Source organism: Lycorma delicatula, chromosome 1, assembly GCF_047948215.1.
Source record: "Lycorma delicatula isolate Av1 chromosome 1, ASM4794821v1, whole genome shotgun sequence".
In the NCBI taxonomy this organism is placed as follows: domain Eukaryota; kingdom Metazoa; phylum Arthropoda; class Insecta; order Hemiptera; family Fulgoridae; genus Lycorma; species Lycorma delicatula.
This window is the reverse complement of record NC_134455.1, coordinates 118615962-119192677: the sequence shown is the minus strand read 5'-3', so window position 1 is coordinate 119192677 and position 576716 is coordinate 118615962. Positions and strand designations below refer to the sequence as shown.

Below are 576716 nucleotides of genomic sequence, written 5' to 3'. Positions count from 1 at the left end.
CTCAAATTTTGACTCAGTATATTTTTCAGTGTGTGGAAAAATACAAACTTGAAGGAAAGTTGATTTGTTATACTGCTTATAACACTAACAGTAATTTTGGTGGTGTAAAGAGAAAGAGGAATGAAAATGTGTTCAGAAAGTTCGAAGTGATTTAGATAGACCTAATTTAGGAATTGGTTGTTCAGCCCACTTTGTACACAATTCAGTACAAACAGCATGTGATTCTCTACCCCTGGAAATAGAAATATCGTTATAAAAATTAATAAATATTTTCACATATATTCAGTAAGAGTAACGATCTTAATGAGTTCCGTGAATTTGTGGAAACAGATTACAAAATTGAATTATCTCATAACAGCACAAGGTTCCTTAGTTTGTTACCTGCAATAGAAAGAATTCTCCCCTTTTTTGATGGCCTAAAATCATACTTCTTATCTTGTGACAAATGCACAAACTGTGTATTTGATTTTTTTTTAAATTAGAAAGTGAACTGTTTTTAAAATCTTTGTATGGGACTCTACAGTTATTTAATAATGTAGTTCTGAAATTGGAAGCTAATCTATCACAGCAACAAAATCATTTCAGACATATTCTGAATTAATTTGTCAACTTCAGGAAAGAAAAACCCACAAATTTGTACCATCTTCTGCCAAAGAATTGCTATGCACTCTAAAAGAAAATAATGATGTTCAGGAACAAAAATTCTTCTCAAGCGAAGACAATTTTTATATTCTAGTATCCAATACTTAGAGTTGTGGAGAACCATTTTTGATAAACTTAGTAAGTTTCAATGGATAAATTTACGAACTGAAATTGCCTGGTCTGATTTAGAAGAGAGTGCACAAGTTGATAATGAAGTTATAAAAGATTCCATAAATACTAATGACCTATTTGATGAACATACATTGTTGAACCAGGTAATTTAAAACCAAAGTGTAGATTGTGGTTCAAGTTCTGAAAAAGTACCAGATACCATTGAAGAGAAGTGTAAAGCAATTTTTAAGACTGATACTTCATGTTACAATATTTCTAAAATTGTTGAGTTGCAATGTCTTTGCCTGGGACATCTTTCCAGTTGAGAGAGTATTTTTCAATTACGGGGAACATTTGGTCTGCAGAAAGGGGTAGACTTTCATTATCTACTGTTAAAAAACATCTGCTACATGTTAAAATTAATCCAGAACTTTCTTGTTGTGAATTTTATGATGTAATTATGGTAAAAATTACCATATTTTTATAAAATATGGTAAGCCTACATATTTTATATTACCCATAATTAATATTTAACAATATTTTCCTTCTGATTTTGCTAAATCATGCCTGCAATACGTGTATATTACTTAATTGAATTCAATACTACCGCCTGCCTCCGAGGCGCGAGTGGTAGCGTCTCGGCCTTTCATCCGGAGGTCCCGGGTTCGAATCTTGAATGGCATTTTCACACGCTACTTGTCATTCATATCATCCTTTGAAGCTGATCCCAGAGGTTAAAAAAAATTCAATACTACCGATTTACATCAGAGAGAATAGTTTATTTAAAAACTGTTTTAGCTTGTAAAAGTATTACATACTTTTCTTTTAGTTTAATTAATTTCTCACATCAACTTGATCTGAATAAAACGGAACATTAGATTATTAAAGCTACAAATGTCTTTTAATTGAAAAGGTGAGAGAAAATCGTTTCGAGTAAGTTTTTTTTTGTAGCACTTATATCAAAACTTTTAATAAGTGTCCCTCTTTCGTATATTATACCGTTTATAACGTATTTTATACGGTATATTAAAGTGATTATTATACCTTATTATACCTGTTTATAGGCGCAGTGACATCATAATATAATTTAGCGACAGGTAGATAACTGTATTGCTTGGGCGTTACGAATTAAAAGTCGGGGAATCTGTGGAAAAGAGAAGTTACTTCATCAGGGAAATCTGGATGAAATGAGTAAAAAATACAAAATTTGTAATATAAGCCCAAATAATACATTAACGTCTGAGGATGAAATTTTCAGTATAGAACAAAAACAATCTATGGAGACTAGCGCAAATGCAATCAATATAAGGAGTATAGCGAATGTTTTTTAATCCGAGAATAATTTAAATAAAATGAGTTAAGGAATACAATACTTTTTAAATTAATAAAATAATAAATTATTAATAACAAACATGATTTACTGCTCACGAATTTCTTTTTAGGATATGATGTATGTAAGGTATAAATGTGGGTAGTCGTAATCAGAGGTGACTAGGTGAGGTTATTAAATAACGAGATCAATGCTACAAAATATTCTATTTTAAATTTATACATATTTAGTAATTATCCCCTTCAACATACCCGTGCTCTATCCCTACACCGCTCCACGCGAATTTTCCATTGTTTGAAACAATACTGGAAGTCTTCTTCTGTGAACTCTTTCATGACGCGTACCTCTTTTTCTTTCAAAGCTTCAACGGTCTGAAATCTTGTTCCTTTTAATGCAGATTTGACCTTGGGAAATAGATAAAAGTCACAAGGTGCCGGGACAGGCGAATAAGGCGGATAGTCTAACACTGGGATGTTATATTTGGCTAGAAACGTCTTGACAGACAATGTAGTGTGAACCGGTGCGTTGTCCTGATGAAGAACCCATGACTTGTTCTTCCACAATTCGGGTCGTTTTTCTCTTAATTTTTTCACGGAATTGAGCAAGCACCTTGAATAAATATAAAAATAGTTAACCGACAGTCAGATCGGATTAGATTACCAATTTTATCCGTTTTTGACGTGGAAGGACGAGCCGGGCGAACATCATCTTCAACGTCTTCTCGGCCACCTTGGAAACACTTAAACCACTCAAAAAACCCGCGCATGTGATAAAACGTCATTGCCATATACTTTCTTTTAATAAAATATAAGTTTTAGTTGCGGGTTTTCTAACTTTCATATGAAATTTCACAACAATTCTTTGCTCTAATAAAACACTTATCATTTTTTTCGGCAAACAAAAAAACAGATGTTATCCAAACAGGGGCCACGGCCAGACAAATATGTCTGCAGAAACTGGAGTGGCAACAATCGACAGAGAAAGCTTTACGCTACACAGCTGTCGGTCGTACGAATTTGGCGCATGCTCAGTTCTTCTGTAGCAGCATTAGTCTCGTTATTTAATAGCCACACCACGTAAGTAATCAAATGATTTAAAAATGTTTACAAAATATATCTGCTTAACTATAACCAAAAATTATTTTAACAATTCCAGGATTAAAATCTGATTTTATCAACAAAAAAAAAGATTTGTGGGTGAAGAGATCAAACGAAGGAAAAAGAAAAGGCTTTGAAAATAAAAATGTATCTGTATTTTTATGACTAATTTGTGATAAGTTTGAGAGCAAGAGTTTCCAATACAACATAAAGGATCTCTCTATCCCTCTAAGGATAATACAATAGCAAATATAAGTAAGAAGCTACCTGACGATAACCGCAAGTCAGTTTTCCTACCGGCGAATAAGTAGATAATTATTACCTGAACTAAGATAAAGGATGAATCATGAGAGTTTAATAAAAAAAAGAAAGAATTATTTGATTTTGTGAAATTTCTGATATAATGAAGAAACATAAATACATAAAAAGTATTTTTTTATAAACAACACTTTACTGCATAAGAAATAAGCAACGCCAAAGGACTAAAAACAATATACGGATTTCAAACGATGTAAAAAAAAATCATTGCACACAAAAAAAGAGCAAGTCGCAAAACAAGTATAAAAAGAATAAAAAACTAGGAAAAGGAAATTTCCCAAAGAGAAAAATGAAAATTTTAAGATGGTAAACTGCGACACTAGTACTCCTTGTGGTGACAAGGGGTACTATTGACGGAGTATGCTCACTTAGCCACTAGTTTATAAAATCTTTTGGGGTGCGGTTAAGATTTTGCAAAAATCTTTTTTTCCAAATATTGTTACTTATTAATTGTTAAGAAATGTACCTAAGAAAAATATGACCTTAATTAGGCGAAATTTCAAATCCAGCCTCACCCTCTTGACCTTTTAAGCTGAAAATTTAATGGCATCAATGTCCCATATATAGAAGTAATCTGACCAAGTTTGGTCAAATCGATCCAGTAGTTCTTTGTTCCTAAGGTGTCAAATTACACCTTAGTTATTTAAGAGGACTTTAGATTACTTCTGAAACTAGAAGGGAAAAACATTAAATAGCCACCATATTGTTGTCTCTCGAAGTTTTTGAAATTATAAGTTTTGCTTTTCAGTTCCCATTAAATGTACGACAATCCTACAATTTCCATTTAACATTTTTGAGTTTAGTTAGTTTCATGGTTGGAGCATTTCCTAAATTTCATTTTCCTATGGTAAAAGGTTGAAAAGTTGCTTAAGATTCTCATAATTTATTATCAAAACTTACCATACAGGTATTCTCCATACCTTTTTAAAAATTCCCTCCCCAAGAAAAAAAAAACACTTAATCTTTTCAGCAGTGGGCCAAAAATCGATGTATTTTTAATATCCAATAAGAATTAGGTGGGAATATGCATACTTCAAAATAGCAGAAAATAACTCAAAGTAGCAGGAAATATTGATATTAGCAATAACCAGGTTGGAGAAATAACTCAATAACCCATATCACACTAACATGGTCTTTTATACCGGTCATTTTAAACATTCTCCATATTAACATATTTTACATATTAAAAATATAAGCATAAAAAATATACTGCTTATAATTATAGATATAGATTATAAATATAATCAACCTAACTTTACCTAGCTTTAGCTTCGATCGCTAACCTCGACTTATTACCAGTAATGTTTTGATTATTTAAATAATAAATAATTGCAATAATTACTGAATGTATTATTTAAATATCCAAAACATTACTGTCAATAGTAAGGTTAGCGAGCAAAGTGAGTGTACGTTAAGTTACGTTACATTATACGAGGTGTGTGAGAAAAGTAATCAGGCTGACTTTTTACTTACCAAAGTTTTTATTTTTTTTAAACAACAATATTATCCTCTTCAAAGCAGTTCCCTTGGGCAGCTACACACACCGGCGGAGTCGTTGTTCCCACTCCTGGTAGCAGCGCTGGAAGGCTTCAACTGGTAGGGCTTTTAACTGGTCGGTCACAGTCTTTTGAATGTTCTCCAGAGTTCCAAAATGACGGCATTTTAAGACATGTTTCAATTTCGAAAAAAGGAAAAAGTCACAAGGACTCAAATCAGGTGAATAGGGGGGTTGAGGAACCGTTGAAATGCTTTTTGAGGGCAAAAGTTCCCTGATGGAAATTGCCGTGTGACACGGGGCATTGTCATGAAGAAGCATCCACTTGTCTGCAATGTCTGGTCTCACGCGAATCACTCTTTTCCTGAGCCTTTCAAGGATACCTTTGTAAAACACTTGTCCTGGAGAAACAAATTCTTTATGCACGATACCCCTACTGTCAAAAAAGCAAATCAGCATGATTTTGATCTTTGATTTGCTCATTCGATATTTTTTCGGTCGAGGAGTTGACGAGTAGGCCACTCTTCACTTTGCCGCATTGTTTCAGAATTATACTCAAATACCCAGTATTCATCACCTGTGATCACACGATTGAAGAATTTTTGGTCATTGCCAATCCTCTGAAGAAGATCAACGCACACGTTTCTTCGATTGTCCTTCTGTTCTGTTGTGAGGTTTTTCGGCACCAACTTCGCACAAACCTTTCGCATGTCCAAATCGTCTGTCAAAATTTGATGTACGGTGAAAGCGTTTAAATTTAACTGTTCTTTCATCATCCTTATTGTTAAACGACGGTCTGATCTCACAAGAACCCCCACACGCTCAACGTTTTGTCAGATTTTGAAGTTGAAGGTCTCCCTGAGCGAGGTTAATCTTCAACGTGTTCTCGGCCTTCCAAAAATTTTTCCCAAGTTTAACACAAAACTTGATTGCACAACGTTGCTCTAAATTCCGATGTTCCATTTTCGTAACACACAGCAAAAACACAATTTCACTGATGGCGCTGACAAAAATAATGTGTTGGCTGAATGGAGTTGAAACTCGTACTGAGCATGTGGAAGGGATGAACATACCGGTCTAGCACAGACCGGTAGACACAGCGTAGCCAGATCGCTCGCAATGTTACCAATCTCATTACTTTTCTCACACACCTCGTATTATAAACTAAATAAGTATAAATGGATATAAGAATGGTAATATAAATGATTATATCTGGTTATTGGATAATTTTTCTCCAACCTGGTTATTGTTAATATCAATTTTCTTGTTACTTTCTGTTATCTCTTGGTGAAAAAGTTGCAAACTTAAGGTTGGGGGGAGAGCCGAAAAAGAAGCAATTTTTTTTTTTGAAACATGCATATTCTCACCTAATTCTTATTGAATATTAAAAATACATCAATTTTTGGCCAATTGGTTAAAAAATGAAGTGCTTTTTTTGGGGGGGGGGGGAATTCCGAAAAAGATCCAGGTTATAAGTTTACCTTAGGGGTTTCTGTACAAGCACACTGATTGATTAAAATGTTTATTTTTTGATACATGGAATATTGACAACCCATGTTGACTGTTGCTACTCGAAAACAGTTTAGCTATATTTAGTTAATTCAAACTCAAAAACAGATCGTTCAATTTAAAGATTTTTTTTTCAAAAAATAATATTTATATTTTCTCCATAATCCATTCGCAACATAAGTAGTTTAACTTGAAAACTAGAAAATTATACTCATACAGACATTTTCGTGTCACATTCAGCAAATTTACACATTTAATTCTAAAAGTGTCCTTGTTAAAAAAAAAAAAAAAACTATCACAAGTTTTAAAACATAGTTTTTTACTAGCTGCAGGGCATGCCTCCGGGCGGGTTGCCCTGGCGGATGGCGTCTTGGAATGCTATTAGTAGGTGTTCAAAATTGATTACCTCTTGTGTAAAAATGTTTTTGTTTTTTTAAATGATGAAAATTGATCAAGGAAAAGCTAAAAAAGGGTTTGTCATCGTTCAGTTAAGCACCCTTCCTCATTAGGAAATGAGGGTGGGTTACCATCATTTCGCTTTCTAAAACCAAAATAACTTCCAACACATCTCTAATAATATCTTTTAAAAACTCCACAATCTCAACATTTTCATCAAGATTCATATACAAAGTAACTCACTTAGACAGGTGGAAGCTTGAATATAAGTTAAATTAATTTATTTATTATTTATGTATTATATTCAATTTACGAAACAAATTATCGTAATACGAACTAACCTTCCGACAAAATATCAATAGATTCTAAACAGATAATCGATAGTATTTTCAGTATCGATTTATTTTATCGAAAATAGTTGTGTTTTAAAAGAAGAGAATACGTTTCCATTTGCAGGAAAAGTCATGGCTATGTTTTTTCTGAACCGATTGAAGGGTTCATGCCCAACTTCCACGTCTACCTAAAAAGAAAGTTCTTTCACATGACATTGCGCCTGCACACACTTCTCGAGTTGCTGCAAAACTCCATGTCCTACGCTTCGAAGTGCTTCCACATGTGCCAGATTTGGCTCACAGAGATTACTGTCTCTTCCCAAACCTGAAGGAATGGCTTGCTGGACGAATATTCACTTCAAATGAGACAACTCTTTGTTTGTCTCGGCGTAGTTGCAGAGTTGGATAAATTGCATTATACTGATGTTATTGAAAATTATGAAAGTCATTAGTCTAAGACATATCAAATTGCAAAATTACTGCATTGAAAATTATAAATAAAAATTCCTAAAAAACATAGTTTTCTGTGTCAGACTGAGAAATTTCCGAAATGCCTATGTAATGTTAATCCATTCCTACTTGCATACTCATGGATAGTGTAAATCCATATAGTAATTTAAAGCAAGTGAATAAAAAATTTTATCTGAACAAATGAATATCACCTGCATACATGATACCATTATCCTACATTAAACTTCCCAAGTAAATCAAAAATAAAATGGTGGTCAAGCTTTACCTCTAACTCCAACTCATTGTTTTCTTTGTTACTTAGGTGAGCCTAAAACCAATTAAGTGTAATAATTGTGACTTACACAGTTCTCTCTCATAAATCTAAATATAGTCAGTTGATTTTGTAAAATTTAAAAATACCAGAACTATTCTTTAAAAAACTTTTTAACAATATTTTCTACAAAAGAGACCAATTTTCCTTTTTTTAAAACCATGTAGCTCATTTTCTATAAAAGATATTGATACCTTCTTTGTCAATTTTCTTTACCTAAAACTCTGGTATTCATTAATTATAATATTATGATTATTTAAATGACTGTTAAGAATAATTTTCTAAAGTGTTAAAAAATTATGACAGAACATAGATTGAAATTTTTACTCTACTTATGAAATGGTTTAATTTTTTATAAATTTTGATTAATTAAGAAATTTATCCTTCCTAGAATTAAACCATGAGTAAAAGCCTCCACTAAGGATCTTTTACAACTTGAATTATTGACATATTAGTATCATGTAAACATACATATTTTTCATATTTTAGTGATTGTACTACTAATTCTAATTATTCTAATGATGAGTAAAGCAGTCCTAGGCAGTTTTTGCATAGGCTAGCTTAAAAAGTGGCAATAACATACGTATTAATAGTACTTTTAACTACACCCAGTCCTGTTCCTTTAAACAGATAGTAAATCAAAAATTGATAGTCTCCTTTAAAACATTCTTTATGTTCTAAAAACATTAATGTGTGGGATAAAAATTAATTAAAATTGTGGGAAGAGTGTGAATTACCCAATAAAAATGTAAAAAATTTAATCTTCCATTTCTGACGGGTTGAAAATTTAAAAAAGTGACGTCAAAAAACACCTAAAAAATCTTTTTATGTAAAGAATAATCATAAATTAATAAAAAACTTTGCATTACTGCTAAGTTATGGATTAATTATGAGTAATAATAATTAACTAAGAATGATAAAACTGCAAATAATCTGTTTTAGGGAGAAATAATAGCAAGTTCTAATGATCTTTTCTTTCATTTTTAATTATGTTAATTTTTTAAGATACAATAGTTCAAACACAATTTATTTTCAGTAGCACTCTCTACATCATTTACTCTATAGTTATCTTACTTTGTACTGTATAAGGGCTGACATATCAATGTTATATGACAAAAATACATTCACATACATATACTGTATTTCTAGTTTGAATGTGACTCTTCCAATATGGACGCTTTATACCCATTCTTGACCAGTTTCATATTTTGCTTTGATCACCAGTGATCCCTGTTTATCAGTTCTTTTACAACAAAGGATTCCAAATACATATATATATATATATATATATATATATATAAATAAATTGAGTGAACTTCAGTTTATTATATAAATATTTTTAATATGATTTCGTACTAAACCAATGATCATAGCCGACCAAACAATTTTTTTTTTAGTACCAGCAGCAGTGAATAATTTCATTAGTACAGCTAGTAGTGCTACATGGTTTCTATTTTTTCTTATATTTCTGTAAGGATGTAATAATTCTCTGTATAACACTACAAACTAGATGACCTGAACAGTATTAGTATATTTTTTGTTTTAAACTTGTGTATTTTTGTCCATGCTTGTGTCTGCTTAACTGTTATTTAATTTTTGCTTTCATATTTAAATTAATCTTATTTACTTTACTTCCAAGTTAGTTCCTTGTTGTAGTCTCTTTATATTTTTTTTTAAAGTCTATTAGTTTTCATACAGCTGTTAATGATTTTAATAATAGACTACACATTTAAATCAAATATTTTTAGCTAAAATTCCATTAAGACAAAACAAGAAGTTACCTGAATATCCCTTGACCTGAAGTGTTCTTTTTCCTCTTCTTTCTGACTAACCAAAGCAAGTTCTGGGATGTGTTGGGTGGCTATTGCAATTCTACATACTATGGGAATAATGATCCTTTAACAATTTTTTTTTTTATTATAAATAAATGTATTACTGATATGTATATTGATGCATAATTACAATTACATAGATCATAGTTGGAATAAATAAGTGTATTTCTGAGAAAATGTACCATTGACAAGAGAAAATCCTATATCATTTACCTAAAATAACTGAGGAAAAACATAGAAAAAACTTGATTAGGGCAGTGGCACAAAATATAATGCTGATGAATAGAGAAGAAAATTCTGTATCAATAATACATAAAAATAATAATAATTTGAAATAGTAACATTAACATAATAAGTCAATACTCTTTAAAGCTAAATGAATTTCATTATAATATGTCTTGCTCGTGTCAAACCCTTGGTTTTCATTCATACTTTTTTAAGGAATGTTTTTTTGCTCAGTATAGTCTGATTTGACATTAGTTAGTCCATGGTTAGATATATCTTCAATAACAGATATTAACAGAATAAAGTTGTAGTTACAGAATAACAGTATACTTAACTATAGTTGCAGAATAAAGTTATCAGTTGGATGTTAGAATAATTAACTTTTGAAACTTTGGTCCTTTTGAAATTTTGATACTTAATGATTATTTTATCCTGTTGAATGGATATAGCAGACATATATTTCATTGTTTTCTACAGAAAAGATTATGTAAAGTTTGTTGTTTTATTACGAATAGCCCAATCTTTCTTATTTCTGTGATGTGGGTAGAACAATTGGCATTGGTGATGGGTACAATTGGCACTAGTCACTGTTGAATTCTCTAAGAGTAATGATATTTACTATAGCCAGTCCTTTGTGGTGAACAAAATAAATGTGTTGCTCTTAGAGCAAAGTATTGGCTACATTTCAGTAGGCTTGGCATACTGATGATGTTAATAATATTTAACTCAGTGAAGAAGGCAATGTACAACCACAGGATTCATGATTATTCTTGAGAATGGCTATGCCATTTTCAAGAATGACTGTTATTTACTGCACGATCACCTTTAACCATTATAGTTATGGGACAGACCTTACAAAAATGTATTCTATTATATAAATGTAAATATATATACCTTCATAATAGTTTTTTTTTTTTTTTAACTCAGAATGTAATTTACAATTTACATATTAATTATTTAAGTTTAAATACTTCAGTAAACAGAATAAGACAAACTGTAACAACAAATTCTTAGCAACTGCTTACAGTAACTGCCAGAGTGGAAATGTTGGTTTAAATTCAAAAACACAAGCTTCATCAGTTACAGAAATAACAATAAAGCAAACTACACATCATCAGACAAAAATTTATAAGATTATTCACACAAATCTGGATGGGATCTACAAACTGCATGACTCTGACAGTAATAAGTTCTATACACTATATGCTATATATATAATACTATACCGTACACTATATATATATATATATATTATATATATATTATAAAGACCAGTTATATATATATTATAGATATTATCATTGGCATTAGTGTGTGTGTGTATATATACATTATACTGTAGTATGTTCTATGATGACTAATGTTAACCTTTTCATTACAAATATAAGATATAAGAACATTTCATATGACCATTGAATCTGTAGTTACAAACCACTTCATCTTAATAAATCATATACATGTATAAACATAAACAATTTGGAAATCCTACTGAAAAAAAAATTTAAGGATAAAGACAAAACACAGTGTGCAAATCAAAATTTATACATAAATAATAAAAGATTCTCAATTAAGATATGCTATTCAAACTCATTCATTAAAAACAATAAAGATCCTGCAATCACCAGGATCATATCCAACAGCATAGTAACGTGCAGCACTCCCATTGAATTTCTGAAGGAGCTCAATTTAGACTGAAATCAGAGTCAGGATAAAGTTTTTACACAACTTTCATCTCAAAATAAAGTGTATTGCAACCAATTTAAAAAATGTTCCATAGTTTTTTAAAGAAATTTAGATGTTTATAATTATGAAATAAAAAAAGTTTTGAAAAGTCTACAAAAGTAAATTAATTAAATATAAACCATTATTTTGGTCTTTAAAACTATCAACTTTTTAAAATATAAACTGAAAAAATTTATGAAAATTACTAAATATTAAAAAACTTACTTTCCCATTACTGGAGATTTTTTACAAAAGACCTTTCTGAGAGCTAAATAATAGCACCTTCCTCAATGGGTTACCATTATTTTTAATGGCATATATCTAAAAAGTTATAAAAACCCTTTAGTACATAATCAATATGTTTGCATTATAAACAGTTTTTATAAAATTTTGTGGGTTTGTAGATTTCATACTCTTCAGATTACTTACAACACATAATAAGTGAACAAACACAATATAAAGTGAACATAATATTTGACTGCATATTTAATGGTTTTCACAGGTTTGTTAAGACAGATATTAATAACACAATTGATAACTTTACTCAAAGGGTCCCGTTAATTAGCTCTAAAAAATCCTTTGAAAGAGAAAATTCCTCCTGTTTGCAAGTAATTACTTTAAACAATTATTAATTTTAAGGATTTATCATGTTTTTATCATGCTATTTAACAATTTTATTAAATATAGAGTATTTAAAAGTAAGATCATAACACTTTTAGTTGATAATATGGGTGACTATCTTCATTGACTGGTGCTGCTGTAGTCTGCTTCATGTGAGAGTCTTTACTGCTGGCACTATCTTCCAAGTTTGATAGGTAGACACATATTTAGAATGTCAATGAAAAAATTATATTTTTAATTTATTAGTGTTTTTATTTGACACATCATTCTTGTTTGTTTTTACATGTTTGTATGTTTCATAAAATATTCCATGTGATTTAAGATATAGTCCTCTTTGTGTATGAGTAGAAGGTCACTATTGTTGTCAAAATTGGTAAATCTGTGATTAGTATTTATGCGATGAGATTTTCTGTAAAGTTGTGCTCTATTTTAGCAATATAAAACACTTCACAGTCATATCATTTCATTTTACATATTCTTAGATTGGTTTGTTTAATAACTGTATTCTGTATTAATAGTTTTGTTTGTTCTAAAGACCACATTGTGTCTGGATTTTTTAAATGCAAATTATTATCTTAGAGTTTTTGTTTACATTTGTTAAAATGATTAATATTTATCTTTAATTTTATTTGTGTTTATTAAGATGGTTTTGCCTTGGTTTATGCCAGTAGTAATTCAGATAATAATAGAAATATGCTTACGGAAAATTTGATTCCAATTAGGTTTTGTTTTAGTAAGAATGCAATGGATATAAATTATAACAAAAGAAATATAATGAACTTTTCTATAAATAATTTTTAAAATGTTGGACAGTTAAATAATGCCATTTCTAAATGTTACAATTGTTTTATAGGAGGAACATCATGCTTAATTAATTGTCCCAAAATTGATGCTGTTGATGTTTATAGTTATCTAGATTTAGTGGGGTAGAAATTTGAAATGGTCTTAGCACATTTCATAGGTAAATAAAAAATTATTACAATTTTCTACAATTTTACATTTTATTTGGCAAATGTGTACAAAATATTTATGTAAAATAATATATTTTTCCCGTCAGTCTAGAGTATACCCTTTACTGTTGGGGGTAGTGCTTATAAAACTATTTTAAAACCAGTTAGCAATACTCAGAAGTTAGTTTGAACAATATTAAAAAAAAGATGAGCATAATTTTCCATTATTTTGTGTTTTACAGATTCTTCTCTTGAGGCACTTATCTGTTTTTAAAGTATTGAAGTTTTTTTTCAAAAAAGTGGCAATTTTAATATACTTCGTAATAAAACAAGTAATTTGAAGAATAAAGAGGATACATTTTTTCCCAAAAACTAAGTGTAAAATATTTTAAAGTAGTACTGAATATTTATTTTCAACAATTTATAACTGTGTGTCATTGCCAACTAAAAGTATTGAAAAAACGAGTATGAAATTAAGTACTTTAAGGAATATTCTAAATATAAAAAATGATTTTTTTCCGAGTTAATCAGTTACTATCAGCTGCTGACGTATAATGTTGAAAATTTTTATTTTTAATTTTTGAATAAATACTGATTGTAAGCAGACCTGCATTTATTCCATTCTCTAAAGGTTTTTCCTTTAAGAATGATTTTTTGTTAATTTATTAATTTAAAATACCAATTCAATGTAATTTTTTTTTACATATAATAATAATAATAATTAGTTCCTCCTCTATGAATCATGAGACCTTGCCATTGGTGCGGGGGCTTGAGTGCTCAGTGATACAAAGTAGCTGGACCGAAGGTGCAACCATATCAGAGAGGTATCTGTTGAGAGCCAGACTAAGGCATGATTCCTGAAAGAGTGCAGCAGCTCTTTCAGTAGTTGTTAGGGGCGTGAGTCAGGACGACTTAAACGGCCATATCAACATCACTCAGTCCTCTGAGTACTGCGCAGCAGAAAGCAATGGAAAACTACAGCTGCTTTTTTTCCAAGAAAATGTGGCTCTGCATTTTCATATAGCAATGATGGAGGCCCCTTCCTTGGTAAAATATTCCGGAGGTAAACTAGCCCTCGTTTGGATCTCCAGGTGGGGACTACTAAGGAAGGAGTCACCAGAAAATTAAAAAATAACATTCTACGAGTCGGAGAGTGGAATGTTAGAAGTTTAAAAAAGGTTGGTAGGCTAGAAAATTTAAAAAGGGAAATGGATATGATAAATTTGGATGTAGTAGGAATTAGTGAGGTTCTCTGGATTTTAGTAGGAATTAGTGAGGTAGTCTGAATTAGTGAGGCGAAGAGAGTAGAGTATTTCAAACCGTATAGCGATAGAATCATTGTAATAAGGATAAAATCAAAACCTAAATCAACAACGATTGTTAACATCTATATGCCTACAATCGCCCATGATGATGATGATGAGGTAGAGTGTGTATACGAAGAGATTGATGAAGCAATTAAAGGAGATGAAAATTTAATAATAGTTGGAGATTGGAATACATGCATTGGAAAAGGCAAGGAAGGAAATATAGTGGGTGAATACGGGCTGGGCAAAAGGAATGAAAGAAGGGACAGACTTATAGAGTTTTGCACGAAGTATAATTTAGTAATTGCCAACACCCCATTTAAAAATCATAACAGAAGAATATACACTTGGAAAAAGCCAGGCGATACTGCAAGGTATCAGATAGATTATATCATTGTTAAGCAAAGATTTAGAAATCAACTCGTTGACTGCAAAACTTACCCCGGAGCAGACATTGATAGTGACCATAATTTGGTGATAATGAAATGTAGATTGGGGTTTAAAAACCTGAAGAAAAGGTGTCAGATTAATCAGTGGAATTTCGAAAAAAGCTTGAGGAAGAGGAGGTAAAGAAGATTTTTGAGGAGGACGTCGCAAGAGGCCTGAGTAAAAAAGATAAGGTAGAAAATGTAGAAGAAGAATGGGAGAATGTTAAAAAGGAAATTCTTAAATCAGCAGAAGCGAACGTAAGCGGAACAAAGAGAACTGGTAGAAAACTTTGGGTTTCAGACAATATATTACAGCTGATGGATGAACGTAGAAAATATAAGAATGCTAGTGATGAAGAAAGTAAAAGGAACTATCGACAATTAAGAAATACTATAAACAGGAAGTGCAAACTAGCGAAAGAAGAGTGGATTAAAGAAAAGTGTTCAGAAGTGGAAAGAGAAATGAACATTAGTAAAATAGACGGAGCATACAGGAAAGTTAAGGAAAGTTTTGGGGTACACAAATTAAAATCTAATAATGTGTTAAACAAAGATGGTACACCAATATATAAAACGAAAGGTAAAGTCGAAAGATGGGGGGAATATATTGAAGAGTTATACGGAGGAAATGAATTAGAAAATGGTGTTATAGAGGGAGAAGAGGAAGTTGAGGAGGATGAAATGGGAGAAACAATACTGAGATCTGAATTTAAGAAAGCATTAAAAGATTTAAATGGCAAAAAGGCTCCTGGAATAGACGGAATTACTGTGCAGTGCAGATGAGGAAGCGATTGCTAGATACATAAACTGGTGTGTAATATTTATGAAAAAGGGGAAGTTCCGTCAGACTTCAAAAAAAGTGTTATAGTCATGATACCAAAGAAAGCAGGAGCAGATAAATGTGAAGAATACAGAACAATTAGTTTAACTAGTCATGCATCAATCATCTTAACTAGAGATATATACAGAAGAATTGAGAGGAGAGTGGAAGAAGTGTTAGGAGAAGACCATATTGGTTTCAGGAAAAGTATAGGGACAAGGGAAGCAATTTTAAGCCTCAGATTAATAGTAGGAGCAAGATTAAAGAAAAACAAACCAACATACTTGGCATTTATAAACCTAGAAAAGGCATTCGATAACGTAGACTGGAATAAAATGTTCAGCATTTTAAAAAAATTAGGGTTCAAATACAGAGATAGAAGAACAATTGCTAACATGTACAGGAACCTAACAGTAACAGTAATAATTGAAGAACATAAGAATGAAGCCGTAATAAGAAAGGTATTCCGACAAGGATGTTCCCTATCCCCGTTACTTTTTAATCTTTACATGGAACTAGCAGTTAATGATGTTAAAAAACAATTTAGATTCGGAGTAACAGTAAAAGGTGAAAAGATAAAGATGCTACAATTTGCAGTTGATATAGTAATTCTAGCCGAGAGTAAAAAGGATTTAGAAGAAACAATGAATGGCATAGATGAAGTCCTACACAAGAAGTATTGCATGAAAATAAATAAGAACAAAACAAAAGTAATGAAATGTATTAGAAATAACAAAGATGGACCACTGAATGTGAAAATAGGAGGAGAAAAGATTATGGAGGTAGAAGAATTTTGTTATTTGGGAAGTAGAATTACTAAAGATGGACGAAGCAGGAGCGATATAAAATGCTGAATAGCACAAGCGAAACGAGCCTTCAGTCAGAAATATAATACGTTTACATCAAAAATTAATTTAAATGTCAGGAAAAATTTTTGAAAGTATATGTTTGGAGTGTCGCTTTATATGGAAGTGAAACTTGGACAATCGGAGTATCTGAGAAGAAAAGATTAGAAGCTTTTGAAATGTGGTGCTATAGAAGAATGTTAAAAATCAGATGGGTGGATAAAGTGACAAATGAAGAGGTATTGCGGCAAATAGATGAAGAAAGAAGCATTTGGAAAAATATAGTTAAAAGAAGAGACAGACTTATAGGCCACATACTAAGGCATCCTGGAATAGTCGCTTTAATATTGGAAGGACAGGTAGAAGGAAAAAATTGTGTAGGCAGGCCACGTTTGCAATATGTAAAACAAATTGTTAGGGATGTAGGATGTATACTGAAATGAAACGACTAGCACTAGATAGGGAATCTTGGAGAGCTGCATCAAACCAGTCAAATGACTGAAGACAAAAAATAAATAATTAGTTATTGTAATTATTGTTTTGATGCATGTGTATAAATTGGTTGTTAAATAAAAATATAAGTTTAAAATAGTGTTATATTATCTGTAAAATAATAATGTGAATTTAATAAAAAAGACAAAAAAAAACAATGTTAATGTTTAAGATGTTTTCTTTTTACAAAGATGTTAGTTATATTTTAATAAATACATGTCTATATTTCTTTCTTTATTCTGTATGGACTTGTCAATGTGTTTACTGTTATATCCCTTAATGTGAGCTAAGTATTTAATAAAATTCTACGAACTTCCCCATTTACCATACATAAAATGTGCATAAGAGTCTACTTAGAGGCTCATATACTTGTCAACTCATTCCTTCTCACTCACAAGTATTATGAACTTATGTCTGTTACTTAAGTTAAAAGTTGCCAAATTTTTAACTTTGTTATTGAGAAAAGAATTTTCTAGTATACTTAATTGCAGCTCTAACATACTATGTAGTATGTTACTGAGCAACATACTATGTATGTTGCTCAGATAAACTGAAAAAATCTGTGTCACTATTAGCTTGTTGATATTTTATTCTCTTTCAGTATGGTTATAAGACTACATCGTCTTTAGATTACTGTTTAGAGTGGTATTTGTTAAAAATTAATTATTTTTAAGTAGACAGCTTATTTTTTTTTTAATTTTTAATTAGGTAAATTTTTATTGTACTACAGCCTTAAGAGCCCTCTCATTGTGCATACATGTATGACTGACTTGTAAGTGCATACAGAAAATATCTTACTTCTAAACGCATCATCAAGTCCTAAAGATAATTTGGGACTACATCATTAATTTGTATGACATGCTTCTATGTCATACAATGTGGACAACTTTAAATTGTAGGTACATACCTACTTCTTGCATTATGAATGCTTATGCATGTAATGGACACTACACAACAGGTATTTGTTGACTTAAGAGATGTGTGGACATATAAGTTTATATGTTTAGAGACTACAATTTTTACAGCAAACATATCAGAGTGAATTAGGTGAGTTTGAATTTTGTTTGACTAGTCATAAGTTTAATGCTGCTTACACATTCATGTAGATATTATCCTGTTCTCTGTTAATTCTTTAAAATAGCAAATTAATTAATCAAAAATTATAATTTTATTAAATATTTCTTTATATATCTCAGTGATCTCTTCACCATGTCTGATATGAAGTTTTATTCTAAATTATTTGTTCAGAAATTTATTGAATATATAAATTATCAATGTTTACGGTAGATTAAATCGAAAGAGTACATGAGAACTATTGAAACTTAAGAAATCAGACTTATGCAATAGAAAAACTTTAGGAAGTGGAACTTGAGGCAAATATAGCTTTATTAGGAAAATTGATAGGTTTAATAATTATAATAATTAATTAATAATAATTTATAGCTTTATTAGGAAAATTAACTTGCTGAGATCAGCTTTTAGAAGGGATCCAAAAACAATAGATTCAAAGCAAGCCGGGAGTATCCACTGATGAAATATATGAGCTGCTTCTCTGACATTATTACCAGTTACTATTGATGGCAGACACCAAAATTCATTTGGAAAGTAAGTCTTCGATGAACATCAATGACAGCTTTGGAAGAAAGAAGAGGAAAAAGGAATGAATGAATTAGAAATTACAGTTCAAGTAAACAATACTTATTAAATTTTAATTTACTACATAAACTGAAAACAAACTTAATAAATAATTTGAAAACATTACATGCCACATAATTTAAAAAACATGATAAAAAAATGTTCTACTTTTATTTTTTAAGTAGTTTTTATTCTTTCATTGTTCAAAATGTTTTATTATTATCATTTACTATAATTTAAAATTTATAGTAATATTGATTTCTGTACAATAATTAAATGAAAAATTATTTATTTTAAATCAAATTATTGTACAGTAAATTACCCATGCTATTTAACACGTAGACCATTGCTTCAAAATCTAACATACAATCCTGCCATAAAACTTTTCCTTCATTATTGGAACAATTTTTTAAATATTGGCTTCTTCTTTTGCCTTATCTGTAAAATACCAATTACAGTTAAGTTGAAGACATGTCAAATCATTAAGATATATCACATCAGATGACACCAAAGAAGTATTTAGCCGAAATGTAGTCAATAAATTATGTAACATGGACAAAATAAAGCAATTAGCTGCAAGAAAGTATTAAATATTAAATAATATACTGCTTTACGAAGAACTGGAAAGATTGACCCTTCCATTAGCTACACAAATCAGCCTAACATTTGAGAGTTTACTTCAATCACTAGCCAGTACCTTTTATCTTTTTTTTCTGTTCAGGCTCTGAAACCATCATAAGGTATTACTTCAGAGGATGAATGATTTTGATATGAATGAATGTAAATGAAGTGTAGTCTTGTACAGTTTCAGGTTGACCATTCCTGAGATGTGAGGGTAATTGAAACCCAACCACCAAAGAACACTGGTATCCACAATCAAGTATTCAAATCCAACTAGCCAGTACCTACTCCAGTGAAACTGCTAGTACGTGATTTCAAGATGAAGTCAATGCCTATTAAATCTACATAAATTAAAATAGTTTCATTGCTGAACAGAGAGAAAATTTTGATTTATTGTATTTCCTGTGGTTTTTTAATCCAGTTTTTCCATTAAATATTTTATATTATTTTACAATTTTATATTTTTTAGAGTAACTTATAAGCATTATTGATATTTTGGTTTGTGATCACTAATAAATTTTCATTAATTATTAAATTATTACTGTAATTTTTTGGTAGAAGTGATCTGTACTAGACTCATATTTTAAATTAAAACATAACATTTGGACCCCTTTGATAGGATTTTATGTAATAATACAGATAATGGTTTTGCACTTTTATTTATAATTATAAAAATAAGAATTTTAAGGTTATGTTTGACTCAAAATAACGATGTTAAATTTTGTGGCATATTTAATTTACTGTATATAGAAAGATTCATAGTAATATCTAGTGAGGCCAGTACAACTCACATCAACAATTTCTTGTAAATTTAATTCATATATTCATTTCATAAAACTTTGTAAATAACTTCACCAAGTTTCCAGACTAATAATCCTTAGCGATTGTGAAGAAAATGCACTTGTGAATTTCAGATCTGCATATGATCTACTCGACCATGTAAGTATAAATGTCATTGAGAGAGTCTTTCTTCTGCAGTGACTGCTTCTCTCATTATCATATCGAGGTTTAAGAAATGATACCACACGTCTGCATTTTTACTTGTTTTTCCGTTTTGTGTTGTAAAATGTAAAAAAATATTTCCCTTCTTTATTTTTAAACTCATATAGTTCCTTCCAATAGAAATGTTTTTTTAAGCACATTATTGTTGATATCTGGTATCTGACAGTGCTGTTGACAACTGATAACTGAATAAGTAAGCATTGTTTTGATTGTGTGAGGTTGTGCGGCTCATTTTAGCTGGTGAGTATTATTTAATATTTTAAGATGTGTAATCTTACACCTCAACATTAATTTATAAGTATCTTCAAATATTTATTGCTGTATAGACATCATCTTTTGAAATTTTGAGTAAAAATTGAAAATTTTTTAAGTAAAGGATAATTAGAATCTTTTGTTCACAACCTATTCAATTAGTTACATGGTAATGAATAACAAAGTTAACTTCACTTAGTAACTGGAAATGCGCTCATTTGTCTGGTGAGAGAAGAACAGATTAGTGGGAGTATACTGGTAGTGGGGAGACAATCACATTGTAGGTAAGCTGACTGCAGTTAGTGTTTAACACAGTTAGGTTGAGGAAGCAACTCTTCATATAAATTAAGAGTATCTTATTTCTTACATTAAACTGTATTTTCAATACTATATTTTTAACAGTATTTTTTAGTGTTGCATTTTAACAGTATTTTTCAAAATTATTTGAAATATTTTTCAGTACTTTAGTTATGTCTCAACAAAGATCTGTTCACCGACTAGGGCCAGGTATAGCTTTAAGAAGTCAGAGTAAGTGCTTAATAATGAACAAATTCAAAATTATTACATCAGAAAATCCAAATGTGTCATGTTCAGAAGTTCAGATTCATGTCGCCAATCTGAGCAGAATTACTTGTTAAAAAAGGTTTTGACAGATCAAGTAAATTAACAGAAAATGAAACTTCAGTACACACTACTGTAAAAAAACTGAACATAGACAATTTTCAAAAAAGCACATTACAGAACATAATTTATAATTTTCATAAAAATTACAAGACTTTGCCAATTAGAAAAATGTTGAATATTTTGATAAAGAATACCCAGAATTATGCTTCGATTTTGGTCATGAGACATTGAAAAAGATTTTACTGAATATAGGTTTCATGTGGAAAAAGAGATGACAAACACAACTTTGAACAGAAAGTCATTATATACGCTTTAAACATACCATCTGTTTAAAAAAAATACATGAGTACATAAAGGTAGGAAGACCGATCGTTTTTTCTGATGAATCATATATCCAAATGTAAAGTAAAGCCTGAACTGACAACTCCTGCAATGGTTATAAAAAAAAATATTAATATACGAAAGAGACTAATAATTGTTCATGCAGGAAATGAAACTGGTGGTATTCCTAATGAGCTTTTAATTTTTAAATCAAGTGCCAAGGGGAATTATAAAGATGAAATGAACACCAAAAATTATGAAAAATGGGTGGAAAATCAATTGATACCAAATCTTCCAGTACATCCAGTTTTAGTAATTGATAATACATCTTATCATAATAAAAACCTGTTCCCCAACTCCAAATTCTAATAGTAGAAAGGCAGTTTTGTTGGACTGGTTACAAAAATGAAACATTCCTTGTAATGTGACAATGTTCAATTCTGAATTACATCATCTCAAAAAAATGAACACGCCACAATATGAAGTTTACTCTGAATAATATACTTAATTTTTTCATAAAATACAGTTACAGTGGGTTGAGATTGCCACCCTATCATCCAGAGTTACATCCAATCAAATTAATTTGGGCAGAAGTAAAGAATGATATAGATTCTGTTAATATCTGTAATAAAATCAATGTTGTCAACAAAATGTTTCAACAGAAATTTAATGAACTGTCAACAGTATATTGGGAGAAATGCTGTGATCACTCACTGCAATTCGAAAACAATTACTTCGAGGCTGACAAAGTAGTGGACATGCAGACAAGAAAAATAATAATAACAATGGGAGATGACAGTGAGTCATCAGTGACTACTTGCAGAAGAATATAAGTTTTTAAATTTTATTTTTGAATATCTGAACTTATTTTGAAAAACCTACAGCAGGATTCAGTTACCTTCACAAACAACTTTTCGACATATTTTCTACCATTAGCTTTAACATTTTGACCAGATTTTGTCACTTAGCTGTCTGATTTTGTATTTCACTAAGCTTTCAACAAAAATATTCATTCTAAAGTAAAAGTAAACTAACCAAATTCCACATACACAAACCAGATAAACATAATCTCTATATAATTCAATACAAAGACATAGCATCTATTTGATTAAATGCTTGCACTATCTTCCTAAAGTTGAGATATCAAATAAAATTTAGTAATTTACTATCCATTTCTGACACTTTAATTTATATGAGTCATTGGTATTTCCTTGATCCAAAGAAAAAAATCACAATTCTATTTATGCTACTTAATGGAATTTTTTGCATTTATGTCTGAAAGTAACAGATAGACTGTTATGAGGGAGTAATTATATACAATTAACCCCTTATATATATAATTAGCATGAGGCGTTTTTTGTGTACCTTACATAGCTTGTTTCTTTGTGTATTGAAGGACTATTGTACCCCTTAGGTCCATTCTGCATTTCACGCTGTGAGGGATAGTTAAACCCTGCATTTACCAAAGGTTTATATTGGTGGGCGTATATATCGGACACTGGAAAACAAAACTGCACCTTTGAGATTTAGTTGTAGGTAATGTGATAAATTAAACTAATTTAACTTCTAATGATAATTCTGTAAATACAAATACCAATGTAAACCCAAATCAACTGATTGATACATAGGTGTCCTGTATCTGGAGATGTAAATATTACTTTTAATCCAAATAATAAATGTTTTGGCATTAATCCAGATTTCTTGGCTTTTCTTCTTATGATTTTTATTCTTTGTTTTTATGTAATGATGTTTTAGGTAGTTAGTAAATTTTTTTTTTTTTTTAGTAACCAATGCAATAGATCTGCATAAAAAAAATAAATGCTAATATTTCAAGATTTTCTCATCTGAACAAAAGGCTACCAATTGGTAAGAATGAGATGAAATGCTTTTCAGGCATTATGTGGATGGATCTTGTTCAGATGCCTACTCTAATACATTACAGGAAGCATGTTTGAAAATAATATATATGATAAAAGATTCCCAAATAGCTTTGAATCAATAGATAGCCTTTTTTATTGGAAATAATAAAAACACCTATCAAAATAATATTTATAATATTCAAAGTTTGGTTGATAAATGAGTTGCATTATTTCAGAATTGTTACATCCCAGACAGGACTGTAAGCATTGATGCAACACTTATCTCTTTTCTTGGGATACGAGTTTTTAAATAGCACATAAAAAATAAGAGACACTGTTAAGGTATACATTTTTTAAGTGGTGTGCAAGTGATTGCTTCACAGTAAAATTTATGCTGGTAAGTATCTGAACCAGCTGAAAAAAATTCTTTAGAAAAAAGTATATTCAAATAATGGAACCTCACTTAAATTTTGGCTGTTGTTTAATAATTGATAACTGAAAAGTAGTGTACCTGTATCTGAAGAGTTGATCGGGAATGGAACTTATGTTTTAGTTACAGTTAGATCTAATAGGGAATCACAAAGAAATAGTTTTAAAAAAATGAAAAAAAAGAGAAATAATCTCTTAACAGAATAATAAAAATATTGGCAGTATAATAGAGATTCAACAAAGAAGAGGCGTGGTGCTAAAACCTTAGGTAGTAGCATTCTATAAATAAAAATCATTCATTCATCAGAATAATCAGATGGTTTCCAACTCATCACCTCTACAGTGATCACTTAAGTGGTACCAGAAATATCTTGTGAGATTATCAATTTCAATAGTTGATGCCCTTGCTCTGTTTAGCAAAATCAGCGGCAATGAAGTTTTATAAAGTACATATCTCAAAGAAGAAATCATGAGACAGCTCATTTCAGCCACAACAAACTGTCAATGTGTAGAGTTGTTACAAATATAAATGAAAGTCTATACAAACTTGTGAAGAGAGAAACAAGAAGGAAATGTAAATTATATGATACAAATTGTTACAAAGAAGCACAAAACAAATGGCCTAAATTGAATACTATGTACAGTACTTGTAATCTTCCCACCTACCATAAATATTTCTTCAAACATCACACTTTTTCTTCATTCAAAAAAAAAATTTTTCAGTCAAAAAATAACATTTTCTTATGTTATGAATGTTTATTTTGTTTGTTATGATTTCTGATATATATCATGGTTTATTATTTTAATAATATTTCATCAATGAATTCTAATTTGTTACTAAGACAGTTTAGAATTTTTTTTTAATTCTCTGACTTATCTATACAATAATATAATTTTTATTCAGTAAGAATTCATAAACAAGGGTTATTTTAAAATAATATTTACAATTTGGTCCAGATTTTATAAGTAAATCTACCTCAATTTATGTGACGTCCATATCTATTCTTCGTACTATGATGATTTTAATTGCAGGGCTATGAGGGTCAAAATTGTCCTTCACTTAAAGTAAAAAATTACAAATTCTTTTTTACAGTGTATCTCCAAATAGTTCAAAATTGTGTTCAATTTTTAAACAAAAATAATTTTTAAAAATTAAAAAACATCTGCATTTCAGGTCAACTGCCAACAGCCAATGTTAGTATCAAATGCTGTTTCCTTGGTCCTTATAAAACTTGAAACAATTCTAAAATTGTGTATTCCATTTTAATTTCCATTGTTATACAGTTCACTTAATAAACTTGAAAAACCACACACTGTTATAAAAACACATCAACTAAGCAACTCAAAATTTTGCATTTCTCCGAAGCTCCCATAAACTAAGATTATAGATTAAAATGTGGCTGTTATTTTAACGTTAATTAGAAAAAGAAATCAAATAGAACAGATATTGTAATAAATGTGCATTCCAGAAATAACAGTAAGTGTGATTATACGATGAGTATAAATAGCAATTGTGTAGATACAGAAAACCTATTTACCAATTCTGCTAATCATATTTACATAAAGCAAAAATTACTAGTCAAAAAACTTAAAATAAGTAAATTCAGGTGTCCAGTAAAATTGCAACTATAATTTGACATTTTAAACGATTAGTTATTAACAATTTAATTATAATATGATGTTTATGTACTTTGTAGTGGGTAAAAATTGGTAGTAAAATAATTATTTTAAAAAATGGAACTGACTTCAAGACCATGTAATGCGATGAATTTTATGTCCCTACCTATACATTACGTATAAAGCATATTGGGTCTGAAAGACTTACGACGAGGTATGCCAGCTTTTTATGACTTTATTAACAATGTTTCATGTATTGTGCAGAAGCTCACATTATCTGCCCGATATAAGACCATATAACACATTCTAACATGACACATACATATAGAATATAAGATTCCCACTGTTCCTACCTACCCACCAGACGACATAAAACTTTTTTCAATTTTCAGACTGACTTTTTGTTGGACTTTTTTCAACACTGTGGTACCAACGTGAAATCAGATGCATCGACTGCAACAAGGGTAATTACAATCGCATTAATAGGTTAAGGTTATGTCCGAATAAACACATACACCGGTCGAATACATAACCTCATTTTTTAAGTCTGATAAAAAACAATTTCTGTAATTTTACAGGCATGGAATTAACGAACTAAATAGAAATAATTTTTTTTTATGAATCATTGTAACTACTAGTTAATATTCAAAGATAAAGCAAAAAAAAAAAATCAAATTTATATAACTCCAGTCGGCAAAATAACCACCAAATTTCACACGCACAAAATACCATCAACAGTAATAAAAGTAACTAAAATTTTTTTTCTGCAGCGCACAGTCTTCCCAAACGGTATAGTGACCAATATTACCTAATTAAATTTACAAATGAATTAATTAAATGTTGTAGCTAACACGGTCAACTGGCAGTGATTATTTTGATAGTTGTGGTTTGGTTATAATTTGAACTTTATGTTAACATTGAGGCAAGATATGGAAAATAAAACTGTGATATAAAGGGACGAGTAAATAATATTGAAGTAGTGATTAAAATTATTTGCTGATCAAGTTTATGAACAGTGATACTACTATTGCATTTACGTACTATTTGCTAAATGAACGTTTCAGTGAGATTCTGATGCGATGAACTACACTAGCAGTAAATGCAGTAGAACGCGCTTCCTATTTGTTTACGTAGTGCGAGTCTAGTAACTGTTGTTAACAGTCATGTCGTCAGTTATATAGACTAAATATTTTAAAGGATCGTTCATTGTTATCAATCTGTGTAATTGAAGTTGCTAATTTAAAGAAAAGAATACGTCTTAAGTTTTCTTGCTCAAATACAGAGTGGTTTGTATAAATATAAGTTTTTATTTGTCAATTAAATTGTGTAAATAACTTTTATGTAGTAAAATTGGCAGTATAGGAACAGTTTATTTTTAAATACACGGATTATGTGCTTGTATGTAGTTATCTGGAATCCCTTATATACACCTTATCTCTTACCATATACGTTATTTCCAAATACCGAACTTTTTAATATTGCAATTTATCCAATGCCCGGTTTCGTAGTATTGCGTAATTTTTAGTGATGCATTAAAGTTGTTATTAAAATCGTAACTAATTTTTCAGCTTGTAATATTTATTCTGTTTTTCGAAGTGTTTGGCAATCGGCTTGATTTAATTATATCATTAAAAGTAATAAAAATTATAAGATCTTACAGTAAAACTCACTAAGTTATCCTAGTTTTTCTTCCCCTAACACCCCTTCAACCTATTCTTTTCCCTTCTAGCTTCACTACAATTGATAATTTAACTGCAGATGTCACCATGTTGACAGAAAATGTGGTGGTCGACCAACTCGCTTGACAGATGATGTGTTAGAGAATGTGAAAACAAGATTGCTCAATTCTCCATGGAAAATTTTATGAAAACTTTTCACGCAAGTTGGCTTATCATATTGTGTGTTCAGAAAGCTGCTAAAAAATTGGAATTCTATCCGTACGATTAGTCCAAGAGCTTCAGCCTCTAGATTTAAACAAGCTATTGCAATATTGCCGTTGGTTTAGGTGTCTCGTAAATGATAACGGAATTGAATTTTTAAACACACTGTTCTTTAGTGATGAAACTTGAATCCATCTCGATGGTTATTTGAACAGTCAAAACTGTCGAATTTGGGCGGTTGAAAATCCTAACATTTTATAAGACAAATCTTTGCATCCTGAAAAAATTGGTGTGTGGTGTACGATATCTCATCATCATATAGTCAAACCCATATTCTTCAAACAGACAGAAAATGGTGAAGTATACAGGAATATTGTGCACCAACTTGTGTCCCTCCTGAAACCTCAAGGTTGCTGGTTTCAGCAAGACGGCGCTACATGCCACACGTCTCGAGAAATCATTGATTTTCTGCAAGAGTTCTTTGATGATCAAATAATAGCTATAGCCTCCAAGGTCCCCAGACCTCTCATCTCCTGACTACTTTTTGTGGGGCTATATTAAGTCCGAGGCCTTCAAAAACAATCCTCACACTATTGATGAACTTAAAGTCAATATTACAGTCTTAATCACAAATATTTCCAATGCAACTCTTAAAAAGGTTTTTACTAATATGCTGAAAAGAGTCCGTGCGGGTATAACCGCAATGGGTGGGCATTTTGAGCATATTCTTTAACAATTATGTAAGTAATAACTTTTTATTAAGTCTCTTTTGTAAGTAACAAATACATTTTTTTATTCCACCTAAATTTCCCTTTCTTAAATTACATTTAAAATTGGGTAACAGGACTTTTTAATCACTCTGTAGAAAACCAAAATGCTAATTCATTATCTTATCACCTACAATAAATAACTTCTTGCTTGAAATTATCTAAAACCACTGAATCCACAGAGTTACAGCCTTTCATGTATTAAACTAATCTACTAAATATAAAACATTATATTGGATTTTGAATTTGTTAATTATACTTAATTTGGTAACATATGAGATATTGTGGTTGGTCAAAACTTACAATTCGCAGAGTAGTTTCATGTATAATTCCTTATGGCTGATAAAAGAAGAAGAGTACACTATTAGTTGGGATATGGTGTTAACAATGTTCATATTTGTGATTTCTTGTGATTTGTGTATTCTGATTGATCAGTTCCTTTTCATGCTGTAATCTGTTAAGAGAATGGTAAATTGTGATAGGTTAATTTACTATATTCCAATTGGTCAGTTCCTTTGTTCTTAATGGCATAAATGTATTGTTTTCCAATTGATCAAAAGTTTTCTTACTTGTCATTGATTAAGTACATATAGTATTGTGATACAACTTCTGAGAATTAGATATCTAGGAACATAGTAATTTCTCCTCACACTCAGCATAAGAAAAAATGTGATGTCATTTCAACATGACACCACAAAAGAGCCCAATATAGAAGAGGAGCCATGTTCAGAGATTACATCGATTTGTTAGAGATAAATACAGCCCTCACAGAAAGATGCATGGTTAGAATTTTTCCTTCAATAAACTACAGTGATGAAAAAGCAACTAAATACCGACACTGTGATTAGGATGACATCCCAGATTTAAAAGATGTACTCCAAGATTTTGAAGCTAAAAGAAATCATAGAAGAGGATGGGCAGTTTTCTTTTGCAAGTTGGAAAAGGAAATAAATCTTGTATAAAGTTAATTATTGATCTTTTAATTTTCAATTGTTAATTGTGTATTCATTTTGAAAAATTTTGAATTATTGTAAAGTCAATTTTAATTTATGTATTAATTAACATCTTTTCCATCTTATTCATGCACTCTTGGTTGGCTTCCTGAATGTGATTGCATGAAACAATTGTTTAGTCAATTTCAATAATAGCTTTCTGCCATTCTTTTATAGTGCAGTCATACTGTTTAATAAGATAAGACCCTGTGTTGTTCTATTAATTTTTTTTTTTTAATCATAATAAAATATTCATTTATCTTTTATAGTTTAAATAGACTGGTAAAACGTGGCCCTTGCCTCTCTACCTATCTGAAAGGCTGTTATGTTAAGTATGTCAATAAATTTGTTGCATATCATGGTCCATAAATTTGTTAAAAATCAGGAGGGTTCTCTATCACACAATAAATTTTCTGTTGAGATTTTTAATCTCCTTTCCTTACCAAAATTCATTGAAAATATAAGAAATTCCCCTTTATTTACTGTTTTTAGCTTTGTTTAAAAATGCTCAAAAAAGTTCAAAAAGCTATTTTGTAACTATTCTTATAATTCTAGCTGAACTTGAATGTTTGCAAATTATGAGCACGTTTTCCAATTAACTTTCAGGCATAGATGTTAATTGCTTTCCCAACAACTCTCCTGGAAGGATACATACTACGCTTCTCTTTTCTTTGTTCCTTGTAATTTTTAACAGATAAATCATTTTAAATATGATTTTTGTACAAAATAATTTTTGCCTTCTTGGAGAAGCTCTATGAATATCAATGTTCTCTTTCAATTTAATTAATTTTATTGCTTGGGCTTTTTATTGAAAGGACAGTGCACTCCACTTTTATTGTGCTTTTATTATCAAATGTATGATAATAAAAAGTATGTTACAAAAGTATAAAAGTATGTTACTCTGTATAAATCATTCCTTCCATTTGTGTTTACTTACATGTATTAAATTTCTTCCTTTTTTTGTTACTGTGAATGCTGGCGATTCCTTGAATTGTAAATAAACATTTATTATTAAAGAGATTTTTTAAATCTGTATTATAGATTTAAAAGAAAAAACAAAGAATATACATTTGCAATTAATATTAAAAAAAAATCTGTATAATAATTATTTATTCAGAAAATAATGGTACTTGAAAATTAAAAATATTTTACACAATTACATTTTTTTTTTTTTTTAGATTTCAGTACATTTGCATACTATTTTATATATTAACATGCTCATCATTGTTTTCTAAACATTGTCCATATTCAGGAATAATCTTTTATATACTTATTTCTCAAAATTTGTTGTCTGGATGTTAAGCACTGATATTTTCACTTAATTTTCCTTAAATATTTTTATTATGACAACATTTAAATTTTTCATTACCAGTCCTAACATGGAAAAATCTATCTTGCCTTATTTTTAATAGCAGCCTAAAAATGTTGATACAAATGATCTCTTTCACTTTTGTGCAAATCCATTAAAATTTTCAGTAACAATTCTGTACATTTTACTCTGTGAAAATCATAAAATTTTATGGCATAAATATTTTGGTAAGTATTGGTTTCTTAAACTTGTGATAAAACATTTAGTTTTATCACAATGTCAGCCAACTTAATAGATCTCTTATTCATCTCTTCATGACAAACATTTGTACAGCCTTCATTAAATTCACAAAACATGGTAAATTTTGGCAGCATTACAATATTTTTTAAACTGAAAAAGCCTGGATTAACCGGTAACATTATTTATTGTCAGAAGCAGATATTATCCGATTGTTTACTGTGGTTAATGCAATTTGGGGTGCTTTTCAGAATATTAGAGTGTTTTATATATCTTAAGTTATTGGCTACATATCACAAATTTCCCTAAAATAGATATTACGTCTGAATTGATAGTATCTAATAATATATGAATTGCAAGATGCTGGTATAAAATTATTTGTTTGTTTTATTCATTTTTAATCATTCATGTAAGATGTACTGACAGTTAACGTTTAATTTAAATACATTGCATAATCATGTTGAAAAGTTATGAGGTTATCAGAAAAGTCTCAAATTATCTTAAAAAAGCTGCTCTCACATTACTCTTTTGTGTTATTGATTTAATAGCATGCTAACACTAGATATTAGTGTGTTATTTAATGTGTGAAATTGTACAAACCAGAATGATATTCATGTAAGAGATTTTCATCTTAAATGTGCTATAATCAAGCTTGCACCTTCTTTTTTTTAATAGGTGGTCAAGGTAAAGATGGATGAAAATTCTAATGAATTAGGTGCTGAAATCAGTCAGGTAAAAGAAGTTCATGGAAAAGAAAAAATTAAGGAAAAATTAAGGTATCTAGAAATTCCATTTAATTGGAATCTAAATCAAGTTGGACCTCATCAATTTAATGTAATTCCGAGGCTTGAAGAAAAAGATGAAGAGATTGTTGATAACCAGGAATTCAAGTTCAGAAAGTAAGATTTTGTTTTTAAGTAACTATATTATTTTTTTGTAATAAGAATTAAAATGTTTAGTTCGAAGCTTTACCACTACATTATCTTTGCCTTATACATTATCAGATTTTTCTTTAACCCTCTACTTACTAAACTATAAAAATCATCAGAAAAAACTAGTGCATTTAAAGAAGAATATCTATTTTAATTATTTAATTATCTCCTACAGTATCAAAATTATTCCTTCACAATTATATTGTAAATGAAAAATATTTTCTTATTTTCCTGTTGACAAAAAAATAGGCAGTAATGGTAAATAACACCAGTAATAATTTTTAATACATCATACATTTACAAAAACAATAATATAAATAATAAAATATTTATATAATTTTAGATGATCTATTGTATAAGTACAAAATTCAAAATGAAAGTGATTAGAAGAATCCATTTTCAAAAACTACAGAAAAAAGATATGTAAATCGAAAATGAAAAAATACATTTTTTAATAAATCTAAGTGTCTTAATAAATGAATAAATAAATATATCTTATAACTAAATCTTACCGTATAATAAACTTGGTTCAATAATTGAATGAAACATTGAGGTAAAGGAACACTGAAAACACTTTTTTAGTAAGTTACTTAAAAATAACTCACACACCCCAAAACATCCTATCCTAATTTCAGTATAAAAATGGATGTCTTAACAAGTTTTTACACTACATTGCTAGTTTTTAAATGTATTTAAAAAATACTATAGACTGTAATACATTATCACACATTTCTGCAATTACGCTAACCTAACTTATTCTAATTAATGTACAAGTTAAATATGGAGGTCTTTCAATGCCAAGAACATCTACATTGATATAAATTTACTGAAACAAACCCATTACCTTTATTATAGTATTTTCATATTAATTAAACTAAAATAATTAAATAAAGACTTGTTCCACCTTCATGTTTATTTTAATACCTAACAAACAACCACAGCAAATCAGTGGTATAGGTATTGGCGCTATTAACACAGTCAAAAAATGAGCTGTGAATATAGGGTCCAAAGTTCATTTCTAGCAAATTTGAAAAATCATTGTACACCCTCAATGTACAGAAAATAATTTTTATCCATATAAAATGTAACCCTAAATTATGCAGTAGTTTTAGAAACCAAACACCTGATTTTTTTTTCTTAAAATAGGTTATTGTATTTTTATTTTAAAAATGGATGTTATGTCACTTTTTTTAATTTAATTTCAAATTTATTTTTATGTTTCTTAGAAGTAATAGTTTTCTCTCAACTTTTTAGAAAGTAGAATACTAATTAAATTAAAGGTATGGTACAATTACCTCTGAAATTCAAGAAAAATCAAAATAAAAATTATCAACAAAGTTCAAATTTCCTGTATTTCACAAATCATTCCGTTGATAGCTTCCCCCTAGAACCTTTATGTATTTCAGAACACGTCTATATATGTATCCCCATTGTTGAAATCATATTTTCTAATTTTGAGTTTAGTAATTTCTGTAAAACCTATATAAATTCATTTTTGTGAAAAAATTATTTTGGCAGATTTTCTGGCATATTCATGTGCATATGTGATAAAAGATTCAGTACCTAAAATTAAATGATCAAAGTTCATGACCATGAGTTTAAATTATATGATTTTATGATCATACTAGCTGCAATCTGTTCTCTAGCCAGAGATTACATTTTCTCTGTAAATAAATACAATAATAAAGATAATATATATGTTACATGTAAATATGTACAAATTTTTGTCTTCTGTCATTTGACTGGTTTGATGCAGCACTTCAAGATTCCGTGTTTAGTGCCAGTCGTTTCATTTTGGTATACCTCCTACATCTGTAACAATTTGTTTTACATATTCCAAACATTGCCTGCCTGCACACGTTTTCCTTCTATCTGTCCCTCCAATAAAGCGACTATTTTATGCCTTAATATGTGGCCTATAAATCTGTCTCATCTTTTGACTATATTTTTCCCAATGCTTCTTTCTTTATCAATTTGTCGCAACACCTCTTCATTTGTCACTTTATCCACTATCTGATTTTTAACATTCTCCTTCAGCACCATATTTCAAAAGCTTTTAATCTTTTCTTCTCAGGTACTCCGATCATCCAAGTTTCACTTCCAATATAAAGCTATGCTCTAAACATATACTTTCAAAAATGTTTTACTAATGTTTAAATTCATTTTTGATCTAAACAAATTATACTTTTTTTTTTTACCTCATTTACAACATTTTTTTTACCTCTGTAATCTTTTCTCTCCCTATTTTTATATTCAGTGGTTCATCTACATTATTTCTACTACATTTCATTACTTTCATTTTGTTCTTGTTTATTTTCATATGGTAGTCTTGCGTAGGACTTCATCCATGCCATTCATTGTTTCTTCTAAATGTTTTTTTACTTTCAGCTAGAATTACTATATCATCAGCAAATCATAGCATCTTTATACCTTGTACTGTTACTCCAGATCTAAATTTTTCTTTAACATCATTAACTGCTAGTTCTATGTAAAGATTAAAAAGTAATGGAGATAGTAAACATCCTTGTCAGACTCCCTTTTTTTTATTACGGCTTCTTTCTTATGTTCTTCAATTATTACTGTTACTGTTTGGTTCCTTTAAATGTTAGCAATTGTTCTTCTATCTCTACGTGAACCCTAATTTTCGAAAATGCTGAACATATTATTCCAGTATACGTTATCAAATGACTTTTCTAAGTCAATAAATGCCAAGTATGTTGGTTTATTTTTCTTTAATCTTCCTTCTACTATTAATCTGAGTGCTAAAATTGCTTCCTTTGTCCCTATACTTTTCCTGAAACCAAATTGGTCTTCTCCTAACACTTCTTCCTATTCTGTACTGAATTCTAGTTAAGATTTTTGATGCATGACTAGTTAAGCTAATTTTTCTGTTTTCTTCACATTTATCTGCTCCTGCTTTCTTTGGTATCATGACTATAATACTCTTTTTGAAGTCTGATGGAACGTCACCTTTTTCATAAATGTTACATACCGGTTTGTATAATCTATCTATCACTTTTTTACCTTCACTGCACAGTAATTCTCCAGGTATTCTGTCTATTCCAGCAAACTTTCTGCCATTCAAATCTTTTAATGCTCTCTTAAATTCAGATCTCAGTATTGTTTATCCTCTTTCTTCTTCCTCTATAACACCATTTTCTTATTTATTTCCTCTGTATAACTTCAATGCATTCCATCCAAGTATCCACCTTTCCTTTTGTATAATAAAATGGTGTACCATCTTTGTTTAACACATTATTAGATTTTAATTTATGTACCACAAAGTTTTTCTTAACTTTCCTGTATGCTCTATCTATTTTACCAATGATCATTTCTCTTTCCACTTCAAACACTTTTCTTTAATTCACTCTTCTTTTGCTAGTTTGTACTTCCTATTTACAATATTTCTTAATTGTCAATAGTTCCTTTTACTTTCTTCATCTCTAGCACTCACATTTTCTGCATTCATCCATCAGCTGCAATATATCCTCTGATATCCAAGGTTTTCTATCAGTTCTCTTTGTTCCACCTAAGTTAACTTCTACTGATTTAAGAGTTTCCTTTTTAACATTTTCCCATTCTTCTTCTTCATTTCTACCTAATCTTTTTAAAAATCTTCTTTACCTCCTCTTCCTCAAGCTTTTTTTCTAAATTCCACCGATTCATCTAATACCTTTTCTTCAGGTTTTTAAACCCCATTCTACATTTCATTATCACTAAATTATGGTCGCTATCAATGTCCGTGATATAATCTATCTGATATCTTGCAGTATCACCTGTCTTTTTCCATGTGTATATTCTTTTGTGATTTGTAAACTGTGTATTGGCAATTACTAAATTATACTTCGTGCAAAACTCTGTAAGTCAGTCCCCTCTTTCATTCCTTGCCCATATTCTCCCACAGTATTTTCTTCCTTGCCTTTTCCTATGCTTGCATTCCAATCTGCAAATATTATTAAATTTTCATCCCCTTTTATGTATTTTATTGCTTCGTCAATTTTTTCATGTACACACTTTAACTATCATCATCATCATCATGGGCACTTGTAGGCATGTAGATGTTAACAATCATTGTCGGCTTAGGTTTTGATTTTATTCTTATTACAATAATTCTGTTGCTATGCATTTTGAAATACTCTACTCTCTTTCCTATCTTCTTGTTCATTACGAAACCTGCTCCTGCCTGTGTGTATATGTTATTAGTAACTATTCAATATAGTGCACAAAGGCAAACTTGAATTGTTCAGCCGTTAAATTAATTTTATTTATAATTTGCCAAAATTGAATTGTTGATGTAGTTATTTTTGAAAAAGTATTTAAAAATTGTAATGTCATATTTTAATAAAATGACTGAATTGTGTAATTATGTAAGAAGTTTCCCTACTGATTCTTTGAGTGTTTTTACTTCATAAAATATTTCACTAATTTTTATTTTACTAACAATATAATGTTATTGATAGTAAATTTTACTTTCATTAGCAAATATAGTATAACATGGCTGTATTGACTGTACAATATGTTATCACATTTATTCTATAGTATTTAGTCATATGGTAGCCAATGTGTTTGATAAATGTTATCAAAAAATACTTTTATTTGATTATGTTTCACATTAGAAGGAAATTCTTTAAAATTTACTTAATAATGCTTCATTTTTAGTTTATTTTTAAAATAATGCTTTTTAGTATGCCATTTTGGTTTGTTACAGAATATTACTGAGTAAATTTTAGTTTTAGATTTGCTGATTTAGTTGTTGACAAATTTGTCAACAAATTTTGCCTTATGCTTACTGAAAATGATAAACTGTAACAGAATCAGTTTAGCATAGTTATTTTATAGGTAAATTATACTATGTGTATGCTGATCACTTTCCCATAAAAAATATATGTACCAATCTAGGCCCAAGAAAACAACCAAAAAAAACTGCATGTACGAGTATAAGAAAATCATTCTCTATAAATTTTAATTGCTTAACTACATTTACATGACTATATTCAGTATCTTAAAAAAACAAGAAATAAATCTATTGATATTCAGAGAGAAGTTGTAGGAATATTAATTTTAATTCTTCAGTATTTGTTTCAGTTTTATTTTACAACTTCTTCTTGCATATGAATACAATAGAAAAGAGAATGCAGATTTTTCTAGAAACAGTAAAACTCAATTGTTTGCGCTACAAATGTTAAATGATTGTGAAAGATTACTACAAACACTCAAACAAAAAGGCTGTAAAGAATGCTTGTTTTTAGCAACCTATGATGTATTGTTAAACATTGTTTTAGGATCTGAAACCTATATAATGGTTGAATTGGATATGATTTCTGATGCAAAAAAGGTAACATTGTTGTTAATTTTTAAGTTTAATATTAAATTTCAACTTAAATTTCAATGTTTTACGTGGTTATTTAATATTGTCAGTTCAGAAAATCAGGAGTGAGTATGTTTTGTACTTTTTGAAGTCAACATCTGTTCCATAATTTAATTTGTTTTTGGAAAATTACATTTCATCAAATCTGTTAAAATATCACCTATTATAACATTCTTGATTTTAATCTTAACTGCTTTCTTATCCATTTTTTTAATCTCAAAAATATATTGGCATTTAAGATAAGAAGGTATTCTGTATTATCCTATTAATAAAACTTTCTGACCTTATGTTTATTAGTTTCAAAAAGTCAATTTAGTTGCTGAATATTAGAAACATTTATTTCATTAAATTTTAAAAAGTTTGCTGTTAATTAAGATTATTTTTCCACCTCCTTGAAAATTATTTCTCAGGTAAGAGAATGATTTGTCAGAGGTAAGCTATATTATTAATACTCAATATTAATGTACGCTTATTTGTGATAAAAATATATCTCATTTCATTTCATGAAATTAAATGTTAAAGAACCAGTTAGAAAATTTTACGTATTTTGATAAAAAAATTTGATCAGTTTATTTCCGATTTTTTTCTTTTTGTATTTTAACTTGACTTCAGCCTATTAATTTGAAAATCTAGGATAAGTATTTATGGTTTTTTATTGTGATAGTGGATTTTTAAGAGGTAAACAGTATTGAGGATTACATCAATTATTTTGAAAAGAGGATTCTAAGATGTTTAATCAAACAGTTGTCGTAACTTACATATTTATAATATTGATAGAAGAGTAATGAGTGTCAGTTCATTCATTTTTTTAGTGTTTTTGCTAATGGTTGAAAGTTGTATTCCAATGGATACTTTCAGCTAAGTACTCCCCATGACTCATTTTGAAGGAAAATATTTTCCACTCTTAACAACCCAAACATGGAAGCTTCTTTCTTTTTGTATCTCCGGAACCACCATTAGGTACTGCTTCAGAGGATGAGATGAAATGTATGATTTCCTGTATCGCTTGACTTTTTTGTCAAACTTGCTATAGGCAGTATTTTCTTATAATGTATTCACTTACATAAAATACTTTTACCAAATAAATTTAGATAAATTCCTGATCTACTTAAGCTCCTTCCACAATTGCTGTCTAATGTAGGAACATAGGATTCTTCATCTTTGCTTTTATGCAATATATAGATCAACATAAAAATATGTAGATTAACATTCATTATGTATATTAATATCTTTCTTATTTGTTTTGTGGTACACATACTTAAACGTGATTTATAAGGTTTGTTTAGAAAGCAAGTTCTTAAATTAGGCTTTTTGAAACAATGCACTCTACATGTTAATTTTATATTTTAATTTGTATTTTTATAAAATTATACTAATTGAATATTTTTCAGCATTTTACTTTACACCACTACTGAAGTACTAATCAAAGTTTAGAACAAATGTTTTATAATACTGTCATAGAAATGAACTGTTCCATAACAGTTTTGCAACTTCATTTTTATTCTAAGAAGAGGTGAAAGCAGTGGTGGATTTCTAAATAGGCTAGCTAGGCATAGCCTTCAGCAGAAAATTTTTGAAGTCTGTAATGGGCTGCTCGGCAGCAGCTACAGGTGGCACATTCGTAAATCTGCCCCTGGATGAAAGTTAATTTTAATTAACGGTTGAACAATGCAAAAGCACATTATTACAGGACATGTTTTTCACCAGTAGAATAAGTTCTAAATTCAAATTTGGTGCACATAATCTTTCTTATTTAAATTACCTACTCCTTTTTTTTTGTTGTTGATATTTTGGTAGCTTCCATTGTAAGATTGTAAGAAATGCTGCTGTCATTCACTTAATGTGCAGTAAGCAAGAGTGGTATCATCCAGTCCTAACATTTCACCTCAAGTCAAAGCATTTAAAAGTATTTGTCCTTGTCCTCTATGCATATCCTAGACATCAAATGTGCTCTCAGGTTTTCGTAATTCTAATGATATATGACAATTTCATGGAGCACAGAACCCAAAATTTCAGGAAATTCAAGGGATTGCAGAAATTGGGAAACCAGTCATTAGAAACAGCATTCCAAATCAAGTTGTCTAGATATAGAACTAATGTTTCTGTGCAAATTTAAAACCTAAATTCCAGTGATGTTTTTGTTTTTTTATAGCGGTTAAATTCAACTACTGAATGAATATGGAATAAGATAAAAAAGTTGAGACAAAAGTAAAAAATTAATTGTGATAAGAATAATTGTTAAGTATTATATTACATCTAATTTAAAGAAATTTATTTTATTGTTTATTCATTTAATAGCAGTTGCTGGATAAATATTGTATAGATGTAAATGTATTATTAATAAACACTTCAAAAACTAATATTTTTTAAAATGAATTTAAACTTGACAATACGAAGACCAATGTCATTAACTGTAACTATGTCTTGTGTTTGATTGTGTCTTTTAATGTCACAGTCATGCTAAATAATCCCTTCCAGAAACACCCATTTCTCATATTGAATTATAATTGCAGCAATAAAAGTAACAAACTAATTCTATTGATACAGCAAGTCACAAACTTTGTTTTTAAAATCAGTTGTCCTATTAAAAAAAGATTTTGGAGTAAATGATCTTGCAACACCCGACGAAACAGGACCGTGTGATGTGTTATTCATGATAGCATTAAAATACTTGTGATCAGCGCTAGCTTGCAGTTATATGATAAGGTACTGCATTTATAAAATGTTTTCATTTAAAAAATATATTAATACTGATATTACTGTTGTCTCTGAAGAAATGAAGTTAAATGAATTGGTACTAGATTTTGGATTTCACATAAAAAAACCTTAGTGAATAATTATATGTAGAATACATGTTTCATTTTGTTGTCTAAGACACAAGTGTAAATATAGATTCATTAGAAATTGAATGGTATTCTAATAAAAATCTTGGATGACTAGGAACGTAATGATGGGCTGGTTGTTAAGTTTTGATCGTGGAATGGGAATGCAAAATAGGAGTCATAGCTTAGTAATGTAAAATTGATATTTCTTCTTCCAAATTCTACCGCAGTATGCCATCCGCTTGATCATTGGATAATTCAGTACAGAAAAAAGGTGTCGTAGTACTTATTAATGCATACTTATTAATGATTACTCAACAGTGAATAAAGTTATGGATGATGGTGATCTTTCTAAAAGCATTGGCGTGGATGCAGTTTTATGGATTCATATGACAATAATGAAGGTTACTACTACAACAGTGATAAATTTTTTTTCGTAAAAACCAGTATTAAACCTCTTACTGAAAATCTTACTGAACCTAATAAAAATTCTCTGGAACAGTGTGAGTTATAAAAACTTACTGAATCGCTTAGAAACTACAAGGAGTACCTGAATATTGACGATGCACTCAACATAGACAATGTATTGACTGATTATATGATTATTTCATGATCTATTTTTTTTCATGATCTTGTTACTGCCTCAGACTTGACTATTTCCAAAACAAATGACGACATGAACCCAAATTTACCATCACAACTAAGGAAGGGACAGAATAGTTTAGAATATTAAAACAGTGTTTCTTACAAAAAGGATTACCAGAAGGTGTTATTCGATATCAAAAGTGCAATCGCTTATTGAAAAAAATATGTATCAGGACTTAATTCAAACTAAAATAGACAACTATTTTAAATCGTCTACATATAAATAAATTGTACATATCCATATCTGATTTTTTTATTTTGATTTTTACATTAATTTTTGTACATGTGTTTTTATTAATATTCTTGTATACTGTAACTTCTTTGATTAAGATTTTTGTAGCCTACATTGTTTTCTTATTGCATTTTAGTGTAGTAGAGTATTTTTTTTCTTTTATTTTGTTGGTTGATTACAGTAGTACAGTACTATTTTTTTAATTCAAGTATGAACTTAGAAGACAGTGTTTTATTTTCAGAAAAACAATAAAAAAGACTTGTTTTTTACACAGCCATTTTAATTAATAGCTGAATTTTTTCAAATTATAATTTACATAAAATAAATATGCATACTGAAGTTCTACTCAAGTGTTTTTTCCTGTACAATAACCGAACCGAATACTATTGTATTTGCATTTTTCTGAAAAGCAAACAACTCTAAATAATAGACAGATTGTTGTTCCTGAGCGTGTCCGGAATTGGAAAGTTTTACTGTAATTGGTTGTGTAGCATTGTGTCTATGAAGGAAGTTAGGACTTTAAGCACGTAAAGAGAACAAACTATTCCCTGTATTTAATTATATGAATCTATTTGGTTTAAATTTACGCAGAATTTACGTAGTTTTTTGTTTGAAGTAAATTGAAGCACTATACTGTCACCTGAGAGGAGAGAGGAAACTCCTCTCATTAAAATTTAGGAGTCTTGTAGATTTTGGTATGTTATAACATGAGATAATTCTTAAAGCCAGAAATTTTTCTGCTTGTTTTACTGTTGGTCATTAGACGTACTAAGATTTCAAATTTTTCAAAGTTGCCCTGGTGTTATATGGGCTTTTAAAAAAAAACAATTTTCAGTTTTTATGACTTTTCCTGGATTTTACGATAACATAAAAATTTAATCCATTACACCAATTGGGAAATACTTTCACATCCGACTTGCCCACCAGACTTGGCTCTGTCCAACTACTATTTATTTATATCGATGGGACACACACTTGCTGAGCAGCACTTCACTTCTTATGAAAATGTACGAAAATGGCTCGATGACTGTACCTCTTAAAAGAGCAACAGTTTTTTTTTGCATGGCATTCATAAATTGTCAGAGAGAAGGGGAAAATGTATAGCTAGCGATGAATAATATTTCGAATAAAATATTCTCTTATCATTTTCATACAACATGTATTTTGTTAGAAAAATTCCGGTTTCATATTTACACACCTGATATAATATATATATATATAATAACATACAATAATAATAATATATAATATATACAATAATAATGTGTGTATATATATATATATATATTGTATTGAATTGTTGCCACATATACATAGTAATTATGAAAGAAAAACAATAATTTGTTGATCACAGCAAAATACATATAATATTTATTAAATTTTTCTTCTGCTAAAATTCAGCACGTAGATTATTTTTAATTATGAGTTTTTTCTGATCTATAAAATATATAATGTCAAACAACACCAACAATATTTATCATCTCATATGAACAAAAAAATTAATCAGTAAAGTAGAATGAATGCCTTGTCAGTTAACAATTTTTTTTTAATGTTTTTAATTTTGTTGCCAAATGTCTTTGACAGCATGTGGCACTTAATAACCTTATGATAGCCCTGAAAAGGGCCGTTTTTGTCATTGATTGGCTTCGATGGCTTATAATTCATAACCTTGTGGTGGACCTGAAAAGGGCCATCATCTGAGAAGAACTATTGGATCTAGAAGCTGATCTCCGTCAGCTTTCTAGTTTTAAGTTAGGGGGAGTTGCGGCTCGTCCATTGAAGTCAGACCGGGCTTCTCCTCAGCAGCAGTTAGTGACCATTACAGCGTGGCAGTGGTGGCCCCAGAGCCCTACAGTGTCGGGTCGGCATCAGTCGTCCTTTGCCGGTGCAGCTAAAGTGGTTCTCCCTGAAAAATCCCATGCTGGGGCATCTCCTGCTGCCAAGCTGGTTCAGGAAAGCAGCATCCGCTTCCAGCAGCTCCCTTGGCAGGTCGGCCAGGCCTGCTGCTCTGATGAGGATGTTGGTATCCGCCAGGAGGTCTCATGTTGAGGCAGCCAGGGAACTTCTTCTTCTTCTCCTCCTCCTCCTCGTCCACTAGGTGGTGGTCAATGATGAATTGTAAACTCACTGTCATGCACACTCATATTGGAGCTGTGAGTGAGGGGCTGAAGTGCCTCTATGGTGGGATAACTGAACGGTGGTAGTGATGCTTGTATCAGCACATAAATATACTGTGCGCCAGCTCACATCTGAGTTGCTACCATGTTCATCCGCCGTTATTAAATTAGGCATATATGTGGTAGCAAGTTCTACAAGTTTTACATCATTTGAAAGTTTTAATTTAATCTCTAAATATGATGAGTTGTCTTGAAATAAATTAATCTATATTAATATTGGCTTTATTTCTGAAATAAATATTGTAATAAGACATCTTTATTTTTAATATTGCAGAATTATGACAAAATAGTTACATTAAGTGATCAGACTGCACAACAAAAGGCAGCATTGCTCGCCATCAAAGCTGTTTCGTTAATGGAATATGGCAGTGATAAACTAGTGCTTGCTTCAGAGTACATAAGTCATGCACAACAATTAGATCCATCAGTTGCTGAATGGCATTTCATTTTTGGTCAAGTTCTAGGTAAATCTAATTTTATTATTTTTTTTAAATTATTTTTCACAGATAACAAACTAGTTTTCGAAATTTATCCTTTTTTGAATATGTGCTTCATTGAAATCATTTGGTTAGAAGTTGAAGAGTAATTCCATATGGATACCCCCTTAGTTCTTGAAGGCTGATTGTTTATGTAATTATTATGACTATGTGGATATCCCAAAAACATAGTGTTTGGCCAAAAAAAAAGTTTATTGAATTTTGTTGAAGTTTTCATAACAAATAATAAATAGGTTTTATTGGAAATAGTAATTGGTAAATTTTATGCAATAGTTGTTTGCCATAAGGTAACTTGCAAGTTGACTTCTTTCTGCCCCATCTATACTGATAACATCTGAATGTTGGCTGTCCATATGCGTTTAAACTTCATTTTGACTACTTTCAGAATCACTGAGTAGTCGTAATAAACCTAGCTTATACAAGTCCTAAAACCATGAAATTTTTTGAGGATGTCATTTTCTATCTTCCTTCTTCTCTTGAATTATATCAGCTACAGCATACGTTATGTTTCATCAGATGATCAAAATATTCCAGCTTTCTTCTCTTTACCATTCCAACATTCTTGGAATTATTGCTCATTCTTCTTAAAACTTCACTTGTGTAGTATGGACTGCTTAGGAATATTTTTAGAATGAATAAATTTATATTTCAGAAGACTCCAGTTTTTTAATTGTAATGTCTGATACTGTCCAATACAAACACCACATCAAATCTTAAAAAACTAATACATTAATAAAAAAACGAAAAAACAAAAGAAGCAAATAAAATAAAGTAAACCAATAATAAAAAGATCTCTTACACAAGTGAAATAATTGTTCAATGAATTTGGGATGGATTTGCAGGAGATAACCCAGCATTAAATCTATTCTTTGCATTCCATTTTATCCTACCATTCATTTTAACAGTAATCATAATACACTTAATACTTTTACATGAAACAGGATCATCAAAACCATTTGGAACAAAAAACGGTATTGATAAAATTCCTTTTCATTATTACTTAACTGTTAAAGACATTTTAGAGATAATATTCACATGAATATTATCTAGTGGACCTAGGGATTGAGTGAAGAATTGCATATGCAAATAAAAAAATATCATTCTGGCTGAATATGTGTGATTACTGTTGTAATAATGTAGGTTTGATCTGTTGATGCCTGACGGCTGTGGCATCGTGGCTTATGCTGACAATGGGTTGCTGCTGGTTGAGGGCAACTCGTGTGCTGAGATAAAGCTCAGGGCAACACAGGCATGTAAGGTGCTAAGGTTGTGGAGTCTTCAGCATAAGATGGTTTTCAGTGTGGAGAAAACCACTATGATGTTTCTCAAAGGCTGTCTAGTTGCAACACGCCATCCGCGTGTTGTGATGGATGGCCATCCGATTAGGTATGTTACCATTCAGAAATATCTGGGTGTTAACCTTGATGAGAGGCTTCAATTCATGAAGCACCTCCAGTTTGTTGCGAGGAAGGCGATTGATGCCTTCTTTGGTGTTCATAGAGTCATACATCCCGATTGCGGGTTGAATTACCTTACCATGCGTATTCTTTACAAAGGTGTCTATGAGGCCATAATGTTGTACGCTGCACCCGTCTGGGCTCATTGTTTGCAATTTCAATGTAATAAGGACATATTATTGCGAGCCCAGCGTTTTCTGCTGTTAGCTGTTGTCGGTGGTTACAGGAACATCTTGAGAGAGGCGATCTCTATGATTGCTGGCACGAAACCAGTTGACATTCTAGCTACTGAATGTAGCTAGCAGTATATTTCTAAGAAGGCAGGCCTTCTTACTTCTGGACATTTGCGGAAAATTGAAGACGAAGGTTTTGACTCTTGGCAGGTTAGGTGGAACGATTTTTCTACTGGTCGGTACACGCATGGTATCTTTCCCAATGTTAGGGAGTTGCAATCAATTGGATTTCTCCCAATCGGTACTCAACCCAATTCCTCTCAGGGCGTTTAGGGATAAATTGGTTAGGTTTGGTTTGGTAGAGTCGGGCTTGTGCCTCAACTGTAGAGTCGATAACACTGTGGACCATGTCCTTTATGTCTGACCCGAGTACAAAGCTGAACGTACCAGAGTTGTCAGGGAACTAGAGAGAGTAAATTCCTTCTTGATCTGCGAGTCGACTAGAAGGCTCGCAGAGAATGGACTATTGTGGCTGGCATCGTTTCCTTGCGTTCAGCAGGACTACTGAGAGGTATAGATAGAATAGGACCCTGGGCAGCTAGGGACCGCTTGGATAGTTGATTGGCATCGAGCCACGGTTAGGTAGAATGTGGTGATTATTTTGACTGTAAAAGCTGTTGGTGGTGGAACAGGGACTGCACTGCCGATTGGCATGGGATACCATGCAGCCATGAGGTGTAGCGGCATCTCGATGATGGTTAAGAAGTGAATGTCATACGGACCTCTGTTATGGAGCTGAGTGGGAGTAGGAGGTCTGTCTGCCTCTCCCTAGTGGACCAGACCGGAGTCCTTAATAAATAGCCTAAGTCTGGGGTTTGAACTGAAATTCAGTTTGTTAAGGGAACTAGGACCAAATTTTGTTGTTGCGAACAACATTTTGTTGATATGTTATATTTCATTTTGCCTCGAATCTCGAGACATTTACAGAATTTGGCCCAATAAATGTATAACTAGATGCAGGGTTCGTGCTTCCGCCAACTTGGTTAACTAGTTCAGAGGGCAACGATGTCAGGCATGCAAGATGTCCGGACGAGGCCTGCAGCGAAGACAAAAGCTGAGTTTAAAATCACCGATGTAAATATCTACCGAGGCATTACATCGGTGGTATCCCAACAGAGGCCTGGCTTATTACTGTGAAGTGTAATCAGTTGATGGTCTAAAAGACAACTGTTAAAGCCCATCAGGGCAAGGAACAGGGAGAGGGTGTGTGGCGACCAGAATCTTCACAAGGTGGGTGTCTTCCCCTATGGGGGTTGGAATGAAACTAATCATTCTCCTTTTGATTTTTCTGAAGGAGAATCTGGATTGGTTTCTGTTTTAACATTGAGTATAGATTTCAGATTTTCATTATTTTTTTTATGAGTATAGAAATATATTTATCAAATTTTTGGCTTGTCTTTTATTTTTTTGTGGAGATTATATAAGTTCTTTTTTTTAGGATTATTTTTATCATTTATTTTTTTGTTTGAATTCGTGTTTATTTAATTTCTATGAATTTTCATTTGTTCGTAAGCATTTTTTGCTACGTGTTGGTTTTGGAGTGTTCATTTTTTTCTATTATTGTTTTTATGGGATTTTTTTATGATTATTACTTTTTGGTTCAATTTTTAGTATTTCATGTTCCTTTTATTTTAATGTTGAAAAACTGGTACAATTGTTACAAAGCCTGCTATGTTTTGAATTTGTAATTTATTTTCAAAAAATGCTTAGCGGGTACTCATCTTCATAAACTTATTTTGTTTCAAAATCATTCACAGGAAGTCTTTCCAGATCAACTTAGATCAGATATTTATTAATTACCATGTATGTGGTATTTTAATCTCAGGTCATATATTTGGTTTGCACTGCTACTACACAATGAGCAACATAAAACTAAACTCATAATGAAACCACTACCCAACACCATATGAAAGACTCGCACAACTAGCACGACTAGTGGATGTATTAGTTACTATTGATTGTTGCTGCCATTTGTCAGGTGGTTATGTGTGTATCACTGCAGTATAGATTTTGTTGCAATGCAGTATTATGAATGTAGTTGTGTTTGTGTAAAATTCAATCCAGGAGAGGAAAACTATAGTTGAGGCACATATTCGTTCTAGATCGTTTGAAGAATCACGTCAATTATTCATAGAAAGATTTTTGAATGTCTGTATCCCAGCTAAGAGTAGCATACATGATTTAGTTAAAAAAATGGTGTACAACAGATTCGGTTTCAAATGCAAAACGAAATAGGCAGCCTTCCGTTAAGACTCTACAGGCCATTGCCGATATTGAAAGGAGAATTATATCCAATCCAAAAACATCACGATGCAAGTTATCCCAACAATCTGGTGTTAAATACACATCTTGTCATAAAATTCTTCATGAATTAAAATTGAAACCATACCATGTTAAAACTGCAACAACTGAAGGAGACAGACTGAGCTGTCAGCAGAGGACAGTGGCCTCCACATTCCCCAGAGTTGTCCACTTGCAAATTTTTCTTTTGGGGCTACTTAAAGGTGAGCAATTGACTACAACATTTTGTGTCAAATGACATTCAATATGATCAATCGAGCACAAAACTGCATCGATGCCCAAGGTGGTCATTTTTAACATCTTTTGTAACAAGGTAAATGCAACATATAAACTATGTTTTATGTTTTTCTTATTTAAGTTATCCATATCATTCATAAAATTTCATTCTAACATAACCTATCGATTCTGTAGTGGTTACGTTATGGGTTCGGTTTTATGTTGCTCGCTCTGTATATTTGCAAATATTTAATACTTGCAGAGTCTTTCTGGATATAACAGTATTATAAGCATATCTTATGTTGACCAGGCGCTCATGATTCACCGGTTTCTGGCTTCAACCCATATAACTTTGAAGATCATCTCAGAATACTAGATTAAAAGCACAGTGGACAGCATGCACCCCAGACAGACTATGGTGAATAATGATCAGCTTTTGAGTTCATTTCATTTACTTTTTGTAGAAATTGTTCCAATAGAAACTTTTTAATGATACAAATCTCTTTCTTATTCAAGTTTGTCTTGTAGGAGCTTAATCAATTTAAAGTGCCTGATAGAATGTAATGTAAACTCAAGAAATTTTATTATAATATCTTTCAAAAAGAATCGGATTATTCAATATTACTCTCAGGATCATATTCAATATTTGATCCTCAAATTAACTGTAAGTACAGTTGTTGGTAAAATTGAGAAAAGCTTTAAGAGGTAACTTTTAAGGCTAATCCTGTACTCTTCAGATCTTGGCAGATTATTTTTTAAGAATCTGTATGATTTCTAATATAACACTGTTGTATATCTGTTCAATATCATAAATTACATTTAAATTACAAAGATTATCTTCCAGTAGCTTTAAAGAATCTGTACAAACTCTCATCAGGCCCACAACCCTATGCATCTTTCATCTTTCAAGATGCTTGGATTTGAGGTATATATTTCATATATTTTTCCCTATAAATAATTTTTCAACAAACTTTTACTGGAATTTCATTTTTCATCTTAGTAGCATTAATTTTCTTTAACTAACATTTCTTATAAAAATTTGGCCTCAATAAATGACCTCGCTCATAAATGACTTTACCATTGTTATGGGGTTTTCATAAAAAGTAAATCAAATTTGTGCTCTTTCAACATGGTTGTTTTCAGTTACATAAGGTCTGTATTTTGTACTCTATTTATTTCTTATAATTTCTTTTGTGTGCATTAATCATTGTAATTTTTTTTTAATTTCCGATAATGTATAATAAATCCCCAGTGAGTGAATAGAATTAGTAAAAAGATAAAATGGGTTAAAAACAGTAACATGCTCTGTTTTTTTAATATGATTCCTACTTGAGCTTTCACCTGCATGTAAATCAAACAGAGCTGATCTAGGCTGGGAAAGACTTCTTTTTTTTTTATGCTTTTTTATTTTATTGGTTTAAGCTTCAAACCAAAAACACTTGCTCTTAAGTTAAGTTGCTCAAACTCTTAAGTTAAAAGTTTTCTAACAGTATTGCAGTACTGTTAGTACTGAAATATTTTGTTATATAAAAGCCATTATTCCTTTATTTAAACATTCTTCATCTCTTGCCATAGCACTACTTTTGCTATTGTATAATATTTTCTGGAGGTTGGTATATTGCTGTGACTACACGCATGGTGTATGGACATCTGTACACAACCGATGTTCATATTTTATGGTTTCTCCGTAAAATACTGTTCACAACATATTCATTGTAATGTTTGGGATTTTCAGGGTTAAAACTGTGCATATGAGGATTTTATTATCAAAATCAAGAGTGTGGTATATGAAAATTTGTTGATATCTGAAAATGGCTCATTTTACAAGTCTTGTGCTTGTAAAAAGATAAATTAGTTTTTCCACAACAAAAATTTTAATTTAAAAAATTTTTTTTTGTCTTCAGTCATTTGACTGGTTTGATGCAGCTCTCCAAGATTCCCTATCTAGTGCTAGTCGTTTCATTTCAGTATACCCTCTACATCCTACATCCCCAACAATTTGTTTTACATACTCCAAACGTGGCCTGCCTACACAATTTTTCCCTTCTACCTGTCCTTCCAATATTAAAGCGACTATTCCAGGATGCCTTAGTATGTGGCCTATAAGTCTGTCTCTTCTTTTAACTATATTTTTCCAAATGCTTCTTTCTTCATCTATTTGCCGCAATACCTCTTCATTTGTCACTTTATCCACCCATCTGATTTTTAACATTCTTCTATAGCACCACATTTCAAAAGCTTCTAATCTTTTCTTCTCAGATACTCCGATTGTCCAAGTTTCACTTCCATATAAAGCGACACTCCAAACATACACTTTCAAAAATCTTTTCCTGACATTTAAATTAATTTTTGATGTAAACAAATTATATTTCTTACTGAAGGCTCGTTTAGCTTGTGCTATTCGGCATTTTATATCGCTCCTGCTTCGTCCATCTTTAGTAATTTTACTTCCCAAATAACAAAATTCTTCTACCTCCATAATCTTTTCTCCTCCTATTTTCACATTCAGCGGTCCATCTTTGTTATTTCTACTACATTTCATTACTTTTGTTTTGTTCTTGTTTATTTTCATGCGATAGTTCTTGCGTAGGACTTCATCTATGCCGTTCATTGTTTCTTCTAAATCCTTTTTACTCTCGGCTAGAATTACTATATCATCAGCAAATCGTAGCATCTTTATCTTTTCACCTTGTACTGTTACTCCGAATCGAAATTGTTCTTTAACATCATTAACTGCTAGTTCCATGTAAAGATTAAAAAGTAACGGAGATAGGGAACATCCTTGTCGGACTCCCTTTCTTATTAGGGCTTCTTTCTTATGTTCTTCAATTGTTATTGTTGCTGTTTGGTTCCTGTACATGTTAGCAATTGTTCTTCTATCTCTGTATTTGAACCCTAATTTTTTTAAAATGCTGAATATTTTATTCCAGTCTACGTTATCGAAAGCCTTTTCTAGGTCTATAAACGCCAAGTATGTTGGTTTGTTTTTCTTTAATCTTCCTTCTACTATTAATCTGAGGCCTAAAATTGCTTCCCTTGTCCCTATACTTTTCCTGAAACCAAATTGGTCTTCTCCTAACACTTCTTCCACTCTCCTCTCAATTCTTCTGTATATATCTCTAGTTAAGATGATTGATGCATGACTAGTTAAACTAATTGTTCTGTATTCTTCACATTTATCTGCTCCTGCTTTCTTTGGTATCATGACTATAACACTTTTTTTGAAGTCTGACGGAAATTCCCCATTTTCATAAATATTACACACCAGTTTGTATAATCTATCAATCGCTTCCTCACCTGCACTGCGCAGTAATTCTACAGGTATTCCGTCTATTCCAGGAGCCTTTCTGCAATTTAAATCTTTTAATGCTCTCTTAAATTCAGATCTTAGTATTGTTTCTCCCATTTCATCCTCCTCAACTTCCTCTTCTTCCTCTATAACACCATTTTCTAATTCATTTCCTCCGTATAACTCTTCAATATATTCCACCCATCTATCGACTTTACCTTTCGTATTATATATTGGTGTACCATCTTTCTTTAACACATTATTAGATTTTAATTTATGTACCCCAAAATTTTCCTTAACTTTCCTGTATGCTCCGTCTATTTTACCAATGTTCATTTCTCTTTCCACTTCTGAACACTTTTCTTTAATCCACTCTTCTTTCACCAGTTTGCACTTCCTGTTTATAGCATTTCTTAATTTCCGATAGTTCCTTTTACTTTCTTCATCACTAGCATTCTTATATTTTCTACGTTCATCCATCAGCTGCAATATATTGTCTGAAACCCAAGGTTTTCTACCGGTTCTCTTTATTCCGCCTAAGTTTGTTTCTGCTGATTTAAGAATTTCCTTTTTAACATTCTCCCATTCTTCTTCTACAATTTCTACCTTATCTTTTTTACTCAGACCTCTTGCGATGTCCTCCTCAAAAATCTTCTTTACCTCCTCTTCCTCAAGCTTCTCTAAATTCCACTGATTCATCTGACACCTTTTCTTCAGGTTTTTAAACCCCAATCTACATTTCATTATCACCAAATTATGGTCGCTATCAATGTCTGCTCCAGGGTAAGTTTTGCAGTCAACGAGTTGATTTCTAAATCTTTGCTTAACCATGATATAATCTATCTGATACCTTCCAGTATCGCCTGGCTTTTTCCAAGTGTATATTCTTCTATTATGATTTTTAAATTGGGTGTTGGCAATTACTAAATTATACTTCGTGCAAAATTCTATAAGTCGGTCCCCTCTTTCATTCCTTTTGCCCAGCCCGTATTCACCCACTACACTTCCTTCCCTGCCTTTTCCAATGCTTGCATTCCAATCTCCAACTATTATTAAATTTTCATCTCCTTTTACGTGTTTAATTGCTTCATCAATCTCTTCGTATACACACTCTACCTCATCATCATCATGGGCGCTTGTAGGCATATAGACGTTAACAATCGTTGTCGGTTTAGGTTTTGATTTTATCCTTATTACAATGATTCTATCGCTATGCATTTTGAAATACTCCACTCTCCTCCCTATCTTCTTGTTCATCACGAAACCTACTCCTGCCTGCCCATTATTTGACGCTGAGTTAATTACTCTAAAATCACCTGACCAAAAGTCGCCTTCCTCTTCCCACCGAACCTCACTAATTCCTACTATATCCACATTTGTCCTACCCATTTCCTTTTTTAAATTTTCTAGCCTACCAACCTTTTTCAAGCTTCTAACATTCCACGCTCCGACTCGTAGAATGTTATTTTTTAATTTTCTGGTGACCCCTTCCTTAGTAGTCCCCACCCGGAGATCCGAACGGGGGACTATTTTACCTCCGGAATATTTTACCAAGGAAGGCGCCTCCATTATTTCTATGTGAAAATGCAGAGAGCCACATTTTCTTGGAAAAAAAGCAGCTGTAGTTTTCCATTGCTTTCAGCTGCGCAGTACTCAGAGGACTGAGTGATGTTGATACGGCCGTTTAAGTCATCCTGACTCACGCCCCTAACAACTACTGAAAGAGCTGCTGCCCTCTTTCAGGAATCATTCCTTAGTCTGGCTCTCAACAGATACCTCTCCGATATGGTTGCACCTTCGGTCCAGCTACTCTGTATCCCTGAGCACTCAAGCCCCCTCACCAACGGCAAGGTCTCATGATTCATAGAGGAGGAATTTTAAAAATAGCCCTCTATATTAAAAAATGATATTATGGTTAGAACTATGTTGGTTCATGGACTAAAACTCTTACCCTTCATTTTTCTGCAATTTATGATCATAATAAAATTATAATCTCCTTCTCTTAATTTTACAAAAGATGTGCAAAACTGTGTTATATGCAGTTACTCAGTATTTATATCTTCTAAAGTTTTAAATCAAAATCTCTTTGTAAGGAATTTGTAGTCTGATAAAATTGTGCTCTGCAAGAGAACTTTTATACTGAAGTTAATCATTTTGATATTTGATACTTCCAAAAGAAAAAAATATAAAAGTTTTTCTTGATATATCAAATTGTTTCTCATCCAGGCAGCTCTCTGCTAGCTGGACATGTGTGTGTTATTCAAAAAATATTTATTTTCATTTAATGAGCATGTGATGAAGCAAACAACAGGTGATTATTGACAGTGTGAAAAAAGTTACCTCACAAATTATCTTCTATAGTTTGTTAAAACTATAGATGTGAGTGTTCTCACTTACTACTGCTAAACTATCTTTAAATTATAATTTAAAATTAAGTAGTAGTAATAATGAAATAGAATTTGATTGCTTGTGTCATGATTTTAATTCTGTTTTCAGTAAAAGAAATGTTACAATTTTAAAGAAATAATATAATCTAAATAAATGTTAATGTTGTAAGAATACAGGATTTATCTGTTGATTAGTTTCCATTTGAAATATTAGTCATTTTTCAGCACGTATTCGCCGTGTGAAGCTTCAACAAGAATTACCTTTGGAGGAAGAAATTACTGCAATGGAAAAAGCTGTAGAAATGTCTGATAATGAAAGATATAAATTACATCTTGCTCAGTCCTACAGAGAAAAAGCTTTTAGAATGTTTTGTACCATTCGACATGCTGTTAAAAATAATAAAGAAACATACAATAAAATAAATGAGATTAATACCGCATCATGTAATATTTACAGGTAATTAATGTGCAGTTCTTCTTTATATATGATATAAATATATACTAATTGAAAGCAGTTAAACAGTTAATATTAATGTATGTACACTTATGATCGATATTACGATATTATTGGTATTGTTAAGTAAAAAGTCAATGTAGAATCCCAACTTTCTCCATCTTTCCACTGCTTTCAGATGCAAATTACAAATGTTTAACACATTTAGCTTGGTGCTTTAGTCACATAGGTGCCACCATGGCAGAGGTGTAATTTCATAAGTAAACTGTTTAACCAAAAATCATCACAGCCCTGGTTTCTTGTTTTAGGCCAAAATAAAATACATTATGAATATATGTTTCATTTATATTTTAAATAAACAACTATTTTTTTAAAAATAGTAATTAGATTTAATTTATAATAAATTGTTTATTTTGTTCCTTATCAATCTGAATATAAACACATTAACAGTAAAAATATATCAAAATTCTAAACAAAATAAAAACAAATTTAATTCTTTCTATTTTTAATATCCATACAATTACAATCCATTCATGACACTTGTTTGTAATTGGACATTAAGGCAACAATCAAACAACAGAATATAATTAAGTATTTAATTCATTCAAATTTTCCACCACCAGTCACTTTCCTTATTTAAAATTATGTTTTTCATTTGTATCAAGTAATCACCATTTACTTCTAAATGCAAAGTTTGTTTTTTTTCTTTTTACAGAGTCATTGCATAGTCTCTAGCATACTAATTAAGCCTCTACATCTTTTTTTCAAGTAATTATGGAACCGCATACGGAAAATCTACCCAACAATAAATACTGCATGTACTTCAGTACTTTAACTGACATTTGGATACTATTCATCCTTTTCTCTGATGATACATTATGTACTACTGCAACATAAATTGAATTGTCTACATATCACAAGGTTATTGATAAAGGAACAATGTCCTGTCTCATTCTTCTTATGTTGCTCTCTCTTTGTTCACTGAATAATCAGCTGTAATTTTGGCTTTCTGTTCTTGTTTAGCTATTTGTCTCTCTTCTTCCACTCTGTTTCTCATTCATTTACCAAAATAAGAAAAATATCCAAAATTATAAGACAAGTTATTATTTTTACAAACACCCAAAAGAGATAAGCACTTTTTAGATACTTTTTTTACATTGACTTTAAATAAAATTGCTACTTTTTGGAAAATCTTTTTTTATTTAACCCATATTGTGTTTCATATATGAACACTGAATTTTGATTTTTGGTTAATAAAATCAAATTTGAGTAAAATTAATACTTTATACTGAAAATATAATGTAACTATTTTTATTCTTACCTTCAGATGTCTAAAATGAAGACAAGAAGATTATTATTTTGAAAATGGACTTTATATATACTGTAAAATTTATAAATATAGATAACAAAAATAGTAGTGTAAAACCACATATTTTAAAATAAAAATTCCCAGCTCCAGTTAGCTGAGAATCATTTTTGCAACACTTTGTACACATTGCATAATCTAGCATTCCAAAGGTACTGGCTACTTAAATAAAAATAAATAGGGGATTTGAGGCAAATTGCATCATACTTTCATGTGAGGAGCTCAAAAAATAGCGTGATTTGTAATAGTTGTCGTGAAAATATTGATAACATCATTTCTTTATATGTAGGTCACCACCATTTTTAATTTAAAGATTTTTGTGTAGTCAGTCCCAAGATATTAAACCAAATAAAGCCGGATACATGACCATTCAGTTATATGAGAATCTCCTCCCTTTTTCAGATTTCTAGCATTTCATGAGTTTCTGAACCTAAAAAGGCAAAAATAAGGGAGTAGTGATTGGTATAATTACCATACCTCCATGATTAATATATATTATTACAGTATACGTAAAGTATTTTGTAGTTTATACTGTACACTATATCTGTGAATATAGGTTATATACTGTATTGTAAGGGATTTAACATGAATGTTTTTGATGTTTGCTGTGAAGCTGTATAGGTTACCTATGACAAGTTTCTCAAATGTAATTTTGGCTATTATTTTATCATTGGTTCATATAGCTAAATTTTTCTGGAGTTACAGAGTACCTTATAATTACAGTTAAATAAACATAACTTGTGCAGGATTAATATATTAGCAGATAATAAGCAGAATTGTTATACATCAAGTATTCTTTTACCATGTGTATGAGTTGAGGCTGTTCCCTTTTTATCAGTGAAGTTTTATACGTACCCATTCCTTAAATGATGTATATAATTTATTATTACTTACCAGGATAAAATATTTATAAATAATATGTGATTATTGAAGTGCATGTAATTCTTTTTTTGTAACAATTTTTACTATTTTAAAATGTTAACCTATATAATTTTTTTTTTTTTTAGCATTGAGCAACTAAACATAATAAGAAAGTTGCAGCAGTATTAAAATAAATTAAATTATAGGAGAAAATATTCCTTTGTTGGAGAAAATATTTCTTTGTATTTTAATAAAACGGTAAATAATGTTCTCATATCCTTGTTATTGTAGAACATCTGTGATTTCTGGAAAAAACTGTGATGTTTGCAGGCCTCTTTTGAAGCTAACTTTATTCCATTAAGAGAGTTGTATATTGACTGAAGCAAATGGTATTCGGACAGAACAATATGCAATGGATGTATCAAAACTTCATGGCTAACCTCTCTCAATTTTCAACAGAACACCAAAGTTGGTTGGAATCTGGCATTGTTGTTATGGCAAACGACATCTTTCCTTTAGATCAGTTCTGTACCCTTTATTTTGATCGGTTTATGTCATTTTTCCAGTTGTTAACTGTAGAGGTTATAAATCAATCGTTTGTTTCGGTATCAGCAGCAGTTCATAGTGAACAATTCCTTTTCAATCCCACCACAGATACAGTATCATTTTTTGTTTACATCAATCCCCACTTTTCCACAATTTGCTGAGCTTCACCTTGCTTCTACCACATACATTATCATCCATGATTTATATTTCATCACCTGTAATGAGCTGTAGAGCCACATTTTCCTGTTGATGACTATGTTATTGAGTTATAAGCATTCAAAGTTCCAATGTCAGAAAAATTGTGTTAACAATAAAATGAGATAAAATGCCCTGCATGAAAAATTTTATTACATTTTACATTCATAATGCATATAATAACAAACTTTAAATAGTGCTATAATATTGATAATAGTAACTGATATTATTTTCTAAATAAAAATTATTAACTTCCACTGTTAATATCAGCTGATATTTGTTACACTAATCAGCTGGAAATACTTACTTAAAAAATGTATTACTAATTTAGTTGAGCAAATCAGCTGTTAATTTACAACAATGCTGTTTTTGTTATGTTGCAATAATGGAACTTATTAACTCCTCATTTCACTTTTTTACTTCAACATACTTGAAATTGTAAAATTATTAGTAAAAATTAAGTTGTTGGTGTAGCGGCTCAAAAATATTTTTTTTATGAAAGTTTTATTAATAGTTTCCTTATTCATTTATTTAGTTTTATTAAATATTAAATCTTCAAGTAACAATGCCTTCTTTAAGTGAAACTGAAAGAATAATTCTGTTATTTTTATGATGATACACTTGTGTGGTGACTAGAGTTCGGACTGTACAAGACAATTGTGATTAATTTAATAATAGATTTCCAAACGGAGAATCAACAAGTAAATAGACTGTGGTCTAGACAGTACAGTAATTTGAAGAAACCGATATTGCAAAGAATCGTCCTCACATCAGTAGACCTAGAACTGTCACAACTGATGCAAAGTCATTAGTTGTATTGCAGAATTTTGTTGAAAGACCCTATTCATCAATTCGGAAAGCTGTTGTCCAACACGTCAGTTATTTTTCACTTCAAAAAGTTCTTAAAACAAATAAATTTCACGCTTATAAGCTACACCTGGTACAAGAACTTTCAGAAGATGATTTTGACTGCCAAGTTGAGTATTGTGATAATTTAATGCAAAAATTAGACATGATGCAAATTATTCTAATTCAGTAATATTTACTGATGAAACGACTTTTAAATTAAATGGCCAAGCAAAACTCGATATTGGAGTGATAGTGTAATCCCAGATGAATGTAGGAATCTCATACACAGAACCATCAGAAAGTGAACATTTGGGTGGGAATCATTGATCATTTTATATTGTAAGGCCTTTTATTTTAGATGACAATCTTACCAGGAAATGCTTACTGCAACTTGTTTGCCGAGAGAATTTTACCAAATATCCAGGAAAATGTTGGACAAGGATTAAATAATAATGTATGGTTTCATCACTTCATTATTATCTAAGGGCATGGCAAATTTTAAATGAACAATTTCCAAATCACATAATAGGTCATAGAGGGGAGCCGTGGAATGGCCTGTCAGGTCACCAGACCTGTCACCTCTGGATTACTTTTTTTGGGGTACCTGAAACATAATATTTACAAAACAAAACCTGCAGACATTGACAAATTGAAAAGAAGAATAATTGACGAATCTGCTCGTTTACCACCAGACATGATACAACAAATTATAAATGGATATTACTTGAACTTAGCGCACTGCCAAGCTGTAGATGGAAAACATTTTGAACATTTATTAGAGAATGGTATGCTTTCAAAATTTATTTCATTAGTAATATATGTTGAAAACATTTATTTAAAATGTTAAAATAAATGTATTATTTAAAGTAAATAATATCAGTTGATATTGCTGTTTACTTTTTTGTTGTGTTGTTAATTATTAGTTATTGTTTATTGTGATTAATATTATAGCACTGTTTAAAGTTCATTATTGTATGCATTATGAATCTAAAATGCAATAAAATTGTTCATGCAGCATGTTTTACCTCATTTTATTAACAGAAAAATGGGTTTCAGCATTGTTTTTCTTGTAAAATTTTTAATAATAATTTTGTCATGTCCGTCCAACTTCCTATTTAAAAAAATTAAGTTTGATTGAAGATGCAGGATAAAAATTAAAAACCCACCATAATGCTGATTTTTTTTCCCTTGTATGAAGGAAGTATTGTGATCACAAAAAATTTCGATTTTCAGATTTTGACAGAAATATCCATTTTGACTAGTTTTGGCATAATTAGTTTTGCATAATTCAAAAATGATTAGCCATAGGATGTTGAAATTTTGATTTTAGGACAGTTGTGCATCTCTCCTTGTGATTGCAATTGACTGGACCAAATGTGTCCAAAAAAGCCCAAAATCCAAAACATTTGGATTTTGAACTTTTTCTTAACTGCAATAATAAGCCCTCATAGAGAGCTTTTCAACGATATAACGTGATACTTATTTTCATTGGTTTCAGAGTTACAGCCAAATAAAATTTTAATTAATGAAATATTTGGATCTTACAAGGATAAGGCTGTCAGTTCAAATCAAACTTCATCTCCTTTTTTTTTAATTTTTTTTTTTAAATATATTGCTTTATTAATAATTTATTAACCTCTGGTTGTAAAAAAATTTACGATGAATAATAACAATAAAAAAAAGAAGAAATTATGAAAAAATATCAGAAGTAATTTAATAAGCATTGGCACCATTGGTTTAATACAACTGTATAAATTAAAGTTTCACTTACCAACAATTTTCAAATATATTGCCAAGTACTTTTGGAATTGCCACTCCATCATCAGGGTTTTTTTTTATAAGATGTTAATTCAAAATTCATATGCCATATGTATAATTATTTTTAAAATTGTTACGTTCATAATAGTCAGTCGTCAAGAAATAAAAAATAATTTATACATCAATAAAACTGTAATGTCATGTCCATAAGATGTTTACAACTACTATCTTTAACTATAAGAATAATAGTAAACATCTTACAGACATGATGTTAGTCTTATTGACATATAAATTATTTTTTATTTCTTGACAATTGATAATTATGAACATGAATAATAAGCGATAATTATTTTTAATTTAAATATAATTATACATTTGAATTTTGAATTAACATCTTATAAGAAATCCCTGACCATGGAGTAACGGCTCCGAAAGTACTAGGATATATATTTTGAAAATTGTTGGTAAGTGGAACTTTATTCAGTATCAGAAGTTATTAATGAAATAAAATTTATGTATTTTTCATTAAAAAAAAAAAACAGTGTATATGTAATTTAATAGGCGAACAAGGAAATCATGTGGTGTCCACATCTGATTTCTATGGACGTAGAACCCCACTTCTTTCTGTCCCCAAATACCTCTCGGATATACAGTATAAAACTCTTTCCGTACTTAAATATCACCTGGTTTATTAGTATTGCATCATGTCCATAAACATAAATTTTTTTTAACAGCCTGAATCTTAACTCTTCTTGTAAAATATCATAATGTATAAAATGTCTTCTTTACTTTCAGTGATATTCTAGATGCAGTAGCTTTTAAATAAATAAATTAATATAACTAACTTTTCTAAAAATACTTGCCTTTGAAAAGCATTCAAGTGTTGATAGATCTGATTAACATTACCAGATTTATGTGATCCTAAAGCCATCCACCAGGAGTATATGAAGAAACTTTTCCTCAACCCTTAATTTTTTTATTTATTTTGACCTCTGAAAGACCATATATACATATATATATATATATATCCTATTTCACCTTCTTTGTAGTCATCTCTTTGCCCAATCATTTAGATTGATTTTAATCCCTTTCATTCAATTAATTTCAGTATTCCTTTCATAAAAATAATTATATATTTGTTTTGTAAGATTATTGGCCATTCTAAACTGGTGTCCAAAAAAAAAATAATTGTTATTAAATTCTTATTCAATTAATTTCAATTTGGCCTATTTCTGTTTGAATGGATTTTGTTAAGGTTTTTAATATTTGTCATAATTTTAGTTTTTTCTGTAGAAATCTGTAATCCTGTTTTCACAGCTACTTTGTTTAAAATTTCAATTTGAGATTTTGCTGATTCTAGGTCTTCAGAAAGGATTGATAAATCCTCTGTGAAAGTTAGACAGTTAATTTTGATTCCTGATTTAGATCCAAATTTTATTGATTTTATTTTATGGTTCAGTAATTCTAGGTTCCATATTCTAATGTAATAAGGATAGGTGAACTGTCTCATTGTCTTAGATCAGAAAAGCTCAAAAAATTCCCTCCTCTAAATTTTACTTTTGTAAATGTTCCAGTTAGAGTTTAATTACATTTTTTATTGTTCAGAAATTCAAAATTCTTGAATTATATTTATTAAGGTTCTCAGTATGCAGTCATAAGCTTTCTTAAAATCTATGAATGAAATCATTACATTTTTGTTTGATGAATTTATCTTTCAAATTACTGATTTTAAATTGAAGATCTGCTCTGAACATGCGTCTTTTCTAAAACCTCCTTGATACTTTCCTAAGATTTTATATGCAACCAGTAACAGAAATCCCTCTATAATTATTCACATTTTGCTTGTTGTCCTTTTTGTGAAGGTTAATGTGATTCATTATGGAATATATGCAGTTTCCCAAATTTGGTTAAAAAAATTATGGAGGTTCTCAAATTATTTTTGGTCTTGAAAATTTTAAAATCTCTGCGCTTGCTTTATGAATTTTTCAGACTTTTAATAGTTTATTTAATTTCTTCTTTGGATTATATTTATTCTTTTCAGTGGATTATATTTTCCAAAGTTAAAAATTAATTTTTTCTTTGATTGTGGACAACTTAAAAATTGATTGAAATTTTTGCTAAATTTGCAGTTTTTGTTATTTAGACCCAATTTTCCAGACTTTTTTTTAAAAGTAGATACTTGGTACTTTATAGCTCCTAAGGTTGCTTTAAAATATTAAGTAAAAATCTCAGATTTTTACTGATCAAATTATTAATGATCATAGTCAAAATTTGATCCTTTTCTAATTTTAACATACATGATTTCTGTGTAAATTTGCCTAGAAATTGTCTAGCTGGGATTTTTCCTAATTAGAATATGGGCTTATCCAGATTTTTTTGTTTCCTTGGGAGTCGTTTAAAATAAATGAACATTATTTTCAAATTGAAACTAATCTTTCCCTATTCACATTAGTTCTTTTATGTGCTGAAAAATTTACATTTTTGTTTTTAAATCTCTTTTTTTTCAGTTTAATGTTAAAATCTTGAAATAAATTTTTGATTTTTTTTCAAGAATTTTAAAAGTTCTTCCAATAGATCTCAGAATGAAGAATCCACTTTTTCTGGAATCATTTATTCTGGTTTATTGGGGCGTAACAGTTAATTAGATGTAGTTTTTATTTTTACATTTCAAGGTTATAAGAGATAATCTTTTAGATTTTGAGGAGAAATCGATTGTTATTTACATAATTTTTATGAATATAAAAAGGCGTTCCGAACATTTTAAAGTTTTTGTTAATCTTAATAGGATGTTTGCCTTTATAGATTCTAAAATTTCCAGAATCTGACACATTTTCATCCAAAAATCTAGTTTCTTGAATGGCTAAAATTGGAATTTTAAACTTTTCTAAAGGTTTTTTTATTTCTCTTGGTTCTCCAATTTTTAAAAAAGTTCATACTTATAGTTTCAAAAAAAATATTTTTATTCAAATTTTAAAGGGTTTCCAAGATGCTGCGATTCATCACTAACACTTTGGTCCATGCTCCCCAGAATTCTTGATTCAGCTGCATTGCTATTTGCAATGCTGGATTTGCATGTCTGCTTACCACATGGAATAAATTTTCCTTTTTTTTCAAACTTTTCATTGTGTTAGAAGATTGTAAGAACAAAGTGTGTGTTGGAATTTAGGATTCCCAAATGAAAACAGGATAGTTTGTCTAAGTTCTCCAATTTAGTTCAGTTAGAGAACTTTATAACCTATCCAGTAGCACTACGTGGAGGCTATTCCGTCATCTTTTTCCTCCAAAGACTTTCAGATCGATGATTCACTGCCCCCCCCCACAATATTTAACAATAAGCATATTGTTAAATTTTTGTGTAAGAACATAAAAGTTTAGGTTTCTGATTATTAAACCTATTTAATATTTATTACTGAATACCTGCTAAGACAAGAAAGTGGATGTTATGAAAAAAGTAATTTTTGTAGATCAGTTATACATTTATTATTTTACTCAATCTGTGCTTACAATTCTTGTATAATGTGCCAGTAACTAGTAAGTTTATTGGTCAGATTTTGACTTAATAAAGTTGCGGATTATTTTTTCTTACATTAGAAAATGGTGTAGATTTTAACTTTACAGTTTTTAAATTAAAGCATTTTGCAGGGAATTGTTATCAAAGAACAGTGATAATGTTAGAATTTTAGCACGTTGTGCTTTTGGAATCACAAAACTACCAGTTCCATTTAGAGATGTGCCACTTGCTGTAACATCAATTGAAAAAGCTCATGAATTATCACCTAATAATCCTATGGTTAACCACTTTCTTGGTATTATATATGAAAGATTTGCTAATGTAAGTATGAACAGTATTTTAATATAATTTAAATTTAATATAAAAGTTTTTTTTTAAGTAAATTTGTTTCAGATTCATTTGGAAATTGCCTGTAACCATTTGCAATTTTATCTGTGATTTATTTTATTGATTTATAAAAAAAAAATGTTTTAAACAGTTTTTAAACTTTTAGCAGATTTGATTCTTGCAGCAAAATACAGAATATAATTATCTTAAAATCAATTAGTTAACCCTGTATCAATTTCCATTAATGCTTTTCCAGAGATATTTGTTTCTCCAGAATACATGTAAATTTGTCATGATTAAAGAAGATACTTGAAAAAATTGCAGTGTGGGGCAGTTGAATTACTAGTAATAAGGTTTCCTAGTTTATTCTGCACATTTACTTAATATTTCATTTTTTATCAGGCAAACTCCATGCTTGAAGTACACAAGTCATCATAAATTTAATGTAGTCATGTTTTGTAACGCGGACAAGAATTTTGTAATTATTATAACATAAAGAAATACAAGCACTTGTATACACGTGAATATGAAATATGAAGCAAATATTTTCCCCTAAGAATCCGTGGTATTCTGCTATTAAAAGCTTGCCAACAGAAGATTTTTTTTCACCACTCATTCTTTAATTTTTTTTTGTTGAGCATAAATTTACTCATTTTCAGCTTAGCACAAAGCTTAAAATGTAGTTTCAGCCATATGTTTAATGGGTTAATTGTTCTTGTATTGTGACTAATGGCAAAGTTATTTTTATGTTTTGCAGTTTTTGATGATTTTTAAGAGTATTTTTAAAAATTAATAAGAAACATAAAAGATGGTTTTGAGTATAAAGTGTTAATGGAACAGTAAAATTATTATTATTATTTATAATAACCTGGAACATTTTTACAAGATGTCCCAGTTATTAGTTTTCAATAAATTTTTGTACTTGATTCTGAACTTTAAAATTCTGCTTCCATTTAATTTTGAACAATTTTCATATTATCAAATTGACCACACTGTTCAAGTCTGCTGTACATATGACAGTTCAGTTTTTCTACTGGTTTGGACTTATTTTTTTATCAAGTCAGCTGTTAATCCATCCACTTGGACTCTCAAGCTTGTATTCATGTTCACAATCGATAATTCCTAGAAATTTAGTATTGCCAGCACTTTATTAATACTGAACATTTTCCAGAAATAAGTCAATTGTATATTGTCAATTTATCTGATTGATTACATCATTAACATAAATAAGGAAAGAAGTAGATGATGATGTATTATTCTGGAATACCATAATTGTTAGATCTAAAAATCTTCCTTTCATTCTTTAAAACTTTTCCAATTTCAGTAAACCATTTGTAGTGTGTCATTTGAGTTTAAATCCACTGATACCCTATTTTGGTAAACTGATAGAGTTTGCGACCTGATAGATGATATAAATATCTTTATTCACCAAATCAAGTATTTTACAAACAAAAAGATTATTAATGTTTTTAAAAGAAATGAGATTATTTTATAACTGTTAATCCATTTAATACCTTTTCACAACTCTGGCTGTTGCAAGCTAAGTTAATATTATAAACTGTTATTAAGTAGGCCTTTTCAGGTATTTTTGAAAATTAAGAAGCATTATTGGCCTATAATTATGGATTCTTAATTAATTACATATTTTTTTAACCATTTTTTTAATGTTTTTTTGTATGTTTATGTTTTTTTTATCTTCAGTCATTTGACTGGTTTGATGCAGCTCTCCAAGATTCACTTTCTAGTGCTAGTTGTTTCACTTCGTTATACCCTCTACATCCTACATCCCTAACAATTTGTTTTACATATTCCAAACATGGCCTGCCTACACAATTTATTCCTTCTACCTGTCCTTCCAATATTAAAGCGACTATTCCAGGTTGCCTTAATATGTGGCCTATAAGTCTGTCTCTTGGTTTAGCTATATTTTTCCAAATGCTTCTTTCTTCATCTATTTGCGCAACACCTCTTCATTTGTCACTTTATCCACCCATCTGATTTTTAACATTCTCCTATAGTACCACATTTCAAAAGCTTCTAATCTTTTCTTCTCAGATACTCCGATTGTCCAAGTTTCACTTCCATATAAAGCGACACTCCAAACATATACTTTCAAAAATCTTTTCCTGACATTTAAATTAATTTTTGATGTAAGCAAATTATACTTCTGACTGAAGACTCGTTTCGCCTGTACTATTCAGCATTTTATATCGCTCCTGCTTCGTCCATCTTTAGTAATTCTACTTCCCAAATAACAAAATTCTTCTATCTCTGTAATCTTTTCTCCTCCTATTTTCACATTCAGTGGTCCAACTTTGTTATTTCTACGACATTTCATTACTTTTGTTTTGTTCTTGTTTATTTACATGCGATAGTTCTTGCATAGGACTTCATCTATGCCATTCATTGTTACTTCTAAATCCTTTTTACTCTCAGCTAGAATTACTATATTATCAACAAATCGTAGCATCTTTATCTTTTCACCTTGTAAATGTTACTCCGAATCTAAATTGTTCTTTAACATCATTAACTGCTAGTTCCATGTAAAGATTAAAAAGTAACGGGGATAGGGAACATCCTTGTCGGACTCCCTTTCTTATTAAGGCTTCTTTCTTATGTTCTTCAATTATTACTGTTGCTGTTTGATTCCTGTAAATGTTAGCAATTGTTTCTATCTCTGTATTTGAACCCTAATTTTTTTTTAAAATACTGAACATTTTATTCCAGTCTATGTTATCAAATGCCTTTTCTAGGTCTATAAATGCCAAGTATGTTGGTTTGTTTTTCTTTAATCTTCCTTCTACTATTAATCTGGCCTAAAATTGCTTCCCTTGTCCCTATACTTTTCCTGAAACGAAATTGGTCTTCTAACACTTCTTCCACTCTCCTCTCAATTCTTCTGTATAGAATTCTAGTTAAGATTTTTGATGCATGACTACTTAAACTAATTGTTCTGTATTCTTCACAATTATCTGCCCCTGCTTTCTTTGGTATCATGACCATAACACTTTTTTTAAAGTCTGACGGAACTTCCCCATTTTCATAAATATTACACACCAGAGTGTATAATCTATCAATCGCTCCCTCACCTGCACTGCGCAGTAATTCTACAGGTCTATTCCAGGAGCCTTTCTGCCATTCAAATCTTTTAATGCTCTCTTAAATTCAGATCTTAGTATTGTTTCTCCCATTTCATCCTCTTCTTCCTCTATAACACCATTTTCTAATTCATTTCCTCCGTATAACTCTTCAATATATTCCACCCACCTATTTCGTATTATAAATCGGTGTACCATCTTTGTTTAACACATTATTAGATTTTAATTTATGTACTCCAAAAGTTTCCTTAACTTTCCTGTATGCTCAGCCTATTTTACCAATGTTCATTTCTCTTTCCACTTCTGAACACTTTTCTTTAATCCACTCTTCTTTCGCCAGTTTGCACTTTCTGTTTATAGCATTTCTTAATTGCCGATAGTTCCTTTTACTTTCTTCATCACTAGCATTCTTATATTTTCTACGTTCATCCATCAGCTGCAATATATCGTCTAAAACCCAAGGTTTTCTACCAGTTCTCTTTGTTCCGCCTAAGTTCGCTTCTGCTGATTTAAGAATTTCCTTTTTAACATTCTCCCATTCTTCTTCTACATTTTCTACCTTATCTTTTTTACTCAGACCTCTTGCGATGTCCTCCTCAAAAATCTTCTTTACCTCCTCTTCCTCAAGCTTCTCTAAATTCCACCGATTCATCTGACACCTTTTCTTCAGGTTTTTAAACCCCAATCTACATTTCATTATCACCAAATTATGTTCGCTATCAATGTCTGCTCCAGGATAAGTTTTGCAGTCAACGAGTTGATTTCTAAATCTTTGCTTTACCATGATATAATCTATCTGATACCTTGCAGTATCGCCTTTCTTTTTCCAAGTGTATATTCTTCTATTATGATTTTTAAATGGGGTGTTGGCAACTACTAAATTATACTTTGTGCAAAACTCTATAAGTCATTCCCCTCTTGCATTCCTTTTGTCCAGCCCGTACTCACCCACTATATTTCCTTCCTTGCCTTTTCCAATGCTTGCATTCCAATCCAACTATTATTAAATTTTCATCTCTTTTTACGTGTTTAATTGCTTCATCAATTTCTTCGTATACACACTGTACCTCATCATCATCATGGGTGCTTGTAGGCATATAGACGTTAACAATCATTGTCGGTTTAGGTTTTGATTTTATACTTATTATAATAATTCTATCGCTGTGCATTTTGAAATACTCTACTCTCTTCCCTATCTTCTTGTTCATTACGAAACCTACTCCTGCCTGCCCATTATTTGAAGCTGAGTTAATTATTCTAAAATCACTGACCAAAACTTGCCTTCCTCTTCCCATCGAACCTCACTAATTCCTACTACATCTACATTTATCCTATCCATTTCCCTTTTTTAAATTTTCTAACCTACCAACCTTTTTTAAACTTCTAACATTCCACGACCTGACTCGTAGAATGTTATTTTTTAATTTTCTGGTGACCTCTTCCTTAGAAGTCCCCACCAGGAGATCCGAACGGGGGACTAGTTTACCTGCTATATGAAAATGCAGAGAGCCACATTTTCTTGGAAAAAAACAGTGGATGAGGCAGTTCGAGAAAATCGTCGGTTCACAATTTCTGTATTGGGCGATTCGTTTCCTGAAATTTCAAGGGCAGCTCTCTATACCATTGTGAGTGAGAGACTTCAGTATCGCAAACTGTGCGAGATGGGTTCCCAAGATGCTGTCCGACCATTACAAAACGATGAGAATGGACGCCTTCCTAATGTTTCTCCAGTGCTACCACAATTAAGGAGAAGATTTTTTTGAACAAAATTTTCACAGAGGACGAGACATGGGTCTATTTTGAAACTGACAAAATAAAAGAACAATCCAAACAGTGGATGCATTCTCATTCTCCCAGTAAACAAAGAAGTTCAAGTGAACCTTCTCCAACAGAAAGTGTATGACTATTGTGTTGTGGGACCGGAATGGAGTTCTCTTGGTGGAATTCATGTAACGTGGCACGACCATCACTGCAGCCTCATACTGCGTGACTCTTCAACATCTACGAAAGGCAATTCAGAATAAGCGGAGAGGAATGTTGTCATCAGGTATGACAATGCTCGGCCGCACACTGCAGCTGTAACAAAGAAGCTCCTGCAGCGTTTTCGTTGGGAAGTGTTTGATCACCCACCTTACAGCCCGGACTAAGCTCCATCCGATTTTCACCTCTTTGCTCACATGAAATGCTGGCAAGGAGGACAACATTTTGGCACAGACATCGAGCTGCAAACCAGCATAGAAACATGGCTGAAAACACAGGCGGCTCCGTTTTATGACAAGGGTATTGGAAAGTTGGTACCACGCTACAACAGATGTCTAAATCGGAGTGACGACTACGTAGAGAAATAGTGCAAGTATGTAAGTACGTGTTACAAATAAACAATTTTTTATTTTCACTGTAGTTTTAATTTCGTGACGAATCAGACCTTGAAAAAAAAATAACCCTTGTACTAGCATCTTTAACTATATTGATTATTCTTTCAATAATCATAATTTTTTTCATAACACATCCAAGTTTCATATTACTATGTTATTTTGATAGCAAAAAATGTAAAGGAAGATTTAAACCAATTCAGGTATACAGACCTTTACCAATGTCTGCATGTAAAGAAATAGAAGAATTTTATCAAACGTAAAATTCCTATCAAAACTTGCATGCAGTTTTGATGGGACACATATACTGTGTCATAGATGGCACAGTATATGTGAAGGATGTAAATGCAGTAAGTGGGGGAAAATGTACAATAAAAATGTAAAGGAAATAGTGATTCTTGAGTAGATTATCAGTTGAATACCCAAAATGACTGCAGATCAAAAAGTATTGTTATGTTGAATGAGAACAAGAAAGAGAAAACATAAAAGAAATATGGCAAAAAGTGGCCTTAAGAAAGTAAATCTTAAAATATTTTAAGAACAGGAATTAGAAAAAAGTATTTTGGCAAAGAATCTGGAAAACAAAAATATAAATGAAAGTGATGTCTAGCAGTAATGAATAAGAAAATTATTGAAAATGTTAATGATTTGAGGGGAGGATTGAATAGAGGTGATGAGAAAGAAGAAGAAGCATCCCAGCAACAATAGAAAGACTAATGGAAAAGAGAAAGCTAATGAAAAGGAAGAAGAAAGATTGATTTTATAGAAACATCCAAAATGATAAAAAGTTGTAAAATGAGTGTTCGAGTAAAAAGAAAATTGATCTGGTGGAAAAAACCTTGATGGATGGCACAGAGTATTAAAGATAATTACAAACAAGATTTCTTCTGAATTAGAACTAGATATTTTAGTTAAATAAATTGGATTCAGAAGAAGCTTCTGGACCTTAGGTAACATTTTGATAATATAGCAATTAAAAAGTAAAGAAACGCATAAATTCCCATTGTTTTATTGAAATTAATCTTTTTAACATTCATATTACTTCTCTGTACTGTTAAATTATACTGTCACGAGAGCCAGACTCTATCTCCTTCTTGAAACCTCAACAAATTTGCCTGATAGTCATATCTTGCTTTCATGCAGTCGCTGGCCACTTTATATGTTATCAAGCATAATGATGTACTTTGTGAGATGACTTACCATTTCTACTGTGTACTGTATTGAAGGTTGCTGTTTCCCAGTTGGTGGACTGAAAAGGAAGTCACATAGTAACTTCAACTCTCTTCCGAAGGTTATTTTGGCACGTGTAATGCCGGTGGCTTCATGTTGTGTAAGCCTTTATAAAAAGAGATAGTCTCTTGTCCTAATCACGCCGATTAACTGAAATGACCTTTCTTAGGTTTAGTTTTGATGTAGTGTCTACTGTGCCATCTAACTGCAGCTGAAGCAATATAGTTATCATTTTTCATATACCAAAATGCTCAAAAACCTCTTACAAAAGACGAGATTCAAAGTTCTACTCTTGGTCACTGTATTCTTCTCAGTACCCCAAAATGACAGAAGAATTCATTCACCAGAGCATCTGCTGTTCATGGTGGTTTGATAAACCAAGCTTTCTGGCCATTTAGTGAAGTAATCCATGGTCACTAGCAAATACTCATTTCCTCCAGCCTGACCAGGGAAGATTCAGAAATATCAATAGCAATGTATCTGAATGATGCTGCTACACTGTACTATTGCATGTGGACTCAACTCCGCAGTCTAGGTCTTCGACTAGCTGCACTTTTGTCACAAAGCTTACACCAATTCTCAGTGCCTTCTCGCAAATGAAGCCAGCAATAGTGTTTTCACACCTTGTCCAACATTTATTGATGCCTAAGTGTACTGTTTGGGAGTACAAGTTTTAGAATGAACTGTTTTCCATCTACGAACTCCCATTCCTTGTAGAAAACGCCATCCTTTACTTACCAGAGAATTCCATTGTGCTCAATGACTTTTGTATTCCAGGCTTCAGTCACTGATCTCTGAAAATATGAAATCAGTGATCATCATCTAAGTGCACAGCAACTTGCCAGTATCCACTCTTCAAATCTAGCATAGAGTACCACCTTGCACCTTGATGCATATCTAGATTATCATCAATTCATGATAGAGGAAGCAGTCCTTCTTCGTAACATCATTCAGTCTTCCATAATCCACGCAGAATTGCAGTTCACCATACTTCTTGACTTGAACAACAGGAGAACTGTTACAAATTTTGATTCCTCTATCTGTCATATCCTTCACCATCTTGTTGACTTCATTTTGTTTTGCTAAGAAGTTGTCTCCATGGTGGTTGAGATTGGTTGGGCGTCTCCCATACGATTGCATTCATATACCTTATTTGTATTGCCGTAGTCATCTCTGGTCTTCAACCTCTAATGCAGCACTAGTGTCTGAATTAATGTTTGTAGGTGCTCATTCATTCATCCCACTTCTTACACCAGTGTCATGTGTTTGCAATCAACAATGATATTGAGAGATTACGTACATAAAAGATTCCCTATAAATACAATTTATTACTCTCAAATACGTAAAAATAATAGATAATAGTAATTCAAATTAAAAATAAATCGATTTAATAACAGATTATAAATACTAAAATACACTAAGATTTACTAAAAACTTTTTAATGACTAATAAAACTAATATTGAATTCACAATAAGTTAACAGTAGAAAAATTTTTAATTTATACAATTAGCTTCTTGCAAGCATTATTTAATTTTACTGTTTACAAAAGAATTACCCTACACACTTTATGAATAAATGGAACCCTGTTAACAAATAACTCACCAAACAGCTTCTTGTTTTCAACCACTGTCCAAAATGGAATACTCATGACACATTCTTCACTCATTGTTATGAAACATTTAGTTATCACACTCTGGACTGAACTCAAACTTGAAAAACTACTAACTGTCTCTCTGCTGGTCTCTGGCTGTATGTATACTCTTGGCCTGCAAAACTAGTACCTGACCCATGCGTTTGATTGTTCAAGCGTAATAATTTTTATTGTCTGCACCTTCTACACTTTTCTGTCCTTTTTTAGAAAGAATCCCTATCGATTACTTCTTTATTTTCTCTCTCTTTCTGGAAGAAACATATACTGGCTCCATTACAATATTTTCACTTCTATTGGTATAAACCACCCAGTATGGAATATTGAGATAAGACACCTTAATTTTATCATGAAACTACTTATTTTAGCATTTTTAATAAGCAGTTTAATGTAAATATTCCAATCATAATTGAGAATACAGGTCCAAAGAAAGTACTTTCATGATAAAATTATATGTCTTATCTCAATATTCTGTACTAGGTGCTTTATATTAATAGAATTTCAAATATAATTTCCCCTTAGTATTGTTTACCTAGACTATGATTAAACTTTAGACAGCATACATGATTAAAACATTGAATAGCAAAAAAATAAGAAACATATGTAAGGATATTACATAATTTTACTCTAAATTGATTACTGAATTTGTGGTAAGAAGAGAGCTAAAACAGGGTGACTATGGAAATTACTTCATTTTAAAAAAGGGCTTGGTTATCGATTGTTCAAAAACACTGTCAATTTGAAAACAGCAATATTAACCCTTCCTATCAAATGACATGCAGTGCACGTTGCAGTCAAATACTAGACTGATATCAGATGACGCATGTTGCCTGATTTAATTGTTTTTCAATTTTACCAACAGATTTCATTAGTCGTATCTTTCTATGATGTTTTATATTCTATGCTCTGTGTAATTCATGTGTTCTCCACGTTCATAAAATTACAGTAGCTGTGCATTTCTTATTCTACATGTGAGTTTCTTACTGGTGCAGCTTGTAGGTTATGTATGTTTGTTTACAATGGCGTCGTGTTCACATTCAGTTGCTGGTAGTGGAAACAGTGATAATTCAGAGGAATTTATTCATAATACAAGGCAAGTTTTTTTTTTAAAGTAAGTACCGTTCTGAAATTCCGCCGCTGCTATGCTGCAGTCGGCATTCCACACATGCGCACTGTGTACTGACATCTGTTGGCAAGCCACAAATGCCATTACAAAAATATTCGACTGTTTACATTTGTTTCTGAGTATTTAAAATGCCTCCATTGATCAAGAATCCTGTCGACTGTGAAATACGTGGTGAAATTCATTTTCTTAGTGTTAAAAGCGTGAAAGCAGCTGAAATTCATCGTCAGATCAATGAAGTGTATCGAGAAAACATTATGAGTGATGGAATGTTACAAAAATGAGTTAGAGCTTTTAAAGATGGCTTCCAGAATGTTCATGTTGAGAAACAGAATGGATGACCTGTCATTACTGAAGATTTGGTGGAGAAAGTTGACAAAAAAGTGAGAGAGAACAGACACTTTAAGATTTCTTTGCTATCTGAAGAGTTTCCTGAAGTTTCAAGAAGTGTTGTCTATGAAATTGTGACTGAACGCTTAAATTATCAACGATGATGGTGTCAAAGCGATCATGTTGCATTGGGTAAAGTCAGGCAGCAGACTTCTATGACGACGATGTTCAAAAGTTGTGTGCACAATATCACAAGTGCCTTAATATAGGTGGTAATTATGTATAAAGGTAGATTAAATTACAGGCTTTCACGTAAAAATAAAATGTAAAGAATAGTGTACTTGTTTTTTTTTTAATTTCAAAACGGTACTTTAAAAACTTGCCTTGTATTGTGTATAATAGCGAATCTGATAAAGAAATAAATGAAAGTGCTGAATTATTAGATGAATCAGAAAAATCTGTAACTATTGAAAGTAAATCTTCAGATGACAAACCTGTTCAACATGGTGATCGTAAAATTACTTACTGGTAATGGATCGTACAAATTTGCCATTTACTGAAGATGTACCATTTCCTGGTAATTAAAGTTTGAATAATATAATTAGTAGAATAGTTTTACAGAATTAGATGTTTTTTTTTTTACTTTTTTGTCTGATGATTTTTGGGAGATGGTAGCACATGAAACCAATGTTTATGCTGCTAGTAAACTGAATGATGGTGCTTGGAAAAATGTCAGTGTGGATGAGCTATTTCTTTGTGCATTCTAATGTCACAGCACAATAGATTTAATTTGAACAACTACTGGACAAAAACAATAGTAATTTGTTCCCCTATTTTTAGTGAAACTATGCCAAATGATAGGTTTAAACTTATTTCAAGGTATTTTTAATTTCTCATCAATAAATACTGAAGATAATTGAATGCGAAAAATTCAGACAGTAATTGATTATTTATTCCACAAACTTCAATTTATATTGATGAAAGCTGTATGACATTTTGTGGTCAGCTTCCCTTTGTCCAGTTCAATCCCAGTAAACCAGCACATTTTGGCATAAAAATTTATAAACTTTGTGATTCTTTAGTTATTGTTACAATTTCAAAGTATATGTAGGAAAGAAGAACAGAAATGCAGGAGGGAATGTAAATTTAGTAGACAGTGAACAGGTCATCTTAGTTCAAGTTTGTTGGGTGAGGGAAGAGTGATATTCATGGACAATTGATACAGCTCTCCTTTGTTGTACAGAACCTTGTTAGATCATAACCTATGCTGTAGGGACAGTCAGAAAAAACAGAAAATTTGTTTCAAGAGAATTATATTTTACGAGATTAGGTAATGGGGAATTTACGTTTAGATCTTGTAACAATATACTAAGTTTGAAGTTGCAAAATCGGAAGTCAGTATTTATGATTTCAACTCTGCACTCTTCTCCCGATTATGTTGAAATAACCGCTCAAAGAGGGTTGAAATTTTTAAGCTAAATGTGATTAATGATTATAATCAATTTACGTGTGGGTTTGCTGAAGAGGATGAAAATTCGAATAGCTTTCCAGTAATGAGACGATATAGTAAGGGATATAAAAAAATTTTTTTTTTTTTCTCTTAGTTGTAATTATATAATTCCAGTGTTATTCACAAACTGAAAACTGGAAAAACAAAAACTATTTCTGAATTAATAGAATGTTAAAAAATAAAATTAATAATAAATAATATAAAATGTGATGATTCCTGATAACTATAATGTAATAGGTAGGCCTCTGCTTTTGGAAACACACCAACACACCCTCAAGCAAAACGTTTGGGTCATTTTATTGAAAAAATTCTTACAACTTCTAAAGCAAGAAATGCTAGAAGCTGTAAAGTCTGTACAGCAAACAAAAAAAGATCACATTATGGTGTTAATTATTTTGAGCTGTACCATACTACATCAAAGTACTAATTATTTTTTTTAGCAGTCTGTAAATACTGAATGTATATAGTGTAAATAACAAAATTCAGTATATAGTGCATGTGAACAATGAATAATGATTGGTGATATATGGATTTAATAGTTCTGGTAAGTAAACAACGTCTTATGCTTTCTTTGCATGTCAAACGTAGAAATTAATTCAGTCAGGTGGGTTATGTTTTGTTGTTGTAAAATTCAGACAGGAATGGATTAAACTGGTTAAAACCGCAGTTGATATATAATATGAAAGTATGTTCAAAAGCTTCTTTTTAAATCTTAGAAAAATACTGAGGTTGATGTAGAAAAATAAAGTAAACAGATTAAAAATATAAATAGACAAATAAATAATACATAATTAAATTTTTATTCTTTTTCTTTTTTTCAACCTACCATCTTATTTTTGAGATACGTCTTTCATTTTTTTTAAAGCAATTGTAGAGATGGAACTTAAAAAAAAATTGAATATTATGATACATCTAGAATGGTATACAGGATTAAAACATAGATTATAAATAGTGATTTGGTTAATAAAATGCAAGTAACCATTAGGAATATAATAAGAATGATATCATGTATCAGAAGGAAAGATAGAAATGCTAAAGAATGGATTCAAAAATAAAGAAATAAACAGGAAATAATGTAGGAAATGAATGTAGAGTAAAAACTAAGAATAAATTAGAAAATGTAAATTGTATAAATGTTATGTAATGTTGATGTTAATGTTAAAAATAAATATAGATTATTAATACATTTGCAATATATATAGATAAATTTGCAAAAATTAATAGTCCTTACTAAACAACAAATGTAAAACATCTGAAGTGAAAAAGTTAGTAGCAAAAACAAACAAATCTATAGTAAAAATGTGCATTCAGTTATAGTAAGATATATAACTTTCAGCATCTTATCAATATTAAACCTCAGTAATAAAATAATTAATCATATTTATCAATAATAAATTTAAAGATAGATTACATGGAAATTATCAGCTACATGAATTTATAACATTTAGAAAATAAATCGTCAATCATTGTAAAGATTTTTAGAATTTTGTTTAGAAAGATTATCTTTTTTATAATTAAAGGGGGTAAATAAAACTAATAGTAAATATAGATGTACTTAAAATGGAATAAATATTTATAAATCTTAATCTTGAATCAGAATTCTGAATTAAATTAATTAATCTGTAAATTCCTACTTCACTCACAATTGCACCCAAGCTCATACAAAAACTTCTACGAAAACCTAAATTTTAATCATTAAAAATTCAAATGCAGTTCCTAGCACAGCTAATTCAACAGCTTCCTTTATATTTTTACCATGATTAATATTAGTTACTCTTCCTGATTAGCACATTGAAAGTCTTACTTTTGTTAAGTTAAATAAGATTTGTTCAATGAATGAATTTTTTGAACTATTGATTTATAAATATTCCTTTATGACAAAATCATCATTCTTCAGAAGAGCTTTATTTATAATTTGTGTTTTTTAGAAACCAGATGATGCATCAAAATACTACTCTATTGCTACTGATCTGGGAGTGTTTGGAGCTGCAATGGATTTAATTAGGCTCAATTTTAGTAAAAATCCAAAAGAATATAATCCAGTTCCGGATCTTGAAAAGGCTGCTAAGACATTTTTAGAGAAAGATAGATACTATCAGGCACTATCTCAAATTGCATCTTATTATTTGTTTCACAGAAATAATATACCAGAAGCTTGGAAAAATGTTAAAAAAATCTCTGCTTCTGATCCAAATCATTCATCTTTAAGGGTAATTATTTTTTAATATCATTACTACGGTGGATATTAACATGTATATTTATTTATTAACCGTGATAATTGCATTATTTACCATTTTCTTCTCTAGAGAAATGTGATGCCTTTTATCTGTTACAAGCCTACAAAGTCTGTTCAAAAGTTAGCAAAACTTTTTTCTAAAAAAAATTTACTGATTATTTATGGTATTGTACAATTAATGTTTTTCAACCAACTACACATTCCAACTATCTCTATAAGAACCAGTGAAAAAAGATTGGTTATTTTTTGAATAGATCTGTTATATTTGTTACTTGTTTGTTACTCTTTGTTTCACAAGATATACGAGGTCTGTTCCATAAATAACTGAATAGTTTTTATTACCTCCCAATGGAGATATATATTTAGTGATGTGTGGTTGGCAGCATTGTGTTTCACATAGCCTCCTCTGTAACCACTTTTTCTTAGATCCTTGATATCTCGTTCTGTTTTCATGTTATTGCTGTTTGAGTGTAACATGATTAAGTGATTTTTGTAATGTGCGATTTTCAGGAGCAACAATACAATGTAAAATTTTATTGGAATAACTATAGAATTCAATGTAGAATTTTGCTGGAATTTTTAACTGTGATAAACTTTCACAAAAACATTACAACTTTTGAAACAAGCTTACGGAGATGTTGCTCTGAGTTGTAGGTAATGTTACAAATGTTTTTACAATTTAAAAGTGGTTGTCAGTCAATTGAAGATGATCGTCAGCCAGGAAAGCCTTCGACTTCAACTGATGATGATACCCACATTCAGATAATCATTGGTCTAGTGCATGCAAATCACCAATTGATTGTCAGAGAACTTGCAGAGATTAGCATCTCAGTTGTATCATGTTATGATTTTGATTGAAAAATTAAACATGCATCGAGTTGCAGCAAAATTTGTTCCTCATTTGATGACCAAACAACTGAAAGAACATTGAGTGGACGGTTGTCAGCAACTTCTTTAACAAACCAATGACAATGAAACATTCATGCAAAGGATCATAATGGGAGACGTAAGTTGGGTTTACGACTACAACATACGAGACAAAAGTTCAGTCATCACAACGGATTGGCAAAGTATCTCCACACCCCAAGAAAGCACATCAGTCTCAATCCAGTGTCAAAGTGATGCTCTCTGTTTTTTTTATTTTTAATTCTTGCCTCAAGGTAAAACAGTAAACCGTTTCACTATCAAGGCTTTTTATAACAGTTAGATGAAAAGGTAGTAGTAATACAGATGCCAAAATGGAAGATGACTGATAGTCATCTTGCATTGTGTTATCAACAGAATTGAGCTCACGGAGCTCAAAAATGATAACAAATCGGTGTCATTCTATCCCCTAAGATAGTAACACAATAGTTTTACCCCTCCCAAAGGTTCCTCTATTTCTAGCATTTTTTTAATTCCAGTAACCTTATTTTTACACACACAAGAAAGGTCCACATCTTAATAACTTCAACATCATGAAATATATAAACATTCAGTAATAATATACACATTAAGAGATGTTTTAAATATAAGACAATTTTTGACCAGATTTTAAATGTAGGGTTAGAAACTTATAGCCAAATTTACTCAACTCAAACTACAGTTTTAAGCATCATTTTTAACATTGCTGCTTCTGCTACTGGTCCTGTATGTTACTACTCTCATCTGTTGTTGTCAGTTAACAAATTGTTTATGCTTCAATACAGTATACTTTTTTGTTGTTGGCAGTTGTATTTTTTAAATTCCTTATTTGATTGAAGAAAAGGTTGAAACTTATTAGAAACTAGAAAGTAGAAACTTATGTGCATTTTGGATCCTTTCAAGAAACACATAAAGATATTCCCAGAAAAAATTTCCGAATGCCATATCCCCCAGCAAAGAGTAGCATACACAATTTGGTTAAAACATGGTTGTTTCAAATTCAAAACAAAATAGGCAACCTTCCATTAGGATTACAGGGGCCAAAGTTGATATTCCAGGAATTTCTGTCTATCTGAAAAAGTCTATATGTAAGTTATCGCCACAAAACTGCGTAAACTGCCAATCTTGCTGATAGATTGTTTTCATGATTTAAATTTAAAACTTGATATCATGACATAACTGTACAACATGTTACGTATGCGTCTAAAAACATTGCAGATAGACACATAAATGCTGAATTTCATGTCAGACAAGGCATGGTTTCATTTATTCCAGCATGTTAATTTCTAAACATCGTGTTCTGGATATCTAAAAATCCTCACCAGATGTGTTTGAATGTTCTCTTCACAATGAGAAATCTATGAATGGTGTGGTTTTGGTAGTAGTTTAGCGGAGCCAATATTTTTGACTAAACTTTCAATACAGAAGTGTACCGTACAATTTTCAAAGAATTCTATGCTAATTGACTGCAGTATGGCTTCTTCCAACAAGAATGAGAAATGTGTTGCACATCAAATGCATTATTCTTTAGCATGCATTAAGCAGGTTTTGCAGAACATATTATATATCTAATATATTTTAAGGATAGAGTTTGTGAATCAAACCCCCACACTATTGATGAACTGAAGGTGAATATTCAAGAAGAAATTGACAACAAGAGATTGACAATGTTTTGCATCTGATGCACTCAATACAATCGTGAAGCACAAATGTACATTGATACAGGGCTGACTTTGAGCATCTTTTATAAAAGTATGGTAAATATGTAAACTTTGCTAATATAAATACAGAATATAAGTTAATTTACATTTTCATTCATAAAATGTTACCTGTCACAAGTTTGTTTAGTTTGTAGCAGTTCGGTTTTAAGTTCCTCTCGGTATATACATACCTGCCTCATTAAACTAACCATTATCAATAACATAACATCAACTAACACCAGAGTGGAAGCAGCACTGATCACTGAAGATAGTCACAGAAAAGATTGAAAACATTTTGAAGTTATTAAAAGTATTTTCTTATAAAATTGGTTCAGTTTTTTGTTTCAAAAATTGTAAGCTTTAAATAACCTTCATTGTCAAACCATCATGAATAAAGAAAGTAGAAATAATTGATTACTACTTCTAGTAAATACATAAAAGACCTATTTAACTATCTGGCAAAAAGATTTTCTGAAAATTTAATACAGCCATGAAACCAATCCTTATAAATTTATATAAAGTTCAAAATATAGTGAAAATGAACTATAACCCTAAGCGTACTAAAATTTTCCTAAAAGGAAAACAAAACTGATCTCCCAGCTTAAAATAAAATTGCACACAGTTGTACAAAGGAATTTTTATTTTACTACTCTTATCCTCTCGCATGTATGCAACAAATTCTTGAAAGGATACATTGTTCATCAAATTGTTATAGTAAATAAGTGTAGAAAATACAAATGTATAAAACCTTAAATCAGGTTTAAAATTTTAAATTGTCAGCAGAGAAAACAGTGCCTTTCACATTCCCTGTTTTAGAAGGGATTCTAAAACCTTAGGTATTATATAAATTAAATATAAAACCTTTTATGAATGTCTGTAACATAATAGATTAGTGTTACCTATCCATGTGCAAACTATTCAACATGTGCTTGATAGAATGTGTTCTTCTTTAACAGGTAGTAAATGAGATGTCAAAAATAGGAAGGAAAGTTTATCATTCATAGCAAGTAGACAATAGTAGAAGTTATGAAATTTGTATTATTTATTTAAACAGCTGTTCTTTGAGGCTCTGAGGTTATTACTACGCATATACCATAAATTCATTATTGTATAAAACAAAAATTTTTTTTCATATAAAATACTCTGTTGTATGAATTTTTAGATTACTATCACACTAAGTTTTATAAAAATTATGTGGATGAATAATGGGGGTTTACGTATCTCACTTTAGTAAATTTAAAAAAACTGATTCCTTATATTTTGTAAAAAAAAAATTTAATTATAATCCTGTAATGTTTGGGATATTTAATGAAGTTTTTTTTTTAAAGAAGGACATATGTGTAGATGTTTATTAGTTTATGAAGTGATAGTCTGCATGTATCTAATGTTACATCTTACAATATAGAAGTGAATTTTTTGATTTCAAGGATGGCCCGTAGACAACCATATAAGCATATTTAAATGTTACTAATAGATTTTGATCTGTTAACTACAGACAGGAAATTGTTTAATTTTTGTACCATTCTATCATCCTTCTAGAATAAATCATTTTTAAAAAATGTTGTTATTTTATCATCAAAACCAGTAAAGTTTTTTTTTTGTATAAAACTTTTATTTGTTTATGTTTAAAAAATAGTTTTCATGCATAGTATTGTTTTGTTAATGATTTAAACATAACATCAAGTATATTTTATCGGTTAATTTTAATAAATGAATCATCAAAGACTATTATTTGAACAGAAGTTTCCAATTGAGAGACAGTTTTTTATTCTTAGATCATCTTCAGTCTTATTTTATTAAAATAAGGTTATATTATGTGTTTTCTGTGTTTAGGTTGTCTAAAACATATTGAGAGTTTGGAGGTCAAAATTGAAAACACATATATACATGGTTATTGGAAAATAACATTATGAGACCACATGTGCACCATTTTTTTCAATTGCTGCCATTTTTTTTTCTAGCACACCATAAACTCGTCGCTGTAGAGAACTACTGCAGTTTCCGTTCAAAAGATGTTGGCACATGGTTTTCACAGGCCTCTTTTGAAACTAACTTAACACCATTCTAGGAGTTCTACAAAGACCGAAACAAATGATGGTCTGACGATGCCAGGTTTGGGCTATTTGGTGGATGGATTAAAACCTCCCAGTCATATTCTCTCAATCTAACTGGTCATTAAAGATGTATGCAATCTGGCATTATCAGCGCAACACACAACACCCTTTCTGTTGACCAGTTCAGGCTGTTTATTTTAAATTGCTAGGTGCAGTCACTAATCATCAACATCGTAGGTCTGAGTTTATCATTCTGCCTAGCAACAGCAGCTTGTGATGCACAATGTCTTTCCAATCCCACCAAACACATAGCGTAACCTTCCTGGGCATTAGTATGGGTTTTGCCACAGATCCTAGAGCTTTTAATCGCCTTAACCACAACCTTTTTCACAGATTGTTGATCATAGGTTATCTACTTTTCATCACTCTCAATCAATCGCTTCAGAAATGGCTTGATTTCATTACATTTCAGTTAGAGATTTCCAGAAAGAAATTCGATCAATAAATTTTTCTGATTTAGATCATGTGGCACCCAAATGTTGAACTTCTTTTTGTATTCAGCTTTCCCAAAATGGTTAAATGCTGTTTGCTAATAGATGTTTAGGTCATTGGCAATGTCATGACTACTTACATGCCAGCCTTCCTTGATTTTTGCCATAATATGCTAACGCTATATTGTGCGCAAAAGGCTCAATACTTTTTAGACTACCTATAATTATTTTTGTGTGTATTATTATTAATAATTGAAAAAAGACAAATTTTATTGTTTTGAAAATTGTTCTAGGAATTTTGAGTTAATAAAATAGTAACAGCCTACCTCTGTTCCTTTCCAACAAAGGCAGAACAGAATTGTGCATTTTATTTTTATTTGTTTTTTTGTTTACAGACTCATAAGTCAATTACTCTCAGAATGAATTTTCCTTGTGACATGTGTGAAGTTATGTTAGATGACATAAAACTAAAAATTGCCCAAAAAAAGTATGAAACAGAACTTGAGAAAGAGAGTTTAATTAACATTGGTATTCAGTTACGAAAATTGTGCCCAGATTCTCATAAAACATATTACTCCTTTTTGAGATATAAAATATTAGATGAGTCAAGGGCATTAACTGAAGGATTGAAAAAAAACAAAAATAAATCAAGAAGGAAGAAAACTGTGAACAAAGGATGGAAAAACAAAAATAAAATTTCTGAAGCTAATAAGTCAGCACGAAATCCAAATTTGCAGTTTTGTAATAGGAATAGGAGTAAAAGTAACAAAGTTGAAGGCAAAACACAAAACACTAGCAAAGAAAGAAGATTCTGGAGAGCTAGTAGCAATAATGATTTAAACAGAGATGAAGAAAGAACCCAAAACACTAGCCAAGAAAGAAGATCCTGGAGAGGTAGTACCAATTATAATTTAAACAGAGATGGAAAAAAAAGAACCCAAAGCAATAATGCCAAGAAATCCCAAAGTACTAGCTGTAGTCACACAGTTGCAGATTTTTCATTAACACTGTCAGAAAATGCTGCTTCTAAATGGCAACGAGGTTGCAAAGGATCACCTTATAGTTCTTTAGAATCGCTGTGGTATGGACCTAATTATAAACCAAGATCAAAAAGCTTAAGTGATGTAATCAAAAATCCTAATAAAAGTCAATTATCAAGATATTCAGAAAAAGTGGTAGTAGCTCACACAATAAAAAAATTAAACATTCTCAAAGATTTCATGACAGAAATTTCAGAAGCCAGAGTTTAGATCATCAGTCTAACAGACCTGGTAGTAAAAGTTCAACAATGGACTCATTTAATCCTCTAAGTTTTAGTGCAGTACAAAACAAAAAATCATCAAACAGTCTACCAACATCTTGCAGTTCAAGTGTTGAAAGTCTCTGTGCCATCTTCTATCCAAAATTTGGAAAGCAGAACTCAGTTAAACAGTCAATAGATGAAGAATTTGAGTTGAGAAATCCTCATAAATAATCTTCTGTATATATAGTGAAAATCAAAAGAATGTCTGTTTTTTTAATCCTAATAGATTTAAGAATTTTTTTTCTTACCAAAATGAGAAAAAATTTATAAAGATAATCAGAAGAATTTACTAAAAAAATGTGTAATCAGAAAGTTAACAGAATATAAATTAAATCTGGTTTAACTTAATGAACAAATATTACTTAAAATTTGTTTGCTTATCAATTGGTGACATGTTTAACTTTTATTTGTGACATTTTAATGTAGTGAAATAACAATGTTCAATTTTATTTAGTGCAGTTACTGTTATCATTAATAAACAGATTTCATTAGACTTTATCATAATTATTAATATTTTCCCCGAAAAAATTGTGCTTGTTTGGTAGTCTATTATGTATTAGTGTTATATTATTTTGATGTTAAAAAGTTAATGAAAATGATTATATTTTACAAAGATATCACAAACTTTTTGAAGCAAGTTAATAATTTAAAGAAGTAAAAGGAGCCCAAAAAAACTTTGTTATAATATTTTAGACAATAATTCTCTAACTAGTAAGACATACTGAAAAAGTTTTGCTAACAAACCTTTTTACGTGATACGAAAACTGGGTAACAAACTTTATTTTTTGTTATAGACTAAATGAAATAAGTTAAATAAAATACTTTAAAAAATAAAAATTCTACCAAAATTAATAAGTAATTCTATGACTTAACAAAAATTCCTTCTACGGCTATGAAACTGGAAGGAAATTAAAGCTAAACAATTTCAAAAAGTACTACCTATTTTCATTTCCCACCATGACAATATCTTAAAAAATTAGTAAAAATAAAAGTTTAATATCACCTTATAAGAAGAGTAAAATAATTGTAAAGGTAAATGCAATTTGTTTTCAAATCAACTTATATTATGTTTTAATAAGTTTTTTCTTAAAATCTCAACTCAAGTGAGTGATTTCACCTCTCCTGTTTGAATGTTTTGCAATACAACTACACTTGTGTATGCATGCAATTTGCACAGATGAAGTAAGAATACCAAGTATTATTTCTATATGTAATTAAAAAGTAAGACAAAATAGAATTTCTTTATTGTATTTTATAATGAAGGAAATTAGTGATATTGCTGCTGATAAAAAACCTGTAGTGGCAATGTAATTTGGTTAGCTCTTACTATTGCATTGTTGTGGCCTAGTGTGATACATCTTGTTGAAATACTAACAGCATTTTTGTGTTAACAGTACATCCTCAATAGAAAATATATCTTCTAAAAATTGAGTAGACCATGCCCCCATTAGTTTTCATTTTTCTTTGTTTTTTAAAAAAACATAATTTTACAATTATTGGCAAAATAGAAGTATATTCTCTCAGTAACAAAATGACGTACTTTGACTACCTCTATGCATGAACAAAGATAGCCATGCAGAACATTGTTTTTTTTTAAAAAAAGTTATTTTGATGTTACAAAATTGTTTTTTTTTAAATAATTGTTATTTTTAATTCGGAAGTATGTATTATTTGTTGAAGAAAACTTTACATGTAAGTGTAGCAATGCAGTGGTGATGGACTGCTTCAGTGCAGAAACAGTTTTGATATTTCAGAAAGCTTTAAAAATTTACGATTGATTTCCCAGTTCTGAAGTGGCTCATTGTCACTTGAGGAAGAACCCGTTTGGGTTGCAATGTCCAGAACAGACTAAAATGTTCAGAAACTGCATTATGCCATCATATTTGAACATTGCAGAACAATTGACAAATTTGAGGAAATAATTGGAATTTTTTGGAGTTCATGCCAAAGAATCCTAAAATTTGAACAAGAGATGTGGTGTAGCAAAGTTTGTTCCACAACTGCTTTCTGATGTCCTGAGAGTGTGCCAGGAATTGAAAGAACAGGCACAAACTGACCTGGACTTTTTATGGTTGTGACTCTGAAACAAAATAACAGTCCAGCCAGTGGAAGAGAACTTCATCAGCCAGACCAAAACAGGTATTGCAAGTGAAATCAATTATGAAATCCATGACTTCACGTTGAATTTGTACCTCAGGGTACTACAGTGAACCAACACTATTATCTGCAATTCTGTAAGGTAGTGAGAAAAAACAACCTGAATTGTGGCGATCAGGGGACTAGCTGCTTCATCATGACAACTAGCCTGCCTCCACACAGCATTGAAGATCAACCAGTTTTTGATAAAAAAACTGCATGACATCATCTTATTTCCAAGAGTGAAGGAAATCAGGACATAGAAGATGCTTCATAAAATGAATGTAGTCACCAATGTATGAATTTTACACCTGCTTCCCTTGCATTCCCAAACAACGGAAGTCTTAGCTGTGGGCAACCAACCAAACAACTTCACAACAGGGAAGTTTATTTTTAATTTTGTCGGCACGCCCCCATCGCATAAGAATGTATCGGTTAGCAAGAAGATTCATGCCTTCTTAAAAACTTTACATGTAACGCTATACTGTACGACATAATATTCAAATACAACGAAGACTATCTTATGAAACTTTTTCCAAATTCGTGGGCGTAGCTCGGTTTCGTGGAAGACACAGGGACGAAAAAAAACGCAATATTTAGCCTAGTTATCTGCTTTGCTTTACCAGATAACCTTGTACTTTTTCGCTGATTTCAACCCTTCCCCTCGGCCATTTGATCGTGTTGCAAGCGTCGTCTAGGTCTTCAAGATGATGATTTGGAAAGTCGAGAGTTACAGCGTTCAAGTCCTAGTAAAGCCAGTTATTTTTACACGGATTTGAATACTAAATCGTGGATACCGGTGTTCTTTGGTGGTTGGGTTTCAATTAACCACACATCTCAGGAATGGTCGAACTGAGAATGTACACTTCATTTACACTCATACATATCATCCTCAGAAAAATTATCTAAACGGTAGTTACCGGAGGCTAAACAGGAAAAAAGAGATCTTCAAGATGAAAAAACTTTCATCCACCAAAATGCCGTTCTCTAATTGCATATCCGACATTCAGTAAATGAGATCTTTCGTTTAGCTTGAGTTCCTTATCACAGTCGGCCGCGATAAAAATTTTTAGTCCCCTATTTTACAAAAGCGTAATTTATTAGGTTAGACACGTGACACAACTGGACGTTTTCCATAGAATTTAGCGCCTACTCTTAATTAATTTCCACTTCCGTTAATTCCATACCCATGGCCTTATTACATAAATCCAGCGCGGTATCTTAATATTACGGTATTCTCGTCTTTTCCTCAGCGATCCATTAAAAATTAAATTATTTTCTTTAATGATATTCTTAATATTTTTATTCTGTTCATCTACAAAAGGCATATATTTCCTGACGACTTGCTCCGTAAAGCTAAAAAGTGAAATTCTCTAGTTTTTTAGGTGTTAAAATAATTGTTTTAAATCAACTGCCATATTAATGACAAAAATAAAACAGCGCCTTGAAACGCAAGGCTATCCGGATAGCCCTACACATCGCAGAGCGTGGACATCAGACCCTTACTGCTGGGCGTTTCCAAATAACTGGCTGGTATATGTTTATTTAATGGCGGTAATATATTTGTTTTGTTTGTGGATTGTGTCCTGACCTTTATAGATCAATCTTGGGTTATCCTTGGAAAACTAGCTAGAAATTTGCGTCTTTCTTACGGCACGATTCCCCTTCAGTCAGTCCACTGAAGGCCTTTTAATCTTGGCAGAAATGAACCTGATGGAAGTTTTTAGAGGAGGATGCAATGCGACTGCTAACAATAAGCCAGAATTGTAACTTGAAGGAAAGAAGGATGGTTGGTGAATTTAGGTTTTGTAGACTCTTCGTCTTGTATCTGCCGAGTTCGTTGGCGTGGAATGTGGATCCTGCTTCTTTCTTATTTAGCCTGACTTTACGTATTACAAATAATTATAACCGTGACCTTAGAAAGATCTGCAAGCCCTGAAAAGGGGAACACAGGGTAAAGTACAGGTCTCTTCTTCTTCCATTGGGCGACTGCTAGGTCTCTTCTTCTGGCGGCCTTCATTATTTTCTCTGAATAGGATAAAAGATTTTTTGGGATGACTTACGATTAATAAAACGTCGTACAACGCGTACCGGAGAGCCTTATAACCATTGCCTTATGTGTGCTTTATGCAAAAACAATGAAATAAATTTTTGTTCTAGACACACGTGTATCTAAGGAGTGTTCAGTGGAATCGCGAGGCTAAAAACGGTGTCCTTGTTGGTGTGGTCGTTGTAATCAGTCTCTAGCACTTATAACAAAAAAACCAAAGGCAGAGGTACCCTATCTGTCTGTGTCTTTTATAATCATACCCTATTCCACAGCATTATCTGTACTGTGGCCCAAACTCTGGAAGGGGATTACAGAAAAAAAGTGTAAATTTCATTTTGTTACCCACCGGGTTGGTCTAGTGGTGAACGCATCTTCGCAAATCAGCTGATTTCGAAATCGAGAGTTCCAGCGTTCATGTCCTAGTAAAGGCAGTTATTTATACGGATTTGAATACTAGATCGTGGATACCGTTGTTCTTTGGTGGTTGGGTTTCAATTAAAAACACATTTCAGAAATAGTCGACCTGAGACTGTACAACATTACCCTTACACTCATACATATCACCCTCTGAAGGTGATTCCCGGAAGCTAAACAGGAAAAAAGGAAGGTTTCATTTTGTTAGTGCCGATTAAACAAACTTTACTTACATCTTACCGTTTGATTAACCTTACCTTCTGCAGTCTCCGGTGATTTCATTCGGTGGTATTCATGTACAACATCTAACAACTGACTAGGAATCTAATCTTCCAATGGTTTCAGTCGGTGTTATTGCCATGCATCACCGAAGAAAATAGGGACAGATCACTCGATAGCGAGGCTCCCGTTCTTGTCTGAGTTATCCGATTTCTCGTAACCCTGCCAATCGTGGTGGTTCATCAAGGACAGCATTAGGCCTTTTCCTTACACCCTGTGGCGTTGCATCCTCTCAGCAGGTCTCTGAGATGCTGGTGCTCGAACACGGCAACCCTCCCAAAAAGTCTCCGCGCTTGTGCCACACCCACTTCCGATGCGGTCTTTATACCAGCATCGTAGCGTAATGTGGCATTTCTGACAAACCATAGCGTTCCAAACATCATCCACAACGCGACCTTTTGGACTACTTCAATTTTTTCTGTAGCGTGGAACACAACTTCGCTCCCCATGCCGGGTAGGCGTAAGTCAAAATTGTCTTACGTAATCGGGTAGATTAGTATTTTCGTCGGAAATGGGATGAGATTTGTGCGGTTAAGCACTGGGTACAGAGAGATCCTGGCCGTCTTTGTCTTTTGGGTCATATAATTTATATGCTAGACAGTGTCCTGTTTAATATATCCTGTATAATACTTATTATTGCCAATTCACCGGTATAATACTAATAGCAGTACTATATCGTAAGAATTATTGAACTTATTTGATAATTAAATACAGATTTATAAATAAGTACAAATTTAAAACAATAAATAATTTTACCAGAACGTTTACTCAGCCATTAGTATAGATATTAAATTTATTGTATAGTTCATGAAATGGGATTTATTGAATGTTACAAATAAATTAAATAAAATGTAGTTATCTCTTGCAAATATTCAACTAATTTTATATGTCAGTAGCAAACAACTTGATATTCGTAAATGAAATTCTAAACCTCTTTAAACAATTTTCAGTTTTTTACCGACTTTAAGAATACAATTGTAGTACCTTACCTTTGCTCCCGCAGCTGTACAGTATCCCATATATTCTATACACAAATCGATCGATTACTGTATTAATCGACTATTGCCTTGTTGGTAATGTTTACATTTGTACCTTGCACAAGCATTTTGAGATTTTAGTTAAGTTCACACAAGTACGCGAGCATAATACTTCCCACTGTGTAAAACAAAGAAAATTGAAAAGCAACACAAAAACACCCGGCCTCAATCACATCACTAACTCAATCCCTTTAATGTGATGTACTACTTATTGTATTATGTAACAGTTACTATCAGTGTCTTGCCGGAGGCCAGAAGTCGACAATAGCCTTCAGGATGTGAATGAATTTATCTTTTTCGGGTAGTTGTAGTCGCTACATGAATGTATGTATGTAATTAGTGTGATTGTAGGTGACGAATGGCATGCTGTTCCCCGATGTTTTTTATTTCTCCATTTTGCACTACCCCACAAACATTTTACTGTTTGGGTGTGTGCTTCGGATTCGAAGCCCATGAAATAGTATTTCTGGATTACCTAAGATGAACCTAGTCCGCTTTCTCTAACACTTTTGTACAGTAAACCTTCTTGGGATTGGAATAATTAACTGTTTCTTCAGTAGTGTTAGCGTCAATGGCTTCGAATTTGTCTCCTGATCTCTGTTGAGTACGAGAACAAGAAAAAATTGCTTTCCTTGTCGAGAAGTACTCCCGAAAACCTATTGTAGAGAATCTTTCAATGCTGATGTTACAAACACTTTTGTTATCGTAATGTTCTTTTAATTTGCAACAGGGTGAGATTAAGAATCGGATAAACATTGGTGCATTGTAACATAATGGAGGTAACGAATCGGATGTCGCTGTAAGTATAATGCGTAAAAAATGTGAGTTAAGAACAATTAGCCCCCTTTAGTAAATAAGTACCTGTTACTTTTTTTCATACAATGTAGAATAAACATATATATTTTGTCTTGCCTTCAAATTTGGTACAGAATGTTCCATTTCTGCCGTCTATGTAATCGTTTGAATGAACTTGTGACTGGTTGATAGTTTTAGTGATCGATTACTGTATTAATCGACTATTGCCTTTGTTGATAGTTTACATTATCTCAGGCATTTTGAGAATTTAGGTAAGTAGGTTGCGTTGATTCAAATTTTACTGTATCTGTTTAATTAAACGTATTATCTAAATGGTACGTATAGTTTGTTGTGATAGATATACTGTTAGACTTTCTCGGTTAAGTCAAAGTAAATTATCGTTAATTGCCACTTAAATTTGGTTATTGTTTTCAATTTGTTTGTTAAATAACACCCGACAGAATTGTTGTAGATGGTAAAAAACTACTCAACTCCAACTCCACAATGCTAATTGTACTACTGATTTCTTTTAAAGTTTTTGTGTCGTACTTTATTTACCCTCCAAAATAATGACTTTGTTTTCCTTAAATGCGTACTGAATATGTAATACTTAATGTGTACAATTCACGCCAAAGTTGAATGTGGAATGAGTATTTTAGTTTAGTCTAGTATATAAACAATTTTTTCCCTAAGTAATCACCATGAAGAATCTTGTTTAATTTTTATACTGTTTTTCAGAAATTCTTTAATAGTAGAAAATAATTTAATCAAAATGGTAGTATAACTAATTCAACATATAATTATAATAAAAAAGTAAAGTCATGTGGAATATTATAGAAAATTAGGGTGGAATTCCCAGTAAAATAGAAAAACAGGGAAATTATAAAGAATTCTTTTAAATATGTCAAATCATGTTTCATTAAATGTATTGATGTATCGTAGTATATCAGTTGTCATCTGGCTAATTTTTGAGGCTTTGTGGAAATTTTAATAGTTAATTTTTTATAGCTATCATGTTCAACTATAAAACACAATTATCATATCATTTGCATAAAACATACACTTTTTTGTCCAGTGCATTTTAGGTTATATTAAAGGAGGTAGTTCAAAAAATTAATTTTAAAGCCAGTTATAAAAACTCAAATTTCAACTTTGGAACCAAATATTTTCGGGAAAAAATAGACACCTTAAAGTTTTTTTTGTGTTGAGGCTTTGAATGAAACTAATTTCTGAATAAATCTGAGATCTGGAGATCTGGAAGTCTTGTTAAAATTCATGTTTCCTTTCCTCCTTATTTATAAAAATGAGTAAGATTTTATCTGTCTAGTTCTTCTTACTCATTGTAAATTAAATAAAGTTGTCCATATTCAGCTGGCCTTGTTAACAGCTGATATTTTATGTTACTAATGTAACAATGTGTCTAGTTCTGTGTGGTTGTGCAGTCTAATTCCACTCTTCAGAGACTTAATATGTTCATATCATTAATGTATAACTAATTAATTTACAACAGTGTCACATATATGAAGTATAAGTTCAATAGTAAAAATAATTTGGAATATAAACTAAATAAGGACTTTTATTTATTTAAATGAACCAGCGAATAACTAAATATGTAGAATAATTCAAACCAAGGCAGATGTTATTCGAACAGTCATATACTTATTTTTTTTTTAGAAACTTGTAATTATTATAATTTTCATAAAATCAGCTTTATTCAAATTGAAATAACTAAAAGGAACATATCACAAAAATCTAAAAATTTTACAAATTAAACATTATGTATATAGTGGTAGTAGTTCACTTGCTAATATAAAACCAGGATAAGTTTGAAATATGATGAAATCATTTACACATTGTACTTCTAAAATTTTATTAAAGTTGATTATCACCCATTTATCATGTTGTTTTTGACAGTTATAATGTTATTTCCAATATACACTGAAATTATACTCCAAATTACCATTAACTTTTTTTTTTTGGTTGTTTAAAATGTAACAAGTGAGCTATTTCTGTACAAATTTTGTTGCTCATGTTTAACTTGTGATCAGTAGTGGTAATGAATCCAACGGACATTAATTTTCTTAATACCATATTTATTTCTATATTTTCCATTATGAAATTATCTTTTTCTCATTCTATAGATCATGAATTTATTATATTGTATTTTATTTGATTTCAGTGTGAATTTAAATAATTTTACATTCTGTTCTATGTATTTTTTCTTTTAATCTATTTTATTTAACTCAATTTTTATTTTTATGTATCATGTTACAAAAATCATGTATTTTCTCTTGGTTAAATATTATATTTTTAATTAGTTCTTTTAATAATTGTACTGCCATTATGATACGAATTTGCTAGCTAAATATGTTGGATAAAATTATATTTGTAATTTTCAATTGTCAGTAAAAATATCAAAATATCAAGTTGGTACCCACACACTCTTCTTTGAAGATCAAGAATGAAGTTCTTGGATTATGTGGATGAAAGAAGGATATCAACAAGTCATTGTATTGTAGGCTATGATTTCATTGTTTTGAAATGAAAATGTATCATACTTTGTAATAAATGAAGTACTGTAATGTATAAATGTTTTGAAATGCTGTAATTTCTGAATACTGTAGATGTTGAATACATAATTTGCATATAGGTACATATTAGGTAGAGGTCTTTCTACATCTAGACATTAAAGTGCTAGCAAACATTGCCAACATTTCTTTTTATTCTTATACTGGTGCATAACAATCACTGAAATAAATTATCTTTTAACATCAAGGGCAATATTTTTCACAGCTTTGACTGGATGTTTTTGAAAAATGTGTAGAATACTGTCACAGACCTATTGTGGTTGTCTTTTCTGTAGTATTACATGTAAAGTTGTAAAGCGGCCTATTGGTTTGCCCACTACAAATTTTAACTTGAACCACAACTGAGAAATTTTCATAAAAGTCATCCAAGGCAATTTAGTTGTTTTTTATTATTATTTTTTTTAAAGTTTTTAAGTTGTTTTTATTGATCCTTTGATGGGAAAGTCTGTTTTTTTAACATTAAAAGTTTTTTTTCAATCAAAGCCTGAAAAAAATTATCTCTTACCCTGAACACATGCAATTTTTATGACGATACAAAAATGTTGTTATTTCTTCAGCCATTTCATCAATTTCAAACAGCAAATCTTTTCCTTGACAGGACTGATATTCTTCAATTGACGAATGTCTTATCACTTTTTTCTCATACATTTACTGTTTTCAGAGCCATAACAAGTCAATCTAATAAATTCTTATCAGCATTAAGTTTTGTTCCCTTGATATTAGTTTCATACTTTGATGGTATTTACACGTAACATATATACTGAGTTACAAGAGCATCAAGAATTACAAACCAACTAAATTGCGAAAGCAACCAGCTTTGCAGTTAGGATGTTTCTATTTAAAGTTAAATAAATTGTCAATTTAAAGTGTACATGATCAGTTGTATTTGCATGTATACTTTTCCATCTAATGATACAATCTTTCTTACTGGGCCATAATTTACTATTTTTTGTCAAATTTAAAAAATTCATTTATATTATTTATAACTGATTCACTTAGTTTATTACCTCCCCTTTTTATCTTGTACTATACCTTCCCAGGTTAATCTTACTAAGTTAAAGTTAAAGTTAAATTCGATGAATTTATACTTTCCTTCACTTTCGTTAATTAAGCTTCTATTAATTATATACACTGAAATCCTCAAAAAACTCTGTAATTGTCTCACCATCTTGGGAACCCATCTGTGTGTACAGTAAAGTAACTAAAAAATCTCGGGACGGTCCTCAAAATCTTAACTGATTTGAGAGTTTTGATCCCCTTCACATAAATCTCCAATTCCTGGATATAAGGTCATTAAATTTGAAAAAAAATTATCTTGACAGTTCCAGCACATCTGATATCATCACTAGATTTAAATAGACACTTTTGAACATAAATCTTCCCAATACATAATAAACAACCAAAATGATGACTTGTATAATGTTTTATACCTTTATTTTTAATTAATTAGCCCAATTGTACAGTGCTAGGTTAGCCTGCAGAAGGACCCTTTGTAGCTCTTTGACTAAAGAAAGAGAATTTATTTAAAAATAAGGAACTAAATTATATATTCAGAATATAAACTGATTCCACAGAAAAAGACCTGAATTGAAAATGACTAAATACTGTTTTATAAAAAAATTAGGCAGTACATCTATGTTAAAATAAAAACGACCCCAGTTGAGTTATGTTTAGGACCAAAGATTTTCCTTATAAGATGTCCTTAATGAGCCACTGTATCTTCTTCCTCTTTTTTTGTTTTACCCAAGCACTGAAATGCATCTATACCCTTATCTTCAGAGTCTAAATCTTGATCTTCCCTGTAAAAAACACCATCTTCACCTCTCTGACTAAAACAAGTTTTTTTTACTTATCTAAATGCTAGTTAATTACTACTATTGAAGGCTTAGAATCACTTCATATAAGTACTTTGTTCATAGTACTAAATTTTTAATTTTTATCTTCCTGAGAAAGTTCTGCTATTGCTAGTGACAAATATTAAAAAAATTAATATAGGTTTTTCTCTTCTGAAATGCTTGCTTTGGGTTGAATCAATGTTTTTTCAACCTTTTAAACATTTTTCTTATTTTCATATTATTAATAAATCTCATAATTATAGATGAAGACTTTTTCTAACTCAAGTTTACAAGCAAACTAAATATATTTAAGCATATTTTATTTATTATTATCTTTTATGATCACATAGGGTTACTGTAGTCAGTCCATTATACAAGCCTCTTCGATGGGACTGTTTGTGCCTTGCTGTCCTCCCAGTACCTTTTCATATTTCCAATCTTTGTACCATTTTTACTGTTGAAAATATTTGTGTTGTGAGCTTTTTCTTATGAATGTGAAGCAAGTGTTTTTGTTTCTGATTTTCTTGTTTAATTTTATCTTGCTGTGGTGTCTTCTGCTGCAAGGCCAATTTCCTTCAGATCCTCTCTTATTTCTCTGATCTATCTGCATCCTGTCTTGGTGTTTTTCGAGTCAAGATTGTACTGTACTAGCTGTTTCAAAAGTCTTGAATCTTGCATCCTCATGATATGTCCAAAGAATCCCGGTCTGCTCTTATGCATGGTATCGGTGATTGGTTCTAACTCTTTGTACAGAACTTTGTTGGGCACAATCCACCACTGCCTGTCTTTCTGGTAGTTTTTATTGATGCAGGTTCTTCCAGATCTTTCAATTTTCTGGAGTCTGTCTGTCTTAGATTTTTAGGTCAGGTGAAAGAATTTTCCTGCTGCATAAGTGGCTTCTGGTTTTATAACTGTGTTGTAGTGACCTATTTTTGCATTTATTAATAGGAATTTTTTATTGTAAGTGTACCAGGTTAATTTTTGAAGTTTAGCCAATTTGTTTCTTCTTATTTGGATTGAGGTTTTTCGTTTAGGTTGTTTATTATTATTTCTCGGAGGTTTTTAAATTGGGTTACTAGTTTGATTTTATTACTATTTATTTTACTTCTTTTAATCGTGTTGGTTCTTGGGGCATAATTTCTGTCCTTTCAAATGATATTTTGAGGCCTATTTTATTTACAATGTCGTGATGATTTATAATTTGATGGATACATATTCTCTTCATAATAGTATTTATCTTCCTCAAAGTGTGAAATTGTTAGTGTCTTATTAAACACTTATGTTTACATATAAATATCTGAAATATAATAACTGGTAGATTTTTCATTAAATCTGTAAGTTTTCAGGATGTTAACAGAGGAGTATCAGATCATTGTTAGATGCACATAAATATGTATCATTATTTTATTGGTAAATTAATTCTAAAAATCTTAACTTTTTTATACATTTAAACTCATAATGGATATATAACTGAGAAAATTAAAAAAAAAAAATCATAACCAATTGAGTAAAAAAGAAATCATTTAACCAATCTCAGAATTCCTACCAATTCTTGTGTAATGGAACTTCAGCATGTAAGAAAGGAGTTGTCCTTTTGGAGCCATTTTAAATGAATTATGTAACTAAAATTCTTTCCGACTTATTTATCTTAAATTAAATTTGAAGGTTTTTCTCTTTTGATGAATTTTAAACAGTACTAATTAAATAGATTAATTATATGCAGTCCCTTTATCAAGTACATGTTCTCTTCTCTAATTCAGTTATTAAAAAAAAAAAATCATTGAAACATTTAGCATGGTAATCTGATTTGTGAAAACCAACATCTAATTCAATTGAACACTTTAAAAATTGTTATTTTATCTGTTGACAAGGAATTTTTAACTCCTCTTTCATTTATTAATTTATTTTGTGATGCTACTTTGATTAAGGTTTCCCCACGATTTTCCTTGTTCCTTCCAGGCAAACACCAGTGGTCATTTTGTTATCCATAGTGTACCCATACATTCCATAAGTAAAATTATATATATATAATTTTAGTAGCCTTTATCTGTATATAATATATATAATTATCTGTACATAGTAACATATATATATATATATATGTGTGTGTGTGTGTTATTATGTACAGATCTGATTAATATATTCATTTGTTGTTTCACCCTCTGTTTGCATTGTGAGTATACAATATTAACCCACAAATTTCTTTCTTTTTTTATTGGAATAACTTTACATTATTTTCTCTTTGTTAGAGCTTTTAAACTTTCACTGGGTAGTTCTTTATATATTTATTGTTAATCCTATATCATTGTAAATTTAGTACCCCATTCAAGGGCTAAATGTGGACATGAATCAAGTTATTACTTCCCTGTAACAACTTCTTTTTCAAAACTTTTTTCTGTCAATTTAAGTTTGGAAAAATGTTCTTTTGTAGTAGAACAGGTTTTCTAATTGTGTAAATATTTTTATTTTCTGTTTATTTTACTACAGAAAATATTCAGATTTCTAACATTATTACTTTGTGGTGTAGTTGTATTATAAAGATGTAAGTTCAGATAAAATGAATTTTGTAGAGAAATGCCTTAGAGAAAATTAAGATTGTAAACTGAAAAATAAATTTGAAAAGAGAAAAATCCAGAAATAAGTAAGGAAAACAATGTAAATCTTTTTTGTAAATGTAGAATGCTTGAATTAACAAGGGGGATGGATCACACACTGTTATAAAAGAACAAGCCCGAGGTCCAGGGATATTGCCTAGGGCTAGCGAGTGTGAGAGTGCATACAGTTACATTCAAATTGATTGTGTGATAACAATCTAGTGTGAATGAAGAGTGTTTCACGAGCATATTCTGATTTGCAACAAAAGTGTGACGCTGGTTCTGTGAACCATTTCAAAAAGCTATTAGGTAAGTTCATTGTGAACAGGGGGACAAGGTGTCATTATTCATTGATAACAGTATATACTAGTTTCCTTTGTAAGTAGTAGAAGTAAATAATCCTTGTATTGTAAACATAAAATAAAAAAAATTATAGGATGTAATATTTGAAGGAATCTTTTTTGGCAATGCTTTCTTCCACGTTCAGCCAAATGTTTTCTTCAGCAAGTAAAATAAATCATTTTTTATAAAATAATACAATATATTATTTTATTCAATGATTATAATGATAATGTACTGATTATTTTATTGAAGAAATGTGCATAAAAGAACAATGTTAATTATTACAATATTTTTTTATTGATATTAATATTCTGTTACGTTTGTCTGTACTATTACTATAAAAGTATTTAATTTAAATAAAATATTGTGTAGAAATGTCTACTTTATATGATTTAAGAAATTAGTAAAAATATTTTCAAAGTAAGTTTCTATACATTATAATTTATATGTATACATATAAGTGAACATATATATATATATATATATATATATATATATATATATATACAGTTCAGTAATGGTTTGATACAGATTGGAGAAAAACCAGATTATTGATTTATTGATTGGCATTTTACCTGTACACATATTATCTGGAAATGAACAAAAGATAATTAGTTATGCTAGTAATAAGTTATACTTTTTTCAAAAATTGTTAAACAGTTAGCAACTGAAAAAAAAACTTACTCCACTGGTCCCTGGCATTATTTATATCCCCTGGTCTGCAGAACCAGTATCTGCCTCATCCCTTAACTGTTGAAAAGTAATAATAATTTTCATCGTTTGTGCCCTTATGTTTTCCTGCAAATTCTTATTCCGGTTCAGTAACCCTTCTGGTTGAACCACAGCTTTTGGAAGTATCAGTGTCTATTACAAAAAAAAGATTGTTAAATTGTTAGACTGAGAAAAGAATCCCTTTTAGTTCATTCTGGATTTTTCTTTTCTTTTCATTATTATTTTCTCATTCTTTCTTAATTGGAAGTAATCTGTTACCCAGATCCATTATACTGGTTCTGTTACAGTATGTTTACAGAAAATGATATTTAAGCAGTTAATAACATTTGACATAATTTAACACAAAAGTGTTTTGTCACATATATATTTTTGTAAATTATTTTAAAATGTTTATTTACTTGCGTCTATGGCCTTTATGTAAGTAGAGCTAATAGAAAAATTTCATAGTTAATTTTTAATATTCTGTTGGCAGAATTTATTCGATGGATAGCCAAGTATCTGTTGAAGGTCGGCTGTTGGATATAGTTGATGATGACTGGAGGGAAGATGAATTACCTCATGATGATATTTCTGTTCCTCAGACTGAGTTGCCAGATCCAGAAGCAGATAATGGCGACTCTCTCATGACACTTCGTGAAGCTGAAGCTAAATGGTCAGATTTAGCTCTAGGTTTTCTTAGTGAGCAACATCAAGGGACACATTAATCAGAATGGATGAAATTAAAACATTAAAATTTACATTATTTTGATACATTCTATTACTTCATTGACAAGCATTAAACTCATTATACAAGCCTTTCATACACTGTGGAATTGTGTGTGTTATGTCTATATAAAAGTGTATGCTTTCCCTTTAAATTCTTTTTTTCAGGTCTGTAAATTCTGTGTTTGTATTTTAGTAAGTTTAAAATATAATCCAATTATAATTATTTAAATATATTAAAAACAATTTGTGCTTTTTTTTGTTAAAATAATAAAGAAAAATTCTAATTACTGTGTTTATTTCTTTTAACAAGTGTTATAATTTTATCACTTTATTCTCAATAAAATAGGTACTTATGCATTAATAGGAGGGTCACTTCAATCTATACAAATTTTATGTGGCAACTGCTTTTGATGCCAAAACCTCTGCAGCTATAGCCAAATATTCTGTTAATTAACTTCTTTTGATTTTATAATGTGCTTTGTATATGTCAAAACTGAATTACATTACACCAGATTTCAATCTAAAATACTTTTATGTATTTCTTATTTAATTCGAGCCTACAAACTCAGTTCTTAAAAAAGTTGCAGTTATGAATTACAAGTTCAGATACTGTCCTGGAAAAAGGGAAACATTAAAGACAAATTTTTTTGTATTGAAGTCCCTTGCATTCTATGAAATGAAGCCTACCATTCTCATGGAACTGTTGTTATAATCCATATGAATTCTTTTGTGCAGGCTCTTAGTATTTTAAGTCAGACCATTTTCAACTTTTCTTTCAGTGATCTTATTCTTTTGTTCTGTACTAAGCCTTTTGATATTTAAACAGTCCATTTTGTGAATTGCTTTTTCTGCAGTTTTTGAAGTACTATTAGTCTTCTCCCGAGAAAAACATATTCTCTTCATTGGAGAGGATCTCAATCTCCATAAAAGGATTCTGAGAATTGTCTGAATTTACTGCTGAACTACTTGCTGTGGTTTTTGTTAACAGTGATGTGATAAAACCTTGATGATTTCAGTAGTTGTAGAGCAGGTTTAAATCTTTGTCTTAGTTCCTCAGTCCACCACCTCCCACACATTTTACTCATGCCAAGTAGTCAATTATTGCTTGATTTCCTGATAACTCACTTGTAACGGTATGTTTTCAATAATCATATCATGGAATTATATTTGCTAAGACCAATGTGGTTGTCTGGGCAGGAAAGTTTTTCTGGATTTCATTAAAGCTAACTCACAACCTACTCGTAGTTCCAACTGCAGCTCTCCCCATCCATAACTTGGCTTTTAGCAGCATTAATTTAAAAAAAAAGAAATTTTCAATAATAACGATCAGGACATCCCAACCCCGTAGGGGGAAGACCTTGTGACGTTATTGGTTGCTACACCATACCCTCCATACCGTGAGGAACTTTACCGAAGGTCGTCGTTAGACCCTCTAACTGATTACATCTCACAGTCATCAGCCAGGCCTCACTCGGGATGCAACTGATGTAAATGCCTCGGCAGACATTTGCATCAGTAAATACATATCAAATTTTGCCTTCACATAGGCCTCAAATGGACATATTCACATCCAACCTAACATGGTTCCTTAAACTAACTAACTAACCAAAACCGCGGAAGCACGAACCCCACGCCTAGTACACATTTGTCAACATTATTCATGACTGTGAATCCCTCAGAAAACTAACGATTTAAAGTTAAATCAGTGCTACATTCATACCAATCAAAATTGTGTTTTACGCAACATAAATATTCAGACCTACACCCAAATAAGACGACCAGTTTAGCTCACGTAACAAGGGGAACACAACCTCATTCCGGTCCACGCAGGAGCCAGGGACAAGCCCCACACTCCCACGTGGTCCCATCATGGTTTCTCACGTGGCATTACTAAGTCACGATCAGGACCATCACCGGCGGAGGGAAGCCACGCCTCTGGTCGCACAGGCTATCATTCCCCGGCAGTGCAGCCACCCCCACCAGCAGGAGCCCCAAATCGAATCACAAACAATACCAATATAACCATGGCATGATGCCAATGCGCCTACCTCCAACCAATCCAATGCCTAAACCGGAACGCTAGCCACCCAGGATCCTACCACAATCAGATACCTCGATCAAACTCTCTCTGCATACCTACATACTGCAAGGGCGTGAAGAAAACCAGCCACTATAGACCATTCCTTGCAAATCAGCCATTTGGTACAGAGATCCATAAAGGACTGTATTCTCTCAAGTTCCTTAACAGCTCATGAACGTTCGACCTCGTATCGGGGACAGACATAGAGGACATGGTCCACTGTATCATCAGTCCCGCAATCTGGGCATTGACTTGAATCCACCAAACGACACCTATTCAAACTTGCTCAGAGAGAAACTGTGTGATATACTGATTGGGGGAGACCCATCTAATCGCACCTAAATTAGACACTATAGGAAATATACCATGCGTGTAAGTGACCTGTGGGGGATTTGTCCCACCTGACCTGCCAAGATGCAAGGCCCCAGTCCTCAATCTCTTGCTTTCGTTGTGATGTCAATAGGTTATTTACCTTGAAAATGTAGCATTCCGTACGCTCATTAGTGAAGATATCTATTGGTTTGACTCCAGCTATAACACAGACTGCCTCTCACGAGACTGTTCTTTAACCTCCTTTAGCAGCCAGCAAGAGGAGTTGCTGAGCCCGCAGCAAAATGTCCATGCTATACCTAAATAGGATGGAATTCATATTGTAATTCAGTGTTTCAGTTATGAAAAAAAATTTTTGTTTTCATAACCTATTTATTACCTTATATTTGCAATTCTGGTTAATTACTTGGCAACAGCTGCCATTTTTGTAGTAACATTTAATTTAGTGCCAGTTAGGTATTTTCAAATGTACTTTATGTAAAATTAAAATTAAGAATTTATTATCCAATGCAGAAACAAATATTATGTTCTTAAAGGAATACAGAATTCTACCGTCCACGTATAACTGTAAACACAAGCACAAAATTCATTTTGTGTTTATTTTACTTTAGTGTAATAACTGTGATCATTGTATAAAATTGAATATGTGACTAAAGAATCATTGTAGAATTCAATTTCCAACAACACTTTTTTTTTGACGAGTGAAGAGATGACGTAAATTAAATGATGTAAATAATGGTTATAGAGACAACCATGCATATCATTGCTGACTTTAACAATTACATAAGAAAAACATGCATATTAATATTACAACAGTGGACCTCTAAAACTGATGGTAATGGTTTCATTGCTGACTATAACAATTAAATAAAAAAAAAACATATATATTACTGTTACACCAACTGTTACTCTCAAAAAAGCGGTGCAGTGATTTCATGGTGAAAGTGTATTTACAAAAGACAATGCTGTATGCATGTTTAATCAACAGTAGACATATAGTGGATTTTATAGGCAGACAAAAAGTCTTTTCAATAAACTATTTCAGGCAGATCACTCAGCTTAATAAGAGATATCAATTAACCAATATTATGAAAGAATTTGTAATTAATTCCAAATCATGGTCGCCTGAAGAGCTGTGCACGTATGCTAAACATTGAAAGGTAAGGAATGTGAGGAAGTGTAGAATGGTAGAACAAATAGGTACAGTGAGTCAGTGTTTGGATTTATGTTTAGTGTAGTAACAGCAGTCATTTTAAATTGTAGTTCCTTAAAATTCATATCTAACACAAAGAAAAATTCTTGATAATTTTAACTTTTCTTATTAAGTGAAATTTTAGACAGTATTATATGAACAGCCTGCACTTACTTAATATGAGAAAATTCAAATGTAATCTTGGCAGAAATTATGAGTATGAAATTTTAGTTACATTTTGCTACGCCTTTTTAAATACATGATAATGTATTGCAAAAAATTAATTTGGAAGTAGTATATACAGTTTAATTAGAAATAGTTCAAACTAATCTAATCTAGAAATATGTATAAAAATGACTGGTTCCACCTCAGTATTCTTGTAGATTATTTCAAGTTTATTTTTCCTTTCTGTTAAAAACATTTGTGTCCATGAATTATGTAATTAGAATCATTAGTCAGAGTTTTACTTTATTCTTGTCAGATGACTAGTAAATTTGCTTAATACTTTATATAAATATTTCCATCACCTTTGTTTTGAATTTAAATATTCTAGTCATCATGTCAACCGAGTCATTCCCTGAGTATACTCAGTGGAATTATGTATTACTTGTTTGAAAAATAAGGATAGAATTTTGGATACATCAGTAAGGAAAGAGGCATTGAATAAATAAATATGTTATCCAGATATATATTCAATAAAGACCACTTTATAATAATATGCCAATAAGTGTACAGAGTGTACGTTCCAACAAGTGACAACTTTCAGAAACACTCTTGTCATGCTACCATTGTTAGCTTTCAAGCTATAACAGTTAAAACAAACATGAGTATTAACCTCTTTGTCAAATTTCTTACAAATTGAAAATGAAAGCCCTTGAAGAATGTGTTTTATGTTAAATTTTGCTTCAAACTTGGTAAAACTGGCAGAGATTTAGAATGCATTTGGGGAATGCTTATTACTGTCTTCCAACCGTATGAGCAGATCGCAGTGCTATGAATAGTACAGCCATTTTAAATAGATGGGACCCCCTTTAAAATGAACATTAACCAATGAAGATCCCATCCTGAATGATCTTCAACAAACAATGGTAAAATTGATGCAGATCATAGAGTAGTTTATGATCACCAACTGTCCAAGAGATTGTTGAAGTAGACATCACCATCATGCTACTCAGTTTTAACAGAAAAACTTAGCATGCATTGCATTTCAGCAAAATTTGTGCAACGTGCTGACTGATGATCAGAAAGAGAATCATTTTAAAACCAACCAAGATCTTCTTGACTCTGTTAATACCAATAAAAACTTTATGAAAACATTACAACAGAAGATGAGACTTGGGTTTATGGTACATAAACCCAAGTCTCATAGAAACTAAAATGCAGTTGTCTCAACTGCATTTTAGTTTCAGACTGAGGGTACCTTTTTAGGCACTATGGGGTGACCGAGGAGGTCAGACACCTTGATGCCAATTTCAGCTTACTGGGTGGTGTTTCCTGTGCACATGGCATTGATGAGGTCATTGTGAGTGGGTTGGCAGGCTTGCTTTGATACCACAGCAGAAGCTAGATCTGCTCTGCTATCATGTGCCGGGCTACTATCGCCTCTTCATCTCTGATTTGCCTTCTATGAACAAACTTAAGAAGATGGACGTTATTATTAGAAGATTGATCAAAGAATTCTTCCATTTGCCTGTTTGTACCTCCAACAGGTTAATTTATTGCAAGAGGAGTGATGAAAGCTTAGGAGCTCCAAAAATGGTAGATTTAGTATGAGCAGCACATGTTAAGGCATATTGTATGCTAGAGGTTGTGAATAATAATGTTTGCAAAATACTTGTTGAGAACCAAGCAGCAGCATATGTGGACTTAGCGACTAGAATGGCTGATGAGTTTGCCTGCCATCAAGAGGTGGAAAAAAACAGAAAAGTAATGGAACAAAAAGGATGGGCAAGACAACCTGTCCAGGGTAAGTGAGTGAATTGCTTTAAAGGCAATAAAATAAGTAATTGTTGGTTGAGGAAGCGGACGGTGTCCACAGGAGAGGAAATTGATCTATTGCAAATGTGTAGGAATGACTTCCTAACAAGATGTTACCTTCACAGAATAGATCCTGATATGGAGACATCATGTAGGAGATGTCATGTGAAATATGAATCTCTTAGGCGTGTTTTGGGAGAGTGCCCTGCAGGACGAGGAGCTAGAATTGCCTGACATAATCGTCAGGATAGGATAAGGTAGAGTTGAAGGCCTTTGGTAGTGGATTTGTCGTGGCTAGAGAACAACTCTTTAGAATTGTGACTGACGTTTTGAGGCCTGTCCTGGTCATTAAAACTCCAGGGAAGAAAAATTATGGATGTCACAGTTTGATTTGAGCTTGAGCAGGGCACTTCTCTCAAAGACAGCGGAAGAGAATAAAAGGAGAAGTATGAAAAGATAGTCGCTGCAGTTAAAGAAAGTATACATGTCCAGGAGGTTCTGGTTTTACCTACAGTAATTGGTGCAAGAGGAGGCCTTATCAGTAGCACAGAGTGGAATCTGAAAACCCTTGGCCTGGGTGAGCAGACTAAGATGGAGTCATTAGTAATGGTTGTAGTGAGAGTCTCTATTACATTGCCAGGGTCCACACGGACTATGGTTGAAAGGAAAACCAGAAGGATGTAGGATGTATGAATCCTAACTGGATGTAGGTATCCATTTTACCTATGCCGTGATAGAAAAGTTAGGTACCCCGGGAATAAGGAGGCACTGTATCAGTTCCCTGCTGATATGTCCTATCACTTGGCATCAGAATCGTGGGGGTAATGGTTGGTTGTGATGTTGATGGTAGCTCCAAGAGTGTAGCATGAGTATTGCTCTATTGGGTAGTATCTATGCAATGAAATCTCGGGGACTCCAATGATAGACGCTGGATTGGATGGGCAGTATGATGAATAAATAGGTCACTGAGCAGATGACTGGGAGTCACAGTTGCTTGCTCCACCCAAGGGAAATTTTCTTTAATGTTACAACACCCATTTTGGGGCATTGATGGCTAAAGCCACTCAAAATTGATGTAACAACTTCATGTATTTACAACATTTTATGTATTTTTTGTCAGTAGCATCACTTGTGCCTTTCTTAACAGCAAATAATTAGTGTATTATAATAGTCTTCTGTTGTGGTACAGGAGTGAGAATGACTCGAAGAAGAATATTAATTGAGATTTTTGTGTATAAAAATTAGAAACTATATTTATGTGATTATCACAGTCAGTCCATTTTCTAGTAATTATTATGTCATAATGAGAGCAACACAGTGTTATCTCCTAAAATTTGGATCAGCCTTCCATAATCTCAAAGTTTCTTTAGATATTGTTAATTAAATTTATTTAGCGCTAATAGCATATGTAGTATTTGTTTTTAGTAGTTATTACTTTTTAAAACAAGTTGACTATTCAAGAATAGTTTAAAATTAATCTAATTTTGAATTAAGTTGAAAAACCTGTTTTTATAAACACAAAGAATGAACCAAGACAACCAATATTTTGGTAGTTTTTCTGACAGTGTAAGAAAGAATGTTTGTTAAATCTCTCAGTTCAGCTTGAAATGTGTTTTCTGTTTTGTTTGTCTATTTCTCTTCTTTATATAGGAATTTTTAAAAACATAGATATTTTATTACAATATTCATGTTTAAACTGACTTTAAGTTAAGTAAATGGACATTTTCAAATTTAATAATGGAACCTGCATGCTCTTTAATTATCCTATATTAGTAATTACTCTATATTCAAGAGCAATGTTTTTTGGAGTATCATACCTACTTATTCCTGACCTGTAAAATGTATTATATTTAATTTATGTAGATGTATAATCAGGAAGAACAGAAGTGATCTATAATCAGCTGCCTAATAAAAAGTATAAAAAAACAGTATCTCCTCTTAGTTCAGATAAGGTCAATTGAATCAATTAAATTAACATAAGTTAAAATTGTAATTCTAGTTGTAAATAATTTAGAAAATATAAGATTTACTCTTTAGATCTAGGCTTTCATTTTTCTTTAGAATGATGAAGAAATGCTCCTCCTATGAATGTTCATAGCAATAGAATATGAATGGGGAACATTTTGAACAGATCAGTATTTACGAACTCAATAGATCATAATAAATAAATCAATTGTAGCAGGGGTCCTTTAGTTCTGTAAAAGGATGATAGTAATATTTATGAAAGATAATTGATGTTCATCATCAAATGATTTATATTTATGTAAATCATTTTACAAAATCAAATGATTATGTAAAATGTTATGCTTATCAGATAGCTGCATTCAGTGGTTATGTATTTAAGGAATTGGAAATAAAACATTTTTATTTTAATATTTTATTGCTGATAAAATTATGCCTCAACAAAAAATTATCAAAAAGTTGCATGCATGGCTGATATTGCACGACGACTGACTGGTCAAGCCAGCCGGCGTGCATACCCCCACTACTTGAGTGACAGTATGAGTACAAACACAACCTGTAGAAAAACTGAAGCAGATATACATGGTGAGTAAAGTAAGGGGTGAAAACTAGATGATATAGCTAGATTCATTACTCTTCATTTAGTGATGGTTAGAAACATGAAAATTTATTATTTTTGTCACAATTATTTATTCTTGGGAATTTCACATCACTACTTTGCATATTTTCTACTATATTAAAAAAAAACAAGAGACATACTGAATACTGGTGGCTGTGAAAAGGGGCAATTAGTAAGTTTAAAATTGGAAACAAATGTGAGCTGGCTTCCATCTTAATGGTTCTCTCAAAAAACAGCCATTAGAATTTCATACTTCATGAGCCAATAGCAACAACCATTGTGAGAATCTAAACCTTGATTGAATCTTAAAAAGATTGTTTGGTTTGTTATCTGGTGGCTGGAATAGATAACCTGACCATAACTGTAGGCAGTGGTAAAGCGCCTGAGTTCTCTTTAAACACCTTTTTTTCTTTTCCAGGATGCCAATTCCAAAATAATCGATTTATTGAAACTTTTCCTTCAACTGGTGTTTTAGTTTTTCTTGAAGTTAAAATAAATAACAAGAAATTAAATCATATCAGAGCTACATATTATGACATATCTAAAGCTGAAGAGTGAACCTTCATGGACAAGATTAATCATGTCTATGTAGGTCAAAACATGTAGCTGAAAACACAGCTGTGTTGTTAGTATTAAGCACTGGAATTAGGAATGAATTAATTTTGTTCAGTTTTATTGCTGTCTTAAGTTTGTTAACTGTGCAGTCTCATAATGCCTCGAAATTGTGTAAATGATGTGGATGTCTTTTGTTATGTATGTGGTGAGTTTACCGTAAAATCAAATAGGAAAAACATTATACCTTTAATTAAAAAACCATATCATTTGTATTTCAGTGTAAAATTGGTGATCAGGCTAAGACGTGGGTTCCTCATATAGTATGCACTAATTGTGCTGTATATTTAAGAGGATGGATGAAAGGTACATGGAAGGCTTTGCCTTTTGGTGTACCTATAGTTTGAAGTGAACCAAAGGATCATGTAACTGATTGTTACTTTTGTTTAACAAGTTTATCTGGAATTTCTAAAAAATCTAAACATACTGTAAAATATCCTTTATTGCAATTTACAATCAGGCCTTTATCTCACAGTGAAATTATTCCAGTTCTTGAGCCACCTATGAACGTATGTTTCGAAAGCAGCGATGAAGAATCAGGCAGTACTGAAGAAGACAACAATGATTCTGATTTTGAATTACCTTCCTATAAGCCACATCTTATATCACAAGATGAATTAAATGACTTGGTAAGGATTTAAATTTATCAAAAAATTAAGCTGAACTGTTAGGTTGAAGACTGCAAGGTTGGAATTTACTTCAAAAAAATACAAAACTTTTGGGCTTTCAAAGCTTACATAAAGAACTTTTACAGTACTCTTTTGATAAAAATAATTTGTTTTATTACACAAATATTGATGAGCTTATGCTGAACAAGTTCATAAACCTGAGGACTGGTGCCTTTTCATAGATTCATCCAAGTATAGTTTAAAAGTGATTCTACTACACAACGGTAACAAATATCCAACCACTTAATACCAATCACTTATGGTATTAATCTGAAAGAGATATACGATGTGATGAAAGACGTTCTTGAAAAAATAAATCATAAAAACATAAGTGGTGATTTGAAAGTTATAGCTATTTTGTTAGGCATGCAATTATAGAAAAACACATGTACTAAGTACATGTGTTTTCTTTGCGAATGGGACAGCTGAGCTAGGGATAAGCATTATGTTACCAAAGAGTGGAAGAAACAAGACAACTTTACTCTTAATGGGAAAAATATTATTCATGAGCCCTTAGTTGAACCCAAAAAAATATTTTTACCCCCTCTCCGTATCAAACTAGGACTAATGAAAAATTTTGTAAAAGCAATGAAGAAGGATAGTCTCAGATTTTTGTACACCAGGCAGAAATTTCAGAATGTAAATGAAGGAAAAATTAAAGAAAGAATATGTGTTGGTCCTCAAATAAGGAAGTTGGTCAAAGATGATATATTCAACCCAGTGTTAAATAATGTAGAAAGTGCAGCTTCGGCTTCATTTAAAGACGTTTGTAAAAAGTTTCTCAGCAAACAAAAATTACCATGATATTATTAATCAACTTCTTACTATAACAGAGCTATGGGATGCAATATGTCTTTGAAAATACATTTTCTCCACTTACATCTGGATTTTTTCCTGGACAACCTTGGAGATGTAAGTGAGGAACACTGTGAACATTTCCATCAAGACATTTCAGCGATGAAAAGCTGCTATAAAAGGAAATGGAATACTAACATGCTAGTCGATTACTAATTGCTAGTCGGACATTAATTTGGGATGTGCCTGAGGCTATTTACAAAAGAAAAGCATCAGCGAAATCATTATAACACAGGTATGGCCATACAAAATTATAAATTTTACAGATTTTAACTGTATTTTCCCTTATTTTTTTTTGAAGCATTATTTATTTAAAACAAAGGGTGATAGAAAATTGTATTTACAGATGTACGCAAAAAAGCAATTCAAGAAATGGTATCACACCTAGAGAAACATTAAACAAATTTTTTTTGTCTATCATTGTTATCTACACTTCATGAGTCATGTGCATCTGCTCATAATTTTCATTAAAGCCTGAATTTTTATTTATTTTGTACATATTTGTTTAGTGTCTTCACAAGATCAGTTTATTATTATTTATCTATTAGTAGTACTTTTGACCACTTCTTTTTTTTTAATTTTATAATTATTGTGTATCTATGATGCTACTTTTTAATCACAGTTTCTCCTAATCAATCCAGTCAAATCCTGAGATAATTATTTTTTTTGGTATGATTTAGTAGACCTGTCTATTTCTAATGTGATCTATGTAATGTATTATACATTGAACAGAATAAAATGATTTTTTATTTAAGTTAACAGAAGAAATAGTAATATACTATTCTTATAGGTTACCAAAGTTTCAAGAGTTTCTCCCAGCAGCTTTGCAAACACATACACATAGCTTGGTTTGCTTTCTTAGCATCCAGTAACAATATTACTACAGGTTGTTGCTCAGATAACTAAGTTTTGGTTTTGAAGATGTGCTTAATAATTTCTAATGAATTCACTTAAAGACTTTGACTACTATAAAAAATGTTCTTATGTGCTGAAATTCATCAGCCCAACTTGGAAATTAGACTACAGTTTTCAAAAGAGTCTTTACTTAAATGAAGTTAGCCCAGGATTGTTACACATTTTAAGAGAGCATGAAATCTAGGTGAATTAAATACAGATCGTAGTCAAATCACTCTTGCTTTATTCTAAGTTTATGTAGTTGAATTAGTATAATATATTATTATAAGAAAGAAAACTTACTACAAACATAAAACTATCATTACTGGTATTAATAAACTGTCCACATTAACATAGTAATGATAGGAACTTAACTGGAGCAATTTTATTAAATTATTTTTGTTATAAAACAGATTTGTTGGATTTATTCTCATTATTTTAAATTATTACAAGAATTATTTTAAAAAGCAGATTGAACTGCAACTCAATTAGTAATGCGGTTTCTGGAAACTTCTTCCAAAGAAGTTGCCTAGTTTTTCTAACTCTTTATTTATTTTTACATGGATGTGAGATTTTGAAAATTAATATTTTTTTCCCAGTCTTAAAAGAATTTTATTATTTATTCAATTGTAATAACAGACTGACACCCAGTAACAGTAACATATTTAAAATTGATTGATGTGAATTTTGTAATGTGTGAAAAATGTCACACCTGACTGCCAGGAACCTCCAAATGAAAGGCAGAGACGTTATGGATAACGGCATAGTAACGACTTGAAATTTAAATCTAACCAGAAAGGATATCTGTATACAATTTAAAAAAATTTTTTCTTGGAAAATTTTCTGTTGGATGGAACCAATATTTTGGAACTAGGACTGTAAATTCAATACACAGCTACAGGTTCTTCTATATGACTGTCAGAAAATTTTAACAAAGTAATATATAGTGGTTTTCCCTCTGGGGGGTGATTGATATTGCGAACAGATTTTCCTTTTAATTTTACGGGATCCAGTTTAGCCCTATGTGCTAATGCCTAAAAAGGCTTTTTACTTAGTCATATTCTAATTATTTTATCAACTTCAATTACCTTAGATAGGTGTACAAGATGACTGACCAAATCTGAATTACGCATGACAAAGAAGACACCCAAAAATTAATGTTTATTGGCTTTCAAAGATACTCACATTCTATGAATAAATACGTACCTCGTGAGGAGGTGGAATACCTCCTATATTTTGGAATCGGGCAAAATACTTTCGACACTTAAAGATAATATTCGTGTTTTTCCTGCTTATACTGCAGAAATTGTAGCCAAGTCTCCCAAACCAGTAAATTTTCAATCTGGTATGCAAATAATTATTCAGTAGAAATACAAGGCAGAAGGCTGCAATTTAGACATCGTTGAGTATTCTAAAACTTTAAATGTTCCATTTTTCTGTATATGTCAAATAATGACAAACCACATGTTACACGATAATTTGCAAATTCCTATTCTCCATTGCCAAAATCAGTTAAAATATTTCTACGGTTTATATTTGTGTTGTTATTGCAATTGGTAAAAAAAGGAAACAAGATGAATTTTCTCCTGATTTTTTGGTCTGACAGTGCACAAAATAGATAGGGAAACATCTTTTTTTATGTTTACTTAGCAACGGTAACCTGGAAATTCAATATTACTCTATTAATATATGTTATATTTGTTGTGTGTAGACTAGGAATTTTCATACAATAATCTTTTTCACAATCCAAATATTGTTGAAAATATTATTAATTAATTTTGAAAAACAGTCACCAAACAGGGGATTTCTAATTGAAATCCCATTCAGTTGGTTACGTCAAACACGAGTTCCACTGTAAAGACTCTTTGCACCACTTGAACAATCTTTAACAAATACGATTGAATGACAACAGATCATAAGGCCACTTTATATTTTGCATTGGCTTTGTGGACATATAAGTGACTTGTTATTTGAAAACTTGTCATGGAGGAGTAATAGCATATGTTATTTATGCGGATTGAAGAGTAACTTCTTCTCTCTTTTCTGTTTAGCCTATGGGAATTACCATTCAGGTATTACTTCAGAGGATGAATGAGAATGATATGTATGAGTGTAGTCTTGTACAGTCTCTGTTCGACCATCCTGAGATGTGTGGTTAATTGAAACCCAACCAACAAAGAACACCGGTATCCACGACCTAGTATGCAAATTCGTATCGTAAAGTAACTGCTTTTACTAGGACTTGAACGCTAGAACTCTCGACTTCCAAATCAACTGATTTAGGAAGACGTGTTCACCACTAAACCAACCCAGCGGGTAATGCAAAGTAACAGATACCATTAAAGTTTACAACAGTGAAGACTGACTATCAGACTCTCAAGAAGGAACGTTTACGAAAGCGCGTGGAAGAAGCTAAATTACTGCACAAAGTATGTTAATAATAAAACTAATCTTAATCTTCTAATAACAAGTTTTGTTGTTACGGTGAAATAACAAAAATACCTTTTAACTGAACAATAACTGATTTTTTGTTTGTTGAACACGTTGATAAAATAGAAATTGTATCAGAAGTATAATTGCAAAATTTATTTAATAAAAAAATAATATATTTTCTTGCAAAAAGTGACTGGTTACTAATAAACAGATATATCTGTTAATGATTAAAAGAATATTGATAGTAAAAACATTTAAGCCCGTTTTATACGTAAAATTTATTACCATTCTTACCCAGTTGAATTTTACCAAACATTGTATAAGGGCAAAAGACTTTACTGTTGCTTTTACGAATCATTAAACAGTAAATTATAAATAGTAACAGTTCAGTTATTTATTAGATTGTTTTTGTTCTCACGATGAGTCATTAGATCTAATAACATACAAGTAGAAATAGTTTTTATAAATTGTAAACACTAAAATATAGTGTGAGCAATAAAATGCTTCGATGTGCTGTTTAATATTGTAGTTTTCTTTTCATTCAATTTTAATTGTGGACCAAAAATTTTTTAATGCTTGTTTTTGTTCGATTGACTCATTGGTATAAACGGAAGTTCAAAAACTAAGCCCAGATAATGTCTATGCGCGCCCTGACAAGAGTTCTCACAAGGAGCCGTAGTAGTGAGCAGTGATTAAAATAAAGAGACAGATCATGTGCTTTTATTTATCAGTGGGTACTTAAACGAAGTGGTGCGATTAACGTTATCTTGGGTGTTGGCTCAAGTATTTGAGTTACTGTTTGTCGTTTTTTCTTATGAAATTGTATTAGGATTGGTGATGATGTCGTCTTGTAAATCATTTAGCAATCTAGAAGATATTTTGGATAAATATATTCCTGAACAAGAACTGAGAGAAGTTAAAAGAATATTATTCGGGAAGCCAACAAGGTAACGATAAAATTGTTATTTATAATCTGCTATTTCTCATTGTATCATGTGTTGATTTTTGATGAAATTATTTTTTGCTGATAAATGCCACTGAAAATATTTAAGTTTATTTTATAGCTTTTTAACACAGATATTATAACTTAAGTCTGTAACGGATTATGTTTTTACCTGGTATAACATTTGATGTTCGCTCTTACGTACTGTAAGAACTTTTTTGAAACAAAAATTGTGTGTCCGAATTGAGTAAAGAAATAAATTAAATCTTAATAGTAATTTTGAAATGTTCATTATCATTCTCAGCTGATGTTGGTATTTTCAGTTTACTTCATAAAGTACATTTCTAACATTTTCAACTTAAATGTATAGACACACAGTTGTTTGATACAGTACTAACATGTGAGAACATCATTGAAAACAAACAATGTTTTGACAAATTTAAAGATGCACACTTACATTGTAACCGTTTCGGGTTGCACATAACCCTACCTGCATATATCTTATGACAATTGTTGTCTACTCCAGCTCACTTATACCAGAAACTACCAATGTTTTAGAGACATCATAGAACATATAGCTGAAATGGTACCATGACATTAGTCATAACAATCATAACAAAAATATTTTCATATTTGACAAGATATTATGTTTATCCAGATGTTTGTATAAGTTCTCCTACACCAGCGTCATGTCTGAAATAGTTTTTCATGTGTTATTAAATTAGAAAAAAGCAGACAAAATATTAACTTTGCCCTGTCAGGTTGTTGACATGAAACTAATTATATGATGAGAGTGTATATATGGTATGTACATAATATAATACCATGTGGTCATATACATCAGAAAATACATCTGATGCTTAATATTCATAATACATCAACCATCCCACACAACAAAACTGTTGCATTGCTGATGGGCAGCTACAATGAAGAACTATGCAATAAAATGCTGATAAGCTCTAAAAAAAAAATTATAAAAGTACACTAAACATAAACATCATATTAAATGTACTAATATAACTGCTTAACCACATTTTTATACTTTTTTCATTATGTACTGATAAAAATTAAAACACAGAAAGTAACAATGAGAGGTATTATAATGTAATCAATATCATATAAAATTGCTTCTTTTTTCAGGAAAGAGGTTATATTTTTGCTTTCAAAAATCACAACCATATCCAAGATTATGTGTCAAACAAAATACAGTGATAAACACAATCCAGCAATATACAGATTAAAATGCAGTTGTATTATTAAGAATTTATTAGGTTCTTATAATGTTACCCAGTTGTACTAATGTAGGTAGACTGGACACATATACCCTATAAGATATCATAAAAACAATGTGCACAACTCAGTCTGCCTTTCTAGATAACCTTTCAGAAACTGAACTTTCTTACAATGATTATAAAAACCCTCCTAATTTTAGTTTTCAAAGGCATAGTTTCAGCTCGCTTGAACATTATGAAATTTAATAACACACTAAACTTAACAAAAACATACTAAACCAAAGAACTAATGTAGTTAAGGTACACTACTCTATCTCTTACTGTAAGATATACTGGACGTTTTTGCAGAATAAGTTAAAAATAAAATCTAAATTTACTACCATTTTTTTTCCAGTTTATTTAAAAATATTACCAATTAGTAATCATCATTTTATTAAACTTTCAGCATAAGTTTGTTTTATTGTATATAAACCCATAATAATGATGCAAACTTTATTGCACTGGTTAATTCACTAGGAATGAAGCTGTAGTCAATAAAACTTTAAAATCAGAAAGACTGGAAAACTTATGTGTATCCTTTTCAGAGTTTACTTCACTCCTGTAGGTTGTTGGAGAAAGTAATTTTACAGCTTGCCAGAGTTGTATTGGGCCATTCATTCATTACAACTTTGATGGGCATTCATTTTCTCATTACAAAAAAAAGGGTACTTTAATTTATTGCTGTAAATTGTTTGTCCCAGTATTTCATATGATTGTTGTGCATCAGGGTACCTGAGGCACAAGAGACATTTATCAAAATTTCTTGGAAAGTAATAATATTTACTATACAATCAGTCTGAGTGGTAACAGAGTGAAGGTGTCAGTTGTAGGCTTGAATATCACTTGAATTTGATTGGCTTAGAATGCTGATGTGTCTATATTTAGCCAGTGAAGATTGCAATAAGAAAGCTTTTCTCCGCATTTTCCCAGTTAAGTTTGGTATGAAATGTTTTTAACCTTCATCAGGCTTTACCATTTTCAGGAATGACTTGTGTCTAATTCCAGATTACCTAAAATTAAGTTTATTTTGACAATTAATAGCCAGTATTATTAAAATATTTTGAAAACTAACTACTGTGATTACCTACAAAAATGATTCTGAAAAGTTGCTTGTTACAATATAATTAATTGACATGAATTATGAGTTAGTATTTCTATAAAAGCAATTATATCATTTTCTGCTTTCATTAACCTTTTTTCTAATTACAGTTGCCTTGAAATTCCAGTTGAAGCTGTGAAGTTAGCAGAAATTAATTTTGAAGTAAAAACTTGTAAGTTTGAAGCTAAAAAAGAAGAATGCCGGCAACCAAGGTAATAAGATATATTTTCATAACTTCATTAATTTTAATTACTTTTATTTTTATATCAGCTACATTTTATTCCCAAAGACGTTGACATATATTTCATATGGAAACTGTGACAATTTATTTGACTTGGCCATTGATACCTCAGCGTTTGAATTTGCAGTTGTTAGATCAGTTTTCATTTCATGTGGAGCCTCAGCCTATTAGACAATGTTGTATCACTTGTAAAAAAAAATTATCTTACACAAATAATGTGATTTTGGTCATTAATATGTTCCAGCATCGCTAGTGCTAAATATTTTTTTATGTTATGCTTTAAAAAGTATTAAAATTAGTAGCAATTGATGTTCAGTGGTCTCTTGCATTATTGTCATAATAGGTTCCTGGAATTTTGAATGGAACTGAATCTGCAATAAGAGAAAAAACGAGCTCTTTTTTTATAAGGATTGATTGCTTTGTGTGATATTGCAAGCTCTGAATATTTTGTGGACCTTTTTTGGATCAGGGTCTTTTGACAAATATTATCACTGTTTAAACCGTATGGTAAGAGTCTCGCAGATATTATTCTTCCGACCCACCGGGTTGGTCTAGTGGTGAACGCGTCTTCCCAAATCAGCTGATTTGGAAGTCGGAAGTCGAGAGTTCCAGCGTTCAAGTCCTAGTAAGGCCAGTTATTTTTACTCGGCTTTGAATACTGGATTGTGGATACCGGTGTTCTTTGTGGTTGGGTTTCAATTAACCACACATCTCAGGAATGGTCGAACTGAGAATGTACAAGACTACACTTCATTTACACTCATACATATCATCCTCATTCATCCTCTGAAGTATTATCTGAACGGTAGTTACCGGAGGCTAAACAGGAAAAGAAAGAAAAAAAGAAATTATTCTTCCGCTCAAAAACAAAAATTTCTGTAATATAAATAAAACTGTTTTAACAAAATTATACTGATATCAAAAAAGGTAAAACACTATTAAAATGTGTTATTAAATTAGAATTTTGTTTAAAATTTCCTTTCCCCTTTTACCATTTCCATCTCTCCCAATCTCTTGCCCTTATTTCCCTTTCCACCTTCCACTTCCCCATTTTATTTTTCTCCTCTCCCTTTTCCATTTCCTTTTTCCCATTTCCCCCTTTTTTCATTTTACCTTTTTACCTACTTCCCTGTTACCTTTTTCAATTTTTCCCTTTTCCCACTTTCCCTATTTTTATTTTCTGATTTTTCCCTTTTTCCCTGTGCGTAAATCGATCCAGTAGTTTTTTAGTCTATAGCGAACACACATATCGGAAACGTTGAAATGGAATTGTAAAATATTTAATATAGTGTGTGTTGCTTTTACATTCAACAGATAGCACTGTTTTTCAAAAGAGCATATTTTTACCTTTCACAGGTGTGACATCTTAGGTATATAAAAACACATGTGTATTCGAATGCAACGTTGTGTAAAAATTTCAAAGCAGTCTGTGAAGAACTTTCGGAGATTTAAGATTTTGAACTAACAAACATTTACATTTTTATTTATATAGATTATTATATATATATCTACTTATATGTAATACTTAACATGTATTTTTTTTTTAAACAAAATTCTAAATTAATAACAGATTTTGATAGTAGAAATGTTGTGTGTTACCATTTTTTGATATCAGTATCATTTTTTAAAAACAATTTTATTTATATTACAGAAAGTTTTGGTTTTTGAGCAGAAGAAATGATGTCTGTGAGACTCCTACCGTACGGTTTACAATTTCATTGTAATTTTTGTGATATCACTGCATTTTGTTAGATTATTCTTTTGTTTTTTAATGAATTACTGATTGTTATCTTATGGATTTATTATTAAAATCGATTGCCCTTCTAGAACAAACAAACATAGATTTTTTGATTTTCTCTGCCAATTTTTTTTGTTGATAGTCACATCATACCACCATACCTTTCATATCATTCACTTCATACCATATTTTTTCTTTTTTAATAAAACCTTTATATTGATCTTCACAAATTAAAGATCTGATCTGTGATGTAATATTGCACTTATTACTTTGTAAATGTAACCCTTGATTTTTTTCAAAGGTTAAATAAAAAAAATAAACTTTTTTTTATTTCTTCATCAGTTAGTTCCAAAAGTTCTAATTGCAAAAGAATAATTTTACCAGTCGAATTTATTTCTGTTTTATGTAAAAAGTCTTTGTTACCACATTGCAACACTTTCCTACTGTTCATGTTTTATTAGCAGCTATAATCTCTTGCAAACTTATACTGTTATTTTTTTTAATGAAATGATGGGAATTAAAACAATTGTTTCATCTTCAGTAGTTTCATTTACATAAGAGTATTTACTATTAAAACAATCTGCAGTGTATTTCCTTTTAAATTTTATTATTTCAAGTATATTATCAAGTTTTTGTATGAGATCATTCGTAAATTCAAAGTCGCCGTTTAAGTACTGCTACCTAACCCACCTTTTTGAGGAATAAGTACTGTTACCTAGCGGCAAGATTTGTAAACTCACCTTTTTTAGGAAAAGTGACATATTCGAGTCATGCGGTTCATCAAATGGAAGAAAAAACATTGTCTAACAAAATTTGAGGTTTTTGAAAGTACTCTTTATTACAAATCTAATTGAACTAAAATATAATGGTTTTTTGCTTATTTTTTAATTTTTCTCCATTTTAATTTCACTTTTAGGTTAGGTCATGTTTAGAAGTGTAAATGTAGTTCATTTACTTCACTGTGCTGTCTAGTTATTCGGACTCTTACGGGCAAAATTCTATTGAACTTCTTGATATATAACTTCTTGATGTTTTTAAAAACATCCTGGCTTAGGATGTTTTATTTATTAGAAACCATTAATAGAGGCACGACTGGAAATTGATAATGTTAAAATGTAATTTGTCTGAATTAGTTTGCAGTATTCATCTTACCACACAGGAGGCAAAGTTGGTCTTCTGTAATTGTTGTTAAAAGAAGTAGATACTTATGGAAATATATTTTCAGTTATCTGCAAACTGAGTTTTATGTTTATAAACATACAACATTTTTAATTTGATTGATTACTTTTAATTAAACAATAGTTTGGTAATACATATTAGAACTGATTTTAAATAAACACATCTTCATTAAGGTGCCTTGTGGTAGGAAAAATCTGTTTTTACCATTTATCTGTATTTCCAATATTTAAGTAGTACTGAAATTGCAAGAATTGTATTGCAATAGAAAGTTCAAAGATGTATAAACAAAACATATTCCAAAATACATGTCTTACTCTTTATCATAATCTATCGTGCTGTAAAGTGCTAAATTGATTTCTTTGCACATGAGAATGTTTTCTTTTTAAAGGTAAAAGAAGGTAGGCACTTCCCACCAGAAGATAAAGCTTTACTCACAATCATGTGTGACTACCTTAAATACTAGTTCATTTTATTTTTCAGTTCTGTTCAGGTACTAAATCTTGTCATATTCTATTGTCTAATAATGTGTTTAATGAATCTTTTTGTTATTTTTTTATCGTCAGTTTGATGAGTTGATGCTGATCTCTCTAATTCTTTTCTGATTTTTTACTTAACTGTTTTTTGATTTCAGAATATTTTTACATTCTATGCAATGAAATATCTGTAATCTAATCTTATACTATAAACACTCTTCCATTAAGAAATATTACATATTACAAAAGATAAATCTTGTCTTTGAAGAATTCTGTCTTAAAAATCGATCTGATTGTAAAGATTTAGTTTTTGTATGATATTAAAGTAACCTTTTTTTGCATCAGTGTGCATTATAATTTATTTCTATAAAACTTGTAAGAATTATATAAAATTACCCATAAAAAATATACTGTTTTTGCAAGTTTTCCTAGTAGTGTAATTTCAGCATAACATAAGCATGTTTAATAGTATTATATAAAATAATTATTGTAAATATTTTTAAGAAAAGAATCTTCTATTGTCAAGTAAGAAAAAAAACCGATTGTCATTTTCAATATGGTGGTCATTTAAAAAAAAAATTGGTTACGTGGCTTCATTAAAGAAGGAATTAAGTTTTTACTTAATCATGTGTTTAGATTACATTTTTACAGCACGTAATTAATTTCATATTCTAGTTAATAATGGATCTCCCTTGAAATTTTTTTTTTGAGGAATTTGGCTACCTTATTAAGGATGAGTGCAGTCATCTTTTAGTGTTTCAAGAAAGGTCAGATAGCCAAAGAATTATCATTTTTATGCAGTATTCAGAACTTATTTGATGTAAATGCACTTTTCATGCGAGGGCAGAGATTCCCATAATTTTATTTGAAGTTATGAAATTACATGCATTCAGTTGTTAAAACACTTGGTTCAGAGCAAAAAATTAGCTATCTTTACTAGTTAAAATTACAGTTTCTTTCTAATGGTCATAATTTGAAACCAGCTGTGAGGAATTTTTTTTTTAAGATAGTTAAACAGCTAAAACCCTTTTCTTTAGTTAATTAAACACTAATTTTTAATTAATATTTAATGAAGTTATATAAAATTGAGATAGCATAACTAGAAAAATGATCGAAAGATTACTTGCTTGTATAACTATGCTGCTGTTTAATTCTTGCAAGTTGCCACTTACAACTACATCTGAGAGAAAAGTAACTTTAATACCTGAAATCTATTTTTTTCATTTATGTTTTTCGTAAGATGTAACTTTTCACAGATAAAGTTTTATTTCATGACAATATAAATATTATAATTAATTTAATATCGATACCTTAATATTGCCATGATATGGATACCTAATATTGACATCTTAGTTGTTTTATCATGTAATTAAAAATCCTTTAGCTTTCTGGCTTACATAACATGATGGAAATGGAAACCTATGTAAGATTATTGTCTCAGTAAGTAGATAAATTCCTCCTCTCAGAGAAACAGGATCTAGATAAATATGAAAAAATGTATGGTAGAGCATGCACACATACAAAATAAATAAATAACAAAAATAAATACTAAAATAAATATAAAATAATAAAAAAAAATCTCATTTTTGAATTCTGGTGTGTAACACATTTTGTTATGTTTGAATGTTAGCAGATAAATTTACTAGTTATTTAATTAGAATTGTTCCAATCTGTTGTATATTTTCCTAAAAACTTTATTGTTTTGTCGAGTTTATAAATAAAAATAAGTTGTATTTTGCATTATTATTTTTCCCTTTTTGGTAGATTGGTGAGAGTTGGTTTAATTCAAAATGCAATTGCATTGCCTACTACAAAACCAGTTGAAGAACAGCGAGTAGCTCTGCATAACAAAATTAAAAAAATAGCTGAAGCTGCTGCTAGCCTTGAAGTAAATATACTTTGCTTGCAAGAAGCTTGGAGTAAGTAATCATTGTAAAATCATTTCATTAGCTATAAATAATAGTGAAGAAATTGATTAAAAATCACCTCAGATGTTTATTTTATGTAGATGATTAACAGTCTTTATAAGGAAACCAGCATTTCCTTCCAAATTCAGGTACTACTTCATTAGTAGGGTTGGACAAAGAATGCAGCGTTTAAATTTTCAGTTTTTAAAATATGTTTATTATTTTTACTTCTTATAATACTCCAAAGTTATTGTTTAATTGACACATCTCAGTGCTATGATAAATTTTTAGGCATTTTAATGAATGAATAATGTATGTAAAACATTTGAAAAAACTCAAACTGGTTGTTTAAATTTTTAGAAATGTTACATTGATTTATTTTAATTAATAGCTGTAACAGATTGTAATAGTAAAAATAACAGACGTTTAAACTTTACAGAAGCCTTATTAATATCCCAACTGGATTATGTTCCAGTGAATTATTTGTCAAATGAACACTCAGGATGTTGGGTCCTGTCCATAAACATTGTTTCTCAAACAAGTACATGACAATTTAATAGTATACATTTTTGCAGTGAGTGATCTGCTTTTCTCTGGCAAATGGGCCATATAAGGCACAATCTCTCCATCTTTTACAGTATGGTTTCTGGGAGTACTCTTATAACTATTGCAGAGGAAACTAACTTGTAACCTTAATGAGTGTTTTTCCAACATGCATCTTTTACACTGTGACTTGAACTATCTGCAGCATTCACATCCGTCAATGTACTTTGCCACGCTGGATGCTTCCACCACTTCATTGTCAACTTTAGTGAAAGAATTGTAAGAAAATAAATAGCTAATCATTTTAATTATATATAAGTTTTGTTAATTCTGTACCAGAAGAACCCAGGTGTAATGATTTACACCAGTAGCTTTAAATAGGATTATTCCATTGGGCGTTTCTTTGTGATTGGTCACAGAATTTACATTTTCAGCTTGCCACACCAACATAAGTATTACATCACACTCTAATATTGTGTTATTCAGTGTATCATATTCATAATACAACATATATTCATTACACAACCAACAATTACGGATTCAACTTCTGATTATGCATTCTTTGAATTAGGCAGCATGTCATAATGACTGATTGATATTGTTGGTAGTAAGTTATATTACATTAAAGCTGGTGTAATCGAAGACATTAGTGCTAATCAGCCATCATGAAGAAGTGTTTTTTTTTATTTGTATTTGGGGCTTGGTTGATACATGGATCCCATTAAATGATGCTGCAATGTGCTGTTTGAATTACTGCCACATAGTGGTTCATCACATTCAAGTTTGTTGTGTTATAAATTAAAACAGATTTGAAACATGCAAACAATCTCTCTCTCACTCTCTCTCCCCCCCTCTCTCTCTCTCTGTGGTGTGTATGTGTGTGTGTGTGTGTGTGTGTGTGTCAAATATATTTGATATTATAAATATATATATATATATATATATATATATATAAATTATTAAAATATATTATTACAGTAGATGCTGCTTATTAGAATAACTTTTGTACATAACAAAAGTGAATCAATAAAGCAGCTGATTCAATTAAGCATTGAAGATCATTCTCCTTTACGCTTATAAAAATAACCTAATTTTATGTAAGAAGGTCGTAAAATATAATGTACACAGTTTAATGACTATACTTATTAGGTACAGCATTGAGTTAGATAAATGGCACATTAAAACAAACTAATCTAATATTGAAAAAACAAAAAAAAGATTTATCTTTATTGTCTTGTGTTTTTGTTTTAACTAATTCTATTAAATACAGTACTGTATTATAAAAAGATGCAGTACAAATACTAAAACACAGAGAATACTGTAAAATATAAACTTATAAAAAGTTTTACGCATTTAAATAAGAAAAGAAAAATGTAACTTATGTGAAGACTACACAATTTTCAGTTATTCTGTAATTCCATGTGACTGCTTATATTTTTTTGAAGTAAATTTTTTTTATGGTGTTCTAAGGCATCACTTTCTACTTTATAAAAATCACATAACTGTTCTGGTCTTTCTCCATGTAATTCCAAATTTTTCCACAGAACTGACAGCGAATCGGTTATTTCTTTTAATGATAATGCTTGCACTATCTCTCTTTCTTCAATCTTGTCCTCTTCCAGCCCTTCATTCATAATTTCTGACATAATTTCATCATCAGTAACAGGAGCAGAAACAGGAATGTCCTTTCAATAGAGATCCAATGATTAATTTCATCATCTACATTTTGATTGAACTTATCGGCACATCATTGTATTCAACAGAACTGGATTTTTTGAAGCAGTTTTGAATGGTTTCAATTTTTAATTCATTCCAATCTTTGCATTACATATGACTAGCATCTAGAAGTGTAATCTTTTTCACTATATCATTCACAGTCTTCTCATGTCCGGTTTCATCTATCACTTGAATTATCATCCTCCTCTTCTTTTTACTTTCCCATCTATTAGCAGCTATAACTGTACAGAAGGAAACGTATGGTGATCAGTCTTAATTGGGCATATTCAGTTCACCAAATCTTGAAAATTGACCCCCCTAAGAACCTCAGAAAACCAAAAAAGGTATTGTTCAAATTGGGCATATCCAGTTTTCACCGAATCTTGATGAATTGACCCCTAAGAACCCCAGAAAACCAAAAAATGGCTTCAAAATTTCTGCAACAAAATGTGCGTTGTCTTATATCTCCAGAACTACTTGACCGATTTTCACCAAACTTGCAGAAATATTTCTATAGTAGGGCATTGATGCTATTAAACTTTCAGTTCAAAAGTTCAGGGGGTGGGAGATACAGGGAAAAAACAAAGTCTTCTCCATATTTTGCATAATAAAGATTACATTTTTTTTATATTTTGTAAATGTTAATAAACAACTTTTATAAAAAAAAAGTTTTGCTAAATTTCACCCCCACCCCTAAAAATGGTTATAATTTTGAAGAATTCTAGAAGGCAGTACAAGGGGTGATTTTTTGTTGCTTTTATTTTTAAATATCTTTGTGAATAATCATAAAATAAACATATTTGTGTAAAAATCTTGTTGTTAAATTACCTCCACTCCAAAAAAATAGTAATAATTCTGAAACGTTGTAGAAGACAACAGTGGGTCTTTTTCATTGGTGTTTTTTTTTTATTAGCATCTTGTTGGATCCATAAATTTGTTCTATATAAATCAAAGTGGGGTCTTACCATATGTACAGTACTACTTGTACAGTTATACTTAGTATATGTACAGTATACACAGTGTAGAAAGATGAAACATACTGAAAGACAAATGGCTTTATGCATATTTAGTTTGCCGTCTTTTGCAGATGAAAATCTGGCACCACATTGTTCATGTTCAGCCAGCTAGTGGCAAGACCATGGTAAGATATGACCCATTTCCTTGGAGTAATCAACTTGAACATTAAATACAGATACTATAGTAAAATAAAGTATAAACAATGTAATGCTGTGCAATAAACATAAATAATCCATTTTGTATAATAACAAATAATTGTAAAATATTTAAATGTTGATTCAATAAACCGATTCTTGATTCTATTGCACAAAGAAATTTATACAAATTTCTTGTATTTTGGTTTGGGTTTTAAAAAAATGATTTAGTAATCTGGCCGATTCATTTACCCAGTGATTCTAATAAGCAGTTTTGGTTTGCTTGGTATTTCTCCTGCCACCATCCCATTTGGTTGCCCTGATGCACAAGATCGAATGTCTGTGCCACAAACGGCGACTGAGCCTCGAACAGTTTAGCAACCAGTATCCTAACATAGCTCCTAGAGCTTACCTAACAGCGTGAGTGGACTAAGCATGGTGCCATACACCATCGGCCTACATGTCCCAACCGTTCACTTGTCATATATTTACTAAAATCGGTAGGTCTACCCTGTCACCTACTGTGACATTCATAATAAAATTTATTTTGTCTAGGCAGCAATTCACTGCCACACCTAGGTTGCTGAATGCTAGAAAGTACCTGTTCACCATATTAAAATGCTTGGAGCCTTAATTGGTTGTTGGTCAGCCATATATATCTGTAGGTTAGCTGTACACAGCAGTGTGGTACGAGTCTTTTCCCTTTGGTAAACTACTGATGTCAGTTGAACAAAGCAACTGCATCAAGGAATGATCGTCATGATCTGACAATGCGGCTCTTGCAACATTGACTCACCACTTGTGAGTGGCCAACAATTTTCCCCTTGACCACAAGTTCCACCAGGGTGGTGCGGTCTCTGGCCTCCCCAAGAGCAGGGCAGTCAAACAGGTGTTCGTTTGACTGGATCTCCCCGCAGACATACAACTCATCAGCAGCCAGGTGAAACCGAAACAAATGCTAGTTTAAATTAATATGGTTGGTGAGCACCCGGGTACCCATTACCCTTAAAAACGAGCTTGACGCATACCAACCCCCCCAGACCCTGTATAAACTTATACAAGGATTTTTCACTTTTTGTGGTGTCTCATTCCAGCTGCCATGCTTCCATTGCAAGGCTCTGCAGGCGGGAGATGGGCAGCTGAATGAAATTTAGATCCAGTGCATTGTGGTCACCGTTCCGCTCTGGTACTAGCCCGGCTTGAAACCGCATCCCAAATACCTTGGCCTCCCAACCTCTTCGCAGTCTCCACATGGCTGCCCAAACTTTCACCACTAAATCGATTGGGAGAGCCTTTTCCAGTATGGTGGTCGCCTCGTAGGAGGTAGTTTTAAAAACACCAGTGCATACAATTAAGACTCTGTGCTGGGCACTCCAACTTATCCAACCTATGCACCCAAATGGGTGTCACGTAAGAGGTCATGCTTTCAAAGACACCTCTGTACATCATGTACACTTGATGGCTGGACAATCCATAGTCTTTCTGAGCAATCCTCCTAAGTTTATGCATCACTGAAACTGCGTCCATTGCTACCTAATGTGGTTGCTAAACAGCAACTTTTCATCTAACAAAACACCTAGGTACTTATGAACTGTAACTTGGCTGATTGCACAGCCTTTATATTTAATATGGAGGATACAACTGTACGATAATTTGTCTGCTCCCTTAAGAAGCATGTACCTCGTCTTGGGTGCAGAAGTCTTTAAAATTTGAATGTCCATCCAGCCCTTTGCAGTTGACAAGGCTGCTTGCACCCGGTCTTCTAGCTGTGGTCATGAATTACCACAAACTAAAAGGAGACAGTCATCGGCAAAAGCCTGGGCCATGACCCATTATGGAAATATCAATCCCAGAAATCTGTCGAATACCAGATTCCACAGCAGGGGACTGAGAATGGAACGCTGTGGGCTTCCCCTGGTAATTGATTTTTCCACAAATAATGTGCATCCTTAAACAGAGCTGTACGGTTAGACAAATAGTCACGTACCATGGCCTGCAGGGCTATGGGAACATGCGGCATTCCAACTCATAGAGGACAAAACTCCTATACAAGAAAGGAAATGCTGTTTCTGTATCTATAAAAATTGCCAATACATATCTACAGTCAGCGCTTTCCTCCTCGGCAAGAGTATTTAGGATGCAATCCTTGGTGTCAACTCCTTTCATGAAGCCATTCTGGCCTCGATTTAGAAAATAGTTCACCTCAATGCTTTCCCAGAGCCATTCCACAACTAGCCTTTCAAGCAACTTGCTGATTACCGGCAAGAGGCTGATGGATTGATAACTGCTGACCTCACCTCACTCGGATCTTTTCCTGGTTTTAAGAGTACACTTTCCAACAAGTTGGGATGCAGCCCCAGCTTAGGCATCTTGAGAACAGCCTGCCAAGCAGCTCTCTTATGACAGGCAGCAAATGGAATAATATATCGGGTCAAGTTGGTCAATCTCTGGTGCCTTTTTAGTGCCATTTGAGAAACCACTCGGTCTATATCAATGGGATCCACAGCCCATACGCCAGAGAAGGGCATAGCCCCCGCCCTAATGCCAACCTCTGCTTCACCCTCTGGAACATCTGGAAACAGAGTATCCAGGAACATCTGGTAAGTTGCTACAGATGTTAAAGTGTGGTCACGACCACCAAACCCTCATCAAATGGCTTAGGCCATTAACATAATTTTGTGAGCTGCCAGAAGTTGTGCTGCAACTCACGCATGGAGTCTTGCCATAACCTGAGTCTGGCTTCCTTGATAACCTGAACATACTTATTGTGGGCATGCTGGTAGATTCGCAGACCCTCAGCGCACATGTCATCAGCAATAATCCCCGTTAGGGGGTAATGCTGGTATCTTCTCCTAGTGAACCTAACTCTTGTGCGTAGCATGCTAAAATCAGAGGACTTTTTCTGTGAATGATCTCATAGGTTATAAGCCTATGATCGCTCACACTGACCTCGGGCCAAACAGTCCAACTACTTGTACTTTGTAGCAAGTCGTCCGTCACCAAATTGACGTTATGTAACTTTCCCCCAGTTCAGAAGAGAATGTTAGTGGTTATTCTGTGTTGTTAGTCAAGTGGAGGTTTCTGGCTTCAATGAACTGTTCGAGACCAGTGCCTCTGGGGTTAGTGAGTGGTGAACTCCATGTCTTTTTAGCATCCAAAAGTAGTCAGCTATCATGCTCACATTCAATCTCCCTTGGTATCTCCTCTCCATCTCTTTCATGTCCTGGTTGAATTTTCACTCCTGCTTCTCACTTATTGCACCAGGAGTTTTGGAAAGTAGTCAAAGTGCAAATCTACAAAATGCACCTTTAGACTTATTTTATAGCCTAAATTTTTGAATTTTTGTTACATATTTTGTACAATATTTTTATATTATTATCTCTTGTCAAGAAACTTAATAACTTAATCCTTGAAGGTTTTACAGGCTTGTTTTTCTGCTTCCTCCGTTTTAGATTTTAATCTTTGTTTCTGATACACCTGGAAACTGACTGCAAGATACTTGAAACATTCCTTATCTTTTTTTAATGCCTTTACAAATTGCTTCATTAACCCTAGTTGAATATTAATGGAGGAAGGAAAACTTTGCTTGGCTCTACTGAAATTTCTCTTCAATATTTTTCATGACAACTTTTAATGTTTGTCTTGGTGGCCATTATTTTTTGTTGTAGTGCTGCTTTCTACACGACTATTCTACTTGCACAAAAAACATGGATATTTGGTATAACTGCTTTGTTTTAAAGAAAGTACCTTTAACTTTAAATCACCACAGATTATTCAACCTTCATCCTTATATAAACTTTAATTAAAAGTAACTCAAGATTTTCATAACACTTTCAAATGAACAGAATGCCCATAGGTAAAGAAGCATACTTACTTCCATTGTGCAGAAGAACTGCCTTATACTCCCCTTCAATAATTGCTTTATTTATACGCATTTTGTAAGTTCTGTTATAAGTGATATTAGAAAGTAATTTCAATAATTAAGTTTCAAAAATAAAAATGAAGTAAGTAAAAAAAAATGGAATCACTTTAAATTGCTTCCTTCAAAAACTGAAAGCTGTAGAAGGAGACATTAGAAGTAATTTTTATTTTTTTATTACGTATTGCAATTGAGTCATTCAATTGATATGAATTATTTTTCAGTTAGTACAATTTCAAAAGATATTTACTTATGCTTTGCCCTCGCTTGTAAAACTAAGCTCAATTTTCTGTTGTACTTTTTTTAGTGATGCCTTTTGCTTTCTGTACTCGTGAAAGACTACCTTGGAATGAGTTTGCTGAATCTGCTCTTCATGGACCTACCACAAAATTTATTCAAGAAGTCAGTATAAAAAATATCTGTTTGCACTATTCAGTTACTTCATTTTATAATTTAATGCAACTGATTGACTTTACTGTGTATGAAAAATTACCTCAGCTAATGTTATTTTAACCAATTATTCAATTAATTTCTCTTGATAAAATTTAAATGACTATACTAATGATAAAAAATTATGTGAATTTATGCTACAATAGGAAGAAATCAGTTTTGGGTATGAATGCCTGCTATTTACATTGTAATTTTAATCAGTTGCTGTAAATAGTTTTTTGTCATATCATTGTTTTCACTACATTATTCAATTGTTTTGTGCCTATTTTGAATACAAAAACAAAAAAAAATCTTAAGAATTATTATTGGTCATCTGTTTTCTTTATGTAGTAAATAAGTATCCAGAGGTAGCGTAATTGAATTCAAAAATTAAAAAAAAAGGAGGAAGGTTTTGTTGTTATTTATGAAATTATATAGATTCAAGATAAATTGCTCAATCAATATAATAAATTGCTTGAAATCAATATTCAATTCTATGCCAGTCATTGGTATGTCATTTTCTTTGTAAACACTGTCTGAATTCAAAGAACTAATTTGATGACATTTTTAATTCATGAGCATGAAAAAAAAGATAATTGAGTTTCATCAATTTGTTTTACAAATGAGGCAGAGAGCAGTTCTGATTTGTTTCAAATTGGTGTCCTACATTTTAAGATATGGCAATAGCAAAAGATATTAAAGAAAAATGTGTCAAATTATTAGTCATACAATCAACAGGAGACAACAAGAAAAAAGGTGCATAGGTATGTTTTTAATTACTGCTGATGGATGTACCTTCAAGCGTGGTTCTTAAATAAAAAAACTTTAACCAAAAAATCCTTCCAGGATGTATTTCTTCACAACTAGGAGGAAGGACGAATGAAAGAAAAATTTCCCTTACAGTCACTAAATATATACATAACTAAATCATTGAAAGGTATTTGTAGAAAACTGTGCATGCAATAGATATGTGATGGTGACCATGGGTGTACAAATTCTGAAACATCTCTACTTGTTTTATTTTAAATTAAACTGAAAATGCCTGGAAAGCTGTAATAAGAGAAACAATTGTAAGAGTTTCAAGAAATGAAATATTTCAAGACATGATTTTTCTCAAAAACAGATTAAGAATGTTAATTAGTGCTGTTGTTACTAATAAATATGAATGAAGTTCTTTTAAATTTTAGATGGGTAATTATTATAAAGATTCTGTTTTGATAATTTAATTTCTGTAATCTATTTTTATGAATTTTTTTCTATGCAGTATATATAATACTTAAACTGTAATTATGTTTTTCTATGTCTGTACTAATTTTTTTTCTGCTTGTTGCACCTTCTAACATATATCTTTTCTATAAATTGTAGCTGTAATAATGGGTGCACATTATATATGAACATATATAATACATATATATGTATAACATATATAATACATATGTATTATATTCATGAAAATATGATTTAAGGACAACAATTTTTTATTTGGATATTTAATAGTTTATTATAAAACTGCTAATTTTTAATATAATATTTTTATTCTGCTGTTGTGTTTTTATAGAAGTAAGGTAAATGATTGCGTTTTTATATATATATTATATAAATGATTGCATATATATATTGTTTATGTTGAAAAGTGATAATTTTTTTCAGTTATGTAAAGCTTTGAATATGGTAATTATATCACCAATTTTAGAACGAGATGATGTCACTGAAGTTATATGGAATACTGTTGTTGTTATCGATGAGACTGGTGCTGTACTGGGTAAACATAGAAAAAATCATATCCCTCGTGTTGGTGATTTTAATGAATCGACATACTATGCTGAAGGAAATACAGGACATCCTGTATTTCAGGTAACGTTTTATATTATCTAGTTATAATACAGTACTAAGAATTAAGAAAATTATGTTTGTAAATTTTTTTTTGTTATATTTAAACAAAATTATTACTATTATTCTTTCTATATTCTATACCGCATGCAGTGCTTCTACTTTGATAGAAAGCTTGTAGTCTCTAATAATGCATATTATATCATTGGAGGATGGCAATTGCATCATTAATTGTAATATTTTGGTGTAGATTGACATCCTGACAATTTAATACACTTCTTAAGATCTTCAAAACTTAATTTAAACAGTTACTTTTATTACTATTTAAAGCTAACTCACTAGAAAAAGTGTTATTCATCATAGGAATACTTTTGGTACTCCCAAAATTTGTATATTTGAGCTTCCTGAAAAGTGTGACTAAAAAAAGAATTGCTATATTTATCATTAATTTAAATCTAGAAGATGTATGTGTTATCTTTAAATATTTTCATTTGAAAATTATTGCTGAAATAAATTGCTTATTTCTTTAATTCATAAAACATTTTATTTAACAAGTTTGTTTTGATCTTTTAAATTTAATTTTTTTTTTTAACGAGGAATAGAATGTGTTAAGCAATTTTTATTGTTGAGTTTTTTTATTTGTGTTGCATTTAAATGAACTAAGTTAAACAACTGAAACCCACCGGGTTGGTCTAGTGGTGAACGTGTCTTTCCAAATCAGCTGATTTGGAAGTCGAGAGTTCCAGCGTTCAAGTCCTAGTAAATCCAGTTATATTTACACGGATTTGAATACTAGATCGCGGATACTGGTGTTCTTTGTTAGTTGGGTTTCAATTAACCACACATCTCAGGAATGGTCGACCTGAGACTGTACAAGACTACACTTCATTTACACTTCATACATATCATCCTCATTCATCATCTGAAGTATTATCTGAAAGGTAAATACCAGAGGCTAAATAGGAAAAAAAAGAAGAAGAAGAAGTTAAACAACTGAATAATAAATATGGCATATTCATGTATTTAAACAGTCTAAATTATTATGGCTAGAACTGATATTCACGCTGAACCGTACTATAACAACATGCATCAAATTGGAAATCTTTTTCCTGCCTGTAAGCTAATTCATTGTATTAATTTAGTTGGAGAATGTAGTATTATGACAGAGGTGATAAAAATCAAAGTTTACCATTTACTACTTTTTTTCATCTTTTATGATCACATAGGATCACTTTAGCAGTCCATTATCCAAATCAAAGGAACTGTTTCGACCTTGTGGTCTTCCCAGTACTTTTTCATGCGTCCAATCTCGTGGTCTTTCTGGTATTGAAAATATTAATGTTGTGAATTTCTTTCTTGCGAGTATGAAGCATGTGTTTTTGTCCTTGATTTTTTTGTTTAATTTTATATTGTCTGTGATATCTTCTGGTGTAAGGCGATTTCCTTCAGATCCTCTCTTACTTCTCTCATCCATCTGCATCCTGTCTTAGTGTTTTTCTAGTCGAAATTGTACTGTACCGGTTGTTTCAGAAGTCTCAAATCTTGCATCCTCATGATATATTTGAAGAATCCTAGTCTCCTCTTATGCTGGTGTTATTGAAGGGTTCTAACTCTTTGTACATGACTTTGTTGGGCATGAGCCACCATTGCTTGCCTTTCTTTCTGGTACTTTTTGTTGATGCAGGTTCTTCCAATCCTTCTTTCGATTTTCTGGAGTTTATTGGTCTTTGATTGTTCGTTCAGGTGGAAGAGTGTTTCTGTTGCATATGTGGCTTCTGTTTTAAAACTGTTTGTAGTGTTAGTGTTTTGGGTTTATGGATAGACATTTTTTACTGTAGGTGTAACAAAAAATTAAAATTGTGTCTTTTTACTTATTTGGATGGAGGATGGATTTTTGATTAGATTCTTCGAGGTATTTAAATTTGATAGTAATCCAATTTAAATACCTCGACTTTATTTCCATTTATGTTTACTTCTTTTAATTGTATTGTTTTTGAGGCATAATTTCTGTCATGATATTTTGAAGCCAGTTTCATTTGCAATGTTCAAATATCTGTTTTTTAGCTTCATCGATGTTGTTTGCCAGCAGTACCAAATCGTTGGTGAAACTAGGGCAATTTGGTTTTAATTTTTTTCACCTATTTTTATTTTTGGGGGCATTTTTTGAGCCATTTCTTCATTTCCATTTCCAGAGTGCAGTTGAGTAGTACCGGTGAAAGTTTATCACCTGGGTATAGTTCTGTTTTGATCTCAAATAGTTCCAAGAATTAACCTCTGAATTTCACTTTTGTCTTAGTGTTTAAGAAGGTCAATTTTATCATGTTTATTAATTTGGGATGTAGTTCAAGGTGTCTTAGAATTTTTAGTAGGAATTCTTTATGGATGCAATCATATCCTTTCTTGAAATCTAAGAATGGTTATTACCATGTCTCTGCTTCTTTTTCTGTTGGAATCCATTATTAGTTTGAATTTCATGATCTGGTCTGGACAGCTCCTCCAGGATCTGAAACTTTCCTAGTTTTCTAGTTCTTTCTTGAGTTGCAAACCAATCCTGTTGAGGTTGAGGATGATTCTTGAAAGAATTTTGTATGTTATGTCTAGGAGTGAGATTCTGCTGTAGTTTTGTCTGCTTTTTTGTGTAGCGGTTGCATAATGGCTGTCGTCCAGTGTTGGTAGTTCTTGTTTGATCCAGATATTGACAAGCTGTTGATGAAGGGTGATTTTTACTTGTCTCCCTGCATGTTTCCAGATCTCTACAAAGGTCTGAACTTCTCTTGCCTGCTTTGTAATTCTTAATCTCACGTACTGCTTGGTAGACTTTTTTTTTTTATGGGAGGGTTGATGTTTTCTGGTGATCTTGTTATTGGGGTGCTGGTGTCGAACTTTAGGAGTTCTGTTGGTTCTTTGCAATTTTGGAATTAGTTGAAATATTTAGCTAGAATTTCTGCATTGTTTTTATTGTTATGGGCCAGACTATTGTTTTCATCCTTCATTAGTAGGGTTGGGACTTGTTTTTTGAAGGTTTTGTGGTAGTCTCTCAACTGAGTTTTGTTAAATTCGTCTACTGATTTCAGTGTTTTTATGATGTCTTTTTATTTTCCTTAGGAGTGGTGACATTTGTTCATTTTTTAATTATTTTTTTTTTACTTGTTAAAAATTTTCTTAAATTTTATTTAAGAAAATGAGGCATCTAAAAGCGAAGCCAGCATTCTTCACTTTTTACCCAAAATTGAGATAATGCTACCATTGTATTCTTTGTGTGTAACTATATCAATATTGATATTTCATTTAGTTGCAAAATCAGCTGTAATATATAATTTTTTAATTAAAAATTGGCTTTAGTTACAAAAACTATCCATTTTTTCCTTTCTTAAAATCAAAACCAGCAATCTCTAAATCAGCTAATCAGAAGCCTTTCTTTTGATTAGCTGATAAAGAAAAAAACATAAACAAAAGGTTATGTTTGTTTCTTTAAAGACATGTTAGTGAGTGTTGTGTTGTTTTTCTTTTGTAAAAATATTTTAGTTTGTAAGAAGGATAAAAATTAAAAAAATGGCAAGTGTAAATAATCCTTCACCTCTGTCTTTGTTTAAAGTCAGAAAACAAACATCCAAAAAAATGGAAACTAAATGTAGTTAAAAAGTTGAGGTTAATTTTCTCTTGTAATATATTTTAACGAGTTTAAAGTTAAATCAGTGCTACACACATACCAATCAAAATTATGTATTATGACAATAAAGATAGATCTCAAAAAACAATTCTTTTAAATTATTGTAAAATAATGCCTACCAAAAAATGTAGGGCTACAACTCATAGCCATGAGAGTAAAAAGTACCAAACTAAATATTTTGTTAAGATGAATGATAATGATCTTCCAATTTGTCAAAAGCATAGCCAAACTAAATATTTTATTAGGAAGAATAATAGTGATCTTCCTATTTTTCAGAAAGCATTTTTAAATGTATTATGTGTAAATCGATCAATAATTGAATTTGCTACTAAAAGTTTTGCTGAAACAGGGATTGCACCTGTAGAAAAGAGGGGTGATGATCATAATCACAAAAATTTAGGCCAAAAAGAAGTCATTCATTTGACTTGCCAGTGATTTCATTCATTTCTAAATTAACATACGTTCACCAACTGGGAGGCAATATCTTCCATCAGAGTTGAATTGCTAAAGAGCTGTATCTTGTTTAGCAGTATTGCTAAATTACACGAAATGTATTACGAGTTCATAGAAGACCAAAACTTTAAAGTCAAAGAATGCTACTTTCGATTTATTTTTAACTGTTTATTTAATATTGGTTTTGAAAGTCTGTGGGTAGATATATGCTTGACATGTTTAGAACTTGAGAAAGAATTCTGGTTCAGGGAAGACATGTTGTTGATCTGCTTTGTGTTATTATACTAGTTTTGGTTGGTATTTTTGGTGTTTTTTTTGGATTGACGACAGGTTTTGATGGATAAAATATTGGTGTGTGATATAAAGTGATTGATTTGAATATTGGACATCGGACTCATTTTTTATAAGTGTTTTTGTTACATCAGCATTATTGTAATAGACAATAGGTCTATTATTAAGTGTTTGTTTGCTTTGCAGGACAGTACAAGTTAGTTTTACACGTAAACAAGGACTTTGAAATTTTTTTCTGCTATACACTGGTGAGCAAAATTTCTGTCAATTATCGCTATTATAAGGGGATTTCCTTTTCATCCTATAACTCCTCATCCGTACATCCCAGACCCAAACCCCCTGGTTTCTATCCAAACCAAGGTCTTTCCTACCCCCTCACCAATTCTCCCCCCAAATTTTTGACTTCATTTTTGGAGTATACATATCCAGGACCCCTCTCCCCCTTATTCTTTTATTGTATTTTTTAATAAATTTTTCTTACCCCCCCAAAATAACCCTCTTCATCCCTTTTTTGAGCCTTATACCCCATCGAGTGGGGCATCAAATTAAGCAAATTTTGAAGTGGAGTTCATTGGTGTTGACCAAAATTTTTTTCAGTTTCACTGATGGCATCTAGAGGAAAAAAACCCGTGATACTTGGACTGCATTAGAGTATACTAAGATGCAAAGTCCTTATTCCTGGGACTTCTAAGCAGAATGATAAGACACCGTTGGTAGAGTCTGGAAGGAAGACAAGAGATGTAAAGAGCAAAAAACACAAGAAGGTATCCTCAGAAGAAGAAGAGACAGTCCAGGGGAGTCTGAAGGATGTCACCTACAGTTGGGGCTGGCAATGCTTACCCTAAAGCAACATTTGGGTAACAGACTAGCTAGTTACAACCCGCAGCATGAGAAGGAATAGGCGAGAATATTCAAGGGACTAAAAGTGCTGATAGAGGTGTCGCCCACATTGGTCGCAGTCATGCAAGCATCGCAGACTGAAACCTGGTAAGAAATGGTGGTATACTAGCATGCAAATTGACTGATGAAGAATTAGTGGCTATCATACCGAGACATTGGTCAGCAACAAGTGATTGAGTCATGCTGCTGAATAATGTGAACTGTTCGACCGTAAACACGTGTAATTTCATTGGCTGTGAAACAAAATATGGAGATAGATCCTAAACAAAGCTGCATCATTAAACCCGTGGTGGTGATGTGAGAAGTTACATCACTGCTGGGAGAGGATGTTCAATTGACTCAAAGGAGTATATTTTGAGTTTATTATGATTAATGGTGAATGTGGCTAATAACTGGAGATATTGAAAGAATTAAGACGTATTTGTAGTGGGCCGGAGCTGCTAGTCTTCATCCTCCCTTGGTGGGTGTGGGGGGGGGGAGTTGGTGCTGCGGTAAGGAAGATATTGATTTACCTGTGTAAAGAGCATATTAACCTGGTTAAGGTGTAATTGCAGAAGAGTGTACAGTGTGGTCAGAGCTGAAGGAAGATCATATGCTGATCTGTTAAGAACCATGAAAGCCACACTCACAAGGGAGGAGGTGGGTGAAGTTCTTTTGCTTCGTAAAGGACAAAATTATCAGTTGCAGATAAGAATAAAAGGATCACAAAGCACAGAGCAATTCACAACATCCCTTAGGGACAAGACAGCTGGTCTGCAAGTGGATATTTTAACAAGAGGTGGAAAGAGAACTACAGTGCATATTAAAGATACAGATGCAGAGATGACCAAACAAGAGATCAAGGATGCCATAGCACAAGAGGTGTTCTGTATATACTTGGTGCAACCTGCTTATGGTGAAACACAAAATGTTTCCATAGTTACAACGTCTGGGCCGTCAACAAGTTGATCGATCGGAGAATACAGATTTGCTGGATCCATTGTAGGGCCTACATTCAGGAAGATGTCGATGCTGGGGCACCGGTCATAGGAGAAGTGAGTGTAAGGACCCTGACAGGACAGAATTATGCTTTAATTGTGGGGGCAAGGGTCGTGCTTATAGCCCAAGTAGTGCCTAGACTGCAGGAAGGGGGACTGCCACACTGGAGGAGTGCCGTGCAACTCAACCAAGAATGATTAAAGTGTTGTTAACTAATGCCAACAGAAGTTTGCTCTTCCATGTTCTATTGGGAGAGGTAGCAAAGGTACAAAGTGGTAGCTACCAAACCAAACAAATATGTTGCAGGGCTGATTGGTGCACTGATAGCGAAGGAGATGTCGCTATCTGATGTCAGTGGCAGGTTAGCGTGGACCCTTCTAAGTCGTGGCAAAGGACTAATAGCATTGGAACTGGCAAGTGCAGTTGTCATTGGAGCATATGTTTCATCAAACATTGAGTTTGCTGCATTCAAATCATTCATGAACATGCTATATGGGATAATAACGACATCTCCCAAAAGAATGGTAGTAGTTGTCGGTGACTTCAACAACAGAGCAGTCATGACAGTAGTAGTACCACGAACTGTAGAGGTGAAGTGCTGACTGAATTGCTCAAAGCCATGGGGTGTTATTGTGTTAACGATGGGACCCCAAAATACCAGGCTAGGGGACACTGTTTGGTGTTAGATTTAACACTGCTCGATGGCAGGTGGAATCAAGACAACTACAGGTGGAGTGTGTTGATGGAAGATACGGCAAGTGACCATCTTGCTACATTACTGGAGCTAACAGATACCTTGTTTTATACTGCAGATAGGTGTCAGATGCTTTGGCCAACTAAGCAGCAAATAGAGAGAATTGTGATTAAAGCTCAATAGAATCGAGGAAGGTATACCACTGACTCTGGAAATGATGCAGACAGTCATACAGCAACTGATGATTCAGGTTATGGCAGTAGGAGAATCTCATAAGATGGTGTACTGATGGTTGCCACAAATTGGTAGGCTATGTGTTGAAATGCAGGCTAGTAGGTGGTGCTAGCAACGATTACAATGAGCTGGTATTGCTTATGAGGAGGCAGTGCAAAATTATATTGTAAGTAGAAGACATTTGCACAATGAGATCAAATGATCAAAGCGCGAGTGCTGGTACCGACTGTGTGAGGAATTAAATAACGATCCATGGAGTCAGGCCTACGGAATCTCAGTTAAATGATTTGGTAGGTGGTTATCAGTGCTGACTAGGGAGCAGACCAGAGAGCAGATAGCTGAGCTCTTTCAATGTACTGAAGATGAGGTCGAAGAAGTTATTAGATGTGATTCAAGACGGTTCAGTTTGGAAGAAGGCACAGCCGCAGTTAAACAACTAGGGAATAAAAAGAGCTCGAGCCCAGATGGCATATCAGCTGCGATCCTGAAAGGATTAGTAGAGAAGATACCGTGGGAGCTAGTTGATGCAGCTAGTTATGGAGTTGAGAATAGGTGTTTCCCACAATGCTGGAAACAATCCAGAGTAGTTTTTCTCCCAAAAAACCAGTTAAATGAAGATAGAGTAGCCTATAGACCCTTGAGTTTAATAAACTCCATTGGCAAGGTGGTAAAGAAGATTTTAGCAGCATACATCATTAGGGAGCTCAACGATGGTGAAGAGATAAGCAAAAGACAGTTTGGGTTTTAGAAGTGCCGTTCGACCACACAGGTGATTGTGAAAGAAAGTTATGAGTTGGGCCACAGAGATAAGAGATGGTACTTGGTGTACGCATGGAATTCGTCTGTTTATATCCTTAGACGTTAAGAACGTGTTTGGCTCGGTGCCATGGCAGGTAATTATGGCCACCATGTGGAAGAAAGGCATAAGTCAATATCTCTATTGCCAAGTTACAGATTATTTATCTGAGCAATGGAATACCAGCAATGCTCAGAAGGGCAGGATCAAATTTCAGTTGTTTGGTGGAGTCTCCCAGAGCTCTGTGCTTGGGAACCTGCTTTGGGTTCTAGCTTATGAGTGTTCTCTGTTTGAGGCTTCCAGAAGGTTCGGCTGCAATAGCCTATGCTGATGACCTTGCTCTCTTAATCCAAGGCAAGACTGAAGAAGAGGTAGCAGTGAGGGGAAATGCTTCATTAGCGATGGTCAGTGACTGGTTAAGGACACATGATTTAAAGCTTGTGCTAGATAAGAGTGTGTAAACTTTGATGACCGGCAGGAGAGTTGGCTGATCATCTGAAGGTTGATGATCAGCCAATTTTCAATACAGGCCGCATGTAAAATATCTGAGTGTCACATTGGACAAGAATTGTAAATTCATGGAACATATCTTGCAGAGCTGCATTATGTCTGAACGTACAATTAAGAAATTGAATATCCTCATGTCAATACAAAGAACACCCAAAATGTCAAAGCGAAGGTTGGTTATGTTAGTGACTACCTCCTCAATGCTATTTGCTGCAGCAGTATGGGATGCATCGACAGCCATAAAGCAGAATTTAAATAGAATGCAGAAGGTTCACAGAAGATCGTTGTTGGAGATGGTATCTTCTTACCATACTGTATCATATGAGACGCTATGCGTGGTTGCATCTGTACCACCGATTGAGCTTCAAGTTCGGGAAATAATAGTTATCTATAATGGTGTTCCCAAAGGTGAGGCAAGAAATAGAACACTGGATGACTGTAAGAAGAAGTGGAGAGCAGATGAATGTGTTGCCGCGTTGACCAAGAGAATAATATGATTTGCATTCTTGGCTTGGGAAGAATCCATGGTGAGACCAATTACTTCTTGACACAAATCATTACAGGTCACAGTAATTTCGAAGAGTATTTGAGGAGATTCAGGAGAAAGTAAAGGAATCCTCCAGATGTATGTTCTGTTAATAACCAGATGCGGTCAAACATACTGTTTTCATATGCCTGAGGTGGGAGGTTAAAAGATTCATGGGCAGTATATCAGGGCTAACACCAGAAACCCTCATAGATTATATGTTGAATTCTGTCAAACAGTGGAAGGCAGTTGAACGTTTTGTGACAGATGTGATTGAACAAAAGGTCAACGAGGGGAGATTGAGGGGGTTGTTAGAGTCACGGCAAACCCGCCAGGTTGGTCTAGTGATTAACGCGTCTTCCCAAATCAGCTGATTTGGAAGTCGAGAGTTCCAGCGTTCAAGTCCTAGTAAAGCCAGTTATTTTTACATGGATTTGAATACTAGATCGTGGATACCGGTGTTCTTTGGTGGTTGGGTTTCAATTAACCACACATCTCAGGAATGGTCGAACTGAGAATGTACAAGACTACACTTCATTTACACTCATACATATCATTCTCATTCATCCTGTGAAGAATTATCTAAACAGTAGTTACTGGAGGCTAAACAGGAAAAAAAAGTCACAGCGGATAGCCCCAACTGTGAGGGCGGCATGCTCTGGTGTGCCAGTCTCAATGAACGGCTGGGGACTCCGGGGGATTAGTGTAGGTTGAAAAGACCCGAACCGGTGAGGGTGTCTCGGTATCCTTCATTTGAGTTGGCAAATAACACCCTCAAAAGAGCTTGTTAGAGAACCTCAAAAGAGTTATACCCCCATCCAGTTCAGACCGATCTAGAAGTGAGGGTAAAAAAAAAAAAATGTTTAGAAAATAATAAAAATAATCAAAGTTGAAAAAATGTTGGCAAAAAGAATAAAATATTAGAGCTAAAAATAATCCATAAAAGATGAACAAAAGCATTTTATTCACTGTTAAAAGGGAAAAATTCTGGTGTTATGGTTCTGCCATTTGGTTGTCAAAAAACTTGCCATTACTAAAGGTACCAGATCAGAAAGCTTGCTGGAAGAGACAATGCTATCTATACAACTTTACAAACAGTTCAGGATGCATGTGTGACATGCATCAGATGATACACGTCACACATACATCAAGAATTTTTTAAAATCCTAATTCCTGAGAACTTTTCTATTGGTCATCCTGTAGCAGAAGATCCAGAAGAGGAGAACTTGTGTGATTATATGAAAGAATCTCCAGAACTTGTTGTTTAATAAAATTAATCATAGTTATAAGTTTTTTGGTTATGCAATAAAACTTTTGTTCTATAATTTTTTGGGTAGATAATATAAACATTTTTTATTCGTATATATTAGTTAGTGTTTCATAGTTTTATTGTAACTCATTACTACACAGCACTAACCTCTTAATTATAGTAACCTTTTTAATTAAAATTCAGGTATTTCAATTTATTAATTCAATTTTCTTATGGTAAATACAATGTAAATTAATATACAGTTTATAACACATTTTATCATTTCAAAGTAAGGTAAATTTAACTAACTAGCTAATCCAGTAAACACCAAACATCTTATATCCAGTTTTTGGAAGCAAAACCAACAATCTCCAGATTTAAATTGCTTTATTTAAATATTCTTTATAAAGAAACTAGTAAAATTTTGTGGCCTACATTCTTAATGCTTCACTAAAGTATTAACTGACATTTCAAAGAATTCCACTTCATAAAAATATCTGAAAATGATATTGGTCTCCCCTGTAAAACTTATTTCACTGGAGGTTGCTTTGCTTTGTTTTTAGACACTTCAGGTGTAGTTTATTAAAATTGTTCAAATGATTCAAAAAGGGCTATTCTCAAATTTATCACCATTTTATACTGTACTATAAATATGATGAAAGTTTTTACATTAATTGATTTGCTCTAACTGACTAAAAATATCTGATTTTGTAATTATCATTTATTTTTCAGACAAGATATGGTAAGATAGGAGTAAACATTTGCTACGGTAGACACCATCCTTTGAACTGGCTAATGTTTGGCATAAATGGTGCAGAGATTGTGTTTAATCCATCTGCTACTGTTGGAGATTTGAGGTAAGATTATATATTGTCACAAAAAAATACATAAACTTTTAATGGCCCTGTGTGAGGCCGCTGAAAGTAATTATTACAGTTGAAAAATTAAAGATCAGTTGTATTCGTCGTATTTATTTTTAATTTTGAAGAAAATGGTTCTTTTTTTAAATATATTAAAAATATGTCAGTCACAATATTATTTAGTCAGAAGATTAATAAACTGCATCCCTAGTACTTGATGATTTGATTATGACTTGAGCGTAGTGAACTACTTGCATCCTGAAAGTGAAATGATGTTCACTAAAAGATAAAAATGACATAACTAGTGATGAGCCAGATCACTGTTGTCAAGCACATTAATGAGTATCTGTTTTAAAAGATAATTAAACATAAAGAAAGTTGGAGTTTCTACATTTCTGTCAGAAAAATTGACACAGAAATTGGATCATGCACAGTAAAAATATATTATCGAGGTTTTATTGTTGTGTTTCATTATTTTGTGATGAATAACTAGCTTCGCTAATCAGATGCTAGACTAATTTATCTTGGCAGCATTTTCAGTGAAATTATTTGAATTAATCAGTTTTTTTTTTAAATATCTGTTTATGTTATGAATTCTCATCTGTATCTTTCAGTGAGCCATTATGGGGTATAGAAGCAAGGAATGCAGCTATTGCAAACTGTTATTTTACATGTGCAATTAACAGAGTTGGTACAGAAGAATTTCCCAATGAATTCACTTCAGGAGATGGTAAACCTGCACATAAAGAATTTGGAGAATTCTATGGCTCAAGCTATGTTGCTGCACCGGATGGCTCCAGAAGTTCTGTAAGTACAGTTTGTATTTTTTTATTTATAGTATTATTTCTTATTAAATGTGCATTACTAAAGGTAGCATGAAGAGTAATAATTTATTTCCAGTAAAATAGTTCTGATAACTGTATCAAATATATAATTTTAATTTATTTCACAAAACTGCATACTTTTAGAATTTTCACAAAGATAAACCACTGATGGCCTTGTTTTCATTGGCTTTACTCAAATCCAATTAACTAGTCAGGATTTATAAGATTAAATAAAAAGGATTTATACATTTTCTTTGTATTCAGCAATATAAAAATATATTGATTTTAAAAGTTTAAAAAAATATAGGTATATTATTAATGCTTTTTTAGTTTACTTCAGCTTTGAGTAAACTGCTAAACTTAAATTACATAAATATAAGTTGCAGCTTTAGTGAACATGCTAAATGGTTTTAAATTATTATATTTAGAATGAGTCTGGACTCATTTTACATCATTACAGTTCTTTGGACTGTAATTTCTGGAAATTACATTAGTTATATATAGATTTTACTTGATGTTATACCAATTTTTTTCAAGATTATCCAGCATTTCTTTTAGAATTTCATTGAATGAAAAGAAAAAAAAATATTATGCAAGATATTGTAAAAAAAACATATGAAGTTGAAATTTTATTAAAATTGAAAAAATAAGTTAGATAGATATTATCTTTATGTATAGATATTATTTCATAGATTCAATTAGGTTTAAGAATATATACTAATAATTCAGATAATGATCCAATCAGGTTTAAACAGCAAGCCAAATCTTGGTTGAAAAAAGTGTTTACTGTTTTAAAAATTGAGATACATAAAGAAAGATTATGTTAAAATTTTACCAATGTTTGCTTTTATACTGAATAATCTAAATAATATTGCTGTAGAAATTAATACTATAATTTTATTAATATACCAGAATATAGCAGTAGTATAGGAATTTTTTCAAGGAAATTTGGATATTCAAAAGTGCCAAAAAAGTATAAATTTTTTTTAATATTATAAGTGCAGTATCTTTTGGATTCAATTATCCTTCTACATGTGTATTGCAAATATATATGTTTTATGCAATATTTTATTTTACAGCAGGTATGATTTAATGCTGTGTATTTTGTAGTAGTTTCATATTATAGTAATATAGAACTTGTAATAAAGACAAATTGTAGAGAATTACGTAAAATAGATATTTCAAATTTTAACTTTGTACAGTATTGTATAATCCAAATTGTGTGATGATAAGTAGTGCTGATTAAAAATGAAAATTTATCTATCTTTCGATTGATTTGATTATCTTAAATAAAAGTAATCTTATTGGTGTACAAAATTGTAGAAGATTAGTTACTTTTATCTTTGTTTTAAAGTAAGTATAATTTGTTTTACTTATGTTAATTTATTTTCATAAATGTTCAAGAAAAAAAGTATTAAATTCCATAATTTTTTACATTTTACAAATAATAGAAATATAATATAATTACTTTGGTATTCAAATTATGTAGAGTAAACATAAACATGCAGCTAAAAAAAAAAAATCATTATTTATATATATAAAAGATAATTTTTACTTTCCTGGCATCATAGCTTTAGAGGTATGCTGCAGAAAGGAAAGTTTGGTAATCAGTCAAAAAATGGGATATGGGTTTTTTACATTTCTCAACGTTTCACCTAGGAATCTCAAAAAACAAAAAAAAAGTGGGTAGGGGTAATATTCATATAAATGTGTGCATATGTACATATTTGTGTTGGTGTATTTGAAACTTAATAGTTTTTAACTGGATAAATAGATTTTGAGGACATTTTGTGCAGAGCCTTGTGTATATGGGGAGTTGGTAAAATTTTGCAATCAATATATCCAGAAGGTGGGAGTAGGGGTTTTGGGAGTCAATTTTCTCAAAATTGTGCAAATATAACCCCACCTTATATTAAGTTCAGTACATGTGTACATGTTTATATGATTTAAAAAAAAAATTGCCCCATAATTCCCTCTTCTACAAAAAATCTTTTATTTATTGCACATTTTTTAACCAAATTTCTTTTAATGTCTTCCTAGGCATAGTAGTAATGTAAGCGACCCCCGAAAAAATACTGTGGGGGCAATGTTAAGGGAGGGAAACTTACATAAGTTTAAAAATATCAATTTTTTGAATTTTCCAAAACATTTTTGGTTTATTAAAATTTTTAATATCATTAAAAATTTAATTAATATACTTTTAATAGTAATATTACAATAAAATTTCATCATAATTCATCCCCACCCTCAAAAAATAAGTTTTGGGTAACTTTTTATTGGTTGTACTTTTAATATTTTTTTTATCATTAATGTGAAATGTTGAAAAATCAAAAAAAGGTTTTTGGAAGTGGGGGAGTAGGAAAACATTAAAGAATAATGATTTTTTGTATTTTTAAAACTTTTCTGGCTTATTTAAACATAAAACCATAATTTTACAATAAAACTTCATCATAAATTACCTTCTGCCCCAAAAAAGAAATCTTAAGTAAATTTTCATGAATAATTATTTTTTTCTCTAAATAAGAATAAATAACCAATGCTAGGAAGGTATTACAACTTTGTTGTCAGCTCTTTTAATTGCACACATGTGATTTGAAAGCAATGGTTATAATATAGTTTTAATGTTGTTACCAAACAATTTATGAAATTAGGGAACCTAGAGAACCAGTGTTGATGGTTACCATCACTTATCAAAAAAATAAGGATGATATTCAACAGGTTTAAAAGGTAGATTTTAATCCACTACTACTGCTGTTAATAGAATTTAATGTTGCATATGTTTCCAATTAATAGGTATCATTATGAAAGAAAAGGTTTTATTCACATTACTTTATCCAAAACCAATTATTTTTAATTTTGCAAAACATTGTTAAAATTCTGTTTAAAAAAATATGTCTGTGTGTGTAACTTTTATTATCTACCTTTTAAATGGAACAACAATTCATTTTATTATTCACTCCTTGTTAAAAATCTTTAAAGTAAAATAATATATAATCTTTTAAACATTTTACTCTTTGATTTTTTTTAAGAATAAGTATTTGCCTATCTAAATTTAACTTCCATTCACCAAACTCAATATTGTTGACTTTTCTTCTAATTAAAAAAAAAAAAATGTATTTTGCATAAAAGTCCTTAAGGTAGTATTTTATGTTCACAGAATAAAAAAAGTATGTGTCAAGCATTGCTTTATTTCTAAATGAATAATTTTCTTTTGAAAAGTAATTATTAATTTAATATTACTTAGGCATTAACCAACCCAATAAGCAGTTCCATATTGTAAGTGAATTAACCAATGCAAAGTAAAGTAATTATAAAACATTTTTTTATAAAATAGGATCAAAGAAAAAGCTTCCTCACTGTTTTCAATTTGAGATTGCTAATTTTTTTTTTTCTACGCAAAAAATTCTTACTAATATGATCTTTCCAAGAAAATGTTTAACTACTAATCCTGGACACTTGTTTTACTTAAACTATCTCTACACTACTATTACATTGCTGTATCATCTGAATACATTAACATCTATAATATAATGAATGGCTTATTTAATTTTAATTTCTCACTTACACTAAAAATTGTAAAATTTGTTTTAGTGCTTACAATTGTCTTAATCTATCCAGGTCACGCTACATTTTAATTCTCAACATATCAGTGGAACTTTGCCTACTTTTCATAACAGAGGGTAATACATCAGCAAATATTGTTAAACAGCCCTCAAATCTACCTTGGCGTAAATAATTTATATTTACAAGTTGTCACTTTCTGTTGGAGCAAGTTAGAATTGTACTCGCTGTTCATGGTATGATGTTTTTCTAAACAGTAACTAAAAATTGGCCCTTGCAAATCCCAGAAGATCATCAGCATCACTTTACCAGCTGACACATGAGTTTTGAATTTTTTTGTGGGCAAATCTGGATGTTTCCACTCAAGACTTTGCCATTTGGGTTCAGGCTCAAAATGGTGTATTCATGTTTCATCACAGGTTTTTTGCTTCAAACTGTTCTTTGAGCTCAGAACAAATTCAAATCCGGGTGTCTTTATGGGCTTGAGTCAACTTTTGGAGCCCATCTAGAACACATTTTGTGATAATTCAGCATGTCATGAATGATTGAATGCGCGGTTCCAATACAAAAATTACAAAATCTAGCACTGGGAAATTTTGACTCGCCTGTCTTTGTGAATAAGATCATTTGTGATTTTGCAGTGTGGTAGTCAAACTTCAACTGGGCTTTCAGAGTGATGAAGATCAGTCATACCTGTTCTTGAATTAAACTGGTTCACTCTCTTCATTTACACATGTTATTCATTGCGGTTTAAACACTCTTCACCATACTATTTTGACATTCTTGAGTACATTTCTGCTGGTTTTAAACCTTCTAGCAAAAATCTCATCACTGAATGATGCTTTTCCGACGTACACTTTTCAAGCGAAGCTGACATTCTGAAATCAACAAAAGAGGTTATGTTTAGATTATTTATATTCAAACAGCTGATTAAATCTGTTCCCAAGGTTGCCAACTTGACCATCAAAAGGTTTCATTGTCATTGAATGAATTATTTTTTCTCTACATCAATTTGTTGTGTTAATTATTGAAAGCCCCTTGTATATTTTTAAGTCATCTTGCCTAAATTTTAGTTTGTTCATTTGCAGTTTATTTTTCTGAAATGATTATATTTTCTAATGCTTTTACAGAGCCAGTTTCAGTTTCCATTCTCTTTCTCTCTTTCTAGCTTTCTCCAGCATAAATATTTTATTAGAAATGTTTGACTGTCCATCCTCTGAAGACATATCTATCTTAATTCTTCTTGCTTTAGACCATGTCCTATACCTCTAAATTTTATTTTCAGAAGTCATAAAATTAATATTTTCCTTAGAGATTTGTATACAAATATCTTGGAAAACCTTTTTCAGTCCTTATGTTAATTTTTAAACTTGTTTTTGTGGCATTTTTCCTACAAATGAAGCAATTACATAATTATTTTTCAAATTCGAAATAAAAACCTTTATTGCTATTGTTAAGTCTTTAGAGCTAGTATGGACTGTATTGGTATTTGGATGAAATTATGAAACCATGTTCTTCTAGGATAGTTGAATTTAATTTTGTCACATTAAAAAATTTTGTCACTTAAAATAATATACAAAACAAGTCACATTAGACTAAGAGAATGCATGACTACGCCGGACAGGAATTATTTGTCCGTTAATAGGTTTAGTAGGGATTTGACCAGAGGCTGTAAAACCAAGACGAGTTTCTTGAAGTATAGTATGATTAGAATTATGAGTTAACTGGACAGCTTAAGCAAAGAAGGATAATATGGAGCTCCTAGAAGATTATCCACTTGCCCAGGGATATCAAAATTAGGATCAGCAAGAAAAAGATGACAAGGAATTTCCCAGTCGGCTCCATCTAAAATCATCAGTAACAAACTGTAATTGATGACAGTATATGACATTTCAAGATAAAATTAAAATTTTCATACCTACAATTAATATTTAAATTAACACTTAACTTCGACTGAGTAACAACATTACTAATACCTGATATCGACATTAAGACAGGTTCGGTTTGAAGCTCAAATTTAGCAGCAAGCCCTTCAGTACAAAATGAAATTAAAGCAGAATCAAGTAAAACCCGACTTGAATGAAATTACCTTGTTTATCCTTGACATTAACTACAGCTGTTGCAAGTAAAACAGACTTGTTAGGTTCTGATTTTAAAGTACAATATGACCTATTAGTTGGAGGAGCTTGATTTGGCTTGGAAGATTTATTTGCTGACTCTTGCAGCGCTTTATCTAAATGAATCGATGTATGATGCTTTTGTGAGCATTTTTTTACATTTTTGATTGCTTGGGCAATCTTTTACGATATGCTGTTTACTTAAACAATTAAGACATAATTTTTCCTGAAATACAATTTTTTTCTTTTTATTAATATCATATTTTAAACATTTATCACACTGATACAATTGATGGTTTGCTAGTTTTACATAATTCACACATAAAATTATTAGAATTAGTTACATAAAATACATTTTTATTAGAAATAGGTGTGGAAAAATCATATCTTTTGCGGCTAAAGCTTACATTAGATGACTGTGCATTTTCATTACCTTGAACTGTGTCGATGGATTTAAGTAATTTACTCTTAGATTCTAAGAAGGAAATAAGTTGTTCTAACTTTCGAAATTCATTTTCTTCCTAGTCTAATGTCTAATGTTTCTTCCTAGTCTTTTAAAGTATTTAAATTTAAATTTTGAGTAATAAATTATATTATAAATGTATTATAAATTGTATTTATAAATTCTAAATGACTAATATTTCGATTCTGTAATACATTTATATTTGAATTAATTTGGATAAATTTTCCTTTTTTAAAATGGTTTTAGTTTAATAATTTCTACAGTATGTTTGACTGCAATTAGCCGTATGTTGTCATAACAAGCTTTAAGTAATTTTATTGCAGTTTCATAATTTTCACATGTTACTGATAAATTTCTTATTACATCTAGTGCATACCCCTTAAGAAATTTGTAAGGTAGTAAAATCTTTCAACATCAGATAATTCCTTGTGGTTATGGACTAAACTATTAAAAAGATCAAAAAACTTATGCCAAGCTCTCACATCCCCATGAAGGGCTCAATTTGTATAGGTTTTAATGTAATTTGATTGGGTTTGTTAACTATTTTATTTGAGTCAGTTACAGCTGAATTTTTGAACCGATTTTCTAGTTTTTATGTTTTAATTTAAGTTTATCAAAAATATCATATATGTCTATTCTCTAAGTCTTTATCTGTTGCATCTTTATGCAATTTTATTGCAGAGTGAATTTCAAAAAAGGTTTTTTCATATTCTAACAGCTTATTCAATTTTATAGTGAACAGATCATAATTGTCTGAATCGGAATTAAAATTATCAATGAATGTTTTTAATTTTGCTATACAGTTTTTCATAATACCTCGTACCTTAATTACATCTTTAAATTCCATTTTGACTGGAACCATAATATTGACAGATAATTAAGTAGTAAATTTATAATAACTTAAATTATTATAAAATAATACTGTTAAAAATAAATAATAAATATATAAAGTAATATTAAATTATATTTAATAATCAGAAGTTTAGAATCATTGTAATAAGGATAAAATCAAAACCTAAACCGACAACGATTGTTAACGTCCATATGCGTACAAGCGCCCATGATGATGATGAGGTAGAGTGTGTATACGAAGAGATTGATGAAGCAATTAAACACGTAAAAGGAGATTAAAATTTAATAATAGTTGGAGATTGGAATGCAAGCATTGGAAAAGGCAAGGAAGGAAATATAGTGGGTGAATACGGGCTGGGCAAAAGGAATGAAAGAGGGGACCGACTTATAGAGTTTTGCACGAAGTATAATTTAGTAATTGCCAACACCCAATTTAAAAATCATAATAGAAGAATATACACTTGGAAAAAGCCAGGCGATACTGCAAGGTATCAGATAGATTATATCATGGTTAAGCAAAGATTTAAAAATCAACTCGTTGACTGCAAAACTAACCCTGGAGCAGACATTGATAGCGACCATAATTTGGTGATAATGAAATGTAGATTGGGGTTTAAAAACCTGAAGAAAAGGTATCAGATGAATCGGTGGAATTTAGAGAAGCTTGAGGAAGAGGAGGTAAAGAAGATTTTTGAGGAGGACATCGCAAGAGGTCTGAGTAAAAAAGATAAGGTAGAAAATGTAGAAGAAGAATGGGAGAATGTTAAAAAGGAAATTCTTAAATCAGCAGAAGCAAACTTAGGCGGAATAAAGAGAACTGGTAGAAAACCTTGGGTTTCAGACGATGTATTGCTGCTGATGGATGAACGTAGAAAATATAAGAATGCTAGTGATGAAGAAAGTAAAAGGAACTATCGGCAATTAAGAAATGCTATAAACAGAAAGTGCAAACTGGCGAAAGAAGAGTGGATTAAAGAAAAGTGTTCAGAAGTGGAAAGAGAAATGAACATTGGTAAAATAGACGGAGCATACAGGAAAGTTAAGGAAAATTTTGGGGTACATAAATTAAAATCTAATAATGTGTTAAACAAAGATGGTACACCAATATATAATACGAAAGGTAAAGTCGATAGATGGGTGGAATATTTGAAGAGTTATACGGAGGAAATGAATTAGAAAATGGTGTTATAGAGGAAGAAGAGGAAGTTGAGGAGGATGAAAATGGAAGAAACAATACTGAGATCTGAATTTAAGAGAGCATTAAAAGATTTAAATGGCAGAAAGGCTCCTGGAATAGACGGAATACCTGCAGAATTACTGCGCAGTGCAGGTGAGGAAGCGATTGATAGATTATACAAACTGGTGTGTAATATTTATGAAAAAGGGGAATTTCCGTCAGACTTCAAAAAAAGTGTTATAGTAATGATATCAAAGAAAGCAGGGGCAGATAAATGTGAAGAATACAGAACAATTAGTTTAACTAGAGTCATGCATCAAAAATCTTAACTAGAATTCTATATAGAAGAATTGAGAGGAGAGTGGAGAAAGTGTTAGGAGAAGACCAATTTGGTTTCAGGAAAAGTATAGGGACAAGGGAAGCAATTTTAGGCCTCAGATTAATAGAAGAAGGAAGATTAAAGAAAAACAAACCAACATACTTGGCGTTTATAGACCTAGAGAAGGCATTCGATAACGTAGACTGGAATAAAATGTTCAGTATTTTAAAAAAATTAGGGTTCAAATACAGAGGTAGAAGAACAATTGCTAACGTGTACAGGAACCAAACAGCAACAGTAATAATTAAAGAACATAAGAAAGAAGCCGCAATAAGAAAGGGAGTCCGACAAGGATGTTCCCTGTCACCGTTACTTTTTAATCTTTACATGGAACTAGCAGTTAATGATGTTAAAGAACAATTTAGATTCGGAGTAACAGTACAAGGTGAAAAGATAAATATGCTACGATTTGCCGATGATATAGTAATTCTAGCCGAGAGTAAAAAGGATTTAGAAGAAACAATGAACGGCATAGATGAAGTCCTACGCACGAACTATCGCATGAAAATAAACAAGAACAAAACAAAAGTAATGAAATGTAGTAGAAATAACAAAGATGGACCACTGAATGTGAAAATAGGAGGAGAAAAGATTATGGAGGTAGAAGAATTTTGTTATTTGGAAAGTAGAATTACTAAAGATGGACGAAGCAGGAGCGATATAAAATGCCGAATAGCACAAGCTAAACAAGCCTTCAGTAAGAAATATAATTTGTTTACATCAAAAATTAATTTAAATGTCAGGAGTATCTGAGAAGAAAAGATTAGAAGCTTTTGAAATGTGGTGCTATAGGAGAATGTTAAAAATCAGATGGGTGGATAAAGTGACAAATGAAGAGGTATTGCGGCAAATAGATGAAGAAAGAAGCATTTGGAAAAATATAGTTAAAAGAAGAGACAGACTTATAGGCCACATACTAAGGCATCCTGGAATAGTCGCTTTAATATTGGAAGGACAGGTAGAAGGGAAAAATTTTATAGGCAGGCCACGTTTGGAATATGTAAAACAAATTGTTGGGGATGTAGGATGTAGAGGGTATACCGAAATGAAACAACTAGCACTAGATAGTGAATCTTGGAGAGCTACATCAAACCAGTCAAATGACTGAAGACAAAAAAAAAAATCGGAAGTTGAGTGAATAAGGTTGTCCCAATGTATACTTGATATGCTGTCACCTGCTGGTATTGGTCTTGCTTCAGTTCAAAAATAAACAATAAATGTAGCATGAACTGCGACTGTGAGTGTGCGTATGCAGTACAGTTCTAACACTGTGAAGCTTACAAAACCGGTATTATTGAAGACCCACAACGTATAACCACTATTGTTATAATCTTATGCATAACTGCATGTTACAAGCTATTTAAAATGTATTTAATTTTACACATTTCCTTCTAATGCCACTTGTACCCTTGAATGTACACTGTTCGATGAATTTAATGTTCACACAGTTCTTATGAAACATTAAGTAATGCTATTTAACACTGTTTATAAAATCATAAATACTACAAGATCCAGTTTGGAGACGCCACAATCGCATTTTAAACGATTCGGGTCGTAGGACCAAAAACAGATGTTAAGTCTTTAGAGCTAACGTGGACTGTATTGGTATTCAGATGAAATGATGGAAGCATGTTCTTCTAGGATAGTTTATTTTTGTCACATTAGACACACTTAAAATACTATACAAAACAAGTCACATTAGACTAAGAGAATGCATGACCGTACTGAACAGGATTCTTCGCTCAAATGGCAGTATGAAACTGACTCACAGGCCAGCGCTAGTAGATACTAGAGTGCAGCACTAGCTGGCTCAAGCTAGTAACAGAACAACCTTTGTTGCTACGTCTGTGCATTTCAAATATATTTAATTCTTTAAAATGTGAATTTAACATTTTACTTAAAAAAATAATAGCACTAAAATAATTTACTGTAAAAATGTTATTATAATCTAATTTTACCTTATAGAATAAATAATAAATTCATTGTAGGTATCCAAAATACTGGTAACAGGCAGACCACAATACACATTCATTTACTGTGAAGTCTAATCATGCTAGGGATAATATAAGGTTAGGATATTACGATTGTTTTTTTTTGCAGAAAAAGGTTGATGCCTCATCTTTGAAAGGAAGTTCAGTTTTAGAACAGGATTCTGCTTGTTCTATGTATGCGATACTTTATCTGGATATTTTTAAATGTTGTATTTGTAACAGAGATGTTTAGTTGCCCTCAGTTTTGTTGTTACTATTTTTAATTTTTCATTACTTATCTGACAAATTGTCTCATAAATCAGACATTCCTCTTCAGTCTGCTCAACTCTTCAGTCAAAAAATTTTATGTTTATTAAAATATCTCTTGAAAAAAACATAAACCAAGAAACCAAGGCCCTACCTCTCAATCTCTCATGAAAGTAGAAATTAAAACAGTTATAATGAAAATAGATGGGGTGGGACTTCACCGATCATTTTAACTTAGTTAAAGTTATACTTACTTAGTTAAAGTTATACTTACTTAGTTAAGTTATATTAACAAATTATTATTTTTTTTGTATGTCATAAATGTAATTTATAAATTTTAATTTAGATTCACAGTTGAGAGCTCAGTTTGTCATTTTTATTGATGACTACCTTATTTAAAACTGCCTGCACATTGATCATGTCTTAACTTAATCCAACATTTCTATTTATTTTCTCTAGAAACTGTCTGTCAGCTACAGTTTTTTAATCAGTGCTATTTTTTAATGGAGTAATGCATGAAAAACACCAAACCTGATAAGGATTCAAACCCCAATTATTTATGAAATATATTGTATCACTCTACCACAGATGTCAAAGGAATGGCAGAGCTATAAAACATCTACAAAAGAAAAAACAAAATCTAAATATTACTAAATAATACTAAATCTAAATACTAAATATTACTAAATCTTAATATTTTGGGAATGCTCTCAACATAAAGCGGTAGAATCAGATCAAATATTGTATTTTCAATTTAAAATGTAGTGACTTACTTCATTTTTCCTTATTAAAGTTCCACATCATCTCTGGGTTGAGTTGTACTTGTCTTAACATATCTTAATATCAAGACATGTTGCAAAGTATCACATTTAGTATCTTCTTAAATTGCAACATTTTTTGAAGTATTTACTTGATTCAAGGCTCAGTTAAAACCACTCCAGAATCTCTCTTCTGTTTTTCTCAAGATAAATTATGAATCATTTGACAATAATCTTGCAAGACTCTGATCAACCTTTTACTATTAAAAATTTTTAACTCTGTGGCTGGATCTCAATTTAAGTTATCCTTTATATCAAAATATGTCACTTTTTATTAATTTTACTGAAATGAGTGCAGATTTACGTGAATGTGTGTGGATTCATCTCATCTATAAGGGTCAGTTGTGTTTATGTAACTTTATGAACACATCAGGATTCATAATACCACTGTTGAAACTAAAATATTTACTGCTGCTCATATCAATTGCTTAATGTATAGTAAAATTTTTAAGTACTAATTTTGTATAGATTATTATTTTACTTATTTATTGAAGTTGAAATATATGTTAAGTGATTTTTATTGACTACAATTTTAATTCAGTTTTCTGCTCATATAAATAACGACAGTTTTTTGTAACTGACGAAATAAAGACATCATGTAAATTAGCATTGTGTGTATGACAATTTAAAAAAAAGTAATTAAAAAACTATCATTTTTTTCAGAGTCTTTCAAGAAATAAAGAGGGGTTACTAGTTGCTGAACTTGACCTAAATTTATGTAGACAAGTCAAGGATGTATGGTGTTTCCAGGTACAGTCAGTTTATTTATATTTTTAAGCTTTTTTCAAAAATTTAAGATGTGGTTAATAAGGAAACCTGAATACCTTTGATAATTGAATAAATCAAATCACAGGTGCTATCACAACATAGGTGGATATTTATAGAAAAGACAAATTAAGGAGTGATCCCTGATAGGGAGCAGAATGATCCTTCCAATTGTTGTTTAATAGCACCTTGAATGATGGTTAAACTGCAGATATCTTACATTTTGAGTAATATGTTATTAAAAACTGAAATACTAAGTCATATTTAATTTTTTCATTTCTTTGTTTATTGCATTCTGACATGGACTCCTCTTAATTAAATTATCTCCTGATTACATCTCCACTCGGGGATTACAGGGACTACTGAAGAGAAATAGAAAAATAGTTTAAAATTAGATGTGTTAGGAAGTAGTGAAATAAGATTTATAATTGAAAGATATTACAGGATCAAAAAAAAAAAATTGAAAATCAACAATATTAGCAATATGCCATTGTAAGCAACTATGTAAAAGTCTATATTATTTAGAATAGATTGAAATTCCAAGATTACAACATTTTTATAAAGATGTTAGAGTATTTAGCCACAAGTCTTTTGCTTAAAAGCATGTACATTTTTCTTTATTTATTAAATTCCATTGAAGAGGATTTAAAAAGTTGAGTATACTAGCCCTTTAAAAAGTTGATAAGTGAATGTATTGTCAAATACTTGTACTAAATTTAAAAAAGTCATCCAATATATTAGTAACATGTTCCTCACATCAGTACATAATAAGTTGATGTAGTTGTTGTAGGTGTATAATTTTTTACTTGTGTAACTGATATTGGTTATTGGTTTTAACTTTGGTAATTATTTTTCTAACTTGAAATTTTATTCTTAATAAAATTTTAACAATTTATCTAATAAAACATGATTTTATTAAAATATTATTTTCTGAGATATTGATTTAAGAATTAGCTTGGCTGCTGTATCAAAAATTGAAAAGATAGATTTCAGTATTTATTTATTATTGAGAATGTCATTCTAAACAGATAAAAAAAAATAAAAATAAAAATAAAAAAAATTATCTTTATAAAAATATTTCTGTTTCTTAAAATAATCAATTTCTGTTTTAAAAACAGTTAGCCTTTTTTTCTAATAGTATCTAAAAATCAAACTCCTGAATATTAGATAACTTTTTATATACCAATTATTTTATGATTATATTATAAGTAATTTGAGCTTGTTAATTTTTTATAATTGGTTTTCAGATGACACAAAGACTACCACTCTACGCAGAGTCACTGACAAAAGCAGTTGATATAAATTATAAACCACAAATTATAAATAAATGTAATCAGTAAATACACGACTGGATATATATCATTGTATTATAAATACTATATTTTGCTATTGACATTGGTGATTGTTATTTTATTTCTGATACTTCTGCAATGTAGTACAGCTAATTGTGCAGGGCAATTGTAAATTTGTACATAATAAAATTGTAAAAAGTTACTTAAAATGTAGTTATTAATTAGTATCTGAGAAAAGTGAGTAAGAAATATCCTCCTAGTGAAAAGGATGGTAACTGATAAAAAAACTCATTTTGAAGAAAAATGTTCTTAAAGTTTTGAGATTTAGAGAGATTTAGTTTTGAGATTATAGTAAATCTGGTTTTACAAAAGAATGAGTTTTTAAAATTTTATAATTTTCTGACTTGTAATCAGTTAAAAAGTTTTGATTACCCACGGGACATATTACCCAAAATGTACCATACTTATCTAATGAGATAAAAACCACTGTTAATTCCGTTGAACACAGTCCTGAAGATCTGCATTGATATATATATATATTTTTTTTTTTTTGTTTTTTTTTTAGTCAAAATTTTAGCCTTCCAAGCATTTTTGCTATGCATATAAGGAAACCTATGTTCAGCAATTTAACTAAGAGAGATCTTTTTTGTGAGACAGTGAAAAAGCCCCTCCCATTCCGCCCCCCCCCCCCCGCCTATGGTCCGATTTTGTCCATTAACAAACTCGACCAAAATTTTGGGTTGTTATATTTTATGTATCAATTTGAAAGTGACTGGCGCAAAATTACGGTAGTTATCGTGCCAACAAGAAAGTGAAATATATATATATTTCACTTTCTTATAAATTAAATTATATATATATATATATATATATATATATATATAAAGTTTTGAACTGACGATGGTTTTGGGGTCTGGGGGATGTGAAATGTGAAGATATATCAAAATTTTCTGGAAGTGGAATCATGGTACCCCATTACAATATGTAGCTTTCTTATGAAATCTACCTAAAACATCCATCATATTGTCATAAGCTTAATATATAAAGCAAACCAGATCTACAACAACTTAATAATATAATATACAAGTATACTGTAAAAACTTAAAAGTAAAAACAGATTTTCATTTAAGACTACCTAAAAAATCAATTAGCATCAAAATCTTCCTATGTTAATATATTGTTCTATTAAACTAAATAGAAATAGTTATAACATAATAAAAATATTGATCCAAGAATCACAGAAAACATATATAATAAAATTCTATGAGGGCGGTCCAGAAAGTAATTTATGTTTGTGTCTAGCATGGAAATGGGTGGTGACAGAGCCGCCATCTTGGTGCCAAAACGTTTCTACAATCAGTACGCATCAAGCTGTCATAGCATGTGGATTGTGATTTTTTTACTTTGTTCGTTGTGAGTTATTGAAATGCGCACTTCAATATAAAATCCTGCAAGTTGTGAGGTGCGTTCAGTGATAGGTTTTTACTGGCAAAAACCTCAAACTAATTGAAATTCATCAGCAACTTTGTGAAGTATACAGAGATTGAGTGAAGGTGGAGTGAGGCAGTGATACATTCAGTTTAAAAATGACCACACCAATGTTCATGATGAGGATCACAGTGGTCGGCTTAGTCATGTGACTGATGAACTGACGATGAAAATCAACAATAAAAATTCGTGAAAATTGCCACTTTACGATTACGGAACTCTTGCTTTATTTCTCCCAAATTTCAAGAAGTTTACTGTATGAAATTGTATTGAGGAAGCTTGGTTATCAGAAGTTTTGTGCAAGATGGGTACCAAAAATCTTGACGGAAGACCACAAACAACAGCGTCTTGCTGCATTGCTGAATTTCCTCAAAGCCTATGACAAGCATGGTAACACTACATGATTGTGTCGTAATGTGAGATGAGACATACATAAAGCATGTCAACTGTGAGAGAAAAAGACAGTCCATGGAATGGGGGCACATGAGTTCAACCAAAAAACCAGTAAAATATTTGCAAATGTTGTCAACCAGAAAGATTATGGCAACTGTGTTTTGGGATGCTGAGGGAGTGCTTGTGGTTGACTTCCTTGAACGTGGCAAAACAATTAACTGAGAAAGGTAATGTTTAAAACATTGACAAAACTAAGGCAAGCAATACAATACAAGCGTCGGGAAAAACTGAGCTCAAAAGTGTTGTTTTTTCACAACAACGCACATCCACCTGAGAGCTCTTGGATGGGAGGTGTTTGATCACCCACTGTACAGTCTAGATCTGATGCTGAACAATTACCACCTCTTTCTAGCAATGAAGACCTGGCTAGCAATGTAGCGCTTTGACAGCACAGAACTTCATGCTGGTGTAAACCAGTGGTTGAAATCTAAGGCAGCAGATTTCTACAGAGAACGAATTGAAAAACTTGTGCATCGTTATGATAAGTGCCTCAATTTAAATGGCAACTATGTAGAAAAGTAGTTTAAGATTGTCCCTTTCAATTGATATAATAATTTTGTTTTTTATATGGTTGGTTTTTTATTTCAAAACTAAGTTAGTTTCTGGACAGCCCTAGTATTAATATAAACCATTTAATACAGAGTTTTGAGATAAGATATATCACCTTAATTTTACCTGAAACTGCTTTCGCAGGATCCCATAACCTCAGTCATGATTGAAATATTTAATTAAATTGCTAATTAGAAAGAGATTTGAATTTTGAAAAATACTAAAATAATGAAAATTGCATATTAATTTATTATTCTGTAATTATTTATTATCTGTCTATATTCTGTATGAGTTGGTTTATAGTAAAAGATTTAAAAATATAATTTAACAGTACAAAGGAATAATATGAATCTTAAAAACATTAATTTCAGAAAAATTATATATGTATATATATTATCAATAATGATAAAATAAAAATATTCACTTGTTGCTTGTTTTTATAATATTTAACATTAGTGCTTTTGTGATGCACACTTCTTCATCAGATGTAAAAATTAGATTAATTTAAAGAGAAGAATGTTTTCTCTTTTCGGTTAGGTTGTAAACTGGTAACAGAGAAAAATTTTTATTGATAATAACATATACTGCTATCGGTTGGATGAATTTTAAATTATATGACTTCTAATATTTTTTGCATTCGTCATATTCAAATTTTATTTGTTAAATTACATTAGAATATTATTGTTTTTTATTATATGCATTTTTAATTTTTTGTTATTTATTTCTAATACGTCTATGTCTTATAAATTTTAAAATGTACATTTATTGCATTATATGAGATATGCATAATCTGATGCATGTAAATGAAGGTCTAGTCTAATCTTGTACAGTCTCAGGTGGACCATTCCTGAGATGTGTGGTTAATTAAAACCCAGCCACCGAAGGATACTAGTATCCATTATCTAGTATTCAAATCCAGATAAAAATAACTGCCTTTACTAGGATTTGAACCTTAGAACTCTCAATTGAAATCAGCTGATTTGTGATGACAAGTTCACCACTAGACCAACCCAGTGGGTACCAGTAACATCTATAAATAATCTCTATCCATTCCATCAGAAAATTACTAGATATAATATATATATATATATATATATATATATATAGTTTTTCATAATTTAATATTAAAAAAGGAATTAAATTTAATTAAGCATATAGCAATTGAAAATGGATACATAAAAACATCATTAATAATGTACAAATACAGCAATGAAAAGACATTTCCTACTCTTATAATTGATAATAATAAAAGTTTTTTACCATAATAATACATTCAACTTCAAAAAATATCTCTAATAAAATATATCTAAAACTAATAATAAAAAATTAGCTGGTAATAATGAATGAAATTATAAACTAGGTGTTTATGAAATTAATTGTGGTATTAAGGATTTTAATAAATTTATTAGGCATAACAAATAGAATAAAAAAGGATTTAAGGAGCACTTACAAACATTTTAGTCAATCAAATTATGTAGATCACTTAAAATGAAACAAAAGTACCTTTCCAAATTTACAAGACAGAAGTATTAGAAATAAACAACAATAAATTAAAAACACAGTCTCGTGAAAAAATACATATAATAAAAAAACAATCACATTAATACTGTAAATGAACTAATAAAATTTTAATATAATGAATGGATCCTACAATTGTAGAATTCATATAATTTAAAATTCATCCAGTAGATAACAGCATTATGTATTATCAATAAAAATTTCCTCTGGTTTACAACATAACCAAAAAGAGATGAACATTTTTCTCTCAATTTATTATAAAAACAAGCTGTAAGTGAATTTTTTCACTTTTTTATTATTATTGGATAATAATTATTATATACTGCCATGATATTTAATTACAAACTCATTAATATATATACAAAGGGTACAGGAAAAGAACGATCGGTCACAAAAATGTTTTATGGGAAATTGAAAAAACAACTTTAAATACGAATTTGAAAAAACTAATTTATTTCCCCTTGTAAATTTGTAGATAAAGTAAAATACACATTTTTTAAAAATAAGTTTAATAAAAATATGGTTTTTCAACATATTTTTCAAAAAACTACAACAAAAATATTACTGACTCAAATTATCTTTTTTTTAATAAAAAAAAAAGATTGTAACAAAAAAAACAAAGCCTATTAGTTTGTAACTTAAAGTATTCAGTAATAACACAGTATTATTTTAAAAAATAAGTAATACGGCCCTGATTAGTAAAACTGGTTTGTTAATAAACTAAATTTGTAAATACAATATAATACAAAACTGTATACAATAAAATATACCCGAATAGTTCTTCAGGTATGACTGTTAAATGTTTTCCTTTCACTTAACAAAAACATTCATTATACAGTCTAATAATAGCTACTTGAAAGTATTAATGGGAATTTTTTTTTTATAAAAAGAATATTTAAATTTGTGATTTTAATCAGCATAATCAGAGCTGAAGTTATTGACAAAATTACATCATGAACAGTGTCACATTATTGTCATTAAAATCTGTTACATCATAACTTTATAAAAGTAGTTACAGTTTGATAGCCTACACAAAAAAGAAAACCTAAAACTTAACCGAATTATGTTTATGGCGAATTAGAAAATATGATACAACAAAAACTTTTCTACTATTATTGACAAGACTAAATGTAGCAGTATGATTTTGAAAGTATGAAAAACTCAAGTAAATAATTACATAACTTTTAGCAAAGAACAAAGTTAAAAATATTTTATCAGCTAATTTATTCATTCATCTATCTGCTCGCTGTCACTTCATGATTCTACAGAAGTAAAAGCTTGGTTATTTTAATAGAATACTTGAGCATCAGGCAAACTTTGCATTCTTAACTGGTAAAGGACTTGAATAAAGCATAAAAAAGAATTGTACATTTGAATTCTTGCCTCAAGGTGAAACAGTGAACCATGCATACTATCGAGGCGTTTTATAACATTACATAAAAAAATTCAAAAAAGAGACCAGAGTTTGTAGCGAGACAATTCATGGTTCCTTCACCACAACAATGCGCCCGCACACTCAGCTTTGTCAATTTGTCAGTTTTGTGCCATAAATGACTCTCCTCCCTCAGCCTTCCTACTCGCCAGATTTTACTCCCTGCAATTTTTTCTAATTTCCAAAATTAAAAACAGTGATGAAAGGATGCCGTTTTGAAATTACTGATGATATTAAACCAAATTCATCACAGACTTTACAGGCTGTTTCAAATGAAGCTATCCAGGAATGCTTCGCAAAGTGAAACATCAATGGGATAAGTGTGTGAATAGGGGAGGGGAGTACTTTGAAGGGGACGGTGACCAATAATCTGTAAAATTAATAACAAATATTAAAAAAAAGTTTGGGTATTTTCTGAACAGATCTCGTACATAATAGAGAGTGAATGTTTTCAATTAATATCTAAAGCGACTGATGTTATATTTGGATTTAATGTTAATTTATAAAGACAATAAAAAATTCTAAACCTGGGTGGTAGATTTAAACTTTCAAAAATAAAAATTTTGAAACGGTTTTTGAGCATTAATTAATCTTTTGACTGCTGTTTACTGTGTTCATTGTTAGCTGTTTAAAATAAAGAGAGATTATGAGTGGTAAGAACATTTCCAAATGTGTTCTAATAAAATAAAACATTTTTTTGTATTGTAATATAATTGCATTACAATTCAGTAACTCAAAATAGGAATCTGCCAACGTAATAATCTCTTCTTCACTATATTTACAGTGATTTTTTGGCCTATTATTACTTTTTGGGGGGCATTTTTTAAGCCATTCCCTCATTACCATTTCTGAATGCAGTTGAATAATAGCAGAGAAAGTACATTGCCTTGGCACAGTCCTGTTTTAATCTCAAATGGTTCCGAGAGCTCACCTCTGAATTTTACCTTTGACTTTTGAACAAAGTCAGTTTTATCATGTTTATTAATTTGTTATGTAGTCCGAGGTATCTTAGAAGTTTTAGTAGCGATTCTCTGTAGATGCAGTCATAAGCTTTCTTGAAATCTACAAATGTTATCACCATGTCTCTGTTACTTTTCTTGTTGTAATCCATTATTAGCTTGAGACTCATGATCTGGTCTGGACAACTCCTCCAGGGTCTGAAACCTCCCTTTTATTCTCTTAGTTCTTTCTCGAGTTGTGAATTGATTCTGTTGAGGATGATCCATGAAAAAATTTCTATGTTGTGTCCAGAAGTGAAATTGATTAATTGTTAGGGTCTGTTTTGTCCCATTTTTTGTGTAGCAGATGATGAGGGCTGTTGTCCATTGTTCTGGTAGTTCTTTTTTGATTCAGATGTTGACAAGCTGTTGATGAAGGTTAATTTGTGCTGATCTTCCTGCATGTTTCCAGACCTCTACAAAAGTTTGATCTTCTGGTGCTTTGTAATTCTTCATTTTCCTTTAGTGCAGCCAGGGTGTTTCCAGGTTTTTGAATTTTTGAGGTTTCCTCTTGAAATATGTGAATTTCAAGATTAGGTTGTGGTTTCTGCAGAAATCAACGAGTCTCTTGGTCAAGCCATTTTCCGATGATGTCACAATATCTTCTTTCTCTGCCTAGTATTGAAATCTCAGATTAATTGTTTAACATGGTTTTTGAGGATCTTATTTATAATCAGGTCGAGGAGATCCAAGAACTTTTCTGTTTATTTCTGGTCTTTTGGAGAGTTATTTTTATTATTAGTGGCTGCATAGGTAGGTGTTTTATTACAGTGTAAATTTTATTAGATAATTTTAGGGTGTGTTGAGATTCTTGGGGATTGTAACTTGAATTCTTGTGTGGAGTTTATTATTGAGGCTGACTAAAAAGCCTGTTCCAAACTGTGGTACATTTTTCATCACTCTTTTCCCAGATATGCTTTGTAAAGCCTTGAGATTCTTTGAAGAATATCAAGCCTTTACAAAGAGATGTCTTCGAAGACATCTCATGAAATGTGTTTGTTCAGATTTATTACCAAAAAGGTTAAGCAAGTGTTGTACATGAACCCAGACCTAATTTTACCAAATGCAAAGAACTTGTCAATGCAAAAAAACTGTTGATTTTAAAATGCTACTTGAAATTCATTTTACAGAAAACTGGTGTAAAAATTCCAAACTGGAATTTTATAAAATCCTAATTCCTAATAAGCTAGTTTAACAGCTGTGCTTTTGCATACTTTCAAGAAATCCCATCAGTACCTGTTGCTCACTCTGCTAGTATGAAAGAAACATGAAAACTTAAATTTATGTTGGAAAAGCTTCAATATGCAGTGTATGAGTGGAATATTTATGGTGATTTGAAGGTAATTGCATGTATTTTTTATCTGCAGTTTGGTTGCACAAAGTACTGTTGTTTTTTGTGTGAATCGGTTAGTAGGGACAGAAAAACCCATTTCATTAGAAAAGATGGCCTAAACACGAATCACTAACTCATGAACAGAAAAATGTGAAACATAACCCCTCTTATCGTGATATGACCTCAAACTCTATGTATCTTTCTCTATGTGGTCAGGATGTATGAAGAGTCCAATGATAACACTGTATCTTTGATGTTTTTTCGAGTTTAGTATCCCTGTAGCAGTCGTCACCTTGCTACTTTGCTTGAAAAGCGTGTTTTACACAATTAATAAAATTGGAAGAAGTAATGTGAATGTAGAAGGGCAGTCGATGACTACAAGCGTCTTTAGCAGTGAAATCTATGCGTTCATTACTTGGAATTCTCACATGAGTAGGAATCCTGCAGAAACTCACTTGTGTGTTGTGATGGTTCAATTTGGTAATTGCATTATAGATTTCAGTGGCCGTAGGAGGTCTAGAATGCAAATCTTCCAAAATTTGGAGTGCACTACACAAGTCGATAAAAATAAGGATATGATGGTATTTTGGGTTAATGATATTCAAAGCCTTACTGATAGCCTATAGTTTAGCAGAAAAGACACTTTTAATACTAGGTAGACTAAACATATAGGTTCTGTCATTACAACAAATGTACATCTAGTGGTATTTTGGTATTTTGTTTCGATCCATCTGTATATACAACTGCATTTGTATTTGTCTAGGAAAGAAATTGGTAAAACATTTGCTGGAAGACAAAAGGAGCTGTTAATTTTTTATTGTGTATGGTAAGGTCAAAATAACAATTAATTGGGTTCATTCCACACGTTGGATTTGAACAGGGATAATAACTGGAAAAACAGAAGGTATGTCAAAATTTAAAAGATGTAGTAAACGGCGGGTATTAACTCTCATAGGTATGGTACATCTAATAATCTAATTCTAGTAGGTATGATACATTGTGGATAGTCGTCATTTTTTGTAAATGAGGATCCGTAAGGAAACTCATTTACAAAAAATGACGTAAGGAGTGCTTTAAAAAAAAAATTGGTGATTTGGTTTCCGTTAAGACGGACAGAGTATTCTATCATCTTCTATCCTTAGATATTACATAGTGTAATATACATTTTATAATAGATGTTGCTATTTGGAATAGCAATGTCCATCCTAAAGTAATGGTTCACCGCAGTCAATAAGTATGCTTGCAACAGGCACCTGTAGCAAGGTGAAGGAAAGCATGATGTACAGCACCCTGCATTTTAAGCATGGTTTAACACACTGAAGAGAGTAGGTGACAACCATAATCTAAACAGGAATGAACTAAGGAATAATAATGGAATATACAAGATCGATCGGCTCTCAAATTGGTGTTGCTAAGAACTCGCAGCATATCTAGAAGTTTGGAACATTTTGTTTTTATTGTTTAAACCAAATAAGTAGACTATCAAAAAATAAACCTAAAAATCAGTTGAAATTGTAATTAGCTTTCTGTTGAGAAAGACTTGTGGAATAAAAAGATGCCGCAGGTGACTACACATTTTTTTTTCTCAGGTGAAGCCAGTAACCTTGGATCCAGCTTCAAGGCGAGATATAATGTTCTGTAGTAGTCTCTGCTTTTTTTTCCTCTAGTTTCTGGGAATCACTGTCAGGTATTACTTCAGAGGATGATATTTAAGAGTATAAGTGTAGTCTTGTACAGTCTCAGGTTAACCATTTCTGACGTGTGGTTAATTGAAACCCAACCACCAAAGAACACCAGCATCCATGATCTAGTATTCAAATCCATATAAAAGTAATTACCTGCAGTAGAATTTAAATGTTGGAATTCTTGACTTCGAAATCAGCTGATTTGCGAAGACGCGTTCACCACTGGACCAACCAGGGGGTTGGTAGTTTCTGCTGTAGCCGTTGAACAGGTCATGATATATGTGGTGAAATCAACAAATAACAAACAGGTAACTGCACGCATTTAATAATACAGTAATAATACTGTTGTATAGCAAACAAGGTAGGACGACTTAATACACTTCCTTGAGGCACTTCATTCTCCAAGGTGACAAAGAATCTCCAACACAAACCTGGAAAGTTTGGTCATTTAAGAATCCCCTAATAAAGGTAAGCATACTGCCTTTGACACCCCATTCTTTAAGGGTGTTTACAATATTATGTCGCCGACGTGTCATTTGCCTTCCTGATATCAAAGAAGATAGCGACAAGATGCTGGCGGAGTAGGTAAGTGTTTTAAATAGTTTTTCTAGTTACACTAAATGGTCAATGGAAGATCATCCTTGGCAGAAACCACGCTGTTATGGAAGTAAAAGGCGCCATCTCTCGTTAAGTATTATGTAAGCCTGCAGTTCACCATTCTTTCCATAAAATGCTTATCAAGGAGGTAGGGCGGTAACCTATTAGGCATGTTTTGTCTTTACCAGGTTTAAATACAACAATGGCTTCTGACCAGACAGGTGGGAAGACTTGTACGGAGAACAAACCATTATAAATACACAATAGGTATTGTAGTGCCAAATTAGGAAGGTGTGAAAGCATACTGAGACGAATGTTATCATGTCCAAGGGAGGTGTCATGTGAGTTTTTTAGCTGCTTGTGACAACTCATTGAATGCAAATGGAGTATTTAATTCACCGACCAAATCAACAATGTTTAAAAATGATACTTCCGTCTGTATTTTGTACCCCTGAAATTCATTAGTGTATGATGAAGTGAGAGACACCGAACGGAAACAATCTGCCAAGTTACTTGCCTTTGCAGAAGGTGATGAAAGTTCTCCATGAATGAGTCCGAGAATAGGTTGTTTTGGTGATCTACAATTGCACAAATTTTCTAAACAGTAAACATGGGAGTAGTGTGTGAGATGGTATTCAAGACTTCCTCATATTTCATCCATGACGTCCTTGTAGCGTCTAAGAATATCTGATGATACATCACACAGCCTTATGGTACAACTTTAGATGTTCATTTGTATGCCTGCAGTTAAATTTACGCAGTACCTGCCGTCGTTTCCTAATTGTGTTTCAACAGTCATCATTTCACCAAGGAACGGAGGGATATCTAAGGTTTCCATATGTTTGTGGAATGTATCTACTAGCATTTTTGAGTACCAGGGACGTAAAACAGTTAAGTTTATCAAGGACGTCTACACCACCACCATACTGTGATGGGAAGACTTTAAGGTAATAAAGTTCTAATCTGCCTTTTCAACAATCTATCTCCATGACCTTTTGTTCACCCACCAGTTGACATAAAAAAATATAATTGGCCTGTGGTCACTGCTGTAAAAGTCGTTACAAAGAGACCAACTAAAACATGGCAGTAAACTCAATGAACATAAGTAGAGGTCGAAGTTGAACAGTGTACCAGGTGATAATGACATGAACATCCATGATCCATTATTTAGTAGATGGAGGTCCAAGTCAACTTGTCTCACTCTGTTTATCATATTTCCTTGATAAGAACAGACTGATGAGCACCATGAAATATGGTGGGCATTAAAGTCTCCTACTATTAACAATGGCGACAGAATCTGTTGGTGGAAATTTGATATATCTAGAGCATTAAAATCAGAGTTTGGCGAGATAGAAATTGCAGATATACAAATTGAAGGGGGGGGCAGAGATTTTTTAGCAACAGCAGGAATGAGAGTAGCTAGTGCTATCCTTGTAGCCGATACCTCATTCTTCATGAAAATAGCAATTCCACTACCCTCTTTACTGTCTACAAGACAGTCGTATCTCTCACAGAAATAGTCTCTGAGTGAATCTTGTGGAAGATGCGTTTCTTGGAAGCACATTATTAATGGTTCATGTGCATGCGTCAATACTCAACTCATCAATACAACTTCTTCAGTGCGGGACTGAAGATCTCGAACATTCCACTGGATAATGCTCATAAATAAAGGTAACTACAGATACAGAATTATTAGATGATTGGCTTTTCTTTTTAGAATTTTTAATTTTGTAAAACTCCAGTACCCTGGGGATAGACAGTTCCTCAACCATATCCTCCAGTGGTGATGGAGGGGGAGAATTTGAAAAAAAAAATTCGCAGATGACAGCCCAGAGGGGATAATTGTGTGGGCTCCCTTAACAGGGAGCTTATTAGATTGCGATAAGCCAACTATTTTTACTCCTGTCCGCAATGGCAAAACTTTAGGGATAGGAACTTTCAGAGTGATACCACTCTTGGTTTCCTGCAACTACTGAGTTTTTTCATCTTAGTCAGCTCTGAAATAGTGGCTGTAAGTGAAATAACTTTATCAGGTAAAATCTGAACAAGATTTTTTAGCTCTGCAGGATCCACACAGTTCATTATCTGCATTTGCAGGAATTCTCTTGATGTTGTGGTGGCAAAAGAGACATTTGGTTTAATCAGGTTATAAGAGATTAATATCTTTTTACATTCTCTTCTTGTGGCTTGAAAAGATAGTTTTTGCTCAGTAGATTTTTAGCATTGCTTTCTCTCCTTAAAAAGTTGGGCAACCGTGGGAGTGAGCTGTATGGGATTCATTACAGTTTGCAAATTTTTCAATTTCTTGGCAGTTAGTGTCATTGTGGCCTTCTTTTGCACATTGGGTGCAAATTACAGTTTTCGAACAAGATGTAATATTATGGCCATACCCTTGAAATTGGAAACATCATCTTGAGTTGGGGATGAATGGTCAAACTCAAATCAACAGATAACTTACTTTTATTTTCTCTGATGGTACCAGAAGGTTAAATGTTACTATAAGGAAAGGTATACGTTACTCAGTTTGGCTCTGTTGTCTCATTATTCACTTTACTTCTACAACTTCTTGAAAATGAAGTTCATCAGCTATTCAGTAACTTCCATATCCAGAAGGTTCTGACAGAAAATTACTACTTGGCTGGTATTCAAAGTTTTGTGGCACACCGCACTTACATTTATATCACCCGTATTAGTAAGATGTAAGAGAGGTTGATTCTCCTCATGAATTAATTAGTATTGATCCATCTCTTGATTTTTTATTCTTTTTCAATGAGCCTCATGATCCTGCTACTACTTTGTTGATCAGGAAAGGCAAGACTTTGTGAAGGGAGTCAGTCACCTTCCTGCTTATTTTGCACAACAAATCTAACATTTTTAACTGTGGATGAGGTGTGCCACAATTTATTTTATTTTTCACAGTACTGACATCCTCATCAGACAACGCTGATCGAGGCCTTTTCAAAAGACAGTTTTTGGTGGTTTTTTTACAGATGGACCATCAATTACCATAGGGTTTTCTTGTGGATTACTAATTTTGGTCTCACAAGTACAGGGGAAATATAGGACCACCTCTGCAAAGCCCACATGTACAGAGGCTAGAGCTACTGGGCTCACCCAGGTGCCCAGAGGACATCGTTCGAGATTCACTATGTAGAATCATTCACCTACCAACATGATAGTTTCCACTTTGGGTCACAGTGACATTTCGTAGGATGTCGCAGCACTACCATGTGTAAGTGTAAGAAGAAACAGTGTAGGATGTTGTTGTGTAGTTGTGTAAGGGTATATGTGGTAATTCGAGATGTAGTAGGAAGAAAGGTTGCATAGGATTCAGCCATGGGGATGCCAACCCCCAAAGTCTTAAAGACTTTTCCGTCAGGTAAAATTTCAGTAACTGTTTTTAACATTAAAACAGATTAAGTCTGCATTTGTTGTAATAAGTACAATACCAGCCTTTTTAGTGTTTTATCAAAAATGATGCTAGGTCAAAATATAGTATTTCTCACTGAGAATTCATACAACTTTTCAATCAACCATTCTGTGCATTCTAACAATCATATTACTGCGACTGAAACAGATTTATCAGATTTTGATGAAAATTTAAACTGCAATAATGAACTAAATTATGATACTGCAATAACTAAGAGGGAAAAATTGCTTTCCAACTCTCTAAACAAAAAGAGAGAATAGTGAATACCACACCCAAAAAATCATGTTCCAGGGATGCTTTAACAGAAAATGATGCATTTTTGAAAATTATTGCCATATCTATATATCATCAATGAAATGTACAAAATTAATACACTAACAGCTAAACAGCCTTTTTCTTGAGAACAAGATTTAAGAGAAACCTCTAGATGTGAAATCATGACAATGATAGGATTACTGAACATGAATGGTGAAAAGGAAGTATATCGCTGAAACAGAGGAAGTCAGATCCCTCTGGAATACCAATATATTTTTTTTACGTCAGAACTTAGGGTTTTATCATTTAGAAATGAGTTACATAGGAAGAACAGATAAGTTATGATTCATTTATCTTTGATGAGTTTGTTAAAATTATTATATCTTAATTAATATTAAATTTAATTAATGTAATTTCAAATATGTATAATTAAAAATTGTAGGTTTTAAATTCATGCATCAACAAACAATGGCCCACACTTATTGTTTTCTACATTTATATGAACATCGGGAATAAACATTCACGTATTATTTTTATTCAATGAATATGAAAAATAAAACCAGCACAAAGAATAGTCCTGAAAATTAAATCATTAAGTCTCATGAATGAACATCTGATCACAAATGTCATTATTTTTGTAAGTCTTCAGAGGTATCGACCATGAAGGAGGGTAAATAACTGTAAAAAAAAATATGCATGCACTTGCGTCAAAAAACAAGACATGAATATTGAAAGGTTAATACATGGATATATAAAATTAATGTAGTGAAGGATATATTCACATTAATATCTTACAAAGATGAAATTTCTTTATCATCTGGATGTTTCTATCACATCTTATTTTATAAATTTTTTTCAACTCCAAAAATATAAAGCATCTGCATCTGTTTTGTACAATTACAACAATTAAAATGATAAAAATTATCATTGTATAGACAAAATCTGTGCAGCATTATTAAGATTAATTAATTTATCATAATATGCTAATTAATATTAAATTTAATTAATGTAATTTTGAATATGTATAATTAAAAATTGTAGGTTTTAAATTTCATAGATGGTAAGCAATTAAATTATTAAATGATTTTAGCAGCAATGTTCACAACACGTTTAAATCAAAAATATTGTGCTTATCTTCTTACCTTATTTCAAAAAAATAATCGCTGGTATCATTTATTATTACAGTGCATTTTTTTATTTCTGATTTTCATTTAAGAAAGTATTTTTCAGAGACTGTTTGTTTAATTAAAATGAGATTTAATTTTGGCCGATTTGAGAACAGAAACTTATCTTGAATGTTATGATAGAAAACTTTGGAAATATCTTCAAGATTGTTATTTTATCTGGTTTTGAAACCCAGGTTAAAAAACAATTCTATATTAAAAGGGTTTTTTAAAGTTCTTCCAAAAATTAAAAGTTTGACATCATAGAAATTAGATTACATATTAAGGCTAGTTTTACAAAAGGAATAGCTCTTAATTTTGTTTCAGCAATTTAATACAAGCATTTTTTTTTTAAATCTACATAAACAGTTTTTTTATTACGGCTTAAATGTTTCTTGTTGATTACATTGATGTGATGTTATGTTCGTTAAATTCTATTCAAAATAATAAACTAAGTGATAAATTCTTTTCTAATTTTATCCATTCTTGTTAGATGTAAAAGATTTCTAAGGAAACTTCACAGCATATCAATGGTGAAAATGTCTTCTCAGTACTTCTACATTCAAATATGAACTTTTCAAACCAACATTTTGACATCGTCATCTTTAAACGCATTACCAGATATGAAAAGTTTTTTACAGAAAACTCTTCTCTATGTAATTTATTTTTTTACATTTCTTCCACAACAATTATAATAATAAATTTATTAAAACTGATCAGTTTCTATCTGTACAATATTTTAATGTCAGCCTAAATATTATTCAAAAAGTGGGAAAGAGATGTCAGTTAAATACCATTATTTCAGAGAAGTTACTGATATACTTCAAACAGAAATTTGTATTCAAAAGTTATACTGCATTTTAAGAGATAATTTAGTAGTAAAAGAAAAATATCAGTTTTTAAAAATGTATATTTTTCATAAATTAGCAAATAACCTTTTAAGCAATTGACTTGCATAAGTATTTAAAAATATGTACAATCCTACTTTCTAAAAGACAAATTTTAGTGTATTTTAAAGTAATTTTAGAATAACAAAAGAGTGTGTTTGAAGCTTAATTTTGAGCCCTCTGCAAAGTTTCTTGTTTTATTAAACATACAGCATATCTACCGCAGTAAAAAACTTTACAGCAATAAATTTACTTTTCTACTATTTATTTACGATTGAGAAATTCTCTGAGAAAATGTAAACCTCACTAATTTTTATTAAAATGAATTCAGTAGACCCATCAATCTTTTATAACAAGAGATTTTTATGAAATAGATCTTGAGTCTTGATATGTAGAACAATATTTAGCAAACTTTGAAATTTTCACTTAATCTTTTTAAACAAAAAGTTTATTTTCTTTAACTGCAAATGATAATGTAGGGTATGAATATGCAATAAATATTTCCACATCAGAACATGCAACAGCAATCTGTACATCCAAGATGTGGAACAAGACAGCTTTTTTATTATTGGAAGACAACAAGGTAGGCTGTTGCTTAAATATAAAAACAGACACTAACCCAAAGGTTTTTGTTTCCTCCTACTCCCCTGGGCTGAATCAATAATTAAGTATTACTCAGCCTAGGGGAGTGTCCACCTTGCAACACTAACGAGCCTCCCTGCCTACCGACAGTAGGTCTGGCATGGCAGGTCAGCTCGCCAGTTCCGGATCTTTTCCTTATTTTTGTCTTGCATGCCTCTAATTGCTGAGGCCAGGGACACCAGACCCGACTATGCTGTTCCTGGGCCCTGCCCCAACAGCTGGGTCTGAGTCTTTTCCCCTTAACCTTATAATTGCTATGTTCAAAATATTTTGAGTGAGTCATGTCATTTAGTCACTGCTGTGCTCAAAATATTCCGAACACAATCTTGTGTAAATTCAAACTGATAAAAAGAGATGTTCCATTTGTCTCACGTCAATGAAACCTGGCAGACAGCATCTGCCATCTCTTATGAATACAACGAACCTTGTTTCAAGTGTCTATCTACATTCTGTGAAAAACATGTAGATCAGTGCAACAAGCACAGAGGTCAGCTGCTCCTTCTCATGTTTTGACAGGGAGTACCAGGGGTAGTCAAAATGACTTCTACTAGTGGTAAGCGTTTCCTTATGGAAGAGGAGCTTATAGAAGCTGTAAATACGCGTGAATCGGAAGATGAATATTCTGAATTGAGTGTATTTGAAGGTGATTATCATCCCAGTGATAGTTCTGTGTTTTTTCCTCAGAAAGTCAAAATTTTTATGTTTTTGGTCATTAGTTTCTCTTTCCTGATATATGGTAAGGTGTTTTACTTTTTTATTCATTTATTTTTAAATATAAAACTTGAATATTTAAAAAATTAATTCATCACAGAGGGTTCTGATGGTTGGTTACTATATTAGCAATGAAAAGGTTAAAGTGTATCCCTCCACTCCTGGTAATCCACTTCCTTTGCCTTTAAAATCTTTGCTGCAAGTCTGTCAACAGCCAGCAATTCTTCTTTTCCTCTCAACATGTAAGCTACTGTGAATTCTGGAGTAATCTCTTGGAGGTTATTAACTTAATTCAGTACTTCCTCATCAACTTGATGGAGTTTTATTTCTTTACCTGAGATTTGTTCAAATGTTAAAAGACTCCAAGCTATTATTTTTACAACAATCACCCACTTTAGGCATTCTGACAAATACAGCTAATGAATCACTAGTTTGTAATCCAATTTCAAAGAATAGTAATCTCAATTTTCTGTGCCAACCTAGAACCAATAATACTGATTATACTTACTAGTTTGAAATTATAAATTCATTGTACCTTAGTTATATTTAGCTTGAAAATTCAGTAACAAGCAAGGCAAATAATGGCCAAAACAAAATTGTGATCAATAAAAAATACTTAACTTTAAATTTGTACAAATTTCAGATAATTTTAATTAATGGCCAATTAAGATTGTTAAATGGCTTATTGTTAATGTTAACTTTTGTTAACATTAACAAATTTATTAATAACAACAATGAATTCAATGTGAAGTAATATTTATGATATAACGTTAACAATGAATTAACTGATGATTAATTTTAACAGACTCATTTTGATTTTCTGGTCACCGATTTATTTGGCTAAGATATTATATTATTACTCCTTTTTTTCTTCTATGTAGTATTTAAAAAAAAAAACTGTAAAATGTTATTTTCTATTTTATTGATAAACTTTTTTGTTCACATGTATACATATTTTTCATTTTCTTTTCTTAAGTTTCACTTAGGCCTAAGGGTTAAGTATATAGTTCTGACATTATTTTATAAATACTTACTAAATTTCAAGTATTTTTGGTTTTATCCATCTTTGCTTGGTGTAATTATAAATTATTTTATTTTTTGTCTTTTACAATAGTAATAATACAATACATATAGTTTTATGAGACCAGGTATATATATATATATATACTATTTGTACATACACGAGTTCTGTAAATAAAGTAATGAGACTGGTCCAGAAAAAACGTTTTATCTACAATCTAATTATACAAGGACTCTTAACACCTTTGAAATAGTTCCCTTGGGAAGCCATGCAACTCTTCAAATGGTTTTCCCACTCTTCATAGCAGTGTTGGGACTCAGAAACCGGAATATCTTCAGATGGTCGGTTAGATTTTTTTTTAATGTTTACTGCTATTCCAAAATGGTGTCCTTTGAGGTGTTTTTTAAAAGTCGGTAACAGCAAAAAGTTGCAGGGACTCAAGTCAGGTGAATAAGGTGGTTGGTTGAGGAACTACAGGAATATTTTTCTTTGCCAAACCTCATCAATTGAGACTGCAATGTAACAAGGTATCATGATGCAGCAGCCAGTTGTCCGATAGCTGGTCTCACGCAGGCAAATCTTTTCTGCAGTTTTTCAAGAATTTCTTGGTAAACATTGATTTACTCTCTGCTATAGACAAAAAATCCTCATGAACAATGCCATTACTATCAAAGAAACAAATTAGCATGGTTTTGATTTGCTCATTTTTTCTTTTTTGGGATGTGGTGAGTTTGGTGTGCCACTCCTTGCTCTGGCGTTTTGTTTCTTGGTCATACTCAAATATCCAAGATTCATAACCAGTAATAACATTTTTTTAGAAAATAAGGATCAGTTTCAATTCGCTCTAGAAGATCACGACAGCCTTCCACCTTGTTGTTTTTCTGTTCAACAGTGAGGTTTCTAGGGACCAATTTTGCACAAACTTTTTTCATGTGCAATTTGTTTGTCAAAATTTGATAGACTGTGGTATCGTTCAGATTCAATTGTTCTGCAATCATTCTGACAGTTAATCACCGGTCGTACGGTATCAAGTCTCAGATTCGCTCAACATTGTCGTCACTTTTTGACGTTAATGATCTTTCAGAGTGTGAATCGTCCACAAATGATTCCCGGCCATCTGAAAATGCTTTAAACCACCTAAAAACTTGGGCTCATGACAGAGCATCATCTCCATTCGCCCCATATAATTCTAAAAAAGTTTCAGTAGCATTCTCACCGAGTTTAACACAAAACTTGATTGCACAATGTAGCTCATAATTAGTATTACTCATTTTTGTAATGCACAACAAAAACTTGTTTCACAAAAAGTTTGTTTACATCTCACATGGCAACAATAAACTAAAAATATTAATACCTAAAATATATCAGCTGTTTATATAACCTGTTCTAGTAACTTTATGTATTGCCACTTAGGCTGCCAAAAAAACTAATCTCAATACTTTATTTACAGATTTCGTAAATCATTTGTGTCCTCTGCCATTATATGTCAAATTTTTCTTTCTTTCTTAGATTTATAAAGTAATAAAATTAAATAATGAATATTTGTGAATCTTCCAACATCAGAAGAAACTCATGCATACACAGAGGGCTTGCAACAACAGCTGTATTTTTACAAGTACCTCTCAAAATCATAAATTAATAAATACAAGCACTATTACACAGGATTAAATGTAGATGGAAAACACAATTTTATAACTTGTATGCAAAACTATACAATTTTCACCAAAGGTTTTGTGAAAATAAAAAGGAAAGTAAAGTCTCCATATAAATTAGGTTCTAAAAAAAAAAAAAAAATTAAGATATATTTTTTTACCAAATCTTATCTGTATGCCATTAGGAGTCTATAGTATCTTTTGATCTTTTTTAATTAAGAACTATTGAAGTACACATGTAAATTATATAATTATACATTTGCTACCAAAGTATGAAGTAGCCGACCCATCTGCCTCCAGTAGATACAGAAAACATTAAAATAATATTAATCCACGAATCAATATCATAACGGGTATAAAGTTTCAATAATGGTTTTGGACATATAAAAAAAAAAAAAATAAAGCAATTAGGGAAAACACTGACACTGACAAGACTGTGAACAAGCTAAACATAAATTATAACATACTCATTATCAAATTAAATCAATATTATTGTTGGTAAAAACAAGTTTTTCAGCAGGTAAGCACCAATAAAACTAAATACTACAGCTATCATTTGAATCTATGACCAAAGTTTCAAGGTGAATTAAATTATTATATAGGAATATTGTCTGAAAAATTTATAACTCTTTATCTTTACCCCCACACAAACATCAATTCCAAATTTTGATAATCCAATCCTTGAGACAAAAAAATTACAAGTGTTAGACATGATCTTGCCCAACTATTAATACCAAACTGTTTAAAAATTGACTGTTACTCGTCAGATTTTAGGAAAATCTTTAACAGTTTTATCATAACTCAAAGGTAGAAATCAGGCTAAAATTTCAGCTTTTATACTGACAATAAACAAATTATTTCTGAAAATAAAGCAAATGATATCTTGTTTACTGCTGAAAATAATGATTTTTACCAAATACAGTAGATGAAAATAAAAGAAAAAGAAAGGCTTTTTCATTTCCTTTAAAATCTTGACAATAGAAAAATCTGACTTTCCAAAAAAATTACCCACTCAGAAAAATTGAAATTACAGTACAATACAAGAAATCAGTTATTGTCTTCATAAACAGTAAACAATGGTTAAGCAGATTATGACAAAAAACGGTGCCACCTAAACATTCTGGTTAATTGGAGATATGAACTGGCAAGTCATTCCAATAATAATAATAAAAAATATCTTGAATATATTAAGTTAGATAAACAAAATTTCCAAAACCTGAAAATTAGGATTATATAATTTTCTTCTCTAAATACTTCAAGTCTTAGAATATGAGAATAAGAACTAAGTAATAAAAACTACTTTAATTTTCTCATACATTTTGTTTGATTACTTCTAGTAATTGAACAATGCTGATCAATCACAAATTGGAAAATATAAAAAAAAAAGATACTGAAGTTGAAAATTGTTTAACTATTTTTTATTTTTTCTTTTACAGGCATTTCCATCTCATACTCTAGTTCTACATGTGATTCTGACTTTCTTCTTTGACTGTTCAATGATTTTCCTTTTAGTTTTCTATCTACATTTGTTGCCTTTGGCAGTTCCTGTAACAGAAACATATACATTTAAATATTTTAGAATGTTATTAATGTTTAAGATGTTAATATTTGTCAATACACTTCTATTAATTACTTCATAAAATGCTATTACAAGGGTGAATCAAATATAAACTGTATAATAAATTTATTGATCAATAATATACACAGTTCATACCTTCTATATATCATATCTCTATGTATAGTCTTCTGCACGATCTACACATTTTTACCAATGATTTGGAAGCTTAAATATTCCTCGTTCATAAAAGGTTTGAGAGTGAGTCGTCAACAAACTGCGCACACGCTCCTCAGCCCCTTCAAATCATTCCCCTCCAAGCAATTCTTTCAAGGGCGCAAACAAAAAGTAGTCACAAGGGAACAAATCTGGACTCTAGGGAGAGTAGTTGAGTGTTTCCTAGTGCATTTTTCCAATTTATTCTTTGTCAAAATCGCAGTGTACAGCCTGGCGTTGTCATGGTGAAGGATGACATCTATGATGGGCACACCCTGTCTTTTGTTTCAGTAGGCGGCTTTTGCTGACTGTAGCAGCTGGCAATAGTAAACAGCATTCACTATTTGTTGATTGTGGAGAAAATCAAGTAAAACTAGCCTTGAGTCAAAAAAAATCGTAAGAACTTTTCCGGCTGATAGATGGGTTCTGGCCTTCACTGGGTACCTCTCATTCTTCCTTTACCACTCCTTACTCGCCATTTTTGACTCGAGTGTAATGATGAACCTATGACTTATTACATGTGATGATTCGTCTCAAAAAATCATCCCCTTCTTGCCAAAATCGATTCAGAAGTCTCTCACAGATCTCCAACCTGACCTACCTGTTTTTGATTTTCAGTCAACAATTTCGGACCCAATTGAGCACTAATTTTTCTAAAGCCAAGGTGATCAGTGATAATGGATTCAGCATTCCCATAGCTGATACCCACTTCTGACATGATTTTTTCAACAGTGAACCAGCAATCATCTTCGATAAGCTCTCGAACAGCATGGATGTTATCAGCTGTGAGACTTAACCTTGGGCGTCAATCATGACTTTCGTTTTCTACACTTTCTTAACTGCCCTTAAATTGTCTGGCCCATGTACACACTTACTGAGACAATGCAGCGTCCCCAAACTGTATCTTTAAACGAGTTAAAATCTCCGCTGGTTTAACACCTTCATTAGTTAAAAACTTTATGATTATATGTTTACAACAGATTACAGCTCTAACTCACTCATGACTGTACTGACGACAGAACAGAGCAGAGGAGCTAACCTAGCTGGTTCCCCCTCTCTAAACACACTGAACATTAACCCCCCCCCCCCCCCCCCAATCACCATCAAGGTTTGAACTGCTTGCTGCAGAGAATAGTAAAATTACCATTTAAATTTGATTTACCCTAATAACAGAACAAATTATAGTTTAATTATTATTACAACAAAATTGAGATTTTAAAACGCAAAATAAAATGCTGGAAATTACAAGTGTCCACCATCTGGACTATTAACATTGTTTTAAATAACAGTACAACTAACAGTCGGAGATATTTTAATAATTTTATTTAAAATTATGACAACAAAAAAAACCATCAAGAGATAGAAATTAATTCATACCAATACTTTGATTTTAATTATTTCATTATTTCTAAAAAACTATTAGATTTTATTTATAAATGCTTATCATGGAATTTTAATGCTAAAATAATATACATAAGCACAGGTTCTTAGATAAAAAAACACTAAATCCATGTATTAAATCACCCTGATTGAAAATGTATACACAAATAGATTATGAATAAAAGAGAATTTAAAGAAATTTTATTTAGATAAGTATAATTTTACAGAAAGGCATAACTGAAAAAAATATAAAAAAACTCTGTTATCATATGAATCTATTTGAAGTGTTCCAAACAAACATAAGCTGGTTGCTTGACCAATTAAAAAAAAAATAAGACTTATCCCCACTTGTTTCTTACATGTTTCAGGACCTTAAAAATATTTAAAAAAAATCTTTTAAGCAGTTTACCTGTGGCAGCTATTTTTGTTACAGTGTGCACACCTATTTTTGTGATTGAAAGGGTCTATGGAAAAAGTCAACTAAAAAACTATTAACAAACAAAAAGCAATTTAATCATATTTTCTCAATGTAAAAGATTGGTCCATTGGTTTATTTACCAATCTCTATTCTTTCTATGAGAAAATTACCAATAAAGTTGAACATGAAAAACTGTGAAATTTCACCTTTGGTAGTTTTTTCCAAGAGGCAGGGATGGCATACACAGTTTGAATTATTTTTAACATACAGGTATACGTTAATAGTTTTACCATAAATAATATACTTACCCCTAAATTTTTATAAAGTTTTGAAAACTAATTTTTTTTTAAATTTCAAATTTTGGCTTCAAATAACTCTGATGGGACTGGTGATAAAAATCTCAAATTTGCACAACTTGTAGTGTTTTTGAAGATGTTTATGGCAAATACAAAAACTTTCTTTTGTATTGTACTAATAAAAAAGTTAAAACATCTCAAAAATCAAGAAAAACCTGTTAAAAGCAATACCAATTTGATTCACTAAATAATTGCTCCAAGGGAGTTTCTTGTCTTCTTTGCACTTTACATTTTTTATATTTAGTCCCTATTTTGTTGAAGCTGACATTTTCAATATTTTTAAAATAGTTTTTTTAAATATTAATGATAAGTTGTAATTTAAAGATAACTTAACCAATACCAGTAACCTAATACAATTTTGATTCAAAAATGCTTGTAAAACTTACCCAATCTGTGATTTCAATGAGCCTACATCTTTTTTCAAGAAATCATTTTTGTTTTTATATTGGTTTATTTTTGTAAACAATATCAAAGAAAAACTAAATTGTAGCAAAATTTTAATTATTCTTCAGTGAAATAGCCTGTTTTTGTAGCAATAAAAGTTTATTATTTAGTGTGGTTAAACAACAGCTGTGATATCTCTTCTGATAATGCTCTTAAAATTGTGTGTGAACAACCAGTCACTGTAGTAAGTACAAATGATGCCAACTTTCTCAGGACTTTGCAGATCAGTACCCAAACTTTGTCTAGTTGAGACTTTTAAAATGATGTACATGGTCCAGCTGGGTGGAAAAAATGAATCTGCACATCATCATTTTTGAGGCTAATAGCCAACACTTCTCCTATCCATCACTGATTGTCATATACACAAGTAGTAGAGTCTTTTTGCTTAAGTGAAAGTGTAAAATACTTGATACAGGATGGTTTCATAGTCCGTGGAGTCTGAAGTAAAATAAAACCTTACAATGCTCTCTGACAAAGGAGTATACTTGTGGTGATAGCTTCTAGTACCAAGAACTCTTTTACAGCAGTCAAAATGGTTTTTTAGTCTCTGGAATTTCGGCTATCTCATCTGATTTAATCAAAAAATACTTTATGTATTTCAGTTTGTGATTACAAAATGAATACATTTCATCAATGTTTAGTATTTGGCTGTTTAATGGCATTTGCAGGCTTGCCTTTGCCACCTCTCGTTTTGTTGTTCCTCCCACACCATCACAGGTGTTATTTCCTTGGGATGATCCAAAGAAGTGCTATTTGGCTTCAAGGTCAAAGTCTTTTTTGTGACTGCACAAATTAGCAAAATTCTTTTTACTTTTATACTGACTTGAAGCACCATCAGTAAAACAGATGAGTTTTTTAATGTTCTTCCTTGATATGGTCTATTAAACATTTTTGAAAGCAATAAAATGTTGCTGTATCATGCTTCAAGTGATCACTTAAAATACAGACACTTTTGTGTTGTAATACATCATTTTCCTTGAAACAGAACACAAATGAGTGAACTGTGGCATGGCTGTTGACCCAACGAAAGGTTTGTATCTCATCTTGATCAAGAAATGAAAGTTTTTTGCATAGTCTATCAACACCAAACATACTTCTTCACCAAATTGATGAAATTTGAGACCCTCTGTAAAAATGTGAAGAGGCCGCTGACTAATGTCAGTGTGTAAGTGCAAAGCTAAATGATGCGGCAAGTATAAATGAGCATGTTACAACATGAATTTTTCTGACAACTGGAAGTGGCTTCAAGTGCCTGTTATAACATGAACACTGCAGTTGAATGGTTCAAACAAGTCATTTCAACTATAGTAATAAGTATAAAAACATTAAAGAGCCAAGAAACCCTTTGGAGCATTTATTTAGCAAGTCAAAATGGTATCGCTTTTAACTGGTTTTTCATGATTTTTGAGAGGTTCTAACTTTTTTATTTGCCATAAACATCTAAAAAAAAAACACTGCAAGTTGTGCAAATTTGAATTTTTAAAGAAATTAGTTCTCAAAAATCCATAAAAAATTTAGGCACAAGTATATCATCATTAATATTATTTCTGGTAAAACTACTAACATACACCATAGATAAGATGAAGTATAAACTTTCATCAAGTTTTATAGTTTTAGTATAAATCTGTCTTATAAGACAACCCCGAAAGTATGAACGGCCTGTGAATTTAGATCGGCGATCATTATCTGGATAATAATAGTGTATTGTGTTTACGGAATTATGTCCTATTCACACTTATTTGGGCAATGACCTTGACTATTCACAAAAGTGTCCTATGGGCTATTATGTTTTGTGGACATACCCTACTCTGTACTAGTATATAATTACGATTTGTCTATTTTTTTCCTCAGTGGCTCTATAAACATAACTTTCAATATTTATTTTGTTTTAATATTTTTTTCTAATATACTGTACTGTATACACCATCTCTGCCTCTTGAAAAAAAAATACCAAAAGGGAAATTTCACTGTTTTTCATGTTCAACTTTATTGGTCATTTTCTCATAGAAAGAAGAGAGATAGGCAAATAAATCATTAGACCTATCTTCTACCTTGAGAAAATATGATTAAATTGCTTTTTGTTTCATCCTTCCAGGACCAATAGTTTTTTAGTTATGATTTTTTCAATAAACCCTTACAAACACAAAAGCAGGGGTGTGCGCCATAATGAAAATGACTGCCACAGGTAAACTGCTTAAATAAAAAATTTAAAAAAATATTTTTAAGTTCTCAGACTTATAGGAAACAAGTGGTGGGTAAGTATCAATTTTTTTTTGAATTGGTCAAGTAACCACCCTTGGGTCACTTCAAATGGATTAACCCGAAGAACAATTCCACATCTCAGCATTCCCCATTGTCGGTTTTGAAAGGCACAATAGAATTTATAAAGTGTTTCACAATAGACTTGTGATGTGATGGATGTTCAGGTTCTATGAATCAATCAAAAGCTCACTCTTTTGGTCCCAGAATACAGTTGCCATGATTTTTCCGCAAGACGGATTGTTTGAATTTTTTTGGTGTAGATCATGATCAATGAGATTGTCAGTCCAGACATTAGGCCTACCACTTCTCTGTTTATCATGAAGATTTGAACCTTGAAGATTTGAAGCCTTTTTTAAACACACAACAATAGTACCTCACATTTCTTTCACTCATTGCAGTAGGCGCATGTGTTACACAACTGACAGTGAATTTCAGCAGCATTATATCCTCTTGTGTTTATTAGAAATCTATTTACTGACTGAACTTAACAACTGGTGGGATTTGTTATTACTGTACTCATTTTAACACACTGTCTCACAAAGGCAAACAACAATGAACTGATGGCAATGTGATAGTTACATGCCTAACAGACCACTTAAAGCTACTGTGTATGCCCAAATCAATCAGCATTACCACTTGCTATTTATAACTCATCGGTCCTTAATTTTGAACCGCCCTGTAGGGTGGTTCAAAAGTAAGTCTAACATTACACTATCTAGTACCACAAGCAACTATGCTAAAAGTGAAATAACAACACAAAGATATATTACTTTATATATCTCAAAAAATTGAAATTGCAATCTTCATTACAGCAAATGGCATGAATATTTGGAACACTACAGTAATTTATATATTTTATTTGAATGTAAATGGACAGCTGAAGAAATCGTAAAATAGAAGGTAACAAAACTTCATTACCCCCAAGAATTGTTTGCATGTAAGCCAGCAAACTTGAGACAATGCTGCACAACAGATACAATCCACAAGGATGTGGTGAGCTGTCAGTTGATCGTCGCAGCAAGCACAAATTGGTGCATTTGTTTGAGTCATCTGATATCCATGAGTGAGCCTAGCATGCCGTATTCACAAATAGCAAATAATAACCTCCTCTAGAGGGTTACTTCTGCACATCCATGGTGAGCTCCATGGTGAAACAGCGATTTAATTGGGTGAAGTTTATTATTCATGGTAGCATCCCACTCACTTTGCTAAATATCATGAATTATCCTCTTCAGTAAACAGACAATCGTTAGAAGCAATACAAATGGTAAAAGGAGGCTGTTAACAAGCCTCTTTTGCAGCACTGTGTGCTCACTACCTGAAATTCCTATATGGCTGGGAATCCAGCAGAAGGTCACTGTTGTATTATATCACTAATTGCTTGCAAGAATGCACTCATGGAATCTGAGCAAACAAGAACATGTCAAAATTTTAGGCTAACTGTATTTAAGGCCTTATTAATGGCATACAGTTCTGGGATGAAAATACTGGTGATTCTGGGAAGACCAAACATGTATGTCTGTTGCCAACCACAAAACCACAACCAACCAGATTAATGTTTCTAGAGCCATCCATATAAACTGTAACATCAGGATTCATGCTTTTTTTATTAGATTGACAAAGATCAAAGCAGTAATTAATGAGAGAAGGCTGCCAAGGGGGGTAATAACATGGAGCTACATTAAGAACTGGAGGTAACTGTTTATTTAAAGCTAAGAAATGGTGGTGAGCTCTGATGCTTAGTGGAGCAGTATATCTAGGCTATTCTTGATATTGAATCAAATGCTGGTTAGAGAACACCGCATTAAATGTTGGACGATTTTTTTGTGCTTTAATATGAGCTATGTTAAGTGCAAATCATTTGATTCTGTCTATTAGAAAGGGATTGCTCACCACTTTCCATGCACATTACTTACCACAGGGCTTGTGCAAAAAGCACCTGTAGCAAGATGGATGAATGAATGATTGACAAAATCCAGCATTCTAAGAGTAATGGACCAAGCAGACGAATAGGCCTCACAGTTGTAGTTCAAGCGGGAATGGACTAGAACTCAGTATAAGTGCAACATGCACACTCGATCAGCTCCCCATCATGTATTAGATAAAACTATCAGCACATCTAATATTTTTACACATTTTAACTTTAGCTCTTTTAAATGTGTTACCCATGTTAGTCTTTAATCAAACCAAATTCCCAAAAATCTAACCTGTGTACATGCTTTGAATGGTTCACCATGCAAAAACACTTGAGGGTAACCTTCCCTTCAAGCATGAAAAGCAGATGCATTTTGTTTTCTCTGGAGAAAAAGTGATCCAGTCATTTTACACGATTCTAAACAGGTGATTGTATTTTAGAGCAACCGATCACTAATAACTAGTTCTAAATAATTTGTAGATTGAGAAATTATCAACAGATAAAGAACACATAATGGTTTTCATACGTCTTTTGCTATACTATTTATGGGTACTGCGAATAAGGCAACGCTTAGGACACTTCCCTATGATATTCTGTTTTCTAGTGTGAAACCTGTGTTTCTCTCAATGTACGAAACTTGGTGCTGGCTTACCATACATTCCACCAACTTGTGCAGGGTACTCGTCAAGGATATAGGACAATAACTGGAAGGGATTCGTTTATCTTTATCAGGTTTCAATACAGGATGACCAATGCTTCTGACCAGGATCTGGAAACACCTGGTCAGAAAATATTTTATTGCAAGTAGACAAAAGATGTCATAATGCATTATTTGGCAAATGAGATAACATACTGAACCTGATATAATCATTTCCAGGTAAAGTGTCACGGGAATTTTTCAATGTATACCTTAGCTCACTACAACTGAAATTAAGCAACACCCTGCGATGATCCCTTGATGCCCAAATGTTAAATTTGTGTTAAGAGATTCAGATTTATTTACAAAATTAATTTATTGATTTTGATCAGTGACTCCAATCAGGCACCTAGTGTGTAATTAGATCATGGGCACTAATTACATGTAGAGGTAAATCCAATAACCTAACCTCACTTTCAAATGAATGAAAATAATTCAATGTAAAAGTGATAAAAATTAATTGATGGACCACTGAATATTTTTATCTAATATCTGTCTATTATATTAACTAATCTGATCTAAGAATTTAATTAAATTTATTTAGTTTTAATTAACTAATTAATATTACAAGATTAAAATAACTACACCTATAAATCACATCAACTACTGAGAAGAGAAAATAATATGATCCAAATGCACAAAATTTGGCTTTATTTTTAAATATGTATTATAAAAAGGTTAGAAAACTTTTAAAATAATGGTATAATATTACTATTACAATTAAAATAATAAAATGAAATAAACAATATTTTTTTTCTACAATATATTACATTCCATTTTTTTATACTAAAAATTCTTTTAAAAAATTTTAGAAGATAAATATCATATAGTAAGTAAAAATATTTCTATATTGCAACATGGCATTCAGAACTTAACAGCCTCTTGTAGAATCGATGGAAGGAAACAAAATTTATATTGCAGAATTGTGTGTGACAAAAAGCAGAATCAAAGAAAACAAAGAGCATTTTGTTCACAGATATGCAGGCACAGTAGCAATTATATTACTAATAAAAAGGATTAGACATATAAATATTTTTCATAGTATGTTTATAGTATAAAATACACTATAAATCTGACTTACCTCTATATCAGATACATCTGACATTTCAATATCACTAACATATTCTCGACTGACTTCATCATCGGAAGATTCCTGCAAATGAAATATATTATTTTCAATAGATACTTTAAAAGGTAAGTTAACTATAAGAAAATATACAATCAATGATTAAAAAAGCACATTCAGTCAGTGAAATTAAAACTTAGGGTACATTCTACACAAATAGAATTTCAGACACTTAATACAACTCAAACATGCTTAGATCTGATAAAAACAACCTAATACATCAAACACAATACAAATAGGGTCGATCAATGTGCTGGATGAAGAAAATGCAGCCTTACTTTTATTTTTCCTGGCATCATAGCTCTAGAACTATGCTGCATCAAGGAAAATATATGGTGCAGTCACGAAATGGGGTATGGGATTTTTTACATTTCTCACATTTTGTCCCAAAATCCCCCCCCAAAAAAAAACCAAAGTGGGGATAATGTTCATACATATTTGTAATGGCGCAATTGAATCTTCATAACTTTTGACTAGATAAACAGATTCTACTGAAATTTTGTTCAGACTTGAGCATGTGGGGCAATTGGCCGGTAACATTTTGGGGGTCAGTATCTCCAAGGGGAGGGTACATAGATTTTGGATCAATTTTCTCAAAACTTTGTAACCATAACCCTACTTTAAATTAAACTCATGCATGCATGCATTCTTATCTTAACACCTTTTTTTAAAATTCTACCCTAAAATTCCCCCTTCCTCAAAAATAAAAAGCTACCTTTTTATTTATTGCATAATTTTTAAGCAAATATTATTTCGTCTTCCTAGACATAGTAGTGATGCAAGTGATCGAAAAAAAAAACTTTTATGGCAATATTGTGGGTGGGGGAGCCCACATATCTTTTATCAAAGTAAAAAAAATATAATTTTTTTGAATTTTTAAAACCTTTTTTTTTGTTTATTTCCATGGCATTATTTTTCCACTATATAAGAATAAATAACCAATGCCAGATAAGTATTACAACTTTGTTCTCAGCTTTTCTTTTGTACCAACAAATTATTTCAAATATATATTATGCTTATATAAATAAGAGGTAACAATCAAGTATGATATGAGAAGGAAAACATTACAGAATCCAACCACATTAGAGGAGCCAAATTATTCTAACAGTTCACTTTTTTCAGTCAAGTTCTATCATCACTTTAACAATTATGAAAAAATCTTTTATTATTGAAATTAAGATTAGATAGTTCTGAAACTTTCCATTCCTTTTAAGTGAAAATTATTTATTTATTATTTTAATTATTAATTATTTTATTTTGAAACTAAGTAAACCCAAAAGATAAGTAAAAATATAGCTTCAGTAGCTGAAATGCAGATTATACATTAATTATTAATCTGTTCATTAAAAACTGTCAGATGCATACAAAGTAAAATGGATTAATATTAAACAAATAAAAATAACCTATTGAATCTCAAAACATAATAAATAAGAAACAAAAATTACCAATACATTAAATGAAAATGTTTAATATATTCTTATTTATATGAATGTTTTAAAACATTCTTCTCCATACAATATAAGACGATTTTATAACTTTCATGAAGGAATAATGAAAACCTTAAAGAAAATTACATTCCTGTACCCTTTTTTTAAGGAAAAAATGACAAAAAAACTAGACCACCAAAACTGATTTTTTTTTTAGATATTTTATTTTGTCCTTTTTACAAAGAACATATAATTTTATGTGATACAGTGAAGTTAGAAATGCTTTCATTTATTCTATTTTATAGAAAAATGTCTAATGATGACAACAGTGTACAAAGAATAATTGATAATAATTGATTGAATAGTTGATGGAGTGCAAATATTTTTATTCTGAAGAATCTTTCTACATTTACTTAAAGTCAGTGTAAGGGACTGAGAAGATTGCACTGTGGAAAACTTATTTTTATCACAAGATTTTCACATACTAAGCAAAAGGAAACAAAATGATTATATTTTACATATATTATTTACTGTAATGGTTATTATAGTAAATAATATACATTTTAAAAATTTTCATGTATGGAAAGTAATAACAAGAATAATGGCACATAACCGTATTAAATATTACATTGAATAATGTGCTCAACACCAAAGTTTAGCTATAAAAAATGTTTTATGTAGATTCCAAATAATTCAAGTGAATCAAGACTTTTTGTTAAAATTTAAATTTCATAAAATTATAAACCAAATTTATTATAGTAGAAAAAAAATTAAAAGCAAAATGCAATGTAAATTATTTACTATTATAAATTGCAAATGAAACTGTAGTTTAATGATGCACATACTTTCAAATAATCAGCTGCACTGTTAATGTAACAACTTTGAGGTATACTTCTCAATGCTGCGGGATTATGGCTTTAAAAAGCTTCATCACCATGGATTACAGATGACTTATCTTCCTCCAGTTATTCAAGAAAAGATTCAAAAATATCAACTGCCATTGCCAATTATTACTATTTCCATCCAAATTTCCAAATTCACAATTCTTTCAACAAAACCTAACGTTCACTACATGTACCCTTACTTTTTATATCTATAGCTAGTTTATTTCCACTATCAAAGATGATATTTATAATACACTGATTTAGTAAGAGACTTCATTGTTAGATGTAGCAATAGATTAGGGGTAGCTAACTTTTCTGTATATACGATCGACTTTTTATCTTAAAAGTGTGTTGCGATCGACAACATAAGGGGGAAGATGGGGTGTGAAATGCATACTATGTTTATACACTGTTTCAGTATAAGGTGCATTCCAGCAAGGTATGATAAGTAGATACGTAGATAAGTAAAATATATTATTTTTTAAATCACTTAAGTTTTCGAGATATAGGCTCATGAAGAAAATAAATTTCCAGACCCAACTTTTGATAGCTGCATTCCGTACATGCGGTACTTAAAAAATTAGATTTTCTGACACTTTTCATGATAGATTTTTACTAACTTAAAATGCAATTTAATCTTTTTATCAACTGCAATGTATAAGTTGTTGTACTATTTGTTCTTAAATATGAAAAATATTATAAAAATGTGTTATAAAAATGCACAGTAATATGGCTGATAATTTGATTTCAATATTTCACTTTCGCGTTTTTTTTAGGGCCAGGAAAATTTATAATGAAAGAATAATATGACCTACTTTTTGTTAATCTATCAATAGCATGCTGAGTACACCTCGTACTGAAATATATACGGCTTATCTATCTACGTAAAAAACAACAACAATAATTATTTAAAGGGCCAAAAAACTCACGTCCAGGGAAATTAAAAGAACATGGATAATTATTAACAATATTTATTAATTTAAAGTAGTTGCACATAAAGACAGATTTAGAATTTACTTTATTGCCTTAACATTAATGGGAAGACTGAGTTTGCATGTCTCTAACCAAGGAATCATAATTAGGTGTATATCTTGACAAAGATAATAATTATGAGTCTTCAGTAAGGGAATCATTCAGGCCAGAACGTTGTTTAGTCTTTGTTTGCTTCAAGGAAGGAAATACCGATTCGCATAGGTATGTAGATCCGAAACAAGAATAGATACATTCCGTACATTTGGTGATACTGGGATATTTTTCTCACTGATATATTTCCAAAAATCTTCTGCAAATTTTCTGGCTTGTAAGATTATGTCAGTTTGTAAAATTATAATTTCATTTTCTAATGCCCTTTGATCCATATGAAATATGTCTGAAATTTTTTTGCTAATGCGTTTCACACTTAAATCTATATAAATTCCACAATTTCTTTAATTTTTCAAAATCCTGGAATCTTACCTCAAAATTTCAATTACTTTTTGGATTTCCGCGACATATTTGTCGATCTTATAATTAATATTTTTATGTTTTTGTAGGTTATCATGCCTTATTTGGAAAATGATTCAGATTATTTTGTTGGAGATCTTGAATTAGCAAAATAAATTAGTTTTATATGCGTCCATGCAGCTGATCATATTAATTACTGTTTTATTTTTACCTTGTAATTCTAAATTTAAATGACTTAATGTTGAAGTAAAATCGGTAAGAAATGCTAAGTCACTAAGCCAAGTTTCATCATTTAAATTTTCACAGTTTCCATCTTGTTAGTGAAGAAAATCTATAATTTCAGACAATAAATCACAAAATTGCTGCAGAAATTTACCTCTGCTTAGCCATCTGACATGGGTATGTAGTAATAATTCAGGTTGGCCTTCATTGAGCTGCAGTTGGAAGAACACCGTTTGAGGGAACTTCCTCGAATTGAATTAGCAATTTTAAATGCTATGTCCATTACCTCTTTTGTGATTAGTCTCTTGCTAGCTAACAATTGCTGGTGAATTATGCAGTGATAGCTCAAAAAGGCTGAGAATTCATCTTCATTTTGACATAGGGTTACAAATCCATTTCTGCAACCTATCGTTGCAGCTGCGCCATCCGTTGTTATTGAGAGATTTCTGAAAAATCATTTAAAAAGTGGTATTTACAAATCATTGAGCAAGTTTTTAAAGGGTTTGAACCTCTAGTCCTTTCCTTCAAAGAAATCATATCCAACAATTCTTCTTTAGATGTAAAATCCTTAAAAACCAAACGAACGAAAACAAGTAATTGTGCTGTATCACTTATATCTGTCGATTCATCACACTGAAGGGAAAAACAAGAACATCTATTAATATCATTATATAACTGCTCTTTTAGATTCCCACTCATCCTTTCAATCACTGTGTTTCGAGACAATTGTAGATCTTGAATTGCAGCAACAATTTCACTCTTGTTCTTAAAATCGTTAAAAAGTGAATCTGACATTTCCAAAAAAAATTCCTTTACAAATTCACCGTCGGAAAATGGCTAACATTTTTTTGCTAAGAGATAGCTTACTTTGAATGATGCAGTAGTTACTGCTTGTGACTTCAACCATGGCTTTTTAAAAACGCTTTGTTGATTTGTTAATTGAGTTTTAGGATCCCTAACTTTATGTTTCCTCAGTTCAGAATTTGGTGGATAATCTGTTTGATACTTGTTATGTAAAGCTAAAAAATGTCTCTCCAAATAACCCTTTTTAGCAATGGCTACCGAGGTAAGACATATTAAACAAGAACATTTATCATTCACCATTGTAAAAAGTAATCGAGTTCCCATTCTTCATTGAAGTGATAAGTTTACTACTCATGTCCATGGGTATACTAGAATGCAAAGAAATATGACAATTTAAAGAATAAATATTGAATTAAATATTTTCCTAGAAAATTCAAAAACTCATGAACTGCGGCAATTATCTCCGTTGCATTGAGAAAAATAATAGTAATACTGCATATTACGATTGGGTACAGCAATACAAGTATATTAAAATCTAATATAGATATATTCAAATTTACAAGAAGTATGTTAAAGTTACAATATATTTATTACGGTTTAAAATACTGACTTCTTAATTTAAATAGAATTATTGTTATTCCTAATATATCTGTAATACTGTCCCTTATTTTTCTCTCAGTGTAATGACCGCAGTTTAAAGATCTGTTGCCGAGAATGCTCACTTATCAAGTTAACAGATAGGTAAGAAAAGCAATTTAATTTAAAACAAAGAAAGGTACTTACATTTTAAACATAAGAAAAATTGAAACTCAACATGGTAACCGAGGATAAATAATATTGATTAATAATAATAATACTGATAAAACAAAAGAAAAGAAGCTACCGTATGACACTACCAAATATTCAAGCTAACTGACTGTGTTCTTCGATGAGTCGAGTTGTAAGTGTTGCGTCTGGTGACAAGTGTAACACCTAAGTCAAAATGTATTGTGCTGGGTGGGCCTCGCGATCGACCGGTTGTTCGCGATCGACTTGTTGGCCACCCCTCCAATAGATGATAAATGTACTCTCTTCAAAAATTTCTGGCTAATTTTTTATGTTTTATCACTACTACATTGAAACTGATTCATCCAATCTCAAATAAGCAACAATAGAATGATATATGTAGTTTTAATTTGACAATAATAAAATCAAGTAGTAATTTATTAAGAAGTAGTATGCTGCCTAATCTAGATAAAATACTACTACAAAAAACTGATTATTTCAGTGACAACTATTTTCTGACAAGCAAACTATATTTTGTTGTTAGATAAAGTAACATTTTTTTTAGTTTTCTAAAAATCATTACAACTTTAATACACGACTTTCTTTAAGACAATGACAGTGGTCAACAATCACAAACGTAAAATACTTGACCACTATTAAAAATAACTAATCAATAAAAGATTTCAATGTCTTTATTTTACTTATTTACAATAAACTAAAAAAGTATATTCAATATCATAAGAAATAAAAAAAAAGGCAATCACTATACTCTATCACTATATCAGATGAAATACAGAGCAAAAAGTAATTAAGAATAGAGTATTACCAACTAACTGTGTTTAAAATAAAAATGCACAAGAGTTTTCATTTAACAAGCAATAAGTTATGTAACTAATAATGATAGCCATGAAATTAATCTAATTGAGATTAATTGGATCAGTTAATAGTTTAAAAGAAATCATTCTTTATAGATACATATAAAATGACTCAGGATTTCATTATTTCAGGCACTTAAAATACCTTAAAAAATACTGCATTTTTGAAGTTATTCTAGCCACAGCTGCCATAAAATTCAACCCCATGTAATTTTTAATTCAAATGTAAAATTTACTACATCAAATTGAAATGATCAATCAAGAAATGAGTCTTAAGTATAATTTTTACAATTTGGTCTTCTGTAAACACAAATAAATACCTACACTGGATGGATACTTGATGACTTATGACTTATTTTATAAGACATTTATTTTACACATAAAATTAATTAATAATTATGGTCATTACACCATAACGACATCTTTAAAACTTACTAATTCATCCGAACTTTCAGCTTCAACAAATTCCTGCACCTCATCCTTTTCAAGTTCATTTTCTACTTCTTTTTCAATTTCCTATAAAAAATAGGAATTAAATTATGTAAGCATAAAATACATATAATCAAGAAATATGAGATATGAAATATTATTCTAAATTGGTGAGTACAAAACAAACTTCTGAACTGAAAAGTTTATACCTTTCGTTAAGCATATGCAACATACAGACAAATGCAAAAGTAGGTTTACTACTTATAGTCCAGTCAATAGGGATTATTTTTGCTAAAAAATTAGTAGAGTTTAGGGAAATACATGGGGTTGTAGATTAGGGTAAGTACAACTTGTTTATATGTGAAAGGAAAAAATTTTCATTAACTGGACAAAATGGCAGCTGTTTAATGGTGGTTGAAAATTTGTTTTTCAATTTTATAGACCAAGGAACACTTTCTAGGCGTAAAGTCCTAAATAAAAGTTGTGGACATTTACAGTACCTTTAATTTAAGCCCTTAAACATTGAATTTCATTAATTAGTTACTGCAAAAAAAGCGAAAAACTGTTAAACATGGCCATTTTTTTGCAAAGCCAATATTTATTGCAAATATAACTTTTTTACTATTTTTATTGTTTTAAAAGTTAGCTCTTGAAATTCCAAATTCAATGAGTAGTTACACAAAAAAAATAAGACAAGAAAATTATTTTATTTGTTGCTGAGATATTGTAATTAGTTTATAAAAAACTCTTCAGGTAAATGTAATTATTTTGGTTTTGAAGAACTTTTTTGAGACCATTTCAAGTGCAATCCATTCTTCAAGGACTTGTACTTTCAAATGGTGAAAAGTTTTAGACCAAAAATTAATGTAAAATTTGTTTAAACTTTTTGAAAAAAAATGAGCAAAAACAGTGTACTTATGGGGTAGTCGTGGAGGAGGAAGCGGTTCACGGCAGTTGTGCACGAAGAGAGCTGAATTTGCAACTTCAAAAAAATTTAAAACAATGAAAATAAAAAAGTTATTTTTGCATTAGACATTGACTTCACAAAAAACGGCCATCTTTAATGGTGTTTTGACTTTTTTGCATTAACTAACAAAATTCAACATTTAAGGGCTTAAATTATAGATACTGCAAATGCCACAACTTTTATTCAGAACTTTTTAAACTAGGAAGTTTATCTTGGCCTATCAAGACCTAACACTGTAAAAGTGATTTTCACCAGCTTTGAACGGCTGCCATTTAGTCCAGTTGAATACAAACAGGTTATTTCTTACCCTAATCTACAACCCCATGCACTTCCCTACTCTACTAATCTTCTTCAAAAAATTGAAAATTTTTCCCCCCACATTTACTGGACTATTATTATCACTCTTATACTTTATCAGACAGTGGATAATGCATAAGTGTTTGATAACAAAAAATGGTTTGCTATAATGAATGCCTAAAATTAGCATCACGTACTTTGTTCTTAACATACAAAATATGTGCCAATAATTCCTAACCCACTGCAAAATATCTATCCACTTTCTTCTTACTACTATGCTGCCATCCACAAAGCAAAAAAAAAAAAAGGCGAGATACTGCCATTTCTTATCAGTGTTTCTCAAACCTTCATATAAGAATAAGGATATCATTTTATGAGAAAAAAATTCATTTATTATAAATATTTTACTTCTAATTATAAGTATACATGAAAGGAAAATAAATTCATAAGATGATTGCGTTTGTTTTTCATTTAAACATTTCTCCACGCATGGATCTACATTAGAAATACACAAAAGCAATTATTTTCAGGTGATAAAAGACGATTTTTAGTCCATAGACCAATTAAAAACATTTTTAAACCATAGATGAAGAACCCTTTTCACAGAGGTAAGATGTAGTGAAGGGGATTAATATATTCAATACTTCTGCGACTAAATTTCCATATTCAGTTTGACGATCAAGCCAAAATGTGTCTAAATCTTCAGATATGAATCGCAGTTGTAATATTCATTGACAGATATTTAGATGAGTTGGTTGTAAATCTCAACTGGCAACTTAACAGCTGCAATAAAGTTTTCACTAAATGGATTCAGTACCCATCTCTTCGAGAAATCATTTTTATCTTCTGAGAAATATTCTGCCAATGTAATTTTTAGCTCACACAAATGCATCTTTATGCTATCCACACTGGTAAATACTAATTATTCAAACTACGCCTTCTACAACCAATTTTTCTCAATATAATTGGAAGTGAGTGGAAACATAAAAACTTTTGCTTTGAAGGCGAATAATCCAGATATCAAGCTTCTTAATGAAAGCATGAACTTTGTCTGTCATTAATAACATTTTTTATCATATCCTTGTAAATTCACATTCAAGGTGTTTAAATTCAAAAATACATCCGGTAAGTAAGCCAACAACATATACAAATTATTCTGTAAAAAACATTGAGAATGACATTTGTTTATCCTGGAAAATATTATTAATTCATCTCGCAATTCCAATAATCGGGTTAACACTTTCCCCCATGGTAACTAACAACCTACTGTATGGAAAAGAAGAGATCTTTTCTTTCCCATTTCATCATATAGTTTAGCAAACAGCAGCCTAATAATATGTAAAGGTTGACTTTTAATAAAATTAACCATTTTTACAACTTTACAAAGAATTTGTTTGAGGTTTTCAAACATATTTTTTATTGCAAGAGCATGTGTGAAGGAACCCAGAGCATCCATTCTACCCTTAATATAAGATGATCTTTAAATTTTTTTAGAAATCCACTGTTCTTTCCAGTTATCGCCTTTGCACCATCACAACATAGAGCAATACATTTTGTCCATCTAAGTTAGTTTTTAGTAGTTTCATAAAAACGTTAAAAAGACATAATTCTGCTGCATGACCAGGTACTGATTTGCAAAACAACATATTTTCTTTGACGGATTTATCCTATTGCATTCATATCCACAAAACATAAGTGAGAAATATTTGCCACATCTATTGAATTATCTCATCATGAACATCCACAACCATGTCGTAACTTGAACATGTGCAACTTTTTATTTCCTGATAAAAATGTAAAAATTTAATTATGATCTACAGCGGCAGTTTCAAACAAAGTATACTTTTAAACCTACACAGATGAGTGCACCTTTCTTCATGATCTTGTTCTAACTTCTAGGACAGATCAACCTCCCAAAATTACTGAATTTTTAACGACACATTCAATAAATAGTCACATAATTTGAAAAGCCTAATGGACATAGGAAAAACACCATAAATACTACGTACTTATCTACTAAGTTATAAACTGTCTCAACTTATCATTCATCTAAAATTGCATAAATACCTATGAAAATTTAATGAAAAAAAAAACACAACCAGATACTTACCAGTTCTTCTTCACTAACTTCACCCTCTTCCTCTTCATCAGTTTCTTCCTCAATTTCTTCTTTTTCTAATGCTTTATCAAAAACACTTTGAGGGAAATTATATATGTCACCATACTGGAAACAAAAAAAAAAGTTTTGAAAATATTTTTTTTAAACAATTGTTACATATTTTAAAGATGTATAAAATAACAACTTGCTTTTTATTGATAAATTTGTCAAATATGTGGAATATTAAAGAAAATTTAAAATGAATGTGGACTGGGTGAACAACTTAAAACTAGAAGTGAATGGACAGGTGAGAATTAGATGTACAAGAAATGAATGAGGTACAATCATGGTGGTCAATCAGGACTCTTAGTTAAAATACTATTTTCAGGAGTAGGAGGTCTAGGAAGCATAGTTAGGCTAAATGAAATTAAACATATAGTAGAGCTCCAATAGTGGAAATAATGAATAGAAGAAAGGACAAATATTCTCTAAAGAGCACAGCAATGACGGAATTATTTTACATAGGGTAAATTCAAAGTTCAGACTTATAACAGTACTAAAGGTTTGCATGCCAACCATTTCAGCTGAAGATGAATTATTAGAAATGTAGAAGAATAATTATTTAATCATGTAGGAGATGAAATCAAACAGTAATGGAAGACTGCAATATTAAAGAAGAGGAACGAAGGAAGGAAAAGTCAAAGGAAAAGAATTTTAGAATAAAATTGTTTTATTAGTTTTGAAGAAAATTTAATTAATAAAAGTTGTAACAAATAAAGAACTGAATGAATGAAGTAGACACTTTGTAAAATTTATTATCTGAAATCAAAAGATCAAAAAAAGAATGAAAGAGAGAAGTATATCGAACCCAAAAGGCTGTTGTAATTAAATAAAATTTTTATGCAGTTCTGTGCAAGAAAACCGACTTTTTATTATTTTATTTTGTTTAAAAAGGTATCAAGTCATTCTAATCTAAAATTTTAGATAAAATGGAAAACTGAAGGAGGTATATATAGACTTTTTTTACATAAATTTTTATTTTATAATATATTCAAAATATATTTTCTGTTTATAACAAAATTAAATTATTATAACTGTAATTTAATGAAATAATTAACAAAAAACACAAAAAATATAATAATTTTTTTATATTGATTTTTAATTTAAAATATATAAAAATATATTTAGGAGTGTATTTAGGGTGTGTGTTGTTTGTATGTACGTATGTGTTGGAATGGCTGAACTGATTTAGATGTATGACCCCGTGTTGGAATCTGTATGTTAACGGGAGTGTCTTAGGCTATATACATAGTATATGTAATATTAAACAAATTAAAAAAAAATTATATACAAAATTGTCCCCTGCATGCTCTAAATATCCTACATTAAACAGCAATGTTTTTTTTTGGCAAATATGTTTTTTAATTTTTAATATTTAACTGTTGTTTTCTAATATTAAATAAAAACGATGTTTAAAATGATTTATTCAAATATTTATGTTTAAAATTTAGTTTTAACATTTTGTGTTACTATATATTGGTAAATAAACAAAAAAAAAAGTACTACTTTTCTACACATTTGCCATTCTATACAATACATTTTTGATGGCTTACCAGCTTCATTATTCCATTACTGAAGAATTCACCAAGACTGAAGAATTAACTTAACCAATTAATCTATATTGCAATTCCTAATCATCTTCAAATTTCTGCTAAGCAAACCATTGTTTTAAATGTAGAAAAAGGTAATAATCATTTGGTGCAAGATCTGAACTGTAAGGCGGATGTTTGAAGATTTCTCAAATTGTTCAGTGGCTTTGTTTACCATGTGAGTTCGTGCATTATCATAGAGAAACAAAATCTCGTTGGTTAGCTTTCTGCATCTTTTGTTTTGAATTGACGTCTAAGTTTTGTAAGTGTTTCACAGTAGGTTCAGCATTAACAGTTCTTCAATGTTCAAGAAATTCAATCAGCAATATCCCTTCAATTTCCTAAAAGACCGCAGCCATAAGCTCTTTCACTGAACTTTCCTGCTTAAACTTTTTGGGCTTCAGGGATAATGAATACTGCCATTGCATTGACTGTTGCTTTTTCTCAATATTTGAATAAGTTGAATATTTGAATAAGATGTTTCATCATCAGTCACAATGTGTTTCAATAAATCAACAACTTCATTTTCATAGCATCAGAAATGTGTGAGCTGCAGCAAAATTTTTTCTTTGTGTGTTTCCATCATCATTTCTGGTACCCATCGGGAACACAACTTTCTCTAACCCAGTTTTTCAGTTAAAATGTTGTAAATTACTGGTCGCAAAACAAAAGGAAATTCAATAGATAATTGAGAAACAGCCTTCTGTTTTTATGGATTTTTGGATTCATATTTTCAGTCAATTGATCTGTCATGACAGTCTAGCAACCATTATGCTATTTGCTGTGAATATACGTTCTTCCTCAACGAAGCAAATGACACCATTGGTGAATTTTACCTTAAATGCTGGTCTGTAAACATCACAATTTCTCTATATCAGCAGCAGATTTGTTTTTCCACCAAACGATAACAAATTACTGAATGCATTTCACCAATCGCAGGATTATTTATTGTAGCACTCATTTCAGCCAGGCTACACAGAGCAACTAACGCGAATAACGTTAGCCTACTGTTGCAAACAGATGATAGTTGATATAAATAAACATGTTACACTGGTATCATCAATTTCCACCGCATCTAATAGTGGTAAATTGAAAATGGCCCTTACTTAAGAAAAACACGCCTCATGTGTATGTGTATGTGTGTGGGTGTGTGCATGAGCACATATATATATATATATATATATTTCGTTACTTTATTAGATAAACCAAAGTACAGAATAAGTAAAGTAGGATGACTTACCTTATTCTACTATATATACAGGAGCGTTTTCAAGATTTATTCGCATTAACAGCTGCATTATATATTCACCTCAAATTACATTACAAACTTTGTAAAATATAATAACATATCATGCATTAATTTTTTACATATGACGTCATATTTTTACATACATAAAAAGTTTTAGAATTTAATTTTTAATGTTAATTTTAATTAACATTAAAATTAACGTATAAATAGTGGAATAAGGTAAGTCATCCTACTTTATTTATTCTGTGCTTTGGGTGATCTAATAAAATAAATATATTTGTATATAGTACAGAGGAGTATGATGTACATATATATAAATAAAATATAAAATGAAACACCAACTTAAGTGAATGATATTTCTGTACTCCTTATACTTCAAAACGTAAAGAAAATAAATTTTCACCCACTCCCACCATGTGACAGAAAGTAGTATCGTACTTTTCTTAAAAAATTCTGTGAAAATGTATCGCACAGAAAATTTCTATTAAGGGAATTTAATGTGAAATGCTGAAGAAAATAAATCCATTTTACTGACATAAACAAAATATATAAAGAGAATGAATATATACTGTTTTAATTTCCTAAATTAAAATAATTTTTACAATTTAAAAAAAAATCATGTATTACTAGGCTTGATATTTTTGCTGACAAATTATTGTTACATGAAATTGGTTCTAAAGAAATATAAATCAGAGGTAAAACATTAATTTCAATTTATTTATCAAATATGTATATTTGATAATTAAATAAATTGTATATTATTACTAACAAGTTACTAATATTTTATATATTGTTGCCACATGCTGTGCTTCATATCAGCGAGCGTGGTACTAGCCATTCAGATGTCAGTAACAGTTACAGTATATCTATGCACCTGCTCAAATGCCTCTCACATCAAACCAGCTAACCGCCAACAACCCACCACACTCTAGCCACCTTTATAAGCAAGATACCAGTACTGCAAGAGCATTTTCTTGCAGACAATCACCAGAACAGACCAAGAAAAAGGAAGAAGTTCTCTGGCCAACCCAATGTGGAATCTTCTGGCGAATGCCAACTTCCCTACCAGAGCAGCAAGCCTGACTGGCCCACCATGGGAGCTGCTGGGCATGGACCTTCCTGTCCCAGCTTGCCAGACTTCAGGCGACGTGACTGGCGAGCTGACCAACAGGCCCAATGTGAGATCACTCAGTGGAAGTGCAAACGCTTTGGAAAAATCACTTTGTGGGATCACCTTTAACTGTTTGGTGCAAGCCCTTTGGATGGCCAGAATGTCATAGGAAAAGCAGCCTTTCATCTTCAACTTGAGTTTCAGGAATAAAAAAGTCTGCTGGAGCCAAGTCTGGTGAAAATTGCAGGGGGTGGATGAGATGGTGATTTGATTTTCAGGGTAATAATGTGTTAAAACTGTTGCAAAGTGTGCCGGGACACTGTCATGCAAGAGAGTCCAACTGCCTGGATCCCAATACTCAGGCCAGAGTCGATGAATGCGACGCATCAGGCATTTCATTACTTCCGAATAGAATTTAAAATTCACAGTTTGACCAGTTGCACGCACACTTTTTTAACGTTTTCGTCGTTAATAGCTGTTGATGGCCTCTTGCTTCATTTGTTGTCATCTAACAACTCTCTATTGTTGTTAAACCACTTCCACCACGTGTATGTTGTAGTAAAGGGTGTCCCATATAAAACGCAACCGATCAATCACTCATCCATGAAATTTCAAAAGTCAAACTTACTCCTCTACTCGTTACTGAAATGGACTCATTGGAACATCGTGGCGACGCAGTAGAACACTACCGATAGTAACAACAATGCAATCATAACGTTCATTGTATTGCTAGAGACAAGATGGTGTTTTCGCTAGATGAACGTGTTTTCATTGTTGAGTCGTACTTCAGTACGAAATCAGTGGTTGCAGTGCAAGATTTGTTTCGCCATAAGTACCCAGATAAACCAGCTCCTAACAAAACATCAGTATTAAGGTTAGTTGCAAAATTTAGAGAGACTGGTTCTGTTAATAACAAGGAACACAAAAGATCTGCGTCAGTGTTGAATACAGATAGTCACTGAAATCAAAGACCGATTACTCACCTCGCCAAATAAATCGATCAGACATTTGTCTGCTGAAATTAATTTGTCTAAATCAACTGTTCATCGAGCGATCAAAGATGAAGCACGGTTTCATTTGGATGGCTACGTAAACAGCCAAAACAGTAGAATTTGGAGTGCTGAAAATCCCCACGTTTATCACAAAAACAATTACACCCGCAGAAGTTGGGCGTGTGGTGCGCGATATTGCGGAAGAAAATAATCGGTCCTATTTTTTTTGAGTACACCATTAATGCAGAACAATATCAGGAAATTTTATTTCAGTTCATTGCACTCTTGGAAGAGGAAGACAGACACTGCTGGCTACAACATGACGGTGCGACATCACACTACGCAGGTTCAACTTCTGATTTCGTTGAGGAATTCTTTGGTAATTGTGTTATCGGTCGAGGCTTGTGGCCACCAAGATCTCCAGATTTTACTGCGGCGGATTTTTTTCTATGGGGTTACCTCAAAGAAAAAGCCTACAGCAACAAACCACAAGTGTTTGTTGAACAAACACTTGAACAATTGAAAGACAATATTGAACAAGCTGTATTAAATATCCAGGCACAAACTTTGAAAAAAGTTGCAAGAAACTCTGTAAAAAGAATTGAAGCTTGTATTCAAGAAGATGGCGGCCACTTCCAATATTTACTCTAAATGTAAGGTAATGGATGGTAATAATAAAAATTACATTTACATATGCCTTTTTATTATTTCAATACCTAATATAAGGTTGGGTTGCGTTTTATATGAGACACCTGTATAAGATGTGGTTTCATCACCAAATGCTGGCTGTGTCATAGAATAAGTTTTAATGAAAAATTTTTGAAATTGAACACAAAATTTTAGTGCGCTTCTCTGCTCCGAACTTCCAATACATTTAGACTGTTCGGCTCGGTCGTTCAGCGCGAGGCTGGATTTTTTCCTTGGAAATATCTGAACATGTGATCAGTTCGCCGGCATTGCAGCAGCGAGGCTGGTGCAGGAAAAATATAATCGTGTGAGTGGTGGTGGTAGTGGTGATAGAGGGGTATATAAGACATGGTCACACCGACCGCAGTCAGTATGAACTTTCCCGGTCACAACTACCTCGGCCCTGGAAACCCAGTTGATAACAGGCCCCCAGTAGACATCGATGATCAGATCACGCTTGAGGATGACCTCTGATACGAGTCGGCCACAGAACATCATCATACACATGCATCTGATCGACAGGCCATCAGCGATTTTGCTGGGGATTTCGCTAGGACTAGCAATTGGCACAGCCTTATTTGTTTTTGGCTAGCTTACTTGATAACAGTTAAATTTAACAGACTTTATCCACTTCAAATTTAAAAAAAAAAATTTAAGTAAATACAAACGTACAGCTTTTTGTTTCAAACGCTCCATTAATGTCTTCTCTATAGCTGTGTCCAACTGAGCAGCAATCAAGGCCTTTTCTTCTCGCCTTCTTATACGCCTTTCTATTTTACGTTGTAAAGGCACCAGCTTCTTCCTGAAATTGTTCAAGAAATGAATAAATATAAAAATATTAACCTATTATTTATTCCCATAATACACATATAAAACTCCTCAACTTTCTCCAAATCCTAGAAGACTTGACGAAAAAGTTATTATTGAAGTCCATAAAATTTTAAAATCGGTAAGCATTCACGTGAACGGATTTCAGAAATTTTTTAGTCAGTTATGATAAAGAAAAAATATGTTTGAGACTTGGAAAAAATAGATTCACAATCTCCATAGATATAAAATCAGTCTCAAACACCAATATCAAAGCTGAATTCCTGAAGAGTTATAAAAGGTCCTTAATGAAGAGCCATAACAACAGGTTATCTTTCCAATCATTACTTTATAATAATAAACTTTAAATTACAAACAAAACATCAGCTAAACTAACATAAATAAACCTGAAATGTACAGGATTCCTGATAAACAAAAACTTTAAATTAGGAATAAAATATCAACTGAAATATACTAATAATGAATAACTAAAGAAAATAACAGTATTTTTTTAATCCTTGTACTTTATTCATGTGAACATCAAACTATTAAAGTTCAATTTTAGATAACCATTCCCTAATATCAAGTATATATTTTATTGGCTATCCGGATTTAAATAAAAAAAAATACTTTTTTGCAAAAAAAAAAAGGTATGCCAACTTTAAGGTAAAAAAAATGTTTGATGTTTGAAAAAATGACAATGATATAAATTGTTCTATACACTCAATTTCAATTTGTTATTTACAGGTTTTGGGAACTTTTTAAAATGTTAACTCCCTCAGAGATCTCTCAGTCAGAAGATGGCAACTTAATATGACAATAATATATTTCATATTAACTTTATTACAATCGAAAATACCTATATTTATTAAGTATCTATTTAACTATCTGTATCTAAGGAGTCGCTTTTGAATTCAATTTTATTATTGCTCTCTGATTCTCAATCAATACAATTTTTACTTGTATCTTCATCTTCCACACACCGAATACTGACTTCATTAATACTGAAGTGACAACTGGCAGCTGTATTGCCATTATTTTCCAAAAATACAAGAACTTTCTGTTTTAATGCAGTGTCATAATGCAACCCTTTTGTTGCCAAATTCAGCTAAATTAATGGAAAACTAAACTCTGTAATGTTACTAAACCCTGTAATGAACTGTGCTAGACTAAGAGAGTAGAGAGTAACAATAACAAGGTTACAAGGAATGACCATAACATAATGTAACAGCAAATATCAGCACTATCGATATATTAGCCCGGTATCGATATTGGGGTACTTTTAAAATTTATATCAATATTTTACTTTTGATATCCTTCCGTACATATGAGAAGAATTTTTCATATTTCTTCGAATCTAAGACACACCCTGTTTCTATAAATGATCATATCAAAAAAATAATGCATTATAATCGAGTAATTACAATATATTTGAAACAATCAGTTTAAATAAATAGTTTTAGTCGATAATTTCTTTACATTTTGCCAAAAATTTATCTCCTCTTCTATTCATCTTAACAACTCTTCATTTTGAATTTTATCAACCATACGTACTTTTAACAGCCTCCTATAATAACGCATTTAAAAGGTTTCAATTCCTTTTCTTTCTATTTTTTCTATTGTCCACGTTTTGTGACCATAAAGTGTACACACTCCATACAAATATATTTAACTTTTTTTTTCTAATTCTTTGATTGAAATTTAATGGGACTCTATCTCCTTTAAGACTCCCATGAAAACAGCTTAGGTGTCCCATGGAAGCAAAGATCTGATCTTTGCTCCCATATATATCTAAATATACTAAACTTCTCTCAACATTATTAAACATTCTGTGTCTTTATTTTGCAAATAGTACTAAAATAAGTAAATAAAGACAAAATGAGAAGAATGTGAATTACTACAAATGACACAGGTTCTTCTAAAAGTGTCAATCCGATTGGCTGAGGATAAATATAAGAAAAAAATAGTGTCATATTGTGTCATCAAAGGAAGAAATCTTTTTAGCTAAACCCTAATAGAGCTTGCAGACTGTACATAATTTTTTCTCAAACATTATTAGGGCCTTGGTATTGCTATTGATGATTAGCTTATGTTAGTTACAGAACAATTATAGCTAGTCAAGGAGCTAGGATTTACCAAACTGTATACTTAATTTGAATACCTTGATACTACTGTATAAGTATCTAGTAATCTAAAGCGTCCATAAATGTGGAGAAGTCAGGAGTCCATAAACTAATTTAGGCAAATTTGATTTAGAAAATAGTTAAATAGCACTTTTAAAATAACACTTAAAATAGTTGACTTAAAGAAGAAATCTCTTTGAAATGAAATTTCTAAAACTGAAAGCAATGAAGAAACTCTTGTACTTCTATAATAAATTTAGAGTGGTATCGATTCACTTTACTTATCTAATCTAATATTTAGAATTTAAATTTAATGTAGAGTTCTTATTTTATTGCATTGCAAAGTGCAAGGGATTTTTTAGCTATATAAAATGTGCATAGATTACAGGTTAATATTTACAAATTTTAAACTAAACATATTTGTTGAAAAGATAAACTGGGAACATTTAACAAGTTTTGAAATAATAACACATATTTCAGTTTTCTTAATTACTTTCAGTCTTCAAAACTGTCAAGATTCGTATTTGAATCCTCATAGTTTACGCATGACTGCTTATCAAAATATTGAAAGAAAAGAAATATTAAGCTGAAGTAAAAAATAATACAATTACAGCAGAAATAAACCATGAATTAATATTTATATTATTAGTAGCAATATTTACTAATATTTACATTACAACATATTACACACATTATAAAAAATATTTTTTAAACATATTTGAAAAGGACATAGATTTAAATGTAAATCATAAAAATCATAACTACCAAATAAAATAAAGGAGATAAAAATGGCTTAATGAAAGCAAATTTACTAAAGTTTGCTCTAAATGCAAGGAACAAACTGGGCTATCTGTACATTTGTTTTTATCAAGATCTAAGTTAAACTATTTTTCAATTTTATTTCTGCATCTTATTAGAAGTTTTTTCTTATACCTAAAGCTAGTTCTTTAATGTAAAAGCATGTTTTATTTGAAATTCTACGCTGAAAGTTTAAATTTTCTACGATGAATGTTTAAACAACAATGTTTGTTAACTACACATATGGAAAACTATATCTCTGGAGATTAGCTTCCTGGAAAACTATACAAGTCTGCTCTTAAAGAATTAACTATCTAAAGCTATCACGTGAATCTTTTCTATATATCATTTGAAAATAATAATTTCCAAATTACTTGAATGGAATTACTATAAAAAATTACTTTAGTATGTAAATACCAAAATTTATGAGTTTATTTTGTGTGTGTACATTCAGATTCATTAATTAACCTAATATTAATTTTAATGGGTAAACTCATCCACATAAGTTTGAAAATGTAACTCACTTAAAAATGCCACTTTAAGTCTCATGTTAAATGTTTTATCAAGAAATAAAATGTATTTCCAGATATTTTTCCCTCTCCTGACATTGATTCCCCCTGAATAAACTAATGCATATGAGAAGGAATTTTATTTAACTAAGCTGTTATAAATGCACCAAATATTATATTAAAATCTTTCTACATTTACTGCTTTAGGATAAATGAAGAGTATAATGAATGTAAACATCACTTTGCATTACTATTTTTATAACAATGCGTACAATTTAATAGTAGTGACACAAGTTATATTTCTTTGATAATAATAAAACTAAATAAAGTTCAACCATAGTACATGATCCTTTTTTTATATTAATGTTGTTGATTGTTTTGAGCATTTCATATTATTTACCTATATTTAAAAATAAAAAATTTTAAAATGTTACTAATAAGTAGATAATAATTAAAATTTAATAAATATAATAATTATCCAGTACTATTCCAGAAACATATTTTAAAACAATACGTAATAATAATTATACTGGAAGGATATTTTTTTCAACTATAAAATGCTGGCTTTCATAGACATTAAGTATTTTTGAATAATGGTATAAGGTCCACCTTATTATTTTCTGTGTGGGAAATTTGTATCTCAATGAGTGATAATGATCATTAATAACGGAAGATAATAATACATATTAAAATTATCTTTCAAAATAATTTTTATAATCTTTTTCACACAGAATTTGTTTATGTGACCATTTGTTTAATCTGATAACTTTCCTCAATTAATCATCGCTTTTTGATTCCATTTTTTTTTTTAAATTTGACATTTATTTATTCTCCATACTGTTATCAAAGTTATTTTTTCCTTCTACATTATACAAGCCCATATTATTAACGAAGCATAATATAAAAAATTATTAATCAAAGTACAAAAACAGTAATAGTACAGTAAAAAATGACATCTGTCCTTAATGGTTTAAATTGTATACTACCTACAGAGTATATGGCATTACTTTTAAGATTATCACTTTTCTTTAGTCCCAACAACAATCCCTTTGAACAGGTATAATGTATATTATACGTTACATTTTATACATGTTTAACAATGTAATATATATAATATACAGAAAAGTCATATTAACTTTAATATATATTACTCCTGTAACTACTTAATATCATTGATTGCGGATAATAATTATAACATTCTTATTTCTTGTTATTGCAAGCTGTTATTTATTGGCATACTCTCAAAGATAACACATAATTTTTATTAGAAAGTAAAGAAATAAACGTAAAATAAATAAATAACTTACTGTCTTCGCAGTTTTATCTTTCTCATACGAATTAAATACTGTGTTATCTTTACAAAACGCTGTTTACATTTTGTTCTGATGAAATTTGACCAATACAGTAAATTTTCATTAATCTGGTGAATGGCTTTTTCAAAATTACGAGAAAGTTTAATCTTTTCCCATGATTTACCGGGAAATGCTGACCTGTAACAGAATAATTCAATAGCAAGTTGTCTACAAGAACTTCCAAATGACTTACCTGAAAATTTTAATCAAAAATGTAGCAATCACTCTAGGTCTGAAAATTTTTGTCAAAATTGTAGCAATCACTCTAGGTCAAATCAAAGAATTCATTGATCTAATTTCAGTAATTTAATAACATTATAACACTACAAACATTTTTAATTACTGTTTTAGACTTACATTAGACAAAAAAAAGAAATATATTTCTTAAACCAGGCTCTTGATATTTTACAGTATGGTATGTCACATAATAAATTCATAAACCCTAATGACACCTAATAAAATACATAAAATATTGATATTAGCAAGATTATTATGATTTGCATTTGTAATTTATTTTTAGCATTTTATGATTGATGTATAATGTATGATACATACACACACATTATTTATGAAAAATCACATAATATAAAATACAATAATTATTAAAAAAAATTGAACAGACATCAAAATGTGCTAGAAAGTATAAAATAGTTTCATCCAAATACTTAATTACTTTGACACATTTTAAAATTGGCACCTGCTTCTACAAAATTAATTTCTAAATATAACATAAATTTGTTCTGTAATATTACTTATGCTTACTTTGTAAAAACCAGTACCGATATTACACCAGAGAAATTAATATTTATGTGCTTTTTTTGCTTTTCTGTTTGTGATTATTATGTCTTTTTATATACACCACCTATAGGTTGCACGTTTGTTGTCAATGATAGAACTTATATGTTTGGTCTACCCGGTATCACAAGTGTGTTTACTGCTGAACTATACCCTATAAATAAGGCTCTAAATAACATTAAGCCTAAGTATCAAAATATCCTTATTTGCAGTGACTTGTTTAGTGCTCTCCAAAAAACTTTTATTCCAGACATCCTATAATCATTGAAATCTACAACGCAATTGCTGAGTTGAATAATCGCAACACACAGGTAAGTTTCTACTGGGTCTCTAGCCACGTAGGGATTCCGGGTAATGAACATGCAGGCCAAAGATGCATGTAACCTCCTTTCACCACTCGTGTTGCTACTTGACTTTATTAATTTTATAAAACAGTCTCTTTGAGCAAAGTGACAAGATGACTGGACGGCTACAATTGACAACAAACTCCGGCACATTAAAGATTCTGTGATAACATGGGACTCCTTATGCAGAAAAACTTGTCGTGAGGAAGTGATCCTCTGTGACTGCGATTAGGACATATGACAGTCACACACGAGTACCTGATGTCAGCAGGACAAGCATTCCTATGCCCACAATGCAACTGCCGCATAACTGTGAACCACATACTTGTGGATTGCAAATGTTATGCAGTGTCGTGTTGTAAATTCAAACTGTCCAGAAACACCTGTGGAATCTTGGGCAACGATAATGAAATTTTAGACCGGATGTTTCTATTTTTATGTAGTACTGATTTAATACAAAAAATCTGATAGTGTTGTGTACATGTTAGGTATTGGAAGATTTTTTAATGAGTTTGTTTTTGTTTTTAATCTTTGTGGTCCTCTGTTAGTTGTTTTTGATTCTGTTATACGAGAAGGAAGTCTTTTACACTCCTGGTCGGACTTTGTTATATTTTATCAGTTTTTGTTATTATTTTTACTTTTATGTTTTCTTTTAAATAAATTTATTGTATTTTTAGGACTCCTACTGTGATATTAGTTGTAAGTCTTTGGTGATATTGGTTTTAAAACTCATTTTTTAATTTTTGTTTTTAACTTAGTTTTAAGTTTTATGTTAGAAATTTAACATTAGTTTTTTTAGTCTTTCTTTTATCCAAGAATGGACCCTTTACACTTTTACATCTCGAACTTTGTTAAATTCTATTCTTATTTTATTCTAGATTTTAGCTGTGATATTAGTTGTAAATTTTTATTTTTAGACTAGTTTTGTTTCCTTTATTTAAAAAAAAAATTCCAGGTGATGATAACACGTAGGCGTTTTCCGCTACAGGTCCATTCAAGTACCACATAAGAATGATCATGTATTTTTGCGCCAATTTAAAAAAGTGTCTAAGTATTTGGACAAAATTATTTCTTACTTTTTGGCGCTTTTTGATGTCGGTTCCATTTTTTTTTTTAAATACTTATTTCATAATTTTCTGTGTCATTAATAACAATAAGTTATTTGGCAGAATTAATGCGCACCTTTTTGGCAATATAATGCAGCTGCATCTAGTCAAAGGCCATTGGTGTTTTGTTCAACCTCCTTGGTGTGAATGAGAAATAAATTTGTGTTATCAGTTTTCATTTTGTGAGCTTACAATAAACATAAGAAAAGACATGAATGGAGTTAACTAATTTATTAAATAACTTGCATTTTGGCGTAGTTACAACTGGCCAATTGGAAATTCTTTGCAAAAAAAGGAGGGTACCCTTAACAGACAAATTTGCAGATAGAAATGCTGTAAGAATATTTTTAACTATTAAATTAATTGATCAATATAATCTTAGAATGAGTGATATGATATCAAAAACAAATAGAGTTTGTATTATTAATGCTCTGATGAATCATGAGAAGCTGCAACATACGGGAAAATTTCCCTGAGGACGTTATTCCGGTACATGTCAATAACTGTGGTTGCCTGTTGCATAATTTATAATTCGCACAGGGTTTAAGTGTTGTGTTAAGGAGTAATATATCAATTTCTGATGGTTTAGTTAATGGCGCTATTGGAATTATAAAAAAAATTCAAATGATCTGCTGTACGGAAGGACCAACTGGAAATGGTTGAGTTATGAAAAGCTGTGTTAATAAAATTTGATGATGAAACAAGAGGTACACAAATGAAAGATGAAGATGGTTGTGTACCTGATACACCAGTAAGTACAACGTTTCAAGCTACTAAAGGATATGGAGATGCAGAAAGATGTATGCTACATTTAATTTTAAGTTGGGCTACAACAGTGCACAAATTGTGATGTACATTAAATAGAGCTGTAGTAGATTTGGGTAAAAAAATATTTCTGAAAGGACAAGTTTATGTTTACTCTCAGTTGAGTCAGAAACTTAGATGGTTTAGCTTTCAGTGATTTAGATCCACATGAAGTAATAATTAGCCCAAACGATAAAAAAGTACTTGCTGGGACGGAAAGATTGAGAAATCTTCCACAGGATTGAGTAATGTGCTACACTTTGCTCATGGCAATTATACTTTGATCACTAATGACATATCAACAGTGTTACGAGAATTATGAAGAAATTTAGTTGTCCAGCCTTTTTTTGCGAGACCGCAAAAGACAATGTGATGCACATATATAGAATTATAAGATTCCCTGTCCCAACCAATGCTGCTGTATATTATATGTAATATATATTGGGTCTGAAAGTTTTAAGGTGAGATATCTTAATTTTTGATGATTTTATTTACAGTTTACATATCTTGTGCAAAAATTCATATTACCTGCACAGCAGTAACATCAACTAACATGGTGCATAAATATACAATATCAGGATTCTCACTGTTTCTACCTACCCGCCAGATGGCAAAAACGTTTTTCACATCATGGTACAACTGTGAAAAGCAGCTGGATCGACTGCAACAATATTTATTTCAATCGGATTAATATAAAAACAGTTATGTGCGAACAAACATAAAAAAAAAAATATAGGAGTCGAATACATAATCTTCTTTTTTGAAGTCAGTCAAAAAAATATCCCACACAAGAAAATACAATTTAAAATGTGTTAATTAACATCCACAGATATTGATATAGATAACACTAATGATCGAGGGCATTAATTAATATAAAAATTCTTTATTTGGCTGTAATTAAATGTTCATAAAATGAATTAAAAGTAAAACACACCAAATATGGTATCTGATAAACTTAATAAAACTACCGCAAAAAATTCTCACTGGCGATGTATATAAAAATGGTTTAGCATGTAACATATTAATAAGATGTCGACAAGATTTGATAACAACTGTTTCTTAAATACAGATACTTCGATAGCACAATAAATTCCAGAATTCTTTAACACATTCTCAAACACATCAAAGAATAAGCATGAAAGATCCTTTGACTAATTTATTTTCAGACAGACTTTTATTAAACCACCAACTTTTAAAAAATATATTCTTTCAAACATCAGCAAATGAAACTGAATTTTGAAAACAACATTTTTCGAAACAGAATTTTGAAAAGATAACATTTTTTACCCATTATAGGCAACCTTAATAGCAAATCCTTTACACTTTTAAGTTCTATAAAGGCAGGTAGCTGCTTTTAATGTGCCTTTTACCAGTTAAATATTTTACACCACCAAACACAAATTAAAAAAAACAGCAAATAATACAGATTAATAAATTCAATTTATTTTGATTCTTTATAAAGACTAAGAAAGGGTTAAAAATGCCATTAAAAAATAGTTCAAACTGTTTTAATAGAAATTCTGAAAAATTAAAAGACAGGACAAAAAGATTTTGAGTTTTACTGACTACAGTTAGTAAAATCAAGTTAGTAATTCTCAGTTCCAGCAACATAAGTTACAAAGAATGGTACTGTTTATATTCTGCATGTATGCCAAAATTTTAGAGAAAAGGTGATTCAAAGAAATTGGTAAACTGAATTCTTCATGAAGGAGCCTTGTAATAGGTAATGTAGACCCAGGAGAATTCATGGGTTTGCAATTTTGCAACTTTGTACAGTTTTTTCAATATAAGTAAACTTTATTACAAAAACTTTCAGGTTTACTGAAAACACTTCACGTTTGACATTTGGAACTTTTGATATCTTTTACATATACTAATTAAATAAACACTCCTTTACATATACTGATTAAACAAACACTTTACAAATTTAAAATTTTATCTCGATATTTTAAAAATCATTAGAATTGATCCAAAAATGCATTTTAATGTTACTTATATAAACTCTAAATTTACAAATATTATTTATTCTTACAACTGATAAAAGTTACAATTTAACTTTTTTATTTATTTAACTATTAAAGATTAAATAAATTCATAATTTCATACAACTATAATTGAACAAATATAATTAAAATAACATAAAAAAGCAATGCCTTCCAACATCTCAAAAACAGATTACACAATAAATCATAAGTGATAAAACTTCAGTATCCAAATACTTCATTACATTGTATTAAAAGAGTAATAAATAACCAAATAATCTGCTTACAAGCTGCAACATAAATTTAAAGGTAGGAATATTGAAGAATTAGCTCAGCTTCTTTTTACAAAAAAAAATAAAATTAAATAAACAACAAAATAGGAACTAGATTAAGAGTAGTGAGAGGTTTCTGGAAGAATGCATGTATGGAAACCAATATTAGTTCTCAAAGTAATCCTAGTAAACTAAACTCATAACAGCCCAGTGTTTCTTTATCGCCTGTAATCTCTTTTCTCTTTTTCTGTTTAGCCTTTGAAACCACTGTTAAGGGGTTATTTATGAAGATGAATGAGGACAATATATATGAATGTAGATGAATATCTTGTACAGTCTCAGGTTGACCAATCCTGAGATATGTAGTTAATTGAAACCCCACCATCAAAGAACACCGGTATCCACGATTTAGTATTCAAATTCATATAAACATAGTTGTGTTTATAACATAACTGTAAAATCTCAGAGTAGTGTGTATCCTTGAAATTGAGGCTTAAATCATATAAAATAAAGCGAAAATGTTAATGGTCCAGTCACTATTAATAAGTCAGAAGTGTACAGCTTCATTATATGCTGCTGACCCTTACTAACAGATAATAATCCCAACAATCAATGTCACTTAAAAAAAAGATTAAATTAAATCATCCAGAGGTCCTGGGTTTGAATCCTAGTCAGGCATGGCATTTTTCATATGCTACATTTTCACATCCCTGCACAAGCTTCAAGCTTATGTGGTGATATCATCCAGCAAAAACAAAACAAATAAACAATTAAGAAAATGCAACATCTAATAAATTTACATCATCACTTTTGAATGATGATTAAATTTGGTAAATTAAAGAAAAATGTTGAGGGCTCCATAAAATCAACCTACAATTAACTATATGAATTCCCAGAAAATCACAGAATCCCAACAATATATCATTGGTTTATAACTGTGCTCGGCTTCTTCAAACAGAAAACAAACAAACTAGTTTTAAGTTACTTAATAAAAGAATACAAAGAAAAACAAGCAGCATTAAAGTCAGATTAAAGTAAAAATATTAAACAAACCGTTCAGCAGTCTTCATATACAAAGAGATGATTCCTTTTTCTTCCCGTACAGTTGCATACTGACTATTAGCAAGAGGACAAGACTGGCGAGAGCATAATCCTGTAAGATTATATTCATGCCTGCAAAACTGCTGCCCCTTTGCACTATAATGAACAAAAATAATTTAAATTAGAAATGACACAAATTTTTGAAAACCTACACTTCAATACTTGCCAAATGAAACTTATTAAATACAGAAAATCTATAAGTATTTAAAAAGTAATACATAATTAAATAAGGTAACAAAAAAAAAATTATAAAATTTTATAATTAGCACAATATAACAAGCAAGTTGTCTTACAGAAAAAAATTAAATTCACATCTAGAAACAGAAAACAATGGTAATCAGAATAGGTTAACAAAACCTAGTCTGATAGATACAGAGCTCATGAGAATATAAATTACACTAAAACGAACACGCAGAATATACTTCTTAGACCAGACACACAGTCAACTGCTGATGTAAAAAACACATACGTGCACTAAACACAGCATTACCAACCTTGGCAAATCACCTCATAGAACCAGGATACATTAAGACATATTTACTCTAACATCTACATATTTTAAATAACAATAAAATCATGAACTTAACGACATACAGAAGTATGAAATTTGCTAACAGACTAACTTTAATAAAAACCACAAATTAAATCAACCATTACAAAATAACTCGATCATACTCTTTGATTAAAAGGGGTTTCGTGAACAGAAAAAACAATTGGCATTATTAACAAACTATCACCTTAAACACAACTGAAAAAGAAGTTGCATAACAATTAAAAAAAATTTTCAAAACCACATTTATTAATATTAAAACTTTATTTTTTTAAATAACAGAATAAATAAACAGGCAAAAAAATTTATGTTTTATCATGACTTTAAGATAGTTTTATAAAAATAACATTCTCTAAAATGATCTGAAAAACACTTGTAAAATGACTGCCTAGTTCTTCTTTTCTTAAATATAGATAACATTTTACACCCTGCATAAAATTAAAATTAAAAAAAAACAACTACATTAAAAAACATTTGTTTCTGTGCATGCAATAGGTTAAGCAAAAAATACTCTCTAGCACTCCTTAATAAATATATCATAAAAAAATATGCCATAAAAACACGAACAATACTATTTTTACGGCATGTGGGTAGTAACTAATGAAATGGGATTTTAAAATACACATAGAAATTTTGATTATTCACTCTTAATTTATAAAAACTAACTAAATTCATAAAAATTCACTCTAAATTTATAAAAAGCTCTAAGATCTTTTTCACAGTAACTGTAACAAACTATGAAAATATACTAACAATCTTTCTTAAGAGTGACAAAAATTCACTTGTTGAACATTCTGCCACTGATCATAATGCCATGTTTACTACCATTAGTATCAACCAAACTTTTTACAATACTCATATTATTGAAAAAATAAGATAAAATTAGGCAAAAGTCCAATTTCTACAAACATAATCTAGTAGGGTATAATGTTATACATAACAGTACTAAACAGTATGTATGTACATAACTTTACAGCATATTTACTTTAATTTATTTACTTATTATATTAATATAATTATTATTATTATATTACTTTATTTACTTTACAAACATATTACACACAAAAATAATGGAAACAAATAGTGTTTCAAGGGGCATTCAATTTTAATTAAAAATGTTATCTCATCACTATTGTTGATTCTGATGATATTTGATATATGATTAACTACCCCCACCTTTTAGTGGCCAAAAACTATTTTTTTTATATTTAAAAAGTTTTTCTTCTTGAGTAATACACTATTTTCTAACTTGCCAACAGGTAAAAACAGCCATTTTTGCCACTTTTTCCATGAGCTGTAGCATTCTTATCTTACATCATACAGAGGTCAATAAGGGCTTTTTGGAAAGAGTAAGGATGTTTCATCTCTGCGTACTCAAAATTCATTTTAACCAAATCTTGTAATGTTTACTGAAATTAAGTTTACATATTGTTTTTTTCAAATTTTGGGCCCAAAATAAATAATGTTTGGTAGTTTTATAATTTATACTAACTGTATTGATATTGCAAGAACCCTTGCATTCTATAAAAACGGATTATGGAGTGTTCAACTAGCATTCACACTGAAACAGTATGTCACAAATTGTCTTACAATAGATCTTCAGTATTGCAAGATATTTTAGTTTACTGAACAGCAAATAACATTGATATCTTTAAGAAGTGGATGTACTGAAACAAAAAATATCTGTACTTTTCATAAAACTGATTATTTAGATAAATATTTTCATATTAATGGGAAAAGTTGCTATGACCCATTTAGCCATCACACTAAAGTGGATAAGAAATCTCTTTGAATCATTCAACAAGCAATCCAAATTTAAAATTAATTCCAGGCAGAGCACTGTGTACAAAATGCTTATATAAAATATAAAAACCACAAGATGATACAGAGCGAACCAGAATGTAAAGATATATTTGAGCCTCAATATGTTATAGTTGAGTAAGTGAATAAAGCTTGATCAGCACTCGGCATTTCCCCTGTTACAGTCCAAAAATTATCAAGCAGCACAAAGGAACCAATTTAAAAAAATAAAGTTACAAAAATAGCTGAGTCAGTTGTAGCTGAACCAGTAAATTGAACGGTTCTTTTGATTTAAATATTATCACAGAAGAAACCAGTTTAGTACCACAAAATTACGCTGACTTAGGTAGGGAATATGAAGAATTAATAATTAAAATAAAGTATAAAATGAAAACAGTTACATCAACCCAGGAAAAAATTAATATTTTAAGTTTATTACCAAGCAGCTGGAGCATTCAAAAAATTCAAAATTAGTTTCATGTTAGTCAATATTTAGCCCAATAATCCAAACAATTAGAACAATCGGAATTTTGCCACAAATAGGCTAAAAGAAACTCAGTCACGTAATTGATGAAAATGTTACTAAATGTGTCAAAGATTTTTACCAGAATGATAAGCACAGCCAAATAATTCCAGGCAAGGACTGTGTCTCTGTAAGACAAGCTGATGGGAAGTAAATTAATATTAAAAAAAGGCTCACCTTATGTAACTTAAAAGAACTGTACACAGCCTTCCAAAAAAACATAACTTAAAAATTGGTTTTTCAAAATTTACTGATTTAAGACCTCAATTTTGTTCTGGTTGGTGGGTCAGGTACTCACTGTTGGTGTGTGTGTGTGTGTCAACCACCAAAATGTAAAACTCATATTATCTGCTCTAAAAATGAAATTTGAATATAAAATTCTTCTTTCAACCATGATGTGCGATATGGAAAATTAAACGTGCATGCTGTCACAGTGTGAACAATGTCCAGGCACTAATTGGACTGTTCTACTCAATAAAAAACACACAGCACTAAGCAGGACTTAGACATTAAGCAGCACTTAGGCAGGAGTACTAAGTTAAGTTAGTTAAGTCTGTAATCAAAAAGTGCAAAATTTATTCATAACTTCCATTAGCAGGAGTAAAATAAGGTAAAAGTAAATTGAACAAGTTGTTAATGTATTTGAATTGTTTATCATTTTGTAACTATTTAACCTGTCCCACATGTGGTTTTTGGGCCTCAAAAATGAGGCAATTTCAAAATCTTACAATTTGGTAATCATTTTTTTTTAAATGAAGGACACTCGGTAACAGTCCAATTTTTTTTCTAAAGTATTACTAGTATTTAAGAGTTAAAAGGTAAAAAACAGGCCTGTTAACCTAAGTCCATTATTTATTCTGGGCACAAAATTTGAAAATAACCACAATTTGTAAACATTACAAGATTTGGTTATGTAACAAAATGAATTTTGAGTACACTAAGATGAAGTTCCATCTTTACTCTTTCCTAAAAGTCCTTTTGACCCTATGTACGATGTAAAATAAGAATGCTATAGCTCATGGAAAAGTGACAAAAATGGGTGTTTTTGCTTGTTGGCAAGTTAGAAAATAGTCTACTACTCAAGAAAAAAGTATTTTTAAAAATATAGAAAAATATTTTTTTGCCCACTACAAGGTGGGTAGTTATACACCAAATATCATCAAAATCAAAAATAGTGATGAACTGATCATTTGTTGAATTAAAGTGAAATATTCCTCAAGTTTTGTTTATTTACTGAAAACCTTTACAATGTGATACCACAAATGAATGGTCACTTTCATTTTTACTAAAACTGCATAAAATACCTTGATGTTTATTGATTCGTCAGTCATAAACTTAATTTTATAAAAAAATTAGTTTAAAAACTTAAATAAAAAATGCACTATTCCTCATTCATCTGTTCATACTATATAATCCCCATAATAGTTACTTGCCCTAAATAAAGATACAGGTTTCTCAGTTTTCTCAAAGGTTTATAAATTGCCTTATTTCACAGGGTGATATTTTTTTGTAATGTTCAAAAACTGATGAAACGTAATGGAAGAATGCTTCCTTCTTTTATTGCAGGTTTAACTGAAGAAAATTGAGGAAAAATGGGTTACACAACACAGCAGAGAATATTCATTGTTTCCCAATATATTAATTAGATGTGCCAGTTATGCCCAGACCCAAAATGCCTTCATAGAAAAGTATGGTGTGGATGGACCAAACAAGTCCTCCATCAAGTGGTTGTATGACAAGTTCCACAAGATAGAGAATGCGATGATAGGTGCAACACCAAAAAAGTTGATCGACATGCAAGCTGCGTATTCTGTTGTTCCCAAGAAGTCTGTGCGACACCTATCTAGCCAGTCTGGTCTCTCCATTGGTAGTGCCCACACAGCATTGTGCGAATGTTTAAATATGCATCCATACAGAATTCATGTTTTTCACAAGTTATTACCTGCAGACACTGGAAAATGTGTAGCTTTCTATCAGTTGCAATGGACAAAGAGTGGGTGTTTGGTGTGCAATGTCCGGTAGACGAATCTTCATGACATTCTTTTATGGCACAGTGAAAAATGAATGTTAATACAGATTGTGTAACAATTTGTGAACAGTATACCTACAGAGCAGCTAGAGTACACGTGGTTTCAGCAGGACAACACTATGGCTCATACAGTCAACAACCTTATGACTTTCTTGGATCAGTGTTTTGATGGACAAGTGATTTCAAACAGGGCAAGATGTGACCCCTCAGTCTTCTGATTTATCCTCTGCTGACTCTTTCTTGTGGGTATGCTTTAAGGATGTTGCTTACAAAATTCATCCTAACATCATTCCCAAATTTAGAGCGAAAGTGAATGATGTATCGCTGCAATTCCTCAAAAAACATTACAACGTATGTTTAAGAGCATGTAACGTCATATTTAATTATATGAATTGCATAATGGAGGTCACTTTCAACAACTATTGTAACTTACTCACTTTCCCATAAGGTTGCATTACTTTTTGAAAACTCTGAAGACCCAAAGTATAAAATAGAAATACAACTAAAACATTTTAAATAATAAAAATACGGAACTATACTAAATAGTTACTGAAATAAATTGGATAATAAGATTACCCTCAAAAACTGATTATAAAAATCTTAATTAAAATCAAAATTTACGTGGCCATCACTTTTATTGTTACAGAATCATCATCAATAAATACTGCAGAAAAATAAAGTAGAAGATAAAAAATAACTAAAAATTAAAAACAAATACAAGAAAAAATAAAACAAAATAACAACAAAAAATATTAACAGTAACTAAGAAACACTATAAAATGACATGTAATACAAATAACTTGTTTCAGACAATCCCAATAGAAAATGTAAATTAAAAAAAAAAAAAAAAAACATTTAACCCTTGAATTCAGATTGCCTACTGTGAATGTAGATTTTATTTACTTTAATGTTTTTATATGATGACCATAATATAATAAATCTAGATACACCTGAATATGGAACATGTTTCAAAATGCGTCATATAATATACTTTGCTTAAAGTCATAAAATGAATTAAAAAAAAAAGTATGCCTAAAATTTATTAATAATTTCCTACACAATTACTGGCAATGCTAATATTAATAGTGATAGATTTTTGTCTATTTAAGAAGTGACAGATGAATAATGTAAAACCAATTTAAGTTGTTCTAAATGAATCTCCTCACACAGTACTACTGTTCTATAAATTTCAAGTGTTTTCACACTGTATTATGAATTAGTTCTGACACACACTCACACACACAATCAATAAAAAATAAATGTCCTTACAAAAAAATAATTTACTGGTAATACATTCACAGGTAGCAAAGTCTGTACATCTTAAATGGAAAACACCATAAATAAACACCCATAAAATAAGTGATGTTCACAAATTTAATTAATAAATTAAAATAGTAGAAAAATACAGTAAATACAATGTAGATATAAATGTAATACAATGATTATAATACAATTTGATAAATTTAAATAATACAAAAACGAAAAAAATATTAGTGTAAAAAAAAGCTTTTAATGATGTAAAATGTCAATCACAATCCACAACTATACAGTGCTCTGCCATCGGCAATAGTTTTAATTTTTTAACCCTCAATAGTAAATGGTAAGAGATTAACCATTTTTCATTTTTATTTCTCTTCAAATAAAACAAAACAAAAATTGACTTTTGCATAAACACTACTAATTTTATTTAATAACTTAATTTATTTTTAATTTAACTTAAAAAAAAAACACTTACTTTATTTTGAATGAGCAGAATGATTTTTTTATAATACTCCATACAATCTGAAAGAAATTACAAAAACATAATCAGGCAACTAATACACTATTTAACAACATAAAAAACTAATAATTTAATTTTGTTTAACCTATATACATAATAAAAAAGATCTTTTATAAAGAAGATCTTTTCTCTTACAAAAAATGATTTTGCAACAACTGTATTGTTTTGAGGTGAAATTATATTATTTGAATCACCTAGCCACATTTAATAAATTACTTATATTAAACAACATCGACGGTAGTTTTATTGTGAGCTGTAGGCATATTAGCAGCAAATGACAAAGTCAATGCTACTAAATACAAATAGGATGCAGCCTTTTTATTTTTTGTCCTGATTTGAGGCCTTTCTGTTTCAATTGATGTACCATGACTTTTCTTTACTTATTTACTCTTAGTTCTATCCTGATATAAACATAGTGACATCAAGGAATATTTTATAATTCACACAGCTGAGTGTATTGCTCATTGTACAATATATTTAGATTCTAAGGGAATGGCGCTATGTTATCAAACTCATTATGTCAACAGCTCAGTCATGTACAATGCTTGGTGTTCTACATTCTTTTTACTCTATGTTTAATATTTTCATTTTTATCCTTTTTTTATCTTTTCCTTTTATTATTATGTGTAATTTATTTTTTTTGTTTTGCAAACACTACTGCTATATTTTAATTAACATAAATTCCTTAATTTAGACAACTTTTTTTAATTTGCATAATTATTCATTATATTTTTTCACACAGTAAAAATTACAAAAGAACAATCGCTAACATTGTTAGTTAAACGTAAATGGGGAAACATATGAAACTGAGTGGGGAAAATGATATAACAGCTAATTTGTTTTTCAATATTTACTGTACTTATAATCAGAAATGAGTTGAAGAAGATGGGAACATTAACACTACTCAAATTGAAAGAGATTTCAATGAAAGGAGACTTTTAGTTTCTGATGTGAGGAAAATATCCAGCAACTATCACAAGGAGATGGTTGATAAAGTTTTCCAAAACTGCTTTCAAAAATTCAACTGTTACCAAAAGAAAGTGGAAATAGTTGCGCAAGTAGAATAGACTGCAACTACTTCTTGGTGTAAAAGTGATATTATTGCTTGGTTTAATACTAATGTATACAATTTGATAAACACACATTATATCAGAACTGATACTAACTGTGAGATAATATTAGCACAGATAAAACAAATTTGTTATTGAAAAAGTGAATATGAGCATTATATTCAAATGTTTCCAATATAGCATTGTATTCTCAACCCTACTGAGATTATCTGGAGCCAAGAAAAAGAGTACATGGCCAAAACAATCAAAAAAATTTTTAAATGAACAAAGTAAAGAACCTACTTTAAGAAGAAATCAACAGAATTGTCGATTATCTAAACACATAATGCAGGTAACAAATTAAGTTAAATAAATAAATATAGTTATTTTTATATTATAATAATAGATTAATATGATAGACAGCTAATGTGGTTATAGCACAAATTAGCTATTGTGTGTTAGTGAGAATGAGTCACTTTCAATAACACAAGGCTGTAACTTCATGAATTCAGATTGTTTGTATGAGGATAGAATTACGAAAAAATGTAGTAAGATATATTTCTGTTCACTAATAGAAAAACAAATTCATTTGATAAAATTACCTCATCAAATAAGGTATGAAATTGGGATCAATAATTTTAATTTGGTCAGTTGAGTTGTTCAGCAGCACATCATTTTGCACAAATTCAAATACTGAAAGGCTATCTAACTGCATTTGTATTTCTAATAAAACCTTTACAAACAAATCATAATTTAGAATATTTGTATGCAATAATTCACAAAAAAATATATATATAATGAACATATAATAGGTATTGTGTGCATGTAATTCATTCGTTAGTGATATAATTTTGACAGCTTTTCATTAAAAACTATATATTATATAAATAGCAATCACAATGTATTTTACAAAAACAGCAATTTTAAATGCTAAGCTGAATCAACTTTTTATTCCAGGCGATGATAACATGAAAAAAAAATTCAACTATTTTAACAGACTTCAAAATATGAAGTTATGTATTCAACCTGTACATATTTTTCTTACGTTTATTTGCGTGTAACTTTTTTCCTATTAATCTGATTAAAATAAATTTTGTTGCAATTGACACAGCTGCATTTCGTGTTGGTACCATGTTGATAAACGTTTTAGTCAAAAAATCTGTCTGAAAATTAAAAAAAAATCTTTTTTTCACTGTCCAGCAAGTAGGTAGGAACAATGGGGATCCTGATATTCTATATGTATGTAATATTAGATGATGTATATGGTCTTCTGCAGTTCCATTTTTTTAATAATTATTATCTTACTTCTAACAGTAATATAAATGTTTAAGTATTGAACAAATGAAAGAAAAATTTTGAAATATCACAAACACTATGAAACAATAAATATTTTTCTTATCAATGGTGGCCGTTTTGTATCTTTACACCAAATAATAATATTTACATAAAAAACTCCCAGAGGGCAAACTAGGTTGAAAAAATTATAAATTTATGTCTTTTAGACATTTTTGACATCTTTTAAAAACAAACTATATAACTGCCTGGATGTAATATAACCTTTATTTCTACACAGATGTTTCTGTAAAAACCATCAGTAATCAACATTCAAGATGTGATAATGGTGAATCTTTGCTTCCCACTGAGATCAACATTTCATCTATTAATTATTCTTATATTCCCATCGTCATCTAAACAGTATCAATCATTTTCCTGATATGTTCAACTTTTTTCTCCATTTTCTCCAATAATTTCTGAAATAGCCAGTCTTTCCACCTCATTCTGTTTTTTATTTCTATTAGCAGCTTCACCTTTACACTGATCCACATCCACATCTACTCCATTAAATTACCAATAAAAAGACACCAAGACTCAATGAATCTCTCTTGAAATCTCATACTTTCAAATTACAGCTTTTTATTTTTTACTATTTCTAACAGTTATGCTTTTTACCCTCGATTCAAATGATAAAATATTTGAAGTCATTCCATAATTTACTCATGCTTTTAAAATTAATTTAATTTTCTAAATTAGTTTAAATTAATCTCTATCTGAATTACCAATGGAAATTACCATTTTGAAAATGGATCCCAAAAACAAAATCTGGTTACATACCAGTATTCCATTTTTATTACAGCTTAAAAATGAAGTAAAACTAAATATAGTTTTGATAATTGTATAACACAGTACAATTTCTTCTACAATTGTTAAATTTGTGTTTTGTTGTGCATGTGTATAATTTTGCCAAAAAAAAAACAAAAAAAACATCAATTCCAATTAACAAATAACTAAATACCAAATATCAATTCCAAGGATAGTCTGATTTTTATTCCTGTATGCACAAGGAAGTGTTATTATCAGCGCTTGGACACAATATTATTACAGTAAGCAATTCAGCCAAACAACAACAAACTTAAAAATTTTAATTAACACCAAGTAAAATAATTAAAATCAACAATTAAAACATACGTAAATGGGAAAAACATGTCATAGGAATAATCAAACATGTATATCTATATGTATATCTCTTGCAAACTATCTATATCTTGATAACAACTTTATGCAAACACATCTTTCTTTATTCATTGGGCAAACCACAGAGATCATCATATTAATGTTTGTAAATTACAGTTGAAGTCAATCAAATAGCCTACTACATAGTAAACTTTATCTATAAAAAACTTTGAGAAATATAATAATAATAAATCCATAATTCGTAATAACATGCACAAACTGCATTATCAAAATAAAAGAAAATGTGTATATAAACTTAAAACACTTAATTCCCACTAGTAGTAACTGTGCAAGATGCTGTCTAAGAACAAACAAATCTGGCACTAATCACACTAAGGTTGGGGCTATACAAGTAGTAAAAAATGGCTGAAGTTATCAACAAAAATGAAATTCAGGCAACCAAACACGAACTTCAAAGAAAAGTTAATTAACATAAAATAATTAGATGACAATTGGAGGAAAGTGAAATTAAAACCAAAGAAAGAGGGTTAGAGCAGTATATCGAACACCAGCTAGAAGATAAAATATGAGACTTGCTGAAATCTTAATCTGGCCCTGTTGATAACAAAAAGGCATTAACGCTGGACACAGTTAAAGGGTTAAGATATGACTGCCTTATGATTTTTGTCTCATAAATCAATAAATAAATACTTGATGGAACAAATTAACTATTGATCTTTAAAAGGTTGCCCACATGCTTAGTTCCCTTATCCCGACCATAAATGTAATGGTTTGTTTTGTAGCCTAAAACTCTTTCTAAATTTAGATAATTATCTCCAAACCAGTAAGTAACGTAAGAGTTTATATATCCATGATAAACTATTGGTAACAGGAATGACATTAATGAAATGAAAACATTTAACTCTGTGAATTAAGTTAAAATTATAATTACTCATTTATTGAGGTATATATTTCATCATTATGTTATCTGAGATAAATTCAGTAATCATTATTGTCTACCTATCAGTGAAAAATTAATAAAAACCTATATATAAATTTCATAATTTATTAACCTGTAATAAATTCATAATTTGTAGTAACATGCACAAACTGCATTGTCAACAATACAAGTTTTACACAGGAGTGACTCTGATGAGATCCATTTTATTGCATAAAACATTTATTCCACTGACACATCAATGACACCTTACTGGTCAACCAGTTTTTTGCTGTAGTAATGCATCATGATGTTAGTGTAAAATTGAGTTGATTTTGATGACAGATAACTTCAATTTACAAGTTTGTTCGTTAAAAAACAAAAAAATAAAAATATAAATTTTACTAGATATAGCATTTAAACAATACTCCAACTTATGCTATGACACTTGAGTGATAATTTCTCAATTCCTTAAATCTCTTGATTTATTTTTACACAATGTTTCTTACCTAGAAAACATGTTAAACCATTTACTAACTGCACTCAACATATCTATTTTCTCCAATTTTTATAGGAGTTCAAAATTCACACGGGCAAAAGTTTTATTTAGATAAATAAGACTGATATCATTTTTCAAATGTTGCAAAAAAACACCTTTTCTACACAAGTTACTAATGCAGTTTTTGCATAATTCCCTTTTATAAACCTATTTGTACCGTTTCTAATATGAGGCATTCAGAAGCCAATTATGATTAACTCCATTCTCATTAAAACTGAGGAATTAAGGGTTAAATTTGGATTCACACAGAAAATTCATATAACTTTAAAAATGTTTTTTAAAATCTATAATATGGTTTAAAAACTACTAAAATTTACTCTAAACAATAAAGTAGTAGTGGTAACCAAAAAAAATAATAATAAGTGACATTTTGTGGGTTAATCAAACTGCCAACTGAAAACATAATAAAAAATCATTAAGAATAAATTACATTTACATTAAGAATTAATTATATTACACATTTTTATTAACAAAAATAGTAGAACAAATAATTATTGATCAAGTTAAACATATTTAGCATTAATTAACAAAATAATATATAAAGAATGGTTTTTTAAAGTAATACTAAAATAATGTTTTAAGGTATATTTGAAGAACCACTGTAACTGTAGCTATCATCATCAGAATCACAGTTATTTTGAGTTTCACCTCTTTCAATTGTTGTCAGTTCCTTGAAATATGTATGGTTTAGAGGAAGAATGTATTTAAGTAAATCCATCACATCCTGTTTTTTAGTTTTGCTTATAGGTTTTCTTTTAGGATATATTAAGTCTTGAGTAATGTTTTCCAGCTTTACCAGACATCCAACTTGCTTTTTTCTATATTAATAATCTGTAATGCTATATCTTCAGACATTATAGTTTTATATTTTATCTTACATGGGTCAATTTTTTCAGCCTGATCCATTTCATTTTCAGCCAGTTTACCAATTCTCAGTTTTCTTTTTTTTTCTGTTCATGACTGCTTCATCCCATGTTTTAGTTGAAAGAAAATCTTTATATTTCATTTCGAACAAAAGTTTTTCTTTTGCAGTCTAAAATTATGTTGTATCAATCTGAAGGTGCAAAAATGTTGGTAGGTTTTTTTTGCCTTTCTTCAATCAACAGTCAGAACCGTTGGAAAGTTGTGTTCAAACATAAAAAATTCTAAATCCATAATTTCAGCCTTAATTTCATCACTTTGTATCAACTTCATCTTGCTTAGTACAGTCTTAATATTGCAATTCTATCCTGTGCAGGAGTCAGCATAAGTAACAATATGTTTCGCATATTGTGCATGAAGAATTATGTGTTGCTTTAAACAAACCTCTTCAGCCTTCAGTTTTGAGGCCAAATAAACATAAAAGCTTCATCATTTTTAAATGCATGGCAGCCAAAATTATACAAATATAAATTTTTCTCATAATATGCAGTTGAAGTAGATAATTTTGGGAATGCTAACGCTTTGCAAGTCAGAAGTGAACTACATAATCATCAAAGGAAATTTTTTTTATCTTCAGCCATAGACTCTCAAGATTTCTCAGCTTCTCTCAGGTGCAGTTCTTTATCACGTCTAATAATTTTCTTTTCATCTAAATCTGGTTGCGTAAGTACAGTCTGTAAACAACCACAAAGTTGGCACTTATCTTTGTGGTGGTGGTGGTTTTAAATGTAGATTAAATTTTGTTGAAAAAACAAGGTAATACTTCTTCTTCATCAGTAACATCATTGTTTTTACTGCACCATATTAAATATACATCACACATTTTCTTTATTGTCAAATCTGAATTTAAATATTTCCTATCAGGGTTATGAAGTCGTGTGTAATGACTGGTACAAGTTGGAAATGATTTTATATGATTCATAACATTACTTATATCTACTTTATTACTAGAAGTAAAATGGGTACTTCTGATTAAACAGAGGTCACCTGTTTTCAGAAGGAAGAATGATATTTTAAAATATTTGTCATACAAAATTTTCAAAATTTTACAAACTACTTTTGTGCTTAACAGAGTCACCCAAAATCAACACAGTCACTCATTTCACTAATAATTGTACACTACAAACAACAGGTAGGAACAATGCAGACAGTGACAGATAGCAATCATGATAACTTCTTGCATCCATGCAGAACACTGACCTTGGCCCAACTAACTTGACCTTGACCACGATAAGCATCAATCTATTAAGAAAAGTATTTTCTTCAACACAGATAGCAAATGAACCTTAACGTAACAGTCACAGCAAACTGTGTTAGGATGGCCTCTGTTTAATCAGAAAGTACCGTAAAATGACCCCAGCCATCAATCAAAAGACTAACGTCATCTTTTACACAACAGTTGTAGATTCGACTAACAGATGTATGAAATGTTTCTCGGAAATATTTTTTACACACCTGAACATCCTGATTAGGCACTCTTACGAAAAAAAAAAAAATCTGTGACTTCTAGGAGCTTTTGATGCATCAGTTGGGTGATGCCTTTTTATACTACTTAATTTTATACATCCACGAAGGAATAGATTTTGCTGTGACTAATCTTTAAGACTAACAAATGATGTATAAAATGTGCCTTCCCATCTTCTATAGGAATTTTTTGATTGCATCCTCTAATACAATTATACAATTTGTCATAAAAAATCGTAACACTGACAAACTTAACCGATCTAGTTTTATATTCTTGGCCAGATAGATGTTTTTTTAGATTGTTGAGATCTGTACCACTTTTCAGGATTTCTAGTGTGTTTACCTCTTTTAGTTTTGCTCTCTGGTAGCATTGGGGATGAGAAACTTCCAGTCAAATTTGGGATGGCATGTTGCATGTTTGCACTATTAGTAATTGATTGGTTTGTTACACAAAGTTAATCTGTCGGATTTACATTTTGTTGCAAATTGTTGGTTTTTTCTTATAACAGTCTGTGTCTGATGACAATACATAGTCTGAGTTTAAATCGGTATCATTACCATCACTGTCACTGTTACTATTAGGATTGCACATTCTGCCTTTTTTACAGAAAAGAATAAAGCACAAAAATACTATAGATTAGATTAGAATTTATATACTATAGATTGTATACTATAGATTATTATATTAGTTTATAATAATAAAACACAAAAAAACATAAACACTCTTACACATAATTACACATCTTACTTAATTAATCCATAAAATTTAATATTTTTTCAAGATAATCAAAACAAATTATACAAAAATTAAATTTTAAATCCTTAGAAGAAATTTAATGTTTAGTTGCTAACTAAGTGCCCGAAAACGATTTCTCCACAGAATAACAATGAAATTATGACAGCTTAAAAATGCACGAAAAAATTATTAACAAGTTTTTAAATAAAAATTAAAATGAATACAAAAATAAAGAATTACTTAAGTGAAGGAAAAACAAATTAACAAGCTTTTTTCATGTCATAAAAAACATTTACTTTCAGATTACGACAAAATAAATACAACAGATAAATTTTATAGTTTCACAAAAACAAATAATTCAAAATTTTCTATAAAGGTGATTGATCTTTGAATTCTAACCGTAAAAAATTGTCACCACATGGATACTTACATCGTCTTGCTGCATATTAATCAAAATTGCTGTTAATTATTATCGTTCATAAAATTTTCCTTTAAAGTAACGAACATAAATTCAGTAAAACAAAATAGAAGTTAAATAACTTCTATTTTGTAAAATTCAATCGTTCTTAAACTTTCTAACCTAAAACTAACAGATTTTTACAGACATGCTTACAACGCGTTACCGTAGCCTAGAGTACCAACTGACTGTAACGTCTATCGAAAACAGAATCTATGGAGACATGACAAAAACAATATACTTCTTCCAGAGAACAAAAAGAATTACTTTTCATATTTGCTTCTATCCCATATAGAAGCGCCTGTTTAACAAATAATGATGAAATATTATTTGAATTGTGCAGGATAAGAAATAGCTCACATCGTGTTTTTGAGCGTAATTTTATTTCGCTGATAAAAATTATGAGGTACATACTAAAAATAAAGACATGTTTTAATCTTTTTGAATGAGCTCAGAAAGTAAGAAATGCTTTAATATGATCTTTAAGTAGTTTAAAAGAAGATTTCTAAGAGAAAACTCCTAATCATGTTTTTTCCAAAACAGTATCAGTTGGAAAAGCTTAAACGTATCTATATATATATAATATTCAAAGCTTCAAATCCAAAAATACATTTGCCTAAATTAAAATAAAATTTTAATCGATTTTGGATAAATTAATTTAATCACAATAATATTAACGAACTAACTAAATTAAACTTAGAAATTTCGTATTAGAACATTATTTAATATGATTTTTAGCAACCACATCTTCATGAAGTGATTCATTTTGGAAATTATTTTATGATAAACTTCGTTGTTACGATTACATTTCTACAAACGTGTAGAAGTACGTTTTAAAATTCTTTTTGCTTATGTAGTAAACACGCGTTAATCATCTTTAAAATAATTTTCTGAACTCAATTTACATTTGTTTTGAAAATGAATCCTTTTCAATAACGAACTACTTGTTTTTAACAAAAACTATGGTATATTTTTTATGACATACCGATCCAGTTTAATTCAAACTAACGTCTTTTAGACTTTTTATAATATTTAGAAAATTGGTTCATCTTATTGCCCAGAATTAAAAGGGTTTTATAATTTCATCCTAGACGTAAGTCATCACAAATTTACGTAATAAGGATCAAACATTTTTGAGTTGGTACAGAAAGTTACTCTTTTAACAGTTCCTAACAAAAAAGCTCTGCTTAGTATAGTATTTTATTTTTGTAGCATGCTCACAGTCTGACTATATCAACCTTAACTAAAAACATCAATTGGACCTAAAATAATTTTCTTTGAAGAAATGTTTAACAAATAATATTTTGTTACGCTAATCAACGATGAGTATGTTGAACTGAAACTGTGCTGGTATCGACCGTTACATTCAATTAATAACACACATTTTAGTAAAAATGTTAAGAGAATGCAGTATTAGTTATAACAGTAATTAGTAATAGTTTTATTAGTAATATATATTTGCTATATCTGAACATGATAATGGCTGGCTTTAAATATTAAATAATGCAGTACTGTTGTTGTGATTCTTTACTTGAAAATATACGAAGTATAAGAAAATTTAACTATTACTGCTAAAAATATATTCTAATTAATTTGATTCATTTTCAAATTTATAATGATGAAAAAATCGTACTTGCTGTTCTCTTTACTAACGCGTTTGCATTTGTCCAAACTCTTGACATAATTTAGTGTTGTGTCATGGCACTACTGGTTTTGTTTATTGTTATGTATACGTACTTAAACCCGGTTATTTTGACAATAATATTTAGCCGTTTTTTACCTAATAATAAATTGTTTTGTAATTGATATTTTAAAGGTTAAATACTAATCTTTAAATGGTAAATTCATTTTACATTGGGAATAATTTTTAAGTTCATTAGAACTGATTTAGAGTTGTGGGAAAAAATCAATATTGGCCATATCTAACAGTCTTGTTTCTTACCGTGCTTGATTGTAGCTTTCTTTGTTAAATATATATATGTAGTGTTTCAGATTTACTTGTGCTGTTTTACTGTTTTTAACCGAGTAACCAACTGGTGTGACATAATGATGATATTACACCATTTGGTTAGTAGGTATGAATAATGATGAAGTTGCAATACATTATTGGTGATTCAATTGTATCATTATTTTTTGAATGTAATAATATTTTTTACTAGTTTAATATGTGATTTACTTAACCGAATAATATTCCCATTTTATTTTGTTTGTTAAAAAAACTTAAAAATTAAGAATGATGCATCAACATTGCTATACATATCTGAAATGAATATTTACAGTTTTCTTCGTTTATTTAATAGTAAAGAAAATTGTGTATAATTATCTTTATTTCTCATTAAATATATATGTGATATTAAAAATTAATTACTATCAGTAATTATTAATTACTTAATAAAAAATTTGTATATTTAAAAGCATTTAAATGCTTTATTGATAGTTTTACATTAAATATTCAGGTTTACTGAATGGAATAACATATACATACAGAGTGCAGATCTATTGTATAATAAAAATTGCCTATCTGAAGTATCAGATGTAGATGATGGAGATTTGTTTAGTGTTATATAGCCCAATAATACTAACACAATAAGAAGTAAAACAAACAAAGATTTTAAAAGTAATTGTGCTTTAGTAAATGTAAATTGGAAAACAAACTAACTCTTTAACATATCCATCACCATGATAGGCATAAAAAAATGAAGTCTTCCACTTAAATAGTCTTACTCTAATGGAACTTGTGAATAAAACAAAAGGCTGTAAATATAATAAAAATATTGTATAAATATAATGTTAATTTTTTTTACTCCAAAAATTAATTATATTTTGGAATTTTTGTATAACAATGTTGTCAACATTTTTTGCAATCTTATGAAAATAAGATTATTTTTTCTTGTGTGATAAGTGTTTGTAAAAGACTACATTAGTACCTTCTATTGAGTCATTGCTTGAGTTTGTATACTATGTATTAATAAAAGACTGGATGGGTCACGAAGTAACCTATCTGGTATTATTTAGTATGCCAGTATGCAAAGATTCTATTCGTTTATTTTACTTAGCCAATCTGGTACAGTTTTACTTTATTAATATTAAATATTATTGTAATAAAAGTTACTTATTGTAACACAGATGTTTGTTTTATTATTTTTTTTTCTTCTTTTAGGGATTGTTATCAATTCTTCGTAAGTTAAAGTCATCTCCTGATAGAGAATTGAGGATATTGTTGCTTGGGTTGGACAATGCAGGAAAAACAACTCTGTTGAAAAAACTTGCATCTGAAGATATTACTCATATAACACCGACACAAGGTTTTAATATAAAATCAGTGCAGTCTGATGGATTTAAATTAAATGTGTGGGATATAGGTGGACAAAGGAAAATTAGACCTTACTGGAGAAATTACTTTGAAAATACTGATATTTTGGTGAGTATCACTGATTATTTCTTGTAGTTTTATGAACTGCAGAACTTGCTCTTTCTCATCTTATACTGAATTTAATAAATTAAGTTGAAACTAGTTTCATTTAATAAGGTAAAAAATATTAAAAAATGGAGTTGTTGATTGCAATTGATGTTGAAAGATTTAACCAGTGTCAAATATAATCCTCCTATGTTAATATCTATCAAAAGCAATCTGTTTAGAGAATCGGATATTGACTGACGTGTACTAGGGGAGGTATTATTACTTGTTTTTTTTTTTGTGTATTTTTTATTTTTCAGAAACCAATGTAAGATTAAGGATAGTGTACTAAGCATATATTAGTATCAAGATAGATATTACTCAGTGACTGAATTGTCTAACATCTATCTAGTCAATGACAGACATAGTAAAAATATGGTGAGTGATGATGGAAGTAGATCACATCAGGAGTGGAAAGGAAATCAAATGGAAGGCGATGAAAACTTCCTCTCCTTAATGCTCCATACTGCAATTGAAGCCACTCCTTTCCTTATCCATAAAATAGTACAGTTATGAAATTTTCTGTTTTATAAAATTTTAAAACAGAAAATTTTATGAAAAATCAGTTACACATAGATTATTCAATCAATATTAGTACAGGAACTTCACTGCAAAATTTCATAAAAATCAGAAAATTCATTGGCCAAAACTGTGAACAGACTAAGTGTCTAAAGGTCAAGTTAAAACAGGACCTCACTTCATTTGGTCAATTAATAATGTAATATTAAATTTACTAGTAGGTAAACTTCTTATTCATCTATTAAGAACTTGAGAAAGAAATATGTGTGTTTACCATGTATTGGATGGAATCCACCTTACATGAATTAGTTGAGTGACTTATTATTAAAACGCATATTAAATAATTGACTGATTATTTATTGAAGTAAATTCTAATCTATGAGACTTGGGTAAAAATTAAAGATATTTTTCCCCACCCCTAAAACTGATAGGGAAATTCATAAATTTGGGATATAACCTTCCCAATTAATTTTTGACATGTACAAATTCACATTAGTGTAAAGAAAATATGACACTTATTCTGTCATACATGTCATTGCATTCTCAAAACTATCTGGTAAATAAGCTGTATCACCTCTCCTAGATCCTTGATCTCAAAAATCTATTATTTTCTAGTGAAAAAAGGAAAGAGTTCTGTATGTGTTTGCCAAGATAACGGAAAATGTTTTGAAGTATGTTATTTTAAAATTTATGCTATTTTTTATCTTCAATACTGGTATTTCAATTTTTTATTTACAGTACTTTGGAAATTTATTCAGACCTCATTTGTCTTTTATAATTTTTACATAAACTTTGAAATTATGAGTTCCATAGTCAGTCTATTACAACAATCTTTGTTGGAATCACAAATAAAATATTATACATGCCAATAAATGACTGACATTTGTTTGATTAGTTTATCCATTCATATTTAGTAGACAAAAACCTTGTTTGTTCAGTTATAAAATAAACAAATGGTTTCTTTTGTACTTATGTTGTTCAGTACAATAAAATATGATAATACATTTTTAGTATTTAGAAAAAAGTTATTTCATTACTCTTTATTTATTTTATTATATTGTAAATGATAAAAAATAGATTTAAATCTTATTGCTTTCATGTGATGCTTTTTAATTTTGGTCAGAAAAAACTTGCAAAAAGTACTTTAGTATCTGTAAACGAGTATTCTGAAAACAACTTGCCAAAACAGTGAAACTAGGCACAACAATATGACTAAAACATAAACTGAGTTACCTCTTACCTATCTGTGAAAAATGAATCCAAATTTTGACTGCTGCTGCAGTCAAAAGTACCTGGATTTATCTGGAATCTTGACATATCTAAGTAATTCAAATAAAGTTTAGTTTTTATGTTTTATTAAAAACAAAACATAACCTAGTTGCAAATTCAGTTCCTAGATTAAGACAAAAGCAATATAATCGGTTTGAATGGTATGAATAACTAACTGATAGTTTCATGATATGCTAAATTGACAAACCTAAAAGGACATAAATCAAGCAGGAATGCAGTTTGAAACTTATGTGGGATCAAATCTAATGCTTTGTTCAAATGTGCAAATATTTCTTAATAAGATGACACTCTAGATCTCTTACAACCTAATTTTTCACAAACACCTGAAGTAAATCAAGGAGAAGGAAATTGAAGTGTATGAAAAAATTTAAGGGGATCAATGACAACAATACAATGTTTGGTAAGTTTGCATAGATTACTGACGTTAAAATATGTTGGTGCAATTTTATTGTATGGGCTAATGACCACATCAGCCAAAGTCGCTTGAAAAGAATTATTACATACTATGCAAGTACTAGTTATTAGAGAAATTTATTTTTTATATAGGGAATATTTAGAGTATTTAAATGACGAATATTAAAATTATGCATATTTTAGCAATAAACTAAATGGGATCCAAACTTCTTTGACTTTTTTGGTATGGCACGGTTCTACACACTGCAGTTTTCTTGGGTAGATTGACTTCCATAATCTTACAGTAATTTCATTCTTCATACTTATGGTTGTTTAAGAAAATTTGATAAATTTTGATTGTTTTTGTAAGCCAAGAATACTATCTGAAGATGTAGTTTAGGATAACCCTGTAGGTTCATTCCAGTATATTGGAAGCACTGAGGGACCAGTTGTAACCCTTCTTCAATAGATATTAAAGAAAGGTATATAAGTCTGTTTAATCCCTTTGAATTAAATCTTAAAATTATATTTGATGAAAGACTCAGAAATTTCACACTATTGTTAAAAATTATGTAAAATTCTAAGTTTACATTATGTATTCAGTTTAGCAGTCAATATTCACAAACTATACTGATTGCCTCTCAAAAACAGATAAAATAGTGAAGCCTGAAGCTCTGCAGTGCTTATATTACAGCACACTAAAGGATATGTTTACCCAGTCAATGAAAATATAAATAAAACATTAAGTCCTGCCATACATTCCACGCCTACAAGGTCAGACAATAAAAGAGTGAAACTAGACTGAGATATGAGGAAAAAATTTACTTAAGTTTTTAATTAATTGCAATGTGTTCTACACATTATATACCAATTAACTGTGGTAGGATATTTACACTCTCTCAACTGCAATCTCCTGCTGTTTACACTTGCTCGTAATCTCTCCCAATGATAGTAGCATGTCTAGAGCTTTTCTTGAGGAATTCTATCCAAGAGCCTTGTTACAGCCCTTTGTACATAGCTTGTTTAAAAATGGTGTCTTTGATCACGAGTTTGACTTTCACAAGTAGAAAAAAGGTCATACATAGTTAGATTAGGTGAATAATGTGGCTGTGGTAGTGCTGAAATGCCTTTTGAAATCAAATCTCCTGTACTGACAGCGCAGCATACGGTTTATCAGGATGAAGAATGCAATTATTGGCATTGTTTGAACAGACATAGGGTTCATTTTCAAAGTCTTTGTAGAATTTCTTTGTACAAATATTAATTTACTAATTCTCCAGAAGGCATAAAGTTTCTCTTTATGAACAATGGCTTTCGAATCGATAAAACTCAAGAATGATTTCACTTTTGCACTTGACATTTCATCTCTTTTTGGTTTAGGTCAGCCATACTCAACTGACAGCCTGCAGGCCACGTATTGCTCACCAAGCTATTCTATGCATCCCATTCACAAAGTTATTAAGTTTCTAAACACTTGAATTTGGCAGTAGCCATCAGTTGAATGGTACATGAACTGTGAACCCAAGACATGACTGTCACTTGGCTGTTTGTATAGAACTGGCCAGTTCTCTAGTAACAATAACAAGTGAAACATTTCTACTTTAAACATTTATTTGTCTTGGATCTTGCGTGAAGGTGGTATACCTATTTAGGTGAATGAAAATTTATTATTATTAAATTCCATTGATTATTATTTCAAAAAGAATGTATTAAGAAAAATTCTGTTTGAAACGTATTATTTTTAAAAAAAATTATAATTCAACAACGTGCAATAACTTCCAAAAATAAACAAAAAATTGATGAAGAAATAGAAGATTTCAAGACAGTTGGAATGAGGAGTATTTTGTCAGTTTAAACAAAAAAGGTTCAGCAACATCTTTAATTTGTTGGCAGGCTGTATCATTTTAAAAAATGTTTATTTTGACTGTCATTATAATATGAAACACAAATCATTTAATGACAGTTTTTCTCATGTGTGTAATGAGGTATGAAAAATTAGCTTCCTTCAGAAAATTATTGTAAGGACAAAACAGCTTAAAGTCAGTGGCGATCTCACAAGAAGTAGCAATGACAAGAGCAGCATCATATGAAATCTGTTACATTCTTGCCATAAATATGAAACCATTTACTAACATAGAGGGTGTGAAGGAATGTTTTATAAATGCTTCCAGCATATTACTTGATAAATTTAACAATAAAATTCAAATAATATTAGCAATTACGACACTACAACTCCCAGATTCTACCTCTGTTAGACGATTTAAACAAATTGTGAAACATATTTTTGATCATATCATAGAATATTTAGAGAATTGTAAATATTTTAGCTATGCTATTGATATTCTTGCACCGACATTTCAGAAACATCACAACATTCCAAATTTGTTTTCAGATATTGTACTCAACAGAATTTAATTCAAGAAGATTTTTTTAAATTTCTTCCAATGAATAATTAAACTAGAAGTAGTCATTTTCTAAGAAATGTTAGTATATTTCTAGAGAATAATAATATTGAAATAAAAGAATTGGTTTTTTTATCCACTGATGGATTCCTTTCAATGGACGGATCTGAAAAGGAATTTGTTTCCCTATTAAAAAAAAAGTATAATTTGAAAGTCTTTCATCAATTAAGTTTTATTAAAAAAGAAAACTTGACGGCACATATATCTATTAAAAAGTAGATATCGCGATGAAAACTGTTATTAACATAGTAAATTATATTTGAGCCAGAGAATTAAACCACAAAAAAAAATCTTTGAGAAAAAATTATTAGTAATTATGGTAACATACATTTACTTGCTTTGGTGTGATGGATAAGCAGAGGAAAAGTTTTGAATCTGGTTTTTCTTTACGTCATAAAATTATTTTATTTGTACAAAAAACAATAAAGTTTACAGTGAGCTTGACAATCATGGTTTGTGGTCTTCTGTAGCCTTTCTATGCGACATTACAAACTTTGTGATTTAAATCTTGGGTTACAAGGTGAAAATACAATTGTTTCGCAAATGGCAAATAAAGCATTTGCCTTTGAAAAGAAGCTCAGAGTTATGAAGAAATACAAATATAGGTATCTGAAGAGATACCTATACAATCATTTCAAGCTATTTATGTGCCTTATCGAAGGAATAAAAGCAGATTTCAAGATTTAAGAAATATTAAGGATTGTTATTGCTGTTAAAGAATTCCAGGCCCTTAGAAACAGCTACTGTCACACATTTGGGTATGACTATGGAAGGCTATTTGATGAATTCATTAAGTTCAAAAACGATACAAATCTGGAGGTTATTTTTAAAGAAAAAAGGGAGAGAAAGGAGTAGGTAGAATTTTGGAATTTAGCACCTGAAAAATATAAGGATGAACAAAAATGTGCACAAATGTTACTCACATTGTTTACATCAACATATCTTTGTGAAACATTATCTATTCTAAATTGAAATATGCAAGAAATGTTTATATAAACCGGCTTACCAATTCACATCTTGGTGTATTAAGAGTAAAATGTAGCAATTATGAACTGATTTATTTAAAATTATTAAGTTTGTCTCATTGTCAAAAATCACATTTATACTTGTACTATCACTATTATATTTGTACTTCTTTACATAACAAATATAACTGGCCCAAAAGAAAAAAAAAGTTGAATATGGCTGCTTTAGGTGATCATTGTAAACACTATTTCCAACTTTGATGTTTTGTCTTTGGATCATAGGGAAGAACAAATTCTAATATCACTATTGATAACACAATTTGGAACATGGTGTCTTTAGGGAAAGTTTGGCTAGATTTGGTTTGGTCGACTTGAGCCTCTGCCCGGATTGTAGGATCACTGATACGACACACCATGTTCTTTATGTCTGTCCCCGGTAAGAAGCTGAATGTACCAAAGTTGTTAGGGAGCTTGAGAGAGTAAACTCCTTTCTGGATCTACGGATCAATTGGAAGACTCACAGAGAATGGACCATAGTGGCTGGCTTCCTCCATTTCCTCGCACTGCACAGATCAGCTGAAGGGCTATAAGTAGAGTAGTAGCCCGGGTGGCTAGGGTCTGCCTGGACAGTTGATTAGCCGGAGATAGGCGCATTGGCATCAAGCCTTGGTTAGTTTGAAGTATGTTTAGAAGTAAAGTAACAGAATTGCTGCTGGTGGGATGGCAACTGCACTACCAGGGGTATGGTAATCCACGCAGCCAACAGGTGTAGTGCCTTTTTGAGGGCGGTTAATGGAATAAGTAGCAGTATTCCTGTTGGCAGGATGGTGACTGCACTGCTGAGGGCACGGTTGTCCTTGAAGCTTGAGAGATGTAGCACGATCTTGATGAGAGTAGTTTACTGTGTGATGAAGTAAATGTCACGTGGGACTCTGCAATGGAGCTGAGTGGGAGAAAGAGGTCTGTCTTCCCTGGTGGACCAAACCGGAATCCATAGTTGCAATTAAGTTAAAGGCTTAGAATTGATCATGTTAAGATCATTAAGAGAACTAGGTCTAAATTTCATTGTTGCAATCAACATTTCTTGGTGTGTACATTATTATTACCATTATAGACTTGTATATCTTGTTTGAGAATTTACAGTCACTCACAGCTTGTTTAAAGTATTGAACTAGGCACGTGCTTCTGCGAACTTGGTTAGCTAGTTCAGAGGGCAATGATGTAGGACAGAGAAGATGTCTAAAAGAAGCCTACAGCGAAGGCAAAGGCTGGGTTAAAATTCATTAATGTAAATTTGTACTGAGGCATTTACATTGAAAAAATCCCAACTGAGGCCTGGCTGATGACTGTGATATTTAATCAATTAGTGGTTCAAAAGATGATCTCCATTAAAACCCATCAGGACTAGGAACGAGGTGGGTGGTGTTGCAATTGGAATCGTCATTAGGTGGATGTCTTCCCCTGTGGAAGTTGGGATGATAACACAATTCACATATTCTGGATTGAGTTCCGTTTCCAAAAGATCACTGTCACATTTTTCTGTGAGATGTTTGGGTACTATTTTTAAACAAATCTTTCCCATTCCCAGATCATTAGTTATTACTGGGCGAACAGTCTCCTGACTGACATCACCTTTTTTGTCATTTTTACAATCATTTTCATTGTTGATTTTGAATCTGATTGTACAATTTCATGCATCCTAGCTGCGTTGACTTCTGTCACTGAGTTGATGGTCATCCACTGCAGTCATTGTCTTCAACTTTTGGTCTGCCTTCAGAATATGTTTTATGCCAATGAAGAAGTTGTGCTCTTGACATAAATCTTTTTCAAAAGCCTTCTGAAGCTAACTGTAAGTTGTCTTGACATTCTCATTGAATTTAACAGAAAAAGAAACAGCAGAGTTCCATTGATGTGCCACTTAGACTCATTGTGGCAGGAGAATCAAGGTCAGATATGGAGTACATATGCATGTTGCAGTTTTATTACTTCATTGTCTTACCTTGTATGTAGTAGACTGTCATGAGCTAATGCAAATTTTATTCATGTTTGTATAGAGATCTTAAACAAATTTTAATATAAATAAGACTGATTCAGTCAAAAAATGTTTTTAGTATTGTGTACATCATAAAAAAAACAAATTTATCTTTAAGATTCACCTTCTGTAAATACATATAGATCTCTGGGATATCAAGAGAACTTGAAAGTTTATTAAGGGTTATTATGATCGTATGCGTAGTCATAAAATATTTAATAAAGTTAAATAAATAAATAAAATAAAATATAATTAAATAATTTAATAAATTAGTTTATCATAATCATTAGCAGCATTACTTTTATATTAAACATTACAGCAGGTTACCCATCACAGCCTTGTCCATGCGATACTTGAATTTTAAACATATTTATTGAATGTTTTGGAGTGATGCTTTTGCTTATTATGTTGCTATGTTTAAAAGATGATGAACTCCTGTTCTTATCACTCATAATCATCATTCATCATCATAGTTACTTGCGGGCTCCCAAAAAAAAAGTCTACCCTTTTTTCTATTCGAGCCCTTGCAGGCCCAGTGCTTTTAAAAATCTACTAATAAATACTAAAAACTTATAAAAATAAATACTAAAAATTTCTTTTAAAATACTATAAACTTCAAATAAAAATGGAAAAATCTTACCAGCTGCAACTAATTTGCAATAACCACTGTAGACTGAATGAATTGACATTTTGCGTACATGTGCCTCACAGGTTGGAAATTGTCACCATCTGAAGATTTGTAAGACATATGAGCAAAGTCAATCCAATGATCAGCCACATACAAAACGATTGTGTTTTGTACCTCCTGGCATCGTTCTTCATAAGTGAAAATAAAGTGCCTGGAACAGGCATGCACCATCTCCTTTGATAAGTTTTAACTCTTTGGGTTATTAACGTGTCGTTGACAGTTATCTTTTCAATTGACATGTTTATTCACTTTTTGAAACACTATACTAACCTGTTGACTCATAAAAAATCATATGACATTTTTTTTTCTTAAATGTTTATAAACGATTGGTAGGAAGAAGCAACACCAACAAACAAGAGCCAGAAGAAAGAACATGCTTACATGATGATGCCCGTCAAAAAATCATACAATTTTTTCTTAAATGTTTATAAACAATAAATAACAGCATTAATAATAATTTTAAATTAAATTTAAAAATGTAATTATTAATAGATTTTACTACCGTAATCCATTCATTCAATATTGATTGATCTTAAAACACAAATATTTTCGACATCCAAGTAAATCGATACTGAAAATACTATCTATTATTCATTTGAACCCCTTAAGATCAAAATTTCGCAAAATCCTTTCTTAGTGTACTAACACCTACTTAAAGATATGAAGGTACCCTGAAAATTTCAAGTCTCTATCTATAATAGTTTTGGCTGTATATTGATTATGAGTCAGTCAGTCAGGACATTCTCTTTTATATATAGAGATTACTAATGTAAAATGTAGTATCAATAAATAATTCATTTTTGTAACCTTTTTTTAGGCTAGGCTAAAAATATATAATCATGAGGTCACAAGCCACTGAAAAATCCTTTGATAGGCTAGCTTACTTGTGACATTACTAAATGAGGTGCTCATTTTATAACTTATTCAGCATAGCCATAAACATATTAAATATACAGAGTGATTACAAATTGCACAGCAATCTTTGAGAGATGATTTTATAGCCGAAATTAAGAAAAAAAAATTGTATAAATGTAGATCAGAAAACGATTTGTTAGCAAGTTTTGGCTAGCTGAACATTTAGCCCTGCTTTCCGGTCCCTCTGTGAAATTAAACTGTACTAAAATTCTTCAGATACAATTGAATGGTAAATTTGGTGCTTCTATGTGGTTTTTGATCTAAGAAATTGAATAAAAGTGGTCCCAGACCTCCATCTCACTTAGGTTTTAAGAAAGACTGGGTAAAAGAAGAAACAGTTTAGTTTCTTTAGGTTTGGAATAAAAAAAATTTACCAATAATCAAAAAAAAATTCTAGTTAACTTTCTAGACTATTTAATTCTGAAAAAAATTTATGTAAATATCTTAAAATTAAACTCAGATTTGAGAAGTTCAACTTAATTAGAAATAAAACATAAAAACTGGATCGGAAAAGTGATGCGATTTTAAACAGAACAGTTTTCATCAATGTTTGAATGACATAATGTAAATGAAAAGAAATAGAAATGTAAGAGATAACAGAAAAAAAATGAATAAAAAAATAATTTAAAAAAATAAAAATCATGTAGCTTTTGGTCCTTTTTAAAGATAATTAAATATCAAAATAGTTACTTGATAAAGCTGCAAACATTTCTTCAAAGCAGTTGCTCATTGCAGCCAACATTCTGTTCAGTGCATAGTTCAGTTTGACTAATCCACGTTAGCTGGGCATGTCTAATAGCATCATTATTATTGCTAATAGTAGCTCTAGCTTCTATTATATGATGTCTCAATTCTTGTGTGCCAGTACGAGTGGAATAGACTAATAACTTCATACAACCCCAAAGAAAAATGTTTGCTGGCGTGAGATTGGAAGATCAAGGTGGTCATTTTACTGGTTTGTTTCGATCAATCCATTGCTTACTAAATATGTTATTTAAATGATTCATCGCATCATGACAGTAGTGAACAGGTGTGCCGTAATTTTTTTTTGTCTGTTGTGGAAAAATATCTTTTACATCTCCCCCACACGTAGGAGAGTGTTGGACTCACACAGGTTCAGCTAGATATTTTTATAAGAGTCTATATGTGCCCACACCCTACTGACTAAAACTCCTAAATCACCATTCCTCATCACCTGGGGTTGGATCAGGAATTAAACATAGCTCAACCCCGGGGGTGCCTTTGAACTCAGAGGGTCAAGAGTACTTGTGCTTCACCACCATCGCCCATGTGCTCGAGCGCAGATGAATGATGGCTCCACAGAGGGCTGTCTTTCCTCCTTTCTGGTCGATTCTTCACCACTTCTCAAGTCTCTTGTTACATCAATTTGTGTCTTCTAGTAGTGCCAGTCTCGGGTCTCAGTCTTTTACCTTATCACCGTTATCTTCTTTTATTTCCATTCAACCTTTTTTCCCAGTTTAGCTTCTGGTAATTACCGTTCAAATAATACTTCAGAGGTTGAATGAGGATGATGTGTATGAATATAAATAAAGTGTAGTCTTGTACAATCTCAGTTCGACCATTCCTGAGACATGTGGTTAATTGAAATCCAACCACCAAAGAACACCGTTATCAATGATCTAGTATTCAAATCTGTGTAAAAATAACTGACTTTACTAGGACTTGAATGCTGGAACTCTTGACTAATAAATCAGCTGATTTGGGAAGACACGTTCACCACTAGACCAAACCCAGTGAGTTATTTGCATTCAACCTTTTTTTATTTATTTATTTTTTTTTCTCTCAGCTCCCCTGGGCCGGACCGACTTGTTGGTATTACGCCGCCCAGGGGAGTGTCTTTAAACTCAAATAGGCCTCCCCACCTACCGGCTATATACCGGCATGGCAGGTCGGCCTACCGATTAGCTCTTTTTGAGAGTTCTTTATTAATATTGCCCTTTTGGACACCACGCCAGACCCAGTTCGCCGCGATGCGGCGCCGGGTCCCTTCAGTGTTCAGTGTGCTGTTACCTGACTGTTACCCGTGGAGTCCTTGGTGGCTCATCAGTGCCAACAGTCCTTGGTGGCTCATCAGTGCCAACACACCGCAGCATGCTGGATCTCACCAGCAAGGCTGTCCACCCAGTCCTATTCTAGCCAACACCTTCTCTTCTCTCATCGGAGTATTTCTGTAGAACAACTTGTCAAACAAAACTAGCAAAATTGTTCCAGTTTGACTCGCTTCTTAGCATGTAGTCTATTGTTGTCTCTGGAGTTATACCTGTGAGTGCCTTACTATGTCTAAGTGTGTCCCACCTATTGCACTCAAAAAAGGTGTGCTCAGCATCATCTATCTCGTTGCAGTAGTTGCAAATTGGCTCTTCTCTCTTGCCTATTTTGTGCAGGTAGTTTTTGAAGGAACCATGTCCTGTAAAAAACTGCGATAGGTGATGATCAACCTCACCAAATCTTTTCGACAACCATGGCTTGATGTTGGGGATGAGGATTCTCGTCCATTGACCCACAGGTTCCTGCGACCATCTTTCCTGCCAGATATTACAAACAGCATCCCTGACCTCTTGTTCTGGCTTGCCTTGTGCCCTCTCCACCCTCTTTTTTGCGATTAGGTCAATAGGAGGTGTACCCGATAACACGCACAGGGCGGCATAGGACACTGTCCTGTATGCGGACACAACACCTAGGAGCACACACCTGTGCGTCCTCGCCAGTCTCTCTTTGTTGCGCCTGATGGCGATAGAGTGCCAATTTGCATTCAACCTGGTCTACTTTATTATCACCTTTCTCTATTATCTCTAATAATACCTGTCTTGGTTCACAATCTTCAATCTTATATTTAGACGCATTATATATCCAACCTAATGGACCCCTGGAGTCCCCAGCTGATCTTTGAAACCGGCACACCTAAGAATGTCGGCCCTCACAACTGGGGCTATCCACCCTTCCCTACTCTATTCCTTTTGTTTTAAAACCCCAGTAATGAATTTTGACACAGCCAAAAATTTATACATATCAGTTAACATTATCTGGATCACTCGGAAATGTCACCACAGTACACTGTCTTCTCTCATTCTCCCATCTATAACATTTGAAGAAAATATCTTCCGCTGTTTCCCCTTGGTCACAATGTAGACATATTGGGCTATCTGCCCTATTCCTTCCAAACAAATATGCCTAGAATAAACTGTGACCAATCAGGAACTGGGTGAGCCAGAAACTGAGCTCACCAAATCTCCTCCCAAGCCACGGTCTGATCTCGCATTTAAGCCGATGAGTCCACTCCCCTTTCTTAGAGGTCCTCCACCTGTTTTGGCATTCTTCGCGTATAAGCTCTTGATTAGTGTCTTCTCTACTCATCCCATCAGAAACTTTTATTCTTGTTCACACCATCTGTTGTGCTGGGGGGACCCCAGTAACCACCAGGAGAGCCTTGGTGGATATGGAGGAGTATGGTGACACTATCTTCAAGGCAATATTCCGTTGGATCCCTTCCAAATGCTGCCGATTTCTATAAATGTTCAGCGCCCTATGCCATACAGCAGTTGTACCATATAGTATAGCTGAGTTTTGTCACATGTGCGTATAGTCATCTGATTGATGCTGTCAGTCTGGTCATTGCTTTTAATAACACATTCAGGGTTTTGGTAATTTTTTCCGCCTTCGTGCGAGTCTCCTTAATGTGGTGAGTAAATGATCTTCGATGGTCTAACCATATTTCAAGGTACTTAATATTTTTTACAGATTGAATGATGCCTTCTACACTTCTTATAGAAATATCTCAGATTCTTCTCCTTCCTGTCATCGGTTTATCCTTCTCGGTTTATCGGCTCTACTTCCTGTCACTGTTTTATTATAAGATATACTAAGACCTTTCATTTTTGTCCATTCACATAATGGACAAAATACTATATGCCGCATTTGTGGCTGATGTCACATCCTCCTCTTTCCTCGCAGTAACCACTAATGCCAGGATGTCCGCAAAAGCTATGGGTTTTACCCCATCTGGATAAGCCAACCCTAGAACCTTTTTAAAGACGAGGTTCCAGAGAGTAGAGCACAATACCAAGCCCTGAGGGACGCCACTTGAGATTGTGAACTTCAGATCACCACAGCCCATACAGTAAACCAATTCCCTCTCTTGAAGGTACCTCTGAATCATTCTTCACATATAATCAGGTATTTTCCTCTCTTTCAATGCTTCAAAAATAGCTCCCCAACCAAGGGAATTAAATGCATTCTAAACCACTGGAATATTGCATGTTCTGCAACTGCTGCAGCGGTATCTACAATACGCATCACCTGTTTCACCGCTGTTGTAGACTTCTCAAGTTGAAAGCCGTATTGGCTAGGGCTAAAGCCTCCTGTGTCTTTGATATATCCTCGTAACCTCGCCTAAAGTAACTTTTTCAACAACTTGCACAGGAATATGTTCACCTGTCAACATGTTGTTCATAACTTCGAGGAGAGTAACTGGAGCCTTTTCCACCAATATTCTGGCTATCTCTACAGGTATGTTTTCCGGCTCTGGGCTCCTTTTTAGCTTCATTTTTTTACCCGCCACAATTAATTCGGGCGTTGTAAACAGGGGTACATCCTCAACAATAATCTCTTCTCTGATCAGATCTTCATGCTTGGAGAATAGTGTCCTTCACGAATTCTCATACTTGTTCTTCAACAATCACTGGTAGCCGCTGTCCCAATTTGCCCGTTACCAATTGATAACCACAACCCCATGGATCCTTGTCAATATCCTGGCACAGATCTTTTCAACACTTACATTTGGCTAGCTTTATCGTGGCATTATAGACAGCTCTAGCTCTGACGTATGCTTATCTAGCATTGTCTTTTGGTACTTGGCAGTCTCCTCTATTCGCCTGTTGTAATGTTCTTATTGCCGACAATGTTTTTTTACGTAAAGTATGTAAATCAGGGTTCCACCAGTAAGCATGTCGCTTCTCTGGTACCTTCACCGTAACTTATGCCTTTTCACATTCGTTGATTATGACTGAAACTAAATCCTCCAGGTCAGTAATATGCGCATTTCTTCTGCTAATAACTTCAGCGAACAGGAACATCCCTTTATGGAATTCACTGTTCTCATAGTTCGAACTAAGCATGGTTGTGTTATAATATCATAAGCAATAAGAAAATGGTCAGAAAATGGCATGTTCTTCTGATGTAAAAGTTAGGTCTATTGCCGAGCATGCGTTATTACACCAGAAGGTTGGTTCATCAACATTCATACACCTAAGGCCCAGAGCATTGGTTTTTTCTGACAAATATTGACCTCTAATGTTATGGACAGACCCCGCAAACTCAGGAGATTTGGCATTAAAATCTCCTGAGAGGAGTACCTTTTTTCCTCTGAATTTAACAATTTCCATTCCCAATTCTTCAAGAAAAAACAAAAAATTTCCCACTCTGTGTTTGGAGAGTGATATCCAAAAAAGATGACTATATCTCCTAGGTTGGTCCACACGAAACTGCTTATTGAAATCGCTTTGTATACAAAAGACAATATTCATTTTTTTTTTAATTGAAGAACTGAAATTTGCAGTCTTTTATTTTGCAGTTGCAAAATAAAATGTTTGCAAAAATGATTAAACGTGAACTGAAATGTGCATTCCAGAATATTTCCTAACAGATGTTCATCAGAACAGAATTTGCTCCTGTTCCAAATAAGTAATTTTACGGTCCTTTTTGACAGAATTTTTCAGATAGCGTACTTTACCCTTTGAATGTATCTGCCAATGCAGTAACAACTGATGAACATGTTTCTTCATGTATTTATCAGTAATTTCATTTATTTTGTCTTGCTCATTAAAGTACGTTCCTGAGGACATAAAAATTAAAAAAAATATGTAGGCAGAGTTTTTATTTAAGTTGATTATAAACTATAATTTTACTTAAAAGAAAAATCCATTAAAAAAATGCTGTAAAAAACAGATTAATATTACATTGTAAATGGTCTTTAATCTATCATTATACTTACATTGCAATAAATGGTGTTTTTAGATCTATGTGATTGATAGTGCTGACAGAAAACGACTTGATGAGACAGGCTATGAGTTATCTGAATTACTACTTGATGAGAAATTATGTGGAATTCCATTACTGATCTATGCAAATAAACAAGATTTACTGCACGCTGCATCAGCAGCAGATGTAGCCCAAGCCCTTAGCTTACATTTAATTAAGGACAGGCCATGGCAGATTCAAGCATGTTCAGCAACAATTGGTGAAGGAATAAAGGTATAGATATTGTTTTTAAGACACATTGTAATCCTGCTAAGATAAAATTTCAAAAAGTAGCCCTTTGGCACTGTGAGTTGTAGCTTTAGTTAAAACTTAATGATATATTTATTTTTGAAATTGAGAGGTATTGCCACTTAAAACTGTTTCTCTATTAAATAGAAGTTTCATTAAAAAGGTAAGTAATTAAATTGCTTGAATAAAAAAGTAATATAATTGTACAGTTTAGTCTAGTAATTAAAACTGTAAAATGAAATAATTATTTAATAAAATTATTAGTATTTTTAGCCAATTATAATACAATATGCCGCATACAGAACATACAGATGTTCGTCATTACTTTCCAAACAACATACAAAAAATGTCAGCCAACAATACTGATGACTTTACAGTAAAGAATTTTAAATTAAAATCACTTTAAAAAAAGGAATAAATCAAGACAGAGGTAATTACATAATTTTATTCCTTTTTCCCCAGATCAAGTTTTTGTCAGAATATTGGGTAATTATTTAGAAAGATAATGTGCATTCAGAAGTCAATAATCTTGGCACATGGTGTTTTCACCATGCTTATTGTAAATACACAAAAAACGTATCGCTTTATTGTAGTTTTTAACTTAAAGATTTTCAGATGAAAGATAAAATATTACATATTTCTTTAGCAGCGAGGGTAGTGTTTTGAATTTATATCACTACTCTTGTGTTTACATTTTTTCTTTTTCATATAATCCATGTCTAGTGTTTGAATATTCATTCTTAAATATACTTCATTGAAATTTGTGTTGACTGATTTCCGTTATTGTAGATTGTAATGAAACGTTAACATGATTAAATTACAAAAATAAAATTAAATGAGTTTCTGAACTTTTTACAAACTTTTGTTTGTTGTACCAGCAAACATAATCTAACTTTGTTTAATAAACTGTAAATATTAAATCGGCTGATTGGTAGACTGAGTTAATAATTGTTCACAATATCCAATTACTTAATCTGAAAATAATATGTATTATACTTGTACAGTTTCAAATTACATAATTTTTGCTGAGGGTACTGTGTTAACTTAAATATCAAATTACAAAATTTTTGGTGAAGGGATTGTGTAACTTACAAGGTACACAACTCTGGTGAAAGGCATCATAATGATGCTTTTTTAATGCTGTATGTGAGCCATTTTTATTGGAATAGATTATATAGTTATTTGATTAATAATGTTTGTCATAATTGACTTTTATTTCCTTCTCATTCTTTAAAAAAATCATCATTATTACAACAAACAGATGATAAAATTGAAAAACTAATGACTTTTGAATGTATGTCATCTTTCTAAATAATTACCTATTCTTGCATGAAAAAAGCATTACCATATTGCCGGTCACTGTGATGGATTTCTTCGCTTTTCATGTCCAAGTTTAAGCTAAAACCTAGTTAAGTTTGATATTTTTTAAATGATATGAAATGAATTTCTCATGTAATAGGTGTAATCTTGAAAGTGCTTTAGCCTAGTATTGTTGGAAATAAATAAAAAAACTGAAAAATTACAATATTGCAACTATTTACTTTTTTAAACCTATTTTTCTGCACCAGAAGTATATTTTGACATACACTAAGTATTTTTTACTGTGAAGAAGTTAGTACAACCGTAAAACTTCAAAAGTACAATGCTTTTATTTCAAAGAGGCCATCAGTGGCACCTCAGTAACAACATGGAACCTTCTACTTTTTTGAGGACTTTAAAAATATATTTGCACTTCTGATGCAAATATATGATGTCCTGATGTCCTGACTGAACATTATTTTTTTAAAATGGCAATTCTCTTTTATAGATAGTTGGGTTGAAAATGTAATTTTAAGATATTTTATTCTGAATGATTTTTCTCTAAACCTAGCCCTTAAAAGTACTACAGCTAATTTAAAAAATATCTGCCATTTTGAAAAATAATTTACTCCAAGTACTGTTTTTTATTTAATTTTTGAGTGAAACACATTATTTTGGGACTTTTTTATACATTTTTATGAATTCATCCAAAACATGTAATATAACCAATTAAAGTTGTAAAAATTATCAAGTATAAAGGCTGCAGATATGTACTGACTGATTTAAATTACAATGAAGACATAATACTATGGAATAGCCATTTTCTTCAAGTACCTTTTTATCTTAAATTAAAATTTTTGTCATATATGAAATGAAAATGATTAATCCACATAAAGTAAAAATTAAAAGAAAACACTATTTAATTACTTATAAACACCAAGACCTAACTATAGTATGCATACTTATTCTATTAACAAAATCAAAATGCTGTACATTAAAAAAATAAAACAAATGCCAAAAATGTCCACCATTGTTGTAAATGTAACAGCCAGCTTGTACAAACACCAGCATTAATGAGATGTTGCATGTGTACAGTTTGATTTAAAAAGAAACTTACAAGAATAAAAAAAGCCCTAAAATCATGAATTCTACCCAAAAATTTAGTAAAAAATAGACGTTGCATTTTTAAACATTTTTAAATTCTGTGTAGTGCTTTGTAGGTTAGGTTTAGAGAAAAACTGTCTCAAAAAAAACTTTTTATTATATTTTCTCTCCAAAAATACCATAAAAGTAAGAATTGTGTTTAAAAAAGTGTTTTCTACCATTACTAATTTGTTTGTGTGAATGGTTGGGAATCAAAAATACAGATATCATATTTTTAATACTGTAAAAAGTAGGTAATATTCCCCAAGTTTCTTGTAACTTGCAGTTTCTGAAATGGTTATTGTAGTCTCTTTGAAATGAACACGCTGTGGAGGATGTTGTTGAATATTAACTCATTCTTACTATGAACCACAGTGCAAAATTTCCATTAATTACAAATTTAACATTTATAGCCACCTGAACCGTTACCATTATTACTATCAGATTATTACTATTAATCTAAGCACTCGCTGCTTAGATTAAATATTCATAGATTTTCTATATACATCTGCTTCACTAGATAAACCCAATATATCTCGCTATGATTGGCAATAGAAAAAAGTGTCCTGATTTATTTAGTTCCACTACTATTATTTCTTTTTAATAATTATACATAATTTTAAAAAAACCATGCCAGATTTATTAACTTCAACTTATATTTAAGTTTATTAATAAATTGAGTTCATGAAATAGAATAAAATAACCTCTTGTAACTAATGTGGTTGATTCCAGTAGGAATCCTTTCTGACAAGTCTGACATTAGATACTAGAACAATAAACATGCTCCATGAAATAATTATTTTATAACTGATTATTCTATAACTGACTTAAGAAATAATTACTAAAAAAATTTGGTAATTTGAAGTACATACAACTATGTTTCATTAAAAACATGTTGAACTAAGATTGCAAAAGTCTCTAATTATGCAGTTGTTGGGTAAATTCTGTATGTTTTATGCTTTTACCTAGGAAGTAAAGACCCATTAATTTCATTAAATAATCTAATATTATTAAAAAAATTTAATCTGCTTTGTTGTTTTTTTTTTTTTTATGTGAATCCTTTTGTAGTTCAAATATTTCAGTTGAACTTTGTTGTTATTCAAAAATTATCTATTTATTTTTAATTTTTACTAGTAAAATTTTAAAAGAAGTAAGTGTAACACTTTGCGTTTACAGTTTTAGATCTGGTGGTTTAATAAAACATTTAAAAAACAAACTAGGTTAACATTACAAAATGTCATAATACTTAAAAATGATTAAATATTAAAAAACCTATTTCAAAATAATGGAGCTAATTATTAGACTTCTCCTTAATAAGATAATTAAGACTGAATTGGAGCTAATTATTAGACTTTTCCTTAATAAGACTTGATTGATTAAGACTGAATTGGTGCTAATTATTAGACTTTTTGGAGTAAATCATTGTTTATTACTATCTTAAAAACCTTAAAAAATATAAGGAAATGTCCTGTATCATGTATTTTTTCCTGTATACATGTATTTTGTCTATGATGTGTTTATTTGTTTAATATTTAAAAAAATTATATTTCTTGTGTATTTTTATTGATTTTGTATTCATTTTTCATTATAAATTGTTATCAGTTACTTGTAATTGGTAACAATTGTTACCAGTTACAAAACCAGGAACAAATTGTAATTCTGGAAAGAAAGAAAAACTGGAAGTAGGTGGTAATAGTAAATGACAATTTTTTCTTCCCACATCAGCAAGCAGTTAGTGATTTTTGCTAGATAGAAATTATTTTTTCTTTAACGCAATTTTTATAAGGCTGAAGATGTTATTAAAACTATTTAATTTTATTTGTAATTATTAAATTTATGTATTAATATTTTGATCAAGGTACTTGTGAGGTACTAGAGTTATTACTTTAAAAAAGGTTTGTGGCAAATAAGCTTAAAAACAAAACATTTATAGTAATTTCTCCCACCACCACCCCATTTGATTGCCCTACAGCGTAAGACTGAATGTCTGTGCCATGAAGGGCTACAGTGCCTCAAATAGTTTTAAGCTATTAATATACCTTATCTAGCTTCTAGAGCTAACCTAATAGCATGAATGGTATAAGCTTTGTAAAATACATTATTAGCTTTTTGCATCCAGCCATTCACTTGTCATACATTAAACTAAATTGGGTAGGTGCACCCTGTCTATACTATAATAATATGACTATCATATATATAAAATTTATTGTGTCAACTTAAATCTAAGGACAGCAATTTGCTGCCACACCTAGGTCACTGAATGCCAGCAAGTACCTGTCAACCATTTATAGCGCTTGGAGCTATTGGCCGAGGCCTACCATTCCCCGAAGGTAGCCTCCTACTGCGGCTCAGTAGGAGTCTTTTCCTTAATAAACTACTGATGCTGGTTGAACAACGCAACTGCATCGAGGAACTCCCAATAGCCTACGACTAATCGTTTTTGAGTTATGCGAGATAAATATGTACATACATATGTAAGTACAGATGTCATGCTGAAACTAGTGAAAATGGTTTCAGGGATGGTCAAAGTGGATATTTCCGTTGAAATCTGGAAACCAAAATTTTTTGCGATCACAATACTTCCTTTACTTCGAATAAGGAAGTGAAAATGAGCCCCAAATAATGTCTCTTGAATTCATCCACACAGCGATTCAAGGAACATATACAGGCACTAAAAACAATAGAATCAAATTTTTCAAATCACTAGAGCATAGATTCAACAACATTAGATGTACAAATTTTTTTACATAAAAACTTGTATTTGGGTTGTTTTGTTCAGTATAGAAAACCTAAGATCTCAACATACTTCAGCATGTGAACTTATATAATAAAATATTAAGTTTGACTAAAATCTTATTAAATGAAGAAACGTTACCTTAGTAGAACATAATGTTAGATTACATTAAGGGATTTCTTAAAATTTTTAAGACAGACAACCACTACTTATCAAACATAGTAATAGAGAATGCTCAACAGAAGATGCTGGAATTTCAGTTCCATTAATTTGAAAGCAGTCATTTAAATATTTAATCATTTTCATTTGTTTCAGTGATGTGTCAAGTTGCTAGCAATTAATAATAACTAAATTTTTACTTAAAATTACAAATACTGAGCATCTTAGATTTATTTTCAATACAATAAACCAAAAATTAACATACATCAACAAAATCTTTTGCATGTAACAAGAATTAACAATAAATTAAACATTTCAGTATGTTAATACAATTTATCTCTATAGTGTATTATAGGAGTAGATTCAAGTTACACAAGATTTACTAATTAACCAGCTGTGCAGTTTATTTTACAAAATTTCAGATGAAGGCTAACAATAATGAAATTTATGATTTAATAATTACATTTTTTGCTGACTATGATATACGAGGGTTATATTTTTTCAAGGTCCGATCGGTCGTGAAATAAAAAACTGTGCAAAAATCAGATGAACCTTTGCGCAGCGTCTCTAGTATGGCCTTTAATCACGCCATGTCACTTCGTTTAGTTCTGAACACGCAGCTAGCACGTGAACATGTCTACAACAATAGCATCTCCCGCCAAGTGTAATGTGCGTGCAGTTATTCGATTTCTTCAGGCAAACAGTGGATGCATTCTCATTCTCCCAGTAAACCAAAGAAGTGCAAGCGAACCTTCTCCAACAGAAAGTGTATGGCTACTGTGTTCTGGGACCGGAATGGAGTTCTCTTGGTAGAATTCATGGAACGTGGCACGACCATCACTGCAGCCTCATACTGTGTGACTCTTCAACGTCTACAAAGGGCAATTCAGAATAAGCGGAGAGGAATGTTGTCATCAGGCATTGTCTTTCTCCATGACAATGCTCGGGCGCACACTGCAGCTAACAAAGAAGCTCCTGCAGCGTTTTCATTGGGAAGTGTTTGATCACCCACCATACAGCCCGGACTTGGCTCCATCTGATTTTCACCTCTTTGCTCACATGAAACACTGGCTAGGAGGACAGCATTTTGGCACAGACATTGAGCTGCAGACCAGTGTAGAAACATGGCTGAAAACACAGGCGGTTCCGTTCTATGAGGGTATTGGAAAGTTGGTACCACACTACGACAAATGTCTAAATCGGAGTGGCAACTATGTAGAGAAATAGCGTAACTATGTAAGTACTTGTTACAAATAACATTTTTTTATTTTCACTGTGGTTTTAATTTCATGACCAATCGGACCTTGAAAAAAAACCCTCTTACAACAAAATATTAGTGCGGCTACCTGTATAGTTATGCAAATTCCGAACATTATTCAATTTAGATTAGAATAATGTTTATAGAAATAAAATCTGATATAGTTTTTAATCAGCGTTACATAAAACACATTTTATTAATTATAATAAATTAACTTTTTATTTCAGGATGGAATGGAATGGGTTAGTAAGAATGTTGGAAAAAAGAAGTAAACCTATATCAATAATTAACAACTGAATATTGAAGTTACTGGATATGGGCTGAATTTCACTATGTCAATCTCAAGACTGACTATGAACCACCACAGTGTGCCTGTATTAAAGATGTAATTTTTTAATAATACATATCACTACTTTATCACAATCTATTGCCTTGACTTGCCTTATCATGCACAAAGATAACCATTATTAAATAAAGTTTTATTTTTAGTTAGTTAAAAAATAATTTAAATAATTTTAGTTAGTTAAATAATTTATTTCTTTTAATTATGTAAACAATTTATATTTGTGTTAACTAAAAAATTGCATAAGCATATGTACTATATTGTTAAAAGGAATCAATAAATATTCATAAATGTATGAAGGTATGCTCTTTAATAGAAATGTTCCATAGTGTTATTAGTGCAAGATTTTATGCTAAGTATGTTCTGGAAAATAGTTACTTATTTTTGAAGCAAATTTGAATACGCATAACACATTTTTGAAGTAATGGAAAAACACAGGAATGGAAAACACAATAAGAGGTTGTAACGGGAGGCTATAAATTGATGAATAAAACAAAGATTGGACATAAGTTAAAAATATACTTAGAAATGTATGAAGTTAAAATAGTATTTTTGTAAATGAAGATAGTTTGTTAACCTGAATTTAAATTCCAATCACTTTGTGATGGCCAAGGTGTTTGTTGCTCTTCTCTGCAAAATGGGAGGAAAATAATAGAATTCTGAGATTTAAGATTATTAAAAACTAACATTCAAATCAGAAACTAGTCTTGTAGTGTTTTAAAAATCAGAAACTCTCATTTTTAATTAGACTTGAAAATGAACAGTGATAGTGCAAACTCTATACATTGACTAGATGTTATCAAACATAAGTATCTTCTGTTTGGAAAAGACAGTGTTATTTTTATTGTTTGCTTTCCAAATGGAAATTACCTTGAACACATACAAAGCCAAATATTATTTTAAGTCTTATTTATTTATTAGTCTTTGTCTGTAATTTTAATGACAGTTGATTCAGGTTAAGGTTAATAAGTTAGTTTGTATTTCCTCCTCCACTCTGAAAGCTAAGCATATCATAATGTGAAAGTGAATAAACTATATTACTGACAGATTTACGGTCCTCTCTAATGAGATTTTTTTGATTCTTTCAAAGCTTGAAGAAATTTGAGTAAATTTCATTGTATTAATTGATGAGCAAGAATTTGCTTTAAGAGAGGATTTGCACGAGTGGTATTAAATATATCACTGAGTGTTAGCTAATTTACAGTTGTGATCATGAATAAAAATAATAAATTATGAAAATAAACCAGCACAATAAAAAAAAAAGTGTGTTGTAAAATTAATTTAATGTATAAAAATATGAAAGTAATTGTACAGTTTTCAATTTAAGCCTTGAAATAATATGCTTATGGTCCTTCGGATAACCACACATTTGACTCTTTAAATAAAGGTATAGTGAGAGAGAAATTATAACATAAATCAATACAGATGATTATAGTTTAGCAGTTGCTGAATTTTAATAAAATATTTCCAGTTTAGATCATAACATCCATTTTTTTATAACTGCATAAGTATATATTGATTTTTAATATACTGGTAGACCAAAAATAAAAACTGTCTGTATGGTAAAATTCATTGCAAAAAATGCAAGAATGTGTGCTTGATAGAAAGAAATGAAAAGAAAATTTAAGCTACGAATAATAAGCCTATCCTAAATGCTCTTGCCAAAGTGGAAAGCACTGACTGTAAATATGTTTTGGCAATTTTTATTGAAATAAAAATAAAAATAAAATAGAGGAGTTCTGTCCTCTATGAGTTGGAACACCGCAATGTTCCCATAGCCCTGCAGGTCGTGGTACGTGACAATTTGTCTAACCATACAGCGCTGTTTAAGGATGTGCACCTAGTTGTGGAAAAATCTGTCACTAGGGGAAGCCTGTAGGGTTCTGTTCTCAGTCCCTTGCTGAGGAACCTGGTATTTGACAGATTTCTGGGATTGACATTCCCGGAAGGGGTCAAGGCCCAGGCTTTCGCTGATGACTGCCTCCTGTTAGTTGGTGGTAATTCACAACCACAGCTAGAAAACCAGGTGCAGGTGGCTTTGTCATCCGCAGAGGCCTGGATGGATATGCAAAATTTAAAGGTTTCTGTGCTCAAGATACAGTTTATGCTTCTCAAGGGTGCAGATAAATTATCGTACAGTCATAACCCCCATATTAAGTATAAAGGCTGTGTAATCAGCAAAGTTAGAGTTTATAAGTACCTACTTGTTTTGTTTGATGAGAAGTTGCTGTTTAACAACCACATTAGGCAATTAATGGTGGATGCCATTTCTGTCATGCACAAACGTAGGAGGATTGCTCGGAAGGATCATGGACTGTTGGGCCATCATTTGTACATGGTGTACAGAGGTGTCTATGAATATGACTTCTTATGCTGCATACATTTGGCTACATAGGTTGGAAAGAAATTTGAGCACTTATTCAAAATTTAAGAGGTGTCCAGTGCAGAGCCTTAATCGTATGCACTGGTGTTTTTAAAACAACCTCCTATGAGGTTACTACCATTTTGGGAAAGACTCTCCCAACTGATTTAGTGGTGAAAGTTTGGGCAGCCATATGGAAATTGCGAAGAGGCAAGGAGGCTGAGGTATTTGGGATGCGGTTTTGAACCAGGCCTGTACTGGAGCGGAACGGTAATCTCAATTCACCAGTTCTAAATTTCAAACAGTTGCCCATCTCCCGCCTGCGGAGGAGACTTTACAGCCACGCGATGGAAGCATGGCAGCAAGAATAGAACGCCATGACTAAGGGAAGCTCCTTTTTATAGATTTATACCATCTGAGGGATGGTATGCCTCTCCTTCGTTTTTAAGGGTAACAGGATCCCGAGTGCTCTCCAACCATATAAATTTAAACCAATATTTGTTTTGGCTCCATCTGGCAGCTGATGAGTTCTGTGGGGAGGTCCAGTCAAACAAACACATGATGTTCAACTGCCCAGCTCTTGGGGGGGGGGGGGGGACCAGAACTCAGGCCACCCTGGAACTTAGTGGTCAAGGGGAAAATTGGCTACTCACAAGCTGTGAGTCAATGTAGCGAAAACCATATTGTTGGACCGTGTGGAAGTTCCTTGATGTGGTTGCTTTGTTCAACCGACATCAGTAGTTTACCTAAGGGAAAAGGCTCCTACCGTGCTGCTGCAGGAAGCTAACTGAGAGAGATGGCTGGCTACCAGCCAGATTAAAGCTCCAAGTGATTTAATGGTGGACAGGTACTTGCTGGAATTCAGCGCTTAGGTGTGGCAGCTAATTGCTGTCTTTGATGAGATAAATTTAATTATTGATAGTCATATATGTTTTAGTAGTTGATGGGTTGCACCTATCCATTTTAGTGATATATGACAAATGGCAGTGGGACACGCAAGCGAGTGGTGTATGGTACCACGTGTATTCTGCTCTTGCTTTTAGGTTAGCTCTAGGAGTTAGTTTGGACACTGGTTGCTAAACTGTTTCATGGCTCAATAGCTGTTTGTGGCACAGACATTCAGTCTTATGCTTTAGGGCGACCGAATGGGGTGATGGAGAAATTCCAGACAAACCAAAAAGCCTATCGTAAGCTGACATATTATTATTATTATTTTCTTAACCTAGTTTTCCTATCAATTTTATTGAAGTCTCATGTAAAAATATTTTTAGTGTTAGAAAAACTTGAGGTTTATTGTATATGTAAATTTGTAAAATTCAAATATCAGAACAATCTTTGCTAGTTTATATTCTAACTTTGTAACTTTGAAAAAAGTTATCAAAGTACTCCATGACTTTCCCAGGTACCAGTCAAGCCATGATTACCAAATTAAGATTTAAACTTCAAAATTCAAAATAATCTGTGATGGCCCTTGGCCATTTATCAACTGCAAAGAAGAGGAAGCACTGTGAGTGAATTTTAGGTTTTCTAAAGTTACTTCATTGATCGGGATGTGCTGCTCCGCAAGGGCAGCCATGAGATAGGCAAGACTCTGTCCAAGGGTTGTCCCGAGGGCAGTATGATTGGGTCCTTTGTGTGGGTGGTGGAGTTCGATTCTCTTATGTGGCCGAGGTTGCCCAGCAGGTGTTGCATCATGGCTTATGCTGACGATGGGGTTCTACTGATCGAAGAATGCTTGTGGAGGGAGGTAGAACTCCAAGCCACTCAGGCTTGCAGCATACTCAAGCTTTGGGGTCATCAACATAAGATAATGTAGCCCAGAGAAGACCATGATGATGCTTCTCAAAGGCCGTTTGGCAGTGAGTTAGCGAGTCCGTGTTTCAATGGGAGGCCAGCATATGAAGTATGTTCAGATTCAAAAGTACCTTGGGGTGTTTCTAAATGAGGAAATGCAATTTAAGAAGCACCTTCAATATGTCATGTAGAAGGCCTGTAATGCCTCCTTTGGTATTCGACAGGTGTTCAATCCTGATTGTGTTCTTTACTTTAAGACCATGAGTATCCTTTATAAGGGCATCTGCGAAGCAATTATGCTATATGGGCCCCAATCTGTGTGGACAGGCTAAAATTCAAAAGCTATCGGGATATATTGTTAAGGGCTCATTGCCTAATATTGTTAACAGTAGCAGGTGGCTACAACATGATTTCATGGGAGGCAATCTTGGTGATTGCAGGCGTGAAACCAATAATTTGCTTGTGTCAGAGAGGCAGCAGTGTTATTGTGCCAAGAAGTTAGGTGAGTTAACTACTGAAAAAATTTGGGAAATTGAACAACATGGCAATGCTTTGTGGCAGGCTGATGGGATGAGGCAGAGGGCAGATGTTATACGCATGGTCTCTTTTCAAATGTTAGTTTGCCTCTTGAGTAAACCCAAACAAATATGTGACCAATATGTTTCTGGACATGGCGTTTTTAGGGACAGGCTGCAGGAGTTTGGCCTGGTGCACATAGTGTTTGCAATGTTGATAGTTGGATAACGTTCAGCATGTTTTGTGTGAATGCTCAAAGCACGAGTTGATGCGCATGGACACTATTTGCCAGCTCGATATTTTCAGGTTGGCGTTAGATCTCTGTGTTAATTTGCAAAATCAGGCCGAATGGGTCATACTGGAGAAACTGTATAAATTATTTGGCAAAAGAAAGGATTGCTGAGGAGGTCTAGGGTGCCACTTGGACTTTCTGTTTTGGTTGTGTTTTTTTTATCTTTGTTGTTCTTGTATTCTTTGTTATTGTGTGTTGAACTCAACTCTTTACCTTTCAGGTAGGTATTGGGTTTCAGTTCCTTTATTGTTATTTATTCTTTTGTGAGACTTAGTTTAGATGTGTTTTATTTCCTTTTCTTGAGAGTTCTTAATGATAATAGCACACCGATGGGAATATCACACATGGCAAGCTCATAAGGACTAGGTATGGAGGGGATGGCGTGGTGACCGAAACTGCCACATGGGAGGATGTCTTCCCCTATAGGGTCAGGCTTCCTTACTCTGTGAGGAAAATTTAAAAAAAGGTTTTTAAAAAGTAATCTTTAACAAAAAAACTTTTATATCTGGGGGTCTGTAATTTAAAAAAAAAATGTAGGCATTTCTTTTTAGCTCTTATATGTGAAGTATGGACTTTCAAAAAATCTTTGAAAGACATTTAAATTAAAAGCAAAAGAACAAAAAACATATATTTCAGTTTTAGGAGCTGGGGGTTGATTTTGAACATTTTTTGCATTATTTATGCTAGCGCTGCAGGTAAAATATTTTCTGTAATAAAGTTTTCTCTAAAATGCCTTCAAAAAAATAATAAATTGGCTTTTTCATGATATCCTCCAATATTTTTTCTGAGGTACCCCCATAATGAATTTTGAAAAAAAAATTAAATATGAATGCCCCATATAAAGAAATGTCAGTTCTGATATATAAGGGTTAAAGCAGTGCAACCTACATACATTCGCTCATACGTGCTTTTTTTGTTTACATCAGTGTTTCTCAACCTGGGAGTTGCAGAAATATGAAAGAGGAGTTGCAAAATTAACCTATAACTTCACACGTAAATAATAATGAAATCATTCTGTGAAAAAAAAATCATTTATTATTAACATTTTATTTACATTTACAAGTGCACTTCTAAAGAAAATAAATTAATTAGGTGGTTGTGTTTGTTTTTCATTTAAAAGTTTCTCTGTATGTGGATCTATGTTAGAAACACAAAAGCAAATTGTTTTCAAGTGTTAAAAGACAATTCCTATATTTAGTTTTCAGCCAAACCATAGACAATAAAATCCTTTTCACAGAGATAAGACAGCGCGAAAGGGATTAATATTTTCAATACTTCTGTAATTATTTTCCATATTCACTTCAATGAGCAAGCCAAAACAACATGTGTTTGGCATACTGCTGATTGATTTCATGCCGCGTGGAACGACTATAAATGCAGAAGCCTACTGCGAACTACGTAAGTTACGACGTGCCATTCAAAATCGGCGACGTGGGCGGCTGACCGATGGCGTCGTCCTGCTGCACGACAATGCACGTCCACATGTTACGGGTCCGACACGTGATTTACTGAGAACATTTGGATGAGAAATTTACGATCACCCACCATATAGTCCGGATTTAGCACCTTGTGTTTGGAAAATTGAAAGAAGTTTTGAGTGGTACCCAATTCGCGGGAGATGATGAACTTAAAAATGCTGTTAAATCAGTGGCTAAATGGACTAGCGGTAGAATAATACAACGAGGGTATATTAAAGCTGGTGTATCTCTTCGATAAATGTCTTAATTTATCTGGCGATTATATAGAAAGTAGTACATAAGGTATGTAGTTTAAGAGAAATAAAAATATTTTTTAAGTTTTCAGAATACTCGTAAATTATTTTACAATGAAACGGTCTTTACTTTAGAGATAACCTCTCGTAGATCCACGTGTACTGAATAGTCCACTCGGTAAAAAAGCACTTGCACAGACGGAAAGATTGAGAAACCTTGCACAGAATTGAATAACGTATTACAATTTGCTCAAGGGGTCGATACGTTGATTACTAATGACATACCAACAGTGTTACGAGTATTATGAAGAAATTTATTATCCGACCTGGCGAGAGACTGCAAAAGACCATGTAATGTGATGCAAGTATATAGAATTATAAGATTTCCACTGTCCCTACCAATGAAAATATATATATATATATATATATATATATATATATATATATATATATATATATATATATAATTAACAGAAGAGCTATTGTTTTTGATTCTAACTTCAGTTAGGGGTGACTTTGGAGTTATTATCGTTGCTTAGGGGCAGGAGAATAAGTTATTAGCTTTTAAGTTTATTTCCATCTCTTTTGAGCTATTGTTTTTTCTCTGTATTAAATTGGGATAATGTTAGGGGTAGCTTTATCTTCTGTTTTTGATGCTCTAAATTATTAGCTTTTAAGTTTATTTCCATCTATTTTGAGCTATTGTTTTTGATTTTAACTTCTGTTAGGGGTGGCTTTGGAGTTATTATCGTTGCTTAAGGGCAGGAGATCCTTTTTTGAGTGTATTTTGTTTTATTAATTATTTATTAATGTGTTTTTAAGATCCCCTTTTTAATATTTTTTTAAAAAATTTGATTTTTGTTTTAAAATTTGGCTTTAAATTTATAACGCATGTAAATTTTTGTTAGGTTAAATATCCTTAATGGTTAATTTTTATTTTCAGTGTTAAAGTTTTTTAATTTAAGTTATATTTTTTAGAACCAAAAAATGTTGTGCCAGCATTTGCGGTTATTCCTCAGGTTCAAGTTAATTTTTTTTAGAATTTATTCTTATTTTAATTTTAATATTTTGTATTTAGGTGAAATTTATATTATAAAAAAAATCAAATAGAAAAAAGACACAAAAATAATTTTTTCAAAAAAAAAAAACCTATCAGACTCAACTGAATTGAACGGTAAACAAGCTTATTGTAAATAAGAATAACCCAAAATCTGATTCTAGATACACTTTCCAGTACATCTACTTTGTTACGACTTATCTCAATTTATGAGAGTGACGGGCGATATGTACATAATTAAGAGCAAAATTCAAAAAAATAATTAAAAAAAATTACTATTAAATCCAAAATTCAAATTTAATCAAATTAAAAAATCAAAAAACAAAAATTAATGTAACCCATAATAACCTTTTTATAACTGCATCTTGACCTAACATAAATCTTTAAAAAGAAAAAGAAAATAAATTTTCATTACACTCAACGTCAGATATACAAGAAAAAAAAGTACAAAAAATCGTGGAAAATCATTTAAATTACAGGTTCCTCTAAAAAGATTTAAAAACCGCCAGATTTATTAAATTTCAATTATAAAAAATATACTACCTTAGAAAAAAATTACTAATTAAGAATTACAGGGTATCTAATCCTGGTTTAAATTCAAATTTACATAGAAAAAAAATTATCATATAAATTTCACCTAAATACAAAATATTAAAATTAAAATGTTATGTTCCAAATGTTCTCAGTAAATCACCTGTCGGACCCGTAACATGTGGACGTGCATTGTCGTGCAGCAGGACGACGCCATCGGTCAGCCGCCCACGTCGCCGATTTTGAATGGCACGCCGTAACTTACGTAGTTCGCAGTAGGCTTCTGCATTTATAGTCGTTCCACGCGGCATGAAATCAATCAGCAGTATGCCAAATCGATCTCAAAAGACTGTGGTCATCAGTTTACGTCGAAGTGGCTGTGGTTTGACTTTTTTCGGTCCGGTTGGTGATTGAGGATGACGCCATTCACTTGACTGCCGTTTTCTGTCCGACGCCATTCACTCTCTGCCGTTTACGTGTAATACGAAATCCATGTTTCATTGCCGGTAACAGTTGAATTGAGAAACTCATCACCTTTTTCTGTGCATCAAAAATTCCAATTCAGATCCCATTCGGGTTTTTTTTTGTTACGTTCCGTTAAGACGTGCACAAACCTTTCTGAAGCCTAAACGGTCACGAACAATGCGACCGATAACAGTTCTTGAAACATCAAGAAAAAGAAGTGCCAGGTCAGAAATCGTTGAGCGACTATCTTTTCTGATTTCATCATCGACGCGTTTCAACAAGTCCTCGGTGATTATTAAGAGCCTCCCCGAAGGTCCTTCATCGTGCACATTAATTCTGTTATTTCTAAACTTTTCGCACCATTTTCGGACGTTTCTTTCATTTATTACATTATCACCACACACAGCAACAAACTGCCTATGAATTTCAGCCGGCTTAACATTTTGATGGTTTGAAAAACGTATGACTCCATGTATTTCACAGTCGGCGGCAACATAGATTTTCCTATTCATTTTATAACGTAATAACTCACACGTAATCAAAGATACTACAACGCGACAACTTACAGACAACAATGCAGTTTGTACATTACTAGCGTGGCCATGAACGACACAGGTTCGCCAACCTTAAGGAGAGAAATTTCTCAGCGGTCTTTACTTTAGAGATATTACTCAAAGCTAAACCATCTAAGCTTCTGATTCGACTTAGAACAATATAAACTTGTCCTTTTGCAAATATTTTTTTAACCAAATCTACTACAGCTTTATTTAATGTTGTATATCGCAATTTGTGCACTGTTACAGCCCAACTTAAAATTAAACGTAGCATACGTCTTTCTGCATTTTCATATCCTTTAGTAGCTTGAAACGTTGTACTTACTGTGGTATCAGGTACACAACACCTTCATTTTTCATTTTTGTACCTCTTGTTTCGTCATCAAATTTTATTAACACAGTTTTTGGTAACACCCATTTCCAGTTGCTTCCTTTGGAGGGCAGGCCGTTTGAATTTCTTTATAATTCCAATATCGCCATTAACTAAACCATCATAAATTGATATATTACGCCTTAACACAGCGCTTAAACCCTGTGCAAATTATAAATTATGCAACAGGCGACCACAGTTATTGACATGTACCGGAATAACGTCCTCGACGGAAGTTTTCCCATATGTTGCAGCTTCTCATGATTCATCAGTAGCATTAATAATATAAACTCTATTTGTTTTTGATATCATATTAGTCATACTAAGATTATATTCATCAATTAATTTAATAGTTAAGAATATTCTTACAGCATTTCTATCTGCAAATTCGTCTGTTAAAGGTACCCTCCTTCTTTCGAAAAGTATTTTTAATTGGCCAGTCTAATCTTCGGAAAAACTCATGTTATTTAATAAATCAGCGAAGTCCATGCCAATTCTTTGTCTCATATTTATTGTTAGTTCACAAAATGAAAACGATGCCAGAAATTTATTTTTCCTTCACACAAAGGAGATTGAATAAAACACCAATGGACTTTGACTGGAGGCAGCTGCATTATATCTCCAAAAAGGAGCGCATTAACTCGCCGAATAACTTATCGTTATTAATCGGTCGCAGAAAATTATAAAATAATTATTAAAAAAAAAAAACATTCGAACAGACATCAAAATGTACTAAAAAGTAAGAAATAATTTTGTCCAGATACTTAATTAATTCCTTAGACACGTTTTTGAATCGGTGCCTTCTCTACAAAATTAATTTCTAGATATAATATAAATTTGTTCTGTAATACTATATATTAATACTTCATAAAAACCAATACCAATATTACATCACTGGAATTCATATTTATGTGCTGTGATATTGCTTTTCCGTTTTCGATTATTACGTCTTCATATATACGCCATATCTGGGTCCATTCAAACCACATAAGTATGATAATGTATTTTGGTACCTATTCAAAGAAATGTCTAAGGAATTAATTAAGTATTTGGATGAAAGTATTTCTTACTTTTTAGCGCATTTTGATGTCGGTTCCATTAAAAAAAAAAGAAGATAATTATGTCAAATTATTTTAGAAAGGCAGCATAGTACACGTGTGACAGATGTAAGTTGAGTACATATTTGTTTTTTCATTTATGAAAATTCATAATGTAACAAGTTGGGTATTTGCTCTACTATATTAACCTTAACAATGGAAAATTACATTTGATGTTAACAACAACATTAACTGTCTTTGTAACTAATCAAAGAGCCAATTAATCATCTAAAATACCAAATTAAAAAATACATATTGTCAGTAGAAGTTTAAGACCGATCGAAATAACTCATTTAGAGGAAAGAAATTGTTACCTGGTCTTTTATAAGTGGAAATAGTAAAGGAGGTTATAAAAAAATAAAATAAAAAAATAAAAATAAATCCGTAAGCGGGAAAGGTGGAGGGTTGATTTGCGGGGTTGAAAATGGGTGAAAAATTGTATTATTGCGATTTCCGGCTAAAGTTGACGTCCAAAAAAATTTTGGTTATTTAAGACAGAAAGGTATACTTACACCAAGTTTCGTCAAAATTAAATTATTTTTGCGGAAATAAAAATAAGACAAAAACGACTTTTCGCATTTTACTCGGAAATTTTGAGGTTATATTAAAAACTGACCTCTACAAAAGTTGTAGATTTTTGCATGATCTACAACTTTTATATTGGAAATGTTTTTTTCAACCCTTTAACCCCCCCAAATCACCCCTCTACCACCTCCGCTCACGCAGTTTTTATGCTTATTATAAGCCCCTTTACCATTTCCACTTATAAAAGTCCAAGTAACACTTTTTTTCTCTAAGTGTAATTTGGTTGGATTACTTCATTAGATATCACTGATAAAACAGTCTCTCAAATGATACTGTTGTTTCATTGGGAAAATTTTGATTGCTGTATTCAATTCAGTTTTACAAACACAATCAACGGTGTTTAAATCAATATTAATTAAATGCACAAGTTGTACACATATTTTGGATCAGGTTTTTTCTTCTACTAAAACAATAGTTAATTTCTGGTATTGTTCCAGTGAGAGGAGAGATACAAAGAGTATAACTTTTGTATTAAAGTAGGAAAATCGAAAAATATACATTTTTACTTTTTTGTACGAAGTAGAGGAAGTATTGTGAACGCGAAAAATTTCGGTTTTAAGATTTCAACGGAAGTATCCATTTTGACCATACTGAATCCATTTTGACTAGTTTCGGCGGGACTTCTTTACGTACGTACTTATGTATCTCTCATTACTCAAAAACGGTTAGTCGTAGGATGTTGAAATTTTGGATTTAGAACTGTTGTAACATCTAGATGTGCACCTCCCCTTTTGACTGTAAACGACTGAACTAAAAGTGTCCAAAAAAGTCCAAAATCCAAAAAAAATTAATTTTGGACTTTTTCTTAACTGCAGTAATAAGCCCTCATTGAGAGATTTCAATGATATATCACAAGTGGTACTTATTTTCATTGGTTCCAGAGCTATAGCCAAATAAAAATCTAATTAATAAAATATTTGGACTTGCAAGGGGAGGCACACCGGTTCGAATCAGACTTCATCTCCTATTTTAACCTCTTTTTTAATTTAAATATATTGATTTATTAATAATTATTAACCTCTGATTGTAAAAAAAAATTTACGATAAATAATAATTCAATAAAAAAAAATATCAGAGGTTACTAATGAAATAAAATTTTATGTACTTATCATTTAAAAAAAAAAGTGTAATGTAATTTAATAGGCGTACAAGGAAGTACGCCCCTTGTAATAGGGATAAAATCAAAACCTAAACCGACAAGATTGTTAACGCCTATATGCCTACAAGCGCCCATGATGATGATGAGGTAGAATGTGTATACGAAGAGATTGATGAAATAATTAAACACGTAAAAGGATATGAAAATTTAATAATAGTTGGAGATTGGAATGCAAGCATTGGAAAAGGCAAGGAAGGAAATATAGTGGGTGAATACGGGCTGGGCAAAAGGAATGAAAGAGGGGACCGACTTATAGAGTTTTGCACGAAGTATAATTTAGTAATTGCCAACACCCAATTTAAAAATCATAATAGAAGAATATACACTTGGAAAAAGCCAGGAGATACTGCAAGGTATCAGATAGATTATATCATGGTTAAGCAAAGATTTAGAAATCAACTCGTTGACTGCAAAACTTACCCTGGAGCAGACATTGATAGCGACCATAATTTGGTGATAATGAAATGTAGATTGGGGTTTAAAAACCTGAAGAAAAGGTGTCAGATGAATCGGTGGAATTTAGAGAAGCTTGAGGAAGAGGAGGAAAAGAAGATTTTTGAGGAGGACATCGCAAGAGGTCTGACTAAAAAAGATAAGGTAGAAAATGTAGAAGAAGAATGGGAGAATGTTAAAAAGGAAATTCTTAAATCAGCAGAAGCGAACTTAGGCGGAATAAAGAGAACTGGTAGAAAACCTTGGGTTTCAGACGATATATTGCAGCTGATGGATGAACGTAGAAAATATAAGAATGCTAGTGATGAAGAAAGTAAAAGGAACTATCGGCAATTAAGAAATGCTATAAACAGAAAGTGCAAACTGGCGAAAGAAGAGTGGATTAAAGAAAAGTGTTCAGAAGTGGAAAGAGAAATGAACATTGGTAAAATAGACGGAGCATACAGGAAAGTTAAGGAAAATTTTGGAGTACATAAATTAAAATCTAATAATGTGTTAAACAAAGATGGTACACCGATATATAATACGAAAGGTAAAGTCGATAGATGGGTGGAATATATTGAAGAGTTATACGGAGGAAATGAATAAGTAAATGGTGTTATAGAGGAAGAAGAGGAAGTTGAGGAGGATGAAATGGGAGAAACAATACTGACATCTGAATTTAAGAGAGCATTAAAAGATTTAAATGGCAGAAAGGCTCCTGGAATAGACGGAATACCTGTAGAATTACTGCGCAGTGCAGGTGAGGAAGCGATTGATAGATTATACAAACTGGTGTGTAATATTTATGAAAAATGGGAATTTCCGTCAGACTTCAAAAAAAGTGTTATAGTAATGATACCAAAGAAAGCAGGGGCAGATAAATGTGAAGAATACAGAACAATTAGTTTAACTAGTCATAGATCAAAAATCTTAACTAGAATTCTATACAGAAGAACTGAGAGGAGAGTGGAAGAAGTGTTAGGAGAAGACCAATTTGGTTTCAGGAAAAGTATAGGGACAAGGGAAGCAATTTTAGGCCTCAGATTAATAGTAGAAGGAAGATTAAAGAAAAACAAACCAACATACTTGGCGTTTATAGACCTAGAAAAGGCATTCGATAACGTAGACTGGAATAACATGCTCAGCATTTTAAAAAAATTAGGGTTCAAATACAGGGGTAGAAGAACAATTGCTAACATGTACAGGAACCAAACAGCAATAGTAACAATTGAAGAACATAAGAAAGAAGCCGTAATAAGAAAGGGTGTCCGACAAGGATGTTCCCTGTCTCCTTTACTTTTTAATCTTTACATGGTACTAGCAGTTAATGATGTTAAAGAACAATTTAGATTCGGAGTAACAGTACAAGGTGAAAAGATAAAGATGCTACGATTTGCTGATGATATAGTAATTCTAGCCGAGAGTAAAAAGGATTTAGAAGAAACAATGAACGGCATAGATGAAGTCCTACGCAAGAACTATCGCATGAAAATAAACAAGAACAAAACAAAAGTAATGAAATGTAGTAGAAATAACAAAGAATGTAGAACCACTGAATGTGAAAATAGGAGGAATGGAATTGAATGGAATGCAAAGTTGGCGGGAGTTTATTTCTCCCTACTTATCGCAGAACCTGGACAGAGTCTCTTGCTGCTGGATGATTCTAATCGGGTTTGTGTTTTTAAAAGGGTTATTTTAAATGGCGGGTCTAATTTTTTAAGTTTTATTTATTATTTAGTAATTTTAAGACGGATTTAGTTGCATTCCAATCCGTTGTTGAACCAGCGTTATCGAACCCATTTCATGGGCCGACCGCGGAAGGCTAGGCTTATGAAGCGCGTCCTCCCGACGTAATTCCCCTTCAGACCGTCCTAAATAGGAGGAGAAAAGATTATGGAGGTAGAAGAATTTTGTTATTTGGGAAGTAGAATTACTAAAGCTGGACGAAGCAGGAGCGATATAAAATGTCGAATAGCACAAGCTAAACGAGCCTTCAGTAAGAAATATAATTTGATTTCATCAAAAATTAATTTAAATGTCAGGAAAAGATTTTTGAAAGTGTATGTTTGGATTGTCGCTTTATATGGAAATGAAACTTGGACAATCGGAGTATCTGAGAAGAAAAGATTAGAAGCTTTTGAAATGTGGTGCTATAGGAGAATGTTAAAAATCAGATGGGTGGATAAAGTGACAAATGAAGAGGTATTGCGTCAAATAGATGAAGAAAGAAGCATTTGGAAAAATATAGTTAAAAGAAGAGACAGACTTATAGGCCACATACTAAGGCATCCTGGAATAGTCGCTTTAATATTGGAAGGACAGGTAGAAAGAAAAAATTGTGTAGGCAGGCCACGTTTGCAATATGTAAAACAAATTGTTAGGGATGTAGGATGTATACTGAAATGAAACGACTAGCACTAGATAGGGAATCTTGGAGAGCTGCATCAAACCAGTCAAATGACTGAAGACAAAAAAAAACAAAAAACAAGGAAGTCATGTGGTGTCTACATGAAATTTTGTTCTTTTAAATGTATAATTATGACCCTAATTATTTGGATTGTATGCGGAATACTATTTATGATTATTTTTTAATAAATGAATTAATTTAAGAATAGTTTATTTTTGAATATATTTCTTAACATTTGTTTCTTAAGTGGACTTAATTTTCATAAAAAAAATAATTCTGATGTCGCCATGAATGTTTAAACACGGGTCAGAGGACTGTAAAAATTGTTGATTTTGAAATTTTAAGGTTGTATATCGTTAAAATTCGGTTTTTTGGTCTCATATCCATTGAGTCATAATTATTTCAGCATTTCATGAAATCCAAAAAAGCAACTCGAATATAGTTTCTAGATATTATCTTAACAAAAAACAGGTTTTAATTTTAACAGGTAGATTATATCAGATTGAACTTAAGGCATTTGAAATAATTCGTGCAAAAAATATTACCTCCATTTGAAATATTGAGTTCCGTGTAGGGTTATTAACGTTCTTTAAAAATTGAAGCGATAAGGTATAATTGTTGTTATTCAGATAATAATTATTATTACATTCTCAGCTAAGAACACTATGATTTCTATGTTGCGTACGGCTTACCTTTCTTAGCCTCCTTTTATTATATGTTGATTTGTTTCAGAATAACTCCATTGTCAAAATTTATTCTACTCCTAGTAAACTAGAGTACAATAAGTTTCGGCAATAAAGGTATTCCGAAACGCGTCAACATATAATAAAAGAAGGAAGCTAAGAAAGATACTCAAAAGTACTCAAAATAAAAAGGTAATTCGTTTGCATTTTAGATAGAGACGTCGGTTAGAATTTAATCTTGAAATTACGTAAACGTTTTTTAGTTAATACTTATGTTTCTGTATTACTGATTGTTTAATTCGATATATTTTTGCAAAATCATGAAGTATTTATTTCATTTTAAACGATAAGCCTGCAATTAATATAAATCAGCTTTCAACTTTCACGACAAAAAAAATCTGATGTGGACACCACATGATTTCCTTATACGCCTATTTCATTACTTGTATACATTTTTTGGTGCTCTTCATTTAAAATGATTTCGTTTGAAAGTGAGGTCCTCCAATTCTTTAATAAAGTGGACAGTTATATAATTACTGAAACGTTAGTTTTTATTAACATCAAATATTTAAACAATTATTAATTCGACATTCTTACTTGAAATATTAGGATACAGTAAAAGTCCCTTTATTACTCGAATTACTAGATCAGTATTATTCGTATCTTCGTGAGTTGCTGATTAACAAAAATTTCAGATTTCTGAAATTTGTGTGTCATATAAATAAAAGTTAATAATTAAACTATTACGTTTAGTGAACTTTTGTATACCGGTTACAAATGCTAATTTCGACTTTACGGTGTAAAATATTCGGTTTTTATTATTGGATTATTTGGTGAATAATCAAAAATGAAAAAGAAACAATCATACTGGAAAAAGAAAGATAGCATTAAGAAATATATCTCAAAAAAAAAAACGACAATAAGATGAATATGAGAGGAAGAAAACGTTAAGACCAAGGAAAAAATAAAAAGATTAAGATAGAATCATGAATACAAAGAGAGAGAAAATTTGTAAACTAGAGAACGTGTACACAGATTAAGATCAGAAGATTTATATCAATCCAAAGAGCGATTAAATGGTTGGCAACAAAAAAGAAATAAACGAAATTATGATCAACTCCGATTTAGGGAGAATATTTTCTTACAATATCAGAGGAGTAATGAACTAAAAGATAAGAATTTTTTGAAATTTATTAAAGATCGGGTATGTATGCCTCCGTGTATATGTTGTTCTTGTGTGGTCTATTTTCCAGTCACTCTGTAGTTAACTTTAATGTACATAAAATTAAACAGAAATTCCAGAATAATTAAATAAAATTAAACAGAAATTAAACTAGAAAATACAAAAATAATACGATTGTAAATTATAATTTTCAATTAATATTAAATAATCGGATTTTCACCAGATCTATTACATATACATATTTGAAATAGGAAATAGATTTAATACCTATTAAATTACATATACACATCTTTAAAAGTACATAAAATTCTATTTCGCTAATAACTTCTGACTTTTTCATATTTTTTTTATTCAGTTATTATTTATTATAATTTTTTTTTGCAGTCACGGGTTAATAATTATTAATAAATCAATATATTTAATTAAAAAAAAAAAGTTAAAAAAAGGAGATGAAATTCGAACCGATCTGCCTTCCCTTGTAAGATCCAAATATTTCATTCTGGAACCAATGAAAATAAGTACCACTTATTATATATGATTGAAAAGCTTTCGATGAGGGCTTATTACTGCAGTTAAGAAAAAGTTAGAAATCCATTTTTTTAGATTTTATGCTTTTTTGGACACTTTTGGTTCAGTCGATTGCAATCAAAAGGTGCACAACTAGATGTTACAGCAGTCCTAAATCTAAAATTTCAACATACTACGGCTAATCGATTTTGAATTATTCGAGATATATACGTACAGACATCACGCTGAATCTAATCAAAATGGACTCAGGGATGCTCAAAATGGATATTTCCGTTAAAATCTGAAAACCGAAATTTTTCGCGATCACAATATTTCCTTTACTTCGTACAAGGAAGTAAAATCAATGTTACGATTCAGAATTATCAATGCTAACGCTTCACTAAACTGTTTAACAACAGTAATGCGTAGATGTCGATTTAAGGTCAAATAGAATATGTTAATAAAAGATGTCTTTAGTATTCAATGGAAGAGAAATTTGCATGAAAAGAAGACGATTAAAATAAAATTAAAGATTATTTTTAGTTATATGCATCTGAATAATTAATGAATCTAAAAATAATTTTTATTATTTTATTGTTAATATTTTAATCTATGTATCTGAAATATATTTATATCACATTTTAACAAAAATCAATCAATTCCAGTAAGGACCTTACTTAATAAGTGTATGTCGACCGAATGAGGCTAATATACGCGTGCACAGTACGGATTAACGGACGAGATATTTCAATCCGCTAAGTTGGTAGTAACAGGATTACTTCATAGTGGGGGAAATGGAAAAGTACTGGCTGCATCCCTATCCGATATCAATATTCCCCTCTTTAAGTTACTTTACAGAGCACCTGCTGGTAGCGCAGTGAAGTATTCTATTTAGAGAAGTTTGCATAGAAAAGTGATTAATTTATATTCTAAATGACTTCTGGAAGTCGGTTTATTCATTTTTATGATACTCATTTTACAGTTTCATTGAGCTAATTTATCATATTCTAAAAAAAAAACACCGAGCACAGCGATTGTGTATTTAATACTTATATTCGTTGCTGGATTTTAACTGCTGAAAACAATTTGTAAACTCATTTGCTGTTTATTGCAACATCTGCCTATTTCTCATGATTTCATACTAACTTTTTAAATTAAACATTTTTTTTTTATTTGGTTAATGGAGATATTAATATCTATATTCAGCAGAGAGCTAAAAATATGGTTGTTTAATCTTCAACACCCTGTTCAGAAAGTTGTATAATTTTATCTTTCTGTAGACAAATTCATTTTTTTTAGATTTTAGACGTTTCAATTCCTTTAAAATTTTCCGAATCCAAAATAGGATCGATTGAATTTGAAATGCTGATACCCGGATATTAGCCTACATTAATCGTGTCAAATTTTAGGGATGAAGCATGAAAAACCGAGAGTGGATTTGTTTTATTAGCCATTGTCGTTTTCCCATTACCTGTACGATTTTAATTCGTTTTCTTTCTATTTTTTCCTCTTTTTATACTGTTAAAAAAATGTTTTAAGTACTTTATAATTAACTTACCTTTACATCGTGTGAAACACCTAAAAAAATTATTTTTCCCCCTTTCCCCTTCCTCTTTCCCCCTTTCTCCTTTTATTTTTTCTCCTTACACTTTTTCTTTTCCCCGTTTCCCCATTTTTCTTTTTTAATATTTCCCTTCTTCCCTTTTACCTTTTTCGATTTTTCTCTTTTCCGATTTTTCCCTTCCTCCATTTTCTCCCTCACGTAAATCGGTTCAGTAGTTTTTAGTCTATAGTGGACACACATATCGGAAACACTGAAATAGAATCGTAAAATATTTAGTATAGCGCGTGTTGCTTTTACGTCCAAACAGTTCGCGCTGTTTTTAAAAAAATCATGTTTTTATCTGCCATAGGTGTGACATCTTAGGTATATAAAAACACGCGCATATTCGAATGCAACGTTGTGTCGAAATTTCAAAACAATCGGTGAAGAACTTTCGGAGATTTAAGATTTTGAACAAACGATCCTACATTTTCATTTATGTACGTAGGCTCGTATTTAAAAGCCCAGTAAGAAATTATGTACGGTAATATAAAAAGACTATTTTTACTTCAGCAATGAAGGAAATTTTAAATAAAGATCTGATTAAATATTCCATACTACGAGAATGGATCAATGTCCATCAAATTACGCAAGAAAATGATTAGCCACTGTTTTATTAGACATAGTTCACAAGAGCTTTATTTATTACGTGATAATTACATTACTTTCTTTTACCCTAGAGTTAATGTAGTAGTTACTTTAAAAATCGACGGTTTCAAATTCTCCTCCTATCTTAATAATGGATACTTACAATTAACATAAATTTTTTCTTATTTTTTGGCTTATCAAAACGAAAATGTGAATCTTTGAATTTTTGTAAGTAGTCATTCTTCACTGAAATGTTTATTTAAAAAAAGTCTATAAATTGAAGACACGGTAAAAGATTAACCTTATTGGGTGAAGAGAATGAAATAAATGTAGTTTAACACAATTAATAAGATACTTTTTCTTTTTTTAGGTTCACTCATGCATAAAGTCAAGTTAGGTAAAACGTAACCTCATCAAATTTTTTCCGACATATTGAAGTTTTTCTTCAATCTTTGAAAACTAATTTCATTAATGATTTGATTCTGCATGGATTAAGAGAATTGAAAGAATAAAAGAAAATTAAAAAAAGATTCTGACTTTGTTGTAAAACGAATTATTAGGATTTAAGCATGTAGGAAAAGATATAATGCGGTAGTATAGTTCAACGATCGAAAAAACTGATAAATTATAAAGTCTATGCGTTAACTTTTATCAGTGCTCATATCGTCGTAATTACTTCATCTTCCATTTTCACGTACTACAAGTACAAATATCTCTGCTGAAGGCTGTAGTAAATTTTGTGTTCAGAGTGATCGAATTGCAATTCTAGTTGGATTACTTCCTTTAATGTTATTTATCTTATATTCACATATTGCTTAACCGAATAATGTTATTAATAACAAAAACAGTTAGTTTATTTTATGTTTATACATGTAATTATCATATTTCTAGTAAAGACTAAGCAAACGGAAAAATGTTTCGCGTAAATACAAATGGTGCTAAATTCAATAAACAATAAAATAATCTGTTAGAAAAATCAAAGATAAAACTGGTAAGAACGTAGTCGAACAATTTTGTTAGTAGCGACACATAAATTAAAAAATTGAAAACAGCCTTAAGGTTGTAAAGATGCTTCATGAAGTGTAAAATAACATTAGGAAATGAATGAAAAAACATCATTCGGGGTTTGTTGATTAAATAATTAAGAAATAAAGTATATATACTAGCCGGTCAGGGCTCGCTTCGCTTGTCCGACGGTCTAGCCCAGCCCTTTGGCTGGGCTAGACTCTCTTTGGCTGCACTCCCTGCACTCTCTTCGCATTCCTTATTCTCAAGGTTGTGAGAATATTATACATTTTACAGATATTCATTAAAGAAGAAACAATTGGTATTAATTATATTTCTCTTGCAATGATGACAGAACTATAAGTAAAATTATTAATTCAAGGGAGATGGGGCCTCGATCTATGACGTAAAACCTTTCCTGGGGTAACACGAAAGTATGCTGAAAATTTGAAAGCAATCGGTCGGTTGATTTTCGTGTGATACTGGGAAAATAAACAGAGTATATAGAGGCGATGTTTAAGTACGTAAACAGTTTTATACATATCTGACAGGTGTTTGGAGGCAGAAAGAAATGGGGATCTACACAGTTAAAAGAATCTGTATTATGGTGGGTTTTAACTTTTGTCCGTCATCTTGGATCTGCCTTATTGAATGAAACTTAATTTTTTTAAGTAGGAAGGTGGACATATGACATGATTTCGATTTAAAATTTTACAAGAAAAACAATTGTGAAACCCGTTTTTTTGTTCATGACTTCGTTATTGAGTTATAAGCATTCAAATTTGCAATGACGGAAAAATCGCGTTGACAATAAAACGAGGTAAAACGCGCTGCATGAACAATCTTATCGCATTTTACATTCATAATGCGAACAATAACGAACTTTAAACAGTGCTATAATATTGATGATAATAATAAACAATAACTAATAATTAACAACGCAACAAATTAAGTGTCTATATTAATTGATGTTATTTTCTAAATAAAAATTAACTTCAGCGTTAATATCAGCTGATATTTGTTTCTTACGGTAAACGAAAAAATTCAGCTGGAAATAATTACTAAAAAAATGTTGCAGATCTAGTTGAGTAAATCAGCTGTTAATTTACAACAATGTTGTTTATATTATGTTGAAATCAACTTATTAACACCTCATTTACCTTTTTACTTCAACATACTTGTAATGGTACAGTTTGATAGTGCTAGTAAAAATTAAATTGTAGGCCTAGCGGTTGAATTTTTTTTTGTTTTGGTGAAAGCTTTATCATTAGTTTACCTCGTTCATTTATTTAGTTTTATAAATAAACAAGAAGAAGGCCAGGTAAGGTATGACATCAAATAAAAGGAGGGGCGTTGACTAAAATGTTATATAAAGACTAACAGAGCTGGCCTCCGTAGCGCGAATGGTCGCGTCTCGGCCTTTCACCCGGAGGTCCCGGATTCGAATCCCAGTCAGGCATGGCATTTTCACGCACGCTACAAATAATTCACCTCATCCTCTGAAGCAATACCTAACAGTGGTCCCGAAGGTAAAAATGAAAAAAAATAACAAATTTAAAAGTACCAGTACAATAAGTTTTGACAATGGAGTTATTCCGAAAGGCGTCAACTTACTCGTATAATAAAAGAATGAAGCTAAGAAAGGTAAACAGTACTCAAGTTAGAAATCATAGTGTTCTTAGCAGAAAATATAATAATTATTATTATCTTAATAACAACAGTTTTTAAATTCTTTTACAAATCCGTGCATTTTCTTTTGATATTTAAACTATTTCTCTTTTACTGAAGGGGTTCGAGAAAGAAAGCCTTCCGAAACTAATTAAGAAAACTGTAAAGTTTTTAATCGAAACTAATTTCCTCATTACATTCCCCAATTTGTTTGTGACAACAAGGTTTTTAAGTTTCTAATCACCCTTTTGAAGAACAAAAATAATCATTGTTTAGCTGCACTTTTTCATTAATAAATGAAGCTTTTGCAATTTGATAATTGTGATCTGAAAGACATTGTTTTTTCTGTACAAAAGAATCGAATATTATCTTTCGGTAAATTTGTAAAAATATTATATTGGTGGCTGAAGTCCTTGTAATTTTAATTGGCTAGAAGATCGAAATATTTAGAACTGTTAACTAGAACTGAGATAATTTTTCATCCATCACAAGACTAAAATTATCTAGAAATTAATATTAAAATCGCCACCATGATGACGTTGAATTTTAAAAAGAATTTCAGGTAGTTTATCTACAAAGGTTTCAAAAAAACCAGAAGGAGATTTATAAATTACCATCAATATTAACTTTAGACTAGGACACTGAATTGCACAGCATTGGAAATTAATTTCTTCTGCGAATATACAGTAGCTTCCAAGTTTATTAAAAGTAGTCTTTAACAAAAATTGTGAAACACTCCTGTTTTTATGAGAAGATCTATTGAAGCTTACAAATGACTTCTGTGTTATTTCTCGGGAAAATACGCTTGAACATTTATAATAAATTGCCATTTTAAAACATATTATCTCTTTAATGAATTCAGACACATAAGAAGGTAAGGTGGTTCAAACATACGGAGTTTAACATTTTCTAAAAACTTTATGCTCAAGTAAATGACATTTTTTCTAACTGCTACCTACAGATATTAATCAATATCTAAAAATAATTACAATGAAATTGTAAACCGTACGGTAAGAGTCTCGGAGATATTTCTTCCACTCAAAAAACAAAAATTTCTGTAATATAAATAAAAGTGTTTTTAACGAAACGATACTGATATCAAAAAAAGGGAAGACACTATATTTATATTATAAAAATCTGTTGTTAATTTAGAATTTTCTTTAAAAAAAAATTCACGTTAAATATATGTAATAGACAATAGATATACAATAGCAGATAATAAACAACGTTTAAGCGTTCCATCAGTATCCTTTTGTTAAAAGCAGTTTTATTTATATTACAGAAATTTTTGTTTTTTGAGCGGAAGAAAGATATCTGCGAGAATTTTACCGTACGGTTTACAATTTCATTGTAATTTTTTTGGGTATCACTGGGTTTTGTTAGATTATTCTTTTATTAATTTTTTTATGAATTACTGATGGCAATCTTACGGATTTATTATTAAAATTTATTACTTTAAAACAAACAAATTGAATTTCACGACCAGTTTTTTTGTTGATAGTTATGACTATCAACAAAATTGATAGTCATGATATGTGAATGATATGTCATTCACTTCATTCTATATTTTTACTTTTTTAATAAAACTAGTATAATCACATTTACGAATCGAAGATCCGTGAGGTAATATTTCACGTATTGCTTTGTAAGTGTAACCATCGATTTTTATCGTTAAATTAGATTGGTAAAATCGAATTTATATCTGTTTTATTTATTCCTTTTTTAATAAAACTAAAACTATTATAATCTCTTGTAAACTGATACTTTTATTTTTCTTTTAAGAAGTGATGGGAATTAAAAAAGTTATTTTATCATCAGTACTTACATTTACATAACATTTACTATTAAAACAAGCGGTAATATATTTTCTTTTAAATTTTATTATTTCAAGTATATTATCAAGTTTTTATACCCTTAGAACTATCAAGTACTGCTATCTAGCGGCGCTATTCGTAAAGGTACATTTAAAAAATAAATAAAATGACATATTCGAGTTCCGTGGTTCATCAAATGGAAAAAACCTTGTCTTACAAAATTAGGTGTTTTTAAATAAGGTATTTTAAAAAATACAAAATAAGGTATTTTTTTTGAAAGTATTTTTTATTTCTAATCTAACTGAACTGAAATATAATGTTTTCACACTTATTTTTCCCCCATTTTCATTTCACTGTTAGAATAGGTCATGCTTACAACTGTAAACGTAGTCGTTGACTTCGTCGATTCTTATTGACGAAGTTCTAACGAACTCCATGATTTATTTGGACTAGAATTTGGAAAAATAAAATATTAATTTCAAAAGCATTAGTGAGATCTCATTATTAATAGCGCTAAACACGAGGTTAATAGCCGTGGTTTAATAAAACTTGACACACTATTGATAATCAATCTATAGAAGTTCTAACTGTTCTACTGTTTATAAATTAAAATTCTTTCATTGATTTCATTAAAGCACCTTATTGAGAGTCTTTTTATCAAGACTTAGCTTAATTATAAATAAAAATTTTTCATAAATGATTTAAGTTTCAAATTTAGGTGGTCGTAAAAGTGATAACCATCCAATTTAGATTTGTTAAAGATCAATTTAAAAAAAAGGTTTTCTCAATAATTAAAAAAAAAAATCTATACTTTACCATTTTGTGTGTGTGTGTGTGTGTGTGTGTGTGAGTGTGTGCGTGTGTGTATGTATATATATATATAAATATATGACATTAAAGTTTTGATAATTGATGAGACTAAATCTGAGCTCTACTTCTAATATATTTTCAGCCTATGATGGATTTCTCTACAGGGAAATAATTTATTATGCACAAGATGCATATTATCATTTATTTATTACAACATATTTATTAGAAGATTAGCATTTATTGCAGTTATCTGTAAAAGCAGAAAATCCAGTTCAATGGTAAGATTAAACAAGAAAATTAAAAACTTTTAATTCTGCTTTCGCGTTTTCAAATTTTAAACAGAACATTTAATAGATTACAATCTCAATTAAATAAAAACAGTATGTTAGCAGCATAGCAGCGTATATTGAAAAAGAGAAATTTACAAAAAGATACTTTAGTAACACGATTGGAAAAGTATTAATTCAGTGGATTTAGGAGAAAAGCTATCAATGTTTTTAAATCTAAGTAAAGATGTTGATTGTAAACTCTTGAATTCCTTAAAAAAAAAAAAAAAATCAGTAAGATAGATAAGTTAAAGCCATTGATGATTGATTAAGATCTTATCTTGTAACTAGGAAACTATGTATACAGTGATAAAGAAGAGGTAGAAGGCGTAGTAATAAATTACCGTCCTCCTTTTGTTAAGTATTAGCTGGAGAACCACTAAGTTAAATAATAAATCCACCTTTATTTTTTTTAATATATACCTTGAAATACACTTTCATCAGTGATTAAAAATATAATAGTAATATTTTGTGCAGATGATAAAAAAATTGATCCCTCTTGCTCTGATTTAAATGCATTAAAAATATATATATTTTTTTAATTATATAGAACAAAATTCTATATCTCATGCTTTTAAAAGTTATAATATTAAATTTAAGTTTAAAGTTTAAGTTATAAATAAAAAAGAATTTATAATCTTCAAAATTAATTTGTAAAGTCACTGTAGTAACTGCTGATAGTAAAATAACATAAAACAGTGATTCTCAATAAGTTTAGCTCGATGACCCTCCCAAAAAAAAAATATATATATAGAGTTGTCGGGAAGTCACCGTACCCCGTAAAGTTAGAACTAAAAATTTGTAATGAATTATAAATGAAAAGTGTGTTATAATAATTATTTTATTTACTCACTTGATACATAGTATTAATTTTAATACTATGTATTATTAAATTGAATATTATTAATAATAGTCCAGTGTGTCTGTGTGTTTGCTCTCATGTTGCACGCACAATTCTATACATCGCCATGTCCTCTGTGACATGCGACAGTGCATTTCTGATGTTACGTTATAGAAGGCATATCTCACTGCGTCACGCAATTCGTCATTTGTGATGAAGCGACGTGCAGATACGTGTGCATAGATAATTCCCCATTTTGGTGGTTGGGTTTCAATTAACCACACATCTCAGGAATGGTCGAACTGAGAATGTACAAGACTACACTTCATTTACACTCATACATATCATCCTCATTCATCCTCTGAAGAATTATCTAAACGGTAGTTACCGGAGGCTAAACAGGAAAAAAGAAAGATAATTCCCCATAACGAATTGTTTGATATGGTGAGATCAGGACTTCGTGGAGGCCATGGTAACGGAGCTGTTAACGCTGGAGTACTGCGGCCAATGCAACGTTCTGGAAAGTTTTCGTTAAAAAACGCGCGGAATGATAGAACAAAATGTGCAGGTGTTTCATTCTGCTGCAATCTTACACGTTCTATGTGATCCTTTTCTTGAAGCAGTGGTATTAACCATGCTTTCAACTTCTCTAAATAAATTTGTGCATTCACTGGCTCGTCACAAAATAAGGACCAAACGAATGTCCAGGTGTCATTCCAGCCCGTATCGGTGGATTTATTTCTAACTCTGTTGCATAATAAGGATTTTCTTTCGCCCAAAATAACACATTCCTGGCACGCGAACTGCGGTAGAATGTACATTCGTTAGTGAAAAGCAGCCTTCCACGGTGCACTGCAGCGAGGAATTTTTCTAATAAAGCCCAGCAGGATGCAGAACGACATTCCATGTCTACATCTGACAGTTCATTGATGAACATCGGACGAAATGGCCTAACTTTCAAGTCCTTTTTCATATGGTCATAGATTGTCGTCCGCGGTATACGAAGTTCAGCTGACCGTTTACGAGTTGATTTCATTGACTCACCGGGTTGGTTTAGTGGTGAATGCGTCTTCGTAAATCAGCTGATTTGGAAGTCGAGAGTTCCAACATTCAAGTCCTACTAAAATCAATTACATTTATACTATCTAGATTTGATTACTAGATCGTGGATATCGGTGATTTTTGGCGGTTGAGTTTCAATTAATCACACATCTTAGAAATGGTCGACCTGAGACTGTACAAGACTACACCTCACTTACCCTCATACATATCATCCTCATTCATCCTCTGAAGTAATACCTGACGGTAATTCCCGAAAGCTAAACAGGGAAAAAGGGAGTTGATTTCATTGGGGATTGTTCAATGTAATGCAACAGCATCTCATGTTTCTAACCGCGATAGCTTTCGTCCAATCCGCGACTTATTTTTAACACTACCTAATTAAAACGTAATTTTTTCCTGAGCCAACATTGTAGTTTTTTGTGGTGGCAGCTTATTAAAGCGTTCCTGATACATATCACTAATTAGCTTCATTTTTTGGTTATGTTGTCGTTAATTAACTCAAAAACTTGTCCCTAACTACTACTCAAACTGTAACTACTCGTGCCAACCGTTTTAGCACGGCACAACTGTCTTTTCGTCCGTGTGTGACGTTGTAAAAAACGTGTTGGGGTCAGTTGTGTTGACAACTGACCCTCCAACCCCAACCCAATGAAACCTAGTTAAAACTATTTACAGAACTTTAAATATTAAAAAACAAAAGTAAAAAAAAATCTATATAAATAAATAAATAATGTAAATGTTCGTCTGTTCAAAATCTTAAATCTCCGAAAGTTCTTCACCGACTGTTTTGAAATACGCGCGTGTTTTTATATACCTACTATTTATATATCTAAGATGTCACACCTATGACAGGTAAAAACATGATTTTTTTTTTAAAACAGCGCTACCTGTTGGACGTAAAAGCAACATTCGCTATACTAAATATTTTTCGATTCCATTTTAATGTTTCTGATATGTGTGTCCGCTATAGACTAAAAAACTACTAGACCGATTTATGTGCGAGGAAAGAGGGAAAAATCGGAAAAGGGAAATATCGAAAAAGGTAAAAGGGATGAAGGTAAAAAGAGAAGAAGGGGAAAATGGGAAAAAGAAAAAAGGGAAAACGGAGAAAAAGAAAAACGGAAAGAGGAAATGGAAAGGAGAAAAGATAAAAAAAGAAAAAGGGGAAAGGGGGAAAGAAGAAGGGGAAAGGGAAACAAAGGATATAGAATTGGGGGAATAAACGAAAAATGGAGCTGGGGAAAGGGAAACACGGGGGAAAGCATATGGTAAAATGAAAACGGGAAAAGGAAAATGGGGGAAAGAGGAAAAACGAAAAGGGGAAAGGGAAATTGGTAAAAGGGAAATTTTAAAAGTGCTGTAATGTTCATTTTGTTAATGTTTTATCAAAGTTTCGATTGTGTTAATTTAATATATATACTCAAATCTAGCAAGAGCGAAGCATTTCCGCGTCTGCTAGTAACCAATATAAACACAAATAATAAAACCAACTCGCTAACAATTAAATAGACTGAGATATTCTCCGTCACACTGGATATGACATTCTGCCCGACGAACAGCAGTGTTTTTTTTTGTATGGTAAATTTACATAATGTGTTGTGTTCATGGTAGTTTTTTTTTGTATTTTCTCCTATATATTTTGCTACATATATATTTTTTGTGAGTTTAAATTTTCTAACAATGAATTTTTACACCTATGTAGATTCAATTTTTCTTTTATTAAGGGAAAGAGGTTTATTGTTTATTTGCTGTATCATGACTACTGACTATATTGACTATTTTTGACTTGTCATAATGACTATTTTTTTGCAGCTCACTGGTAGTATTAATATTACGTAAATACTTTACTTATTGAATTGAATTTCATTATTCTTTCTTTTTCTGGCGTTGTTTACACACTTAAAAAATGTATTTGTATTGTAGTAATATATGTTCATTCGAAAAATAAAATACCAATAAATCTTACCTCACAAGTACCAAACGTTTTTACAATTGTTTTCAATGGATTAATAAATGTTTTCTTCTTTAACGCTTTTAGTGTTCTTTTCTGTCATAAAGATAATGATGAAAAATAAGTATAATGTAAAAATATTGAATAAAAATTTGATAATGCAGTTATATCAGCGCCTACTGTGTTATATTTATGCATCTAGGAGAGCATTTGAACTGAACGATTCGGCGACTCTTTTCAGCTGTAAAGTGGTCTTGTAAGTAGATGTGGAACGGGTGAAGAAGCTGTCAGAAGAGCTCTCACAACTTCCTCCCTCCTTATCTAATGATTGTGTCATTAGGTGGCTACATAACTTTTTTTTTGCTTAAAGCATGACATACATTACTACCGAGATTGTATTTTCCTTAGGATGGATATGATTAATTTATTATCATCGATGTTATCTACTGAGATAGTCTATCACTTCAAAATAAAACTTAATTAAAATTATTAAATTAAATTATTATTTTTCTTCTTTGTGATACATAAAATTTTTTAAAATTATCATTCTTTATTTAATTAAAAAATTCTTCACAATATTGAACCCATATCGCGTTGAAAAATTATTGTTAAGAACGTAACTATCGAAAAATGTTAAATAAACGAAGGATTTTGGATACGCTACTCTAAAACTCTTTTTATTTTAAATTACATTCTAAATTTCTTGGTCTGGCATTTACTTATACACTCATCAACTTATACTTTATATTTATAAAAATGTTTTAAAAATAACTTTCAAAATCTTTCAATCTATACATTTATATAATTCCATTTTCCGATGAATCTACCCAAAATATAATAATCATCGAACTAGATTAGTTTCATAGAATCAAACTTAAGAAATCTCTTGGCTGAAATTGAGACGTCCCGGATACCAAAATTGATAATCTGTGTATCTATATATTAAGTATAGCTCAAAGAATTGAAGCCTGTTGAAATCGGAATGGAAATTTCATAGTCTTTTCGAGCATAAGGTGAATAATTATGATGTTTACCTGAAACTTTAGTGAAAAGGATTTTTAGAGAAGGAGCTGAGCCCCTTTTCTTAGCTCTCTTTTTTTTTGTTTACATTAAATAACTACTACTTTATCTAATAACACCCCCAAGGCAACCAGTCCTCGCCGTTAAGCAAAATACAGTCACCTCGGAGTGTCGTGGCAGCAGTCTCTGTCCGCTCTAGCTAGCCGCCTTCTGGGGCTTTCCCACCGGGGTCTCCCCAACTTCACTAGGAAACACCGACATTCTCTTCCGGATAGCGGTTATGCCATTCCGCTAAGGAGCTACCCATCTTGTCCCTAATCTAACAGTTCCAGATGTACGTTACGCACATCCTTCACTTCGCAACCCACTCATACCTTCAGGGTTCTTTATGCCATCATCGGGGAGTCCCGACCCCTACACTCTTGAATGTGGGCGGATCCGAACACCCTAGGCAAAAAGACTACCTTCCTGACCGTGCACCTCACCACGCTTCGACCGTATTTTTTTGTTTAAATTACAACATTCCGTCACACATCATAAATGAGTGCACCTCACTCTACTTCTCTTGCAAAAAAAAAAAAATGTATATATAAGTAAATAAATAAAAATCCCCTTGATCGCGGCATCCTCAAGCATCGCATGGCCGTTACTTCCTCAAAGCAAGCATTCCTCAACAAGTCCTGTTCCTAGCCTCGTAGAGCCGCCTCCCCGAGTCTGCCTTCCTCTTCCTTCGTACCCAGAATTCTGCCGACCATTTTCTCCACGGCGTTCCATTCTCTCCTGCCTAGGAGCATGTACCTCACGATGTTATCTGGGGTGAGCCACTTTAGTCTCATCCCTGATGTGATCCCACCGAGCACAGTTAAAAAACGTGTGCTCTGGTGTGTCTACTTCCGTACAATATGCACACGCCGGGGAGGCTCTTCTTTCGAACCGATGTAGGTAAGCCATGAAGTTTTCGTGGCCAGAGAGGAACAGGGTGAGATAGTAACTCACCTCCCCACGCCCTCTCCGAATCCACGGGCCAATCCTTGGGATTAGACTCTTCGTCCAGGGGCCCTTGCTGGTGGCCTCCCACCTGGTCTGCTACTCCCCCAGTAGAATTCCCAACGTCTCAGCCTTCGTCATCTCGTCGTACCTTCTCGTTAGCTGTGTTGCCCTCAGAAAAATCGGGAGGACCCCGGCGATGACCTCTACCGCATCATCCGAAATCGTACGATACGCAGAGGCCACCTTGATTACTGCCCTTCTCTGGAGTGAAGAGAGAAGCCTCTCATTTCTCACCCTCTCCAGTGCCCCCGCCCATACCGGCACCGCATACAGCAGAACCGAGGAGGCTACCGAGAAGATGAGCCGTCTCTTTCCGGCCCGGAGACCCTGCTTATTAATCATTAGTCTTGTAAGTGCATCAAGAGTCCTGCTTTTTCAGCGCCTCCTTAAGATGAGAGTAAAGAGGCCTGACTTGTCTAACCACACGCCGAGGTACTTAACATTCCTCAATGTGCGAACTATTGTATCCTTGACCGATATTTCTAACTCCCTGATTCGTCTACGGCCAATCATCGCCACCATAGTTATTTTCTGGGAGGCCAGACTCTGTCCTCGTTCCTCCATCCAGCCACTTACCATGTCGACCGCCTTTTCTTAGCTCTGAATATACAATTACCTCCATTACCGCGTGTTATTCAATGTTGTTATTCTCCTTGGCACGGCCTTCTTTCGTGTATTATTCAATTAGTCTTGGTCAACAACAAAAAAAAGTCACGAATCCGTTTATTATACGAAAAAAAAATTAATATTATAAATAGCGAAAATCCAGATGTTGTAGTTAACACAGATGGCTTTAGATACGATAATTCCGGTTGTTGTACTTTTTTTTTTGTTGGTAATATAACGTAAATGTTTGGCATTCCCAGTATCGTCAGTGTTTTCGTCGCGGAGCTGTTTGCGATTAACAAGGCCTTAAATTTACTTAAACCAACATCTCGACACGTAGTTCCCTGCTCAGATTCCATGAATGCCTTGCCAGCCATTGTGATGTATACTCCAGACATCCTGTGGTCTGTAATTTACAGTTTATCATTTCTGAAATGACTCAACGTAATACAACTGTGAGCTTCTGCTGGATTCCCAGCCATATTGGAATTTCAGGGAATGAGAGCGCTAATCATGCGACAAAAGAGCCTTGTTCGCAGCCTTCTTTCACTAATCGCGTTGTTTTTTTCGTTTTACTGAAGAGTTTGGTTCATGATGAGGTGCAGAGTGTATAGAGTGAATGGAATGGGGCAATCAATAACAAACTTCTCCCGGTTAAGGACACTGTGTCACCCTGGCGCTCTTCATACAGGAATAACCGTCGTGAGGAGGTTAGTATTTGCCGTTTGCGAGTAGGGCACACTAGGCTCAGTTACGGATATCTGATGACACAGATTGATGCACTTGTTTGTGTTCGCTGCGATTGCCAACTGACAGTACACCACATACTTGTGGACTGTGTTTGTTATGCGGCATTGAATCGGAAGTTTAAACTAAGGACTAACTAAACTAAACTAAGGACTACGAAGTACTCTAAGCAACAATGTTCTAATGTTCTAATGTCTAATGTTCTAAGATTTCTTGAGGCCGTACATATGGATTCAGAAATTTGATTAATACTATAATATGTTTTTGCCTTTTGACATTTTATGGTTATTTTATTGTTTTATGTTAATTTTTTATTATTTTTTTATTTTGGTGGGTTTTACCTTTTAATTTAATATTAATTGTTACTTTTTAATCTTTATTTATTTAGAATATAAATATCATGTCCAGGCGCTGATGACGTTACTTCGTTGGCAATTTAGAAAAAAAAACTTCTCCATTTTTATAAAATTTAAAAACATTTTTGTAAAATAAAAGTTAAAATATTGCAAATTTCAATTTTTGATAATTTGAGAAGGGAGATTAAAGGCCCTAGGTTATTAAGAGAGCCTGTAATTTTTCGTTACTTTTATATATTTTATATTTTTTCCCTTATGGAAAATACATTTAACAAAAAACGATTACCTTGTTTTTGAATAACAAAAGTAGAATACCACATGATCTAACTTCAACAAAAAAGATTTCAAGCATCAGCGGCACAAAAAATCAGAAATCCAGGGCTTTAAATTTTCCACATGAAAAGAATGTAAACATATTAAAGACCGGATATTGGAAAAAAAACTTTAATTACGGAAATAAATATATAATCAGTAAATATAGTTTTTGTAATAATTATATATGTAAAAAAATTTTATAACTAAACACTGACTGTCACTCAAAAACAATGATAAATAGCTGTATAGACAAAGACGCACATATTCATCAAATACGCTTTATATTTATCTAGTAGCTATGCTACTATAGATAACTATGCTACTATAACTACTATAACTATGCTACTATAGATAATAATTATTCATAAAAGAGGTGTTTTTATATATTATGTAACAGTAATGTGATGTACTTCCATCAAAAAATAAGTTTTGATGTCTAGCGGAGCAATAGAACTCGAATGTTCTTGTTACCGATTAACATTCTGGTTAGAGAACACCTCATTAGGATGATTTGGTTGCGCTTTAATGCGAGCTACATAGGAGCAAATCATATAGTTTCGTCTATTCTAAACAGATGACTCAACACTGTCCACTAGTGTTCTTATCACGGTGCTTGATCGAAACGCACCGTAGCAAGACGGATAAATGAATGATGGACTGCATCGAGCTCGTTAGAGCGGTGGCCCGTGTGGACGAATAAGTCACGCAACCGTAGTCCAAGCGACAACAGACCAGAGCTCGGTAGAAGCGCAACATTGAAATATAATCGGTTCCCCAAAGAGTATTTGATAGAACTCTCAGCTTGTCTAAGATTTTTAAACATTTTACCTTCATCTCCTTAAATGTGTTATAATCGTTGGTCAAACCACAATCCCAGAAGCCTAGCCTGCGTGCATGGCTCATCTGGCTCACCGTATAATAACATTCAGTGTCAACATGTTCCCTCAACCAGGAAAAAAACATGCATCTTGTTTTTCCGGGGAAAACGTGAATTCAGTCGATTTATACTGCGATTCTAAGCGGGTTATTGTGTTTTAAAGCATTCTCTTGGCAGTGGCCTAAGTTCTGCTTGCAACGTAAATAGAAAAATCATCTAAAATCAATGAACACGTAACAGGTTTTCGCCCGCAGTTTACTATTAATGACTACAGAAAATAAAGTAATACGACACTTCCCTGTGGTATTCCGTTTCTTAGTGTGAAACTTTCGGATATCGTCGTTCCAACTTGAAGTGGAAAGAACTGATTATTGAGGGGAAATTCCTGATGAATACAAGGAAATTTCTTTGTTTATTCCATTCATGCAGTTTATTTAGGATTCCTCTTCTTCAAGCTGTGTCGTACGCCTTTTGCATATCAAAAAATACCGCAACCAGGTGTTGGCGAAGTAGGAAAATGTTTAATAAAGATTTCAGGAAAACTACGTGATCAATAGCTGATCTAACTTAATGGAAAATAAATTTTTGGGGGTAGTTAGAGCGTTTCTCTTAATGTACCACACTAGACGACCGTTTACCATTCCCTCACCTTGCAGAGAATATTGGTCAAGGAGATAGAACGATAAAGAGGGTATTGATTTATCTTTGCCAGGTTTCAGCAAGGGAATCACCAGTGCTTCTGACCAAGAATCTGGAAACACCTGGTCAAAGAATATTCTATTATAGATACAAAAAAAGATATCGTAATGTAATAACTAGGAGGTGTGGTAACATACTGAACCTAATGTTATCTCTTCCGGGGGAAGTCTCACGAGAATTATTCAAGGCATACCTTAGCTCATTAAAAGAAAAGGGTATGTTTAATTCATTTTGCGAGTATCCAATCGCAAACGAGATATTTTCTACCTGTAACTTACATCTTACAATCTCAGGACAATGCGGTGATATAAGTGAAACTGAACTAAACGACCGTCCAAACGTGTTCACCACATCAATTGGCGTTGTTACGAGGATTCCCCTGATTCCAATCCTATCGGCTGCGATAACTGTACCGATCTACACATGGCAATAAACTTTCTCCAAATAAAAGGTGATGAAGTTGTCCGAGAAATGGTATCGTCATGATTAATCTATGATTACCGTTTAGCACACCGAAACACTCGACAACAGACTTTAATCACGTTCCGAAGGGCGCAGAGCAATTCAATCGTTAGGTCTTCGACTGAAATTACGTAAAGCCCTGCGTCGATCCCTTAGTGCACGCCTGCAGTCTTCATCCCATTAAGGATCAGCAGGCCGTCTTGGTTTTTCAGATGTTAAAGTAATGAATTCATTTGCGCTATCGAGAATTTGGTGTGTAAACTTGGCAAGTTGGTGACTTGCACTACTACTTTTGCCATATTGGCCAGAGGAATCCTTGTATCCGATCCATTCCGGTTTCTGAACCACCCATCTGCGTGGCTGACTCAGAGGTAAATCACTATTACCGACTGAGACAACAATCGGTCTATGATCGCTTCCAAAGAAAATTTTGGAAATACGCCAGGTAAGACTTGGCAATAGGGATAAGGACAGATCTATGCACGGAAATGTAACTGACGAAGATGGTATACGAACCATCGTTTAATATGCAGAGATCTAAGATCTGCCTCAGTCAGTCAACTGTAGTATTTCGGGAAGAACATGATGATGAGCCCCAAGAATAGTTTTGGAAATTGAAATCGCCAATTATTAGGCAGGGTAAAGGAACGTGGGAAAACAGACTGGGCAGATCATCTTCACTGATATCGGAATTTGGAGGAAGGTATAAGTTGCTGATATTCATTTTGAATGCCACTAATATCTTCTGTAAGACTGCAGAGATGTTTGTCGCTAGCGGAATACGAGCGGCTATTACGATTTCCTTCAGGAAAACAGCTACACTTTCACGTCCTCTGCCCTCAGTTTGATGGTCGCATACTTCGCAGACATATCCGTGAAAGGCCACATCATCCTAGGGACGGAGGCAAATCTCCTGTAGACACAGTATTAAAGGATGTTTTCCTTTAGTCGGATTTCAATATCCTCGGCGAGAACGAAAACCGCAAACAGTAAACATTTCAATGAATAATACTGATACCCAAATAATATTCTTTTCGTTTTATATACATAACTCTGCGTGCAGAATATTTGTCAAATGCAGTCCGGTTTTATTTTTTCTGTTGATAACTTTTAGGAAGTGCTTTGCTTCTTCGGCAACTTCATCGGCTTCCTTCTCTTCGAAGTAACCTCGAGATGGTGGGGGGGGGGGGGGCTTATAAGCCTGGGAGGCCGGAGATACCGTACCAGGCGACGAGTTTTTAGTCAATCCCTTCATAGGAATCTTGGTAGTTTGCTGCGTTGTTAGTGCAGCGGGAATTTTCTTTGGTGGTGGATTGATTGAACTAGTTTTCAGTAAATCACATTCGGACGTTCTAGCAGAAGTAACTTCTTGCTTGCACGTAGTGCTGTAATAGCAGATGTGAATGATTTTACTTAGTCCGACAAGGCCAATACCGTTTTGGTTAATTCTTTGCACGATACGCATTTGTTCTCTTTTTGTACTTTATTAGAGAAAGCTTGGACAAAACTATCACCGGGTTGTACTGGATTTCTCACGCTGAGAGATTTTCTTTATTGCCGACGAGCCACAGGAAAGGACACTTTCTGCTTAATTTTTAATACAGCCTTATCTTTCTTATAGAGAAGGAAGTCTCGAAACCTTGCAGAATGTGAACCTTTACAATTAACACACTTTTCTATTTCAGCGCATGTGCTACCATCATGCTCCGTTCAGCCGCAACGCGTACAAACTTGTTCCTTCGTCCAACCATGTTTGTTGTGACCAAAACCCTGATATTGAAAGCAGTGTCTCGGGCTAGGTATGTATCGTCGCATTCGGACATAGAGGTAGCAAATTCTTATTCTCTCAGGAATAGTTGGACCAGAAAAGAATAGAATAAGTGAAGATGTTGGCAATCAACACCATTCTCCTTTCTCACAATTCTCCGCATAGACGTTACTAGCTGCGACAATAGCTCTTTTGATATTATAGTTAACTCAACGTCTGAAGTCACGGCAAAAGATCACTCCCTTGCTGAAATCCCCCCCTTGGGTCTTATGGGGCTCCACTATTACTCCCTCTTTTCCTATATTCTTAAGGGCTAAATGTTTTCGACACTGCTCTACTCTGTATACTTCAATCAACAGGGGGCCACTTCTAAACTTCTTAATAGATTCCGGAAACTGACAGACTTTTATGACGCACTATGATTAGAAAAGGGTAAAGGATTTACCTTTCTCATTGCTCGTTACTACAAGAAATCTTGTATACGAACATTTAACATTTAATCCGAACATTTAATCCCCTCTGTAACTTTATCCATTTCCTTATTTCTAGCTAATTTTTGGCTGAAAAAGTCGGTCAAAGTCTCTTACAACTTCCGGGTTTGTTTATTTTTTCAAGTGGACCAACAACCATCGAAAGACTTTTAATTGGAACTAGTACGGTTCCCACGAGTGCCGGCGATATAACGGAGCACTTCAGCAGAGCGCGCATGTACTGGAGCTGGGGCTTTATACAACTGAGTTCACTGTGGTGTCCAGAAGACATCGTTTGAGACTCACTAAGTAGTCATCTACCCATCGCACGATAGTTTCGGTTACAACACCACCGAATGTAAGTATAAGAAGAAACAGTGTAAGATGTTGTGTAGTTGTGTAAGGGTATATGTTGTAATTTGTGTAGTGTTCTTGGTGAAGTGTATGTGTGTAGTATATAGATTTCAGCATCTCGGGATATAGTTGGAAGAATAGCTGCATAGGTTAGGGTCGTGGGGACACCAACCTCCAAAGTTTTAAAGAGTAAAACTTCCCATCTGGATGAGAAGTAAAGCTATTTTTTACCCTATTGTTTCTGTGCCCTAGCTTCTTCAATTGAAAAAAAAAACTAAACATAGATATCGGAATAATTCTCTTTTGAAAATATGTTTTATCCTTAGAAAATATTTGAAAAGTAATGTGTTTAATATCTCTTGTCTCGTAAAACGCCATTAAACGGTTAGCCTCTCTCGAAAAGGAAAATAGAATTATTGCGTTATTCATATTGTTCTCTCAAGATGTCAAGATACGTACTGTCTTCAAAAAACATCCAAGAAAAAATAATTAAAATACATAATGGTGGCCAAGGGGCTCGGTCCTTCTTGCCTGCATCTCTCTAGCTAGGTATATTTCTAAATTAAAAGCGCTGGATATTTAATTCATTATTTTCATAGTGTTATATTTCATGCTAGTAGAAACATTACAGTATTAAAAATCTGTGTCGTGTTGCTCCAGATGCTTTAAGTTCCTCAAGTCCTATATTAAAAAAAAAAAAATATGAAATTGTGAGATTCATACTTTATTAACAACTGTAAAACTCTTTAAAAATAACTATAAAAACTTCGCTGATGTCAAACTAATCACAGACTCTGGACAGTCCAATTCTTAATGTAATTAGAACTAAAATGAATTAATTCTCACCTTCAAATTTTGAAAATAGAATATTTTTGATGTAACTGTTCATTTTCAAATCTTTTGTTTTGCAGGTTAAAATACTAAATCTAGTAATTCTTGTCTGGGTTCTCCTTAGCCCGTTAGATGTTTAAAATATGAAAATATGATGAACTGGCAAATTTTGGTAAAATTAATACTTGAAATAATATTATAGAAATCTGGAAGTATAAAATTAAATATATATTTTTTTGGACATATTCCCACCATACGGTCTTTCATGTGTTAGTGTTTAAAATATTGACAAACAAGCCCAACAATAACTCATTTTGCACTATTTCTATCAGTTAACTATTTTCTTATCACATAACAGCAATACTAGTTTGAATGAAGTTTAAAGTGTGGGGAATTAATGATAGGGAGTTAATAATGACATATATTTTCATCTTCTAATATGAAATATTAATAGGAAGGCAACTATCCATTCACAGTTTTAAAACTATCCAGCCTACGTCAATAGTAGTTACAGACTTTTTTTTTTTATTTAATTGGTCATACAAATGTTTTCTGGAACATCATTTACTGATTGTGTGTGAATGTGATGGTGTATTAAAAATCGAACATTCTTTCTAGTTAATATTTATAAAAATGAAGGTTGGGATACGATATTTATATTTTATTTTATTATGATTCTTTACTTTACCAACAACGTAGAATACAATATAAAAATTAAAAAAAAAAACACAAAAAATCTAAAAAAAAATACAGTAAACCAAAAGAAAAAATTAGTCAAGTTTACATTATATTTAGCTTAAAACTAGGATTTTGCAGAATGAATGACAAGTTTCGATTTTTACACTCCTAAACATACTCGTAAATAATTATTAAATATTATGTTCCTGGAAATACTTATGTTACTAGGATTGTCATAGGTTTTATAAATAAATAAATATATATATAAAACAGGAATACAAAATATTCCGATCCAAATAATAATTTGTTTTATTTAAAAAAGTAATATCATTATATTGTAAAATGGTTGTTTTTACCTGAGGAATTATGATATGGAGTATTTGTGATCTAAATGTTTTATCTGCGCAGTTATATCTAGTTGTATTATTTGCGTAGTGACTTATTTGAATCTGAATATTTTGTGTTCCTTTATTTTAATATTCAACCGAGAAGTTATGTTTTAATATATATATATATATAACTAAACTATATATTTTATTAATTTAAAAAATTAAAAAACAATTACGCAATAAACAAATACTACATTCAAAATTGTCACCCACAAGCTCTTTAATTATCTTATATTAAACAGTAATTTTGTCGGAATAATCTTTCTTGGCAATCGTGTTTTTACTTCCTTGTACGATCTAAGGAAGTATTGTAATTGCGAAAAATTTCGGTTTTCAGATTTCAACGGAAATATCCATTTTGACCATCCGTGAATCCATTAAGACTAGTTTCGGCGTGACGTCTGTACGTACGTATGTGCGTATATATCTCGCATAACTCAAAAACGATAGCTGTAGAATGTTGAAATTTTTGATTTAGAACTGTTGTAACACTAGTTGTGCACCTCCTCTTTGATTGCAATTGACTTGACCGAAAATGTCTAAAAAAAGCCCAAAATCTCCCCCCCAAAAAATAGATTTTGGACTATTTCTTTACTGCAATAATAAGCCCTCATTGAGAACTTTTCAATGATATATCATGTGGTACTTATATTCTTTGGTTCCAGAGTTATAGCCAAATAAAAGTTTAATTAATAAAATATTTGGATCTTACAAGAGGAATTGGTTCAAATCAGATTTCATCTTCTTTTTTTTAACACTCTTTTTTCTATTTTAAATATATTGTTTTGTTAATAATTATTAACCTCTGATTATAAAAAAAATTACGATAAATAATAATAATTCAATAATAACAGTAAAAAAAAGAAATATGAAAAAATATCAGAAGTTATTAATGAAATAAAATTTTATGTACTTTTAATTTTAAAAAAAATGTGTATATGTAATTTAATAGATGTACAAGAAGTCGTGTGGTGTCTACATCAGTTTTTTAATTTTTGATATTTACCTCTTGTTTAGTTTACTTTTCAGAGATGGATCATTGCAACCATCTTTGTTTTGTTTTATCTTCCGTTTTCTGGAAGAAACCTCAAATGAAAAAAAAAAAACAAAAAAACGGAAGTATGTTTATTTACAATCTTTATTGTGTTTTCTTCATACCGCACATAAAAAAATTCTTTTTGTACTGTTATGTCTGTTTCATCTACAACTTTCTAAAAGATTAATATTAATAGTATTTATATTTCATCTAAAGTGCAACATTTTGGTTTTTATGATTTACAAGTGATAATAATCACTGTGGCTATTTACCCATTAAAATAAAAATAATGTGATCGATTTTGAATTCAATAAACTAGTAATAAATTTTATTTCGTGGAAATAAAGGAAGTGATTTGCTTGCAACCTAAGCTGAATTGAAGTTGCAACTGTTTGAGGTATTATAGAATGCACCACATCCCGTATCCAAAGGAATAACACTTCTTTTCTTAAAGGAATAACACTTTTCAGACATCTTATGCCTCCATAATTAAGAGATTTGGTTTCTAGTCACTAAAGATTAAATTAAAGAAAAGAGTTGATTTGGCGCCTCAAAACTGTACTGAAAAATTGTTGGCTTATGGGATGAAAATTATGTAGGAAACACGGACCAATTAATTCGTATTAGAAGAATGGTAAGAACAGTTAGTTACTGACGATTACTAACGTTAATTATGTAATGTTTAATATGCTGTTTTAAGTATTTATTTTTTTATAATAGATAGACTATCCTCCTCTATGAATCATGAGACCTTGCCGTTGGTGAGGGGGCTTGAGTGCTCAGGGATACAGAGTAGCTGGACCGAAGGTGCAACCATATCGGAGAGGTATCTGTTGAGAGCCAGACTAAGGAATGATTCCTGAAAGAGGGCAGCAGCTCTTTCAGAAGTTGTTAGGGGCATGAGTCAGGACGACTTAAACGGCCATATCAACATCACTCAGTCCTCTGAGTTCTACGCAGCTGAAAGCAATGGAAAACTACAGCTGCTTTTTTCCAAGAAAATGTGGCTCTCTGCATTTTCATGTAGCAATGATGTAGGCGCCTTCCTTGGTAAAATATTCTGGAGGTAAACTAGTCCCCCATTCGGATCTCCGGGTGGGGACTACTAAGGAAGGGGTCACCAGAACATTAAAAAATAACATTCTACGAGTCGGAGCGTGGAATGTTAGAAGTTTAAAAAAGGTTGGTAGGCTAGAAAATTTAAAAAGGGAAATAGATAGGATAAATGTGGATGTAGTAGGAATAAGTGAGGTTCGGTGGGAATAGGAAGGCGACTTTTGGTCAGGTGATTTTAGAATAATTAACTCAGCTTCAAATAATGGGCAGGCAGGAGTAGGTTTCATAATGAACAAGAAGATAGGGAAGAGAGTAGAGTATTTCAAAACGCATAGCGATAGAATCATTGTAATAAGGATAAAATCAAAACCTAAACCGACAAGATTGTTAACGTCTATGTGCCTACAAGCGCCCATGATGATGATGAGGTAGAGTGTGTATACGAAGAGATTGATGAAGCAATTAAACACGTAAAAGGAGATGAAAATTTAATAATAGTTGGAGATTGGAATGCAAGCATTGGAAAAGGCAAGGAAGGAAATATAGTGGGTGAATACGGGCTGGGCAAAAGGAATGAAAGAGGGGACCGACTTATAGAGTTTTGCACGAAGTATAATTTAGTAATTGCCAACACCCAATTTAAAAATCATAATAGAAGAATATACACTTGGAAAAAGCCAGGAGATACTGCAAGGTATCAGATAGATTATATCATGGTTAAGCAAAGATTTAGAAATCAACTCGTTGACTGCAAAACTTACCCTGGAGCAGACATTGATAGCGACCATAATTTGGTGATAATGAAATGTAGATTGGGGTTTAAAAACCTGAAGAAAAGGTGTCAGATGAATCGGTGGAATTTAGAGAAGCTTGAGGAAGAGGAGGTAAAGAAGATTTTTGAGGAGGACATCGCAAGAGGTCTGTGTAAAAAAGATAAGGTAGAAAATGTGGAAGAAGAATGGGAGAATGTTAAAGAGGAAATTCTTAAATCAGCAGAAGCAAACTTAGGCGGAATAAAGAGAACTGGTAGAAAACCTTGGGTTTCAGACGATATATTGCAGCTGATGGATGAACGTAGAAAATATAAGAATGCTAGTGATGAAGAAAGTAAAAGGAACTATCGGCAATTAAGAAATGCTATAAACAGGAAGTGCAAACTGGCGAAAGAAGAGTGGATTAAAGAAAAGTGTTCAGAAGTGGAAAGAGAAATGAACATTGGTAAAATAGACGGAGCATACAGGAAAATTAAGGAATATTTTGGAGTACATAAATTAAAATCTAATAATGTGTTAAACAAAGATGGTACACCGATATATAATACGAAAGGTAAAGTCGATAGATGGGTGGAATATATTGAATAGTTATTGAATAATATAATAATATATATTGTATAATATTTGTATATATATTTGTATAATATAATAATATATATAATAATAGATATTGGAATATATTGAATATATTGAAGAGTTATACGGAGGAAATGAATTAGAAAATGGTGTTATAGAGGAAGAAGAGGAAGTTGAGGAGGATGAAAAGGGAGAAACAATACTGAGATCTGAATTTAAGAGAGCATTAAAAGATTTAAATGGCAGAAAGGCTCCTGGAATAGCCGGAATACCTGTAGAATTACTGCGCAGTGCAGGTGAGGAAGCGATTGATAGATTATACAAACTGGTGTGTAATATTTATGAAAAATGGGAATTTCCGTCAGACTTCAAAAAAAGTCTTATAGTCATGATACCAAAGAAAGCAGGGGCAGATAAATGTGAAGAATACAGAACAATTAGTTTAACTAGTCATAGATCAAAAATCTTAACTAGAATTCTATACAGAAGAACTGAGAGGAGAGTGGAAGAAGTGTTAGGAGAAGACCAATTTGGTTTCAGGAAAAGTATAGGGACAAGGGAAGCAATTTTAGGCCTCAGATTAATAGTAGAAGGAAGATTAAAGAAAAACAAACCAACATACTTGGCGTTTATAGACCTAGAAAAGGCATTCGATAACGTAGACTGGAATAAAATGTTCAGCATTTAAAAAAAATTAGGGTCAAATACAGGGGTAGAAGAACAATTGCTAACATGTACAGGAACCAAACAGCAACAGTAACAATTGAAGAACATAAGAAAGAAGCCGTAATAAGAAAGGGAGTCCGACAAGGATGTTTCCTATCTCCGTTGTTTTTTAATCTTTACATGGAACTAGCAGTTAATGATGTCAAAGAACTATTTAGATTCGGAGTAACAGTACAAGGTGAAAAGATAAAGATGCTACGATTTGCTGATGATATAGTAATTCTAGCCGAGCGTAAAAAGGATTTAGAAGAAACTATGATCGGCATAGATGAAGTCCTACGCAAGAACTATCACACGAAAATAAACAAGAAAAAACAAAAGTAATGAAATGGAGTAGAAATAACAAAGATGGACCACTGAATGTGAAAATAGGAGGAGAAAAGATTATGGAGGTAGAAGAATTTTGTTATTTGGGAAGTAGAATTACTAAGGATAGACTAAGCAGGAGCGATATAAAATGCCGAATAGCACAAGCGAAACGAGCCTTCAGTAAGAAGTATAATTTGTTTACATCAAAAATTAATTGAAATATTAGGAAAATATTTTTGAAAGTGTATGTTTGGAGTCTAGCTTTATATGGAAGTGAAACTTGGACAATCGTAGTATCTGAGAAGAAAAGATTAGAAGCTTTTGATATGTGGTACTATAGGAGAATGTTAAAAATCAGATGGGTGGATAAAGTGACAAATGAAGAGCTATGGCGGCAAATAGATGAAGAAAGAAGCATTTGGAAAAATATAGTTAAAAGAAGAAACAGACCTATAGGCCACATACTAAGGCATCCTAGAATAGTCTCTTTAATATTGGAAGGACAGGTAGAAGGAAATAATTGTGAAGGCAGGCCACGTTTGGAATATGTAAAACAGATTGTTAGGCATGTAGGATGTAGAGGGTATACTGAAATGAAACGACTAGCACTAGATAAGGAATCTTGGAGAGCTGCATCAAACCAGTCAAATGACTGAAGACAAAAAAAAAAGATACACTATAGTGAAATAAGTACTAATATTTATAGGACATTAATTGTTGTCGCGATCAAAAATATTTATTAATTGATTTAAACATTTATTATTGTAAGTGATGAAAACCTACCAGGAGTGCCAACACGTGCAAGAAAAACCTATTAAATTAATTAATACAGAGGATTTCAGTCATTATTAAAGAGACGTAATTTCATGCTCTGGAATAATTGAGTAATGCTATAATCATCTGTATTGTATGACACTGGATGGCGTGGTTAATTATTAAATACACGGATATTTTTATAGTATTGTAGTTAATAACCGTTCTGCAGATATTATGTTACAAATTCGTGTGCTACCACGCGCTTACGCAACTTTCTATCTCATTCCCTTTCCTCTTTCTCATGCAATCGGTTAATAAGCCAGAACATGAGCATAAATTATACAGATAGACGTTTTTATTAATTCACACTTACATAATATCATTAAAACTAAAATAATAATTTTTTAAACATTAGTTTTAACATAGGAGTAGAAACCATAAAATAAATAAATAAAATATTATATTCGTTTTAATTAAGAACTAGATACTCTAGAAGTTAGCTTTGAGATTAATAATTTTTTTTACAGTACAGTTTATTGAAATTTATCTCGTTTTGCAATTTTTTTAAATTGCTTCTAATCAATTCAATGAATTTTTGAAAGATTGAGCTACTCCATTAAACGAAAATTAATAAAAACATTTGAAGTGGACACCACATGACTTCATTGTACACCTATTAAATTACATATACACATTTTTTGCTGCACTTCATTTAAACTTATTTAATTTGAAAGTGAGATACGTCCTTCTAACGGGGACACCCCCGAACGAGCGGCCCCCCGGGACTCAGTCTTTTAGCTCAGGGGCTCGAGAGTCCCGCACTTCATCACCACCGCCCATCCGTGCAAGTACGGGCGAACGGCAGATCCGTACGGAGCTGTTTCTCACCCCGTCGCTTCTCGATCTTTCATTTGAAGTATTCCCGATATAAGATCCGCCACAGTTTCGAAGTCCACTGGACTGCGTAACATCGTTCCGACGATGGTCCCTATCTCGAGATGTCCAATTACGGCAGCACAGTAAAGGCGTTCTCCGTCCCACCACGGACACTGGAATATTACGTCTTCCGTCGTTTCTAAATCTCGATTGTGGGGGCAGAAGGGGTCTTCAGCTCTTCTTTGTCCACACAGGTATGAACGAAAGACCCTATGACCGATCAGGAATTGTGTCAACCAGAATTCCAGTTCACCAAACTCCCTCCCGGCCCATGACTCAATGTGTGTGATCAAACGATGCGTTCACCTCTCTTTCGTGAATGCATTCCACCTAGCTTGTCAATCTCTGTACTGATAGCAAATTGGAACCGATTAATGATACTTTGTAACTACAAAATCATTACTGTGAGTTTTATGTGGAAGAAGTTATATTTTGCCGATGACATTTAAATTACATCGGTGTAACTAAAGAATTTATTATTTCATCTGGTATTGCTTTAACATGTTTCTTTAGTAAATGTGATTAATAAGTGTCAGTGGGTGAAAGAATCAATCTAATATGAACAATTAACAATATGCCAGGTGTTAAGGAAGGTTTGTCTCAAAGTTGACTTTTTTCTTAATTGGATTTTCTGATTAATGAGTATTTTTTATACGCACCCTGATTTGCTGTTTTTATTAATAATGGTACCAATTGGTTCTTCCTATGTTTGCCGCTGCTTGAAGAACTTGTTTTTCTAATTCTTGATGTCTAAATATTTATTTTTCAGAATTTTTTCATAAATACTCTCTTTTTCAGTAAATCAGAACTGTATAATTTTTTTTAATGTTGGGAAGTAAATAGAATTTTTAACTGGTAATAAAAATATAATAATAAATAAGAACATACATTTTTTTTGGTTTACATTTTCTTTGTTTTTTCCCCACTTTGATAGTGCCCTTGTGTCCTTAGTTTTCGCAGAGTATAAAATAATTCTAAATACAGTTTTATTGAGTAATTGGATATTACCCTTAGTAGGTTGTAATTTGAACCTTGATATCCTTCGAGCATCTACAATTAGTCGTCTTCAACTGATGAAAGTTAATGTCTGGATTAAGATTTACACAACTAAACAAAGTTTCTTTATCATAATTTTTACTTCTCGGGGATGGTCTGAAAAACAAAAACACAACAGAAGAGAATTACTTAAAAACAAAATATAATAAAACTATTTTAATTAAGGTAACTGAAGTAGTTAAATTCTCGATATTTATGAACTTTTATAATAATCTGATTAATTTTTTCTCTTGTGTTTTCATTTTTCCGATTAACATGAAGAATGATATGCAGAAGTAATTTCGTAGAAAATAATAGGGCCGCACTAAATGTAGAGATTTTTACTTCCTTGTACAAAGTATTGTAATTGCAAAAAATTTTGGTTTTCAGATTTCAATGGAAATATCAATTTTGACCATCCCTGAATCCATTTTGATTAGTTTCGGCGTGTCATCTGTACGAACGTACGTATGTATCTCGCATAACTCAAAAACGACTAGCCGTAGAATGTTAAAATTGCAATTAGCCGATTAAAATTGCGATTAGCCGTAAAATTGCATTTTTTTTTAGTTTAATTTTCCAACATAAATAATTTGTTTGGATTTAGGACTGTTGTAACATCTAGTTGTGCATCTCCCCTTTTGATTGCAATCGACTTGATAAAAAAATCCAAAATAGCCCAAAATTCGAAAAATTTGGATTTTGGACTTTTTCATAACTGCAGTAATAAGCCCTCATTGAGAGCTTTTCAACTATATATCATAAGTGGTTCTTTTTTTTCATTAGTTCTAGAGTTGTAGCTAAATAAAATTTTAATTAATGAAATATTTGGATCTTACAAGGGGAAGGCACATCGGTTCGAATCCGACTTTACCTCATTTTGTTTTTTAAATTTTATTTTTTTTTAATTTAAATATATTATATGTTAATAATTATCAACCTCTGTTTGTAATAAGATTTTTACAATAAATAATAATTCAATAATAACAATAACAAAAATATGAATAAATATTAGACGTTATTAATGAAATAAAATTTTACATACTTTTCATTTGAAAAAAAAATGTGTGTATGTAATTTAATAGGCGTACAAGGAAGTCATGTAGTGTCCACATCAGATTTTTATTCTAGTTTTAGTCATAAATTTAGAACCAATAATTTGTTAAACCAATATTTATTTTCAATAGTACGAGTAATTCATTTTATTTTGTTGTCAATATTCTAGTATAACAACTAATACTTATAATTAGTAAAAAAAGCTGACACAAAGTTGTAGAACTTTCCCATCACTCGACTCTTTTCTGATGTTCGGCTAACACACAGATAACTTAATTTAAAATATTTATCACTTTATTTAAATATAACATTTTTTATTTTATTTAATTCAATGATTCTAATTAAAGCGCGCGGCATACCGCATTTCATTTGCGCGGGTGTGGCGGTACTAGCCACTTTAATTACTTTTTTACACTTTAAATATTATTCATTTATTAAATTCTACCTCTCACCTGTGATGTCACATTTTTTTTTTTTTTTTTTTTTTTTTTTTTAACTTCCGAGTTCACAGTTAAGCATTACTTCAGAGGATGAGATGAATGACAGAGGATGTGATGTCACAACATAGTGGACTATTACAGCGCGTCAATGCTACACTAGCGCTGCATGTTGTGTGAGGGGGTAATATTGATGTAGTATATCCAATTAGCCACTAGTTTTTTTAAAGAATTTTTTGGGGTGGGGATGTGATTTTGCAAAATTTTTCTTTTTCAATTATTATTATTCTTTAATTAACAAATGTTTCTAAGAACGACCTTAATTAGGCGAAATTTTTAGAGTAATCTTGTTCTACAGCCTCACCTCCTTGACCTTTTAAGTTGAAAATTTAATGGCATCATCAATGCCCCATACGTAGAAGTAATCTGACAAAGTTTGGTCAAAATCGGTCCAGTTGTTCTGGAGATATAATTTGATTTAGATGCGACACCGAACACACATACTCGTACATACAAACATCCGGAAAATTTCCATCCGGTTTTTTGGGTTCCTTAGGTGTAAAAAGATCCAGCAAAAACCGCATATGCGGTTTTTTTTTTTTTTTTACCTTATATTTATAAGGTAATTGAACCGATTACAATATTTTTCCTCCTAAAGCTATAGCGGTAGACGGGAATGTAAAATTCTTATTATTTATAGCGTAAACAAAATTTATATTTTTGTTATTAAAATAAATGCAACTTTACAAAAGTAGCATTAGTTTTATTAACAGCTTTAGTAATAAGAATTCGTAAGTTGATGGTTTTTTGTCCATCTTACTCAAAATAACATTTGTGACGATGATAACGTATAATGTTGATGGAGAACTGGTAATCAAATCCAGGCTAAATTGCCCTAAGAAGTAGTATTTATGTTTTGTCAAACCGTTTTATCTTTTTGTTTAAATTAGTTATATGTAGTATAATGTGACCATTATATTTGTATAATGTATCCGATGTAAATTTAAAAAAATTAGCTAATAATAAATTTGTAATGTATAAGTATATATGTATAAATATATATATATATATATATATATATATATATATATACATTTTTTTTATTACGTGTTGTAGCTAATTTATTACATTTACCATTAGTATTTACTACCCGTAATCTTTATATGTTAACAAAGGACAAATTTTTGTTAATTACTATTATTATTATTTTTTTATTATTATAAACGCATGATAAACATTTAATTTGCGATTAATAAATGAATGGGCGGAAGAGATTTATCAGGTTTACTTTCAGGAGGGAAATTAAGTTGCTACTTATAGGGGAAGAGCGAAAAATAGAAGGCAATTACAATCGAGCAATGCTGCCAGGCGCAGGGAATATGTTTTAAAACTCCCCCCAAAAGCAAAATGGGGAACTGCGTGGAACAGTTGATCTTTCAGTCTAGTGCAGGATTCAAGGGGTTAAACACGTGGGTGAACTCTATAACTACGTTCTGTTATTTTTTCCACAGTTATAATTTAGCTGACGGATATTTTAAACCCGTTTGTAATCCTACACTTTATTTATAAGGTAAGTTTAATAAAGTTAATTCATTTAATTATTTAGTATGACTTAATTTATAAATTTTATAAACAGTTTAATGGATTTAAAAAAAAAAATAATACATGAATACCACTTCTACGTTATTTACTTGCATAAAAAACCGGGCTTAAATATTTTTTTTTACAAATAATTTTATGAAAACATTTGCTACAGTTTATATTAACAAAAATAATTGTTGTGTTCCTTTCTTTGTAATTTATTAAACCATAAATTATAGGTAATACTAATTATTAATATACCGATTAAAATGAAATAATAAACATTGCTATATGCAGCATATAATTATATTTATAAATAATGTATTTATAGTTTATTAAATTATAGTTTTGTAAACTTCCTCTTGTATTCGCCGTAAACATTTGATGCACTACACACACACGCGCGCGCTCGCGCGCGCGCGATATAGTCAGTCGCTAATTTTCTGTCGTGTGCACATTCAGGTATGCAAAATCAAGACTGTGTAAGCTGTTAACCTGTGTTAATAATGCACTCGATTAATGCTTCTATGTGTAATTTGATAAATATTTTGCGTCTGAATGAAATTCTGTCTATATGATTTTATTAATTATATTTAAATCTCAGGATAAAAAATCTCAGGATATTATTAATCGCATTGCATATTAATATAAATTTATAAGTATAGCAACTTTTATGATTGCTAATTTTATACCAGTTGCTCAGTTATGAAATTTACCACTCATTTCACTGGTCTTAGGATCGATTTCCTGCAAGGATCTAGCGTGTTTTAATCGCTTCGTTATTATCATACAATCTCTAAAAATATATATATATATACGTGACATCTAATAACAGTGACAGTTTTCTCAAATATATTTCTCTGTGTGTATACATATCTTCTTGGGACGAGCGCCAGTTATGCTATTATTCCAGGTAGGTAAGGGCTCATAAAGAAATAGACGACAAAAGGTTTCATTTAAAGCAGGTCAGGCGGAGTGAATCGTCCGACAGCCGTTACTGGCATGGTATTTTTCCTGATGAGAGATGTATGCAGGTTGTTATGCAGATTTCCCCCAATCGGAAAATTACACAATTACACAGTTTCTTTCTGAACATGGTGCATTTCAAGATAGGTTCGCCAGATTTGATTGGATTAATTCAGGCTTGTGTCCGGAGTGTAGTGCCATTGATGATGTGCGCCATGTTTTATACGTCTGTCCCAGGTACAAAGCTGAACTTACCAAAGTAGTTAGCAAGCTTGCGAGGATCAATTCCGGTTTTGATCAGCAAGTTAAATGGAATACCGAAAGGAAATGGAACATAGATACTGGTTTCTTTAGATTCTTAGCCCTGCGGAGGATGGCTGAGGGGGTCTAATGCTTTTTTGGTTGGTCTAAGGGCTCGCGTAGGTGCTTACTTACCAAGATAGGCGTTTTGGCATCGAACTCCGGTTGTTTAGATATTCGCTATTTGGATGAGAATGGATGTGTTGAGAACTTTCTGATGGAACTGTTGAGTGGGAGGGTGTAGGCGTTGATGACCTCGCCCCCGAATTCGGACCAGAGCAGAGAGAGAGATAGGGTGTGTTTTCATTAGAAACTTATTAAATATGTGAATTTGTTTCTTGATTTTTGAGTAAATCAAGAGGACTTTGAGTAAATTGAATTGTAGGACAAAATTGTCATTATTGCGATCAACACTTATTTTGTTAGTATGAGAATAGTATTTTTGGTATTTAAAAGACTCAGTCAACAAGATCTGAGTGCATAGCCGATTGAAGTTAGATATGGGAAAACTTTTTGTGTATAACCTTCGGTGGTAGAGGCGCGGGTTTGTACTTCCACAAATCGGTTAATTTGATTGTCGGAGGTTTGTAAGTTATGGTAGGTGATCGTGGTAGGACGAAGGCGATAGTAAGTTCTATAACTACACTGATGAAATTATCTGCCATATTTGTTGGTGTGCATAATTATAAATTACTCGACTGAAATAATGGTATAAATTTTTATTTGGATTTTTTTTTTGCAAGTCCAGTTTCAAGCCATTTTCTTTATAGTCGCTCTCAAATTGAATTCTGTCATTTACCATTCTTAATCATATGTACATGTAACCCTGTCTGTAAGCCACAATTCGGTAAATAAAAATTTATCATTTGTAATATACGGAATAATAAAGAATCATTTGCAACTCATTAGTTTTTAACATTATATTATTTAGTGAGTATTAATAACTCATTTAATAAGTTTAGAAAAAATGAATAGATTTTTGTGGCTAATTTTTACACTTTTAAAAGCAAAAGAAAAATATTATTAAAAATGCTGCTATTTATCTCTTTATCAGAAATATTTTTAAACAAATGGACGCGTACACAAAACTAATATTTGGAAACCTATTTGGTTGATTTTGGTCACAATAATTAAAGTAATTATCAGGTTTCCGGGCTGTAATTGTTAGCTCATATCTAATTTCCCGTGATTATATTTTTCACTGAAAAAAAAGAAAATAGTGTGCACTTTTTTTAAGTGGCATTGAAATTTATTGATTTTTTTTACTTCCTTGTTTGAAGTAAATGAAGTATTGTGATCGCGAAAAATTTCGGTTTTCAGATTTCAACGGAAATATCCATTTTGACCATCCCTGGATTCATTTTAACTAATTTCGGTATTTCGTCTGTACGTACTTACCTACGTATGTACGTATGTATCTCGCATAACTCAAAAATTCCTTTCCGCATGCCGGAAACTGGAGGTTGATTTCACCGGTGCTAAATAGGAGATAAAAAAGATTTCCACTTTAAAGTTAAGAAAAATTTCAAATTTAATCAATACGACAATGGTTGCATGTGAAAACAAGTTTCACATATTTAGCATACGACAAGCCCCATCTTCTTACAATTTCAGCAAGATTTTTGTCATTCCTTGCCGTAAGGGTTGGTGATATCAAAAATTGTTTCAAACAAAGGTTTTAGGTAATTTTAGACGACTAACGATCACTTTAAACCGATTCGATACTATGCCTTTTAAGGGCGGTATGATTTTTTTTGTCTTTGAAACTCCATTTTTTCCACTCCCTGGAAAAATGATTGGTGATATCAAAAAACTTTACTAAAATAAGTTTTAGGCTCTTAACCAAAAAAAAAAAATAAAAAATAAAATAGTAGGAACTTTAAACGAATTCGATATTTTATTTAATAAGAAAATTATAGCGATATTTTGTTTTTTTTTCGAAAAAGCCCCCATTCCACCCTTGTCCGATTTTGCCCATTAACGAACTTGACCGAGATTTTGGGTTATTATATTTTACGTATCAATTCGAAAGTGATTGGTGGTTAATTACGACAATTATCGCGTCCACAAGAATATGAAATGTATATATCTAAATATATATATATATAAACCTTGAACTGACGGTGATTTTGGGGTCTGCGGATGTGAAACGCAAAGATATGTCGAAATTTTCCAGGAGTCGAATCATGGTACCCATTACAATAGGTAGTTTTCCTATGAAATCTACCTAAAACGATTAGCCGTAGGATGCTGAAATTTTGGATTTAGGACTGTTGTAACATCTAGTTGTGCATCTCCCCTTTTGATTGTAATAGGCTTGAAAACAGTATTAAAAAAAGCCAAAATTAAAAAAAAATTGGATTTACTAAAGTAATAATTTTCTTAACTGCAGTAATAAGCTCTCATTGAGAGCTTTTCAACGATATATCATAAATGGTACTTATTTTCATTGGTTCTAGAGTTAGAGCCAAAATTTTAATTAATGATTAATTTGAATCTTACAAGGGAAAGGCACATCGGTTTGAATCCGACTTCATTTCCTTTTTTTAATTGATGTAAATATATTATTTATTAATAATTATCAACTTCTGATTGTAAAAAGATTTTTACAGTAAATAATAATTCAATAATAACAATAAAAAAAATATGAAAAAATATCAAAAGTTATTAATGAAATAAAATTTTATGTACTTTTCATTTTGAAAAAATATGTATATGTAATTTAATAGGTGTACAAGGAAGTCATGTGGTGCCCATATCAGATTTTTTTGAGGATGTTGAAGAGATTTTTCTTCATAAAACTGGTTTTAACTAAAATTTTTTCAAGATGAAATATTTTGTTACTTTCTTTTCTAAGTACTTTCTCTGAAGAGGAATTATAATTTTTTTAAATTTGACTGTTCTTTATCTACATACAAAACATAAAATCTGTACAGAAAATCTGTATGAAAATTCTGTACAGTGATATTGGAAATAACAGAGTTCTTTCTTTATTGATTTCTTCAAAGTAAAAAGTATTATATCATTTCTGAATCGAAGTTAACCTTTAGCGAAATCCCTTCAAGATTAAAAGTCCATGATTGCTCATCATAAGATAATTATGTACTCGTTCATACATCATAATGTTAGTTCTTGAATATACTCTTATTTAAGAATGATTTAAAATGTATAAAACGATGATTTCTTTTTATGTAAGATTAAAGAGACATCGTGTTATGTAATAAATGAGTTGTTCTGTCAAATAGCAATAATAATATTAAAATTTTGTTTACTAAACTGGATAAGGATTTTCCTTATAAGTAAAAACAAAACACATTTCTTTTCTTAAAAAGAAGGAAACCATTTTTATTTAAATATTCAGTTTTTTGTACATTTATTAATTTATGGTTTAAATAGTATAATGGAGCCACTTTTCATCGTTTATTTTTTGACATGAATTGTTTTTTTTGTATTGGTTTTTTGTATCGAATGGTTGCAGACATCTTAGTAAGTGTTAATCAGGTCTAATGATCTTTTATTACGAGGTTTTATTTCGTGATATTTATAAACGAAGTTCTCTTTATACTGATTGGATGCTTCATCTCTCTGATAATACATAAATACAAGTCATTCAAGATTTCCGAAAAATCTAATCTTATAATAGATCGTTTATTTGATTAATTTATTTACTATTTAAAGGATAATTTAGACAATCTTTTTTTCTCTCTTATGCAACATCTTTCTCCTTTTGTTTAATGTTCCGTATATTACACAATAATTTACAATTGATCTTTCTTTTTAACAGGATTAAAAAAAATGTTTAAATTTTCAGAATAGTTAATACTTGATTATTTTGAAGCTTTGATCAGAGAAAAACATACAGTTTTTTTGTACATTTTCTTTGAAATTGAATGAAGTGAATGGTAAGGCACAAAAATATTGGATCGGTGAAGTGAAATTTTAAACTTTTCCAGCACTAGCTCGTACTACAAGGAATGTTGGTACCTTCAGCTTGTTAGTTAATGCCTCTTTGCAGAAGAATGTGGTCATTCAGTATGCTATGCGCCATTACATTTAAAATTTAATTTAACGTATAGAATTTTATATATATATGCTTTTCTGAGTGTTGAATTAATACATCCATCTTGAATCATTTTATTTTTCATTTTGTGGGGTTCCTTTGCAGCTATTTATTTTTTGGTAATTTTATGTTTTCAGCCTAAAAAATATAAAATTTTATTTTAAATTTCTTTGATTTTTCTGTAAAAGAAAACCACATGAATTTTTCACAGAAAAACTTTTTTTTCTTTGCTTGATGGTATCTCCACATAAGCTTGTGCGTGGGATATAGAAATTTAGCGTATGAAAAATGCCATCCCTAGCCCGGGATTCAAACCCAGGACCTCAAGATGAAAGACCGAGACGTTATCACTCGCACCACGGAGGTTGGCGTATAAATTTTATTTATATTTACATCAGAATAACCCTCGTGTTGGTCTAGTGGTAAAATCATAATAAAAGTAAGTTATTTTTAGGAATTTGAATATTAGACAATTGCTGCCGGTGTACTTTGTTGGTTAGGGTTCAATTAACCACACATCTCAGGAAAGGTCGGCCTCCATCTGTACAAGACTAACCTAATTTACACGTTATACATATACTCATCTCATTGGGCCATGGGGTTGTTTAATGTTCACAGAGTGCAACGTACACATTATGAAAAGAAAAAAAAAATCAGCTTATAAACAGAGTTGTTTAGAAGTGGCTGAATCAGAAGTAATAAACTCGCTTTAAAGTTGAAATATACTTGTGAAAAGATGGAATAAATTTCAATTCATTTTCAATGTAATTATTGCGTCCAATATGCTCAGCGGATGAATAATATCTGCGACTGCGCAGAAAACATTACTCCAGTACTTGTTTATGGCATCACCTCTCCCGGATTTGTTTTATACATATTTCACAAATCTTGGTTAAAATAAATAGTTTAGTACCAATTATGGTTAAATATACTTTTTTGAAGTCGTTAGAATTTCTCAGATTCAAATATTTTAATATTAAAATTTTAGTGTACTGTCATGGCAACAATAATAATATAATTCTACTATCATTAGCATAATCCTTTTTTGATAAAGAATTCAAGAATGGTACTGATAATACACAAAATGCAAATGTAGTAAACGCTCAGTAATACGAATTTAATTTTTTTTTCTTATTTAAACACCTCTAAGGCAACCACTCCGACAATTAAGCGTCACTTGGTCACCTCAGGGTGTCGTGCCAACAGCTTGCCCTCCCAGTCTAGCCCCCTGTACAGGCATCACCTGGGGTCTCTAGGTGGGATACCTCTACAGGGGGTTAGATCGGGGTCTCCCGGTGGGATGCCTCTACAGGGGGCTAAACCGGGGTCTCCCGGTGGGATGCCTCTACAGGGGTCTAGACAGGGAGGGCAAGCAGCTGCCACGACATCGTGAGGAGACCGAGTAATGCTTAATTGCCGGACTGGTTGCCTTAGGGGTGTTTAAATAAGAAAAAAAATTAATGTAATCTGATGTTTCAATAATTAAAATCATTCGATAGTTTTACTTTCTTCTCCGTTTAATCTGACACGTTTGAATTAAAACGGAAGATGTTGTTCTACATTTTCTATTCTAAACAAATGTAAATTGACTTGTTATATAAATTTATAATGGATAAATACGATGTTTAAATGCAAATGCTCAAACAGTCGTCGATATCTTGCCCAAACCAAAGTTTTTTGGGGAGAGACTTGCAGGTTTGACGTCATTAGCCCACTCTATTCGTTCTAAATCCACGTAGCTATAAAATATAATAGAAAGGAATAAAAAAAAAAACACTTTTCTCGAAATAGAGTTTCGTTCTGTTCCACTCCAATAAATTTACCGTTATGTTAATTAAAGGCTCCGTTTGGTTAACTGTTCATTTTTAAATTGTTAAACTTATCGATTAAATAATTAGAAATAAATTGACCGAAATAAAAAAAATAACATAGTACATTAATTTAAATATTAGTGTGTGTAATAAAGTTCAATATCATTAATATTTCAACGTTAAATAAAACGACTGAGAAAATTAAATTTAAATGAATTTTTTTAATTTTCAGAAAAAACTATTCACTTTCAGTAAACATAAGTTTATTTAGTTACATGATTTTTTTTCAAAAAAATATTTAAAAACTTTTTTCTGTAAAATACTTGTAGTTTTATTTTTTTTTTAATTTTATTAATTTAACTCAGACTACTACGAGCATTATTATTTATTTTTAGCCTACAGGCGTGCGAGTAGTTATTTGAGTTATGGAATGATTAATGAATGAAGTAAACATCCGACATCCGAAGTTAATCAGAAACTTGTTCTGCTTAGTAGTAGCACTCGGTGTAGATTATAATTCAATTGTTTACTAATCCGTCAAAAGAATGGATCTTAAGACGTCGGTTTTTTCTCTAACAAGTTCATCGACTTGCGTTATTGGCGCTTTTCAATCCAGCTTTATAAAAAGTGTTTCAGTGACGAGCTGATCCTTTCCTCTGACAATTGCAGGAATAGCTTATATGTGTGTCAGTCGATTAAAAACATAAAAATTCATTCCATGACCTTGTTTATGGAAATAAGCTTCATCCTTAGAAAAGAATTCGAAAGGGAGGGTGGTTAGCGGGAGGTGTTTATTAAAAAAATTGATTATGTTCACCTATAATGAGGCATTTTGTGGCTAATGGTTAAGAGAAAAAATAACCTTTCTGGTTGTTTGCCCTTCCAAAAAAAGTGAAAAATGTTTGGTTAGGATAAAAATTTATCGGGAATAGTAATTTCGTTTATTTCAAGAAAACAGCAAATTATTTCTGATATTTATGCTACGACAATGGGTTTACATCTTGTTACAAAACGATACCGCTATTGGCCTATTCTTATGTGATGTGACTTACCAGGAGCAATATCGAAAATATTTACTTCGTATCCAAAAAAATCTCGCGTTTATATATATTCTCAGTAAATGTATTTTGCAGGATAGTTAACTCATACGACATTTATCAATTCATACTAACATCCTTTACAACTCCCATATTGATTACTTTCATTACAAACATGCACATATATTATTGCATTGTATTGTAAATTTAGTTTCGATTTTTCATTATACTTCGTATCATGCTAGTTTTTCTCATTTTATAAAATAGAAAAAATAAATTTTTACTTCCTTGTACAAAGTAAAGGAAGTTCTGTGATCGTGAAAAATTTCGGTTTTCATATTTCAACACGAATCTGAAAAATCTAAGTACCTGTAGTTAGAGATTTTTCTTTTTAATTTCACTTCAAAATAGAACAATTGTTAAATTAAAAAACAAACTAACGAACAGAAACTTTCAGCATACAACCAGTACGCTGTAACAATTGAGCCGGCGTCGCGTAGAGTATGGTGAGAAGCATAATGAAAACAATACTTTGATTTGTTTTAAATTGTCGAGAAAGTACATACCCTGTTGGTAGTATTTATTTTCAAAGTGTAACAAACAGTAACATTTTTATCAAATCTTTTCCAAACGATTAGTGCAATAAGGGATAATTTCGAATTCCTCAATTTTGGTTTGATGAGGAGGAAGGGTGGTTTCAAAAAAGGTTAGGAATACAAAGCGGATTAACTTTTATATTATAAGCGGATTATACTTGTATAGAAGTAAAGAAAAATCACCCGTAATCATTGACCTTTGAAACAGTACAAAACACGTTCACCTTTGGGAAGTATTGTGTCGTTCAGTAAGTTCAGGGATTTTCTGTTTCCCATATTTGCATATTTGACGATCCAGAGATACTCATACACAAAAAATTTGTTGTCACTAAAGAAAAAAATTCAAAATTTTCCAGGATTCTGAAGCAAATGAAGATTCACTTCTTTATCATAAATATTTACATCCCGGACAGGATGAAGCTTCTCAGGGTTTAATTTTTCGTTTCTTGCGAAGAATACTCCCAACTATTGGTTACAAGATGTGATGTTGAAAGTTTACCCATGCTGTAGAGTTGAGGAACTATGTTGAGTTTGTCTAATAGAATTTAGGGTCCTGGACTATCCTACAGGGTTGGTCTAGTGGTGAACGCGTATTCTCAAATCAGCGGATTTAGAAGTCGAGAGTTCCAGCGTTCAAGTCCTAGTAAAGTCAGTTATTTTTTTACGGATTTGAATTCTAGATCGTGGATACCGGTGTTCTTTGGTGTTTGGGTTTCAATAAACCACACGTCTCAGGAATAGTCGACCTGAGACTGTACAAGACTACACTTCATTTACACTCATACATATCATCCTCATTCATCCTCTGAAGTAACACCTGAACGGTGATTCCCGGAGGCTAAACTGGAAAAAGTAATAGTTAAGGGTCCTGGACTGGATATCCCTAAAAGAGGCGATTCATAATCTACATCCAGAAATGTTTCTTATTACTTCATTATACTGCTATACACAAAATGACATTTCTGTAATGTTCCTCAAAAGTTTCGCTGCTTTGTAGAGGTACATAGTGATTTTCACGTGTTATTATCCGCAGAATTCCTTGTTACATCGCCATATTTATTACATCTCCTACCTAACTAGCATCTCGACCACTCTAAGCGTGCAATATCTTTTACAGCAATTTAAGAGTTTGTTTTCACTTTGATGTAATACAATTTTTTATTGTTTCATAATTTTTTTTTTAAAATGGTAACTGTTTGCAATTTTTCGTGGATATATAGAATGAGTCAAGAAACCTGTCGATTTTTAAAACAAAAATAGGCAATCCTAACCTGAAGGATTGCTTTCTCAACCAGAAAGCACGTTGTAGCCTTTCGTTTATCCCAGAAGAATAAGAAATAATCATTTGAACTTTAATTCGTATAAAATAATGATGATAAAGATCTAAGTGAGCGTGATGAAACAATTCGGTAACAATTTGTGTAAAAATTTTTATTAACTTATTTACCGAGGAAATGAGTGACCAGTTTTAATTTATCGGGCACAGTAAACAAAGAAAAGTTTCATTACCTGCCTAATATGAATCCTAAGTAGCTTTATATGGGTCCTCTTCACAATCAAAGAGTGTGGGCTGAACTCACCAGATTCTCTAGTAGGATTCTGGTAAGTTTTGGAATCGTAGGCCCTTATTTCTTCGAAGAGGAAGGCACATGATGACCTGTACAATTCTGACCTGTACAAAACGATGTTACAAGATTTCCTTGATCTTGAAAATTCAAGTCGTCCTGAAATCGACTTGAATGGGAAGAAGCAACATAATACACTGCCAGAGCATTCATGGCGGTGGTTGGAGAGATGTTTTTAAGCCACTTAATTTTTAAAAGAGGGGATGCCAAATGGCCGGCACGTTTTCCAGATCTGTCAGTAGGCAGCTAGTTTCTCTACAGGTATCTAAGGTTTAGAGCATTCATCATCAGGCTTGTATGCATTAACGAACACAAAGCCTCCGTACAAGAAAAAATAATTGTAGGGGCTGTGTCGGAGCCACGGTCGCAAACCTTTAAAACGCAGAATTCATCACATGTGGTGAAGGATTGCTAATGTCTATGAAAGAAAGTGATCGATGACAAATTTAGTTTTAGAAAGTACACAATTTCATTGACAATATCATTAAAGTTAGACAGCTAGTTAAAGCAAGATTTTATTTACAACGAATCTACGATATAATACCTATGAATATAATGACCTAAGAATCTTTGATATAAGAACCTATGAAGAAAGAATCTATGATATAAGATCGATGCTTTGACGTTCGACATTGGCCACTTTATGCTTTTTGGATTTACCATGGATCTGCTTTACTCTCTCGTAGGCATTTGCGATATTTTTGAATTCTTTTAACACCCATATACTGTGACGATTCATCAAAACAGATAATTTTTACAAATTTAGTTATGATTATTTAGACCTTTTAACAATATTATTGATATTATAATGCATTACGTAGATAATATTTGATGAGACAATTTTAACGAGACCTCACTCAACGTTCTACCATATCGAAATCCAAAGGTATTCTAATTTTAGTGCGCACCGAGCGACAAACAAGCCTATTTTTTCTCTAAGTTCCCCTCGCGCTGGCTGAAGAAATACTATACTCATGTTATGCAGTTTTTTACCTTTATTCCTTCATTTCTCAAATGGTACCGTATAACCATGGATTTTTGTCTTTTAGAAGGTTTTTTGCGATTTCAAAGTTACATGAAGACGTAACAATCAATTTCCTGGTCGGGGAGGGGAACCGACTGCTGGTCTGAAAGGTGAGACATATTCTACATCAAAATTAGAACAATAACAGATAAAATGGTGCAAGCAGCGGCGTGAAATTTTACAGACTACAGCAGTGTATAGGATATTTAAAAAATGAAGTTACGCCAATAAATGGCATTAGATTTTCATATAAAGCAATTATATGTAAATATAGCATTATAATTACCTATGAAAACATACTTCGGTTAATTATATTATTTTATTTCATCGTCAAGTTTCCGTGACACCCTATAAAGGAAAAAGTAATTACAGTAATATTTATTTATATTCAACCATGATACAAGAAGAGAAATGGGGATGACATTTTTAAGTAAACAAACCTTTTTATTGTAAAAAAGATGAGCCCTTCATTGCAGTCGCATTTTTAAAAGGAAACTGAGACTACATGAAACTTTTAATGCTGTTAACTGTGAATAAAAGAATTATTATAAAAAAAATTATTTCCCTAATTATATAAATTTCGAAAAGTAAAATATTTAATTTATCAAATCTGAAAAAAATTACAGTTTTTTTTAAAATCTATAAAATACTTAAAATAATGTGCGCAATTATAATATTAAATAATATTTTAGTAATAGAATTTATACAAATAGTGCAATAGTAATAAATCTGAATAATGCGGTCATATTTAATTCTATATTTTCAAGTTTCATAATAGTAACATCATTAAAAAAAAATTTCTGCTTCAAGATGAAATATAGAGAAATAAGTATGTTGCACTACATAATAAAAAAAGTCCCTTTCAGCATGCCGGAAGGCGGAGGTAGATTTAACAGGTACTAAGTAGGAGGATAAAAAAGATTTCCTCCTTAAAGTTAAGAAAAACTTCAAATTTACTCAATTCGACAATGGTTGCATGTGAAAAAAAGCTTCACACGTTTAGCATACAAGCCCCCATCTTCTTACAATTCCAGGAATATTTTGATCATCCCTCGCTGTAAGGGTTCGTCATATAAAAAGTTATTTCAGACAAAAGTTTTGCATAATCTTTAGAGAACTAACGACCACTTTAAACCGATTTGATACTGTGCCTATTAAGGGAGGTATGACTTTTTTTTGTCTTCGAAATCCTGTTTTTTCCACCCGCTGAGCCAATGGTTGGTGATATCAAAAAACATAGATAAGTAAGGCCCTTATTCAATGAATAGTAGGAACTTTAAAGGAATCCGATATTTTACTTAAGAATGTTATAGTGATATTTTATTTTTTTCGAAAAAGCCTTCCCATTTTCTACTTCATGGTCCGATTTTTCTCATTAACGAACTCGACCGAGATTTTGGATCGTTATATTTTATTTATCAATTTGAAAGTGATTGGCGCAAAATTACAGCAGTTATCGTGTCCACATGAAAGTGAAATGTATATATATATATATATATAAACCTTTGAACTGACGGTGGTTTTGGGGTCTGGGGATGTGAAACGCAAAGATATGTCGAAATCCGATAAGTGAGTCATGGTATCCATTACAATAGGTAGCTTTCTTATGAAATCTACCTAACAGTGAAATAATATTTACAAAAAAAAAACGCATCGATTTCATTCAACCATTAGATATTTCTTTGAGCTTGTATCACCTATTTAATCAACTCAATTTCTAAGTCAAAATTGGGACAATAACAGATAAGATGGTACAAGCAGCGGCAAAAAAATTAAATCAGCTTCTCTTGTATTACGGTTGAATATAAATAAATATTACTGTAATTATTTGGTTCTTTTAGAGCTAATCATGGGGACCGACTATTCAATTGTGCTATCTAAGACTGCGTTCGATATATATGAACGAAAGTTCATTACTAGTTCCATCAGAAAAAATCTGGTTAGAGTCATCAACTTTGTAATCGTCCTAAAATTCATGATAGTTATAAATATTTCTTTCATCAAAGATTACAAGATTAAGAATTTGTCCTATCTTTCACTCTTCTTTTTAGTACTACTTTTAATGAATGTAATCTGGACTATCTTTACTGGAAAAAGTTCTTATTCATCTTTAATTGAATCTTTGTAACTTTTTCTCAGATAAACTTTTTTTTTGTTATTATTTTTCTCGTTAATATAGAAGCTAGTTTTACTAAACGCTATCTAGACGCTATATCATCTCACCTTGAATGGTAGATAAAACTTCAAACCCAACTACAATAGTAAAGATTTCTATTCTCTATAACCACTATATACGTATCAGGTTTTGTCAGTTTCCTAGGTGAACGATAATAAGCTGCAACACGTAAAAAATATTGTATTGGACTGGATGTTGTCACTGCAAGGCAGTCTCATTTAGAGAATGAACTTCGTTTGTATGGTACTGACGCATGGATTTCTTATGTAATCCGATGTTTCTCCAGTTTGGAGTTTCCCATTCACCAGTTTATATCTCCATTCTCTTGAAAACTGTATAATAGTTTTCACACTCATCTTCTTTGTGTCTGTTTAACGACATTGCACTGAAAATTTCTATTATCACACGGAATTGAGAGTACTCTAAGTAATGATCTGTCAGTATAAATCAACTTGCCGGCTTCTGTGACACGAATGGTAGCGTCTCGGGCTTCATCCGGAGGTCCCGTGATCGAATCCCGGTCTGGCATGGCATTTTCACACACTACATTGCCATCCATCTCATCCTCTGATGCAATACTCGGAGGTTAAAAAATTGTTTAAAGCTAAGTGTCGATGTTTGAATTTTAATAAAATATTTTTCATGTTTATATATCTTTATTTCAGGTAGGAGTCGTTTTTCCAATTAAATAAAATTATTTATATTTTTACTTTTTGTTATTAGTATTAAATTCTTAATATACAAGTAGTTTACACGAGCTATATTTGTTGTTTTTTTTTTTTTTATATTTTTAACGCGGTTTATAAATAACAGGTCCTTTATTCTGGTAGACTTTATTTGTGGGGTTTGTTATCTGGTAAGTTATTTTTCACAGTTAAGTTCTGTGAATAATTTTTTCTAAAAATAAATTATTTTATCGTGCATTCTTAAGCGTTCGTTAAAAGCGTTAGTTTATTTTATTTTATTTTTTAAAACATTTTTTCTATTTTTTTATTAGGGCGATGTATTTTTGTATCTGATAATCAGATGACAATAGCTGTTTTGGTGGTAAACCTTTTATGGAAAAAAACCGTAGTCTAGAATGGATTAGTCAACTTAATATTTATAGGACTCAACTTTAAGCGATTTAATGTGACCTACACGAGTTTAATTTTTTGGACTTAGAGTAATGAGGTACCTTACAGGACTTTACATACTCTATTGATAAAAGTACAATAAATAAAGTAAATTACATTAGTACTTAAAATATTTTTCATTTCTATTACCATACTCTCATACCTTAGTCTGCCTCTCAAGCACAGTACAAGTCTTGTATAACAGTTAAGACTAAAATAATTGATAATTATCAAAATAACTTTGAACTGATAACACTTACAACTGGTTAATTATACTGTTTTTACCCCTGAACCGGATCTGCAGTCAAGCATGACTCAGTCCAGGGACGGAGTTGTGGATTACGTTCCGATCCTTTAAGGCCTGACTGACATCATTACTCGGGCTGAACTTGGGAGACTAGGTTATGTGTTTCGTTCTCCCGGCGCTATTCCCCTTTAGTCCGTCCGCTAAAGGCATGTCGGTTCTAGCGCTTTTCGGCCTAGCAGGAATGTTCTTCTCGGGAACCCTAGTCATTGGAGGATACAATGCATTCACCTCGCTGGAGGGAGTCGCATAAGCTGAGTGACCTAAATTGTTTGTTGAGAAGAAGATGGTTGGTGAAACACAGGTTAGGAACTCTTCTTCACTCTCGCCATCTTCAACGCCTTTATTATCTTGCCTCGGCCGGATCCAGGCTGGGCCGGTTCGATTTGTAGTAGTGAGTGCTTCTTCTTCTTTCTTCTTAGCCTTCATTTTTGTAAAACCGGTTGTAAATAATTTATAAACCGTAAATCTCAAAAGTCCTGTGGGCCTGAAAAGGATACACTCTGGAAAGTGGAGGCCTCTTTTTTCTTTCGTCAGGCGAGTGATAGTCTTCTTTCGAGTGATAGGGCTTCTTTCGTACTCGTTGCTGTCTTCCGTCGGTCTTCCTCATCTTCTTGAAATGCGAAAAGGATGTTGGGTGGCTTACAATTATTTTTATAGGAATATTTGCGTTTATGAGGGGGGACGGGGATTGCCTTCTTTCTTCTGTAAAGAGACGTAAGATGAGTCGCAGAAATTCCTTCTAGACACGCGTGCGTCTAGAAAGGGAGTGTCGCGAGGCCGAAAAAAGTGTTCCTCTCGGTTGTATCGTTGTAATCAGTCAGCAGCATATGAAACAGAACTGAAACAAAAGAAAAGGGAACAGAAGATAGACTATCCGATGATGATAAACCTCATGTTTTACCCAACTTCACAAGTTTACAATAAATGCAGAACCATTTATGTGTCATCAACTCTTATTGATTATTGTTTTTAATGCATTTTATTTTGCGCAAGAAAAGTAGCTAAATGCCGTGTTGACGGTTTGGGAGAGATGAAAAATTTCACAATTCTATGAAAATCGGAGTTATATCTAGTGCACAATCTGGAAGAGAATTCACCTTAACTATGGAAGTCTTCCGGTTTCACCTTGACTATCAAAGTCTTTTGGTTATAAAGCCTGTGCGGCAGTTTCCGGCTGCTGTGGCAGGGTCCGGAATCGGCATAGCCAGGCCCAGTGTCCCTAGCCTTAGCGGCTAGAGGCAGAGGCAAGATGAAAATAAGGAAAAGATCCGGAACCGTTGAGCCGACCTGCCATGCCGGATGTACGTCGGTAGGCGGGGAGGCTCATTAGAATCGCAAGGACACTCCTCTGAGCAGAGTAATACTTGATTGTTGAGCCGGCCCAGAAGAGCAGGGAAACAAACAAACACAAAAAAATAGACTTAAATCAAGAATTTTAGTGATATGTGGTAGCTAGTTTCTACTCTATCACGTCCATAATCTACCCCTTTAATAAATATTACCATCTAGACAGTGAAATCAGTCCGAAGATTCTCTAAAAAGTTGAATTTAGTTGTAATATCTGTGTGCTCAAATGTGTGTATATGCGTGTATTTTTTCTATTAGTCTCATTCTTATTTGTCTTGATTGTTTATAAAACATGATATATTGATTAAAATATAGAAATAACATCACCAACCTAAAACTAACCTCAATTACATTTTTTATTAATTTTATTAGAAACGAATCTAAATAAATTTTACCCAACGGTCCCGTACTTGAACATACAGTCTCACAAATCAATATTTATTGCTCAAATTTTTATTTTGCTGTGTCTTTTATTCAATCATAAATAATATGTACATCTGTGTGAACATTTGCTTTTTTTGTTTTATTTAGAATGTGAGCTTCTGCGTATACAACCACTCGTTTCGTAAGTGATCATAAACTTGCTTTGTATTCATGAAAACTTGTCCCGTGTACTATATCTCGATTTTTATGTTCTAGTTATACTTATTTCAGTTAAATTCGAACTCAATCGATTACTAGTATTATTTAACTTTATTTTTCAAGAATTCTGACTATTTAGTTATTTAAATTACTTATGTTCCGGACATCGAGTTGACCTTTAGTTGTACAGTAAATACTGTGGTCTTGGTTTACGGTCGATAAGTTGTTTAAATATCAGGATTTGATCTAATTGAAATAATAAAACAAAGAAGAAAATATACTTGCTTCCTATTTTTCTAAATTAAAATAAATGGGCCAACAAATTACAAACGGATAATAAATTACAGGTTAGCTGATTGGTTGAGTGAGAATTATGGTTTAAAATTATTGGTCCTTATTAGAGACTTAAATAGAACACTCTACTACTTGCATTATTTATCCAGAGACAATTTGAGGAACATCTTAAACAAAAATTTCTATAGAGAATTAAGGATTAAAAATAATAAATGACAGAGATAATCATACGTATATTAGGAATACTAAACTATCTATCTGATAATCTTATCATATTAAAAGGAAGAATGAAAAACGATGCCGTATGGAATATGAATTTTTTTTTATTATAAATTCTAACAGAAATTCCATAACGGACTTTTTTTTTCTCTCTTTTTTTTAACCAATTGAGAGCAACCGGTAGCCGCCTAGAAGACGTTACTTCGGTCGGTCCCAAATGACGTGGCTGAAGACTAGCCCCCCCCCCTTAGTGCAGCTTGAAGCTGATCGCCCTCTTGGATCATTGAGACATCACGATATCTCTCCCGGTTGTCATGGTGACTCTTCCGAAGAGGGCTACCCTTCCCTTCCCTATCCCCCAGTCTGGGTCCGGGTATGCACCCCACACATACCTACCCTGATTCGCGCGCCTTCCTCACAAACCTCGAGGGTCCTCAATGCGTCATCAGAACGTCCTGATCCACCCATCTGCTGGACCCGAACGCCCTCAACAAAGAGGCTGCCTCCCTGGCCCTGCACGTGTCCACGATTCGACCCCCTGGCTACAGAATCTTTTTCGCCAGTTCCCCTCGAAATTTTTTTTTTCAAATTCACATTAGTGGAGTTTGACATCCACACAGTATAATTTCATTAGCTCCAGTCAGTTGAAGATATATGTCATTGCCCTTCAGTGAGATGATGTATAGCACCTCACTTATATGTGTAGCGAGATTTATTTATCAACACAATTCAGTATACATACAACCAAATCACGTAAAATTGCAAAATGGATGAAATTCAATTATTAAATACATTAAATTTATTATACATATTTACAATAATACAGCTCTATTGATAGGTTATGATCTACTACTAGAACTGCATTATTGTAAAGTTCTACAACACATGTAGTAATGAGTTTGCACCATAAATGGTGCACACCAACATATGTAGCACAATAAAACAGTACAACGTAATGATGATGCAAATAATAATAAAACACAGCAACATTAATTAACAATGTTAGGTACCTAGACCAGCCCTGACAGTAAATCCTAATTACTCACCAACAAGCAAAATAAAACTTATAAGAAACGTAATAATACATGATAAAAAGTCAATAAACAAGATACAATACAATATATAACATCTTCATTACAAAGTATAAAGTGTAGGGGTCCTCGTTCCTGATTCATACGTCTGCGCCTACCCATTCATAACCGACTTGGGATATGTTAATATTATCCCTTACATTAAAGAATTACTCAAAATTAAATTCGAGTAATAATTTTAATTTCTCAAAATTAATTTTTTAAAAATCTTTGTTCTCAGATTATATACCTTTTAATATGTCAATCAGAACGTTAAACACTACAAATAAGTTTTACTGCTTTTACCTAAATTGGAGCAGAAAAAAATAAATTTCCGTATGTCAGAAAAAACTGAAATTTTTTAATTGAAAAAAGTAAATTTGAAGCAAATTCTTTGAGAAAGTTCTATACTTTTAATTGATTTATTTAAATTATCATCAAACAACGTAAAAAATTAGGATTTTTTTTATTTAAGTAGCTATGGATTGATAAATAATGTATGAAATTAAGAAAACAGGCATTTCGGTTCTTAAAATTGTACAAATCGACTAAAATGGTTCCAGGTAAATGTAACTATCTTAAATATTACAGAGAGTTTAAGGTTATGTATAGCCAGAAAAAAAATAAGTTTCATGAACATGAAATATAACAAAAATAAATAGATCAGGAAACAGAAAATATTTTGATCCGATGTAAGATAACTTAAAAGGGTAAATCTGTTTTTTCCTTCATTAGATTTTTTTCGCCGGGTGAATATTAACTATTTTAATATATTATATAAAATCCACCGATAGCATCTTGTAGGGAATACTATGCCAAACAGTTTGTGAACAACGAAGAACTTTGTAAAATGTTTTCACGGGAAGAACTATCTATCGGTAGTACTGAACAAAGGAAAATATGATAAGGCTCAGGTTATGATAAGCTTTCCCTGAAAAATGTTTAAACAGGCAACTCTCGAGTTTTTACTTTCTTATACGAAGTAAAGGAAGTATTGTGATCGGAAAAAATTTCGGTTTTCAGAGTTCAACAAAAACATCCATTTTAACTAGTTTCGGCGTGACGTCTGTACGTACGTACGTAGGGATGTACTATGTATCTCACATAACTCAGAAACAATTAGCCGTAGGATGTCGAAATTTTGGAATTAGGACTGTTGTAAAATCTAGTTGTGCACCTTCCCTTTTTAATGCAATCGACTGAACCAAAAGTATCCAAAAAAGCCCAAAATTAAAACAAAATATTAGATTTTAGACTTTTACTTAACTGCATTAAGACTGCCTTCGTTTAGATCTTTTCAACAATATATCATATGTGGTACTTATTTTTATTAGTTTCAGAGTTATAGCTAAATAAAATTTTAATTAATGAAATATTTGGATCTCAATTACAAACATTTCATGAATTAAAATATTATTTAGCTATAACTCTGGAACCAATGAAAATAAGTACCACTTGTGATATATCATTGAAAAGCTCTCAATGAGGGCTTATTACTGCAGTTAAGAAAAAGTCCAAAATTAAATTTATTTTGGATTTTGGACTTTTTTGGACACTTTTAGTTCAGTCGTTTGCAATCAAAAGGGGAGGTGCACATCTAGATGTTACAACAGTTCTAAATCCAACATTTCAACATCCTACGGCTAATTATGATTTATGATTTATGCGAGCTACATACGTACGTACGTACAGACGTCACGCCGAAACTAGTCAAAATGGATTCAGGGATGATCAAAAGGGATATTTCCGTAGAAATCTGAAAACCGAAATTTTTCGCGAGCAAATTACTTCCTTTACTTCGTACAAGGAAGTAAAATTTATGGTTTATGAAATTAAAATTATACGGCTTTCTAAACCGATAATAGGCTCATTCTTTAACTTATGATTCGATATCTGGAGGAATACGTCTAGAGATGGAATCCTAAAGTTAATTTAAAAAAAAAATTAAATTATGATATCTATAAACGGCGTTAACACTGCGAAAGTTGTAAAGTAGTTTTTAACGATCAATAGACTACGGTTGTTAACGAATAAACATATTTAGGAATGAAAATTACTCCACAGTTATTTTAATTACAAAAACATCTGAGCGAGAAATGAGAAAACATTAAGGCAGGATTAAATAATGTTCGGAAAGAGACGAGAATGTCAAATTAAGCTTTTCGGGTGGAATAAATTTATTTAATGCAATAAGTAGGTAATTTTACGCCATGGTACACAAATTAGGGTTGTTGGAAGATATAAAGTAGCGTGGCGGCTCGTAGCTGAAATTAGTGGGAGTGCTCTTCCAAAAAATGTTTTGCCTTTGTCTTCAAATTGTGTAAAAGGAAACAAACATGTATAAAAGGTTAAAGCTTTCTGTAAAATAAAAGAACCGAAAAAATTAATCAAATAGATTAGCTGGAAGCAGGATAATAATCAAATTCTACACTTTATCACATTCGAGAATACGGTATACGGTTTTTAAGCGCAACACACGCAGAATAAAAAAAAATTACCTTCCACCAACATGTCAGGGTCGGCACTGCGGGAACAGCAGTGCTCTCTCTTCCTCGCAGCCTCATGTTCAGCTTCCTATATGCGCATGCGTACAATATCCAAACACCACGTCGCTGGAACTGTGAAGCGCACAGTTCCATATATAGATTTCTGTATCTTTTTCATAAACTAGGGGATGGCTACTGATATTAAGCTTAAGGATTACATATTGTACTAGTATAAAGAACGAATTAAAGATAAAAGAAGTCATTATATTAAATTTTGTCGATAATATCAAGTGGAAATAGGGGGTGCCGCAGTTCCACAGTGCCTATACGCAAACCGCGTTACTTAGTTTTTTAAGAAAATTTTGAGACAGGTTTCTATTACCAGATTTTCATCTGGTAGTAGAAACTAAAATGTCTCCGTTAATCATTTTTACTTTTAAACAACTTCTCGATTATTGTAAGATCTAAGACTTTGAGATGAAAGGACTCAAAAAATGCGATTAATGATTGCATAAAAAAAATATTTATACTTTGAGGTTTGAGGGCATCAAGTACTTGAGTGAAGAATTTAAAGAAATTGAGTGGAGAACTTAAGTTAATAAGTAGTGTCTATTTAGAAGAGATATTTAAAACTTAAAAGAGATATTAAAACTTAAGATATGGGACTTAAGATATTAATTTAGAAATATTAAAACTTAAAACAGATATATAAAACTTAAGAGATATTTAAAACACATCGGCATACAGATCGTTCTTCAAACGAGTTAAGAAGGAGTATCAGTAGCGCAATCTACAGGAGAAGGCCTATTTACGAGAAGAATATTTTTTAAACACTATCAGGTGAATAATTAAACTAACAGGAAACCTTTTACGGCTGAACAGTGTTCTTTATAGAAATACATGGTTGAATTGTTCTCTCTGTAACAAAAATGAAGTTTAAATTTTATTCTACATTTTATTGTTTGCCCAATATTGTCTGAATTCAATAAAAGTAGTTGAAAGGAGTCTCTTTGAACAGAACTGACGTAGTTGAGCTGTCGAATGTGACGGATCGGTAGTCTCTTGTCATTTATTGCAGATCTCTATTTCATTACCGATCTAGAAAAACGTATGAGTGGAATTGTGTATAAATCAGAAAGAATCATAGGTACAGTATTATCCTACCATATTTTAAGCTTTAAATTAAAGACGATTACATTTTTCTCTTTTTAAATTGCTAATTTTTTTACATGGTTTTTGTTCTAGTGTTATCAAATTGTCCCAGTTAAATATTAACTTAAGTTATTTATTATTGTTGTGACTAATATCTTTATTGATTCACATTTTTTATTTTTAAAAAGAGAAAGGAGATGAATAGACATAATATTATGCTACCAACGTTCACGTTCAAAATATTATCTTTGTGTTCATTGTAATTCTTTTTTTTGTATACATAATTATTGTAATTACGGTTATATTTCTTTAAAATAAAGGAAAAGAAGGTACATTCTGTTTCCTAACGCATTATATTATACATTAAAATCTCTACTTTCTTTTTAAGTTTTATTGCGTACGATCAATCATTCTCATTTATTTTCATTTTTTAAAAAATTTGTTTGTGTTGAAATATTAATCACTTATAATTATTATAAAATAAGATATATTATTTAGATTTTAATTACTGTATAATATACTGTAAAATAACAGTAAAATATTACAAAAAAAAAGTTTAAAAGTTCAATTTTTAATAGTTATACGAATGTATACATTTTAAAGGACTATTATATCTATACTATACTATACTATACACATACGTATTTACATGTACTATACAGAATACCTATACAGATGTATACAGTATCATATATATTAGTTTGTTTTCTCAAACCAGTTCTCCAGCTACTGCCGGGTCTGTGTGTGTATAGGGAGATGCAATTACTGCTACCGGCTTGCCACTCTGACGTAGCTGCAGCAAAAGTTCAAATGTTCGGTAAAAATGTAGAGTGGTACAGACTCAGGTTGACCACTCCTGAGACGTTTAGTTAATTGAAACCCAGCCACCAAAGAACACCGGTATCCACAGCAGTCAAATTCTAAAAAAAAAACAACTGCCTTTACAAGGACTTTAAGCTTAGACCTCTCGACTTCGAAAATCAGATGATATTACGGTGACATACATTAGTATTATGAGGAATTTTAGGTATATTTCATAAGAAAGCTACCTATTGTAATGTGTACCATGATTCGATTTCCGTAAAATTTCGACATATATTTGCGTTTCACATCTCCAGACCCCCAAACCACCGTCAGTTCAAAGGTTTACATATACATATACATAAATATATATATACGTATTTCACATTCTTGTGGACACGATAACTGTCGTAATTTTCCGCCAATCACTTTCAAATTGATACATAAAATATGACGAATCAAAAATCTCGTCGAGTTCGTTAATGGGGAAAATCGGGCAATGGGGGTGGAAATGGAGGCGGATTTAAAAAAGAACAAAATATCGCTATAACTTTTTATTAAGTAAAATATCGAATTCGTTTAAAGTTTCTACTATTTTCTACTATTATCAGGATTTATTTAGGTAACTCCTGTAACGGCCGCTGATCTAGTTTACGACCTTTGTAATGTTTGTGAAATAAATTTTTTATCGTTACTAATCTGTCATGAATGTTTTTTTATGAGCATTGCAAATAATAAAGACGTTTATATTATGCATATATTTTAATGAATGCTGTTCATGTTCATCTGATGCTATTTCTTGAACTGTCTATTAATTAGTTTATCCTATAGAGAGCGATTTTAATTTTAAAAATATGTGTTATCTTGACCATCAGTAATCGAAAAAAAACTATTTTTATTTTTTTTATTATATTTTTTTTTAATCGAAAAAACTATTTTTACTGTTATCTATTTAATACTGACAGAGGTGGAAAAGTAAAAACTGCAACTGGACTTTACCGATGAAAGAAGATAAAAAATTTATTTTAAAGCAATTATTAACTAAACTAGAAACTGAAAATCAGGTGAGAAAGTGCTATGTAATCTAGTTATTTTTCTCAGAGAGTTAGAGTATGCTGTTATTATTTAATTAATTACTATAATGTATGGTATAATATAAACAGCGAAACTTTGTGAAATAAATCTTAAAAGAAAAAATTAAAAAAAAATCACCTTAAAAGGTAAAAGATTATACTTATTCACCTCTTTTGAATTATCACTTTTTTAAAATCGTCGAAAATTTGAAAACAACTAGAGTGCGACACCAATTATCCAAACGCTGATTTTTTCGGATTATCCGAACTGCTTACGCATCTGCACTAGGAAATTAAGAAAAAAAATAGTACAATATTTAAAGAATGTTAATTGCTACTAAAATTAAGCTTTGTTTTAAAAAGAAATGTACTTTTTATCGATCTTTCTTTTTACTGGGGTTTTTGATTTACTTTTTTGCACTTCGTATAGCTTTTAGACTTCTGAAGTATGTTTTTAATTTTATCGAAATAACCCACCCACCGGCTTGGTCTAGTGGTGATCACGTCTTCCCAAGTCAGCTGATTTGAAAGTCGAGAGTTCCAGCGTTCAAGTCCTAGTAAAGTCAGTTATTTTTACACGGATTTGAATACTAGATCGTGGATACCGGTGTTCTTTAGGGGTTGGGTTTCAATTAACCACACATCTCAGGAATGGTCGAACTGAGACTATATAAGACTTATACACTTCATATACACTCATACATATCATCTTCTGAAGTATTATCTGAACGGTAGTTACCGGAAGCTAAAACAGGAATTTTATCGAAATACATTTATTTATTTTTTTTATATTTTCATCTTTTTGGTAGGTGTAATACCACCTGTAAAACATTAGAATGAATAATAAACCTTTTTTAATTTTTAAATTATCCAGATTTCTGATTATTCTCATTTTACCTTGGAGAGATTAATCCGGATTATTGACATCCCATTGTATCAAAAATTTACTAACCTTAATTTGACACCGATTTAAAAATATTGAAGAATTTAAATAAGGATTGAAAAAAGTAATTTTTTCTATTTGAAGGCAGTGTTTTTGAAGTCTGTAATGTTATTATTAGATTTTCAATTATTTTTTTTTTAATTTAATATTTTTAGGCCTTATAAAAGTATTTACCGTCTGAGGAGCATTTTTTTTAATAAATGAAATCTGTTTTTTTTTTTTTTTGAAAACAGATAAGAAAATAAATTCGGAAAACTACCGCTTGTGAGTTAAGTATCTTTTTAATACATTAGTATGTATTGGATTTAAAAAAAAAATACATTATCTTAAATGAAGTAATAAGCAATGATGGTGACAAGTAGCAGAAATATCATCAAATTATGTATGTGGACTGCTTCCTTTTAAAAATCGTCAATGTAAGTTATCTGGAAAAAAATTATAAGCTACTAGCAGACCCGGCAATGTTTCGCTATTGCTGTATATATATATATATATATATATATATATATATAGAGAGAGAGAGAGAGAGAGAGAGAGAAAGAGAGAGTGAGAGAGAGAGAGTTTAAATGAACGCAATTTGATAAAAAAGTTAAAAACTGAACTTCACAAATTTTACCTTTCACTTATTCTCCTTCCCCTTTTCCCTTCACCACTCTCTCAGTTTCCTTTTTACCCTTTCCCATTTTCCCCTTTTCCCCTTTTGCCCGGTCCATTGATTTTTGGTCTTTAGCGGACACGCATACGAACATGCCTTATATATATATATATATATATATATATAGAATAAAAAAGTGTGTTTGCATATAGTTTTATAGGCGGGTATAGTTTTTGAAAAAAATAGTTCTTTTTACGTAACTAATATTCATATTCTGAATATGAACCAAATCGGTCCATAAATATAATTTTTCTAATAAATTTAAATGTGTTTATCCTAGATCTTTCAGATCCTCAGGGGAATAAAATAATGTTAATTTTTTAACTTTATTTTATTTTCCTGACGATGGTCTAAGGATTGAAAGATGTAGGGAAGACACATTTAATTTGCTGGTAAGGTGGATTTTCACTTTTTTAATAATTCTTAATAATAAATTACTTTTCTTAAAAATAATAATGATATTTATAAATATTAAGAGTTAATTTAGTGCAATCGCCATATAGAAAATGTACAGACAAAATTCTAAGCGTGTCTGTAGACCCATTAACATTCCAGTAATCGATTAACTTCACAAGTTGTAAATTATTGCGTAACTGTGGAACTGCAGCAGACAAAATGATACCATTTTAGAATTATTGTATCTGTTGCTTATTAAGTCTTTTATCAACTTGTATGTTACGGTCTTCTTTGTAATATTCCGATCAGATTTGCCTGTATAATATTTTGAAAGAGGTCATCGCGACCTTTGATAATATTGTTTATATTATATACGCACATACACTCAAAGTTTATTCGTCGTAAAAAAACTAAATTATTTTAATGATAAAATAATTATTAGTCAGCAAACAAATATTGATTGAAAATCAAATGATCACCTTATTTTTAAATTATTCGTTAAATGTAGCCGGTTAGATCCAGTTTTACTTGGATTATTACGAAAGGAAACCGGCTTAATCAACTATTGAAGTGTAAAACATAACACAATAAGGGGCGTAGTATTTTTTTTTAAATATTTGAACGAATCTAATAATAATCGCTATAGAAAGTAATAAATTACTTTTTCCTTAATAAAAGGAAAGCCTGGATTGATTTTTAATTATAAATTCCTTTAAATTAAATTCGTTGTATCAAATTATTCAGTATAACAGATGAACGAGAATGATTTGTTAACTAAAAGGTCCGGTGAGTAGTTATTTTGTTAAAATACAATTTATTGTTTTTATTACTTAAAAAAACCGTTGACTAATTAGAATTATAAAAACAGTTAAATCTGCTTAGATTATAAAATTTAAGAAATAAAATTTTACACGAACGTAACAGACATCATTTGTTAGTATTTATAACTGATTAATAGTGTTTTAAAACATTGATTTCTACTAAGCTTTCTTGTACAAGTGATTAATGACATCTTTTTTGTCAAAATGGATTTGATGTAACTAGTTATCATCGGCTTTAATGCTTGAAACGTCATCAGTATTTAAGTTTGTATCCAAAAATTTCATAAATGTTGAGCGAGTACATAATTAATTCTTTCGGCCCTCTTAAAATTAAATGAAATTGTTTGCAATTTTACACATTATGTGCGCAAATATATGTATAGTATAATTTTATACATTATGCAATGACGTGTTGTGTATATCACAAAAATTATACCAGTATGACATCGTAAACAAATTATAAAAGTATATGACAGTATCCTTAACAGAAAGACATTTTTCGTTTAGCTTTTCTTAAAAAAACAACTGTTGATAAAGCGATGGATAACGAAATGAATTTTATCATAAATCATTAATTGGCATCTCCACACGGTAATTACATAAGTAAAGTGTTTATAAACTGTGGAAGATATTCCTGAATGATCCGTAAAGGTTTTCCTTATTTTAGTATAACAAATTTGGACTTTATGTTTGCACCCAGTTTAATGGGAAAATGAAATGGACGACATGATAGGTAAAAAATATTAAACTCTAACCGGGTATAGAATCGGAGCAGAACAAAAAAAAAATCGGAAATTAACTAAGTTATATATAATTTATTGATGTGCAGTTGAAATATAACAACGTGTAACAATCAACATTTTGTTAATTAATATAAATGAAATATAATATTTATATTAATCGCTTTATATATTTGCCGATAAGTTTTAAGCTTAATTATAACAAAAAAAAATCAACAACAATCTTTTTTTTTTCCAAACATTATTCTTTTTTTTTTTTTAATGCTGAGATGTTTCTTTAATAAAATAAAGGAAAACTAAAAATGGTATCCTTTTTGGCTTCAGTTTAAAAATTCCCTACTCCCTTAACGCTCATCTAAAATGGGAAAAATTACTAAAAATAGTCCTGCTTTTGCCTAAAAATTAATCTTTTATTATTGACCCCATCTAATTTGAAAATTATTAAGAAAGGTTGTCTAATTATTAATCATTTTCTTTCCAATTTATCATTATCTCAGCCAGGAATGACTGATATACTATGATCATTTTTCTGGAATAAAAACCTCCGACTTTCATTGTCATAAACTGAATAAGAAAATTAATATTATAACAATGTAAAAAGGAAAAAAGATTTCGTCGGTGTACTAACATCTGTGAAACTATACTTTACAGTATAATTATATTTTACAGTAATACAATTTCATTAAATATTTCACACCAGTAAGGACGACGCATTCTCAGTAAAAAAATGATTATTTATATTTTCTTACGTGCAACCAGCTACAGTATGATATAAGATCATTACAATGCCTTTTCCTCTCCACAGGAGATAATGAAGTGAAGAGGAAACGAAACTATCCTCATCATTATGATAATGGCGAAAAGCCGATTTCTAACTTGAACCATTTCCGATGATATCTTGTGAAAGAAGAAGACATTACGGTTGAACGATCCCCATTCACCTTGTAACATGAAAAGGAAGTAGAGGACAAATTTTCTTGGAGGATTTGTCTTCAAAAATTCAGGAACTGTCGTCAGATTATTATATCATAAAATTACAAAAAAAATTTGAATTGCGAAAAAGTAGTTCAAATATTTAAATGGTAAAGATTGGAATAGGTTAAATTATATTAAATTTCGGTTAGTAGTTTATTTTTTCGAGTTTTAAAGGTGTTTACTGTTTTAGCGTAAATTCTATTACATGTATAAAACGTATACTATATAAAAGGTGTATTCATCATTGCTCTGCAAAGGGGTGAATGAAATGAGTGAGTGAAAAAAGGTTGGGACATTGAGTAGTCGAACAAAGCTTTAATAAGAGGACAAGCGTTATGAAACAAAATATATTTTAGGATAAAAGGGAATCGACTTGTTTGACGTGACCGGTTTTAACTGAAACTTTATTGTTTTTTATCCGTTTGAAAATTAAAAATTCATATTAAAATTTTTTCTCTCTTTGCATATATATGTGTACACTGCATGTGTGTGTGTTGTGTGTGTATATATGTATATATATAACTTAAAAAAACTGACAACACGTTGTAGGACTTCCCCGTCACGCGACTTTTTTCTGATGCACGGCTTACACATACAACTTAATTTAAAATATTTATCATTTTATTTAAATACTAGCTGCAGGGCGTGCCTTAGGCACGCCTCCGCAGCTATGCCCTCCGGGCGGGTGGCGTCGCGGAATGGGAATATTAGGTGTCCAAAATTGGATTACTTCTTGAGTAAAATATTTTTTCTTTGAATGATGAAAATTGATATAACGAAAAGTTAAATTAGAAATTTAACTCTAGAAATTGATACTAACGAATCAGGATTTTCCGCTAGTGATCGGTACATTCTGATACCTATACATTAGTTATAGTTCATTATTTTATGAAGAGAGACACACATAAACAAATAAAAAATATGTAAAACAAATTTTAAAACACCACTCTTAAATTAAAATGATAAAAAATAATTCTAGGACCGTATCTCAGAATGGATTTGACAACAAGCTTTGACGGTAATACGTAAGATTATGTGAAAGTCATATATTTAAATTAAAAATCTGATGTGATTGCCAATTTTTTCTTATGAGTGTTTGTAACCCACTCTTTAGGCGCTAATTTATATTTTCTACTTTTTAGTGCATTTAATATAAGAGTGGTTTTTAAAAAGATTTTTATATATATTTTTTATTTTCTGCTTTTTAGTCTTCATAATTTTATAATTACAGCTAGCGCACAGGTTTGTGCGTATTTAGCGAAGGATCGGATCGGTACGTTTTAGGGTGGGTGAGTCCAATCAAAACGTAGGGCTAAACGACTTAATTTCCGGATAACGAAGATTAGATCGATCAGGAGTGAACCCGATGCGTTTAACAGTTAGCGCTCGTCCTGCTGATTCAAACGCCATTTGAATCGTAAAATTCTGACTCGAGCGGTTCTCGAGATATTACGGTGGTACCCCATCTCCCCTCCCCAATTTCCGAACGGCGCCCCGGGGAAACTTGAAAATATTATCATCCCACGGGTACCACTGGGTGCGGATGGAGTGTTGTTGAGTGGGTGGAAAAAATTTTTTAGAGTGCTAGGACCGACCGTTTTTGATATATTTGCTATATTTGTCCTATAAAAGTACTAAATTTCCCCAACATATTTCCCTATACAGTGTATCAATATATAGTAATATAACATGTATACGCCTGACCACTACGAGACGTGTACTAACAAATTGAGATTTTCCGCTAGTGATCGATATATTTCGGTGCTAAGCTAAGGTGGGCGCTCACGCAGACACACATAAAAATGTGGATAGTAAGGTAGGATAATATTTTTCTTAAACAGATGTACGTCAGTGCTACACTAGCGCTCCTTGTGGTGACAGGGGGTACTATTGACGTATTATACCCACAGCCGCTAGTTTAGAGCATTTTTTGGCGGGTGGGGGTAAGACTTTGAAATTATTATTTTTTTGAATATATTATTCTTTAGTCGTTAACAAATATGCCTAAAAAAAGTAAGATCTTAATTAGGCGAAATCTCAAGATACTGAGGGTAATCTTGCTCTACAGCTTCACCCCCTTAACCTTGAAGTTGAAAATTTTAATGTACAATGCCCCATATACAGAAGTTATCTGACCAAGTTTGGTCAAAATCGGTATAGTAGTTATGAAGATATAAGGTGTGAGACACAGAACACACACACACACACACACACACACACACACGTACATACAAACATCCGGTTTTTTGGGTTCCTTAAGTATCAGAACGTCAAGATCCGGTAAAGACTGCATATGCCCAAATTGGACAGATTATAATAATTTCCTTTCTATAGTTATAACTCTGCTATGGCGCTAGACGGTAAAGTAAAAATAAAACAAATGATGTTAAATTCTATTGCAAAAACTCACATGTTCAGTGTAAGTAGATTGAAATGTTGTATTATGCTAGAATTATAAGTAACGTTCTGTTGGGATTCTTCAAATTGCACTATGTTTCTTTAATGAGATACAAAATACTTTTAAGTTTTTACATAAGAATAAAAAAGTAATAATTTAGAAGTATAATATAAAATAATGTGGTAGTTAATAAAACCGGGTTTAAAAGTAATAAGTAGACATTCAATAAACAATTCATTTAAAAAAAATCTTGGGGAATGGGGTAGTGAATGTATTTTTAGAAAAATCGATTTTAGTCTCTTTCAAAACCGTGTGAACCGGTAGCGCAGGATAAGAAGCAGCTCCCTATTACGTAACATTGTCTAGCTACTGGATAAACTATCGATTCACGTTTCTGTCTTACGATTGCGTGCGTGAAAGCACGGTTTCCTATGTTTGTTACTCGACTACTATTTTTCAAATGACTATGTAGGTAGGGATCAATTGTAATTACAGTACTGCATTACTATATTTTTATTAACGCTAAAACATTTTTTTCTCATACTACATTCATTTATCTTCTGATATAGAACAATTATCGTGCAATTAATAATCGGATCCACTTATTCTATTGTACAAAATTATTATTAAAACTAAGTATAAAATATATTACCAGTAACTGGTAATTCTTCTCTGTTATAATTCTGTAGCTACTTTTCTGTGCTCGTATCGATATTCAGCTTATAAATTTTTTTTACATAATAATGATCTTATTTCACTAATGAAAAATCTGTTTTGTTACGTTCACCTTTGTTAATCTCAATTTATAAAGTTATGAAATAAATTTTGTTTAATTTAGCTACTTACTTCTTGTACGTTAAATCTTGCAGAATAATTAAGATTTTGTTCATCATTGTAACTGGAGGATCCAGGGAGTTACACGAAAACTAATACTCTCTTGAGATACGGCAAAATAGAAATAATAGAACATTTTAAAATGAATTTCTTCGAAATAAGAGTTTTTAATATGTATCTTATTCTAAACTGTTTATTGGTGTTTGTAATTTATGAATTTTTTAATAAATACCGTCTTTTACTTTCTTTCATTTGAATATTACGCACAATACACAACATATTTAATTCTTACTATGATTTCAAAATTTCCCAAACGTCACATTTCGAAAAATTACGGTTTCAGATTTCAACGGAAATATCGATTTTGACCATCCTTGAATCCATTTTGACTAGTTCGGCGTGATGTCTGTACATACGCACGTATGTACTTCTCATAACTCAAAAACGATTAGCCGTAGGATGTTGAAATTTTGGATTTAGGACTATTGTAACATCTGGTTGTGCACCTCCACTTTTGATTGCAATCGACTGAACCAAAAGTATCCAAAAATGCCCAAAATCCAAAAAAATATTTGGATTTTGGTCTTTTTCTTTACTGCAGTAATAAGCCCTCATTGAGAGGTTTTCAAGGATATATCATACTTATTTTCATTGGTTCCAGAGTTATAGCCAAATAAAATTTTAATTAATGAAATATTTGAATCTTACAAGGAAAATCGGTTCGAATCCGACTTCATTTCCTTTTTTTTAATTACATTGATTTATTAATAATTATTAACCTCTGATTGTAAAAAAAAATATTACAATAAATAATAATTCAATAATAGCAAAAAAAAAAACAAAATTATAAAAAAAAAAATCAGAAGTTATTAGTAAAATAAAATTGTATGTATTTTTAAAAATGTGTATTTGTAATTTAATAGCCGTACATGGAAGTCATGTAGTATCCACATCAGAATTTTAATATTATCATAATAAACGAATTTACTGGAATAAAAATAATGAATATGTATTTTCCCTAGTTAAACACATTAGAAGTATCTAACACGTTTATTCCTTTATTTCTTCGGCCGCCTAAATCCTGAAAAATTAGCCCTCAGAAAATATTAACTTGTACAGACTTTAAGTTTGCAAGATCATAAACAATATCATTGCTTTACTCAAAATTAAATCAAAATTTAGTTTTATTTGATATTAATCTTTTAATTACTTTTATATTTTCTGTTTAAAAAAACTTTCATTTTTAGGAAATGAATTATATTTAGAACAAAATTTACATCCTTTATCCCAGTCAAATATTTTGTAAATAAGCACAGGAACAGATTATAATTACGAAGAAAATTTGATATTTATTTATTTACCCCGCCTCGGCAAACTGCAGTCTGATGGTCTTCAGAGTCATTCTCACATATTTTTTATGATTAAAGAAGGATTTTTTCACAAAAAACATACCAAGCACTGACCGGGATTCAAACCTGGTATTTTTTAATGAAAAGCAGATATGGGTCACTATGCGATGGAGGCCATATAAGTAATATAAAATAAATATAATGCTCATAGATATAATATGTGTGCATATATATATAAAACATGTGGTTACAGAGGGGAGGTTATGTAGAACACAATGCTGCCAACCGCACGTCACTAAATATCTCCGTTGGTGCGTAATTAAAAATGTTCGGTTATTTTCTGAACATACCACGAATTTCTTATTATTAATATTATTTACCCGATCTGCCAACACATTGGTAAATAACATTCGGAGAATTCAGAATAATAGTTCTGGTAACGGACTTTCGAATGTTTGTGGAAATCAGAGTTACAATTTCCGGCTGATGAGTTTAAATTTCTTTTTTAAAATGTCGGTGCAAATATATAAGAAAATTGTACAGATTAACATTTTTATACTGTTTTATCAGTAACTTCCTTTTCTCTTTAAAAGTTTTACATAAAAATGATAAAATTTGTCATACAAATTAAGAGGTCTTTGCTAAGGCTATAGTCTAAATGCTATTTTGGTTGTTGCGATCTTTGAGGTTAAAAAACTATATTGTGTTCTGGTTTTATGTAAGGTTAAGGTGGATTTGTATAAAACCAGATATTATTTTTGTTTAATATGCTTTCTAATTCTACTTATTAAAAAAACAGTCCTCAAACCATTCTAGCTTTTTCTATTACATTTTTCCTTTCCTTACAGAAAATATTTAAATGAGGTTCTTACAGCTATAGCCTGTTTTTTTTTTTTCAAATTAGTAAAATTTCATAAAATTTATGAAATATTTTTCCTTTACTATTTTTTTTTTTTACTTCATGAGATTCTCTCACTCACATACTCTCAGCAATTTTTAAATTCTTATAATATTTCAAAACATTTCTTATTTGAATATTTGTTGCCACATACTTTAACGTTAAAACGTATCATGTACTAATTTATATGTTTTGCTGGTAAATCACAAAACACTAGTACAAAAGTAAGAAAAATTTTAATAATGAGAAATATTTTTTACTTAGTCGTACAACGAATTACTGTAATCGCGAAAAATTTTGTTTAATATAAGAGGTACAAGAGTCACTAATCAGAGTTGTTTTCTCTGAAAATAATGATGATGTTTATAAAGCCGGTCCCTGGAGTGAAAAAGTGATGGTGAAATTTATAGACCTGAACATCTAAATTTCGGTGGACATGAGAAGATGATGTGGAATAATATGTCTGGTCCAGTTAAAATAGGCAAAAAGAAATTACGTTATTCGTTATTTTCTTTAATAAACCAAGAACAGGATGCTTCTTGACGAGAGAATGGATAAAAGTCTTGTAATTGGGAAAATTTCAGGGAAACTGCTTAGGCGACCTGGCATGAGATAGAAGATACTCCATCTTCTATCTCATGCCAGGTCGCCTAAAAGCTGTTTGGCTACGACATCAAAATTTATTTATTATTATTATTAACCATTTCGTTTTTAACAAAATGTATTTACCTAACTTTTATTACCTAGTGAATTTGTTTTTTTTTTTTGGCGTTTGAAATATCAGGAGTATTTCAGACGTTTCACCATAAATTATCAATTTTTACTTCCTTGTACGAAGTAAAGGAAGTATTGTGATCGCGAAAAATTTCGGTTTTCAGATTCCAACGGAAATATACAGTTTGACAATCGCTGAATCCATATTGACTAGTTTCGGCAAGACGTCTGTACATATGTACGTATCTCATATAACACAACGATTAGCCGTAGGATGATGACATTTTGGATTTAGCACTGTTGTAACATGTAGTTGTGCACATCTCCTTTTGATTGCAATCGACTGAACCAAAAGTGTCCAAAAAAGTGTCCAAATTCAAAACATTTGGACATTTTCTTAACTGCAGGAATAAGCTCTCATTGAATGTTTTTCAACAATATATCATACATGGCACTTAATTTCATTCGTTCCAAAGTTATAGCCAAATAAAATTTTAATTAATGAAGTATTTGTATCTTACAAGGGGAAGGCACATCGGTTCAAGTCAGACTTCATCTCCTTTTTTTTAATTTAAATATATTGCTTTATTAATAATTATTAATCTCTGATTGTAAAAAAAATTAGAATAAATAATAATTTAAAAATAACAATAAAAAAATTAAAATATCAGGAGTTATTAGTGAAATAAAATTTTATGTACTTTTAAAAATGTTTATGTAATTTTATAGGCGTACAGGAAAGTCATGTGGTTCCACATCATATATTTTTAAAGGAAAATAATTTAAAATAAAAAAGTAAATTTAATAATTGAAGTTTATTTGAAATATATTTAATGAGTATAATAGCGTGCTATTAACTAATGAGGACTATGTTATGTCATAGGTTGTCGTTCCTTCAATTCCCTGACACATCCGCTGTGAAGGTTGGGTTTATTGTTGAGTATATATGGAAAGGGTGTGTACATGCCTTTATGGTCACTGTTAATAACACAGGTCGACAATTCCCTAAACAACCGAGTTAATTTGATCAACTTGTAAATGACAACCAGCAGTCATGCATCGATTAAAAAAAAAGAAAAATATTCATTACATAATTAAAATAAATTTTTAACTATTGTCCGAAAATTATTATTAAATAAGATATATTAATAAAATAACATCCGACTATTATTTTTTTTTGTTGAATGATGTAATAATGCTAAAGTTTTATAAAAAAAAATTCCCTTTCGGTACGCCGGATGGCGGAGGTAGATTTCACCGATGCTAAGTAGGAGATAAAAAAGATTTCCACCTTAAAGTTAAGAAAAAGTTAAAATGTACTCAATACGACAATGGTTGCATATGAAAAAGGTTTAGCATACGACAAGCTCCATCTTACAATTCCGACATCATTTTGGTCATCCCTTGCCGTAAGGGTTGGTCATATCAAAAATTGTTTCAATCAAAAGTTTTAGGTAATACTTAGAGGACTAACAACTAACTTAAACCGATTCGATACTGTGCCTATTAAGGGAGGTATGAATTATTTTTATCTTCATAACCCCATTTTTTCAACCCGCTGGACTAATGGTTGGTGATATAAAACAATTTACTTAGATAAGTTTTAGGTTCTTATCCAAAGAATAGTAGAAACTTTAAACGAATTCAATATTTTACTTATTATGTTGGGAAATGGTATTTAAGAATGCGAAATAACCTGCTGATAAGAAAGAGTGAATGTAAAACCCAGTTTTAGAAACGTTTTCCAAATAGTAACGTTAAACCTGCTTTGCTTTTGAATTTTTCCAGAATTTTACTAGTTTTTAATCTATTATTAAAAAAAAAAAAAATTAAAATAACTCTTAACTAGGGAACACAATGATGTAAACAGTGACTCACGTCATTGTATTTGCATAGAACACATGCGAGTTCTGTAAATAAAGTAATGAGACTGATTCAGAAAAACTATTTATTTACAGTCCAATTATACATGGACATCACCTTCGAAATAGTTCCCTTGGGAAGCCACACAACGCTTTAAACGGTGTTCCCACTCTTCATAGCAGTTTTGGAACTCAGAAACCGGAATATCCTTCAGACGGTCGGTTACATCTTTTTTTTATGTTTTCTACTGTTCCAAAATGGTGTCTTTTGAGGTGTTTTTTTTTTAAAGTCGAGAAGAGGAAAAAGTCGCAGGGACTCAAGTCAGCTGAATAAGACGGTTGAAGAACTACAGGAATGTTTTTCTTTGCCAAAAACTCATTAATTGTGAGTGCAGTGTGACAAGGTGCATGTCATAATGCAGCATCCAGTTGTCTTTGATGGCTGGACACACGCGGGCAACTCTTTTCCGCAGTCTTTCAAAAGCTTCTCGGTAAACATATTGATTTACAGTCTGTCCTAAGGCAAATACTTCTTATGGACAATGCCATTACTATCGAAGAAATATATTAGCATGGTTTTGATTTGCTCATTTTTACTTTTTTGGGACGTGATGAGTTTGAAGTGTGCCACTCCTTGCTCTGGCGTTTTGTTTCTGGGTCGTACTCAAATATCCGAGATTCATCAACAGTAATAAAATTTTTTTAGAAAATCAGGATCAGTTTCAGTTCGCCTAGAAGATCGCGACACACTTTCACGTTGGTTTTTTTCTGTTCAACAGTGAGGTTTTTGGGACCAAATTTTCACAAACTTTTTTCATGTCCAATTCGTTTGTCAAAATTTGATGGAATGTGGTACGGTTCAAATTCAATTGTTCTACAATCATTCTGCCAGTTAATTTCCGGTTGTACTGTATCAAGTCTCTGATTTGCTCAACATTGACGTCACTTTTTGACGTTAACGGTCTTCTAAAGCCCACGCTCTAGAAGACCGTTAATCCACATTATCCGCAACTGATTCCTGGCTGTCTGAAAATGCTTTAAACCACCTAAATACTTGAGCTCGTGACAGAGTGTCATCCCCATTTGCCCTTCTCAATTTTGAAAAGGTTTCAGTAGCATTCTCACCGAGTTTAACATAAAACTTGATTGTACAACGTTGCTCATAATTAGTATTTTAGAATATAAGTACTTAAGTTAAATTTTTATTTCATCGTAAAACAAATTTCTAAATTCTTAAAAATTATTATTTTTTATTTTACCATCGTAGTACTGTATTGGATATCAATTGCAATTCAATATGCTGTAGAATTTTAAAGAAACGCTTATTTAATTTTTGATCAACTAGGAGAAAGTAGTTTAAGATAAGGTTTTGAATTACTATTTACAAAAATGTATGTACAAATACTCACGATTTTCAAATAAATAATACTCCTGCTTTGAGTCAATGGATAAAATAAAACATATTGTTTCTGAATATTTTTTGGTTTCTTATATTCTCGTATTTTAATTATATAATTACTATTACTGTTAGATGTTATATTGTATAATACGTGCTTATATAGTAAAATAATACTATATAATAATGCCGGCTTCCGTGGCGCGAGTGGCAGCATCTCGGCAATTCATCCGGAGATCCTGGGTTCGAATCCCAGTCAGGTAAGGCATTTTTCATACGCTACATTTCCATATCCCATGCACAAGCTCCAAGTTTATGTGGCGATATCATCGATCAAAACTAAAAAAAAAAATACATGCGTCTACATACAAAATTGTTGTATATGTGTACACTTACATATACACTTTACATGTTGCTTGACCTATAGAATAGCGTTATGAAGCTTTTTATCCTAACAAAGTGGGGAGGTAACAATCGAATTATTTCAATTAAATCAAAAATCAAATGAAATCGAATGAGTTGGAACCTATAATGAAATTAATAAAAATGAAAGTAAGTAATAATACAGTGGTAAATTTAAAAGAAAAGGTGTAAAAACTGCTCGTTTAAAAATAAAACGATGCCTAAAATAGAGCGATACAGACAAAAGGTATTATAAATTTTCAAAATGACTACACATCAGAAAATAAAAGTTACAGCCTCTGTATCCTTTGTTTTATACTCGTATATTGCCTCTTAAAATTCTTTTATTATATTACCTTTTGTTTATTATATCTTTTTTGTTCTTTTATTAAAAAATAATACATATATATTAACAGTCATTAGATTTTATACATACTCTTTAGAGTGTTCTGTGTAAATGACTGATAGTGCAATATTTTTGCGATTGTAGATTTTGAACGTTAATTATTTTTAACCAAATATGAATGAAAGAGAACTAATTTTCTTCTCTGAACTCTTTTAACCTAAATAATTATTATTATTGTTTGTAAAATACTTGTATTATTTGCTTCTGATGAACTAAAATATGAAGGCGTTCCACCGATATAAATTTAAAAGAAAAACTATTGTAAGACAGCGAATAGTTTGAATAATTTTAATTCATCTGTCAGTACACGAGAACAATGATTTTTTTTTCATTTAAGTCATAGATTTTGAAAATGACCGTACCCCATCTTGAACTATTTAGAAGTTCAATTGCAATTCAACGGTTAGCTATTTAACCGTTTAACTTTTTCCTGTTCCTTCGCATTAAGGAAATAATAAAATTTAATTAACAGTTTTTTTTAATACTTTCATTTATAGTGCATCAACAATTAAAGTCATTAGCGACTTATCAGTGTAGTGTAATTGTACCGGTAAATTTGTAGCCATGAATAAACTCAGGTCGACTACTCCTGAGATGTGTAGTTAATTGAAACCCAACCACTAAAGTTTCCGAGGGGATGAGTAGAGAAGACGCTAATCGAGAGCTTATGGGAGAATTACAAAACAGGTGAAGGACTTCCAGGAAAGGGGAATGGACTCGTCGAGTTATAGGCGAGATCAGACCGTGGCTTGGGAGGGGTTTGGTGAGCTCAGTTTCTGGCTCACCCAGTTCCTGACCGGCCACGGTTCATTCTGGGCATATTTGTTTGAAAGGAATAGGGCAGATAGACCCTACGGGGGAAGGATAGGGCCCAATTTGCCTATATTGCGACCAACGGGAAACAACGGAACATATTTTCTTCGAATGTTATAGATGGAGAATGAGAAAAGACAGTGCACTGCGGTGACAGTTTCGATTGTTCCAGATAATGTGGTCCAAATGATTTTAACTGATGCGTATAAATTTTCGGCTGTGTCAAAATTCGTTACCGGGGTTTTAAAACAAAAGGAATAGAGTAGAGAAAAGTGGATAGCTCCAATCGTGATGGCCGGCATTCTTAAGAGTGCTGGTTTCAATGAGCGGCTGGGGACTCCAGGGATCCGTTAGGTTGGATATAAAATGCGTCAAAATATAAGATTGAAAATTGTGAACCGAGACAGGTATTATTAGAGATAACAGAGAAAGGTGAAAATAAAGTAGACCAGATTGAGGGAAAATAAAAGATAACGCTGATAAAGTAAAAGACTGAGACCCGAGAAGGCACTACTAGAAGACACAAATTGATGTAACAAAAACCTGAAACAATTGGTGAAGAATCGACCGGTGAGCGAAGGGGGAAAAGACAGCCCTCTGTGGAGCCATCGCTCGTCTGCGTTTGAGCGGATGGGCGATGGTGATAAAACACGGTGACTCTTGACCCCCTGAGTTCAAAAGCACCCCCGGGATTGAGATATGCTTAACTGCTGATCCGATTCCTGGTGGGGAGGAATGGTAAAATAGGAGTTTTGGTCGGTAGGGTGCGAGCAGACATAGGCTCTAATAAAAACATCTAGCCAAAGCCGTGCGAGTCCGAAACTCCCCCACTTGTGTGCGTACGTAAATGGTATTTCCCCGCAAGACCGATAAAAAAAACACACCAAAGAACACTGGTAACCACGATCTAGTATTCAAATCAGAGTAAAAGTAACTACTTTTATTAGTATTTGAACCTGAGAACTTCGACTTTGAAATCAGCTGATTTACGACGAGTTTACCACTAGACCAACCCGGTGGGTTTATTTAATTAACAGTTTTGTTTATTATAACACCGCATATAGATTTTAACTATAAATTATTCATTGTTAAGCTAAATACAGTTCATGTTTTTCATACAATTGAAGTCTCTTTAAACGTTACTAGGTGATTGATTACTGATAATATTAGTACATTAATATAACAATATATTATACCTGCTATACTGACCTATTTAATAGACGGTATAATAGGGTATGAATATCGAGCTGGATATTGCGATTTATATTCAATGAAAAATTTAGATGAAAAATTAATGTATGTTTATATTCAATAACGTATATTGAATTAAGGATTGTAAATAGTACATGTTCTGTTATCCGTAATAATAGAAATAATACAAATGTAATAAATAAGTAACTTATTTATTGCACAATTGTGTACGCTGTAATTGATATAACCCATTGGGTTTACTTTAAATATGTAGTGAAATCTATAATTATATTATACTGAAATTATAATTATCATTACACAACTACATAAATGAGTGTAGTACCTTTATATTCTCCTTCATTGACTATCTTCAGCTTCTTTGTTTGACGTTTATTGAATGATCAACAAAATACGGTCTCAAAATATAACATTTTTATTCTTCTTTTATATTGTTTCCATTAACCTAGCAGAAAAAATTAAGATTCGTTTAATTTTTAAATTACACATTTTTTCTTAGCAGTAGCAATTGTGCTGCAAATTGAACACATATGTTCCAATTCAATTACGCATTAGTACAATGTTCTTTTGATAACCAGTCAATATATTATTGTTTATATTATATAAGATTATGTATAGATCGTGAAAATACTAAATATGAGCTGTCCTCATATTTTTTTTTCATTATTTTCTCTAAGGGTGCTATTAAATCAATTCCTGATGCAAACAGTCACTTGAGTGCAGAATTATCTAATTTATATCGGACTTAACGAATATTATTGAATAATAATATTTTTTTCATTCAATCGTTGTTGGGCCATCCTCTTTAGGGAATAATTTTAGGTAGATTTCATAAGAAAGCTACATATTGTAATGGGTACCATGATTCGACTTACGGAAAATTTCGACATACTTTCGCGTTTTACATCTTCCAGACCTCAAATCATACCTCCATTAATAGGCACAGTATCGAATCGGGTTAAAGTGGTCGTTAGTCCTCTAAAAATTACCTAGAACTTTTATCAGAAACAATTTTTGATATGACTAACCCTTACGGCAAGGGATGGCCAAACTTTTTCTGGAATTGTAAGAAGATGAGGCTTGTTGTATGCTAAACATGTGAAACCTTTTTAACATGCAACCATTGTCGTATTGAGTAAATTTGAGGTTTTTCTTAACTTTAAGGTTGAAATCTTTTTCATCTCGTACTTAGCAGCGGTGAAATCTACTTTCGCCTTCCGGCCTGCTGAAAGGGATTTTTTTAATCTGACATCAGTTTTTTACAAAATAATTGTTTATCTCTGCTGAGTATAGACAATGTGTAATCATAAAAATAAAATTTTATTATAAATTTCTTAATATTTTGTAAGCCAGCTAAGCAACATAATTAAGGCCTTCAAGACAGTTCACTGTACGAAATTGTCACTGATTTGAACTCCAATATAATATCTGTTACAATAAAATTATTGTATCTTTTCAGTTAATAAGCACTATTTTTTTATCATTGAAGGTGTAAGCGCGTTTTTTATTTAAATTCTAAAATTATGCATCATACAGAGTTCAATAGTACTACTATTTATCATTGTAAGTGTTAGCGCGTTTTTTATTTAAATTATAAAATTATGAATCATACAGACTTCAATAGTACAACTACTAGACGCAGATAATTTTATCATTTTTTTAAATTTTATTTTATTTAGCTAAAATTAAGTTTTAAATTTTCGTTCTGAGTCGCGCAGTATGTTGGGGCATCATCTCACGTTGGATACACAGAGAATAGACCAAAATTAATCTTAACGCCCTTAAATGTTTTATTTTACGATTTTTTTTTTTTACTTTCATCACTAATTTCCTTGTAAATTATAAATAATTAATTTACAATATCGTACAACTAACTACGTAATATATTATATATAAATCCAGAAAGGAATTTTAAAATGCAATATATTATTTAATAAAAATATATTGTATCAGTGCCGCTACAAAAGTTCAACCGGATAGTAATCGATAATTTGTTGGCGTGTGCGCTACGGCATTGTATTATATAAAACTTTATTAAATACATTGTTATTGAAGAGGGGAAGTAAAAATTAATTTATAGCAGAGCAGGAATAAAATGTGTAGGAGCTTGCTCATGCTGGAGATTGTGGGTAGAGCGTTAACACTATACGTATTCAAAAATACTGCCGATTAACGAAAAAAGTCTAAATAAGTACAATATGTCTACTTAATTTGAAGATTGTAAAAATATTTTCATCTTGATTAATTTAACTTCATTAAGTTTTAATTTCTAAGATTATTATTATTTTTTAAGTTATTAAATCTAGTTTTAACAATTTATATTAATACAAAAATACGTACTATAGGAGTATTATAAAAATGTGGTAGAAAAATAATGATACATGAAAATAAACCAAAAAAGTCTGATGTGGACGCCATATGACTTCATTGTACGCCTATTAAATTACATGTATACATTTTTTCCTGCTCTAAATTTAAACTTATTTCATTTGAAAGTGAGATATGATCCTCCAATTCTTTAATAAAGTGGACAGTTACACAATTGCTGAAACTAGAGAACGTGTACACAAATTAAGATGAAATTAAGACGAATTATATCAAACCAAAGAACGATTAAATGACTGGCAACAGAAAACAGAGTGATGATCAACTCCGACTTAGGGAGAATATTGTCCGACAATATCAGAGAAGTAATGAACTAAAAGATAAGAATTTGCAATTTATTAAAGATCGGGCATGTATGCTTCAATGTATATGTTGCTCTTGTCAGGGTCTATTTTTCAGTCACTCTGTAGTTAACTTTAATGTACATAAAATTAAACAGAAATTCCAGAATAATTAAATAAAATCAAAGGAAAAAAATCCATAAATAATACGATTCTAAATTTTAATTTTCAATTAATATTAAGTAATCAGATGTTTCACCAAATCTATTACATATACACATATGAAATAATTCCTATTAAATTACATATACACATTTTTAAAAGTACATAACATTATATTTCACTAATAACTTCTGATTTATTTTCATATAGTTTTTATTGTCGTTATTGAATTATTATTTACTGTAAAATTTTTTTACAATCACAGGTTAATAATTATTAATAAATCAATATATATATTTTTTTAACCTCCGGGATCACCGTAAGATATTGCTTAAGAGGATGAAATGAATTATTTTTGTAGCGAGTGTGAAAATGCCATGCCAGACCGGGATTCAAATCCAGAACCTTCGCATGAAAGACCGAGACACTACCACTCGCGCCACGGAGGCGCCACGGGTGCGATACAAATAGTGAAAACTTAACCATTGTTATCAGTGAGCATAATTTCAGATATTAATAAAATTAAATATATCTAGAATTTATTTAAAAGAAAGTTCTTTTACATTACATCATTCCCATTTCAATAACCCAATTTAAGAATTTATTTTAATTACTTCTTACATTTCCTTCTCAGTTTATCAAAATAAACATACAAGATTTTTATTTTAATAAATTTTTAATCAAATAGACTAGAGTCTAATCTAGTTTCTAGTAATCTAATAAATTATAATTACAATTTTTAGAATCTAATATGAATATAATAAACTAGAATACTAATTTCTAATATCTAACAACCAAAACTTACTAGATTTTTATTTTAATTTAAAATATAAAATTCCTCTCTGAAATAGTCTTTTGTTACTTGGAATTGATATAATTACTGGAAAATTGTTGATTGAAAAGCATCCAAATTGTGCTTTTACAATAAGAAATGATTGATTATTAGGCAATTAATAGGATATACTTTTGGATATTTTTTATGCGTTTCACACTGGCGTAAAGTAGACAGGATAAAAAATAAAGAAAATTTGATGTGTACACCACATGACTTCCTTGAACGCCTATTAAATTATATATACACATTTATTTTTTAATGAAAAGTACATAAAATTTTGTTTCATTAATAACTTCTGATATCTTTTCTTTTTTTTTGTTATTATTGAATTATTATTTATCGTAAAAATTGTTTCACAATCAGAGGTAAATAATTATTAATAAATCAATATATTTAAATTAAAAAAAAAGGAGATGTAGTCTGATTCGAACCAATGTGCCTTCTCCTTGTAAGATCCAAATATTTCATGAATTAAAATTTAATTTGGCTACAACTCTGTAACCAATGAAAATAAGTACGATTTATGATATATCGTTGAAAAGCTCTCAATGAGGGCTTATTACTGTAGCTAAAAAAGAGGAAAAAATCCAAATATTTTGGATTTTGGACAGTTTTGATCCAGTCGATTGAATTATATCTAATCGTTGAATTATGCGTGGTATATACGTCCATACAGACGTCACGCCGAAACTAATCAAAATGGATTCAAGGATGGCCAAAATGGATATTTCCGTTGAAATCTGAAAACCGAAATTTTTTGCGATAACAATACTTCTTTTACTTCGTACAAGGAAGTAAAAATTCTGAAAGCAATATTATTTTCAAAAATCGTTACATTAGTGCAACATCCTTTCTTTCTAAAACCGTAAAAAAACTAAAGCATTCCGACGCAGAAAAGAGGAAAGAAGGATCCATCTGTTTTGTCTGAAATTACTTACACATCTTGTTTCTGGTCTTTTGCTCATTGCAGAGGCTTATTCCTGAGTAATGGATATACCTGTCTCATCGATATTATAAATTTCTAGGGGAGGAACCTCATATACTTGTAAAATATATTCAAAGTTTGAAAATAACTTTCTAAATTATTTTTCGTTAGAGTATTTATTTATTCGATTTTCATTATTTTTTTTTATGAATTAAATTCATAAATTTCTTTTAAGAAATAGTAGATAATTTCTCTGGTAGTTTAGAATAATGGTTAAAATTTTATTGATGATGAAGTACCAGTTAAACTGAAAACAATACGACACAATTTTATGGTGCCGTAGATTATGGAGTTAATACTACTTTACAATAAAACATGGTTTTCATTGGAGAACAATGTTTCTGATCCCCTTTTACGCCTTAACGTATTTCAAAGTCACATATACTCTTTTATGTTTTTCTTTTCTACTTCCTTCATTGTTAACTTACTAGCACTTGTTAATTACTCTTCAGAATTGTCGAAATACGAAACCTCATTGGCAACTTTAATAAACAGTGATAAATGAACTGTTTTATATCGGTATTTTAAAATCTGTAAGGCAGTTCAAATATTCAAATACATTTCTAGCGACACAGCATATCGTTTTTAAAGACTGCATGTTAAAATGTGCATTATAACTTTTATTTCAGTAAAAGAATTTATTAGTTTATAATTCCTTTATTTTCCTACCAAAAAAAAAATTACGAATTAAGTAATATGATTCTTATATTTTACGATAAATTTCTTACTGAGATATAAATGCAAAGTGAGATTTTTAACAAATATAAAATATCTGAACAAAAAGTTTAATAAACTCTGCGGTTTTCTGGGTTTATTTATATGCCAGAATTTTTGTCGCCTGGTTCATTGTTTGATTGCTTGTTATCACGCCAATGAATAAAATTTTGGGATAAAAATTCTTGAAGCTTTTTTTTTTTAATTTTACATATCTGATTTATTGTAGTTTATCTAATGCCATCCAACCTTTTCTGTGCTAAAATTTCAATTTTAGTGACCTATTATCTTAGAAGTTATGGTATCACTTTAGATGAAGTTTACTGGATATATGAATTATTTTTAGGAGCACATATCTATTTATGATTACATATTTATATTCAATTACTTTTCTTTGTTTATAAAGGAATAATAGGTTTTCTATTTTATGTGTTACATTTTCATTGTTTTTTTTTTTTTGTTTTTTTACTAAAATAAACTGGATTATTCCTATTTTTAACTATATTTGTTTAAAAGCACCTATTATAATTTTTAATGAATTCATTTTGAAACTTATGAAGATGTTATATTAAATCTAATGTAAAAGCTCATTAAAGATATTGTCTTTAATACTACTGTGAACGTAAAATTTTTCCATTGTTTGTATATAATTTTTATCGTCTTTATTGAATAAATATTATTTAATATGTAGATTTATCATATTTTTTTAACCTCCGAGACACAACTAGGTATAGCTTCGGAGGACGAGATGATTGACAATTTTTTTAGCGGGTGAAAATGCCATGCCTGACCGGATTCGAACCAGGGACCTCCGGATGAAAGGCCGAGACGTTACCACTTGCGCCACGGAGGGCGGCTATCGTATTGCCTTGAAAACTACTAAGTATACCATTCTTTCGGTTTTTTGATTAGGGTAATTTGAATGTAAACTCCATAAATTTTTGATTTTAGTTTGCTCTTGCATTTTGAATAAGTGTAATGCTGCCGATACGAAAATTCGTAACATTTTTACATTCAAAGATCACGAGATTGTTACCTGTTGTACTGTTGTTGTATATTGCATTGGGTGTTTATTTTTGTGTATCCTAATGTCTTAAGATATTTAATTGACAGCTTACATATAACAAAAAAGAACACATATAGTTCAGGTAATCGCCATTAAAATGATATACTGTTGTGAAATAAACTTTATACATCACTCACTAGTAAGGAAAATGTAATATATATATAATTTTTCAGAAAACAAGTTCAAAATATTTTATTTAATAAAACATTTTGTTATTTGGCATTAATTAATGCATTTAGACACAGAAATTGACTGTAAAACTAGTTATTCACCTTTTAACTTACCAACACATTAAAATAATTCTGAAAGCAGTTGAATACTTTTAAAAAATCTTTTATTTTAAAATAAATTTTTATTTAAAAAATAAATAATTTTTTTTTTAATACTTTTATTTATAGTCGCATCAACTATTAAAGTCATTAGCGACTTATCAGTGTAATTTAACTCTACCGGTAAATTCATCAAATTATGAATTATGATTTATGAAATTATGAATTTATATAATTTTGTATTAATTATAAACACTTACTGAAATTTAAGACTGTGAGGTAATTTACTTTCCTAAAGAACTATAACAGAGGTAATACGTATACAAAATAATGCAATTTTAATGATAAGAATAACAACAAACTAATAAAACATTACAAGGATAAATATTAATAATGCAACATTGTTTTTGCAATTGTATTACTAGTCAAAGTTTGGAAAGTACAAACATAGGTACAATGAATTTTTTTTGGCACTACTAATAGAACAAGAGAGGGGATAGTGTACGACGTTTTTTCACGAACAAATGTCTTAGGTAGAAGAACCAGTCGCTTTGTGGCACTCGTGTTGTTAATTTTGAGTTTTCGTTTTGTACATTTTATAAAAAATAGTCTTTTCAATACTCATCATCCACAGTTTTATATTTTATAATCTTATGGTTCATGCTTACGTTCACAATGCCTCAGAGAAAATGTAATCGCACATTAAAAACAGGAATGACTTTAAAAAGTTAAAATAAATGTAAGAATTGAATAAGTAAAGAAAATTCAAATTTTATTATCATAAGTCATGGCTGATTTTTGCAAAATTTTGTCCACTTTGTGCGTAAATTTATAAAAGAGCCAAATAAACTGGAAAAAGTAAAAATACCAGAACGTCCAGAAAATCTCGTAAAAGAATATACAAAAAAGTTGACATGAAAGATTAACAAGAAATATAACTTTCAAAGATGTGTAGTAAGAAATATTGTATTACTTTTTTATATAAAGCATAAAAAACTGCCGACATTAAATATATTATTAGCTCTTTTAAAAAAAGAACACCGGGATTTTCAGATGAATTGCACCCACGTAACTTTGTAGAAAATTCTGAGGTATAAGGGTTTTAAACGGAAGAACACTGAAAATAATGGAAAATGTTTCGTAAAAAAACACGATACACCTATCAAACAAGTAAATTATTTAAAACAAATGAAAATTAAAGACGGGAAGGAAGAAAATTAGACCACTAATTTTTTCCAACCAGTCATAGGTTCATTAAAAATTATACATATTAAAAAATTATGGTCGGACAAAAAGAATCGATGTCGGACAAAAATCTCTAAAGAATCGATGATTTTTCGTTGTAAATCAGCAGTGCTGCGGGAGAAATTCCGAATGTATTTTTGATCTTTAAATCGAACCAGAAGCAAAAATAATATCGTAAGAAAATGAATTCTGAGATCAACAAAAAATAACTGAAAACAAAATTAATATCACACCTTCCATTTCGTTCAGTTTTCATAATTGAGAAGGCCCTCTGTCGTAACAAAATTACACAAGTCGCCGAATTAAAATTGTAGAAAACACGAATAGATAGATTAACTTTAATGGTGAAATATTCTACGCTTAAGACTGAACGGTAAGATTAAATAAGCCCCACTATGAAGAATACTACGTAGTTCAACGAAATATTTGATAATTACTGTCAAAACATATTAAAATTGAACCGTACCATCCTGAACTCAACCCGATTGAGCTGACTTGAACCAAAATACGAGGGTAAGTCAATTATTATCCGCAATGTAGTTATAAATTTCATTGCAATACAAATAGGAAACATACATGTGCATCATTTTTCAACATAGTCCCCTTGCATTTCAACGCACTTGGCCCATCGTTGCACAAGCTTCTTGATGCCCTCATAAAAGAAGGTTTTCGGTTGAGCTGCGAGCCAGGAATGCACCGCTTCTTTCACTGTTTCGGCCAATATAAATTGACGGCCCCTTAATACCTCTTTGAGTGGACCACACAAGTGGTAGTCAGAAATGACAAGATCAGGACTATACGGAGGATTAGCCGGTACTTCAAAGTTGAGTTTCTGGAGCGTTTCAGCAGTGCGGGCAGCAGTATGTGGACGGGCATTGTCGTGCAACAACACAACACCTATCGACAGGATTCCTTGGCGTTTGCTTCGAATTGTAGGCTTCAGCTTGGCAGGAAGCATCTCACTGTAACGCGCACTGTTTATTGTCGAGCCCCTTTCCTCATAATATTCCAGTACCGGGCCTTGTGAGTCCCAAAAAACCGTAAGCATCAGTTTTCCTGCGGATGGTTGGATCTTGAACTTTTTTTTAAGGGCGAATTTGAATGTTTCCATTCCATACTCTGCCGTTTACTCTCCGGCTCGTAATGATGGATCCGTGTTTCGTTACCGGTGATGATTCTGTCTAAGAAGATTTCCCGTTCGTTACCATAGCGATCCAAATGTTTTTGGTAGATGTCCAAGCGCGTTTGTTTATGCGACTGTGCGAGTTATTTTGGGACCCATCTTGCACAGACTTTATGAAACCCAAGTCTGTTGTGGATGATTTCGTAGGCAGAACCGTGACTAATATGCAGACGATGTGCCACTTCATCGATAGTCACTCGTCTGTCTATGAAAACTATGTCACGTGCACGCTCAATGTTTTCCCCATTTGTGGCGGTAACTGGTCGTCCGGCTCCTTCGTCGTGCGTATCACTTGTGCGACCATTTTTTAATTTTTCATTGACAGAGATACTGACATGCAAACCTCAAGGTTTTGTAATAGTAAAAGCAGCTATCATAGAGCTAATGAATCTCAGTCACAAGTCTGAGATGGCCCTTTTTTTGGTTAAATAAAGAAACGAGATTATTAAAATCTAAACATAACAAATAAAATGAAAAAAAAAAATTAAAAAGAATTGTGCAGATAAAAACAATAAAAAAACTGGATCTAAAAAATATTATCAGGGCGAATAGTAAATGGAATAGACATGTTCGATGTCGGGTACTCACTTGCGTATGTGCGTATAATGTGTGTTAATATTCATCGCGTCTACCCACAGGTCCAGCAATCCATACCCCGTTTTCGTTAACTGAGCTTTCTAAATGGAGTAGTAATAATAACAATATCGAATATAATTAGTAAGTCTAACCATACATTCATCTATCAATAAAGATTAATTAAATAAAACACAAATATAGAAAAATCAACAAAATATATTAGTAATTGTAAATAAAAGACTACGGTGAAATAATATTGAATACAAATGATGTATTTAATTAGGCAAATAAGAATTGGTTCCATAAATATTCTATCTATATATATAAAAATGTTACGTTCGTTTCTGTACGCTACAAAAACTCAAAATGTTCTGCACCGATTGAGCTCAAATTTTAGCACGATATATAACCCGCATCAAAGATTGTTTTCATCTATTTTTAATAAATCTATCTATTTTTAATTTGTACAGTTTTTTAATAAATAAGAGGCTAATAAATCAGATGGAAATGTAAACAAAGGAAAACCAATCAGATCAATGCAAGATGGCCGCTGTCAAACACAACGACCAATCACAGAGAGCCCGTATGGCCGTTGCCAATATAAACAAAATCACAACTGATTAAGTAACAAATTTCTTTGAATTATAATTAACAGCTAAAATATCTGTATTTTATTAAAAAAAAAAAAACATCAAAACAAAAAGAAAAGCCACCAAGAAGGTGGACTTACAGTAAATAAATTAAAACAACCAACTTTCTTGTAGCCCAGATAGACTTAAGACTATGCAAACAAAAAAAGTCGATATAACCAAATACACAGAAAATAATATCCCTACATAATGACCAAAAAATCCTTTGTTAGGTTAAATATTCACTTTTGTCTGAATTTACAGAAGGCATTTACAACGAAGCATTGATAAATATTGAAGACAAGTGCTTAGCTAAGGCAAATAAAGTTCTTAGTCAATTGGGAATGCCAGCACCCACCCGAGTTGCGATTGCTTCATTTGATGTGGATTTACGCCGTGAACAGAGTTACAACATTGGTGATCTTCAGTCATATGTCTAATCTAACATTCCCAAATTAACGCGTGAACAGAAAGGTATTTATGATCGCATAATGCAAATGATAAATGACGGAGTTAAGGGGACCTTCTTCTTCGATGCGCCAGGAGGAACTGGGAAAACATTCCTCATTAGATTGATTCTAGCAACGGTTCGATCAAAAAATGACATAGCCTTAGCTCTTGCTTCGTCTGGAATAGCTGCGACATTGTTACCAGGTGGAAGGACTGCTCAATCAGCTCTGAAGTTGCCATTTAACATGCAAATCATCGAGACTCCCACGTGCAATATTTCCAAAGCATCCTGTATGGGAAAAGTATTACAAAAATGTAAACTCATTGTTTGGGATGAATACACGATGGCACATAAAAAATCGCTTAAAGCTCTTGATCGATCGTTACGAGATTTGCGTGGAAATGTTCAACCATTCAGGAATGCTTTGATATTGCTCGCAGGAGATTTTAGTCAAACATTGCCTGTAATTTCTCGATCGACACCAGCAGACGAAATAAATGCTTGCCTGAAATATTCAACACTGTGGCGACACGTACGTACATTGCAGTTGACTACGAATATGCTTGTCCAGTTGCAGAATGATCCATCAGCTGAGGTATTCTCACGACAGTTACTGGACATTGGAAACGGACAGCTGCCAGTCGATGAGACGTCTAGACGAATATAATTTCCTGATAATTTTTGTAATTTAATAACATCGAAAGAAGAACTGATCGAAAAAGTATTTCCTGATATTCAAATTAATCATAGAAATCACTATTGGCTCAGTGAACGAGCTATCCTTGCTGCAAAGAATAAATATGTCTATCAACTTAATAATGTTATTCAATCCAGCATTCAAAGTGAGGAAATTACATATAAGTCGATAGACACCGTTGTGGATGCAGATGAAGTAGTTAATTATCCAACCGAATTTTTAAACTCACTTGATCTGCCAGGGATGCCACCACACATATTAAAATTGAAAATAGGTGTGCCAATTATCCTGTTGCGGAATATTAATCAGCCAAAACTCTGCAACGGCACGCGACTTGCAGTTAAGAAATTGATGAATAACGTAGTGGAAGCAACGATTTTAAAGGGGCCTTTCAAAGGTAAAGATGTCCTCATTCCTCGAATACCCATAATCCCGACCGATACACCATTTTAGTTTAAAAGATTGCAATTCCCAATTCGATTGGCATTTGCAATTACAATCAATAAAGCTTAAGGTCAATCTTTAGAATTGTGTGGTTTAGATTTAGATGCGGATTGCTTCTCACATGGACAACTGTATGTGCGTGTTCCCGAGTCGGCAAACCAGATAGCCTTTATATCTACGCAGACAGTGGAAAAACAAAACATATTGTATATCCACAAGTACTGCAAAATTAAACTTCTATGAAACGTATGCTTTGTTTTGTTTCTCATTTCTCATCCATGCAACCACAATGTGCCACAGCGAAGCGTGGCGGGTACAGATAGTAATAAATAAATAGTTAAAAATCTGTCAACTGATATAGTAAATTGCATCTAGTTACTTCTAATAAAATATTCACAAAAATTTTTAAATTTGAAATTTTAATTACAAAGCATTAAAAAAGAATATTCAAATATTATTTTGGTGTCAAATTTTTTTCATCGTTATATATGTGTGCATTTTAGATCATCGTTGCACATTTGTAATAATGATTTCTGATCATATATTGAATGTACAGTTACTACGAATATGTATTAACTAACGTAACCGCATCGGGTATAGGCAAGATGGAATTGAGCCACAAGTTTCTTTCGTAATTGAAATCTATGTTTGAGAATAACAAACGTTCCGTATCATGCTTACTACGGAAAGTGAGGAATGTATTGATTTCTCATCGCCTTCTTCACAGAGCCAAATATACCGTTAGATATTAGCAAGCGAAGCCCATGGAAGTGCAAGTGATAATTAGTGGTTCCAGTGACATCTTCATTCTGTTACCACTGAGATGATTTTATAGAAAATATCATTACTCTTAGAGAAAGCTACTCTGACTGGTACTTCTACCTTAATTGTTTAGATTTGTTTCAGCTATAATAAGGCCTGGGACATAGTGTAAAGCATTGATTCTCAATCTTTTTCGCCAACCGCCTACATTGAGAATCAAAGAATTTCTAGTGCACCCAAAAATTGTTAAACTTACCATCTGTTAAAAATAACAGTTGCAATAGCTGTTTTTAAGATGCGCTCTTAAAAACAGTAATTGAAATTACTTTTTTTTAAACGTGGCATATACTATTTCTGAGTTGACACTTATATTTTAAATGAGAGCAATTTCTCAATGATTTTTTTTTTAATATGATTTTTGAAATCTGAAGTACAGTGTCAAAGAGTATTCAAGCTTTAAGAGTTGACACTTATATTTTAAATGAGAGCAATTTCTCAATGATTTTTTTTTTAATATGATTTTTGAAATCTGAAGTACAGTGTCAAAGAGTATTCAAGCTTTAATTTTTTTTTATTTGTCTCTCTAAGCCTCTTGATTGCAAAGTTAAAGTAGTATGAATACAATCCAATTTTTACCATAAAATATAGTTGTCCCTTTAATTTTATGTACGAGTGTAGTAGTTATTTAATTTTAGTTTGAAATATCAGGAAAACATAATTTTTGCCTTTTTTTAATTACCCATCGTCTTCCTGACCGCCTGTACGCCACACACCCAATTTTCTGTGGGCCCCCCTTGAAGCCCTCCAGTGACCCCTAATAGAGCGTTATCGCCCACTTTGAGAACGATAGGCTGTTTCATCTTACCAGGAGACGATGTTTTCAATACAAGTAAATAAAATATACAACGTCGGAATGGTTTTACTTCATTGTAGGAAGTAAAGGAAGTATTGTGATCGTAAAAAATTTCGGTTTTCAGATTTCAACGTAAATATCCATTTGGATCATTCCTAAATCCATTTTGACTAGTTTCTCCGTAACGTCTGTACGTACGTACGTATGTGCGTAGGTATCATTACTAAAAAACGATTATCCGTAGGATATTGAAATTTTGGATTTAGAATTGCTGTAACATCTACTTGTGCACCTCTCCTTTTGATTGCAATAGACTGGATCAAAACTGTCCAAAAAAGCCTAAAATCCAAAATATTTGGATTTTTTATTCTTTTTTAACTGCAATAATAAGCCTTCATTGACAACTTTTCAACGAGATATCATAAGTGGTATTTATTATCATAGGTTCTAGAGTTATAGCCAAATAGAATTTTAAATTATTAAACATTTGGTTCTTACAAGGGAAGGCACATCAGTTCGAATAAGACTTCATCCCTTTTTCTTTTTAATTTAAAATATATTGATTTATTAATAATTTTTAACCTTTGATTGTAAAAAACATTTTACGATAAATAATAATTCAATAATAACAATAAAAAAAATATGAAAAAATATCAGAAGTTAATAATGAAATAAAATTTTATGTACTTTTCATTTTAAAAAAATGTGTTGATATAATTTAATAGGCGTACAAGGAAATCATGTGGTGTCCACATCAGAGTTTTTTGATTGATATATTCCCCAAAATTTGTAGAATAGTCTATATATAAATTTAAACGCTGTAATCATATTATTTTCTGAGAAAATGGGTCAAAAGTTCAGAAAACATGAATTCCTGCAAAAAATACACAAAGTTAAATAATATATTTTCATTTGTTATCTTTGTTAGGAACTCTCTGTATCTTAATAGCACATTTTTTCTTTAAATAAGTTAGATGTTTCTTTATTATCTTCTCCCTTCCTTTCGTAGATTATTTTTTGGCATCAACTCAGCTTTATCACACGGTTAAAGTCTGCTTTTGTCTTCTACATTAACTCCGTCATTTTCAGAGCACTACATTTTCATTACGTTTTTCAACATTAAATGCATTTATTTTACACACTATGTAATTTTTTTTTTAATACAAATATTTCTTGATATTATTTTCTAAAGAAGATAATAGATAACAATTTTAAAAATAATGTAGCAGAAAAAAAAATGAAAAAAGTCAAGTCCAACCAAATTACACTTAAAGAAAAAAAAATTGTTACCTGGGCCATTATAAGTGGAGATGCTAAAGGGGCTTATAATAAAAGTAAAGAAAAATAAATGCGTGAGTGGTGGAGGTGGAGTAGTGATTTAGAGGGTTGGGGCGTCGAAAAGAAAGATTTTAGTACCTAGTACTATCAAGTACTGCTATCTAGCGGCGCGACTCGTAAAGGTACATTAAAAAAATAAATAAAATAACATATTCGTGTCCCGCGGTTCATCAAATGGAAAAAAAACGTTGTCTTTCAAAATTCGAGGTATTTTTTGAAAGTATTATTTATTAGTAATTTAATTGAACTGAAATATAATGTTTTCACGCTTTATTCCATTTTAATTTTACTCTTAGGTTACGTTATGTTTAGAACTGTAAACGTAGTTCGTTGACTTCGTTGTCTCTTACCGACGAAGTTCTAACGAACTCCGTGAAAAAATCATTTTCAATGAAATTTTCTTTATTTTGTAGAGGTCACTTTTTAACATAACCTCAAAATTTCCGAGAGAAATGCAAAAATCTTTTTTTCGTTTTTTGTTTTTTTCCCCAAAAATAATTTAATTTTTCAAAAATTAGTGCGTCATTCTGTGTCTTAAAAAACTACAAATTTTTTTGACATCAACTTTCGCCGGAAATCGCAATAATACCATTTTTCACCCCTTTTCAACCCCGCAAATCAACCCTCCACCACCACCACTCACGAAATTATTTTTTTTACGTTTATTGTAAGCCCCTTTACCATTTCCACTTATAAAAGTCCAGGTAACAATTTTTTCCCTCTAAATTCGGATTTTTTAGATCGGTCTTATTATCAAATTAATAGCTATAATGAATTAAATACATTTTTGATAAAACTGTACTAAATACTTAAGTTAATAAACCTAATTAAGATGTAAAATTAATCTGTCTAACAATTCATATACTTTTGTACCGTTTACATTATTAGCTATAATGATTGTGATTAGTGTACTTATTAGGAAAAAACTGTTAAAAGATCGTTCAATAAAAAGTCCAAAGGATATTTTAATAATAATTTGAAGAAAATATTACAATTTTTAATACTGCGATATAAATAGTGAAAACTTAACCATTGTTATCAGTGAGCATAATTTCAGATATTAATAAAATTAAATATATCTAGAATTTATTTAAAAGAAAGTTCCTTTACATTACATCATTCCCATTTCAATAACCCAATTTAAGAATTTATTTTAATTACTTCTTACATTTCCTTCTCAGTTTATCAAAATAAACGTACAAGATTTTTATTTTAATAAATTTTTAATCAAACAGACTGGAGTCTAATCTAGTTTCTAGTAATCTAATAAATTAGAACTACAATTTTTAGAATCTAATATGAATATAACAAACTAGAATACTAATTTCTAATATCTATCAACCAAAACTTACTAGATTTTTATTTTAATTTAAAATATAAAATTCCTCTCTGAAATAGTCTTTTGTTACTTGGAATTGATATAATTACTGGAAAATTGTTGATTGAAAAGCATCCAAATTGTGCTTTTACAATAAGAAATGATTGATTATTAGGCAATTAATAGGATATACTTTTAGGATAATTTTTATGCGTTTCACACTGGCGTAAAGTCGACAGGATAAAAAATAAAGAAAATTTGATGTGTACACCACATGACTTTCTTGTACGCCTATTAAATTATATATACATATTTCTTTTTTAATGAAAAGTACATAAAATTTTGTTTCATTAATAACTTCTGATATCTTTTCTTTTTTTTTGTTATTATTGAATTATTATTTATCGTAAAAATTGTTTCACAATCAGAGGTAAATAATTATTAATAAATCAATATATTTAAATTAAAAAAATAAAGGAGATATAGTCTGATTCGAACCAATGTGCTTTCTCCTTGTAAGATCCAAATATTTCATGAATTAAAATTTAATTTGGCTATAACTCTGTAACCAATGAAAATAAGTACGATTTATGATATATCGTTGAAAAGCTCTCAATGAGGGCTTATTACTGCAGTTAAAAAAGAGTAAAAAATCCAAATATTTTGGATTTTGGACAGTTTTGATCCAGTCGATTGCAATCAAAAGGAGAGGTGCACAAGTTGATGTTACAAGAGTCCTAAGTAAAAAATGTCAACATCCTACGGCTAATCGTTGAATTATGCGTGGTACATACGTACATACATACATACATACATACGTACGTACGTACATACAGACGTCACGCCGGAACCAGTCAAAATGGATTCAAGGATGGCCAAAATGGATATTTCCGTTGAAATCTGAAAACCAAAATTTTTCGCGGTCACAATACTTCCTCTATTTCGAACAAGAAAGTAAAAACTGGGTAACGTTTTCCTTCAGGCTTTTTACGATAAATTTCTGTAATGAAATGAATTATGCATACTAACGTAATAGTATAATTTTCTGACCTTTTTTTCATTTCACTTTACGTCGGTTTGATCATCTGTAATTCTTCTCCATAGGCAGCTTTTTGACTCTGCTATTAGACATATTTCTAGGATATCATTAAAAATTGTGATTTAGATTTCTCTTTCTTAATACTTCCACCAGTTCTTTTTTAATAAGAAAATAGTTCATTACGAAGATATTCAAACGAGGTAACTTCCCAACTTCCGCTTTTTTTATTGTTCCTATAAATAAATGTTTTCTTCACTTTTCTTAGAACTTCATTATCAGTTATCCTACTACCATTGCATTTATAAGGTTCAGCGACGGTACCGCATCTCAAATATTTTAATTTTTACTTTTCGTTATTTTACAGGAAATAAATCTTTGAATCCATAAGCTTTTACATTCCATCGGATGATTTTGATAACGTTCTTTTTTATTTTAGTGATATAACATTAATATCGAACGGCATTTTAATTCTGTTTTTTTTTTGTATAATTTTCATACTGTATATTTTTTTCTGGCTTCATTCCTATTTTTTTATGACTCAAAATCCTTCTAATTCTTCATTATTCACAGTTTAATCCTTATTAATTGTCCATCTCGCTGAGATATTACCTATTAATATTTCACATTACATTATGTGTATAACTCTTTAATTTGAATGTTCTGATTCATAAAAAAATTACGAATCTGTAATTATCTTATTAGTTCAACCAAATTACACTCAGAGAAAAAAAATTGTTATCTGGACTTTTATAAGTGGAAATGGTAAAGGGGCCTTATAATAAACGTGAAAAATAGAGGTGAATCAGTGGTAATTTGGTGGGTTGGCGGGGTTGAAAAAAAATTTTCCAGTACAAAATTTGTAGATCATGTAAAAATCTACAACTTTTGTTGAGGTCACTTTTTAACGTAATCTAAAATTTCCGAGAGAAATTCGAAAAATCTTTTTTTTTCATTTTTTATTTATCATTTCAAAATATCGTCAAATTAATTTATTTTTGACGAAACTTGGTGAAAGTACACCTTTCTGTGTCTTAAATAACTATAAATTTTTTTGACGTCAACTTTCGCCGGAAATCGCAATAATACCATTTTTCAACCCCCAAATCAATCCTCCACCACCACCAAAAAAATAAATGCCCACGCATTTATTTTTTTACCTTTATTATAAGCCCCTTTACCATTTCCACTTATAAAAGTCCAGGTAACAATTTTTTTCCTCTAAATGAGTTATTTCGATCGATGTATATAGATTTTTGAAAACATCGGAATAGCACCGGTTTTAAACTGTCAGCAACATCATGAAACTTCAAAAAACATTACTGATGAAATCTATATCTAAACAAATGTAAATTAAAAGTTTAAAAAATGTAATGTTAAAAATACTAGTATTATAATGCTTACCTTAAATTATTTTAGATGAATACTCTGTCAACCATTAATTTCTTTTCTTTCCCGACTATATTATTATACTGTAAAAGTAAGCAATATATAACACACACACACACACACACACACACACATATATATATATATATATATTTACATATATATATTTTGAATATATATAAGCAATATATATTCGTTATATATAACGAAGGTATGCTTCGGGTCAAATTTTGCGTGTAAGGGTTTTTCAGATCTTGAAATTTCATGACCATCCCTCTAACTATAAAATAAAAATTTAGTATTAAAAGTTTTGGAAGATGTATATATGTTGACCTGCTTTTTTGCTAGATTTCTCTTTATTGGATCGCCAATTTGAATAAAATTTAGTGTGATGGTTTTTATACATGAGCATTGATACCGATTAATTTTAGTATCGATCAATAAAAGGGGTAGGAAGTTGAGAAGCTTTAATATTACACTTTAAGTATGCAAGTTAAACTTAATTTTTCTCCTAAGTAGTCGGTAGCCAGGAAAGTTATGGAACTCTTTATCGGCTTTCTACCTGTTATAATCACTTTTTTTAATGCGGTAGTATTTTTATTTCTTCATAAATTATAAAACATTTTTGTAATTTTAAAATTAACTGAGCTATAATCAAAAATATAAAATATGTACATTCTATTGATTCTCTTTAAATAAAATAAATTTAAGTGTTGTGAATCTTGTATGGTATTAATTTTTACGACCTTCACATCTAATTGATTAAGCACATTAAATATATATATCGAGGGTGTAATTGAACGCGGGCGCGTGCATGCGCAAGAATAGACAAATGGCAAAAAATATATAAATAGACAAAATCATATGTATACATAACGAAAGAAAATTATACATTCACTGATTTATTGCTTATTTTTACTTAAAGTTAGGACACAAGTGGGCCTGTTTACCAATTAACCTTCAGTAAAATTGATAATATTATTAATTATTAATTCCGAGTAGATATAGAAATAAAAAAAAAAAATTAAAATAAAATTAAAAAGTAAACAATTTAACATCTCAATTTCATCAAAATAATCTATTAAGACGTTAGTACATATTTTTAATATATCAGAGCAACGTTATAATTGTATATATAGAAAGAAAGAGAGAAAGAGAGATAGAAAGAGAAAGAAAATGATAAGAAGAGAGAGAGAAAACTAATAAAAATTAAAATAAAATATATAAAAAACGAATAAAAGTAAACAAAACCGAAAAAAGTAGATAAAAAACGAATGATGAGTAAATAAATTTAAGATTAAAATTAAATTTATAAATAAATAATATAATTAATAAACGTAATTATCACATCATAAATGCACATTGCATACATACATTATTCATTCCAATACAGTTCAATTGCAGCGCTTGTGGAACATCTGAGTTACCCACAAGCCACTTGTCAAGTACTGTGCCAAAATTGGTATTCATTGATAAGTTGTAAAATTTTTATATACTGTCGCGTGTTCGCGGTTCGATCAGAAGACTGAGAGACCGACAATTGAAAATGTTTATATAATTACAATTTATTATTAGTTTAAGAACATAAATAAAATAAGGCAAATCAATAATTATAATAATAATAAAATAATGATTACATACAAAACCGAATTTAAAGTAATCGTCAGGATTCATTCACATGTAGCTAACCATTGAAAAGCAGAATTCAGTCCCACTGACAAAATACATTAGTATGACCCCTAGTCTTAACACTTTTAGCCGATAGTCTTGTATTAACAACAATAGTACAATAGATAAGACAAATATAATATTTCCTGTCTGGACATGGATGTTTTCGGGACTATCTGTTAATGATGGGCAGATGCCATACAAGTCGCTGTCACGATTGCGGCGGATTGAATACAGCAGAGCATGTGTTTTTTCCCTAGATGCCGCAACTTAAGAGTAGTGCTCGAGGATCAGGGTGCGGAGGGGGCCAACAATATAATCGAGTTGATGCTCTGCAATAGCAATAAATGGGAATGTGTTTCGACTACAATCACATCGATAGGAGAGAATGCCAATGAAGAGAGGCGACGACAGGCTGAGCAGATGCAGATCTATAGGGACTTGGAGTTCTATGACGAGTGATCAAGGGAGACCAGCTTCTGGGGGTGGGCGGCGTGGGGGCCTTCTCGGAGTCGTTGCTCGTCGATCACCCCCTGGGGACGCCTTCCGGTCATACGGATTCGGATAGTAAAATGCCTGGGTGATCATGCAGGGGCTGTACATACCATATGGCTTAGTTCCGGCCATGATAGGAGGGGAGGGTTTTTAGCGGGTGAGAACCCCGCCCTGCCATCAGTGCGGGCCTGACGGCGGCTGGCAGAGCTTTTTCCTCCCCCTATGGAAAGAAAAAAAAGAAAAGAAAAAAGTATAACGTTCTTTCACTGCAAACGTTCTTTGCTGTTCAAAAATAAAACCACTCTAACAATTTATGTATGCAATTTAGTGCATTATCTCTTTCAGTTACAGTAAAAGTAACTCACCGAACTAATTATTGTTTTTGTGTACTGGAATTACTCGCAACGTCACCTTAATCGCGTCGATTAAGGTCCTTCACGGACCTCCTCGCGGAATACTCTCTCGCAAAATCTTCTCGCGGACTGACATCTCGCAGGATTCTATCGTAGAAATCTCTCGCAAACTCACATCATAACGTCTCGCTTAGACTGATTATCAACTGGACTTCCCCGGAGGATTTATACTCCTATTTTCTTTATCTGTAGAACCGGACCCAACTCGAAGTGTGAGAATATCGTCACACATTTTCGCATGAAATTCCAAACCTGGGTCCGGTAACTCCTCTCATGGAACATCTGTTTATTGTGTTAGTGGGCAGTATTACAAAAGACGATTGTTAAACGGACCTGTTACCTTTACTAAAAGGGTTTCTTTTAGCCTTTTTCTGGATTCCACTCGTTATTATATTTTCAACTACTTTCTTCTTAATTGGTAGGAATCCGTTACTCAGGTCCGTTATACCGGTCTTGTTACGATACGTAATCGTTTTTGTATTGTACAACGCGCATAGGGAACCTGATCGTTCTGCCACTTATGTCAGCAGTACAAACATTTATTTACCAAATGTGTCTAGACTTTTAACTTCAAACAAATTCTTGGTTCTTCTTTAAAATATTTAATTTATTCTAAAATTAGATGCATGATTACCTAGTTTTTGAGGTTGAAAACTAATCTTATAACTACAATAGCTACTACTACTAATAATAATAAGCAGTAATAGTAATACAGCAATAGCAGTAATAGTAATAGTTAGTGTATATTACTGATAACTTTAGATTCAAGTGTTTTACGAGGTTATCATACTAATTTAAATACGTAGAGAGTAAGTGATTTTATTAATATCACTATGATAGTGAGGTAAAAGTTAGTTAATAATTTGATATATTTTAGGAATATAGGGAAAAGTTAGATGGGAAAAAATGCTAAAATAAAAGAAACGCAATACTTTTTGTTGATTACGAAAAAATATTTTTGCATAACATTCTGTTTTGCTTATTTGTTGAAATCATTTCAATTTATTTTTAAAAGTATACTGAAATACGTATTATTGTGAAATAGCATATTTACATATTTTCATTGATTGTTATTTCAGTTGTTTTGCTGTACAAGTAGAATGTTATGTATTCTAACAGTTGTTTTATTTCACATTTTTATAACAAAGAAGTGCTACCGTGATTGCATGCATAAACACATTATTTTTAACGTTTTATACTTTAGTACTAATGTCACTATTATGAACAGTAGTTTTATTTTTATAAATGATAAGTCGGCTGCCGCATAAGTTTTTTCAATATTTATTGTGAATTAATACCGCAGAATACTAAAACATAAATTAAAATTCCGTATTTTTTTGCTTCTTTGTACGAAGTAAAGGAAGTAAAAATTTAGGTTTTCAGATTTCAACGAAAATATCCATTTTGACCATCCCTGAATCCAGTTTGACTAGTTTCGGCGTGACGTATGTATCTCGCGTAACTCAAAAACGATTAGCCGTAGGATGTTGAAATTGTGGATTTAGGGCTGTTGTAAAATCTAGTTGTGCACCTACCCTTTTGACTGCAATCGACTTGACCAAAAGTGTCCAAAAAAGCCCAAATTCCAAAAAATCTGAAGTTTTTTACTTTTTCTTAACTACAGCAATAAGCCCTCATTGAGAGCTTTTCAACGATTTATCATAAGTGGTACTTATTTTAATTGGTTCCAGAGTTATAGCCAAATAAAATGTTAATTAATGAAATTTTTGGATATTACAAGAGGAAGGGACATCGGTTTGAATCAGACTTCATTTCCCTTCTTTTTTTTTAAATTTAAATATATTGATTTATTAATAATTTTTAACCTCTGATTGTACATTTTTTACAATAATTATTAATTCAATAATAACAATAAAAAAAAAAACATGAAAAAATATCAAAAGTTATTAATGAAATAAAATTTTATGTAGTTTTCATTTAAAAACAATATGTATATGTAATTTGATAGGTGTACAAGGAAGTTATGTGGTGTCCACATCAGATTGTTTTATTTAGAGGTAAACTCATCGATTCATTCCTGAAATAAGACGTACTGAAATAAGCTTTTTCCTGAGACGTACTAGTTAGACCCTAGTTTTTCATACTAGGGTTGAGGAAATAAGACAATTCTCTGAAGAGTCAGGTTCCATTTATTCGGATGTGGGTAAATTTGACAAGGTTAGGTTGGTAACGGACGGAGTGGTAACTACGTCATGGCTATATTGATTTTACCCAACTCTTCTGACCTGCTCAACTACATGTCTTGTCATTACAACGCCTTTGCTCTTATGTGCTTTATAGGGTAATTTTTGCATTTTATGTACTATTGTGCTTTCACAGACATGTATATGAATGCTTAATCTATCTTTACTTAAATTTAATGAGGTGCTATTCAAGCAAAACTTCTCAAATAAAGAATTATGATAGTTATAGATTTAAAATTTCTAATTGTAATCCTGCTTAATTTCAGATATTTCACTTCCAATTTTCCATTACTGGTTTCTTTTTGAATTTTAATCGTAATATGCTATATATTAATAATATTGTACATCTATTAAAAAAGCTGACAAGGTAATACTTTCCTGACATTGGTTATTTCTTCTTATATAATGAAAAAGTTACCTAAGCTTTTTTTGGGGTGGGGTAACTTATGATGAAGGTTTCTTGTAAAATTATCATTATATATTTATATAGACCAAAAAGTATTAATTTAAAGTGTTTTTTAATTTTTTTGCTTCCCAACTTCAAAATTACCTTCCAAGATATCTTTCTACGTTTACTGCGTTAAATAGAAGAAACTAAAATCAATTACACTTAAAAATATACAAGTAAAAAGTTACTTATATCTTTTTAGACGGTGATGGGTGAATTGTAATATTATGAAAAATCTAAAAAGTTAAAGAAAACATTAAAAATTTCAAAAAATCGATATTTTTACACTTTCATCGGCTTTCCAATCCCAATATATCTCCCAAAGTGTGGTTTTGGAGTTACTGGAACTACCACTGTGCTTAAGAAGACAAAAATCGGTCAAAAAATAGGCAATAAAATGTTAGCCTAGCATAAAAAATGGCAGCCATATTTGTTTTCCAATCCGTTATATCTCCACAAATATAAGTTTTATCAAAATATATGCTGAAATATGAATCTTTTTATTTTGAACAAAATTACATTTTATTTTTTTAAATTGGTTAGCAAATAGCCGAGTTATGGTAGAAAATTGATGTAATTTTGTTCTGTTTTCATGTCCTCCACTTTGCGTTCAATTCGATTAAATTTATCTAATCAATTGTTCAATTGTTTTTATTTATTTTTAATTCTAGTATTGTAACTTAGTATCAAATTAAGCAATTATTTTACTTCAATAAAATTTAATATTACGTAATAATGAAACAATTGATATTAATTTTTCACTTTTGAATAATTTTACACAGCGACTATTACTGCTGATCATGTTAATAATATAAAAATGAAGCTTCTTTCAACAGGAATGATGGTCAAAATTCCAGCGGATCTGGAACGACGAGAATCCGCATGGTACCTTCCAAAGTAGTCATCAACAAAAATTTCCCCTGAACGTATGGGCAGGTATATTTAATGACTATATTTTGGGTCCTGTCATTCTACCAAATTATTTAAATGGAGAAAATTATCTTGCACATTTGAATGAAAATCTTCCACATTTTTTGGAAGACTTACCTCTACAATTAAGAGGGAATCTGTGGTTTCACCGCGATGAAGCTCCAGTACATTTCAGTCAGTTGGTATCAGATTTCCTGCATAAAACTTTCCATGAAAAATGGATGAGCCGCGGAGGGCTAGTGCCCAGTCACCGACTTTAAACCCTCTTGACTTCTACCTGTGAGGCCATCTGAAACATATTGTTTATTCAACTCCAGTACTTAACATTGATATCTTTAACAAAGGATCCAAAATGGATTTCAAGAAATTAGAAGTACTCCCGGAATTTTTGAATGGTTAAGACAATCTCTCAGAAAAAAAATGGAGACTTGTGTAATTTCTAATGGTGGACAATCTGAATACCTCTTATAACTTTTAATAACTGTAAACTGTTTATTTAAATATATATATATATATATATATATATATATATATATATATATATATATACCTAAACCTAATATTAGAACATTACTACAACAATTAATGTAAGACTATCACAGGTTTTTTTTTTATTTTTGTAACTATTAGGTCTATTATTGTGAGAAAATTATTGCTTAATTTGATACTAATTTACAATAGTAGAGTGTACAATACATAAAAACAATTAATATTTAATTGAATTAAACGTAAAGTGGAGGACATGAAAACAGACACAAAATTACATCAATTTTCTGCCTTAACTCGGTTATTTGTTAACCGATTTAAAAAAAAATGAAATTTCATTTTGTTTAAAATAAAAGGCTTCATATTTCAGTAATAACATTCATTTTGATAAAACTTATATTTATGGAGATATAACTGATTGAAAGATAAACATGGCTGCCATTTTGTAATTTTCGAAGGTATTTAAATTCTGATTTTTTCCTCATTTTAAAACTCTATAACGAAGACGCTTACCAAATAATATTAATGTGATTTCTGTATCTGAACTTGAGATACAAATATTTATATAAAAATAACAAAATGGTGGACAGGAGGAGAACGAAGCAGAAATTGCCATTTTTCCTAAGGATATTTTTTGTTTAGTTTTGTTTTTTCTGAAAAAGAATAGCCAGCCCACCATTTTAGAAACACTTTATATACGTATCTGTACAAAATTTCATCAAAAATCGGTTTACCTATTCAAAAATTATTAGGCTTTAAACACGCCAACATACGTATATACGTACGTACGAACATTTGCCACTACTTTTTTTTTGTTTTTTGGGTCTTTGGATCATGAAATGTCGAGAAAATCAAAAAGCCTATATGCTATTTTTTGGTTGATTACCATACTTTTCTTCTTGCAGCGTAGCTCTAGAATTATGATGCCAGGAAAATAACATAAGTGTAATCTATATCTATTATTTTGTATATAGGTAAAATTAAAATTTTATTTTTATGGATATTTTTATGAAATGCCCATTAAACTGTTAACTATTTATTAATAAATAATAACTTTCTCGATGATATTTTTGTTGCACGGCATGTGTAGATTGGATAGAACACCTATTATTTATATTTGAACTCTCTCTCTCTCTATCTCTCTCGCGCGCACGCGAATGTGTTTGTTAGGTTTCATTAAAACTTCATTCCCTAAAGAGAATTTCGTACACTCTAAACATTCAACATAGGTTTTCTTAATGAGAATTATTATTTTGCGATAAAAAATATTAATTAGGAAGTGTATTTTCCATCTTCGTCATTAATATACCACCCACACGAGTTGTGTGTATATAATATATTATGTCAGACGAAAAGAAACTATGTAGCAAACTTATATTCGTAAGCCGACATTAAACGATTTGTATAACGTAGTTTCTTTTAGTTGATACGTAATTAAAACTTTTTGCTTAAAATTACTGCAAAAATTAAAAAAATATTTAGGGAGGTGGTAAATATTTGTAATGAAATTTACTAAATATATATAATATACACAACATTTGCCGATATATATACGTTTGCCTACTTGACAAACGTTTTAATGTAATGTCGGAACATAAATGTAAATCGAAGATAAAAAACTACAATAAAACAATTATTAATCTGTTATTTTTATTAAAAATAAAAAATTTACTTTCTTATACATTTGCTTTTTATTAAAAAATATTATCCATTTTTCTTACTAAGTATAACTAATGTCTAGGGAAACAAATTATTTCAAACGAAAAAATCCGACTTATCATTTCAGAATTACGTGTAACTGTAAATTTTATTGGTCCAGTTCTTAGAACGTAACTATAAATAAAATCCTGATTATATCCAAAATAAAATTACAATGAAATAGTAAACCGTACGGTAAGAGTCTTGCAGATATAATTTATTCCGCTCAAAAAAAAAAAATTTCTGTAATATAAATAAAACTGTTTTTAATAAAATGATACTGATATCAAAAAAGGTAAGACACTACATTTCTATTATCAAAATCTGTTTTTAATTTAGAATTTTCTTTAAAAAAAAATACATGTTAAATATATGTAATAAATAATAGATATACAACAATAGATAATAAACAATGTTTAAGCGTTCCATATAATAAGCAAAAATAAGAAAAATTTGTTACAAAACTCTTACCGGCCCGATTTCATTTATTAAACAACGAATAAGAATTGTATTATTTCTGTAAATTAAATGTATTATTTACATGTATTATTTAAAAGAAACTATGTAGCAAACTTATATTCGTATATCTATTGTCTATTACATATAATTAACATGTAATTTTTTTTTTAGAAAATTCTAATTTAAAAACAGATTTTAATAAAAGAAATGTAGTGTCTTACCTTTTTTGATATCAGTATCATTTTATTAAAAACAGTTTTATTTATATTACAGAAATTTTTGTTTTTTGAGCGGAAGAAATTATATCTGCAAGACTCTTACCGTACGGTTTACATTTTCATTGTAATTTTTTTTATATCACTGCGTTTTTTAGATCATTCTTTTATTATTTTATTTTATGAATTACTGATTGTTATCTTGCGGATTTATTATTAAGATTTATTGCCTTAGAACAAACAAATTGAATTTCACGGGCAATTTTTTGTGCCGATAGTCATATCATTCACTTCATAACATATTTTTCCTTTTTTAATTAAACTAGTATAATGACCTTTACGAATCGAAAATCCGGGACGTAATATTTCACTTGTTACTTTGTAAGTGTAACCCTCGATATTTATCGTTAAATTCGATTTTACCAATTGAATTTATTTTTTTTTTATTTATTCCTTTTTTAATAAAATTATTGTAATCTCTCGTAAACTAATACTTTTATTTTTTTTTTAAAGAAGTGATGGGAATTAAAAATTTGTTTCATATTCAGTACTTTTATTTACATAACAGCATTTACTATTAAAACAAGCTTTAATATATATTTTCTTTTAATTTTATTATTTCAAGTACATTATCAAGTTTGTGTACGCTACCTAGTACTATCAAGTACTGCTACCTAGCGGCGCGACTCGTAAAGGAACATTAAAAAAATAAATAAAATAACATATTTGTGTCCCGCGGTTCATCAAATGGAAAAAAAAACGTTGTCTTTCAAAATTCGAGGTATTTTTTGAAAGTATTATTTATTAGTAATTTAATTGAACTGAAATATAATGTTTTCACGCTTTATTCCATTTTAATTTTGCTGTTAGGTTACGTTATGTTTAGAACTGTAAACGTAGTTCGTTGACTTCGTTGTCTCTTACCGACGAAGTTCTAACGAACTCCGTGAAAAAATAATTTTCAATGAAATTTTCTTTATTAATTGATTAAATTTCTTCTCTCTTTTACTTACACTGAAATGTAAATAATTATCCAAATAAAAAATTCTCCGATATCTGTATTACTATTATTACAGATTTAAACAGAATTATGGGGATAATAGACTCAATGATCTTATGCCATCAAAAAAGACAATAGAAAAATAAAAATTAATTTTTTAGTTGTATTGTTTTTAAATTTTGTTTATATAGGTTCACAGATCACATTTATAACCAAAAAGAAAGTTATCATAGATTTTTATGAAATTTAAATTACGAATCTCGTTTAATTTTTACTTTTCTAGTTTTTTTATTGGGAGGGGGAAGAAAAACAAATTAATTAATTGAATCGCTATTAATGTTTTTTTTTTCTTTTCAGGCAAATCTCATCAACGAAGAAAAAGAAAACGAAGAAATCGAAGTGCGAAAAGGAGTTGGATAAGGAATTGAAAAAAGATTTAGCCTTTAAATCTACTGTGATCGTTGACAAATAATAAAATAAGATAAATTAGTAGGATAACGTGTAAAATAGTTAGCGAAATAAAATGAATTGATGAATAGATAAATATACTTTTCGATACAATGAAATTTGTCTTATAATTAAAAAAGTAAATATAGTTAGTTAATTTTTATGTTAAAACACACACACACACACACACACACACACATACACGCACCCCCCCCCCGCCCACACACACACTTCCACACATAGATGTATGAATTATGTTAAGTATCATGGGTTATGTTTCGTAGATCCTGTTTCTATGTAAATACAGCAGCGGATGGTGCGATAAAAAACAGGAAAATTCATGTTGATTAAAAAGTGATGATTTTATTATTAGTATGTGAAGATGTATATTAAATATTTTAATCTGCTATTAACTCTTTCTAATTCAACGTAAAGCTTTGATACGTATCCTCCATCTGATGGAACATATAATCTACAGCATTCGTCTCAGCATAAGAATTGGCTTTCTAGTATATACCTTAATAAAAAAATAAATATTTTTTCACTACTATTCGTGAAGTATGATTTTTTTGTCTTCAGTCATTTGACTGGTTTGATGCAGCTCTCCAAGATTCCCTATCTAGTGCCAGTCGTGTTTCATTTCGGTATATTTCGAACATTTATCATCTTGTTAAAGCAAATGATTTCTTTTTGACATTTATTCTTGTTGTAAAGAAAGTAACTAGCCATTATACAGTAATTCTCCTACACAATGTAATTCATCACTTTAATACTGGTGAGGTTTATTTACAATTCATAGTAGCTTTCTGGGAAGATTTTGGTCTGTCTATGAATCGATATTTAAAAACATAGTGCATATATTTTGAGTTTTTTGTAGAACATGAATCCTTACTATTCGTAAATTAATATAATTTTCTTCTATTTTAATATGTTTTCAATTTAAAATGTACGCTTTAATAAATGTAAGTAATTAATAAAAATATTTTGTTAAAAATAAAAATAAATAGCACTAAATTAATAGCACTAAATTTTTTATTTTGTATTTCTTATTTATGAGTAAATATAATCCTTTTTTATCGTTAAAGAATATTCAACTTAATTTATTTTTAAAAGATTTCAATCTGTTTGTAAGTGTTTATCTTGGAAGCTTAACAAATGGAATGATTTTATTAAAATGTTATAAGAAACCACGGTTTTCTTCTCCATTGAAAGCTAAATTCTAGTACGAATATTTTAAAAATCTGAATGCTTTCTTCAATGAGCTTTTTTTGAGAAAATTTATCGATAGAAAATCCTCATTTCTTCGACCTTTACTCGGTGAAGATTTTTTGTTTAATTTAACGGTCTTAATAAATAAAATTTAACAAAACTTTTGATATAAGTTTATTACCTTAGAAAGTTTTGCAATTTTTTGTCTTAATTTCACCCTTTTATTCTTTGATACTGTTATCGCAATCTTGCTGAAGTTTGGGTAACTAGTTAAGCGTTGTAAATGATACTAATAAAAATCTTAAAATATTCGAAAGGCTTAATATTCTTAATTCGAAAGGCTTTTGACATATAAGTTATTTTGCCAGAATTTGTGAAACTGTCAATTATTACAGATGAATCTATAGATGTATCAATATACTCTTTCTGGTTCTGCTCGACGAATTAATTGTACGAATGCTATGCAAGTTTCAGAATGTTTTGTTTTTCTTGCATAATTTCATCGTAAGCAAAATAAACCAGTTTATATGGTACTTAGTTTATTATTAGATTATGCAAATAAAAATTGTACAAGTCATCTTTTTAGGATGTTTTACGGAAAACGCTTTGAAAATTGTTCGCCTTATAATTGAAGAAGTGATTAATACAATGGTAACAATTGCAGTTAAAATGTGTCGCTACAATGTTTTAGTGAAAATCTAAACAATAATAATTTAATGAGTTCAATTAACAATAACTACTGTGTAAATGACTCGGATTTAATTAAGTGTATAAAAATTATTAATTAATTTGACAAAGTGTTTTGAAATTAAACGCCGACTGTGATTCGATTCATAAATGCATCGGAATTGCTGGTTATATTTGTGTCACTGTTGAGAGGTAAGACTAACAAATTTTATTCTGGGTACATAGAACTATAAAAATAGGTTTAAGTTACTGTACTTTTTTATTTTATTATGGTTGTAAAAACAGGTTGAACATCGCGTAAAATGTTCGGTGGCTTTATTTTATTGCGTACCGCTGAAACTAATAAATACAAGAGATCTTCACCAATAATTAATTTTTTTATTTAAAATGAGTTTGCAGAAGCAACAAATTAAATTTATATAAATAGACACGTTACTTGAATTAAGATGTTCTGTAATAGATTGCTTACAGCACTCGACTGAAGACTCCACATATATATTAGCTTACCATTCGATAATTTATTCATAGATTATAAGCTGTATGTTTCACTGATTAAATATTTTAAATAAAACCCAAATATTTCCTAACAAAACACCCCGGATGAAAAGACTGCTAAGACACGATAATTTTTCTTTTTAATGGTAAATAAAGCATATATATTATATTTTTCTCTATTAGATATAATAGTAATTTGGATTTTAAATTATTCATCGAAAATCGGAAACTGCACAGATTAATCGAAGCAGGTAGAAGCCACAAAAACAGAAGTGAGAAAAAGGTGAGAACCGATGTTATATTAAATATAAATTTTTGCTGACAATAATCATAACTTAGTTATTAGGTAGATTTCATAAGAAAGCTAACAATTTTAATGGATACCATAATTCGACTTCCAAAAAATTTCGACATATCTTTGCGTTTCACATCGCCCAGACCCGAAAACCACCGTCAGTTCAAAATTTTATATATATATAAATATTTCACATTCTTGTCGACACGATAACAACCGTAATTTTGCGCCAATCAAATTGATACATAAAATATAACGACACAAAATCTCGGTCGTGTTCGTTAATGGGCAAAATCGGACCATGGGGGTGGAAATGGGGCGGTTTTTTAGAAAAAACAAAATATTGCATAACTTTCTTATTAAGTAAAATAGGGAATTCGTTTAAAGTTCCTACTAAGATAAGACATAAACTTGAATAAAGACCTAAAACTTATCTGAGTAAGTTTTTTGATATCACCCAACCATTGCCCCAGGAGGTGGAAAAAATGGGCTTTCGAAGACAAAAAAATACCTTTCTTAATAGGCACAGTATCGAATCGGTTTAAAGTGGTCGTTATCCTCTAAACATTACTTAAAACTTTTGTTTGAAACAATTTTTGATATGACCAACCCTTACGGCAAGGAATGACAAACATTTACTGGAATTGTAAGAAGATGGTGCTTATCGTATGCTAAACATGTGAAAATTTTTTCACATGCAACCATTGTGGTATTAAGTAAATTTGAAGTTTTTCTTAACTCTAAGGTGGAAATCTTTTTTATCTCCTGCTTAGCACCGGTAAGATCTACCTCCGCTTTCCGGCGTGCCGAAAGGGATTTCTTTATAATATTATATATTCTTATGTCAGATTAAAATTTCTTTTAATATACTTTTCATTTATTTTAGTAATAGGATTCATTATTTGCATGATATATAATTGTATTTATAAATAGGATTGATGTACTAATATATGAACATGAACATATTTTAGTAATATAATTTATGTTCATGAAGCAAAAATACGTTACCGTTTTTTAAAATAATTATATCTGAAGAGATTATATAAACTGGTTTTTAGAGAGGCTGTAATTTCTTTTTGGTTTTTGTTTTCTGAAAATCAAGGACACAGAAATCAGTTTTGACCTACTTTATAAGCTACATTTACGAATTTTTAAAATCTATTTAAAAAGTTTGAATACGTTTTATCAATATTTACACTTAATTACGAGTAAAATAATTTCTTTATATCATTAACAAGCTACTAAAGACTATTTGTATTAAACGTATTATTTGGAAGTAGAGGCGTGTCATAGGCACATCCTCCGCAGCTAGACCCTCCGGGCGGGTTGCCCTGGCAGGCGGCGTCTCGGAATGGGATTATTAGGTATCTAAAATTGATTACCTCTTGTGTAAAACTAAATATATTTTTTTGAATGATGAAAACGATATAACGAAAGTTAAATTAGAAATCTAACTCTAGAAATTGATACTAACGAATCGGGATTTTCCGCTAGTGATCGGTACATTCCGGTGCTAAGCTAAGGGAGACGGATACACATATAGACCCACGCAAAAATGCCCTTTAAGTAGGTAGGATTCTATTTTATACCTGCTGAAGGATTAGGAAATGAATCAGATCAGATCATAAAATAAATGTTTCATGAAAAATAGACTAGGTTGGCTTAGTTAAAAAATCAGCTGCTAAAAAATTTTCAGCTAGATAAAAGTTACTCATTTTTATTGTTCATGATTGTAAAGACATAAAACACACATTACGCAGATAAACTTTCGAATATAAAATAAATTATTGTAAGAATGCTTGATCTTTTCTTTTTTTACCTCCGATTCTCGTCTGTGATTTGCATATTAACAAAGCTGAAATTATTTTCTATTCTAAAATCATCGCTTAAATTTATTAGGACAATGTATTCTTAAGTTTATAAAATTTTAGGAATTTTTGAATAATAAAAAATATATTATGATTATTTATATCCTCCTATAATATTAGAAACTTAGGAAAATATTTATTTTTATTTCTGAGCTAAAATTGATTACAGGCAAAATCTAGCTTAAAATCTTATATAATCGTTTTTAATTTGGGTATTTATAAGTTTCATACAATTTTGAAAATGGGCAGCGATTTATTTTAACGAAAGTCGAATCTTCCTTCCAGTTGGTTCTATATTGTTCGAAGAAAAGCCAATTTGATGAAGCTGTCTTTAGTCTGGTTTACACAAAATCTTTTATCAGTAATACGCTGCTTTCAAACTTGTAAATATATTCTTATCTTCCGAGGGACTGGTGATAGGTTAGATGTCAAATGTCTATTCAATCTATGAAAATATTTTAATAATTTCAATTTTTATGAGTAAACATTGATTTATAATGTTCTACTGATTTTAAAACTGCAGTCTGCATGATAATAATTCAATTATAAAATGATTTTTGTATGAAACATTTATGATTTTATTTTACTAGTACTTCTCCGCGGTAGTTTATTGTGGGATTTATCAGATGCCCATCCATTCTGTGGCTATTTCATTAGTCTTAACTTATAATTATTATTTAAAATTCATTATAAATAATTAAAATAAAATCTACCCTAAGAATTATAACTGTAAAGACGTTTATCAGAATATTGTTGTATTCAGAGAAACTTGAAAATCGACTATAGCAGTCTATGAAGTTTCATAATTATTTTCTGGAATTAGCTATCAGTTTCTTACCAGATAGCTGAGCAATAAAAAAAAAGATTTTATTTGCTACTAAATACGTACTCGTAGCTTTTAAATCAGTTAAATCATTCGTTTTCCGATATTTCTGTTTTAGATTAATCGGGTTTTTCAAGATTCAGAATTCAATGTAACCGGTACTTTAACGAATAAAGTCTATTTATAATAGAAGAGTAGAACGGAAAATTACTGCACAAAAAATATAATACATTTTCCATAAAATTATAAAGTTGAGGGACCTCTTTGGCAGAATGATAGAGTCTTCGACTTTCATCAGTACTTTCCTGGGTTCGAATTTCGGTCAGTCTTACATAAAAAATAACTTTAAATGATATATACCTTAAATTTGTTGATAATAAAATTTTTTTGTCCTTTAAAAAAGTGATTTATAAAGCTACTCATAAAAAAAGTACTAATATTTAATTTCAGTCTTAATTATTGCAGAATAAATATTTTGAAATGCTCACTATAGGCAAGAAATTAAGCCGTAGTGATTTATTCATTGGTATACCTTTATAAAGATGGTATACCTTTTACAGATGATTGTAAATGGGATACTAGTTTTTTTTTAAATTTTATATAAAATTAAAAATTTTAAAGTACTAATATTTAATTTCAGTCTTAATTATTGCAGAATAAATATTTTGAATTGCTCACTATAGGCAAGAAATTAAGCCGTAGTGATTTATTCATTGGTATACCTTTATAAGTATACTGAATGTTTTAAGTGACCTTTATAAAGTTTATACAGAGTGATTTTTTAGTCCTATTATCCAATTTTTAATGTCTGGTAATTTTTTTTCTAAGAAAGGGAAATTTTGTTTTGTGACATGAAGTTGGTAACGCTACTCAACCGGTATAGATACGGCAGTGTGAGTTGATCCTCCTTGAGCTGTGTAAACTTTTGTACCGTTTCACAAACAAAAAACAGAATGTCTTTTACCATAGAACAACGAGTTTTCATTCTTGAACAATATTATGCTACGAAATCGTACGCGAGTGTAAAAGAATCATTTCAAATTAAATTTGTTGGTATTCCTCCGCCAGAAAAAATGTCAATTTCGAGGATACAAAACCGATTTCGAGAGACAGGCAGTGTTTGCGACAGAAAACGTAGTGGTCGCCCAACTCGTTTGACAGATGACGTTTTAGGGAATATGAAAACAAGATTGCTCAATTCTCCACGGAAAAGTTTACGAAAACGTTCCACGCAAGTCGGTTTGTCATATTCGAGTGTTCAGAAAACGGCTAAAAAATTGAAATTGTATCCGTATCGCGTACGATTAGTCCAAGAGCTTCAGCCTCCAGATTTAAACAAGCGATTGCAATATTGCCGTTGGTTTAGGTCTCTTGTAAACGATAACGGGAATCGAATTTTTAAGTGTTCTTTAGTGATGAAGCTTGGATCCATCTCGATGGTTATGTGAACAGTCAAAACTGTCGAATTTGGGCGGTTGAAAATCCTAACGCTTTACAAGACAAATCTTTGCATCCTGAAAAAATTGGTTTATGGTGTGAGATATCTTGTTATCGTATTGTCAGACCCATATTCTTCGAACAGACAGTAAATTGTGTAGTATACAGGAATATTGTGCGCCAATTTGTGTCCCTCCTGGAACCTCAAGAACGGTTTTTCTGGTTTCAGCAAGACGGCGCTACATGCCACACGACTCGAGAAACCATGGATTTTTTGCAAGAGTTCTTTGATGATCGAATAATAAGCAAGGGCTTATGGCCTCCAAGGTTCCCAGACCTCACATCTCCTGACTACTTTTTGTGGGGCTATATTAAATCCGAGGCCTTCAAAAACAATTCTCACATTATTGATAAACTTAACGTCAATATTACAGACTTAATGACGAATATTTCCGATGCAACTCTTAAAAAGGTTTCTGCTAATATGCTGAAAAGAGTCCGTGCGTGACCGCACGGGATGGGCATTTTGAGCATATTCTTTAACAATTATGTAAGTAACAGCTTTTTATTAAATTTCTTTTGTAAGTAAAAAATACATTTTTTTATTCCACCTAAATTTCCCTTTCTTAAATTACATTTAAAATTGAGTAACAGGACTAAAAAATCACTTTGTATTACTCACTATAAATATTCGGCATTACGTCTGAACTATCTAACTGCACTGGGTTTAATTCGTTTCCACTGTCGATTTTCTGTTACGATTTTTGACTTGAACTCTGTAATTTACTTGTTTTTGTGATTATTTTTTCTAATAATTGATACTTTTTTAATGATTATTTAACATTTAGATATACTTGTCAGATATAAATAAAATATAGTTATATATATATATATATATATATATATATATATATATATAAAGGTATATTATATACTTATATAAAGTATAATAAAAAAATACGGTAGAGAACGGCTTCATTCACAGGCTTGAGTAGGCGTTTGCTTATGCTTACCTGCAGTTCATATCTGATCTGATGTAGCATAATTATAATCGATTAGCCTAAAGCCGTACTTAATGCTGTAATTTGTGTATCAAAAGATATTAACTTTTTAATTAATGATTTGATCTAATTTATGCTACTTTATGAAACGACTACAGTTAACGGATAACGTACAGTGTTAATTCGCTTGTAACATTCGTTATCATACTAGATGTAAATGTTATATCTTATTGTTAGGTAAATTTTATTACTAGATAATTTCGTTTCTTTGTTAAGTAAAATTAACGAATAAATATTTAAGTAACATCTTATTAATTATTAATTTAAAGTTACGTAGGTTCACTGTAAATAAATGAAGGTTTTAGGTAGATTTCAAAAGAAAGCTACCTATTGTAATGGTTACCATGATTCGACTTCCGGAAAATTTCAACATATCTTCGCGTTTCACATCCCTAGACCCCAAAACCACCGTCAGTTCAAAAGTATATATATAAATGTATTTCACTTTCTTGTGGTCACGATAACTGCTGTCATTTTGCGCCAATCATTTTCATAATGATTCAAAATCTCGGTTGAGTTCGTTAATGGGTAAAATCGGACCATGGAGTGGAAATGGCGGGGGCTTTTTCGAAAAAACTATATCGCTACAACTTTCTTATTAAGTAAGATATCGAATTCCTTTAAAGTTCTTACTATTCTTTGGATAAGGACCTAAAACTTATCTAAGTAAAATTTTTTGATATCACCAACCATTGGTCCAGGGGGTTGAAAGAATGGGGTTTCGAAATTAAATCAGGGAATCATAATTCCCTTAATAGGCACAGCTGTATCGAATCGGTTTAAAGTGGTCGTTAGTCCTCTAAACATTACTTAAAATTTTTGTTTGGAACAATTTTTGATATAACCAACACTTACGGCAAGGGATGACCAAAATATAACTGAATTTGTAAGTCGATGAGAAACTTTTTTCCCATGCAACCATTGTCGTATTGAGTAAATTTGAAGTTTTTCTTAACATTAAAGTGGAAATATTTTTTATCTCCTACTTTTTTTCCCCCTTCTCCCCCCGACCGGATATCCATTTAAGTATACGCAGTCGGGGAGAGTGTCCATATACTCAAAGGAGGCGTCCCTCACCCACCGGCAGCAAGTCCGGCACGGCAGGTTAGCCTCCCCGGTCTCGGATCTTTTATTTTCCATTTCCCATGCCTCTAATCCCCCACTTCATGGTCAAGGTCCGGCAACGCCGTTCCTCAGCCCCTCGGCAGGGAACCGGGTCTCGGTCTTTATCTTTTGCCATGCCTCAAACCGGCGGCACCGACCCCACTAAGCACCAAGGCACCCGCAGGGCCGACACCGCCGGCTGGGACTCGGTCTTAACTTTACCCCACAGTTCCCCAGGAGTTCCCTCCCTTCTCAGGAACCCGCACACCTCAGCATGCGTGCCCTCCACGGAGGGACTGTCCTTCCTTCCTACTTTAACTACGACCCCCGTCTTCTGTCTTCGTCTTCTTTAATACGGAAAATTTCCCCCGCAAACTTCTTGAACCAGTCCCAATTTTCCTGACTATACACCATCCAATTAATTAAATTGTCAGGGGTCAGTCTATTAATTAAAATTTCCCTTCTATTATCAGCCCATCTGGGACAAGCAAAGATGGTGTGTTCTACATTGTCGATCTCCTGACAATAAACGCATAGTGGGGTGGCCCTCTTCCCAATTCTGAATAAATATTGACCAAAACAACCATGGCCTGTCAATAGTTGCGTGCTATAGAAGTTCACGTCACCCAGTCTCTTACCAACCCATGTATTTATGTTGGGGATTACACCCTAAGCAGAGCGAATCTATGAACACTTTTTAGTTTAGTTTTATTTCTCTGTGTATTTATTGCATTTCCCTATACCGGGGCCGATGTGGTGGCCGCCGTTATCAGCCTCCTGATTTCCATCGTAGTTGTGCCAAGATTTTGAAAAACCCCCCTCAAGGCCTTAATGGTGGGGGTAACCCTGTTGCAAATCATATCGACATGTTTACTAAATTTTAAGCTTTTGTCTAGCAGAACACCAAGGTATTTTGCTTCGTTGACTTAGATGACTCTTTCTCCTCTGATGTTTATATATATGTTTCTGATGGGTCTTCTACCAGCAAGAACCATGCAACAAGATTTCCTAAGGGAAATCTGCAACTGATTTCCTTCCAGCCGCAATTAGACATAACGCTCGATTGGCTTTGTCCTCTACGATATCTACATTTCTATCTTCCACTAGAACCGCTATGTCTTCCGCATAGCCGACCACTGATACCCCTCTTCCGGGTAATTTAATCTAAAAATCCCGTCAAAGAAGACTTTCCACAGGGTAGGTCCAAGCACGGATCCCTGAGGAACGCCTCCAAACACCTGATATATAGCTTTACCTTCAAGCGTTTTAACTTCGATAAACCTAAGATGGAGGTAATGATTAATCTGATTAATCAGATAGTCACTTTTGTGCATATTTTGTAGGGCCTCTATTATAGCTATCCACGGTACTGTGCCGAAAGCGTTTTTGATATCGAGCATAATCATGAGGGGAATTTTCCTGACTCTCCAGGATCCACTTCTAGTTGTTAAAGCCCAGTTTTTAACTCTTTCAATAGCACTTATAGTAGAGCATCCTCTCCTAAACCCGTACTGTTCTGGGTGTAAGCATTGCCTCTCTTCAATTTCTTTCCTAAGCCTGGTTTCAATAAGTCTTTCTACGACCTTCCCCATGTTGTTAATTAGCGTAATTGGTCTATAACCTCCTGTTTCATTGGCTGGTCCTGCCTTGGGGAGAAAGACCTGGCTTTCTCCTGACCTGACCTTCCAGCAGTCAGGAAAACACCTGTTTTGTAGGCCAAAGCTGGCAATGTCCAGCATTTTCCAGGGTATTATTTTTGCAAGACCTTTAATGATGGCAGCTGTTATGCGATCAGGCCCTATGCTTTTTTATTCTTCAATTTGCCGATAGCCTCCATTATCTCTTGCTGAGTAAACCTGCTGCCTTCACAACCAATCACTGATCTGTTAGGATTTTCCGCTCTGGGGAATAATGTTCTTACGTTTCATTACTCAACGTCGGCACATGCCTGCCCAGACGTTTAGTGATGATTTTAAATGCCTTGCCCCAGGGGTCAGCATTAAGTTCATGGCACAGTTCCAGCCATTTACTTCTTTTCGCTTGCTTTATAAGAAAGTTCAATTTCTTTCTGGCTTGTCTGTAGTTTTCTACAGTTAGATTGCCTTCCTCTATCATGCCGTTTCTAGCTCGTAAACGTTGTGCAATTCTTGCTGTAGTTGTTGTTGCTTCGTTGTTGTTTTGCGGTATCTTGGCCATTTCTTCCTTGTTGATGTCTTGAAATATCACCGGGTCTATTTGTACGCAGTTCATGATTTTATTTGCCGCGTTTCTGATTACGCGGTGGGTCTGGAAGTCGGTCAATCGGTGGTTGATGTGTATCTGTCTTGTTCCTATAGGGTGATCTCCAATAGTGACTGAAATGGCCTTATGGTCGCTGCCGATTTCCTCATTGAGGACTGGGAAATCAATTGTATTAATATTCAACCTGCCGTCAACTAAAACTAAGTCTAAGATCGATTCATGTCCTCTCGCACAGTACGTGGCAGTCCCTTCATTCATGCAGGATGCCCCGGTGGCCTCCAGTAGTTCCTCAAGAACTCTTCCCCTAGCATTGGAGGTGGTGGCTCCAGCCAATACAGTCCTACAGTTAAAATCTCCCAACACGACTGTTCTTTTACGGGAGCGTGTCATAAGTTGTTGTAAGTTAAGTAATTTCTGCTAAAAAACTCCATGTCGCAATTCGGGCTGATATATATTCCGATAATTATTATATCATTTAGTTCTACGGCAACAATGCCATCTTCTCTATGGTATAAACTATGATCCACGTTGCCTACAATTCTCCTAATGGCCACGTCCCCGTTTCTGCCGGGCAACCATTGACCCCTGGCCACTGAGTACATGTTGGGTTCCGTGGCCACCAGAAAATTGAAATTGCCTCTTGTGGCCATCTCTACCGACAGATCTACCGATAGCCTGCTCCTATTATTATTGATTAGAAATATATTATACATGATTTTTGTTACAACTTGTATTAGCAGTTCTATGTGACGTAGATACGCAGTCAAGGCATCTCGTTGCTTCTTTGCAATCTTTAATAACGTGTCCCGGTCTGCCGCAATTTAAACATAATTCTGAACGATCCGGACCTCTACATTCTCTCCTGCCATGCCCTGTATTCCAGCAACGATAGCATTTCTCGACTTCTGTGCGTATGTATGCTCTACAGCACACCCAGCCAACACTCAGCCTTGCTGCAATCAGCTTAGTAGCGTTTCTTTGGTTAGTGACCATAGTGACATTTTTTGTATTGCCATACGCTTCTCTTATGGATGTGATTTGAAAACCTTCACCAACTCCAAGTACTTTTTCGATCGCCTCCTTGATTTCTCTTTCTGTAGTATCGTACAGCAGGTCCTTGACATGCACCACTGTTCTACGGTCGCCTTTGGTTCTAATGTCAACTTGAAGTTCTTCAACCCTATTCTTGAGCAGAGAGGAAAACTCACCTGCTTTCTGTGATCCGCTAATTCTGACATCTAGTTGTTGGTCTCGGCCTTCCCTGATGGATAAGATATCCCCTGCTTCCTCAGACTTGAATTTTTATCTTTCACTGCTTTTAAGAGATCCGCGTATGTTTTTCCCGGCGCCTGTACTACCACAGTCTTACTCTCCGTAACCGGCGGAGTTCCTCTTCTATTCGAAGCAGATCTAGATCTCGCTCTTCCATGCTCACTTAAATTGGGGAGAACCATTCTCGGTAGGGTCTTCCCTTTTCTCATGAGGTATATCACAATTTTCTTAATTATAATACCCGATGGGCCGTTGGGCACCACAAAGACTGCTGACTCTGATTTTCCCACTACTCTTCTTAGAGTTTTTATTACGTGGGCTGCCATGGCCTTTTCCCCATTGCTGGAATCAAATATAACCGTGTATTTGGTACCGCACGTTGTTATTTTTCTATCCTCAAGAATTGTTGAATCCTGTAGAACCATAGCACTTGGTGTAGCCCCAGCGTAGTGGCTGCTAGGCCTCAGTCCATTTAAGTCAACAAAATGACAACTGTCCTCCCCTATTTTTGGAACATTTACTTGCGTTAGACGATGGTCATCACCCATGATGACCATCGTGAAGACAGTCTGTCAATTAACTGCTCATCAGACAGATTGACATCGAGTATGTCAGACATCTCATTTCTGTACTGACCTTCTGTCTGTGTGCCTTGGGTAGTCGTATCCGGAGTCTCTTCACTCAGTCTCTGTAATTCTCTGTATATGTCGCTCAGTTCCCTTTCATGTGCCTTGATAGCGGTCACGCTCGCTTTGCCGGTCCATTGTCTTAATTGTAATAATGCACTACCTAATTTATAGGTGACCTCTTGTAGTGTGAGGGGAGCCTCCTCTTCTTCTGAAGATCCGGCCCTTGCTCTTTTAGCCCCTCGTCCTTCTATTTGTTTCCATTTTGTCTTCTCCTGGCTTGTAACCCCAATATCCATTCCCTCTACGTCTTCTGTCGGGATCTCTCTCCTTCCTGTACTTCCCATCGAGGTTCCAGCCCCTTGAGAGGCTGTATCTTCTACAGGTAACGAGCCTCGAAGTCCTTGATTTGGGGTCAGCGGACAATTCCGCGTTTAGCGATACCCCACATGGGGGGTATCTCCTACTTAACGCCGGTGTAATCTACCTCCGCCTTCCGACGTGCCGAAAGGGATTTATTAAATTTATCTCATAATCAGATACGTGAATTTAATAAAATTGTATGACAGACACATGGCTATTTTGCATTCTGTGCAGTGACCTCACATGAGCTATTGTACTACCACTTTTACACTTTTGCATTACTAATGCTGTCAGTGAATGTAAAAAATTATATATTTAAATTTTATTAAAGATTCATATTATTTAAACTTAGATAAGTTTGTAAAAAAAATTAAATTTAATGAGTAAATAAATAACAAATTTTAAATAAAATAAAAACCAATTTTAATGTTTTTATTAAATCTGAATTTAACAACTTCTTTCGAATTCATCAACTTTAAATTTCGTTTTGTGAGTTTTATTGTTGAAATAATTCCAAGAAAAATAATCGCTTTTGCGTTACGAATAATGAAGAATATAGATAACTATTGAAAAATGTATTACTACTTCGATTCTTATTTATATTTACGGCAAATATTAATCAAATATAAATAGCGCACTAAATGCTAGCCATGATTATTCGATTAATAATTTGTGATGGTTATTGACTTGGCTCAATTTCCATATTAAAATTTCATTGATTCATTAGACTTGTATATTCTGATCCTCAAGCCGTAGCAAAGGTTCCATTTTTATTTAAAATATATGATTATTCAGTAGTTAAATGTTTTGTTTTTTTTTTTTTAATTTAGCTTAATTTTTCATATTTAAATATTACTGGTACTATTTTAACTTTTGGAAAGTCAAGGAAAATAGGAAAAAAATTACTCGAGAAATAATTGTCTTTAAATTATTTCAGTCTGAATGTTTCCTGGAGGGTATCGGTCAATAGGAGCTGAGTTATTTTTACACACTACATGCTGTTATCGACACATGCAATATCTCTTTTAATTAACCATAATATCGCATAATTTTTCTTACCCATTTTAAACTTATTCTAAGTTCTAAATTTAATGAACACTGAACACAGATAACTAATTAAATAAATACTTTGAGGTATTTAGAAAAAATACTCTTGTAAATGTAAAGGCGCTTGACCCTTTTTGCATTAATATACAGTTTCTGTTTTTTTTTTTATCTGCATCTCAATCCCGTAGGTGAAGACACCCACCTTGTGACGTTACCGGTCGCCATACCACCCCTTACGTTCCCAGCCTGAGGGTTTTTTCGTAGGTCGTCTTTAGACCCCCTTACTGATTACATCTCACAGTCATCAGCCAGGTCTCGGTCGGGGTGCCACCGATGTAAAAGCCTCGGCAGACATTTGCATCAGTAAAATACAAATATTTTGCCTTCACGTAGGCCTCGAACGGACATCTTCACATCCAAACTAACATGATTCTCTCAAACTAACTAACCGAGACCGCGGACCCCGCGCTTAGTCTAAATTTGACACATCGTTGTGAATGCCTCAAAAAACGAACGAGTTGTAAGTTAAATCAGTGCTATATTCATACCAATAAAATTACGCAACATAGAAATTCAGACCTACACCCAAATAAGTCAAAAAAATTAAGTCACCTAACAAGGGCAACGTAACCTCATTTCGGTCCGCGCAGGAGGTACGGGGACAAACCCGCACTCCCACACGGTCCATCATGGAATCTCGATTGGCATTACCAAGTCACAATCAGCAAACTCTACGTTTTTTGAAAGGCCTTACTTTAGTGGTTCATGGAAGTTTTTCTATACAATGACACCACTGATTTTCTTGCAGCCGCATTGGGCTGTCAGCTTATGAAAGTGGTCGCTCCGGATTATTAGGATTATTTTTGTGGCAAGGTCACCTTTTCTTACCTATTCTCTCCAGTAATTTTTCAGTTACATTTAAGCAAATATTATTGAAAGTTTAGGTATGTTTTGTTTTAATAGGTAATGTATGAATCGCACTGGTATTGTAAAGGAGAACATCAAATAAATAAAAAAAACAAATTTTATATATACCCTTTGCTGTAACGACGCAGATCAAGAACACGCGTAGTCTTTGATTCTGTTTATCCACTGAAATCATAGATTTGTGTTCTAATTTACAACTTGTGGTTTTAAAACCGGCTGTGTATTTTTTCCCTCTGAGGAATAACTGACAGTAAGAGATTTTTATGCAAAAAAGATAGAATCAACACATTTTTTCTGTCGAACCATTTTAAGCACAACAGATTGTGAGAAGAAGAAAATATTAGTTCTCATTTTTTCAATTATTTTTTACATTTCTTTACACAAATTTCCTGGATTTTTTAGCCTTACGCACTGCATAAGTTTCCTGGTGCAATAGACTTGAAAATAAGTTGGTGGAGAAGAGTACCAATTATCCAAATAGAAAGTTGTATATAGTTACATTAAAAAGCAGTTGTTCATTAAGTCTGAAATTTCTGATAAGGCTTACATGATTCTCTTTACCGACATAAATTTTAAACTTGTGACAGTATCCAATTTCGGCATCTTTATTTTGAGAATATTTATTCCACATCTGGCATTTGATTAAAAAGACTTCCGCGGAGAGCCATAAGGCTTTCATCCAACGAAACATTTCTAGGACAGGTGTAAAATTATTTTTAGTTTTTCATATAAATGTTTAATTACGGGTCGCACTTTTTTTAATTTATTATTTTCATCGACAACTGAAGAGAAATGGAGGTATCTAGAAATAATTTTGAACCTTTCTCGTGGTATTACTTTTGAATATATTGGACAACGGATAATTTTTCTAGTCAGCCAGTAATAATTTATTGTAAACTTTTTGTATTCGAGATTAGAATAATCAAGGCGAAGTATATCCAGTTACCAACATAACATTTTGTGTTATACAGATTTACCGATTTTCTCATTGCGTCCCTGATTACATAGGGCATATTAAAGAACTACAGTTTAACTCTAAGTTTTAGAGCTGTATCGAATATTGGTATCAGAATTTTTTTGCAGTTTTAGTTTTTGCTATTTTAAGTTTTTGTAATCGTTCATTCACTGATAAAGAGGAATGAAAACAATCAATTTTCTACAAAGAGAAAACCTTCTAGAGACTATCATTTCCCGGTATCTCGAGAGACTTGAAACTATATAGTCGATGATATTGTTTATGTGTAATTGTTTAACCTTTTTTTCTAAAAGAGTGGGGACTGAAAAACAGTTTTGTCACAAATTGATAACAATTTACTATGGTTCAATATCCTCGTATTTACAATGAAAATATGTTTTAAATTATTTTTCAATATAGTATCTGTTAACATCCAACCATTTTAGAGATCGGGAGAAGGCCTGACGATCCTTTAGTTAAAACTCCTTGCCAGTTCCTTGTACCAGTTCATCAAGTCGTTCACTCTAACTAAACGGAAATAGTTTTTTTCTCATATAGGCAGAGTTATTTTTTTATTTCTTTTTTTTTGTAGGCCTACAAATACAAATATTTAAAAGGTAATGAAACTACAAAATCTAAAATAAAGTAAAACAAACTAAAAGAAAAAAAGTATATATATATATATATATATATATATATATACACGAAGTGTGTGAGAAAAATAATGAGACTGACTTTAAACTTACCAAAGTTTTTATTTTTTTCAAACAACAATATTATCCCCTTCAAAGTAGTTCCCTTGGGCAGCTATACACCAGCGGAGTCGTTTTTCCCATCCCTGGTAGCAGCGCTGGAAGGCTTCAACTGGTAGGGCTTTTAACTGGTCGGTCAAATTCTTTTGAATGTTCTCCAGAGTTCCAAAATGATTACCTTAAAACACCTTTCAATTTCGGGAAAAGGAAAAAGTCACAAGGACGCAAATCAGGTGAATAGCGGGTTGAGGAACCGTAGGAATGCGTTTTGAGGTAAAAAATTCCCTGATTGAAATGGCTATGTGACACAGGGCATTGTCATGATGAAGCATCCACTTGTCTGCAATGTCTGGTCTCACGCGAATCACTCTTTTCCTGAGCCTTTCAAGGATACCTTTATAAAACACTTGGTTGACAGTTTATCCTGGAGGAACAAATGCCCGATACCCCTACTGTCAAAAAAGCAAGTCAGCACGGTTTTGATCTTTGATTTGCTCATTCGACATTTTTTCGATCGAGGAGATGACAGAGTTTGCCACTCTTCGCTTTGCTGCTTTGTTTCAGGATCGTGCTCAAATATCCAGGATTCATCACCTGTAATCACACGATTGAAGAATTCTTGGTCATTGTCAATCCTCTCAAGAAGATCAACGTACACGTTGTCCTTCTGTTCCGTTGTGAGGTTTTTCGGCACCGATTTCGCACAAACCTTTACAGTGAATGCGTTTAAATTTAACTGTTCACTCCCAATCCTTATTGTTAAACGACGATCTGATCTCATAAGAACCCTCACACGCTCAACGTTTTCGTCAGATTTTGAAGTCGAAGGTCTCCCTGAGCGAGGTTGATCTTCAACGTGTTCTCGGCCTTCCAAAACTGATTTGTACTGGCGGAAAACTTGTGGTCTTGATAATCAATGTTCCCCGTAGGCCTGTTTCAACTTTTCAAAGGTCACACTCGCGGATTTCCCAAGTTCAACACAAAACTTGATCGCACAACATCGCTCTAAATTCCGATGCTCCATTTTCGTAACACACAAAAAAACACAACTTCACTGATGGCGCTGTCAAAAATAATGTGTTGGCTGAACAGAGTTGAAACTCTTACTGAGCATGTGGAAGGGATAAACAAACCGGTCTAGCACAGACCGGTAGACACAGCGTTGTTTTATTGCTAGCAGTGTTACCAATCTCATTACTTTTCTCACACACCTTGTGTATATATATATATATATATATATATATATATATATATATATATATATATATATTATATTTATATATATTACTATTACTATTTTTATTTGTATATATATAAATGATATAAAAGAAACACTAGAAAATTAAAAATAATACTTTTTTTTTCAAGTTCTTTTTTTGAAGTCAGAGCCAAATTGATATTTATTAGTTGTTTATAATTGGTGCCTTTTTCAATAAATCAAAATTTAAAACAATTATAATGTACCCAGTTATGGTTGAAAATTTACGTTTATGTAAGGATAGTTGTGCTGTACTTTTTTTACAATTATTATTACTAGGTACGCGCGCCCGTGCGCGCGTGTGTCTGTCTGTAATATAAGCTATTTACTTTCAATTTAAGAATAGGTTTTGGTTCCCATGTTACATATATACCAATTTTATCGTATTTAATTTAGACTACTTAATGATAAAAACATTTTAAATAACCCTTCAAATTATCGGAAATTAGGTATTTCTAGAGACAAGCCTGCTTCAGAGATTACCAGAAATACAATTAGTAAATAAAAAAAGAGCAAAAATAAAACATCAGTTTAATACTAATTTAAAAGAGACGACAAGTGGTATTTACAATAAATTTATCGTATAATATATTTCCCATTAAAGAAACATACAATTCCACTCAATTTACATATTGATTTTTACTACTGAATCAAATTCGAACAATTAACCACTTAAAATAAAAGACAAGTATCATATTACGATCGATATTATCACATCAGTTGTGTGACACATATATTGAACAACGTGGAAGGCCGGAGCGATCAACATGTATATTCATCAAATAACTCCGGTAATTCTATAATAAAGTCACCAGTCAATCAAACCTCATAAGCATGGCAAGTGGTCAATCTTCAGAAAGAAACGCTCTGGATCATCCTTCTCAGATATTTTATTCAAAAGGGATCCTTTTCTCGCAGTACAAGTTCCAGGTTCCCTGATATCATCAGATATTAAGATATAAAACTTATGAGACACATAATCATACGATCTTTTGAAATATCCACTTTTTGAAAAGAGAACAATAACTTTTCCCATTTTTCTATCAGACTATATTATATTACGATCTTCAGTACGTTCTGTTCTTAAGTAGAAGTTATCCATTAATCTAAAAATGAAAAGTTGTCTTATAGATAATATTTTTAATTTCCTTAAAAATAGGTAACGATGAATTTAATCTAGGCATGTTAGCAATAAATCTCACAATATGTTTTTGGATTATAATTAATTGCTTAATATCCGATTTATACCTCCCAAACATTTTATTACATAATTGTTTCTGGACTGCACAAGAGAAAAATACAAAATTTTCATTAATTATATTACATTATTATAAGTGATTTTACTCTTCGTTATAAGCTATTTTGTTATTATTTATACTTCACAGAACTCTTGAACTCTGTAGGCGAAACTGTCCGTTCAATCTTTCTAAGGCTACGAAATCACTTACATGCAACATTGTGTTAATGTTTGATCCCGTTTTTTTTCTATAACTTTGCATTTAAATATAATTTCCATAATCCAAATCCTAAATCTATACCACCGCACACACAATAATTTCTTGTAAAGACTATTTTCTTTAGTCAAGCAAATTCGCGCATCTGTGTTCAAAATTCAAACGTTTGCCGTGTAGGAGTAGGCAATAAAATCGCTTCTAGCATCTACTTCATGAGGAATGGGCCCTCAATATTTGGCTTTTAGCCCTCTTCGCCCAGAAAGGAAGTGCATCACGGAAAATAAACAAAATGTAGCACACCTCCTGAGGATCCTGTCCGAAATGGATTTCGGCTCTTCCAAAAGCATTTTAGAGGAACGGAAACCTACAATTCACATCCAACGTGTACCAATCAAACCTTTTAGATCATTAGAAACATCTGACAAAAAAGAAGTAAGTCCGTATAAACCAATCGATAGGAAGGTAAGACACTCCGACATTCTTGCGTTCCGTTTAAATATAAAAGAAGAACCATCCTTGCATTTGAATATTATTTATATTTCATATACTATTCATTGAATAATTTCCTTAATATTGTTCTTGTATTACTTTGTTCTTGTAATGACATTTTACTATGCAATAGACGTTTTTTGGTTTGTAACTACAAAGATGTTTTTTTACTTACGTATGTAAAATATAGTATGAAAAATATTATTACACGAATCTTTTTACAATTTTATTTGTTTATTAAATTAACTATGTATTAGAGTTAAAATTTCTATAATATTTCATATTTCCGCTAGGATTATCATAATTGATTTGAGTGTTATTTTCTACCCTTCCTAGCATTGTCCCTCCACCCTTTGTAGTTGACGCGTTTCGGAGTACCTCCGTTCTCAAAACTACTTTTAACAGTGAGTCTTATTGATTTGGCATCATCGAATAATTAGCGATGTTTGACGATCCCAAATCAGGAACATTCAGTGTTAAAAGTAATTTTAAGAATGGAGATACTCCGAAACCCATAAACTACAAATGTTAGAGTGACAATGCTAGGAAGGGCAGAAAATAACACTCAAATATTAGTTGCGTTAAACAGAAATGAAGGAACTTATTTTAATGTGTGAAGTTAAATAATTATTTGCGGTGATATTTTGCGTGTTTTCAAACAAATACAATTAAAATACGTATCCTAAAACGATAAACAATTGAACAATTGATTTATTTATAATAATAATAATTTTATTTATTTATTTATTTATTTTTTTTTTGTGCAATAGGACAGCTACATAAATCCTTTGTATATTGTGCAGCAGTACATAAAAACATATACAATAATTATTAGTTAATAATTTACAAATAAATTAAAAACCATAAAATTTAAAATATACGTAATTTTTTATAATAATACATTTTCAAATTAATATTGATTGCAATTCATAAAAATGAAAGTTATAATTGGAGTTTTAATTATGTTACACTATTTATTATTATTATTATTATTATATTAGTCTTTGTATATATACAAAATTACAGATAAACACGTGCACATAATTAAGTTTATAATAATTACATAATCAACAATTCATAAAAAATTAAAAACTTCATATAATTAAAAATACACATAATTCAGAATACAGTTCTAAATAATACATTTTAATAGTAATAATTATAAATTCAATAACAATAAAAATAATAATTAGAGTTTTAATTATGGTAATTACTGAGTGATAACTTCAATAATAATTTTATTTATAAGTGATAGTACATCGCATTTTCACATTTACATCTTATATGATTCATCCATTTATATTTATATTATTATAATTTAAATAGAATTGCTGGTAATCATATAATATTATCAATATATAAATGTATTTGCAGTTGAAAATAATCACAAAAGAAATTTATATAACTATCAAATATTATTAACTGTTTTTTATAATTATTAAAATATTTATTTATATATTAATAGAAAATAGTTTTTATTTACATTACTTAACTACGGACAAGCAGAAGAGGGTCTCTGTCAGTTCTGTAGCAATTCAGATTTATAGCTTTATATGTTTTTAATATCGTTTATCATACCAGAGTATTATAACCTTCTTAGTTTAAAAACAAAATTCTTACTTGGTTGGAAAAATTCTATTTTATCGTATTTGTTTACAGCAGTTAAACTGCATCTCTCTCTATGGGTGAAATAAGTCGCATAGAGTATACAAGAGGACAAAAGTTTTTAATATTGTGTCCAGGTATTCGTAGCTGTAAGCTGTATTTCGTTTTCTGTAATTACACCCATTTAATCTTTTATGAAAAAACAGTAAATCAAAGTATTCTCTTCGACATACAAGAGATGGTAAATTATGAAGAGACTTAAGCTGTTATTTGCCAAGATGCTGAAGTTTAAATGTGTGAGAAAGCCAAAATAGAAAGTTGTTCTGAATAGATTCAATGTTTTTCAACGTATAGCCTCTCCTAAAATTTCAGGTTAAGGTGGAATATTCAAGCTGGCTTCGATCAAGTGACTTGAAGAGTAAGTCGCAAGTGCGAGGATCAACAAAAGGTCTCGCAATCCATTTCAACAGACCAAGATTTCGCTTCGTTTTGCTCACAATCCTGTCTGCGTGTTCAGAAAGATACAGCTTAGAGACAAGAAGCATGCCTAGATCGGTGGCGGAATTTACGGTAGTGATAGGAAGAGAATTTATTTTGTAACTAAAGCAAGCAATATTAGTCTTACGGGAGAACGGAATACGTTTTATTTTTGAGAAATTTAGCGGTATGTGATTTCTTATATTATAAGAATATTCTTATAATTTCTACAGTAATAATAATAATAATAATTTATTTTTCAAACTAAGAATACACTTTTTAAGACAAACAATACAATATACAACAGAGTTACAAATTAGATATAACTTATTAATTATATAAATACTTCTGTTGACCTACAACAGGCTCACAAGAGTAACTATAGTTTTCTAATTTAAAACTGTGATACAATAATTTATGATGAAATAATCATTTTTGTGATTTCATACTCTTTGAGGACAAGAGTCCTGTTTTAGAGTTTCTATCAATTTATGATTAAAACATTGAAGAATATTAAAGATATATCAATTAAGACAGAAGTGGCTGGGTAGATATTTAACAATTACTAAACATTACAGAAATATTAAAAAGAGGGAAAAATCATTCAGTTTGTCATTAGAAGTTAAAAGGTGATTCACGAAAACCATAAGCTTTATGCCTTCCTAGGATAACTTGTCAGTTTTAAACATAACTGAATCAAAAAAAAACTCAACGTTTTCATACTAAATAAGCCAGCGCTCAAGCGAAATTCTGAAAAATCTACGAAAACACTCCTTCCGGGGTCTAGGAAGTACACAATTACCCTTGCTTCCCATATCTCAGTCAATTAGTCTGTACTTAAGAGCTTCATCTCCACTTCTAAAAAAAGAAAAGTTTAAATACCTTAAACAAGTATAAATGCTTCAAAGGGAGTAAGTTCAAGATACAAAATAACGGGAATGAATGTATCCTAGCAGGTACAAATATTCTACGTATAAGATTTTTCTGGTCTATCATTATAAGTCGAATTTTATTAAAATACGCACCAACCCCACACTTATTTCCATATCTCAAACGAAATTCAACCGAAGCCAAGTAAAGCATTTCTAGAAAACCAGTCGGGAAAAAATTCCGAAGATAATAAAACTTTCTCACGTAACATAACGTTTCATTCTTTAGATTAAAGAATATGTTTTTCCCATTAAAGATTGCAATCAATAGTTACCTCTAGATATTTCATACTATCGATTTGATCAATACTATCACAACTACATTCAGCTATTCTAGAGCAAGTGAAATTTGACATCTAACATGGAAGTTGCTAGTTTTCTCAGCCTTTAACTGGAAGATACATTTATTTATGCGTTTTTTATTTTAATATTATTATTAATTTCATACGAGCTGTATGAAAACGTTTAAATATAGTAGCAATTTGCTTTTATTATTTTTTTTTATTTAAAAGAAATATGCTTTAAATAAAATCTTATTTTGGCTTCTGAGCGTTTGAATAACAAATCAAATGAATTTACTTTTTTCGTTAATCAACAATTGTTATGCTCTAAAAAAACAACAATGCACAATTGTATCAAAGAAAGTAATTCATAATAACAAATGTAAATCGAAAAATGAGAAATGTTTTTTGGCAAAATACTAGTTGTTTGTAAAAAAAGTTAATAAATTATTTTCCTGAACGTTTTACTCAGTTCCTCATGTTGTTTATAAATTATATTTAGTAATAACCACATAATTACTTTAAAATAAATTCTCATTTATCACACTTTCTTCTTCTGGTGATGATCTACTATATAAACACTGAAATCTACTTTCTTTATTAAAATTTCTTTTTTTATTATGTTTTATTTCAAGCGATCGTTTTAATTACCAGTTTTTTATTCCTCCTATCAGTAAAATTTCTAACATATTTTCTTTATTTAAAAAAATATATATTTCGTATTTGTTACTATTATAAATAGTTTTATATATGACGTCATATTATGTTATTTTTCATTAATATGTCATCTCTTTTTTATCAAAAGATTAACAGCAAAAATTTAACTTCTGAATCGTTAATTTTTTTTTTTTCATAGTTATGTTTGCGTTAATTACATAAATTATTAGCTATAAAAAGAGAAATATCGCATGTCATAACGTTTTATATAGTGTTTTTTCCGATGAATAATGGAAGTGGTAAGTAATTAATTCAAAATTTTCATGAATGAAATATCGTAGTGCATTTTTTTTCTTCAGGACATAACAACAAAAATATACCGGTATTTTCATTTTGTTTACCGTATTGAAAAATCCACTATACTTACGAGGATTAAAATTTATTTATTTTCTTTCCCTAACCGCAAACAGTGAATAAAAATAAATAAATTCGATTTCAAATCGGTGCTAGGAATAAACTAAACATTCGATGGTTAAATATTTACACATCTGTGTAAAATTTGATTCCCCACAGAATTGTTCTTTGCTTATAATAATTTATTTAGAAATATGTATACTTTCTTATTCTGTAGCTGTATTACCCTAGAGATGAGAGATGATTTAACAATTGAGCACTGACCTACATCACCTCTTTCTTATTAAAAACTTCTTCAGAACTCAGGATTAGTAACTTTCTTTTCATAAAAGATGAAACAATTTTAACGTATATATACGAGGTGCATGAAAAACGCAATGAGACAGACTTTTTATTTACCAAAGTTTTTATTTTTTCAAACAACAATATTATCCCCTTCAAAGTAGTTCCCTCGGGCAGCTATACACCGGCGGATTCGTTGTTCCCACTCCTGGTAGCAGCGCTGGAAGGCTTCAATTGGTAGGGCTTTTAACCGGTCGATTACAGTCTTTTAATTGTTCTCCAGAGTTCCAAAATGACGTTCTTTTAAGATATGTTTCAATTTCGGGAAAAGGAAAAAAGTCACAAGGATTCAAATCAGGTGAATAGGGAGGGGGGGTTGAGGAACCGTAGAAATGCGTTTTGAGGCCAAAATTCCGTGATGGAAATGGCCGTGTGACACGGAGCATTGTCATGAAATTGTCACAAGCTTTTCGCATGTCCAAATCGTTTGTCAAAATTTGATGTACGGTGAAAGGGTTTAAATTTAACTGTTCACTCATAATCCTTATTGTTAAACGAAGGTCTGATCTCACAAAAATCCTCACACGCTCAACGTTTTCGTCAGATTTTGAAGTTGAAGGTCTCCCTGAGCGAGGTTGATTTTCAACGTGTTCCCGGCCTTCCAAAAATGGTTTGTGCCAGCGGAAAACTTGTGCTCTTGATAATCAATGTTCCCCATAAGCCTGTTTCAACCTTTCAAAGGTCACACTCGCGGATTCCCCAAGTTTAACACAAAACTTGATCGCACAACATCGCTCTAAATTCCAATGCTCCATTTTCATAACACACAACAAAAACACAACTTCAATGACGGGGTTGTCAAAAATAATATGTCCGCTGAACGGAGTTGAAACTCGTACTGAGCATGGGGAAGGGATGAACAAACCGGTCTAGCACAGACCGGTAGACACAGCGATGCCAGATCGCTCGCAGTGTTACCAATCTCATTACTTTTATCACACACCTCGTAGGGTTGACTATTCCTACATAATCAGCCTATCAGCCTTATCCTCAAGATATACAGCTCCTGAGGATCCTCATCGATTGTGCCATAAACCGGTGAAGATAAATTTCTGGAAAGAGAAGCAGAATTAATTTAAAAATTATAAGCTTTAAAAAATGTTGTTTTAGTTATTGATTGTTGAATAACAAATCAATTGAAATTTTTTTCGTTCATCAACAATAGTTATGCTGTAAAAAAACAACTTGTATTAAAAAAAGTAATCCATAATAATATATCGAAAAATGAAAAATGTTTTTGAAAAAATAGAACTTGCTTGTAAAAAAATGAATAAATTCCTTTCGTGAACGCTTACTCAGTTTAAATTAAATCTAAGTAGAATTAATATTTGTCCTTGATCCAAACCAAAACGGTTACTTGAATGTTTCTGTTACAAAGTATCTGAAACTTTTAGCTTTTAGTATCTGGTGCCAGAATATCTACTAAACGGAAAATATTTTTAATTCTTATACAGACAGGCTCTGTTCTGTCTGTCCTGATAGAAGCAAAGAACAGAAGGTTCTGTTTCTACAATTGTTTTTATCAGTCTATTCTAATTTTCAATGTTTCGAGGTTCTATGGTATCCAATCCTACAACCTCAAATTAGCTTACGTAACCATATTGACACAACCATTTGTTAAACAGTACAGTTTACTTACGCGCTCGCCAAGTTGTAGCGCCTCTTTCGTTACAGTATTTAGTATACGACTACAGCTTTTAGATAAATTTCATATGAAAGCTACATAATGTAACGGGTACCGTGATTCGACTTCCGAAAAATTTCGACATATCATCGCGTTTCACATCCTCCAGACCCCAAAACCACCGTCAGTTCAAAAGTTTATATATACATTTATATATATATATTTCACTTTCTTGTGGACACGATAATTGCCCTAATTTTCCGCCAATCACTTTCAAATTCATACGTAAAATATAACTACCCAAATTCTCGGTCGAGTTCGTTAATGGGCAAAATTGAATCATGGGGTGGAAATGAGAGGGCTTTTTCGAAAAAACAAAATATCGCCATAATTTTCTTATTAAGTAAAATATCGAATTCCTTTAAAGTTTCTTTATTTTTTTGATAAGGGCCTAAAACATATATAAGTAAAGACTTTTGATATCACCAACCATTGACCTAGAGGGTGGAAAAAATGGGGTTTCGAAGAAAAAAAAATCATACCTCCCTTAATAGACACATCGAAACGGTTTAAAATGGTCGTTAGTCCTCAAAACATTACCTAAATGTTTTGAAACAATTTTTGATATGACCAACCCTTAGGGCAAGGGATGGTTATGGTCATCCCTTTTATACCCCTCTTAATAGTCTATGAGTAACCCTTACGGCAAGGGATGACCAAAATATTGCAGCAATTGTAAGAAGATGGGGCTTGTCTTATGCTAAACATGTGAAACGTTTTCACATGCAACCATTGTCGTATTGAATAAATTTGAAGTTTTCTTAAGTTTAAGGTAGAAATCTTTTTTATCTCCTACTAGCACCGATGAAATTTACCTCCGCCTTCCGCCGTGTCAAAAGGGATTTTCTTTATAATGCTAGTTCTCCGTATAAAAAGGTAAAACCTCAGTTTTACCGACTGCGGTTGTCGCTATTTTGAGCTCTTGCATTATTAGTGTTTTTGGACTGGATTTAGTGGTTTTTTATTTATGGATTGTTAAATGGGTACTGTGGAATGGTGGGGGGGGGGTTAAAGGGGTACTGTGGAATGATAACAACGAGTTATTGATTCGATTTAGTACTAAAACATTCTAAGGTTGAAAATGAGTAAATTTTATAAAAAGCTATTCTGTTAATGAAAGCGGTTCCTAAATTTACTAACCTATGATTGTAAATTCAAAAAAAAAATTTTTCGATAGTATTACCCTTTGTTGAATTATAAGTAGAATTTTTGTAATTTTTTTCCATGCAGACATATACTAGGATCCACTTAAAATAAAATTCCTAAAATTAAATTTATTTTCAACTGAAAAAATTTCTATAGTGAAAGACTTAAATAGAATTCTTCTACACAAATGAACTCATAATTTATACTTAAAAAAACACAATTTAAATATTTGTGAAGACAATAGAACTGTAATCAATAAATCAAACTACAGATATTATCTTCCCTAATTTATTTGAGGGTTTGTTTGTTTATTTTTTTCCCTCTTTTTTCCTGATGTCAAGTAAATTTTATTTTTAAGGTGATATTTTTTATGTAACAAATTTCAGATATTAAAATTTTTCTCTTTGATTTTTCTAAGCTAAATGATATTTAATGCTATGATTCGATACAAGTTCCGATTTTTTGTCTGTAGTACGTTGCACCTCAGATTAATTTTTAGATTAACATCTTTACTTCTTTGATATTAATAGTAAATAATAGAAGGAATATAGCAGATATTTATTTATTTTCAATTTTAATTGCTTCTTTCGTTAGATCTAAGATAGATGATGGGCTAACAAATTATATTTCTTTGTTTCTGTAATATTATTCCTTACCTACCTTGAGGTTTGATTAGATAAATATTACAACTTCCATCTGGAACTTATTTTTGCTCACCTCAAATGTATTAACTATGAACTGACAAACTGAACACTTATGCTTATACCAGATTGATTATCTTTTAAAATATCAGAATATTTACTGATTTCAACTGAATAAAATATAAGAATTTTTATATTAGTAATGTTAGAAACTTATTATAAATGGCTCATTTCATATTTCCATAAAAAGATTTAATTTAATTTTACAGATTCAAAAATAAAGATTTGTCGAAATTAATTTCCTTTCCATGTAGAAAATGAGTAGTTCTAGTCCAGGCCAGATCAGATGTACACTAACAGTGTTTAATTTTTGATACTACAGTATTATATCCTGGCTAACTTTTTGTAGTCAAGATTTAAATAAGAATAAGTCCTAGTTGGGGATTAAATGAATTAATTACAGATTGTAGTCATAATAATATTCAATACAAGAACAAGGGATAGCAATAATATTTATTAACTTTTGTATTGAACACAATATAATTTTCACGATCAAAACACAGTCAAGTACACAATAAAACAAGTGAAGTAGGTCAGGTACTTATTTATCAATACACATTAATACATCATCAAATAAAGTATGAAAAATCAATATACCATACTATAATATCTTAAAAGCATAAACAATTTTGTTACGATAAAAATAATTTAGGGTTTTCATAAGATAAAATGTTTACATTATTTATAGTATGATATCATTATATTATTTATATTACTATTATAGATGATAAAAATTATTAATATTATTATTTAGTAAAATATATTTTATTTATAGCATGATTTATTGTAGTTATTTTAATATTTTACTTTTTACGGTCAAAGTAACTTCAGAAATTATAACTACTGTATCACCCTTGTACTGAATTACGTTCTTTTATTGTTATTTTAAAAAAAAACTATATTGTTAAAGTCCGTTGAAAATAATAGATGAGAATAGAACTTTATGAAATACAGAAGGTAATTGTTCTGTGGTAGATTTAAAAACATCCTCTTTTAATTGAATTTTTCAAATGACATTTTATTCCAGCCTTTTAAAACCATTTTCCTGAAATAGTTCCCATACAGGTTGTAAGATAGTTTCTAATCTACACTATGAAAAGCCTTGAAAGGATCCAGAAACGTATTTAGTGAACATTTCCCCATCTAAAGCCAATAAATTAATGTGTATTAAATCTATCAAATCAGTTTCAATAGATTTCTCCTATGAAAGTCAGGTTAATTATCATTTAATACTTATTTTAATTAAAGAAATATATTAATTTATTTTCTAGGATTTTTTCAAAAAGTTTTCTTAATAATGATATTAACAACTATCTGAAATCGTTAACTTTCACCTTTTTTTGAATAGGGGAATAATTTTCAAACATTTTAATGCAGCTGTAATTCTATTAGAAGAAAAAAAAAATCAATTGTTAATATTAACCAATGGGAAAATCAATTCTTCAACATATTGAATAATTCAGTGGAATATTGGAATATTTCATTATGTCCACAGGTTTTCTGTTTTTTCTGTAATGTCATTACATCAGTGACCTCATCCTCAGATGAGTAGCAAGCAAATATATTTATTCAATAATCGTTTTATTTACAACTGTGTCTATCAAATTTTAATTTTTGGAAGCATTACTAAAAGCATTATTAAAATGTTGAGAATTAATTGGTAATTGGTGAAATATTGGTAATTAGGATCCTTAATTACATTTACTATTTTCCATAACCTTTTCCTTTATAAGAATTTTTTAATTTCTCCCACTTTTTAAAAATTGTAATAGCTCTTGTTTCTTTTGAAATGTTATTGGTAGTAGCCAGAGAACCTGTCATATGCCTACTTTATTCAGTTTTTCTACCATTTTTTTTATAAAAGACCTTAACATATTCGATTTAATTACAATTTTAAAATGTCAGATCAATTTAAAATGCCACCTTTTTCTTGCAGTTCCCTGGACAACCAATCATTTTGCATTATTATTTTGTTTATTCTGGTTCATTTTATTTTTTTATACAGCAAAATCTAAGATAGAATTGCAATAGAAATTGTAAAAATTTATAATAATTTAATTTTAATAATCTATCATTATTATTAAAATATCATAATTTTCAATTTAATAATAATAACGAATTTCTCTTTTCATTATTTTATTTAAATTTAAGTGTAATTGTTATCATTTACACTAATTACTACAAGTACAAATATAATATTACAAACAGGAGAGATAATTCATAGTAACTAGGTATTTACATATGTATCTACACCCACATAAATATATGTAAATTTAATCTAGCTGATGTAGAACTGTAAAACATTCCCCCAAACATTTATTGTTGATAAAAATAACAGAAACTTTCTATTAAAAGTTTTACAGATTTTATTAACTTAAACAACAGCTTATTAATCTCTATATCTTCATTTAAATTATTAATGTACTATTTAAAATACTGTGTAACGTCATACTGTGCATATTATATACAAGCCATACTATGTAATGTATACAGTCAATGAGAGTCTGATGATGAATCATCATGTGGCAACTGTTCAAGGAGGTTATATAAGAGCATCACTAGATGATATAAAAATTCATTTGTTAATCTGGTGAGCTCCAATCGCAAACCATAACAGAAATGAGTGTTTCATATTAATGACTGCCTTGGTAATACACAAGCTATAATATGACTGATTCAGCTTAGTGTAAACAATATTCAACCATCTATTTTGCCAGTCTTCTATCATGTGACAATTTAAGAAGCATGTGTGTCATATGCAGTGATGAATTGTGAAAAGTGCAAGCATCCTTAACTGCTACATTTGCTTTTTCACTGTGTAAGATTTCCTTGTGTCTAGAACCCAACAGAGATTGGGTTCTAGACACCCAATCTAGGGGCACCCAATCTCTAGATGGCTTCCTGGCTGAAACTTAACTGAAAGATGTCATTGCTGAGGTACAGAAGATGACCTAGGTCATCTTCTGTACCTCAGTTAAGTCCATAAGATGACCTAGGTCATCTTCTGTACCTCAGTTAAGTCCATAAGAGCTAGGTATGGAGGGGGTAGCGTGGCGACCGAATCCATCACATGGAGGATGTCTTCTCCTATGAGGTCTGGATGAATCAGCACACCAAATTATGACGGAATTCATCTGCGATGAGGAGAAAGGCCACCAGTATGGCAAAACATTTGGCAGTAAATATACCGCACAGGTGAGTCAGACTGAACATTTAAATTCTGTAGCTAACTGCAAAGGAACATCTATGCTCATACTTGTCAGGGTAAATTATTACATTGCAAAAAGTCTGCAAAATCTCCAGTTGTAGCATGAGGTGACTGAATTCCATTTTTTCTTATTTTTTTAGTAATAATTGAAGTTGACTGTTGAATGGTGAAAGATTCTGCAACGGAAAAGTTCACTGATCAGTAGCTGGTATATTAAGTAGTTCAAGATCCAGTTAAGAGCTCAAGATGTTCATTTAATCATTCATTGAGATTATCAAATGAGGACGTTACATAAAAGTGTCATTTTCATTTACCTAAACATCATCATTTAGAGGATTAGGAGGTTGTTTCTTTATATGGTACATACATGTCATTAACTGATCCCATAGATACAAGAACAAACCCGTACCATTCTTGGCTGAAATACTTATTAATAAGCAATTCGAAATATATCAGTAGAAAGTTGTTATGGATGGGCTCCAACACCATAAGGACTTCTTTCCGGCCAGAAAATTAATTTCTGAAATATAATCTAATCAAAATCTTACTAAAGGTCTGTAAAATTTTAGCATACATACACTAACAGTTATTGCTAACTACAAGTAAAATCCATAAAACTTCTCAAGTATATTATAAATTTGGGGTTTTCTTAAATATTTAATTCACTTCATTTTTTAATCTGAATAATATGTAAGAATTCTGTCATGTGATTCTGAAATTTTTGTTGTATAAATTTAAGAATATCTTTGTTGAGATAGTTGTTTGTAAAGGAGAAAGCATTCAAATATTGATTTGAGAACAGAAAATTTTAATTCAGTATTATTCACCCAACCTTCTAATAAACAAGAGAATTTTAAAGCAAACAATCGCTAGTAAGTATGATAATAAGATCTGTAAATCATCTACATATAATAAAAAACACATGAAAGGATTTTTAATGTATTATTTTCAGCTATTGCAAGTAACTTTACACTAGACCGTGACTAGTACAATAATCTGAGGATATACCAGAGTGCAGACCCTACAGTACACCTTTTTCCAACTTAAAGAGGCAGGGAACTGCTAGCTACTAGAAAAAGTATTATGAAAATATATGGATTACAAAAAAGGAATGTGCATTTATTTTCGTAAGCAAACATATCTTGAAGTAGATATTCCTTCTCTCACTATCTGTATCCTGGGAATCATATCTATGAAACAGATAACTTTAATAGGAAATTTTTGTCTTTTCTTTGGAGATGTGTCTCTTGCAAGCTTAAAATTAGAGTGTCATAATCGCAAATTAATAATTTAAGACATTTCATTTGTGAGTGTATATCTTGAACGTTCAACAGTTTTATAGTTATTTGCCGAATTAATGAGTTTTCTTCTTTTTTTTCTTAACCAAGTTGCTAGAAGAATTTCCTACTGACGAGTCTTCTTCAATCACCCATAGGATCAAGGAGGGATCATTGTAGTTCTTCTTCTGTAATCTTTGAAGAAGCTGTCAGTTGTAATTGACAGTAATATAGATTTCAGTGCATTAAGCTTTAGCGTACTAAACCCTAAGCATTATTATATAACTACAGTAGGTGTCTGAAAACTTCGTAAACATTATGCAAGTAAATTTATTTACTTGGCTGTTGTAGATTAATAGTGAGAAAGAACCATTAGTATCAGTAAAAAAAATATATGTGTAAGTATATTAGTAAAATAATGATATTTTGTTGATAGCTTAGGGAATGGGTTAACCAAAAATCATGAAATTTGGTATTGTAGCTTGTGTACTAAGGAGTATACAAGCCACAATGGTAAGATACTTAGAGGTTGTTGTACCTTGAAAATTTTCCATATTTATAAAAATTTTATTCGTTGATATTTGTAACATAAAAAAATATAATCAGAAATATTATTTATTAAAAATGGTATCGATGAATAGTTGACATCAATGTTGTTAAGATATCAAAGCTTATAAAATTTCCAGAGTTTTGCTTTTTCAATCTATCGACTAAAAATGTTATACTATTTTTATCTAAATAACGGATGCTGTCAGGGCAGGGAATAGCTTCAATCTTTATACAGAAGGGATAACAGCCTACACCCACATTATCAGCAAGAGTTCAATAAATTTTTTTTAACTTTTTAAACCACTGAAACAATTTTTATTTTTATTTTTTTTAATGAAAAACCAGTTTTCATAGTTATCATAAAGTAAGAGTTAACTTTTAAATTTTATAAAATGAATTTTTATTTTGTTCAAATAGCTTAAAACTCAGATATAATTTAAATACAGTAATATGAACTGGTAACGTTTACTGGTCTAATAATTAAATTTTGAGCTATATTATTTTTTTTTTAAATTACATTGTAAGCACAAGAAAAAAACAATTTTTAACATAAATTTAAATACCTAGTGCACTTCCTAAAATAACAACCATACTTCAACTTGAAGATTAGAGTCATTGATTAGTCAATTGTTTGTAATATTACTAATGTGAAAAGTTGTTTGCTATCATATGCTGCAGCGATCCAAGTAACCAAAATATTACAGTTGCTCGAATAGAAAAATAATCATCTTCAGGTCAAAAACACCAATATGGTATTTATCTAACAGAAAAATCAATAAAAAATCAAGCATGTATTTATATAGATGTGAATAAAGTAAAAGTATAAAAGAAGGTAACAAAATGTATTACAATTTATTCTCAAACTTTTATGGAACAAATTTTCTATATTATTAATTATGATAATCCAAGATTTTTAAAATACTAAAAGATTGTGTATTCTAGACTTTTTATTTCAGTCTGTGGATATTTATTTTTTTTTTAGATTTTTGTAGGAATATTTGTAAGTTGTAGCAGTAACTTGTATAAATCAATTTTATGTCCAGTTATTATTATCATACTGATATGATAAAAAAACTCCTACTGATGTAATTAAAGTTATTTTTATTTTGCTAAAAAAAAAAAAGATGAAGTCAGATCCAAACCGATGTGCCTTCCCCTTGTAAGATCCAAATATTTTATTAATTAAAAGTTTATTTGGCTATAACTTTGAAACCATATAAAATAAGTACCACTTGTGATATATCGTTCAAAAGCTTTCAATGAGGGATTATTACTGCAGTTAAGAAAAAGTCCAAAATCCAAAAACTCTGGATTTTGGACTTTCTTGGACACTTTTGGTCTTCGATTGCAATCAAGAGAAGAGGTGAACAACTAGATGTTATAACAGTCCTGAATAAAAAATTTCAACATTCTACGGCTAATCGTTTTATTTATGCGAAATAAATATGGGCATATGTACAGACGTCACGCTGAAACTAATCAAAATAGATTCAGGGATAGTCAAAATGGATATTTCCGTTGAAATTTGAAAATCGAAATTTTTCGCGATCACAATACTTCCTTTACTTCATATAAGGAAGTAAAAAGATAAAATAAATAGATAAAACAAAAAAAAATGTTCAGAAAACTGTTACAATATTTCAAGGATTTCCAAGAGAAGGAAAAATAAAACAACAATGATTGGTCAGAAGAGAGAAGGCAAAAACAAAGCAAAAGAATGAAGAACTGTTGTAAGAGCAGGAAAGAAAACGCCCAAAAGAAAGATAAATGAATGTAAAATATTGCTTTACGTGGTCCTTAGTCGTTTAAACTCGGATAAAACCTTATATTTCTGGTACTAGAGAAAAAAGTACAAAAATTGAAACGTACCAGTAAGCATAAATTTGCAGTTTTAATAAATATTTTATATTTACATATCTTCTTGTTAATTCTTTGAATACGTATTTTAGTTAAAAAAATAAGTAAATAAAAATGAAACCAAAGTTATGTAGTATGACGTAGTTTTTGAATCCCTGTTGTATTTTCCTTAATTAACTTAAGATCCATTTCTTCTTGATTGTAGATCTCTTTGTGCATTTTATGTAGTGATGGAAACAAAAATCAATCTTCAGAAATACATAATTTCCAAACTGTAAATACGATGAAATTTAAAGTTACATAACGAAGTAAATAATTAACATATTGTCAGCAATATATATACTGGCAACATTATTCTACATTCAAAATTAATAATATCAAGATTAAATAAAAATAAATATTTTATTAAGTTATTTTTGCCTGCCTATATTTGTAGAAAAACAGATGAAATTGTTATTTAAGGCCACATTCCTTTGAAAAAGTTTAACATTAGTTTTGTTAGCAAGAACTCACCAGAAGAAATTGTCCAATTTTTCTTTTTACAATTACTTTAATAACTTTTACTTCCCCGTCTAGCGCTATAGCACTAGAAGGGAAAGTATTGTAAACGGTCCAATTTGGATATATGCGATTTTCACCGGATCTTGATGTTTTACTTAAGGAACCCAAAATTACATGTGTGTGTGTGTGTGTGTGTGTGTGTGTGTGTGTGTGTGTGTGTGTGTGTGTGTGTGTGTGTGTGTGTGTGTGTGTGTGTGTGTGTGTGTGTGTGTGTTCGATGTCGCCTTCTAAATCACTTTATATCTCCAGAACTAGTCGACTGATTCTGACCAAACGAGGTCAGATTACTTCTGTACATGAGGCATTGATGGCATTAAATTTTCAACTTAAAATAACAATGGAGTGAGGCTGTAGAGCTAGTTCACCCTTAGTATCTCGAGATTTCGCCTAATTAAAATTATACTTTTTTAAACATATTTATTAAAAATTAAAAAATAACAATATTTGCAAAAAAAGGTTTTGCAAAATCGCATCCCCCCCTTAAAAAATGCCCTAAACTAGTGGCTAAGTGGACATACTACGTCAATAGTACCCGTTGTCACCACAACGAGCGCTAGTGTAGCACTAACGTACAGCTATTATAGTGATCCGCTATGTTGTGATTTCACAGGTGAGCGGTAGAATTAAATAAATGAATAATATTTAAAGTGTAAAAAAATCCCTTTTGGCTCGCCGGAAAGCGGAGGTAGATTTCACCGATGCTAAGTAGGAGATAAAAAATATTTCCATCTTAAAGTTAAGAAAAACTTCAAACTTACTGAATACGACAATGGTTGCATGTGAAAAACGTTTCACATGTTTAGCATACAAGTCCCATCTTCTTACAATTCCAGCAATATTTTGGTCATCCCTTGCCGTAAGGGTTGGTAATATCAAAAATTGTTTCAGATAAACGTTTTAGGTAATATTTAAACGAATAACGACCACTTTAAATCGATTCGATACTCTGCCTATTAAGGGAGATATGATTTTTTGTCTTCGAAACCCCATTTTTTCCACCCGAATGAGCTAATGGTTGGTGATATCAAAACACTTTACTTATATAAGTTTTAGGCCCTTATCCAAAGAATAATAAGAACTTTAAACGAATTCGATATTTTGCTTAATAAGAAAGTTATAGTGATATTTGGTTTTTTCGAAAAAGTCCCCCCATTTCCATCCCCACAGTCCGATTTTGGCCGTTAACAAAATCAATTGAGATTTTAGGACGAGTTATATTTAAGGAACAATTTGAAAGTGATTGGCGCAAAATTACAGCAGTTATCGTGTCCACAAGAAAGTTTATATATATATATATATATATATATATATATATATATATATATATATATGAGCTGACGGTGGTTTGGGGGTCTGGGGGATGTGAACCGCGAAGATATGTCGAAATTTTTCGGAAGACGAATTATGGTACCCATTACAATAGGTAGCTTTCTTATGAAATCTACCTAAAATTTACTCGTCTGGTTAAGTTTCAAACTCGATCGCCCAGTTGATTCGGTACCTGGTGCCAGTAAGCTTTGTGACTACACCTTCTGCCGACCGCACAAGCAAAATTTGTTGTGTGCAAGTTGTAAAATTACGTTAGTTTAGTTAGTAACAACCATCGCCGCTAGTACCGCCACACCTGCGTGAATTAAATACGGTGCGCGCGTGCGCTTTAGTTAGAATCGTGGAATTGAATAAACAAAAAAAATATATTTATATAAAATGATAAATATTAAATTAAGTTTTGTGTGTATGTGTCTGTAAGTTGTGCATCAGAACAACCCACAATTATAGTACCTTCCAGGAACGCGGTTTTAACCATGTGACAGGAAAGTACTACAACTGTGTAGTCAGCTTTTTTATTAAAGCAACCAGGTTTTATTTTGGAACTTATCTGTAAAACGAATTCTTGCACAAGCAAAAATTATTTTGAAACATGCTTCTTGACAAAAATCAAGTGTGATTGTCCTTTAAAAACCTTTTAAAACGAGAAAATATTTTGTGCTACAATTCATTCAACAGCCGAAATCATAAATTTTTTTATAGAATTTTGGTTGACCAAAATTAAATAATAATTTACTACTTACCATATATCTTGATCTCACATCATCAGATTTTTTCCTTTAGGAGCTTTTAAAAAAACTGCATGAAAATAATTCACAAACTGTCAAAGAACTGAAGACTTAAATAAAATATTAAATTAAAAAAATTTCAAGAATCTAAATTATAGAAGGTAACTGCAAATATGATTGTAGAGGTGGAAACTTACAGTAGAGGTAAATGATATAGATTTTCAACGGACATTATAAAATTCTGCCGATAAAATGATTATTCTAAAATAATAACTGTTAAATTAAATTCATCATTATTTTATATTTATTTAGCATTTTTGAATTGCATAACTTTTGGGTTATGGGATTTTGTAATTGATACGGTAAATGAAACGATAGGTGTTGTGTTAATTTACCGTAATTATGTGAAATATTTGGAACATTGATGGATTGTAAAATAATTTATGACTTCTACAAAGAATTATTAGAATTTAAATTTGACTGTCAGAAAGAACCGACAGAAGAATTTTCCTTAGTGGTTTATAAAATTAGAACACCCTTTCATTTTTCATTATTTTACGTTTTATCTAAAATTTTGGACTATGCAATTAATTAGATTATTTTCCCTTAACAGGTATTATCCTGGGATGGTAGCTTCATAGTATAATCTATTAATTCTAAAATTTAAATATATTTTCCTTCCTTTGGCCAGCATTATACAATCTTCAACCGAATTTACGTTCATTATTATGATTTATATTTAATTTCCCGTAAATTGCACCGGGTAATATATGATTTTAAATGAAGTATATCATTTTATAAATTGTTCATATATATAATTCTTATTTACATTTATAAATTATTAATGTATTTTTTTTATAGAATCGACATCATGGCGGTTAAAACAGAATCAAGAAACGGCCACGAGCTGTCGCCTCTGAACGTACGATTAACAGACGATGGTGCAGGAGTTACAATCGTTTTAACTCCTGCCGGAAGCGTTACGGCACCTGATGCAGAACGAGCATCATGGGATAATAAAATGCAATTTATGCTCAGTATTATCGGTTATTCAGTTGGTCTGGGAAATATATGGAGGTTTCCATATTTATGTCAACAGAATGGTGGAGGTAAGTGAATTGTATTTTATACTCTTATGTATTTTTAAAAACTAGTTCGTGCTTCAGTTTTCTACTTTCACAAGAGAAAATTAAAAACTAAGTGATACTACAATATACCAAAATATGTTGTAGAAATCGGATCTCAATTTATCAATTTAAAAATGCACTGAATAAATTATCAATTCAAATAAAAGATACATCCTGACCCTTAGAGGAAGACACCCGCCTTGTGATAGTCTCAGTCACAACACCATCCCCACCGTACCAACCCTGATTGGGCTTTACCGGAGGTCGTCTTTTAGACCCTCTAAACCTAATAATACATCATCAGTATGGCCACTTTCAAGATGCCATATGCCTTGGCAGACATTTCCATCAATGTGTTTACACAACTTACTTACTGCCTTCGTTTGGTCTCTTCCAATCACGACCACCCACTATAACTTAGAACCATCTATGAAGAGGCAAATCAACCGATTCGTGGAAGCGCGATCTCTGCGCCGTCCTCCAACACCCAAGGTTTTACACAAAAACTCTTCCCATATCTAACTTCAGTTATATTATGCAACCACATTATTACTCGATTGAGTCTTTAAACACCAAAAATACTATTTTCATACCAACAAAGCAAGTGTTGATCGCAACAACAATTTTTTCCTACAATTTAATTTACTCGAAGTCCTCTTGCTTTACTTAAAAAATCAAGTATGGAACATAGTTGCTGGCTTCCTTAGATTCTTAGCTCTGCGGAGTATGGCTGAGAAGGTCTAGTGCTGACCCGGGTGGCCAGGGGTCCGCCTGATTGCTTACTTTATCAAGATAGGCGTTTTAGCATCGAGCCCCGGTTAGCTGAGATATTCAGTCTCAGACGTTTTAGGACACTCTTCACGCTTGTAACCCTCATCACTACAGTGCGCACAGAGTGAAGCATATTGACAGAATTTTGCCCTACGACCAAATCTACTACACTTTAAATATCTCTTTACATCAACGTCAAGGAGTCTTGACTCTACAAGAAGAGAAATCCGTAAACAACCTAACCTCAGCAACAAACTTCTTAAACAGAATAGGCCCAACTTCGAAAACATCGTGATATCTTTGGGCATAATGTATACCAGTTCTAAATAAAAACCTGCACTCAAACTTGAATATCGTCTCATCCAAGTCGATATTTTGCTCCCGTACGAGAGACCCAACCTCCTCTTCGGACAGGCGATGATCTATATCATAGACGTTGACTCAAGGCCTCTCTTTTCTTTCTGATCCATCTTGACCTGCAACTTTTTATTAACAACAGATCCTGAAATGAGTATATCTGTCTTTTTGTCATCTGCTACAGCAACCAGACCTTTCCTAGTATGTTTATATTTCAAATTTTCAAATTTGACCTCTTGCCCTGAAGGCCAGTCTGAAATTCCCCTCTAATCTCTTTAATTATTTTTGTAGTGCCCTCCTTCCTGTTCATCAAAATGACTACTGGCTGCTTACGGGCTAATCTGGCCTCCCGCTTGCATTTAAACAGTTCAGCGTAGCGTTTCCGCTCCGCTTTAATAGACACAGATGCTGGTACCGGGACGGATACTGCCTCTTTAACTATAACCTCCTTGACTTCAGTAGGTTTAGAGGTAAGCGCCTCAAATCCATTCACCAAAGCAGTGAACATTGCCTTAAACTCATTAAGTCTTGATATCACCGTGTGCGAACCGCTGCAGAGGCGTTTCGTGGGCCTTCAAGAAACTCCAACTACTCACATTGTTCCTCAAATTGTGCTACTACAGGGACTGTAGTAGTACATCTGAATTACCTGCTGACTGAACTACCAGCCCTGCCACCAGGCTTAACGAAATCATTAACCAGACTAATTTTTTGTTTTCGGGTGGACGTATATGCCCGATTAGCTTGGCTTTCGTCATCGGAAGAGAAGAGCAAAACATTCTCCACGCCTCTCCCGATAACCATTTTATTTCTAACCCGCCTGGGGTTTCGCTTAGACTTTCCATACTCTAATTGTTGACATTCCGCCAATTCATTTTAATTAAATAAGATAAGCTAAGCTAATCTATTTACTTACTCGCTGATATCTTCCACTTTGTCGGGCAAGACCACAAATGTGACAACTCCCCGCAGCGAGATACGCGCAGACGGGGACCTCTTGCCTCTCTTCGTAACTTATAGCCGCTGCTAAATCGTTTAATTGCAAGCAATTACGAAACAATGAATACGGCCTCCGCTCTGAAAACAGTGCAAGCAGGATTAGGGCCAAACCTTGCTTATTACAGGTTATTTACACTAGCAATCACAACTTCGTCGCCACGTGCTTATAGAACAAAAATTCTATAGCTTAACAAGGACTTCTACGAGGCGGATGCACGTTTAAAGCAAACACCAGATACAAAGAATGATGAGTGCTCTAAATTTTCGATACAGATGCATTTAAAGCCTTAATCGGTAAAGAATTCAACACGGACGGAACTTAGGTATAACTTAGGCCAAGCATAATATTAGACCGTTAAAAATGTTTAAATCAATTTAAACAAATTTTTCGAACCGATTAAAAAAATATATTTATCATTCAAATTTTACTTTTCATTTAAGTTAAAAATATTCTCTAATGGTTTTTTATAAGCTTATTTTCTAAAAAGTCATAAACCACAGTTTATTAAGGTGTTATAAGTTACAAAGTAAATACGTATTTTTTTGCTTCTTTATTCTGATATATTTTCATAGTATTTAACAAAATTTAATTTATTAAAAATTTGAAAGGATTTCAGCATTTGAAGTTAATATAATTTAACTGTTTTAATTTCTTTGTTATTCACAATTCCCTACTGAATAAAAAAATAGTGAAAGATAAGCTGAGGTAAAGGTACACATTTTTTACTTAGATAGAATAATAAAAGAAGAAAATTTTACAATGCCTTTTAATGCATTAGATTCCATATAATCATTTACAAAAGATCTGCAGAAAAAATCAATGAAATTCTCAACAACCAAAATTCTTAACTTTTTTCGTAGGTAGCTACTCATCAAAAGCAGTTGTAATCAGTATCTGCTTGCTGCCTCTAACCCATCAGGATTTAATATACTTTTGAACAAATCAGTTTTGAACTCCATATACTTCAGAATTTTTTCCAGACGGGCAAGTAACAATAACTTATTTTAAATAATGTTGCTTTCATCTTTCTTGTCACCATTGTTTCAACTCCATAAGAAATTACCTTCTTGCAAATTGATTCAAAATAATTTATCACATTCAAGCCAAGAAAACCTCCATGCTATTCAATGTACTAAGAAGTCATTTCTGCTTTCATGTAACATTTAAACTAACATTATCCTTAAAATAACGAGGTATGTTGTGGAGATTACATTATTATTCTGAATCAGGTGTATTCGAGAACTCTGAAGAAAGGATATGGTAGTATCTTGTAGAATGTCTTCCCTAAAATATATTATAATCCATTAATTCCTTTTTCTTTATTATATGAATTTTGTAGAAGAGTTTAGAAGAATACATGTCCCTCATGGTTGATGGCTAGGTTTATTATTGTTCTTAAATCCCTCAGTGAAACATATATGCAAATTAGTTCATGTTATTATGATACAATAAAGGTATTATCTACCTTATTTTATATTTGAATACCAAACTTGTAATGGGACCCTGATCAATATGGTGCGCATATAATCTGATCAGAATTTATCTGTATTTATGGAAAGTATAATTAAGAAATGAGGCATATGTGTACATATACTAGTCTTTTTTATAATATTCTTTGGCAAGAAGAGCATATAAAATAGATAAAAAAAAGGAAATTAATTTTTATTAAAAACAAAAAATGAAATGAATGACTATAACACTGCATTTCTACTGAATAGAGCAATAAAAATGTTATCTTACATCAATAAAAAATGATATTTGTTAAATGAAATAAAAATACTACAATATATTTGATATAAAAATATCTTGAAATAAACATAAAACGTTTTTACATATCATTTTATAAAAGAATTAATAATAGCAGTAATAAAAATTTTAAACTTAAATAAAATAATTTTTTCAAAACTCATAATCATGACTAGCATTGTCCCCATTGAATTCATTCATTTCTCATCTGGAGGGTGACTTGATGTTGCTACCTGAAAAAAATGCTTTTTCTTTATCATTAATTGACGCTCATAACTTAAACAACCAGTTCTGCAGCTTTTTATCTATATTTCTTCTTAAACATAATTAAAAATGTTCTGAGACTTTTTCTATATTCTACAATCTTCTTCAAGATTTCATTAAATTTTTTGAGATTTTCCACTTCTCAATTTATTTTGTTATCTATTATCATTATGTTTTTAAATTTTATTTATTTTTCTTCTTTTTTTGCTACTTATATAATTGGCAATAAATGAATATTAGCAGGTGGAATGTGAATGTAGTAGGAAAAGGTATCCAGATTCTGTGTTACTGGAATTGATTAAAAATAGTTGAAAATCATTTAAATCATCTTACTGGTGTTATTTCAAGACAGCATTCTTCTATTACTTGAATATCATTTGAAATGATGGTTGCTGAAAAAGGCATTATAGACTATTAATGGATTATTAAACACTATTTTCAAATTTCTTCTTCTCTTATATGGCATTGCATGCGTTCAATGGACCTTTGCCCCACACATCCATCTTCTCTGTTATTAGCCAATTTTCCCAAATTGGCCCAGCTTTTTTTTGGCTGTCTTTTCTTTTTTCTGTATGGTGTCTTATTTTCATGATTATTTGCGGCATCTCTTTTCCTCCTTTCACAAACTATAGCTCAACCACCTAAATCTTTGAGATTTAATAAAACTCTCTCCCAGTTGTTCATCTAGCTATTCTCTCCAGCTGTTAATTATTGTAACTCTTCTTTTTTTTAATCTTCTCAATTTTTTCTCTAAAGACCTCACCAAAAACTTTTAAAATTCTTATTTCTCAGATTTTAACGCAATATCTTTGCTACATTCATCATCCACATCTTAGTTGTACCTAACTTTTTATATATTTTTAATTTTGTGCTCTTTCTAGTTATATTATTTCTGGAAGTTATTAAGTAAATGAATATACTTTATTTTACCCTACTCTCTTTGTTTCAAGCCTGGTTTCTTTCTCTATACAAATGTTTCTATCGCTTTAGGACATTCAGTACTAATTTGAACTGATATTGTTGCATATTTTATGATACTTGATTCTATTTTTTTGTTTAGGGCTGTAGCTTTAAAAGGGAAAGTACTGTAATCGGTCCAATTTGGGTATATATGATATCTTCACATTTTGACACCTAAGGAACCCAAATTCATAAAAACCAGATGGAAATGTTTGCATGTACGTTTCTGTGTTCAGTGTTTCACGCCTTTTATCTCCAGAACTACTCGACTGATTTTGACCAAACCTGGTCAGATTACTTCTGGATATTGATGATGCCATTAAATTTTCAACTTAAAAGGTCAAGGGGGTGAGGCTGTAAAGCAAGGTCACGCTTAGTATCTTGAGATTTTGCTTAATTAACGTCTTGTTTTTCTTAGACGCATTTGTTAATGATTAAAAAATAATAATATTTAAACAAAAAATTTTTTTTTTGTAAAATCGCACCCCACCCAAAAAATATGCTATAAATAAACTAGTGGTTAAGTGATATAGTACGTCATTAGTACCCCCTCTCACCACAATACAACTGCTGTAGTCGTCGTCTGCTATGTTCTAATGTCACAAGTGAGAGGTAAAATTAAATAAATAAATAATATTATAGTGTAAAAAAGTATTTAAAGTGGCTGCTAGTACTGCCACACCCGCGCGAATGAAACACGGTATGCACACGCGCTTTAGTTAGAATCATTGAATTAATAAAACAGAAAATATTGTATTTACATAGAATCAAAATATTTTAAATTAAGTTGTGTGTGTAAGCCGTTCCTCAGAAAATAGCCGCGTGACGGGAAAGTTCTACAATTGTGTTGTCAGCTTTTTTTCCTTCGGAGTATACTAAACAACTAATTTTATTAATATTTTGTTAAATTATACATTTTAACAAATTGGCGTATGTCTCTTTCGCCGTTCCAGAGATGATATTCAGTGGCGGCTCGTAGCTTAAATTAGTGGGAGTGCTGCTCCAGTAAATCTGTTTCTGGGCCTTTTCAAGGCCATGGTTAAATTTTTCTGTAAAATAAAAGAACCGAGAAAAAATGAATCGAATAGAATATCTGGAAGCAGGAAAATAATCTAATTCTACACTTTATCACATTCAGAAATATGGTACACGGTTTTTAAGCGCAAAACCGTATTCGGTTTAACCGAATAAATAATAAAATTTCAATACAGGTAATATTGTTTAGTACTCAGAAAAAAATACATAATTATTTTTTACTAATTACCTTCTCTTTGCCCTTCCAACGTATTTTTGAACAGATTTGGGAATCAAAGAGCGCTTGATTTCCGCCATCTTCTGATCGCTACTGAAAAAACAACTAAACCGCTTTCATATTGCTTCCACCGACTAAACTTGAAAAGTGAACGAACAAGGAACGTTTCATACACTCACGGAATAAAAATAAACAACCTTCCTGAAAGCACGCCAGGGTCGGCACTGCGGGAGCGATAGTGCTCGCTCTCCCTCGCAGTCTCACGTGCAGCTTCTTATGTGCCCATGCGCACAACAGCCAAACACCATGTCGCTGGAACTGTGAAGCGCACAGTTCCATACAAAATTTTTGTATCTTTTTCATAAACTGGGGAATGGCTACTGACATTAAGCTTAAGGATTATATGTTGTACAAATAAAGAAAGAATTAAATAAAAAAGGACTCATATTAAATGTTATCGATAATATCAAGTGGAAATAGGGGTACTGCTGTTCCACAGTGCCTATACGCGAGCCGCCACTGATTATATTAATTTTTCATTGATGTTACTTTGTTCAGCAATTTATGAGGTAGAACGGTTTATGCAAATTGCATAATAAGGTGTTGGTAAAACCATTACTGTTAAAATATGTGCTGCACTCGGAAAAGTACCAAAAACTCTTATTCCACACTTCTAAAATATAAATTAGAACCTATGAAAGTCTTTGTTTAAAACTGATAGTGCTATTCTGTAGCATTTATTTCTGTTTTTATTTTTTATTTGGAGAATATCTTACTTTATATTTGAAAAAAGGATACGACTTGATTTTTGGCTAATTTTCATTAAGATCTTAAATCAGGCCGTTTCTCTAACTGTGGGCATTTCCATTTCTAAAAAAAATAATCTAGAATTCATTTATTTTTTGGTGATTGTAAAAGTTAAATCGTTGTTGTTCTGGACCAGAATTCTGGACCAGATTATGTTCAGATTATTTTTTACTCTGTCGCCTGCAAAAATAAAGAAAAACTAATCATTTAATAGCTTTGCCGATGAATCAAAACTTATCAAGTAACTTTATCTTTTGGGACAATTTTTTGTGATTGTCCTAAAACATTTACCCGCTCTTAAAGCAACAGTTTTCGGCTATTTTTTAAGTTAGAGCTTTTGCAGTTTGTCAGAAATGTTATTACTTAATTTGAAATTTATATACATATTTTACTTTCCTAATGTGCACGTTGCAATCTGTCCAACTACTGGACAACATCCCAACCACGTAGGGAAAGATACCCGCCTTGTGACGTTTCCGGGGTCATCACCCCCCCCCCCCCCACGTTATTATACATGATGGGCTTTAATGGGAGTCGTCTTTCACCCCCTCTAACATTTTACATCTCATAGAAATAAGCCAGGCCTCGTTGGGATATCACCGATGTAAATGCCTCGGTAGACATTTACATCGGTAATTTTCAAACTCAGCTTTTGCCTTCTCTGTAGGTCTCGTCCGGACATCTTGAATGTCCTACATCGTCGCTCTCTGAACTACCTAACCGAGCTCGCGGAAGCACGAACCCCGCGCCTAGTTCTACTTTTAATTTGAGCCAATTTCCAGTAAATGTCTCGAAATACGAGGCAATTTAACAAAAACATGCAACCAGAAATGTTGTTTGCAACAACGAAATTTAGTCCTAGTTCCCTTTATGAACTCAACTTCAGTTCATACCCCTGACCTTTGTTTCATTATAGACTCCGGTCTGGTCTACCAGGGAGAGGCGGATACACCTCCTGCTCCCACTCAGTTCCATCGCAGAGTCCCGCGTAACATTTACTTAATTTCGACCATCGTCGAGATGCCGCTACACCTCACGGCTGCATGGGATTCATGCCCTTGGCAGTGCAGTCGCCACCAACTAGTGAACGATGAGCAACCCCCACCCCCAAGGCCCATTGAAATGAAAATGTCATGTATGACATGTAAATGAGGCGTAATCTTGTACGGACTCAGGCCGACCATTCCATTAACATTAAAAGAAAGAAGTAGCTCGATTTGATGAGTTAATTAAAAAATATAAATAATAATTTCCTTAGAAAATAAATATTTTATCTAAATTATGAATTTAGAAAAGAATTTTAAGACTACAAAAAAGATCCGTGTTTTGGCTCTCGCCATCCAACACAAAACTGACTGACTAATAAGAGTTTTTTATTCTCACCCAATATACCAACGTGGTTGTGACGTCTTACGAAATGGAATCATAATCGAAAGTGTGACTTCCAGTTAATAGGTGGATGGCTTTACGTACTGTCTCAAACGAGTCTATTGGGCATCAGGATGAACCTACGAGTGTTGTAAGCTGTCTTAGCTCAGTGCATGTGACTTTTGCCTGAGTAATCGTTTATTTCGTCGATTTTTGAATGATCCAAATAAAGTTTTAACGTTTACTTTCCCAAATAAAAACTTATAGATTTTTTGTGTACGTTTATATTATTTTATTAAGAACGAAAAATAGCGTAAATATTGTTTGCTAGACCGAAAATTTTTAAAATAGGGCTATTAATGTGATTCGATTTATGTAAACTTTTTTTTTTAATTTAATAACTTTAGAATATTAATGTAGTCTATGGTGAAAAATGTCAAAAGTTAGGCATTACTCCAGGAAGTAATTGCATTACAACATGCAAAACACTGGATACTTTTGAATCAGGAAAGCGGATAAGAAATCGCTTTCTTTTTCCACAAAGAAATCGAAAAAACTGCTAGCAGAAGAAAAGACCCCCCATATAGAGCTGAGTTTTTTAAATCTGTAAGTGGAAGAGATAGATGACTAATTTATTATTTTTTTTATTGACTTTAAAAAAATCATAATCATATTTTTTTGCGCAAAGGTATATTTTTTCAGGAATCGTAAAAGACATCTTGATGATTTTTTTTAAAAAAGTTTTTCTTCTCAATGAGACAGATATTTTGATATTTTGATGTGTTCATTTTTATGATATAGCGAATAACTTTTGAAATATTTCAATTCTAAGTGCGGAAAGTTTTCTCCTCTAAAGGTGAAAAAGTAAAAATTATAAAAATTCAGGAATAGATATTTTTATAAACTCTTTTCATAAAATTGTAATAAAAATTACACATAAAAATTAAAAAAAAAAAAAATTATGCATCTAGCTGTGATAGTCTCTGATAAATATGTACCTTAATTAACATTATAAGTATAGAAACACCGACTTCCCTTAATGTTTACAATGTTAACTAACGTCGTTTGTCTTCTGAATTTTATAATTTGTTTCACCGATCACTACAGTTTCCTTTCTCTGAAACTTGAAAAAAATGATATTGTATTTCTTTCTCAATTTCAGATAGAATTTTTATTCCACTTATGAATAAAAGCAGCAGTAATCACGTGATATGATGTTTTGTTAATTTTATTTACTCGTATTTATTATTAATTTGGCAATCGTCCAAAATTCTAATCTATTGTGTAAGGGCTTTTAGCCCTGGACTAGAATGGATACACTGTAACAGGACGGGTACTATAAAATTTTATTTTAGATTACTATTTTACAACCGATGAAGCTTTATATAGCTTTTTAACATTTTGTAGTGTAATACCAAACTTTAAATCGTACAACAGTTTCATAATACGGAAACTTAATAAACGTTTTACTATTATTATTCATATCTGCTCAGAAACCGATTTATACCTGAAACAATGGCATTGAAAATCCAATTAATATAACTCTCTCTTTTTTTCTGTTTAGCCTCCGGAACTACCATAAGGTATTACTTCAGTGGATGATATGTATGCATGTAAATGAAGTGTAGTCTTGTAGTCTCAGGTCAACCATAACTGAGATGAGTGGTTAATTGAAAACCACAATTAATATAACTAATTAAAATAAACTGTTATCACCTAACATTCTAACTTGAAGTAATAACTTTTATGTCTTTAAACATTTTTTTCTACAAGAATAGCCCTGATTTATTTTGTTATTAGTTGTCATCTCTCTGGTATTGCAAAATAAATTGTTACTTTCGTTAGTTATTTTTTTGTACACAACCAACAGTTTTGGCTGAAGATTACTGAAAGAGAATCTTTATTATTTTAAATATTGAAGCTGGCTATAAGGTGAACGCGCACATGGATACGTACGTTTATTAAGTCACAGTCCGACTTATCAGGCACTCATCAAATTGATAATCTATTATAAACTATACGGAGAAAGACAAAAGCATAAAAACGATAAGGACTTATTTTGTTCACCACTTGGATCTGACGGGAATATTCATAATTCAAAAATTCTGGATAAGATTTCCCGGAGAGCACGATATTCAAAGATTTTTTTAAGCTAGTAGAAGGAGGTCTGGAATTGCAGGAGACCTTTTCTTACTGTTCTCTAACGCGTTCGCTAATTCGGATTGCTTTTAATCCTAGATGATTTGTCATAATAAACTGTTTTTTTTGGGTTTTTTTTAAACGTAACGCACAAAAACATAATAAAACAGTTATAATTTATAATAATTTTTTTAAGCATGGCCCGTTGGTGTAATTATATAATTAATATATAAAAAAACCTCTTACCAACAAATGAATTTGACGCGATCAAGCGCTTTCGGAATTAATTTCCATTCTCAGGAACTCACATTATTCGTCATATTTGTAAAAATAATTAAAATTTCACATGTTAATTGTATGAAAATTGTGATATTTGTGTAATTATAACAGTTGGTCGTCATATATTTTTAAATTATGTCAATGTAATCACAATTTTCATACAATTAACATGTAAAGTTTTAATTATTGTTACAATTATGACAAATAATATCCTGAGGATGGAAATTAATTCCGAAAGCGCTTGAATGCATCAAATTCATTTCTTGGTAAGCGGCTTATTATATATTAATTATAATAACAGTTATAGTTTGTGACAGATAGCGCAGCTACATGATTAGTTGCTGGGTTTATAAGGAGTAAGAAGAAACGATGATCCGAACAAAAAAGAGTAATGTAAGTTTCTTATGAAGAAGATGTTGAGAGATTAATTATATTACTAGGTAAATAAAAAGTTTAATATCTGTAATGATTGAAAAACTCGCAAAAAACTTTATAAAATTTTTAGAAATTCTAGAAGTTCTGTTATTGAATGAACTTAATGATCTGATGTTGACTTGAGCAGCTATCGGAACGAAAAAAATACAGTCCTATTTTTAAAAAAAATTAAAATTACATTTTTGCTTGTCTTATAATAATGTAGTACTTATTAATACAATTAGTTTAAAGACTTTTGAAAATGTCTTATGAATAGTACATTAATTTTGTCGTAATCAGATTTTTCCAAGATTCATACAGAGCATCACTGAGGTGGGGGGTAAATTCGAAATAACATTTTTGATGAATCTTGAACGTAGTTAATTTGTCACAAAGATAAGTAATTTGTATTTCGTAATTTGATTCGTATTAATTTGTAAATAATTTAATTCGTAATTTGTCAGGAAGATTTTTCAAATTTCTTTTACGCTTAGATGGATAAAATTAAGTTTTTAACAAAATAAATTTTAACAAAAAATAAAAGTTAAAAATTAAAAAAGACGAATGTTAAAACAAAACATTGTTGACAAACATCTTTCTTTAATGTAGGATAGTAAAAGAAGTGCGGGGGAAATTTTGTATATGATATTTGTATATAGTGTCGCCAAATGGCTTCGACGGCACATGGCACTTACTAACCTCATGGTGGCCCTGAAAAGGGCCGTTTTTGTCGTCGAATGGCTTCGACGGTTCGTATTTCATAACCTTGTGGTGACCCTGAAAAGGGCCATTTTTTGCGTTAGCACTGAGAAGAGCTGTTGGGTCCGGAAGCTGGTCTCCGGCGAGGTCGGGGAGTTGCGGCTAGTCCACTGAAATCCGACCGGGCTTTCCCTCAGCAGCAGTTGGGTCCCCACTACAGCGTGGCAGTGGTGGTCCCCAGAGCCCCGTAGTGACGGGTCGGCGTCGCTCGACCTTCGCCGGCGCGGTATACTGTGCGTCTCACATCGTTGCTACCGTTATCGCCCGCCGATATTAAATTTGACATATATGTGGTAACAATAGTATAATTTTTTTCCAAATTGTTTACATTTTTTTAAACATATAAATATATATATATATTTATTTATTTATACAGCCTGTTACACTCCCAATAACGTAAGGATTCCAACGCGGGGTCATACATCTAAATCGGCTCAGCCGTTAGGCTGCTACAGTGGAACAAACATACATATAATACGCTCTAAATACATTACACTCATTTTCGAGCAAAAAGTATTTTAAGAACACATGCAGTTTTATTAATGTTATTAACATAAATGAAAATATATAAATCATATTAATAAATGATACCGTCATTCGTCTTCGTCAAAAGACGAAGATTATGGAGGTATGGGAATTTATGTAAAAAAAAAAGTAACTACAGACTACGTTAACTGAAATTTCTAAGAACGAAAAAGAAGTATAAATAACAATTAGGATGAATAATAAAGGAAACATAAGTAAAGAGAAAGAAAGAGAGAGAGATTAATGAATAGGAAGTAAACAAGAAATTTATATAAGGTCAAACTAACGTTTAGGTATTACGTAAGTTGAAGTGTAGATTTGAAATGTACACTCTTCATATGAGACACAGAAAGGTGTAAGCCTATTAGTAGTGGATTTTGAAGGAAAAAAGTATATAATATATGTGCTTTATTTTTTTATTTTTTTTTTGTCTTCAGTCATTTGACTGGTTTGATGCAGCTCTCCAAGATTCCCTATCTAGTGCTAGTCGTTTAATTTCATTATACCCTCTACATCCCCTACATCCCTAATAATTTGTTTTACATATTCCAAACGTGGCCTGCCTACACAATTTTTTCCTTCTACCTGTCCTTCCAATATTAAAGCGACTATTCCAGGATGCCTTAGTATGTGACCTATAAGTCTGTCTCTTCTTTTAACTATATTTTTCCAAATGCTTCTTTCTTCATCTATTTGCCACAATACCTCTTCATTTGTCACTTTATCCACCCATCTGATTTTTAAAATTCTCCTATAGCACCACATTTCAAAAGCTTCTGATCTTTTCTTCTCAGATATTCCGATTGTCCAAGTTTCACTTCCATATAAAGCGACACTCCAAACATATACTTTCAAAAATCTTTTCCTGACATTTAAATTAATTTTTGATGTAAACAAATTATATTTCTTACTGAAGGCTCATTTCGCTTGTGCTATTCGGCATTTTATATCGCTCCTGCTTCGTCCATCTTTAGTAATTCTACTTCCCAAATAACAAAATTCTTCTACCTCCATAATCTTTTCTCCTCCTATTTTCACATTCAGTGGTCCATCTTTGTTATTTCTACTGCATTTCATTACTTTTGTTTTGTTCTTGTTTATTTTCATGCGATAGTTCTTGCGTAGGACTTCATCTATGCCGTTCATTGTTTCTTCTGCTTTATTATGTGGGGTTGAATCAAATTACATGACAGAATAACTGACGATGAATTGCTGAGGAAATAATGGAAGGTAAAATAAATTTTTGTAAAATAAATGAGGTGAAGAAAGACAACGGATAGCTACATTTTGAGATGAGAATATTTGTTGATAAGAATTTTAAAGGAACAGTAAAAGGACTTAATTGTATTTGCTTACAAAATTATCAAGAAAAATAATTTTAATTAAATATAAATAATTTGAAACTAGAGACGGAAAATGAGAGATGTTTTTTTAACGTAAACAAATTGAATTGTTATTATTACCCGAGAACAACGACTATGAAAGCTGATCTACCGGAAAACTATTCACCAAACTTAAGTACGTTTTTCAAAAGCACTAAATTTATTATATTTTTATATTTGCTTTATGGCAAATTGCAAAAATAGCATAACACAAATATTAAAATTTTTTGTTATAAACTGATAACCTTAATAAATCGGAAAATATAAGAAAACTTTGTTTCATTAAACCCTAAAATTATTCGTATGTTAACCCCTAGTTCCGACATAATGCCGCTAACATAGTCCCTAACTTCCGACATAATGCCGCATAACAGATACTATCCACAAAGATGTGGTGCACTGACGCAGCGAGCACAAAGGGAGCATCCGTTTGCGTAATCAAATATCTCCTTTGACAAGGAGATCTTCCACTAGTCACATAATTATTCTCGAAATCTCTGTGAAGATTCCTTTTATTTTGTACCACTGACTTATATCTCTGCTTGGAAAAAAGGTATGACTTATTTTTCGAAATTTTTGAATTGACTTCTTTGAAGAATTGTGCAAACTGTATATCGGGACCATCACTTTTTATTTACAGTGCCATCAGTGAAGTTGTGGTTTTGTTGTGTGTTACGAAAATGGAGCATCGGAATTTAGAGCGACGTTGTGCAATTAAGTCTTGTGTTAAACTTGGGGAATCCGCGAGTGTGACCTTTAAAAAGTTGAAACAGGCCTATGAAGAACATTCCTTATCAAGAGCACAAGTTTTCCGCCGGCACAAATCATTTTTTTAAGGCTGAGAACACGTTGAAGATCAACCTCGCTCAGGGAGACCTCTGACTTCAAAATCTGACGAAAACGTTGAGCGTGTGAGGGTTCTTGTGAGATCAGATCGTCGTTTAACAATAAGGATGATGTATAGTTAAATTTAAACACTTTCACTGAACATCAAATGTTGACAGATGATTTGGACATGCAGAAGGTTTGTGCGAAATTGATGCCGAAAACCTCACAACGGAACAAAAAGACAATCGAAGAAACGTGTGCGTTGATCTACGTGAGAGGATTGGCAACGACCAAGAATTCTTCAATCGTGTGATTACAGGTGATGAATCCTGGATATTTGAGTACGATCCTGAAACAAAGCGGCAAAGCGAAGAGTGACACACTCCGTCATTTCCTCGACCGAAAAAATGTCGAATGAGCAAATCAAAGATCAAAACCATGCTGATTTGCTTTTTTGACAGTAGGGGTATCGTGCAAAATGAATTTGTTCTCCAGGACAAACTGTCAACCAAGTGTTTTATAAAGGTGTCCTTGAAAGGCTCAGGAAAAGAGTGATTCGCGTGAGACCAGACATTGCATACAAGTGGATGCTTCTTTATGTCAATACGCTGTGTCACACGGTCATTTCCATCAGGGAAGTTTTGACCTTAAAACGAATTCCTACGGTTCCTCAACCCCCCTATTCACCTGATTTGAGTCCTTGTGACTTTTTCCTTTTCCCAAAATTGAAACATGTCTTAAAAGGTCGTCATTTGGAATTCTGGAGAACATTCAAAAGACTGTGACCGACCAGTTAATAGCCCTACTAGTTGAAGCCTTCCAGCGCTGCTACCAGGATTGGGAACAACGACTCCGCCGGTGTATAGATGTCCAAGGGAACTACTTAAATATTGTTGTTGGGAGGATATTAAATTTAGAGATCATAATGAATTCTAGTCTTATAATAAATTGTATTGTGTAATTTTCTAACACTTGAATTTATTATATAGTTATATTAGAAAAAATATAGCGTAAAGAAGTTCAGAACAGAATACGAAAAGGGCTTCTAAGTTTTTTCTATTAAATTTTCTTTTCACAAAAAACAAAAATTATTTTTAGTCAGTGAAAATAAACAATTTGTAAAATAAATAGTGAACTAGGAACAGTAAGTAATATTTTCTTTTCCTGTGATTGTGATCTCGTTTTACGAACGGGAAGGAGATGCATGGGGTAAACAGCTTACATTTTGTAGGGTCGTTGGGTTATGTAACTGAGGTGGGGATGACCTGTTTTCAAAACTGGGTCAGATCGGTATCTAAGTCTAAAAAATATTTTCGTGTTTCTGCAGATTAAGATGCATATCGAGTACTTCCATGGTTTTAAATAAGTTTAGTTAAAAATAGAATTAATATATTTTTTTTTATTTCTTATAAATATTGAATAAAGATTACACGTTTTTTTAATGCTGTTTTAGTGTATTTTTAGAAGTGTATTATAAAACGAAAGATGTAAAATATAGAATAAATTCAATTCTTTACAATCTTTTCTAATAAACGATATCAATTTTTTTTTACATTTGTTTTGATTCTAGAGCAAAGGGTAATAGAAAGTTATGGAAGTATAAAAAATAAAAAAATAAAAAACGGATTGAAGCTATGTCAATAATATAAATCATGTGACTGAATTGAAAGAAAAATAGACCTTCTGGAAAATCAATAATTTATATTTAAGTTTACGACACACAAACCATAAAATTAAATCATATTTTATAGTTTTGGACAGAATAAGAAACATCAGCAAAATAAATAAGGTATAGCAGAATGACTGTATCTTGCAGATAAATCATAATTAAAATACGCGGTCAGAAATTTTCTTTTCCAGTTAAATTTATATATTTGTAAAAACAAAATTGCAACACAAAAGTAACATTTATAAAACGGTATTTTAATAAAATCTAACAAACCAGTTCATACAATTACTAACTACTGCACCGAACTTCGCCTGAACGCTGGGTATACATCCCGACCGAACCACTTCTTCCCTAGAAATAATATTACAAAGATTTTTAAAAATTTGCTTTATACTTTTTAGTCATACTATAATCAAATTATTATCATACATTGCATGAGTTTAAATAATAGGTTAATTAGGATTTCAAAAGATAACATCATATACTGAAAATTCTAATATATTTATAAAAAAAGCCGTTTTGCAGATTTTGCAATTTTTTACACCTGCATCCTTAAATTTATCCCCGTACGGGGGGGGGGGGGGAGTATGTTTGCAAAGTAATGGTGGAATATTATATTGTCACTCGGCCTTAGTAACTGTACAAAATTTAATCAATCGGAAATATCAGGAAGTATGTTAAATTAAGGATGTGAGATTTGAGAACAAATATGGAAAAAAAACATTGTAAGTTACAGAAAAGAAAGTAAAAATGCCTTTATCCTAGAACGAGTTGTAAACTTGTTAACCTTCGCTTCCATTTTGGAAACTATTCGCTTCCATTTTGTTCGAAAACCGACGTTATTCCAACACAAACAAGAGCATAATCCTTGAACTCTTTTTTATAAGGTACCGAAATTCAAACATAAATAAATATATTTTTTTTTATTTTTACGTAAATTACAAATTTATTACAATCCTATCATCCAGTGCAGAAAGTTTCATAGTATTTGTGGTTCTTAGAGAAGAATGTGCTAAATTTCAATTTTATTAAATGAAGCTTAATGACTAGCTGTTTGAGAGCCTAACTACCTCTTATGAAGAATTAGCGAACGAATTAAAATCATAAGTTTTCGAGTAATGACTAAGCAATGCTGAATCATTCCTTAGTCATGGAAAAACTTTAGTCATGGAAACGAAAAAAAAATTTCGACTTTATTTCGTCGATTCGTAACCCGTGAAAATAACCCAATTATTTTTTTATATTAACTTTTATAGTGTAACTAAAGTAAAACAACCAAGGGAAATAAATTGTCCGCGGTAGGACGGGGAACGCCGCGACTGAGCTGTCGTAGCTCAACATCTCAAGGTAGGAACCATCGTTGGAATGATGTTTACGCAGTTCGGTGGACTTCGACACTGTGACGGATTTCAAATGTAATATCGGGAAGTGAGGGGATGAGAGACAGCTCTGTACGGAGCTGCCGTTCGCCCGTGCTTGCAGCGGTTTTGATCAAGTGCGGGGACTCTCGAGCCCCTGAACTAAAAGTCTGAGTCCCAACGGGAACGCCCCTTTGGGGGTGTCCTCGTTAGAGGCAAAGCAAAAATGACCGAGTCCGTCCCGGTTGCTGGGTGATGGAGGCCAGGAACGGAATAGTCAGGCCTGGCGTTTCATATCTGGCGTTTAGAGGCGAAGGCAACTTCCCGAACCGTGTTAATGCTTAATTGCGGGTCCGATTCCAGGAGGCAGGGTTAAATTTAGAAGAAAAAACCAGGGAAATAGGACATATATTATACATTAATAGTACTGATATACCAAGTCCTAGGATTTGCACTGAGGATTGCATCTTAAATGCTCTTGCCGAGGTGGAAGCGCCGACTGTAAATATGTTTTCGCAATTTTTGTAGACATAGAGGCAGAATTTCCTTCCTTGTGTTAGAGTTCTGTCTTCTATGAGTTGGAACGCCGTAATGTTCCCGTATCCCTACAGGTTGTAGTACGTGACTATTTGTCTAATTGTACGGCTCTGTTTGAAGATGCGCAGCTTGCTGTGAAAACATCCGTCACCAGGGAAAGGCCTGCAGGGTTCCATTCTCGGTCCCCTGCTGTGGAACCTGGTATCTGACGGGTTTTTGGGATTGAAATTCCCGAAAGGGGTCACGGCCCAGGCTTTCGCCGATGACTGTGTCCTTTTAGTTCGTGGTAATTCACGACTGCAGCTGGAAGATCGAGCGCAAGCAGCCTTGTCAACCGCGGAGGGCTGGAAGGACATTCAAAATTTAAAGATTTCTGTGCCCAAGACGAAGTTTATGCTTCTCAGGGGTGCAGACAAATTATTGTACACATTAAGTATAAAGGCTGTGTAATCAGCCGAGTGAGAGTTCATAAGTACCTAGGTGTTTTGTTTGATGAGAAGTTGCTGTTTAGCAACCACATTAAATGGCGGCGGACGCCGTCTCATTGATGCACAAACTTAGGAGGATTGCTCGGAAAGACTGTGGATTTTCTGGCCGCCAAATGTACATGGTGTACCGAGCTGTCTTCGAAAGCATGACCTGTTACGCGGCGCTCGTTTGGGCACATAGGTTGGATATGAATAGAGCACTTCTTCAAAATTTAAGGACTGCCAGCACAGAGCACTTAATTGTATGCACTGGTGTATTTAAAACAACTTCCAACGAGTCTACCACCGTATTGGAAAAGACTCTCCCAATCGATTTAGTGGTGAAAGTTCGGGCAGCCATGTGGAGATTGCGAAGAGTCAGGGAGGACGAGGTATTTGGGATGCGGTTTCGGGCCGGGCCGGGCCAGTACCAGAACGGAACGGTTATCACAATGCACCGGATCTAAATTTTGTTCAGTTGCCCATATCCCCATATCTATGAGGCCGCAGAGGCTCGCGATGGAAGAATGGCAGCTAGAATGAGACATCTCGACTAAGGGAAGATCCCTGTACAACTTTATACGAGATCTGGGGAGATGGTATACCTCGAGTTCGTTTTTAAGAGCAACGGGTACCCAGGTGCTCACTACCATGTTAAGTTGAATCAATATCCGTTTCGGTTCCACCTGGCAGATGATGAACTGTAAGTCTGCGGGGAGGTCCAGTCAGATGAACTGTGAGTCTGCGGGGAGGTCCAGTCAAATGAATACCTGATGTGGTTGACTACTCTTGCTGGGGCCACGCTGGAACTTAGAAGTCAAGAGGAAAATTGGCCACTCACAAGCGGCGAGTCAATTTGGCGAGGGCCGCAATGTCGGACCCTGTGGGAGTTCCTTGATGAGGTTGCTATTTTCAACCGACATCAATAGTTCACTTAAGGGAAAGACTCCCACCGCACTACTGTAGGAAGCTAACCTAGAAATATATGGCTGACCACCAGCCAATTAAGGCTCTAAGCGCTTTAATATGGTGGACAGGTACTTTCTGGCATTCAGCAACCTAGGCGTGGCAGCGAATTACTGTCTAGACGAAGTAAATTTTAATTTATGGATGACATATATATTTTTAGTAGTTGACAGGGTGCACCTACTTATTTTAGTAAATATATGACAAGTGAACGTAAGCCGGTGGTGTATGGTACCGCGCTTGGTCCGCTCACGCTGTTAGGTAAGCTCCAGGAGCTATTTAGGACACTGGTCGCTAAACTGTTTCGTGGCTCAATAGCAGTTTGTGGAACAGACATTCGGTCTTATGCTTTAGGACGACGAATAGGGTGGTGGCGGGAGAAATGCCCAGCAAACCAAAAAATACCAAATCCTATTTAATTTCCAGAACTTAATGCTTTTTTGTGGAAAATAACTTGGGAAGAGTGTATGTCCTAAGTGCTAAAATGATTCTATTTTTTGTGCTAATTTGAGGATATACAATCCAAAAACCAAAAACAGCTGCACCTGGGATGTTAACTTGCGAAGTATCATCAATCTCTACACTTATAACCACCTCGTTTTGAATTGTTTTAAAAAAAATTAATAAATTTTAAAATAAAATAAGGTAAATAGTTTAGTGAATAAAATAAGCCTTTAGATAAAAGTGAGCTTTTATCTTTATGCAATTTCATAAGGTCGTTTCAATAATCATTTAGTTTTAGCGGACTTCTTAAAATATATATATATATATAATTCGGTTTTCACTTACCGCAACAATTTTAAACAACATTTTTGTAACAGAAATTTAAAAAGTTCATAGTTATTAAAATTAGGGTAATATATACATATAAGATATTATTATTATATATTATTTATTAATAATTTTTATATAATAATTAATTATTATATATATATATATATATATATTGAAAAGGAATTTTAGAGGAAATGAAGTTCGTTTCATTGTGAGTGAACTGCAGCCTACTATTAAGCACATAAACTACCAAGACAAAAATCATCCATCATTTGGAACAAGAAATAAATGTTCTGGTATTTAAAAAGTAAGAACTTGTCCAGCGTGTTGTTTCATAAAGTAACTCATGAAAATATTTACACAATATTGACCAATGACAATAATATGTACTTTGCGATGACAAAAATTTAAACAAATACTAAAGAAAAATAAAATGTTTGGATAACTTTATGTAAGATAAATAAATTATAGCGTCTTTATGGCTGATAAATTAGAATCAAAGAACTTCTATATATCGAACTTGAAATTTCCTGGAAAAATATTTGATATATAGAAATGTTGATGTACAAAAATACATAATTCAAATTTTTCATCATTCTCTTACTAAAAAAAATTATGTATAGTTAATTAGCTTAAAGAAGACTTAATTTAAAATATCAAAGAGATTTATTTTTTTTAAATGTACATAAATATATTTAATTTGAAAATTTGCTGACAATATACTACAAAATATTTGTTGGTTTACAAAAAAACGAAAAGGAATTTTATTTAATTTTGGACCAAGTATCTTAATGTCTTTTTTCGATTGTATTTGAACCACCGAAAAGATGAAACAATATTTTAATAACGTATTTTAAGGTTGAACGTTAAAATCACGTTCAATCTTAACGTACTGTAACGTTATTCGTTTTTACGAATAAATCTCAAACCCTGTCGGACAATTTGGAATGCTTTTATTAATTGTTTTCTTGATAGTTTTTCAATTAATTCATCTTCGTTTCATCATAATCTTTAGGTTCACCTTAATCAAAGCAGTCGTCCAATATGTTCTGATCGGTGGGGTAATCAAGTTCTTGTCCACGTGTAAAAATTATTCGAATTCAATACCCGTCATTTATTTATCCTAATAAAAGAGTTGTTTCCATGTTTTCTTTCTATTTTCGGTATCTGTTTGTTCTTCATCTCTGTTTTTTTTCTTCAGAAATTTCTTTTAATTGGAACTAGCTTTAGCAAAACAGTTTTTTATCGTAGTGGGTAAGTCATCATTCTCCTATATTTTGGCTAATGTGCTTATACATAATCAAACACTCACTAATTTTTCTGTAAATTCGTCATTTTTAAACGTAAAGATCTGCGCTTGAGAATTTTTTTCGGTAATGAACTTTCAAATTTTAATTACCCTTTGGTCCATTGATTGTAATTTTGCAGTTTTATTAGACGGAAAGAAAACGTGCTAACATTAGTCAATTTTCGTTCAGTTTAGTCATCCTAGTTTAGTTAAACTAGGATAGGCCGAGAAATTGTTCACAAAAAGTAGCATTCACCTTTTTTGTTTGATCATCCGTTTACCAAAGTTAGTTACCTGCTTTTCAAAAATTTCTCCAGTCATCCATAATTTTTTTGTTAAAATTATGATTCAACTTCAAATGATTTCACGGCTTTGAAACAATTCAACAAAGGAGTTTTAAAATTTATCTTTATCGATCATGTTCCTACAAAAAGACAACCGTAATACGGTCCTTAGAATGTTCCTCAAAAACATTTATCATCTTTGAAATTAAGAGTTTTATTGTGCAAAAACTTGAAAAACACCCGTTTCAGCCAATTTAAACACATTGACAGGCTTATGTTCTTTTAAAATGGTTTTCAGAAATGTGTTTCTCCCATTGAGAACATTGCGCGTCTGATATTATCTTTTCCTGAATTCCGTATCTCTTTTTGAATTTATCGAGCCATCCAGAGCTGGCTTGGAGTTGGAAATTCCCAAATTTGCAGCATATTCAGTCACTTTATCCTTAATGAGCAGCCCAGCCTTAATAACAGCAAATGTTATTTTCTCGTATCATTTTTGCCTATTTCAATACTGTTTCATCAATCTTACCAAATTTTAAAGATTTAAATGGTTCAATTTTCTTAACAGCTGGCACCGTTGGTATTATAAAATTTAAATGAAAATAGAGTACTTACCAACAATTGTGAGTATTGACTATCCAAGTGCTTTCGGATTATTCCTCAATCGTCAGGGATTTTCATTTATAAAATTTATATGCACAACTATAAAATTCATAATTAATCAGTAATCCATGATGATGGAGGAATAATCCAAAAGCGCTTGGATAGTCAATACTCACAATTTTTGGTTAAGTGGATACTCTATTTTTATATAAATTTAAATGGTTTCCGATATCCTCCAACACTTTCAAAGGTTTCAATAACTGAATCACGATTTTTCAAAATTGTTGATACCGTACTTGTCGAAATTTCATACTTTTTTAGCAAGTCTTCATTTTTCATCCCGCTTTCTACGTCTTTTATTAAGCTGAACTTCTCTTTCACACTTAAAAATTTTCGTTTAGGGACCATTTTGACTATAAGAAATCTAAAGCTAAACTGAATTCAAAGTAAAAATCTCCTTCCAAGTTAGGAAATGGATTTGTAGAACAGAAGCTACGAATAACGTATGACCTCAACGGTAAGTGTTTATTGCTTTTTCCTAAATAACCTTCCAAAAATTTCTATTTCAGATAAGAATCGATGAAGCAGTTTTTTTTTAATTTAATTTTAATTTCTTCTTATGAAAGGAATCTATGAGCGAATTTTGATTGCAATAGGAAGTTTGATATATATATATATCGTCGCCGAATGGCTTCGACGGTACGTGGCACTTAAATTGATTAAAAAATCAAAATACATGTACATAAAGTAGTATTTATTATGCACCCACTATCTACGTTTAGCAGATACATAATTAAAGTCATAATGTAGCAGACATGTGTATTTACCCAAATGTATAGTGTTATATTTTTTTTATTTTTTGGTTTAACCTCCGGGTCCGCTGTTAAGCATTTTTTCCGCAGAGGATGAGATGAGTGTTTTGTAGCGTGTGTGAAAAATGCCATGTTTGTCCGGGATTCAAACCCTGGACCTCCGGGTAAAAGGCCGAACGATACCACTCGCGCCACGAAGGCCGACTGTATAATGTTATATTGAACAGAAATAATTCATAAAAAGTAAATTACGGTTATTTTATGCAGTATTGTGTTAAAATAATCAGAAAATTTAACTAGTTGGTGCATAAAAACATTTCGTAATAATTTTATTGTTTAACAGTAACTGCACTTTCTGCACAGGAAGGAACATTAGATTATAGCAAGTTCTTATCTTAAAAAAAAAAACAGAATAAGTATTTTGCTAAAACAAAATAAATTGGAACTTCTCATTTAGTTTATCCAAGTGAAAAAATAAGTGTAAATCAAATTATAAAAAAATAAAATAAAAAGGAAATGGAAATGGGAACTACAAAATAATAATAATTATAGAAATGACGTAAACAGAATGGATCACGATCTTAGCCACGCGTCATGATAATTACACGCAACGACAATAGCACAATGGACATCATTGTCTAGCATGCCCAGTCGATCTTTCTTAATTGCCTTTTAAAGAATTACAGGATTTTTTTTTTCATTTGCACAAATCTTATTTTCTTACTCTTTTTATTTTTACCACAATATTTATATTTACTTTATTAAAAGGTTTTACTAAAGTTTCTAAAAGTACACAATAGCATTCAGAATTTTTTCTCCGATTTACTGCTTTTATCTTTTCTTCTTTGCAAGTTTTCTACATGTTTGCACTTATTCTACGTATTTATATTATAGAGCGAGGTAAAATCTCTCTCATATCTTTGTTCGAACCCTGATGTATTTGAAATCGTCAGAACACCACTTATGTGATTATTCTTCATTGTCCACAACAATAGCTTAATCATCAACCGGTCTGAAAAATTACTTACTCGAAAATGATTAAGTAATGTAAATTTATTTGATAAAGAGCAACTACAGTAATCATATGTAATTTATTTAATGAATTTAAAGTATTCAAATAAATTAAATAAGCTTATGTCCAAATACGTATATATTCGTATTTTTAGGTAGATTTCATAAGAAAGCTACCTATTTTACCATGATTCGATTTTCGGAAAATTTCGTCATATCTTCGCGTTTCACATCCCCCAGACCCCAAAACCACCGTCGGTTCAAACGTTTATATATATATTTCACTTACTTGTGAACACGATAACTGCCGTAATTTTGCGCCAATCACTTTCACATTGATGCATAAAATATAATGACCCAAAATCTCGATCGAGTTCGTTAATCAAAAATCGGACCATGAGGGAAGAAATGGGGAGGCTTTTTCGAGAGAAAAATCGCTATAACTTTCTTACTAATTAAAATAACGAATTCGTTTAAAGTTCCTACTATTCTTTGGATAAGGACCTAAAACCTATGTAAGTAAATTTTTTAATATCACCAACCATTGACGAGAAGAATGGGGTTTCGAAGATAAAAAAAATTTACCCCCCTTAATAGTCTATGAGTAACCCTTACGGCAAGGGATGACCAAAATATTGCTGGAATTGTAAGATGGGGCTTGTCGAATGCTAAACATGTGAAACTTTTTTCACATGCAACCATTGTCGTATTGAGTAAATTTGAGGTTTCTCTTAACTTTAAGGTGGAAATCTTGTTTCCCCTACTTAGCACCGGTGAAATCTACCTTCGCCTTCCGGCATGCTGAAAGGGGTTTTTTTTATAAGGCCAGTAAAAAATACATCACCCAGTGTAGGTAAAAAACTGTAATTATTTATAACCTTTGTATTAAATTTGTATTTTTGTGATTTGAATAAAATCAATACATATACTATACACATTTAACTAACATATTCAAGAAACTTTTTTAGTTTAATAAAATAATGTCATCCTTTTATAATCATTTTTTTTATAAAAGTCGAAATTATCCAACTTATTAACGGGTTACAAAAATTACTGACAGCCACGTTGTAAAATAGAATATATATTTTCGTATATATAAAGCCAAAAATTTGTCTATTCTCGCATCATGCGAGAACCAACCGACCGATTTGCTTTCAAAGGGAAGTTTTTAAGCCATAGATCGAAGCTCTAGACGCTTTGAGGGTAAAGTTGTGAATTAAAGATATTAAATTAAAGAAAAAAAGATTAACCCTTTACTTCATTATTATATTTTTGTCACCATGACAACAGAAATAAGTTATGAACTTTTTGTCATTAAAAGTGTGGGTACTTTAATTATCGCAGTTGTACTATTATTCTGTCTTTTGTTATTTAGTTCTTTTCAGGTTTCTATAAAGCCTGAATAATATCTTATCAGTATTATTCTCACACACTTGAGGATAACGAACAGGGTGAAACAGGAACGGAGAGACGGAAATAGCGAACAAAACGAGCTCTGCTGTCTTGGTGTAGACCTCGTGGCCGCGGGGTTAGAGGGAACGGAGCCCCTGGCTGACTATTTATATATAAGTAAACCTTTACATAGATTTTGAAATAAAAATCTCTTACAGCAAGGCCAATTTTTATACATTACGGATAGTAAAAACATATTTAGTTACTATAATTTATTTTATAATTCCTTTGAATTTTTGACGTAACTTTCAATTTTATTATTCATAGTTATTGAACCCACGGGTTGGACTAGTGATCAACTCGTCATCGCAAATCAGCTGATTTCGAAGTCGAGAGTTCTAAGGTCCAAATTCAAAGTAAAGGCAGTTACTTTTATACGGATTTGAATACTAGATCGTGGATGCCGGTGTTCTTTGGTGGTTGGGTTTCAATTAACCACACGTCTCAGGAACGGTCTACCTGATACTGCACAAGCCACACTTCATTTACACTCATACATATCGTCCTCTGAAGTAATACCTTTACAGTAGTTCCGGAGGCTAAACAAAAAAAGAAAGAAGTCACATAGTTATTGGAAATTACTATTAATTTTTAAATAACTTTTTTCTCTACACCGCTGAACCCAATCAGCAGTCAAGAGGCTGCAGACCGGACTCAGTTCAGGGACGTGTCCTTGCGACTCTAACGGGCCTCCCCGCCTGCCGGCAGTAGGTCCGGCATGGCAGGTCGATCCGCCGGTTCTCGATCTTCTTATTTTAATTTGCCTACCTCTAACTTCTGAGGCGGGGGGTAATCGGGCCCGGCTATGCCGTTCCCGGGACCTCACTCCATCTGCTGGGACTCGGTCTTTTCTTTACTTTTTTTTTTATCCGGGAGGTTGGGAATCCCCGTGCCTCTTCACTGTTGCCCACCCGTGCAAGCACGGACGAACGGCAGCCCAGCAGGGGGCTGTCCTTCTCCCCCCACGTCTTCCACCCAGGCTTCAGTCTGCCCCCCATTCTCTGTAATCTTTTTCCTTCCTCTTTAGTATGTCTGCAATCAGCTTCTCCATGTTTAGCCCTTCCCTTCAACATGTACAGGACAGCGGTTTCAGGTGTTGCCCATTCGAGATTACAATTTACCTTGGCGGCCCCATCCCACCGAGGACATTCAAAGAAGGTATGGTAGGGGCTGTCCTGCAGTCCGCAATATATGTAATCCTGGAACATCCTTTTACCAAATCGGTAGAGATATTCCCCAAATTCACCGTGGCCGGAGAGGAAATTTGTGACACGATAGCCAACTTCTCCATATCCCCTTCCCAGCCACGGCTCCAACCTGGGTATGAGTCTGCGCGTCCAGGCGCCATTCCTCGCCGTGTCCCATGCCTCATGCCACTCTTGAGATAATAGTGTCGTCGCATCTTCCTTGGTCATTCCCTCATATTGCCTTTTACTCTACAAAGCTCTGAGACAAATCGGAGGGACCCCAGCGAGTACCCCCACCCCCTCTGCTGACACCGTTCTGTACGCACGTGGTATTTTTAGCGCGGCTCTTCACTACATCAATGTCAAACATCTGACTTGTTTCTTTCTGTCCAAGGCAGCAAACCACGCCGGTATCGCAAATAACAATACCGACGTTGCAACAGACATGAGCAGTCTTCTTTTTGCTGCTCGAGGGCCCCATCTGGTCCCCATTAATTGACTGAAGATTCCAACCACACGCTCCGTCTTGTTCGAAACTTCCTTAATATGTTTATTGAACAGCCCTGATTTTCAAACCGTAAGCCAAGATACTTGACATAGGGCTGTATGGGCACTGTACGGTGTTGTTGGTCTGTCGGATTTTTCTCCAGCCGACTACCGCTACGACCTGAGTTTTTTGAGGTTATAAAATAACCTACTTTTATTTAACTGACTTATTAATTATATAGTAAAGGCGAGATTAGTGAGGTATACTTAATACACGTACAATAGATACACAATATTTAATTATAACGTAAATAATAGTTACGATGACTTCAAGATTAAAAATTCTAGAACTAAATTTTAAATCATTGTTCTCTTAAAAATAAGTAGTTTTATATAACATTTGTCAAATTTACTTTAAGTCTTCCGCGCTACAAGCTAAGTAATCGTTTTTAAAGTTCATCAAAACAGATTTCAAAATATTGATGAGAAACCGCTTGTTCAACTGATTATTTCTCAACAACATACATATAAAACCCATTTTGCTAATCGATTAAAAATTAATATATAAGTATACAATCCTTAAATCATTAATGCATCCCAAATATAAATAACAAATTCTGACAATTAAAACAGCATTTTAAGTAAATAATAATCAAAAATAACATTTAAATCTAGTAAATCTTATATAATACACTGTCGGTTTCAAACTTAATGTTTTTTGTAAATACTGTTTCTCTTTTATAGAAAATTTTCTGTGGTCCTCTGTTTTTTCTTTTATATAATTGTAATATACATACAGTTTTTAATCTTATTATTTTTTTCCAATATTTATTTAAAAGAAAAATGCAGTAAATGAAATCATAACGGCTACCTTAAACCAATTCCTTAAACCTTTATCGCTATCTATATGTCAATCAGACTCATTTGATCGATTGTCATTTTACTTGTCAGAAATTTCAGCGATACACACGACCAAAAACATAATTCAGCGTACAAGAATAACTTCTTCCAAACGTACTAGAAAAATGTTTGATTTTAAAAACGTTTATGTTTTCAAAAAAATATATATTACTGGTGTATATGATTAAAATATTTGTGCTTTGAAAATATTTCATGTCAAATGTAAGATCTACATAATTTGCAATATATTATGTACTTATTTATAATTTTTGTGTTTCTAGCTTATAAAAAATTATTTTGTAAATTTCCAGCATTAAAACTAAAAAAAAAGTCTTTCTGTTTCCGCTTATTACAAACAGTAATAATACAAAAATGAACCGCTAATTAGAAAAGGCAAATGGTAAAAATTCTATCGTGTTTCTTTTTATACACCGAAAAAATTTTGATCTTATTTTATAAACGATAATCTAATTTATTATGTTCTAATATTATTTTAACTTTATTTTAAATCTGTTTCCATACAATCCCTATAAAAAATTACAAATAGGGTGAATAAGAAACGACGTAAATAAAAGTGGTAGAAGATATGAAAAAACAGATCATACAGCAATGTTCTTTGTTATAAAAAAATTGTTAATCTATTAAGATATTTCCTTATTCTCTTCAACCTCCAACGAGAACTATCTTGTATATTTCTGGAATTTACGTATTTGATTAATATATTTTCATATTGTGGAACCAGTGAAAGTATCATTTTATTAAAAAGACTATGAAGAGCGGAATTTCACAGGATCTCGGTTTCCTAATACCAAAGAAAATTTTAGACGGAAATGTTTGCAAAAACGCGAATTAATTTTAAAAAATCAAGGTTATGAGGTTAATCTGTTTTGATAATAAAATAATAACAATCTTTTTATCTTGTAAAAGTATTAACAATTTTAATTTACGCCTTAATGATTTGTTAACGTTTCGATAAAAATTTGCGCATCAAATAAATTAATGTCTATTTTCATTTCCTTAAGTTTTATAAAATAATTCTTGCGTAATTAGGTTGAAAAGTGATTAAATTCATGTTTTAATTTATAATAAAACTAACTGGCCCATCTAGTCAGAACCTGCACTCTTGGGGCTCACGTCAGCTCAGGCAAATCCCGGAGCCAACTCAGGAGCTCCTCGGGGTCTCCCGGAGCCAACGGGCCTTTTTTTTCCCGTAGGAAGTGGGAAAATTTGTCTGAACCAAACGCTCAGCAGTCTGCACATCCTGGGTGTGTGGGGTTCTACGCCTATGCGGTGGGACCCACTAAAAACCCACTCCCTCACGCAGGGTGGTTCTGGAATTGACGTAAAGACATAAAATCAGCACCACCTGCGTCACAGGCACACTTCTTATTTACATCAATATTTACATAACACATTCAGACACTGTTTACACTCAATATTTACAATTAAAATAATATACAGCTCAGAATTAATAACTAATAATATATACAGCTCAGAATATATATGCCATAGCTATGCCCTCCTCAGATAACAGGAAAGCGTCCCGCGGGAGCCACTGGTGAAAATTCCGAAGCACCCCCCACCACTCGGCCCCGAAGACCGGTGCCCATCGCCGTCCTCAACCGACCTCTCCTTGTCCTTCATTAGTTTCTGTTGTAGCACCCTTATAAAATACCAGGCACACGCAGTCCATCCATCACCGGGAGATAACATCAACCGCATGACTCCCCCCCCCCACCGACGAGCTCAATCGCCACGCGGTATCTCCTGCCTCCCTCTAGAGCACACAGAGGAGGCGCACTTCACAATATCCACGTCACCGCACAGTACTGGGCAAGCTCTCTGCTCCTGTTTCCAATCCTATAGAGGATTTACATGACACATTCAATCGATATTTACAATTAATAATATTTACGATATTTATAGCTCAAAAGTTACACTATAGCTATGCCGGTCTCAGACATCCCAACCCCGTAGGGGAAGACACTCGCCTTGTGATACTTCCGGTCGCCACACCCCCCCGCCCGTTCATAATCATGATAGGCTTTAATGGGAGTCGTCTTTCACCCTCCTAACTTTTTACATATCATAATAATAAGCCAGGCCTCGTTGGGATGTCACCGATGTAAATGTCACGGTAGACATTTACATCGGTGATTTTCAAACTCAGCTTTTGCCTTCGCTGTAGGCCTCGTCCGGACATCTTGAATGTCCTACATCGTTGCCCTCTGAACTACCTAAACAAGTTTGCGGAAGCCCCAACCCCGCGCCTAGTTCTACCTTTAATTTGAGCTAATTTCTAGTAAATGACTCGAAATACTAGGCAATTTAACAAAAACATATCACCAGAAATGTTGTTCGCAACAACGAAATTTAGTTCTAGTTCCGTTAGTGAACTCAACTTCAGTTCATACCCCTGACTTTGTTTCATTATGGACTCCAGTCTGGTCTACGAGGTAGCGGCGGACAGACCTCCTGCCGGTCTCAGACAGCAGGAACGCGTCCCGCGGGAGCCAACGGCAACGACAATACCTAGGTACCACCGCCACCCGTCTCCGAAGGCTGGCGCTAATCGTTCTCCTCAACCGACATCTCCGTTGTCCGCCTAGCGGTCCTCTATTAGTTTCTGCTGTAGCACCCTTTTAGACCAACGTGTGGCCAACGTTCCTACCCCACGGCTGCAGAGCTCGCTTCGGTTGCCATTCCCATCTACCCACAGGACTTCACCCCCTGAACCCCCACATAAGTTATCTCTATAAGTTATCCTCATGGTTGTGAGAATAAATTACTAAATTAAAAAAGAAAGAATAACAGTAACTGTAGTAACTAAAGTATACACACCAATAACGACGAAAAATTCATAACTTATTTTTTTGCCGTGATGGCAGAAATATAATAATGAAGTAAACGGATTAATCTATTTTTTCGTTAATGGATATCTTTAAATCAACACTGCACCTTCCTTGGGGGCGAAGAAATAATGAATATTTTAAATACCTTAACCTTCAAGGTAGCTAGGACCTCGATCAATAGCTTAAAACCTTTCCTGGGATAACAAGAATCCTGCAAATTTGAAAGTAAGCGGTCGGTTGGTTCTCGCGTGATGCGATATATTTTTTGTGTACGTGTGTATGTCACTGAACTCCTCCTAAACGGCTGGACTGATTTTGATGAAATATTTTGTGTGTGTTCAAGAGGATTCGAGAATGATTTAGATTCACAATTTGATCCGATAGAAATTTTTTTTAAATTTATTTATTTATTTACGTGTTGTTGTTGATCTTGCGATGGTTAAGATTCACAATTAAATCCGGTAGGCAGCGCTGCGATCGCGTTTTAGAATTTTTAAAAAATGTTTGGCATATCAGTCAGAACCGGTAGTTTGTGGTGCGATCGGATTCTAGGAATTTTTTTTATTTTGTTGCTTTTTCGCATATCAGTTACTTGCATCGTAGCTTAATGTTGTTATTACATTAAAATTCGTATTTTTAACAGTATACTGTGTTTAGCGAGTAGTTTGAATTAAATCCGATAGGTAGTGCTGTTCTGACAATTGGATTTATTTACATTCTGACTTTTATAAAGTGAAAGGTTAAATTTTATGAATGTTTTGTAAGTTTCTTAATGTTGAGTATTAATTGTAATGATTTTGAAGTCACAATCCTTTTCGTTAAAAAATTATTTTCTACCGAATACTGTGATTAGAGAGTGGTGTGAATTAAATCCGATAGGTAGTGCTGTTGTTTGCCATTTGGATTTATTTCCCTTTTGACTTTTATAAAGTGAAAGGTCAATTTTGTGAAGTTCCTAATGTTCATTGTTTTTGAGGTTTTATGAAACTTTCAATTGTGTTCATTTAATTTGTATGTATACTCAAATCTAGCAATAGCGAAGCATTGCCGAGTCTGCTAGAATTGCGCGCTTATTGAGAATATTATTTATTTAAATAACGTTTTAAAGTGTAATTAAAAAATATACATTGTGCAAATTTGTAAGATGCAGTATTGACGTGAGTATTTTACATGATTTTTCATGAATTTTAATGATGTATACAACTGCATCCAATAACAATCAACTTAACCTACAAATTTAAATTGTCAGTTCTCATTTGATTCTATGCAACTTATGAAATATTGAAAATATGCTCTTTGAAAATAAAAATGTCATTTTGTAAAATAAATTATACATTTATATAATTATATAACATTTATAAAATTAAAATATAATTTACGTATAATAATTATAGTTTTAAAGTATATTTAAAAAATTGAAGTTATAATTTTTTTAGCTGATTAATTTTATAAAAAATTTTCTAAAATTGTTTTTAATTTACAATTATCTAAAATTTGGTTAAATATATGTTAAAATAAAGAATGAGAAAAATGATAAAAATTTCTACCAAAATATAACAACGTTGCTTTTTTTACAGTGCTTTAATTTTTTTATTAATTGATTGATTAATTAAGCTATCACATGGTTATGAAACTTCAAAATTATTAAATTTTAAAAAAACGCAGGAGGTACTTTTTTAAAATGATCTTAAGTGAAAATTAGAAGTAACGTGGATGAAAATTTAGGCACTTACGTATTAACGCCACCGCAGCTACAGCTTTTTTTAGAAATGAAGTAGTCGATCGGATTTCGGTGGAAAATGAATAGTTTCTTTATTAATTTTACTAAATGGTTATTTATATTTATTTATTTTATAAATATAATTTAACCAAACTTAACCTGCGTTCGCTAACCTTGACTAATTTTACCGTAATTTTTTGAGTATTTATTTAATAAATTCAATAATTATTGCAATTATTTATTATTTAAATATCAAAATACTCCTGTTAATTAGTCAAGGTTAGCGAGCGAAGCGAGCGTAGGTTAAGTTTGGTTAAATTATATTTATAAAATAAATAAATATAAATAACCATTATTAAAATTAATAAAGAGTCTGTTTTGAATCTATGTTAAACTCTATATCGGCCCATTTTCCACCGAAATCCGATTGACTACTTTGTTTTTAAATAAAGCTGTAGCTGCGGTGGCGTTAATACTTAAGTACCAAAATATATTAATTGCACTAATTATTAATTTTACGACGTTTCGATTTTCGTCAGATATCTCAATATTTAGTGAAAATAAATATTAACCATACTACACATAATTAATCAATAAACCCATTACAATAATACAATAATCACAAACTGATAATAGTCATATTAATGAAATTTCGTCCACATTCCTGCTAATTTTAACTTAAATAAGTTACTTATATTTATGTGTTGTGCATTTATTACAGAACAGTGCCACGTCAGGACAACGTCTGTCGGGTCCGCTAGTATATATATATATATATATATATATATACATTTCCAAATAACCATGATCTCTTAAATCGAGAGTGTACTTGATGAATACAAAAGTAAACCTTCAACCTACTAACAAATACCCCGTTTGAATTTTGAAAATCGGACGATTGTTTGCAGAGATGTTTTAAGAGCACCTCATTTCACCTCCGAAAACAGCGCCGCAGAAGTACTCCGTTGTTACCAGTTGATGGTGATGATTGGTTTATCCTCCCACAAGGTGCTTTCATATCTCACCACTCTAGCCTTACACGCAGTACCCACGGGAAGCCCATTATTTTAATATATTTCAAATTTATTTAATATTATTTTATTTAACGTAAATGAAATTCGATTATCTTTGTAATATTATTCATTCGATTGTTTCGAATCATTCAGTTTAAACCCAGTTCACACAGTGATAGAGAAACGCAGTTCACAATTAAATGATTCAGTTCATTAAATTTGTGCTTCAACGGCAAATCTCCACTATTATAAATAAATAAATATAAATGTATGTTTTTTTCGAGATTTTTAGAGTTGAAATATTTCTAAACACCTCTTTAGTTATTCCAAGAAATCTGAGTAAAGAATTGGTTGCTGTTGTTCAAGTAATTTTTTGTTTAACTAGAACAAACTAAAACCTTCTTCCTCTTTATATAATGGGATTGATATAAAATGAAAGATTTCACTGAAACATCTGTTTATCGAATGATTGTTAGATAAAATAATGTTAAAAACGACTGTGATAGTGCTTATATATATATATGTGATAGCATCGTAAAAATTCTAATTAGTCATATATACCTAAATAAAAAGAAAAATTGTCAGAATCTTCGCACCATAACTTATCACTTAAGACCTTTTAATAATTTTGATATTCCTTTATTTAACAAATTTGAAGCAGAAGACAGACTAATTATAATGAAGTTATTAACTTAATTCCAAACCAGTAAATATTGATGAATTTAAATAAAATCACTGCGAAGTTGATTGTTGAGTAAAAGATAAATTTTATTTTCAGGTTGACCTAATTATAAATTTAACAATAGTGTGATAAGTCGATTTAAATTTATCTGTATGTACTGACTAACACATGTATATTACATGAAAACATATATTTAATTGATAGAACATTAAATTTTTTACTATGTAATCACAGGTACGTAGAATTATCGCATTCATTTTTAACATCATTTCATTTAACAATCATCCGATAAGCAGATCTTTCAACGAAAAGTTTCATTTTTTTAATCTATTTTATTATAAACATATTTAATAGATAGCTTTATCATTAACCCTCAACTTTGCTTTACTTGTGGTATCAGATCTTTATGTATGTTACTGTTAACTTAATTTTTAAATGTTATTTTATTAACAGATTTTACTTTAAACATTTTAAAACTTTTTTATTCATAGTGTATATGTTATAGTAAAACCCCGAATACCGGTAAATTTTAAGTTTTATCGGTAAATTCTAACATTTACCAAGTTACTTGGTAAAAGTCCGAAAAAATCTTGAAAACACATTTAATTCGGACTTTTACCAAATCGTTTTGGTCATTGTTGACAATTACCATATTCTGTTGGTAAAAGTTACAGAAGTGATTTCGTTACTGAACGAAATCACTTCTAAATAGGAAAGAGCATGAATTTAAAAATGCTCTTCTCAATTTCGGGATTTCAGTTCAAAAATTGCATTAAAATTAATCATTTCAAACGTGAGAATAATCAATTATTAACTCTTAAATTCACAGTCTGGGTCTAACACCTGGATTGTTTTTTAACCCTATTTATTTTCAATTTTTGCTGCGGGAAAAAAGGGTTTTGAATCCCAACTGAACGTTTTTCATTAAATATAGTCATTTTGTTCGTTGAAACTGTTCTAAAAGTTAAGGAAAGATATAAAATATCTAAAAACTATAACTAAAAATTCTGTTTTTTAAAATATAGCCTTCCAGTTTTCTGTTTATCGTAAAATTCGCCTTTCCTTTTACAAAACACCATGATTAAAAAAACATGATGCTAAGAAAATGTGATTGAATTTTATTTAATATTATTAAGAATAATTTTTACACAAAAAAGTTAATCGATTAGTCTTAATAGTAATTGTATTCTACAAGCTTTATCCTTTGAAAAGGATTTACTCTTTCAAAATCATTATTTCATATTTATTCTTCACTTTATACGTTGATTTTATAGTCTTTAAAATTTACCTGGGTTTCATATACTTGGACAATGTGTTTAAAGGTTGATTTTGCCTTCAACGTACTTTTGATTTCCATAGAATCCAGGTCATACAATTGATTCATTATAACATTTATTTAGGAGAGATAAATTTGAGTACAATTGAAACACTAAGTTTAACAAAATGTTTCATTCAAAAAGTAATTAATATGAAGAGCAAATATTTCTTGCATACGACTTATTATCTAGTACTTGAGATGGGAATTATTTTTAGTTATAGAGTTTTTTGTTAGAAATTATTCGAGGTTTTACCATAACATATATATGACTGTATTATTTATATAATTGAAATGGTTTGATTTCATGTATTGTTTACCGAGTTAACGCTTGTGGTTCGCTTCTCTGTTTTGCAGATTTCCGCATTTTGAAAGTCATATTTTATAGACTTCTTTTGTGAGAGTTATAAAGTTCACAAATGTACCAAAAAGAGAGAGTAAAAAATATGTTTTCTTACATTCTTTCTTTAAATTTACGACGCATTTCTAATTTCTTTCTTTCTTTTTTTTCCGCCCAACATCCCTGCACTGGATCAACAGTTAAGCATGGTTCAGTGCAGGGGCATGTCCTTGAAACTCAAACGAGGGTCGCCGGTTGAATGTCTTCTTTTGAGTTTTGCCCACTCTAGCAGGGTACACTATTTCTGACTTTCCCCTCCACCGGTTCGGGTCTTTTCTATGCCCACTCTAGTGGGGGTACACCATGACTGGCTTCCCCCCACCGGTTCGAGTCTTTTCTTTAATCGTCCACTCAAATGAGGGAACACCATTGTTGGCTTCCACCACAGTTTCGGATCTTTTATTTCCTAGTAATCTCCACCGTTCACAGCGATCTACTGAGATCTCCGAAAGATAGAAGAACCAGAATTCCCCCACTTCACCACCGCCCACCATCCAAGCAAGCCCAGACAAACGGCGACTCCATGAGCTATCCTTCATCCCCTGGCCACCACCTCCTTGCATTGCACATTTCCGGAAATAAACCCGGCTAACTTCTAGAAACGTTGTCGGTACAATAGCTAGCCGTTTCTTTTTGTTATCTTTTTAGTAACAGGTTGTTATGAATAAATGGGCTGTCAGTTTTAATTCATATAAAATTCGGTGGATCTTCGTTTATCAAGGGTAATTGAGGTACCAGTTACCTTGAATGTCAAGAAAATTGATTTATAGGGAAATTCTTTTTAAGAACTATTTATCTCTTCGTTGTTTATATTTAATAATCAATCAAAACGGAAAACTAAATTTTACTTCATAAATAAGGTTACGAGTACGTGTCAAAAAGTATAAACTATTTAACGGTAAACGTGTTACGTAAATTTCAACTTCTAACTTTAAATCAAATGAACTTTAATATAAATTACGTAGGCATAAAATTATGCCTACATTATTAATTATTTACATTGTTAATCCTCTATGAATCATGAGACCTTGCCGTTGGTGAGGGGGCTTGAGTGCTCAGGATACAGAGTAGCTGGGCCGAAGGTGCAACCATATCGGAGAGGTATGTGTTGAGAGCCAGACTAAGGAATGATTCCTGAAAGAGGGCAGCAGCTCTTTCAGTAGTTGTTAGGGACGTGAGTCAGAATGACTTAAACGGCCATATCAACATCACTCAGTCCTCTGAGTACTGCGCAGCTGAAAGCAATGGAAAACTACAGCTGCTTTTTTTCCAAGAAAATGTGGCTCTCTGCATTTTCATATAGCAATGATAGAGGCGCCTTCCTTGGTAAAATATTCTGGAGGTAAACTAGTCCCCCGTTCGGATCTCCGGGTGGGGACTACTAAGGAAGGGATCATCAGAAAATTAAAAAATAACATTCTACGAGTCGGAGCGTGGAATGTTAGAAGTTTAAAAAAGGCTGGTAGGGTAGAAAATTTAAAAAGGGAAATGGATAGGATAAATGTGGATGTAGTAGGAATTAGTGAGGTTCGGTGGGAAGAGGAAGGCGACTTTTGGTCAGGTGATTTTAGAATAATTAACTCAGCTTCAAATAATGGGCAGGCAGGAGTAGGTTTCATAATGAACAAGAAGATAGGGAAGAGAGTAGAGTTTTTCAAAACGCATAGCGATAGAATCGCTATTTGTAATAAGGATAAAATCAAAACCTAAACCGACAACGATCGTTAACGTCTATATGCCTACAAGCGCCCATGATGATGATGAGGTAGAGTGTGTATATGAAGAGATTGATGAAGCAATTAAACACGTAAAAGGAGATGAAAATTTAATAATAGTTGGAGATTGGAATGCAAACATTGGAAAAGGCAAGGAAGGAAATATAGTGGGTGAATACGGGCGGGCAAAAGGAATGATAGAGGGGACCGACTTATAGAGTTTTGCACGAAGTATAATTTAGTAATTGCCAACACCCAATTTAAAAATCATAATAGAAGAATATACACTTGAAAAAGGCCAGGAGATACTGCAAGGTATCAGATAGATTATATCATGGTTAAGCAAAGATTTAGAAATCAACTCATTGACTGCAAAACTTACCCTGGAGCAGACATTGATAGCGACCATAATTTAGTGATAATGAAATGTAGATTGGGGTTTAAAAACTGAAGAAAAGGTGTCAGATGAATCGGTGGAATTTAGAGAAGCTTGAGGAAGAGGAGGTAAAGAAGATTTTTGAGGAGGACATCGCAAGAGGTCTGAGTAAAAAAGATAAGGTAGAAAATGTAGAAGTACAATGGGAGAATGTTAAAAAGGAAATTCTTAAATCAGCAGAAGCGAACTTAGGCGGAATAAAGAGAACTGGTAGAAAACCTTGGGTTTCAGACGATATATTGCAACTGATGGATGAACGTAGAAAATATAAGAATGCTAGTGATGAAGAAAGTAAAAGGAACTATCGGCAATTAAGAAATGCTATAAACAGGAAGTGCAAACTGGCGAAAGAAGAGTGGATTAAAGAAAAGTGTTCAGAAGTGGAAAGAGAAATGTACATTGTAAAATAGACGGAGCATACAGGAAAGTTAAGGAAAATTTTGGGGTACATAGATTAAAATTTAATAATGTGTTAAACAAAGATGGTGCACCAATATATAATATGAAAGGTAAAGTCGATAGATTGGTGGTATATTAAAGAGTTATACGGAGGAAATGAATTAGAAAATGGTGTTATAGAGGAAGAAGAGGAACTTGAGGAGGATGAAATGGGAGAAACAATACTGAGATCTGAATTTAAGAGAGCATTAAAAGATTTAAATGGCAGAAATCCTCCTGGAATAGACGGAATACCTGTAGAATTACTGTGCAGTGCAGGTGAGGAAGCGATTGATAGATTATACAAACTGGTGTGTAATATTTATGAAAAAGGGGAATTTCCGTCAGACTTCAAAAAAAGTGTTATAGTCATGATACCAAAGAAACCAGGGGCAGTTAATGTGAAGAATACAGAACAATTAGTTTAACTAGTCATGCATCAAAAATCTTAACTAGAATTCTATACAGAAGAATAGAGAAGGAGAGTGGAAGAAGTGTTAGGAGAAGACCAATTTGGTTTCAGGAAAAGTATAGGGAAAAGGGAAGCAATTTTAGGCCTCAGATTAATAGTAGAAGGAAAATTAAAGAAAAACAAACCAACATACTTGGCGTTTATAGACCTAGAAAAGGCATTCGATAACGTAGACTGGAATAAAATGTTCAGAAATTTAAAAAAATTAGGGTTCAAATACAGAGATAGAAGAACAATTGCTAACATGTACAGGAACCAAACAGCAACAGTAATAATTAAAGAACATAAGAAAGAAGCCGTAATAAGAAAGGGAGTCCGACAAGGATGTTCCCTATCACCGTTACTTTTTAATCTTTACATGGAACTAGCAGTTAATGATGTTAAAGAACAATTTAGATTCGGAGTAACAGTACAAGATGAAAAGATTAAGATGCTACGATTTGCTGATGATATAGTAATTCTAGCCGAGAGTAAAAAGGATTTAGAAGAAACAATGAACGGCATAGATGAAGTCCTACGCAAGAACTATCGCATGAAAATAAACAAGAACAAAACAAAAGTAATGAAATGTAGTAGAAATAACAAAGATGGACCACTGAATGTGAAAATAGGAGGAGAAAAGATTATGGAGGTAGAAGAATTTTGTTATTTGGGAAGTAGAATTACTAAAGATGGACGAAGCAGGAGCGATATAAAATAGCACAAGCGAAACGAGCCTTCAGTAAGAAATATAATTTGTTTACATCAAAATTAATTTAAATGTCAGGAAAAGATTTTTGAAAGTATATGTTTGGATGTCACTTTATATGGAAGTGAAACTTGGACAATCTGAGTATCTTAGAAGAAAAGATTAGAAGCTTTTGAAATGTGGTGCTATAGGAGAATGTTAAAAATCAGATGGGTGGATGGAAAGTGACAAATGAAGAGGTATTGCGGCAAATAGATGAAGAAAGAAGCATTTGGAAAAATATAGTTAAAAGAAGAGACAGACTTATAGGTCACATACTAAGGTATCCTGGAATAGTCGCTGTAATATTGGAAGGACAGGTAGAAGGAAAAAATTGTGTAGGCAGGCCACGTTTGGAATATGTAAAACAAATTGTTAGGGATGTAGGGGATGTAGAGGGTATAATGAAATTAAACGACTAGCACTAGATAGGGAATCTTGGAGAGCTGCATCAAACCAGTCAAATGACTGAAGACAAAAAAAAAAACATTGTTAATTGGGTTTTAATAAGTATTTTTTTACAAAAGTGTAATTAAACTGACAGCTCCTAGATGATCATGCCATTTTTTTTTCTTTGTAAGAATACAGAAGAAACGTCGTTATGGCGTTCCAGATATTCAAAATGTTTCTTTGCAGGACCTAACATAAACGCACTCGTACTCGCTCAATATATCTCATCTCGACTCGGTTAGCAAATTACTTTGGATCTATCATGTATCTCATTTATAGCAGATGTATCCGTTTATAAAGGTCCGGTTAATAGATTTTCTTCTATAACATCTGTTAATGGTAAAGTTTAAATTAAATAATTTATAATAATATTGTAAAATTAATTTTTTGAGAAATTTAATTAATTGTTTACAATTTAATTCTCTTTTTCATACATGAAATATATTGCTTATATATTACCTAATACCTAATATATATCTAATGTTTCCACAATGTCATAGCACACCCACTCTACGTCTTAGTGCCCACGCAAGAAAAAGTACAATGTGTGCAAATTAAACAATCATCTTGAGTTTCTACCCGCTGTTCAATTGAAAAGACCATACATCGATTTTATAACTATTTCTAGAAAAAAAAATATTTTTAGTTCTTTTCAAACTGTTCTTAAGTATAAATGGGAAAACTTTTAAACGCTTTTAGCATTTGTATGTACTTCATATATTTAAAATAAAAGATATATTGTATATTTCACACCAACAAATATTGCGTAATTTTGTTAACAGGCAGTAGGTCTAAGATTAAAAATAAATAAATTAAAAACTCTGATGTGGACAACACATGACTTCCTCATACGTCTATAAATTATTTACACATTTTTTTCAAATGAAAAGTACATCGAATTTTATTTCATTACCAACTTCTGATTTTTTTTTTTTTTTATTGAATTATTATTATTCGTAAAAATTTGTTTATAATGAGAGATTAATAATTAATTATTAATACATCAATATACTTAAATTAAAAAAAAAAAGTTAAAAAGAAAGGAAATTAAGACTGATTCGAACTGATGTGTCTTCCCCTAAGATCCAAATATTTCATTAATTACAATTTTATTTGAACAAATGAAAATACGTACCACTTATGATATATAGTAGAAACGCTCTCAATTTTTATTACTTCAGTTAAGAAAAATACCAAAATCCAAATTTTTTTGGATTTTGTCGATTGCAATCAAATGGGGAGGTGAACAAATAGATGTTAAAACAGTGCAAAATCCAAAATTTCAACATCATACGACTAATCGTTTTTGAGTTATGCGAGATACATACATACTCTTTTATGAAAATCGGTTATTTATTAACTAATAAACAAAAAAATTATGAAATACTACTATAGAAAAATTTACTTACCAGTTAGAAAAATTAAAAAAAGGTCTTTTGTAAAACCACTGTTATATAACCATTCCCATCAAACTAAGCTTGCATATAGTATTTCTATCAAACTGAACTGCATTTCACTTTACCAGTGAAATGTGCGAGGCATGAAAAAATCACAGCGAACCTAGCGGCAGAAAATTTTGATAAATTAATATTGTAAAAATCAATTCTACTCTTTACTAATTAAAAAATTTTAAAAAAAGCAATTATACATTTAATACATCGGGATGTATATTTATCAGGGTCTCGACTAAGTAGCCTTAAATTAACGTACAGTTATACTTTTTTCCTTTTAACAAATAAATGTCGATAAATAGTTAGAAAATTGCATTCTAACAGTAAAACAGAATTATTTATAAAAAATAATTTTTCTATTGACTTTATTTATTTTACCTCTTCATGTCTAGAATTTTTACAAAGATCTCTGCATCATCACAATGTTTTGTGGAAATTAAATTAAAATATTAAAAATAAATAGAAAAAAGCGCCAGTCTCTGGCATAAGCTTCATTATCAAATAACATTTCATGTTAGTGACTGAAATGATAAACATGCTTCTGTGTTTTTTATGCGCCGATAACCCGCACATTAAAATTGATTGTCAGGGTTCTAAGAAAGAATTTTCTCTCAGTACCATCAACATGCAGATAGTATGTATTCCATCAAAACATTATTTTAAAACTTTTAAAAGTGCAGGTAAAAATGTAAATTGTTCAGTTTGAAATTTAAAAAATTGTAATAAAAATCTGCTCTTCATTATTCAATTTTAATGATTCATTTACAAAGCTGAATCGGTGTCGAACCCAAAATATTGTGTTCCACACCTCAACAAATTGTGAATGCAGAGGTATCACTCAAAAAAGAATTAAATTGAAAAACAAAATAAATTTAAAAATTTCGGCACGCGGGAAAGCGGAGGTAGATTTCACAACTGTTAAGTAGGGTATAAAAAAGAATTTCACCTTAACGTTAAGAAAAATTTCAAATTTACTGAATACGACAATGGTTGCATAACAAAAAAGTTTCACATGTTTAGCATACAAGCCCCATCTTCTCACAATTCCAGCAATATTTTAGTCATCCCTTGCCGTAAGGGTTGATCATATTAAAAATTAAATCAGCCAAAGTTTTAGGAAATATTTAGAGGCTAAAGACCACTTTAAACCGATTCGATAATGTGCTCATTAAGGGAGGTATGATTTGTTTTGTCTTTGAAACCCCATTTTTTCCAACCCCTGAGCCATATGGTTAGTGATATCAAAAAACTTTACTTGTATATATTTTAGGCCCTTATCCAAAGAATAACTTTAAACGAATTTGATATATTACTTAGTAAGAAAGTTATAGCGATTTTTTTCTCGAAAAAGCCTCCCCATTCCCACCACCATTGTACGGTTTTGCCCATTAATGAACTTGACCTAGATTTTGGGTCGTTATATTTTATGTATCAATTTGAAAGTGATTGGCGCAAAATTACGGCAGTTATCGTGTCCACAAGAAATTGAAATATATATATACATATAAACTTTTGAAGTGACGGTATTTTTGGAGTTTGGGCTTTCTTATGAAATCTACCTGAAATGGAAGTGTGAATAGTTTGAGATTTTCTTTGTGCATTTACAGTAGTACGGAAATAGGGGTACGACAGCCAAATCCAAGATGTCGGCCAGTCCGCCATCTTGGTGGTGTCTACCTGTGGTGGTCGGCCTTCTTGGACTGTGACGTCAGAGGCTGCTGTATCCCGTCACCGCCATATTGGAATTTCCCTTTTTCCCTGTGGGAATTTCTCTTTTCCCTTAGCGGGATATTTGAAATTCCGCAGTGATACAAACTTGAGTAATATATTCGCTTTGAATTTTATTTATAATAATTAATTAAATGGTTGGTACCGCTGGTGAACAGTTGTTGTGTAGCGGTCGGTTTGAATTAAATAAATAAATAATATTTGAAGTGAAAAAAAAAACTTGGACGGCTAGGAGTCGAACCCGTTCATGACGGGACGCGACTGACGCCTTAAACCAATCGACTACAGTTGCTCTCTGATGTAACGAGTGAAAAATGTTTTACATGTTCTACAAAGGGAGAGCGGAAGGGTGTAGTAGAGCTGAGACCGAGGCGATGACCCGACAGTGGTGGAAGGAAGTATGGGCAGAGACTAACGCTGCGGCCTGGACCAGAAAGGTTAATAAGTGATTTGGACGCATGGCTGGATCGCCAACATGGCGAGGTGAACTTTTACATAACAGATGATGTCGGGTCATGGATGTTTTGGTTACTATTTAAAAAGATTCGGCAAGAGAGGTACACCCAACTGCGACTACTGTCAGGAGGTGGACGACGCGGAGCATACGATGTTCGAATGCCGAAGATGGGCACAATACAGACAATTCATAGCAGTCAATAACCTGAACGCGAATAACATAGTAGAGTCGTCGCTAAGGAGGGAGCAGAACTGGAACGTTTTTAACAATTTCGCCGGTACGGTTCTTCGCACTAAGGAAGAGGAGGCGCGACGAAGGAATCGTTAGGTTCAATCGTAAATAGGGATAGGTGGACTTTGAGAGCCTGTATGCTCTGGCGTGCAGGTTTCGGTAAGGGGACGGGGACTCCGGGGAGATTTCGCGGGGATAAAATTAAAAGACCTAGACCCGGCCGGCGTGGCTGGTTTTGGGGGTGCGCGCGCTCCTTGTGCTGGTCGCACCGGTTTGAGGCAAATGGCATAAAGACCGAGACCCGGTTTCTGACGGCGGGGGTGGGGAACGGCATACCCGGGCTTTGCCCTCGTCGGCGGGAATTAGAGGCAGGCAAGAAAAGATCTAGTACGGGGGCGGTTGAACTGCCGTGCCGGGTGTAAAACCGGTGGGCGGGAAGACCGCCTTAGAGTCAAAAGACACGTCTCTGGGCCGAGTATACTTAATTGGATGTCCGGCCCAGGGATGTAGGGAAAGAAAAAAAAAAGTTTATATCACTACGGAATTTCAAATATCCCGCTAAGGGAAAAGGGAAATTCTCACAGGGAAAAAGGGAAATTCGAATATGACGGTGACGGGATACTACAGCCACTGACGTCGCAATCCAATATGGCCGACCACCGCCATCTTGTATTTATGACGTCATTCCAAGATGGCGGACTGGCCGCCATCTTGGATTGGATTTGGCTGTAGTAGCCCTTTTTTTACTACTATTTACCACTTTTACAATAATGCATAAAAAAAATTATTTATAATTTTTTGTATTGATAATGACTTCAAAATAGCTTTTATCAAACGGCTCTTTTTTTTAGAAATCGCCTAAAAATACTTTAAATAAATCTTGTATTTGACATTTTTTTTATTAGCAATCAATGAGTAGGCTATTTTGTGAAAATCGTAGTCTGTTTCTGAAATATTTATCACCAAACTTGATCTTACATAATATTTAATCAGATAATAGTATAATAAACCCATATGTTGCATTTTTAAACCGCAAGGTCACTTATAACGAATAGAGCCCTAACTTTCAGAATAATATTCACAGTACAATATTGAGAATAATATTAGCTCAGATTACATTCAGATTTTTACCCATGCGGTTATGTTATTTCTGAAAGACCTTTTTAACTACAAAAAATCCCTTTTGACACACCGGAAGGTGGAAGTAGATTCCACCGGTGCTAAGTAAGGGATAAAAACGATTTCAACTTTCCAATACATATTGATCTGATCCCACAATATTAAGAATCATATTTAATGTCTATAAATACAGATTTTAAAATATTATTAATTGAAATTTCGATGCCAACACATAACAGCTAAAATGTAGGTAAGTATATGTGGTAATGACAGAATCCATATAATTTACTTAAATAGTCAGATTAATGTCAACTATGTACAAAGTAACTGCAACTCAAACCAAAATGAATTATTCACCATACTGACTGCATAATTCACTTTTTGTTAGAAGATTTCAAGTCGTAGAAGATCATTCACTTAATTATATAATAATCTACAGTTTTTATTAATAAAATAATAATTTTTTATTATTTCATTATGTCTGACTAAGTCAGCATATGAATTCTTACGATACTGACATTTGCAATTGGAAATGTGGTAATTGGAAGATGACCTTGGAAAGGTTTTGCACATTAGTGTGTTGTAGGATTTTTACAATGTCAGTCACGTATACTTATTCAAATATCGTGAAATTGTTCCTCATATTCTCCTTGATTATGTATGTTATGTGGGGTAAAGAACAAAATTTGTGGTATTCTGGGTGAATGGGTAAACTTTTTTAGTTTTTGTAATATGTAAGACTGTGATCTAAATTTTTGTCAAATCTTTTTTATTTGAATTTTGTTATCAACTTAGGTATACTCCCTCTGAACTTTATAGTCCCTCTGAAATCACATTAGTTGTTTCGATCTATCAATTATGTGAATGTAAAATATAACACATATTATTATAGTCTATTATATATTTAATCATTTTTAAAATCTAATTTCTAGAAGTTATAAGCATTCAAATTTTTGTTAGTATTATGTAACAAAAAAATATATAAATACTCGTGTATTTTTTCTTGTAAGAAGCAAATGTTATACTTTAATATTATTACAAATATATTATGTTTGTTATTTATTTTTACTACATGTGGTATCTAACGCTCAATCTTTGTTCGTTAGGCTCTTTACAATGTCTAACGATATGGTTCATTTGCAAGTGAATAAACATAGACCAGTATAGCGCAGATATAATTTTGCTGGCTGTATGACTGTCTGGCAGAGGTGGGACTTAACCTTTGGATAAACTAGACAACACCAGTATCTTGTTGAACAATAATCATACAGTTTTAGTTGGCATTTTGTTTCACTTCAACTGATTTAAATACATTTGTATTAATGAAGTTGATACTTGATTTATGTAAAATCTATGTTGTATGTTATTAAAAACTTTCTTATGTAATTTTATTATTGAGATTGTCTTAAGGAATCTTTAAATTCAAATTAAAGTAGATTCACAAGTTTTTCAGCTAACTAATCTCTATGCGCAGAATGGGAACTAATTTTATAAATCATAATTGGAATGCCTGGTAAAATGTGATATTGCAAAGAAATATCATAGATTAAGAAATATATAACTAGTTCAACATGTTTATATCAAATTTATTCTACTGAATTCACCTATTTTCAATATTATATTGAATTTATAATAGAAATGTTTATCTGCAGATCTATTTACAATGGACTACTGTTAATTTATAATTAAAATCAAAAAAGTATTTTATCTCTCTGGGATGCCAAATTTTATCTGATATTGTAATTGTCCTTTGTACCTGTATTCTAACAAATAACTTTAGTCTAACTTCTTTTTTCAGGTGCGTTCCTGATACCATTTCTGATAATGTTGATTCTAGAAGGTATACCCTTATTCTTAATTGAACTGGGTATTGGTCAGAAGATGAGATTAGGTTCTCTTGGAGTATGGAACACAATACATCCTTGGCTCGGTGGGCTGGGGATAGCATCATGTACAGTTACATTCTTTGTTGCTCTTTACTATAATGTTATAATAACATGGTGTTTCTACTACTTATTTAATTCATTTCAGGTAAGTAAAACTAAAATACATTATCAATTACAAATATTTTTAAAAAAAATAAGAAAATATATATATAAAAAAATACAAAATAGAAAAAATAAATAAAAAAATACAAATTAAAAAAGGTCATAAAGAATTATAAATTATACCTGTATGCATACATTTACTATTCGTTAAATAAAACATTTATGGTAGTTAAACACTTTTATTTTTAAATGCAAAAATTTGTCCCATAAACAGATAACATTTATTTATATGATCATTTATTCATCACTCTTGAAAAAATGTAATCTTTCAGTTACAAACTATTTAATCTTTAGAAGAATTTCTTCAATTATTTCCTAAAAACTATAATCTTTTAGTAAAGCTACTTTAGTCTCTTCTACTAATTTAATAATAAATCCATGGACAAATTGTTATAAAATCATTCAAAGCCCCTGCAACTTATCAACATATCTCTTGAACTTCAGAACTTGAAATAAAATATTGGTACATTTCTTTTAATTAAAATTATCTTCATAGAATTTCTATGGTAGCTAAAACTTACTGAGAGTTTACTAAATGACCTTCAAATAGTGATGTTATTTCCAGTTACAAATAGTCCAATTTTTTATATTGGCATAATTAAGTTTGAAAAAAAGAAGATCCTGGAGAAATGGGGGTTGGATTGATTTGAAATTGCTTGATATCGTGAGAGGGTTCATGAATCTATTTTGATAGATCGAAAGTAAAGCGTATCCTATCAAATTTAATTAAATAACAATTTTCTAATACAAAAATTCAAGTTTGATAAAAAATTTCTTAAAAATTAATTTTTTAGTTAACTGTAACTATAACCAAAATAAATATTAAATCCTTTTTTGTTAATCTAAAACAAAAATAACAATGAGGAAAGTAAGATAATCTCTGTCTTGGTTTTTAGGTAATTTTACAAAATATTTTACAATCTTTTTTTGAACTCTTATTTGTTCTTTTAACAGAATGGAGAAGCCCATTAAGATTCACATTCATTAAAAATTCTTTTGTAAACTGTAACGCATTGTGAAAGATATCACAACAAAGCTACCAGTATCATTCAGAAATCACTACACCACTAACATCAGATTACTTGGCCTATATATAGAATCAATTTCTTAATATCAGTATTATTTTAACATGTTAATTTTGTTTAAATATTTTTTTTTTTTACTTTCTATATTATTATTTGATAAAACATTTATTAAAGTTATGTGGTTAATTACACTAAGGTAAATAATTATTTTGTTTACTACATCCTTTGTCAATAAAACACATTGCAACATCCTCATTCATTGAATAGACTGGCGTTTCCTAATTGTTGCAGGCCTTCCCTATCAAAAGTGTACTAGTACTATTATTTTTTTATTCTTTCCCGGTACGTCTGAGACTGTATATTATTCAAATTTATAAATTGATACTTGTTCATATTGAAATCCTTCTCTCTCACTTACTCTCAATCTCTCTTTGCTTTTTCTTTCTGCTATTCATATTATTGTTTCTTTTTGATCTAATATTTATAGATTAAATACTGATTAAATAACTTTGTCATTAAACTTAAATTAATTTTTATTCATCATTAATAATAATACCCCACACAAAACCCAACCGCACCTCCGTGCAATTACATCTACGTACATCCGGGATGGACAACGATATGGTATTTCGGTTCTTCCACTTATGTCGGCTAACGAGACAATGGTTTTGCTCAGGTGCTCCACTGTATACGGAAATGGCGGTCCTGAGCTGGTAGGGGTTGTGCTTCCCGTTTTCGCTGTTTGCAGCGGGGCGGGAGGCATGACCGTGATCTGTTTATCGCTGACGCTGGGCAAAGTGCGGACGGGGAGTGCTCATCTCTCCTCCCGATAGTAGAAACCGGGTTGAGGGTGGGCTGATGTGAGCTTGCTCTGCTGAAGTCGTTCAGCGTGAGCCAATCACTTCGGCCCTTGGAAGGAATTGTCCCGTGAATGAGGGTATCGGAACCCTTAGTGCTAGGTACAAGCCCTGGATATCGGTGTAGCGGGTCAGGCAGTACCTGACTCCCCGGCCCAAGTTATATCTGTGGAAGGCGGCTGACTAGGGGAACCCACGCAAGATCGATGACCTGGAACATGCCCAACTGCCTTTCCGCTCTCATCTTGTGACATATTAACTGACGAAACTTCACACGTGAAAATTATTACTTCCACACGTTCCGTGGCAGAGCGTCCACATAAAAACCCATGTCCTAGCAAGCCATTGTCTTCGCAAGCGAAATGAAGGAAGAGTGTAGTTTGCTGATACAGTAAGGAAAATCGAACTAAGTTTCAAGCAAAGAGCAGCGGATCAATTCCAAAATATTTAGGGATCAAGAGGAAGGAAGGGGATTTCTCAAAGACTAGCCCTTTCATGATATCTTGACATGAATGAAGTTGCAGGAGGGCCTCTAAAGGAAACAAGATAGACTAGTATTGGATGTTTTGTAGAAAGAGTTAACAATTTACAATCACTATGCCTACTGAAAGCCAAGAAAATGGGAATCATGGACATTTAGGTTTTACCGTATGAAACATTAATCATCTCAAAAGAATTGGTCGTGTGCAGGGATTTTCTGAACTTGCTTTTCACGGAGGAGGAAATTGTCAAGGAAATTCATGAACAAGAAGCTCATGAATTGAATTCACGGTCATTAACAATTGAATATTAATTCAATCGAGTATGTTGTCAATTATTGAACACACAATGCAACAAACTTATACCCTGTCGCACATTTTGACCTCCCTTCAACAAGCTGAAGTATTCAGAGAAAATAAAGGCTGGATTTCATTGTAGACATACGACCGTTTATCCCGACTCCATTGCAGTGCTTTGAATGTCAGAGATTTGGACACACCATGGTTCAATGTACAAATAAATAGATCTATGTATGATTAGGGATCCACCTGTGTGTGTCAGTTGTCATGGGCACCATTAGGTGAGATCCTGGAATTGCACTATCTATAAGCAAGAAGTGGCTCTTCAAGAGATTAAGATTATACAAAGTCAGCTACTATGAAGCTACGAAAACTATGCTCAGCAGAATGCCAAGGATTGATGTCATATATACAGGTTGCTGCAGCTCTTGCAGCATCCTTTAAGCCAGTATTTGTAGTCTCTCAACTGGTACCAGCCCTTGTATGGCTTGTATGGTTGAACGTATCATCAAGAAAAATTGAAGAGTTGACCATATAGAAAAGTAACCCAAAACCAACGCAAAAGAAAACAGATGTATCCAAGTCAAGGATTGTTGCACAACCTAGGAATGAGCCTTTAAACAATCAAAAGGTAAAGGAAGTGAAGTTAAACCACAGAACAAGTCTGAACATAACACACTGATGATAAAAGTTAAAATAGAGATAATACCCACTCCGGGAACCAGCAAAGAAGAGATTAAAACATTAGAAAAAGAGGATATTGAATGACCAGTAACAGAGCTCCTTAAAGCACAGAGGCTTTTAAGTAAGGGAATGAGCATTTCAGCCATCCCATTCACTATAACTGGGAGTGCTCCAAGCCTCGACTCTCATACATTGCTGACTGTACCATCTGAGCTGACATCAGCAGCAAACATCCTCTGTGATTTACTGCAGACGATCAGAGGATTCTATCTCCGAGGTCTCAAAAACCTTGGAATTTGAGACATTGAGACCTTCATGAAGATGGAAACAGAAGCAAAAAAAGCATGGCCTAAAGGTAAACCTAGGTGATAGGTGATAGGAATTAAGAATATAAATAGTTAAATGAACTTTTGAAGAATTTAAATGAAGGATCAGTTTGTTTAATAATTACATGACATTGCAGCTGTTTTGATTGATCTGAAAACATTTCATTAGAAATCTATTGTGTGTTTTCCCTGTACACTCTTGCCATCTTGTGTTCTTTTAGGGTTTTCAATATTCTATAATAAGTCTATTTTTGGATGATATGTTTGACAATACTAGTCTTCTGACTAGTTTGGTTATGATTTTATCAGGGAGGAGAAGAATTTTTTTATTGTTTGGATAAAGGGCTAATGACCTTAGCAGTCAATGCTTGTAAATTCCCCTCCCAAAAACACTAATTTTTTATATATAGATTGCCTCCTCTCTCCCCTTACAAAAAGATAATAATAAAATAGATAATAGGTCACAGTTTACTAAATATTTGTAATAATCCTTAGTAATTTCATTGTATCACTCCTCTCTCAGTAGAAAAATATCTGAATCAGAAAGAGAAAATAAATTTGAAAAAAATAGATTTCCAAGTTTCACTTTCTGTAATTTTTTTATAACTGACTCTTAGAAAGTCCTATTCATTCTTTTGCCATGCTGGTTAGCTGCTGGCTTATCTTTTACTAATAAATGTCATTATTTTTACAAGTAGAAGTATTTGAATTGAAAGGAAAATGATATTTTATATCATACTTGATGATTTTGCAAACAGTTATAGAATTAGCATCAACAATTTCATGACAGTAGGGAGACTAGCATACATTATTTGAGAACAGAACATTAAAGTAGTTTCAAAAGATTTACACAATTAAATATATATAAAACAAATCATCATATAATTCTAATTTATTTAAATAAAATATAAAAAAAACCATTACATTTACATGTTACATTTACTAGAGAGACTATCTACTTACCTCTGTTATTTCATATTGTTTCTGTTTCAGATTTCATATGTGTGTGTATACACATACACACACTCATATGAAATCTGAGCATCTTTAATCATCTGAAATTTTTATGTAGGTGGTGGTGGTGGTGGTGGTGGTGTGTGTGTGTGTGTGTGTGTGTGTGTGTGTGTGTGTGTGTGTGTGTGTGTGTGTGTGTGCACATGTATGTGTATATATATATATACATATTTGTGTGTGTGAACTTCGTTTTGTAAGTATAAGCACTAATAAATCTTGTGCTTAATGAACTGCTTGCTTTTGCACTTATCATTGAATTTCACTATAGTTTAGTTATTTCAAATAAACAAATGTTATTTTGTTATTTCTACCTAAACTAAGACTAAATATTTCTAAACATTTACGAAATAATTTTTATTAACATTATATACACATGTGTAATTGTATAAACATTAAAATAAAAATATTCTCTAATGAACAAAATCATATGCTAATATTAACATCTAAGGTACAGGAAAGTATGCAACTTTATCTTAAGTTGCAGGTAATTGAATTCAAAAACAATAAAATTTACAATATTAAGAAAAAATGAAAAAGAAGAAATTAATAAGTAAAACAAAAAAAGAAAAAAGTAATAAGTAAAAAAAAATACATACAAGAAGCGCAATGAGTTTTTTAATGTTGATGAACTGGCATTTCATTGACAAGTCAAAATGAATTAAAATTTTTTGCTCTTTACTTATTACAATAAATACTAAATTCTATATTTAAAACATACATTATATTAAAACACTGGTAGATAAATATTTATCTATTAAGTCTAGGCTATAGTTAAAATGCAGGATAAAATAAAAGAGCATATTATGACAATACAAATTTAATTTATTAATATATAATAGCCATTTTTATTTGTCAGTTCATTGAATTTACATATATCTTTAAGTGTATATATTAAATTAAAAGTTAGTATATATCAAGAAACAGTGTATTGAAAACAAAAAAGTTATCGAGATATATTGAGTATGTCGCATAAAAAGAAAGTCAGTCATTTATTCAAGCACAAAACTTAATGAACTAAATAATTCAGAAGACCTAATAAAAAAACCAAACATTCACTGGAGTAAGAAATAATAAATTAGACTGTATTAAAAATGCTTGTATTAGAAAATGTATAATACATTTTAAATACAAGCATTAGTATAACATATTCATGTTATTGAAAGTAAGCATTATTATAATACAAGGATGTGAAGGAATAGTGATATAGATGCATGATCTATAAGCATAAGCTATGCAGAAGTTATTTATTATTATTAGCTTCCCAGGAATTGAATGATTAGGTGTCATACAATAAAAATAATTGGGAATTGAAAATAAATGGCTAGTAAAATAGTGCTGTGTAAAGAAATGCTCACTAAAAGAGAGTGTAATAAATAGTTATAATGTTTTTATGTGACTTTCTTATTAACAATTGACATATTGATAAGGAATGTTTTATGTTATAGTTTTTGTATTACCTTTACATACTCTAGCAGGAAAATTTGGTAAATTTGTGTGGAAATAAGATTACATCCCATTTTATCGCTTTACTTGAAAATAAGATTGGTAAACAAATGAGCAGTTTCATGGAAATATTCCAATTAAGGCCAGTGCTTCCACAGTTTATGTCTCTATAAGTTAGGAAAACTTATCCAAAGTTATATTCAGTTTTATAATTTATAAGTTATTTATAAATTATAAGCTGCTTTTACATCCAGAGTATACAAGTAATCTGGGTAGAATTCTTATATCAGTTTTGTAAGAATTCATCACTTATTTCTTATATCACTTATATCTGTAATATACTTTATCACTTTTATCCAAAGTAATTGCACAATGCAGAGTTAGAATTATTTTCTAAATTTGTTTCTAACCATTACATCATTGCAAACATAAACTCCCAATACACACTTAAAATGGGAATTTTGCATGTTCTATTCTTAAAAACACTTCTAAAACTTAAAGATTTAAAAATAGTAATATCTAACAATTCATCATATAGCACATTAGTTAGGTTATTCTACTAAATCAAGAGTCACTGTGCTAATGGTAAACATTTTTTAAATTTTAAAAAGAAGTTCTAATTGATATTACTGAAAGCCTCATGGAATTGTAATAATTTACCTAATTTACTAGATAAATAATAGTGAGAGGATCTACAACGCAATTGTAGACAGTAAATGAATTGGGTTTATTTACTACAGACTTTGAACAAAAAATATGTATACATACTATAAAGACAATGAATAGAACCTATGAAGTGTATTGTAGAAGTTTATACAGTTTTCATAAATTGTAAATATTTTTAAGAATGACTATGTCTTAATGCAGCTAACTTAAACTGTAAACTAACTATAATTTGTCAATACTTGCCAGGATAAATTTTAAATTCTGTAACCAGTAATTTTAGGTTATTTGGTGGTATGGTGTTTATAAAATTATGAGGCAAGGTATATTAGATTGGAGTGGAATACCCAGAATGCTACTCTTCACTTTCTGTTTAAATCAAGTTTTGTTAATCAGTAAAAAATGATAAAACATTGTCTTGTACATTTATATTACCTCCAGGTCTGTTAGAAAATTTTCATTGTAAAATTTTTAATTACAACAGATACGTACTTAAAGAATGTACTTTACATTCTAATAAGGGACTCAGTTTAAAAACTGCTATGACTTTACAAGTTAATTAATTTTTATTGTTAATAAATCAGTATATTCATGTCCCATTACTATTCAGAAGTACTTATTTACTTTACTAACCAGTGCCCACTCTTGGCTGTTAGACCATTTTGTGATACACCGACCAGTGTAGATGGGCTTCTGTGTAAGCAGGGTCTTCATCTCGTTTACACAAAAGTACAAGATAGCATGAAAATAATTAAATCTTCTGGTTTAATTTTTTAATCTATTTGTTCAGAAAATTATTATTTCACTAATACTTAGTGAAATATATAAATATTACATATTATGTAGATAATATTATTAAATTATTATACAAGGTTAATCTCTTTTATTATTATTAAAATCTCAGACTTGTTTTAATAAAAACAATATAATGAGGTAGACGACATGAACTGGATGAAATGATAAGTGAAAAAGGCCACTCTTCCTTCAACTGAACCTGAAAACACCAGATCTAAGAGTCAATGTGTTAATAATTACTCCAATTGGATGGTGGCAAGTTAATGCCATTAATTTGTTTCAATTATTGTACAAGTTAATAATACTATTCCTTATTGTATTAATTAAGGAAATAAATTTTATGTTTTTCAAAGCAGATGTTCAGGAAAAATATTATGAATTCCACTATATGATTTTACATGGTTCTTTGGTGATAACACTGATCCAACACTGAATTATAACATAACCAGTTTCTTTTGCACTTGATTAAGTTATGGTTGATTTCAGTCTACAAAAAATAGTCTGTTGAGTCAAATGATAAGATAAAATGTTTAAGTTGAATATTATATTAACACAATTAGATTAAAAAAAAGATTGTTGAAAAGTAAAATTAAAGAAATCAGTAGTGATTACTTTAGGAAAAGCTGTTAAAAAATTAATCAGTTTGAATATTTTTATTGTCTATAATATTAAGATTATGAATTATTTTGGATACTGGCAAGTTAGTAAATTGAACACATTACAACCTAACAGTTCCACAATACCTGGAATTTGTCAGGAAGTAATAATCAAGAAATTGAAGCAAGTGAGATAAGAATAAAATGCTAATTCCAAAAGAATGTATAATAATGATTTCAATTATTACAATAGGGAACTGTTATCTCTAAAATGGTAAGAAATTTCTGCAGTAACTGTTTTGTGAGAAAAGAAGTTACAAAATCAAGGAATGTAAAACAAAAAACATTAAAGAAAAAAGTAATTGACATTATACACATCTGAATACAAGTTAATGTACTTGTAGCTTGAAGTCAGTTAATGTTATAGCTAAAATATAGTTTGATAATTGGGGCAGAAATTATGTTGGGTGTTAAGTCTGTTTTTTTGTAACTTATTTTAATCAATTTCAAAATTTTTATACTTTTACATATTGGTAACATTCGAAATATAGTTAGATATATGAAGCATAATAAATTATAAACAAAAATTTCAGAAATATGAAATATTTAAAAATATTAACATTAAAAAACATTTTTTAATATTAGAAAAAATTAAATGCTTTTAATTTAAGTACTTATGTTGATACTGATTTTGCAAATGATAAAAAGGATAAAAAAGCATAAATGGATTTATTGTAAAAATTAAAAAAATTACTATATTTTGGAAGACTAAGAAACATATCAAATGTAACAATATCATGTGCAAAAACAGAATGTGAAACACAAAGGTTTTTCATTAAACATTTAATAGAAAATTATTTATTTAAAACACCATTAGGTACAGTAAATGTATCTAAAGATAATAATCAGTCATGTATAAATGATAGTTTCAATTTTAGAGACAAAACATTCAGATCATATTGATGTAAAATATCATTTTTTGAGGCAATAGACAAGTGAAAAAATATCTTTTCATTATATATCAACTGATTAGCAAATTGCAAATAAAATGACAAAAGCACTATCCCAACAAAAATGTATTTTTAAGAGTAAAACTTGTAGTAATTGAAAACAAAATTAATTAATGTCTAGTATGTTAATGTATATTACAAATTTGAATGTTATATAAGCAAATTTTTTAAATATACTACCTTGAGTTTTCAGAATTGAGGGGGAATGTTGAAGTATGAAAGATCATGGCAATTCTGTTAACGTATGATGCAAACCATCAGATAGGTTTACGTGAATATATAAGATTTTTGGCTTCAGATGATTTCTTTTTTTTCTTTATTGTTTCATTATTGTAAGTTAGTTGTGTTGTAAATGATATGGAAATAATTATTAGTAAAAAAGTTATTCAGTGAAGCCATTAGTTCTGTTGTTTTAATATTGCATGCCAATCTTATCTCAGGTTATGATCTCTAATTGAGTTACTGTTCATAAATAAATGCACTTTTATTCAGGACAAGAAAGTGTTCTTTAAAATTTGATTTCTATCTTAAATACAAAAGTGTAGAAAAACAAATAAAGTGTAGAAATGTTGTGATGGTAGTTACAACAGTTCAACTTAAATTAAATTAAGATATCAGTCATCCAAGACAGTTACTTCAGAAAATATAATTTCATTTATACTTTCATATTTTATTTTAAGAGGTTCTAGTTGTCTCATAAAGATCTATTAATTTTTTGTTTGAGACAAATCCAGACATGAAAATCTACAATGATGAATATAAGTAATACAGTAGTGTGCAAATTAATCCGAACACAGATGGTATTTAATAAAAAGTTAACTATTTAGAAAAAAGTCATATGTGTACAATTTGTGAATATCTAGTAATTAATCATTCTCCTTTATTTTTGATCACTTACACGATTTGGCATTGATTCAACAAGTGCACTACACATTTTCTAAGTCCTTCATCATGAAACCATACCATTATTATTGTTTTAATGAAGTCAATTTTTGTGGTGCAATGCATTTTGAGAGTCGTTTTTTGACTAATGCCAAAGATTTTCAGTTGGGTTTAAACCTAGAAAAGTTGTCTGGCCACAGGAGCACTTTAGTGTTTCATTCTTAGAAAAAATTTTCTGCTTTTTTGGCAGTATTACATGGCGCTAAATCTTGATGGAACACTCCTTGTGGGAAAATGTTTCAAAATTGTATCACAAACCTTTCCTTCAGAATATTGACATAACAATCACTTTTCAATATACCATCTAATGGAAGTAATGAACAAAGGCCTTCAAATATTAAACAACCTCAAAACATTTTTTCTGGGGATGTTTGACTGATTGTTAGATATTAGCCAGTGATGTATTTTCATATGATGCTTTTCTATTGTATGGAACTCTTTGTTGCTGAACATAAAAATGTAACTTATCAGAAAACATTTTTCCAGTCTTATTTGGTCCATAAGAAACCTCTTTTGTACATTGCTAAATGTACAACATTGTTAAACAAGCTGCTTTTTGGCCAACAAGCTTTCCATCCAGCTGCAAGAAGTCAGTTCTCATGTGTAAATCTGTTCCACTGGCTGCTAATCCTCAATTAAGTCTACAGTAGATAAGTTTGGATGAAGTTTACTTTTTATCTCTAATAATCGATCCTGTGTTGGAGTAGTTTTTCTTTTACGGCTACATTTGTCTTTCCTTTGAGGTAAAAAGGAACTAATTTCTTTAAATTGTTCTAAAATAGCATTCGCTGTCCCAGTCCAGAAGCTATTTTTAGCACCACACTCAGAAGCTATTTTTTGTTGTGTCATACTGGTATGTTCAGAAAGAGAAACAATTTTCAAACACTTTTTTAGATTATGACCATTATTATATATTCAAGACATACAGAACAAAAAGTACGGAAAATATGATTTTGCAATAAAAACTGAAATACATTTTTACAAAACACTATTTATGTAACATGAAAATGTTACATAAATGCTAAATACTCAAAGAACAATAACCTCACATTACACAGACAACCCAAAGAATGGGTGTGGTGAAGCAGTGTAGCCAAAACATAGAAATAAACAAAAAATTACTTGTGTCATATTAATTTGCATGCTACTGCACATTTTTATTGGATTTATATCGTATTTATTATCATATAGTTGATGAATGAACTTATAATATTGCCTAATGATGTTTATCAAACACATTGTATTTCTCATTCAGGTATCACCATTTCTAAGACCTGTAGGATTTTCTCACTGTAGCATTAGCTCCATGTGTTTGCTTATTGTGATTCAGTAGCATTAAAAGCATTTTTATAAAATGATATCTTTAATCTTGATTCTGACATTATATGCATATCTCTATTTCTTAACATTGTGACAGTCTAATTTTGCCAGGCGTAGCCATGTAGCAATTTCAAGCAATAAATAACTGACTGAAATGAATAATTTAAGTTCTAGAAATTTTTATCAACTATTTTGGTGAGTTCAATATTTATTTATTCAGAAAAAATTCAGCAGAAAGCAGATTGGTAAAGGGAATGGATCAATTTTTGAGTCAGTAAACTCTGGCAAAAAAACAGAGTATTGTTTATAATATCAACATTTTTATCTCTTGGGAGGTCACCATTTGCTGTTGCATTTAAGGATCACCAGGTGAATACATGAATTTTCTATGTTATCCAGTAATGTTCCAATCTGTTCAGCACATTTTACCTAACTGACAATATTATCTTCTGCTCTGACACAGATTCAAACTGGCAAAGATAAAGCATGAATTTTGATGATTTATTAGGAATAATTTGGGAAGCAATTAATGTAATTATGGAATTTTGTTCATTTATTTAGGTTTAAACTTCTTTTACAGATGGAAGTCCTTTACATTCCTTCTCAGGTTACTGTAATTCTGCTTTTTTTTATAATTTTGTGATATAATAATTTATCATCAGCTGAAATCACTAGCCATCTTACAGTAATTTTCATATTTAATTTACAATCTGCCTAGTTTTTCAGAAGATATTTTTTAATTTAACTCCTGTCTGAATGTCTTGTGTTTTATTTTGTTTTTATTATTTTTTCATTTCATTTTTTGAGTACTTTTCAACTGAGAGGTTAGGTTTCAAGTGGAAATCTTTCATTTATTTTATTTAAGTTTTAGATATAAAAGTAAATAAACAAAACACTAGCGAAATTTTTCATTTTAAAAAATGTATGTGAATGTTTAAAACTGATAGGTTGTTTGCGCAGAAAAGATTTTAAGACATTTTATTTTAAAATGTCACATTTTGTACTAGTTAATGATTTTAAATTATGATATTGATGATAGTAATGTTGTTAATTGAACATAAATTAAGTGTCAAGAAAAGTACAGATACACCAATAAATAAAACATAAACAAAATATGAATTTCAAAATGTTTTAATTAATGTTTTTGCTTAAATAATATTTTTCCTTTTTTTTTGTTCTAGTACCCTTTACCTTGGGCAAGTTGTCCACGATTAAGTAATGGATCCCAAGTTCCAGAATGTGAGAAAAGTTCTGAAACTGCCTACTTCTGGTATAGAACTACACTTGATGTTTCACCATCAATGGAAGAAAGTGGTGGCTTAAAATGGTGGATAGTTCTTTGTCTTTTACTTGCTTGGACTGTTGTATTCTTTATTGTTATGAAAGGAATTCAGTCTTCTGGCAAGGTAAATGTTCTTGTTGTCTTTATCTATATTTAACACTATTAATTACTGCCATGATATATTGATAATTAATGTTCATAATATTAATATTGATATATAATGTATAAGAAAATAAAAAATTCTGAACAGTGAAGTATTAAACAAGAAACAAGGATTAAAGATCTCTTCAAATTAATGGGGGCATGATTCAGTCATTTATTTGATATTTTCCATCAGTCATTATTAAAAAATATGCCGCAATTATGTTTTTGCTAATTGTAAAAGGAATCCGTCTATCTGACTGGAATTCAGCAATTTTTAATTTCAGAAGTTCAAGGTAAAAAATAATCTATATTTAAAACTTAAGAAATACTTTTTCAATAATTCCCATTTCTCATTTCTTGTAATAAATTAAAAATAATTTGTTCCTGTCTTTGATTAAATATAGACTCGTATATTAAACGTGAATAATTATTTTTTGTAAAAGTTACTTTCATGGCTTAGTTGTAAATTTACAATGACTGGTAAACTATGTAAAAAATGCTATATGTGGTTTCTTGGCCAGCAATTCATTTTGATATCAAATTCATGCTATGGCAGATTGTAATACAACATTCGATATATCGGTGTATGTAGACGATCGATGTAGAATTGGAGTTTAAGATGACAGTTTTCAATGTTAATTTTTATAATTGTTTATTATGTTAATTAATAAACACTGTTCTGTAATTTGAAGACACGTGTGTTTATTTAAATAGACATAATAATGGTGAAGAAGAGAAAATAAAGACTTTTTGTACAAATATATTGGCATCTCACTGGTTTGTTTACATGTTCAAACTTCTCAACAAATTTACTATATATTTTTTTTAAATCTAATTCATAATTGTAATGCTGTATTTTAAGATTTTTTTTTAAGTGTATAAGTATTTCGAATTTTATTAATATCAACAAAACGTCATAATCTCGAAATTAATGCTGAACAATTTACTCAGTTTTGCAAATGCAACAAAAAAACTTTTAAACAATGTTACAATTGAAAACTAATCAAAATCCTCAACAAACAATTTAACATAATGGAAGTACTTTTGAAAAAGTTTACAGATAAAGAGAATTTTCAACAGTATAAAGAAAGATTCGATAACTTTCTTATGAAAGGATTTTTCTTTTTCTGTTTAGCCTCCGGAACCACCGTAAGGTATCACTTCAGAGCATGAATAAGGAGATTTGTATGAATGAAGTGTAGTTTTGTATAGTCTCAAGTCGCCTCCGTGGCGCTAGTGGCAGCCTCTCGGCCTTTCATCCGGAGGTCCCGGGTTCGAATCCCGGTCAGGCACGCCATTTTAACATACGCTACAAATTGTTCATCTCATTCTCTGAAGCAATACCTAACGATAGTCCCGGAGGTTAAAACAAAAAAAAAACATCAAAGAACTGCGGTAACCGCGATCGAGTATTCAAATCCGAATAAAAATAACTGTCTTTACTAGAATTTGAACCTTAGAACTCCCGACTTCGAATTCACCTGATTAGCGATGACAAGTTCACCAGTAGACCAACCTAGTGTTTTAAGAAAGTGTGTTGAGAAAGGTGTTTTTTTTAACCTCCGGGACCATCGGTATTGCTTCAGAGGATGAGATGAATGATTTGTAGTGTATGTGAAAGTATGTGTAGTTCCTCATGCTCTCAGAATAAAGGTAGAACAATTAAAAGCCAAGGCATTATCTTAAAATTCCAAGAAAGTGACTGGGCATTTCCACTAGTCGTGATCCCCAAGCACGATGGTACCGTAACGTCTGTGTGTTGATTAAAAAGTAGGGGTGAACCGCCAACTACAAGATGTGCACTACCCTATACCAAAAATCAACAACCTTTTTTATATTATTCGACGATTCTTTATATTATTGCTTCTTAGATGAAGTTGAAGCATATCTTCAAGTACCAGTCAACGAGGAAAGTGCTAACATTCAAACGATTGTTAATTCATAAAGGATGTTATGCCTTCAATCGCCTCTCATTTGGAATCAAAACTGAACCAAATGATTTTCATCTCGTCATGGACAAAGTCTTAGGAAGACTCAGAGGGGTAACAACATTCTTTGACGATATAGTAGTAGTTCATGCAAAAACACGAGAAGAATGCTACAAAAACCTGAAGGATTGCTTCGATAAATTAGAACAGTTCGATCTACACCTCAACAAAGAAAAGTGTGAATTTTTCAAAACTAAAGTTCAATACCTAGGCTGTGTAATTGAACAAGGAAAATTTTCCAAAGACCCGACTAAGGTCACGGCCATTATAAACGCAACTAGACCAGAAAATCAAGATGTAAAGAAATTCTTAAGAATGGTTACCGATTATGCGAAGTTTATACCAAATACCTCGACACTTACTTATCCATTGAGATTAGTACTCCGGAAAAATCACAAATTTCACTGGTCCTCAAAATGTGAAGCGGTATTTATACAACTGAAAAACGAAATCGCAAGCGATCGTGCACTCAACTCATTCATTCCAAACCTTCCACTGACAGTGAACTACGACGCTCTTCCAACAGGGATATCGGGAATACTTTCACATATGACATCCGCAAGACTTCTACGCAACGCAACTTGGCTCATAAACTTTAAATATCAAATCCGACATAAACCACCAGAAGATGTCTATGCTGATTTTCTTTCCCGATCTCCTATTCAAAAAAATATTTCTCAAATTGAATAGTATGTAGAAGAAGAAGTATCTCTAATTTCTAATGAAGTAATCTATAATATTTCCAACAAAATATTAAATTACAAAACTCGCTGAAGAACCTTCACGTGATGACACTTATCAAACTGAAATTAGACCTTTTGAATGGTGAAAATTATAATTCTGAGTATTACCTTCAAAATGGCATAATCCTTTAAGGGCAACAAGTAGTTGTACTAACTTCAATGCATCTGATAGTTCTCACAGAAATCCATCACACTCACGTGGGAATTGTAAAGATGAAACGTTTGTCCAGACAATACGTTTACTGGCAAGATCTAGATGAAGACATATGAAATCTTGTCAGAACTTGTCAAGACTGTGAACGAATAAAGAAAAACCTTTCATAAGCTCCTATCCATCACTGGGATGAACCCTCAGAAAATTTTGAAAGTATTCGCATGGATTACGGTAGATCGTTTCAAGATCATCATTTCTCTATATAGGTCGCTGCAAAGTCCCAATGATTGGAAGTCCGTTACTCCAAGAATGCACCAACAGATTCAACCATTCAATACCTTCAAGATTTATTTTCAACTCACGGCTTACCAAGAATACTGGTCTTTGACAATGCAACGATTTTCAAATGTGAAACTTTACAAAATTCTGTTCCAACTACGGCATACATCAAAAGTTTATAGCACTGGGTCTTCCCGCTGCCAACGGGCTCGACGAACGCAATGTACAGACTTTCAAGCAAATATTACAGGCAAGAACTTTATCTTAACTACCCATTCAAAGAAAAATCCAAGAAATCTTAATGCAATACAGATCTACACCTTTCTCATCCAGTAAATTTCCATCAGAAGTATACCTAAAACGAAGATTAAGTATTAAATTAGACCTTCTAAAACCATCTTCACCACCATGTACACCATCGCCTTCCAACATCATTCCCAGAGCACGTCAACTAAGCGTGGTAGATCGAGTACAAGCAAGGTGGTACCCCTCCACTGAGAAACCAATGTGGAGACTCGGAACTGTAGACCAGAAGCTTGGAAAAACTTCACTACATTGTTAAACTCGACGGCGACAGATATTCCCTGAAGAGACACATTGATCAATTACTATTCGTCTCTATCGATTTAAAACCAAAGAAAACAATGACATTTGCTCCGTCATTAAGCACATATAACGAACCAAGAAGAGGTCCCCCAGAGGAGCTCCACCCGGAGCCTCCCGAGGCCGTGAGGAACCTCAAGAGCAATCCGGAGTGCAGCAACAACCTATTTGAGACTATCAGAAAGGGAATGTAGGCGGCCAACAAGACTGCAAGAATACGTCGTATCCTTTTAAACTTCATGTGTTTTTAATTCATAACTTTTATACTTTAACAATTTAAATCGATAAATATGTATATAAACTCATATTATTTCAAAAGTATCCATCCATTCAACTAAAACATCAAAATTATACTTCTATAACTTTTTTTTTAAGAGTTGGGGAACCCCATTTATGGGTGCCTGAACAGTGTCGGGCTCGCTAACAGGTTCTGCAGGATTTTATTAAGCGCATATGTATACCTGCGCATTATCGACTAAACCTCCACCCCTAGCAACCCTCCCCCTTGGAACAACTAGTAGAACATTACTTCAGGGATGGTTAACGCCCACACACACACAAAATTGGTCATCACAAGGAAACATCAAAACCATACCATCGCACGCATAATAAAACACAGCACATCACAAAAGGATATCGAACACAGTTACCAACGAAGTACAAACATTCCCAACAGGCACATGACCTCCTCGAATACATGCCCACACACCGGATACAGACCAAGCCAACACACAAACACAGACATCCCAAAGAACTCACGTGAGAGAGAAACACCAAGCATGAAAGGCAGTCTTGACAGAGGCGTCCGTCAACCACACATGACTTGCCACGCACACACACATTCACACACGCCTAACAAAACATGTACTCAACTCACATACCCATAACAGGCATCAGCCGTTGCTTCAGTGATAAAGGTACCGGGAACGGAGTGTCACGGCCTCACCAAGCCAAGGCGACTCCTGCACGCACTCAGCCGTAGGCCTCACCAGTCCGGCACCTCCGACGTCTTCTTCTCTGCCGGAAAACCTCCCATAGATGAAGCTTGTCTGTCACCTTACTAGCATATCGATTCACCGCAGTCCACTCTTCCTCTCCGCTCATTAATATTCGCCGAGTGTCTTCTGGCTGGAACATCTTTTCACAGCCCAGGGTATCTGATAACTGCTTTCGCTCTTTCCTGAAACGTGGACGTCTGAAGTAGACGAGCAGAGGACTCTCCTCCTCTCCACACTCCTGACAGAGGTTGGTGTGGTCTGGACTGAATCGGAGCAGGTATGCCCTAAATCCGCCATGGCCCACCAAAAACTGCTGTGAGACTGTAACCCAGCAAGCCATGTGGTCTCCTATACCAATCCCTGTCGTCCCCGATGAGACGGCGCGTCTACCGTCCCTTCGTAGGCCGGTCCTATCGCTCCTGCCATTCGTCCATTAGCTCTTCTATGACATTGTCTAGCCGTTTTTTATCCACAGGTGGTAAAGACCCCTGTTCCGTCAGTCTCCTCCGCAACGATATTGTAAGGTCGATTGGGAGGTGTCCCGCTAAAACTTCTGCAGCCTCTTCAGAAACTGCTCGGTATGCTAATATTATCCTGAGGTAGCACCTCCTGCGCAACGCCTCCAGTTTGCCTCGATATCTGGCAAACCTAACTGCACCTGCCCACAGTTCCACACCAAACAGCAGGGTGGAGTATGCCATCCCGGCAAGTAGTCTCCTCTGTTGCTGCATTGGCCCGCCAGTGTTTGGAAGTAGACTGCAATCAATCTTATCATCTTCTCAGCCCTGCCGCAAACTTCTATAACATGTATGCCAAATCTGAGCCTGGAGCCTGAATGTATTATAAACACTTACTGTATTATTTTTTATTAACAGATAAAAAAACAGCATACTAATATGTAAGATGGAACATCACTGTAATCTATAAAGGACTCATATTTTTATTTTATTTGTTTTGTAGGTTGTATATTTTACTTCAATGTTTCCATATATTGTTCTTACAATATTCTTCATACGAGGTATTACATTAAAAGGAGCAAGTGCTGGCTTAGTTCACATGTACACACCAAAGGTAATAAGATAAAAAATATATAACATAATTCTAATTAGTACTGCTTACATTATTCATTGATCAGGTATGGATTTTTTTTTAATTTGGTTTGATGAGAAGTAAGTTTGACTGTTCTAATGTGAGTAAATGCTTGGTTTTAATTACATTTTCCAAACTTTATTATGGGTTGTTAGGGTTTATATCTGTTAACAGAGAGTTCTTGAATCAATCCCACTAAGGCTTGACATGTTTTCAAAAATTTCATTACCTATACGCATGTTTCAAGTTTGTATGGTGAATTAAACCATAAAAAAGGTATATTTTTTAAAATAAGCTGTGTTATTTATAACTATCTTTAATCTGATTATAACAAGTGTATATATGACTATTTCATGCATTAAAAAGATTTCTGATTAAAAAGATTTAATCAGAAACTGGTGACATTTTGGCCACAAAATAGTATCCAATTCATTCAGCATTACTGTCAAAATGAATTATTTAATCCAAAGTCCAGTTCAAGTTACTGTTTATCTTTTTAACAGTACAACAGTAAACAAAAATCACTTTCCAACTGCATTTTAACATATTTACAGCTGTATTATATAATAATTACACATTTATTTGAGAACATCCAGAAAGTAATCATGTTTTATTGTAATATTTTTTGGGTTATTAGTCAGAACATTGGTTTGATACTATTCGTCATTCCTTTCTTTCCTGTGCTAACCTTTTAACCTCAACTTATTTAATTCAACCTTAATTATCTGTTTTATATATTTAAACCTTAGTCTTCTCTATAGTTTTTACTAATCCTCTTTTACCAAATTAACTTGACCTGGATGTCTTAAGACAAGGCCCATCAACTTAATTCATGCTTTAAAAGGTTCTGGCTTTTCTCTATTCTATTTTTCCCTTTATTCAGTTTAAAAATCTCTTCATTTTTAAATTTACCTGCCTAATTTTTAACATTATTACAATCATGATATTACAATATAATATCCTTACAATCTGACACTGCAACAGTTCAGTTCCTGACCCACATCTAAAATTCCCCTTCCAACCTGCCTGAAAACTATGCTTCCAAATGTATTAAACTTGCATACTCTATCTTTCCAAGACGGCACTTGGAAACGTTTTTATTTGTTTAAGAATATTTTTAATGCTTCTTTTTCTGAAACTTTAAACTACAGAATAAAATTTTTTTGAATACAACACCAGCACATTGTAAATATATGAAAAATGGAAAATTTATTTACCTAAAACTGGATAAAATGTTTTAATTTAGCACTATATTAGGATCAATATTATTTAGTTCTTGTTAGGTTTAATGAATTATTTATTACATGTAGAAGTTCCATTTAATATTTAATTTTTATTTTTTATATTTCTTATTTTACAGTTAATATTTATATTTATATAAATATTGCTCACAATACTGTAAATATATTACCAACTTAATATTTTTATGTTCTAGGTTGAAAAATTATTAAATCCAAATGTTTGGTTGGATGCAGCAACACAGGTGTTTTATTCATTTGGTTTAGCATTTGGATCATTAATAGCATTTGGCAGTTACAATCCTCCAAAGAACAACTGTGTGAGAGATGTTATACTTGTCTCCATCACAAATGCACTTACTGCCATTTATGCAAGTGTTGTAGTTTTTGCAATACTTGGTTTCAAAGCAATGAGCAATGTAGATAAGTGTATACAAAAGTAGGTAGTTTTTCATTAAAGATTTTATACTTAAAAATATTTTTATTTTCCTTAGACTTGTATGCATTAGTCTTATGTTATATTAGTTTTGTTATTATGTTCATTAGTGAGAATAATCTAAAATTTAAAAAATCTAATTCTAATTCTCTTGTTAAAATCAAATGTTTGCTGTTACTTTATGTGACTGACACTATTCAACAATTTGTTTAAATAAAAAGTAAAACCTACTTTAACTGATCCATCTGTAGTTTTCTATAAGATAAAAAAAACAGAAGCCAAAGTAAAATTTTATATATATATATATACAATTAAAATAAAGATGACCTGATTACTTTACTTAACCTAAACTTAGATTAAATCTCATTCTTTTATTTTAAAGTAATTTTTTGTAGTTAATTACACACTAACAGATGGTCACTAGTCATTCTCAATATTTGAGAGCTTACTTGATAAAGAATTTCTAGCTCAATTCTAGAAATCTTTAGATTCTGGATTAATTGTTTTGACTTTCATTAACTGTACTATTAAAAGAAACAAGATGATCTGCAATCATTCTCTCATCTAATTTCTCTAAAGTAACATAGTACTCCTTGCCATTTCCACAATTATTTTATTATTTGCTGCTCTCCTGATTTGATTGATGATGACAATATATCTAGACAAAGATGCTTCGAGCAAAAAAATCGGGTTTAAAAGAATCGACACAGCCTTGACTATCATTGTTGGGTAACATGTTTAAAATTTTCCTTGATTAAATGGGACATTTGCCAAAGATTGTTGCTATATTTTTCGGAAGACCTCATGTTTTATTTAGTCCAAAAATTGTTTCAGTAACCAAGGGAAACATCTCTTCCAAACACTCCGCTAATTTCTCCTAGGATCCTGTTTACAAGTATCTTTTCTATACCATTTCAAGAGGTTTAAGAAAAGGTAATATCCAATGGCTGTGTAATATGAGTGGAGTTTCAAAGTAGAAAAACAGAGGGCATACTGTTTTCAATTAAATATTTTCATTCAGCAGATAAATAGATGTGATTATAAATTTTCTCCAGTTAGAATTTTTCTTCCCTCTATTTGCTTACAATAAGGCAGAGCAATTTTTTGTGCTGTAATTTCAAAACACTGAGAACCAAACCAGCTTGATTTGTTTTTTTTTTGTTATTAAATCCATCCTTTACTTATAACTAGTAAATATTCATAGACTTGTAAGCAATACATGATGGCAATAGTTTTCCACCTGCTGCAGAATTGGACAAGATTGATGTATATGACTTACTGCAGTTCATAATATATTTATGAAATTTACAACTATACTTAAAGATGACTTTTGATTCTTCTGTCATTAAAAAAAATTGTTTTATTAGAATTTATATTCCTGAAGGAGATATTTTATAAATTTCTTTCTCTGAAAGATTGTAATATTTTCTTATATCACATAACACTTTAGCCTTAGATCTCTTTATATTCTGAAAAAATCTTGCTAACAGCAATAATGTTTTAGAAAATAATACAAATCCTGTACTTGATAAATTTTAAATTATTAGTCTGAAATCATATTGAAATATCAAATAAATCCATTCTCCCCTAGTAATAAGTCAAACAATAATTATTTATTTTTACTAACCTCTACATAGAGGTTAAAGCATTTTGTTCCTAGTAGGATATTATAAGGCCTTAGAGAATTAATTCAAATTAATCATAATTTATAAGTATCAACTAAAACTAAAACAAGAAATTAGAAACCAAACTCCATACAGACTTTTGCAGCAAAGTGGTAATGTCAGACTTTCAACATGAAGGTCCCCTAGTCAAGGACATTTTCAAATGCACCATTCATTTTCAAAAATTTTCATTCCATATTCGCACACAGTCTTAAAGTGTATATGGTGAACTAATCATCTAAACCGAAAATAATTGTAACATTGAAACTTCTGCACAAGTAAAGTTAAACATAACTAATAAATAACACCCAAAAAAAATATATGAATGGAGTGTGATTTACTGTTCTACAAAAACAACTTAACTAGCCTGTAAACATGTAAACTAATGGTAAATATTATATCTGTGTATCACCAGAACACCGCAATCTTTACTTTAAGAAAATGAGGGAGCTTTAAAAAAAAAATTAAATTTTTTGTTCTTTTCATCCACAATGTACAGCACTATTAATGAAGTTGTATGTGTTATTATTATTTATTATAAAAACTTGTAAGTGTTAATGCACTTATATAATACTAGCTCCCCATCGCAGCTTTGCCTGCACTATATGATTACTTTTGTTTCCCGTAGCAGTCAATCTTTTTATTTTATGTTTTTATTAAAGCAATCGGAGGCAGGTGCAACCAGTCACATACACAGTAACGGTGGCAGTGGCTGTGTTGGTTGAGCCACAGTGCCATATGACTTTGTACACTTTAAAAAATCAGAATTCTAAAAAAATCAAAAATAGTTTATTTAAATATTTATCTGAAGAGTATTTGCAAGCCCAAATCTACTGAATATCTCGTTTATTTTAGTGGGAATTGGGTAGATTTACAATCATTGTTCAACATTTTTTCTTCCTTTTTTCACTCCTTTTCAAGGTCGAATTTAAAAAATCTAGAAATGGTTTATTTACATGGAAGATTACACTCACCAAATCAGGTTGATTTCATCATTTGTAACTGAGAAATTAAAAAAAATAGCAGGGTTTCAAATCAAATTTCAAAAGTCCATTTTAACTCTTGAAACTCAGAATTTCAAAAAATCTAGAAATTGGTTTTTAGATGTTCACATGAACACACAAAATATCAAGCTGATATTTTCATTTGTTAACGAGAAATTAAAAAAATAGTATTGTTATTCCATTTTACCCCTTGAAACTAAGAATTTCCAAAAATTCTTTCTTAGCGTGCAGTTACCCCGTAAGAAGAGAAAAAAAATCAACACCATAAGAAGAACATGTACACAGATTTTCATCAATTTATCTTCAGTAGTTTTTATTTGGCATTAATTATGAGTTACAACATGTTGTCTTCAATTTTAATAAGACCTCTACTGAAAACATTTCTGCTGAAAAATATCTTGAGAGCGGCACACTATAAGAAAGAAGCATGAGAATTTTGCACCTAGCAACCCAAATGAGAAGTGAAGAACCGTAACAGATTTTTTATATTTACATGTTTTAATAAATAACTTTTCATTTGAATAATTTTTTCATTTTTAGATAACATTTCCAAATAATCGTAATCTGTTTGGTTGAGAGAGTACCTTATACATTCAAAGTTAGCCTTCAACTTACTAACAAATGTCCTGTTTGAAAATTGGACTATTGTTTAGAGGTATTATAACAGCACTCCATTGCTGTTCCCAAAACAGGGGCCCAGAGACATGCTGCGCCATGTAGTAACAGTTGATGGTAGTTAGCAGTCTAACCTCCAATGAGGTGCTCGCATATGTCACCGCTTTAGCATGCAGATTCCCATAAGAAGCCCTTTACTGTTAAACAGAATTTTTTTAATTTATTTAATATTTTATTTTACATAAATTTAATTCTATTATTTTTGTAATATTATTAATTTGATTGACTTAAATCATTCAGTTCAAACTCAAGTAATTCATCCTCTGAAGTAATATCATACGGTGGTTCTGGAGGCTAAACAGAAAAAGAAAGAAAGGTCACAGTGATAGAGACTCACAGTTAACAGTTCTATAATTCAATTCATGAAAATTTGTGCTTCAACTGGTAAATCTCCACTACTACACTACATGCATGTATTTTTTTGAGGCTAAATATACATATATAAATACCTTCTCAGTTATACCAAGAAATATGGGCAAAAATTTGGTTGCGATTGATCTAGTAGATTTTTACTTATCCTGAACAAAAAAAAAACATTCTTTCTGTTTATATAATAGTACTAGCATCCCCATCGCAGCTTTGCCAGCAATGAAAAATTTTTCTGAAAATCTCCACCAAAGATGAAAGTTATGCCTTCTATCAACTTATCACAATGAAAGTTATGCCTTCTATCAACTTATCACATGACCTAAAGTCTCTGAGAATACAGTCAATTGCTTCAATATGAGCTTGATGAATCATGGTCCATTTATTCTGTACAATAAGTTTTGTATCTTGGAAAATTTTACCTATGGTAAAATTTCTATATCTTAGAAATACACTACATATTACTTCCAAATCAACAAAAAAAATAAAAATACTGTAAAAAAGAAAAAGTACTAAAAAGAAGTCAAGAAAAAAATACAACCACCTACATTACTTCAACACATGTCTATTTCATCTAAGAAATGAGAAGCCAAGCATTAATCTTTGCTTTAAACTTACTAGTGAACCTAATTTTTGTATATCCAGCGGCAAGGTTAAAAAATTTTAACTCAAGAAAAAGAAAAGACTTTTGAAACAGAAAAAAATTAGTCTTAACATCTTGACTAACTTCTTAGACATACATCAAAGTTTAATAGTAATTCATGTTCAACTCCATAACATATCTTCATTTCTAATATTTCTACAAAACAGAGTAAGTATTTTAAGTAGGTACAATTAATGCAATGGTGAAACATTCAGAATATTAAATTAAGGAATCAAATGTACTTTTATTTAACTCCAATCTATGTTAATCAAATATAGCGTAAGAAGAGAATAATAATAAGAAACATAAGTTTCACCCAATATTATAACCCCATAATCTAGCTTTGAATTTAAAAAAATACTAATTTTATCTTTCATTGTAATCAATAGAAAATATGAAATGTAAAACATATGAAATAATAAAATGAATAATTTTGAAGGGTATAAATATGCAAATTTTATGTAATTTTGCCATTTAAAACCATTCCAAGTTGTTTAGCATGGTCACATTGCTCTAAAACGAGTTACGGTACTGTGATTCACAGCCAAAAATAAAATTACAAAATTATTGGACAAGCAATAATAAATGAGGAATGCAATAAAAATTTTATATTTAGCCGTAGGTGCATAAAGCAAGTTCATTTCAAATAAAGCAAGTCCATCTCATTTAATCATAGCTATAATTCATTAAAATATGTGAATATGATTTGGAATTTATGCAAGAATATACCAATGCTGTATCATAAGGAAAGAATAACTCAGTGAAAACAGATCATTAGTCTTGCCAGAGTCTTACAGAGAGAATTGACAATATTATGATCAAATAATATGGTATTTGTCAAGTATGCTCATTTATATGACATGCAGCAAATTTTCAGACATGTGTGTTTAGTTTCTTGTTTATGGCGATTGAATAAAGCAAACAATTTTTCACTGAAAAATGCTAAAATTGAAGTTTGAGCCCTTATTAAGTACTTGGTTATAAAATGTTTAAAATGGACAGATTTACTAAAAGAGTTAATTCTCCTTTAATGGATTCTTCCCCTTCATTTTGAACTATAAAACGGTGAATTGGTGAAATTAAACAAGGTACTTCCATTCAAGGTTATGAATGCTCAGGATGCTCATAAATCACTACAATGGACAAAATTATCACAAAAATCCATAATGCCAAATTAAATGATCGCAGACTGAAGGTTTGGGAGCTTCCTTACAAAGATCTCAGTAGACTGTGTCCACTACATTTTACATGTTTTTTGAATTAAAAAGCTTTTCACTTGATGGGTGTCACATTTTTTAAAGTAGACCAAAAAACTCTGTAATCACTTATAGCAATCCAGCGTGAACTATCTATCAATCATATTTATTTATTTAATGTTAATTTAGGGGCAGCATTATTATCATTCGTAATAGTACTAAGAATAAACAGGTTAATAACTGCTTCTGGAAATTTTTTAAAGCTAATTTTGAAAAAACTGCATTTTCGACTTTTTTCTGTACTGTGGTAAATATTAACTGTCTTTCAACCTGTAACCCTATTATCTTAATCTGTTTACAATACATTCACTATAAGTTATAATGTTGGGAATATCTCTAAGATTCTTCTATTTCATGAACTTCCAGCCTAAATTCCTGCCGAGAACTTTCAAAACAACCCTTGCAAGTGTATTCCCAGAAGGAGTTCAGCATTGTTCAGTATATGAAAATTGTACTGAACAATTATTTACAATTATATGGCTGAAAATTATTCGGAGTGGCCGATGTTTACAGAGGCAGCTCTTGCAGGGTGGGGACTGAATTATGCTTAAAAAGCAGGTCCAGTCTCCTGCTGGTACAATTGAAAACAAAAAGAAAGATTCACAAAAGAAAAAGTAGAATATTGTAAATATTTTCCACTATTCTGTTTTAAATTCTTTTAAGCGTTTTATCTTATTTGAAAATAATACTGCCTCAAAATACTAGCAGTTATAATCTGGCAGTTTGAATTACCTAATCTGATACCATATGTTCTTTAGAAAGTTCCATTAATTGAAACCCAATTTAAAAGAATTAACCAACTAATAAAAAGTCATTCAAATCAGAAAAATTATTAAGTAAATCTGAAGCTGGATTTGAACTTCAAGGTTTCATCATCACGATAAAACAGCTGCAATAAAATATAACATCCCTTTTTGATGAGTGATGTTGGTCAAGTGACTGGGTGTTATTATATTGTCTCATAATATTATTACAATACTAGGAAGAACTTTACAATACAAATCTACAATTTTTTCTTTCTTTCTTTACAGTATTAAAGCAAATAATCCAGGTGCTGCAAATCAGACTGCTCAGATAAATGAATTATGCAGTTTATCAAAACAGCTTGATCAGGTAAAAGAAAATACTCATTATTTTTATTAATTTCTGTTATTACTGTTTTCATTCAAATGTCTCAGAAGGAAACATTGTTCCCTATTACCATACTTTCCCTTGTAGAAAATAATCACAGACAGCAATCCAATGCAAATTATCTACCAATAACATTTATTTATTAACATATGTTAATTTTGAGCAGAACTTTGTTAGTGTTAATATTGCTATGAATAACAGGTCAATAACTGCTTCTGAACTTCTCTTAAAGCTAATTTAAGAAAAAAACTGCAGTTTTGATTTTATTTCGCTATTGTGGTAAATACTTAAGTGTCATTCAACCAATTATTTTAATCTGATAACAACACAATTACAATATAGTCTTGGGAAAGTATCTTTAGATTCTTCTATTCTATGAATTTCCAGCCTAAATCCCTGCCAAAAACTTTCCAAATGATCCTTGTAAATGTATTCCCAAAAGAACTTCCAAAAATTTTATTTTGACCAGCTCCAAAAAGATCTGTAATCACATTCCATATATGATTTACAAATGAGTCTTTTACTTACTGAAGTTGAGGTGAAGTTGAAGTTGAGGTGGCAGAGATAGAGGTTATTAAACAATAAGATTTGTGTTTGAGTCCCATATTTGGCTTGAAATTTTTATTTCTTTAATTTCTTAACTTTGTATAAATTTTTCTGAGCTAAATGGTATCCAAATATATTAACATGTAATTTAATTTTAATTTTATCATTTTAGTTTAATTTTCTATGCATAAATGTTATTTTAACTTGATTTTTTCCAGGCAGCTGAAGGAACAGGACTTGCCTTCATTGTTTTTACCCAGGCAATAGTTGAATTGCCAGGTGCGCCATTCTGGGCAATAATATTTTTCCTAATGCTTCTTTCGCTTGGAATAGGATCACAAATTGGTATCTTAGAAGGGATGCTCTCATGTATTTTTGACATAGACTTTTTCAAGCGTATCAGGAAGCAATATCTTACTGGTAAAACAAAATTTACTTTATTGAAATTATATACAGTGTTTTATTAATTAAATCTTATTTACTTTTTATTTCTTTAGAACTTAAATGTTATTTATGTAATTTATTTAGATCATAAATGACAAATTAAAAATTTATGAGTAAAACAGCAAGTAATTTTGTATAAAAAAAAAACATTAAATGCATATTTCTCCTAATTGAAAACTCCTATGTTATTTTCTGTTGAAGGTATCAAATAGGGTTTCTTAAGAAATATATTTATTTCAACTGATTTCCCATACCTTGAACAAAATGTTTTTTTATAATAGCTGATTTCAGTTGATTGCATTGATTATGCGATCCTTTAGCTCAGCGATATCGTGCGGCATTGGTGGGATAAACACCTTATCTTTCACGTAACCTCAGAGAAAGAAATCACATGGCGTGAGTTGGTGGCCACAGCGTAATGTGTTGGTCTTCTTCAGACGCACGTCCTATCCAGCGCCGAGGTAATGTTGTATTAAGGTACTGTCGAACCTCGTTAAGAAAATGGGCAGGATAACCATCTTGCTGGAAAATGAAGTCGTTGAGTAGCTGATGTATGATAATGAATCTATGTGTAAATCACTACAAAACCTATGCACGTGCAGCAGCCAGTCAGCGACAGCTATACGCTCGCAAAGTGCCACATCCAAGTTAATAAAACTTTAAGAAAAATATATCTACGTCCAACGTTTACACATTCCACACACACATCCACCTACTTTATTGCAATATATTTATATAAAATAGTTATGTTAATCTGTTTATATATTAATAAATGAATTTCCTAAGAATAATCTGAAGATAAATATTTTAACGTAAAACACTCTCCTCACCATTTGTAACATAATTTGACAATGACGAATCAAGTGTCAGATTATATCACGAACCTTGGAACCGTTTCATACAATGCTAATAAATATCATTTTAAATAAATTAAAACAATTCGCCAACACTTGTGGGCTTTTAAACATGTTTGATGTCGACCTTGTAGGAGGGGAAGGGATACGGTTTAGTTCGTTTGCTTCTTCATTCCGTCATTGTTTCTTGACTTGAGTGCATACAGATCATCACCAATGTCGCAAACATTTATTGAGAAGATAAATGCAAAGACTAACTCAGGCTACAAGTGTTGGCAATTACTTATTGAGAAGTATGACATTATATAGATGAACAGATTAAATACGGGACTTCTGTAATATGCACCCTTCAGCGTGAAGATGAACAACGTAAATTATTTCTACCAAAGCGATTCGCCGAACGCTTGGACGAAGACGATATAAAGCAGCTGGTGGCAATGAAAAAAGAAGTATGCCGGAGGACGACCGAGGGTGGTTCCCGCCAACTTTCGCCCACGCCCACCGGACTCACACGAGTCCGTTAAAGTAATAATAATAAAATTTTTACTATTTGACCACAAATGTAAATAAAAATCTCAAACAAAATTTAGATATATGAAACTGTTCAGATCCTAACATTACACTGTTATGAAATTACAGATATTTTAATAATGTTTAAGTGATTTGTATAATTATTGATCGAACTAGGCGTGCATTAATTAAGTACACTTTTAAAAAATGTAATATGGATTTTGTTTAATAGAAATTTCAGCAAACAATATTTTTCTTCTTCATTTTGTTTTTCAGGATTTGTTTGTGTGACGTGCTTCCTTGTCGGGTTGATATTTGCAACTGGGGCAGGGGAATACTGGCTAAAACTTTTTGATTCATTTGCTGGCACAATTGGACTTGTCATGATAGCACTTTTAGAAATGATTGCTGTTATGTTCATTTATGGCCACGAAAAGTTAGTATATTGATGAATAAATTAATTAAATTTGTATGGTTAGGGAGTAAGTGTTGAAAAGTCTTTTATGTAAATTAATGTTATGAAAAAATATTTTATTTTTCAGCTTTGTCTTATTTTCTATGAAAGTCAATAGAAAGTAATGTCCAGTAAAGAAAAACTTGTAATTAATTTTATTAGAAACTTATTTTTCCTAGAAATATAGAATATATTTCCATTTAATACACATCATTTAATAATTTTCTTCATGAAAATAATATTTTTTGCCACCCTTTCAAAGGCTGTTGGTTCCTTCCACCATCCATTTACCTTTGATTTTGCCATAATTTATCATTTTCGTGACTCCAAGACATCTTTCAAACTTTTGGTATAACATTAAAGTAACAAGGTTCTTATTTAAAGATGTAAAGAGAGTAGTTAAAGATGCCTAATTTAAAATTTTCAACTGCCTGTCATGAAGTATAGTGTCAATAAAATTTTCTCATGAATCAACAACAGAAGTTCTTCCATAATTTGTCATCTTGAGATGGTAGATAAGATGAAATTGAAGAGATAATAAATTATGAAATCATTAACATAAAATGTATTTATACAGAGTGAGCAACATAAAACCGAACCTATAACGTTACCATTGCAGAATCGGTAGGTTATGTTGGAATGAAATTTTATTAATGGTACGGATAAATTAAATAAGAAAAACATAAAACGTAATTTAAATGTTGCATTTATTTACATTATTATTAAAAAAAGATGTTCAAAATGACCACCCTGGGCATCGATGCACTTTTGTGCTCAACTTATTTACTCTCGATCATATTAAGAGTCATCTGATGTAAAGTACTGTTATCAGTTGCATTGATTTTTCGTTGAATTTTTACCTTCAGTTCATCAATATTGTGGGAATCAGGTGCATAAACTCTCTCCTTTAAGTAACTCCAAAGGGAAAAAATCACAAGTAGACAATTCTATCTGTCCACCAACAATGTTTTTTGAGAAGCCAGTTGTAATAAAAGTCGTTTCAATTTGTCTGTCTCCTTCAATTGTTGCACAGTTGTAACGCCGTATGATTTCAATTCTAATTCATGAAGAATTTTATGACAAGATGTGTATTTAATACCAGATTTTTGGGATAACTTGCATTGTAATTTTTTTGGACTGGGAGTAATTCTCCATTCAATATCAGCAATGGTCTGTGGAGTCCTAACGGAAGGTTGCCTATTTCGTTTTGCATTTGAAACTGAACCTGTTGTACAACATTTTTTAACTAAATCCTGTATACTACAGGATTGTTTTGTAACAAAGAGAATGATCCAGAACGAATTGTAGGCCTCAACTATAGCTATCCTCTCCTGGATTGAGTAAGGAATTTTTTTTTTTTTTAACTCCGGGAATAAGGCATTTTACACAAACACAACTCTCTCTCTCTCTTTTTCCTGTATAGCCTCCGGTAACTACCGTTTAGATAATACTTCAGAGAATGAATGAGGATGATATGTATGAGTGTAAATGAAGTGTAATCTTGTACATTCTCAGTTCGACCATTCCTGAGATGTGTGGTTAATTGAAACCCAACCACCAAAGAACACCGGTATCCACGATCTAGTATTCAAATCCATGTAAAAATAACTGGCTTTACTAGGACTTGAACGCTGGAAATCTCGACTTTCCAAATCAGCTGATTTGGAAAGACGCGTTCACCACTAGACCAACCCGGTGGGTCAACACAAACACAACTGCACTCACAATACTGCACTGCAACAAAACATATATTGCACTGACATTTAACCACCTGATAAACAGCAGCAACAATCAGTAGTAACAGATACATCCACAAGTCGCTGTAGTTGTGTGAGTCTTTCATAAATAGTGCTGGTTAGCAGTTTCATTATGGATTTGGTTTTATGTTGCTCACTCTGTAATTCAATCTATGATCTGAAAAAAGCAATTGTTAGTAATAAAGTCTATTATAATCTTGCAGTAAGGATATTATTGCTGTATAATAATTCTTATGCGACTGTAGATGAAAATCAGTGTTCATGATTTTTTTTTTTTCAACTGAAGAACATATAATATAAATCATGTATAAGAAATTTTAAAACATAAACTAGTTTCAAACACATAAAAAATAAAACTAAAAAGATATGAAATTAAAATGTGTAAGAACACCAACATAATAAAAAATAAATTCAGTATAGCTATGTTTTTACTTTCTTTTGTATCTCTCATTCTTTTACTTAAAAGAAAGTCAATTATTTTCTTTGTACTAGAGTTCTTTTCCTTTCCTGAGACTAAATTGCAAATCTATTGTAATACTTAGTTAATTATACTTCTTTGACTCAAAAGGTTTGGTCTAAGCATTTGTGAGCAATTCATCGTAAGTTCTCTACGCAATAATTCATTTCCTAGCCAAAACTCATACTTTTTATTGTATTTGTTCAAAAGAGTGTCTTTATTTCAGATGTAAGCTATACTTTCTTTCCAACTTAAAATGTTATATCCAGAATCAGTAACATGTTAATTTATCCATTTTATTAAGTCTTCCTCCAATATGTTTTCACTTCTATGTATATCTGACCTATATATTTTAAATCTAATTTGAATTATTAGCCGTCAGTTTCTTGTAATGCATGTTTTAATTTATATCAACATGACTTGATGTTTGTAGAATGTTGTCATGCCTGTCAGGCATTATATAAACATCTTTTATTGCATTTTTTAGTTTTACATTCTTGCATTTAATTTTTTTTAATATTACATTCTGCATAAATTCGCCTATAATTTCACCTTAAACTTTTAGTAACACTTTAAACCATTAGCCAAATTAAATTAGATGGGTGTAGTTAAAAACACTTACAGATTAGCATGAATTATGAAGGTGATAACATCAGAAAGGTTTTGCATTTGCCTTTTGCTAATTTTTTATACTGAAGCCCTTCAGCAAGAAATTACAACTTTATAAGGAAAATTATATTGCAGCTCAATTACTGTAAAAAAATTATTAAAAAATGTATTATATATAATTCCATGGTTGTGGACAGTTTTTTACCACTGATATTATCTGTATCTTTTTACGATGTATAATACATTGCATACGTATAAGATGTGGTTCAAATTATTATTAGTTGCTTCCCTTTCCAGCAGTTGATTGTCAGATTGAAACCAGTTAAATTTTTATGTTGTTGGTTCTTCATTGATTTCTGGCCACCATTTTCATTTGCATTTAACAATGTGCAATTATCCTGATGAACATGCAAGCTTGGCAATAAGAGGTAGGCAGTTGCTGTGGTACGCATTATTTGATTAATTTCAATATAGTGTACTCTTTAACAATATTTTGCTTGTATTTTTATTTTTAGTGTTAAAAAAAATAAACACAAATAAATCAAGAAATGTTATATGAAGTTTATTATAAATCTATAGATTACATAAATACGAGTATGTACATTTATTATCAATAATAATAAAAATTACACTTACTGCTTTTAGTTTTTTTATATTATAAGAGCGCTTTCACAGTGATCATTACTTCATCAGATATTAAAAAACTTATAAAGTTTTAAAGATATTAAAAAGTAAGTGTAATTTTTATTATTGTTGATAATAACTATACTGCTATGATGCTCAATTATAAATTCAATATCATATGCATGTATGAACTTAAACATATTTATTTTGATTAGCAGTTATCAAAAGAATTTATTTTAAAAGTTAGCAATTAGTGTAAAAGCAGTCTGTACAATTATTCATGATTAGAAAAAATGATAATAAATTAAAACCAATGACTGATGTATTCATTTGTAGATAATTTATTTAATCTTATTATTATATCTAGTCTATCTAATCACATCTTGAATAAATGAATTAAGTTTCATTTTTAGCTTGTCCTGTAACAGTACTCGAGCTGTGTTACTTAGTCACATAATAAATATTTACATACTCCTGTTACATTTCATAGTTTTTGTAAATTAAGTTTGTGATTTGCATGCTAAAGTGTATTAAAAATTTTAGTTCCTGATTTAATTTATTATTAGTGATTGTTTTTGGCTTTGGAAGAATTTAATTCTCAAAATAGTTTTCCAGATTATTTTATCTCCTCTGGGTTTTCTGTAATTTTTCTATCATCTAGTTCCACTCATGTTGTTCCTTGCATTAGTGTCTTTCACTCTCAACTACCATGAATACTACTGTAAGTTCATGAACTCCCATTTCCAGTTCTCAGGTTATTCCTTATACACACCACACACACACATCTAATAATCCTCCCCACCTCATTTCTGATTCCATATTCAAATGCACCCAATACGACAGACAGTATTCATATTCACTTATCTGTTCCAAACTAAGCATTAGAATTTAACATAATTATCATGTTATTTTCTATTTCTGTTTCAAAAGATTCGTTTTCCTCATCTAAACTGCCTATTTGTGTCACATACATCTATCTAATTTATCTTTGATTATTTCTTTCTTTTCCTCAATTTTCCTAATTAAAATTAAAATACTCATATTCAGTTTCCCAATTCTAAACTTTTGACATTTCCAGATGATTTACCCATTTTTCATCTCCATTTCCAAAGCTTGTGTAGATGTTTGAAAGTAATTTTACAATACTAATGGCTTTGATAAAGCTGATGTTTTGGAGTACTTAGTCTGGTTCTCACCCTTGGAATTGTCCAGCTTGGACAATCCTACCAATACATGTATAGCGTACATCCAGATATGTACCATACCTGCATGTTTCACCTCCATGTGAAACATATAGGTGGGTCATAAGCCCCACCACCATGTCAAGATCCTGTATTTCCTAAGTAGAAACTAAACTTAAGTAACTGAAGAATTACACATTCCATAAAATTTGTGAACTATTCTAATTTCCTTTCTGATATATCTTATCATATGCAAATTAAGATATTCTTATGATGTTTTTCATACATTAAAAAAAATAATAATAAAAACAAATTACAAAATAGAAAATTCATTAAGAAACAACCAAATTAATCATATTCAAAAAAAAACTTAAACTGCACAAATGTTGGAGTTCTTTACAATACCATCTCTATCACAAGCAGTTTATATATATATATATATATATATATTTATTTATTTATTACACATCTCATTTTTAGTAATATTGTCTTCCTTTTTGTCTAATTGATTTTTATATTTTTTTCTGGTTGATGGATTTTTATACTCATCTTGCTTGATTTGATTTTTCACCATGTACATGGATCCTTTTATAACATCCTTAGTGTGTCTTTTTAGTTCTGAATGCGAACATTTGCAAAGTTTATTTTGGATTTCTTATCTACAATCATTTTTCAGCTATTTTACAGTTTTATGTAACAGTTTTTATATTTTTTAAATTACTAAATTGTAGCATTCTTTGTGATGTTTATGGAAATGCACTAAATCTTTTGGTTATTTAACCATGAAAATGAATAAAAAACATTATTAGAGCATAGTTTTTAATCAGTATAGTAAAATATTTTCCTTCTCTCATTAATTCATTTTAAACAATTTTTTTCAGATTTACTCAAGATATAGAAGATATGACCGGCTACAGACCAGGTTCATATTGGCAAATAACCTGGAGGTTCTTAGCTCCAGTAATTATGTCTTGCATTCTTGTCTCTTCTATTGTTTTTAGGATACTTAAACCAAATACATACATGGCATGGGATGCAAACAGAGTAAGTATAGAAAAGTATTTATAAAAAATAATATTATAAATAATGCATGATATTTTTAATACCCATATACCATGTGTCCGACGAAGAGTTATACGCTTTTGATTTAGTATCAGTCGCCCTTTCCATTGATTCTATTGAAACTATAATCCTTTTAATGAAGGTTCTAAAGATTTCCTGTGAAAATTTCAACTTTCTAGGACTTATAGAAACAAAATGACGGCTTTCAAATAAAAACAAATTTCAGAAAAACCACATTTTTTATTCATTTCAAAATAGCTGGTAAAAATCATTGAAACCAGATTGTTTAACAGCTGTTCAAATTGAATAAAAGAAGTTAATAATTAGCCTTAACCTTGATTCACTTTTCTATGTAAACACTTAATTGTTAAAATAAGGTTTACCACTGAACAAAAAATTAAATGTTTTGCATGGACCATTGCATTGATAAACTAGCAGAGTTCATATGATATTTCAAAGCTGAAGTTCCTAACATTGATCCACCAACCAAAATGTCAATTTCTAAGCGAAAGTTTGTTGTTGGAAACTGGTAGTGTAGTTAAAAATGCAGCCAATCATCTATTAATGAAGAAAAAGAGCAAATGGTGTTTGCTTCATTGCTGCGATTTCCAGATACCAAATTCAGTGAGAGAAGTTTCTTTAGATACTGGTGTGCCAAAATCAGCTGTTCAGAGAATAGCAAAAAGGAATAAAGCATCATTTTTTAAAAGCCGCCCGATTCATAATTTTTCAGAAGATGACCTAGATAGGAGAGTTAAGTTTTGTTCATATATTATTGAGCATCACGAGGTTGATCCAGACTGACATGGCGTGTTATATTCTCAGATGAATCTACTTTCTACCTTAATGGTATGATAAGCAGGCATAACTGTAATTACTGCAACATTGAACTCTCATATTTACTTAGCAGAAGAACCTTAAATCAAAAGGCATTACTGTCTGGACAGCTGTTACTGTCAATGGTTATTATTCTACCACCATAAAGTGTTAAATCAACACTAAATGCCTCATTTTACTGTTCCAGAAATGAGATATGCTATTTTTCAGCAAGATGGAGCCACAATTCATTTTGCAAACTCAGTTAACCTGCAACTAAATACTCACCTTCAGGGTAGTTGGACTGGTCTTCAAAGTGAATTTTTCAATGAGCTACCGAGGTCGCCAGACCTTACTGTCTGTGACCTTTTTCTTGTGAGGTTATTTAAAGGAACATGTGTACTTGTGAAATTTTCACAGAACATTTTTAGAACCTTTGTTAAAGGTCTGTAATGTTTTAGTTGAATTGTGGGGGAATGAGTGGGTGATACTAAACCAAAGCATTACCTCGTTGTGGGACACATTTTATATCATCCTTGTGTTGCACTTACATCATAAAAATCAGTCTGGCTCATTAGTAGCACTGATAATTTTTTTTTCTGAGCTTACTGTTGGTTAAAGCTATCTTTACTTCTTATTTTAGTATTATGAACTCCCTCATTTTTTAAGACATGTGAATAAAAAAAAAAACTGTAGTGATCAAATCCAAATTAAAATAAATGTGGAAGTAAAAATTATTAACAAAAGTTCTTTCATTACGTGTTTCTGACATTAAACAAAAATGAAGGAAATTCAGGTTTTTTGTTTAATTAGAATTGCTTTGAAAATTATCAGAAAACTATTAATATAAAGTCTATTGAATATGAGTGTTAATAATATTGTTTTTTTTTAAAGGAATTCTTTTAATTTTTGTTGGAATGAATTAGTAGGAAAATGTTTGAAATAGATCAGAAACATAAATATATTAAAACTGGCAACAGAATTATAGTAAGACCATTTTTTGAAGTTAAACACATAGTGTTGTCTTATGCTAAAATTATTCTGTTATCTGGTTTGGTAGTTGCTGATATTGCTAGTTTTTAAAAACAAATGTCTATATCATAATTTATTAATATTTAATAAATATTAAATTTACATATTATTTATAAAAAGTAAATTTAATTAATCATTTTATTAATTAGCTAGCTTGTCAGGGCTTGCTTTGCCCTTCCCATCTAGCCAGGGGCCCGGCCTCCTGGCTAGATGGCCCCACTGTGTTCATTATCCTCATGGTTGTGACACTAATACTGATAATTAACAATTAAATCCTGAAAAGCTCTCTTTCTTCCTATGTTACCCTTGTTCTTGTCATAGAAGCATTGATACGCTCCTGCTGTAGATGAATTTATTGCTCAAGTCTGGGCGAATTCATGAGAAATTATTTACAAAATAATGAGAATCATAAAAAAATGGGAGTACTCAATTCATGAGCCTGTAGAATCTCAAAAAAAATAAATAAATAAAGTTACGTAACTTACAAGGTCCTTCTTAAACAGGATTATAGTAGTTTCAAAAAGAATCAACAATATCTGTTATGTTATTGGATGCTTAATACCAAGCTGCAGATGTATGAGTATCCATCCATGTAGTTGAATATCCATGTATTTGAATAGGCTGAAATTAGCATACTTTTAATGAGAACACAAATGACAAACATGCATAATTACACTTTCTGTGTTAATAATTATTAATTTGTGGAGGTAGAATGTACAAGCCTGTTTGGTTTATCTTTCAGAACATTAATATGAATTTGCTTTGATATAGATTTTACAAAAAAAAAATTAAAGTTCATTGATTAAATTTTTAATCCTTAAGATGATGTTTAGATATTAAACATTTCTACTGATCTGTTAAATCACAAAGAGTTCATGTTGTGGAAATTACATCAATTATATGTTCATTAGAATACAATTTTAAGTCAGTTTTCTGCCCAATTCAATAAAAAATCTCTAAATTTTAGAACTGTTTTGTCAAGGTTAAGCTCATTCAGGTTTAATCTGGACTAATATTTAGGTCATCATGATATTTAGGTCAATATCACGATGTATCTTGACTCATAAAATTCCTTACTACAGAGTATATTTTCAAATTATCAGTATACAAATACTTTATAATTACAGATGAAATTTCCTGATATATGTTGTCAATGAAAATACATAAATTAGTGTACTTAATTTGAATGTTGGATACAAAAGCTGTTAAAAATTCAGAAGACATTTCCTCCCACTTTTATTCTGAATCTGCATTCAGATAAAAATAATATGTAGCCATTCATATATTTCTATAACATGAAATTTATTTATTAAAATCTTGTGAGGATTGGTAATGAATGGTTTTTTAGATTCAAAGTAGATTCTGTCTACTACCTATTCTACATCATAGAGTAAAATGAATGATGTCACAATCATCATTTGTGGATGGTTTCTACTTGCTCCCATTTCTAACTTAAGTGCCACAAATAATAATAGTCGATTCATAAAATTTTAGAGTGGTTAACCTTTAATAAAAATATACTGACAAGGAGTGTTCTGGTTATTTAATGAATTTTATAGGTCCCATGGATGATTTATTTTTCAAATATAATTAGTACTACAAAAAAAAAAGATAAAGACCTATAATTAATTACATTGTGTAAATCACCCTTCATTGGCACAGGAAAGGCAACTGCAAACTCTGACATTTCTGAGAAATTTCCTGATCTAAGGCTGTGATTAAAAGTTGAGGAATGAATCTGTGCTAGTTGATTTTCTAATTTCTTAATGAGAGTAAGGGAATTATTATTGTCAAATCCATTAGTAGTTTCACATCTTAGAATGGCTATTGCTTTGTTTACTTCATCAGGAGTTACTGTAGCTATACTGATCAGGCAAGAGTCATATATAAAGTTACACAGGGCTTATGAACAGTCTGGAAATACTCATCAAACATCTAGGCTAGATGGACCAGTTACCATACTAGAATCTGTGTTCTGTCTAACTTGTTTAATTACTTGTTGAATACTGAAATAGTAAAACATGTCAAAGGAAAATTAGTTATTTTGTTTGTATAATCTATTTCAGGACTGTGAATTACATAATATTTTTGCTTTACACTTACAATGATAGATTGTACCCTTTATTGTACAGAAACATCATATGTAGCCTTGGCCAGTTACCAATTACTCTGCTTGAAGATTAATTCCCTTATTTGGATTGACTTCTGGTAAATAATAATTTCAACACTGCTTTCTGATCCAAATTAAAAAAATCCATTTTCTACAGCTAGAACTTGGTGACTCATCAATATTTTTTACAAATTAGATGAAACAGCAGCTGCATACATGAGTTTGATATCAGACATACTCTTCTCATACATAACAAAAATTTTATATATTGAAATTTGTATTTATGATACAGTGGATTCTTACTAAGTAATCACTTAGAAAATACTTCCTAGAAAATATGAATACCTAGCTCTATCAAAACAGATGTAGGTTTATTTTTATGTAACTCAGCATAATTCTTTAGTGTGTGATAATAAGTATTATACTTCCTTTAAAAGATCTTTCTACCAACTACCAAGTCATTTAAAACATAATTAACAATCTTTTGACTGTAATTAGTTACTCTATTTTCATTTAACCTGTGCAACCATGAGCTCAAACAATTTGCATTAATGCATTATAAAGATTTTTTTTTTGTAGTACTTTGACATATTTGATTTAAAATTGATCAGCATACTTATTTTTTTTATATAACTGAGATATTCATTCTGTTTTTTACACCTCTCTTCAGCCAGTTATCCATCAGTAATTATCCAAAAATGAATGCTTTTGAGAGTCAAAGGAATTAACCAACTTTTCCCTTAACTATACTTAATTGATCTCTAATTTACCTATCTGTACTGTCTAGACTTGGGTAATTGCTGGTGATAGCATTTGCAAGGATCAATTTGGCATTTATCAGAATTTATAATTATAATATTTATAATATTATGGTTATTTTCTCCAATCAAATAATCGTTTTTACAATTCCAGGGAGAAACAGTAGAGACACAGTATCCTACATGGGTTATGGTGATTGCTTGTTCAATGATAACTGCTAGTATACTGCCAATAGTGTTAGTATTCTTGTTGAGAAGGTTTCAATGCCTAAAACTTGATGTTGATATTCACCAAGGAGCTATTAGAAGAATTGATACAACAGTCTCCACTAAAGAAATGATGGGAGATGTTGATGTGAGTATTGAAAATAAATTGTATTATGAATTTTTAATCTTAATAGTAAACTAACACAATTTTATTAATTATTATTAAGATTATAGAAATACTTCAATTGTCACATCATTTTGACAAAAGTTTCAAATAGCATTTATCCAGTTTTCATATATTACTTACTGAAAAGTGGTTTACGTAAAAGAGGTTTTTCTATGATGTAGAGCTTAAATATCCACTGCATATAATTAATATTTAATTAAATGTAACAAATAATAAAACACTAATTAATATAGTTTAAGTACAATATTAATTAGTAAAATGATTTTTTTTTTCGCTTATTGCTTTTGTTTATTACCTACCCATGTTTAGTACTTTCACATGAAATTTAAAAACAAAATTTTAAATATAAAATCTATAAAGATGTTTACTAAGTACCTTTTTAGTCATTGTAAAATGAAAAATAAAATGTTATGCTAACCAAGATTTAATAAATAAAAGCATTATATGAAAAAAAAAATTAATAAATATTTATATTCTGCTGCAAGGATGATGTAAGTTTGTAAATTTAATTATCTTGATTTTTAAAATTTTTATTGTTAGCAAGGCTAATTATATGTTTTATAAGCAAAAAATTATGATAGAACAATTTTTGGTTTTTAAGATTAGCTTGAAATATAACTAGGTTGTTCTATGAACTTTCAAAGAGTATAGATCAGTTTTTGTTACAAACACAAAATAAATTTGATAATCGTAGGAAACTTTTAATATGATTTTACTTTTGAATAGTGAAAATAATAAGGACTAACATCTTTGTAAAAATCTTTGTATTGTAAATTACTCTTCAAGAAACAGATATAGTTACTCAATATTTCCTTACATTAATTGCATTAAACTTCCTTGCATTATCTTAGTATAAACACTAATATTAAAGTTATTTATCAGACTTCTTGCTCAAATGTTGTTTTCTTTCATTTTGAAATCAACTATATTTGTAGTAGTTGATTGCTAGAGTGGTATTTGTTAACCACAATGCTGGTTTTTCTGTATTATGTTATGAGCTTTTTCTAAAAAGTTTTGTTTTTATAGTTACTTTCATTCTCATCAGATGATGAAATTGAATTTTAATTACTCCTGTATTAAATCAATAGAAGTTTTACATAAATTGAAAATTTAATAGAAATAATTTTTTTTTTATTATGACCAATTTTAGATTTTAACAGTATTATGTAACAAAAATCTGAAATGGAATCTCAGATCTATTTTTCTCTCCTAGCTATTTCCTAGGTATGAAGATACTCAGAATCCAAAAATTTTGACAGCACTTGACATCATCTCAGTGGTTCATGAATCTTGAAATTATGTTTATTGGTCACTTAATTGTAATGGTATTGCTGAAATTCATTAAATTTTTCTAATTTTATTAATCATGCATTGTCAAAGATACTAGTCGACTGGCATAACAAAATCCCCTTTGGTATACTCAAGATGGTATCTTATATAATGGTTAACTTTTTGTTTTGAGTATAAATTTTCAAATTTATCTATGTAGCAGAATTTTTTGTTTGTTTACTGAATTTATAATATTGATGGTGCATGTTATCTTGAAAGGAAAAATTACTAGAATATAATTTTTTATAGTTAATTGTTCATTATTGATCAAAATGTTAAAATATATTAAATATAGTTAGTTATATTAAATATATTATATTATATTAAATATAACTTAATTCTCCATATTGTTTACTTTCAATTGACATATAAATTGACAAAACTGAGAAGAAATAAAAACTGAGTTGCTTTCAAAAAGATGTAAGTGTTAATCCAAAACAATGGAAGTTTAAAACCCATGCCAAATCATTTAAAACTTAATGCTTATATTCATTGATAAATACATTGTAAAATGGCCAGGTTTGCATTTTATTATTGTATTGTTATACAATATTTAACATTAATATCGCCACTTTTAAAAAAAATACTAATTTTCCTTATAAAATTTATGTTGCAAAAAGAGGTGTTTAATAACATGTCTTAATACCCAAAGGTATTTGTAAATTACTTCCTTGAAATTAAAGTTTTATTTTTTCTGGGGGGAAAATAAGGTAAATACTTTAATCATTATTCTTTGTTAATACTTTCATATCAACATTTTGATCAAGGTAGATGTTTATTTAACTAAATTCATCACCTCTACAATTAGTAAGCATTTATTCCAGTTTTATTTTCATGTAGAACTACAGTGGTCCTCTTCTTCCACTGGTAGTCATCAATAATTATATCTCCTAAAATTACCTTAAAAAGCTGTAAGTCTGTGACAAGATATTGACTCCAAAATTATTTCGTATTGAAGTTTTATTTATATTTTTAACTTCCTGTGGTAATCACATCTAATATGTTCCAGCTTTAAATGATATAAAAACTGCTGAGATATATACTTATATACTGATGATGTAGTCAATATTAATGAATTGTTACACAATCTTCAATTTACTATTTTTAACTTAATAGCAATATACAATTCAATTTTTAATAAAAAAAATATATTACTGCAATAATATATCACAGTGCGATGAGCTAAACAATCTGCTTTCAATAAATTTCTAAAGAAATTTGTTTTAATAATTTTTTTATTAATAAAACAAATAATTTTTAATTTTAATAAGTTAATTAAAATATGAAACAAAAAACTGTTCTGCAATTTAAAAAAAAAATGAATATGAATTTTAAAAAATTATTCTTTGGTTTTAGGGGCAACTTGCTTTTAAATGGTAATTTTTTGGTAGATTTTAAAAAGTTCTTGTTAAAACAATACTATTTAATTTATATTAGTTTAAAAAGGTACATGTAGCTTAATTTTTATAACATGTAAACAGTTTAGAGCTAAGTTTCTACATGCTCATATGATGCTATTTTGTAGAAACAATATATATAAGCGTTTGGAGTTTGCAAATGAAAGCCATCTATCATACATATTTTTATTTTACATTGCATTAAAATTTAATAATAAAATTACTCATCACTGTAATTATTATGAACTCAGGCAACAAAAATTATTACCAGATTCTTTTTCTGGCTTAATTATAACTTGGATTAAATTTCAGTTTCCTGGATGGAAATTGAAGAGTATATCAGTTTAAAGGTGGTGAGTTTAATAATAATTCTGTCCACATAGAAATGGAGCTGATTATACACAAGTAAATGTTAAATAAAAAAAAAAATTAGTTACAAGCTACATAATGTTTCTGACTATAAAAAATAAATTTATGAATATTGTATTCTAAATACATAAATATCATACAAGTATATATTAAATAAAATATAATGCTACAATGAAATTTCTTTCATGATAGCTGTAATGTTACACTTAACATTACAGCTATCTTTATAGCTATAGTTGGACAATAACTAATCAAATGGGATTTTCAGTCCACCCTCATTCATTCTTTTCAAGATTATTTAACCTTAAAATAGGTGGTAATTCCAAAATTAGAGTTAGGCAATCTCCAAAAACTGAAATATATCAAGAATACAGGCATTCAGATCCTTCTAAAAATACTTCATATAATATTGTAACTTTTAAATATACTTGAACTATGATCCTGAAACCCCAAATTCATCAAAATGTCCAATTTTGTATGCAGGTGGACTGCAAAAAAAAGAAAACACCTTGTTCCCTGATTTTCTTTGAATACCTCCATTATTGACTTAAAAATGAGAATAATTACCTTGAATTGAACCCGAATTGATTGACAGGTCCTTTAAAGATATTCAAAAATCCCAAAAACATATAAATCTTCAATTGTGACGAACCTGAATGACATAATAGCAAGAGTTATGTTAACCTGTGAGAAGAGTATTTAGTCACCAGATCAGTGATTCCCAAACTGTGGCGCTCTGGGGAGCTGCGGCATCTTCACAGGACCACCACGAAATATTGTAAAAGCTTCATAATTAATCAAACCAAGATATTTACATATGGCCTAACTAAACAAAAAACCAAGTGAGATCCTAAAAATATGTAGATTTTTTGAATGGTTAGTTTTTACTTGACCCTGTATAAAAGTACAGTCGCCGGTGCAGAATATTCTAGTGAACACGACCCAGCAATGCTGCGTCTTCTCGAACATGCGGTATGATCGATGATCGCACTAGACACATTGAGGTACATACACTCTTCGCAACAGATTTGAACTGTTCTGGAAGATCTTGCGGAAAGCATATAAGCAAGCATTGCTGGCTCAATTCAGTCAGTCGGGTTTATAATCTAAGTCTAGTGAAATTAAACTCAGCACTTCATATAAATAAACAGTGATGTAAATTAGTTCATGTAGTACAATTAGTTTTATATTACTTCTTGTTTGTTGTCTTAGATAAATAGTTTTGTGATTTTTTGTTCTTATATATTTAATGATGTATGATTTTTTAACCGTAATAAATGTAATCATGCAGATAAAGAAAGTATATCTTCAACCAGTGGCACACTGTGAAGAAATGAAAATATTGTAAATATGATGATGGTTATTTAGTTTGATTATACGTTAACAGAAATTAATGGTGAAACGAGACCACAATGTGTATTGTGTATGAAAGATTTGGCTGCGAATTGTATGTTTCCAAGTAAATCGAAACGCTTTTTAGATGTTAATCACCACAGCATGGTTGGCAAACCTCGTGATTTTTTTCTGCCAGGAAGTTAAAAGAATTGAAACAAGAAAAAATACATTTTTTAAGACTGCATAAATACCAAACAACACTTTGCTAGCATCTTACAAGGTGGCTTACAGAATCACAAAATGCAAGAAGCCTCATACCATCGCAGAAGAACTTATTCTACCAGCTGCTGTAGATATGGTGAACATCATGGTTGGTGAGTCTGCTGGAAAACTGCTTTTAAAAGTGCCTTTGTCCAATAACACAATTAGTCGGAGAATACAACATATGGCGGAGGATATCAACAATCAATTAATTGAAAAAATTAAAGTAGTAGAATTTGGATTGCAGCTAGATGAGGCTACGGATAATAATAAGGATGCTCATTTGATATGTTATGTATGGTTTATATATGATAATAATATTAAAGAAGACCTCTTCTGTTTTTTTTTTAAATATTGCAGAGCAAAGGCTCAGGACCTGCTTGAGATTCTTGATACATTATATCTGAAAATAATTTGAATTGCCCTAAGTGCGTTGATGACTGTACTGATAGAGCTCGCTCCATGTGGCTGCTACAGAGGATTACGGGCACTTATTCGAAGCAAATCACCAAATGCACTGTGGACCAATTGCATTATTCAGAGAGAAGTGCTTGCATCAAAACATCTGAGTCCTACACTGAATCAGGTGTTAGAATGTGGTAAATTTTATAAAATCTCATCCATTGAAAGCAAGGTTTTTTAAAAAATTGTGTGAGGATATGAGAACTGAACAGTCGTCTTTGTTGTACTATAGCACTGCACGATGGCTGTCTCATGGTAATGTTTCATCACTTACCTTTGAATTAGGACAAGAAATTTTTATTTTCCTTGAAGAGGAAGAATACAAAGATGCAGAAGATTTTATTGATGCTAATTTTTTAATAAACCTGGCATATTTATGCGACATTTTTGAAAAGTTAAACTCCCTTAATCTCTCTCTGCAGGGAAAAAACATGCACCTTTTGAAGTCAACAGAAAAAATATCAGCTTTTATAAAACAACTCAAACTATGAAGAATAAAATTGAATAAAGAGCTGGCACTGATTGTTTTTTAATATTGCAGCAATTTTTGATGTTAAATGAACTTGATCTTTCTCAACATATAAAAACTGTATTTGAAGGGCATTTATCACAGCTAATTGTTTGAGAAATACTTTCAAAATGAAAATTTTGATAAGCTTGCATGGATTCAAGATCCATTTAACACTAGTGCTCTGTCTGAATTTACTTCTGCAGAAGAAGATAATCTTATTGTGTTATCATGCGACAACAGTTTGAAAGCAAAATTTGGTACCATGGAATTTACAGAATTTTTTTCAATAAAAAATGAATATCCCTTTCTAAGTGAAAAGGCTCAGTAGATTTTAATATCATTTTTGACATCGTATTTGTGGAAAGCTGGGTTTTCGGCAGTCACTAATAAAAAGCAAGTATAGAGCAAAAAGTAACGCGGAAAAGGAAATGAGAATGGCTGTGTCCAGTTTAATTCCATGATTTGAGAAAATGTGCAGTGATTTGCAGGCCATCCATCACATTAATTATTAATTTAATGTTAATAAAGTAAAAAAAAAAAGTTAAATAATAAGATAAATGAGCTTTATTTATTTTTATCTCTTACTTACGAGTAGTCATACTTTTACTTAAGGTAGGGCGCCATGGAAAAATTTAATTGAAAAAAGAGCGCTGTGACTCAGAAAAGTTTGGGAACCACTGCTCTAGATCATAGTGGGGGTTGCACTTTTTTTTATAAAAAAAAAGTGCAACCATGCCTCATCAATCGTAACTATTTGTTCAAAATATTAGTCTATAGATTACTAAATCTGTTACAAAATTAATTTGATGTCTCCTGTTTTCATTTTTCTTCCACATTCAAGCATTTTAGTACTCAATCAACGATTTCTATATACTCAAATGCCCATGAATTATCAAATGTTTACTGTAACTGAACGTTTTCCTACAGAATTGACAACACAAAGTTCTTTGGTAGCAAGATTTCAGATTGTTTATAGTCAGAGCCTCAGGATGAATCATGAAACATATACAATAAGATTGGGGGGTCTGAGGTTACTTGTGAGATTGATTGAGACCACTATCAATTTGTTTGGACATTCAGATTCTTTATAAGTTTATCTAAAATTGATTAAGCGAATAATTTATACTCTAATATTCAAATCCTTTTTCTCTTCTACAATAGTCAGAATATTAACTTTTAGAGCAATTCTCATTTGTTTAAATCTCTTTCAGCAGCTTTAAAACTTCAGCATCTCAATTCAGTGCAGATAGTAACAAATATATAAATGAATTAATCATTTTACTTATTTCAAGCACTCCTGCCACAGTTATTAAGTCATCTTTCTTAGTTCTTCACAAAATGAGAAAAAATGAAAGCTAAAAAACCATATACAAAATGTAATGGTAAACAATTTAGAGTTATAAACTTGACATTTAATAAAGGTATGTTTGTCATGAACAAAAGAGCTTTTTGTAAAATAATAAAAAAAATTCACTTTGCAGAGAAGATTAAATTTCAACTTAATAATTTGTAAACATTTCAAAATAAGGTATCACATAACATCAGCGTCTTTATCTTTTTCTAGCATGTATTGTTTGTGCCAGCTGATTTAATGAAAAATGTAGTACTAAATAAAATTTAATAGTATTTAATAAAAATATAGTATAAAAAATCGATCATAGTGTGCCATATCCTTAGATGTAAATAAATCTTATTAAAATTTAAGTTCAGTCTGTAACAGTAGAACAGCTGTAATAGTGGACTGTAGAAGTTTTATATTTTTAGCTCCTATAGTTGTTACTTTTTGTTACTGATAAGAATCTTTGCTTCATTATTGATAACATTTTTAATTTCTCAATAAATTTAAGTTGTTGGAACCTTTTTTTTAAAAAAAGCTGACTAAAATTTAATATAAGGGATTTTTATATAAAAATTAATTTTTTCCAATAGCTAGAGAGATTAATATTGCCTGAAAACAACCATCTATACCTTATTACCTTATTTACCAATAGAATTATAATAACTGCGTTATTTTAAATAAATGATAACTATAAAAATACACTTGAAAGTGTATTTTTCTATATGTGATTCATACAGAAAAATGAAATCACAAGCAGTATTTATAAAGGAACCTCAAATAAAATTGAAATGGATGAAAAATCCATCAGAAAAACAACAAAATAAATAAACAAAACTAAATAAATTTAGTCTTAAAAAGGTAAAAATAAAAAATTAAAATATTTCACCCATTTTTAGAATGTGATATTATTACTAAAAATTCTGCATGGAAACCATAGGATATGCAATTTATTCATTTTACAGCTTTTAAGAATAGAAGTTTATAAACTATATTTTGGTTTTTAAAGCATTGCCTTTTCTAGTTTATTATTTATATGGTTAATTTAATACCACACATCCTTTTAATTTTTCTACAAGGAAAAAGAAAAGATTAATTATTACAGTATTAAACAACAAATTTTTTTTATAATAGTTCCAAAACGCCATTGTTTACTTTCATTCCCAACATATTGCTTACCACTTGTAGCACTCTGTGTTTACATTTCCAGAAAATCAATTATCTATACTTAAAAATAGCCCTTGTTTAGTTCAGCCTTCTCATTTTACAGTAAAAATATATTTTTTTTAGTTAGATTTCATCATTTTTACATTTTAGAGATTTTTCAATAAACAGATTAACTGATTTAAAATCATTTAATAGAAGTTTGATTTTTATAGAAATCAGAGGAAAAAATAATCCATCCATCAAAAAATTGTTTCATGTTAATACAAAAACTAATTTTTCTCACGAATACATTTACTTGTGTTAAGCAGCTCCTAACAAAAATAGTTTATGCAAAACAATCTCCACACTGTAGATCTTAAGTATGCACAAATTTATATAAATATATGAATGTTGGTATAATAATTGGTGTTGGTGAATAACTGAAAGAATGTGTTCTCTTCATATGACAAGAGAAAGATGTTCATTTATGATACACTTATCTCCCAGTGTCATTAATTTTTTCCTTTTTTAACTACAAGCAATTAACGGATTAATTAATCATTGCATTTCTACAATACCAATGTGAATGAAGTGTGTTTTTGTTTTCTTAGTAACCTGTTATTTTGCATGGAAAGTGTATAATGTGTTTTTATACGGCAACCCATGTTCATTTTGATGTTTATGGAAATTCATAAAGTATAGTAAGGTTCTTTGTTGGAAGCCTTTACAAGTTAATATTGGTTATATACACTTAACCGTAAATGCGCAGATAGCAATTGACTGCTATATACACTAATATAACTTATCTACAAAGCGCTAGTTTTAGCTACAACCATAATTATGCATTTATTTATTAAAATTGTCACTGGATATAATTCGAGTCCTTCCAATCATAAATCTCTTTTCAATTACTTTAATCAATTATTGGGCTGTGGTTTCCCAGTAATTATTGTTTTCAGAATAACCTTAATGTTCTAGTGAAAGTTCTGTTTTACCCACCAGGTTGGTCTAGTAGAACTTATCATCGCAAATCAGCTGATTTTGAAATCAACAGTTCTAAGGATCAAATTCTAGTAAAGGCAGTTACTTTTATACAGGTTAGAATACTAGATCGTGGTTATCAATGTTCTTTCATGGTTGGGTTTCAATTAACCTTACATCTCAGGAATGGTCGACTTGAGACTGTACAAGACTGCACTGTATCTACATTCATATATATCATCCTCTGAAGTAATACCTTATTGTTCTGGAGTCTAAAGAGAAAAAGAAAGAAAGGTTCCCCGTTTGCTGTTTACATGTGGTTGTTTTGGTACTTTGTTAAAAAACCACATAATTTTTAATAATCTATTTTCAACAATAATTTTTAAAAGTTCTTTTTATAGGTTATTTTTATACATTTTGTATTGTTCCTAAACATCCAACTGTATTCAATAGTAAATAAACAGTGGAGTTGTTTAGGTTATTCTAATTCGAAAAATGATGCTAAAGTAATTTAGTCTATGCTGAATGAACCCACCAGGTTGGTTTAGTGGAAAACGCGTCTTCCCAAATCAGCTGATTTCCAGTGTTCAAGTCCTAGTAAAGTCAGTTATTTTTACAAGGATTTGAATACTAGATCATGGATACCGGTGTTCTTTGGTGGTTGGGTTTCAATTAACCACACATCTCAGAAATGGTCAAACTGAGACTGTACAAGACTACACTTCATTTACACTCTTACATATTATCCTCATTCATCCTCTGAAGTATTATCTGAAAGGTAATTACTGGACCCTAACAGGAAAAAGAAAGAAAGTCTATGCTGAATGATTATAGTGATGATTATATTGAAGTTGAATACGAGGCTAATGGTATGGACTGAAAATAAAAATTAAATTAAATTTTTGGTAAGTGAAACATTAAGTACAACACAAATCAGTGTATCTATTGACAATTGGACTGAATTCAGTGAAATTTATATTGGTCTAGTACTACAATTATTGATGATAACACTGATAGGAAAAAAAATTTCATGTTTTTCTAAGTGTGATACCATTTCTTGAATTGCTTTTTTGTGTACATTACAGATCTATAAATACAATTTTTCTATCATCCTTAGTTTTAACTAAATTATGCTTCAAAAATAATTAAGGGAAAATATAGTTAAAATTTAATCATTAGTATATTCTTTGTTTTTCTGGCTTCTGTATTTTTAAAATTTGGTTCCATAAAGCACTAGTATAAATTCAGTATTATAATATAAATCATATACTATTCTTTTTAGTACTCCATTTTTTGGTAAGTTTTGCTGATTTCTTTCTATTTCTAGCTTTATGAAATAGATTAATATGACTCACTTCTCTGTACCTAGAAATGTGCATCAAAAAAAATCTTTTTAACATTACAATGCAGTTACTTCCTTAGTGGTGTTGTAGGTGAACAATTTTACATCATTGAAAAAGAAACTGCATTATATTTCTGAAATCATTCTTCCAGGTATTTTTGTAGTCTCCAGAATCTAACATAATTATTTTATAGATGTATAAAACTTATTTTATTATATTAATGTGTGAATAACTGAGATATAATAACCATTAAATAGACAGATTGGCTATCAATATACATTAATGTCTATCATATTTTTTTACAAAATAGCAAGATTTTAATAAAAATATTTATTCAATAACCTTACAGTTATAAACTGTAAGGTTATTGAATAACACTTACATTTATAAATACTGCATTTAAACAGTTAACATTCACAGACAATTCAGCATTTACAGAATAACATTAAGGTTCAGTAATTTTTTTTAATGATTAAATTTCATTAATATAAAAGCATTATTTATAAATTTCATGAGAAAATGTGGTTCATCTTTTCTCTATGTTGCTTAGGAAACTGAAGCGATATATGACAGATATCATATGATATACGATATTATTGTTTAAAATTATGTTTTCCTTGATTATTTATTTTTAAACAATATCAACTTTTTTTTTCAATTGCTGCATATTCATGTACACAAATTTGTATGTTGTATTTTGCAGAATAAATTATTTTGTTGGCCATTAAACAGTGATTTTTATTCAAAAAAATCAGCTGATTAGGATTTCTCCTTAATTCTCCTCTGGCATACATATACTTATTTTGCAAGGATTTAAATGTTTATGGTAGAAAAAATGTTCAGTCATAGAGAATTACTACAACTATTATTTTCATTATCACTATCTGTTAATGACAAGTGAAATTGATTGATAGGTTGGATTTAAACTGTTATTCTCAGAGGAATAAGATTCATGCTTTATTTATTTATTTTCTAATAGATCTTTAATTTCATATTACTGTAACATCAAAAATGAGAGCCTAAAGCGTTGATTCTCAAACTTTTTCGCCCACCACTCACATTGAGAATCAAAACTTTCCTAGCACTCACAAAAAGTTTTAAACTTCCATCTGTTAAAAATAATAATTGCAATTGCTGTTTTTAAGATGCGCTCTTAAAAACATCAACTGCATTTATTGTTTTTAAATATGGTATATCTTATTTTTGTGTCGTAGGTTTTAATTTTAGTTTGAAATATCAGGAAAACAAAATTTTTGCCTTTTTTTTTTTAATCAGCCATTGCCTTCCTAGATTACCTGATTCCCCCCCAATTTTCTGTGGGCCTTCTTCTGCCTCACTGAAGGTCTCCAGCACCCACAAGGGGGTGTTATCGCCCACTTTGAGAAGGAGTGGCCTAAAGAGTATTGAAATTCATCATATTATTTTATTAGGTGCTTAAAATTTATCTCTTACACTGCTGCATTATATTTTTAACTACATTTTTTTTTATTTTAAATGTCTAGAATATCCAAACCTGAATTTTACCGTACTGATCGATTTATTTTGTAGTTCTGGTATTAACTGGGTTGGATTACAGGGTTCCATGACCCGGGATCTAACATTGCAAAGGTGTCTTGGAGTGAGTACTAATTTATGTAATAAATATATAAAAATATTTTTAATTCTTATGAAGTGGACCTATCTTTGGTTGCATTGACGACTGAGTGTTTTCTTTAGTATTGCAAGGAACTCATCCTACGGTTTTGTTAGATAATTGGCTGTCTTGGTACTGATGAACTCACTTTTGAATTAGTTTATTGATATTATAGTTAGATAGATGTATGTGGCAAAACATTAATGCTAATTAAAACTTACACATAAAATACTGTAGAATAAAGAGAATAAAATAAGAATATCCCTAGTACAGTAAGAATAGTAAAAAGTGATTGTGCGACATAATGCTATAAATGCCATTCTGTAAATAGAAACTATCCTGTATTCTATACTGAATTAAATTTTATTCATTGTCATTGTTTTATTCATTGTATGTACTGTCTGACTGGATTGATGATAACACATCCATTATTGGTGATGTGTATGAATGTCATCTAAACTATAAACATAACATTGAGGGATGGACAAATAAATGTTATGATGCTACAATTAAAAAATAAATGATTATACTTCTCATTGTTTTGCATATTTTATTTTTGTAATACTTTGTTGAAGTTGTAATATTGAACTGCAGATACGTGTTATAAATTGTGTATTGTATGTTTATTAGCATGATTGTTGAATGATTGTGGATCATTTATATAAACATATTTTATACAAAAATTGTAAGTTAATAGGGCCTTATAAAGTACATGTTTTCCTTGTGAGTGTCATAAATTTTATTTTTATTATTAATTTGACCTCATACGTGCTACACACATTTTGATGAAAAAGGCAAGGTAGATGAAGTGATAGGAGAAGTGTGACATATTACATGAGGTTTAGTATTTTTTCTGTAACATAAAATTCTTTTCTGTTTTCCATATAAAAATATATACATAAGCATGTCTGAGGTTTACTGTCAGTAATTTTGTGGTCCAGACATTGATGCTATACCAAATGTAACAATATAAATGTATTTAAAAATATTATATTGTTATAACATATATGAAGATACGTGGATGTATATAACTGGTCAAACACCAGTAGATTTCTTTCTTAATACCTTGAAATGGCCAACATAATTTTAACAATAATTATTATTAATGTGATTAATAATTATTTTTGTTTACAAACCGTAGAATAATAAGGGCCTATTCATTCTTGATACCAAGTTTTAGATGCTGCAGGTAAAAAACTATCTAAATTGCTGCTATGGAGGAGATAATAATTGCTCTAGTAATATATAAGGAAGCCAACCTCTATAAAGTTTCTGCAATTTATTTTCAGAAACCTTTTGATCAGTCTTTGACTACTATACCAGTATTGAATAGGTGAATTTAGATTTCAAACTAGACTTATAATACCAGGATGATGTTCACAGCCCAAATTCTTTCAAATAGTTTTCTACAATCTCCAAGAATCAGTCATATTGAAGGTGACATATGCATGTTAATTTAAAGTCTTTTACCAGTCAAGGATCATTTACAAATATTAAATCTCTTTAGACAGACTTAAATTTGCTTCCTCAAGAAAAAGGCTCTAAAAAACAAGTTCCGGTTCTTAGTAAATATTGTGTGAGTACGTCATCTTTGAAAAAGTTTAAATTGTTTTTCAGCCTCTTAATTTGTAATATTTAAAAGAATTCGTGCACTTCCCATAAGGGAAATAACAGTCTTCTTATTAGAAAGAAGTAATTATTTTCTTTGTCTGTGAACACGAAAAAAACAAACATTTTTGTGAAAATATACTCCAAATTTTCCATTATTTCAATTTTTTCAATAGGAGAAAGAGATGTAAATAATGCCTGCAAGATGTGAAGTAAACACACAAGAACTCAAGTCTTTTGAACCAGACTCTTTTTGTCAAAATTACATATAATGATATGACCAAAGATTAATTAGAAAAAAAAATTCATCTAAATGCTGGAAATGGGAAAGCATAGAATGAAGAAGGATGGTGGTCAGTATATGCTATAGATATGTCTTCAAGTATGTACTCATCTGTCAGTGTGTACTGTTGACATGGCAGTGATCACCTAAAATCCAAACTTCCTCTCAACCATATAGCTATATTTTAAATCTTGTTTTATTCTATTTTGGAGTGGGTATGATTATGTAAAAGACAAAAGGAGATATTGGTGTAATTTCTTAATATAATCATATATTATATATGTTTTTGACCATGATAATCAGTGATAAAAATTATCTAAACTGTAAATTTTTTAAATGATAGAACAAACCATGTTTAATAAGTGCAGAATTTTTTAAATTCTATTCATTATGATTTCAGTTGCTGTTGGTGATTCAGCAGTGATTTGACCTTCAATGTCATTGATGTTTCTGTTCTCACACTGGTGTCAGCTGATATATACTAGTGCTAGTGGTTTTTTTTTTTTTTTTGCAAAGTAGATGTATACCATACGTAGAATGTGGTCAAAAGTTTGATTGGATTTGAATTATGTCTGTTCATTTATTAAATTGATTTGATAATGTTTGAGTACGTGAGATTCACAAAAAGGATATATCTTTACGTACTTGAACATTACAAAATACAGGATGATTACAAATGAAGTAGGCAATTGATGGTTTGTAAACAAATTATCTTTCAAGTAGGAGATTATTACTTTACTTACACAGTTTTAGAGAAATTGTCTTAAATTTTGTTTCGCTAAGTATTCTATATGTGCATCATAAGTCACAAAAAAGATGTCAACATACCAATTTAATTCATCCTAAACACATGAAAGCATATCTGGTTCAAAATATCAACATTTCTGCAATGTTATTTTAAGTTATATATATCTACAGTTATAGGAGGGACAAAAAAATTCTCTTTTATCAAACCCCCCCACAAAAAGGAGTCACAAGCTTGGGTTTCTTGGTGGGCAATTTATCAACTGTCATGTTTTCTTCAGTTGTATGGCCAGTCCATCTTCTAGGAAGAAGTAAATTCACATAATTTTGAACCTCTATGAGGTTCAAAATGAGGTGGTGTTTCATCTTGTATAACAATGAAGTATCTTCCTCGAATTGAGGTATTAGCCTTCCACTTAACATGTCGAGATAAATTCCTCCAGTTACTGTGCATTTGTGAAAAAGAGTAGTTCAAACCTTTTCATGGGAAATAGCACAACATAGTTTCAGTTTAGGTGAATTGACTATATCTTGTGCAGCTTCGCTAGGATTTTCAATTCTCCATATTTATACATTTGTCTATTGATCTTTCCACTAATGTGAAACACACATGTTTGTCAATACATTACTGCATGTCCACACAGAAATCTGTATGTAAGACTTAATTGTCATCATTTAAACTTCAAAACAGTTTCCACAAAATTTTCCATGGTTCTGCAATTTGTAATTATATACTTGCAGATTTATTTGGACTATGTTGTGTTGGCACACAGTGCAAACATGATAATCATATTCTTCTAACATGGAAGATCTTTCAGAACTTTTTTCATCAGTATCCTATGTTTTTCTAATTTTTTTTTTGCCATTACAGTCAGACTGCTTTGTTGGTGATTGTTTGCTGTACTTTCTTCTTAAACATCACTTAATAGAGTTTTTTCTAATTCAAACATATAAAATGCTTTCTTCACAAAACTAGTGGTCATCTAGCCATACTAGTGTTGCGAAACAATAATTAATATTGGCATTGATTACAACAGCTGAATAAACTTAACATTCCCTGTAAAACTTTATTAGTTACTGTTTTTACATAAAAGATTTTAATTCTTTATAAACTATCAAAAGTATCTTATTTCATTTTAATTATTCTGCATTTACACAAATAATAATGCACTAATTGATGAATACAAATAAAATCTGACACAAGTTTTGAACACATTCTAAATGCATGTCTGCCTAAATAAAATAAGAAAAAAAAATCACTCTCAGTAACATAAGCCGATGCTAGGGAGAGTATAGCAGCATCATTTATTTAAGATTCTCCAGCAGTAACTGAAAACATTATGAAATAAATTTTAAGATTAATTAAGTTTTGTTTATTTTCTCTGTTAAAAAAAATTAGCTGTAAATAATGTTATATTTTAATACTTAGGAAACTGCACTGAATGTATTATGATGTATTGCAACCAGCAAAAGGGAAATGAAGAAACATTTTGTTGCAAATAAAATGTTTCAGCTCAACTTGTTGATGGTATTAAGATAAGGGAAAGGAGGTATACATAGGTAGTTTCCATGGAGATGGACAGTTCTAAAAATCATAATACCTGAGAATGTAGTTTAGTTATTAGAAATGTGTTCAGCAAATAAGTAAAAAATTTAGTCATTAATAACATACTCTCTCGTGCGCACATATTACAATAGATTAATGAAAGAATATTCGTTTAAATATGAAGATATGCCAAATATTTTTTGACAGCACAATGCAAACATATTTAATGTAACTGAAGTTATGTTATGCATATATCAGTAATAGATATCATCTGGGTTAAGTCATGAAAAATATTAATTTATTTTAGTGAAATATGGACAATATTTACCGCAAACTATAAAAAAGTTGTTTTCATATGAATAAAAACATTCTCTGCTGCATTCAGAACTATCCTAAGTAGAATATATTAACCTAGTTACAAGTTGTTGTGATAGGCATTGCTTTTGAACAGTATTCTCAAAAATGTATGAAATTACTAATTTTTGCAGAAACTGAGCTTAAAAAATTTTATTTTAGTTGAAATAAATTCATTTAATATTGAATTATAAATATCAGATGTAATACAAATTATAAGACTATTGAAAAAATGTATGAGTTATACACTGTAGTTAATAGATTTTGTTTATTGTTTCAGCCCCTGAATAAAATTGTTGGCCTGATCATAAAATTTTGGAAACAATATTCCCAATTTTTTAATATCTTTATGAGGAATATTAATATTCAAAAATAATTTTTTTTTTACACCATTTCAGATTTTTTTATACTATTTTATTTTGTCCATCAGTAATGTACTTTTTTATACCAACAAAAAACTTGAGATTTTTTAAGTAATAGTGAATGAATTAAGTATGTTTTGTATTCTTTTTAGTTGTAATTCAATGGTGTCATACCTAGCAACATAAAATTTTGTGGAAGATCTTTTTTGCTGTACAAATTATTAATATTCATATGAATATTTAACTCCAGTTTATGTGTAAATAAATGAGATATAAAATATGGTCCTCATTCATAATTACTTCTGATATCATCATCTACTGTCGCCGTGAGTTTTACAATGATTTTGCTTGTTAGTCTGCTTCAAGCAAAGTGCTCCTTAATTATTAGTTTTTGTTTAAAATAAAATTTGTTATTGTTTTATTAAAAATTGCTAATTGTCATTTTTTGCAAAGCTCAAGCATAATGTCTTCCTAGCTAATTAATAGCCTGCATTATAAAAAGTTATTAAATTATAATTGTGCAGTTGCAAGCTTGGACTATGTGTGCACCAGTTGAAGTTCTTTTTTTTAATGGAATTAATTTTAAAATTTAGATATTTATTTTATTAATTTAAAAAATTAATTTACATTGCTGGATATGGTTAGTTTAAATTTACTTTAAGGTGCTTATGTTTTGAAATATATTTTAAGCATTACTTAAAGAACTGACAGTATATTTAAAAACTGGTCAGTTATTGAAATATCATTAATCATTTTATTTTTATTATTAACAAATAATAATTAATTGAAAGTATTGTTAAGTGCCCAAAGTTAATATTAATTTAATATAATTAAATTAATGTTGTACATTTAAAACACAAACTAATCTTTTATTTAATAAATTATAAATGAAAAACCACCATACATGGTCTTAGGCCTGCTTTTTGTTTCATGATTGATAATAGGTATTTTTCAACTATATCATTAACCAATGGTTTCTAGTTATAGTGTTTTTTGCATCTTACCAAATCATAATGTTAAAATTAATTATATATCATTCATTTAATCAACTGGTTAGCAGTTAGGTTGTAGTATTTGTAAAAATCTAAGGTTTCAATGGCCACGTGCTTTATCTTGTTTATTTTTATAAAAAAAAAAAAAACAACAAATAAAACAGAGCCTTTCACTTTAAATCCTATGGTAGCAAATTTGCAGAATTTAACTTTAATAGAAGTGATAATTATGTAAATTGAAAATTGACCATCATAAAGCTGCACCTTTAACAATTTTTTTCAGTTAAATAAACATGTTTGAAAACATATATTTATTTTTAATGTATTCTTATCATAAGTATAAGCTAATTTTATAACTGAATAGAACTTACCGACTGTGAAGCATATTTTGAATTTTAGACCATTTTCAATTCTTATTAAAATTTACATTTATTATTAATATATTAATATTTTTATATTAAAAAAAAAAATAAGTAATTAATTGATTGACTTCCTGCTTGTTTTGTACAAAACAAAATGTGCATACATATATATAAAATTATTTAAGGATCAGAAGTCTTCACTCTATTAGTGAATTCTGATCAATTACTGTAATTGGTGATTTATTCATTAAAATTAATATTATCATTTATATACACATAATTTGTGTATCAAAAATAATATTTTATGCTTAACAGTTTTTTTAAGTCTAAATGATCTGGTAAGTATATATTTTTAAATATTTCAATAGTATTCGTGAGTGTTTGAAGTTTATGTTCTTTTTTTCACGTATCAACTACAAATAGTTTGATTCAGATTATCAGTGAAAAATTACCAACAGTTTAAGATCAATATAGTTTCTGAAAATTAACATCAGGATGAGAGCCTGAAATCAGTTCCAGTTTTGTAGTCTGCTTATGGTGTTTTTATTCTTTCCATTTCTTGTTTTTATGACTCTTATCAAAGTAATAATTTTTATATGGCTGTTTGATATGAGTTTGTATAACTGTTCTTTTGCATAACTGATTGTTTTGTGACAATGGGAAATTGTTTATTTTTATTAGATTCAGACTTGCAGACAGAAGTAGATTTTTGTAACATCAAATCACACCTTGCTGTAAATTTCATTATATTTCAGGTTATGACATTTTTAGTCTTCACTAACTTATTTTCAATCTACTGAAATGAGCCTCAAATTTTTAAGAATACAACACCCTTCAAAATATATGATCCTACCAATGTTTTTCTGCCTGAACTATATACTGTAGTGTCTCTTAAATTTAGTATTTTGTAGAATTACCTTATACCTCTATCTCTTTTCATTATATGGAAAGCATTTTTAATTTCATAAATATTTTGCATATGTAGGTTTTGTTTTTTCTTTGCTTTTATCTATATTAAAGCTTTTAATATTGGAATACCATATTGTTTGATTGTTATATTTGTATCTGCAAAGCAGCCCAGAAAGTGTCAGGATTTGTAGCATTATGTTAACGTAGAAAAATAAAGAAATAAAAATAAATTTTAACTCAGTATGTTACCTGTTACCAGAGCGACATATGAAATGTGAAATTTTTCTCTTTACATTGATGAAAGTGGTGATTATTATACTTTGAGGTATAAATGATTATTTATTTTTCTGACAATTGTCATGGCAATTAATTTTAAAAGATTCTGGTTAATTTTAGAATATTCTGGTATGAAAGGTCATTCAATAAACATCCAAAAAACTGTCACAGGTAGGCAGCCACAATATGCTTCTTCTTTCTACATTTATCCGTCCTTTGATCTTTTTCAGCATTATCACTTTTTGAATAACATATTTTGTCCCTCAAACTGTGTGATAAAGATATTATAGCTTCTTGCTTTTAATTCTTTCCACAATTTCTTCACTTCCCCATTTTCTCAAAACTTCAGTATAACCACAAGATCTATCTAAGATATTCTTAAAATTCACCTAGATCCACATCTCAATTGCTTGAAGCTTTTGATTACAGAGTTCAGGTTCCACACCACCATTCCATAAAGAAAAAAGTGAATAAAATCTCAACAAACAAATTTTTAAATTCAAGTTCAATTTCCTTCCTTATCTTAATGAAATTTATTCATTCTTTCTAAATTTTTATTTTATTGGTATTTTATTGGTATTTATTGGTATTTAGGTATAAGCAGAATCAATGACCCAAATATGTAATTTTCATTTGTTTAATATTTATTATTTTCATTTATGATGAGAGGTTTTTATCAGTGGGTCTCTTTGATCCCCATGAATTTAGTCTTCCTAATATTCAATTTTATTCATGCTCATCACTATACTCATCACTCTTTATCAACCTCTGGAGATCCTCAATAAATCCTTCCAAAATTACAATATCATAAGGGTTCAGTATATTGTTATTAATGTTACTGATTTCACAATTATTAAGAATTCATCTAACTATCCAACATGCCACAAATATCATCTTTTTTACTTGTTATTTTATGTAATTCACACGTCTTTGTTAGACAACAGCTGCACTGAAGAACTCAAGACAATAAAACATCTGGCACAGATAAATGGTTCCTACTCTCACTTATAAACTATGTAAAATATGAGTTTAAAATCAAAAATCCACCTAGTTATGGGAAATACATAAGAGTGACCTATTTTAGCCAACAATGATATAAAACTACCTACATTTTTATGAATATTGTGTCACTTTTAAACAATAAACAATATATACAAGACACAGAGTGCTAAAAGAGCACCTATTAACTAACACAACAATGAAGAAATCCAATATTGAACAGATTCAACGCACATTTACCCACAGATACAAGACACACTTCAACAGGATCAAATTTTGCATGTAGAAACAGAAGACTCGGAAAGATATTTAGCAGCATGCAGGTATATACTGATAGCAAATTAAAATTAAGATATGAACATTCTTGAGGTATTTAAAATTTTCTTACACATTAAATATGACGAACTCAATATAAATGAATCCAACATAGACCAAATATATTATTTAATTTCATATTTAAGAGTTTTCCTAACTTTTTGAGATATGAAATTAGGGTCACTGAAAACTACTCTGAAGTAGTTGCTGAGAATTAGCTCTGAAAGGCCTTTGAAAAACAAGTTTAATTTGAAAGGGAGTTGTTAACAGTTTTCAGTTAGTTGAACTCACAATACTTTGTTACAACTATTTTAATGGACACCTGGAAATAGTTGAATATTAAGACATCACATCTACAATAACCCTACTTGGATAACAAATGTGAAAGAACTATCTCAAACAATAAATTTAAATACCTTTTGTGTATAAGATGCAGTTCTATAAATTTAAAGGTATGAACTGAGAATTAGAGCAGCCTAACAACTCTAAACTAAATGACAAGAAGATGTTTGCTATATCATAAACCTTGTCACCAGTGTGTTATGCATTATTTAATTTTTATAATAAAATGTTATATTTTCTTGTGAAATGTTTTTGAAAGTAGAATGTATGAGATATGTAAGTAAGTTTGTATTACAGGGCAGCATCTGTGAGATGGAATATTGACATGGGTATGTTTCTTAAGGTAATTCTAAGTTCATAGAAAAAAAAAATAGATTTATACTTATTATTCATTTATTTCAGCACAAAGGCATGTTACTCAAAGGTGCATTACAAAATAAATAAAAAATTTAAAAAACACAACGAGACAGAATGGGCAGTAAATAACTTTATAAAAGTGTATAAGAGTACATACATATTCATGTTTTCATATTAAAGATTATTTGGTTGTTGAAAATATTTATCACAAAATTTATAATATGAGATAAATTCATCAGCAGGAATGATGATTTGTAGTTTAAATTTTTAAAAAAATATGTAGTTATCTTTCTGTTCTGTGTAAAGTATTATTTAACTTACCTAACCCGTTTTAAAATATGAAATTAGGGTCATGGAAACTCCTCTGCAGTAATTGCTGAGAATTAACTCAGAAAGGCCTTTTGAGAAACAAGTTCTTTTCACATCATTACAGTAATTTTAATAAGGTATTCTTTTCTCTTTAACTTATTTAATATCAGTAATCTGATTTTAAAAGACCTTAACTTCTGACTGAAATTTGGACTCTTCTCATAAGTAGTCAAATGAAGATTTTTTATTCAGCTATTTTATTTTTATTGATAGCTGAATAACCACACTTATCAACAGATAGAATCAGAAATTTTATTAATTTTATATGATGCGAGCTGACTTAACAATATTTTTATTTATGTTGAAATGATTCATTGTTATACACACTTTCATCTTTTTGTTTTCTTTCACCGTAAGTAGTATTAAACTTATAGTGTAACTAGCTGACCTGACAATGCTTTGCCGTTGCTAGATTTGAGTATATATATACAGATTAAGTGAACACAATTGAAAGATTGATAAAACGTTAAAAAAATTGAACGTTACAGAATTCACAAAATTTAACCTTTCCCTTATTTCCCCCTTTTCCTATGTTCTTTCTTCCCTTTCGTTTTCCCCTATTTCCCTTTTCTATTTTTTTCCCGCGCGTAAATCGGTCCAGAAGTTTTTTAGTCTACAGCGAACACACATACGAACATTTTCTTTTATATATATATATATATAGAAGAAGAAAGTCTATTTGTGTATTTGTTTGCTTGTTTCGTAAATATGTCGACCTGCCGGTATAGTTTATCAGACATTTTTCTTTTCACGTAATTAATGTAATCTGAATATGAGCCAAATCGGACAATAAATCCAATTTTTCCAAATATCTCAACTCCAGCGCCATCTAGCGGGTCCATTTTTGCAGAGATATTTCTTTTCTTGTATCTAACTCATATTCTTTATATGAGCCAAATCGGACCATATATATAATTTCCCCAGCGCCACCCAGCGGGTCCAAACTAATTCAGAAACCTGCGAAGCGTGCGCACAACAATTGACCAAAGTTTCATCGCAATCGGATGAACGGTATAGGAATGCATACGGTACAAAAAACAAACATTTTTATATGCATATAAGAAATACAGTGCACCCTCAATTGACAAGTAATTTTTTTACGAGTTTGAATAAGTAAGGAAAATTATTTCCGATTATGCGGTAGGTTTCACTTAAACCCGGTCACACGGTCATTACTATATTTTTTTTTTGACTAATAATTACTATTATTTTTTTTAACTAAAATAATGTAGTGCAATACGCATTTCGATAACGAGATTAATTATTCGCACATTTATCCTGTACTAACAGAAAATGCTTGTGAGTCATTGTAATGAACAGTTCACTGCTTTCACAACCATCGTTCATTCGCAGTTTCTGTTAGCCTACGTGTGCCTGTGTACAAAAAAATGAATTAAATACGTCTCGCTACTGTTATTGAGTTGTAGTGTTTTGCAGCTAAGTTTATAAAACTACTTTTTTTTTAGGTACTGTTCCTTTACGTACTGCGTTAAAAAATGAGTGTTAAAACCTAAGAAACAAAACAACTTTTTATCGTTAGTAGAAAAAAATAAAATTCTAAATTGTCTAGATAATAAATATACTGTGGCGCTTTAGCTAGAAAGTTTAACCTAAATGAATCGTCTGTGTGTACAATACGGCTTAATAAAGACAAAAAAACGCCAAGTATCGCGGCCAGTGTACAGGTTTGTGCCATAGAGTATAGAGACGAAATAAAGAAAGATGTAAAGGATCCTTGTAAAGAAATAGTCAACATTACCAGTTACCAGTAGAAAGATTTTTAGACAGACTGGCACAGAATGTATATGAAGAATTAAGTGATTCGGAACTTATGGAGATGATAGAAAACGAGATGGTGACGAAAATAAAGAAGAGAAAATTTCGATAAAAAATAAACACTTGCCAAAAAAATTTGTAAAAATGACCGAAAAATTGAAAGGATTTATAATTTCCGAAAATCAAGTGATGGAGCGTAGTTTGCGGTTTCAACGGGAACTAGAAAATATAATTTCACCATACAAGGAAGAACAAAGGCTTTCACTGAACAAATCCAAGCAGTCCACCATTACTAGTTTTTTTAATGTTAAGTGAGAAAAAACTAAATGATGTTAGTGGAAATAATCTTTGCACAGAATATATTTTTTTCTTTTTAAGTACATACATTGTACTGTAATATCATTAAAATAATAAAATGATACTGTAATAATAAAATAAAGTACAGTAATTTACTGTGTAACTTAACAAGAACCTAACTGTATTTTTGCATTAAATGTGAGTCTCAATTCACGCGATTTCATTATAAGCAGGAATTTTCTGGGACGTAACACCTGCGTAAATTGAGGGTGCATTGTACTTATAGAAATTATAAGTATTGTAATTTGGTAGTATTACAGAAATAATGTATTTTAGCAAACATAAAAATAATTCAGTGGTTGTATGACTTGTTCTACATCTTGTGCAAAGTTTCCTCCAAGCTTACCAGCACTTCTGTTTGTTAAAAAACACTTTTTTTTGTGCTGTTCAAATTAGAACAAAAATTTATTTAAATCTATACAATATTCCTGGTCAATGTCATATTTAATTCTTTACTGGCAGTACTTTGTATGATGCAGAGCTGTAGAGTCAGGTATAAAATTTGGGTTGATCATATTAAATATAACAAAATAGTTAGGTTTGATGTGTTTCTTCTTTGACACCCGCCATTTAATATGGATCAAACCCACCCACCCACAAACTGGAGTCACTAAAAGTTAATATCTTATATCAATTCAAAAATATCTCTGTGTTTTTTTCTATATCTACACATAATAAGATCTCTATTGTATCAGTTATGTACATCTGTATACCCACTAATCTGTGTATCAACTATTTCTGTATACCTAACAGAGATTTAGATTGAATTTTATTTATGGGACATTTCAGTTTGACTTAATATATTGGAATCCTGCTGGTGATTAGTATTCTACTAAGATAATAGTATTCTCTATTAATGATAATAGGTGAATAGTATCTCTAAGATAATTTTGACATCATTCCTTCTTTTGCTGATTCATTGTAAATTTGCTTTAATTGTTTAATTTGTTTTCATGAATCTATTATATACATATGAAACTAAAAATAAAAATAAAATTGTAATGCATCTTGCTCACATTGTTAATAATATATTTTTTCAATAATAATTATAATTAGCCAACAAATTCACTCATTTCATTATTTATGAAATGACTTCAGCATCAATATTTTCATCTATAATAATTCTTTACGTACAGTAAAGCATTATCATATGTCTATTTTTAAAATCTTTATTGTAATACTTTCTTGATATCACATTAATACAAGAGAACTTATTTAATATATTAAATTTTATCGTAGTAGTGCTTCCCCTTAAATTTCACTGAATTGGAAATTGTTAAAGGAAGCATAAAAAATTGAATCTTTGTTTTACAGATTTTCATTTACTCTATTTTATTTACATAATTAGTGGATTCTACAATACAAAACATATTAATCATTTTATGATATGAATATGTAATATATTATGTATTTAATATTTGTAATATATTACATATCCATAGTGTGGTTACTGTTTAGATTCAGTCATAGAAAGTTGCAGAATATTCATTAACAAAACCTCAGTGACAAAAACAATACTGACTCATTTTGAATCCAATAAAGTTGTTTCTATACTTTACCCTGGATTTTATTTTTTAGTACTGCAACATCTTGGAATTGCAGTTACAAACTCCTGGATTGGTAACAATGATTCATCAGTTTGTATTTTATCACACACTGTGCCCTGATTTTTTATCATTCTTTAAAAAATAAAAGAAAAATATGCAGAAAATTTGAAATATTATAGTCATTTTCATTTCTGTTACTGCTCCTGATCTGAAAATTTAATTTTTTTGGATTAGTTTACATATAATGCTCGATATATTTATTAATTTTAAAATGCCATAGGATTAGAAACTCTTCTACTTTTGTAGTTTTTTATTTTATTGTAGTCACCTCCAACAATTAGTCACATACATATTCTTCTGTTAAAATCTTTTGGTTCCTTTTGAACTTCTTTTGATTATTCCAATAACACATGGAGTCCAAATATCACAGTAATTCAACTAAATAGTGACTGCTTAGGTGTCTTCCTCAAGCTCTTTCCTAATTTATTTTCTTTTCCCTTTTTATTCATAAATTACTTTTTCTGTTTATTCAATCACCATTAAAGGAAATGGGAAATTAGTAACTATGAATGTTTAATTTCTTATTTGACTTTTTATTTCATTTTCCATTAATTTGTCTGTTTTATTGCACTATTTACATTTTATAACAAAGATTTTTTTTAACATCTTCTGAATTCAGTTCAGACTATAGCTTTAATTTAAAATTAAAATGATATTTTTATGAATTCATCTTTTATTTATTCATTATTAATATTACCTTTAATCATTTTTTTACATCACATTGTATAACTCCACAGGTAAACTTCATAATTTTACTCCTTAACAAATAATTCAAAATCAATAAACAATAAATGTTTTAATATTCTATACATTTATTGTAAATTCTGCCATCCTCATTGACAGAGTCTTCATTCAGTATCGTATTTATTCAAAAGCTGCTACTTTTTTTTAAGCAGTTTTATGGTTATGAAAATTTATTTGAAAAGTTAGAAATGTCTCTCTGATGTGATTTTATATATATGTATTATACATATTTCTTTTTTCAGCCTGGTGTAATGATAAATAATCTTCTATAGTTTCTATTAAAATCTTACTTATTAAAACGTTAACTTATTCCTCATCACCATTTAATAATAGAATATAATTAGACCATGAGTTTTATCTTCACCATTCTCTATTTTATTTCTTTATTGACTTCAAATACTAATCTTGTAAAACTGTAAAGCTTGTGAATCTAAAATCATTATTTTATAATGGTGGTCAGAAATAAAGGGATTTATTTGATAAAGCAACAGTAAGTGAAAGTGAAAAATTAAAAGGAAACTTGTATTTTCATTGTGCACAGGTAAAAAGTTGAATGTATGGTAAATTAAACAGCTCGTAAATGCAGTAAACGCAGCTTGCATTCACTGAGAAAGTTAATTAACACTGCATGACACCCTTGGTAAAACATTTACAATTCTCTTCCCCATACTTTTCTGTTTACAATTAATTATACTACAAACAAAAATTAATGATAGCCAGTTCTTACCTTGAAAGGTTAGCATCTCTAGTGTGATAATGATGGAAAACAGTCATGTCAATAATAACAGTCAGTTAATAAATCAGTATACACATACCTAATACTCTAGGACTTTCTGAACCTGTGCAATTCATAATAAATATGATGCTTTTTGTGGTCTAACTTTTTTTGATGTTAGTACAAAAAAGAAATAGAATCTTTCTGAAATTTGGACTAAGTTCTTTAGGCTCAACTCTGTAGAATAGGACATGCGATTCAATGTTATTAGACCCATGCCAGCCTATCATGATGACTATAAATTATTCCACTTCTTTTAATTATGCTACAAAAGAAAAACAAGTACAATATAAATTAGAGAAAGGTTTTTACCTAAGGTCCCATTCTTTCCTTAACTAGGATTTACTTTAGTTCTTTTTCCTAGCCCAGCTAAATTCATTTCCTGAATTAATAACTGATAAATGGTTTACCAATGTTTTTCCTGCCACTTTCCCTTTGGATTGCCTAATGGCATAGGATTGGCTGTTCCAAGGAACCACATATTTCAAACTAAATCAATTAATAATATCTAAATTAAATTAATTAAATAAAAAAGTTAGGATAGATATGAACTATGAGGTCCTATTCAAGTGCCATTCATCGCTCTTATAAAACATAAAATAACTTGGAGATAATCTCCCCACTTTAGATGAATTGACCAACAGTAGACAGAAGTAGTTGCACTGACTTTAGCCCCTTAATTACATTGCGGATTGGTGTCTATACACCTTTATAGTTACAAAAATTAATTTTAACATCACTTTTTATTTCTTTGTAAAAAATAGGAGTTATGGAATGCTTCTATTATTTAACAATAATTGATTATGCAGCATAATTGAAAAATTCTCATGTGGTTTAGCAATGAAACTTATACAAAAAAAGCCATTAATGAGAAGCCAGTCTTTAACCGTGAAATTCCAGGATGCTATAGTACATAATCCCCACAAGTGCAGGGCAGCATTACATAAGATGGAGGCTCATCTTTCATTAGCTCTTAGGCCAAACCTCTTCAAATATTGAGTAAAATTTCTGTGGTTGAAAAAATCTAAGCAACAAACGCTCTTACATAAACTTTATATTACATCTACAGATGTGATATATTTGATGCCAATAACTTTAATAACTTTTACAAATAACTTTATACCAATATACTTTGATACCAAATAACTCCAGACCTTGTCTCATTCACAATTTCACTCAGTAGTTCACATCTTCACAACTAAATCCAGTGGGAGTTAAGGTTTCCTTTAAACAGTGATAACCACAAAGAACCAAATATTAAGAACACCAATGTTTGCAATAAGATGTCTATTCTGAACAAATATAATTTATACATAGGTACAAATGTTTATTAATGTGTTATAAAGTTCTGGCCAGATCCACTCTATCAGCCCAACCCAAAACACATTGAAACTATGTTTTTATAAAAGGTATTTATAATTACGGTAATTATAAAGCCACTTAAAGATAATCTATTATTTAACATTATGCCAAAGTACATACTGACTCTACCTCAACTAGTTGGCCCTTTTCCATTTAAAGAATTTCTCAGTAAAACATAATTTTGCTGTACCTTTCAGAAGTGTACACTTCATCTTTGGCATGAATTAATTTTAACTTTGCTGCTCCATATGGCCCTTCATGCAGCCTAAATCAACTGGACTCTGCTCTCTAAATGTGAGTATGAGTGTCTGCACACATAATACATTGTTATGATATTTAACCTACTTATTTCAATGCTAAAATTAAAATGTTCATACTTATTTTTTTTTTTATAAATACATTTATTTAAGTATTAACCTTCTTATAATCACTTCAGTACTGAACTGCATCTACTATCTACTATTATACTGTTTTTTTGTATTTTAATTATAAGAGCTAATTAATTAGGGCATGGTCATTTCATTTTTATATTTACTGAGAAGATAATCCTCCTCCTTTATTTGACAACCTGAACTATTACTCTTATTTGTAGTATTAAACTTTAATAATTAAAAATTATCATTATTTGCCATTAAAAAAGTAGTTATTTATGTTTTGTTTCTTATAAATATCTAATGGTAAGTTTAATATAAAGATAGAGAAATGTGGCATGTTTTATATTAATCTTTATCTCTCACCAGAAATTTTATGAAATAAATTTATGGTAAGTTTTAAAAGTAGACTTCCTTTAATTAAGCACTCGTTATATTCTGGGACTAGCTGAAAATATTTCATCTCAGCATTTTCTGTAATATAAAGTTAAGGACAAAATTGTAGTATTTTATTAATTTTAATGAATGAATTAAATTATTTTATAAATTCCCTATGAGTTTTATAGTATTTTTGTTGTATAGATTACAGAAATCTTATTATTTTATTCTTGAAAGTATTTTAATTTTTCCTTCAAATTTAAGTTTTTCAAAGCTTTTGGAAATGATTGTAGTTTTGAAAAAAAAATACTATCATAAAACATTGCTTTTTTAGAAATAGTTTCTTTATATAAAGTATTTTGAACACATCTTCTAAAATGATTATAGATTAACTTCTTCCTAGCTAGTTCTTCCTAGCTAGTTTAACTGCATTTATTACCATTTTGAGTTTTTTACCTGTAAAGCAGGTGTAATCTCATTTGTTTGAACATTTAAAAACAAAAAGTAAAATAAATAGATCTAAATAATTTGTAGAAAATAAATAAAAAGAATGTTGTAACAAACACTAAGAAACTGAATTCTGGATTTTTTTCCAATTTTGAGCATTAATTTCATGATTTATATGAGCAAATATGTAAGATTAAATGAATTATAGTTCTCTACAAAAAATCTATTAGTTTGTAAAAAAAATATATTTTTTAGTTCCCACAAACATCAGAATAGAATTGTATCTGAAAAACTTTTAGAAACATGGGTTTGTTCAGCATATACACATATTTAACATAGAAACTGCTAGATGTATTGTCCTTGATCTTTACAGTCATTGTGTATCGTGTATTGACTCTTATCATACAGTCATATATAATTTATGTGAAATGTTCTCTTATTGTTCAAAATGAATGAGGACATTTTCTCCTCTAGAATTTTACTTCCACACCTCCCTTCATAATCAGATAAACTAAACTTGGATGTCTTAATACGTAGATTACTAACTAATCTGGCTTGCCTCAAAAAAGTACTGCTAAATTTTTTATCCTCTCCTTATTATCTTAAAGTGTCTTGATTTTGAAATTTTATAAATACTCATTTACCAAACACCATGTTTCAAAGGCATCTATTCTTTTCTTTTTTCATATTATCCATGTTTCACCATTATAAAGTGCCCACTCCAAACAAATATTCTCAAAAATGTATTTCTAATTCTTCGATCATATTTGACAACAGCAGACTTCTTTTCTGCATGAAAGTTCTCATTGATTGTACCTATTTTTTGTATGTCTACATTACTTCATCTATTCTTAGTAATTTTATTTGTCTGATATATTATGTTCCTTTATATTTAAGTTTTCATCACCTTCCTTCTGTCACATTTCATTTTCTTATTATACCTCTCCTTCAACAAATCTTTCTTTGGTACTTGCACTTCCTATTAATTTAATGTTTTATACATTGACATAATTTTCTGCCATCATTATTGTTTGTACTTTATACTTTCTGCATTCATCCTTCAATTTCAATTTATTTTTCAGTACCACTGACTTTCAACCTATTAATACTTTTCCATTTGACTTCTTCTATCTTACCTTAGTTATTTCCTTTTTTAAGATCACCTACTCAGTTTCAATTGAATTTTCTTTTATAAAAACTTCTAAACCTAAACTACCTGGTTTTTTTATTATTTTTCCTTTAATTTCTTAACTTCAACTTACATTTCATCATTATTATATTGTAGTCAAACTCATTGTCTGCACCTTTTGCACTGGACACCATTCCACAGTTTGATTCATTATATAATCTACCTGATATTTACTGCATCTCATGGTCTCATACATCTGTAACTTCTTCTTGTATGACTTTTAGATAGGGTGTTCACAATCAGTATTTTATATTTAATGCAACATTTTTAAAGCCTATTTCTTCTTTCATTTCTTTGAAGTTGCCCATAATTGCCCACTAGTTTTCGTGTCATCCCTCTCCTACTATGGCATTTTAATCTCTAACAAAATTAAATAATCATTTCCATTACAAAAGTTAATCTTACTCTTTTAACTTTTTAAAAGTTACAGTAATTTCTTAGATTTTATCCATCTATTTTGTCTACATCTTCTGCTCAAGAGATTGGCATATAAACCTGTACAAATGTAGCAGGCCTGGGCTTTGAATTTATCCTAATTAAAATAATTGTTTTGCTTTGTTGCTTATAGTAGCACACTCTTTACTCTATTTCTGTTTTACAACTATTCCTGCAATTTGTTTTTTTTGATTTTGTGTAAATTATCCTATAACTTCCTGAACAAAAATTTTCATTGTTTCATTTTGCTGCATTAATTCCTACTATTTGCAGCTTTAACTTACCCACTTATTTTTTTTTTCAGATTATCTAGGCTATTATTTTTATTTAAACTTCTAACATACTATTCTCCAGCTAGAAAAGATTTTCAGGATTCTCATATTTTCTGATGACCTCTTCTTCAATCTGTCTGACCCTGCCAGAAATTTGACCAGGGGGCAGTATTTTACTCAAAAGAAAGCCATCATATTAATTTAAAAAATGAATAAAAAGAATTAAGAAAAGCATTGTCTTAAAAAATACAGCTGTAGTTTCGCATTAATTTCAGCTGCCTATATTCAAAACATAAAATAGGTAAGTTTTAATTATAGTTTGTTGTTCAGGTTATATTGACCATTGGCCCCTTAAACTATTGGAGATGCTGCTGCTCTATATCAGGAATTATTTTTTTGTCTAGCCTCTCAGCATTTACCCACCTGTTATGGTAGCAACTGTGTTACTAACATATATTTTTCAAAGGTATGACAGGTATGTCAATTTATTTGCAGTAGCCCAGTACTCATCTGTAGCATAACATTTTTATCAATTTTGTGTAATATGTTTTATGTAACAATACCCACATTTCTGAAATGTGCTGCCTTTACACAACTTTATCCTAGTTGCTCCTTACTTGTAGCTAATCATCATACTAATGGCTTATTCCCTAAATTCAAAGTAAGGATGTGCCTTGTTGCCTATAGCAAGGACCCTAATTCATTTTATATGCTTTTTAAAAATTTTCAAAATAATGCAAAGTTTTACATCATTGAGGCATTCCAATAAAGTAAGTTAGTTATGATGCAATAGTGTAGAGTTTAAAAGTAACAATTTTAAATACTGTTAATAATAAGAATTTATAATGAAAACGCTATTTTAATTTTAACTAAATGTTTTAAGTACAACTAATGCAACATTCAAAATATTTTATCTGAACTACTAGATAAAAAATAAGTAAATTGAATTATATATAGAAAAACATGCTGTTAATTCAAAACTAATCTAATATAACGTAAATTAATTAATATTTAAATAAACAGAATTAATTACATATTATCATTTGTTAATGGACTAATTATTGTGCGTTAAGAATAGATTTCATAAACACATGGTTATTCTTGTATACTTTTGAGAGACTTCATCACATGTTAAGTAGTGTTGCAGATTTTAACTTTGAAGCATTCTAGTAGAATAAATTTGCTTTGCTGAAACCTATTTGATTTCTAAAAAGCAACAATTACTTTAAACCACTTAAATTTCACCAAAATTTTCTAATTTATCCTATCTATTTTATCATATTCTATTTATCCTAAATGAAAATGAGGTGTTTTCTTCAAGAAAGGCATAGCTCTGAAATCAAGATTCAAAGTGCTTGATAGTGTTTTGTAAAATCTGAAAACTGTCTCTGTTAGCTTTCTAGGACTGATCCAAAGAAAAAGTTGCATTACCTCTGAAGAAGAGGAAAATTCTGTTTTATAAAAAAATGCTATCAGTGGCACTACGTAAAGCATACGTAGTTCCCTTAGAATTGAGTATTAAATTGTTGCCTTTTAGAATATGTGTTTACGTTTTTTATGAAGCGATCCTTTGAAAAGGAAGTTTGATAGTTGTGTTTCTGTGGAAATCAATAGTCATACCATAAAACAATTCTTCTTTTTTAGGATTGTTTTCAACTACTTCATGAATGAGTTATTTTCAAAGAGCCTGCTGCATTTATAAGCCATGATATCTCCCATCAAGGCATACATTACATAGTAAATCTAATTCTTAAAAAATATATATATATATATATATATATATATATATATATACATATATTGTAATAATCAATTATAAGTAAGACAATTTGTGATAATGTAATGATTTTTCATTATTTTCTCACTGTATTGGATGTTCAGTGTGATACATCTTAATAATAATTTATTATACTTAATAACAATTTAATTAATAATGTATTAAAATTATAAATAATAATAATGATGTTAAAGAACAATTTAGATTCGGAGTAACAGTACAAGGTGAAAAGATAAAGATGCTACGATTTGCTGATGATATAGTAATTCTAGCCGAGAGTAAAAAGGATTTAGAAGAAACAATGAACGGCATAGATGAAGTCCTACGCAAGAACTATCGCATGAAAATAAACAAGAACAAAACAAAAGTAATGAAATGTAGTAGAAATAACAAAGATGGACCACTGAATGTGAAAATAGGAGGAGAAAAGATTATGGAGGTAGAAGAATTTTGTTATTTGGGAAGTAAAATTACTAAAGATGGACGAAGCAGGAGCGATATAAAATGCCGAATAGCACAAGCTAAACGAGCCTTCAGTAAGAAATATAATTTGTTTACATCAAAAATTAATTTAAATGTCAGGAAAAGATTTTTGAAAGTGTATGTTTGGAGTGTCGCTTTATATGGAAGTGAAACTTGGACAATCGGAGTATCTGAGAAGAAAAGATCAGAAGCTTTTGAAATGTGGTGCTATAGGAGAATGTTAAAAATCAGATGGGTGGATGGAAAGTGACAAATGAAGAGGTATTGCGGCAAATAGATGAAGAAAGAAGCATTTGGAAAAATATAGTTAAAAGAAGAGACAGACTTATAGGCCACATACTAAGGCATCCTGGAATAGTCGCTTTAATATTGGAAGGACAGGTAGAAGGGAAAAATTGTGTAGGCAGGCCACATTTGGAGTATGTAAAACAAATTGTTGGGGATGTAGGATGTAGAGGGTATACTGAAATGAAACGACTAGCACTAGATAGGGAATCTTGGAGAGCTGCATCAAACCAGTCAAATGACTGAAGACAAAAAAAAAAAAAATAAGTATAAAATTATAGTTTACTTTAATCTTTTTCTTAAAAAAAAATTAAAATTTATAATGACTATATAGCATAATACTGTACAAGAAGAAGAGGCTAATCTCAATAGTTTAACATAGTGAAATTAATTGTGGACTATGAAACAGGTGAAATAAAATTTAAAAAAAAAATACTATAATAATTATTATATGTTTGTTGCTTTTAGTCTTGAAAAAAATCTGTGAAAAATATTTGATTAAAAATACATTGATAGGATTCTGTAATAAAATAAAATGTAAACTACAAAGATCAGAAAAGCAAAAATACAAAAATGTCAAAGGTTCTATTTTAATATGCAAATGTTATATTACCAAATTTTTTAATAAAAAAAATTACAGCCCTAAGTACTAAAATATATACTGACTAATTAATAACTGATAAAGAGGATAACCATCCTGAGGTCTAATAATGTGAGAAAAAAATAATGTGGCATCACACAAGGAAGTGTAATCAGTAAACTGGTCAAAATGATTTAGAAGTATTTGTAAGTATGCATATAATTCTGGTAAGCACAGTAAATTTAAAAATATTATTTGAAAAATGAATTGCTAATATTACTTTTCAAGGTACCTTATTATGATTATGAATTAAAAAGTGGGGGGAAAAATTCATGATAGTATTGTATAATGCTTTATTTTGCTTTTTTTGTCATCAATACTATAGAAACAAATTGTTCATCTATCTATTTTTAACTACTGTATTGACTAGATCACTGCCCTCATCCTAGATCAGAAGTCTACATATAATTTGGTAGCATGTATAGCACAATTAATTATTGCAGCAGTTCCTGACCATTTTTCATTATAGTATTCCTCTTTAGTAGCATCGTATCCATAGATTGCATTCTTCATGTTAGCAAAATATTATGATAAATATTTATTAATTATTATTTCAATTTAATATTTTGCAAATAGAAGTAAACAGGTCAATATAATAAACAAATAGCACAAATAATTTTTTTTTCATTAAAAATTTTGAAGTTTTATACAAATAACATTTATAATTTACCATCAAAAAGTTATTGGACGAATAAATAAAGTAGAAATATATGCCAATAAATAGCAAAGACCTGTTTCATTCCTAATCACTCAATTCACTTTATTTTATATGTGTTTTTTTATACAGAGTGATTCCAAATTGCACGGCAGTCTCTCGGGAGATTCTAAAGCCAAAAATAAGAAAAAAGTTCATTTAAACATAGATCAGGAAATTTTTAGCGAGTTTCGGTTTATGAAACATTTATCCCTGTTTACTGCTCCCTCTGTAAAATTAAGCCCTACTAAAATTACTGAAATACAAATCAAGAGGTAAATTTAGTGCTTCTTTATGGTTTTTGATCTAAATAAAATAAAAGTAGTCCCATACCTCTATCTCACTTAGGGTTTAAGAAAAACGGAGTAAAACATAAAAATGTTTTGTCAGAAAATACACTTCTAGGATTGGAGTAAAATAATTTTGTTAATTTGCCAATAAACAAATAAAAATTTCTAGTTAACTTCACAGAAAATTTTATTCTGAGAAAATTGATATAAATAACATTTATCAAAATTAAACACAAATTTGAGAAGTTCAACTTTAATTAGAAACAAAACAAACTAGATCAGGAAAGTAATTCTTTATAATATCAATGTCTATTGTAATTATTTTTTGGGAGTTCCGTAAATTATATAAAATAAGCAAGTCGATTTTACATTTGTATTTTCTGCCTATTTATAATTTGCACATAGTATATTCAATACCATAATTATACATATTTTAATCAAAAAATTTTGGAGATGCTTTAAAAAATAAGAAATTTTCGCTTTTTGAAATAATTTTTTTTCTAGTTCTTTTAACCAATGGCAATAAACTGTACAGAGCAAAGAACATGAGCAAATACAAATGAAACAGAATCTATGTTCTGACCTTCCATCTGAAACTTTAACTTCACAGTTTTAAGTGTCTGGGATTTATGAGCACACACATGAAATATCATACAAAAAAAAATTCCTGCAGATTGGATGAAACAGAAATTCTCTTAGACATACTCTGTGATAGATACTTCTCCAAGTTAAATGTAACTTTTACAAGAAACTTTTGTATAACTATGCTATTTGGTTCTGAATGCCGGAAAATTGTAAAGAAGAATGATAAAATACAAGTAACAAAGATTCTTTGGTGATAGGATAAATGGCAAAACTTAATTGTGTAGGAATGAATATGTTAAAGGACATTCAGGGTGACATTCTGACATTGATTAAATAAGGAAAATTGACAGTGATGGTTTGAGCATATCAACTGCTGTAGTACAATTGAGCAGGAACTGAAGAAGAGAATGTCTGCTAAGTAGTTGGAAAAATACAACAGAAAATGATAAGAATATTTGGCTAAAATTCTAAGAGAACTCAGGATCAAAAATTGGAGTTAGAACATAGTAGTCAGCCTCAAATATACGTGGAACCTTCGGTCAGGAATAAAGAGGAATTAATCTTGGAATGCAAAGTAGATTATAAGGTTTTGATTTTGATGATGCAGGAGGCCAGTGGTGGAACCTCTGCCAATTGCTGTCTTCCCCAGAGCATATAATTTACTAAGTTATCAGGGGTAATCCATAATAGTCCCAGGAGTCTCCTGACTCCTTCCTATCATCTAAAGTAACAAATTACATGTTCCAGGGTATCCTCCTCTTGACAGTAGATTCATGTTGGTGTGGCTCATCTTCTGAAGTGGAACAGAAAGGAACCAAAGTCCCTGTGCCCCGAGAGGAGTTGGGTGATGAAGTAATTCACTTGCCCAAACTCCCTCCCAAGCCACAGCTCTAGACGTGGAATTAGCCTCCTTGTCCAGGCTCCCTTTTCCATTCCACCTGCCACTCTTCCTGGCAGGCCTCCACTTTCGACATACTGTCATAAACTCGTTCCAGCACTCGGAGGTGGATCAGTGGGACTCCAGTGATCACCTTTACTGCTACACCCAATATGGTCTGATAGGCTGAGATTAATTCGCACGTTTGTGTGGCGCTGTAAGGAAGCCATCCTCGTTACATTATGCTTCACCCCCAGCATACCGTACCATCCAGGACCGCATACAACATTATGGAGGTGGCCGTGGACATTATCACCCTTCTTCTACTTCCCCGTGGCCCCGTTTTTGCTGCCATTATCTTTCCCAAGTCCTGTACCTTCTCTGCACCAGTGTCATTTCTTTAACATGGCAGCTGACTTGTCCAGGTAACTTGTTCTTGACTTGTCCAGCCATATGCCCAGGTATTTAGCATCTCTGGTGTCCTGAAGCATATGGCCGTCCACCTGAACTTTCATCCTCCACTCCACAGTTTCCGTCATCCCGCTAGGGTCACCACCATGGACTTTTGAGGCTAGTTGTAAGCCTATTTCCCGAAGCCATGCATTTATTCTCTCCACTGTGTCATTGGCAGTCCTCTGCACCAAGTCCTCGGTGCATTCTGATACCAACAGGGCTAGATTGTCGGTGTATGCGACCACCTGTGTATCCCCTGGAAGGTCCATTCTTAGGAAGCCGTCATACGCCACGTTCCACATCATCGGTCCTAAGACTGAGCCCTGCGGTATCCCCCATACATGTTAAACACGATTGCTCCTTTCTCAGTGTTCGCCCTAATAAGTCTGTCCTTAAAGTAATTGCTGATGACTGACAGGGTGCAACTCATCAATTACTACCTGCCATGGGACACTGTTAAATGCATTTTTGATGTCTAAGAGGACCACCAGTGGAATACACCTCCTCCTCCTCCATGTACCTACCGCATGATTGTTCGCTCACCTTTCCGCATGTTTAATTGCGTCTAGCTTGGACCTGCACTTTATGAATCCATATTGATTGAGAGAGAGTCTCCCCCACTGCTGCCAACTCAGCTTTAATTCTTTGGCTATCATAATCTCATACAGTTTCCCCACTGTGTTTAGTAGGCAAATAGGTCTAAATGTTAACTCCTCCCCTGGCGGAGACCTCGTTTACATATATCATCTTGTAGATAACTAACTTTACTTATTATCAACACAACAATCTCTCATTTCACAACAGAGAATATGATTATTTTATGTAACATAGCCAAAAATTTGAGAAAAGTAGAACAATTCTCCATATCTAAACAAACCAATAACAAAAAATTCAAGAGAAATAATCCTAAATTGTGTGATAAAATAATAAGATGTAATACATGAAGATAACAATATCTACTAACTGAAAAAGGTTAGAATTTTTCTTCAATAACAATTCTCCCAAATCCTTCTTAAATCAGTGATGTGTAATGTTTCCTTTTCTAAACCTAGTATTAATTAATTTAGTACCTTTTTTCCTCTCATTAATGATGATCCATCAAAGGATGCTCATCTTTGCACTTACTGATGATTATAGAAAAATACATATTTTGTGTTATTGGGATTTTATTATTTATTTTTTTTGTGTAACATTTAACAAAAGCTTCATTTTATTTTAATCATCTACTTTATGGTGATTGAATAAATTTAGCTGAGGTAATTTGTAGTCAAATTGATGTACTTTAACATTACAATATTAAATGAATATTATTTAATTTTAGTAACTTAAAAATAATATTAATTCTACTATAGTTTTCTTTAATTTAAAAACATTATTAAATACCAGAATTGTTATAGTTTAATTTACTTTACAAAAATTAAACTTGAAAATTATTATTATTTTAGAGAGGTTTTGTTTTCTTTGCCATTAACCAAAACATTTATTGTTTGTTTTATTTTATAGCTCATTATTTATTTAATTCAGAATTAGCATTTTTCTCTTGTTTTATCATAATTTTTTTTCATTTACTAATATTCAACAGAACAAAATTTGTTAGGTAGGCAACACTTTGCTCAAAAGATAGAACTCTACTCGTTGAATATTTTTCAATAGAATAAAATCAGCATTTTTAAAGGAACACTGCTACAATTTAAAAAGTGAGCTGAATTGATTAAAAATAGCTGCAGTACTTTTTTTTTCATTTTAGATCATAATTAAAATATGAAACTACTGTCAGGTATACATTCCAGCATTTAAGATACTAATTGTTGTGTTTTTTCACAGTGGGAATCATTTTCCTCTAATGTGAATGTTTCAAAAAAGAAGAAATTTTGGACATGTAGTGTGTAAATTAAACAAGCATTCAATAAAAAAGAAAATTCTTATAAGGTCGGTTTTTTGATAATTTTTGTCCTATTGTAATGTTTATGTGTTTGTAATGAGTGTTTAATGTTTTCTTTTATTTCATTTGCTTTTCTTAATACTGGTTAGGCTACAGATTTAGTCACATGAAATACAGTAGTCGATAGTAAATACATAATTTTTTTTGTTCATTTCTTTCAGATGTATTTTTAGAATTCACTGTTTGATTCAAAGAGCTTTTCAATATTTTTCATGACATGTGTTTATAAGTTTCACAAACACTTCTTGACCAACATCTGTTGTACTGAATTAAAATATTTCCTGTCTTTGTTTAATAGCTTGATTAATATACATATATTAAAAATATACCATGGTTTTACCTGAATATTTCATTTTTTAATTAAACATTATATAAATATAATTTATTTCTTGTAGTAACTGTATAATTCATCAATCCAATCAATTGCTGTTATCATTTTATATTTTCTTCTTTTTTTTCAATTCAACCAGCTTAAATCATAATGAAATGCTTGTGATGTGAAGTACTTATCTTTAAAATCATTCAAGTATTCTTTTTCAAAATTGTTAATATTTTTCATTAAATAAATTTTTAATATTTTTCAGCTATTGAATGTATAATTTTTCAAAATTTTAAGTTTCAAAGGCTATTTTCAATAATCCAGAAAATATTTCACACTCTCCTTCAAATATACTGCACGATTGTTTAACTATGAAGTAAATTAACTTCATTATCATACTCTATATTCATAATTCAATCATAATCATATTCATAAAATCCATATTCTCTTTATTGCATGATATCCAGAAAAAATAAATATTATTAAACTTAAATGGGTTAGACCATTTAGTTTAAATCAAATAAGGTTAATTAAATGAGTGATTCCTAAGCTGTAATATTTTTGTCATTGGCAGTAGGTAAAACCTTTCCATTTAGTTGTCAGTTGTGAAATACAAATAAAATTAAAAGATAAAAATCCGGATAAAGAAATTCTTTGATTTTAATTTCTTTAAATAAAGATTTTCTTTTTCCAAACTTTAATATTTTTACATTAGTAGAATATTTTTTATTTTGTAATCCAAACATCATTCACACAATCATTTCTGGGTAAATAATTGTCCAGCCCAAAAAATGTTTGATCAGAAAGAAGCTTGTTATATAAGTTATGGAACTGTTTATAAACTTAAATCTGGGAATTTTCATTAAGGATATAATAATTTTTTTTTTAAATTTCACAATTATAGGTATCAATTTGATTTATAAGTAGGGTTTTTAATCATCAATATGAATAAATTTTATTGAGCTAGTGTTTACAAACAGTAGATTATGCTATCATTTTATATGTGTGTAGGACTTATTTTGACTATGTGTATCTATTTGCTGCTCTATTTCCATTGATGTAAGTGCATATAGTATTAAGACTGGTTCTGGTTAAAACATTTTGTTATTAGTCATAAAATTGTTTTTGGTAGTATCAATCTTCCCTTAAAAATATCATCGGTAATTTGATAATTTATTTACCAATGTTCCCCACAAATATGTTTAGTTGTTTAGTAAGAAAGTGAATTACAGAATAAAAAATCCTGATACAATTAAACAAAGTTAAAAATAATTTTAGTAAAAGCTAGTAGCTAAGAAATTATACCCGTTGCAAAAAATTGAAAATTTAACATAGCTACATTTGTGGTAAAAAAAATGTTAGTATATGTTAATTTTGATTAAAAATGGAAAATGTAATCATCATAAACCAAGAAATATGTATGTGAATTTTGAGTGAATTTAATTTTTATAAGGTGTATAAATGATGTTAATTTTAAATGGAATGAATTGTTTTTAAATATTAGGGAAAGTTGAGTTGATAGACAGGAAAAGATCTATTTACATTCTGTTTAAGAATCAAGGAAGTACGATAAATGCAGAAGATGAAGAAAGACTTTAATTAAAAAAGGATTAAAGAGGGGTGTAGTTTGATCCTGTGGTTTTTTAACTAGTACACTGATTGATTGATATGATATTTCAGAAGTCACTAACTAGGTATCTAATGCAGCTTTGTTGAATCAGGGGCTTATACAAGGTATAATCAAAAAGCATTTGACCTTGGCTCAAAAAAACAAAAATACTTAACCTATTTAGTTCAATGACTTATCACCTTCAAAGTAGGCCCCTTATGATACAACACACTTACCCCAGTGATGTTTCCATTGATGGAAGCATTTTTCAAAGTAATTTTTAGCAAGCAGCATAAGTCCTCTTATTACATTTCTCTTGATCTTTTCTCTGTCTTTAAATCTCTTTGATTTGGCTTAGGAAAGCCAAAAATTGCAGGGAACCATCACTGGTGAGTAAAGAACCTGCTGAAGAGGCTCCTTTAATCTCGTGTTTTGTCAAGAATCTCTGGATAAGTTGTGATGCATAGGCTGGAACACTGTGATGAATTTTCCAATTGCCATATTTTCAAGCTGTGGTCTGTTGTGTTGATCAACATCTCTTAGCCAACGAAGAAAAGTTATGTACTACTGTTTATTGACAGTTTGTTCTTGAGGACCATACTCATGATGAACTATGCCTTGATAATCAAAAAACACTGCTTCGTGATTGCCTGACTTTCTTTTGCAGTGGAGAATTTAAGTTTTCCAATGGGATGACTGCCCCTTTGTCTCATGGTCATAGCCATAGACCCATGTTTCATCACCAATTTTTTTTTAATTTTTTTTTATAAAATCAGTATCATATAAGCGCATTCTTCAGATCAGTCTTGCGCATCTTGCAGTTGGTTTTCCTTTCGTTCATGAATGAAAAGTTTCAGGACAAATTTTGCTGTTGCACACCGCTTCCCGAGATCTCTTGTTAAAATTGACTCCACTGAGCCAAATGAAAATTCTATTTCATCTTTAAGCTCACTAATTCTTATTTGACGATCATTCATCTTCATCTGTCGAACTTGCTTGATTTATTATGGATTTTGCTGTTAGAATGTCTGCCAGAATGTTTGTCAGTTTCGACAGACATTCAGCCATCTTCCAAACAGCAACATTACTTTTTAATTTGTGTAATATCCATACCTTGATCACCAAAAGCTGTTTGAATTATTCTTATTGTCTCTACTTGTGTGTCACTAAATTCTTAATAAAATTTAAAGTAGATTCTTTGCTCCACTCATTCATTATTTTGAATGGCAATGAAAACATGATAAGCATCACTCACACATTTTACTTTCACAGCTGCTAAGTAGCAACTGGCTGCAATGACAGCAAAACAATGAATCAAAGACAACCAATATGAGTCAATGTCACATTCTACAATGATTCCCCACCACATTAAAACTGGATACTTTAATAAAAAATAAGATCGCATGCATTTTTAACATATCTCATGTAGAGAAAAAGTAATATTGGTGTTAAAGAACACATTTAAAAACAATAACTAACCAAGGAGTTGAAAATACTTGTGATATTGTTGTTCTTTTAATAAAGTGAAAACTGAGTTTGAAGCCATACTGATTGACATTATTTGTGCTTGAGAAAAATTCATCTTACACATAAGTAGAACAATATAAAAATAATGAAAATTATGAAATATGTCAGAAATATTTTGTAGAAGAATCTACCAAAGAGATGAAAGTTGGTGGACCAAATCTTAAAAATTCACATAATTAAATTGTTAATAGATTGGTGTGTAAATGGTAAAAACTGTAGAGGAAGACAAAGATTGTAATAAATAAAATAGAAAACTGAAGACTTAGTTGTAATAACTATGTTGAAATTTAAAAATTAGTTTAAAAAAAGGTGCATCAAACAATTAAATGACCAGATATAATTCTAATATGAACAGACATTTATAGTGTGATCATTTTTCTTTTTTTATCTTCAGTTGTTAGATTGGTTTGCCTCTATTTTTTCTTATCCTGTGCTAGTCTCTTATCCTCAACTTATCTCTTACATCCTATGTAAGAGTCTAACTGTTTCTTATATCCTATTATCTGTTACGTATATTTCATATGCTTTTTATTCCATATTTTACTTTTTCTAACTTTATACAAGAAATTGCATAAGTTTTCTTGAACTGGGGTCTACAAGTAGCTAAATACCTTGTTAACATACTAAGTGTACCTGCAGCCTACTATATCCATGGATTGCCAAGATCAGGAATCTGTGTATCACTCTAGTAGACATAGTTGTCATTATGTCACTGCTTGCATGTGAATACAAAGAAATGTAGAAATACTCTAAGACTGGTAGGGCAGGAGTATATATTACTTTAATTTCACATTTTTTCATTAATTGTCTTGAAGTTTCACATGAGATTGTTTTGAATATGAGAATAACTTAAGACTACATATCATTGTTCTGTAACTCCAATGCTCAGCAATAAAGATGAAAAATATCTTCAAATTGTCAAATACACATGTAATTTTAATTTAATAAATCGTCTGTTGATACTGACGTTACTTTTTTCAACAAAGTAAAACAATTATTAAAATCAATGACTTTGGTTATGAGTAAGCCTAAAATATACATAATAAACAGACATGAGTTGATTGAGAGGCTTTCCCTCTTTTGAAGTCTGTTAAAAACATTGTTTTGTTTCCAGTTAATTTCAAAAAGTAAAAACAGTTTAACAGTTTTGTTATAAATTCAGTGTTTTTATTTAATGCAGTTAATCAGTAAATATATATTTGTTCATTTACAAAAAATTTTCAGAATAGATAAAAACTGTATTTACAAAAAAAAGAAACATCACTAAATTTGTTGAAAAGATATTGATTAAATAGTAACAGATTTTACAATAATTAATTTAACAATAATTACTGTGCACTAGATAAAATTTTACAATTAATTATTACCTTTTTAAGTTGAATTTTGGTAACTTTGATATTCTGGAGTATTGTTTTAAAAATTATAGACTAGTTTTTAAATCATTCACATAACACATAAACATTTTAAAACTTTAATCTTAGACTTTAATACAAAACTGAACTGAAGTAATGGAGTGAACCATCTTTCACTTTAGAGATTTGAATTTCTGAAGAATGATTAGAATATTCTTTATATCATCATATAATTTCAATACGTGATAAAAAGTATTACACAAGCATTTTTTTTTAACTTGTTTCAATTATTTTGTCTGGAATGGCGTTGGCTAATTTTAATGTGCATAAAGGTAGTTTTTATATAAGAATTGTTTTGTGTGCTGGTATGTAGTATCAATTTTTAATTCTAATTCTGTAGTGATGTACTTCCTCATTTATCTAAGCATGAGAAATTAAAAAAATAATTTAAAAATTGATAAGTTAATAAAAGTTAGAACCTTTAATTTTTTAAACTCTTTACTAACTGAATTTTTATACCTTAATTGCCCCCAAAAACTAATACATAAAGAAGTAATATTTAACTCTACAAATAAAAAGAAATTATAAGATGATGCATCAGTTCAACCCTCCATCAGTACTTAAACCAACACAAATGGACACATTGTATCTGAGAGATACTTAATTCTTTTATGGTCTAAATATGATTATTTGTATGTTTTTAAATCTTTTTATTATATATATATATTTTGAATGTTTGTTTGTTTGTCCCGCATGCGTTTCTATACCATTCATCTGATTATGATAAAACTTTCATGAGTTGTGTGTACGCCCGCAAAGGCTTCTGAATTAATTTGGACCTGCTAGGTGGCAATGGGGTCAAGATATTTCAAAAAATTGTATTTACGGTCTGATTTGACTCATATTCAGAGTATATATTAATTACGTGAAAATAAATATTTTTTGCAAAAAATGGACCTGCTAGGTGGTGCTGAGGTGGAAATATTTATGAAATAAACCAACAAATATACATACAGACTTTCTTCTTCTTCTTCTTCTTCTATAAAGGCAATGTTCGAATGTGTCCCCACTGTAGACTAAAAAACTACTGGACTGATTTACTCGCAGGGAAAAAAGGCAAAAAGGGATAAGGGAACAAGGGAAAACATAAAAAAGGAAATAGGGAAACAGGTAAAAAGGATAACAGAGGAAAAAGGGAGAAAGAGATAATGTGAAAGGTTAAATTTTGTGAAGTTCTTAATGTTCACTTTTTTTAATGTTTTATCAAACTTTCAATTGTGTTCATTTAATCTATATATATATATATATATATATACATATACAATTTTTTTGTTGCTCTTTATTTTCAAAAGTACTTTAATTATATTTTATGGGAGCAGAATACAAAGCATTACATTTTAGAAGAAATTATTCTTGTGAAAATTAAAAAAAATATTCTTGAAAGTAAATATTCTATGAAAGCACCTCTAATTGATTTCCACTTGTTATTATATAAGAATTTGTACCAGCTACATTCAGCATGGAATAAAAAACCACCATTGGCCAATGACGAGTGTTTCTTGCAACATTATATGTGGAAACATCTTGTCAATTATATCTACACCTGATTTAGTATCATTATAAAATATTACCATGTGAGACTTTTATAGTGCTCACCTGTATTTTCATCAATAGTCATCAAAGTGTAGGCTTGAAATAAGTAACACATTTTTTCCTTTTTTTGGAACATAAAACACAATTATTGAATCCTTACGAAAACCAAACATACTTGAGTTTAGTGGTCTAATTTTAAAATTTTTGAATTCAACAGGAATTTGTGTTTTATTTTTTTTAAAGTCGTAACAAAAGAAGATTTTCTTTCTTGAGTTCTTCCACAAGTTTTATGTCTGAAAATCAAATATCTGCTGTTATATTTCGGCCACTTTTGTTTATTGGTTTCACTAACCTTCTTACAACATCAGTTTGTGTATTATTAACACAATAAGGTCCAGCTGGCTGCTTTTCTCAGGATATATTTCCATGTTATATGTGTAGTAGAGTTTTACATCTCCTATGGCATATATTTTAACTCCATGTTTAGCTAATTTTGATGGCATGTACTGTTTACCAGTATTTTCCCCAAAAGCTCTCAAGTTTTTTCATCTATGGTCACATTTTCACCAAATGAGTAGTATTTCTGACAATTGGTAACAAATTGGTTGAATATTTTTCTAATTGGTGCTTATCGATCTCGCTGAACTCATATTTCATGTATGGATTTATCATCAAACATAATGCATCTAATGATAAATTTAAAATGTTTAAAATTCATTGTTAAATGAAAAATTGAACACCACTCCATTACTATCCCATAATTCTTCTAGACTTTGTCTATTACTCCTTAGTGTCCCTGACCGATCAAGAAGTCACATAAATGCTTTTAGTTCAATTAAAGTAACATTTTTTGCATCTCTTTCATGAGCAAAATTTGCAATTATAACATTAATGTACTTACTCATACATTACAAAATTTCTTCTAATATTTCATTAGTCATTAGGAAATTCCAAGACTCAAAAGTAACTTTGCATTTTTAGCTTCTTCGACGACGCCAGGTAAATGCCTAATTAGATTTTGTGCTCTGGTTTGCATGTTGTTAGTGGGCCTTTTCCACTTAGTACTTTTATCCCCAGATAATAAGGTGCATTGTTGTTTTCAATTTCTTTATCAGTACCATCCTGACACGTGTCTGAATCACTTTCCCACTCTTCAATGACGTCTTCATTTTCACTACTTGAAGATTCATCTAACTTTGTCAGAGATTCCATATCTTCCTACAGTAAAAGTTGAATAATCTCTGCATGGTAGGCATTAGCAGCATTTAAACGGTCTAAATCCATTATAGATTCAAATCAGTAACACTAAAAAAGTAATTGACTTTTAACACACATTAAACAAAAACAATGTTTTAGAAAACAAAAAAAAATTAAAATGTCCACTTATAACATATATATATATATATATATATATATATATTTACAATTTACATAATAAAAAAATGTTTTATTTATTATATATTTAAAAAACACAATATTGAAAATGCGATAGAAAGTGCAACACAAACGAGCGCAATGTTTCTGATAGGTATAAAATCTTCAGTGAAAGACATGTGCACTCAACTCACAGTCTAAGACTGGACTAACATATAAAGAAAGGTAGGTTGTGAAGGTATTGGGAGGGGGAAACTGTCGCTTCTCTCTCCCAATACCTTGGGGCCTTGTCAGCTTGTACAAAGCCAACAGGCTTATCACAATTAGAAACTACAAAGCAAAATGGTGCACCGTTATCTGTCAAATACAATACCCTCTAAAATAAGATTTTGTAAATTCTTTCTCTTTTATTCCCCAGTGGATGCTTATGACCTGTATGTTTTGTTTTTTTCAAATTTCATGTCAAGAAATAAAGTAGAATTCAGTTATGATCAGAAGTAGTTTTTTTACCAATAATTTGATTAGCTTGTACATTATCATTTCTTTTTTGTTTTACGAATTGTATGAGTAGAACTGTTAGCATTATTTTTTTGTTACTTATCACTTATATTATTATTTTTACAAAATGTTGATGATTACTTATTAAAGATTATATTATAATAAGATCAGATTTTTGATGAGACACATCATAATACAATTTTTCTATTAATTTTAATTAATAAAAGATTATTGTTAAGAAAGATAACAGTTCAGTAAAACAAATATTGTAGCACTAGCTTGTTCTTAAACTGAAGAATATAGTTCCACTATTGAGCACTCTCAATGTAAACTCCAGGTTTTTGCCTACTTATTCATGATTTATCTCCAAATTGTTAACTCTGTCAAAGTTGTCGCATTAATGCTTAGGGTGAAAGTAAATCCGGTAATTCACTGTTTAGATATGAATCCCTTAATTTTTCAAGCTAGATTACTTGTTTATGTAAAAATTCATTACTACTGCCTTAGATTAAATATTATATAATATATATATATATATATATTTATTTATAATATTCTAAATATTTTACTGCCTTATATTATATTAAATATATTCTATTTTATTTTTACATTTTTGTTGAAATTTCTCTTTTTTATCTCGAGTTTTACTGTTTTATTATTTTTATTATAGGTAATATGTTAGCCATTTTTCTTCATTTTTTTTTTTTAGTCACTGTTTGACTAAAAACTATATATTACTACATATTGAAAAAACATATTACTACTACCATATTAGTAATAATATGGTATTAGTACGATATTAGAAATTCAACAAAAATTAAAAATACTTTTTTTTTTTAAATTTGTTTTCATAATGATTTTGAAGTACTGTATAACTGATGTAAAAAAAAAATTAATTAATTTAATTTATAATGGCATAATTGATTCAAGAATATACAATTTAAATTGAACTATTTTTTACTCCTTAAGAGAAAATTTACAAGTCACCTCAGCATAACTGTATACATTTTTCAAAAATGAATCACTATCATTTCAGTGAATTCATTAAGTCTAAATCCTTTATTTTTTTTACATCAGATTATCTTCAACATGTTTGAATCATTGTATCTTTATTAGTAGATTAATCACAGGTTACCTTTATTTGGTAGTTAATTTAAACTTGGTGACGTTTAGAGAATATAACTAGGGATATATATAATGCTTTCAATTTTTTTTAAAGTTTTAATGATCTAAACTTAAAGATCTACAAAATAATTGTCTATTTATTTTATAATGTAGCAGAATAATTATCAATTGTAGTTGAAGGGTAGAGACTTGTACTTCATTTCAATGTCTTATTACTGAATACTTTAGATTGTTATATTTTTACTTAGAACATGTTGTGAGACATGTACTTTTTTCTTTTTACATGTAATACATTTACGTATATAAATTTTAAAAAATAATTCAAACATAATGTTCTTCGCAACTTATTGGATATCAATATCAATGAATGAGTCCCCAGATGAATACAACATTGTCAGATATTTTTTGAACCTTATACTATTATCAAGTTTAGATTAATTTTTTTAAATTATAATAATAAAATCTGAAAATGATTTAAGAATGAAAAGGTGCCTTTCAGTTGGTGAGGCACCAACTGAAAGGCACCAATCGATTCTCTTAATTCACAGTTCATTTATTAATACTGATATTTATTTATAAAATCATGTCAAAATTATCTGAACATTTTTTTATAAATATGGTTTATAATTAAAAATGCATAAATTAAAAACTAAATCTAATCTCAGTTACTGATATAAATTGATTTTATATCAGAGACTGCAATAATGAACATAATTTTCTATGGTTTTAATATTAATATAATATTAATTAATTATATATTATATTTAATATAATATTAATATGGTTTTAATAATATATATATATTGATACAGCATTTAATTTAAAAATTATATGACATAAAAGAAGAAATCTAATGAAAAATGAAAACTTACATAATAAACTAACAAAACAAAATACTCAGGTATATAATAAGAAATGTATCAACAGTTTATCAGAATGCAGAATATAAAAAAATTATGATTTTTCACTTAAGCTGTAAAATATAGTTCAATTTAGATTGTATACTCTTAAATAAATTATTCCATTATAAATTAAATTAATTCAATATTTTTAAATTGGTTATACTTCAAAATCATTATGAAACCAAATTTTGAAAAAAAATCATACATATACTTTTTTTTTTGTTGAGTTACCAATATTGTTATTATGACTAAAAAAAAATAAATTAGAAAAGAAATTTAAAAAGAAATTAAAGAAATTAGATTATCATAATGTCATGATTATTAAATCAGATAAAACAAACATACCCATAATTATTAATAAAGAAGAATATACGTATTAATAAAATGATTAACTAGGTAATGAAAACAATTTCAAAGTAATAATGCTTTATTACTACTAATAAATATTTTAAAATAATTAAATTTACAATCAATTATAACAGAGAGACATTTTAAATTATAATGACTAATTACCATATAAATTTATCCATTTTACTCTTAAATACAGATACTAATGATTTGCCAGAAATCCACAAACTTAAAACCTCATTCAGACAGTCAAAAATTTGAAAACAATACCTGCATGTTTTATTTCTAAAATAACTGAATTTATCATGCATATAAATAACAGGTAAAAATTGACTGCTAAACTATACCATTTAAAAATTACATGGTCTAAATTAAAGTATTACATTGTATAAATAGTGTGTATTCAAATACTGTATATCTGTTGAAAATACATTCTGTAAATGCAATAAAAAGAACTTTTAAAAAATGAACATGAAACATCAACAGATAATTTAATTACAATAATTTATTTATAGCATGTGTAAACAAATTATTTTTATAGAATGAGAGTTTGAAAGTAGTAAGCCAAGGTCAACTATTATGTCTGAAATTTATATACATTATTAGAGATGGTGGTGTATGGTATATCATACGTAATATCTTTATATAGGCAAGATGTGTAGTAACATTTTACTAATATTTAACTGTATTTTAAGAAATGAATAACACAGGTCAACAAAAAAAAATTAATAATAATTGTAATTTGGAACTGAGATAAAAGTAGGTGAATTAGAATGTATTTTTAATCTGAATCTTAAAATGAAATCAGTTTTTCTTCATCACCCTCAGATTTTTAGTAGTTATGATCCTTTAAAATATTGAGAAACTTCTTAAATAATAGAATACAAAAATAAAAATAATTATAATTAAAATTCCTACTTTTCTTTTTTCTTATTTTCATTTATGTTTAGTGAAGTCTTCTCTTTTTATCAACCAGCAGTAATCAGTCATCATAGATTCATCCCATCTGCCTTGATAACGTTGTTACATGTGCAATATATCTTGGTGGAACCTTTCTCCTTGTTAGTTGCTGATGTCACCCAAGTTCAAAGGGAAGAAGTTCAATGAGAATGTAAAAAAATGAATTTTCAATGATATACTTCAGCCTAAATTTTTATAGTTCACTAAGAGTTCATTTTAAGCCAATCATGGTTTTCAGCTTTTTTGTTTTCAACAAAACTAGTAACAACATCTTTGAATGACTTCCGTGCTACTAGTTCTTTAGGATTCAGTTTCCTGTCAAATATATTTTCACAAATTAATTTTCTTATTTGTAGCCCAATGAATATTCCCTCTTTTAATTTGGCTTCACTTAATTATGAAAAAAACTCATCTAAATATTTAAAGCCGTCTCCATCTTTAGCTAATGCTTTTACAAACTTCATCAGGCCTAGTTTTATGTGTAGAGGTGGTAAAATAATAAGATCTGCTTCGACAAGGGGAACATTGACAACATTTTCCTTTCCTGGGGTAAACTGATTCCTTTTTGGCCAATCTTTAACTGTGTAGTGTTTACCTGTAGCCCAACTAACCCACAAATACAAGAAACACGTATATTTTGGAAAGCCACTCCGGAGACCAAGAAGAAGCCTATCTTTCAGGCCTGGAGCCTCAGGATCACTTTCAGGTCAGCAATGATTCGCCATGAGTGTTCATCATACTTAATAGCTTATAAAATTTTTGGCATACTTTCTTATGTTTCTTTCATTTCTACAGCATGTGCTACCGGTTTAGAAGAAAACTTATTTGAGTTATGGAACAACACTGCCTTTAAGCTTCTTTTTGATGAGTCTATAAATAAAGGCCAATCATGAATAACATATTCAATTTCCAGTTCAGACATTAGCTCCCTAACATCATGAGAGGAGCAAATTAAACCATCTCTTCTAAAGTATTTCAGCAAATTTTCGTTTAAATTTTAATATACTGAAATTTTAGTATCCTTGTTTAATAAATTCAATTCTTTAAGATGTGAACCTAGAAGTTCTGCATGCTGTTTTGACAAGTACAACTTATGAATTAGCTCGCTCAGTTGTGCTTGTGTGATTTGATTCTTCTGAAATGTAATTAATAACTATTAAAGTTGAGGATTCATCAGTTGAGCCTTCTAGGGAATCAAATTTCTTTCCAAGAAGTTGGAGCAATTGGAATCGGTAAATCAACCGAAGTGAAGTGCTGGTCCAATAGCTGAACAAACTTTTGGGTATGCAATAGTGCTTTTATTGTTTTAATGGAAACCAGTAACATTTGTTAAGCAAAAATAGCAGTCATCATAATGGTTAGGAGGCTCTGGCCAAATCATAGGTATGCCAAAAGGTAAATGCTCTTATTTTTTTGCCTTTTAACCACTGGGTTAACGTAGTGCTTGATGCATGCTACATGTGGAGCCCAGGATTTATCTTGGTCTTCCAAGGGACAGTCAAAATAATGTTTTTAAGCAGTTTTCAGCAGATTCGATACTGGTTTTCGTTGAATTTCTGTGGCGAATTCTCCATAAACGTAATAAAAAATATTTGGAGAACTTTTACAAGTCTGATTTTTATTTATTGTATAATTCAAAATGTTTTAATGAATGAAAGTAAACTGAAATATTACAGAAATACTTAATTATGAATATAATTAAGTTTAAATTTATAAATACTTAATTACTTAAAATTACTTCATAAAATTGTTTCCAAGGAGTGCAATAAAACACAATGTGAAACATACACACAACTTAACAAATTTTGATATTTAGTAAAATAATACCAAAAGTTGTTCTGTCGTAAAAATCTTTCACTAAATTTACAGCATCACTTATGAAACAATCTTTATAATGTGTATCATAAAACCACTACTACAACTAAAGAATACAGCAAGTCATACCAAGAGCTGAACTCATACTGAAGAAAATTTCATTGCGTTGAATTACTCATTACTTGACTCACTGATATGTCTATACATTTCAGGCTTGACATGAAATGATATTCAACAATTATGTATCAAATATAGGTCTACAGAACGCATCACAATATAAATCAGATGTAAATAAGCAAACATACAGATGTACTAACTTATTTGTATTCTTTGTTTCACTAATGATGGAACAAATAAATTTAAGGGGCTGTAACTTAAGAACATTACATGATAAAATAAGACAAATCAATAATAACAATTACAATAAGAAGAATAATAAAAGACAATAATGAACAAATAATAATCATAGTAATCAATAGCACAATAATAGTAATAATAAATTTCAATAATAATAATAAACATTGATTATACACAAAACAAATTTTAAACTAATCATCAGAGTTTATTTACAGGTAGTTAAATATTGGGAACCAGAATTCAGTCCCATTGACAAAAGATATTAGGATAACCGCAAGTCAACCACTAGACTTGTATTAACAACAATAGTACAATAGATAAGACAAGTGTAAAGTTTTTCATTGCAAATAATTTTGCTGTTCACAAATAAAACTACCCCAACAATTTATGAATGAAATTTAGTACATTATCTCTTTCACTTATCGTCTAAGAGTAACTCACTGAACCACTTCTTGTTTTCATGTACTAGAATTACTTTTCACATCACCTTAATCGCATTGAACTTTGTACATACTAGAAATTCACTCCTTCACTGACCTCCTCACAGAATACTATCTCGCAGAATCTCCTCACAGACTGACATCTCACAGAACTCACATCGCAGACCGACTTCAACTGGTCTTCCCTGGAGTATTTATATTCCTATCCTCTTTACCTGCAGGACCAGATCCCAGTTGAGTGTGAGAATGATCGACCGGGCTCTTTCATTTCCTCCTAACATGGGTCCAGTAACTCTTTTCATAGAACAACATTTGTTTAGGTGTGTCAGTGGGCAGTATTACAAAGGACGACTGTTAAATGGACCTGTTACCTTCACTAAAAGAGTTTTTTTTAGCCCCTTTCTGGATTCCTTCCATTGTTATATTTCTACATGTTTCTTCTTAATTGGTAGGAATCCATTACTCAGGTCCATTATATCACTCTTTTACAATATTATATAGAACACCTAATCCTTTTTCAGTTCCAAATTTTATGTTGACCAATGTAATTAATAATTTTAAATACGTTTAATTCATACAAGAATAAATAAAATTTACAATAGAAACTTATAGATCAGTCAATTTATTTACATATAAAAATAAATATTAATAAAAACAATGAAACCTGTTACTGAATTTTTTTTAGAAAACTGACATCATAATATCAGTATACATAGAAAATGAAATCATCCTTGGTCACACAAAATAAATACACATTGTGATATGAGACTCAAAGCATAAAATATACACAGAATAACAGAATTAAGCAAAGAATTAAAACAAACTAGTAGAAAACTATAATGACACATATTCTTATAGAGTATAAAAAAATTTTCACTGCAACTGTTACAATAAAAATACTAACAAAATAGTTATGTGAATGATGGTAAAATTATACTATATCTTTTAAACAAATATATAATTTAAAAAAATATTTAAATCATAATAATATTATATCAGAAGGTAAATTGAACAATTATAGAATAAAGGTAGTTGTTTTTATTTGGATTTGAATACTTGATCATTGTTGCTGGTGTTCTTTGATGGTTGGGTTTCAATTAACCACACATCTCAGGAAGATGGGCCTGAATCTGCTCAAGACTGCATGTTTACTGGTACATTCCCGCAGACATTGATGAGTTGCTAATGACTTTATTTGTTGATGGAACTAAAAATAAAAAATATTTATAGAATTAACAGTAATAATTGTAAATATTTATATGTATTGGTAAAACTAACGGATTCTTTTAAGAATAATAATTTGATAATATTTAAGAACATGCAAAAATAAAAAAAAGGATTTTTAAGATGTTACTGATCACCTCATTACCATACACAGTAACAAATACATTAAGTAATCTAAAAATACTATAAATAAATAATAATAACAATAAACATGAATAATTTTAAAAAATGTTTCATTTACAAAATGCACTCTTCTTATGAATATACAGGAAAACTTTATACACAACAAATTGTTCAAATCAGCACACTTGCTTTATTAGCTAGCTTAATTGTAACCAATATTTTATTATGATGACAACTGTCAATTCTTACAAGTAACATGATGGTAATTCATTACTTGATATTTTGTTAGTGATATAAAAGCCATCGATTCAGAAAGCTTCTTATACAAATTTATAAGTTTATGTTAAGCTTGCTAGTATGGTAAGTACAAGTTCATAGCTTATTTATAAATAGATAAATATATATATATATATATATATATATATATATATACTGTTATGATAATGCAGAGGTCTCTGTAAAAATACTGAATATCAAAGAAATTATAAAAGCTGGAAACAAAAAAAAAATAATAATTTTATAGACAATTGTATTATGCTGATAGGATATAATTTGCTAAACTATTTATTAAATTGATACTTGAATATAAACAAAAATAAGTTCTATGATATGGATGGCTATCAATTTTTGCCAATTATTTCATTTCAAACAAAAATTAGTCTTTTGAAGCCTAATCAGAAATTCAAACTGTAGAATCGTATTTATAGCACTTTACAAGTGTAAAGTGCTCTATAAATGGGAAGGAACTTTCTTTCCCCATTTATTGCTTTTATTTCAACTACTGTTCAGTTGTACCATATGTAGAACAGATAGTAATATAAAATATAATAATCTTCTAATTCATGAATCACCACACACATACTTGAATACAGAAAATTAAACAGTTAATATGTTAATTCAAGAAGCTTTTTGCAGTGAAACATCAATGAATTCATGTTTTTAAGCTGTTAAAATAATGACATAAACAGTTTTTATATTTTAATTTACCTAGGAAATATTTTATTTTAAATGTTAATTAAAAATAATATTAATAACAGATTTACTTGCAAGTTTATTTCCAGGTTACAACTTTTTACTAAATTTGTAATTTTAAGCAGTTATATTGTTATATTTTATTTAATATTAATGAGATGAATTTAATTATTTAAAAAAAATTTATAATCTAACTGAAACTTAAACGTTTTCAAAAAAGGTTTTTAATTAATGCCACTAACAAACAAAGATATAAGCTTTTAAGGGAAAAAAAGTTAGAGGTTTCCATTAAAAATACTACTGCGTTGTAAGGTCATGATGGGTACTAAATGCCTACTCCAGATGTCTAAAGCATTTAAGGCGTAATAAAAGAATAATTGAATATCATATGAAATAATTAGATAATCAATTTTGATTCAATCATAAACTGAGTGTTAGACTCAACCAATAGTCATCAAATTTTCACATACACAACTTCAGATACACTATTACAGCATATTTAAATTTTAATGAAATTGATCTAGTTGTTTTCCAGATTTTTGAGCTATACAATTTAATACGTAGGCCTATAAATATATAAGCAAACCCTAATTTAAGTGAATGGTATTTTCATACTCTTTTCACCTCAAAACACATACAAAATCCATTTTCAATCCCCACTCCCACCATGCAGTCGAAAGTAATACCATACTTTTCAATAAAAAAGCCATTATTTTGTAGAAAAAACTGTTCAAATTCACATAGATACATATTCAAGATTGTAATAATAAAATAAAAATTAAATATAAACTTGACAAATCCTTTTACTAAAAATGAAACATTTTGAGAAATAATCCTTAAAGTAGGACCACATTCTAAAACACATTCAAACATCATAAAATGTATAAATACAAATAAAAATTTAGTTTAATTCTAATCCACTTTTTTTACCTCATCCTACGTATGTATCTTCCTCATTACAAAAAAACGATCAGTAATAACTTCAGCTAAAACAATAATACTAACCTACACCATAAATAATCATGTCAAAGTCAAAATTGTTTTTATGTAATAGTTTATTAATTTTTAATCTGTTTCTGTTTGCCAGTAAAAAAAAATTTGTATATTCTTCAAAATTGTCTCATTGACAATAAAAACATTGTCAACTGCTATTTGTTCTTCCCTGGGTTTTGAACAAGCCAGTAGTCAGTCTTCATGATTTATTCTCTTAACTTTTGTTTTAGTTACTATAAATTGGTATTGTGGGCTTCATTTAAAACTAATTCCATGATTTTACAAAAAAAGGGTTTGTATATATCATGTAAATTTATTAACCGTGACAGCATTTTTTATATTATTTTAACCACAGTCAGGCTTGGCATTTTTTTCATATGCCATAAATGTTACATATGTCCCATAAGTCTTGGGTTTGTTTGGAGATTTAACATAAAAAGATAACTAAAATTTTACTCTAATCATAAGTATATAGAAATTATAAATGGGTAAAAAGTAATTTTTTAAGTGGTATTGAGTTTCAGTAGAATGTAGTTACAGATCTGAACAGAAACCATATTTAGAATTTTCTAACTTAAGTGTTTTATGACAGCCAATTTATATGTGGTTCCAACAATTGGTATTTAATCCTTTCTTTACATCGTTTTTATTTACAAAAATGATATATTCACTGTTATTCCAGAGTTGTGTCATAATCTGAATACCTCAATATACAATTCTAGGAAAGATATTGCCTTATCCAGGATTCAGATATTCAGTTTTTTTAATTTTTCAGTAAACAATGACTAAAATCATGTAATAGAATCACTTCATCAGTTATATTGTACAAGTTGCTTTAGCATTATAAATGCAGAAGTCATTAGAAAAAAGTTTCTGTTAAGAAGGTTAATTTTTTTATTGGTTAAGTATAATATAGAATATTATAGATAATATAGAATACAGCTTTTTTTTAAAGATGTCTACATCATCTTTTTATAATTTAAACAGAATTCATTCATATTTTGCAACCAGTAGTTTAAAAATAATCATATACTTTTTTAAATAAAATTAAATAATTTTTATTTAAAAATTATAATTAAATTAATATAAAAGAAGTTCTGTTTATTTCTGCAATAATCTTTTTCACCAGAGTAAAATGAGCTCTCAAAATTAAACCTCTCCCTTATTTATCATGGTGAAAATATATTTCATTTTTCATTCATTTATTGAAAAAAAAATATACAAGGAATTTTTATTAAAAAAAAAATAAATAGCGCTGAAAGAAAATTCATCTCTGCAGTATTGATCATTGCTGAAGGTAATCAATAACTTCATTCAAATCCCAGCTTTTACCTAGTGATAATATTTTTTTCAATAATAATAATAATGTTTTCAGTATTTGCAGTGTTATATATGTAGATTTTTATTAAATTTCATATTGCCATGCATGAACAAGCCTGCTTATGATTTTTATGTTTTTTCTTATTTTATTTGCTGTTATGCACTGTTAAATAAGTTGTATTGCATGCTGGTGTTCTGATAAAAACTATTTTTATAATGAATTTATGTAGTTATTTTGATGAAAATTTATGCAGTTTTTCAGATGTTATAATTAAATCTTATGATTACTATTGTTTTATTATATATTACTTAAATTAATACTTTTATACTCTGAATAATCAAAACTCCGAACAAATTTTCTTGTACTTTGGGGTGATAAATTTAAAATTGAAATTATCTGAATAATTATATTAAAATTAGTTGCTAATTTTCTTCAAGGTCTTGTGATATGTCAACTCATGATAATTAATTAACTAAAAAGTGAAAATGATGGCTGATCAGAAGTTAATTTCTAATTGGTTTTCATTATCAGTTCTGCAAATTAAGTATTGAAAAATTCAAATCAAAACCTTCATATTATGTATCACATGAAATGTATTAGCAAATAAACCTTAGATAACAGAAAATCCTGAATGGTAAAATTTTTTGCTGAATAAGTAAAATTTCATTCAAGGTTATTTTTTATTGACCGTATTTTTCTTTTAATATTTCACGACCATATTTTACCAAGTTTTAGCTTCTTTAAACTTAGTGAAAAAGTTATATAAATATGCTGACATAAAATACTGAAACCTATTTTGTTAAAAATAAGTTTTTTTTTTTAATAATTAATTACTAATTGTTAAGAAATTAATTAAATGTACTCATAGTAATAAAATATTAGACACTTAAAAATTTTTTATTAGTGTGACCATATGTATAAATGGAATTTAAATATGTATATGATTACATTATATTAACTAATGTAAGTATATATGCTGGACATATTGTGAACTCAGTTTCTTTTCAGCAAGGAATTACTGAGTAACTTGTACAGAATTAAAAATGTAGCATGTTAAGAAATTAGTGTTGTGAACATTTTTATATGTAATTTATTTTTAACAAAACTGAAATCTTTTAGTTCTGCTTAAAAATTATTAAATATAAATTTTTGTTAAGTTTCTTAAAAAGATAGCTTAGATTATGTTAAATAATAGAAAGTCAAAATCTTGCTGAATGCAAAACTCACTGTCATTTTAAGTTAAACAAAAAAAAACGAACAAAAACAAATTTACAAACTTTTAACCATATCGTCATACTGACCAACAAGTTATTACACTCATTGGTATCTGTTTCACATTGTCTATAGTGTCTAAGTATGACAATGTGTAAATCACTCTGAATTATTACTCATATTTAATTCAAAAGTAGAGAAATAAAGGTTAAATAGAAGCTTATTATATAATATGTGATTCAGCAGCAGTCAAATGACATCTTATAACACCACAAAATATGCTTAATTAAATTCATTACATATCATATTATCATATTCCACAAAAGATACACAGAATTTTTCTTCTCATATCTGCATAAATAGAAGAATACTGTTATTATTTTTTGTAATTAACAATAGAAAAAAGCTGATCTTATTATCATTTCTTTTATTTTATCTCTTTGTAAAACAGTATGTTTTATGCTATGAAGTTATTTTTTTAACACTGCGTAATGTAAAATACATAACAGAATGGGTTTTTGCATTAAGTATTCTTTCCTTGAATGATATCAAAGATAAATATAATTTGGCTGATTTTTATAAAAAGTTGTTTTTACAGAAACTGATATTCAAACACATTTTAAATTAATTAGAAGTATTTTACAATGTATTTTTATTTATTCTCTTCTAATACACATGTAATGAAAAGTAATCTATACTTTGATAATTATGTTATTTTTATCCATATCAAATCCATTGATATACAAAACTATAAAATTCAGTCCATTCAAAAAAATTGAGGTTTGAATTTAAAACAATAAAAAAATGTTTATTTTATTTCAAATGTTGATAACAGTATTTTTTACTCTGAAATTTAAAATGTAAAATATATATATACATTCAATCTGAGATTTTCTTCATTTCATAATGAAAACTTTCCAAAATGGGTCACATATATGCAAAATATAAAACTTCATAATACTAGACATTTGGAAACATTAATTCTGGATTATAAAAAAATTAAAATTATTATACATTTATAACATACAAATTGCTACGTTAACTTCATTCTTTATAAGAAATTATTTAGTAGGACTCTAAAGAAAAATTATGTATTCTTCATGACATAAATTTATTTATTGTAATCAGTAAATAATATACATTATTCAAATCAAATAAAGAGAATGTTTTACTACTCCGGAAAGTAAAGTGAATGGTTCTGTTATGCGGCAGATTGAGCAAAACCTGTAGTTAAAAAGTTAGGTTGTTAATGCTTAATTTTTAATAAAGTGAACAGTTATAATGGAATATATAAATTTAAATGTTTCAGTAAACAAAATTTAAAACAAAACCTGAAAGACTTGTTCAGTATGTATTTAATAATTAATTTATCCATCCCACACACAAATAAATTTATTTAAATGAATATGTTCTGTTGATATAAATAATTGTGACTAGTGTTCATATATATACTAATAGAAAGTTGTGAGATCTGAAACACAGATTCAAAGAATTTTTGCAAAGTTTTATCCCATGTCTAACTTTATTTTTTTGGGGTTTGATTAGCCCATGTATTAATGTAAATGTGGCTGCAATTTATTCACTGAATTATTGACTTTAATAATGATTTATTTAAAAATTTTGCTTGTTTATAGTTGGATGAGTACCATGATTCTCAGTGTGAAGATGATGATGATGATGATGAGGAAGATGATGATGATGATGATGATGTACACGCTACTGTTAATTCAAGACTGGGGAAAACATTCAAAATGGAAGTTATGGACTTCTAGCGATTACAGAATGAGTGCCAAGTCTAACAAAATTAAATTTTGGCATTAAAAAATTACAAAATGATGAAGTAAAAGTTACAAATTAATTCAGTTACCATATTGGATTGTCTAAAAAAATACAATAATTACACAGTTATTAAACACGTGCAATACCTGCGGGTCTTGTTTACTTCTTTGTTATATAAAAGATTTATACTGTCAGAATTCAATTTACTGAAGGTCTTGAAAGTAAAATTCAGATTTAATTACTTAAGTTAAATTTGTGTCTCTGGTGTGTGTGTGTGTGTGTGTGTATGCTATTAACATGTCTGAATGTATATCAAGTTTACATACTTAATGCTAAGTGTATTCATGATTTAGTAGAATATGTTATTAGCTCATTAGAACTGATATTGAATTTTAATTTTGATAAAAATGATAATTTCCATAAACTATAAAATAATTGATGATGAGTTTAGGAAGTTCTGAGAAATTGTTAATGGGATTTCTCTGTTGTAAAATTACTAAGCGAATTACTGTACTTCAGTAATATTCAAAGGTAATGAGTTGTTTCAGTGGTTAATTTGATCAAATTTGGTAACATTGCTCATCCATGAATGATACTTTATGACTTACTGTGGTTAACAGTACAGATTTTTATCATAGTTTTTTTTTAATCTATAAACAATAGAAAGGAAGTTTAGGAACTGTGAGTTTGTTTTATAATGTCTTAAATTTATTTACAATATCATATACTATATAATTCATTAACACTAAAAAGAATGTTTTTTTTTTTTGGTAGAGAAAAAGAAACAGATGCCAAGAAAATTATAATTGGCAATTTCTTAGGAAAAAAAATATTTACTGTTAAACAGTGCGATGTACATATTAACTCAACAAACACAATTATGCATGTATTGACGTGCACATGTACTCATTCACCAATACACTTTTTACATGTAAATAGTCCATTTATTTAATTTCATAGAATAGCAGTAAGAAAAAATATAACTGAAAAAAGTTAAATTGTGGAATTGATTAGTTATTATGAAAGCAACAAAATACTATTTCTGTGTCATTGTAGAATAAAGAATTCTGTTGATCTAAGGATGCAAACATCTTAAATGTACAATATAAAATGGTAAATTACTAATTTGATTTTTTTCTTTAAAATTTCAATTATGAAAGTTAACTAACAGCTGAACTTTGACTTAACATGTAAGAATAATTAATATTAAATGTTGATTTTGATCACATATTCTAATTTCATCAATCATCCTTTCCATTGTCTTCCTTCAACCGGATCTTCCACTTCTATCTTATTTTATATTTCCCTCACTCCAATTATATGGTAGCTTTTATAGAAAAAGCATTCTGTGGTAATCTAACCTTTTTTGTTCTCAACAGGTGTCTATAAAATTTGTTGCTTTTTCTTGACCGCCCCAATTATTTTAAAATACTTTGTTACACCACTTACCACTCAAGCTAATAATATTAATTAAAATTGTAACAACAATGATTCTTTATTCATGACCTCCATTACTGACAATCACTAGTTACATGACATAGCTCAATAAGATGCACAACTCTCCAACACAATTCTGTGGATTTTTCATTTTTGCTACCTTTCATCACTGGACTATACGACAATGAAACTACTGTTTTGTTAATGTTTAATATTGATTGTTCTTATACTGATTATTCACTAATAATATGATTCAGTTTGACAAGCTTATATACCTAGAATAATTCCTGTATTCAACAAAATCATTCTTGTGTTGTTTGTTAAAACCATACATTGAGATTTTTCCTAACTACTCATAATTAAAAAAACTAGCTATTGTATAAAATTAATATTATAGTCATTGAGGCATTAAATTATTAGAATTAATATTATTGAGTATACTGAGGAATAATTTGGTTTTTTTTATTGATTCACAAAATTTAAAATACTTAATTGATTTTATTAACAGGCTTATTGATTTAGGAAAACAATCTATTTCGATTCCATCTCAGAAGTTCACAATTGTTTTTAAGTAAAAGTGATATTTTGAACAAAACTTAACTATTTTATTAAACAGTTTTCTTTAGATTATTTTTAACTTAATAATTTGAATACGATCGTTAAATATAATTTTTGATAAATGTTTCAAGTATCTTAATAGTGAATTACAATTACCCATGACTGTACTCTTTATTTCATTAATGATTTTAATCATTCTTCTGACAGCTTTACAAAATGAATTATCATTTTGAGGTGCTATCTTAAGTTTAAATGAAGAATAGCATTTAAATTCATACCTGTTATAGAATGCGAACTTGATAATAAACTGCTTATTGTTCTGCTAAAAAATGTAGAATAATTTTTCTAGAGTATTTTATAATTAAATAGTGACAGTCCAAACACACACACACACACACACACACACACACACACACACACACACACACACACACACACACACACACACACACACACACACACACACACACACACACACACATATATAATTATATATACTGTAAGAGTTTGAATTTTGATATCATATATGTTTAACAATTAAAAAATTATTTAAATCATTTATAGTACCCTTAATTTTAAAGTAAAAGTTTTAAAAACCTTACCTTTAATTCACTAATTATGAAATAATACATAAATTGAATGATTACCTCATTCCAGTACTCGACAGCAGAATTTGTCTATTTGCCCATAATAAATTTCAATATTTAAAAAAACAATTTCAACAAATTAACAAATCATAAATAAATATGTTTTAACATAATTATAGAATTTTAATAACAACTGAAAATGCAGGATCCCATGAAAATTGATTCGTGGAATTAATATGGTAAGTTTAATTGTGCATTTACTGTGTTTTGGTGGTTTATATTTCATTTAATATTAAATTTTATTAGCACAGTGGTCAGTATGTTAATGAATTATTTGAATTTTCAAAAAGAAAAGAATATATTTAATGAAATTCAGTCTGTAATTTACTGATTTTATAGAATTATTCTGTATTGACATTGAAGCAACTCATAAAATCAGAATTCATAGAATTGGGATACAGGAAACTGTGTTCTTTATTCATTTGAATATATTTTTAATGACACAAATTTAAAAAGAAAACTGAAGTTCTGTTTTCTAAAAAAAAGAGAAAATGAATACTGCAAAAAACAGATTTACTACTGTAATTTGCTGTTGATTGGTTATTATTTATTTGTGACCATTTGTTTTGGTCATTTTTTATTTTCCAACAATTTTTTTTTCTTGAAGACAGTAAAACAGTTGTAATTATTGTAATACTGTGTAGGTAGTTTTAATTGTAAACTCTCATGTCAGTTGAGAGAGTTATGAACTGTTGATTTCACTTTAAAATAAATAGGCTCAACTATTGAAAATCTTTATACAATACTGTAGGATATAAGAATATTGAGCTTAACATATTTCTTTTCTATTTTTCTTCTAAGACATTTTCTTCAAGTTCTTGTCAGCAATTATGTTATAGTACAGTGTGTTAAATATGCTATAATAACTACACAGTACTTTCATCAAAACTATTTTTGAATTTTTTTTCCATAGGAAAAACAACTTTTTTTATCTCTGTATGTAACTTCTTTCTAAATTTAGGAAGCTGAAGTCCCAACTTTTAAAATAAAATGTACAATGATTTTTTTAAAACAATTGAAATATACTATAGCATCCACTGCATTCTGAATAAAAAAACTTCTTTTATTTGGTATGAGTTGTCCATGATCAGGTGCAGATTTTATAATAATCACAAATACTTTTTTATGTTAAAATAAATAATTGCAATTACATATGAATAATAATATTAATGACTATGTACTATCTTCCATGTTGGAGAAATAGGTCTTAGCCTTTCATGGAATTTTGCTCAGTAGATTTCCAGTCAGGCTTAGATTTTTATGTTGCAAAATTTTCATATCATACTTCCATATAATTTTTTAAGTGTTTGTAATGAGTAATTCATCTCCCAAGGAATGTAATTCAGTACTGATTATGTGAAGACTGAAAAATACCTCTTAATCAGTGTCTTCTGTAAAATAATTGTGTTTAATGATTCATTTGAGTAAAATCCCTGATGTTACCAAGGTATTTTATTATATTAACTTTTTATAAGTTCTAATTTCATACTTAGTAATTCGGTCACGTTACTTGTTTCTGTTGCTTTATTAAAAAGAAACAAATGAGATATAACTCTTTAAAATCATATTTTTCAAAATCTGAATTAACTAAAGGATAGTTTAAAAGTACATGCTTTTGTTGCTCCCGTAGATTTGGACCTGGCAATACATTAACCCTCCTTCAAATAACAAAAGCACAACAATTATCATACTTTTCACTACACAAAAAGTTTCAAATTTAAATTATTTTTTAATATATTTTCTATTATTTTTGGAAAAATAAGACCTAAAATTTTTTTATCACCCCTTAATAGTGTATAAACTATTAGTTGCGTAACTAAGCACTTTTGATACACATAAGATAAAACTTAAGTCTGCATTTCGTCATCTGTTAAGAAACAAACTTACTTAAAGAAAAAATCAAACAAGCTGTTTTTATGTTTTAATCAAGATGAGTAGACTGTTATTTATTATTATTATTATTATTTTTTTTTATTAAATATCTCATTTAAAAATTATATTTCTGGTTAAGCTAAACTGCAAAAAATAGCAATTAGAAGTAATAAAATAGATCTTAAGAGTAAAATTAGGCTTACAAAACCGTTAAGATAGTTTGTGTAACAGCTTCAATGAATAAATATGACCAGCTATTTTACATGTTATCTCAACAAATCAATAGATACTTGAGTAGCAATTATCATATACATCATTGCAGTACTGTAAAAATAATTATGAATAATACATTTTTAAAAAACACTTAAACCTTATCTTCTTGTTTTGTTAGAATTTTATCTGGCTTGTCTGTTGAAAAATCTACAGCTGCACTGTAAAAAACCTTTCATTTTTTCTTATACTGCATGTCTGTGTCCCCCTGATTAATAATTTGAAATATTTAAAACCACAACTTGATGAATATGATGTGAACTTGATGAATTTAATACAACTCAAAAGCATAGAACTCAAGAAATGGCCTGTAACCAAACTCTTTTTTTAATAGGTGATAATATGTATTTAATGTGAATGAAATATTTTTAATTATCCATAAAAAATAGTGTTATATAGCTTAAAACTTATTTTATTGACAGTCATAAAGAAATTATGTTACTAAATAATGGTAAGGGACCTTATTAACTACATATGATCAAATTTTCTGTTTTACTTGATTTATTTTTCTATTTTAGTGATTATAAATATATTTAATTGTATTCAATTTCAACTTAGATATCAGTACTTCATGAAAATAATAACAATACGCTCAAAATAAAATTAAAATGAAAAGTTTTTAGATTTGATATATCATTTTATAACATGATTGTACTTTAGTTTTTTTTTTGCATTCTAAGTAACAATTCACACAACTTGTCAGTACAAGTTGTGTCTGTTGTATCAGATTGTTAAAAATAGGATTTTCTTTAATTCCCATCAGTAAACCTGATTTTAGAAAATTTTAGAATTTTTTTATTTACATCTCACTACATGATACAAGTTTTAAGTACAGGTTGTAATAACTGAAAGGATATTTATCCTGAAGAAAAAAATTATGTGTATAAAGTAGGTAGAATGTTTGACTAAAAATTGCTAAAACTCAATTAACTATTCACCTATGGACTAGTCCTATTGAATATTAGAATTGATAACAGCCCATAACTTTTTAAAACCATAGAGCACCTATCACATCCTTCATAGTATCATGGTTTAACAAACTGGAGTCATTTTTATTGAATAAAAAGAAGAAAACTACAAATTACTTAACTATAATTTTTTTTTATTGAATAAATTTGTCTTATATTAATTATGTATGTGTTAAAATTGGATTTGACATCTTTACCTTGAAAGATGTTATTAGACACAGGGTTTTTTTTAAAAACCTATAAATAAATAATTTATTGCTTATATATATAGACAGTCTGTAAATATTTTAGATTTCTGGTTTACTCGTACTTTATATGAATTGTTAAATAAATACAGTAGTTTGTTATAAACTTTTTTATTTTAAATTTAAATTACCAGCAAGTATTAACTTAATTAGTGACAAAAATAAATTTTTATTTATTTACTTTCAAGGCTTACAGTAAAATATTATATTAATGTACCTTAAAAACACTTTTAACATTAGCATTCAAAGGACTTGGTTGCTATACCCTTATTATGTATTACATAAAAAATATATATAAGACTATATTGTCTTCCTCCTACTTATAAAAAAATGGAAAAATCATACTGAACATATTGCATGATTTAATTGTACTATTAAATGATGGTGGTAGTGATCAACTTGTTAATGATAGGCTCTTGTCATTGTTATCATTAACATTTTATAGTTTTCCTTATAGTAATTAATAGTTATTTGTTCGTGGTTTTTTATCTGTATGTGTAACTAAGAATTTGTCTTCAATAGTTTAATTTAAACTTACGCAAGGTGTGGTTTTTGAAAACTGGATTGGTCCTTTTAATATAATGTATTAAAAAAGTTTTTTTAAATGTTAAATTAACTATCAGCTCATCAATTTTCTTTCCTCACTTGCATAAATACACCACTGCATTTGGTTCTATCACAATTCAAAACAATTCTATTGGTAATTTTGAGGCTTTTAAGCAGGTCTGCAGTTTTTTATTTATTTTTAGTTTGTTGATGAAGTGGGATCCCTTTAATAAGTCTTTTTATTTGAAATTTTTGACACAAGTTATGAAAATTTGCCTTGTTCTTGAAAATTAATACTAAAATTTAATTTAGTTACCAGAAGAAAATTTTGTGGTAATTCTCTTTTAATTCTTTCATTGGAATTTTATGGATAATTAATTTTCCTTATGTTTAATATTTTTCTTATGTTCAACTGTTATACAAAATTTACCATAATGTCTCTTTTTAATGAAATGTATCTACTATTGACAATATATCTACTTGAAATTGTTAAACAATGATTATTCCAAAAAGTCTTAATATTTCTATTCTTTATTAGTTACACAACTCTCACGTTATTTTCTATTGTTTTCTGACCATTGCTGTATGATATTTCTTCTTCTTAAAACCTCACTTTGCGATAAGCAACTAAATTATCAATATATATAGTAGCAATTCAATTGAATTTTGTCAGCTTCTTGAGAAATGTTTGTTTAATCTACTGCTCAGTTTACTCATTTGAAATGATCAATGCAACAAGGTTTTATAAGACCTATCTAAATGATCTTAAAAAGACAACTGACTGAGTCGGTTGAAATTTGGTTCACTCAATAAAGGCAGGTTGAATGTCTACATCTTATTCATTGCTTTTCACCCAGGCACATAGTTTAGTGATGAAATACAATCCAGTTATTATAATAAGCTGCACCTTACATGGTAATCAAATCTTGTTCATCAGATTATTATATTGTAACAATTATTCAAGTTTGAATTACTTTAGTTCCTTAACTGATGTTATTATTTTATTAAGTACAAGGTTATAAAGCAATTATTATTTGGCATTGTACATTCTTGTCAAGTAAGTTATAATATATAATTTTTTGTAATATAGTTTTAATATTGCATTAGTTTTCAAAATAAAACTATTTTTTAGGAATATTTTTTTATTAAAAGTTATATAGATTAAATATTATGATAGAACTTCTTAACATGAATGGAATAAAATTCCATTATAAACATATGCTCACTGTTGTGTCATTAAAGAAATACTATTATTTATTACGTGTGTTCCTTCTAGTTTTCATCTTGTTAAAACTAAAACAAAAAATAAATGTATGAAACTGCTTACACTTTTTATTATTTTTGTTAACAAATTTTTTAAAGTTCGTAATTGTACCTTATTTTTCTTCACTTGTGTGATGACATAATAAATTTGAGGGTTATTAATATTCAATAACATTGTTACTGGTTAAAAATTAAATTTCATGTAACGTTTTATTAGAATTGTTTTGTGGAGATTATTTAGAGTTACTAGAGTAATCTCAATGATATTCAGTAAAATATCATTCATTGAACACACTGAAAATTGTGTTCAAAAGTTTATTTAGATCTCAAAAATAATTTTTCTACTGCATGGTTGATAAAATTTGACAAAATTACTAAAACCTTATTTAAATTATTTAAGTAATTTTAAAAGACTCAACTACTTAGACAGAATTTTTTTAAATAAACTATTAAAAGTTATATAGATTAAATATTATGATAGAACTTCTTAACATGAATGGAATAAAATTCCATTATAAACATATGCTCACTCCTACTTAATTTAAAATTATTGCAGTTTAAAAATTGAAGTTTTAACTCTTCTTCCAATTTAAAATTCCTGTATAAAATTCTTACTCTGAACATGAATTTTAAAACTTCCTCTAGCAGTTCTAAAATTAATTGAGGATTGTAATAATTTTGAAACATTACTACATTTCTGTAGGTAGGACAAGATTGATTAATATTAGTATCATGTCATAAAAAAAGTGCACAAGTCTTTTGTAGTTATATTAATTTAAATTTCCAGATAATTTATTCAAAAAAGATTTATCGATTTTAAAAGAAGCAAAGTGTTGAAATATTATTATTTTAAAAGTTATAAATATTGATTAAATTTAATGTTTGTAATTATTATTAACTTGATTTACTGCTAAACTAATATTTATTGTTTTACAGCTTTTGTTTTTATTTTCTATTTAAATACTAATGCAAATTTTTTAATCTTAGAATCACTGTTGATTCTTTTGAAAATGTTTTCAAAATTGATTGAAGCAGTTTAAAAGAGAGTGTTTGTGTTTTTTTATCTGAAACAAAAGTTATTCTAAGTTGATGTTAGTGGAATGCAATTTAAAAAAAAAATGTATCTCCTATCCTAAGATTAAGGATTAACTTTAATCTTAAAGTAGAAGTGTAACGTTAAATTATTTGACAATGGTGTTATTATTATACAATGATGATGGTGAAATAGGTAAATGTGTAAATGTTTACCTTTATTTTTTATAAACTAGTATTGGTTGAAAAAGGTACTAATACAGTTTAACCTAAAATACCAATCTCACATTATCTAATATATTATTTGAAAAAACTGGTAACTATATTACATATTAATTTCAAGTATTATGTATCATTAAAAAGTGGTTGACTTGATATGCACAGTATTTATTTTGAGTATTTTTTTTTAATATTACAATCATAGATTATCTAATTTAACTGATAGGTGATTAAATTAATCATTGCACCATTTATTACACTTTTTTTTTTAAATTCATCCAGAAGTAAAATCTATATGTATGTTAAATTTAATTACCATATTGATTGAAAGCAAGTTGATACAACCTACAAATCTGTAGTCTAGTAATTCAAGATTTAATAGGGAAAGTGAGAGGTATAATGGTTTCCTGTTGCCTTTTTTCATGAACCAAAATATATTCTTACATATCAGGATGCCACTTCCATCAAAATACAGGTGAAATTCAGCCCTTCATGTAATAATTTTATTCTTTCTTCATAGACACTGAATAGTGATCATTGTTCTTAGAGAAAGGAACTTTTAGGTGTTTTGTATGAATTACAGCCATAAGGAAGACAGGGATAGAAATTTAAAACAACAAATTAATGTGCCCTTCTGTGTTGTGAAGCATATAAAATTTATGATTGTATAAAACTTGAGTACTTTAGTACTTGAGTACTTTAGTAAATAAATATTTTTAAATATCAGGAATTTAAGAAACAGATATCTTCTTTTTACTGTAAATTGTATTAATAAAATAATATCAATAAATTTAATTACTTGAAACTACATGCAGTATTAATAAACTGATTTTAAATAACATCCATGTATGGTTGCTCACTTGATACAATACTGGTTGTAATATTAGATCCTACGTTCAGTGGGAAGAGTGCACAAAAAATGCAAATGTTATGTCTGACTCAGACAGATACAAACACTGCTCACACCTGTACTCTCAAAAATCCTTGCAAGAGAAAGTAGGATTCTTCTATACCAAATTTTATTGGAGCTTCTTGTGCAGTTTAGGTCATGATTATAAGTATATATATATATATATATATATATATATATATATATATATATATATATAATTTTGCAAATAAATGTAATATTATTATAATAAATTTGAAGTATATAAATCAATACCAAGAAAAAAGTGAAACTGCTGTCTTTCTCAGTATCAGAACTTCTGCTTAATATATGATTTTGCAAATCTGCTGTTCCCATGGTCTTATTTGTGTACTTTTTTGTATGAGAAGCAAAAAAATAAATTTATAAAATATATTCCGTATAGATCTCAAATATTATATAAATAATATATAGATCTCGTATACACCAAATATTAATCACCATATTACAGCATAATAAAAAAAATTTTCTTCAAAATGTGAAATTGCATAGTAGAAGCAAATAGTATCATTATATTCTACATATATCATCATATTATTATAACTTAAAAGTAATGACAGTAATACTGTTATAACAAGGTAAATTGTTTACTGATCAGTTTTTGGAAAATCAAATCAAAAAGTTTGGAAAATTTAATGTATTTGGGCCATAATTAATTGAATATAAAAATACTTATTAAAAATTTACATAACAGCAGGTAAATAGCACAAAAAAATCCTAGCTGATTTTCATTGTTGTATTTAAGATAGAAGATAAAAAATCCAACTCAATTTTTTTATTATAATAAATGACTGACACTCTTGAGAAATAAATTCTAAATTTTTTTAGACCAAATTTTATCGTCAAACGTAATTGTTAATACAAAAATATATTTTTATTAGTTGTAAGTTTTAAATTAATCTTACTTAAATTGTATAATTAAAATGTCCTTGTATTCCAACACATAGTTGAATGTGACATTTGCTATAGTAGTAATACACTTTGATTACAGATTGCACCTTGCTGACAGTCACATCTGAAACTTTTATGGAAGCATTAACCTAAAATGAAATTTGAAATAGTAGTTTAAAATATTAACACTTAGAGGTGTTAATATTTAACACCTCTTTATTAAATATTCAAAGTTTTATTAAATTTTTATTCAAAGGAATTTATTAAATATTCATAGTAAAGTAAATATGCTAGTCAGGTATATTCATAGATAATTTTATTTAATGCTGCATTTTTTCTGTAGTTATTGTATAACTGAAAAGATAATTCTGTTATCAAGTCAACCACAATAATATATATATATATATTATAAATAATGATAAAATAAAAAAGAAAAATAAATAAATATGCAGTTGGATGGATGTACTATTAATGTTAATATTTCTATAAGTTTAATATAATAATAAATAAACAGTTACATATATATTAGAATTGCT

General features: G+C 31.0%; 6 protein-coding genes across 11 annotated transcripts; 5 read left to right on the top strand and 1 right to left on the bottom strand.

Moving 5' to 3' along the window:
- The first annotated feature begins 26492 nt into the window (after nucleotides 1-26492).
- Nucleotides 26493-83713, top strand: LOC142321753 (uncharacterized). Of its 3 annotated transcripts, none has more exons than XM_075360108.1 (8): nucleotides 26493-26899; nucleotides 31474-31697; nucleotides 36804-37065; nucleotides 43249-43438; nucleotides 53580-53811; nucleotides 63026-63215; nucleotides 76462-76743; nucleotides 82313-83713. In XM_075360108.1, exons 2-8 carry the CDS (start codon nucleotides 31489-31491, stop codon nucleotides 83165-83167), a joined length of 2220 nt encoding a protein of 739 aa, XP_075216223.1. In that variant the 5' UTR covers nucleotides 26493-26899; nucleotides 31474-31488; the 3' UTR covers nucleotides 83168-83713. The 3 variants fall into 3 exon arrangements, with proteins under 3 accessions (XP_075216223.1, XP_075216241.1, XP_075216232.1); XM_075360117.1 differs by having other exon boundaries at nucleotides 26512-26899; nucleotides 36816-37065; XM_075360126.1 differs by lacking the exon at nucleotides 76462-76743.
- Nucleotides 83714-90064: 6351 nt separating this feature from the next.
- Nucleotides 90065-99014, top strand: LOC142321766 (anaphase-promoting complex subunit 13). Of its 2 annotated transcripts, none has more exons than XM_075360139.1 (2): nucleotides 90065-90203; nucleotides 98495-99014. In XM_075360139.1, exon 2 carries the CDS (start codon nucleotides 98505-98507, stop codon nucleotides 98724-98726), a length of 222 nt encoding a protein of 73 aa, XP_075216254.1. In that variant the 5' UTR covers nucleotides 90065-90203; nucleotides 98495-98504; the 3' UTR covers nucleotides 98727-99014. The 2 variants fall into 2 exon arrangements, with proteins under 2 accessions (XP_075216254.1, XP_075216263.1); XM_075360148.1 differs by lacking the exon at nucleotides 90065-90203 and adding an exon at nucleotides 90204-90266.
- Nucleotides 99015-113063: 14049 nt separating this feature from the next.
- Nucleotides 113064-156640, top strand: pyd3 (beta-ureidopropionase pyd3). The gene is made up of 9 exons (XM_075360094.1): nucleotides 113064-113296; nucleotides 115773-115874; nucleotides 121058-121212; nucleotides 128837-128931; nucleotides 130609-130812; nucleotides 141819-141943; nucleotides 142561-142753; nucleotides 155038-155124; nucleotides 156387-156640. Exons 1-9 carry the CDS (start codon nucleotides 113187-113189, stop codon nucleotides 156477-156479), a joined length of 1164 nt encoding a protein of 387 aa, XP_075216209.1. The 5' UTR covers nucleotides 113064-113186; the 3' UTR covers nucleotides 156480-156640.
- Nucleotides 156641-177641: 21001 nt separating this feature from the next.
- On the bottom strand, nucleotides 177642-457509 carry Rbm13 (RNA-binding motif protein 13). Of its 2 annotated transcripts, XM_075360059.1 has the most exons (10): nucleotides 457422-457509; nucleotides 347157-347276; nucleotides 221144-221190; nucleotides 214459-214602; nucleotides 208058-208240; nucleotides 203186-203315; nucleotides 196838-196951; nucleotides 193470-193550; nucleotides 186570-186641; nucleotides 177642-177790 (listed from the first exon to the last, which is right to left on the bottom strand). In XM_075360059.1, the coding sequence occupies exons 2-10, from the start codon at nucleotides 347172-347174 to the stop codon at nucleotides 177653-177655; spliced, it is 927 nt and encodes a 308-aa protein (XP_075216174.1). In that variant the 5' UTR covers nucleotides 347175-347276; nucleotides 457422-457509; the 3' UTR covers nucleotides 177642-177652. The 2 variants fall into 2 exon arrangements, with proteins under 2 accessions (XP_075216174.1, XP_075216183.1); XM_075360068.1 differs by lacking the exons at nucleotides 347157-347276; nucleotides 457422-457509 and adding an exon at nucleotides 229736-229954.
- LOC142318169 (ADP-ribosylation factor-like protein 3) lies at nucleotides 231462-255990 on the top strand. 2 transcript variants are annotated; one of them, XM_075354713.1, is made up of 4 exons: nucleotides 231462-231600; nucleotides 232923-233183; nucleotides 248517-248753; nucleotides 255589-255990. In XM_075354713.1, the coding sequence occupies exons 1-4, from the start codon at nucleotides 231598-231600 to the stop codon at nucleotides 255631-255633; spliced, it is 546 nt and encodes a 181-aa protein (XP_075210828.1). In that variant the 5' UTR covers nucleotides 231462-231597; the 3' UTR covers nucleotides 255634-255990. The 2 variants fall into 2 exon arrangements, with proteins under 2 accessions (XP_075210828.1, XP_075210827.1); XM_075354712.1 differs by lacking the exon at nucleotides 231462-231600 and adding an exon at nucleotides 231626-231829.
- Nucleotides 377864-565678, top strand: LOC142321740 (sodium-dependent neutral amino acid transporter B(0)AT3). Its single transcript, XM_075360081.1, has 12 exons — nucleotides 377864-378000; nucleotides 414882-415129; nucleotides 462797-463029; nucleotides 475682-475906; nucleotides 481652-481762; nucleotides 483216-483457; nucleotides 490094-490175; nucleotides 490958-491159; nucleotides 492824-492983; nucleotides 498511-498673; nucleotides 503562-503762; nucleotides 565160-565678. Exons 2-12 carry the CDS (start codon nucleotides 414892-414894, stop codon nucleotides 565295-565297), a joined length of 1995 nt encoding a protein of 664 aa, XP_075216196.1. The 5' UTR covers nucleotides 377864-378000; nucleotides 414882-414891; the 3' UTR covers nucleotides 565298-565678.
- Nucleotides 565679-576716: the final 11038 nt, after the last annotated feature.

Coding starts and splice junctions, on each gene's coding strand:
- LOC142321766 (XM_075360139.1), top strand. CDS start 98,505: ATGGATAGCCAAGTATCTGTTGAAGGTCGGCTGTTGGATATAGTTGAT.
- LOC142321753 (XM_075360108.1), top strand. CDS start 31,489: ATGGATGAAAATTCTAATGAATTAGGTGCTGAAATCAGTCAGGTAAAA. Junction 31,698..36,803: donor CAGGAATTCAAGTTCAGAAA/GTAAGATTTTGT, acceptor TTAATTCTTCAG/TATTTGTTTCAGTTTTATTT. Junction 37,066..43,248: donor TGATTTCTGATGCAAAAAAG/GTAACATTGTTG, acceptor TTAATATTGCAG/AATTATGACAAAATAGTTAC.
- LOC142321740 (XM_075360081.1), top strand. CDS start 414,892: ATGGCGGTTAAAACAGAATCAAGAAACGGCCACGAGCTGTCGCCTCTG. Junction 491,160..492,823: donor CAGGAAGCAATATCTTACTG/GTAAAACAAAAT, acceptor TTTGTTTTTCAG/GATTTGTTTGTGTGACGTGC. Junction 503,763..565,159: donor AAATGATGGGAGATGTTGAT/GTGAGTATTGAA, acceptor GCTTGTTTATAG/TTGGATGAGTACCATGATTC.
- LOC142318169 (XM_075354712.1), top strand. CDS start 231,809: ATGATGATATTACACCATTTG. Junction 231,830..232,922: donor TGATGATATTACACCATTTG/GTTAGTAGGTAT, acceptor TTCTTCTTTTAG/GGATTGTTATCAATTCTTCG. Junction 233,184..248,516: donor TTGAAAATACTGATATTTTG/GTGAGTATCACT, acceptor TGGTGTTTTTAG/ATCTATGTGATTGATAGTGC.
- pyd3 (XM_075360094.1), top strand. CDS start 113,187: ATGATGTCGTCTTGTAAATCATTTAGCAATCTAGAAGATATTTTGGAT. Junction 128,932..130,608: donor CCACAAAATTTATTCAAGAA/GTCAGTATAAAA, acceptor AATTTTTTTCAG/TTATGTAAAGCTTTGAATAT. Junction 141,944..142,560: donor GCTACTGTTGGAGATTTGAG/GTAAGATTATAT, acceptor TGTATCTTTCAG/TGAGCCATTATGGGGTATAG.
- Rbm13 (XM_075360059.1), bottom strand. Junction 208,241..214,458: donor TATATGAAGACTGCTGAACG/GTTTGTTTAATA, acceptor ATTCTGTTACAG/GTCAGCATTTCCCGGTAAAT. Junction 203,316..208,057: donor AAGATAAAACTGCGAAGACA/GTAAGTTATTTA, acceptor GAACAATTTCAG/GAAGAAGCTGGTGCCTTTAC.